The sequence below is a fragment of the Camelus dromedarius genome, chromosome 8 (genome assembly GCF_036321535.1).
Source record: "Camelus dromedarius isolate mCamDro1 chromosome 8, mCamDro1.pat, whole genome shotgun sequence".
NCBI lineage: Eukaryota > Metazoa > Chordata > Mammalia > Artiodactyla > Camelidae > Camelus > Camelus dromedarius.
In genome coordinates this window covers 82,487,896-82,915,412 of record NC_087443.1, presented here as the reverse complement: position 1 = coordinate 82,915,412, position 427,517 = coordinate 82,487,896, and the positions used below count along the sequence as shown (strand labels likewise).

At 58.0% G+C, this 427,517-nt stretch overlaps 6 protein-coding genes, 1 long non-coding RNA gene and 1 other non-coding gene across 59 annotated transcripts; 2 read left to right on the top strand and 6 right to left on the bottom strand.

The window, feature by feature from the left end:
* Positions 1-53,995: 53,995 nt before the first annotated feature.
* LOC105104598 (uncharacterized) lies at positions 53,996-56,941 on the bottom strand. The gene is made up of 3 exons (XR_010382027.1): positions 56,838-56,941; positions 55,919-56,116; positions 53,996-54,600 (listed from the first exon to the last, which is right to left on the bottom strand). It is a non-coding gene; the product is annotated as an uncharacterized LOC105104598 (long non-coding RNA).
* Positions 56,942-64,116: 7,175 nt separating this feature from the next.
* On the bottom strand, positions 64,117-89,129 carry PWWP2B (PWWP domain containing 2B). 2 transcript variants are annotated; one of them, XM_031462054.2, is made up of 3 exons: positions 88,989-89,129; positions 78,632-80,289; positions 64,117-64,766 (listed from the first exon to the last, which is right to left on the bottom strand). In XM_031462054.2, exons 1-2 carry the CDS (start codon positions 89,111-89,113, stop codon positions 78,648-78,650), a joined length of 1,767 nt encoding a protein of 588 aa, XP_031317914.2. In that variant the 5' UTR covers positions 89,114-89,129; the 3' UTR covers positions 64,117-64,766; positions 78,632-78,647. The 2 variants fall into 2 exon arrangements, with proteins under 2 accessions (XP_031317914.2, XP_064344645.1); XM_064488575.1 differs by having other exon boundaries at positions 78,935-80,289.
* Positions 89,130-101,750: 12,621 nt separating this feature from the next.
* Positions 101,751-133,167, bottom strand: LRRC27 (leucine rich repeat containing 27). The gene is made up of 11 exons (XM_064488574.1): positions 133,058-133,167; positions 132,139-132,335; positions 131,602-131,871; positions 129,100-129,230; positions 125,743-125,801; positions 119,452-119,604; positions 116,918-117,290; positions 115,772-115,918; positions 113,089-113,185; positions 108,596-108,712; positions 101,751-102,054 (listed from the first exon to the last, which is right to left on the bottom strand). Exons 3-11 carry the CDS (start codon positions 131,806-131,808, stop codon positions 101,908-101,910), a joined length of 1,431 nt encoding a protein of 476 aa, XP_064344644.1. The 5' UTR covers positions 131,809-131,871; positions 132,139-132,335; positions 133,058-133,167; the 3' UTR covers positions 101,751-101,907.
* Positions 133,168-133,277: 110 nt separating this feature from the next.
* STK32C (serine/threonine kinase 32C) lies at positions 133,278-221,447 on the top strand. Of its 6 annotated transcripts, none has more exons than XM_064488569.1 (13): positions 133,278-136,696; positions 136,991-137,021; positions 186,952-187,007; positions 209,946-210,097; positions 212,469-212,642; positions 213,593-213,630; positions 213,721-213,810; positions 214,168-214,271; positions 214,786-214,854; positions 216,035-216,160; positions 216,254-216,385; positions 219,754-219,821; positions 220,789-221,447. In XM_064488569.1, exons 1-13 carry the CDS (start codon positions 136,652-136,654, stop codon positions 220,919-220,921), a joined length of 1,218 nt encoding a protein of 405 aa, XP_064344639.1. In that variant the 5' UTR covers positions 133,278-136,651; the 3' UTR covers positions 220,922-221,447. The 6 variants fall into 6 exon arrangements, with proteins under 6 accessions (XP_064344639.1, XP_064344638.1, XP_064344637.1 ...); XM_064488568.1 differs by having other exon boundaries at positions 133,279-136,696; positions 214,738-214,854; XM_064488567.1 differs by lacking the exons at positions 133,278-136,696; positions 136,991-137,021 and adding an exon at positions 146,614-147,011 and having other exon boundaries at positions 214,738-214,854.
* Positions 221,448-222,965: 1,518 nt separating this feature from the next.
* On the bottom strand, positions 222,966-237,813 carry DPYSL4 (dihydropyrimidinase like 4). The gene is made up of 14 exons (XM_031462050.2): positions 237,670-237,813; positions 234,019-234,107; positions 233,281-233,465; positions 231,291-231,455; positions 230,331-230,392; positions 230,160-230,240; positions 228,852-228,920; positions 228,423-228,543; positions 227,878-228,034; positions 227,482-227,623; positions 226,638-226,808; positions 226,204-226,383; positions 224,475-224,640; positions 222,966-223,793 (listed from the first exon to the last, which is right to left on the bottom strand). The coding sequence occupies exons 1-14, from the start codon at positions 237,706-237,708 to the stop codon at positions 223,702-223,704; spliced, it is 1,719 nt and encodes a 572-aa protein (XP_031317910.1). The 5' UTR covers positions 237,709-237,813; the 3' UTR covers positions 222,966-223,701.
* A 2,388-nt stretch (positions 237,814-240,201) lies between these two features.
* Positions 240,202-348,206, bottom strand: JAKMIP3 (Janus kinase and microtubule interacting protein 3). 37 transcript variants are annotated; one of them, XM_031462049.2, is made up of 25 exons: positions 334,782-335,432; positions 334,212-334,356; positions 300,962-301,182; positions 292,145-292,642; positions 283,472-283,687; positions 281,903-282,022; positions 281,257-281,403; positions 280,329-280,460; positions 279,344-279,379; positions 278,503-278,562; positions 276,240-276,368; positions 275,120-275,248; positions 274,178-274,261; positions 272,711-272,773; positions 271,344-271,442; positions 270,297-270,395; positions 270,073-270,132; positions 267,011-267,076; positions 266,128-266,196; positions 265,969-266,046; positions 262,040-262,243; positions 260,745-260,810; positions 258,797-258,838; positions 257,125-258,110; positions 240,202-242,761 (listed from the first exon to the last, which is right to left on the bottom strand). In XM_031462049.2, exons 3-24 carry the CDS (start codon positions 301,094-301,096, stop codon positions 257,952-257,954), a joined length of 2,691 nt encoding a protein of 896 aa, XP_031317909.1. In that variant the 5' UTR covers positions 301,097-301,182; positions 334,212-334,356; positions 334,782-335,432; the 3' UTR covers positions 240,202-242,761; positions 257,125-257,951. The 37 variants fall into 37 exon arrangements, with proteins under 37 accessions (XP_031317909.1, XP_031317900.1, XP_031317898.1 ...); XM_031462040.2 differs by lacking the exon at positions 258,797-258,838 and having other exon boundaries at positions 262,040-262,201; positions 276,240-276,371; positions 334,782-335,434; XM_031462038.2 differs by lacking the exon at positions 258,797-258,838 and having other exon boundaries at positions 275,126-275,248; positions 276,240-276,371; positions 334,782-335,434.
* Positions 348,207-366,669: 18,463 nt separating this feature from the next.
* On the top strand, positions 366,670-377,478 carry BNIP3 (BCL2 interacting protein 3). The gene is made up of 6 exons (XM_031462028.2): positions 366,670-366,853; positions 373,328-373,478; positions 373,825-373,909; positions 374,889-374,995; positions 375,068-375,217; positions 376,478-377,478. The coding sequence occupies exons 1-6, from the start codon at positions 366,808-366,810 to the stop codon at positions 376,521-376,523; spliced, it is 585 nt and encodes a 194-aa protein (XP_031317888.1). The 5' UTR covers positions 366,670-366,807; the 3' UTR covers positions 376,524-377,478.
* A 4,887-nt stretch (positions 377,479-382,365) lies between these two features.
* On the bottom strand, positions 382,366-412,856 carry LOC105104573 (uncharacterized). Of its 10 annotated transcripts, none has more exons than XR_010382020.1 (6): positions 412,744-412,856; positions 412,099-412,254; positions 404,211-405,753; positions 393,399-393,564; positions 383,854-383,960; positions 382,366-382,981 (listed from the first exon to the last, which is right to left on the bottom strand). It is a non-coding gene; the product is annotated as an uncharacterized LOC105104573 (transcript). The 10 variants fall into 10 exon arrangements; XR_010382024.1 differs by having other exon boundaries at positions 412,099-412,191; positions 412,744-412,848; XR_010382018.1 differs by lacking the exon at positions 412,744-412,856 and adding an exon at positions 412,596-412,737.
* Positions 412,857-427,517: the final 14,661 nt, after the last annotated feature.

Genomic DNA, 427,517 nt, shown 5'->3' with positions numbered 1-427,517 from the left:
GGGCACGATGAACTTGAAACACTGCTGGTCGCTGTCCTGGGGTGTGCCAGCCACTCTCCCTGGAGATGGACTGACAGACCTAAATGCTGTCACCGCAAATAGGACTGAAGAGCTAGAATTAGCCAAGTGCAGCAGTTAAAAAGGACAACGCAAAACCGCCTTGGGGGAAAAACAGATCACCTCAGAGGAAAAAAACTAAGAAATTAGAGACACAATCAAAAATGATCAATAGCTCCAAATGCTGGGAAACACAGCAACAGATAAGGAAGTCCATGGCAATTAGGGTTTGGAAAAAGGACGAAAATAGAAATACGCACAGCGACAGCAGCAGCAGACACGCAGGTGAGACACGGAGGTCCCAATTTAATTGGGACTATATAAAAATGTATAAAGATGTAAAATGTAAAAACTGTATAAAAATATAAATTAACAAAATGGCATCAAGATGCACAAGAAAGCGCAGGCAGGCGATGACTATAGAAGGTTCTTTTACCGTGGGTGTGTGCACCTGTCAGAGTTCATCAGGTTGTACATCTGAAACACGTGTAGTTTGCTGTACAGGAGTCAGTCCACAATAAAGGTGTTTTTAAAAAAAAGATTTTTAAAAATGTTCTCCAGATTCCCTGAGTAATCATTTCAAACATTTGAAGAACAAGAAATTCCCAAGGTGTATAAACTTTTCTGACAAAAGGACTGGGTACCTCCTAATTCAGTTTATGGTGATAGCATAACCTTGATCAGGCAGTCAAAATCGATTCAAAAAATAAACTTACAGACCACCCAGGTGTGAAAATCATAAATGGAGGACAGCCAATCCAATTCAAGAAGATATGAAAAAGGAATAACCTGTGGTGTCCAAGTATGGCTTACCCCAGGAATGCGGATATAGTTCAATTTCAAGAGATGTATGAACTCTCTGACAGCCAAAGGGCAAAGGAGAAAAACCTTTTCCTCTCAACAAATGCCAAAGAGCACTTGACAAACTTCTAAAGCCATCTCCAGCATTCTTAACAAACTCTGAACACAATAGCGCAGAATCTGGGACAACAGTTATCCTGGTGAATGCAGGACCCCAGACTCCTCTCCCATCTCCAGCCCGTCGTGAGGGCCAGCACGTGACCCAGGTGTGTTACTCAAAACCTCCAGCCAGAGATGGGCAGCTGACCCCGTGACAGGCAATCAAAAGTAATAAGACTTTTTCCAGGAATTCTGGAACGTATACCCCAGGGGACACACGGTCCAGAGCAGCTGCAGCCATCTTGTGACAAAGGAGAGAGCTGAGCTGGACCATGTGCACGCACTTAGAAACTAGCCTGGGATGCTTGATCAAGCCAGACCTGAATCTTAAAGCCGGGTGGATGAATAAATGCCCTTGAAGCTAATTTGGTTGCTTCCTGCCTTTTGTAATTAAGCATCTACACTGATAAAGGCTTTAGTTGCAACAGACTATCCACTGACACCACGGTTAGCTAACATTGTTCTGAACATTCCAGCCATTTGTATTTCTACATGATGAAGCTGTCATTTTATCCTGGAAGGACCAGCAGCTCCCTGCTCAACTCCCAGACCCCGAGTCCTGCCAAGCCCCAGCTGACACACCTCGAGTATTTGCTGTGGACCACGGGCTGTGCGAGGGCTCTGGGACTGTCCCATTAACCCTACAAGGTGGCGGACACCACATCCCCCATGGCCTGAGGAGTGCCGGGGTTAGGGACACAAGCGGCTGGCCTGAGGTCACACGTGGGTGCCACTCGGCCCAGCGAGGCTCTGGGTGGTTTCTGTCCAAGGGTTTCCCGCATGAGAACACCTGGAGACACAGGACAGGGCCCACCCAGTCTCGGGGTCAAGGTGAGGGTGTGGCCCAAAGGTCAGGGCATCAGGTCACCTGAATTGCGGGTTGTTCCCTCTCCGTCCTGGGAGTGAGCTGGCTGGGCCGACGGGAGCCGGTGGGGGGGTGGGGGGCGAGGTCCTGTGTTTGCTTAGGGGACCCCAACCTCCACCTTTGGAACACTCTCCACCATTCACCACCTCGCCCAGCTGCTGAAGGGATCCCTTCAATGTGGACGTTCTGCCCCGAGCCGCCTGCAGGGCCAGCTCCTGGGGGACGGATCAGCTTCCAGGCCCTGGGTCTCTGCTCCGCAGCTGGAACCTCTCACTCCTCGCCGCACTGACATCAGAGCTGGAAGTGCTCCCTTTCCGGATGACGACAGGTCTCATCCTGGGTCCTAGGGGTCAGTCCTGGGCGGAAGCCCCATACCCACCGAACCCCAAAGTCCGACACGTCCCAGGCTGCACACCCGACCTGCAGACGTGTGGGGGCTGAGCTGACCCTCAGGCAGCGGCAGGGCTGCGGGGGGCTCCGTGGGCGGCCCTGGCCCAGCCAGTGGGCTTGTCTTCTGCACCCTGCCCACCTCTGCCTCCTTCCCTCCGCCGCCCCCCACCCTGTTCTGGAAACCTCCCGCCTCTGCCTGGCTCTTGGCATTACACGTTCCCCCTCCTCCTCCCCCACACTCTCTCCCACGGGGACCCCGCGTCTGGCAGCGGCCCCCCTGCCCGCTGCACATTCCTGGCTTCCTGCCCCTGAGGGTGAAGTACGTACGGACCAGGACTCTCTTGGCGGCTCCAGGCAGAGGGTCAGCTCCCTGGATTTGAAACGTGTTGGCTGAACCCCTGTTGGCCAAGGAGGGTCTGGAGACCTAAAGGACCCAGGGCTCAGCGAGCCTGCTGATCTCTGGGTGGCAGGGCCAGTTCCCAGGGGCTGCAGCTGGCATGTCGGACTGTCCACGCCACCGGGGCCCACGGACTTCCCCCGGTGCCCCAGGGCCGGTGGCTCTGTGGGCAGGCAGTGAGCAGCCCTGCTGAGCTGGCCTGACTGTCTAAGCGGTCAGTCAGGGCTGAGAACACGGCTCAGAGGAGGGTATGGGAGTCCCAGACCCCGGGGCCTCCCTCACCCGTTCATCCAGTGGCGAAAGCTCTTTCCCTGCCTGACCTGGCCAGACTCCGTGGCCAGTGCAGCGGGTCTGGGCTCCTCTGGGCTCTGCGTGGGTCTTGCCGGGCATCCAGCTCAGCAGAGCCCCGTGGAGAAGGCAGGAGCTGCCCCCCCGCCACCATACAGAGCAGCAACTGCTGGATTTCCTTCTCCCCAGAAGATGAACCCAGGACACCCCAGTTGACCCCGTGTTCACTCCGCAGCTCACTCCTCAGGCTCGAAGTCACAAACGTGGGGAGCGCTTGGGTTTCAGGAAGGTTTTTGTCTCCTGCCGACACCTGTGTGGAGCAGCGGCTCCGTCAGGAACACGACCACTCCCTGTGCCCTGGGAGGGCCCGTCTGTCCAGATGCTTGCTGTCCCGGAGTCAGGGGCAGCAGGGGCCTCGCTCCGCTGCATGCGGACTTGGGATGTTGCTGACTATCTTGCGTACTTTGGAGGGTTTTCTGCCTGGTTTGGGTAGTAAACTGTAAACTCAAGTCAGCCAGGACCTGGCAGGTGGAGAGCCAGCTGGCCGGGTCCTGACCTCTCGGCCTGGGGTCAGCCTCCCCTGGGACTGCCCAGGGCTGGCGGGCAGGAAACTGGGCTGGTCTCTGCGGTGTCAGCTCCTAGCAGGTGCACGAGATTGGTCCCTAGGGTGCTGGGCCCAGAGCTGGCTCCTGAAAATCTAGTCCCTAACGAGGCCTGAGCTGTGGGCCATCTGCAGCGACTGTGTGATGCCCAGAACCTGCCCTCCAGCCCTCCTGGGCAGGCTCGGCCACTGGGCCTGCGAGGCTGCCTACTGCCCGCAGGGCCTGGGTGCTCCTGGCGTGGCCGGGAACGTGTGCAGCTGTGTTGGTCTGTGGTGGTTTCAGGCGTCTCAAGGACGAGGGCCCTTTGTGGACATTCTGATGCCTGGGTGGGTCCACCCCTGAGGGCCTGGGCTGTGGCCTGGACTCAGGACTCCTAAATCTCCTCGGAGGATCCCCCTCTCTGACCAAGACCGAGGGCCGTGCTGGGGCCCCTGACAGTTTACGAGGTGCTGGGGGAGCCCCACAGGTTCCCACTCACAGTCCAGGACACTGGGGCTGCAGAGGCCAGCTGCTGCCTGGTGCTGAGACGGGTGCGCAGCTGAGTGGGCCCTCTCATCGCAGCCCCTCGGGCCTCCCTAGCCTTCCACACATCACTTCCAGTCCCAGTTTGGCCAACTCAGTTCCCCGGCATAGACGCACACTTAGCACACACAGCTCCTGGGTTCAAGCCCCGGTACCTCCTCTAAAAATACATAAACAAGTAAACCTAACCACCCTTCCCAATAAAATAAAGTAAATTTTAAAATTAGAAATTAAAAAAAAAAGAAAAGAAACGAGGTCCAGCCAGGGTGCTGCCCTGGGGCAGGTCCAGTGCCTCCGTTTCAAGGCGTCCTGGGCGCTGACCTGGAGTGAGCATGAGACTGAAGGGTCCGCCGCGGGTCCGGGTACGTCTCCAGGAGAGGCGGGGGTGCCACCCCCTGTGATGCGGGGGCCACGGGCTTCTGGGAGGTGCGTCGGGGCGGGGAAAGGAGCGTGACCCCCGGCAGGTAGGCCCAGTGGAGGTGTGGCCGGCAGGTGTGTGGGTTCAGGGGGTGGCCCTCGGTGGAGAGGGGGGCCCGAGCAGGGTCACGGCCTGCGGTGGCCGAGGGGGCCTTCAGCGGCCTCCCTGGGTGCACAGAGCAGGGCCCCTGCACCTCCCAGAGACACCTGCCCGACAGCAGGAGACTGGAGCCGGAGCTGGCCCAAACAGGTGCCCTCTTTCTGAGGATTTCCTCCGAGCCTTCGCTCCTCTGCCCTGCGTCCGAGGGCCTCCTCCGGGATGCCTTTTAATATTCTTGCCAAATTGAAATGTGAGCCACCTACTTACAACCAGGACATCCCACCCTGGGACTCACTGCCTGGGTCTGCAGAGGGACGGCTCCCTGCCCCTCACGCCCGTCCCGGCTTTAGGACAGGCTGGCGACCCTGCGGCCACAGTGAGCCCCAGGTCAGAGGGCGGGCTGAGTGCCTGCGACAGCTCCTCTTCCAGGTGTGAACTGTGGGCGGCCGGTGCAGGGCCCCTCCGTCCTGACCTGTCCCGTCCTGCTGGCCGGGAAGGCCCTGGGAGAGCCGCCCTTCAACAGAGATCCAGGGGCGGGGGGCCTAGGACAGGCGGGGGGCTTGGGAGAAGACAGGGCCAGGCCGCCTTCTTACAGAGACCCCGGAGCCCAGCTCCGGTTTGAGGGGCTCTCTCCCGGCTGTGGGCCCTTGTCTCTCCTGCTCCCTTTTCCCGGACACCAGCCCTTCCATGCATGGTCTGGTGGGGGCTCTGGGCTGGGGGCTTCCTGGGGCCAGTCCCACCAGGTATGAGCTCACTGAGGCCGGCCCCTCCTGGCCCGGGTGATGACAGCCTCAGAGGCCAGGCTCCCTGGGGAGGCAGTGACGGGGTCTCTGGGCACGTCCCAGGGCACCGCAGGACCGCACAGGCCTAGCTGCTTTCAGGAGGAAACTCTAGGGAATGCTGGGGGTGGCAGGCTGGACGTGACCCTGGGGCCGCCCGCTAGGCCCCCAGCTCCTCCCACTACGTTCGCCAGCCTGAGCACGTCGGGTCACCCTGTATTTGGGGGGCCAAACCCTGGAAAAGTTTTGTTTTTTTTTTTTTTACCACGATTCAGAGAATGTCTACCAAGAACAAGCTCCCACAGTCTCTGAAAACTGAGACGATGCCCAGAAGGGGCACAGCCCAGCGCCCTCACTGTCCACCAGCAGGGACGGAACAGCCTGGCACCCAGAGGACGCTCTGGGGACTCCTGCTCTGAGGGAGGGGAGCAGCCTGGGAAGGGGTCCTGCAGGGAGCTCTGGGCTGTGAGGGCCTGTTGGGGTCACCGAGTCCCTGTGCCTTGCACTGACTGGTCAGCGGGTACGGGCCTGTCCCTGGACTCCGGGCCGCACGCCTCTCCAGAAATGTCTGTTGAGCGGAGTGGCTGTTTCTGGGCTGGCGCTGCAGTTACAGACGGCTCAGCTCTGGCCTGTCCCTCTCCCTGGGACCTGCCCCCAGTGCCCTCTGGCCTGAGCGGTGCCCGGGGCTCGGCTCTGCCAACATGAGGGACATGCCTTCAGTCCCCAGACCTGGGCTGGGCCCTTCCCAGGGGGATGGTGTGCAGAAGCAGCCGGAGCCCACAGGGGGGCTGGGCCAGGGAAGGGATGGTCTCCGATGTCACAGCAGGGACCCCGTTGGCGGCTGGCAGGGTCCTGCAGGAGCCCACTCTGGGGAGCCCGGGGTCTTGGAGCCCCCTCCCCGGAGTCCAGCCAGGTGCTGCCCCCTCCCGGGGGGTCACAGACCAACCGGCAGGCCAGCGTATCTGGAAGTGCTGCTGTGGGAGAGGCTGTTTTCTGGAAACTTCCAGAAAAAGTGACATTCCTGGCAGAAAAATCGGAAGCCTCAGAATTATGATTGATGTCTTTTTTTTTAAGCAGTGGAGGACGAACCCCCCAGCCCACCCTGCCCCCCTGCAGGCTGCGCCAGGACGCTGAGGACAAGCTCACTCTGACTGAGTCATAAAACGCTATCTGGACAGATCCTTAATAATGGGCCTTCTCATCATTATAAGAGATAAATCTAAAAAAAGATTTCCTTCGCCTTTGACTCATCTTGGCCTAAATATGGTGGGAAATTTCCACGACTGCTTATGTCCGACACACCAAGCGTCCGCGGAGTCACACACCGACGGGGAGGGCAGGGCGGCCGCCTTCCCGGGACCAGAGTCCGTGGGTGCGTCCGTGTGTCTGTAGCTGCTCCCTCCAGGCCGAGGTCAGGCTGGAGCGACGTGGCCCTCGGTGGCCGGGGAGGCCGGTGAGGACGCGGACGTGTGCAGAGCAGCCTCCCTGCACCCATGCGCCAAGACTCGGTCCTGGAGGGGACCCTGCCCTCACCGTGCCTGCCTTTAGAAACAGCTGCTGAGAAAACGCTTTTTGTTGGGACATTATCTCTTATAAAAAAGAAAAACAGCTTTCATGAGATACAGTTCACACACCACACACCACCTTTTTAAAGCGTAAAATTCAGTGATTTTGGGTGTGTTCACAAATGAGTATAACCATCACCACAGTCAATTTTAGAACATTTCCGTTACCCACAAAAGAAAACTGTATCCCTTAGCGATCACCCCATCTCTGCGCCCCCGGCTCTGGACACTCCTTAGGACTGGAGACAGTCTCTGACTTTGTCTCTGAATGTGGCTGCTCCTCCTATACCCAGAGGACGTCCATGCAGTGGGCCTTTGTTTGAGCTCTAAGAATAAAGTCTAAATGGGAGCAGTTACAGAAGACCTCTTCCCTTTCCCGGTTCAGAGCCCTGGGGTTCCCAGGGGTTCCCAGGCCCCAGAGAGGCCGGGGCTCTGCCTGCAGCCCGGGACGCCCTCGCACCCCTGGACGCTGGCTTCTTAGTCCCACCTGCTAACTGACGCACCTCTGGGAGGGGACACCCCCTCCCTGACAATCAAGGCCACACCCAAGCTGTCTCCCCGCACGCCCGCTGAGCTCTGTCCATCCCTCCCACGGCCCCCCACCCGGGCTGTGCTCCGCTGGACAACGGGCGAGCTCAGAAGCCGCCTCCATACAACCCAAAACACCACTAGAGTCAAAATGCAACGGGAGGACACTTTAGACGCTCTGAGCTGTAAGGTCCAAAAAGACGCAGAAGATGTTTTCTGTATGGAGTCGTTCGAGTCAAGTGGGAGATATTTAAATATCTTAATGGCCAAAGAGATGCAAAGTCAGATTCAGTCCTGATAGGCCGGCATCACCAGCACTCGGACGGACGGACGGACGGATGGACGGAGGCCGGGAGGCTCCGGGAAGCTGCTGCCCTCCGGCCGAGGGCCAGCACCGCCAACTGCGGACAGAAGCCCGCTGAGAGCAGACTCGCTCTCAGCGCAGCGAACCCCGAGCAGCGACGCTTGCTGAGGGTTCTGTGCGCGTTTGCTCTTTTATCTCTTGGCAGCGCTGCGGAGAGTTTGGGAGCCCAGTTTAAACAGGGTAATTGGGCCGTCGGTTCTGACCTGCACTATCAGTACGTCACTCATAAACTGCCGTGCGGTTCTGGGTGTTTACAGAACACAAAGGCCCCCACGTGTAAGTCTGTCTAGTTTGCCAGGCAGACAAATAGGGTAAAAAGTAATGGAATTTTTTGATTTTATAATATCAGTTTTAAATGTTTAAAGAAGTTTAAGCAAGTTTATAAACAGGACCAAATAATAATAAAGGGCCCTCTGGATGTGCTGGTGGCTGCCGGGGTGAAGAACAGAACACATGGCGTGTGCCCTGAGCTCAAGTCATATGGAAAAGCTGGTTTCCCATTCTTATTTTAATAAACAGTGCATTCATGGTTTTTCCCAATGTTTTGGGGGTAAAATACAGATAACATAAAATGTACCAGCTTAACCATTGACCCAATACCATACACAGCTCAGGGGCGTTAAGCACATTCACGCTGCTGTGCAGCCATCACCACCACCCTCCCCAGGACTTTCTCGTCTTCCCAAACTGAACCTCTGTCCCCACTAAACACTGACTCCCAGCCCCCGGGCCCCACTGTCTACTTTCCGTCTCCGTGGATTTGGCTGCTCTAGGGACCTCACGCAAGGGGAGTCATACGATACTTGTCTTTTTGTGTCTGGCTTATTTCACTCAGCATAATGTCCTCCAGCTTCATCCACGTCACAGCACGTGTCAGAATTTGTCTCTCTCTCAGGGCTGAACGATGTTCCGCCGTGTGGACCGCCCACAGGTTGCTTATCCATCCCCTCTGTGGTGGACACTGGGTGGTTTCCTCATTTAAGCTGCTGTGAATCAGCTGCTACGAACACGATGTGCAGGTATCTGTTCCAGACTCTCTTTGAGCTCTTTTGGGTGTGGACTTGCTGGATATATGGTAACCCCTATTTTTTTGAGGAACCTCCTACACTGCACCTCAAAGGGCAGGTACTGACAGTGGTGCCCTTTGGAACAGGTCCGGGCAGCCCAGGAGACAGAAAACAGAAGCCTCACATTTTTTAAATGTCCAATTCGGCCGCACCCGCCAGTACCTGCACGTCCCCCCAGCTCTGGCCTCCGCCCGCTCCCACCATCACCAGAGGGATGGCCATGCGGGCGGGGCCTCGGGTCACTGTGCTGCGTGCAGCATGGGTGCTTCTCAGACGTGTGTCCCAGCAGCTCAGCAGAGGTGTGCTCAGCCCACGCTCTTAGCGCCCTGTCCGCGTGCGCCCCTCCCTGGCCCGGGCCCCTCGGCACACACCTGCTTCCCTGGACGACCCACTTTAACCAGGCGATTGCTCATAAGCCTCTGCTCCGGGCCCTGCCTCCTGGGGATCCCAGAAGGATGCGCTCTGGGATGGGGGCCTGTGCCAGTGGGAACTTCCACGCTTGAAATGGGCACACTCTGGTCAAGACCAGTGAGAAGGCTGGTCCTCATGAAAGAAACATCAGGAGGTTCGTTCCTGGGGGCTCTGGCTTAATGTGGTTCTTCTTCTGCGGTTTAGTCTCAAAGACAAAGATGACCTCAGGCTCATGGGGATGGGGTCCTGGAGTAACAGGGATGCCCCCCCTCCCCAGATGAGAGGGAGGGAAGGACACAGAGGGGCCAACCTGGAGACAAGGTGTGGTTGTTCAGGTCAGAGACCTGAAGGGAACCAATCACCCACGATAGACCCAGGTTCAGCCCAGAAGGGAGACAGACTCAGCCCAGGATGGACCCCAGATCAGGGCAGGATGGACCCAGAATCAGCCCAGGATGGACCCAGGATCAGGGCAGAATGGACCAAGGCTCAGGGCAGAATGGACCAAGGCTCAGCCCAGAAGGGAGACTGACTTAGCCCAGAATGGACCCAGGCTCAGCCAAGGATGGACCTGGGATCAAAAGCCTGACAGTTTTCAAAAGAGGAAACTGGGTCACAGTGACTGCATCCCATTGCGGACTCAGACATCAGGGTTCTTGGATGGACTAATCACAGACTGTAACATTCAGTGGTAGCGCATCCTACCTGTCTCAAAATTGCTTAAAGAGGCCTTTTCCACCTTTCCTGGAATCAATGGAAATATCCCCAGAATCAGTAAGTCTGGGCACAAATAAGAACACCCAGCCACAAGCTCCATGCACACAGCAGTGCACAGCCAAAATCCTCAGGGATGACGGGGACACACAGCGTGGCGTTAGACTAACTTCCTGTCAACAACTGCTGTGTGACCCCCGGAGCTTGGGGGTGGCCGTGCTGGACGCTGGCTTTGCCCACAGACCTCCTTCTATGTTGTGGCCCCGAGGCCACACTGAGCCCTGCCTCAGCTTCGGAGACTCTCCCCCATCAGCCTCTTTGCATGGGCCACCTGCTTCCTGCCAGGACATGACCCCCAGACTTGGATGGACCACCTGACCAGTTGCAGAGAGCCCAGCAGGGGAGGGCTGGTCTCTGAGGGAGGCGGTCATCCCACACCGGGGCCGTGGGGCAGGACCTGGGGACCTGGACGGCCCCTGCTGTGTCCAGGGGCAGGAGTGCTCTCCCCTGACAGCCTCCCATCAATCAGTGTCCCCACTGCGGGGCGCGTCCCCACTGCGGGCCCTGCCTGAGGGAGCATATCATGGTGCGACTCTAGGAGGGACTGGCTTGGGGGCCCCGCCCCTGTCCCCATCCCCGGCTGGTGGTGCTGAGCACACGGGGCTCATGGGTGCCTATGCCGGAGGCTGGGGCCTGGGGCTCCTCGGGGCCATGAGGCCTCTCAGGCGGCTGTGGCTAAATTTGGGCTTTGAGGGCTTTTCTGTTTGGTTCAAAGCAGAGGATGTCAGTTTGCTGAGACAATGCTGGCCCAGCTGAGACGTTCACTTTATGTCTAAAGCTCATCTCAGTGTGAAACCTTCTCGGAGTTTCTGTGAAGGCAGTGGAGAGCCAGTTGTCCGAGGGCCCCGGTGAGCTGTGACCCAGTTCCCATCAGAGGGAGCAGGTGCGTGGCCAGGCTCGCTCACTCCACGCCAGCCCCTCGTCCGCTCCCGGGTCTCTGAGCCTCCGTGGCCCCCCGGGCCCTCCCTGCAGGGACCTGGGAAGCTTGGTCCCAGCCCTGCTCTTGTACTGGCTTCCTGCCTGGCTGGTTTGGTTCCAGGAGAATTTCCAGGGCTTTGCTCCTTGAACAGTCACGAGGCATGAGCTCACACCCCAGGGTGTGCAGCGCATCTGAGCTCCAGAAGGTGCCCGCCTCCCCGGACACCCTCCCTGCGAGGCTCCGGGTTGCTGGTTCTCCATGGACCGCTGGACCTGGGACCCTGGCTGGAGCCGAGAGGTGGCACAGCCCTGCCTTCCCAGCCCCACTGCTCGCCTGCGCAGCACGGCATTCTGCCCACAAGGAGGCGGCCAGGGAACCGGGGGCCGGCCGGCCCAGCCCTGCCCCCGGGGGCTGGTGATCCTGGGGGCTGGAGACAGGAGCACAGGGAGGAGTCACAGCAGTGACAAATGCCTAGCCGGCGCGGGTGCTGCCCGCCCAGGAGAGGGATGTGACCTGGTTGGGGATCCGAGTGGCCTTTCTGAAGAAGTGACATTTCGAGGGTGACCTGAAGGGTGATGAGTCCACGTTGCCATGGCTGGTCCCCCGCCCGGGGTCTCTGAGACCACAAACCCCCAGGAGTGGTTCCCTTTGCTCCTCCCTTTGAGATGAAACCACCACGTTATCCACGTTGTCCTGGAGACTCATCACAAGCCTGTCACCTGCCACAGGTGTTCATCAGACACCTACGAGTTGCCAGGCGTGGGGTGAGGTGGGGGCTCAGAGTGCACCTGTGTGTGTGCATGTGACTGCGTGTCGACGTGACTGTGTGTATCTGCGTCACCATGTGTGCCTGCGCCCTGAATTAAGCAGGTCCATGTCACTTGGATGAAGTGTAAACTTTGGCCTTAGCTGAGGGGCAGGCTTAAACATCCATGTGTGATGTGTGTGTGTGTGTGTGTGTGTGTGTATCTAATGACTAGGGTCATGGAAACTTCTGGTAGACTAATCTCCAGGTGGCCCTGAACAGTCCCAGGCTTGGGGGCTGGACCAGGTGTGCTGTCTGAGAGTGACACTTCTGTCCACCCCGAGGACGGGCTCTAGACTCCCACCTGCCATGCCTTCATTTGGAGACTGCCTCCTAGGTGGACAGTGAGACACCCCTCTGTCCTGAGGGAGGTGAGACAAGGGTTTTTATACCCAGCAAAACTGACTTTCAAGTATTAAACTCCACAAGGAAACTGTTGTCAATGTACAAGAACTCAGGAACTGCTTTCCCATGAGCCCTTACTGGGCTCCGATCAGTCAGTATAACTGGAACAGCGCTGGCGCTACAGGAACAGCACTGGGAATTAAAGACACGGTCACCCAGAACTGAGATGGGGAGACAGCAGAGGGCGCAGACCACGCGCACGCGGCACCATTAGAGAACAGGGGACAATAGAGAGGGCCTGGCAAACGCTTTGAAAGCCCGTCTCAGCCACCACGTGGGTGACTGTGGGGCTCGTGTTGCTGCTGGAGTGCCGCTGCATGCACGGTTGGGAACAAAGGCGATGAGTAATCATGGAATATTTCAGTTCTGTATCATCCCCCGTGCCCTTGAGAGCATGGATTTTCAGTGCGGAGGAAAGGACTTACAGACAAAATACAGAAGTAAAACAACAAAAAGAAGCAGAAAACCCAAGCCTGTGGTCCTGAGCTGTCCGCTGAAGAGGTTTAGGAACGGTGGTCAAGCCAGCTGCAAGGAGGCCGGGATTCTACGGAGGAGGCCGACTCGGGAAGCAGGCGCGGAAACGCAAACGCCTCCCGGGAGGCCTCGCCACGTCAGGGCGAGTCCGCCGCCCGGGCGGGGAGCAGCCCTCGAGCGGACTCAGACCCTCCTGAGGGGCTCCCGCCGACCCAGGGCGGGCGATTTGACCTTCAGAAGAGGTAATAGTAGCGATCGACACGGCCCACCAAATACATGCGTTTTTAACGTCTATACAAAACCTTGTGATTGCGGGTGACGGCGACCAACTCTTACATCAGAGCCGTCAGACAAAGGGCGCGAACCAAGTGTCTACCCCGCCCTTCCTCCCAGAACTGGACCGTCGGCAGCCCGCGGTAGGTGACAGGACATGACTCAGACATGAAGGGCGATGACGGAGTCCAGACGTCACCGTGTCACGGCCGCCGAGGGTGCATGGATCTGGGCGTGGGCCCTACAGCAGCTCCCATCAGGACAAGGGTGATCGCAGACCTGGCGCACCCCTGAGGGTTGGTCATCCCCCTCCAAGCCTGCTGAAGGGACGGGATTGACAGAGCCCCTGGACACAGCTGTCACTTGTCAGGGGACACAGAGGAGCGAGCACAGCCCCGTGGGTCCCTCAGCAAATCACAGGTGAGCCCTGGGGAGACGAAGGCTGGGGGCCTGTGTTGGAAAAGCCTCAGGCAAATCTGCAGGTGGGCAGGACCCAGTTGTTCTGTATGCAACTTGGGGCAAAGCTCCGGAGAAACACATGGAAGCTGACTGTCAATGCCAGGGAGCTGGGGTTGCTGTGAGGCTGGGGCCCCAGGCTGGGGCAGGGCATGTGCAGGGGCTGGGGGTGGCTGGCTGAGCTCTGCGTTGGCTGGGGTGGTGCTCACCTGATACCAACTCACTAACTATGTGTTTTCTTGGTGTGGTTTTCTGTATCTGAGGTTTATTTGCCATAAAAATATGTACAGAGTAGATGCCGGGCAGGTGGGTGTCTGCCCCGGTACCCGGGCTTCTCCTGGTGCAGGCCTGGCCCCCAGACCAAGGCGAGCCTCCCGGGCTGGGAAAGCGCCCGTCCGCACAGAGACACCAGCACCCACTTGCTTGGAGATTGACACGCGTGTGTGGGAGGCTCGTGATGACTCTGGAGAGAGATCGAGGGCTCAGTCACGGTCAAGAACTTCAAATCTCCCAGCAGAGAAGAGTCACCAAGCCTGCTCGAGGCCAGCCCAGGCCTCGGAGTGGTTCAGCTGATGGCCCTGAACTGGCATGGAGTCACGGGCTCTGTGGGCACTGGGGGGCCATGGGTGACCGGAGGAATCAGCTGTCACACTCCAGACAGTCGCACGGTGGGCCACCTGCACTCTGGACGGACAGCCTGCACCAGCAGATCGGGGCACCCGGGGGATGAGGGGGAAGGAGCATAAAACCGGAAGAGGAGTGTGATTCTGAAGCCTGAGAAAAGCAACCATATCTGGAGATGGTCTTTTGGAGGAAGAAGAAAACCGACCTTCACAGGACGTGGGAGGCCCAGCCCCGCGCAAGGTGGGGTGGCCTCCAAGACAGACCACCTGAAGGACGGAAGAGGCGGCCAGGGGTGCCTGCAGAGAAGGGGCGAGATGGGGTCACTGCAGAGATGCGAGGGGCAGGACAGCAACGCACCACGGCATCCAGGGCACCAGACTTGCTGGCTGCAACGGGACAGGACCCGCTGCAGCCACGACGTCCCTGCCCGTTCCCTCGCGCAGCCAGCGGGCAGCGCTGCTGTGGCAAGGGTCCCGGCCGTCGGCCTCTGGGGGTGCAAATGCGGCACCGCCGCCCGTTAGCTGTGCCAAAGCAGCTAGGACAGCGCCCCCGTTTAGCATTCATGATAACACCCTTTACTATTGATCAAAGCAGTTGGATTTTGACATATCCGTGTATAAAGAATGGTGGTAATGATTGCACTCATGGACAGAAGTGTCCAAGTGTCCTTGAAGACATGCTTGCGCCACAGGAAAAAGGACTCAGTGTGAGCCTCGCGTGCTCCCAGGTGAGGGGTCTGAAGCCGCGAGGCTGGTGCAGACTCTACTGCCAGGAGCAGGCGGCCCCGGCCCCCGCCTGTCCCTGAGCTGGCAGGTGTGTCTGTGCTGCAGGTCTTCCCCGGAGTTCAGGTGCGTCTCTGCCTGCGGGGCCGCGTGGCTCAGGGCCGTCCCAGCCACGGCCGACCTTTCTCGTGGTTGCGACCCAGGGTGGCAGAAGCACCAAGCAGACACAGTCCCCCTCCTCAGAAGCACAGCATCCTGCTCTTGCCCAAGACTGTGAATGCAGCCTTCCTGCACCACGAAACCTCTTGTTGAAGCATGAATTTATTTTCACGCCTAGAGAATGAAAGGCTTCAACCATCAGGTCACCTGACACCCAGCTCCTCCTTAGCCCGTCCTCCACCAGGAGCAACCGGTGCCTTGATGCCGACCTAGCGCTAAAAGCCAGCCGAGGGGCTGATCTCGAGGCAGGAGCCCCAAGACGACCCCAGGGAAACACGCCCGGATGCGGGCACCGAGCAGGAGCTGAGGACACCGCAAAGTTGTCTCCTTCCTGGCGACTTTCTGGGACCTCCACTCCTCTGTAGCGTGCATGTGTCACCTTGACGACCAGAAAAGAACATTCTGCTCAGGGAATTCCGTGCGGTCTACGCATTGTGTCCACCTCTGGGCAATAATACACATTTGCATGGGAAGCAGCAGGGAGCTCAGGAGTGTGGGCCAGGCCGCGGGGCCACGGGACCCTGTAGTCTTCCTTCTATTTAAGGCATTTACCAACATTTTCTAAGAAGGTGGACTTACTTTTCAAGCAAATCATTTTAATTAAAATATTAAAAACAAACAGAGGCAAGTGGGAGACAGTCCCATTTAAGGAAGCAGTGGCCTGATAACCGTCGGGGAGCAGCCACAGCGCTCTCAGATGGAGACAGCCAGCCCCACGGTGGGACCAGCAGTGTGGCCGGTGGACCACAGGAGGACCCTCTGGAACAGCAGAGCAGGGACAGCCGGCCCCCTGCTGAGGCACCTGCAGCCAGGCCGGGCAGATGCCCATGGCCAGTGTGGGCGGGGACACGCCCTGGGGGCACCGGCTGGAGGAGTAGGGAAGGCCTGCGGGGCCGGGTGCAGGGACACAGCAGTGAGCAGTGGCACCCGGGTCTGCGGGGTCACTGCCCCCCACGCCGGGCTGGGGGGCTGGACATGGGCCGGGGAGCAGGCAGTCTTGCGGGGAGACCTCCCGCTGACACTTCGAAATGGACTCAGCCTAATGAGAGGGAGGGTGACTGGTAGGGGGCCCAGGCCCAGGCCAGGCGGGGGCTGACGGTCAGGGCATTGCTGTGGTGAGATGGTGGGGCGGGTGGGGAGGGTCGCGTGGCAGCATGCAGCACCTGTCACCGAGGTCCAAGGGCAGAGCAGTCTGTGTCCTCCCCAGTGAAAAAGCCCTACTGGGCGGCCACCTGCAGGACTTGAGCACTCTCTCCCCCAGGCCTTGGGCCAGTGCAACCCCACTGGGGTCTCATGACGGAGACCTGGAGCCCCCGGCTGGATGAGGAGAGCCTGGCGCCACTTCTGTGGAGGAGGGCTGGCCACACTCCTAGAATGCGGCCTGGGACACTGCCGGGGGCCCCGGGACCGCCTGGTTCCCCGCCTTTGCAGAGCTGAGCCCAAGGCTCAGGCCTCCCAGCCAGGGCTGGTGGAGCCAAACCAGGACGCCCGCTGGCCCTGGGGCAGGAGAGCCCAGCATTCCTGGGAGGCCAGGTCTGCCTCACACGCCTTGTGCTCCCGCACCCGCACAAGGCTGTGCCCACAGCAGGGGCTCCAGAGGACGATCAAGACAGAGCCCCGGGGAGCCGGGTAAGGACAAGGACCCTTTGCGCCCATCCTCTGGGGGTCCCTGCAGCACAGCGATGCCAAAGCCCCCGACTAGCACCCTGTAAGCCCCAGGGAGCCCCCGGCGTGTTGGTGGGGCACCTGGCAGGGGACCTGGTGGGGCTGAGGAGTGGAAAGGGGGAGGATCAAGGTGGGGGGGGACGGCCACACGGGGTCACTGTGGGAGAGCCGACACGGCAGCTGCAGCAAAGGTGGACGTAAGGCCTCACTTAGATGGAAGTGAGGGTGACTCAGGCGCCCCCAGCCAGGACTGGTGGCGAAGGCAGAACACGGGGCATCGCTCAGCTGACCCGGCCAGGGCCCGGCCAGGGCTGGCACGCCCCTCGTCTCCTGCCAGGGAAGTGAGGCCCCAGGAAGAAAGCTCCCGCGGGGAGCCCGGGAGCACGGCAGCCTCACCCTGGGCTCCCACGGTGCCCCCCCACCCTGTGCTGTCCTCTTGCCAGCCTTCCAGGGCAGCTCACCGCCAGGGAAGGGGGGCGAGGGGACCCGAGGTGGCTCCCCCCAGGCTGAGGAGCAGTCCTCCCTCCCCCAGCCCTTCCTCCATCCCCCCCGCCCCCTCCCCTGCCAGAACCTGGAGGTCGGGCAGAGGGCTCCCCCAACCTTCTCCCCCACCCCCCCGCTAAAGGCCGGAGGCCTGGAGGTTACAAGCTGTTCTCACAGGAGAGCTGCAGCTCCTGCCCTCCGCTCTCGGCGGTCACACCTGCTCGGTCTCACGCCTGTGCCTGGAATGGGCACCCCCAGGACCCAGCCCTGGAGCGGGGGTGGGGTGGGCTCCATGGCCTGGGGTGGGGGCCCTGGGACCCACAGGAGCTGCTCAGGGGGCCCTGGACCCTCCAGTGCGGCTGTTCAGGTCCGACTGTGCCCACCTTTGCCACAGAAGGGACAAGATGGACCAGGCAGCTGCTGTCACTGCCTGGGAGGGGGAACACCCAGCGGAGGTGGGGGGCATTGAACTGGGGAGGGGGACGCAGCTGGGGGCACACACAGGCCCAGATCTTGGGGGAAATCCAGGATGCGGCTCTTCCTACACTCAGGGCAGACATGGAGGCCTGGGAGCCCCGGGCGTGGAGGGCAGGTCTCAGAGCCTCCCACAGACAGACCGCAGCCCGTGCCACCCCAGCCCGTCCTGCTCGCCCAACCGACACAAAGGGTCTCACTGAGGCAGGGAGGCCAGACAGGTGCGGGCTCCTGCAGCTCCTGGCTCTCCAGACCCCTCCTCCAGGAAGGCCTCCTGGAGGGACGCTCACTTGTATGTGGATGGGAGGAAAAGCTCTCCACCTCCGGTGAGGGCGGCCTGGAGGGTCCTGAGGAGCCCAGAGGGCAGTGTGAGGACCGCCTGGACGCTGCTGGCCTGGCTCTGTGTGCTCCCTTTAGGAAGGCAGTTCTGACCAGGAGCACGTGTGGGTCGTGCCCTCTGGACAGGCCGGGAGTGCCCGAGGGGCCCCCAGCACCACACCCTCAGCAGTAATCTTGTTGGCCTGGGGCTCCAGGCCGCTGATGCAATTCTCTCTGCCACAGACCTGAGCTCTGTCGAGCTAAATGGCCTTCTTGATTTGATTCTGGGGTCGTCTGCAGGCCTGTCCAGGCCTGGGTGCCCCTCCCAGGCCCTGGTAATGTATTTAGCCGTTTCTTGAGCAGGGCTTCTCAGCCTTTCCAAGGCCGGCGACCGGGTTTTCACGGCACACTTCTTAAAGGGGGGAACGTGACCGAGCACCCCTCGGGTCCTGCTGGGGGGACGGGAGCACAGAGCTCGGGGTGAGGTCCCTCCGCCGCCGTCCTCTGTCCTCCTCTGTCAGGTGGAGGCTGCCGCGACGGGGTCTCCTCGGAGGAGCTGGGCCCCAGGCAGCAGGGCTTTAGTGACTGAAGTGGGTGGTTCCAGAGCTGGGGCCTGAGGAGGGAGGCGGGAGCAGGCGGATGGAGGTACCCAGGTGGTCTGGAGGAGCGACCCTTGGGGGAAAGCCGTGGGGCCCGGGACCCTAGGACACCGGGACGGGGGTGGGGGAGCCGCACTGGCACCTGACGAGGGCAGCCTGCTCTCATCAAGCCCCTCACTGAAGCTCCTTCTCCCCTGGGCACCTCCTTTCCCGGCTCCCTGGACTGTTGGCCTCACTTCACCCCGTGTCTTCCTGAGAGCTGCAGCCGGTCCCCTGTAAGCACAAGGGCCCCCACGCACCCCATCCCATCCCAGCCGGGCCGGGTCCGTGTGGGTCGAGTCCAGCACTGGGCACTGTCCTTAAAATCCAGGAGAGGGCCCTGCACCCATGGTCGCTGACACCCCAACGGTGTCCAAGCACCACCTGGATGCATGTTCGAAATGCAGTCTCAGGCCCCTCCTGGGCCCCAGCTGAGGATCGCCTTTCAGCAGACCCCAGGGGACCCCTGTGCCCTCACAGGGCCGGGCGAGGGCTCTGGAACGCGCCCCAGGAACTGGGACCCTGAACACCTGCCCCGCGGCCCCAAGCCCACCCCCAGGGCCTGTGGGCTGAGAGGCACCCCAGGCCCTCGGCTATTTGCAGGATATGTGGACACAGAGGGTGGGAGGTCCCCACAACATGTGAGAATGGTGAACAACTCAGAGGTGTGGCCCCAAAGGGATTTCCCCGGGCCCCCAAATATCATGGGTGTGCCTGCTATAGGCAGCCAGAAGGCCAGACCAGTGCCCCCCGTGACATGGGTCATCCATCCTTCCACTCACTCACTTATTCCCTTACTCACCAAGTACGGACTGGGTGTCTAGCTCGTGCGGGCGCTGCCCTGGGCTCAGGGTGCAGCAGGGAGCGGGGCCGACAGACCTGCCGCAGAACTTCCATCCCCGAGGAAGCGGTGGACACAGGAGATAGAAGGAAGTGCTGGTGCGCTGGGCAGTGATGTGGCTCTGAGGCTCCAAACAGGTGGGACAGAGACGCTGGGGAACTTCGCTGAGAAGGGCCTGGCCTGAAGAAGAGGAGGGAGGCAGCCCTGGCATCTGGGGGCAGTGCGTGCCTAGGGGACAACCTGCAGGGACAAGTCTTGTGAACCTTCAGCTGTACAGGAAATGCCAAGATGCTCCCCGAACTCACACCCCCAGCCACGCCATCGAGGCGTTCTTCCGAAACAGCATTCCGACACCCAATCGGGTCACACTTCCTGAGTGCTGCCAGCGGACAGTTTCCGTGGGACTGAGGGACAGGGACCTTCCTTTTGTGCGATCTGTGGCCACTGTGCTTCCCTCTCTGCTTCATGCCCTTTGCCCATTTTTATACTGGACTGTTTGTGTTTTTCTTATACATACGTAAGTATATATACATATGCAGGTAACATGCCTTGAAAAATACCGAATAGCCATCACTTGAAATGTATGTACGTTAAAACATCTTTATAGTTAACACCACCATGTTGTATGCTTAAACGTTGCTGAGAGTGTGGGTCTTAAAGGTCCTCGTCACAGAGGGGCAAATCCGCTGTATGTGCGTGATGGGTATCAGTGAAGTTTACTGTGGTGATAGTTCTGCAGCTGACACACAGCAAATCATTGTGTTACACACCATAAACGAGTGCCATGTTATCTGCCAATTACATCTCAGTAAAACTGGGAAGAAGCGAGCAAACATCTCCCTCTGGTGAGCGGCTGTATGTCTACGTGGTGCGTTCTGACGAACGGGAGTTGTAAATTCTAATACAGTCACTTTCTGAAATACTTTCTGCTATGGTTAACCTTTCTATGTCTTGCTTAAATCCTTCCTTACTACAAGGTCAGAAAAGTAATTATCAAATATTTTCATCCAAAATAATGTTTCTTATTATTTCACAACCTCACATTCCTGGGATAAACGCGACTTGGTTACGAGTGTCACCACTTTTTAAAAATATGGTTTCGTCCGGGTACAGTTTGCTAATAACTTGTTCAGGGTTCTATATCCTTACTTAGGAGTGAGATTGGACTAAAATGTATTTTCTGGTACTATTCTTGTCTAGTTTTTTTTATTTTAAAGATTATTTTCTCCTTTTTTCTTTTTTTAAATTACAGAATAGTCAGTTTACAGCGTGTCAGTTTCTGGTGTGCAGCATAATAATTTAGCCGTACGCACACATACATGCGTTCACATTCTTTCCCACGCAGGTTGCTACAAGATACCGAGTACAGCTCCCTGTGCTGTGCGGCAGGGCCTCGTTGTCCATCTGCTTTACCTGTAGTGGTTAGGATCTGCAGATCTGGATTTCTCGGATTAGCGCTTCCCACCCGCTTTCCCCCGTCTTGTCTAGTTTTGTTCTAAAAGTTATGCTGGCCTCAGAAAAATTTGGGAAGACGTCCCCCTGTGTCTATTCTCAGGAAGTTTGCATAAGACTGGAAAAATCTGTTCCTTGGACGTCTGGTAGAACTCATCCATGTAACCCCATCAGGGGCTTTTCTTGTAGGAAGATTTTCAACTGATGGTTAAATGTCCTAAATGTCATAGAAATACTCGGTTTTGTCTTTCCTCTTGAATCAATTTTTTAAAGTCATAACTTTCTGGGCATTTGTTCATTTTGAATAAGATTTTAAATTGAGTGGCTCATGGTACTGTCACCTTTTAGAACTTCTGTGTGTGTTAGCTGATTGCCCCTTTCGTTCCTAATCCCTAGTGTTAATTTGGCACGCTCTCTCTCTCTCTCTCTCTCTCTCTCTCTCTCTCTCTCTCTCTCGCTTTTGTCTTTCTGACACAACTTTCCTCTTCCTTCCTCCCCTCTGCGCCTTTAATTTTCTGTCTCATTAATTTCTGCTCGTATCTCTGTCTTTTTCTCCTACTTCTTTTGGTTTTAGCCTCTTGTTCTTTTTCCGATTTAAGGTGGACACGTGCCTCTTTTGTTTTTCTTCTTTGCAGGTTGCACAGCTCCCTCTGAGACCCACTTTGCGAACCGCACGCGCGAGCAGCCTCACACACTGCAAAACGTCACGTGGTGTGTTCACAATAAGCCAGGTCTTAGTGTTTCTAATTTCCATCGTGCATCAGGGTTTTTGACTCGTGCATCATTTGGAAATGCGTATTTTATTTTCCAAACGAAGGTTTTAAAAGATTACTTTTACTATCTTAAATCATTAGGATTATTTGAAAAATATTGTTTTCACTTATAACTCGTTGCATTGTGGTCAGCAAATATTGCATTGTATAATTTCATGGAAATTGGTTGGTTTTTTCCGTGCTCCATGAACACCTGAGCCAGGAAGATGGCTCCAGGCTCCATGGCTGTAACCAGCAGGAAGACGTGTCCACTCTTGTTTGTTAATACAGCCACAAAAATCGTTGTTAGAATGTTCTAGCTGGCAGGCACCGTGCAGTGCTTTGGGAAGGCACCAAACCCCATTGCTGCCTGGGGCCCTGGGGCCCGGCCTTGGCTCCGGTCTGGTCAGCACCCCGCTTCCAGCCCTGCCCAGCGCTCGGGCTCTGCCCTCCCACCGAGACCCCAAGGCGGGCGTTCCCTCGTGGGGAGTTTCTCTGTGTTCTCTACCTCAGTCACTCAGGACGGCAGCCTCACCCCTATCCGGACAATGGCCTAAGGGTGAACCCCACCCCCACCACAAGGGCTCGGCAAATGCCGTCCGCAGCCGAGACGCCTCCGGACCCTCAGGAACCACTGGCACGATTCGCCTCCACGCAGGCGCGCAGGGCAGGGAGGTCCCTCTCAGGCCGGTGCCCAGATGGGGCCTGCGCCCCTGAGTCCAGGGTGCAGAGCACAGCGGCCTATTTGTGGGGTGAGGGTCTGTGCTCAGGGCCCTGCCGCCAAGCAGCTCGTCCTGCTCCCATTTTGGCTGGAGGAGCGGCCGCGGGCTGGGGCTGAGGGCCTCCTGCGCGTCTCCCCAGCCTCCTCGGCCAGCAGGGTGGGGCCCGGCCCAGCGAGCGGGAGTGGCTGTGAGGTCAGGGCCCTGAACTCGCCCGCTGGGCGCCGCTCCTTTCTGACTCTGCTCTTTGGCACCGGCTGCAGCGGGGAGGGGCAAGGGGGGCCGGCACTGGGCTCATGCAGTGCTGGGCTCGGGCTCTGACTCAGCCAGGCCGGGACCCCACAGCCAACAAGAGGCACCGTGGGCAGGGGTCCGGGAGGCCCGCGTGGACCGTCATCCACCCCGGGGGGTGTGCGTGGGCAGGACGCTCCTGGCTTTGCTGCAAGTCGCAGGTCAGGCCATCTGCCGGCCTGTCCGGGTGCCCGTCCAGACCTCCGGAGGTGGGCCTGTCTCCGGCCCCACACCCCCACCGTGTAGACGGGGCGGCTGGAGCAGCAGCTCCCCTCCCCACGTGGGGCCCCAGGGCCTCTGGGCTCGCTGCTGGGCCCCAGGGAGGACGTTTCTCAGACATGCGACACTGCAGCGCACAGCGCTCCTTCCGGGCCTGCGAGGAGTGTCGGAAATTGCATGGGACCAAGTGGCCTTGCCGGGCTCAGAGCCACACAGCTGGCACTGCTCCACGGGGACGGGGGTGCCTGGAACTGGATCTGCTCTGAGGAGCCCTGCTCTCTCCCTCAGCCTCACTGCGGAGCCGAGCGTCTTGCTGTCCTCAGGCCCAGGGCGCAGACGGCTATGTGGAGTGGCCCCTGAGGCCGCTCCCACACAGACACAAGTTACAGTTGGGCTCAGGCTCTGGGCTCCCCCCGGTGGGCAGCTGGTGGGCTGCTGGGTGAGAAGCAGGCAGGAGTGCAGACGTCCCAGCGCCCCTGCCCTTCAGCACCCCCAGGGCGACCTGTGCACGTGGGGAAGGGCCCTGCTGCTTGTCCAGGCTCGGCCCTTCCCTGTCTGCCTCAGCACAATCCCAGGTCTGCAGCTGTGGTTCTGTCATGCCCTTGCCCACCCTGGGACCCGGGGTCCGAGGGAACCCTAAGCAGGTGCACCCCCATTGCTAAGGAAGCGTGAAGCAGTGAAGTCCCCAGCCCCTGTGGCCACACCAGTGGAAAGCATCTTCCCACCCAGGACACACTCCAGGCCTAGAAACCGCCGGGCCACCTGAAGAGCGTGCTGTGCTGGGGGGTGGGGGCAGCAATGGCTGGGTGGGCCTTCAGTCACCTTCGCCCTAGGCTGCCTCTGGGCGGCAGTCCTGTGTACTGGGGCCACTGGGCCAGCACTGAGTGAACCAGCATGTCCTAGACATGGCCCCTGGCCACCCTGGCCAGCCCCGTCATCCCTCCTGCATGTCCACGGGGACCGCACGCACTCCAGGTGGCTTCGCCAGGAGGCACTGGGGAGGCAGCTGGTTCCGACTCCTTTTGGAGCTCATGGTCCTTCTCCTGACCCCCCCGAGGACTCAGGCTCTGGAAGGAGCGGGGGTCTCCCAGGTCACCTCCGAGGGAGCAGGTCAGCCCATACCGGCAGGACGTGATAGGACACAGTACGCGCAGGGGTGGGTGGGATCAGCTGTCAGCTCACCTGCGACGTGCCAGGCCTGGAGGTGAGGCCGGAGACCCCCTGGGCCAGGAGGAGTGGGCTCCCGGTGGGGGAGGGGAAGGGGCAGGAGGCGGAGTCACAGGGCCGGTGGGGCCTGAGTAGCCAGGAGCCTGATGGGGGCGTCCTTAGGAGGGAGTTGGAGGGGTGAGACTGGGGGTGGGGTACCCGGCAGAGATCAGGGCTGAAATGGGGTGAGACCCGCCCACGCCTGGGCCACCAGAGGGGTCAGCTGCCGCCCCCAGCCCCCCTCGGCCAGTGAGGACCCCACAGCTGCTGCCGATGCTGGCCGGACTTTGGGAACACGCAGCAGGCGGGCGGGTGAGCCAGGCAGTTGACAGACGCAAAGGTTGCTGCTGATTAATGCTTCTCCGCCGAAATGCCACGGGGCCGTCAGCCGCAGGAGCGCCCCTTTCTGCGGCTGTAAATGGCTTATTGATCGCGGGGGAGCTCACACGCCCTAAAGAGCAGAGAGGCTGCTGGATACGTGCTTCCACGGAAGGCTGGACCCTCGGCCAGCAGGCAGGGGCGGGGTCCCAGCCCCAGCCCCAGCCCGGGAGCCCATCTGCCCGCACCCACCCAGCTGGAGGCAGGCCTGGGGGTGCCTCCCTCGGGCCCAGGGTCTGTAACGGACAGGGCCGGGCAGTAAGAGCGGGTCACGCCCCGGCCACGGCTCTCAGGCAGTCCCTGTGGGAGGGAGGCCAGGATCGGTTCTCAGGGGGTGGGCAGCCAGTAGTAGCCTCCACCCGAGTTGCAGGCCTGGCAGACATCAGGGGCGGCCGGGGGCTGTGCACACTGAGCACCCCAACTGTGTTGGAAAGCAAAGGGGTTTCAGGGGATCCAGAAGCTTCCATGCAGAGAGGGCTGCCTTCACCAGCTCTCAGGGCCGCCAGCCCCTCCAGGGTGACAAACAGGATGCACACTTGGGCTGTACACAAACACACAAGACACCCTCACATATGCAAACATACACAAACACCCCTGTGTGGGCACACGACATGCTCACCCACACACGCACACCTGCACGAGTGCCTTCCTGTGCACCCTCACACCTGTGTGCACACGCAGACACACGCACACACACACGCACCCCGGAAACCCGCTTGGGCCTGTAAGCTGTCCTTCGTCCTAGCAGATGGAGAACAGAGCAACCAAGGTGAGGATGAAACTTGCGTTACAAAGTGTCTTCTAACAGGGAGGTGTGTACGCGTGGAAGTGTCTGCTCTGTGCTCTCATTAAAATCAGGACTAGACGCACTGGGGAGACAGGGGACGGGTAAGAGGTCTCAGCGGGATGAGGCACGACGCCAAAAGAAGAGCCGCTGCCTCAGCGTCAGAGGGAAGCGAGAGTGGCAGGCCGAGCAAAGCTCAAACCGGCACCTCCATTAAAAAATTACCATTTATGTGTTTAAATAACCCTCCCCCCAAAAACAAAAATCAAAGAGTTGCTGGACAGAAGAAAGAGAACAAAGGTAAGATTACAGAGAAACGAGCTGGAGGGTGACGTCTGCGTTAGGGCCGCGGAGGGCGGTGCCTGCCTGCCGGCCGCGGAGGGCGGTGCTGGACGGAGGGCACAGTGGTGAGGTCGTCCTGAAATTTAAAGAAATTGTGATGAGTTTTGAAATCAATTACACATAGAATTAGTCTAAATATTGTATTTGGTTATAAAACAGAATTAAATGTCAAGAAAATTTTTTGAAGTTTAGCTGATTTACAATGCTGTGTTAGTTTCAGGTGTACAGCAAGGTGATTCAGTCATATACTCTTTTTAATACCCTTTTTCATTATAGGCCAGTACAAGGTGTTGAAGATATTTCTCTGTGCTACATAGTAGGACCTTGTTGTTTATCAAATTTATACATAATAGTATCTGCAAATCCCAGACTCCTAATTTATCCCTAACTTATGCCCAATTCCCCTTTGGTAACCATAAACTTGTTTTCTATGTCAGTGAGTCTGTCTCTGTTTTGTGAGTAAGTTCATTTGCATCGTTTTTTAAAACTCCACATGTAAGTGATACCATGTGGTGTTTGTCTCTCTCTGCCTGAGTCACTTCACTTAGTATGATCGCCTCTAGGTCCATCCATGTTGTTGCAAACGGCATTATTTCATGACTGCGTAGTATTCCATCGTATAAATACACCACAACTTCTTCATCCAGTTATCTGCCGATGGACACTCAGGTTGCTTCCATGTCCTGCCTCTTGTATACAGTGCCGCTGTGAACGTGGGGGTGCAGGTGTCTTTTCAAATTAGAGTTCCCTCTGGATATACGCCCAGGAGTGGGATTGCTGGATCATAGGGTAAGTCTATTTTCGGTTTTTTGAGGAATCTCCATACTGTTCTCCATAATGGCTGCACCAAACTTCATTCCCACCAGCAGCGTAGGAGGGTTCCTTTTCCTCCACACGGTCTCCACCATTTATTGTTTGTGAACTTTTTAATAACGGCAATACTGACTGGTGTGAGGTGACGCCTCATTGTAGTTTTGGTTTGCAGTTCTCTGATAATTAGCAATACTGAGCATCAAAAACAATTCCTACAAAATAACACAGCAGTGTAAAACTCATAAGTGACATTATACACAGCACTATTCAGATAAGGTTTTACACTTCAAAGAAGGAGGCAATTTTCTAGGAAGATGTGCTTTTCCAAAATTGTCTCACGAGGAGACTTGAACACTTTAATAGTGAATGAATAGCCGTGGAACGAACTGAAAGCCAGAGAATTATTCACATAAGTGGGGCCGGATCAATACAATGTGATGGGTGAATTACTTCAAAATTTTAAGGAACAGATACTTTCAACACCATTTAAATTCATAATTGATGGAAAATATGGACAGCTTCCCAATTAACTGCGTATATCTAATTTAACTCTGACACTAAGACTTAGCGAAGATAAGATTACAAGAAAACCTTCTGATACGATCTCAGTTATGATACAGATACAAGAACTCTGAATTCTTAGCAAATTCAATTCAGTCACTATCTTAAATTAATGATACATTCAGTGCATTAAATTTATTCCTTGAAAGCAAGGATGAGTTAAAATTATTCAATCTAAGTTGTACCAACAATTTAATCATATTAGTGGGTGAAATTAGAAATAAGATAACGTGATTACCAAAAGATACCACCAAAGGCATTCGATAATACTTAATCATCATTAATCTTAATTTTAATCAAAGTAACACGTACTTAATTTTAAAAGTCGGAACTGCCTGACAAGGTTTATAACGTAACGCTCAACTCCTCTTACTTCTCTTCCTGCTCCCAGGGGTCAGTCACTGCCTTCAGCTGTTTTTAGATTGCTCCAGCTATTTACGAATTCATTTCTAAATAACATACTAACCCTATCATTGCTTGGTTTTTCAGTTTTAAGTATTCTCTATCGGCTTCTTAGTTTGGAAGATGAAGGTTAAACGCTCTTCTGTTGCCTCCACCACTCGCAGACCCGTGAACTTCTCTTCCCGTGTGTTCGCAGGATATATCACAATTTTTACTGTATTGAAGTCAGTGACTGTGTAATTAGAGGAGGTAAATGTCGTTCCCACCTGAGCTGTAAAAGGCACTTTGATTATAGTTCCTTAGTTATACAGCTTTATATTTTCCTGGAATTCATAATGTCCTTGTGTTTCATTGGCTTGATTTTTCTGCTTGGGGTTTGCAGAGCTTCTTGAATTCATGGGCTGATGTCTTTCATCAGTTCTGGAAAATTCTAGGTCATTAGCTCTTTGTATGTTGCTCCGTCCTGTCTCCTCTCTTTCTGGAACTCCAGCTGCAGCTACGTTAGAGCGGCTGTGCGTGCTCTGTGCGTCTGTCGCACGTTCCTCTTACTTTCCGCGCTACAGTCAGGGTACTTCCTATGAACCTGCCTTCCAGTTCACCGATCCTGTGTCCTTTCTTAAAGCCACTGATTGCTTTATCAACTTCACATACTGAATACTGCAGTTACAGAATGTCCATTTGGTGTTTTTATCATTTAAACCATAATGTTTTAAAGACCTCAATTCTCTGGTGAAATTTTTCATCTCTTCATCTACTTATGCCATCTTGTCCTCAATTTTCTGTCATATATTCGTCACAGGTATTTAAAATCCTTGTCTGCTACCACTAACATCTGCCTCACCTTTGGGTCTACTTCTGTCGTCTACTTTTCCTCTTATTTGTGGGTCGTATTCTCTTGCCCCTTCCCATGTTTGGTAGTTATTTGTTACATGCTTGACACTGTGTGTGGAAGAACCAGCAAGGTACAGACGACCCTCTTTCCACCAGTCATCACCTTCTGGAGAGAGGAGGGGACGCACACCCCGCGGTCCAGTCCAGGACGGAGCCGGGCGGGACTGACTGCAGTCTGGGTGAGACCCTGTCTGCTCCCAGCACGTGTCGGCCTCCTCGGAGGGGGGTGGCAGTCTGGCGACTGCCTTGGGGGAGGGCTGGGGAGCTCCCCGCTGAGGGATGGGCTGCAGAGATTTCCCTCTGCCTTTGAGAACTTCTCCGCCGGGCTCCCTGCCTCCTCTACAGCCAGAGGGGGAGATCAGGGAATGACCTCCTGACCGGCTCTGCCAGCTTGTGCCTCTTCCCAGGGGCACAGCCCTGCAGGGGTCTCTCTGCAAACAGCCCCCCGTGGGGTCCCCTTAACACCCATGGTGCAGCTTCAGGTCCAGGGCGGTTCCAGCTCCTTGTCCCTGGGAACGCCCTGTCCTCTCGGTTTCCTTAACTCTGCCCACACCTCTGAGACGCCTCTTTACTCAGTCCGACTCAAAGTACCGGACCCCCGAGAACTCCGACTGTTACAGGGTGAATATTCAGCACATGTTGCCAGGATGATCAGTCAGTTATCTGGAGGGAAAATAATTAAGTTATATCCCAGCCAAGTGTCCACATAAACTAATTCCCATGGATTAGAGAAGCAAGTGAAAAAGAAAATCAAGCTATAAGTTGAAAAGGCATATGGCAGTACTGCCCCAATTTTAAATCTGGTAAGAACTTTCTCAGTATCAACTCAAAGCAGAGTCATGAAAGGAGACTACAGATGCATTTGAGCGCACACAGTTTTAACATCTTTGTATATACAAATATCTTCATTAAATTAAAAGCCAAGTGACAAATAGGAACAAATATTTGTAACAGAGAAAGGGTTCCAAAACGAATCAAAAAGACAAATGTCCCAATGAAAAATGGGGAAAGACCAGGATAAAACAATTTACGCAAAATAATTCAAGTGTCTGAAGTGAAAGTGCTCAGCCTCTCCAGGCGTCGGAGAAATTAAAGGAAGAGCAGGTCCGAGCCAGCCGCGGCCAAGCCGCCCGCCTCCCGCTGCCCCGCCCCGGCCCGCGTCGGGAGGGGCGCCTGGCAGCTTGAGCTCCAGAGCACCTCCGTCCTGGGGGGGCACTTAGGCTCTGTTTTGATTCCGGGTCCAGACTGAGCCCTGGGATTTTCCTTTTAGAAATGAAAGGGCCGTTAACACATTTTCCTAAACAAATAGGTAGTTTCCCCTGGAGACGTGCGTGGCAGCGCCCCAGTGCGGGAAAGGTGGCGGGAAGTTAAAGCACCGAAGCCAGGCTGGCACCCTGCAGCAGATGCCCTCACCACTCCTGACCACGTGTATCCCTGCCTTCCCTACGGCCCCCACGGTCTGCCCCAAACGCCCATCCTGGCCTCTAGGGGCTGCAGGGAGACCCTCCTCAATGCCTGCCTGACCCCGGTGGCCTCACCCACTGGCGTTCTCTGCTTCTGCCACTAACCATCTCCTGCCCCAGGGCCTTTGCACTTGCTTTGCCCTCTGCCCAGAACAAAGTCCCCACTGCTGCCACCATTGTACAGTCAGATCTTATTCAAATGCCTCCGCTGGCTGGCCCCCCGCCTGCAGCCAGCACAGCTGGACGGCCCTGCCCCCAGCAATCCTGGCCACACCCGTCTCATCCCTGTTGGCGCCTGCTCTCCCCGGTCACAGATTTACCATCGGTTTCCCTGCCAGGGCACGAGAACCATGGAAACAGAGACTCTGCCTTCAGCTAGAGCAGGCATAGAGCTGGCAAGGGGGAGTCCTGGGGACAGGCCAGAAGGACGTGGTCACCACAGTTGCTTCCGGCTCTGGGTGTACGCGTGACGCGGTGGTTTTCTTCTGTTTGCAGATGTGCTACAGCACAGAGACATCAGGTCCGTCTGCGGAGGGCAGCACACAGGGCGAACCCGCTGAGTTTCCACCTTGCCGACGCTCAGCGAAGGCAGGGGCCGGACTGCAGCCGAGGGAGCCCAGGCCGGGGGGCAGGGAGGAGGGGCTGGTGCTGGGCTCCGGCCACACAATGGGACCTGGCCACGCTCCCCTCGGCCAAGGGGCCATAAACACCTCCCGCCCCAAAAGTGTCCGGTTGCCCAGAGCAGGCGGCCAGGGCCAGCTCTGCCAGAGCTTCCCAGCTGTGACACGGCTTTGTGACAGCCCCACCTGCTACAGCCACACCCCGCCACCCCCGGCCATTGCCCAAGAGGCAGGAGGAGGCCCAGGGCAGGGGCAGCGGAGCGTCAGCCAGCCCAGAGAGCTCTGCCCAGGCCAGGACGGAGCCCCTTCCAGCAAGTGGCCAGCGAGTTCATTGTGCAGCCCCCTGGGGCCTGATCCTCCCGCCCCCTCCTCCTCCCTCTCATGTCACATGCTATGGGGTTTGATTGTGTTTCAGTGTTGGTCACAAAGAACCTCAGAGCCTTAATTTGTCTGCACGGTGTAAGGTGTGGACATACGTCCTCTGAGCCCCGTCCCAGTGGGGCTCCAGCCCCGAGGGCTGTACCCACATTTGTGTTCCCCCAGCCTCTTGGGCTCCTATCCAGGCACCTCCCAGGGGGCAGTCACCCCTCTCCCCAACCCTGGGAATCCAGTCCTCAGTCTGGCCGCCCCTTCCAGTCTGGAGCCCACCCTTGGGCAATGTCACTCTACTCAACACTACTTTATCCCTCCAGGCTCAGCCTGGAAACGGAGCGGCTGTCCTCAGGTCACCTTGTTCCCCACTCACTGTCTCAGTTAACCCACCCCAGGAAGGGGCTGTTTCCCTGCTTATGAAGCCATGAGGGGCCTACAGGCTTCCCAGGGCAGAGGGCGGCCAGGCCCGGGGGCCATGCCACCACCTTCCAGCCAGGAGATGGCCGGGATGGACCCCCACTTCCAGAGCCCATCCCGCCCCGGAGGCTGGGACGGGGCCCGGAGCCCGGCCGATCGCTCGCGTGCCCTGGGCCGCTGGGAGCCACGGTAATGAGGGTTGTGTAACCGCCGCCTGGCTCTCCAGGCAGCGCTCTGGCTTTTCCATTTAATTACGAGTGTATTTCCAGAAGCAGAATCTGGGGCACTGTGATGAGAGCGGGTCCAAGGGGAGGGCTGGGCTGCGGAGAGGGAGCCAAGGCCTGAGTCTCTTCCCCGACTGCCAGCAGGCTTCCCAACCTCGGCCCCCAGGCCCCCTGGCCCCCCAGCCAGCAAGGGGTGCCCAGCAGAGGTCAGCAGGCCGGTGCTCTTCGGGTGTGAGGGTGGTGTGGGTGCGCCCAGCCCAGCATGGCCTGGCCAGGTGCTCACACCCCTGTCACGCAAAGCCCCCTGGGGGCAGGACACCGCAGACCCCTCCCCCCGGCTGCCATTAGTCTCCCAGATTGTTCCTTCACTGGGCAAATGGCCGGGTGCTGGGGTGCCTTGGTGACTGTGGGGTCTCCATGGGCCCACAGCATGTACCTCCAGGTCTCCCGATCGAGCTGTCACCCAGGGTGTCACGTGCCATGTGCCTGGTCCTGCCTGCAGGGAGCCCCCAGCCGAGCGGTTGACACCACGTGACCTCAGCCAACAGCAGCCGGATGGGGCCAGTGTTTCCTTCCACTCATGTCCCAGCCATCAGAGCAGCCCTGTGTCCTCAGGCAGGGCTGACCCTTCCTGGCCTCAGTGTCCAGAGCTACAAGAGGGTCTGCCCGGGGCCCTGCCCCGATCTGTCCCGGCGTGCTCGGAGGACCAGGGGCCAGCCAGCAACACGGAACACACAGCAGAGCCTGCTGTCCACCTCCAGGACCACCAGCACACGTGGCCCCAACCTCCTTGACTTTCCCTGTTGTGGAGTGGGCAGGTGGCCGGGCCTGGCTGGGGGCGGGTGAGCCCAAGCTGGGCACGGGGGGACGCGAGGGCAAGTGTGCCGCAGGTTCATCCTCCTGGGGCTAGAGGGGGCTGAGCCCTGGAGCCCAGGGCCTGGAGCAGCAGGCTGCCTTCACTTCAGCTCAGCAGCAGCCTTTCTTCCCGGGTTAAGCTGGGTGGTCAGGGCTGCCCATCGGCACAGCCTTGGGCACCAGCAGGGCCACCGCCAGTGACTATTTCAGAAAGGATTTGATGTTTGTTATTTCCAAAACGCAGCCCTGTAGTCTCCAAGGGAAAGAGCATGACTCGGACGACCCCCTCCAGGGTTTCACAGCTCAGCACTGTCTCCTGCAGGGCCACGCACGGGCCCCTGACCCTGCAGCACCGGGCCCTGGAGGTCTCGGGTGGACCCTTGCGCGGACTCCAAGAGGGACCTGGAGACGGGGCCCCAGGCAGCCTGGTGAAGGTCTGGTCCAGCTCACGGAGCAGAAAGCATAGCAGCTCGTGCTGGGCAGGGGCTGGCAACCAGGGAGCCCAGCGTTCCCCGCCACCTCTGACCAGGCTGAGTGGACCCTGGGGCCGGGCCGCTGCCCACCCTGCCCTGTGATGGATCTGGAGGTGCCAGGCTGCATCACCAGCTCGCAGACAGAGGACTGAGGCGCTGAGGGCTCCTGCCGGCCAGCTGCTGCGTCTGTGGCCTGGGTCTCAGCTCCCTCCTCCCGCCTGGCCAGTGAGCAGGGCCAGCTTAGCCTGCAGGGCCTGGAAGCTTCCGGGGTGTGGCAGGCACAGCTCCGTGGACTCCAGCCAGAGAAAAGAATCAGCTGGCCTTGCCGGGAGCCAGGCCTGGCACTGCCTTTCCTGCTGTCGGGCCGGCAGTGAGACTGCTGCCATTGGCCTCCGGGAGGTCTGGGGCACTGGGGGGACTCCTCACCTGCCACAGGCCACTCCTGTTCCTCGCCAGCAGTCCCACTCTCTGGGGGAGGCAGCCCATACACCCTGGTCCCCCGACTGGCCACGTCGTGGGCTTGTCTGCAGCAGCGAGGCCTGCAGACCTGAGACTCGGAGGCCAGCCTGATCACCAGGGGAGGGCAAGGAGCCTGACCCAGGGCCTCAGTTCCCTTCATCCCAGCCCATACTAACAAGCCCCAGGGTCGGCCTTCATAAAGAGCCGCGCGTCTGCTCGCCGGGCCAGGCCTGCACGCGGGCGAGCGGGGCAGGCTGCAGGGAGGCTGTGGAATGCTGGAGAGCATTGGCTTTCCTCCGGCCAAGTGTGAGCCTCGGGCTGGCTGGGCCCCCTTCCGGAAGCCTGGGCTGGCTCCAGGCTTGGACAGAACAAGCTGGTTTTCACCGTGGCCAGAAAACATGAGGCTCTGGCCGAGCGATCCGGGCATCCCTTCCAGGGCGTGCGGGCGGGGCCAGGCAGCCTCCGTGCAGGCTCCCCGTCAGCCTGTCTGGGGCGATGTCCTTGGGGGAACACATGGGCATCCAGCGAGCACACACTGCAGCCCAGCCTTGACCCCACAGAGCCCGTGGGGCCTGTGATGGGAGCTTGGGGCAGCGGTGGCGGGGTTCAGGCAGCCTCAGGGTCCAGGCCCCAGCCTGCCTGGTCTGAATCCTGTGCTGCTGTCTAGGCCTGGGTGACCTGACTTTCCCATCTGGGGTCTGGGCCAGCGATGCAGCGAGAGTGAGCCCCTGAGAAGGTCGCAGGGCTGGGGAACACAGTCAGCGCTCAGCAGAGGGGGCCCTGCCTCCCTCCTGGGGGCAGGGCTAGTGACTCTCTGTCAGGACAGCCTCCTTTCCTGACAGCGGTGCTGGGGGCTGAGGAGGACCCCGTGCTCAAGGATCGCAGCGCCCAGCAGAGGAGACGAATCAGTGGAGTGGAGGGGTCTCTGCTGGGTCAGGGAGGGCGTCCCTGAGCCCAAGTCAGCCTGGGTCTCTCTGCCGCCCTGGGCATTGCTGGCTGTGGTGCCCAGGCCGACCCAGGCCTTGGGGTCGGCTGACAGGAGAGGAGATGGAGGCCCGGGAGGCCCAAGAGGCAAGGCCTCCTCCAAGTCTGTGACTGGCGAGCTGGGCCTGGACCCCAAGCCCCAGAGTGCAGGGGTCCCGGGCTCTGTCTCCAGCAGGCAGGTGGAGGTTCCCCAACGCCAGCACGACCAGGAGGACTGGAGCAAGCGGCTGCCACCAGCACCAACGCCTAATGAGATGGGATCAGAAACCCTGGACCCACGTCTGAGCCTTTGCAGCTGGAGCACACCCCCTCCCACTTCCTCACCTGGGGCCTCATCCTGGCCCCAACTCAGGCCTCACCACCTGCGCTGGACACCTGAGCACCTGTAGCAGCTCTGAGGTGCCCTGCCTGCCTCCCGGCTCTGCACTGGTCCCGGCTGGCCCCTCTGCCTGGACGGCCTGTCCGCCGCAGCTGTGCCTGCCCCACCCATTCCTTGCCCTTAAAGAGGGGGCTTGGAGCAGCCCCAAGCCATGAGATAGAGGCACTGTCCCCACTGGGTCTCAGCTGGGGACCAGCCTGATGCCCCCACCGCCCGCTAGCTCCCTGCCCTTTCCCAGAACCCCCTGCAGGCAGGGTCTTCTCTCCTAGACATTTCTGGAAGCTGCCAAGCTCTGTGGAGAGGGGGGTGGGGAGGGGAGGCAAGAAGCAGGAGACGAGGGGTCCCGAGGTCCCTACAGTGTGGACGCCAGTGTTCTGACTCACTCCGAGGAACCAAGGAATGACAAGCTTGCTCCGGGCAGGCCTTCACGCAGTGACGAGGGCCGCCTGCACCACTGTCCTAGGAGGCGACTTGGAGGGCCTGCAGGTACGTTCTGCTTCCTGTCGGGTTTCTTTGGGTGAACAGTTTTCCAGACAATGGTCTGGGTTTTGCCTATGAGCTCCGATGGCCACTCTGGTAACCTTTGCTGGAGGACTGCAGGCCGCTGGACAGAGAATGTTTTCAGGCCTATAGGCCGTGTCACTTGGGACCTGGGCCCAGAGGGCCGCCGCTCCCACCCGGCCCTCCTTTCCCATAGCCCTGCCTTCCTTAGCCAAGGCCCACCTGCCTCCCCAGCCAGTTCTGGCCTGCAAACCCCCCACCATTAATCCCCAGGGTGGCTGGGCCAGAGCAGAAGCTACAGGCCTCGCTGCTGGGCTGAGAGTGTGACTCCGAGGGCTCCCAGGGCCCATGCAGTCCCGCCGTGCCTCTGCCTAATTAACAACGATTAATGAGCCAGCCCCCCCACCCCACCCCGGGGAAGGGCGGCCGTCTGTCCTGGTTTCTGCGGCTGCCATCTGTGTCCTCATCCCACACAAAAAGCTGTGGTAACCTGATTTACCCACAGAGGGAGGAGGCGTCCGCAGAGGCAGGCAGTGGCCGGTGAGCGGGCAGGTCACCAGTGGGCGCCCCCAGGGCCCGCCCGTCCCCCAAGCTACCAACCCCGTCCTGGGGGACCTCGGCAATGCTGTGAGGAGGCCGGCTTACACCCCAGCTCTGGGAGGTGCAGACTCACGTCACCGCAGCTGACACTCCTGTGTGGGCCCCTAGTCTCTGCTCCCGGAACCCCCACCAGTGGGACAGGGACGTGCAGGCTCCCTTCCACAGCAAAAGAAAGCAACTCTGAGAGGTCTGAACCAAAGGTTCACCCCAGCCTGGAGGCCTGGTGCCATCGGCCCGCGGCCGGAAGCCCTACTCCCTGACCTGGTCCCCTGAAGAGCACCGTCCTCTCCGGGTCCCAGATGCCCACCTGCAAAGCCAGGGCCCAGTAGCCAGTCAGATCCTAGCCAGGCCTGCAGTGCTGGTGCCTCCCACTTACTCATTCCTTCCTTCCTCAGTCAGTCTGGAATTTCAGCCCCGGTCGGCAGTGAGGTGAGCACCAGGCTGGGGCTGGGGACTCGGCGCAGAGCGGGCCCCAGCCCTGGGAGGGGAGGGGCGGGGCCACCAGGGCAGTGGGGAGAGGGAGGCCTGGGGGGCTTGTGGGCAAAGGGTGGGAGAGGTCGGGAGGGCTCCAGGGAGGAAGTGACGCCTAGGCCAGGGAGCACCACTGGGGGTCGGGGGGCAGTGTAGGAGACATACAGGGTCTTGGAGCAGGAGAGGGAGGGGCAGGGGCTAGGCAGGTGCTGGTCAGTGAGGCCCAGAGCCCACTCCTGGGTGGACCCCAAGGTTCCAAGGACGTGGACAGGTCTTGACCTGTCCCCAGCCAGGTCCAGCCCTCTAGGACCGAACAGAGCTGTAGATACAGGCTGCAGGGTCCCATTCTGACCCTGAAGAAAGAGACTGCCCAGGCAGGCTGCCTGTGTGACAGTCGCATGATGGCCACCTGGCCTGTAGTGCCCCTAGGTCAGGGTGCTTGCTCTGTCCACCTCTGCACTTGCAGGTGTGACTGGAACAGACCCAGGACAGACCCCCTCCCCACTCAGGTCCTGCCGCAGGCCCACCCTGACTGCCATCACCTGCCACCCACTCTGAGGCCACCGGGTAGATGGGAGGGGAGGGGCCCTAGGAGGAGGAGGGGCCCTGAGAGGAGGAGGGGCTCTGGGAGGAGGAGGGGCTCTGGGAGGAGGAGGGGCTTTGGGAGGGGAGGGACCCTGGGAGGGGAGGGGCCCTAGGAGGGGAGGGGCCCTGGGAGGGGAGGGGCTCTGAGGAAGCTGAACTCCCTGGGGGGTAGGGGTGCTGAGGCCCAGGAAGGGGAGGAGGCTGAGGCAGCTGAGTGGGGTCAAGTGAGGCTGCAGCCCCAGGAATGCCCAGCTCACCCCACAAGTGGGTTTAGCCCCAAGTCTGTGCTCCTGGCACCTGGCACACCTGTGGCCCATCCTCCCACTGGGGGTGCTGATCATCCCACTAGTGGCCTGAGTGCTGCACAGGGTGTCAGCTTCGTGCCTTAGTTCCAAGCACAGGGCCTGGTACCCTGGGAAGAGACCCCACCTGGTGGGAAAGTAAGGGACCAGGGGCTGTGTGATCCATGTGTAGGAGGGAGTCAGAGTTGTAGATGGAACAAAGGTTGACAATGGCTGGTTTTAAGATGGGAAGAGAGTCCTGGACAGTCCAGGCAGCCCAACATAATCACAAGGGTCCTTCTAGGGAGGAGGGAGGCAAGGGGGTCAGAGGGTCAGAGTGGGGCAGCTGCCGGCCTGACAATGGGGGAGGGGCCCCAGCTGAGGGACTAGGTGCCTCTAGAAGCTGGAAGGGGCTAGAAATAGATTCTCCCAGGAGCCTCAGGAGGGTAACAGCCTGGACTGAGCCTGAGACCCACGTCAGACTCCAACCTTCAGGACTGTAAGATTGTAAGTTTGCATTTTTTAAGCCACTAAGATGTGGTCATTTGTTACAGTGACCACAGAAACTCATACACCCTCCTTCCTGGACCCAAGAGTCCCACCTGAGAGCAGAGTGTGTGTGTGTGTATGTGTGTGCACACACGCACATACACACAAACACATACACACATATACACACATACAGACATACACACATAAGACACACATACACACATGCACACATATACACATACACACACATACATATACACACACATATACACAGAGACAAATATACACACATATACATACACATACACACATACACACACATACACAGATACACACACACACAAGAAGACCAGGCCCAGCACCGCCGCAGTCACCACACGTTGGCCGTCAGCCTGAGGCTGGACAGTGAGTCCGTGTGGTTCCAGCTCCAGCGAGCAAAGACCGCGGGTGAGATGTCCGGCCACTGGTTCCACCAATGCAGCCCCTGCCCCCTCGGCCCAGGTGTTCCAGGCCCTGCTCCCGGCCCTCCTGGCCTTCGTGCTAGGAGCTTGGCCCTTACAGGAGGGGCCTGTCTGGGGACAGGGGTCACAGGGCCACCGTCACTGCACCCGTTCCTGTGCCTCCTGCCCTGTGGCCAAACCCTGCAGAGTCAGAGCTGGGGGCCCGGTCACTTCAGGTCAGGAGGACAAGCCCCACGCTGTCGGCAACATGGCCGCCTGGACAGACAGCTCAGGTCCCAGACTCGATGGGGGGGATGTCAAGGACGCCATGACAAGGGTGGCAGCTCGCACGGCCAGCCAGCATGCTGGGCCATCAGCCGGGCGACCCCGTGGAGGGAGAGTGCAGTGGCCTGCGCTGGGCGATGGCGGGTGGTACGACTGGGGTGAAGCGGGGAAACGGGCAGGAAAGGTGCCCTTCGCTGAGAGTGCCTGTTAAACTGCCAGGTCTTCCCCAGCAGCCCCCTCGGGTCTGGAGCAAAGTTCGGAGCTGCGAGCTGTGAGGAGGGGGGAGGTCACAGTGGGTCTCAGGGCCCAGGGTGTGTGGGGCACCTGCTCTCTTGTGGAGGGCGCCCTCTGCTGGCGGCAGTGGGCACTGCAGTGGCCGCAGGATCGGGCCCCCTCCTCACCTGGTGACCCCAGGGAGCAGGCTGGGGGCAGGTCTGGCTACCCTGCTCAGGCCCGCCTTCTTAGGCTGTCCCGGGGCCACCAACACTGCTAGAAACTCGCTCTCAGTGTCACAGGAGGGGTGGGACCACCTGGGCCTCTCCGGGAGAGGGCCTCTATGTGGGAGACCTGGTCAGCTGCTCTCTGGGGAATGTGCTGGGCGGCCCCTCCTTCCCTGCCCACCCCCACCCCAGCGCCGCCCGCATCAGGGCGCCGTTCCCAGGAAATGGGCTGGATTGGACCCTCCAGCCAGGCTGGCTCAGTGCAGTGGGTGGTGGGTGGGCCCTGGGTGAGGTTAGAGTGGCCACGCATTCCAGTGGATGGAGCTGCTCTTGGTGTGCCCCTGGGTGGGGTGGGGGAGTTTCAGCTCTTCTAATAATAGATGGGCCTGTGACCCTTGTCGGGAAGGCTCCCTCCGCTCGCAGGGCAACCTAATTGCAGGCGTCATATTTTTAGTTCACACTTGACGTCTGAATGTGACTCACCCTCCGGGACCCTGTCATCGGTGGCTCACTAGGCTCCAGTCCAGGGTGCAAATGACTACCTTCGGCCCAGCGGGCATTTCTGTCCACGTCAAGGCCTCTGCTGGACGCCTGGTGGGGAGGGAGGCTGGGGTGGGCGCTGCCGAGTTCTGCCCCCACCCCGCCTCCCCAGCTCACTGCGGGGGGGGCCCCGGGGAGGGGCTGGGAGCAGGCCTCCCTGAGGAGCTTCCTGGTGGTGCTGGGGAGGTGTCTCCCAGGGAGGGGCTGAGCGACCGGCCCCAGTCAAGCCCCGCCCCTGCTTGGAAGACCCGCCTTCAACTCAACCTCCAGCTCTCAGTCAGGCCCCACTTGCCCGCAGCCGCCTAGCCCTGCAGGCCCCAGTCCTCCCCTCACAGGAGCACAGGCCCTGATGTCCCGGCCCCATGTGGTGAGGGCGCAAGCACTCACTAGGGGAACATCTGTTTGGGGACCCCTCCCTGGCCCCTGGAGGCCGGATGTGGCCACCAGGTGAGTCAAGGGCCAAGAGACCACAGGCTGGGGGACTGGAGAGGCCACCCGCGTCCTCCCACCTCAGAGGGAAACTCACCAGTGGTTCACCTGCCTGGGAGGTCTGGGGGCCAGGCCGGCTGACTCCTCCCTGGGTCCCAGCCCGGCAGCTGTGGTCCTGTCCTCACGTGCACTCCAGCTAGTATCGGCTGGCCCACATACCCTCCTCCTTGGGGACTCAGTTTTAAGACTGCGGTCACAGTGGCTGGCCAGCCCAGGCCAATAGAGAGCTGACTCTGGTCGCCGGCGGGAGCAAGATCCCCTCCCCCACCACTCCTGGGCTTTTGCCCTGGGCTGGGATCAAGTTTGAAGGGTCAGCGCTTCGAGCAACCCAAGGCCCTGGGCGCCCAGGGCCTGGGTAGAATTTGGCGTGGCTGCACACTTTGCAATTCTTGGTTATGAAGGTGTGGCCAGCAGCTCTCCAAGACAGTTGTTTTAAGCTTCTTGGCAGTGGAAACTCTTCACCAGAATCTTGGGGATCCGAGGTCTAAGGCGACAGAGCAGGGCTGCCCTGGTTAAGGGGCGGAGGGCTGGGGAGGGGGCCCTGACCCTTGTGCTCCTGCCTGGGTTTTGGAGTCCCCCAGGCTGTGCTGTCTCCCCTGGGGGACCTCAAACATGCACGGGGTGTGTCCTAGGTGGCCGCCCTTGCCCCCATCACCCCGCCTGGGGGCCGGCTGTGGGGAGAGCGGCATTGGGGCCAGGGAAGGAGACTGATGGATGCAGGTCAGCCAGCTGCCCTGGGCCAGGAGTCAGCAACACAGCCTTATAAGATCACCTAACAGGGACCTTGCGTGTCAGCCTGGGCCCTGGACCCACGGAAGCTTCGTTTTAATGTGTGTGCAGCTGGGTGGGTGTGAGCGCAGGGCCTAGGGACACATCCGCACATCTCAAGAGCCAGATTGACCCTGGGTTCTTGGGGTCCATCCCGAGCTCCCACCGCCTTCCTCTAAAGACACAGGGGGAGACCAGGTCGGGGCCAGCATGGCCCCAGAGCCGCTGCCCAGCTTCCAGGGGGCCTGGCCTGGCTGGCACCTCTGTCACATGGGAACCAGGTTGTGCAGCCGGGGTCTCTGCCAGCAGCCGTTATAGTAGGGGCCTGGCCTGCCCAGGGTTAACTGGAATTCAGTACAGAGCCGGGCAGGAATCACACTGTATCGTCGGGTTACTGCAAAAGTGAACGTCACATTTGGTCTTTTCTGTGACGGGTCAGAAAAGTCATCAAGTCTGTAACATGAGACGTCATCCGCTCAGACACACAGGCACTGCTGACTGAATACTGAGGCTGGAGTTCCCAGTGTTCAGCCTCGCAGCGTAGACCCCCAAAACGCGCTTCAGTGGAAACCTATGCGTCGTGTAGAGGTCATCTGACCTGTCACTGTGAGCCCCCACAGGCCCCCCTCACCCAGCCACGCGGATGTCGGCCCCGCTGGGCCCCCCTCGCCCAGCCGCGCGGATGTCGGCCCCCCCGGGCCCCCCCTCGCCCAGCCACGCAGAAACCAGGTTCTCCTCCCTCGGTTCCAGGGTTAGTAACCTGTCAGTGTGTCCGCCCTCAGTTCTCTTGGAAGCTGCTCGTGACAGCTGCCGAGCTCTCCCTGGATTGATGAGTCAATGACACCGTTAACATGAGCCCGTTTTCTGTCTGAGTCACGATCGCACCTCTTCCTGAGACGTACCTTTTAACAGATGTGCTTGTTCGTCGGAATGACACACTACTTGCCGTGGTGTTTGTCAGCCACACAGTGTGGTACTTAAGGAACCAAATGTATTAAACGAACAAATGCAGTTTGAAATATTGGAAAGTACATACATTCATAAGTGGTTACAATTATTCAAAGACCCCGTGACAGTTTTTAGACTTAAAAACAGAATTAGACATGCACTATGGACCTCAGAAGGTCAGAAAGTCTAGATTTTAAGAGCAGCGGGGGCTCGGCCCCCCGCTGGCTCTCCCGCCCCCAGTCTCTGCTCCTGGGCCAGGAGTCCCTTGTCCCTGCTGGCCCACCCAGTCCTTGCCTGGGCCTCCTCCACCTGGAGGGCCTCAGCCCCAGAAAACCAGCCCCTTCCCTTGAAGCCAAACCCAGAGGTCAACCTGTGATGTGCTCCCTCCCCTGCCTTGATTTAGCAAATGTTTGCCAGGTTAGTGAACGCTGTCAGCTTTTAACCCTTCTTCTAGGGGGGAGCCCTGTGTCTGCAGGCCTGTTGTCTAAGCCCTGCCCGGCCCATTGCCCCTCCCCAACCCCGCCCGGCCCTGCGGCCACTCAGCGCGATTTAGCGCGGGATGCGGAGAAGCGTCAGCAGATGGCACCCCCACACCGCGGTGATGCTTCACGGCAGCATCAAAGGTGGGCCGCCAGGGGGCGTGCCCCCCCCCCCCCCCCCCCGCCAGCCGCCCTGCCCTGGGAAGTCCCTGCGGGGCTGGAGGCCGGGTCCCCTGTGAAAGAGCAGGGGCTCACGCGGCTTTAAGGTGGGTTGGGGGTCTGCTGTTTGCGGGCTGCACACAGCCTGGGTCTCCTGCACACTCAGGGCCCAGACGGGGAAACCAAGGCAGGGAGCAGTTGGTGGGTCCTTGGCCCAGGTTTGGCTGCCTGAAGTGGCCAGGCAAAGCCAGACAGCCCAGCCCTCCCCACCTGCCCGGAACCCCCGGGCCCGAGCCCCAGGTGGACCGTGAGCTCGGCACAGCTGCCTTGGGCGCCCAGTCCAAGGGGTGCTCAAATGCCGAGGCTCCTAGGTCGGGCCCGGCCCCAGCAAGGCTGGAGGCAACTCCACACGGATGGAGGGGTCAGGCCTCAGTCCTGGAGGCCCGGCCTGATGGGGCCTGGGGGCTGGTGCAGGTGAAGGAGGGGCCCTGGCCGCGGGCAGCGTGGACGCCTGAGGGCAGGGCACCCCGACCAGGCTGCATGCTTGCTGGTGGCTGTGTCTTCCGCAGCATGGCCAGAAAAGGCCCCAAGTCTCTCTGTGGCACTGTGGACCCCCAGAGACGGCAGGGCCAGGTTGCTGGTGCCCAGCGGGCGGCAGGGGCCCCAGAGCTAGGCTGGCCCGTCCCATGAGCCTCCCTCCGGGGCGGGAGCCCTGCCGGCACCTTCACCTGGGCTCTGATGGCGGCTCCCACCCGCCTCCCGGGGCCAGGCGGCTCTGGTGGCCACTCTGAGGACCGCCCTCTGCGTGCAGCTCGTGCCTGTGCCAGGAGGGCCTGGGCTCTGCAAGCCCTCCTGCCCACGGCCCTCACTGGGCTCAGTTTCTGCCAATGGCTGCAGCTCACCCTGCCCCTGCCACACAACAGTTCCCGGGGTCCCAGCGGCCCAGGCACACCTGGGGCGAGGCTGGCGGCCCATTCCTCCAAGGGACACCCCCTTCCTCTCCCAACATCCCCCCCGGCCAGTGAACCCCCAGCAACTTCCCCCATGGCACAGGCGCCACGCGGGGCCTGCCCTCCTCCGCCCCTCCCTCCCACACTGCCCTGAGCGCCCGCGGGCCCAGCCCTCCGCCGGGTGCCCGGCAGCTCCCCTCGGGCCGGTCTCCGGGAGGGCGTTCCTTCTGAGGCACTGTGAGCTTCTCTCCCTGCCCTGTCGGGCGGGGCTGGCGGGCCCGCCAGGCGGAGGTCGCCCACAGTGGGCGGTCACCGAGGGGGGCCTCTCCCAGGGGATGGCGTTTGGCTGGGGCCCCCACCCCTGCTGCTCCAGGACCAGTCCTGTCGGTGCCTCTTGGACCCCTGGCCCCCAGACTCCGCTCTTTGTTGAACTCGAGCGTCTCCCCTGGAAGCCAGGGCCTCCCAGGCCCCGTCTCTCCCAGGCTCCCGCAGTCTCGGCCTCCGTGGGGCGGAGCCCCGCTGCTCCTCCAGCAGGAGCCCAAACAGGGCTTTCTGGTCTTAACTCCCGCGTTCCCACACGCACGCACATGCATACTCCGTGCACACGCCCCCCGCGCACACACACACATGCACGTGCGCTCACTCACATCTGTCAACATGCCATCCTGTGGCTTCTGAGAAGTCCAGTCACAGAACTGGAGACCGTAAACGTGAAGAACAGACCTCTGTGCTGCCCCAGGACAGGGCGCTGGAATGGACCCCGTCGGAACTGGTGAGGGCAGAGGCCTGGGGGCTCTGGTGGGCAGGGGCCGCTGGGAGAGGGGAGGTGGGGCAGCGGCCTGTGTGGGGGCACCGCGGCCCTGAGACGGGGGGTTCCCAGGAAAGCTGGGGGTATCCTTGCTGTCAGCTCCCTGAAGGCACTCCCCTCATCCTCACTCACCGTGTAAAGGAGAGGAAACTGAGGCCCAGGGACGGAGGATGGCCACGCTCCCGCCCGGCCGGGGCTGGACCCTCCAGCGGCCCCTCCGTGGCTGTCTCCAAGGAGCCAGGTGCACATTCTTCCCCACAGAAAGGCTTACTCGCCTGCAGAGACAGCGCCGAGACCTCAGGTGGTGGTGGTGAGGTGACTGTCCTGGCCAGGGGCTGGTCCTCCCCCAGGTCCAGGCACAGCAGCCAATGGGCCAAAGTCAGGGCTCAGCGGGGCACATTCCTGCCCACCCAGCTCTGCCTCTTGGGACAGGAGGGCCCAGGCTGCTTCACAGCGGCTATCTGGGGAGAGGCCGAGGAGATGCAGGGAGAAGGGGGCTTGGGGAGGGGAGAGGAGCTGGCAGGGACTCCAGGTCTGGGGTGGTGTGAGGGCATGAACCCTCTCAGTGGCTCCCAGGGGACCCGTCCTGGCCCCCACTCTCCCTTCACCGAAGGCCTCCCTGGAAACCTCACATACCCACTTCGGACCCAAGGGAGGGCTGGGGGCTCCCCTCGCACCGCCCCTAACTTTCAGAACTTCCAGTGGTCCAGGGCCCATAGGGGAGGCTGAATGGGCCAGGAAAACTGGGCTGGGGTTTGGGGAGCAACTGGGTACAGGGAGAGGCCTACGGAAGTTGCTGGCTGAGCTCCCTGCCAGGCCCCAGCCAGGTCGTGAGCTGGGCGGCAGTCTCCTGCTCAAGGTCACAGCCTGCATGTGGACGCTGGGTGGACACTGGGGCTGCCATCTGGCCCACCCACTCAGGAGCTCCCCAGCAGAGGGGCCGCCTACTGCGAGGAGCCCAGCGCCGGGGTAGGACTTGCCTCCCCAACCCCCTGAGCACACCTGTGCGTGCCCCAGAATCCCGGGGCACCTGGGACATGCACTCACCTGCCTTGGGCACGTCGGCTGGGTCAGCATAGCTCCGAACGGGAACGTTTCAAAGATGGCTGATTATAGACAGCTTAAAGAGGGGGTCCACACGGCAGGATGCTGCCCCATACACGTGTCACACAGAGGCTGGGGCGGGGGACACCCACCATGCAGGCCATGCCCCCCTGGGGCTGCAGCCCAGCATCCCCACCCACGGTGCGGCCACCCCAACCCACCTGACCCCACCTGACCCCACCAGTCCTCACCTGTCCTCATGGAGGCCCAGGTGGGCCCCCCTTTCAGCCGCTGACTGGCCCTGCATGGAGACGGGCCTTCACTGTCACGAGGGTCACAGGCCTGTCGGAGCCTCCTGCAGGTTGGTCTGAGCACATGGGGGCTGGACTCTGGGGAGAGACGAGCCTCCCACGGCCTCCCCCTCCTCCCGCCCCCCCAACACGCTCCCGTCCCCATTTCTCCCCCAGATGGAGATGCCTTTTTGTGCTTTCACGCTTTCTACAACCAGCAGCTTTTACAATACTTTATTTCATTAAAAATTGTAATTTAGTTAAAACACAGAAAGCATAAGACAAGGCCCTGAGTTCCCAGGGGAGCTTTGGGCCCAGACAGCTGGGGGGGCCTCCCTGCTGGGCAGGGCTGGGGGGCTGGGGGACCTCGGAGGGAGGGGCGCCCCCGAGGAGGGCAGTTAGTGGTGCCTGTCCCAGCACAACACCGGGCTCCGGCTCCTGGGGGTGCTCTGCTGTGTGGGAAGCGGGGTGGGGTGGGGGACAGCCTTGTTACCCAGGTTGTGCCCCCGGTTTTCACTGGTTCTCCCAGCACAGAGCCATCGCTTAAGCTGCATTTTAATTAGGAATTTGACCGGTGATTTTTTTTCCTGCCTCTGCCAGAGTAGCCATTAGCCTTCTCCCAAAGACAAGGGGGCCCTTCCCGGGGACCCAGGACCCCAGACCTCCCCCGCCCTGCACTGCCCTCCCCTTCTCCAGGGTCTGAGGAGTCTCTGGGAGCCTGTCCTGCCCGGGGCCAATGGGGCTCAGCACAGAGCAGTCACTCTTAGTCCCTCGGGGCTGGAGGAGGCCTCCTCTGCCTCCTCGGGCAGCCCCGCCCAGCCCAGCCTCTCAGGCTCACGGCTCAGCCCCAGCTCCACGTTTCTGGACCCTAGGATCCACCTGATAGCACAGGCCAGCTGGGGTCAGGTGGCCCCATAGAACCGGCTTTTCCAGCCACCCTGCTAAGATGACCTCACCCAGGCCCTGGCCGCAGGGTGTGCTGGGTGTGTAGTCATGGCGGGGTGCGGGGGGGGCTGCGGGGGGGGCCCACAGGGAGGGGGCAGGGCCGCCAAGGAGAAGGAAGGTCAGGGGCGGGCTTCTCGTCTGAGGTCAGTGTTAGAACAGGAGGTGGGTCCTGGGATGGTCAGGACAGAGGAGGGGCAGGGGGGCGGGGGACACCCCAGACCTGGGCTCTGCTGGATCCCGAGCTCCCACACACTCACCATGACTCACACCCGCCTTCATGCTCACACTCACTACTTACCGCACACACCCCCACCTGTGCCAGGCCCACCTAGATCTGCCCAAGGCCTGAGGAGCCAGCCAGGTGGCCTCCACCCAGGAGCCCTGGGGGAGGCGGGTAGACCTCTGGGCCACTGGGTCACTCTGAGGGCCCGCCTGACAGCACCGCCCCTGAGAGACCGCCCAGGGCCACAGACCCTCCGGACCCTTCCCGCTGACTGCTGACCTGACTGCTGACCAGCAGGTTCAAAGCCGGAGGCAGGAAGACCTCCCAGGAAGTCCCAGCCCTGAGGGGTCCCCATCCATTTGACCCCCTCCCCCAGCAGCTCTTCTGGGCCCTCTGTCCTGACACGTGGCTGTGACCTGCAGTGACCACTGAGGGCCTAGTCAGGGTGGTCCTGGGCACCCAGCCTTGGCCCTCCCCCACCCCCCCGCCCCACCCCTCCCCCTCCCCCAGCTCCTCCAAGGCACTTCCTCTGGTCTCTCCCGCTGTGAGTCAGCAAGTCCGTCAGTCTGGGAGCCCTCCCACGGCCTCCTTGCTTCCTGAACACTCTGCACCTGAGGCTTCCTCAGCGTCTGATTAAGTGTGGGGCCCTGCCCACCCCCACCTCCGCCCCCGACCCAACCAGGCTTCTTCCTGGGGGCAGAGGGGCAGGATGGAGTGGCCCAGAGCTGGCCCTCGGGATCCCACCTTCTGCCCACCCTCGCTTTGCTGCCTGGGCTCCCGGACCGACTAGAACCTGGACCCTGTCCTCCTGACCAGAAAGTACCTTCCTGAGGCTCCACCCCCTGTGAGCCCACCAAGCTGGCAGCCGGAGGGGTCCAGAGCGGAGGGGATGGAGGCAGGAGGGGCTGGGAGCTGCTGGGCAGTGTTGGGCCTTGTGTCCATGGACCGCCAGCCTGCAGGGGGCAGCGCGGCCGGCTTGGTGCTGTGGTGTCTCGGCTGTCTGTCCCCTCAAGGCCGGCCTTGCCCAGGAGGGACCACCCATCACAGCAGCTCACCAACTAGGGACCTCAGCCTCGGGCCTCTCCAGGGAAACTGCTGGACCTCCTGCCACACAGCCCCTCACTGTGGGCTCAGCCCCGACCCCGCTCACAGCCAGCCTCTGTCAGCAGGACTGATGCACAGCAGAGAACCCCTGACACAAACTGAAAGCAGGGCACCCGCCTCCGCCTGGGGCCCCTGGAGCCAGGATTCTTTCCCTATGTCCCCCGGGCCCGCCCACTGCTTCTGGGATTCTGGGGGGCCTTGGGCACGTCTCTGTGGGAACAGACTCCAAACCTCAGCCACTTTATCACTCGGAGGAGACCCGCTACGGCCAGTTCTGAACCTTCCCTTTCATACCGAAGTCTCCTTCTCGCCTGCTGGGCCTCCCTTTAAACACTGGGCAGGGTCTTCTGTGCTGTGCCACAGATGACACTGGGGAGGGGCCACAACTGATAATGGGGAGGGGCCGCCGATGACACTGGGGAGGGCCTGGTGTTCTGGGAGAGGAAGTGGGGGATGGAGAATTCCAGGCAGTGGGGAGCCAAGCACAAAGGAGGGAGCAGTTAATTCTTCAAAAGAACGGAGGGCTGAGGCACGGAGGCGGGAGACAGAGGGGCAGGGGTGGGGGCGGCCCTGCAGCAGCAGGACAGGACGGAAGGGCCCGACGTGGCCAGCCCCTCCTGGAGCTCAGGGAGGGTAACCAGCCTTCATCATTCAGCTCAGAATCAGGAACCCCCAGACTCCGAGACACCCACACTTGCCCAGCTGAGCTTGGCAACAGCTCATAAATATTCATTTAAAAATCAAAGTCCCGTGAGAGCGCTAACTCATTGCTGATCCTTGCGAATGATTTTTGCATTAGCACAAAACAACAGCGCCACCCCCCACCAGGGCCTGAGGGAGGTCCCCTCTCCTGCCCACCCAGGGGCACAAGTGGGCCTGGGAGAGTGCTGCTGCAAAGGGGCCCTCCGGCCCCACCTGGCTCAGGCTCCCAGAGCCACCTCTGACACCCCCGCGCATTTTATTCCTTTTTTTTCTGATTTTTCCGGTGTCCTTCCATACTTTCGAAGCATTTTATTATGGACGTATCCAACCACACACAGGGCCATCACGTCCACTCCCCCACCCCATTTTCTGGTGCCAGGTCACTTGTTTTGTAAACACATCCTTCAGTGTCTCTAAAAGACCCTGAGTTCCCCACTTTTTGCTCTCTTTTCCTCTCCTCTTTTACCAGCCCCTCCTGCTGTTGGTAAGGGAGACATCTGGAAAGCAGATAAAACTCAACCTTTGGGGGCTGGTTCAGCACGTGGCTGGAACACACTCTGTAACATGTCCCAAGAGCTCGCTCTGGTTAAAAACACACGCCCACCTGTACACACGGGCGTGCACCGGCACCTCCAGACGTTTCTGAGAAGATGAGTCCAGGTTAACGGAATTGCCTCAGGGCGTGTGACAGCCTGGAAGTGGTTTAGGACGTGATGTTTGACTCAATGTTTTGTGAGTTTTCTTCAAAAGTCGTAGATTTGTTCTGTAATAATATGAAAACGAACTTAGAATATATGGACCCAGACGAGCATGCCCACTCTCACCACCTTTATTCAAAACGGTATTGGAAATTCCAGTCGGAGACATTAGGCAAGAACAAGAAGTAAAACGGATCCAGATTAGAAAAAAAAAGAAGTAAACTGTCCCTATTTGCAGATGACATGAAACTCTACAGATTCCATCAAACAGTCATCAGAACAGGCAAACTCGGTGCAGTTGCAGGAAACAAAATCAATGCACAGCAGTCTGCTGCCTTCTGCACACTAGCAACTATCAGAGAGAGAAACAAAGAGAACAGGCCTACTTACAGCGGCACCAGAAAGAATAAAATATCTAGGAATAAGTTTAACCAACGAGGTGAGAGACATTGATACTGACAACTACAAAACATTAGTGAAAGAAATTGAAGCAGACACAAATAAATAGAAAGATATTCCGTGCTCATGGATTGGAAGAATCAATATTGCTGAAATGCCCACCCGACCCAAAGCAAGCCACAGGTTCAGGGCAGTCCCCGCCAAAATTCCAATGGCATTTTTCACAGAAGTAGGACAAATAACCCTAAGACTGTATGGAACCACCAAAAACCCAAATAGCAAAAGGAACCTTGAGGAAAAAGAGAACAAAGCCGGAGGCATCATCGCATCTCCTGACTTCAGTCTGTATTAACGTAGTGCCATGATGTGGCGTGGCTACAGGAATCAAAATGGTGTGGTGCTAGCACAAAGCCAGACACACAGATCCAGGGATGAGAAGGGAGCCCAGAAATAAGCCCACACACATACGGTCTACTAATGCACGATGAAGGAGCCAAGAACGCAGTGGGGAAGGGACGGTCTCTTCAATAAACAGTGTTGGGAAAACTGGACTGCCATGTGCCAAAGACTGAGACCAGACCCTGTCTTACAGCACACACGAAAACTAACTCAAAATGGATTAAAGACCCGAATGTAAGGCCCGAAGCCATAGATCTCCTGGAAGAAAACTTAGGCAGTATAGTTCCTGCCATCGGTTTTGGTGATGATTTTTTGGATCTGAGACCAAATGCAAAGGCAACAAAAGTGAGAATAAATAAATGGGCCTACATCAAACTAAGAAGCTGCTGCACAGCAAAGGAAACCGTGAACAAAACGGACAGGCAGCTACTGAAGGAGAGAAAACTTTTGCAAATCATGTATCTGGTAAGTGGTTAATACCCAAAATGCGTGAAGAACTCAAATACAATTCAAAAGCAAAAAAAACCAGTTGATTAAAAAGTGGGCAGAAGATCTAAACAGACATTTCTCCAAAGACGACATCCAGATGGCCAACAGGCACATACGAGCCTCACTAATCATCAGGGAAATGCAAATCAAAACCACAACAACAGATCACCTCACACCTGCCAGAGTGGCTATTAGCCAAACAAACAAGAAATAACAAGTGTTGGCGAGGATGCGGAGAAAAGGGAAGCCAACCATTGGGCACTGTTGGTGGGGGTGTAAACTGGTGCAGCCACTATGGGGAGTAGTATGGAGGTTCCTCAAAAAATTGAAAATAGACTTACCATATGATCCAGCAACACCACTCCTGGGTATTTATCCAAAGCAAACAAAAACACTTCGCTCAAAAAGATACATGCACCCCCGGGTTCAGAGCAGCACTATTTACGACAGCCAAGACATGGAAGCAATCTTGGTGTCCATGGAGGGATGACTGGAGAAAGAAGCTGTGGTATATTTATACAATGGAATATTACTCAGCCATAAAAAAGAATGAAACAATGCCATTTGCAGCAACATGGATAGACCTGGAGATTGTCATTCTAAGTGAAGTGAGCCATAAAGAGAAAGACAAGTACCATATGACATCACTCATATGTGGAATCTTAAAAAAAAAAAAAAAAAGAAAGAAAGGAAAAGGAAGGAAAAAGAAGATACTAATGAACTTATCTACAAAACAGAAACAGACTCACAGACATAGAAAACAAACATATGGTTACCAGGGGGGAAAGGGGGTGGGAAGGAATAAATTGGAAATTCAATATTTGTAAATATTAACTACTATATATAAAATAGATAAACAAGTTTCTTCTGAACAGCACAGGGAACTTTATTCAATATATTGTAGTAACTTATAATGAGAAAGAATATGAAAAGGAATATATGTATGTGTACGTATGACTGAAACATGAGGCTGTGTACCAGAAATGGACACAGTGTAACTGACTGTACTTCAGAAGACGAGAACTGTACTTCCTTTTCTGACTGAGAAAATAATCACACACACGAAAAATCACAAAAGCAACACCAGTATCGATGCAGAGGAACTGTTCTGAGCCTTCCTTGTGTATTAATTCATGTTAACCTAAAATTAAATGTCCTAAAAAAAAAAAGAAAAAGAAGCTTTAAAAATACAGGATCAAGAGAACTAGAGGTTTTCGCCAGTTTCGTTTTTAACTGTTTCTGCCTCCAAGTTTTGCAATAGTTTCATGATCTTAATTGCTCACGTTTCCCAGAGTTCACGCGTGTGGTATGTGCTGTGCACATTGTTGTGCACAGCATTGTTGGACACTTACCTGCTTCACCTTTTCGCGCAGTAAGCCCCAAGAGCCGTGGGGACCACCTGACACACACTGGGCTGGCTAGAACTGAAAAGACAGGGGTAGTGGGTGCTAGCAGAGGTGCGGTCCTCGGAACCCTCCCCACGGCTGCTGGGAGTGCAAGATGGTGCCGCCACTTTGGAGCAGAGCCTGGCAGAGTCAGCCTGTGACCCTGTGAGTCCACTCCTGGGTACATGCCCGAGAGGAGGGAAACCTACGGAAACGTGTCAGTTTCTGGTGTTCCGTATCAGGCGTCAGTTGTGCACACACACGTAGATTCATCTTTGTGTTCTTTGTCTTCATAGGTTACTATAAGGTACTGAATATAGCGCCTTGTGCTATACAGAAGAATTTTGTCTTCTTATCTGCTTTATATATAGTAGTAGTTAGTATCTGCAATCTCGCACTCCCAATTTATCCCTTCCCACCGTGGTTTTTTTACTACGTCTCACACTGAAATTGAGCACAAATGATCAGGGCTGGGTTAGTCACAGGAGCCAAAGGGTGGAAAACCAGTTACAGGCCCACCAGTGGGTGAAGATAAACAAAACGCGGCCCGTCCGCACAGTGGGTCTTACTCAGCCATCAGAGGAATGGATTGCGCTACACGCTGCTGCACAGGTGAACCTTGAAAACGTTACGCCGAGTGAATGAAGCCAGATGCAGAAGTCCACAAATTACACGATTCCATTCACAGGAAAAGTCCAGAAAAAGTGAATCTATAGAGACAGAAAGCAGATTAGCAGCTGCTGGGCACTTGGGCTGGGGGAGGGAGGGGACACAGTCAGGGACACGGAGTCCCTGCTTGACGTGACGACCCTGCTCCGGCGTGGACTGCGGTGACGGTTGCAGTGGCTTTACCACCAAGCTGTACGCTTCAGATGGGTGAACTGCACGGTGTGTGACTTACAGCACAACTAAGCCCACTCGTAAGAGTTAAAAATAAGACTACGGCATCCCCAGGATTCTGAGAACAGGACGGAGGCCTTGAAGGTACATGAAGCTCACCTTGCTGTGCCCAGAGCCCCCGCTGCGGGGCGGCTTCCTGCCGCTGACCCGCATCTCCGTCCCAGCAGCCCAGTCCACACAGGTCTCCACCTCAGGGCCCTCCCCGTTCTGGCTCCGCCCTGCTCCTGGGGGCCTCACTGCTGCTGGTTTGGGGGGCTTAGTACAAAAGGTCTCGCTGACACAGTTTAGAAAATCAACTCCTGGCCTGAGCATCGCCAAGGGTCAGGCCTGAGGTGCCTGGGCCCCTGGGCCAGCTCACAGGCAGCCCACGTGGCCCCCGGGCCCTACCCTCATCCCTGCCTTGTCTCCATGCTGTCCCCACGCTGCAGTCCAGGGCCTCCCTGTTCCTCCTCAGACTTGGCCTCCACCAAGGACGAGACAGCAGCTTCCAGGAAACAAGATAATCAAGCAGGTAGAGGTGAGCCTCAGAGGAGGGTCCCCATGCACGCGGATGCGCACGGCCCCGCCCGCCAGGGGCCGTGGCCTGGCTGGTTTGGCGGAGACTGCCGGGTCCGAGGTCCCAGTCCCTCTCCCACAGGCACGTCCCCCCAAAGACCCTGGCACCCCGACTTTGCCAGTGTTGCTTCCTGGGAAGCACACACTCAGGCGCACACCGTGCAGGCGGCGCGCACCCCTCCCAGCGCGGGGAATGGGGGCCGTCAGGGTCAAGTGCTACCACCATCCCGAGCAGCGAGCAGCGTCTGGCAGAGCCCCGCCCGCAGGGCCCCTCCCCACCCAGCTGCGGCCGGACCTGCGCGCGCAGCCCACACCTGAGGAGAAGCCAAGGGTCCAGCCGCAGGCGGCCTGGTAAACAGCTCGCAAGGCCCCGCAGTGGGGTTCAGTGTCGCCCAGGGCCTGGAGGCACACGTCTCCGTGCAGATGTAGGAGCGGGTGTGAGGTGGTGGGTGGTGGGGACGGCGGGCACCCCTAGCGGCTCGGCCAGCCCAGCCCCCAAGCCTCCAGGTCGTCCGTCCTCCGCAGCAGGACGGGGGCTCAGAGGCCTGGTCCTGGCCAAAGCCTGTGGCAGCAGTGGGCACGTGCCACCCTCAGTGTTGCAAAAAGGCAAGGAAAGGCCGTGGTTTTAATCCCAACACTGCACATCCACCATTTATTTAAAATTTTGTGTCAAATTTCCCCTTAAAATATTTCCTTCCAGACCGTCTCCAAACCATCTGTTTTTTTGAAAAGGGCTGCATGGTTTTTCACGCCAAGAACCTTAAAGGTGTCCTCAGGTGTGGATCCACTAACGCCCTCAGGAGACCCTCCAGGGAGCGGGGCCTCTTCAGACAAAGGCAGACGTGCCTGTCAGGGGTGGTTCGCAGCCACAAGAGCACGGAGATGAATGGCACAGCCGAACTCAGGCGCAGGGAGTTCATTACACGAGCCCTCCACAGGCCGTTCAAACCCTGTTGTTTCTGAACAAATTTTAATGCATGAAAAATGTGAACGAAATGATGCTGTGCACAGAATTCCCTCAGCGGCTCTGGGTGGGTGTGTCTGTGGGTGTGTCTGTACCTCTGTGTGCACACGTGTGCATGTGTATCCGTGTGTGTGTGCATGTGTGTGTCTAGGAGTGCACACACATGCACATCCCTCTTAAAGAAAGACACCAAAGAGGCAGCTGTGATCATCTCTGTTGGGTGTGATTATGGGTAATTTTAATTTTGTTCTCTAACATTTTTTCCACATTTTCTTAATAATGTAGGATGAATGGCTGTAATTTTTATAGTCAGAGCAGAGCAAGGAAGGGGTGTGAAAACCCAGCCGGCGGGCCAGGTCTGAGCAGGGCTGGGCACCTGCATCTCCAGGAACGGACGCTGTTGTTTGCCTGCACTTGTGACCCACGGCCCCAGCCTCAGAAAAGAGGCAGCTGATGAGGGACGCCCCCTCCTCCGGCCCCCTGAACCTGGGAGGATGGGACGCTGATGGGGCCCCAGGCTCTGAACGCCGAGGCCACATGCCTGCTTCCAGGGTGGGCCCAAGGGGTCAGGAGGCTGATCGGGGTCATGCTCTGCCGCTCTCTGTACTCGGTGAGCCCAGGACTAGGAAACGACCGGGGTGGGTTACAGTCGGAACTGAGCGGGCCACCCAGAGGTACATGGAAAGGCGTCCCTGCCGGGTCCTGGCGGCTGGAGTCGGTGGAGTCTTCCCGGCCCGGCTGACTGTCCTTGGGTGCAGCAGCGGGCTGTGACGCGGCCGCTGGGCAGGCGGGGTCTCCCCTCGTCTGTCCTGTTGGCAGAGGCTTGGTGGTCACTGTGTGTGACTGTGTCGGTGGCTTCTAAAAGGTCCCAGCTGCACCCTCAGTCCAGCCCCCGCCTGCAGCACGGCCCCTTGTGCTGAGAAGACCCTCGGGGGGACGGGTTCTAGCCCCTCTACAGAGAGGCCTCAGTGCTGGGAGTCCCTTCCTGGGAGACGGGCCAGAGCAGGGGGCCTGGGGGCAGTGCAGTGTGGACCAGGCCAGCTGGACCCTCACGTGGCATAGGGGCTGCCCTGTGCCCACCTGAGCCTCCCACCTAGGGTGGGCGGGGCTAGCAAATTAAAAAATCAAAGTTAAAGCAAAGTAAAATTTGAATTTCTGATCAACAATGAATAATTGTAGTATAAGCCTGTTTCATTCATCGTTTATCTGAAATTCAAGTCTAACTGAGTAGCCTGTTAATTGCCCCCATGCCCCTCTGCCTGCCCTTGGTCCCCACCCAGCACTGGGGCTGGCAGTCTCTTGACCCCAAGCTGCAGCTCCTGTGAACCAGATCCAGGATGGAGGACCAGCGGGCCCAGGGAGGTGGCAGCCCCGAGGGGTGGGCTGGGGTGTCTGTGGGCTCTGCCCCTTCTCACAGCAGAATCCCCCACCTCTAGCATCACTGCTGGGCCACCTGCTGGTCAGGATTCTCCAGAGAAACAGAACCGCTGGGACGTGTGTGCGTGGAGTCGGGGGGAGTAGGGGAGAGGGAGGAAGACATTTATTTTAAGGACTTGGCTCACACTTTGTGGGGGCTCGGCAAGTCTGAAGTCTGCAGGGCAGGCCGGCGGTCGGCAGACCCAGGGAAGAGTTTATGTGTGAAGGCAGAATCCCTTCGTCCTTGGGGAATTTCAGATTTTTTCTCCTACATCCTGCAACTGATTGGATGAGGCCCACCACAGGTTGGAGGGTGTGAAATAACAGGAAAAAATGTATACCAGCCTCTACCCCCAGTCCCTGACACAGCGCTCCTCAATCCCTTGGAACTTCCTGGGTGACAGGAGTGTCTTTTGTTCTAATGAGGTGACTCCGGGTGGGCTCCTGGGTGGGGTTGGTCACCAGAAAGACCGAGTTGTGATTAGGACCTGAAACTTTCAGCCTCACCCCAGCATGCTCTGGGAAGGCGAGAGGGGCTGGAGACTGACTTAGGGGCGAGTCATGCCTACGTGATGAAGCCGCCGTAAAAGTCTCTAAAGGTCAGGCTCTAGAGAGGCTGCAGGTTGGTGAGCACATCCACGTACTGGGAAGGTGACGCACCCCAGCTCCCCAGGGACAGGAGCTCCTGCACGCGGGACCCCCGGACCTCACCCTGTGTGCCGCATCTGGCTGTTCATCTGTGTCCTTTTCCATATAACACAGGGTCGATGGAGGTGAGCGCTTCCCTGAGCTCTGGCAGCTCTTCCAGCCGATGGCTTAGGGGTCCCCCGATGTGCAGCCAAGTCAGGCAGAAGCTGCAGGTGACTGGCGTCCGGAGTAGGGGCAGTCTCGTAGGCCCGAGCCCTCACCCTGTGGGGTCGGAGTTGGTGTCAGAGTTAAATTGCACCGTAGGACACCCAGCTGCTGTCGGAGGATTGCTGGGGGAGGAGGGGGGCCGCACGTCTGCTGTCAGAAGTGCTCTGTGTGTGAGGAGAGGAGAGATGGGAAGGGTGCATTTCCGTGTGGGGGCATTCCTCTTCCTCAAAGTCTGCTGACTGCCGAAGTTACGTCTCATCTGAAACACCTTCACAGCAACATCTGGACCCACGTTTGACTGAAAAGCCCAGCTGACACGTGAAGTTCACCGTCACAGCAACTGGGCCCTTCCCTACTCCAGCGCCCCAACTGCACGCAACCGGGGCCTGCGTCTGAGCGGGCAAGGACCTGGGCCTCCTCCCAGCTTGCTCACAGAACCCACACTGGAACGCCAAGCAAGCCAGGACTGGGCCCTCCACCCCCCGCCCTGCCCCTGGGCACTGCCCAGCACCCTGACCCTGGAGGGGACCCCTCCGCTCTCCTGGCCTCTCTGGCACCGGAGTTGCGGGGCCTGAACGCCCCCAGCTTGCTGGCGCTGCTGCGCCCGGCCCGGTGTCCAAGGTGGCTGGGTTAGCTCGAACACATCCCGGTCTCCCCCATCAAAGCCAGGGTGGTGCTGTCACTTCGGAGCCCAAGAGGACTCCGTGCTAAATTAGACTCAAGAACAATTACATAACGGAACCACTTCCCTCTCCCCCAGCCGGTCGATGCTCACGTTGGACGAGGGCTGACAGTCTCCCTTCCTGCAGAAAGGCTCGCCGCGGGAGAACTGATTTCCGCTGCTGCTGCTGGGGGTTAGGTTCCTGCGCCTGGGGCTCGGGTGGGCGGGGCCGGCGGCCAGGGTGGGGGCGCCGCCGCCCTCCGGCGCTCTGGCACTGCGCCCAGGGCCCGGCCGTGCCCCCCGGATGGAGGCTCTGGGAGGGACGGAGGCCTCAGTGATCATTCATCCCTGTCGGCTGTGCACTGACATCCTGTTTGTCCTTCATCAACATTAGCTCAAGGGGGGAAGCGTGCCTGTTTAAAACGTTAACTGTAAATCCTGCATATTTAATTCTTTCATTTGCCTCTAAGGTAGACAGATTCCAATTAGCAAAGAGGAAAATCTATCTATTGGGACCAGTGTGCAGCTCCCTCAGGGATGGACCACGCCATGGGGAGCAGAGTGGTGGGGGAGAGGTGGTCGTGGGTGGGGGGAGCCCACCCAACAGAGGCAGGCAGCCTAGTGGGAAGAGGGGCTGCCTGAGCGACCTGTCACAGGGTGCCTCTTCTTTGCCAGCCCCTCCCCGTCACGCTCCACCTCGCAGCCCCCTTCTCCCCGGGAGCTGGGCACAGGGAGGTGGCCACCTCCCTGCTCTACAAAGGGCCTCCCTGGGGCCCCCGTCTCTGCGCTCACAGCACAGTGGGCCCCTCAGAGCGCCCCAGCCTGGCCTCAGGGCGCTGCTCCCTGTCCCTGGGGGTCAGGGCCCACTGGGGGCCTCTGTGGGCTGGGGCCGGGCCTGTGCACCCCCAGGCCTGGCCCCTGCTCTGTGTCCATCCACGCGCCTGCAGGACAGGCGCCTGGCCGGGCTGCTCCTCACGGAGCCCGGCCAGGGAGGGGAGAGCAGACGCCTCAGTCACAGAGTGGCCCCAAGCCCCCACGTGCTTGCGGGGCTTCAGCAACCTCTGGGGCCCAGCCCCGCCCCTCCCCCCGACACACACCCGGGCCAACTTCAGGGCAAACGTGGGGCACTGGGATCATCTGCTTTCTGGACAGCTCCACTCCTGGGCTGGGGGTGAGCCGCCCTCACCTGCCCTATTCAGCCTGTGCCCCCTTCACCTGCCAGTAGCAGCCTGACAGCCTGTCCCTACACTATTATCCCCCAAGGAGCCCCCCAAGGTTCTAAATAGCCCACAGTGCAGACCTGCCTGGGACAGTCCCCAGTCCCCTAGCCCCCAGATCCACAGTCCCCCAGCCCCCCAGTCCTCCAGGTCCCCAGCCCCCTGAGTCCCCCAGGCCCCAGATCCCCAGCCACCAGTCCTCCAGTCCCCCAGATCCCCAGGCCCCCAGTCCTCCAGTCCTCCAGTCCCCCAGCCCCCCAGTCCCCCAACCCCCAGGTCTCTAGCCCCCCAGGTTCTCAGTCCCCAGCCCCCCAAGCCTCCAATAACCCAGCCCCCAGATCCTCAGGTCCCTAGGATCCTAGTCCCCAGCCCCCTCAGCCCCCTATATCCACAGTCCCCCCAGCCCCTCAGATCCTCAGGTCCCCAGCCCCCCAGGCCCAGACTGGCACATCTCTGGGGCCTGCACCAGGCCCCGTATTTCCGAGTGCCTCTCCTCGGCTCACCTCCATGGCTCTGCTGTGTCCTCCACTAGCACCCCTGCACATACTTCCTTCTACAGGACCCCATGTCTGGGCAGGACCAAGAGGACCACGCTCTGCACCAGGCTGTGCAAACTATCCAGAAAGTCTCACTCTAGCCTCCCAAGCCAACTCCTACTCTTGCTTCAGAGTCAGCCTGGAGATGGCCTCCTCCAGGAAGCCCCTCTGATTCCCCCTGGGTGGCTGGTTCCTTCTTCGTGGCACACTTCCCCTCACAGGTCATGGGGGCAAAGCAACGCGTCTGTGGTGCAGCATCCGTCAGGCCGAGAACTGAAGCTGAGAGCGCAGGAGGCACAGATGCTTGGGGTCTACTTTGGTCCTCTGGAGCCTGGAGCCCCACAGGGGCTGGAGGAACAATGAACAAACGAAGGAGTGAATGAACACGGTGCAGGCTCTGAGGGTGCCTGGAGCATCCAGGTTTCCTGGCAAGGTGAGACTGTGCCCTGCCTTGGGCCACACAGTCCCCCAGGGAGGGACAACGGGCTCCCCACAAGGAGGTAGGCAGGCTGGGCGGGTCACTGAGCCTCTGTGGATGGTCCTGCGGCTGGAAAGGGCCACCGGGGACAGCTGTGCCCCAGCTGGCAGGCCCTGAGGATGACTGTCCTTGGTGCCACCCAGGAACCGGCCCCCACCCTGGCCCTGCCCCTCCTGGGCCCCCCACCCCAGGGCCTGCACCTAGGCAGAAACAGGGGCCACCAAAGTCCCTGGGTCTCCCAGCCAGTCCCCATCCACCCACAGACACAAAGCAGGGTGCCCCACCTCTGAAGCAGGCCTGCGGTCCCCAGGGGACAATCACAACTGTCCTTCCTCCTCTCTGGCTCCCAGGCTCCAGGACCTTCTGCACTGTGTGTGGCCCAGAAATTTACATGCAGGTGGAGGGGGTCCCCAGGAGCCTGGCATGAGCACACCCTGGTCCCCACTGTGTTCTGAGGCCCCCATGACCTGCACCCCTATGCTGCCCACAACTCAGCCTTTGACCCCCAACGGTGGCCCAGAGCACATGGAGTCTTAAGGTCTGCAGGAGCCAAGAGCCTGAGAGACGTCCAGCCACACACAACCAGGGCCCACGGGCACGTGAGTGGAGGACAAGTGGGAGGCTGGGCAGGGACAGTGAGGGGCCAGCGAGGGGCCAGCAGGAAGCTGCGGGCAGGGGGCTTTGAGGACCCTCCAGGCAACGGGAGGCACCAGCCACTTCCTGCTGAGAGCAGGCCTGGCCTCGCCTGCCCCATCAGCCGGTCACACCTCCTCTGAGCCAGGCCTGGGCTCAGCCCCAGTGACCACTGCAGGCCCCCCTGCTCTTTGTCGATGGGAGTGTCCCAAGGCCCAGCGCCTCTGGCCTCCGCCAGGCAGGCGGGAGGGGTGAGCAGCCCGGCTGGCTGACACGGCATCTTGGCACTGATGGGAGTGGCTGCCATCCTGAAACCCAGACCCCAAGGTACACACACCACATAGACACCTCCGTGACACCCAGACACAGACCCAGGACTCAGACACACGCCCCACAAAGACCCACAATCACACAGGCTCACACAGACACTCCCAAACAGATCCCCACATCAACACACACAACACACCCCCACGCTCACACACGTACAGGGACACTCCTTCCTGCTGGGTGTCCCCTGCCTGCACCGGCCGCAGCCCCACCCCCACCGCCACCCCCACCCCCACAGGCAGGCGGCCCAGCAGCTGGCTGCAGTTTCCTAGGAAACGCCGTCACCAGCAAGGCATTGCAGAGTCTCAGGGGCCTCCAGCATGTGCCAGACAAGCCCCACCCTGAGCCTGCCTAGAGCCCAAGCTACAAGTGGGCGCCGGCTGGAGGCCTACGAGGGCACAGCAGGTGCCAGTTCCCGTCAGGACTGCTTCGGTTACTGCACTGGCTGCCTGCCCTCACCCAGACCCTTTGCCCCAGCCCCCTCCACCTGTCCCCTCTCCGTGGACCTGGGGCAGAATCAGTCTGAGGGAATGTCTGGTCCGGTCATGATCCGGCCCCTGAGCTCTGTAGAGAGAGCGAGGGTGGACAGGCCAGAAGGCTTCCTGGAGGAGGGGGTCCCAGGGGTGGCAGACGGGAAGGCACATGGTTGGTCAAAGGTGGGCTGCCTGGCTCTGAGCAGCTTCACCCTGTGCTGTGACCACATAGCCCAGGACAAATCGCCCTGGAGCCCATCCCTCTGGGAGAACAATGCCCAGCGAGGCAGACACCACCCTGGAAGGTCCCACAGACACAGAGGCTCTGTAGGACCCCCCACTCCGCCCAGACTCAGATGGCCCCTCCCCTGGGAGCCTGGCTGGCTCAGGACAAGTGGCGAGTGGGAGTGTGTGTGCCAGGGCCTGCCTTTGGGGCAGGAGGAGGGCAGGGGCGTCAGGGAGGGGCAGGCAGGCGTCAGAAGGGCCGCCTGTGAGAGGCCGGGGCAGGGGCAGGGGCAGCAGCCCCCTGGCCTTCCCACTGGGGAGTCGCCAGCACACCCTGCCCCACAGGCCCAGAGTCTGACCCCACGGGGAGGGGTGGCAGCCACCCCCGAAGGGACGGGGTTGCTCGGCGGCTGAGCCCCTGGGGCGCAGGTCAACATGCAAGTCACAGCCCGACTAACCCAGCTGCTCCTTGGGCTCCGGACAGGCTGCCGGGCCTCCCCACTCCCACACCAGCACCCGCTCGGAGGAGCGGCTCGGGAAAGACTCCTGCCTTGGCCCACCAGCCAATCCTGCCTGGGCCTCCAGGGAAGGAGGGCTCGACAGGCCATGGTGGCTGGGGGACAGGGTGCCTGTCTGAGCTTAGGGACTCAGGGGAGGAAGGGGGTCAAAACAAGTCGGGGAGAAAATGGGGTGGGGGCGGGGCAGGCGAGCAAGAGGCCAGTTGGACGCTGCGCTGAGCCAGAGAGGGCTGGGGTTGGGGGCCCGGGTGGAGACCCCGAGCGCCTGCTCTGCAGGGCTCGTCCGTGCACGGCACTCAAGAGTCGGCACAGCCCGGTTCATCCCAGGCGCCCTGCACACAAGGGCGCAGGAGGAGCCGTGAGGACACGGTGGGGACGGAGGTGACGGCGGTGCCCTGGCGGTGCCCTGGCCGCGCCCTGGGAGCGGCAGGGGGGCTGCCCTGAGGCCTCTCCCAGCGCTGGGGCAGCAGCCCTCCCGTCTCTAAGGTCATTAAAATGCAGCCATGTGCCTGCTGTGAGAATGGGCGCTAATTACGCTCCCGCGTGAAGCCTGAGCAACTTCTCCTAATTAACCCATTTTCTGTCTGTGTGAGGTAACCGAGTCCGCCCTGAGCTGGCCGGGCTACTTGTGAGGACGGAGATTCCAAAAACCACGTAAATTAGGTTTTGAAAACACGTTTTCTACTCCTGTTGGCGTATGTTCTCCTGATGCACCAGCTTCGGGTGTTTCTTCCCTCGAGCAGGTCCGTGAACTCCGACGGGGAAATGACGTTTTACTCTCACTGAGTTCTAACTGAGCTGGAGCGTCTGTGGCCCTGGGATTCTGCCTCCACCAGGAAGACGGTGCGTCCACCCTCACCACAACCTCCAACCACGCGGCTGAGAAACCCACAAAATCCACAGGGCGCAGCACACCCCCAGCACAACGGTGCTGGACATGAGCCCTCGGGGAGGCTCGGTTTAGATGAGGTCATGAGGGGGAGACCCCAGGATGGGATCGGTGTCCTCCCAGAGGAGACCAGGCTCTCCCCCTCAGCCGCACAGAGAGAAAGAGCCAGGAGGGGCCTCGCCGAGCACTGGGCCAGCCGGCACCTGGCCTTGGACTTCCAGCCTCCACACAGTGAGGAAAACGTGTCCTGGTACTCTGTACTACCGCCTGAGCTGATCGAGGCTCCCCACCCCCACCCCACCCCCACCCCAGACCCCTGCACCCCACCCCCCAACCCCACCCCATCCCATCCCCACCCTGTCCCCACCCACACCCCCAGGAGGGGCCTGCCCACTGGCTTAGGCCTCAGCCTCAGTTTCCTCCTCTGAAAAATGAGGACTCTGAACCCTGACTCCTGCTTCCGGCTCCTTTAGCCCCACCCCCAGGCCTGGCCCCCCGCCCCCAGCCGCAGTGGGAAGGAAGGGAGCCCTCTTGCTCTGCCTCTCTCCAAGCCCCGCCAGTCTGTAAATCTCAGGGTCAGTGGCGCTGGCCGCCTGCCCCAGGCCTCTGATCTGGAGGTGAAAGGCAACGCTAGCGGCAGGCGGAGCTAAAAATAAATCGGCCGGCACTGCCAGGATGCCTCCGAGGGCGGGGCAGGAAGGGAGGCCGGCCCTGGTCACTGCGTGGCTGGCTGGACCCAAGGCCCCACAAGGCCGCCCCAGGGGGGCTGTGCCTCCAACCTGAGAAGCTGGGCCAGAAGCTTCCCTGGGGTTCTGAGGGTCCTGGAGAGCCACGAGACACTGAGCTCGCCCCAGCAGACCAGGGCCACTCTCAGGCCAGGGATGGGGCTCCCTCCCGGCCAGCAGGGCGCCCAGGCCCTACCTGGTTTCCCCTCCTCCCTGCCTCCTCCACGGTCATTTCTTAACTCGGCCGATGATGGCCAGGGATGATGGCCAGGAAGAAGCCAGCTCCCTTCTCTGTGGGAGCCTATGGATGTGGGACGGGGGACGGGGTGGGGGGACAGAGCCCAACAGAGGCTGCCTTCAGCCCCAGTCCCAGACCACTGACAGATCCTCCCGGAGATGCCCCAGGCCCAGGGTGGGAAGGGGGCAGGGTGGGGTCCCAGGACACGCAGCCTGGGAAGGGGAATTGGGCAGAGCTGCCCAGGCGGCCTGAGGCCAGGAAGGCAGGGCATGCACGGGCTAAGGACCGAGGAGTCCCCGGGGTCGGGGCCAGGACGTTTCTCTTTTCTTTTCAGCTTTACGTTACTAATTTTCTACCACCAACAGGGGTTGTTTTATAACCAGAGGGGAAAAAAAAACCTTCCAGAAAAAAGAAGGCCCCAACCAGCCCCTGGCGTAGCAGGGGGGCCACACTGCCCTTTAAACCCCGCAGGCCCGGCTCAGGGGCCACCAGCTGGGACGTGCCTCCCGTCGCCCCGGCTGTGAGGCTGGGCGCTGTGGTGACTTGCAGGTCCGCAGTGAGAACCCCAAAGGTTTTGTCTGAGAAAAAGTCTCTGCCGCTACAAATGTCTGAAAACCACGTCCTCCCACTGCCCACACCACCGGAGGGTCAGGCCCGGAACCACAGGCACCGCGAGGGAGGGCCCCAGCCCCTTCTGTCCTGGGGAGGCCCCACCGGCCTGGCCGGGAGCATTCCCAGCCAGGGTGGCAAAGCTCTCACAGCAGGAACATCCTAGCAAAGCCGGGACAGGCCAAGGCCCCGCTGAACGGTCTAGGATGCCCCTCGGCTCCAAATGAGCAGACCAGGGGCCTGGGGGCCCGAGGGGTCACAGGGAGAAACAAGAAGAGAACTCTCCGGGCCCCTGAGCGGCTGCCCTGCACGGCAAAGTCGTGAGGGAGGCGGGACGGGGCTGGGCCCAGTGTCCTCCCGGGAGGAGTGCCGAGAACAGCGCCGCCTCGCCGGGAAGGAGGCCGCAGCAGCCCGCTGCTCAGGGCCCCCCGCCGCCCAGGCCGTCGTCGGGCCCTCAGGGCGCCGAGCCGGGTGGGGCAGCGTCAGCGCCCGCCTCTGGGCTCACGTTTAAACACAGAAAAAGCAGGCTCCTTTTCTTTTTCTTTCTTTCTTCTTTTTGGTCTTTAAAGTGACAAAAAGGGGAGCAGACGCACTCTTACAAACAACAGGCAAGGGTTTGTCCTCTTAACGCTGAAGTCTGATTTCAAAGTGACAGCCCTCGTCACCTCCGCACAGGACAGGCAGCGCCCACGGCGTCTGGGCCCGGAGGCCGAGGCCAGCGCCGGGCGCCCGCCAGGGCCGCGCTCTGGGCGGCCGAGGAGGGGGCGGCGCAGGCGGGTCCTGGTTCTCAGGAGCACAGACCGCGCCCGCCCGGGGGCTTGGGAGGAAGGACCCTGAAGTCCGCAGGGAGGGGAGCGCTCCCAGACAGCACCCCGACCTGGCGGGCCACCCTCACTGCTGGGCCCCTGGTCCTTCACCAACCAGATAAAGCTAAAGTCTGAGTCTCAGGAATAAATACATTTGGCGGAGAGGAGCCTCTGTGCTGCGGGGTCTGTCCTCGTGGCCAGACAGCCTGCTCCTCCCCGGGAGGCCAGGAGCAGGCTGACCCCACGGCCTGCGTTCCTGCTCGCAGCCGGCCAGGAGGTGCGCAGGGTCCTTGGACAGCACGGGGGTGCGGAGGGTGCCCCCCAACTCAGAAGCTGCAGAAGAAGAGCCGTGCCCTCATCGTCGGTGACCTGGGGGAAGCAGAAAGGGGCAGAGGTTACCTCAGGGTCGAGTGCAGGGCGGCAGGCCCCTCGGGTCCCAGCATCAGGCCAGAGCCCCCACCTGCGCCCTCTCCCTCAGGTCCAGAGACCCCCAACTCTTCAAACTCCTGCCAGCTCTCGCCATCTTGGGAGTTCCACCTCCCTCGGTCTCCCCTGACCCCTGCATCTGCTACCCCGTGCCCATACCCCACCTACCCAGGGCCCTGACCTGCCCAGGGAAGGCTGGCCCTGCAGCCCCAGGGCCGGGCACATAGAAGCCGGAGGGAGGCCGGAAGTTCTGAGCCCTCCCAGCCACTAACAACAGGGCCTTGGGGAGCTAATGGCCGTGCACGGGCCCCAGGCTCAAGGCTCAGAAGAACCAAATGCGGGGCCGTCAGAGTGTGATCGACACCCGAGAGACACATGCCCCCAGCAGGGAGCCCCCACTCACCAGAGGTGCCCTCCTGGTTTAGGAGAACCTCTGAGGGTCAGGGGGACAGATCCTTCCCCAGGTTGGTGGGGAGCCGTGGCTTCAGCCCTGCTTCCTGAGATGTCCCTACTTCCCATGAGACTACCAAGTCTCCGACGGCTGTCCCTGAGCGGGGAGAGCTGGCCGCAGGGACAGTGGACGCCTCAGCCCAGCGTCTCAGGGCCAGCCCCTCCCTAAAGGAGGCAGGGGCTTCCAGGGAGGGGAGGCTACCCAAGTCCACCCAGCCAGGGGGAGCGTTCTCCACCGGAACCCCGCACCCTCCTCTCTGCTGGTCATGGAAGGCTCTTGGAGGAGGGAGCCCGGAAGGCAGAAGGGAGAGGCCAGGTGTCCAGGGGCTTAAAGTCCTGCTGGGCAGAGTGGCCCCAAGAACAGGGGGCGCCCACAGAGGGCTGCCAGCCACAGATCCTGGAAGGGGTGGCCCTCTGTGACCTGCTCCATCTCAGGAGGTGGAAGTGATGCAGGCGGGTCCTGGCCCAGACCAGGGGACAGTGGCAGCATCCACTCGGAAGCCATGAGCCACCGTGACAAAACCCCGGATGGCCTGAGACCACCATGCTGGGAGGGAGCCCAGCCAGCCCCACGGAGGGGCCCCGGGGGGTGTGTGTATGTCTGTATGTGTGTCTGTGTGAGTCTGTGCATGTGTGTGTGTCTGAGGGTGTGTGCACACGTCGGGGGGGGCTGGCCACCCAGGTGAGCCTCTCAGGACGCTCAGCCCGTGGACACTGCTGCCCAGGGGCACAGAATCACAAGAATGCCCACCCAGCGGGGTTTGTAGCCACTGTGCTTTGGGGAGCTCGTTCACAGAGTGACCGCAACTGAAACAAACCTCTAATGTGTCTGAAGGCACTGAGAGGTTCCGATTCCTCTCAGAAGCCTGGGGACAGATCGGTGATAATATAAAAACTACCCCAAATGAGGCAAATTCGAGTCTGCAGAGAACAGAGTTGAACACAGATAAAGTATATTCATAGTTATTTACATGGACAAGCTGCAATTTTAAATATCAACGCTGAATCTTGATTTAGCCAAAAATTACGCCTGGGGGCACGTGCGGCAGGGGCACAGGGGATTATGAGGTGGCAAAATCTTCATTTTCCACAGGAAAAAGTCTATAAAGAACGTTTACACTGAGAAATCATGAAACAAGAAACCGCAGGGTAAGTGCAGGAAACAGACAAACGCCTTCATACACACGTCGCCTCACGCGTGGACCTGCAAAGCCCCAGCACAGGACACGTCGCTGCAAATAAAAATCCAGTGGAAAGAAGTCGCGCTCAGGACATCTTACTGTGACGTGGGACAGGAATCAAAGCCTTCTTCCGCTTTTGTTTAAAATATAAAATCCGGGAGGTTTCTGCACTGAGAAACCCAAACATCTGCTGCTGTCCAGGCCTCTGTCACCTCCTGCCACCATCATTGCTCCCAGCTCTGCACGGCAACTTTCGCGGTCGGAGGGCAATGACCCTGCCGGCCGCGTGCCTGGCTGGGAGGTGTGAAAGGGGACCTGCAACCGTGCTCCTCCTCCAGAGTGGCCGGGGGTCCAATGAGCAGGAAAGGAGCACCGGACACTTGTCCGGCCACAGCCCGCCGTCGGGCTCCACCTGTGTCCTCTGCTGTCGCTCCAAGGCTGCGGGGAAAGCTGCCGGCCACGAACAGGAGCCTGACCCGGGGTGTGCAGGAGGGACCCCGCTCCAGCCCCCCGTGCCTCCCCACTGCCCTGGTCTTGGTCCTGGCCCCCAGGCCCGTCCAGTGAAGCCTCCTGGCATTGGATGGAGAGGGCTGGGGGCTCCGAAGCTGCCTCCAGAGGGATGCCAGGTACATGGCCAGGGCAGGACTCTCGAGCCAACATGGGAAAAACCTCCGAGTCCTGAGTGTAGTACCAAGGTCCTGCTAAGGAGACCCGTCCACCGAGGGGGCCGGCTTCCAGGCTCAGGGCACACCTGGGTGTGACGTCCACAAAGCCACACCCTGACCTGGGGCCCAGAACCTTCACCCAGGACCCAGATCCCTGACTTGGGACCCAGAACTCCAAATTGGGGCCCAGAACCCTGACTTGAGGATCAGACCCCCAACTCGGGGTCTAGCACAGACAGCTGCCAGAGTCTGTCTTGCTGGTCAGTGCCCGGGATGGGGTGGCCCACAGCCCATCTGGCCACTGCGTGGGCCGGGCACACGCTCGGCCCTGGGAGGGGCTCTGCCGTGTCTGCCAGCAGCAGATTTCCCTGGGCCCTTGGCAAAGAAAGATCAAAACCATAAACATAACCCTGGACCTTGCTCTGGAATTCCCTACTGCCTCTTCCCAAACTGATTGTTTGAGCCGCCAAATGTCACCCCCAAATGCCAGCCCTGGGGACGGGCCCTTCCAGACCCTGAGTGTCCCTCCCAGCAGATGCCTCAGAACAGGCCAGACACCAGGCCACAGCCTCGATGCCTGTGCTGGCTGCTGGACCCTCCCACCCCCAAGTCCCCCAGCCAGAGGCCACAGGAGAGGGACGGGTGGTGGAGGGCGCGGACCGTGGGAAGGCAGCAGTGACTGCAGCCGTGGGGGCCGGGGCCGAGTGCACGCACACACGTGGGGGGGGGGTGCGCATGTGTCCTCCTTTGGGTGCCCAGAGTCGGGCACAGGACCATGACTCCCCAAGACTCAGGGTCAGGGAGCTCGGAGGAGGCGGTGCAGGTGAGAGGCCGAGAGAACACAGGGTCCCACAGGGGAGGAGCATCTTCCTCGGGAAGCCCTGGGGGCTCCACCCCTGCAGCACCCACATATCCCCCCACGGAGCCCGGCGGGGTACCCGCCCGGCCCAGACTGCCAGGGGCACCCATGGGAGTCCCACACCAGAGCCATGTGGCCATGTCTCCAAATCACAAGGCTCCACCTCCTCGGTCCAGCGCCACAGACCCTGAACAGCAAGATGAGCTGCGGTCGCCAGGCTCGCAGCCTGTCCACACATCTCCCTGTTCCTTCTCCCTGAGGGGGAGGCAGCTGCGAGAACACAGACCCCAGCCAGGTGACTGACACCCAGGGGCGCCCACACCGCCACGCCGGGCAGGGGTCTCGGCCCTGCTGGGGGTCCCTCTCAAACCTCCGCAACCACCAGGAGCCCGTGCGCGGCCCGGGGAGGAGGGCCGAGGGGGTCTGCGGAGACCACCAGCAGAGCCGCCAGCGTGGGCTGGGCTCAGCCGCACCCGGAGACTCAAACACCTCCTCGAATCAATTGTCTCGGGGTCTGAAGGGGCTCGAATCACAGCCAACCATGTATTGCTGCAGGCACACAGGGTGTGCGGATGAGTGAGCTGTCCAAGACCCTCCTTTGGAGATGTGCCTCGCCCGTGGGCCTCAGTCCTCGTTAAGAAAACACCCGCACAGGCCTCTCCCGCCCACAGGGGACACGTCTGTCCGCCCTGCCTGCCCTCCGGCCAGCCTAGGCCTCCATGGGGACAGCAGGTGTTCTCACAAACCTGGAGACAAATGCAGAACTTCCCTGTACTTTCCTCTTAACGGAGCAGCTCAGGGAAAAGTCCCCGAGGATGAGATGGGACCTCTGCCCGCCTCACTTCTCTCCTCCCACCCCCGCCCCTCTTTAATTATGGGATGTTCCAGGGGACCCTCCCTCAGGCCGTGGTCCCAGTCCCTCATCACAACCACCTGGGCAGCCCCACAGAGCGCCCCAGCCCTGCTGCCCCCCCAAGCCCCAATTAGAAACGACAGAAAGGACACAAGATCACCACAGAGACGTGGCTGGCAGTCGTCTAGAGAAGAGCACGTCTTTCCCGGGGGTTCCCGGGCAGGAAGACACCCCCCTGGCCGGGGACCAACTCCACCGCCCAGCAAGGCTCCCCGCCCCTCCTCAGCCATGTCCCTCCCAGGGAGTCACCCGGTGCTGTTCAGCCCAGTCCTGGCCGGGGGCCCCACCGCCCCGTCATGTCCCCGGAGGTGGACACCAGATCCAGCCTCCACCCAACACAGGCCCCGACCTCCCTCAATTCCCCTGGTCCTCTAGAGGGGACAGACCTCTGAGAGTCCCCCGGCAGGGCCCTGCCTCCCATGCCCAGCGCCCAAGACCCCGCCAGGCCACACCACCCTCCCCCTGCAGTGCGCTGATGGCTCTCCTCCCTGTCTGCCATTCGCTGACCCAGGCTGATCTCAGGGGAGCTGCGTCCCTCTCCAGCAGTGTCCCCTGTTGGGCCCCGAGACCACCACCAGGAGCCCTGCAGTAAGGGTCAGCCAAGGTCGCCCTGCCCGGCCCAAGTCGCTGGCACCCCAGTGGCCAGGGCCACCCCCAGCCCTGACTGGAAGGGACAGGGCCATGTGGCCCCATAGCTGCTGTGGAACACAGAGGTCTGGGGACGGAGCCATGATGCTGGAGCCACAGGCCTCCTAGAACTGGAAGCAAACACACCTGCACTGAATGAGACTCCCCGCTGGCTGCGGTCCCCACTGCCCCTGCCGCAGCGTAACGGGAAGCTTCCAGGGACCACAGGAGGGGCCTCTGGCACGGGTGCCACGCTGATGCAGCTCGTCCGCAAAATCAGAGCTGGATCTCCCCACGAAGGTGCTGTGGGCTTGGGAAGCGACCCCCAGGCCATGCCTGACAGGGTCGGACTGACCAGGCACCCTGGGCTCACTTTCTCATGAGGAGGGTGGGGGCCGGTTGACGAGCAGGGGGAGGTGGGGGCTGGTCGAGGAGACGGGGCATTGGGGGGCCCCTCCCCCACAACGGGGCTGGGCCATAGGCGCCTCCGGGCAGGAAGGACGGTGGTGCCTCCAGTGCCTGGGCCCCGCGAGACAGGGAGGCCTGCTGCTCTCAGCACAAGACCAGACCCACGAGGCCTGTTTCCCCCAACCACAGCCCCCCCGAAACTGGTGACGTCAGTGCGGTTCACGAGCATAGATGAAGCGGCCACAGTTGGCAGTGAGAACCATCAAGCGTCACAAAAAAGGAAGCAGAGGAAGGTGGCCGTGGCCTGGCATCACTGATGTCACATCCTCAGGCAGAGAGCTGGCGCGAGGCCCCCAGGTAGCCAAGGAGACCCCCCTACGACCCAGCCTTCCACGGGCGTCCACCAACAGCCCCGCCATGAAAAGGCCACCCGTGGCCTGGGTGGGGACTCCATGTCCAGCCCCAGAGCCCTGCAGGCACACGGCCGTCCACGAGCCAGCACGCAGGGCCCAGCCACCTGGCTCTGCAGCTCCAGCATGGCTCTCGGGGCAAGCCAGAGCACAGCCTCGACCCAGCCAGGCGACTGCCGGGGCCCCCAAGCACCCGCCTCCCCAGTCACCTGCTTGGTCCTGTGGTGCCTTGAGCCACACCCAGACTGCACCAGGTCTGGTGAGACTCCGGCCCAGTCACAGGGGAGGGGACAAGTCCCAGGAATGCCAGCTCCTCCAGGATGGAGCCTTGGAAGGCTGTTGGTGTGGTTTCCCAGGACACGTGGAGGGTTGACACGTGCCCAACCTCCTGGTCCAGAGGCCGAGGCAGCGCCGTCTTCCAGACGGCACTACCCACTCCATCCAGATCTGCTGTGTAGACCCAGGGGTGGAAGCCTCCATCCAGCTCAGGACTCTTAACCCAGAGACACTACAGGGCAGATGCCAACTTGCCCGGGGCCTGACTGTCCTCACAGGTCCTGTCCTCCACAGCTGGGAAGCGGGTGGACAGGTGCCAGGCATCCAGCTCGGCTTCTCCAAGGCCAGGGGCTGCTGGCTGCACAGGGGACAGCCTGGCCTGGGAGGAAACCCTGCGCCACAGTCCCCTCCTGGCAACGTGGCCCGGTGTGTGGAGCACCATGAACCCAAACCAGGCAGGGTGTGTGCTCCTGCAGGGGAGGGGCGGCGCCCAGCACCCTGACCTGGCCCGGGCCCCCGTAGGCCAGGCCTCCACCTGCGTTACCGCAGGCCGGGCAGCACGTGGGTCTGAGTGCACAGGGACTTACTTCCTCAAAGAGGACCCCAAACAGAGCAACAGAGAACAAAGGAGCGGGTTGTGAAGGAGCCGGGATGGAGAACACGCGGACGCGCCCGTGCACAGGGTGCTCCGAGAGACCACCCCGAGGTGGCGCGGCTGGCGGGCACAAAGCGGGTGGGCACTGCCCCTCTGGCACACAGAGCCAAGGCCGGGCCGGGCGAGAGCTGGCCCTGAACCTGGGGGCGGGCGCTCGTGTGTCTGCCTGTGTTGCAAACACAGTGGGAAGGCAGCCTGTGCCGGGAGGTCGGCGTGGAGGAGCCGGACGCCGCACACAATCGACCTGGGACCCTCAGAAACGTGCGCAGAATCACACAACACAAATCACAATGTAAAGGAATCTCTAGATTGGAAAGGAAATGAAATCAATGACCCCAGTGGTGCGTGAGGTCGCGGCAGCGCCGAGAGAGGCGCTGGCTGTGGACCGCAAGGGCGGGCCCAGGCTGGAAAGGCTGCACGGAGAGCAGGGGTCTCCCCACCAACTGCCCACGGCGCGCCGGCGGCCTCACTACCTGAAATGATGACGCATGTGGTACATGCTGTATATAAAATGCCTGATATTTATCAGCTCTTACGTGTGAAGTTAGTAATTGTGTTAACGTCACTAAGAACCCAGATTTTCAGCATCAGAGAATAGAAACGCAAACATGAAAGTTGAGGTAAGAAAATTTGAATCAGAAAAATCAGTGTGAAGCCCTGAGCTCTTTTCTCTTAAAACGGAAATTCCAGAGTGAGAAGAGCCGACCTGCAAACAGTGAGCCCAAGAGTAGCAGGCGGCCCCCTTGTGGGGCCCAGCACGCCAGGGAAATGGCCGGCCCCGGGCCTGGGCAGAAGTGCCCACGGCAGCCGGAACCCCAGTCCTGGCGGAAAGGAAGGCGGCGGCCAGGGACTTGCGCGGCCTGAGCACTGAGGCACCGTGAGCCTGCCGGCCAAAGGAGGGGCAATCTGAGCATCACAAAGGACATTCGCACAGATGAATGGTGTCAGCTATGCTTAACGAGGCACGCCCTGGTCACTCCGGGTGTTGGGAACCCACTCGGACACCTGTCCCTCCTTCCTGTAAGGCCACATCTACAAGTGGCCAGAGTTGATGCAGGATTTCTAAGGAGCAGTGTAGGTCGCCGGGAGAGAAGGGCCCCCCAAGGGCAGCTGAGGGACCACTGTCTCTGTGGAGGGATCCCCCCCACGTCCGAGAACACAGGACTGCAGAGCTGGGGGCCCTCCCGTGCGCCCTGGGACCATGACCCTGGGCGGATGCCCTGTCCGAGGGCGCAGAAGCAGGATGGGGTCAGGGATGGGGATTCGGAGCTGGCGGGGGGCTTGGGGGGCTCTCTGTCTAAGCAGGCTCTTCCCTGACTTTAAGGCGTCTCGCCAGCAGGAGGGGCTGCACTTGGCTGCGAAGGCACGGACAGGCACGGACGCCCGCAGCCCTCCCCCAGGCCGGGAGAAGTCCTGCACCCTGGCATGGACCCCAGGAGAGCCACTGGGGACGCCCAGCCCTGTGTCCCTGTGCTGTGTCCTGCTGCCACCTCGCCGCCCACACCCACCTGGGGCAGCCGCAGGGACAGCCCCGGGAGCGAGAGGTAGGGCCTGAGCCCCCGCAGCAGGCTCGGAATTACAGGCCTTAGATTCCTCTGGAACAAAATAATTAGCACCTTCCCAGAGGACCTGAATTCCCTGAGAGCAAAGCGGGAAGCCAGCTGAAAAGCCCGTCTTTAGAAGCAGAAGCACGTTTTTATTTAGAGTTGAAAGAGACAAAGCTGGTTTGGGGCATCAGCTCAAGGATCCTGTTCTAAAGGGAAGAAACACACCAGGAAAGTCAGAGCCTGGAGCCCGGATCCGGCTGCCTCCACCTCCGTGGCCAGCAAGCCCCACGTACACAGCCGCCTGGGCGCGGGCCTGCCGCCAGGCACAGCGCCGTCCGGGCAACGCTGCTCGGTTTCCGGGCTGGTCTCCGGGTTGATGCCTTCACCCCCCAGGAGCAGTCACACCGTGAAGCTGAAAGTCGGACGTGGTCCTGGCGCCACCGGGACCCCAGCCTGTGCACGCGCCCTCCTGGGACAGGGGTCAGGCTCCAGCCCACTTCACCACCAGCGCCCCTCCCTGAGCCCACGTGGCCCTCTCTCCAGGAGGCGCTGGGGGCCTGAGGCGGGCACGGCGCCCGAATGGAGTTGCTGAGGGAACGGAGGCGGCAGGGGGCAAATGGCCCGACCTTGGGACCAGGAAGATACCTTCTGTGGGAAAGGTGTGGCAGGTGCGATTCAGTTAAGAGCTTTGGGATGTGCAGATTATGCAGGATTAAGCAGGTGGCCCACAAATGCTGTCAGAGGGAGGCAGAAGAGAGTCAACACTGGAGAGGTGGCCACGGGACAGCAGGGGCAGAGGTGGGGGAAGCAGCCCCAAGCCCAGGAACGCCAAAGCCCCCGGGAGCTGGAAGAGGGAGGAAGGACCCTCGCCTGGAGCCTCCGGGGTGCACAGCCCTGCTGGCACTCTGATCTGGGGCTTTGGTCTCAGGAGCCGTGAGAATACATTTCCGTTGCTTCCAGCTGCCTAGTGTGAGGTCATCTGTGCCAGTGGCCACGGGAGGCTCAGCCCAAGGTTGCCCCTCACTCAGTGAAGCAGAAAGCCTGGAGCTCGGAGCTGCCCACGGCGAGGGTGGCTCTGCTGTGTGAGCCCTGAAAGTCTCCTGCCTGCCAGCAGCCGGGCCACTGGGGTGGGGAGGGAAGGGGCTGGGGCCGCCTTGCTTCCACGGGAGGCTGGACCTCAGCCCTGGGCCCTTCCCGCTCACAGAGAGCCTGTGGATCCCCGGGGCTGAGAGGCTGGGACACCGGGCAGCATTCTGGCCTCTCCCTGCTGGGAGGCACCCCAGGTTCCAGAGGTGGCACAGAAGGAGCTGTCGGGGCTCCCAGGACCCCTGTCCCTGCACCTGCAGGGCGTGCTCTGGGTGAGCTCCCGATGACCATCCATCCCGTAATGGCTCTGTCACCTCCTGCCCTCTCTGGTGTGGTGCCTGCAGGCTGGGTGATCCCCCTGCCCCATTCGTGTGTGCGCACCACCTCCCCTGGGGTCCTTGGTCCGCCCGCCTCTCCACAGGACCCGCCAGCGCTGCCCACCCTCCGCCCAGCCCTCCTTCCTGGGCTCCCGCTGGGCCTCAGGCCTCTGGCCACCTCCATGTGCCTCTCCACTGCTCTGAGCCTCCCTACTCGAACAGCCATTCCAAGGGGCCCCCTCCCGCACTTCCCCCCACCCCCACACGGCATCGTCCTCCTAGACGGTCCCACAAACCCACAGCTCAGCCCACCTCTCCAGTGAGGCTGGACCCTGAGACGCCTCTCAGCTGAGACCCAGACCTCAGACGCCAGCACCTGGAGCACCCCTGCCACGGCAAGGGGATGGTGGTCCCCAAGTCCCAGAGCTCTCAGCACCCCCGCCCACCCCCACTGGCCTCTGGCCCGCTGCTCCGTCTTCACTCCTCGCCCTCGACTGACTCCTTGTCTGGGTTTAAGCTCCGTCCTCTGTGAATTCCTCCGGCCTCCAGGCCCCATCACACTGCTGTCCCGCAGCCCAGGGTCTTTCCTCCTCAGGACCATCCACCCGTCTCCAGTGCACACCTACTGTCTGGGTCAGGCCAGAGTCAGGCCTCAGCCCAGCAGGCCCACGCTGGGCTCCGCCCCTGGCCCCTCAGAAGATGCCAGCCCTCTTTCTGCCACAGGCCCTGGCCCACAGCGCTCCTTTTCCTGGATGCTCACCCCACCCGATTAGCTCATGATAGCTCACCGTTCTAATCTCGGCTACGAGTCACCTCCTCCAGGAAGCCTTTCCGGATCCCCAATCCAAATCAGCTTCCTCACCAGGCACTCAGCTAGGAGGCCTTGACCCCTCAGCACATTCCTGTGCGTGACTACGCACAGATCTGGGGGCCCTGAGTCACAGCCCTCTCCCAGCCCTCTCTCCCCAACCCCCCAGGCGAGGGCCTCAGTGATTCTGTGTACCCTTTGTCCCGCAGGCAGCAGAGCATTCAGCCCTCAGTGGGCGGACTGGGGAGAGAAGGACGTGACCTCAGGTCTGACAGGAAGAGGCCCTGAGGCTCACGTCACCCCCAGGAGGAGTCACCATCAACTGTTAGGCGGGGGGGCCGGCCCTGCACTCTTGGGGTGTCCCTGTCCCACCTGCAGGACGAGGCCAGCTCAGTCGGCTCCTGCAGGGCCCTCACCCCTGACCGGCAGGCCTCTGGAACCTGGCCCCGCCAGCCAGGGGCACGACCCCCACCCACCCACAGGGCCCACCTGTGACCCCGACAGCCGGCGCCCGTGGGGGCCTACCGACCCGCGGCGGGAGGCAGGGGAGGGGCTCCAGGAAACAGAGCCAGGACGGTGGCTGCCAACAGCCCACTCACCACCCACCCCAAGGCGGGTGCCGCTGGCACCACGAGGCAGGTGGGGAAACAGGATCAGAGACGCCAGCCCCTGGGGCCAGGGCGGGGTGGGTGCCCGTGTCTGCTCCTTCCCCATGAGGGTGCCCAGGTCCCCCATGGTGAGCCAGCCAGGCCCTACTGGCCCCTCTCAGCACCCCGAGTCTCAGAACATCCACGTGGGCACCCACCTCTCCGCTGAGCCTCCAACTGCCCTGCAAAGGGGGCGAGGGGTCTCTCGGGGACAGAGTGCTAGGCACACATCCCTGGAAGGGGCCTGGTCCCACAGCTCTGCTAGGACTCTCCCAACACAACCTGTGGGGGGCACAGACACCCCCAAATCCTGAGGTGCCCCCTGGCAGTTCCTCAGCCGTCTCAGGTGGCTGCAGGGCCAGCCGGGCCAGGCCGGGGCCGCCTGTGAGCAGGGCCTGGAGGACCACCCTCCCCAGTAGGCCTCCCAGCCCAAGCTCCAGGCCCCGTGTCTGCCCCCCAGCTCTCCCTCTGGGGGTCTGGTGGCCCCACACCTGCCTGCTCCTCCCAGGAAGTGCCCAGGGGCCCAGGACCACCACCAGGCCCCCACCAGCCACTCACACTCTGCCGAGACCCTCCTCCCACACCAGCCCCACAGCCCTCAGCTCGCCTGGGGAAGCCCACCTTCCCCAGTGAAGGCGGCTCCCAGCTTTCTCTTCAAGGAGCAGACAGGAGGGGCGGCCCCCAACAGCATGGCTGGCTTTGGGGGACCAGCGACCCCACCCAGAGTGGGCGACCCCAGCTCCCTGACGCCAGCGGATCAATGGCCTGACAGTCTCAAACCTCAGCGCAGTCTTTAATCCTCAAAAACAAAACCGAAAAGCCCACCAGGCAGAGCCACCCCGAGTCCTGGCACCGAGGAGACCCCGCCCCCGCACTCCAAGCCCCACGCGCTGCTGGGGGCGGCCTGGGCTCAGTCCCAGGAGCCAGAAGGGGCCTGTCCGAGGCCCAGGCCCTGCAGCAGGCAAACCTGTCCGGTGAGATTCCTCCTCTGCTTCCTGATAAACAGAGCCAGCCCTGACTGAGCCTCCGGGTTACCTGCCTGCCTGCCCCAGGCCCCACACAACAGGGCGAGGAGGGCCGCCCACCCCTCACGCCAGCCCCCAGGCCAGGCTAAAGGTGGGCTGGGCCCCATAAGCAGAGGGGCTGGGCAGGGAGCAGCAAAGGGCGCAGGGAGGCAGGGCCCCAAGGTGGTCCCCAGGCCAGCAGGGTGTGGCCGCAGCCAGGGCGTGTCCCTTAGCCAGGCCAAGCACAGAGATGCCTTGGGAAGGCATACAGACGTCCTCTGGTCCCCCCACCCTGCTCAGGTGAGCTGGCCACCCCCCCCCCCCCACGGAGTGCCCTTGATTGAGACCCTCGCTGGCTCAACTCTACCAGGTCGGTGGCAGCCCATGCCCCAGTACAGAGTCCACACTGACAAGGGATGTGCCTCGTCTGTGAGAGAAGTTTGTGCCCACCACCTGGGAGCAATTCAGGTGGTGACACAGGAAGGGGAGGGGACAAGGCCTCAAGAGCCCTGGTGGTGACCCCGCCAGTGACCCCCACCCAGACACTCAGCAGAGTGTGAGCTGCTGGTGGGGGCCTGGTGGTGGTCCTGGACCCCTGGACACTGCCTGGGAGGAGCAGACAGGTGGGGGCCACCACACCTCTCATCACTGCTTCCTCAATTCTGGACAGCTGCACCTGGCACAGGAGTGAGGGGGCTCCAGGCACCCCACAAACCCCCTCCCCAGCCACACGCAGGCCAGCCCTGCCCGGGCCTGACGGCTTGTCACCTGGGAAGTTGGCACCGGACAGGTGGGAGGGCAGGCGGGCCAGGCCAGACAAGGTCACCTGAAGGTCGGGAGATGAAGGCAGAGGCGCAGCTGGGGTGGACGACCGCTCTCGTCCTCGGTGCACAGCACCCCCATCTCTGCGTCTGTGGGCACGGAGCCAGGAGAGGCTGCGGGTAGCCCCCACCCACAAGGGACCCCACCCCGGCAGCTGGCGCCTCCCAGCCCACGGCCTGCACAGAACCAACCAGGGAGGGGCAGGGGGAGCTAGCCCTGGGAAAAGTCGCCGCCAGGGCCAGACACCCGCCGCACACACCCTGCTGCCCAAGGTCCAGAGCAGGGGCCGTGTCAGAGGAGAACATGCCCCGCATCTCCCTGCGTCTCGGGGCCCGGGGGGCTCACGGCAGGCGGCCTCAGCCCCTTGGCTGCTTCCTGATACCCACCAAGGTGACCAGACATGCCATGTGGTGACGCCCCAAACCCACCTGGTGACACGGCAACTGCACACGGTGATGCTTCCAACCCCACAGAGGCTCCGTCTAAGGCCTGTGCCGGGGAGCCCACAAAGGTCTCCTGGGGGAGAGACGGAGGACGAGGCACTGGCCCGGGGACAGACCCAAGGGCCCCTCCAGGAGTCCGGAGCACCTGGCACCGAGGTCCAGGAGCCACGTGTCACTGACGAGGGGAGCCCACTCTGGCACCAGGAGGTCGGGGCTGGGCTGTAGGAGCTACATCTGAGGGCAGGCAGCGCAGTGACCCTCCCCTTCCTGCAAAGTCAAACCCCTGGACGGGTGTGGGGGGAGGGCAAGCTCCTGCCTGGGAAGAGAGCACCAGAGGAAGCCCCTCCCTGTGCTCACTCCCAGCCCCCCACCAAAACGTCCATCTTTAAAATGCACCCCTTCCTCCACAAGGCTAGAGAAAGAGTAAGGAGACCTTTGACGGCCCTTTGAAAAATGGCCGCAAAACACACATGGGCTCCACTATCTGGACAAGTGACCGACGGCTGGCCTGCCTTCAGAGCGCCACACAGCCAGCAAGCAGGATGGCTTTCCAGATGACCCCCTTCAGAGCCAGACGGCCAGGGGCACTCGCCTGCCCCTAGCTCCCTGATGCCCAGGGCAGAGGGTCAGCCCAGACGCAGACACGGCGGGGGCAGCCGGACAGAGGCCACCCTCCGTGCACACACTCACCTGGGCAGGAACCGAGCTATGTTTCAAACTGGGTTAAGAGCTCCCTGATTTCCGGGGCCACGTGCTGCGCGGCGTTGGCAGCCTCTGTTATAGCTTTCCGATACATCCCCTTCTTCTTACGGTTAAATCTCAGTTTGAAAAATTCAGAGAAAGGGGAGAGTTTTGAAATAGACAAGAACGATGTAGTCGGAGAACCAAACCACGAAACCTTCGCTTCTTGCCAGGAGGGCTCCCCGTCCTCCTTCTGGCTAAGACTGATGTCCAGGACACGCGCTGGCCACCAAGGAAAGCCATGAACCTTACCCCACACGACGTCCCCTACAGCCACGGTCCTTCCATCCTCGGTCACACACTTGGAGACGCTCTGCGTGTGCAGCCTGACCGTGAGGGGCGGGACCGTCGGCCGTGCATCCTGGGACGAGGACGAGGATGGCAGGGACACACCGTCGCCGGACGAGAGGTCACACGGGTCTGGTGACGCCACTTCGGAGCCAGACGATTTGGACTCGTCCAGGCTGTCGCCGCTCCACGCGGACTCACCAGCACAGCCCGTTCGTGGGGGGCCGGCGGCCAGCAAAGCCAGGCCATGGCGCCCGTGCTTGCCCCGGGGGCACCCCTTGCAGCCGTCGTCCTCGCCGGAACTTCCAGAAGACAAGTCCACCAGCCCCTGGTGGGCAGGGCCGGTGGCCAGGGGGGCAGCGGAGCCGGCCCGGGGGCCGCGCCCGGGGCCCTTCAGCTCGTCCACCAGCTCGGCCCTGTAGACGGGCTCCTGCTCACCGGCCCCCACGCGGCGAGGCTTCAGGCGGATCCTGGGGGGCAGCGGGTCCATGCCGGGGGGCACAGGCCGAGTCAGCTTCAGCTTGGGGATGGAGGCGAGGGGCCCACTGGGTGGCCTGTCCCTTGGCACCTCAGGGTCCTGGCCGCCGCCATGCGGGGCCTGTGGGGGGCAGAAGGGCTCCAGGGAGCCATGCACACGGGAGGGGATCTCCACCACCTCGCCGGTGCCCTGGGGCGTGCTGTAGGAGATCTTGATGACGGGGCTTCGCGGGACCCGGGCCCTGGCCTCCTCCTGCCTCTCCCGCCTGCTTCTCTTCACAGCAGCCGCGGCATCACCCCCCCCGTCGGGGTCCTCGGACTTGCGGGACTCCCTGTCGGGGCCCGGGCCACCGCCCAGCCTCCGGCGCGGCCGGGGGGCGGCCGGGGGGCCGGTGCTGGCCTCTGGGGGGCTCAGGGTGCTCTTGCACTTCTCACAGAGGATTTGGCGTGGCCGCAGGCGGATGGGGCTCAGGGCCAGGTGGCCCGGGTCACGGTTGCGGGACAGGCGCCTTCGCGTCCTCTTGATGCCCCGGGGGGGCGGCTGTGGCACCCACTGGCGGTACGTGTTTCTCAGCCAGAGCGGAGGAGGGAAGGGGGCGCCTTCGAAGTAGGGCGGGAATGGGGGCAGGCTTCCGGCGGGCAGCGGTGGCACGAGGGGCGGGGGCGGCTCAGGGCAGGTGGTCTCAGGGGGCCGGTCCCCACAGGGTGGTGGAGGGGGGCCTGTCCCCAGCTGCATTGCCTCCACGTCCCTCTCCGTGGGGGCCAGGCTGTGGCAGCCGTTGACGGGGGGGTCCTGGGCCTGGGGCAGTGCAGCCGCCGGGGGCAGGCCGAAGAGGCCAGACCTGGCAGTGGGGAGACAGAAAGGCAGAGTCAGAGCAGTGGGGTCCCCGCATACAGCCCCCACCCCGAGGGCCCAGCAGGACCTGGGGTCTGTCCTGTCGTGGAGCACCTGGAGGCTTCAGAGAGAGGCAGATGCCCCAAGCATCCACCACAGGGGCACCCACACGGCGAGGTCACACAACTAGCATCAAGGCCACCTCTCCATTCCCACTGGCACTGAGCGTCCAACCCTCAGTTCCGGGCGACAAGGAGAACAGGGGCTCGAAGTTGGAGGCCCCGCGCTGGCCTGGGGGCCCAGGAAGCCTGGGGACGGGGGCTGGGGTTCTGGGATGGGCCTGACCCGGCCCACTGGGGGCCAGCTGCTCTGTAGCCAGTGGTCTCGGCTCACAGGCCTGGTCTGCTCACTACCCCCTCCCTGGGGGAAGTACTCCCAGGAGTGTGCCCCCGGGAGAACCCCCAGCCCCAGGGCCCAGGACAGCCCACAGGACCGGGGTCCCAGGCACCAGACATGTGTCTGGGGGTGGGGACCACACACGGCCAGGCCCAGAGCCACAGCCACAGCCCAGTGAGGACAGCCTCGCCCACCAAACCAAAGCCCTGGGTCCGGGAGACAACCTGCTCCCTCCTGAGTGCTAAGTTGGCCCCAACTGTTTCTACTGCCCTCAGGTAAGGGTGTCACCCAGGCCGCCCCTGCCGATCACGACCTGCGAGGACCGCCCCTCCTGCCTGGCACCCTCAGCCCCTTCCCTCAGGATCCCCAGCCCCAGGTCAGAGGGGGCCAGGTGGCACCAATAAGGCCACGTGACCCAGGGGAAGGGGCCAGAGAGGGCAGGGGGCCCGCCTCCCACGAGGCCCACAACCGAGGCTGAGCGCGGCCAGAACCCCCAGGGCTCCCCAGCCGGGACCGTCTCCCCAGGAAGTGCAGGGCCAGCGGCCTCCACTCAGATCTGGGGTTTGCGGCTGAAAGTCGGTGGGCAGTGCCTGTCCAGGGCCACCGGTGCCCCCAGAACCACATGCCGTGTCTGCTGGGAAGCCGCGTCTGGTCACGGAGCTGGTCACGGAGCTGGTCACGGAGCCGCAGGAGGCGGGGCTGTTCCAAACAACCGAAACCAAGCCAGAGTCCGCAGCTCTTCCCACGGCAACACACGTGCGACTTAATTCGTAAGACCGCTTTAGCTAAAAACTGCCAGTTTTCATTTTTAAGCATAAACCAGACTTCCAGCCACGCTGAGCGAGATGAGGTGTAGAACGCCGCGCCTCAGTCTTTCTCTCCCTTTTGTATTTAATCAGAGTGGAACCAGCAGTGGGCTTTGCTGCATCTCAGTTTCCAGAGGGCCCTGGCACGTGCTGTTCCCCGGAGGGCTCTCGGCCGCTAAGACGGGCCGACCACCCGCAACAGCCCTGTCCCCAGCAGGTGCCCCTAGGCACCCACGGCAGGAGGGCACCCACGGCGGGAGGGCTCCCCGGCCCTCCAGACCAGGCCCAGGGATGCGGCCGGGGGGAGCGGGTGCAGGTGGCGTGAGAAGCGGGGATCCAGAGCCAGGCAGGAGGCCCACATGTTGGGGGGACAGGCGAGTGGCCGCAGGGTTGTCGAGTCCCCGGCAGCCCGACGTGGGAGGGGACACCCGCCAGGGGAACACCACCCAACTTCCGTTTAACTCACTATCCCTGGTAAAAGCCCCAAGTCACATCAAACTTTAATTTCTCCTTTTTCCTGTCAAGTGTGATTCCTTTTCTTTGAGGCCCACCCCGCCCCCGAGTCGAATGTCTCGGTAGGTAGAGCTGCAGGGGGTGGAGGAGGTCATGTTCTCATCAACGCCCAGAGGCTCCAGCAAGCCAGGGCCTTGGCCACAGGGATGCCGCTCATTCAGACAGCTGACCTGCAACCTGTGACCCATGACTGAGACGGGGGGGGGGGGTACAGAAACGGAGGGCAGCAGAACCGGCCTGGGGGAAGCGCCCAGCCGCGGGCCGCAGCAGGGGACCTGGCTCCCTCTGAGGTGGGATTCTGCTCCGGGCCTGGGCCCGTCATGGTGGTTCTCCCCCCACATCCCCTCACCATCACCTGCTGGGCGTGTGACTCTTCATGGGCCCCTTCCCTGGGAGGATCAAGCCATCCCCACTGGGCTGGCACCCACTAGGGCCCCTGCAGCCACAGGCCTCCGTGTCCCAGCTGGCAAATGGCAACAGCCACAGTCACCCCTGCAAGTGGTAGCCGCACGCTGGGCCCGGGCTTGGGAAGTGGGCCCGTGTGACCTCCACACCAGGATGGGCAGAGACTTTCAGCGGAAGAGGGGTGGGAAAGGGGGCTCCAAGGTCACACCCTCAACTATCAGCTGCTGCCGCACCAGCCCTAGGCCGGGCACCAGGCAGAGACAGGAGCACAAACCCCACGCCTCACGGCCCGCCGGCCAAGGCAGCCACACTGAAGTCAGGTCCGACCAGCACCCAGCCAGGCGTGCGGGCTAAGGGCCGCCCCGCGGCACTGCTGAGCCTGGGACGGGTGCTGTGCAGCCACCAGGCCGAACATAGTCATTGTCCAGCTCTTTACAGGAAAAGTCCGCCTGAGTCCAGGTGTGGGAGGTAAGGCCCTGCCCATAGCTGCCTGCCCCAACCCAGGGTCATGACAGGCTGGTGTGTCACCAAACCTCACCTGAGTCCCAGGCCTGGACCCCATACTGAAATCAGCACCTGGTTCTTCCCTTCAGCAAGCCCCCTGTGGGCATTCAGAACAGACGGAGAATTCTGCACACTAAACTTGTACTCACACCCAGGCATGTGCGTGCGCATGCACACGCACGCACACACATATACATACACACTATCGTACATACACACACACCAGAGCGTCCCACACACCAGGCCATGAACTGTCATTCTAAGATCCTCCCTCTTCATCTGCACGCCCACTGCCCCACCTTCCCAGGCCCCTGTACTGTCATCCCCCTAGGACCCTGCCCATATCCCGTTCTCGGGCTCCCTCCCGCCCACCATGCCCTGGCCTGTGCCCTGAGATCAGCCTGCCTGTGCTTTGCAGAGCCCCTCCTGCCAGCTGGGGCTCCAGGACCTCGGGAACCCCAGGAGCAGGATCCCTGGGCAGGCCTCCGCAGCCCCCCGCAACCCCATCTTCCCTCTAGGAGCCCTCCCCGGCAGGCCTCCATGCACAGCCAGGGTGGGTGGGGTGGTGGGGTAAGTCACCAGTCCCCAAAGACCCCACAGCTCGGCTCCAGCCAGGGAGGTGTTTGCCCCCTGTTTGTTGCATACACCCATCAGGGGGTCTCTTGGCCGGAGATCCAGGCTCTGACTTAAGCCAGGGCCCTAACCTGTGGGCCCCTGGGGGGGCCGGGCCTGAGCCCACCAGACATAGGCCGGGTCTGGCAGTCGACCCCTCCCTGCCCTGGTAGGTCTAACTGGGAAGCAGCCCTGGCCGTGAGCAGTGCCCGGGGCGGGAGAGCAGTCCTGTCCCTGCCGGGGGTGCACACTCCCTCCGCCCACGGGGCCATGGCTGTGGCCTGGGCGGGGGTCCTTCCAGACGGCAGCTGTGGCCGCACGGAGGGGCACTGCTGTTGCAACATTGCAGGCAGCCTGACTTCCTTCCCAGAGTGGCTGCAGGGCCCCGGCCCCACCCATGGCTGCCGGGCAGGTAAACAATGGCTCCCAGGCTGTAGGTCACGCAGCAGGCACCCCGTCAATAGCCCCACGAGTCCCCCATCACCGCCACTGCCACTTTTCTGATGGCATAGTGAGGTGGGGGGAGACCAGGGAGCCTGGAGACCAGCCAGGCAGGTGACAGGCGGGGTCCATGACTGTGTCCCGGCGCCGCTGCCCCAGGCACAGGGACAGCAGCACAGGCCAGTCTCTCTGGGAAGGACCTCAGCAACCCAATCCAGTGGGGCAGTACGTGGACCCCTGGGCACAAGGCGTAGCACTGCTGAGGCCCTGTGGCCCGTCCAGATGAGGCCAGGCTGTGCCCACACTGGCCAGCATCCAGGGATGGAGGCCAGTCAGCCTAGCAGAGCCTTGCAGGGGACACTGCAGGGCCTCGGCAGGCAGAGGGCTGGGGTGGCCCTGCAGCCAGAGAGATGACCTGCAGGCCCAGGGCGAGGGGCCCAGGTGCCCCCGCCGTCCCGCCCTCTGCTGTGCTGAGGGTCTGGATGCACTGGGCCCACCCAGGTGGGCTCTACCTGAGGGTGGGGAAAAGGAGCAGGGCCCCGGGGACTGGGTGACTCCCAGGGGGAGCCAGCTGGCCAGCACCTCCTCACAGAAAACCCCAGGGCCCTGAGGCTGACTCTGCATTGCGTCCTTGGGGAGCTGGGGGAGGGGTAAACGGCCTGAGCTCTAAGGAGAGGCCGGGAAGGCAGGGCCTGGGATGCCAGGTTCTCACAGGGAGCTTCAGCCAGGAGGCTTGAACATGGGTCAAGCCCAAAAGCAGAGTTATTTCCCCACAGGGACAGAAGACAAAGCGTCCAGGGTCACCTACCACTCTGCTGGGGGGGCTCGGCCCCAGGGGCCCAGAGAGGAGCGGCCTGGCCTGCAGTCCGTGGGACACCGGTGGCCAAGCCTCCGCTCACCAACATCTCTGGGGTTCGATTGTGCGTCCAGCCTAGCAAATCCCCAAGCAGCCGGGCCTGAGTGGGCCCACGGCCAGCAGCAGCACAGCCCAGCCGCCAGCTCACAGCTGCCCCTTAGCCTTCCTGCTCTGCAGGCTCTGGCCAGGGCGCCTTTGGTGCCCAATGGCAGCTCTGACCCTAGCCAGGTCCACGTCTGCCCTGGACCTTCCTCACCCTCCCCGGGGGAGAGATCACGCTGGTGTCCTGTAAAGAGGCGAGATGTGGCTCCTGGAACAGAAATGTCCCAGGGGCCAGGGGCCCATGGAAGCACCCATGTGGGCAGGAGCCTGCAGCCCCAAGACAGGCCTGAGTCCCAATGGCAAGGCACACCCTGCAGCCGGGCTGTACGCCCCAGTGCTGGTTTAGAAAATACACAGCAGTTTCTCTCTCCCACAGCCCCGCAACCAGCCAGCCACAGGGCCGGAGCCCCAGGGAGGCGGGGCAGGCACGCAGGACCTCAGCAGGCCTGGAGGCCCCTGTGCTCAAGGACACAGGGAGAGCTGCAGCCCGGACACCAGAGCGGCCCCTCATCCAGGGCTGCACAGGGGCCCTGCCCCTGCCCCACAGGTATCAGCCGAGGGTCTCCGGGGAGCGCTGGCGTCGTGGCCCCCAGAGTCCTGGAACAAAGGGTTAAAACCCATCGGCATCATCCCAGGAAAACCCAGATGCCTGCGTTCCCCGCCAAGCCCTCCGAAGGCAGCCCCAGAGCACAAGGCCGGGCTCCCAGCCCACACCCCACACCCCCTGGAGCAGACCTAGAACGAAGCCACGCCGGCCAGGTCCCTCTGTGGGGCACCTGCCCACAGCCACCCGATGGTGCACCAAGCACCTTGCTCTCAGTCCCTCCAGTTCCCAGAGGGCAGGGGAGGCAGCCCAGCGGGTCCCGTCCTCATTGGCCCTGTGAATTGTCCCAGGAGCGGCTGCCAGGCACCAAGCCTCCTGGGATAAGGGTGCACCCAGGATGGTACAGGGGTGCCCTCCCGCCCAGGGCCAGGCTGTGGCTGGGAGTCTTGGCTGGCTGAGTCTCCAGAAGTCCAGGGGGTGGGGGTGGGGCCACAAAGGCCAGCAGCACCCAGCCTTCCAGCAGCAGGACCCAGGAGTCTTGCGTGGTCATGGCGCCCTGGGTGACTCACACTGGGGAAGTTTGAGAAACACCAGCTTAGAGGTCAAGGCCAGAGGCTGCAGGTTGGCCAGATCTGACAGGCAGCTGGCCCTCATGCCCACTGTCCGTGAGACCAGCCCTTCACCACTCTGAGCCTTTGCTGTCTTCAGGCCCCCGGCCCTAGCCAGGGTCATCCCACCAGAGGTCCTCAACCAGAGGCACACCCCTAAATCACCCAGAGAACCACGCCCACACCCACCCCGCCCCCTCGCCTGGAGAGCTGGAGCTCCGGGGTTAGGGCAGGCACGGGCCTTCTGCACCCTTATATGTCAGAAGGAATCACTGCCTTGCGGAGACGCCAGGAGGACCCTTCACCACAGAAGAATGCCGAGGACTTAGGCCACTTCCCCGCACACAACACACAGTAGGAGCTCAGTGAATGTATGTGAATGAGGGAGCCAGGCAGCACTCATGCAGGTTGGACACTCAGATGGGAGGAGGCCCTGGGCACCCGCCCAGCAGCTCCATGCACCTGCTGAGACCTCGAGCTGGCCTCTAGGAGCTCCTCTTCCCTCTGTGGAAGGATGGGCACTCAGCACAGAGCTTCCAGAGAGCCGGTGGGATGGGGGGTGGGGGCTGGAGGGGGCACTGCCTCTCCAGTGCAGGGTGGCTGCTGGGCCCCGCTCCAGGAGAGAAACCGGGAACCTGCATGAATGCCCCCCGGGGACCAGTCCGCTCTCCCAGGCCCCAGGTCTATGCAGGCACTCAAGGAGCGCTGATGCAGGAGTCACTGGCACACGCCCGGCTGCTGCATCGCGGGCACAGAGCGGCTGCGGCCTGCTGCCCGGAACAGACCTGGCACCAGCCCACTGCTCTGGGGCCCGTAGGCTCCCGGGGATGTGCGGGCATGTGGGACCGGAGCTCCCAGCTGCTCTGGCCTGCCTGTCACTGCCCACACCCTCCATAGACATGTAGGAGAGGGGGCGCCCTGAGGAGAAACTGGCCCCAAGGAAGGCAGTGGGCTCCGGGACCCCAAGGCTGGAGGCCGGATCCTCTCTGCCAGAAACGCCCAGGCTGGATGTAGGCTGCCTCTAAACCCTGCCCGGCCAGCCAGCTGTCAACTCGAGCACTGCAGCTCCTACTATTTACAGTAGAGAACTGGGATCACGGTGAAGCTGATGGTGACCAGCAGGGGAGAGGCGAGGAGGGGCGGGAGAGGAGGCAGCTTCAGGGCCAGCCTCGGACAACTGGAGGAGCTGGGAGGGGCCAGGCTGATCCTCAGATTCTCTGCAGGGATGGGGGTGGGGGAGCAACACAAGTCAGAGAGAGGCGCTGCTGAGCAGAGCTGTGCCCACCGTGGCCCAGCTCCTGGTTCCGTGGGCGGCTCCGGTTACAGCCGAATGTGGCCGTGGCGGGGTTGACGCCCACGCGCCCCACAGCTGCCAGTTCCCCTGCTGGGATCCCAGCAGAGCCTGCTTCCCTCCACAAGGCCAAACCAGGTTATCCACAGGCCTCAGGAGCCAGAGCCCCGGCTGGAGGCAGAGAGAAAGGGAGGGGAGTCTGCAGCCTCTGCAGACATCCCTAACCACAAGTCGGCCCCGGAGCCTCCCCTGTCCTGAGTCAGGGAGTCCAAAAAACGGAGTGGGGACCCTCTCTTGCAAGTGTCCCTCTCTAGGGAGGAAGAGCCAGGCAGGGCCAAGCAGGCAAAGCTGGAGTGCAGCCCAGCACAGAGGCAGGAGCAGGAACAGGCCCAGGGCGGCAGCCCTGCCTGAGGGAGGAAGTGGTGCCCTCAGTGACAGGGGACCTCAGCCACCCCAGGGCACAGGCTGGGTAGCTTCCAGGTGGCTATGCGGCAGCCCCCGAGGATCACTCAGTCCCACCGAGCACTCTCTGCAGTAGCCAGCACGGAGCAGGGCGACAGTCACCTGGGAGGCCATATGTTAAGTCACATGACTTGTACGTAAATGGCTCTGGCACAGTTAATGAAGAGATAATGCCAGAGGGGTGACTGTCAAAAGGTGATGGTCCTCTTCGCACGTCCGTGCCATCAGCACAGAATCTGGGCTCCACTGAGGGGAAAAGTTGGGCCTTTGCAAAGGGAGCTGTTTACTGCTCCGGGTGTGAAATAAGGCCCAGCCAGAGCCCAGAATATTAGTGCCTGATTAATGCCTCATCATTTATCTGGGCGACAGCTCACTACCATGTGACACTGTATCCAGGAGACTCTTTCCCGCTGCAGGACTCCCTGCAGCGGCGCACAGGTGCTCTCGGGGTGGATTTGCCCCAGGCCGGCCGGGGGACCCCTCCACCAGAGAAGCTGAGTTCCGGCAGGGCTCAGGGCGCTGCTCTGCAACTTGCCTCTTTTCATTCCTGCTCGGCCAGGGACTCCTCGACCCGAAAGAGTGTTTTCAAACCCAGCCGCTGGACACAACTGCTTGCCACCAACCCAAACCTCAGCCCTGACTGGCTCCTGGGAGCCTGGGGGCCCCATTACATTAGGCACGGCACCCCCATTTGTGAGTAACTGACAGGGCAAGTGCGGCCGCACATCTGAACCCACTCCCCGCCCCCCAACTCCCAACGGATGACAATTCGGAAGACAGCCGAATTCAACAGTGCGTCTGAACAAAGAAAAGTGCGTTAATTATGGCAGACGTGCGGAGTTCGGGGAGCGGGGCTGCGCGGCGGTGGGCACGGGCTCTAGGGCTCCACGCGCAGCGCCCAGGCTCCCGCTTGGCGCCCACCGCCGCTCCCCGCCCGGCCGCCCAGTCCCCCTCCCGAAAAGTCGCGACGACTTTGAGAACCACTTTCGCCCCCCGAGTGGCGGCCGCGCTCGCGCACCCCGAAACCGTGGCCGGGGAAACCGAAAGCGGGCGCTGGCGCCGAGCTGCCCCGCCCTGGAGCCGGTCCCGGCGCTGGGCCAGCTTGGGGGGGGGTCCCGAGGCGATTCCAGGGGTGTCCCGGGGCCCGCGCCCCCGCCCCCGCTCACTTTTTCGTGCAGTCCAGCAGGATCCCGGCGAAGCTGCGCTCGCCACAGTTCACGGTGACCAGCAGCGCACCGTTGACGACCTGCTCCACCCGCACGGGTAGCCGGCAGCCGGCCCGCGGCTCCATGCTCCGCGTCCCGGCCCGGCCCCCGCCCCGCGCCGGGTCAGCCCCGCGCGTGACGCCGCCCGCCGGCCGCCTGACGTCACAAAGCTCCGCTCGGGGCGGCCTCCGCGAGCGGGCCGGGGGCGCGGGGAGGGGCGCGCGGGGCACCCGCGCCCACAGACGCGCGCCGGGCCGTGCGGCCTCCACACTCGGCGTGGAGACGCACTGCGGAGCCCCGCCGAGATGGGGCAGGATGGGGCAGGATGGGGCAGGGCTGCGCTCCACCCCCGGCGACGCGGGCCGCGAGCGCCCGCGGAAAGGACTGGAGAGCCGGCGCCGGAGGGCGGCGGGAGACCTGCCCCAGCCCCTGCTCTAGGGACCCTTCGCTCCCGGTCCCGGGCCCAGCTGGGGCGCCTGCCCCTCCCGGCCCCAGGGTGTCTTCCTTGCTCCCCTCCTGGTCCTGGCCCTGGCCCGGGCCCTCCCTCACTCCCCGTACCCCCGGGTTCCCCGCCTCCGGGTCTGGCGCCCGGGTAGCCACCCGGGCTCTGCGGGGAGGAAGTCCCGGCGGCGCGAGCAGGAAGCGGGCAGGCCGGGCCGAGGAGACGCAGGGCGCCGAGGAGACACCGGCGGCCACGCTGCAGCGGCCCAGTCTCGCCCTCGCTGCGTGGGGGGCATTTGGCGACCCCCCTGTGCTGGCACCTTCCTGGGTGACGACAGGGCGCGCGCCTGGTTCTGGGCTGCCCGCAGCAAGCTTAGGGAGGGTGATCCCCTTCCTCAAGTGTCGGTCTCGTGCCCCTGGGGCGCCAGGGTAACAGCGAGTCCTGTGCGACCCCGCCGCGACCGGAGGGGCCAGGGCGCCACGCGACCAGTTCACTATGGAAAGGACTGACTTCCCCGAGAGAGAGCGGGGCTCCCTGGCGCGCGCAGCCTGGCCGCTGTTAGGAGTGGGAGGTGGAGGCGCCAAGCGGACTAGGGACCCCCGCCCACCACAAGCTCTAGACTTTCCCCGAGCGCTTGTGCGTCCCGCACGCGACTCGGGACCCCGTCCCGGGAAGCCCCCAGGGCCCAGCCTGTTTCAGTGACCTTGCCCCGGGCGCGGCCCGGCCCGGCTCGGCCCCTTTGGCCCCTTTAGCGGGGCTCGCTGTGCTTGACTGGACACCGGAGACCCGCGGGCGGCCGGTTGTCCTGACGACCCAGACGCCGCCGCTTGCGGGCCCCGCCCCTCTGAGCCCGCAAGGGCCTGCCAGGCTCGGACATGCGCCTGGGAAGCCAGCCCTGGCGCCGCCGCGGACAGTGGGGCCGCCGCGGCGCCGCTCGGCCTGGCCCTCCGGCGGCCGCGCGGCGCGGGGAGCCGGCCGAGAGCAGCCCGGGCGGAGCCAGGGGGCCCGCGGGAACCTCGCGGCGTCCCACTGCCCCCCACTGTACAGGGCTGAGGATGGAGGCCCTGAGCAAGTCCGGCCACAAGCAGCCCAAGGGGAGGCCTGAGAGCGGAGCGAGCGCCTGTCCTCTGCAAGGCCTGGGTTCCAGCAGACACCAGCCCTCCCCCGCAAAGTGGGGGATCCCCCCAGGAGGCCTCAGGCACCTGACACGACCACCTCTCCGGGGTCAGCCGGCCCCTCCCTGTGACTGCTGCACCCAGAGGGGCCTGACAGCTGCCTGCACCCCAAGGCCTTTGCAGCGTCCTCCCTCCAGAGCTGAGTGGGGCTGACTTTGGAGCAGAATGGCCAGGCAACAGGGACCCCTGCTGGCACTGGAATGGGGACTGGCCAGAGGCTGCCCACCCACTCAGCACAGGTGCCAGCGTGCTCAAAATGCCTGCTGGGCACTGGGGACACAGGGATCTGGGGGTTTGCGTTAGCTCCGAGCTGGTGGGGTACCACGGGTGGGGGCGTGTCAGTATGGGCACAGGGGACTTTGTGTGGAAGGGGGTGTCCAGAAAGAGTGCCCAGGAGGGCGATGCTTGAGCAAGCATGTGCCACAGAGGGAGAAGGGGCCCCACGAGGCCACTTGGGCTGCTCAAGTCTGTTAGCTGGCAAGGCTGGAGATGGGGAGCCTGTGAAAGTTCCCTGGGGTTGAGGTGAGGAAGGGGGGCTGCCGGGGTAGCTCCCAGGTGTGAGCGGGAGGAGCAGTTTGGGGCAGGAAGACAGACACTCCCAAGCGTGTGCTGGGCTTCGGGACGGGCTGCGGCGGGGGGTGGGGGCGGTGGGCAGTGGTGTGTGTTGCGGGGGCATAAGGGGCAAGGAGGGCTGAAGGACCACCTTGCAGCTCCCCCAGCTGGGCTGGGTGTCAGTGCAGAGAGGCACCACCCTGCTGTGCGCCTAGTACTTTTTCAAAACCCCAGCAGACTAGGATATTGGTTTGCACTTTAAGGGGTGGCTGTTTAGGACTTCAGCCAGCAAACCTGCCCCACTCCCACCTCCGTTCTTGTTTCTAGAAGGCCCTGGGATGTCCTTCAGAGGGGCTTCATCAGCCCGGGCTCCTGGGTGCTGAACCCCACATGCTCCTCCTTCCTCCTGACGCGGTGTCCCCAGCTCTGTGGCCCCTCCAGGGCCATCCCTGTGCAGGCCGGTCGGTGAGGAGTGCCGAGCCCAGAGAGAGCAGTCCCTGACAGGCAGGGCCCTGAGCGGGCAGCTCGAGGGGCTGGGCAGGGGCTTCCAAGTGGCCCCGACTGAGGGAAAGCCGGGCCAGGAGCCTTTCTCTCGATCCCGGACTTGGGCCCTGAAGCCCTCACTTCCTGGCCGCTGGCGCGACCGCCACTGGCAGGCCTGCCCAGCACCCAGCCCTTGGCCTGCTCTGCCCAGGGTGCCAGCAGACTGACAGATGGGCAGGTGGGCAGCGTGGCGGCACAGAGGGGGACAGGAGACTGTTCAGCACCTCACTAGGGCTGAGCGGGTTACCGCGAGCTGGCAGGAGGGCAGCAGAGGTGCTCTGGGAAGTGACCGACTGTGCCCACCTCTGACCGAGGTCCTCGGCTGGGGCCTGGAGGAGCCCCAGGACTCACCCCATGGCAGCCTGCTCCCCACACTCTCTGACCGCCTGCTGGCCCCCATCACGTCACCAGCCCTGCCCCTCCAGTCTTTTAGGGTAACTCCTCCAAGTCCCAGCTCAGTGTCCCTCCTGGCCGTCATCCGTAGGAGAGCCTGCTGAGCCCCTCCCAGCACCCAGCACATAATTATGCCTTTGTCATCCTCTCTGTCCCTCCCATGAGATGGGAGACTCCCTGGGGCCTCCCCAGGACCAGAAGGAGCGCGGCCACGGCTGCTGGCCTGTTCCAGGCTGCCTGGCAGTCGCCCCCACCCTGGCCCACCCCTGCTTCCCGTCCTGGCACTCACCTGAGCGGCCTGGCAGGTGGCTGTCTTGCAGCGCAGCCCCACGCTCCCAAAGCCAGGTGCGCCTGAGATGGGACCGAGGTGTCTGATTGAAGGGGGCCTCAGGCCAGAGCCATGGGGAGGGAACCGTGGTTTCTTCAGAGCCAGTGCCCAGAGCACAAAGGTGTGAGAGCTGGAATGGGCCCCGAGGCTTGGCCCAGGCCGCCTTGTGGCACCTCTCGAGCCCAGGCAGTTGCTGGGAGGGAAAAGATGAGAGCCTGGGCGAGGCCGCCTGTGTCACTGAGCACCCTCTGCCACGTGCTAGCGCCCGCCCTAGGTCCAGGGACAAGTGGGAGCGCCTGCCGACCAGGCCTCCCTGAGGTGGTCAGTCTTGTCATCATCCCCGCCCCCCAGGCCTCTGGGAGGTCTTTGCGTGGCAAACACAGAGCCCAGGGAAGCTGGATCCTCCCCTGCCGGTCACAGATCCTGTTGGAAATATTTGTTCTCTTGGGCTCCAGCCTGGAAGCCCTGGGTCTGCAAGACTGATTTTGTTCTGTCTGACCACCCTGCAGGGGAAGGTCTGGACCCTTCACCCTGCCCTGTGGACTATGAGGGTGACGGTGGGAGTGACTGGGGAATTATAACGGATGCCTACCACATCTCACAGACCTGGCTGGGAACAGAACCTGACAGGACTCCATTGGAGGTACTGCAGAGAGTTGGCTAAGAGCATGGACTTGGCCAGACTGCTGGACTCCTGCTGTGTGACCTTGGGGAGACTGCCTGAGTGCCTTGTGCCCCAGTGTCCTCATCTGAAAAGTGGGAACAATGAGAGCATCTACAACATAGGCTTGCAGGGGAGATTACATATGATGTACTTAGCACAGCACTGTCCCCAGTAATGACGCCATAAGAATTAATTACCTACTATCATCCTCCTCACCATCGCCACTGTCATCATCCATCACCATCATCACCATCATCACCATCACCACCACCACCACCACCACCACCACCATCACCAGCACCACCATCACAATCCTCCCCTATAGCTGGGCCATTTTCTGTGCAGCATCCCCCCAAAGTGGTGTTGAGCCTGGGCCCATGCAGACGCTGAAGGGCCCCGGGAGGGGGTCTGGTGCCTCCCAGAAAGCCCTCCCACAACCCCACCTGCCCTGTAACCCGTGCCCTTCTATGTCCTTGGCAGAGGAGCGAGGCAGCCCCACGAGCAGGGAGGCTCTCGGCAGTGGCCGTGAATCCCCACCAGACCCAGAACCAGGAGGCCCTGCAGTTACAGGCATCTGAGCTGCAACATTTTTAGGATGGGAATCTCTTCCCCAAAGGATTGCTTTAATTTAAAAACAGTGATGGGTGGCCCTTCTTTTTCTGACTCAGCTGGCTGTCTCTTCCTTAAGATTAAGCCTCGTCTCCTTGATGGAAACCAGAGCATCGCAAGTCAGTGCTGGGTCCCTGAGAAACCGTGAGCATTTGTGATGAGGCCCTGCGAGGCTTCTCAGGACTCTAAGGCATGGTCCCATCCCCCACTTGACCTGGTCTGCAGCTGGCCCTTGACATCCTAGTGTTGGGAAGAGGGGAAATCTACCCATGTTGATCCATCTCGTTAAGAGTCTAAGATGGGGGAATGGGCAGTGTCCTAGGAAGCCCCGTGTGAAGGGCAGCATGTGCAGTGTCCTGAGGTCCGTTCTTGTCTCAAGGTGGCGGCTCCCCATGGACACATGCCTGAGAAGCTGAGCCTTGCAGCTGTGAAGCACCTAGAAGCAGGTGTGCCCCCCCTCCGTTACCAATGCCCCCTCGCCCGCTGGCCCGTGCCGGGGTGAGGGGCTGGAGCCCAGTGCCTGGGACTCTCGAAAGCCTGCAGCCTGGGGCCTGGCTCTGCCACTGGAAGCAGCAGGCACTTGACATCTTTACATTTGTGACATGGAAGTTCTGGGGGGGACAGCTCTTCTCTGCTGGCTTTGGGCATAGGACGGCAGGGGAGGACAGCGGCAGGTGGAGTCGCACAGGGCGTCTCTGGGGCCATCCTCCCAGGTGGGGCCTCCTTTCCTAGCCCCCCGCCCCCAACCCCCCAGACAGACCCCTATCTTCTCACCAAGAGACGAGCAGGGGAAACCCGGACATGTCCAGCGCCACCTTGTGCCCAGGGGCCTGCTGGGCTCCCCTACCCCCGGCACCTCCCTGACCTCACACAGCACCCAGAGGCCTGCTGGGCTCCCCCTCCACCCAGGGGCCTGCTGGGCTCCCCACCCCCACAACGGCACCTCCCTGACCTCACACAGCTCCTGTGCAAGGTCACGTTACCCGACAACCTTGCCCAAGTTGTACTAAAGGTGGGGCTTCTGTTAGAGCATCGTGACAGCTCACAGGTAAACCGGGTCTGAGTTACCCCCACCTGCGGATACTTGAGGAAAACCTCTCCAAGCCTCAGAGGATGTTTTCTCCCCCTCTGGCCCCTGGGCCCCAAGCCCACCTCAGGGGCAGGCATGCTGGCCATGTCCAGAGGATCGGGTAGGCGTGTGGTAGCTCAGGGGACCTGAGTCCGGGGAGCAGCCCCCGGGGTTCCTTCTCATCACACCCCCTGGAGCGTGCCCCGCTGAGCACAGGCTGGGGCAGCCCTCACCCAGTGCTGGCTGAGACCCGGAGGACCCCAGGTCCCCAGAACCCTAACCCAGCACAAGACTGGGGGCCCCTGGATAGGATGGGAACTGGGATGGGGGACAAGGATGGGGCACAGGGATGGGGCAAGCAGGGCAGTCCTCCACCCCCAGCATTAAAGGCCTAAAGTTGCTTCCAACCTTTTGGCTCCCCACCCTGGGAAGGAATGGAGGCTGATGGTTTTATGCTACAGGGGGGCCACACCTCACCTCAGGATCACCTGCGGTCACCTGGGACTCCACCTCCACCCACAAGGCCCAGGGCCCATGTCCAAACCATGCCCCTGAGCTGTGTGTCCTGAGATGGGAAGGGGCCACAGCGGGGACTCCTATGGACTGGACGGTGGCCGTGTGTGGCGGTCGATGGCCCAGCCACGAGCTGGAATGTCCACAGGCAGCCTGTGGGGAGAGAAGGGTCCTTGGCCACTGGCTGGGCCTGACCTTTCTGCCCTGGTATTCATTTCGGGCCCAGGACTCAGGAACCCAAGCTAGTGGACTCTGCACCAGGGCTTCCGCTCAGGACACAGGATGCGGTGTCTGGTCGAGGTGGGAAGATGCCCGCTGCTGAGGCCCTGCTCCTGCCTGTGGCCGGGCAGCTGCTGGGCCGTGGATGTGGAGGGCCAAGGCTGGCATGTGGCCCCGCAGGGCTGTGTACCCAGTGGCGTCCTGCCCGAGGGACACCCACTGTGACGTGCGTGGTGGACATACCTCCAGACCAGACACCCCCAGCACAGTCCTGCCCCCCAGGGGCTCTGGCTTTTTGGCTCTTCTTCCCTCCCCGCTGCCCAAGGCTGCTGGGCAGGAGCACTATCTGGGCAGCCAGGTGTGGGAGGCACTCCCTCAGCAGTTAAGGACGGAGAGGGGACAGAGCTGGAGAGGGAGCAGGAGGGGGGACGGTCAGGTGACAGGGACGAAGGGTGTTCCCCCCGAACCGGGTGCCCCAATTCCATCAGGGACAGAGCACCACCCCCCAGACACTCCCAATCTACCAGGGGAGCAGGGCTGCGCTAGGACAGGCCCCCACAGCGCGCACTCTCTGAGCAAGGGTCCAGGTGGGTCCCCCGTGCAAGCCCAGAGCAAGCGTGGAAGCAGAGGATCCTGTGCTGGCAGAATCAGGCGGTTGTCCCGCAGCCTATCCTCGGGAGAAGCAATGAACTAACAGATGAGCCGCCTGAAGTCGGGTGCGTCCCGGGAAGACAGCCGCTGCGGGGCTCCCACCCTCCACACCTACCTGCCCGCCTCCCCGAGTCAGATGGGGGCACCTCCAGGGACGGTGGGCTTTGGGTTCTCTGCCCCCTAACCTCCTCAAGAGAAATTACATGGCACTTCCTTCCTCAAGGCCAACTGCACTGGGGACCCAGGACGGATCTGGGGCGGCCGGGTCGCGGCTGGGCCGGGCCAGCCCTGCCTCCCTCCCACCAAGAGGCCCAGGAGCAGCCGAGGAGGCCGCCTGAGCCCCAAGCCCGAGGCCCGGAAATGCCAGGAAGCAGGATGGGAGACAGCACTTTCTGCAGGAGCCTGGGGGTGGGAGGGTGGAGAAAAGCCTGTGTCCACAGCACTGGCCCCAGTGGCATGGGGGCTGACTCACTGTCCACCGCTGGCGGCCAGACCTGACCCCAGCTAAGGGCCAACATCCTGGGAGACCAACTGACTCAAGGAGCCCGTGCCGGGGTGGGGGTGGGGCGCGGGAGGAGACCCAAGCCCTGTGCGCACCCACCAGACTCTCAGAGCTAGAAAGTGAAGGGTCCAGAAACTAACACAGCATTGTACATTAACCATACTTCACTAAAAATTTAAAATATATGTAAAAAGCGGAGGGTCTTCCAGCAGAATTTCTGTAAATGAAATTGTGGGGAGGAGAGTCATGCTGAGATGGGAGTTAGAAATGCCGGACAAGATGTTTCTGGAAAAACTGTCTCAGAGTCGTGAGCAAGGAGAAGGAAATGAAGGGTGATGGCTTGGGAGCAGAGCCAGGAGGGCTGCAAACGAGCAGCGCAGGGTCCAGGAGACAGAGAGGGACATGAGGAGGGGGTGCTGCTCCTGGGAAGAGCAGGAAAGGCCGTTCCTGACCTGGGGGGACCATGCCCGCAGCCAGGGGGCTCCCTGACTTCCAGGCAGGGCTGGTGACAGGGCCCCCCCGTGAAGACCCCGTCAACACAAGCTTTGCCTCTGGAGAGCAGGGGCCGGAAGTCAGCGCCCTGCTGTCCATCCAGAGGCCAGAGGACCAGCCGCAGCCACTCCAGAGGCAGCCCCACGTGGCCCTCGCCTGTCCAGGGCAGAGGCCTGGTCCACAGGGCAGGCGCTCACATAAGGAGAGCACGTTCGAGGTGGGGAGGAGCCCCAGAGACAAGGGAAGTGGGACAGATGACACTCCACCTCGAGATGGGGCAACAGGATCAACCTGGACTGCTGTGTGTCCACGCAGATGGCAGCCCAGCTGGGGATGTGGCCCTGACACGCCACGTGAAGGCCCTCGCACTGGCTCCTCCTGGGGGTCTCAGCACAGCCGAGTGAGTCTGGGCTGCCCCGTGACTCGAGTCCACTCAGAGGACATGGAGGGAGGGGCTGTGTGAGTTTACGGTGGGAGCCTCCACAACGCATGTCTGGAGCCCTGGGCGGCCATGGGAGAGAGTGAGGCACCTGCCCTGGACACTGTGTGGCGGGGCCACCAGCAGCGGGAAGAGACACCCTCCAGCGAGCTGCGGGGCTCAGGGCCAGCAAGGGCGCCTCCCCAGAGCACGGCGAGACGGAACCAGCCCGCTAAGCCCCACCAACCCAGGGCCACAGGAGACCACAACATGTAAACTTGCTGCTTAAGCCCCCAAGTCTGTCACACAGCCAGACAGCCGTCGGGGTCGGGGGAGAACACGCGCGAGGCCTCCCTGGGGCAGCGAGGAAGATGTGGAGGAGGCGGGGAGGAAAATGCACATCTGATTTTCAAAAAGTAAAGAGAGCCGGTAGAGCGACTGCAGTGCCCAACAGAGTGGCGAGCACTTGGAACAACAGATTAACAGGCCAAAAAGCAGAGCAGACAGTGACCCGCACAACACGCACGCACCACGTGGGAGGGGAGTCACGTCGATCCGCCGCCACACCGCCTGCCGGTGCCAAGTCGTTTCTTTAGCTGTGTTTCATCTTTGACTTTCACCCATGGGCTGTTTCTAAGACTCATTCTTGGAGCAGAGTGATCTTTTTAAAAGGTTGAAACGAGTGGACTTTGAGTTCTGGGTGGAACCAGCAGCAGCCCCGGCTCCTACAGCAGCTGGGAGGCGCCCACCATGGAAATCACAGAGGCCGCTGCGCCGAAGGTCCCTGGAGTGGGAGCGGAGGTCCATGTGCTTCCCTCCCGGGGCGCAGCCTGAGGTGGGGGTCCCCGGGCCCAGAGGGAGGGGCTGGAGCTGCTCCAGCTGCTGTTCACGTGCTGAGCAGCCTGGGGTGAGGGGCTGCCCTGGCGGGAGTGAAATCTCCTGCCATCACCCTCCCCCTTGAGACAGAGACACCGGGAGCAGAGGGAGCCGGGCCCAGCTGAAGCTCCGAACCTGCCTGGAGGAGGAGGTGAAATCTCCACCTCGCTTGCCTAACGGGGGTGGGGCGGGGACCAAGGGACCCTCCTAGAGGAAAACAATGTTGTCTTCAGTCTCCACGGTTTCTTAAAAGGTTCATACTGTGTTTGGCACACAACAAAAAGTTATGAGGCAGCGTAACACGTGACAGAAAAGAAGAGGGAAAGAAGAGCGATATGTGTGAGATGGGAGACTGTGACCGAGACTCGGCATCTGTCCCTGAAACAGGACCACCAGGCATCCTGGAAGGGAAATGCACACCTGGAACACAAAACTGCCTGCAAGCAAAAACTCCGTTTTAAAAAATCCTGATAACACATTACAGGACCCCACGGAGGGGGGCGGCACGCGTGGGCGGCCAGGGAGCCCGGCGGAGGGCGCTCCTGCCCGCGCTCTGCCCCGCCCAAGTCCCAGCGCGCGGCTCTCCTGATGCTGCCTGACGTTTCCATGTGAAACACCCACTGGCTTTGGGGCCGAGAAAGCAGGAAGACAGGCCTCATGAACCCAAAACCACGCGGGCGGAGCATCGGCCTCAAGTCCACAAGGAGTGAAAGGTGAAAAGAACAAAGAGAAGGAAGAGGACGCAGTCATAGGGTGTAAAATGGATCAATTTGGAGTCCCTGAAAGGGAGGAGAGAGGACAGGAGAAAAACAATACTCAAAAAAGTAACGGCTGAGAACTTTCTAAACCTGGTGAAAGATTCAAGCCCACAGACAGGAGTTCCATACACGCCCAGAAGGTTAGGGTGAAAAACATTAATTGCAGCTGGGCGCAAACTGCTGCAAACCAAAGAAAGTCTTTGTGACAGGCAGAGAAAAAAAGATGTCACCTTCAAAGGAGCAAAAATAAGGATGAAAGTTGACTTTTTAACAAAACTCCTAGGAGCCAGAAGACAGTGGAATACCATCTTTTCAGTGCTGGGGGGAGGGCTGTACAAACTGCCCACTTGGGATTCCCCAAACCGAAATAAAGGCAAACGAAGTTCACTTTCAAACCAGCAAAAGCTGAGGGAATTCACTGTCAGCAGAGCCATAACCACAAAGACATGACAGCATGAAGAAACGCTAAGCAGCGCTGCACACGGAGGGCGAAGGGCGGGGGGCCTGCAGAGGGGTGGGCTGCCCTCAGCAGCGCCGGTGTCTTCTTTACACACAGGCTGGGGCAGGGAGGTGGCAGGTGGGGCGGACTGCTGTGGGGGCTGGCGGCCTGGGAGTGGTAAAGGTACCAACGGGCAGGATTAAATCCAGAGCACATATTATGATCTCTGGGGTGACACCTGAAAGAATCATACAGAAAGCTGCTACTAAAACACTAACAGAAGAGATGAAACAGAGTAATTTTAAAAATTGCTTAATCTGTCAGGGAGCAGCAAAGGAAGAATAAAGGTACAGAAACATATGAGACACACAGACAGTCAGCAGGATGGGAGACTTAAAATTAAAACCAACCCCATGCACAACCACCTTGAATGTAAGCAGACTGAACACCCTAATCAAAAGACAAGGGTCGGCTGGCTGGAGACACAAGACTCCACTGCATGACGGTTACATAAGATGTGCTTTAAGTGTAAAGACACATGGAGACTAAAAGTGAAAGGATGGAAGAGGTGTCACGTGACCCTAAGCAAAGCGGCGGTGGTACACCTGGGTTAACATCCAACAAGACAGACCTTCAGGCAAGAAGATACAAGGAGAGATAAAGAGAAATAGTTCATACTGATGAAAAGTTAATCCAACAGGAAGGCAAAAGAATCCTAAATGTGTAGGCATCAAATAACATAGTTCTAAAATACATACAGCAAAAACGACAGAAATAAAGGGAGAGATAAGCCCACAGGAACCATGGCTGGAAATGGTAACAAACCGGTAACAGCACAGGAGATGTGAGTGATGGGATCGAGCCATCTGACTCCATGTACACAAAACACTGGATCCAACAGCTGTCAGGGAGACTCCGTCCAGTGCACACAGAACGCTGCCCAGCATAAGTCGCGTGGTGTTCAGAGAGCACGTCTTCACAGATTGAAAAGGACTGGACTCACAATGTGTTCTCTGATGGACGCCCAGACCTGCCAGCCCAGATGAGTCTTCAGACAACACTGCCCCTGCAATCTCATGAGACCCTGAACAGAAATACCAGCCAAGCTGCTCCCACTCCTGACCCCTAGAAGCTGTGAGAGACAACAAATGTTCATTTATTATCATATATCAATACATTATATATGATAATATATGTTATAATTACTTATAATCATTTATTTCTTGCTCATTTTCCAGCTGCTGGAGTAACTTGTTACACAGCAACAGATAACTGACACATTCTCTAGCTTCTTGAGTTGGAAGCCCAGGTTACTGATTTCACACATTTCTTCTTTTCTGAGGCATGCATTGAAACTGGTAAAGTCCCCTCTGGGCATCAATTAAACGCAAAGAAAGTTGAAGGCAGGGAAGGCGGAGAACAGGAATCAGCAACACAGAAACACACAAAAGGAACTTGGCCAAGTGAGTTGTTTGAACAGTGGCTGTTGGAAAAGGTTAACAGAAAGCGCTGAGTCTCCAGCAAGAGGAAGGAAAACAGAGCAAAAGCTCCAACACCAGTAATGAGAAAGGAGACACTGTTACAGGTCGTAAGCGAGGAAGGGAGCATGAAGACAGCACAAGAGCTTCATGCTGATGGACCTGACACCTTGGATGGAGTGGAAACACTCACTGGAAGACACATTTACCAAAGCTGATGCAAAAAGAAACGAAGTCTGAAGCGTCCTACGTCCGTTAAAGAAACAGAATCAAAGATGTTTTCAAGACCAAGCCCACCCTTCACATCCAGCCAGCCACTCAGTGCAAGACACCAAGTCGCATGGACTCCGGGTGCCCTGGGGGAGGGCACAGGTCTGCGACAGGGGCTGCGGGGGCGGGGCGGGGTGGGGCGGCACCTGGGAAGGGTCCCTGGGCAGAGAGGGACGGAGGGGTGGAGGGACCTCCCGCTGCAGAGAGTCGAGTCGGTGGTGGAGGCCGGAGGCCGCCTGTGAGCAGGGTGGCAGGTGGGGAAGGGACACTCATTTGCAGACACCCAACACACGCTGTCACCCGGACAGGAGGGAAAAAGAGCCATGCAGCTGTTCACGGTTTTGTCCTTTTAATGTAGGTCACACCTTCCACAGCCCCAGGAGGCGACACTGTGAAGGCAGGAGCCGCTGGCCCATTTTCCAGGTGGGGAGATTTTCCATCCATACACGTGACACTCTGTCATTAGTATCTGTAAACCTTTTCAGATCCTTAATATTTCGTGTTAAAAAATATATTCTGAGGCTGGGATGCAGCCGGGCTGAGTGAAAGTCTTCCCCAGAGAGCCGGGCACCGATGGCTTCTGTTCAAGGTCGACCTCAACTTTAGTTTCATTACTTCATCCTGCAGCTTTCTGGCCTTGGGGGAAGGGAGGGGATGGGTGAGCCCAGGACTGGGACAGCCCGGAGCTGCCCTCCTGGAGGTGGGCCCCTGAGCACGCCTCCCCAACTCTGCTCACCCCATTGGCTGGGCCAGAAAACAGTAAAATGAGAATGTGGTGGGCCTCAGTGGGGAGGCGTGCCTCGGTGCAGGGACCTCCCCACCCCCAGGGAGGACCAGTCCTCCATCCTCTCCTCCCCTCCCCCTCCTCAGTTCTGTCTCGGGGGCATAACCTGGATCCCCACCTCCAGCCCAGGCACTGCCGAGGCTCCTCCCCAGCTCCTCCCCAACGGTGTGGGCCAAACTAACTCAGGGTGTGTGTCACTAGGACCAGGGGGACGTGTGCCACTCATGCTGGAAGCACCTGCTGGCCCGTTTCCTTCCTGTGGAAACCTGTGTTCTTCATGCACTGACCGCTCCTTTAAAAACACCGACTGTTCCCTGTGCCTGGGCCGTCGTGGAATGCCCCCTCCATCCAAGGATCATACCCTCAGACCCCATCTCCCCTGGAGACCCCTGGTCCTGCTGGCGCTCACGTCTGCCCCCTGGTCCCCCCGTCCTGGGAGGATGCACTCCGCCAGCTGCTCTCCGAGTCCCTGCCGTGCCCGCCCTGGTGAGGCTCCTCCGCCCTCGGTCCGGCCTCTGTGTGCGCCCCGCTCCCGCCCTGGACCCAAAGCCCACCAGGATGCTGAGCCGCTGTGTGGGCTCGGGGATGCTCCCTGACACTGCCGTGTTTCCTTGTGCATCTCCCCGGTGTCTCAGAGGCCAGGCCTCTCAGACTGTCCGTGCCACCTGTCCTGTCTGTTTTCCATCCTTCTTCTCATTTTTGTTCTACTTCCTGGGATTTTGCTCAACTTCATCCACTGATTTAAATTTTTTTTTAACTTTAAAGGAGTTTGGCTGTGTTTCCACTTGACCCTGGGAGTTCTCGGCCCACTGTCTGTGTTTGTAAAGGTTTATTTCTATCACTGCCCAGAGGACTTTCATTCTAGTTTTCATTTTGTTTCAGACAACATCTCCCCTTTTCTGGTTGGTCTGTTTGGTCTCTCCTTCACGTAGGGGCTCCCAGCAAAGCCGGGGTCTCCAGCTCCATTGCCCGGGGAAGAGGCACTGAGACAGGACTAGTTGCTGGGCCGGCCGCTCACTCAGGGTTCCGCGCTCCCGTCTCGGCCAGCTGACTTCTCCGGAGCCAGAGCCGGGCCCGGTCGGGGAACGGGAGCCGGGAAGCGGGAGCCAGAGCCCAGGGCGTGACGTGACTTCGTGCAGACTCTCCGGGCCTGTGTCTGTGGGTCCCAAGGAACGAGCCCTCCTCTCGGCCAGAGCGGGGACTGTGGGCGTGCTGCTGCCCCCCGGTGCTTCTGGAGAAACCCGACGCGGGTTTGCACCTCGGAAGAGCGCAGACGGGAGGGGAGCGCGGGCCAACGCAGCTGCTCGCGCGTCCGAGGCGGCGGCGAGGGGCTGGAGCGCAGGCCCCGGCTGCAGACCGCTCGGTGACCCTGGGCCGTCGCCGCATCACCTGCGGTCTCGGGCTTCTGACCGCGAGGTGAGGAGCCGCTGCCCTCCGCGCGGGCAGTGGTGACGGTGCGGGGCCGGCGCGGGAGCAGGCGCTGCGGACGGGCCAGCGCGCCTCCCACGGAGGTCAGTCTCCTTTGGGCCACAGGCTCCTCGTCTGGGTAACGGCGTCCCAGCTCCTTCCTTGGGAAGGGAACACAAGAGCCAGCACCCAGGTTCCATTTCAAAACCAATGTCAGGGTTAGGGTTAGCAGTACTCACACCCAGCAGAGCGGACGTCGTTACAGCTGGGAGCCCACACACAGTCGGCCTGGGGGCTCACTCCTGGTGCTGTACATTCTGTGGGTCTGGACAAATGTAGTGACACTGCCCATCAGGACAGCACCATACGCAGTGCTCTCATGGCCCCCAGACTCCTCCGTGTCCGCCGCCTCGCCCCTCCCCTCAGCCCTGGCAACCCCTGCTCATTTTACTGTCTCCGTAGGCTGACCCTCCCGAGAACGTCCCAGAGCTGGGGCCGGGCAGCAGGCAGCCTGTTCAGATGGGTTTCTTCTGCTCAGTAATAAGCATTTAAAGTTCTTCCGTGTCTTTCATGGCTTGGCAGCTCGTTTCTTTGTGTCTCTGAATAATATCCCATTGTCTGGATGGACCAAGGTTTATTCATCCGCCCACCTGCTGAAAACAGCCTGGTTGCTTCCACATTCTGTTAATTATGGATAAAGCTGCTGTAAATGTCTGTGTGCAGGTTTTTGTGTGGACGTGAGTTTTCAACTCCTTTGCGTAAATACCAAGGGATGCGATGGCTGGATGGATCACTCGCTAAGAGTATGTTTAGTTTTGTGAGAAACCATCACACTGTCTTCCATGGTGGCCGCACCGTTTCGCGTCCCCGCCCTCCCAGCGCTCGTTACTGACAGGGCCCCGGCTGCAGCCAGGTGTGGGTGGTGCCACCTCCTTGTGCTAATCCGCAGCTCCTAAGGCAGGCGTGCCTACTTAGTATCTGTGTGTCTCCTCTGGGAAGATGTCTGCTCAGATCTGTGGCCTGGTATTTAATTGGGTTGTTTTCTTTCTGTTGAGTTTTAAGAGTTCTTCGCATATTTTGGACAACAGTGCTTAACCAGATGTGTCTTCTGTAAATATTTTCTCCCCATCTGTGGCTGTCTTATTCTTGACAGTGTCTTTCACGAAGCAGAATTTGTACATTTTAATGAAGTTCAACCTGCCAATTTTTTCTTTCATGCCTTCATTTTCTGTGTAAAAAGTCATCACCCACTCAGGGTCATCTAGGTTCTCCCTCCGTCGTCTTCTAGAAGCTTCATGGTTTTGCATTTTACACGTAAGTCTGTGACCCACCTTCTCATAGCTTCACTGGGGTGTAACTGATACACAAGAAAACTATGCATACCCAGCGTATACAGTCTAAAAGGATGACGCACTTTGAGTTAATTTTTGTGACGCTGTCAGGTCGGTGTCTGGACTCACTTTGTGTGTGTGGCTGTGCAGGTGCCCCAGCGCCATGCGTTGAGAAGACTGTCTTTGCTCCATTTTGTTACCTTTGCTCCTTTGTCAAAGGTCAGCTGACTATATTTGTGTGGGTCCGTTTCTGGGCTCTCCGTTCTGTTCTATTGATCTATATTCGCCCAGACTTTCACTAACATGACTCGCGAGCTAAATGGAAAGTCTTGAAGTCGGGCGGGGCCCGCCCTCCGCCTCTGCTCCTCCCCTCCAGGGCTGCTCTGGCTGTTCCGAGTCTTCTGCATCTGTGCATAAGCTGGAACATCCGTTTGCCAATATCCACAAAGCCACGTGCTGTGAACCTACGTTGAATCTACACATCAGTCTGGGAAGAACTGACACCTTGGCACTCTTCCTACCCGTGAACATGGACTGTCTCTCCATTTATTTATTCTTCTTTGGTTTCTTTCGTTCAGTTTTGTAGTTTTCCTCATGTAGACTCTGTGCCCGTTCTGTTAGATCGACGCCTTGCACCGTTTTTTCGGTGCTGACATGCCACCTGCCCATCGCTGGCACGTGGGAGGTGATGGACCTCTCCAGGTGAACCCTGTGTCTTGCTGCCTTGCTGCAACTGCTTATCAGTTCCAGGATTTTTTTTTGGTCGATTTGTTGGGACTTTCTACACAGACAGTTGTGTCATTTAAAACAAAGCTGTATCTCCATCTTCTTGATTTGTATTTAATTTCCCTTTCTTGTTGCGTCGGCCAAGATGTCCAGCACGATGCTGAGGAGCAGCAGTGGGAGTGGACTCCTCCTCTTGCACCTGACCTTACAGGAAAGCTTCTGGCCTCTCACCACTCAGTGCGATGTTAGTGTGAGTCTCTGTGGACGCTCTTCAGGCTGAGGAGGCACCTCGCTGTCCCTGGTTTGCTGAGAGCTTTTGTCACAGGCTTTGATAACTGCTCTTTCTTCCTCTACTGATACAACCGCACGGTCGCTCTTCTTCAGCCTGTTGATGTAATGCTTTATTAAACTGGCTTTCAAGTGTGAGCCAGCCTTGCTTGCCTGGGATAAATTCCACTTGCTTATTGTACATAATTCTTTCCATACGTTGTTGGATTTGATCTGCTCGTATTTTGTTGAGGACTTTCGCATCTGTGTTCGTGAGAGAGACTGGTCTGGAGTCTTCCTCTCGTGTAACGCCCTGGGTTATGGTATCATGGTGATGCTGGCCTCATAGGATGAGCCACCAAGTGTTCCCTCTGCTTCTATTTTCGGAAGAGACTGAGGAGAGTTCATATGATTACTCCCTTAATTATCTGGTTGACTTCACCAGCGAACCTGCTGGGAGGTTATTAGTTATTGACTCAATTTCTTTAATACATATCCGTCTATTCAGATTGTGCGTTTCTCCTCGTGTGAGCTTTGGCAGGTAGCTTCTTTCAAGGAATTGGTCCATTTCATGTAGGGTATCAGGTCTGTGAGCACAGAGTTGTTCATGATGCCGGAGAAACTTCTGAGTCTACACTCTGAGCAGTGGGCTGAGACGTGGATGTCTAGAAGCCCCAGGAGATAGGGTTTTGGGTGTCTAAGAATGAGCTCACTCCCATGAACAGATCTGGAGAGAGTAAAGGTTCATCTGAAGCAGGTGAGACACTCTGGGCCGGAAGGAAAGCGTCTGAGAAGGGGGCGGAGTCTGATCAGGGTGGGGCCTCCGTGAAGTGAGCAGCCCCTGCCTGCGCTTCCCCCACCAACCCTCTGGCCCCAGGGGAGGGGACATTGTGCCGGGGCCCTTGACGAGCTGTGGGGGTGAGGCTGCCGCCTCCGGGGCTGCCTCGGTGCAGCCCAGCACAGCAGACCCAGGGCCCTGAGCCACCACCATCAGGGTGAGACAGTGAGCGGGGGGCCTGGGTGGTCGGGGAGAACAGGCAAGTCTTCCTGCAGCTGTGAGAGCCAGGGCACAGGGGCGTCGGGCTCGGCCAGAAGGGCCCATGGAGGCCTGGGCACTCTCGGGGGGGCGGGGGGGCCGACTGCGTCACTCAGGACTGGATGGTGTCTCCTCGGTCTCTGCACTGCTAGGTACCCCCGCACATTTCCCACACACAGCAGCTGCAGGCAGTGCGGTTCCCTTCAATTTTGAATAAAACCGAGCACCTTCAAGCCGAGCGGATGGGCACCTGCAGTCTCCAGGCCCTCACGGCCCCCCTCGCTCCCCCGACGGGCGCCAGCCCGCGGGACCCGCCTCTGGCCGCGAGGTGGCTGCGGGTGCCGCTGCGGCTCTTCTTCCCGGGTCTCCTCCCGGGGGGCGCTGGCAAAGCCAAGGGCGAAGGGCTAGTCGTGGGGCCTTTCCTATCCCAAGATGGGGGAGGAGCTTCCTCTCCCTCCTTTGGGCCAAACCGCAGTCCCAGGGCGTCACCAGCGGGCGGGACGCCTCTCCCCACCCCACCTGCGGACGCTGTTTTAAACGCTCCAAGCCCAGGTACCGTGTTACACGTTGAGGACGCTGTGCCGCACGAGGAGAAGGGGAGTCTTTGCATGTGAAACACACAGTTTTAATGAATCCTCAGATGGAAAGCAGGCACTGCACTGAGCAGGGCTTCGAACACACCCGCTCTGCTGGCACCAGGCCCCCGGGCTCTGGGCCCCTATTCTTTGATTTTAAATAGGAGCTCCGAGTGGCCCCGGAAGCCCTCGCTCAGAGCCGGGAGTGTGGCGGGAAGGGCGGCCAGGCCTCCAGCGTCAGGGACGTGTGGAGCCTGGTGTGTCCCCTGGCTGGGCTCCTGACCGCAGCCCCACCAGCCGCACATCTGTCTGGGTTTCTGCTCTGAGAATAAAGACTGAAAGACAGACCACAAATGTCCTCCACACAGCTCAGACCCTGGCCCTTAGGAAAGTCCAGGCCACGGTCCAGGGGTGTCCGTGGACAGACATGCTCTGCCGTGGGCTTTCTGAGGGCCCGCGAGGGCGATGTGGGCTCCCTGGGGACAGGTGAGAACATCTGAACGCCCTGGACCTCAGTTTAAATCACCCACGTGGCTGGGGCTAACCCAGCCTGCAGACCTGTGGCATTTCCCAAGTTCCGGGCCTAAGAGGGATGGCTGGCTCTGCCACCCACCTGTCACAGCACGAGGGCAGCTCCAGGCCCTCCGACCATGCTCAGGCTCAGCCCCCGGCAGGAGCAGGGGGCACTTCGCTGCGGTGGGGCAGGAAGGGAGGTGTGGGGAGGGGTGCGGGGCCCTCTCAGGCGCGGGAGCTCAGAGGTCACCCCACTGGAGTGCGGACACCGGATCAGCACGGTGGGAGTTGTCAGCACGGGGAAAGCAGGGCCTGCCAGGACCCCGAGCCGTGGGGCGGGGGGAGCTTCTCGGGACCAGGTGCGCACAGCGGGACGGGGTCACTGGACAGGGGCTGCAGTCGCAGCTCTGAGGGCAGGGAACAGGACTTTCCCACTCTTGGTCCGGCCCCCTCTCTCAGCCGCCTCCCGCTCAGACCAGCGGGGGCGGGGGCGGGGGTGGCTGGGCCCAGCAGAACTGAATCAGAACTCGTTACCGACCGCTTTCCTTGATTTGCGCGCAGTGATCTCTCTCTGCTTTGTCTCACTTTTCCAGGTGAATTCACCGGTTTTCTCATTCTCCATCAGATCCGTGGCAAAGGGAATTTTTGATGTCACCTGGAAAATGCAACAAGATGCTCAAGTATCCAAGAACACACAGCTGTTGACACCCCGTTGACCTCTGGGTGCAGCACAGGCAGACCACCGTGCCCCAGACACTGTGGTCACCAGCCCTCGGCCTGGGCTCACTGTCACCTGCTCCGGGCCCTGGGCTGGCCAGCTGATGGGGGACAAGGCCAGAGCTTGGGACACGGGGCAGAGTGGATGGTTCCTGCCGCAGCCCAGGTACCAGCACAACAGACAGAACACACCATCCAGGGCCCGAGCCTCTCACTCAGACCTGACTGTACCTCCTCACTAAGTCATGCCAACACGTCAGCGCTAACACCTGGCAGGAGAGAAGGCCTCGCAGTCAGAAAACCTGTAACAGAGACTCACGGGGCTTCGGTCAGTGACACGGCGAAGCAGCACAAATAAACTGAAAGTCTGCAACAGAGAGTTCAGCGCTGGCTTTTCAAGGCGTCTGTGATGCCAAGGGAAGACAGGTGCCTCCCGCATGTGCGTGGACACAGCCAGAGCTCAGCTGTGTCTGCTCACTAGCCCCCCAGCCCGCCTCAAAGGTGAGGGCAGGCCTCAGGGACCCCACGAGTGCCGGATGGCAGGTCCCAGACACGCCTGCCGCCCTGTGACTGCCCAGTGTCAACTACAGAACATTTTCTCCACCCTTCCCAGCAGCTGCGACAGGCATTACCGGCGGAGGAGGTGGCCGGGGAAGCTGACTGTGGACGGAGGGGGCAGCAGGAGACAGGGTGGAGGCTGACATGTTTTGGGATGCTCTCTGTAAGAATTCATAGACCACTTATTTAGAAAGTGACAAATTCCTTAAAACTTCTATAGCATTACATAAAATATGTTTAAGTTGCCCTACAAATGCTGGAAAATTCACTATTTCTGGCCTGCCCAGACTGAGCGGGTCTCACCGGATTTCTTCATCTGCTGCCTCAATGTCCGTCCTCCGTCTCCTGCAGATCCCCCCTCTCCCCAGCTCCCTTCCTACCGGGGTTGTCTCTGTAACCTTCGTCTCCCCTCCTCCCTCCTTGGGCCTGGGCTGCACCTGGATGTCCGGCAGGAGCTCCAGGCTCCCCTATGCAGACTCCCACCTCCGTGCGCTTCCCTCCAGACTGGCCCTGCTGCTGAGGGCGGAGGCCGGCCCACTGCTCTCATGCTCTGCTGGGGCGCCCTTATGAGGCCGGGGCTCAGTCCGCTCACCTGGGCTCCTCGGAACCTGTGTGGCCCCGGCCATCTGTCCCCTCCCACCCCAGGCACCTGGGACATGACTGGAAACATGGCAGGGCCCTCGAACGGCACCGCCACTGCTGCCGAGACCAGACCCTGGACCAGTCTGGGAACCAGGCTGACCCCTCCCCACCTCAGGGAGCCTGGGGCCTGTGCCTGTGTGTCTGCTCATGTGAAGGGAGGGGCGCACCCCTGGGGCATCTGAGAGCAGGATGGAGGGGGCTGGGGCAAGTGTGGGTGTGGGGAGCAGGCTGGGGGCCGGGGTACTGGACCGCCTACCAGGTCACCGCTAAGTGGATCAGCAGGGCAGGACCGTCTGTCTGCGTCATCAGCCTTGAGTCTTAGAAGGTGCTTAACACCGGGTGGCGGGGGGAGGAGGGGGAGCAGAAACCACCGGCCGACCTCTCCCCCCGCCCCAGGACACTGCCAGGCGGCAGATGCAGCAGAAGTAAAGCTGTCTGCAGACTGTCTGGGGGCAGGCCCACGTCCATTGACCAGGGTTCTCCTACTAAACAGATTCCAACAGGAGAAAGACAGACGCTAAATTCGGCAGGTGTCCTTTTAAAGCCAGACATTGAATCTTATTTTACTGTCACGAGGCGGAGGAGGGAGGAGGACAGTGCCGCCCCGAGCTCCATGTGCTGAGTGCCGAGCGCACGGTCATGCTCTTCAGGCCAGTGAGACGGACTCAGAGGTCACTGGCAAAGCTACTGGGCTCAGGGCCTCGTGAAGAAGGAAAATGCAATGCTTTGCAGAAAGCTGGTGTCGAGGGGCTCAGGACACAGCTACTGCCCCCGGCTCTGCAGGCAATGCCGAAACCCACCGAGGTGAGTCGTGAACATGCACGCGCCCGTGACCTGGCTGCTTCACTCCCACGAGACGGGCCACCGGAGGTGTGCCAAGAACACGCGTTTTCACTTTGATCGGCATTCTCCCGGAAGCGGAGGCCCCGCAGCAGAGACGGGAGCCGCCTCCCACGCCCAACTGGCCGGCCGCCTCCCCCGGGCAGGTGCCGGTGGCAACTCCTCGAAGCCTCTTTTCTGACTTGACCGCCTCGGGGGCTTCCTGTTCGGGCACTGCCCGTCCGACCCTCCACCCGTCTCTGCACTGGACTCTTTACTGTAAAAACTCTGTAGTTTTTCTTCATATTTTAGATGTTAACCTTCTGTCACAAACACACATCACAAATATTCTCCCGTATCTTTTGACTTTGATGATAGTATTTTTAGGCCACATGAAATACTTCAGTTTCATGAAGTAAAGATTTTCCATTTTTCATTTCAGAGTTTCTAAGTTTCCTATTTAACTTAGGAGGCTCTGTGCTGCGCCAAGTTATATAAATGTCCTTCAATTTCCACGCCACAAAACGTGGTAACTGGTCCCATGCAGCATTTCCACAAAACACACAGGATGGAAAGAGCTGCCTCCTGCGCACGCACCGCAGGCGTATTCTAAGCAGAACAAACCTCACGTGAAAGGAAGCAGCTCCACACGCCGCCCCAGGTGAGACCAAACACCGCGCCCCCTCCCCGTGCACGGCAGCCTGGCTCACCACGGCCAGGGGTTCGCAGACGGACGGATGCAAGCAAATGCAAACGTGGCCCATTCACACGAGGGAGTGTCACTTAGCCTTAAAAAGGAAGGAAACTGTGACACACGCTGCACTACAGACAAACCTGAGGCCACTATGCGCGGTGAAATGGGCCGGTCACAGAGGAACAAATGCTGTGTGCCCTCATTTACACGAGGTCCTAGAGGAGTCAAATCCGGGGACGGAAGGTAGAGTGGGGGCTGGGGCTGGGGAGGGGGACAAGCAGTCAGTGCTTCACGGGGACAGGGTGGGAGATGGGTGTGGCAGTGGTCACACGGGGACAGGTAAGACGGTGAGTTCCATGCTGCATGTATTTAACAGCCATCACCCAGCAGCTGCCACAATCGCCGTGACGTTCACATACGCCCCCCGAGTGGGCAGGGCCAGGAGGAGACGCCCTCTCTGGAGCCCCAGCAGCCTTGAGGCCGTGGTCTCTTGGGGTCCCCTGAACAGACCCTCTGTGCCCGGGCTGAGGGGCAGCCTCGCCGCCGTGAAGAGGCTGAGGGGACTCCCGGACTGGGCCTCGGGGGAAGGCGGAGGAGGTCTGCTCAGGTCGTGCGGCAAGGCCTGGACTGAGGCCCAGACCCAGGCCTCACACAGGCACCCTCCCCGGAGGCCCTGAGCCCACCACCCCAAGCCCCTCGCCTGTCCACCCGTGGTCAGCGCCCAGAGCAGGGGGCTGGGGAGTCGGGCACAGTGACAGCTGGCAACCGCAGGCCCCACGTGGCCAGCCCAGGGGCCTGAGGTGGGTGGGGCAGGGGTCTGGTGGGGTCAAGGGGCTGCCTGCAGAGTCCTGGCTGGCGGGCGCACGTGGCCGAGGAGCCCGTGCAGGTCGAGGTCTGGAGCTCCCACACCTGCTCTGAAGACACGGACGGGGGCGTGGCAGGCGAGGCCTCAGGCACTGTGGCAGGGAGAAGGCGGGCAGCAGGTAGGACCCGGGGCCCTAGAGGGGAGACTTCATTATGACAGCCTTGCTGGGCCAGGGCTGCAGACACAGAGGCTGCTCGTGAGAGAGCAGGGGTGCACGCCAGGATAGGCATGGTGGCGACTATCCACTGGAGAGGAGACGAGGCCTGGACGCCAGGACAGAGACGCCTTGGGGAGAGCGGGCGCAGAGAGAGGACAGACAAGGCCTCGGGAATGTCTGGGGGAGGGCGGGAGGAGCAGGCCAAGGCAGGACACGGACAGCTTCCTGGGGGAACAAGGTGGTCAGGGGGGCCCCAGGAGGGCATGGGGCAGCAACGCTCACTTCACAGTGATGCCCTGGCCTGGCCTGAACCCCCTGGGGGAGCTCCCAGGAGGCCAGGGGAGGGCACCGAGACTGCAGTGGGGTGGCCAGAGCCAGGGCGAGCTCAAGGTGCTGGGGGAGGGCCCCCTGGAGGCCTGTTTTCTGCCCGAGGTCACCTGCTGGCTACGTGACAGAGGCCGGCGGGCAGTCAGGCTTTGCGAGGCAGGGTGCCTCCTGCATCCATGAACCTGGATCCTGGCACCCCTCACCCCGGCCCTCGGGACACACGGGGCACTCAGGGCAGGGCCCCCGACGTACCAGGTTCCTCTGCAGGGGCGGGAACCTGCTGAGCTCCCTCCTCCTACTCCTCATCACCCGGGTCTGCTCCCTCCACTCCTGCAGCGCTCTCCGGTCCCTGCGGGAACACACGTGATGTTAGCATTTGGGTTAAGGGCAGCTGCACGCGAAGCTTTCAAGGATTTCTATCATTGTTTTGAGAGCTTCACACAAAAGCCCCAACTCCTGGCCCCTCGCCCCGAGGGCAGACTCGGGGATTCTGTGGGCTCTGAAGTGCACGCCCGGGCAGAGTGAGGCACACCTAAGCCCGTCCCGCGCTCCCCGAGGGAGGCCGAAGCCAAGCCAGGCCCCCCCCCAGCCCCCTGCCTGGTGAGGCACCAGGGTCCTTTCCAGGAAGGCCCGGCCAGGTCTCAGCCATGCGCTCAGCATCAAAGGCCATAGGTGGTCACTGGTCTGCACGTGGCCTGAGAAGGAGGCTGACTGTCCACTTCCTCTCAGGCGCCCGAGCTTCACCGAGAGTGTGAGCCTCGTCTCTCCTGCCCGGGCACCTGCAGCCGCACCGCTGGGCTCCGGCAGCAACCCCCGAGGGACTCACCCCCCACAAGACCAGGAAGTTTCTAGACTGAACAAAAAGCCCACGCCTGCTCTGGCTGTGCTTACGGCTCTGGGATGGGAGGGGGTCCTGGGAATCCTCATGGGGCCCAGGGCTCCACCCCCTCCCGCCTTGTGCTCTGGGTGCTGGAGGCCACCAGGCTTCCATCTGCCCATTTGAACCAACTCCTGTGTCTTCCACAAGATTCCAGCACTCAGCCGAGCCCTCTGTCACATCCCGGACCCTGGCCACCACCCCAGACAGGCCCTGGCCTCTCCAGCTGCCTGCGTCCAGGCCGCCCGTCCTCAGGGTCACAGTCGCTAATCCTCCTGGGCTCCTTCCTTCTGATGCCTCCCAGCCGAGGGCCTCCGTCCTGTGCTCGGTGCTGAGGCAGGTCCAGGCTGAGGCACGGGTTTTGGCATTTCCGGCAGAGGCCCAGGACAGCCAGGCACCCCCTCTGCACCCCGTGAGGCTGCTTCCTGAGCCCTGGGTGCTCCCGCTTGGAGCTGTGACTTCGTGACTTTGTAGGCAGTGCTCCCGGACATTGGGTCCTGCGTCTCTGCTGCCTCCCAGTGAGCAGCATGGGTGGGGTCCTTCAGGGGCACAGGATGGTCTCGGGAGCCACTGGCGCACAGGTAACTGGGGAGCATGGAGGGTCCACGGAGTTGTGTAGAGGGGAGGCCACAGGACAGGGCCCCCCACACTGCCACCAAGGAGGCCACAAACGTTACCTCAGGTCCCCATCAGAGACACCAGGAAGAGGGCCCTTGCCAGCCCTCGGTGTTTCAGAGCTGTCCTCCGCAAAGGCCTCAGACCGTGAGAGGATGCACACTGCCTGCTCTGCCTCCCGCAGCCCTGCAGCCCCCCACCCCCGCTGCATGCCCACCCCGCCGGGCACCGTCGTGCGCCTCCCTGCAAGTCACCGGGTTGGGTCTGGCCTAGGCTTGGGAAGGTGGCTATGGGGGCGAGTGAGGCTCATGCGCTCATCCGGGCAGCGGGGGATGGAGATGGGGGGGAGGCGGGCAGGCGCCACAGCAGTGTTTCAGAAAATGGCCTCAGCAAACAGGCAGAAGTGAGGAGGGAGTGGGACCTGGGGGCGCAGGGAGAGGCGGGGCTGTCGCACCTCGGGTCCGGGCCACGACCACACAGCACGTGCACCTGCCCTGCCCTGCAGACTCATCCACCAGGGCCCGCAGGGGAGTGGCAGGTCACCTCCTCGCCCTGCAGCCAGGACCTGAGTTGAGGGACACTCTGGGGAGACTGTGGGGGTTGACCTGCCGCCAATGACCAGAGTGACCTGGGGCAGCCAGGCCACACCTTCAGATCTCAGCCTCACTGTCAGCCGGCCACACCCCTGCTGCTCGTGGGGCAGGGACCCTTCCTCTAAGGGAAGGGAACCGGACTAGAAAAGCACGTCCAGTGTCAGAACAGCCCCGGTGGACGTCAGAACATGTGCTCCATGAACAGCCTGGAGCTGCAGGGTCCAGAAGGAGAACACTCAGGTGGGAAGGTTTCAGGAGGTTTATTCACAAGGGGCGAAGCCCAGAGGCCGAGCAGGACCCTGCTGGGATAGCGGGCAGTGGCCACCCCAGGCTTCTGGGACGAGGGAAGGAGTGGCTGCTGGCACCCAGGAGACAGGAGTGTCGGGACGGCCAACGGCCACCGTCAGAGACTCAGCCGGCCCCAGGGGGCACTCACAGGTGGGGCGGGGGAGTGAAGACCCGGCCCTCCCTCTCCCCCTTCTCTGACTGCCTGCAGGACCCCACGCTGGCCAAACCCCACCAGGAGATGAGGGGCCCCCAGGCGCTGTGGGCGCCGTCCAGGCCGGCTTGCCTCCTGGGGCCCAGAGCTCGGTGGAGGCACGTGGTCGGCGGAGCTGGAGGGCGGGGCACATGGTGAGGACAGCAAAGGCCCAGCAGACCCCAGGGGGCGGGGCCGGGGCGAACTCCACTGATGAGTGTTATTTTTAAGTAACTTTCGATAGAAAAGACCTGTAAGCAAGTGGCTGACGGAGAGGAGGGTGCGTCAGGAAGACCCGGGGCAGCTGCAGGCGGACGTGAGGCCACAGGAGGCGCAGAGACTGCCGTGAGCAGACCCCCGGCCCCAACTCACCTCCTGCGCTGCTCCGTCTGCACCTGCTTCTCCCACAGCTCCCGGAGGGCCGCGTCCCGGCTCTGCTCCAGCCGACAGACGTGCACCAGGGCCTGGCGCGAGGCAGCGAGGTCGGGCAGGATGCTCTTGAAGGAGGGCCTCTTCCCCCTGCAGTGACACCAGGCCTTCAGCCGGACCTCTGAACAGGCCGGTGACGGCAGGTGGCAGAGAGCAGACACCGAGTGGGGCGGGGCTTTGGGCCAGCTGCCCGGGGACCGCCCGCCAGTCAGGATGGTAGCCGCCCATGGAAATTCACAGTGCCCCCGTCCAGGGCCACCGAGCAGGGCTGGGTCAGATCTGAGGGCCTCCGTCCCACCCCCAGGCCAGGCCACAGGCAGACCTACGCCTGGGATGGGTGAAACCCGCGAGCTGGGGGGAGGCTCGCCCTGACTTGGATGAGTTACCACCTCCATTCACAACAGAGGCGGCAGGACCCTGCACCGGGACGTCACAGGCCAGGGCAGCCAGAGACCTGCTCCGTGTGCCTCCAGGACCCCCAGGGCCACGGCCAGTTAATAACACCTGAATAGCATTTTACTTTGAAAATGTTTCAAATCTAGGGAGCAGGTGAAACAATAGCGCAAAAAACACCTGAACATCTCTCGTGCAGGTCACAGCTCCTACCTCTGGCTGTCGATGCTGCCAACCCCGGCCTTCCGACGGGCCCCTCCCCACATCCCCTCCGCAGGTTCTACCGCAGACACGTGGGACGGGTGTTCATGCCATCCGCAGGGCCACAGGCCAGAGTGACCGTTAAGATTCTGCCAGACCCCAACAGCCAAGTTCTGTGCCCCTGGACATGACATCGCCCTCCACCAACGTGTGTTCTTTCTTGACATACATCCACGCACGTGTGCACCACACACACACACACACACACACACACACACACAGGATTTGAGGTTTTCTCTCGTGCAATCTCTTCCTCTGAGCCTGTTTCCTGGCCCCCGTGTTCAGCTAACGTGGACCCTACACCAGGGCCGGCACCTGCTGCGTGACAGACACTGCAGTGTGGACGCATGTCTACCTGATGCTTCACAAGATCATCACAATAACAGCATAACTTTGCCTGGATGGAGAAGACACACCTTTGTGCTCAGACTTTACCTGAACACGGGTCTCGGGGCAGGGCGTGGCTTCTCCTCGGCGCTCAGCGCGGCCTTGAGGTTTGGGGGCAGCTCCACGGGCAGCAGCTGGTTCTCCCGAACCCCCGCCTGCTCGTTCTCCACGATCTCCTGCCGCAGCTTCCAGAAGCGCTGGATTTCCTCCTTGCTCGGCCAGTCTTCCAACGAGTCGGTGGACCGTCCCAGCTCACTCAGGCCCAGCTTTTCAACAGGGGGGAGCAAGTCTGCCTCTGCTGTGCGCCCGCTTCCCACCAGTGCCCGGGAAGCGGCGGGTCCTCTGTTAGGCACACGCTCTTGGGACACACCCGCCAGGGAAGGCGACAGTTCACCTCTGGTCGTTTCTGTCACTGGGGATGCTGACAGGGAAAAAAACGCCTGCTCCATAAACTGCACTTCAACGCAGCCCCCACCGCTCCCACCTCTGCGCATGGCCTCGCCTCCCATCTCTCAGCCGTCCCTCTGCCGGCTCTCTTTCCTCCGTCCACCTCCGAGTGTCCAAGTGTCCGAGTGCCCCGGGCTCCAGCCGAGCACCCACATCGCTCTCCGGGTGACCCCTGCTGCCCCGCCTTCAGGCACGTGCACCGCTGACAGTGCCTCGTCTGTACCGCAAGCCCAGCCCTCCAGGGCCACTGGGCTCCAGGCAGGCAGGCAGCCAGCACGGGTGCACGCACAGCCAGCATCCACCACCTGGATCAGCCACCTGGTTCTGTACCGGACCTGTCCGCCTCCATTCAAGCATCCACTCAACTGCTGAGGTCAGAGCCCCGAGTCCCCCTAGGCTGTCTTCATCCCCGTGCCTACACCCTGTCTGCCGGCAAGGCTGTCGGCTCCACCTCCAAAGGGCACGCGCTCTGTCTGCCTGTCCTCTCCCTCCACCTCCTCCTTGCCAGCCCGGCTGCCGCCCCTGCCTCTGGCGATGCCTTCAAACAAGCAGCCGGCGTGACCTAAACGTGAACCGGTCCGCCCTGCCCTGCATGGCCCCCTCCCCAAGCCCCCATCCCTCCTGGGGACGCCCGAGTCCTGGCCACGGCCCAGGGCCAGGGTCCTCTGCCAACAGCAACCTGACCTCATGGCCAGGCCTCCCGGGCGGCTCTGCCCCAGGCCCACGGCCTCCTCCTCAAACATGGCAGCTCGTTCCCGGCGGACAGTCTCTCAACCTGCTGGCTCCTCTGCCAGGAATGTCCTTTCCTTTAGGACTAGACTCAAATATCCCATCCATGGATCTACCCTGAGGGAGTGACCGAAAGTGCCTCCCCTGTGCCCACCTCCTGCACCCCAGACAGGTCACATGGCGACACTTCCTTTCTGGCTTTGGGCTCAAACTGGAAAAAGAGAAACTTTGTCCCTGGACACCCTTTCTGAGTAATGACATTAAACTCTGATCTACAATTAAGAGATAAACATAAGCCTAGGAGATTTCCTTAGTAACCAAGGAAACTCATGATTCACAACAGTGCATCGAGTGCACGGAGCAGACTGCTGGCACCCGGCCCGTGCCCTTGGCCTCCGCTGTCCCCAGTGCGCGGGTGCCCGTGTCTCTGTCCCTGAGCACCTTCTCTGGCACAAGGAGGCAGGTCCGCAGGGCTGGAGAACCACGTGCTCACCACCAGGAGAAGCCCCACCAACAAAGCATTGCTGGTGCTGGAGCAGGTGTTGGTCCGAACCCTCACCCAAGTGGGGCAACCCCGGGCCTATTCCAGCACCAGCCCTTCTCAGATGTCACTGTGCACAGAATCCACGGGGACCTCATGAAACGCATGGGCTGACCCAGCAGATCTGGGCCACGCCGAGAGGCTGGATGTGACCAGGTGAGGCCCAGCGGGGCCGCGCCTGCGTCTCGGGGCCCCCGCAGGAGGAAGTGCCGGTGTCGGGGGCGAACCGGCCCAGACGCTCCCCTGTGCTGCCCCTCTCCTCCCCCATCGCTTGTGCCTCCATGGCACTTCCCCCCACATCAACCACTGGCCCTTGAGTCAGGAGCCGTTTCTCGGGGGCACAGGCTGAGACCCTTTACAACACAGTCGGCTCTTCCCATGACGCCCTCCTGAGCCACCCGCTCGGGTTCAGGACCAGCCGAAGTGAACGCATCATCGCTTCCTGATCACGCTGGCTGCTGCTGCTCGTCTTACTGAGACAGCCACTGGTCACACCCTTGCGCGGCGTCGCACACAGGACCCGCCTGGCTGGCTGGGTCGGGTGTACGCGTTGCCGCCACTGCAGGAGCACGTCTTAGGAGTGCCGGGTCCGATGTTCGAAGTCGACGTTCAGAATGCCTACCTTTCCGGTGCACGTTCAACTGCGGCTCTCCTTTACCTCTAGTTGCTGTAAGTATAGCCACAGTGCCTTTCAAGGTCAATTATGTTATGAGTATTTGAAAGTGTCTGGCTAGTTGGCCACCATGTTGAAAACCTGGAAACGCTCGGTCGTTAATGGAGAGAAGACAGGCTCCTCGGAGCCCTGGTTCTAGAAAGCTCTAACTTCAACTTTACCGCAGTTTGCTGTAACAGCTGTCCCACCAACCTCGAGGAGCCGAACCCTGAGGGGATGCGTGCTCGGCCGCGCAGATCCGCAGGAAGGTCAGAATGGCCCCCAGCCCCTTCTGCACAATCAGGGGCGGGGGGAACTCCAGAGGGCAGTGTCTCAGGTTCAGTGCTCTCAGGGTGGCCACGCTTCCTGCCAGAGAAGACATGCCAGCACTTACACGCAGCGGAAACAAGGAGCGAGGAGAGTACACATCCTTATGCTAAGAAAAAAGCCTGTTGAGAATCTGGGGTGAAATGTTAATGACAAAGGTCTGAAATTTGCTTAAAAAAAACCAACTCTGTAGATTGAATAGATTCTGTAGATGAAGACCAGGGCAGTTACAAAGTTAAATCAATAAAAGAAAAGCAATAAATAAACAGAACAAGCAACAACAGCCCTCAGGCGAAAAAACACAAAGCTACCATAATACACTTTCTAAAGGCCTCTTTCCAACAACAACAGGAATCCCTACAGGCCAGAGCGAAGGGGGTTGGACCACACTCAGGGACAAGCAGCCCAGAGGCTGAATTTAGCCAATGAAGAGCTCAAAGCAGTCGTTACAAGTATGTTCAAAGAAATTAAAAAAAACCAACCTGCTTAAACAGTTAAAGGGAAGCACAGTTACGATAACTCGACGACCACAGAATGCCAGTAGACACACAAACTAAAAGCAAGCAAACAAAACCAACCAAAAGCAGTTCTGACGTGAAACTCACAAAGACTGAGATGGACACTCACTCGTGGGACTCAGCACAGATGTGAGCTGCAGGAAGAAGCATCACCTGATCTGAAGACCAGAGAGAAGAAGAGATTAAAGCAGGCGCAGCGGCTCCGAGACCTGAGGGACAAGCGCGAGCAGGTGAAGGAACCCACAGGTAGCCAGGTGGAAGGGGCGGAAGGAGCAGACAGGACGCCTGCGGAAACCATGGCCAAAACACCCAGGTTCGATGATAAGCACTAATGTATACATTTAAGAAGCTTAAAGGGGTTCACACTTAGAAAAATCACAGTCGAATTACTGAAAGACAAAGAAAAGAAAGGATTTTGAAAACAAGTCGTCAAATAAAAGGACCGACAGCAAGATCAACAGCTGACTTTCTGTCCAAAACAATGGCGGCCGGAAGACAGTGCAACAGCGGCTCAAAGTGCTGGGAACCCTGCTCATCAAGCCTCTGGACCCAGCAAAACCGACCTTAAAGTTACAGGTGAAATGAAGACATTCCAGAGACAACTCAGAGAATGCGAACCAACCCTAACGATGAAAAATGAACTGGTGATTATCTCCCAGTCCCCCACCCCCAACACACTCACAGTCTCAAGCCCAGCTGAGGGCCACTGAACCGAGCAGGTGCGCTCAGCAGTAAGCCTGGACACAGCAGAAGACAGGAGCTGTGCGCGTAAAGGCAGGCAGCAGAGAGGAGCACAAACGGGAGCACAGCAGAGAGGATCGGGGGACAAGGGAGGATCCGAGGCGTCGGAGGCAGGATCCAAGTCTTAGCACACAGGGAGCTGCAGTCTCAGAATGTGAGGAAAAGACAGCGAGGAAGACCCAATTCACAGGAAAAAAGCCAGTCTGCAGGAGTTTCCCAAGTCTGGTGAAAGACATGAATAAACAGAGTCAAGGAGCTCAGTGAAATCCAGCGAAGTGGACACGAGGAAAACCACACCCAGGCACCTCGCAGACAAACTGCTGAAAATTAAACAAAAGGAAACATCTTAAAGCAGCTGGAGGAAGAAGACGCGTTACTGGTAAACGAGACACAGTGAGACTGCAGCTGACTTCTCAACAGACAACGGAATTCAAGAGACAATAAAGACATTTTTAAAGTAGTGAATGATGCCCCAAAATCTAGATTCCTGCACACTCAGCCAAAACGCCCTTCAAAAACGAAGGGAAGACCTGCCGTGACTCACTGCCAGCAGACTCGACAACAGCACAAAGGACAGGCCTTCAGGCCGAGCAGTCGTCCCAGATGGAAGCACGAAACTTCAAGAAGAAATGAGGAACCCGGAATGGTGAACACGCGAGGAAACAGACACTTTATAAAGCGTCTCCTGGATTCACAAACTCACGTAAAAGCAAAATCCACGAGAACAGCAGCACAGAAGGCAGGGAGGCGGCGGCGGGGCAAAGAGCCTGCACAGGTCTCTGTCTGAGAAGCGGTAAGAGCAGCCTTCAGCTCAGGCGGGTGGGAGAGAGCCAAGGGTGCACACGCCGCCCCAGAGAAGCACGGAAGCACCAGCACAGACGGTGCGCGGGGCTGCGCCCCCACAGTGCTGGGCGCTCCGGCGCGCCAGCCAGACCGGCTCCCTGCAGACAACGAGGGGCCAGAGCGAACATGAGCACCTGCGGGCAGGAGGGCTACGACAGCAGGTGGAGCCAGCGGGGCCACAGCGCCGGGCGGGGATGGCAGAGACGAGGCCGGGTCTGGGGGGCTTCCTGTGAGCGAAGGCCCCTACTGCCGCCTGCAGGGCGGCCACAACACAGAGAGAAACCTGCACAGTCGTGACGACTTGCAGAGCCCAGGACGGCCTTCAGAGCGAAAGCAGGAAGGGGTGCAGGCCAGAGGAAGAGGATGACAGGGGGAGCCCTGCCTTATGCACGCAGTTGTGCAGGGTCTGAGGTGCAGGAGCAGGGACAGACCGCCAAGCAGCGCGGCCTCAGCTGTGAGAGCCCAGCGGGACGCCACCTGCCACTCACCGCAGGGAGGCAGAGCCTGGGGTCAGTCCCCTCAGTCTAGCTACTCGTTTTTAAAAACTCCGCACTCTAGAGAGGAACAGAACAGAAGCCAGCATCTCTGCGCGCATCCATCACAACATCCAGGACACGGCCCCAAATCACTGGGCGCATGGAGAAACAGGAAAACACGACCCATGTTTGAGAGAAGAGCAAACAGCGCAGAACACCCTGCGGTAACCCAAGTCAGCAGGCCAGAGCGGCACAGCCATTACGGGCTTAATCAAACCCCCCGAAGTCCTGACACCCAGAACCTCAAGACACCTCTGTATCTGCGGTGAGCCCTTACAGACCAAGTTAGAATGAGCCTGCGGGGCGGGCCCTGATCCAGCCCAACCGGTGTCCCTCAGGGAAGAGGAAGACACACCGGGGACACATGTGCACAGAGGACAGACATGCGAGGACACAGCGAGAAGGAGCCGCCTGCAAGCCAAGGAGCGAGGCCTCCAGAGAAGCCGAACCCCCGGGCACCTCGATCCTGGGCCCGCAGCCTCCACGACCGTGAGGAAGTCGGTTCTGTTGTCTGAGCTGCCCGTCTGTGGCAGCTCTGGCCCAGGCAGCTCTTAGAGTCACGCCCAAGGAAACCTGTTTGTACCGAATGGGAAACTGAGAGCTCTCAGCAGAAACACGGGAGCTACTGTTTCCAGTGTGAAAGTCCCAGGCCTGAAAGCACTGCGCCTGAAGGCGCGTTACCCAAACGCTCGCCCGGGGCAGCTAGAGGTGACGAGGCAGACTCGTGACAGCAATGGCACGCTTCTATCTTCTCTGAAGAACGTAAAAAGGACCTTTCAAAGTGTGCAGAGCCTCAGGGACCTGCAGGACAGTAACCAAAGGTCTAGCGTGCAGGTGAAAAGGGAGAGAAGCAGCAGAGAAATACTTGAAGAAATAATGACCAACATATCTCCCAAATTTGGCAAAAGATATGAGTTCAAAAACTGAATAAACGCAACAAACTCCCAGCAAGATAGAGACAAAGAAGACGGCGCCTGGGTACCTCAGTCACACTGCTGTAAAGCAAAGACACAGGGAAGCCTTAAGACTACGCTGACCTTCAAACAACACGGGCTTGAGCCGCGTGAGTCCTCACACACGTGGATTTTTTCCAGTAAACATGCACTGTGGTACGACACGGTCGGTGGCTGGTTGAATCCATGGGTTCAGAACTGTGGACTCGGAGGGCTGACTGCAAAGCTGTGCTCAGACTTCCAACTGCACACTCGGGTGGGTCGGGGCCCCAACCCCCCACGTCGTTCAAGGGTCAACTGTCATTGCGATAATCAACACCTGTCACACAGAGAAGGACATTGGAGGCCCAGTAGCAGGAGGACGTCTTTAAAGTCCTGGACAGAAAAATTCAACTCATACTTCTACATGAGAAACATCCTTTAAAACTTAAGACAAAATGAAGACATTTTCAGAAAATTTAAACGACTTCTTTGCCAGCAGAGTGATTTAAGAAATCCCAAGGCAAGTTCTTCAGGCTGAAGGAAGATGATGCCGGACGGAACCCGGGGTCTCCAGGCAAGAACGAGGAGCACCAGGAGCGCCGAGTGCTGAGTAAAAGGAAACGGCTTCTTGCCCTCTTAGTTTTTAAAAGACATACGTGACTGCTGGAGACAAAGACAGCCGTGCTGCCCCGTGGGTTCACAAGACAGGCAGCGGCAGCGCGCAGGACGGCCGCCGCACGGGGAGGGAGGGACGTGGCCCGCTGGTCACAGGTGGGTACGCCTCCTGTGAGGCGGCGCAGCCTAACGCTACGGGTGAGCGCTGTAACCCTGAGAGCCGCCATTAAACCATTAACAGAACATAGAAGCTAAAAGCCAATAAAAAACTAAAAGAGAAATCTAAAGAACGTGCAACCAACACGAAGGTAGTTAGAAGCAGCGGAGAAACACAGAAAAGCAAGACAAAGAGCGGAACGGTGGCCCTGAACCCATCCCTACCAATAATTACAGTAAAGCTGAAGGACTACACACTTCAATTAAAAGGCAGAGACTGTCAGGAAACAGAAGCGCGAGCCCTGACCGTACCCCGCCCACTAGCAAAGCTCTGCAGGAGACAAGTCGGTCACAGAGGGCGACAGTGAGAGACTGAACCGTGCACGGCACTCAGACATGCCTGGGGCCAGCGCGCGCGGGGAGGGGCCACGCCACCGGCCGTCAGAGAACGCATGCGGAAGCTACACGCAGTACCACCGCACGCGCCAGAACAGCAAAAACAACAGGAAAACGTAAAGCCGTAACGTTTTATTCAACCAGTAACACAGTATCAAAATATATCAAGCGAAGTCGATGGATGTAAAAGGAACGGCGGACAGAGCACAACCACAGTGGAGGACTTGCGCACCCTCTCCGGGTAAACGACCAAATAAGCAGACAAAACTCAAGCGAGATCATGTGAACACCGTTTTAGCCAGCTGGCCTAGCCGAACGTGCAGACCTTTACAGCAGTTAACTTGAGAACGCACATTCTTCTCAAGTGCAGGCCCGTTTACCAGACAGAACACATCCTGGGCCAGGAGGCAAGTCCCAGCAAGTGTCAAATGCCCGGAACCACACAGCCTGCGTGGTGCCGAGTTAGAACTCAGTAGCAGAGAGACTAGAACATCGCTCGCCGTCAGTAAATTAAGCAAAACTTCTACAGAGCTCACAGGTCAGTGGACATGAGAAAACACCTGAGCTGAATGATGGAAACATCGGAACTTCGGGATGAAGCCCAGGCAGCACCGAGGGAAGCCAGAGTTGGAACTGACAGATTAGAAAAGAAAGATTGAAAACCAGCGATCTAGGGGGAGGGTCTAGCTCAGGGGTAGAGCACGTGCTTAGCACACACGAGGTTCTGGGTTCAACCCCTAGGATCCCCACTGAAAAAAAAAGAAAATTTAAAATCAATAATCTAAGTTAGAAAGAAGAACAGCAAATCAAGCCTCGAGAACACAGAGACAACAGACAGCTGAAGTCGGTGAGACAAAACTGATGCAGGACAGAGCGAATCGTCTTCCTCCTCCTCCCTGAAAGGAACAGAAGTGAAGACACCACAGGCACCCATGTCCACATGGATGAACCTCAGAAACTCGGTGCTGAGCCCCAAACGCCAGGTCACCAGGAGTAATGGAGCAACACAACTCAGACAAAGGTCAAAACAAAGGACCTTTAAACGTTTTATTTGGGGCAGTAAGTGGTAAAGCTCTCAAAGCAGAGAAGGACGAACAGAAGTCACCTGGCTGAGGCAGGGAGGCAGGGAGGCAGGGAGGGGAACCCCCGGGCCCACGGAGGTACAGGTGATGCTGACCTTCCCTGAGCACCAGGCACAGGGGCTCCGCCTGTCCTGTTCCCCGTACACACCACGCCTCGCACGCAGGATGTGCGTTGTGACAGTAACGGCCCTGGAGAGCTGCGTCATCTCAGGGCCTGGGGAGGACAGGCGTGCAGGGAGTTCAGGCGTCAGCTGGCCTCCCCCGCTGCAACACACCCGAAGACCCATTACAGGTTCGGGTAACTTCAGAAGGCCACGTTTAATACCACCTTTTATTTTATTGTTTTAACACTTACCCAGCTCCACAGGTAACATTTTGATAGGATTTCTTTCTAAAAGCAAAGTTTCCAGATGCCTTTAAAACAAAACAAAAGACAAGTAATTGAAAAAGCAGAAAATCAAACGGCCATCCCTAAAACACGCTGCCAGGCTCCTCCATCCGCCGTCTCTCTGGGGGCAGCCCCACCGTGCGCACAGCCGTCCACCCAGCCTCCGCGGCCCGCGGCAGGGCCTCGTCTCAGCTCCGGGCCGGGCTGGGCCTCGGCACTGCTGACACGCGGGACCGGCACTTCATTGCTGGGGGGGCACGCCCTGTGGGGCGTCTGGCAGCTTCCTGGCCTCACCGCACCAGAGGCTCCCTCCCCAAGTGGTGAGCACCACAGGGTCTCCAGATGCTGCTGCTCGTCCGCGGGGCGCCGTCTCCCTGTCCGGGAACAGGGACGTGAGGACGTCTGGGGGACCTGCTGCTGCGCAGAGTGTCCGCCCTGCCGAGAGGTGAGGTGTGCGCCGGGCGCCCCCCGACGTCACAGAGGAAACGCGGTCCAAGGTGTGCCTCTCCAAGTACGTGACGGAGGATCTCTTCTTTCACTTGTATCTACTATATCCACCACAAACTCCAGCAAACAGCGTGCCAGGGCTGCACCCGCGAGGTGGAAGGCACCCAGTAACAACCCTCCACTGAGGACGGAAGGTAAACCTTTCGCATGAACGCCCCTCTTGCACCTCTTACTCTGCTGCTTCCGTTTTTCCCATTTCTCGAGACGCCATCATGTTGATGATGTTTCTCTTTCTCCCTCCCTTTCAGGGATCATCAGCTAAAACCAGGTGTGAAAAGACACCTGGCTTCCTGGTGTTCAGCCTGGGGTGCGACGGCCGCTCCCACGAGGCGCCCAGGCAGAGGCAGGACCCCGGCCCCTGGCCCCTCCCCATCCCTGCTCCGCCCCAGGCTTTGCTGACAGACTGGAGAATCCTCAAACGCCGCACCCCTTAATCTCCAGGGACAGCCTCCCCACAATACCCCACACCCGCCCCGCCAGACACGGTGGCCTCCTCTCTCACCCCTGCTCTGGAGAGAGAAGCCCCCACCTGCCTTTTCCTTTCTCCTGGGCCCTCTGGGCCCCGAAACCACCGGGAACAAAAGGGGCTGGAATGTATCTCGGGCCCACACCCTCAGCTTTCCTTCCCCAAAAAGCACGGCTCAGGAAGAGCTGCACACAGCCAGCCTCCTACAAGTGCCCCCACGCGGGACGTTCTGGCTGGGGGAGAGGCCGTCCAGGCTCATTATGCCTTGGAAGGGGAAGGAATGAAAATTCAACAGCACAGCCCACCAGCATCCCCGAGATTTGAAAGGAGAAAATACAATTTCACAGACACAGGATCGAGCGCTCCAGTAAGCATTCAAACTACGCTTAATTTACGGATCGGCGGCCTGAGGAAAACCAGGTCCCCTGAGGGCAAGAATTTCCTTCCCTTTACTTTCTTGGATTCTTATTACTTGAAGTTTTCAAAAAGTAAACTTTGTGAATTAAGCTGTCCTTGATAAACACAAAGGCAAATTATTTACACAGTGTTACGTCCACTGTCCCTGGTTTAGCCCCCTTTTAACTGTGCTAACGGAGACAGCGGAGGGGTCGGCGTCTGCTCCTCTAAGGGCCTTCTCCAGGGTCTGCAGGCAGCCAAGTGCCCCCAGCCTCCCCGCACGCCTTTCTCCAAGCCAAGGACGTTCCAGCCCACCCGTCTGTCTGCTGGCGGGGGAGGGGGCATGTTGGCCAACCATTGACCTGAAAGTGTACAGGACATTTTCCCACCTTATATAGTTAATAGATTAAAATATTACTATGTACACTTGAAGTGATAAACCCATAAATGCCGGTCCCTTAAATACTATCAGTAAGCCGTCGATCATTCCATTTCACTGACTCCCCACTGAACACACACCCCTACACACTGAATTCGAGTTGACTCCCTAAGGAGGCAGAGATACTGGCGGTCTTTCCTTAATCCTCCCTCCCCGCTAGCAAGCTTGCACATCCAAGACACTGAGAAGGGGGAGCATTGTTTTCATTAGGCTTTTTGGAAAGTTGAAGGTTTTTAATAAGCCCAGAATTACTTAAAATTTCTAATGAGTACGTTTCAGCTCTTCAGCAAACAAATCTGGTTTTAATGATATAACGGCTTATAAACCACATGTGAAATTACATCTTAGACAACATTAAGCAGCTGGCTTTGATGGGCAAAATCAAAGAATTCCAAAATCTGAGACCATGTATTTATTTTAGGAGGAAGAACAGTGCCCACGAGAACATACACTACTTTATGTTTACCCCTAAGTAGCAACCACTGTCCGGGCCGGAGTGCCAGAGCTAAAACAGCACGGACCAAACGCACTGAACTGCTCCCAAGGCAGCAGACGACGACCCTGTGCAGAGCAGAGCCTCCCCAGCCACCTGCCCTGCACACGGGAGCGCTGGGCACTCGGCGGAGGCAGGCCCAGAGAGGCACAGCCACCGTCACACAGCTGCTGGCGGGTGGGGCTCAGCAGACGCGCCCCACCTGGCTGGGACCACCCCTCCCACCACAGGAGGCCTGCTCTGTGGACCCCGAGGCGCCCAGGGGCCCCAGGAAGACAGCTCCTGGCTCTGCTCCCGCCCTGCCAGGGTGCCCACTCGCCTACAGAAATCAGCCGCTTCCTTGTAGGGCCGGAAAATGCACAAATGGTTCACAGAGATTTTTCTCTTACTGTTACATACGATGAAATACTCACTTCTTAAAAAATACTTTTAAAAACAGTGAGCTTCAGTCCAGCCAAGTGAAGGGCCTTCCACAGCCCCGACTCTGCTGCTCCACGGGGGTCACCTTGGACAACCTCCTCCCTCCCAAGCCTACACCCACCCTGAACCCCACCAGCTCTCCTGCTCGGAGGCCGAGGTGGCCTCCAAACTGGCCTCCCCGCGGCCACTCTGACCCCTCCGTTCAGAGTCACCTCAAAGCCGGGTCAAATTCCACCCCCTCCGTCCAAACCCTCTGCGACTTCCTGCCTCTTTCAGGATAAAATCCAAAATGGCAGCCATGCTGACAAGAGCAGCCTGCGAGCTCTGGCGACCCCTCCCTCATCGCACCTCCAACCCCCCCACCCCCGCTCCATCCCCCGTCTCCTCCTCGCTGCCCCTGCCTCGCCAAGCACAGGCCCACCGGAGGGCCTCTCCTGTGCCCTGCCTCTGCCCAGAACACGGTGTCATTGAAGGAGGCTCTGAAATTCGTACCAGGTTTCCTAAAGGTTAAGAAACAGGCATACAAGGACGGGGCACTGAAGGGCCGCCTCCCGAGGGAGTGAGGATGGCTTCTTCCCCTAGAAAAACAAGCGCACAACTCACCGGTGACGGCCAATCCCAGGCGGAAGCGCTGTGACTCGATTGTGGCGGAGGTCTAGCCAAGTGAGGTTTGGCAGCAGCTGGAAGAAATCCCTAGGAATCGTGCTGAGGGCATTTCCTTGAAGATGCAATTGCTTCCGGGGGAAAAAAAGAGAATGTTTTTGTCAACCAACAAATTAAAAACATGATGTATCCTCAAGGCATTTCCAAAAAAACTACTAGTGACTGCAATCATACTATGAAGTTAAAAGAAAACCCACAACATTTACCCTTGAATCGTTTAAACAGGAAACAGGAGAGTCAGGGAGACGAGGCCAGGCCCCACGGTGTGGTGTCTGGAGGGACCCCAGGCTGGACACGCTGTTTCTCTCTGGCTGGCGGTTCAGACGCCCCCGCTGAGCACGTCAACCTTTTCTACTGAACATCCTTTAGCAGCAAACTTAGTCCCAGAGTCTGTTTGAATCCTGTTTCCCTTCCTGGCCCCACACTCGTGTCCGCGGCCCTGCTGCCCATCTGGGAAACGCACCACCTGTGATAAATGGCCAGGAGCCATCACTTCGGGGAGCCGACGCATCAGGCCCAGGTCCCCGTCATAAGAAGGCAGAACAGGAAGGAAGGGCAGAGGACAGGATGCTGTCTGAGGATGCACAGCTGGGATTTCACATCAGTGCGGCAGGGCTGCGGGGACACAAAACTGTCCTCTGATGCTGCTGTGGTAGTTTGCATGTATCTGCATCACCATGTATACTGTAAATGTGTACATATCTGTATGTCTGTCTTTACCCAGGCAGCAGAGCGCAGACGTGAAGAGCCCTGGCCTGGGAGCCAAGCTGCCTGGGTTCAAATCCAGTGTCTGAAAACTATGGGCTGTGTGACCTCGAGGAAGTTCCTGAACCTCTCTGTTCTCCGGCATCCTCGCTGGTAAAATGGGTCATGGGACCCACGTGGCAGGGTGTGCCAGGCAAGCAGCGCTGCTCTGGCAAAGACCACGGAGCAGGCAGAGCCCCGCCGGGCTGCCACTCTGCTGTCACAGCTTCTTGGCTCCCAGCTCTGCCGCCCACACCACCTTCCAAGTCCCTCCAAGTTTGAAGCAGAAACTTGAGGAACACTGGCTAGAAGCCACCCTCCCTAAGTCCACTGACAACACAGTCTTGAATCAGCTAGGACCAGGGCACCGTCGCTCCCTGCTCGTGGCCGGTGCAGCCACCCGGAAGTGACGTGGCAGTTCCGGATGCGGCGCAGCCTCGAGGCTGTTCTCTCTCTCTCCAGGCTCAGCAGTGAAGCCACAGGTCCCCCAAAATCCCAGAAAAGGGATCTCAGAACAGTGAGATGGCACTGGTCCTCACGGAGGAGCTGGTCTGACTGCATCTGGCAGCCCAGCCTTCCTCCTCGGCCCTGTGAGGCCACGTCAAGGTGGGGGCCTGCGCTCCGCGATTCTAAGGGAGACTGCTGCTCTGGCTGCAGATGCACCCGGAAGCCCTGGAAGTCCGCAGCTGAGTGGTCGCCTCCCTCGGTGACTTGTCGCCACGGTAACAAGATTTATGCTGACATCTCTGTTTTCTGAGAGGCATAAACAGTTATGAAGTTTCTTCATTAAGCCTGAAGAAGGCTCTGGAGCTTCCCCGTTCTTCCCTTACGGCTGAGGTACTGTGAGCCTCCCAGCCCTGCTGGGTTCCTCATTTGGAGCTGAGCATCTGCCTCATGACAAGTGGCGCGTTACAGGGTGACCGGTAACCACCTGTGCAGGGGAGCGCTCAGGAAAGGACAGCGAGACAGGGCGGGAACACAGGACCGGGCTTAGTAAACCAGGTACCCACTTAAAATCTAAGTACATGGCTTTTGCAAAACCACTCAAAGCTGTCACTCGACAGGGCAGCAGTGCAACGTGTGGGGTGTGTCCCGTGCTGTGGCCACTGCTTTATACGCATTAGTTCCTACAATAACCATGGAAATACCCTCATCCCTATCTTCCAGATGAAGACAAACGAGGTTTGAGGGAACTGCGTGACTCTCGCACAGGGAGGGAGCCCGACTGTCTCCGTCAAAGCCGCGTCCCGACGGAACTTCGTTCTAGAAATCACAGGCGAGACGGTACCCACTAGGTCTCAAGCAGGCGAGGGCCCGACCCGGCGAGGGCACACGGGAGAACTGAGCAGGTGACATATGCAAAGACGTGGTGAGAAGTGGCCTTTAACTATCTTAATGCTGCATTTTTTTTAGGGGTCTTGTGTTTTGAATAAGAGACCAAGGGTGTTTCCAGCAAGTTTCCACCGTGGGCTTTCTGGTCTTCAGAAGTTTCCGAGACAGGACACTAGAATCTGACCCCACAAGGCATTTTCTGTGCCTGAATTTCTCATTTTGTTGTGAGCAGTGCACAAAACCCCAAGATGACCCTCTGCCCCATTCTAGAATTTCTCTACCTAAAAAAAAACCCCACAAGTGAAACAAGCCTTCGCTCACGTCCACATGGCAGTGTGCACAGGCCTGGAGGAATGCCCCACTTACTTTGAGGTTGGGGACGTTAAAGATCTCTCCTAAGTGGTGAAGACCTCTTTCACTCAAGTCTAAAATCGGTGAGGAAGAAAAGATGACCCCCTGGACGCGGCTGTGACCGTCTCTGGCAGGGGACATGGGCTCACACCTGGTGTGACCAGCGCTGCTTTCCGGGTCAGCAGCCCCACAGGGAGGCTCGCAGGGGCTGCCTCCTTCCATCTGTCAGCCAGGAGGAAGCAGTCCTCAGGGGACCACTGCTCATCCTCCTGGGTCTGGAGTCACCTGCAGACAGAGGGGAGGGGAGATGCAGCGACAGCTAGGGACACTGCACAGTCACACAGGCGGCAATGATCTTGCTTGCTTACAAAACCATTGCTTTTAATAAACAGTATCACAAATTCGACTTTTGTAAAACAAACTGGACCGCAAGGAGTTTCATGTTAAGGTTCTGCTCTTCCCTTTGTTCCATGGAGCTTCATGATTTAATTTTAAATTCCTGGCAAATGCAAAATTGGAATAGCTATGTTAGGGGCGAAAGCAGATAAGAACCTTTCAAAGTCCACGAGCCAACATGTCCTCTCCACGAAGTGCAGTGGGGGCACCTACGTTTGCACTGTCTCATCTGTGCTGTGGTTCCGTGCCATTCCCGGCAGCGCTACGCTCCGGGCCCGGTCCTGCAGTTCAGTTTACAGTTTTGGCTCAGTGATCGGCTCTGGGTCCGGCTCCAATTAGGCACTGGAGAAAATCTGTCAAATTAGAACCTTGAATTTTAGTTGTTTGGCAATACTGTTGCTCAACACAAAGCTGGAGAACCGAAGCTGGTTCTCCTCGTTTGGTGAGGCACACTTCCACGTTTCATTCCAAACAATTCATCCAGCAATGACGGTTAAGGGCTCAGAGGCCTCCACCCGTCCACACAGTCCGCTCACTGACACAGCCAACAACTGGTACACAGGCTGCATGCATTTCCTTCCATTTTAGGGACGGGGACTAGGAGGTGTGGGTCAGTCAAGGAACTGCCCAGATGTCAAGCAATTAACGAGAGGGGGCGAGCCCACGGGTCCCACCCCAGGCAGCCTGCACCCCCCTGGAGGCCCCGAGCCTTTCCCAGGTGGGTCCTTTTCTGTGAATCAGGTGGGAGGGAGGCTTCAGCCTCCCGCAAACCTCTGAACAGGGAGAATGTCTTAGAACCGCGAGCCAAACGGCAGGACCTAAAGACGGGCAAGGCGAGTGGCGCAGGCTGCTCAGGCCCCGGGCGCCCGGCCTCGCTTCCCCACCGCAGGGGCCGGCCTGGGGCAAACCCGCGGCGCCCCTGCCCCCAGGTCCGGCTCCCCCCGCGTCTCAGGCTGCGTTCCGGGGACCCCCCATCCCCCCGCGACTCCCCAGCCTCACCTGCGGCGCCCCCGTCCCCCACCCCCCGGCGCCCCCAGCCTCTCCGCTCCCGACGCGCGCCCCGGCCCCGCCTCACCTGCGCGCCTGCCCACCAGCCCGGCGGCAAGCCCCGCGCGAGCCGAGAGCCGCGGCGCAACAATGGAGGCCGGCAGGCCCACGCGGTCGCCATGGAAACGCCCAGCCTACGGGGGCCCGCAGGCGCCAAGCCGCGCGGGAGGCGCGCAGCCGCGGGGCGCGCGGGGCATGTGGCGCGCCTGCGCACGCGGCCCTTGTCCACTTGTCCGGCTGCGGAGCCCCGCCCGATCCCCAGCGCTGGCCCGCTGCCCGCGACCTCCTCCGCCAGGCAGTCGGGGACACACACAGCGGTTGGAGCGTCCGGGACAAAGGGGTCATGTGTGCTGAAGCCCGGAGAGTCAGGATGCGCGAGGAGGGCGCGGCGGGGGCCGGTGGGCCCTTCGGGGGACCGCGGCTTTCACACGAGAAAGCTCGAATTTCAGGTTATCCGCCGGCGTCAAGAACTTGAAAGCTCTTCCCGTTTTTTTATCTTCCCGTATGCAGCAGCAGCCCTACTTCCTCTTGGGGTCAGGGACGGCTGTCCCAGTTGCCGTCCTCACACGGACACCCATCGCCCAGAGGGAGAAGGACGCATCCTTCCCAGAAGCACCCCCCGCCCCCGCCCCCACTCCCAATAATTGCCTCTGTCATCTGGCCAGAATTGCTTCGGTTATGTTACCTAGACCAGTCAGTGGCCCGAAGGGAAAGGAGACCACCACCAGGGCTCGAACCAATCAGTATTTCTCTCTGGGTCTGGGTCCCCTCCTCGAGTCTGTATCAGTCAGGCGCGGAGCCACTGGCGGATGACATGGTTAAGGGGTTTGGCCTGCGGTTGCGGGGCTGGTTGGGCAGTCTCTGAAGGCTGCTACCCTGTGCCTGACGCCACAGCTGGAAGTGTGCGGAGCAGGTAGTCTGGAAGGGAAGGTGCAGCAGTGAGGACAGATGAACCTGCAGCAAACTGGACACCGGGAGCCTAAGCTGGACCCCACGGGGATGCATGGAGCACGTGGCTGTCCTGCAGAAGCTGGCACTGTTGGTCACAGAACTACACACACACCTAGCCCAGGAGTTGAAGAAGCTCTGTGCTGGGCAGAGTGGGCCCCACAACATCACCAAGTTCTTGTCTCCATGCTGGGCAGGCTTCCCTGTCCTGGGTGGAGCATCTGCACTGACCCAGCCTCTCTGCTCCAGGCTCCAGCACCTGTCCCCCACCCAGTGTTGGCTGCCCAGCCGAGTCGGGGCGAAGTCCATCGGGGGGACACAGCTGACTGGTCCCTGCAGAGACTGACCCACAGCTGTGACCTTGGAGGGCAAATATCCCAGCTGCCCAGTATGGATACCCCACCCAACACTTACAAGCTGCTGCTGGACGCTCTCCCGGGCAGGTGGCCTCCCCCAGCCAGACGGCACTTTCCCAGGGCCTGAAAAGCACACGAGGTGCTGCAAGTCTTGTCTCAGCATCACAGCCCCACGACGGAGTCAGAGAGCGAGGCGATGACAGCCCGCTTGGAGCCACAGGAACCAGGACGATACAGGAAATTGACTTGGACCTTTCTTCCAAAGACTTCAGGAGAGTTTGTGTAGAACTGCCTCAGAAACAAGGGTTCTCCCCCAACCCTTTCTCCCCGCGTGGCCCTCACCCTTGACAAGCCCCCAGGGCAGATCTGAGGTTCACTTTCAATTTAAAAGTGTACCGGGTATCATGAGAGGACAGTCACTGTGGAGGGTGGCTTGGTGGCTCCTGTGTGTCAGAACTGGGGGGTGGGGGTGGAGACGCAGCCAGCCCCAGGCCTGGAGGGGAGCTCAGGCTGGTGGCAGCCACCTCCCTGCCTGCTCCAGAGTGACGTTCTCCCAAGAAAAGGTAAAAGTGTCTAATGTAAAGAGCTCTGAATCCAGTGTGCGCCCGAGGGAAAAGGTGTGGACCAATGAGTTTCAATCTGCGTCCGTTTGGGGCGGGCGACAATGGTGGGTGACAGGATGGGGCGGTGCCACGCCACCAGCCCGCAGACGTCACACGTGGACACGGCCGGCCCCTCCCGGTTCACCATACGCGGGCTCTGCGCTCTGGGAGCCGGGCGGGCATCCCGATGCGCTCGCGTGAGCCTGCACTGGAGACGTCGGCCCCGAGTCTCCCAGCCTGTAATTCGTGTCACTGTGAGGCGGGTAGGACAGGACGTGGGCGATAGCCTGCACGCAGAAGGCACCCGCTGCACTTGTGCTCCCTTCTTGTTGTTCATGGAGGCTGAATAGTTCAGGTTAAGCGTGACTCCACTAGACAAGCCTCGTTCAGGGTAAAGGAATGTCTCTAAAGAGGAGATTTTTAATAAGCAGGCCTAGGAAGTGCCCAGTAGACTGAGACCCAGCTGCCTAATAGCAAGACACTTTGGAACCTTGTTTTTCTGCCCTTTGGAGGTGCTTTCCTGGTGCACACCCTGATTGCTATGGATGAGGAAACTCAAGCTCAGAGAGGCTAAGGACTTGCTGGGGCCACATAGCGAGAGAGTGGGGCTGGGGGCCCGATCATCAGTCGCTGGAGGACTGAGGTTCCAGTGCCGGCTATTTTTCAAATGTGAAGAAAAAGAAAAGGATTCAAAACCTCACCAGTCACAGAGGATAAGAATGAAAAATTCAACTGCAAAAGAAATAAGAGTTCTACCCCAGGGCGAGCAGACTGCAGCTCCTGGCCCTGCCTTAGTCCTTGACCAGCGGCTGGGCCCTCAGACGCCCTGCTCAGCTCACAGCGGCCAGCGCGTCCTTTCAGGGGCCTGTCTTGGGCAGCGCCGTCCGCCCCAATGTGGGTGGGGCACGAGCTCTGAGAGCCGGTGGCCAGGGAGAGCCTGCAGACTGAGGCGTCATGCACACGGCTGAGTGGCCACCACCCACCTGCTCCCTGGGGGCCGGGGACCCGCAACAGGTGAGGCCTCCTCCCCAGGCCCGCTCCTCCAGGCAGCCAGCGCGCCCAGCCCATCCCACCCCAGCGCCTCGCCTTGGTCCGCAGGCCCCCAGCCCCCAGGAGCTCTGGGTCCACGTCCTCTGTGATGCAGCAGACAGACAGGAGCAGAGGCCTGAGTGCTCTTGGAGCTTTGTGTTCACGTGGGAAGCACATGAGTGGCCTGTGGTCCCAGAAGAATGAGAGCCCACGGTACCCACCACACTGAATCCACATCCCTGAGATGAGCCAACCACGGCCGCCCTGCAGACCTCGAGTCAACGGCCGATGCTGGACACTGTGGCTGCCAAGTTTGGGGTGGTCACTATGCAGAGTTCTTGTGGGAAGAGCTGGCTGTGAGGCTGCTTTGTCTCCTACAGACTCTCTGGGACAATGGCCAAGGTGACCCAAGGCCGCTCCCTCCGGGGTCCCCAGCGAGCAGGCATCTCCTCCCTCCAGCGGAGCCTCTTCACCCCGTCTTGTCTGCAGTCTCCTCTTCTGAGGTACAGCAGGTGAATGCAGAGCATGTGGATTATACGCTGAAGAGCGTGGGGCTACGACAAACTGAAACGAAAGACCACAGCCCGTTGGTAAAGTCACAAGGCAAGGCTTTTAGTGAATTGACTGAGTTGTGCAGCCATCACCGTGCTCCAGCTGTAGCACATCCCCCTCGCCCCCCAGATCCCCATGGATCTGAGTGTTGACCTTCCTCATTCTCACCTCCAGCCCCAGGTAAGCATTGATTTGCTTTCTGTCCCTGTGGCATCTTCAGGGTATTTCACATCAATGGAATCAGGCTTTTTTCATCCTATGATAATTCTGAGGTCCATCTGTGCGGTAGCAGTTATCAGTATTTCACTCTTTATTGCTGAGTAGTATTCCACGGCATGGAGGTCCTGTTGGTTTATTCATTCACCCCTGATGGACAGTTGGACTATTTACACTTGGGGGATATTAAGAAGAGCATTGTTACGACTTTTCGTGCACGAGTATTTGAGTTGCCACATCTTTTCTTTTTTTGGACAGATTCCTAGGAGTGGAATTGCTGGCTCATCTGGTAAGTTTATGCTTGAATTTTTAAAGAATTACCTGTTTTCCTAAGTGGCTGTACCATTTTACATTCCGATCAGCAAAACACAAGGATCCCAGTTCTGCCAATTCCTGGAAAACCCATGGGAGGAGCTCTCCGGCCCTCGTTTGCCGAGCAGCAGGGCATCCATTTCCTTCTTTGAAGGTGTTTCTCTCACCCCACACCAGGAAGAGTCGACCACTCTGACCATGGAGATGGTCAAGCTGAGTCGTGTAACAGACTTTACCAAACAACCGTTACCTTCCATTAGTTCTCTCCATGTATTTATCTTCCCACAATTCACCTCACTAGAAACCCACACTGTTTTTCCTTTGTCTTGTCACTTCCCCATAATTTATTTCCCTTTTTTAAAATGGTATATAAACTCTCGGATATGATCACTTTTTGAGTTTTCACTTCTTTTCTGTGACCCCCGCCACCTGCTGTGTATACAAAATAAGCATTTTCTCCTATCTTTCTGTCTTTTGTCAGTTTAATTTACATACCCCAGGAACTGAGTACAAGAGGATAGAGGAAAAGCTTTTTTTCGTTTGCTACAGTATTGTCTGTCTTTTTTATTGTGGCCTTTCAAGTAAGTATATAGTAGTAACTCACTGTGGTTTAAATTTTCATCTGCCTAATGATTCATGGTGGGAAACACAGTTTTATGTGTGTGTGTGCCATTGGTATGAAGTAGTCAGATGTCTATTCAAGGCTTTTGTCTACCTTTTAATTGGGTGGCTTGTTTTCTTATAATTGAGTTGTAAAAGTCCTTTATATATTCTGTGCACAGGCCTCCAGAAATATGATTTGCAGTATTTCCTCCCAGTCTGTGCCTTGTTTTTTTCGTTTTCTTAATGCTGTCTTTTGAAGCACAGAAGTTTTTGAGGTTAGTGGAGACCAGTTTAGGGTTTTTCCAGGCTCGTGTGTTCGGTGTCACAGCCAATAATAGCTCTTTGCCTAAAATAAAGCCGTGCAGGTAGTCCCCTCGGTTTTCTCCCAGCGCTTAGTGTCGGCTTCTACACTTAGGCCTCCGACCCATTATGAGTTAACGTTTATGTACAGTCCAGGCTTACTGTTCTCATATGGATGTCTCAGCGCCTGCTGTTTGCTTTGGGGGAATGTTCTTAATTATAAATTCCATTTTGTTTACATACATGGGCCCCTCACGTTTCCTGTTCTGTCAGTTTTGATAAATTGTATTCTTCAAAGAACTTCTCCATTTCATCTGAGTTGTGAATTTATGGCACAAAATTTTCACAATACTCCTTTTCATTACTCTTCTAGTGTCTCTAGGCTCTGTGGTGATACCCCTTTTTCATTTCTGAAATGGCAATTTTCTTGCTCCTTTTTCTTATTCTGTAATGCCAGAAGTCTGTCGATTTTATTGATTTTTTCCAAGGGAACAATAATTTGCTTTGTTGATTTTTTCCCCAGCGTTAATTGCTTTCATGGATTTCTGCTCTGATGTCTTTTCCTTCCTTCTTTCTTGAATTTAAATTACTCTCCGTTTTTTCAGCTCCTTAAGATAGAGTTTAGATCACTGATCTTAAACTTCTCTTATTTTTCTCATATAAGCATTTAAAATTAGCTGCATCCCACCAATTTTATTATGTTGGTTTTCATAATTATTCAGTTTTAAATATTTCATAATTTCCCTTAGGATTTATTACTTGGTCCGTGGATTATATAGAAGTTAGCTGCTAAATTTCCAAATGTGTGTAGACTTTTAGAGTATCTTTATTGCTGATGCCTTATTTAATTTCTCTGTGTTCAGACAACATATTCTGTATGATTTCAAACCCTTGAAATTTACTGAAACTTGGGTTTTTTTTCTCCCAGGATATAACTTATCTCTGTGAATATTCCTTGCACACTTGAAAATAATGTGTGATATGCAGTCGTTAGTTACAACGTCCTATAGATGTCAGCCCGGTCAAGTTGTGTAGTAGTGTTCCCCAGACTTCTGTGTCAGTAATCCTGCATGTGTGTGCTTGTTCTGTGGACTACTGTGAGAGAAGAATGGAAATCTCCTGCGATGGGGGATAGTCTGCTCATTCCTTGGGCTGTTGTATTAGTCAGGGTTCTCCAGAGAAACAGAATCAATAGGACATAGATGGATAGACAGATAGATAAACAGATATATAGATGTAGACATAGATGTGGATGTAGGTGTAGATACAGACGTAGATGTAGATACAGGTGTAGATGTAGACGTAGATGCAGATGCAGATGTAGATGATGTAGATACAGATGTAGACATAGATGTAGACGTAGACATAGATGTGGATGTAGATGTAAATGATGTAGATGTAGATACAGATATAGATGTAGATGTAGATGTTGATATAGATGTAGATGACATAGATGTAGATGTAAATAATGTAGATGTAGATATAGACATAGATGTAGATGCAGATCTAGATACAGATGTGGACATAGATGTAGACATAGACATAGACATGGATGTGGATGTAAATGATGTAGATGTACACATAGACGTAGATGTAGATACAGTTGCAGATGTAGACGTAGATGTGGATGTTGATGTGGGTGTAGATGTAGATACGGATGTACATGATGTAGATGTAGAGGTAGACATAAGCGTTGATATAGATGTAGATGACGTAGATGGAGATGTAGGCATAGATTCATACGTAGATGTAGACGTGGACTTAGATGTGGATGCAGTTGTAGGTGTAGATGCAGATGTAGACACAGATGTAGATACAGATGCAGGCGTAGATGTAGACGTATGAGAGGATACACGGTCCTGGCAGCTGAGAAGTCCCAGGAGCCGCTGTCTGCAAGTGGGGAGCTGGGGTGGGGGCTGGCGGTGTAACTCTCAGCCCGAGGCCTAAGGCCTGATAACCGGGGAGAGGGGTGTGTGGGTGGGGAGGGTGCTGGGGCGAGTGCAGAGTCTGAAGGACCAGGAACCAGGAGCGCTGATGTCCGTGAGCAGGGAAAGATGGACGTCCCAGCCCGAGAAGAGAGAGAGCTCTCTCTTCCTGTGCTGATTCGTTCTCTTCAGGCCCTGCGTGGGTTGGCTGGGACCCACCCCGTCGGGGAGGGCCGCCTCCTTTACTGAGTCTACTGACTCGTGCGCTAATCTCCGCCAGGAACACCTCACAGGCACACCCAGAAACCAGGCTTGACTGGCGAGCTGGGCATCCCTTGGCCCAATCAAGCGGACATGAAGTTAACCACCACAAGTCCACCTCTTGTCAGCTTGTCACCTGTATGCATCTTAATCCGCAGGTCATCTCCAAATAAGGACAAGAACAGTCTGGGCGTTTCTACCTTTCAATTGAAGTTATTAGTCCAGTGACACTGACTAACTATTGACGTGGCTGTGTTACGTCTGCCACCCTCGCCCTGCTGTTTATTTGTCCCATCTGTTTTTTATTTTTTAAAGTCTCCTGTTATTCTTTTGGATAAAATGAGTATTTCTCTTACTCTGTTTACCTTTTCCATTGGGTTTTTAGCTCATCACTTTTTAAAGTGATTGCTCTGGATTATAATATGCATCCTTGACTTAGCAGCCATCCTTGGCCTGACATGACACAATTTCCAACACAGCAGAAGGAGCTTTGTAACTTCTTGGCCTTTGTTTGTGCTATTGTCATATATTCACTTCTGTACGTGTTGTAGACTTGGTCTACGGTGTGATGACTTTTACTTTGAGCAGTCAATTATCTTTTAAAGATTTAAAATGTATGGAAAGTAAAAGCATTTTCTAGTTACCTGCTTGACATTTTTGGGTACTCTTTGTCCCTCTGTGTAGATGCAAGTTTCCAAATAGTGTGATTTTTATTTTTCTCAAAGAACTTCTTTTTCCATTTCTTATGGTGCTAGTCTGCTGGTGACAAATTCTCTCAGTATTTTTGTTTACCTAAAAATGTGCTTCTTTACCTTTATCTTTGTTTGTTTTTTGGGGGAGAGGTAATTAGGGTTACTTACTCGCTTGTTTGTTTTAATGGAGGTCCTGGGATTGAACCCAGGGCCTCGTGCGTGCCAGGCCTACTGAGCTATACGCTCCCCATGCCTTTATTTTTGAAGAATATTCTCCCTTGGTACAGAATTCTGTGTTAAAAATACTTACCTGACTCAGCAGGTCTGGGGTAGGCCCAAGATTCTGCGTCTCTAACCGTTCCAAGGGGCCGCTGCAGCGGCCTGTGTGCTGCGTGTCGAGGAGCAAAGCTGCAGTATGCCAGGGAAATTCTGGCGTTTCAATCTCTTAAGTGCCACCTACCACTGAGTCAGCCCTCCCTTACCAACCTGGGTGGTGATTAATGCCACCTCCAGGCGCTCGGACCAACCTATGAAATCCTGGTGCATGCAGCCGGGTCAGTGGATTTGGCCCTGTCAGCCTTATTTCCTCTTTCCTGGACCAACAAGCCTCAACTCCACTTCCTTGCTTGCTCTTGGGTACAGACAAGTGAGGTTTTGTAGCTCCTTTTGCATAAAGGCCGTCTCCTCCCAGAGCAGTCTCTGCACTTGTGCATCCTGGCTCTGTTGTCATCTCAACGTCTGATGGGCCTGCAGGCACCGGGGTGTTAAGGGTGGGTCTTGAAAAGAACTGGCATCAGCTCGGGAGGCACCTGCTCCAGGTACAGTCACTCAGAGGCTTCTCTGTGCACAGGAAAGCTTATTCCTCCAAGGGGAGAAGGGCTGCTTCTGCCAGCAAAGGAGGCTCAGGGAGACCCGGCATCAAGGTTTTCTACCTCATCGTGTCTGCCCAGAGGTCTCCATCTGACGCTCAAGGTGCCCCTTCTGCCCCACACATGTTTGACTCTAACACAGGGGTAATGGTTAGTTTTATGTGTCAATTTAGCCAGGAGTTATTTAATCAAATACTAATCTAGGTGTTGCTTTGCATGTGTTTTGTAGATGTGTTAATATCTGCAATCGGTTGAGTTTACATGAAGGAGATTACCCTCTGCAATCTGGGTTGGTCTCACCTAATCAATTGGAATGCCTTGAAGAGACGATTGGTAAAAAGTTGGACCATAAAGGTTATTCTGGTGAACGCTCAGAGGGAAATAAAAAGCAGGGCAGAAAAAGCTGTCGTCTTAGAGAACATACATGCCATCATGAACACAATGTTCCTAGAAATGTGAGCGTTAGAGCTGCTTCTGGTCAGATCTCAGATGAAATGAGGAAGGAGCTGTTGGACACTGGAGGAAAAGTGAATCGTGCTATGAAGTGGCAGAAAACTTGACTAAATTGTGCTCCAGTGTCGGGTGGAGTGCAAAATTTGTCAGCGATGAGCTTGGATATCTGGCTGAGGAGACTTACAAGCTAAGTGTTAAAGGTGTGGGCTGGTTTCTTCTCGCTGCTTACAGTAAAATGTCAGAGGAAAGAGATAAATTAAGAAGGATCTGTGAAGTGGAGATGAAGTAGCATTTAAAGATTTGGGAGATTCTTGGCCTACCCAGATTGCAAAGGATATTAAAATTAGGAAATTTGCTGTGGGAAGAGCACGTTCCAAGTCGCGGGTCAAGGGTGTGGCTGGACCACCTTTTGCTGAAGAGACTAGATGTGTGACTCATCAATGCTCTCAGCTGTCTGAGCAGAAGCCAGGAACGGAGCCCAGGTTACCCAAGAAAGATCTGCAGAGGCCCTCTTGTTCAGTGACCCCTGTGACATACGTGGGGACTCACAAGGCTTTTGAGAATGTTGTATCAGCAGAAACAGTGCTCGCTTGGACTGAGAGGAACAGATCCAGGTCTAAGTGAAGGAGGGCTGTTAGACGTCCACCATTCTAGAAGCAGGAAGTGAGCTGATGGAGCGACTCAGCTGGAAATCCGCGCTCCCCTTCAAGGAAGAAGGAAGCCTGACCCTGAGGGTAGAGCAGAGGCCGGAGGGACCCCTGTGGGCCCAGAAGGCAGAGCATCAAACCACAGAGAATCCTTCTCAGCCTGGAAACTGCATGGAGTTTTCCTGGCTGGATTTGAACTTACTGGGAACTGGTAACTCCTGTGTTCCTTCCAGCGGCTCCCTTTTGGAATGGAAATGACTGTGCTACGTTTGTCCCGCCATTGTGCTCTGGAGGCTGGTAACTTGTTTTCTAGTTCCACAGGTCCACAGATGGAGAGGAGTTTTGCCTCAGGGTGGGTCATACCGAGTCTCACCCATACCTGATTTAGATGAGAAGACTTGGAACATTTGAGCTGATAATATTTAGATGAGATTTTGGACTTAGAGTTGATGCTCCAATTGTGAGGCTTTTGGGGGATGCTGGGATGGGGTGAATGTATTCTGTGCATGAGCTGGGGTTAGATTTTGGGGGACCAAAGGGTGGACTGTAGTGGGCTTAGTGGTGGCCCCCCGAAAGATACGTCCACCCAGAATCTGTGAACGTGACCTCATTTGGAAAGAGGGTCTTTGCAGATGGAAGTAAGTTAAGGCTCTTAGGAAGATGTCATCCTCATTAAGGTGAGCCCTAAATCCTCTGACAAATGTCCTTACAAGGGAAGAACAGGGGGAAACCACACACAGAGAGGAAAAGGCAACGTGATGACAGAGGCAGAGCTTAGAGCCAGCAATGCCAAGGGTTCCCAGGAGCCGCCAGGGGCCGCCGGGAGATGGGGGAGAGGTCTCAGGACCTCCAGAAGGAACTGCCCCCGCTGACACCGCGACTGCAGACTTCTGGCCTCCAGAATAGGGTCTGCTGTTTTCGCCCACACGTCCTGGCTCTCGGGCACAGCAGCCCCGGGCACTGACGCACTAGGAGTCTGATGGAGCTCAGCGGGGTGTTTGGGCTTCAGCCCCGGAGCTGTCACCGCAGAGGTCAAGCAGCCATGGGCTCCCGTTCCCCACTGCGCGTTTCCCTCTGCCTGTCTGTGCTCTCTGGACTCATCAGAGGGAGCCAGGCGGCCCCATGACCTGGAGAATCAGTCCTGTCACCTGGCAACCCAGCAGTTGCTTTCCTGTGTCCTTCCTTCCACACGTACTTTGTCCCACATCCCACCAGGGCTACGTCTGATGGCACCACAGCTGGGGATGCCCTGGTTTCCCATTTCCTGCCAGGAAACGGGCTCAGGGATTCCCCATACAGGTGAGCCACCCAGGGCTGGAATCCCACTTGAGCTTGCTTCCTGGGGCCGGTTCTGCTGTTTCCCAGCAGGAAGCAGCACATTAAAATTGGAAATCTGAGTGGAGTTTCATAAAAGGACTATTTACAAAGGTGCAGGCAGCGTGGGAAGCCCACAGTGTTAATTTCAGAATGACGGTTTCACACAAAGTACACACGAGAGCTGGAGACTCTGCTGTGTGCTGTTACCTGACAATCACACCCTCTCCGGAAGCACAGCTTTGGGAACGAATTAGAGGCTGGTGCATATTTGTGCTTGGGTTTCAGGGGCTGAGCCTTGACCAGAAGTCAGACCCCGGCTGTTCTGCACAGCCCTCAGTGGGCACTTGCTGTCCCCCAGAGACACGAGCCATTTTCTGTCCTCGCACATTAGCTCATTTTGGTCGGTGACAGTGTCCTAGCAGCTCCTGGGCCCCAGGCCTTCACAAGGTCACCTGCTCGGACCCCTGCTGACCACCCCAGCTGCGGTGGTCCTGTGATCACACACTGCCACCATCCTGTGTAGGTGCTCCTGCACGCGGGGTGTTGTGGACAAGTTTATCTCCCATCACTGGAACAGGACGGAGAGGTCCCTGTCCTCACCCCGGTATGTTCCTGGTCAAGGTGGGCACCCCGGGCCCAGGGATGCTCTGTTGGCTTCATTCCCCCTCTCTGTTCACAGGCTAAGTCCCTTCCAGGCCTCTAGAACGTCACAGCGGCCCCCAGTGGGGTGTGGCAGCCTGGTCAGCCCCCGGGTGAGGGGGCTGCCGACCTGCTGACTCCTGTCCACACTCTGCGCCCCTGCTTCAGCCTGCCTGGGCCTGTGCCCCACTCAGAGCTCCCCCGCTCAGAAACATTCTTGCCCTCACTGCTGCACCAGACAGAAGTCTACAGAGCATCTTCTCTGTGCAGGCGCTGAGCTGCGTGCCGGCAATATGCTGACTGGGAAAGTGCAAGGGAGCCACGTATAGAGAGCTGCGGCAGCTCTACTGAAGGAGGCTGAGGCCAGTCTGGGAGCCTGGAGCCCAGGGAACTTGCCTCGTGGAGCTTAAGTCAAGACTGGATGCAGGTGTCAGCCAGGCAGGGAGACCTGCGCTGGATGGCCAGGTCATGCTGTGGGGAATGCGACCCCCAAATCTCAATGACTTAGCACAGTGCCTGACCTCTCCCTGGTTTTGTGTGTCCGCAGCTGATCACAGGTGGGCCCCAAGTGATCAGGACTCTTAGCCAGAGGCATGTATGGCTGGTTGGGACCCTGGCCCCTAAAGTGTGGCCCAGAAACGACACAGATCACCTCTGCTCACATTTCCTTGGTCAGGTGGGCCACACTGAGTTTCAAAGGTGGGGCCGAGGACAAGTGTAGTCCTACTATGGCAGGAGACTGAAGTGGGAGGAGCCAAGACAGAGCACCACAGCTGGGTTGGAAACTGAGTCAGTGAGGGATGGTGAGGGAAGTACAGGGCCCAGGGGTCTGAAGGATAGCGGCGGGGAGAGACCCGCAGGGTCTGAGACTCAGCCTGTAAGCCAGGTGGGTGGTACGTCCTCACTGGGGCAGCAGGAGGCCCTTCCAGGGCTTCCTAGGGCAGGAAGGAACCGCCATCTCTACGGCCTGGCTACCAAGGAGGCAAAGGCCTCCAAAGAGTCAGAGTAAAGCAACCCATAACAAAAACGACGCTTCAGTCCTAGGCGCGGGGAGTAGGTGACAGGAGAGTCGTCTGCTGGGGCGTGGGCTGTGCAGAGGGCCTTATTGGCGAGGTCTCTCCTAGCCAAGCGGACCGGGTAGGGAGGGGACGCATCGAGGTCAAACCGCGCCTCGCTCCCTCCCCTCTCCCGCAGACGCAGTACACCATCCCCGGGCGGGCTTGAGTCACGGACCTGCGCCAGGGGCTTCCGCTCGGGACCGGTGCCTGGCCGGCAGCTCTGAGAGCTGGACACGGGACCCAGCGAAGGGGACTCCGAGAGCGCAGGCACGTGTGCTCCGCGTCGCCGCGACCCCGTGCGCGCCCGTGCGCGCGCTTGCAGCCAGGGTCTGAGCCGGCCGCGCGGGAGGGGCTCTCGCACCCGGCTCGCCCCCTCCCCGCCTCCTCTCTCCCTGCCCCCGGCGCGGCAGCTGGGAGGGATTGGCGCCGGACCCTGGGCCGCGGGCTGCGCGTCCTGACGCCGACCGGCCTAGGCCCTCGCGCGGCCGTTTCCCGCCACCGCATCCCGGGTCCTGCGCGCGGCCTCGGGAAGCGCAGAGCCGCAGGATGAAGTTTAAGGTCCCCCAGGCTGGGCGGCAGGGCTCCTTGGGCCAGCTTAGTTCACAGTGGCCAAAGGACCCCGCTTCTTCGCTCATGTCTCTGCCGCCGCGTCGGTGTGCGCTGCATGGGAGGTGGCCGGCGGGTACCGGGTACCGCTGGCCGCACCCCGCTCCGTCTCCGCCTCCAGCGCTCGCTCCGCCCCGGCTCCTTCCCGCCGGCCCCGCCCCGGCCCCGCCCCCGCGCGCTCGCAGTCGGCGGAGCCGGCCGGGCGGGCAGGACCCGTGAGCGCAGAGCCAGGGGCGCAAGGCGGGCGCTGCGGGTCTCTCCCGGAGTTCCCGCTCCCCGCTCGGCGGGCAGGCCATGCCCGGGACACCAGCCGCGGCACACACCCCGACCTGGCCATGAGGAGCGGCGCCGAGCGCAGGGGCAGCAGCGCCGCGGCGCCCCCCGGCTCGCCGCCCCCCGGCCGCGCGCGCCCTGCCGGCCCCGACGCGCCCCTGGCCCCGCCGCCGCCCGCCGCCGGCCAGCCCCGGACCCGGGACTCAGGCGATGTCCGCACGCAGCCGCGCCCCCTGTTTCAGTGGAGCAAGTGGAAGAAAAGGATGGGCTCGTCCATGTCGGCGGCCACCGCGCGGAGGCCGGTGTTTGACGACAAGGAGGACGGTGAGAACGGCTGCTCGCGAGGTCAACGTGGGGACCCGCGCGCGGCCTGGGAACCCCGCGCGCTCTCGCTGCGGGGCCGCCGCCGCAGGGTTTCCGCTGGTCTGGAAACCACGGCCCCCCCGCTGGGACGGCGTCCCCGGGTGTCTCGGTTTCCCAGGAAACTCGCGGACGGTGCCTGCTGTGCCCACGCGCTCGCGGGGCGCCAGCCTGCATCCTCCGTGTCCAGTGGGGCGCTGGGGGCGGAGCAGGCCGGCTGGCCCTGAGGGGTGAGGATTTGTGGTCGGGGTGGCTCAGGCTTGTCGATGTGTTTCCAGTTTGCTTTTATGCGCGGTGTGAGGGTCGGCTGTTACTCTGACCTGTGATGTGCCTCGATTTCGGAGGGAGATGCCTGCCCCACAGGTGGCGCGGGGCAGGGCCCTTGGAGCTCTCAGTGCGCGTTGAGGGTGACGGTGCTGCACAGCTGCCTGCGTGCCCAGCCTTTGCACCCAGATGTGCGGTGGACGCTTCCCTTTGTGCAAAGACCTGCCCTTTGGGAAACTCGTTTGCCCTCAGGTCCTCCTGCAGGGAAAGCCCGTGACCTGGAGTTGGGCGCCGGTGGAAAGCAGGCGGCAGGTTGCAGGCCTGCAGGCACACCTCCCGGAGCCCTGCGGCCCCGGGACTTATGGCTTAGCACCCTCTGGGCCGGTGGCCACCCAGTGTCTGCCGCTGGGCACTGGGATACGTCCCGGGCAGACAGCTCTTCTCTACAGATGTCATGCAGAGAATTTAAATGCTACGAGATGAAACCTTTGATGTTTTTTGACATTTTCTTAAAATAGTTGAAATATCCATTTTTTTTTCATTTGTAGGCAGTCTGAAGAGGTCTGATGGTTCTTTTTATAATTTTAGAGCACAGCTCAGCAAAAGAGCCCAAGCTATTTATTTCTGATAAATAATTTAAGCATTATGGGAAATTACAATAATTTGATTTAAGGCCAGTGTCAGAGAATGTGCAGGCTGTGCAGGCAGTCATCTCAGAGAGCACTTGGAACCTGGGCTCCGTGCTGCCCAGGGAGCCTGGGCTCCGATGAGGGGGGTGGATGCCTGGACTCGGCGGAGGGGCGTTCAGGACCAGACACACCTGCACACTGTTCTGGGGCAACCTGTCATTGTGTTCTGAACTTTGGGACACAGGGCACTGCTGTGAGTGTTTCATATGTGTGTTTCTCTTTTCAATGTGGATATGCAAAGTGAAGAAAGCCCAGAGTGAATTAGGAACCTATCAGGAAGCAGGTTTGCATCCTGCCTTTGGCTGCAGGATGAGAAAACCTGAGAGACACAACTGGTTTCAGTGCTGGCCGCTGTCGGCCGAGAGCTGGCCTGTCTTTCCTGTCTTAGCATAGTGCTCGCCGAGGCAGGTAACGTAGAGACGGGGACACTGATGCAGCACATGGCTGCCTTCAGCTTTTTTAGGCAGAATTTTCCTACTTGTTCACAGTGTTATGTCTCAGAATTCAAGGACCATTAAAGAGGAACAACGAACACAGAACCTGTTTGCTGTGCCCAGTCCAGCTTGAGAACTGCCGAATACCTGCCCCTCCCTATTTGCCTGTAGCAGGACGGCAGAGGTCCCAGCTGTCCTGGGCTTGGGAGCAGTGGGGAACTGGCTTTAGCTACAGGTGCATGCTCTTTAGGGCAGGTGACCATCAGTCACTTGGTCATCCCTGGGCGTGGTGGCCACGGCTCCACACCCAGCACAGGATGGAACTTACTGGCTTTGTTTGACGAGAGTGGGAGGCGGAGCCAGGCCCTGGGCCCGATGGCCGTGAGTGCTATCAGGTGGGCGACCACTTGGTTCCACTTTGATTCCGTGTTCCCAGGTCATCGTCAGGGCACACATGGCTCAGGAATGCGTGCCTGCAGAGGGAACGGTGTGCGGCTCTCAGCCTGAAAGCCGTGGGTTTATTTAGACGGAAAGAGTGAGGTTTGGGAGGGAGGAAGGCCCATCTTTCGGGAGGGGAAGGACTGCACCTCACCTTTCTTTCAGGGTGTGAAAGAACCCGAGGCAGGGTCCCAGGACTTCCTCAGCCCCATGCCGCGTGGGCTGAAAGAGGCGAGTGCTCTGCTGAGGACTCACATTTGCTGGGACTACATGGTTGCCATGGCGATGTGAGACCTTCTGATGAATTTTTTAGATTAGAACACCCAATTTATCTATCAGATTTGGTATGCAGAGAAAAGGAAGAAGGAGAACAAGAGTGCAGTTTAACCGAGTGCCAGGTAGCTGCCAGTTACGAAGCAGAGTCGTGACATGTGGGATCTCGAAGGACCCTGTCCCTGTTAACCCTGTGGTGTCTGAGCCGCTGTCCTTATTTGGCGGGTGTTGGGGGCAAGTTTGAAAGTCCCTGTGCCCCTCCTCACACCAGAGCCATGGGCTCCTTTCCCTCTCCCCTGGACCTTACACCTCCTCCCGCCCCACCCCTCTCGGACTCTGGGAGCAGGTGGTGGGAGGACTGGCTTGCTGGGGGCCTGCTCGCCCTCCACTGCCCCGCCCCAGCCCTGCGGGGGTTGGGCAGGCCCCTACTCCTCTCCTCTCGGGGTCCCTGTGAGAAACGAGGAGGCTGAGTGGTGCTGAGCGGGGGTCCAGCTCCTTCCACAGTGCAGCTTGGTGACCGCTAACGGGAGTGGGGGCGCACCTGCCCTCCTCGGCGGACTGGTAGGTCTCAGACCTAACGTGACATTAGTTTACTAGCGGGCAGCGCCTGATTGCCGAGAAGGTTCCCCTTCTGGAAGGCAGCGCGCCCTCGCCAGCTGCGGAGCACCTGGGCTGGCCGTGTGCTGGGTAGGGTGGGCTGTAAGGTGGGGCATGAGGCTACCAGATTCTTGTAACCTTGTTCAAAATTTATAAAACCTTTGTTTTTTCTAATTATAGAAGCATTGTAGTATATAAATTTGTAATCAGTTTATACTTCCCTGAAATCGTCCTACACAGGAAAACCAAGGCCCCTCTAACTTGAGCCCCGAGAGGCCTCTTCGGTCTCCGTCTTCCCGAGCCTTGTCCTGGGAGCGCTCTCACACGTCAGCCAGATGGAGACACACACACTTTGTGTCTTTGATACGGAAATGGGATCGAGCTCTTTGTATGGTTTTGTGTTAACCTGCTTATTTACTTAGCAGTGCGTAGTGACCGTGTTATGATCTCAGGCATCGTGTGTTAGCCAAGTTTACAAGAGCGGTCCTCAGCCCTGGCTGTGAACAAGACTCTGTGGATGCCCTTAAGAACTGTAAATGCCTGGGTGCTCCCAGAAATTCAGGTTGAATTTATTGGGGTGGGGCCGGGGGGCGCTGGAGCTCAGGCACCAGGACGTCCACAGTTCAGCAGTGAACACCCTTGACGTTGGTGCCTTGGGATAAATTCCTGGGAGTGGCGTTGCCGAGTCACGAGAGGGTGTGTGTTGAGTAGCGTGCTGTGTCTGGCCGCTCCCTTGGAGATGACCGGTCCCTGCACGAGCCGGCACTGTCCTGGGTGCTTGTTACATGGCGGTGACCTAACAGGTGTGGCTGCTGCCTGCCGTGTGGGTGCCCAGGCAGAGAGGGAGGCGAGGAGACAGGCAGCAGACACGGAAACAGGAATAAATGTGAGCAGCAGGAGGGGCCGGAGGAAGAGGGAGGCCGCCGTAGCCGGCTCTCAGAGCGCACGGAAGTCTCCTTCCTCCATCCTCGCCGCCTCTGGGTGCTGGTGACGTCTGGTTTTGACGGTCTGGAAGGTGAAAAGATGGTATTAGCGCTTCGAGGTTCTTTGCTATCCCAAGAGGTTGGCGATCTCTTTCTCTCCACATCTGGGTGTTTGCGCTCTTCCTTCCTGAAGTGCCCGCTCCCACCGCTGAGTCGAGCTGAGCCTCCCGTGGGGATGTTCGCTGCCCCATTTCTTTTCACGGCTCCCGCTGTACGAAGGCACACCCCGGAGCGTCATTTATCTTTCCATTGGCTAGTGTTTTCCTGTGTGGATGTGCTTAATTTTGTGTAGTCAGATTCATCACTGTCTTCCGTTCTGGCAGTTTCTTGCCTTGGTGTCGTGTTGCACTGAGCACGGGCTGTACTCATCCAGTTTACACACCTCCGTGCGTGCTTTCTTCTAGTACTTCTGTGCTTTTACTTCTTATGTTGCAGATTTCGTTCAGTTTGGACTCACGCTGGACACAGAGTGAGACGGGCTTTCTCATGGGAGCCCTGCGCTTGCTTAGGCCAAGCATGTGCGCCGCCTGTTTTGGTCAAATTGTGAACGAGATCTCTCTGTACCCATCCAGTTCCACACTGGTTAGGGCTGGTGTGAAGGAAAATAACTTTAAAAAACATCTATCTTCTTTTTTTCTTTTTTTTCAATATCCACATATGAGTGATATCATATGGTATTTTTCTTTCTTTTTCTGGCTTACTTCACTTAGAATGATCATCTGCAGGTCCATCCATGTTGCTGCAAATGGCATTATTTTATTCTTTTTATGGCTGAGTAGTATTCCACTGTATATACATTGTATACAGCCACTTCTGTCTGTCTGTCTGTCTGTCTGTATGTATAAGCATGACTGGGACACTGTGCTGTACACATTGTAACTGACACATTGTAGCTGACTATACTTCAATAAAAAAATATAAGAAGAAGAAGAAAAAAACCCACAAACACCTGTCTGGCCACTCTGCTGAGGCTCTTGTTAGTCCTCATGGTTTGGGGTTGATTTTCCCAGACTTTCTGGATGGTCTGGTGTGTCACCTGTGGAGAATGACCTACTGGCGACTTCATGTGCTGGTGCTCGCGAGCTTGCGGGCAGAGGAGAGCGCACGGGAAGTTGGGGGGCTGACCTGTTAGTGCTGACAGGGCCGTGGTTCCAAAGAGTCGGTCTACCCCGTTGATGAGTCTTTGTCCAGCATGGACTTGACTTTTCAGGGGCCTTTCCCTTTCCTCCTGGGGAGAAGGGCCGCCAGGGCTAGGGCAGTGGCTCTCTGTGGTCCAGACCCGGGCTGATGGCCGTTTATACCCCTCCCCCACACTGCAGGGCCCTTGGTGGCCAGCAGCCTGGTGGCTGCAGACCCTGGGGTCCTTTACCGGTGGTAAATGGTGCAGAGGCCCTGGTGAGGGGTGGGCATTTGGGTCCAAGCTGAGGAGGAGGCACGTGGTCCTAGGGGCCTTGCTCCTCCGCTCCCGGGCCCCCTGGGTTCCCAGCTGCAGCTCCGGCTGTCCCACTGCGGGGCGAGGGGCGTTGGGCAGCACAGGGCTTGGTGCGAGTCTCTTCCCGTGGCTGGTGAGGCTGGTCTGGAGTGGACTTGGGACCCACTGTCGTTCTTTTTTATGTAACAAATGTCAGCTCTGCAAGTCTAGCCATCTGGTTGTGTGTTTTAAATTGCTAAAAATAAGTTGATTTTATTTTAAGAATTTAACCACCCATCTTTCCAGTTGAGAAGTCACAGGAGAATGCATTGGAGGTAACTTTTGTTCAGGGCTTCTCTGAGGATGGAGCCCCCTGAGGCCCCAAGACGGTCTGAGGGCGGCAAAGCCACAGACGAGCATTTATTCGGAACAGCGTCAGGGCAGCTCAGAGAAGCTTCCCAAACTGTCAGGGTCCCCCCCCCCCCATGCCCCCTAGGGACCTTGTGAAAATGCAGATTCTGATTCAGTGGGTCTCGGTGCAGGGGTTGGGGCGGTTGTGAGGGTCTGTAGTTACCTCTGGTCCCCGGACCTGCTGGGTGCAGGGAGGACCACTGTAGGTGGGGAGGGCTTCGTGAGGACCCAGCAGGTGGAATCGCTGAGTGAGGCAGGAGCCCACGGGGCTTGGACCCTGTGCCCGGGCCCCAGTGGATGCGGAGCAGAAGGGCCGCACCTGCCCCGTGCTCCGCTGGGCGATGGGGGTGGGCGGGAGGTTCCACACTTACCTTGTGTGTCATCAGGAGACAGGCCAGCCCCTCCTGCAGAGGCTTCTCTCTCACTGTGTTTTTCTTTCCGTGTCCTTTTTCTCGGCCGTGTGACAGGTGACACGGGCACCAGAAGTACAGGTAGCGTCTTGTGTCCTGCGTTTTCACCTGGCGCTGCAGCCTGGACTTCCTCCGCCGTGAGTCTGACTCCCTGCGTGGCGGGGGCAGGTTGCTGAGGGCTGCGCAGACGCCCCCTCCGGGTCTCTTGTGTCCTCCTGTCCCAGAGCCCCCTCCCTGAGCGTGCAGCCCCGCCCCGGGGGACAGGCCACGGGTGCTCCAGGCCTCGCCGGGCGGAACCCCGGCCAGCCCTGCGGCCTCCCCGGACCCAGGGGTTCTGTGTGCAGGGCCCAGTGTCGCTGTTCCCTCCCAGTCAGATTTTCCCTCCTCGTTAGAAAAACATGTTGAACTGTGTGCTTCTCGGCATCTACCTCCCTCTGCTGTCTCTGCATGATGGGAGACAGAAGCGAGGCTTTGGTAACCATTCTTACTGGCTGATGATTTTCCAACAAATCCTGGACTTTGCTTTTCCAGCCATTCCCGCCAGCTGTGTGCGCCTTCTCCAGCCCCGGGCCCTGTCTGCGGGGTGGTCAGCCCTCCTCCTCCCTGGGGGCCTCCTTCCCGCCCAGGGACACACTGGGCTCTTCTCTTCCCCAGACCCTGGCTGGGTCCAGCATCCTGAATGATTTTAATGATCAGAACATGAGGCAATTTGCGAGAAGCTGTACTTAATACAATAATTGTCATTAAAAAACCCGGGATGCTGGCTTCATCAAACAGTGCTCTGCTCATCGACCTGAAATCTCTTATTAAAAATCAAGGTGAGATCAGTGTGGCACCGTCCAGCCCCGAGACGGTCACTGCTGCCCGCCCTCCGTTTCCCCAGATGGGACTCGGGCCCATGGTGGTCTCCAGCACGTGGCCAGAGCCGGCCCGACCCCAGCTGGTGCCATGCAAACCCGGCTTGGAGTTATTTAAGTTCTGAAGCCAAGGAGATGGTGTGGTGGGAGTCAGTGTCGCCCCCAATTTATTAAAAATAGGAGCTGAGCACATTCAGTTTCTCACAGTGATTAAGCGTTGACTTAGAAAGGTCTCTGCTCTCACGTCCTGGGCGCTGGCAGGCTTGTTACAAAATCGGGAGATAAAGCAGCTCCATGTTTGTGATGACTGAGTTCCGCAGACCTGGTATGGACGTTTGGGCCTCTCCAAAGATGCCATTTGCTTTTCCTTGTCCACAACACTGCGCAGCAAGGCAGGATCTGCCCAAGTCTGGTGCTCACTTCTCTGTCCTGGCTGCCTATGTCCTCTGTCAGTCGCCATGTCTGCCCGGGAGCCGCATTCCCTGGGGCACCTGGGTCTGGAGGCAGGGAGCAGGGTCCTGATTCCGTGACGCTCAAACTGGGCACCGTTTGTTCGTATTTATTGCTGGAAATAGACTGCCTCAAACTTGATGTCTCCACGACAAGCATTTTTATTATTTCTCCTGATTCTATGGGCTGGGAATTTGGACAGGTCTCAGTGGGGGTGGGTCCCCTGCTCCAGGTGGAACATGTGTGATGGCTTCCTGGTTCACGGTGCCTTGTGACGGTTTGGAGGCCTGGCGGCTGGTGGAGGTTCACCGGGAGTCCTGTCCTTGGGGGTCTCCATTCCTGCTGTCGGCTGCTGTCTTAGTTCTAACACTGCTTAAGACCTCAAAACACAGCAGCTTGCAAGACACGGAAGCAGCTTAAATGTCCATCAACAGAGGACTGGATAAAGAAGTTGTGGTATATTTATACAACGGACTATTACTCAGCCACAAAAAAGAATGAAATAAAGCCATTTGCAGCAACATGGATGGACCTGGAGGTTATTATACTAAGGGAAGTAAGTCAGACAGAGAAAGGAAAATACCATATAATATCACTTATATGTGTAACCTAAAAAGATGACACAAATGAACCTATTTACAAAAACAGAAAGAGACTCACAGACATAGAAAACAAACTTATGGTTACCAGAGAGGAAAGGGGGGAGGGGATAAATAGGGAGTATGGACTTATTAGATGCTAACTAATGCATATGAAATAGGTGTACAACAAGGTCCTACTGCACAGGGAACTGTGTTCAGTACCTTGCAATAACCTATAATGAAAAAGAATATGAAAAGGATACATACACGTGTATAACTGAATCACTATGTGTACACCAGAAACTAGCACAACATTGTGAATCCAATCTACTTCAATTAAAAAACAAAAAACGCAGTGGCCTTAAGCAGTCTGATCATCTCCTGGTTTCAGGGTTGGTGACTCGGGAGGGGCTCAGCCCCAGGGCCCGAGCTGCACCCTGGAAGCTGCCTGGAGCTGTCCTGGGGTCACATTCCTTTGCATTGTCACCAATTCTTTTCTTGTTTCTTTTATTCTTCGTGTCAGGATCATCTTATGTTCCTGAAATTGTATTTTAGCTCCTGGAGCAGAAAGGATAATTGGCAGAGTTGCCTGAGACCGAGAAGGGGAAGGAGAAAGATAAGACAGAGGGAAGGAAGGAGGGAAGATTTGAAGAAAAGGGAGGGGGTGAAAACCATGCTGAAGAAAGGGGGTCGGCCCGGTGCCCTGGCGTGGCCCTCCTGTGCCTGGGCTGGCTGGCTCTGCCCGTGGAGGGCCTGCTGGGCGCTGGGACAGCAGGAGCCAGGGCGGAGAAAAGTGGGGAGGCGGCTGGGGCCCCCAGGGTGGCTCTGGTGGAGGGTGGGTCCCAAGGCCCCTTCCCCAGAGCCCACGGCACTTAGGGTGTGCAGACACGAAGGGGCTCAGCTGACCCCCCAGACCTGGGCCTGGGGCATACCCTGTGCCTTCTCCTGGGGAGAGAACCGTCAGAGGAGTAACTGGTGGGGGGAGGGGAATGCGGGGTCAACTCCAGCCTCCCTGCTGCCCTGGGGCTCCTTCCCGGGGTCACTGCTGCTCCGGGAATCAGAGCGGGCAGAGCCCGCAGCCCCTGTGTCCACGATGCTGCACCTCCTGGCGCCAGACTCCTCGCTCTCCTCTGGTGACTGGCAAGATTAAGTGTCCCCACCAGTCCTAGACGTGTCCCAGTTAGGGTGATAAATTACACGGCTGCCCGTCTAGCTCCGGACAGTGGGGCTGGATGATCTTTTTCCCTTTGTAGCTCTTTATTACAGAATGAGAAGGGACAAGGAAAATATTAATAAAATCAGTCTTACATAGAATACAAATTTGTGGTTGCCAAGGGGGCAGGGGGTGGGAAGGGACAGACTGGGAGTTCAAAATTTGTAGGTACTGAAGGCATATGCAGAATAGATAAACAAGATTATACTGTATATACAAGATCTTGTGGCAGCTCACAGCGAAAAATGTGACAATGAATATATGTATGTTCACGTACAACTGAAAAATTGTGCTCTACACTGGAATCTGACACAACATTGTAAGTTGACTATAACTCAATGAAAAATGTTTAAAAATTAAATAAATAAAAGATATTGCAAACAGAAAAAAAAAGAAAAATTATCAAAATCGAAAAAAAAAAAAAAAAAGTCTTGTGTAGCCTCAGCACTAATGTAACCGCAGTCCTCCGTATCGCCTTCCAGTCCGTGCTGGAATACAAAGTATATACTACTTGAAAAGCCTTTTTAAAAGTGAACTTTATTTGGAATATTTTAGATTTACAGAAAAGTTGCGAAGGTGGGCACGTACCCCACACCTGGTGTCCCCGAACATTGACGTCGCACGTCTGACAATGCAGTAGGTGCAGCAGCAGGTACGTTTGTCGTAACCAGTGGCCCAGTGGTGCCATGTTACTGTCCTGGGCGGGCTTCTCCAGACAAACGGACCAGTAGAATAATTGTGTGTGTTTGTGTGTGTGTGTGTATGTGTGTGTGCATGTGCTTACACACATGCTTACATTTATGTATATGAGGAGATTTATTGAGGAGTTGCATCAGGCTGTTACAAAGCCAAGAAGTCCCACAACCTGCCATGTGCAAGCTGGAGGCCCAGGGGAGCCTGTAGAGTGGTTCCCAGCCTGAAGGCAGGAGAGGTTGGGGTGAGGGTCCCGGCTCCACCGGCAGTGGGAAAGGGGCCCTCCTCCTTCCTCCAGCGGCCGTTTTGCTCAGACAGCAGGGCACCCACATCAGGGAGGGCCGTCTACTCTACTGAGTCCACTGCTTCCACGGCCGATCCCGTCTGCAAACACCCCCACAGGGAGAGGTACCTGGATCGCTGCTCAATCTGGGCGCCCGTGGCCAGGCAGCATGACACGTGAGATCAGTCGTCACGACTCTTGGTAACTGAGGTCCACAGTTTGTTCCGATCTCCTTTGTTTCTGCTCAGTGTCCTCTCCATGTTCCAGGCCCCATCCAGGGCCCCAGGGGCACTCAGTCGTCTGTCCTTAGGCTCCCGTGAACTGTGACGGTTTCTCAGTCTTTCCTTGTTCTGATGACCAGGATAACTGCTCAGGTATTTTGTAGAATATCCTTCAGCTGGGATTTGTGTGACATTTTCCTAGTGGTTAGACGGGGTCACGGGTCTTTGAGGGGAAGACCACAGGAAAGTGTCCTAATCATCACGCCATTTTGGGGGCACATCCTCTCAACATGACCCGTCACGCTGGGGCTGACCGTGGCCACATGGCTCGGCTTGTGTCAGGTGTCTCCACCGTCAAGTGACTCTTTGCCCCCATCCACACTGTGCTCTTTGGAAGGAAGTGGCTGCAGGGCCCACACTTTGTGGGGTGGGGCCCAAGGGCCGCCCCCCTTGGGGGGAGGTGTCTACATAAAATTACTTGGGATTCTTCTGCACAGAAGACTTGTGTGTTCTTCCCATTTATTTTGTTATTCAGGCGTTTGTTTAAACCTACGTGGCTCATGGATGTTTGTTTTATACTTTGCATTACAGTCCAGTCCTACTGCATGGTATTAGTTTGTTTTGTGCTCAGATGGCCCAGCTTTGGCCTTCAGGAGCTCTTCCGCGGGCCCCTGTGTCCTGTGGCGTGCTGCCCGCACTATTCTCTGTTTTTGCCTTCTTCTGGGCACTTCCTTATTTCTGGGGCTAGAGGATGCTTCAGGCTCATCGTGTGAACCACCCGCTCCCAACCTAGAGTCGGCCAATTCTCCAAGGAGCCCATTGGTCCATTGGTCTTTCAATCGGGGAAGGTGTTAGACACCAAGATCTGGGTGTGGGTGTGCTCACCGCTGCTGGGGAGGATGGCCCTTTAAAGCACAGGCTGACCGCACCACTCCTGGCTTAAGGCTCCACTGCTCCTCGTCTCTTCCCTTAGCTGCACGTACTTCCGCGCACCTGCCCTGTTCCCAGCCGGCAGGGGGAGTGTGCGCACACCACCGTGGGGAAGAGGCCCGGTGCACAGCCGAGCCCTGGGAGAGGGCGCAGCAGCCCCTGGCATCCAGGAGCTGGCCTGGCCCTCGCTTCCGGCCCTGGCAGTCTCCCGTCGCACATAAGCGATTTTACAGAGGCCGAGCCCCTCTGACCGTGATGGGTCAGGACAAACTCAAGACCCTCCATCATCCCGCCTGAGCACGGACAGACACCACCACTGTCCAGGCCCAAGTGACCAGACCCCCGTCCTGCCTGCTGGGCTTGCAGTCGCAGCTCTAGACTCTTCACCCTTCCAGCCTCCCTGGCGGTGGGGGTTGGTGGAATGTGCCCATCGTACAGTTGCCCCAGCCTCCTGACTGCGTGGGGTCCTGCGGCCTAAGCCCTTGTGATGCCAGGACAGGCGCCCAAACCCCGACTCCCTGAGACCCCCTGTTCTCCCTCGTTGTGACGAGTGTACACAGTGTGCTCAGCCTCATGCTGTTTCCGGTGGTCTTGGCTCGGGACATTGACACCTAGAGCCCAGGGTTGCATTCCTAGGTGTAGCCCCCACCAAACGTGCACTCAGAGACGCAGCTGGGAGTCCACACGGCACTGTGTGTAACTGCCAGCAGCTGGAACCAGACCAAGCGTTCACAGCGTCCCTGGGACAAGCGAATTCGCACGTCTTCCTGGAGCGCATTGCTCTGTGCGTCGGGTGAACGCCCCGTGGCTTCACCCAGCCCGGTGCGCCTCCTAGCACACGGCTGAGGGAGCGAGAGGTCCAGGTGCTGATTCTGTATGAGGAGCACAAGGTGCTGATCTGTGCCACCAGGTGTCAAGCCTGTGTCACCTGGGCTGGGGCGCGAGGCCTCGAGGGCCTTGGGAACGCTGTCTCCTGACTCTGCCGACTGCCTGGTGTGTCCACTCTGTAAAAGTTACTCAAGCCGGACACTCGTCCTGTTGCACTTTTCCTGCATGCGTGCTCTACTCTAATCAGAAGTTTACAAGCATATTAAAAAGCCCCACCAGTGCCCAGCCCCCCACCCCCACCTGGAAGTTATGCTTCAGGGGACGTGGGTGCCACAGGGCCTGTGCTCTGAAGGGAGAACCGTGCAGCACCGGATCTGGGAACCCGGGTTCCTGGGCTGCAGGCTCTTCTCTGGTGGCCCCAGACTGCACGTAACTGCACATCCGAGCCATTTCTCCTGTCTCCTGTGCCCCACTGTGTCTCCCCAGTGTGTCTGCCATGTGTCCCCCATGCCCATTTCCTCCTCAGGCCTGGAATCTTGACCTCCAGGAAGTCTCCCCAGGCCAGGCCAGGCCAGGCGCCTGCCACATGGCCCTCCCTGCCCCGTGTCCCAGCCTGCCCCAGGCCCCTCCACAGGACTAGGGCCAGGACTGTTTCCGTCCAGGCCTCAGGCCCTGCAGGAGGCCTCTGGTGGTGGTGGGGGGTGCGGGCAGGGGGCTGGGGAGGAGCTGTCCAAGGTCCCGGCTCTGGACGGGAGGACCGCAGCCTGCGGGTCCAGGCTCCTGGGCTCCAGGGCTGAGCCTGAACTGTGCACGGTACAAAATTCACATTTCGTACCTGTGGAATCGTCACATCGCGGGCTCCCGAGGGTGGACAGGAGTGGACCGTGCGTTTCTGAGTCCCCAGGTGAAGCGCGGCGCCAGGTGTTCAGGAGGCACTCGGCGTGGACCTGGGGAGAGAATAAGCAGCCTGCTCGTGCTCCCCGCGCTGAGGAAGCTTTACCTGACTCTGCGTCCCTGTTCCTTTCTCCCCGTTTTCAGCAGAACTCCTTGACAGCACCTTGTCCTCGCTGTCCCCAGTCCTGCCCTCCAGCCTCACCAGAGCTCGGCCCCAGAGGTCTTGTGCAGGTCTCTTCACGTGGCCAAGCCGAGTTCTTAGCCTGCTTGGCCCGGACCCTCGGCAGAACGTGACTCTGGACCCCTCCAGTTTCCCTCTCGCAGGGCTTCCAGGATGTGCACTTCTCGGCCCCTCTGCGGACCCTCCTGCTCTCCCCTTGCGGTGACGCTGGAGCACCGGGGGCTCCTGCCCTCTCCTATCCTTTCTGCTTCAGTCATGCAGACAGTCGTAGGGTTTCAGACGCCGTCCGCATGCCGAAGACTCCCAAGTTGATATCTCCAGCCCGGACCTGCCTCCGCCATCCCAGACTTTTCTGTACAGTCTCTGACTCCAGTGTCTCTCAGACATGTCACATTTAGGACATTCAAAATCAAGTTCCAGCCCCTCCACCTGCATCCTGCAGTTGGCTGCCTCATGCCCTCACCCTTCCAGCTGCCCTTTGACCCCTCTATGGCACGCTCTTCTACTTATTGTCCCCTCCCCTCCACATGCCCTGGCCTCTCCATGTCCCTTACCCTCCACGGCCCCTGAGCTCCCTGTGCCCCCTCCCCTCCATGGGCTCTGAGCAGCGCATCCTCAAGGGGCTTCCTCATATTCTCTGCCAGGTGGCTAGAGTGATGCTTTCTACCTAAGCGTCTGGCTGTGCCCACCTCCCAGCACCTGGGTGGCCCTCCACAAGGCATGCACAGTCTCCTCCCTCGGCCCTGAGCTACCCAGCTCCGCCACTGGCATCTGTCTGTGTGACCGTGGGCCCTGCTCGCTGCAGCGGCATCCTCTCCCAGGTTCAGGAGGGCAAGGCCTCACTCCCTCTCTGGCTCCTTCCGTCCTGGGGCAGCAGGGGCTCATCCGCGACCCACTGGCCCACGTGAAGTGTGGCCCCAGGGTGGAGCCAGACTGGAGGCCTCAGTGTTTGAGCGGCACTCTGGCCTGGAGACCCAGGAGCATCTGCCCACAGTCCCTGCCCGGGGCATCGCACGGCCCGCCCCCCAGAGGCCAGCAGGGCCACCCCCGGGCCTGGGCAGCAGGGTGGTACAGTGATGTGGCCCGAGCACCGACCACCACGTCTCCCTCAAGCCTTTGTGCTGCCTTTTCCTGGGAGGCCTGCTTTAAAACGGGGCCTGCAGGCCCGCCAGCCCCCGCCTGCTTTGCTTCTCCGGGCACTTACCCCGTGACTGCGTTCTGTGTCACTTGTGGTATCTGTCACGTCTCAGCCCCTGGCCCCAGATGGAATGTCCCACGGGGCAGGGTTTTATCTCCTAGGTCCATCTCGTGGCCCAAGTGACTCGGCCCCGCCTGGTCAGGGCAGGGGCCAGAGAACAGGGGTGAGGGGACATGCAGGGCTGTGTGCGAGGACCTTCTGAAGGGCCTGTGCAGGGAGAGCAGGAGCATGCCTCAGGGAGAGGCTCCGAGGGCCCTGACTCCCGGACAGCGAGGCTGTCCGGCAGAATCAAGGCCTCGGGGCTCACCGTTCCTTCAGCAGTGCTTTCTGTGTCGGTGGGAAGGGCCCTGGCTGGCGCTGGGAGACCACGCAGAGGGCGACCCCCCCTCCCTGGGCAGCAGAAGCCCCGGGCCCTTGGACAGTCGGGCCGAGGTTTCTCGGCCAGAAAGATGCTACTGGGACCAAATGAGGCTCAGGGAAGCACCGGCCCCCGTGGCTGTCAGCGTCCGGCCTGGGACCCCGGTCCCCCAGCTCCCCTGCTCCGGGAGCCACAGCCTGTCCTCTCTGGGCTGGTTTCACCAACTCCAGGGCCTGGCTGAGTGCTCTCAGGGCACCTGGGCTCGCCTAGGGGTCTGGGGCTGACCTGCGTGTGCAGGTGACACAGGCGTGTGTGTGTGTGTCTGGGCTGCGCCCGCCGTGGCTGGGCTTACACGTGCTGCCCCCCGAGGAGGTGCGGGGAGCCCCGGGCAGGGTGGGGCTGCCCCTCGGGCTGCTGTCCCCGCCTGTTCTCACTCCTGCAACTTGAAGCAGCAGCTGGAGCCGCTGAGGCCCCGCAGCAGTTCCGTCTCTGCAGGCCCCCGTGGGCCCCTGCAGGGGAAGCCTTGGATCTTGGGAGAGGCCCAGGATATGGCTGGGGAGGCAAGGCCAGCGGTCGACCCCGTGCGTGGGCTCTGCCTCCTGTGCCCTTCTCTGCTAGGGTGGGAGGGCCGTGGAGTCCCGAGTGCCTCCTGCTGCCGGCGTTCAGCTCACTGGGGCGGGGGGTTAGGAATGGCCGCCTTGTGCACACAGGCGGGCCTGGGGCCCGTGCCGGCTGCACCCACCAGCTGTGCAGGCCGGAGTCTCCGTGCCAAGCTGCAGGTGAGGTCAGAGCCCCGGGGTGGGTCCGGAGCTGTGCCGCAGGCTGGGGGGTAAGCTTTGTTCAGTACAGCTTGACTTGGGGCTTATTACTCCTGAGGGTGGGGACTTGCCCGACCAGCCTCTCCCAGAGGTGACACAGGTCCTCGGGCCCCATGGGTGCAGCCAAGGAGGGAGAGCATCATGGGCTGAGAAAGCAGAGGGGACAGTGGTCACCTGGAGCCAGGCGGGGTGGTCCTCGCCTTGGACCCAGTGGATGTGTCCAGTGGAATCTCCAGAAACCTTTATAGAAGGAACTCAAATTGCTTTTAATTAAAAAGAAAAAAAAAGCGACACTCCAGAGACCACAGGGTTGCTCGTGTGCTGCCTGTGTTAATTGAAAGGTGCAGACGGCTTGTTAATTACACTTCCATCAGCAGTGCCCTCTCTTCTAAGCACATCTCTTTCCATCTTGCCAACGCACCAGCGATGTGCTCCCGCAGAGGAGTAGGTCCTTCTCAGAAGAGAGTGGGGTGGGAGCAGGTCTGTGACTGGTGGTACCTCTGCCCTTGGGCCTTCTGGGTGTTGGGGGCCCTGGGGGTGGCCCTGGGTGTGCTGGTCCTGGGGGGGGCGGCCCTGGGTGGGTGGCCCAGGGTGGGTGGTCCTGGGTATGCTGGTCCTGGGTGGGTGGCTCTGGGTGAGAACCCTGGTGTGGGATCCAGGCCGATACACTGACACCTTCTCTAGGGGGTCTCCTGTGCTGAAATGTGGTCTCTCTCCAGCACCAGGAAAGCCACGAGGGCGGGGCCGTGCTGTGCTCACTCTGGACTCCACTCTGTGCTCACTCTGGGCCGTGCACGTAAGCGGCTCTCAGTAAATGCTTGTTGAGTTTGACTAAATTGGACAGGAGGGAAAATGGAGGAGTTGATGCGGACGTGCTGAGACCAGCCCCAGCTGGGGGCTTTGTGACCGACCAGTGTCACACTGGCTGGTCCCCTTTAGGGGCTGTTCTGGAGTGTGCAGGGCACAGACGTGGCCCAGCCCTGCTCTTTCTGCTGGGTTCTGGGGGTGCTCGTGGGGCCCGGGGTGTAGGCGCCTCTGGCCGCAGGGCGGCCGGCTGGTTTTCCAGAGGCTCTGCAGGCTCCGTCCAGCAGGCGTGGCCATGTCTGGTGGCTGTGGAGGACTATACCATTCTCCAAAATGTTTGCCTCCTGTGTTAGCAGACAACGGGCATCTCCGAAAGTGATGAACAAAATAAACGAAGGGGAGTCTTGGTGTCAGGGGCACCTGCGTTTCCCTGGTGATGAGGCCTTGGATGGCTTCCAGTTGCTGACTGGCCATTTGCACAGTTACTGTGTGACGTGACAGCTCACATCTCTCACCCGTTTGTGCTGTGTGTGGCATTCATACTGAGCTGCAGGAGAGCTCTAAACCCCCGGACCCCCGTCCTTGGATGGGTGTGTGCTGTGAACGCTTTCCCCCAGTCTCTGGTTTTCCCCTTCATCCCCGCAGTGACCTGTTCTGTTTAGTGATTTCTGGGTCTTGTCTAGGAAATTTTCATCTACCCTAAAGTCAAGTTGAAGTCTAGGATGAACTTCAGATTAATTTCTGTGCAGAGTGTGGGGTAGCAGCTACTTCAGCACCATTCGCTGGGAAGACCTCCCTGTCTCTGCTGGGTTACTTTGGCATCTTTGTCAGGAGTTAGTTGATCTGTATGTGTAAGTTTGTTTCGGGGAGCTCTTTTTGTCTTTCCTTATACCGATGACACCCCATCTTTATTTTTGTAGCTTTTATAGTAAATCTTGAAGTGAGGTAGTGAACATCATCCAACCTTGCTCATTTTCCAAATTTGCTTTGTCAATTCTAGGTCTTTTGTATTCCCTTACAAATTTTGAATCAGCCTGCCAATGTCTACAAAAACATAGTCTAAGATTTTGGTTGAGGTTCTATTAAATCCATAAGTCAATTTTAGGGAGGATGGACAGCTTAATGATATTGAGTATTCCAATCCATGAACATGGTATATCTCTCCACTACTTAAGTCTGCTTTAGTTTCTCTCTGCAGTGGATTGCAATTTTCAGTATGCAGGTCTTGTACATTTTTATTAAATTTACTCCCCCAGTATTTTATGTTTATTTGGTGCTATGGTAAGTGGCATTATTTTTACAGTTTTGTTCTTAGATTTTCTTACTGCTGGTACATAGAAATACAGTTAATTTTTCAAATTAGTTTTATTGAAGCATAACTTACATAAAATAAAATTAATCAATTCTAAAGATGTGTTTCAGTGAGATTTGACAAATGTATACAGTCAGATCACCACCACTGCACTCAAGTGTGGAATATCTCTGTCACCCCAGGACCTTTCCCGTACCCCTTTCTGGCCAATCTGATCACGTGCCAGAGCTGCCGCGCGGGAGGAGGGGCAGTGCCCCACGTCTCGTCATTCCTTTCAGTTCTCAATGGTGATTCTGGAAAAGGAGAAGTTTTTAATTTTGGTGACTCAGTCCTTCCTTTATGGCTTGTTCGTTTTGTGTACTTTCTAGAAAATCTGCCTAACTCTTGATCACAAAGGTTTTTTTTCTTTATTTTCTTCTAGAATTTTTATAGCTTCAGCTGTTAATTTTTGTTTATGTTCCATTTCACGTTGACTTTTGTATTGACAAATAGAAAGGGCCAAGGTTCTCTCCCCATCCCTCCTCCTCCTTCCGCAACATGATGTCTGTCTGATCCGGCACCACTTGTTGAAATGACCATCCTTCCCCCACTGAAGTCCTTTAGCATCTTTCCTGAAAGTCAGTTGAACTTATGATCATGGGTCTATTTCTGGACTCTCTTCTGTCCCGTTGGCCTGTCTGTCTGACTTTACACCAAAACCACACTGTATTGATTGTCCTGGTTTTATAGCCGGTCTTGGAAGCAAACGTGTTTGCCCTCCAACTTTGTTCTTCTTTTTCAGAATTGTTTTGACTCTTCTAGATTCTTTGCCTTCCTGTATATATTTTAAAATCAGTTTGTCAGTTCCTAGAATGAGCTGGCTGAGACACTGATTGGGGTCACACGAGACTACTGATCAATTCAAAAAGAACGGATCTCTTAACCTTCTGAGTTTTCCAGTCCAGGAGCGTGGAGTGGCATGCCGTTCTGGTCTTTAATTTCTATCAGCACGGCTTCATGATTTTCAGTGCGCAGGGGCTGCACACACTTCATTTATCCCTACGTGTTTATGGGTCTAAAAAATAAGTTGCTGTGTATTGACTGTATCCTGAAACCATGCTGATCACCCTATTCTGGTCTCTGATTGTAGACTTCCTAGGGTTTTCTACGCCACTGTTGTGTCATTTGTGGACAAAGACAGGTTTACTTCTTCCTTTTTACAACTTTATGCTTTTTTATGCTGTCTAGGACCTCCAGCCCAATGTTGAATAGAGGCCGTGGGGGCAGACAGCCTTGCCTTTTTCCTGCTCTTAGGGGGAAAGCGTTCAATATTCCACCATTAAGTGTAATGTCAGCTGAGCTTTTTCAAAGATTGCCTTATCAGATTGAGGACGTCTCCTCTTCCTCCTGTGCGGAGTTTTTTTTTTTGTTTTTGAGTCATTAATGGTTGTTGAATTTCGTCAGATGCTTTTATCCGTACCTGGGAAGATGACCGCCCTCATTTAGCCAGCGTGGTAAGTCGCCCTGACTGACTTCTGGACGGTCCACCAGTCTTGCATCCTTTGGTTCATCTTTAGATACTGCTGGACTCAGCGTGCTAATACTTCATGATTCCTGCATTGATGCTCGTTAGGGATATTGGTCTAGGTTTTCTTTTCTTATAGTGGCCTTGTCTGGTTTTGGCGTCAGGTGTAGGCCAGCCCCGTGAAACGGACTGGCAGTGTCCCCTCTCCTCCGTTTTCTGAAGAAGTTTATGTGGGTTGGTGCTGTTTCTCCACTACACAGCTGCTGGCTTTCACCAGTGACGCCGTCTAAGCCTGGAGTTTTCTCTGTGGGGAGATTTTAGTGACAAACTTGATTTTGTTGATAGATACGGGGTGTTTAGATTTTCCGTGTCTTCTCATGTTAGTGTTGGTGACCCGTCCTTGGAGGATGGAGCTTGTCCGTTTCGTCCAGGTTGCTGTGTTTGTTGGCACAAGGAGGTTACTTTTCTTTTAATGTCTGTAGTGATGCCTCGCTTCACTCCTGCCAGTGTTGTGTTTTCTCTCTCTGCTTTTTTTTTTCTGTCTGTCAGTAACAGAGAGGGATGGTGAAATCTCCAGCCCTGTTGGTTAGTCCGTTTCTTCCTTTTGTCCGGTTGGCTTTGCCTCATGTATTTGGCTGCATGTACGCTTGGTGCTGCTGTGTCCGGGACGATCTGAATCTTTTATCCTTAGGAAACGCCTGGTAATGTTCCTTGGCCTCAGGCCTGCTTTGATAGTAACGTGGCTGCTGCCCCACTTTCTTTGGTTGGTCTCCACCCTTCACCTCTCGCCGGTACCTTCCGTGGAATGTGGTTCCTTTATAAATAACACATGGCTGATGCTTGCTTTTTAAACTCCAGTCTGAAAATGACTGCTTTGTAATTGGAATGTTAATCCATTTGCTTTAGTGTAACTGTATGTTGAAGTCTACAGTCGTGCTGTTTTTCTGTTTTTCCATTTGTTATCCCACCTATTAACTGTTTATCGTCAGTGTCCCCATGTTAGAACATAAGCCCCTTGTGGGGGGAGCTGTTCACTGAGCACCCAGCCCTTAAATCTGGGGATCTACGCTGAGTTTCCCCTGGGCCTTTGGGGTGGGGGGTCCCAGAGCTGCAGCCCCTGAGTGGTTTATCTGGATGGAAAGGCCCGCATGGTCAGCGGTGTCTGCGTGGGTGGCTGCGCTGCCCGGCACCTGCACCGTCCTGTATGCCCCACCTCCAGCCACCACCTCCTGGGCTTGAGGCTGACATCTGAGCCTCCTCTTTCGGCCCGGCACCCCTGGCAGACCCTCCTGGCAACAGGTGTCGGGTCTGGGTGGTCTCGGGCCTGGTTGGTGAAGTCGCCCCTTTAACGCCATGCCCCTGGGCCCATGAGATGCTGCGCTTCGTTTGGCCAGTGGGGCTGGAGGCTGCAGATGCCCGAAAAGTCCTCAACGGCAAGTCCCAGATTTGGAGAATCTGTGACAAAGAGGAGCGTTTTCTGTAGCCAGACAGGTACTGGTCGGCGCTGTGGGCTCCCTCATCATGGCTGACGGTTGCGGGGTGCTGCACCCTCTGCTCCTTTGGGCACCTGGCCACTGGCTGTGGTGGGGGCTGGGCAGGGCCTGCTGGGCACCAGTCTGGGAGAAGTGGGCGCCATCTGGGGCCCTGGGGAGGAGAGGTGGGAGGCGACAGCTGGTTGCTTCCACACTGTCGCCACCACCGCGGAGCCAGACCGTGTGCTGTCACCGCACAAGCCCCTCGCTGTCGCGCGGGGTCATCTCCATGACAGCCTCCGTCTGCACCCTCCACTCCTCCAGCTGCCTCGGCTCTGCAGCAGACGCCACGATGCGGAAAGCCAGCCGGACCCTCCCAGCTTTTCCAGGGAGCAAACTGCTCCTCACCTGCTTCCTCTGTGCCCAGGGGGTAGGGGTGGCCCCTTCCCGAGGCCAGACCCTCCCTCAGCATGGGCCAGGAGCTCCCATCACCATGAGTGCCCTCCCTTCCGGGGGTCTCTGGCCCATTTCAGCGCCAGGGGAGGGGTGTCCAGGCTGCTGGGTGGCACAGCTGGGAAAGCCTGCCTGGGACGCTGCTCAGCCTTCGATCCTCAAAACCTCTGTGCCTCAGTGACACTTCTTATTTTCTAGTAGCCCCTTTGCGCCAGTCTGCTCTGCCCATGTCCTGCAGGCCCCTCCGAGTGCCTCCAGCCTTTGCGCGTCTCTGCGCTTATCCCTGAGCCGTGCGGCGCGGGGTGGGGAGGGCCTTCCCAGGGCTGCCTCGCAGGGTCTGCAGATGCTGACATGGGCGGGCGTCACTCTGGGTCCACGGCCTTGGCTGACTCCCGGGTGCCCAGTCCGGCCCTGCCCCCCACCGCAGGGCGCCCACCCGCTCTGCCCAGGCCTCACCATTCGCTCCCCTGGATGCCATGCCTGGTCTGCCGCCTGTGTGGGGGTCTGTGCTGGTGGTGGCCCTTTGTGGGGGAGCGAAGGGCCTGGGCTCCCTTTACCCTGCGAGCTCGGGGCAGGGCCGGCCTCCGAGGGGTGGGCTCGGGGATGGATATGGTCCCGCTGGCTTGTCTCCCTTCCCTCTGGTGACAAAACAGGAGCAGCAGAGTCACCTCCATGGCTGAGTTCCAGCGAGGAGAGGCAGTTGGTGGTCAGGACATGTAACCGATGGCCCCTCGTCTCGTCACAGGGCAGCTGCGCCATCAGAATGCCCTTTGCTGCCTCTTCCTAACAGTCATCGGCTTTACTCTTTTTCCCTCAGGTGGGGGCTTCCGTGCACATTACCACCCCCACCCCCAGCCTGAGGCCGTCAGTTAAATAAGCAGCAAAGGCTCTCGGGCACAAGGGCAGGCTGGGCACTGCCGCCCGTGGGCCCCTTGTCGCGCGGCTGTCTCGGGGTGTTGCTCCCCACGTGAGGGCGGCAGCGCCCGACACCTGGGGAAGGTGACACGGGAGCCTTTTCGGTCCCAGCTGGCGCGTTGGCTGTCCCAGGGACACGTGGCCTGGGGAGGGGGTGGCGTGAATCTGCTTTTTTTTGGGAGCAGTGGTGGGTGGTTCTGCGAGGCCCTCACGGCTGCTGCGGCCACAGGCCCCGCTGAGCTGGGCTCCACGTGTCTCTCTGAGCACAGCGTGGCTGCGGGTGCAGCCCAGCACCCCTCCCCCGCCGGCCCAGTGCGTGCGGCTGCGCGTGTGTGGCCGGGGCTCCGCCTCGGCTGGGTCGGCAGGATGCGGTCAGACGATGGCCTGGCCGCGGCTCCGGCCTCACGGGGATGTCTGGCCCCCTCCCTCCGTCCCTGCTTGGGCTGAGATAGCCGCCCAGCTTCTCCCGCTGGGGACTGAGGCTTGCGTGGTCCCTGAGCCAACCCTAAGGGCCCGAGCACCAGGAGAAGGGGCTTCCCTGGACGGTGGCCTTGAAAGCCGCCTGACCAGCTGCTGCAGGGCGAGAACCTCCCATCTGCTCATTTTGCCCCAGAAGCCCTCTTCTTGGGGTAAGATTTTAATTTCTTTAGACAGTGTTTCCAGTGCTTTCCAGGTCAGGTTCCAGGAGGATATCCTTGGGGCTGTATGAGAATATTTTGTTCTTTTATTTAAAAAAAGCCATTCTTGTAAGGGCAAGGTATAGCTCAGTGGCAGAGCGTGCTCAGCATGCTCGAGGTCCTGGGTTCAATCCGCAGTACCTCCATTAAATAAACAAATAAATAAATAAATAAACCTAATTACCACCCCCCCCCAAAAAAAAACCCCACAAACAAAAAAAAATGTAAGGAAAAAATTTTTTTTTAACTTTTTTAAAAAAAGTCACTCATACGAGCATGAGAAACACGGGTCTGCGTCCCCGAAGACGCGAGTTGGCAGGTGGATTCTTTCGCCCAGTAGGGGTGGTCTGGTGAAGTAAGGGACAGCTGGGGCTGTTTTTGTATCTCATTTAAAAGGCTTTAAAAAAAATAAAATAGAGAAGCATAAAGAAGAAAACCAAAAATAGCCCATAATCTCACACCCAGATCATCTCTACTGGGATAAAAAAGTAATTCACGTTCCAAGTTCAGATACTCAAACGCCCAGAGGACTAGGGGATGGACAGTGAAGCTGTGTCACACGCGTGTGCGTGCGTCTCTACACGCGTGTGCCGCCAGCGTGGAGGTCCTGGTTTACAGGAACAGACTGTCGTGTCCGGGGAATTCTGGGCTTTTACAAAAGCTTCATGGCGTCTTTTTGTCCCCCTGGATTTTAAGGTCTACACAGTATTCCACTTGACAACACCCATTGTCTGCAGTCTACACAGTGAACAACACGCCACGTGGCGTCTGCACAGCAGTCTGTTTACCGCTCACTGGAGGGTGTTCCCACCCCGGTCACGGGCCCCTGGGCTGTCTTGGGGCTTTCTGGTCTGCAGGTGTAAGTTGTGAATGTCACTGCATGTTGGTCTCGATGAACGTCGTGCGTCACTGACATGGAATTCACAGCAGCTGCACTGTGGCCTTAAAGAGCGAGTGCCCCCACGCTGGTCGCTGTCGCTTCGGCAGGGCCCCCGCTCGCCGCCGCAGTGGCTTGGGGTGAGCCAGCCTCCCCGCCGCCTCCAGCGCAGGCGGAGGCCGGGCGCGTCTCTGTGCTGCGTTGGTGGAGTGAGGGGGACACCGTCCTGGGTCTGACCCCCGAGTGTCACAGTGACCGGCCCGTCAGGGCCTCGGCCTTTTTCTGTTGGCTTGGCTTCCTCGCTGTGTGTGGGTTTGCTGGGATTCAAGGAGATTTGCCCTTGGTTTGGTCGTATTTATTGCAGATACCTTCTCCCAGTTTGCACTGTTCTGATTTTTTTAATTGGGCTACTTTTTCTCTACACAGAAGCTTCTGATGTTTATAGGATTAAGGTCAACCCATCTGACAAGCAGTCTCCCTTTGTGCTTCTGGGCTTTGCTTCCTCCTTAGAAGGGCACCTCTTGCTCCAGAATTACAGATACATTCGCTCACTCGTCCCTAGAGCTCCTGTGAATTCACTGTGTGTGTTTGGGGGGATGTCCTGAGGGGATGTGGGCCAGCAGGCGATTCAGGGTCTCAGCCCTCCGTCCAGTGGAGGCCAGCGGGGGTCGGGCCGGCTCTCCAGGCCCAAGGTATCCTCACGAGAAGAAGCCCGCTGGGGCCGCAGGTGAGGCAGGACGCCGACACTACTGAGGGTCTGGGTCCTAGCGAGCCCCAGCCTGCCGCCTCCCTGTGCGGGAAAGGGCGCGAGCTGCGGCCTGCTTTGTGCCCAGGCCTGCGCAAGCAGGGTGGGCCCGGTCCTCTCCGTGCAGCTCTCCGGGACCGTCTTGCAGTCCGGCCACCCCCTCTGCGCGCCATGTGGGTTTTTGTCCTGGAAACAACAAACTAGAACATCCCCGAGGATGCAGACTCCTGGCTCTGCTCGGTTCTTCGACTCTTTATTTTTGGAAGCCCCCAAGAGAACAGAAGCCTTGTGCTCTGTCTGAAAATCATATCTTTGCTTAATTCTATTCAAGTTTGGCCAGAAATAGACACACCCCTTTGCCAGGATGGTAATCCAGCCTCTTGATCCGGAAGAGGGTGGTTAGAGAGGGGGAGCGGGGCTGTGGGGGAGCCGGCTGTGTCCTCGATCCCTGGGGGTGTCTGCTGTGAGCCATCGGGCTGTGGACCAGCCTGGTCACTCGGGCAGCTGTGCCCGGGTCAGAGACGTTGTGTGCGTGTGTGTGGGGAAGGCTCCGACTGCATTTAACCGGCACCCGGGACCCCATTTAAATGCCTCGCAACCAGCTCAGGGTAGAGGCCTGGACCCCTGTCCTGTGCCAAGGCCTGGGGCAGGGCTCCGTCTGCGGGCCGTGGGCGACGCCACCTGCTGGCCTCAGACACCTCAGCTTTTCGGCGTTTCATGACTCTCTTTAAAAATCAGCTTCTTGCATCTTTCCTTGCGCGTTGTTTTCCCAGCAGTCTCTGTACTGTTTTCTAGCTATACATCCACCTTCTGATATTTTTGGGGATTGGAAAAATTAGCCATCAGAAAATGGCGTCCAGACTTGGGGTGCGGGTCTGTGTGAGACAGGACGAGGCGCGGGGGCAGCAGACGCGGGTGTTCTGGGTGTTCTCGGCTGCACACAAGCTCCTTCCCACCCACAGAGACGCCACAGCCCAGAGAGGGCCGGGGAGCCTGCGTTTCCCACACAGACGTCCCCGTAACCTCCCCTCTCCCCACCCAAGTGGGGGCACCTCTGCTTCCTCGCAGGGAAGCAGGAGGGAGGAGCAGGGAGGGACGGACGGGCCTGGGGGGACTTTGGTTGGAGCCTGATGCATCTCTTATGGGGGGGTCTCTGAGGGTCTCCTGGGGAGACTGAGCCCAGAGGAGGCACAGGAAGCCCGTCCGACTTGGAGTCCCGGGTGTGGGTGAGCAGCTTGGGGCCGTGTTGGACGCTGGCCACTCGGCAGTTTGCCGGCACTGTGAGATCACGTCGTTGGAGGAAATGAGGCGGAATAGATGGATCTGAGACTCTGATGGGCTTTTGGAGTAAACTGTCGGCCCCCCTCCCTGTGCTCGGATGCCAATAAATTGACCACTTCTCCAAAGCCAGGCCAGGCCGTGCTCTCCCGAAGGGTGGACCGCAGGCCCCTCGCGCCTGCCACACCCACCGCACCGTTACGGTTGCTCCCCGCACTCTTCCCCGTGGGCCCTGGAGGGTGGCGCGGCTGGGCAGCGCTGGGGCAGCACCCGGGACAGCGCCCTTGGCGCCTGGGCTCCCCTCGCGCCTCTAGGAAGCCGGCGTGGTTTGTGCATCAGCCGGGCCCTGTTGTGTGGAGGTGGGTCCTCGGGAACTGGGGGCCGAGGGCTGATTTCTTAGGGCCCCTGCCGTGGCTGTCACCTCAAATGGCCCTCCTCTGAGGTGCAGCTGCCCCCCGCTGGCTGGGAGGTCCTCTGGGGAGTGGGAGGGCAGCTGGTCCTGGCCAGCGACGGCACAGAGGTGGGGAGAACGCATGTGCTGACCGGCGTGCTCCTGCTCTGGCCGTGACGCTCTGCTCTGTGTTTGCCCAGGTTCATCCTGCAGGCGGGCCAGTGCCTGTGGGCTTGGGGTGGCCTCATCTGGACCAGGGCAGTGGCCAGGCTCCATGAAGTCTGCAGCCTCGGGTAAGCGTCCTCTAGGTGGTGTGGCCGCCGCAGGCTGCTAAAAGGCTTTGTCACCACCCCTCTCCTGCAAGACAAGCAACCATGTGGTTTATTAAAACTTAAATATCCACTTTCCATCAAAAACATATGCAAATTTCTTTTTAAAGAGAAGGTCTGAAATAAAACCACGCACTTACTGTGAGGTGGAATTTAAAATAGCAACTTTTCCTTAACAATCCCTGCGTTTCTTCTGTTTATCCAAACGCAGCGTGGGACCAGCGTGGGACTAAGACGCCAGCTGCCCTTGCATGAGGGCACACTGCACTGGGGCTGGCTGTCAGCTGCTCCCCAGGCAGGGAGGGCCCCCACCACGTGCGCCAGTCCCTCTGCTCTGGCCCCTCGCACCAGGGGAGGCGTCCCCTCCGCTGAGCTCCAGCCTGGTTGGCGTCGTGGTCTCAGGTGGCCACACCTGGGATGGGCAGCTCGCGGGGGCGGCCAGGCAGTTCTAGGGAAGCCGGCACTGGAACTGTGAGGTCTTAGCTCACCGGGCAGAAACCTGCCTCCCGCTTTTGCCCTCCTCTGGCCGCCCTGGCGAGGTCTGGTCCTGCCCCATCCCGTCCTGTCCTGTCCTGTACGGAGGCCCCCAGGGTGGCTGACCCAGGGCAACTCTCTCCTCGACTCCAGCCTGAACACTCCATTCGTCTTGCAGACGGTTGGGTTCCCTACGTATTTTCAAAATTCCACGGATCTTAAAAAATAAGTCGCCCAAGCACACTGTCAGGTCAGCAGGGGCCACCTGGGAGAGGAGCCCTGGGAGGGGAGCCCTGGGAGGGGGCCCTGGGAGGGGGGCCCTGGGAGGGGAGGGGCTCTGGGAGGGGGGCCCTGGGAAGGGGGCTCTGGGAGGGGAGCCCTGGGAGGGGGCCCTGGGAGGAGGGCCCTGGGAGGGGGGCCCTGGGAGGGGAGCCCTCGGAGGGGGCCCTGGGAGGGGGCTCTGGGAGGGGAGCCCTCGGAGGGGGCCCTGGGAGGGGAGGGGCTCTGGGAGGGGGCCCTGGGAGGGGAGGGGCTCTGGGAGGAGGCCCTGGAGGGGAGACCTGGGAGGGGGGCCCTGGGAGGAGGGCCCTGGGAGGGGAGCCCTGGGAGGGGGGCCCTCGGAGGGGGCCCTGGGAGGGGGCCGAGGCCAGTGAGGGGGGGGCGGCTCTGCGATTCTTCTTTCGCTCAGTCACTCGTTCGCTCAGCCATTTGCTCGTTCATTCATTCGCTTACTCACTCATTCAGTCTTCCAACAAGCCCCTGTTAGGTGCTGAGGACTGGGCTTGGTGCTGCAGGGGTACTTGTCTGAGTCCCCCGGCAGCACTGCAGTCACCCCAACCTGGATCTGCCAGGGACTCAGAGCACCTTTTGGGGCAAAGAGCTTCCTCTTTTGATTGGAGGCCACCCTCAGGGTGAGGCCATTTAGCCAACATAAGATGCTCCTTCGAAAATCCCACCTGATTGCTCGAAAGCCGTTAGAGGGCCTGACTGACTCGGTGAGGCTTAGGTAAAGGTGCGGGGCTCTGCGTGGGGGGGCCAGGGCGCTCCCAGGTGCTGGGGGCACGGCGGCCGCCTGCGGTCCCGCTGCTTTGTGAGCGGACAGGCAGGAGTGAGACTGTCCGCTCTTGTCAGCTCAGCCAGTGGCCTTTGCACCTTAGGGGGTAAACCCACCCGTCAGCCAGCCTGAGGCCCAGCAGCCGGGGCCGGAGGAGGCGGCTCCCGGCAGGGCAGGGGGCTGGTACACGGCCTCGAGGCCCCATACTCGCCTCAATACGCTTTTCCCCGCACCACCGCCCCTCCCGCAGCGCCTCCGAGGACGCCCGAGGTCCCCAGGGGAGGACGCGGCTCGGCTGCGTCTCTTTCCCACAGCTTGGAAGTTGCCCGGACCCCGGGGCAGCATGCAGGCTCCGGGCAGGATGTGTCTGTCAGACCTGGGGCTGGCGCTCAGCACAGCCACTCGAAGAGGCCTTGTGCCGGACCTCTGTGCCCCCAGCTGTGCAGGCACACCACAGACACACGCGCACACAGGTGTGGTCTGAGGTGTGTCACTGAGCTCCAGAGGAAGAGTGACTTCTGTCTTGGCCAAACGCCTCCCATTTGGGCCAGGTTACAAGGGACCCAACAGGAGCCCAGCGCCCTCACCGAGCGCTCTGCTTCTGGAGGGGCGTGGTCCCCTGGTTCACCTAGTCTGCTCTGACCAGACTGAGCCCGGGGCACGTGAGTCACTGGCCAGAGACGCCACGTTGGGGATAAGGGGACCAGGGAGGCCTGGGGCTGGGCTGGGAAGCCCCAAGTGTGCGACATTCGGTGGGCACAGCCTGTGGGATCCCGCGGGGCCCAGGCTGGTCCTGAGCTGAGCCCTGGGCTGCGTGGGGTCACCCAGGATGCTGCTGGCCGAGCGGTCTCAGAGTCAGCCTGCTCCTGTGAGGGCGGGACGGCAGCTGTGCCTGCTCCCCGGTGGCGGGGCTGGATAGGGCCTCCCGCCCAGCCGCCCGCTCCCGGGGCTCACTGGTGCCTGGCAGACAGTGGGTGCCCCCGGCCTGTGCCCACAGCCTCTCTCCCCGTGAAGCCCAGGCCCCCAGGCTGCTCACGTGCCGTGAGCTCAGGCGATGTCCTGTGCTCCTTGGAGCCCCTTCCCGTCAGCCGAGCCCACTGCAGGCACCCTTGTCCCCCAGAAGCACTTCTAGCCAGCTCCCCAGCCCCACTGTGAACTCGCCCCCCTTTGCAGCACCATCCCCCACCCTGAGACTTGGGTTCTGACCCGGACGCCCCGCTTGTTGGCCCTGTGACAAGGGCAGATCACTGAACCTCTCTGGTCCTTAGACTCCTGCTCTCAGGCGGTGAACAACTCTCTCCTGCAACAGAGCAGATTGGATGCCTCAAAGTCCCCCTCCACGAAATGCTCATAATACGTGTTCTGTGTATTTTCACTGAGCGAAAATTGTGCTAAAGTGCGTATTGCTGATGAGTTTTGACAAACGTGTCCACCCATGTAACCAAGACCCCGCCCAGAAACGGAACATCTCCACCCGCCTGGAGGCCCCCCGCTGTTCCAGGCGGCCCCTCCCCGCGCCCAGAGGTGAGCCCTGACGCTGTTCCTGTCACTAGGGAGTAGTCGTGCCTGCCCTAGGGAGTAGTCGTGCCTGCCCTGAGCGTCCGTAATCAGAGCCACACTATGTGCGCCTTTCAGTCTGGCTTCAGTGCAGTGTTTCGGGGACCCATCCGTCTTGTTACGTATCAGTAGTTTGTTCTTTCTTAGAAGAAAATCGCCGAGCCCTGTTCTGTACGGGCACAGCTCAGCCTCTTCGTCCACTCTCCCGCAGATGGACGTTTGGGTTGGTTGCAGGATGTGGCTATTAGGAACAAGGTTGCAAAGAACATTCCTGTGTAGACGTCTGGTTTCTCTGGGGTGAGTAGGGACTGACTGCCTGGTGGCACCGTCGGGGTGTGTGTGGCTTTGTAAGAGGCTGCCAACGAGTTTTCCAAAGCGACATGTTCTGTTCCCACCAGCACGTGTTGGGTGGACTGTTCCCCGTCCAGCGGGCACAGTGCTGTCCGCCCCTCACCGGCCACCAGGTGGGGGCCGTGGTGCCTCGCCTGGTGTCTGAGGACGTCGCGCGTGGTTTCCGGTGCCCCTTGGCCTTGGTGTACGTCCTCCTCTGTAAACGGTCTGTCGATGTCTCTGCCTGTTTTTAAACTGGGTGTTCTGTCATTTTATTACTTACATAATCTGGTCACAACCCAGGTTTATTTTTCACGTCCTTAATAGTGACTTTTAGAGAGCACATGTTTTACATCTTGACGAAGCAAAACGGGCCTGGAAGGCGTGACTGGGTGTGCGGGCCGCGGAGAGCTGGGGCCGCGGTGGGAGGCAGGGCTGGGGGCCAGCTTCGTGGGCCGGGCTCCTTCTGGGGGGAGGTCGGCTGTCCTGTTGGCCCCCTCCACACACCCCCCGTCTTTCCAGACAGAACCCGCTGCTCTGCTGCAGAGATGGGTCCAGGAAATGGGTCGCTGCCTCCAGTCCTTTTTTGAAACTAGGCTGAATATAAATAAAATAGAGATTTGATGGATGAGGCTGGGTTTTTGTGAATTTAGCATCGGTGAATGTCAGAGCAAAGCTGCCTTGGCTGCACACGTGAATCTTACCTCTTCCATCCAGAAGGAACAAGGTTAATGACTGTCCTGCCCTCGCCTCCACCCCGCGCGATCACCTTGAGTAGGAAACCCGCGTGTGTCCCGCACAGACCTGATTCGCTCGGGAGTCACTTGTTAAATAAAATGAATTTTTTTATTGAGGTGAGATTCACGTAAAATTCGCCACTTTAAAGTGCATTCCAGTGTGGTGTCTGGTTCCAAGGCATTGTCACTGCCCCGGAGGATCCCACACGGGCAGCAGCCACGCCCTCCCGGGCAGCCGCCCTCTCTGCTTCCTGAGCTGGACTTCCCAGCACGTGACCTGAGCACCGCGGTGTCGGTGTTCTGCCGCTCTCGCTCAGTGTGACCCCCTCCAGGTCCATCCGCCCCCCGACGAGGGTCGGCGCTGCACCCCTTTGATGGCTGAGTGATATCCCGGGTGTGGACAGACCACCTCGCGTGCCTCCATCCCGAGCTGATGGGCACTGGAGTCCTTTCCACCTCCGGGCTAGTTCACGTCACCCCCTCGGGTCCGAGTGTCACAGGAGCACTTCCAGTTACCCGAACCGGGTACCTGCTCCCTCTCCTCCCTCCCTCACCCCGCCTGCTTCCTCTGGCCCCCGCGCCCACGTCTGCAGCCACACCCGGCTCTGAGTCCAGCACCACCTCAGCCCCGTGTGCCCGTGATGTCTCCCTCTGTTAACGGTCTCATCTCGGCGTGGACTCGTGCAGCCCGAGCTGGGACTTGACCAGCGACCCCGCTGCTGTGCTCTGCTCCAGGCAGCCACCAGCCGGGTCTGGGGGTCACGATTCCCTTAAGTTTTAAAAGCCTTTCCCACAAATGTATGCCCAAACGGTGGGTGTTCCTGGGCCTCACTGTGTTCCAGCCTCAGGGTGGGGGTGTCGGTTGCACCTGCGTGGGGTTGATTTGCTGGAACAGAACTGGGCACCGGGACCCTGTACCTGCTTCCTTTTTCCCATGTCAGAGGCTCCGGGTGCTGCAGGCGTGGTGTGGACCGGCCTGCACCTCCGTGTGGATCGGACCAGCTGGGGAACCCAGGCAGGGAGCTTGTGTGCGATTCCCCTGCAGAAGCCCTGGGCCCCTCCTGTTTCTACTTCCTTTTGACGAAGCCTGGACCTGCAGGAAATGCCAGCAACCACTTTGTGCAGCCCGGCTCCAGCCTCGGATGTGGGGCCAGTGCGGGCTGCGGAGGGCAGAGAGGGGGCAGGTTACTTCCCCGGGGGTTGTCCAGGGCAAGCTAGCCGCACATCGGGGCTTTCAGAGTGACGTGGGGATGCTGGGCTGGCTGCTGGCTCCCAGGGGATGCAGTGACCGTGGCTCAGGGTATGGGCACGAGTCCCCTGAGGGGCGGAAGCCAGCCTGACCGCTGTCCCCACCCCTACAGGCAGAGGGCACAGGGGCCCAGCCTGAGCCTTCTGGTGGGGTCCAGAGGGAAGGCCCTGCAACTGGGGGTCTGGAAGGGGAAGGGGCTCAGCCTGTCCTCTAAGCACCCTGGTTCTGGGTCTTGGCCATGCAGGGGGCCCACGAGGGCTGCCGTGGCGTGCAGAGCACTTTGACAGGCCTTGTTCCTCCCATTCCCCTTCCCTCCTTCCCCACGTGTTGACAGATCCCGCATGTCCTGTCCTCGGACTAAAATGGCCCTGGATGAATGGTGCCCTGTGGCCACCCTGGCCAGGAGAGCTGTGTGCAGACTGCCCAGCTGGGTGCCCGCGTGCGGAGCAGAGCTTCCTCCTGATGGCGCCTGTCAGCCTGAGCCTCAGTGGACCTGGGCCTGGAGTGATACGGTCCCTCAGGGGAGGGCTGGGGAGCAGCACCAGCCAGCTGGGGGCCCAGCTTCCTGAGAGGGGTCCGCGCTGGCCCTCATGTTGTGCCCTGTGCTCACAGACAGCAAGTGGGACCTCTTGCTCTGGGAAGGCTCGGCCCCCGTGGGTCGTGGTGTGGGAGCCTGTGCGTGTGCTGCGGGGCTGGGGCTTGGTTCTGCGGTGCATGGGAGTGGGCCGGGCTGAGGGGCCCTGGCTGGGCCGTGAGCAGAGAGGGGGTCCATCTCGCTGACACACATCTGTCTACTGAGCCGGCTGCCTGTTCGGAAGCTGCTGTCACCCCGACCCCGGCCGGCCTTTCCAGTGGGCCTTTGCTGTGTCTCTGTCCGGCTCAGCAGGCCAGGTCCCGTCAGCTGCTGGGGGCTGGATCAGTGATGCGGAGCATGGGGACCTGCCCTCTGTGGAGACCCCTCTGGGGGCAGCTCTGACGCAGGAGCCCCAGCCTTGTGACCTTCTCTTTCCTGAGAGCCGATCTCTGCCTGTACTTTTTCTCTATTAAATTAAACTTAATGCCATTTGTGATGTGACGTGTGTGGCTCTGGGCCTCGGTGACCTGGGCTCTACCCTTGTCCAGAAACAGGAAACCATGGCAACGGCCAAGACTGCGGTGGGGCGGGGTTAATAGTTAACCAGTCGCTGCGTGAAGGCTGATGGATCCCATAAGGCCAGGGGGATCTCCCTCCCCCACTGACGCCACCTGCTCCGCAGCCCCGTCCCGGAGGTCTGCAGTGGGCGTTCTGCGGGCAAACTGCAGGGGGAGCCCTGCCGTCCTGTGTGCGTGCCCCCATGGTCAGTCACATCCCCCCCCCCCACCCCGGGAGAGGACAGGACGCATGGGGTCGTGCTCCCGCCTGGCCGGGGCGTCTGGGGAGGCTGCAGAGGAGGTGCCCACATGGGGTAAGGATGGTCTCCCAGCCCGTGGTCTGGGCCCTGCTTGGGGAAAAGGGGGTAAAAGTGGCATCTGGTCCAAGCAGAGCTGCAGGCGGCCCAGCCCCAGGCCCCACTGCTGGCTTCTCTGGGCTCTCAGGGTGTGGGGGTCTCTGGGAGCCTGGACCTCAGGTGGGTGAGGGGCCGCCAGGCCTGGGCCAGTGGTCTGTTTCCGCACACGCCCGTGCATGCGTGTGTGTGTCAACGTGCAAACACACAGGTGCGCACACACAAATGTGCACACACACCCCTTCCAGTCAGGCTGTGTGTGGCCCCCCACCCTGCCACCCGGGTCCTGCTGACACCCAGGTCCCCCAGAGCCGGCCTCAGATAAACCCAGAAAACCACATGTGCTGGTGAGGGCGCGGAGGAGCGGTGTGACGGTTCCTCAGAAACTGAACTGTCATTTGATCCCACAGACCCGCTTCTGGGTGTTTATCCAAAGGAGCTGAAAGCAGGGTCCTGAGAAAATATGGGCACACTGTGCTCACAGCAGCTGAGACATGAACACAATGCAGTGTCAGCCGTGGATGGACGGATGCGCGACCTGTGGTCTGTCTGCACCGTGGAATATTGTTCATCCTTGAGAAGGGACTCAATTTTGACATGTGCTGTGGCATAGATGGCGTGGGGGTCTGTCCTGCTGGTGGTACTGGCAGGGCTGAGCACCCCGGTGGTGGGAGGCAGCCAGCCGTGGGCCTTGGGCAGCAGGACCCTCTGGGTGGCCCCGGGGGAGGCGCCCCTGCCCCAACCCTGGCAGGTGGCAGGGGCCGCTGCCTCGGAGCAACGCCCTGCTCCCTGTTCCGTCCTGGCAACCTCCCTGCAGGCCTGGAGGAGCTGGGCCCAGCCGGCCAGAGATGCTTTATTGATCTGGCTGTTGCCTTAATCACTAATTTATGAAAGTTCCGGTGCCGTCTGGGGATGTGGATATGAAGCACTGGAACACGATTCCAGACTATTTTAGACCGGAGAGGGGCCAGGATAAACAGTGCTAGCACCGAGGGTGAGTTATGGGCGGAAGCTTTTTCTGGACGTGGCTGTGGGGAGGTCTCCCGGAGCCCCCCAGCCCCACCCTGAGTCCAGTCTGGGCGGGCCGGCGCGGCACCTGCTGGCTTCTGGTCTCTGGTCGCAGCCAGGGCTCCGGGTGTACTCTAGGCACCAGGGGCCAGATCGCTCCAAACTCAGGGACCCCAGAGGCTTCAGCTCTGTCTCTTGGCTGCTGCCACATCCTGGCAGTGTCTGTTTCTCAGAAGGACAGCTGGGAAGGGCTGCAGTGGTGGGAGGCACAGGGCTGCTCTGGGCGCCCCACGGATGGGCTGGGGGGCCCTGGTGGGTGGTGAGCTCTCAGAGGGGCCTGTGAAGGCTTCCCAGAGAAGGACACGAAGGTGTGCAGGTGGCCAGGCGGGAGTGAGTGCGGGAGTGGGTGCGGGAGTGTCTCAGGTGGAGGGAAGGGCAGGCCCCTTTGAGGGAGGGGGTGCCCAGAACCCCCTCCCCAGCTGTTTCCCGCCTGCGGACAGAACACCTGCCCTCATCACCCAGCTGTTCTGAGAACTAAAGGCGATAACGACTGCGGGGCCCTTGGCCTGTGGGGTCTCGGTCCTGCAGACGAGCAGGGGCACCCGGTCAGGGCCCCGCTGCGTCTGAGGTGACTGTCTGCTGGCCGCTCCCCGCGTGCAGGTGTCCGTGTCCACAGGCCGGTCCTGTGCTGGCCTGCGGGGCGCATGGGAGCTGCTCTGGGGCCGCCCTGCTCTGGGGGGCCTTGGTCAGACTGAACGATTTTCCTGGAGAGTTTTCTGGGTCATAGGATGTATGAGGAAATTTAAGCACCTTCTGAGTGAATTTCCACAACTTGCGACGTTTGTTAATCACAACAGCTTTGGGAACGGGGCTCTCCCGAAATGGGGACGCTGGCCGAGGCAGGCCCGGCCTGGGCTCTGGGTCCAGCCTGGCCCAGGGCTTGCTCTCTGGCCACGCGGCTTCTCTGCCCGCCGACCCCGAGACGTCAGGAGCCCAGCTGCCCCTCCAGGCCTGTGGCGCCCGCGCCTCATGGGTCATGAGACCGGTGACTCATGACTGCAGACCGTCTATTTTTACTCCCCAGGGCCCATCTTCTCGCTTGCTTTTCTCGTCGGAGCAGATTTTTGTCTGTTTTGAGAGAAGCCCTGGCCGATGAGAGGACCGCCTTCTGCCCTGAGATCCCAGCAGCACTTTCCCGGGAGCTTGCTGGGTCGGGCCCTCCTCCCGCGGGGCGCTGCCCCAGTGCTGGACTCTGGTGACGGTCGGGGTGGGGGGCGTCCCGGTCCTCGCCTCAGAAAGGAGGCTGGGCAGGCATGCGAAGGGCAGACTGTCGTTTTATTTTGGGGGAAGAGCGTTCAAATGTTACCCAGCCTCTTTGCTTGGGATCTTGGGGTCATGGCACAAGAGCCAGCGTTTGGTTTCTCTCCTGCCTTCGCCCGGATGCGTGGGCAACACCGGCCCCTTTCTCCTCCACCCCCTTTCCCCGTGAGCCTGTGGCCCGTCCCATTTTGTGCAGCCACCCGTGCAGGCCGGGTGTGCTGGTGCTGGGGCCCCTGTGTCCGGGCGGCACAGAGACAGGGACCGGGACGCCAGGGACCACTTGTTAGTTCCCCTGGAAACAAGGCCGTCAGAGTGCTGCCTGTGCCCCTGGCCTTTTCCCTGGGTGGTCGGCTTAGGGGAAGCCCTGAGTTTGGGTGAGAAACCCTCTGGGGTCATGGCTGCAGCCTCCTTGGAGGGGAGCAGAGCTTCGCCTGGGCTTTGGGCTTAGTGCTGAGATGGTCAAGGAAACTGGCCCATGGCCACCGGGCTCAGGCCACTGACCCTGAGCCGAGCCCACGTCTGCAGAGGGGACCTGGGCGGGCTCCCCTGAGGCCGTGGGTAGTGCAGGGGGTTGGTACTGGTGCCACAACCCTTGGGGAATAGAATTAAGCCTTCCTCCCGTCATGGTCCGGCGGTGGAATTAAGATGACCTGGTCTAGCTTCTGATGGTCAGCTCTGCAAAATAAAGGCATTCAGGAAGCACAGTCTTAAAGCCCTTTTTAAAAAATATTTATCCACTCCCACCAGGAGGAGTCTGTGGTCGTGCCTGTGTGGCTGTGCGGCGAGGGCCCAGTGCAGACATGTTTCCTTCGTGCAGGACTTAGGCTCCTGGCAGAGCCGTGAAGCTCGGGACTGCTCGGGCTGATTGATCTGCTCCTTCTACGCGCTTTGTAATCCTGGGGGCACAGAATGCAGGGGAAGGTGTATGCGGGTCTCTGGCACAGCCATGTGCTTCCAGCCCCAGCGGGTGGGCGGGGTAGACTGGGCCTGGGTGTCCGGGTTGGGCAGTGGTCCTGGGTTCCTCGAGGAGCCCCCAGTCGCCGGAGGGCAGAATTAGCTGGGTGGACTTGAGGCTCTCCAGGGGGTTGGGGCTGGCCAGGACTCTGAGCAGGGGCACGTGGCTGGGGCCACTGCCCTCAGGGGTGGTTCTCACCCGTGGTGGCTTCCCAGGTCTGGAGCCATGTCCACCTGCCCAGCCCTGGCCTGGCGGCTCACACCCACTGCTCTCGAGATGCTGCAGCCACACCTGGGGTCCCCATGCCCTCTGCGTCTACGCCAAGCGGTGTCCCTGACTGCCCGGTGCGCCATCTGCTGTCTGGGGTCCCATCTTGCAGCCGCCCCTGCTGGTGTCTCAGGAAGTGGGGAGGGTTGTGCTCAAAACCACAGGCCCGGCTCTGTGAGCTGCCCAGCGTGGACCGCAGGCCAGGGAGCCCACAAGGGCGGCCAGGCCCGGGCTCTCCGCATGGCTCCCTTCACCTGCTGCCCTGGCCGGAGCCCGCAGGCCTGCAGCGTCGCTCCCTTGGCCCCATCCAGTCAGCGCTCCGTGAGAAGCTCCCTCCATGGGGAGGGATGTGGGCGCCTTGTGTTTCTGACCTCTTACTTAATGCAGTGTCATTGCCATCTTTCCTCTCCCGGAAAGACTGAAGTCTGAAATTTGTGCTTTTCTCTAAAACATGGTGATTTTCTTGCTAAATGTCTTGCTAACTCATGGCCTCGGTGCCCATGCTCGGGGCTCCACATTCTGCTGGCCGCTGGAGCCGTGGGGCAGGGGCAACACAGCAAGCTGTCTCTGGGACAGGAGGCGCTAACTTCTCCCGCTGGGCCCACTGGACTGGGCGTTTGGCAGCGAGGCGCTGAGCCGGCCACGCACAGCAGGACACCCTCTGCAGGCCCATAGGGGCCACTCTTGAGGTGGGGCGAGCTCAGCCCTCGTCCTCGGCAACGTGTGGGAGTGGCCGGGGCTGCGCTGAACCCGAGTGAGGAAGGAGCCCTGGGCCTCCAGGCAGCAACAGGCCAGACCCAGGAGGAGACTGAGCAGACGGGCAGGTGTCCCCAGGCCCTGAGCCGCCCAGCAGAGCCTGTCTCTCCAGGCCACACTGCAGCCCCAGCCCTGTGTCCCCGATGCCTCACCTTTCCCCGCCGCCACCAAGGGCCTCCTCTGACCCCAAAGTCACACCAGTGCCTGTGAAGGAGGCCTGCCCCAAGCTGGCCTGCTCCCAGGGACACTGTCCCTAGAAGGACTGGGGCCACCATCCACCTTTCTGGTTGTGAAAGCTTGTGCTTGGTTACCTGGTCAGCCCACCTCTACTAGCGCAGGTAGAAAAGTACCTGGTTTAGAAGGACCCCGCAGAGTCGCCAGCACACGGCCCATCCTCCGCCCACACCGGGCAGTGTCTTCCTGCCATGCCAGTCTGGGCACCTTTGTCACCTCTGGGTGTCTCATGCTCCATCCCTGAGATAGGGTCACAGGCCTGGAGGCACACAGACCTGGGGGTACAGACCTGGGGGACATAGACCTGTAGGGCACATAGACCTGGGGGTTACATAGACCTTGGGGGCACATAGACCTGGGGGTACAGACCTGGGGGGCACATAGACCTGGGGGCACATAGACCTGGGGGTGCATAGACCTGGGGGTACAGACCTGGGGGGCATAGACCTGAGGGGCACATAGACCTTGGGGACATACACCTGGGGGGCGCATAGACTTGGGGGGCACATAGACCTGGGGGGCACAGACCTAAGGGGCACATAGACCTGGAGGCACATAAACCTATGGGGCACAAAACCTGGGGGTAGAGACCTGGGGCACATAGACCCGGGGGGCACATAGACCTGGGGGGCACATAGACCTGGGGCACATAGACCTGGGGGTCACATAGACCTGGGGGGCGCATAGACCTGGGGGTCACATAGACCTGGGGCGCATAGACCTGGGGGTCACATAGACCTGGGGGGCACATAGACCTGGGGCGCATAGACCTGGGGGTCACATAGACCTGGGGGGCACATAGACCTGGGGCGCATAGACCTGGGGGTCACATAGACCTGGGGGGCACATAGACCTGGGGCGCATAGACCTGGGGGCACATAGACCCGGGGCGCATAGACCTGGGGCGCATAGACCTGGGGGGCACATAGACCTGGGGCGCATAGACCTGGGGGTCACATAGACCTGGGGGGCACATAGACCTGGGGCGCATAGACCTGGGGGCACATAGACCCGGGGCGCATAGACCCGGGGCGCATAGTCCTGGGGGGCACATAGACCTGGGGCACATAGACCTGGGGGGCGCATAGACCTGGGGGGCACATAGACCTGGGGGGCACATAGACCCGGGGCACATAGACCTGGGGGGCACATAGACCTGGGGGGCACATAGACCCGGGGCACATAGACCTGGGGGGCACATAGATCTGGGGGGCACAGACCTGGGGGCACATAGACCTGGGGGGCTTCGGCCAGACTGGCCTGGGCCCTGGGCAGAAACGGGTTCCCCACCTGGGGTGCTGAGCCGTGTGTGGGGGAGAAGCCTACGTGGACGCAGTGAACCCCGTCTCGCGTAAGGAGAAAGCGTTGGTTTGAGAGTAGGCGGAGCCCTGGAAAGCCGTCCACACCGCTCTGCGCTCCGCAGGGGCTCCTGCTGCCGGGCTGTCAGGGGTTAGCGATTAGAAAAGCTGCCATCTTCAGCGTCTCTTTCCTCGCGGGAGCGTGGGGGGCGCTCACTGTCTGATTCTGTGGAGAAAGTTGATAGAAACAAGGCCTCGAGGGCTCCCACAGGCTGCGGACCTCCCCCATTATTAGTCCTGGGCTGTTGCAGGCTCCCCTCAAGTCGGTCCAGAGACTCCCCCAGGCACAGTCCCCAGACTCTGCAGGACGGGTGGCTGCTTCGGAGGCTCTGGGCTGCTGATCTGCGGGTCTTCCTGGGTTCTGGCCACTTTCACTGAGGGCTGCTGGGTGTCTGGGGCTGAGCTGAGCTGCTCCGGTCCCTTCTGCTTCCATCGTCCCGCCTGTGGGCTGCGCGGCCTGGCCTCACCCCGCTGTGAGCGCGGGGCCCACCTCTGCCTTGGCTCAGGCCCTTCTGGTACCCGGGCTGGAGCTCAGCCTGCAGCAGCACCACGGCCGGCCCTCCTCCGGGGTGAGGTGGGCTGCAGAGGGCTGCAGCACTGGGGGCTCTGCATAGTGTTGGGGGGCTCCTTATAGCATTGGAGGCTCCCTGCAGCGTGGGGGCTCCCTGCAGCAGTGGGGGGCCCTGCAGCGTGGGGGGCTCCCTGCAGCAGTGGGGGGCCCTGCAGCATGGGGGCTCCCTGCAGCAGTGGGGGGCCCTGCAGCGTGGGGGGCTCCCTGCAGCAGTGGGGGGCCCTGCAGCGTGGGGGGCCCCTGCAGCAGTGGGGGCTCCCTGCAGCATTGGGGGCCCCTGCAGCGTGGGGGCGCTCGGGGGCTGCTCCAGCCAGGGGGCTGTGGCAGGCACAGGGCCTTTCTACCACCTCACCTGGCATCCCTCTGTTTTCTCTGCAGTGAACTTGGACCACTTCCAGATCCTGCGTGCCATTGGGAAGGGCAGCTTCGGCAAGGTAAGGCCCCCGGCAGGACCAGACCAGCCGGACCACGGTGAGGGAAAGCCCGCCCCCCACCTCGGGTCTGTTGGTGGAGGATGTGGGTGTCCTTCCCGCTGAGCAGGCTGGGGTTACTGGGGGCATCAGGGCGGGTGTCAGCTGAGCTCACCACCGCCAGGGGCTCAGTCCAGGGCCTTGGGGGTCTCGGAGCTCAGCTGAGGGTGCAGATGGCACGGCCTCTGGGCTCTACAGGGGCTGAGACCCTGACACCCACTCACTCTCCATACAGAAGGCCCTTTTGCAGCATTTCCCTGTCTCTTTCCTTAGAGACGGGAGCCAACTCGAGACCTGAAAGTGGAGCGTCTTAGAAGCCGCTCCGTGGTGTGGCTGACACCCTGTGTCCGGAGCCACAGGGACACTCGGATGCCACAGTTGCAGCTAAAGCCCAGAGGCCAGGCTTCACCTGCGCCCGTCCCTCCAGGCCATGTGGGAGCAGGGTGGAGGGAGGGGGTGGCCACGCTACCCTTGGCCTCCAAACAGGCCTGCCCGGAGCGCACTGTGCCTTCGCTTTGGTTTCTCTCGGCCGGATCCCAGTTGCTGATCGCCCCCTTGTCCTGCCTAGAGACGGGGGGCAATTACAACCCAGAGGCTTAGGGAGCTCTGCAAGGGGTCAGATCAGCTCTCGGGACCCTGCCGCACGGGCCTGGTGTAAATGGGTCGCCCTGAATGGACAGTGTCTGTTCAGCTCAGAGGCCTTGGCGGATGAGTGAGGCCTTTGCACCCTCCCCAGCCCCACACAGCCGGCTGGACGCCGTGACTGTTAAGCTCTGTAAGCCTTTTAAAGGGATCGCTGCGCCGCCAGGGCAGGCTCCGCGGGAGTCTGAATGCTATTAATCACCTCCAGTTCGTTGTATCTCAGTGCCGGCTGCCTTAGGTTACCAAGCCTGGGGTAATTATAAGCCCCTTTTCTCACATCCATCGGAATGCCTTATGCATGAGGAAGAGAGTGTTTTTAACATCCCTCTGAGTCAGGAGCTACCCAGTGGGCCCGGGCCTTTTGTCGGCTGTGCAAAGGTGGTTGATCCAGAAGCCAAGGTCCTTAGCTGGCAAGTTCGTCAGACACGGAAGGCGGGCTGGGATGGCCTCTGCCGCCTGGCTTCTCCCAGGCGAGCCCCAGGGTGTGGAGAGGTGAGAGAGGTGGGCAGGTGGAGCTTAGGGGGACCTGCCCCCTCCTCCCCCAGTGGAAGACACCAGCCCAGACCAGGTTTGGGAGGATGGCTTGTACAGGGAGACACAGGGTCCTCCAGATAGCTGAAAACAGGAGGAGGAGGGAGCTTGGGGACCCTTGGGGCAAAGACCGTCGGGGCGGAGGAGGCTGGTGGGCATGGGGCCGTGAGGCCGTTCCCTGTCCCCACCCCCCGCCCCCCAGGCTGGGCCTCGCGCACCCTTCCTGGGGACAGCCCTCACGCCCCCTCTGCACAGCCAGGTGGTCCCCCCTCCCCCACGGTGTCTGCACAGCCCCAGGACTCTGGCTCCTCTGACCAGTCCTTGGTTTTCAACAGCCAGCCGGCCGCAGGGTCCCAGAAGTGGGGCTCTGCAGAGTGGTGACAGGAGGAGGCATGGCGTCCTGCCAGGGTTGTGTCTTAAGATGCAAGTTGTGGTGTAATTGGAGGGCTACTTCCTGCTCCCTAATTAGGCCGCCTAATTAGGCCTCCAGGGGTCTCTGGGCCACGGTTGCCCGCTGTGTGTCTGGAATGTGGGCAGGACGCAGCCCGCCACAGGCCAGGCCCCTGTCCTCCAGCCGCTCCCGGGGTCTGGGGCACTGACCCCACGAGGAGAGGAACTAGGGGTTTGGAGCCGGCCCCAGCGTGGGCGGCTGTTTGCACGTGGCCTCACTTGAGAGGGTGTGCGCGGGCGCAGCCGTGCCGGGGGCACTGGTGAAGGCTGGCTTTGTGAACTGCTGTGAAACTCCTCTGGGCCGAGCGGGTGTGAGCATTCGGCAGCCCCCCACCCCCGACGTCCCCCCACCCCCGCCGTGGACAGAGGTGCAGGAGTCAGTGTGTCTGACTTGACTGGTCTGTCCCCAGCTGCTCCTGGAAATGGACTGTGCAGACTTGCTGTGTCTGGGCCTTGGGTACAAAACTGGATAGTGTTTTGTTTTAGGTTTTATTTTTTAACCAGTTTTTTATGGTGGTGAATTACACATAACTTCGAAGTCAACATCTTAACCATTTTAGGCTCGTGGCTCCGTGGCACTGAGTTTGTTCACAGTGTCGTGGAGCCGTCACCAGCGTCATCTCCAGACCTTTTCAGCAGAGGGGGGCTGGTGGCGGAGGTCCAGCCCACCCCCCGTGATAGTGAGAGTGCAGACCCCACTGGCATAGGGCGTGGACTGGGCTTTGTTCCTGGGCATTCGGGAACGTCATGGCCTCCTGACCACAGGAGGAGGCTGGGACCGTCCTCAGGGCAGAGAAACCAGGTGGCCGTGAAGCTGGGGGGACAGTTCCCGCCCACCCCCTGCCTGTGTCCACGCAGCACTGGGAGCTGGGAGGCTTCCCACGGCCGTGCCTGTGCGGATGTGAGCCCCTGGCTGTGGGCCTCCATGCAGGGGAGGTCAGTGAGCCCCACAGGTGTAGTTGGACTGTGGGCCTCCGTGGTGCTGTGTGGCAGCCCTCCGCCAGGGGTTGTATGTCCTGGAATCTCAGATTGCAAATGACAGACGGTTAATTCAAGAGAGCTGGGAAGAGGTGACAGATACGAGCTAATGTCACCAGGGTGGGAAAGGGCAGTGTGGCTGGTCCCCAGGGTGGCTGAGCTGGGCTGGTGTCGTGCCAGCACTGGTGGTCTCTGCCCACTGGGCCCTCTCTCCCAGCTCAGCTCCGGATGACCCCGACCTCCCTGGCCAGGGAGACAGGTCCTCCTGCCCTGGGCTGAGATGGCTCAGGGCAGCCCTCCGGTTGGCTCCTGCCCTGCCCCAGTCACCGTAAATGGGGCTGCAGTGGTTGGCAGTGACCTGTCACAGCAGAAGGCGGGCAGGGGCCCTGGGGTGCGGCGCTGGTCCCCGTGTGCGGGGCAGCCCCCATGGTCCCTGCCTGCCCCGAGCGTCGCTGGAGCAGCTGCGTCTTTCCCAGCAGAGGCGGCAGCTGGAGGGGGTTCGAAGGCAGCGTTCTTTTGCGGGGGTGCGTGCGGTAGGGCCCTGGTGAGGGGGCGCTGGGCTCAGACCTCTGCCTTTGGGGCCCCTGCACAGCTGATCTGAGCATGGCTGACCTTAGCTAGCTGCCGCCTCGAACAGGGCTTTGGAAAACCACCATTGTGAAGAAGTGGTTACTGAGAATGGAAACCTATGAGCACATGGGTTTTTCATCTGCAGGTGATCGCCACCTGGCAAGAAACCAGCAGAGATGTCAGCAGGGCTGGCCTGCGTGGAGGCCCCTGGCCCTACCTCTCCTCCCCCACCTCCCTCCCCGGCTCCCCCTCCTTCCTCCTCCCCCTCCTCTGCCTCCCAGCCTGGCCTGGCCTGCTTCCCAGAAAGCCTGGAGCTCTCCCCCTGCGCCAGGCCTGAAGCTGCCCTGGGGAACCTCAGACCAGCCCCTGGGTCCGTACTGGGGACACCAGCCTTGTGGACTAGGTTGCAGGCCCCATACCACCCCCTGCCAGCTCCAGCACACAGCCTGCCCACCCCACACCCACCGGGGCTGGGGTGGAGCCCTGCCCACCTCTGCCCCAGGTTCAGGTTGGGCTCATTAAAAACCAAGCTCCCAGAGGCCTGTTCCTCTGGAACTGTAGGTGGTTCAGTCCCTGCTTGGTTCATGAGCACCAGGGCAGTTCCAGCCACGGGACTGCAGGGTCCCATGAGTGAGGGATGAGGGGCCCCCCCGTGAGCGTCCTGTGCCCCCAGAGGCAGAAACTTCCTTGAAAGGACCCTGCTCTCAGGGTGCCGCCCTGCATTGTTGCATCCACAAAGGCCGCCTTGGAGTTTCTTCCAAGTCGCCCCTCCTCCCTCCTTCCAGCCGGGGTCCCTGGGGTTGGGACCCTACCCCACCCGTCCACGGCCCCTGCTGCCTTTCAGTCCTTGGCTCTAAGCCCCCCGCCCCCTGGCCCTGAGCCCAGAGCTGGAGTGGACGCAGCTCTCAGAGAACTCAGTGGTCCCGGCAGGGCTGGAGGGGAGACCTCAGGTTTTCCGGGACACCGGGCACTGGCCACACTGGGTGCCTGTGCTGACCCCCGGGGCCACATGGGGGCCGTGGGCAGGGAATGCTGGCCCCACAGTGGCTCCTTCTGCCCTGGGAGGAGGGCAGGGCCACCTTGCCCCCTCCTTTGACTCATCCAGCTCCTGGCCTCGCCACCCGCTCTGGGGCCCAACATGTGAGCTGTGCCCACCTTGCTTTGGCCCTTACTTGGGGCCACCCTGGGGTATGTGTCCCCCTCCTGGGCACCCAACCGCCCTCCAGGCCGTCCACGTGCGTGGCCACGAGCCCCTGACACCCAGGCCTTCTGGGCCAGGCCCTACCCCCTTGCCTGGGGCTGGCGGAGGGACCTGGAAGGGCCTGGCTGGCCCTTCAGGCTGCGTCCGGGCTCCAGCCGCCCAGCACGGGGCCGGTACTCAGGGGCTCCTGGGAATCGGGGTGCTTTTCAGGTGTGGCAGGCGTGAGCTCCCCCTGCCCCCAGCTTGGGTCTCCCCAGTTGTGTCTCGCTGGACGATATGGCCACAGTTTACTCCGAGGCAGGTCGTTTAGGTGGAATAATCAGGATTTGGAGAAAGCCAGTCTGTTTCCCGTGGGCAGTGAGGAGGGCGCAGCGCTCAGATGCCCGCCCGCACCCAGGCTGGGTGTGTCTGTGCAGCGGGCCTCCCCCCAGCCGCCAACCAGGCTGTTTTGCGTCCAGGAAGCTGAATTCCAGCTCCAGGCTGCACATACTGCAGGATCATAGAAGGCGCTGTAGACGGGCATTTGCTCGGAGCCCCCAGCCCTGTGGATCAGTGGTGTCTGGGCCCCGTGTGAGGTCTCAGCTCCCAGGGCCTCTCCGAGGCAGGCCCAGTTGAGGGGCACCCGTGGCACCTTCCTGGGCCCCAGTGACACCGGGGGCGGGGCCCTGGTCGGCTGTGCAGGTGGGTGGTGTCCCTTGACCCCTTTCTGGCCGCACCCCTCCTCCTAGGAGTGGGCTTCTCTCCAGGGCTCTGGTTTCCTGGGGCAGGGGAAGGCGTGTTTTCACCGTCAGAGCTTCTGCGGCTCCTTCCCCCACACCCACCTGGTGGTGGGCGGGCCGAAGTCGGGCAGAACCTGCAGGAGCTGCTCCGGTGCAGCCCGTGCCCCAGCACTGCCCACCCCTCTTTCCGGCCAGCCTGGCCTCGCTCGGCCTCTGGTCCCCGGGCCCCGAGCGCCCTGCCTGAGCTCCCTGGAGGCCCCACGTCTGTCAGTGTCCACCTGGGACTCGTTTACAGGGAGTGTCACTACTTTTACACCAGAACAAAGAGAAGATTCTGTTTTGGGGAAGAAACTTCACTCCGTCTGGAGTTTGACATTTTTCGTTGGGCAAGCTTGGCTGTCCATCCGCCGTCTGTCTCAGGGACTCTGTTTCGCTCTGACCCGCGGGCCTTCTCAGCCGCCCGGCTTTGCTCTTCCAAAGCACCAGCTGCTCCCACGTAATTTTTTCCTCTAGTTGAACTTTCAAATAAATTTTGTCAAGATCAAAAAGAAACTCATTGAAATTTGGGTAGGAATTACATTTTAAGATGAAAGGGGGGGATGTTGGTATCTTACCACCCAGGAGCGTTCACGTTCTGTCATGTTTATTACGTATTGTTCTTGTGTTTGTTTTATGTGACGCTGTTGTGTATTATCTTGTTTTGTAACTGTGAATAGGAGATTTTATTTTCCAACTTTTTCCCCAGTTTATTGGACTTTGGTGGCTTCTGCCCCCCCACCCACCCACCGCACTCCCCTCCACTGCAGGGGCCGTGCTGCGGCTCACATAGCCGGCCTGGGCCTGGGCAGGGCTGAAGCAGGTGCAGGCAGCCGAGGCTGGGGCCTGGCTCTGCCAGCCTGTGCAGCACCCACTCTGGGGTTCACCAGAGCTGTCTGGGGTTCAGCGTGCCCCGAGCTGAGGGTAACGGGCTCCTGTGACGCTGCTGTGGGGCGGAGGCTAGGTCTCCACTCTTGACCGGGGTCTAGAGAGCCCCTCACAGTGGGCAGCCAGCCGGACCAGGGGAGCATCGGGAGGCAAGGTCGAGATACGTGCCGGCCACAGCCCTGCAGCAGGAAAGGTGTGTCTCTGGGGGCGGGGTGGAGTCCCAGAGGCCCGGGACCTGGACGCGGTGCTCTGCACAGCAGGCAGGATCCAGGCCCGTCCTGCACCCCAGCCCTCTGGCCCCTGGCCTGTCTTAACCGCTGGGTGGGTTTCTGCCCCCGCCAGCCGGGACCGCTCCACCCCGCGCCCTGCGTGCCCCCTGCCCCGCAGCACTCTTTCTTCCTTTCTCCTCGCTGGCACAAGAGCTGGGCTGGAGACGCCACTGGAGCTCACCCTGGGCCCCTGTGGTGCCTGCTGTCCATGTTCGGGTGGGTGGGCCTGGCCACCCTCCCTTAGCCTAGGCCCATCAGGACACCCATCAGGGTCCGAGTCAGGACACTTGCTATGAGGCAGGGCACGGGTGGGGTGGGGCTGTTCCCCAGCTGTGGGGCCCAGGGACCCTTTTCTGGCCCCACCCGGGGTGAGGTGCCTACGCCCAGCCTCTTGCTCCTGCAGAAGGGCCAGCTGAGCGGTTACCTGGGGAGGGAGGAAGGCCCGGGCCAGCCTCAGGGGATGAAGCATCCCAAGCCCGGGCACATGCCTGTGTTTCTCCAGTTACTGGGGGAGGAGCCCCCCAGGAACCTCCTGACCCAGATCCTCAGGTGGACCTGGATGGGGGGCAGGTGGGCAGGTGCGGTGGGAGGGGATGAGAGTGGTGGCAGTGGCAGGAGTGCAGTGCCGGGGGCTCTCGGCCTCGCCGCTTTCCCGTGGACCCTGTTTCCGAGCGACGCCTCCTTCCCGGCCTCCCCTTCCCCTCCCCCCCATCTGTGAGGAGCCTGCGCTGTGGTTGCCACGGCAACGCCTCAAAGGATGGCAAGTGATCAGCCCTCCAGAGCGTTGCTGTGCCATCTCGCTGAGTTAGCACAGGAGGAGCCGTTCTGGGGTCCGTGTATCCGTTATGGCGGAAACGCCGCAGGGAGAGTGGCTGTGGCTGAGAGCTCAGAGGTGTCGGGCTCTGGGATGTGAGTCTGGCCCCCAATAGCCTCCACTGGGGCTGCTGGAGACAGCCTTGCCTGCAGCCTGTGCTCGGCTCCGTGTGATCTTTGGTTTTCCACTGGTGGTGAGTGCTGCGTTCTGGCCCTTCCATCACCGACCAGCTCCTTGACCGGCTCACAGCCCCTTCTCCTGAGACGTCCAGGCGCCAGGTCTGGACTCTGGATCTTAGAAACCTGCACCTACGGCGTGCTGTGCCCTGGGTGCCAGGCCCAGGCTCTGCATTCCTGGCACACCCTTGATTGTGACTGTGCGGGTGGCATCGGGGAGACACGGGAAGCATCGCTGAAGGCACGCTGGCGGCGGCCATGAGACTTGACGGCGTCTGCAGAAGCCCAGCGGCCCGGGCCCAGCTGCTTGTGGTCACTGCGCGCACCAGTCTGAGTTTCCTGAGACGCCACCCTCGCAGCCACACGGCCTCTGGCTTCTGCTCTAGTCTCGTCTCCTCCCACGGCCAGCAGACTGCCTGCCGCCTGCCCGCTCTGACCCCTAGATGTTGTGGAGCTATCCCCATTTGTCAAAGACCCCCTCCCGCAGGCCCTCTCCTCCAGACCCTTGAGCAGCGGCATTTCTTGACTCCATTAGCTGGGACAGAAGTTGGCTTGACGTTAACGTTTTTAAAAAATTGTAGTAAAATAGACACAACACGAAATTTACCAGCTTTACCACTTTTAAGCCTACAGTTCAGTGGCAGTAGTTACATTCACGCTGCTGTGTACCATCACCTCCGTCCGTCTCTGGAACTTTTTCATCTTCCCAAACTGACACTCTGTCCCCGTGAAGCGCTAACTCCCCACCCCCACCCCCCAGTCCCTGGTAACCGCTGATCTACCTTCTGTCTCTACAAATTTGACTCATCTGCGTATCTCATGAAAGTGGAATCACGATATTTGCTGCTTCGGGACTGGCTTCCCTCACTCAGCACGGTGCCACCCAGGTTCGTCCGTGCAGGAGCCTGTGTCAGCATTTCCTTCCTTTAGAGGCTGAATAAATAGTTTACTGTGTGGATGGACCACAATTTGCGTCTCCACTCACCCGGCTTGGTTCTCCTTTAGGTGAGTATGAGCCACGCCGCGTGAGCCTGGTGCACAGACTTGCTCGAGTGCCCGCGCTCAGTCCTCCTGGGCGCACACCCTGCAGCGGAGTCTCTGGGTCATATGGTGCCTGGTGATATTTTAGTGGCTCAGCCTTTGGGATGTTTTAAAATAATTTAAGAATTATTTTACTTTCACGTGCTGTCGACACCTGGAGGGAGTGGCTTGCTGGGTTCTGTGACTGGTGTGTCCTTGGGCCATGCAGGAATGAACAGAAGGGACACCTGACAAGAGCCCTGGTTTTCCTTAGGGACCCTCCACTGTGTGCGGACATCACGCACATTAAGTAGGTGGCCAGATGGCCTTCTTGGTAGGTCGGGGGTCTCCGGGAGTGACTGGTGAAGATGGCCCTGGCTCCTGCCACGCCCTCTGGAGTGAGGTGGTGCCTCGGTATGCCATCCTGCTCTGGACGGCCCAGGGGCAGGTAGGGGACCACTCAGCCCTGAGTGTGAGCATCGTGGCGGCCCCTCTGTCCTGGCTGACTGGTCAGTGAGCTGCCGGACCTCAGGGAGTGGCTCTCGACCCCAGGATGGTCCAGGGCTCTGTCTGCGACCCACAGAAGCTTCGGGCTCCTGCCGTCTTCACGGGGCCAGTCTTGAAAGTCAGCCCGTAGCATTTCAGTGGGACATTGGTGGGCAGGGGCCCTTGTCCACCTGTGGGAGACAGCTGTGAAGTTCTGTGTTCTCCAGGAGGGTCTGGGTCGGGGACGGGGGTCTCCAGGGCTCCCGGCTGTGCCAGGCTCAGTGGCCTGGAGGGATGAATGCTGAGGATGAAACAGACGGAGCCCCCAAGGAGGCTGGGTGGGGAGCGGACAAGGTGCTGGTCAGAGAAGCAGAGGGGCCCTGCCTGCAGCAGAGTCACAATCAGGAGGTCAGGGCCCAGCTGGAGGGGGTGGCCGGGGAGGCAGGGGCCACAGGGTGGGTGGTACCGCCTCCTCCCTCTCGCCACCACGGGAGCTGACACCACGTCGGGGGTGGTCTGCTCCGGGCCCCCTCACTGAGGCTGAAGCTGGGACGGGACCCGCAGGTGTCCAGCACTCTCCTCTCCTGGTCATCACCACCTGCATCTGTGTTTGGCAGCCTCCCCTCGGGGCAGCATCCGAGACCACTTGTCGCCCGCTTCCAGGTGGCCCAGCGCTGGGTGCACTTCCCGGCCCCTCCAGTCACCCGAGCTTTGCTTCTGTGCCTTAAATTGGCCGTTTCCCACGTGACTGATCCCAGGAGGAGGACGTCCACGTCCACTTCCCATTCTCGTCCAGATGGCGGATGAGGGTCGGCACCTTGACCCGGCTGCCCGGGAGCCAAGGCCAGAAGGTACCTGGTCTTGAGCCGAACGGCTTGCGTAGACCGAGTGGGTGGATGGACGAGGGTGAGCCGACGGCCCCCTGGTGTGTCCCGAGTGTGGAGGAAGCTCCTTGGCCAGACCACGCCCGGGGGAGGCGGCTCCCTAGAAGGTGGGAGTGGTGGTACCATTGCTCCAGGCCGCTCACCTGGGCCTCAGCTCCATTTGTAACAGAGCCCCAATGGCCCGTCCCCACCGGGGGGTCTGGCTGCCCATTATATTCGCCCTTGGGGGAGCCTGGTGACTTTGCACGCCTCCCCAGGATCACAGGGGCCCGTGTTCCAGGCCGCGCCGTCCACAGTGCTGGGCCGTGCACCGCATCCCTTCCCTGACCACGCTGCCCCACGGGCTCTGCCGCCACGTGGAGCTGGCCCGGGGTCCGCCCTGTACCACCGACTGAGCCCCCCAAGCCCGTTCCACACCCCATCCCCAGGCTTCACATCTTTTTTTTTTAACTTTTAATTTTGATCAAACATACACACAAATGGAAGGAGAATACTGACCCACACACCATCTCCCAGAGTCACCCGTCCTGGGTCGGAGCTGCTCTGGTCACCCTCCCGCCCACGCGCCGGGCGATTTTCCCCCCTAAACGTTTCAGTGCGCACCCCCGAGAGACAAGGGCTCTTTCCTCGCACATAACCACAGTACCTTTCACACCCAAATGCTTAACAGTCCCTGATGTGACACCTCCCGATGGCCCCGTGGACGTTTTGTGATCATTTATCATCATTATTCGATTAACGGACAGTGTTGGCCGGAGCCCCTCCTAGGCCCCCCGCCTCTGTTTCCTCATAGCTGCTTTGCTGAGGGTCCAGGTCCTCTGGGTCCTGAGCTCCCCCCGCAGCTTTGACCCCCACCCGGGCTGCTGTGTGAGCTGGCCGTGATCTCGCCCGGCCAGCTCCCACCCCGTTGGGCTTGGCGGCAGGAGCTCCGTCCTGGGGGCTCCTGTGTCTGGGTCACCCTTCCGAGGCTGGCGGCCACTGGTGACTCTCGCCGCCCTCACTTCCACAGAGCTGGTGTGCCGGGGGGGTCCTCACCCCGACACTTTTTCATCCCTAATCAGCTGAAATAATTAAAAAAAAAAACTTTCTCTGCCGATTACGACAGAACCCATTGGGGGTGGAGCTCATCTAGACAGGAGGTGCCTCTTCCCCTCTTCTGTCCAGTTTTCACAGGACGGGGTTGGCTCCAGGTCCTCTGAAGACTGCAGAGCGGTTTCGCTGTGACCCCTCCGCTGGGGTCGGGTCCCCTGCAGTCACGGTGCTCTACTGGCACTCGACGGGCCCCACTGCTGGCTCCTGAGTCCCTCCCACGGGCCTGCGGTCCTGGACGGCCTCCTCGCCTGCCGGGGCAACAGTGCTCTGTCCTCCAGGAAATGAAGCCTCAGTCTCTCCGTGGCACCCTGGTCCTTCCGGTGACAGGGGGCCGACACAGAGCTAGCACAGCGGGGCTGCTCCTGGACTGGCCGCCCTGCGGGGCTCCGGTGGGCGGGGCTCCGGTGGGCGGGGCTCCAAGACGCCCGTGGAACATCCTCGGAAGGTGTCTGAAGGCACTTGAAGTAGTTCCTCTGGGCGTGGCCTCCTGCGGTCCACTGCGCGTTTTACCTTGCTCCCAAGTTTTAGAGACTGCCTTCTACGTTGAATGTAATGATCACATCAGGCCCTCACGTGGTGCCGCACTAGGGTCGGTCAGGCAAGGCACGTTCGGGAGTCCGCCCTCGACTGCTGTTCCTTCTGCCCCGTCCCCGCCGCCCTCCTGAGAGCGTCCCTGTGACAGAGGTCGGTCTATGTGTCCGTCACCTTCTTTCCGATGTGTTCATGCGACCTGCTGCTTGAGTGCGCGGCGGCCGGCCTGCCCCGCACGCTGCCTCTTGCTGTGCTGTAGACTTGATGGGTTTCTGGGGAGCACGCTCTACCCACAGAAGCCAGTCCCAGCCTCTGCCTGTGCAGCCGCGGGGCAGGCGTGACTGAGCCCCGTGGCAGCGGCAGCAGGTGTGTCAGTCGTGGAGTCAGAGGTCCTAAGATAGGTCAGCCCTGGGCCGGAGGCGCGGTGCGGCAGTGCGGGTCCTCCTGGAGCCTCGGGAGAACCCGCCTTTTCTGGCTTCCAAGGGCGCCATGTCATGGCTTCTGGCCACGCCTCCCTCCGACCTCTGCTCCTTTGTCCCCTCCTCCCTGACTCTGACCCTCCTGCCTCCTGTTTCCTCCAAAGACCCTGCGACTTCCCCGTCCCCGCTGGGCCGCTCAGAATAATCCCAGCATCCTCCACACAGCCCCAGCTGCAGGGCCCCTTTTGCCCCATGAGGTGGCACGTTCCAGGGGCTGGGACGCGGACACGTCAGGGGACCATGGTTCTGAGACCACACGCGTCCCTGGTGAGCGTGAGGCCGCTTCCCAGCTCGGCCGTCGTGGGCCGACCGCGATTGTCCTGCCTCACGCGGGGGCCAGCGTATCCTTGGGTCGGCTCCTAGGACGGGCCGCGCGGTTGGAGGACGGACACGTGTGTGATGCCGCCTGCAGGCTCGCTCGCCCCCTGGGCACCTGCCCGGACTGGGTCCCTGCCAGCCCCACAGGCGAGAAACGGCATCTCCGGTAGCCTTCCTTCGCATTTCCTTTATGGTAAGCGAGGCTGAGCATGTTTTTTACATGTTAGAAGGCTGTTTGCACGTCCTTTGCCCGTTTTTCTGTTGGGCTGATGGTCTTTTTAATTTTTAATGCCTCATTATGTATTAGTGATATTGACCTTTTATTTCTAAGTTGTAAATGTTTTTTGCTGTTTATTATTTGTGTTTTTGTTTCCCCCTGTAAAGCATTTTTGCTTTTACCCAGTCGTGTTTGTCCGTCTCTTTCCTTGTTGCTTTTAGATTTGGGGCCCCAGGAATGTCTCCCCCTCCCCGGTGCGGAGGACCCCATCCTGCTTGCTTCATCACGTTTGTGTTTCCGCGTCCGTGTTAAAACGACGATGCATTTGGAATCTATCCGGGCTTGTAGTGTCACGAATGAATCATATGTTTAATTTTTTATGTAGCTATTCAGTCATACCAACCTGCTTATTATATAAAACGTCTATTTTCCCCATAAATTTGAGGGGCTGCCTTTATCATGTACTGAGTCTCCTCACGCAGTCGGGTCTGTTTCTGGGTTTCGTCTGCAGGCCGTCGGCCCGGCATCTGTCCTGCCCTAGGACCGCGCTCTGTCGGGGGCTTATGTCACACACCCGCGTGCCCGCTGGGGCTCGCGTCCTGCCTGCTCTCCTTTTAGATTTTTTCGTGGCTATTTTTGCCTTATTGTCTTCTCCTATGACTCGTACCGCTGACTTGTCAGCTCCAGGTAAAAGCAGAACAGAACCCTGGTGGGGTTTTCGCTGGCGCCGTGTTGAGGTGGTGAGGCGACTTCGGAGGGTCCGCAGGTGACAGAGCTGAGCCCCCGCCGGCCACGCCCGGCTGCCCGGCTGCTCACGTCTGCTCCTGTCCTCCCGGAGGTTTCCCTGACGTGGCTTTTGCTGACGTGTTTTATCTGTTTTGCTTTTATGGAAGCATTCTCTCCCATTAAACCTTCAGACTGGGTTTTGTGGGCGCGTCTGGAGGCTGTCGGCGTTTCTAGGCTGATTTCACAACCTGCCGTTTGACTGACTTTTCTCTGATTATAGCAGTTTCTCCGTTGCCTGTTTTGATTCCGTCGAATCCGGAAACAAACCCAAATCATCTGCAAGCGGAGCTGGTTTTACATCTTTCTTCCCAGTTTTGGCCACGAATCTGGGGTGGAAGCTGCGGGGGGACCCACTGCACTCTGGTTCTACCCCTCATTTGCAAGGTGGGGGCAGTAGAAGGCCTGCCCCCAGGGGTGCTGTAGGGTTAGGTGAGGAAACGCGTGTTGACCCCCCCAGGCCGGTGCCTGCACGCAGGGTTCCTGGCCCAGGGGCCACCTGAGCTTCTGGAGGCAGGGGTCTGGCCAAACCATTTCCCCTGGCCTGGAGGGGAGGTTCCTCTGGATGGCACGAGGCCTTCTGCGTCCCGTATTTACTGAAATATGCGTTACCCTGTACCAGGCCTGCCCTGGGCGCTGGGGAGACATCTGGGAACAAGACAGACTCCCAGCTCTGGGGCTGATCCGTTGGAGACACGAGCAGGTCACCAAATGACTGTGACACTCGAGGTGAGGACACTGGACTTAAAACACAGCTGGTGAGGGAGGAGGCAGGCATGCGGGGGGCGGCCAGGACTGAGGGCTTGTCCTTCGCCAGGCGGGGAGCGGCCTCAGGCGAGCAGAGGTCGGCCGCCTCTGTCTTCCTGCACTAGTCTGATCCTTGGGCTGCCCGCCCGTCCCGGGGAGACTGACCCCTGCCCTCCCTGCCCCATGGGGTCTAGACGTGGGTCCCGATGGCGGTGCGGGCGGGGCTCCTTCTGCCCCCTCATGGCCTCAGAGTGGCTGCTGCACCCCTGCTGAGACTGCTATGGCCTGGGGCTGCCCTTCCAGCTCCGGGCTGTCCAGGAACTGGGCTCTCCTGAGCACCTCCCTTCTGGGCGGCAAGTCCTGGGCTGTGACAGGTGTTCAGGGTCTTTCCATCCTCTGTCCACCTGCCCCCCACCCTTCCTGGCATTCTGGCTGCACGGCCAGGCCTCGGAGCTGGGGTCTGAAACCTGGAGCGGGGGACTCACCCTGGTCCCTTAGCGGCCAGGGTGACGCGGGCCAGGACGCTCCTCTCCAGCCGGGCGGAGGGAGTGAAGGTCCCTGCCGGAGGTTTGCAGATGGTGCCCTGGGGCTGCAGTCAGGACAGCCTGAAATGGCCTATTTCAGACCAGGGTTCCTTTGCGGCTCATGTCTTCTCTGACTTATGGGAATGTTGTATTCTGTGCTGTAAACGTCTTATGTTTTTATAATATTAAAGTGATGCATCCCCACTGTGTCCCTAAATCTGAGTACAACTGACAGCCCAGGAAGATGGTGGTGATTAACACCCTCGAATGTCCTGGGGGCGCCATGTGCTCCCACGGTGTGTGCACCCCAGGCGAGGGCGCTGGGCTGTCGTGGGTGGAGGGCTGCGTGAGAACCCCTCAGGGGGGCTAAACGCAGCCTGTAGCCAACGCCGTGCCTCTCAGGTGTGTGGGCTTCCTTGTGCTGGGCCTGCGGGGTCACTGTGTGGCTGCTCCCCTGGTGTCTGCTGTGCCCTGGGGGGGCCTGCAGTGCTCAGGGGTGTCCTTTGTGTAGAAGGGAGGGCGTCTGCTGTGCTGGGAGATCAGCCGTGCCTGGAGGGCCCAGGGGCAGCCCAGGCAGGACCAGGAGGTGGTTCCACTGTGATGTCAGAGGCTTTCGGGCCTGCAGGCTGGCATTTGCTTTCTGGGAAACAAAAATTACTTGGAAAGAACGGGAGCTTGGGGTGAATCACTAAATCTGCAAAACATGCGAACAACATTCAACTAAAATGGCCCTCACCCCCATCAGTCCCCCTGCGGCCTGGGGTGTGTCGCACGGAGGCCCCGGGGCTGCAGGGGTTGTGTCTGAGATCTAATTCCATTTCCTCTTCGTTTATCTTAAGATTGTGGGAGGAAGCGGCTTGAACCGAGCCGGATTCCAACGGAGGAAATGGTTTGATGGTTTCATGGGCCCTGTGTCAGCCCGCAGCTGCCTCATGGAGGCCGGGGGCTTCCGCTTCCTGGTCCCTGCTGCCCCGAGGGAGCTGCGGCGCGAGGTCTGTCTGCACAGGGAGGCCCCAAGCCCCAGAGCTTTTCCCCCTGCTGATGGGGGCATCTCCAGCTGGGCCGCTGGGGGGCCAGCCCTTGTCGGCCGCCCCCACCAGAGAGCAGCCGCTGCGTTGTCTCTGAGGGGAGCCCCGCACCATCTCCACTCCTCACTGAGTGTGCCCACCGGCCGCACCTCCGAGGGCTGCTCTCAGGCCGGCCTGCGGCTGTGCGGCCAGCCCCCTGGCCTGGGTCTGTCGTTGCTGAAGGAGCTTTCAGAGGGCACGGGCCTGGCGGGGACACTAGGGAAGGGAGGAGGGGCAGGTGCCAGCAGGTGCCAGCAGACTTGTCACAGGCCCTGGGGGGACACAGGGTGTCTCACAGCCAGGCCAGCGCAAAGGCCTGGGGAGGGTATCCGTGTCCTGGGGCGGCCGAGACACCCCAGCACTACGCCCGGGGGACGTGGAACAGCAGAAGCGTGTCCACCCCCAGTCCAGAGGCTGCGGCCCTACCTGGAAGGCCCCCAGGGCTGGTTCTCCTGGAGGCTGGGGGGAGGCGGGACTTCACCTTTCCTCTCCCAGGGTTTCCAGACAATTAAAGCGACGAAAGACAGGTGAGCAGGAGAAAGGCCTGCACATCTGTCTGACGTGTTCCCGGGAAATGGGAGCCCTGGTGGGAGACGAAGACCCAGGGGAGGGGCCAGACCCGACGACGCGGCAGCGCGGGGGGCAGGGCTGTGTGAGGCCGAGGGCGACAGTTCCTTTAACGAGGTCGCTGTGCACAGGTCTCTCGGCCTCAGCGTCCCATCCGTGAGGATGAGAGTGCTGTTTCCTCCTGGTGGCGGGGAGACATTTTCTCTACGGGGCAACTCCTTACTTCCGGGAGAAAACGGAGTTCCGGGTGCCTGTGGCCCTGCTGTTGCGTGAGTCTCTTTAGCTGGAAGCAGTCGTGGGCCCGAGGGCAGGTTTCGGGGTGGAGCCGTCTTCTCCCCACCCTCCCGGGCACCTTCGCAGCTGCCTCCCTGTCCAGAGCAGAGCTGTGAGCTGCTTCACGTCGCTGCCAACCAAGTTCTTAGTCCTCAGAATAGGTCAGTTTAGTTCAGCAGCCGAGTCTCGTTTGGGGGGGGGGGTCTCCCCACCAGAGTGAGGGAGTCTTCTGTGTGGCCTGGGCGGTCAGTGATTAATGAGGGGTCTCTCCCTGCAGGGCCTGCGCCCTGAGAGTGGGCAGCTGGGGACACTTCCAGGCAGGGGACCTGTGCGCCCTGTGATGCTGGAAGAGGGCCGTGGCCGTTCTGACGGGCCCCAGGCCTGCGGCTGGAATGTCCGCGGCGCCCGCCAGCCCCGCAGCAGAGGCGGCCACTCCTGATGTGCTGTGGTTTCTCTGACGTTTATGCTGAGAAGTCCAGCCTCGGCTTGTAGAGCAGTTTTCATTTTCGGTGATGCCAAGTCCGAAGGGTGGGGGAGACACTGGGAGTGTTAATCACTGGCCGAGCCGTGGCAGCTCGACCCCCCACAGGGTGTGCTGTGCTTTTACTGAAACGGGACTCTCTCTGCAATCACCCCCGTTCCTACTGAAGGTAACTGACGGCTGCTTTGTTTGCAAAGTAAGTCTCGTCTTGTTAGACTTGCCCTGATCACGGACGTAAGTGCAGCGGCAGCAGGTTGGCCGCGAAGGCTCTTCTAAGTCTGCTTTGCTGGAACTCTTACCAGGAATTCCACGTTCGACTTTTAAAAGCCTTTCAAAGCTCAGAAGCCAAGCCAGCAGCTTGTCACCAGACTGTGCCTCCAGTACCCATGAATTTGGGTGAATTCCTCTCCTCTCGAGGTCCCTAAGATAATCCTGAGCTCCCTGGGCCTGCTGAGAAGTGCCCGTTACTCACCTTTAAGGTCACTAACCCCGTAAGCCAGGCACCAGGCTGAGCTTCATGGGGCCTTGCAAGCATTGCTCCCTAAAGTCCACCTTAGTTTCTGCTCAAATCTGATTTGAGCATCTGTTATTTTCACCTGTAAACATCTTTGTCCCGAACAGTTTCCCTGCACATCTAATTGGCCATAAAAGATAAACTAACTGTGTGGCAGTTCGGTTTGACAGTTGAGTTTCAAAGCCACAGAAGCCAGACTGCAAACTACACTAGACAGTGATGTCGGTGGGCGGGTCCTTTCTGAGCACAGACCCCCCTCCCACCCAACAAAACCAGAAGTTTCCCAACCTACAGCAAATGGAAAGGAGGCAGCAACGAACTCACAGCCATCTCGGCACTAATTATCGATTCTTTAGCTAAGTCAGATACAGTGTCTCACACCGTCTTTCCCAAATGTTTGGTGCAGTTTTAGAGGCTGGGGGCAACGGAAGACTCGGCTCCTCCCGCTCCCCTGAGGGAAGTGGTTCCGTGACTCCTGATGAGTGTAACTTCCTTGGAAGCGGTGAGACCTTTTTGCTGTTTGATGGTGGAGAACGTGATGCAGACAGGATTCTGGTGCTTGGCCCGGGATCCCGCTTAGACGCTTTGCAGAAGGACAGGGACCGGGCACAGGATGGAGCGTTTCGGGGACGCCCGGGCGCCTACTACCAGGCACGTACGTCCCGTACAGCGACAGGAAGCAGCAGCGTCTAGCATGTGTTTCACTTCCAGGAAAATCCAGAGAGACTCAGAGCAGATTTTTTTATATAGGAGGAATTTATGTCCGACGTTGAGTCCTTGATGGCTGACTCTGAGAGGAAGCAGCAGTGTTCTCTCTGAGATGTGCCCCAGCGCAGCTGTAACCATGAGTCTGCACACGTTTTAAACACATTCGAGTGTTTTTGTATTTTTATTTTTTACAATGAAATCCTTACAAATGTTTGTTACTGATCCTCATGTTTCAGTAAGTCCTTCTGCATGCCTCTCTTTTACTTCATCTTCACTAGTTTATCTTGCACGGCAGAATTGTCTTATGGCCGATTAGCTGTGCGATGAGGCCAGTTGAAGCGAAGATTCTCACGGTGAAAATGCCGAGAGCCACTTGATGTCGTTATTTTGAAGTGTGAGCTTCCAGTCGGGTCTTGGTAACATGACCCCTGTTATAAATCATGCCCTGTTACAAGGAGAACGTATTCTTACCGACCTTGTGTAAAACCTGTACTTATGAAAATAGAGTATTTAATAAAGGTTTCTAAGTTTTGGAGGGATCAGGTTGGGAGGAAAGATAAACGTCTTGATTCTGTTTACGAAGGTGTGATTTGCCAGGTTGCTGTAAGCCGTCAACAGCCTAAGAAAGAGACCAAAAGAGATTCTTAAGCCTGAAAAACAAAACATTAAGGAAGCAGCAGTGCTCCAAACAGAAGTCATGAAGATGGTAACCACCTTCCTGAGCTTATGTAGTCCTTCTCTTGCTCGATCTTGGGTTAGTAGTTTGATGAACCCATCCTTTGTCCCGTCAGGGCTGTAGGAGGTCTCACCGAGGCCAGCGGTCTGATTATAAAGCGTCCAGACGCCTGTGCTCTAGGGTCCTCGTCAGAGTCCTTTCTGTGAACTTTTTGAAGAGGAGGCCCTGCTGTCTATGGTGGATTGTAAAAGCGTCCAGGAAGGTGTCAGCGCAGAACAGTAACTGTCTGTAAATGACCGATGGCTGAAAACAGCCACGGTCAGAGATCTGACGAGTTCATTGCAGAAGTGACGCAGCTGACACCGAAGGTGCTGGGTTCTGTGCCGCGTAACGTTTACGATAATCACTGGAGTTGTGACATTGCACGAACAGTGAGGCGTTGAAGAATCTCTGGACATTCTGTCTAATTCTGGAAACACTGGCCTGTAAGTAGCCTGTGTCCACAGCAGTATAAGCTAGAGCAGGCTTATCACCAGCTTTTATTTGGCAATGCTTTCTGTGTAACTTAGCATGTTAGATAAGCCTCACTGGTTTAATCTCTCTATTTTTATATAAAGGCACAATTGCAAATCTTTTGAGATTCTCCAGGGGCCCTCTTGAAAATCCTAAAGTTAGTTCGGGGTCAAAAAATACTTTATTTCAAATTTGATTTTCGGACATTTGTAAAAATGTCAAAAGGTTGAAACACAGTTAAGGAAGATTGCAGTTCATCGTGAAACAGTATTTAGCCATTGAACCAAAGCGACAAAGACTTTAAAGGCAAATACAGGAAATCACATACTTTAGGGGAAAAAGCTTAGTTCTTTTAATATTGAGAAGGCACAGCTTTTCTAAGTAATCAAAGACTGATAAGACAACATGGAGCACAGGAAGTTACTTGGAGAAAACGCAGAATCTTTGTTTTCTAGGCCATCCGCCCCAAGGGCAGTGTCTACTAGAGTGGGTGGCGTTGCTCTGGCCGGCGCTGGGTCCCTGTGATCCGGGGCCGGGTCCCTGTGATTGGGTGAGGGTCCCTGTGATCGGGGGAGGGTCCCTGTGATTGGGTGAGGGTCCCTGTGATTGGGTGAGGGTCCCTGTGATCGGGGGAGGGTCCCTGTGATCCGGGGCCAGGTCCCTGTGATCGGGGTCAGGTCCCTGTGATTGGGGGAGGGTCCCTGTGATTCGAGGCCAGGTCCCTGTGATTGGGTGAGGGTCCCTGTGATCGGGGGAGGGTCCCTGTGATTGGGGAAGTGTCCCTGTGATCCGGGGGTCAGGTGCCTGTGATCGGGGTCGGGTCCCTGTGATTGGGGGAGGGTCCCTGTGATTCGAGGCCAGGTCCCTGTGATTGGGTGAGGGTCCCTGTGATCGGGGGAGGGTCCCTGTGATTGGGGGAGTGTCCCTGTGATCCGGCGGTCAGGTGCCTGTGATCGGGGTCGGGTCCCTGTGATTGGAGGAGGGTCCCTGTGATCCGGGGCCGGGTCCCTGTGATCAGGGGAGGGTCCCTGTGATTCGAGGCCAGGTCCCTGTGATTGGGTGAGGGTCCCTGTGATCCGGGGCCGGGTCCCTGTGATCGGGGGAGGGTCCCTGTGGCCGGGGGCCGGGTCCCTGTGATCGGGGTCAGGTCCCTGTGATTGGGGGAGGGTCCCTGTGATCCGGGGCCGGGTCCCTGTGATCGGGGGAGGGTCCCTGTGGCCGGGGGCCGGGTCCCTGTGATTGGGGCCGGGTCTCTGTGATCTGGGGCTGGCCATCAGTCAGAACAGGCTCTGATATTCCTCTGGGACTTCAGGTTTCTGCATCAGGGCTCTCTGGCAAGGACTTGGGGACCTTCATCTCAACAGCGGCGGAATTTTGCTTGTGTTTCTGACTGATGTCTGTCTGATAGGCCATTTGCATGCCCAGGTTGGCAGCCTGCGAAGGCAGCACCTGTCAGCCAGGCCTCCCAGCTCCGGGCCAAGGGTGGGAGGGGAGGCTGGAGTCTTGCTCTTAAAAGGGCCCCGGGGCCTTTCCATGAAGCTGGGATTGGGGTGGCTCTCGCCTGCCGCGTGACGGAATCACCAGGGAGTTTGGGTGGCCAGCTCCGGGGCAGGCCCTGGCCTTCAGAGCTCCCAGGGGACTCAGCCAGGCTGAGTGTGTGCCTCTGTGGGCAGAAATGGGTTCTTCTCCCGTGACCTTGGCCAGGAGCCCCAGTGGGTGGCCCCCTGTCCCTCTGGGGCCCTGCCAGCAGCTTCCTGGCCTTTTGGAGCTCTGGCTGGCGGGAAGGAACTCTGGTGCCCCCACCCAACCCTGACACCGGCTCCGAGACCCGAGAAGGCACGTGGAGAGCTGCATGGCAAGCAGGTGACTTGGCTTTGGCTGGCGTAACTGCGTCATCAGACGCGGTTGCTGGCCATCAACACTGAGGCCTCTGTCTTCGCCCCATCGGGCTGCTCTTCTGGGCGATGTGCTCAGGCCGGGCTGGGCGACTGGAGACTCAGGAAGGCACAGCTGAGTGAAGCCCGTGCTGTCCCGAGGGCTCCCCTCTGCACGCGCGCTGCGGCCAGCTGGTGCTCGCAGGGAAGGAGGAGGGGCCGCGACTCACAGCGTTGAGACGAGGAGGGTGTCGTTGGAGGCTTGAGCGATGCAGGTCTCAGCTCCCACCCCACCGTGTCCCTGGGGGGCTGGGGTCTTCCCAGACGGCAGCCCAGGCCGGGGCAGTTTTACACAGGGCCCCACGGGCGTCTTGGTGGCCTGTGTGGCCCCGGGTGGCATTTATTCCCCAGGTAGGTTCCAGGGGTGGGCCGGGTGGCTCAGAGGGGTACAGCTCAGGTGTGGGAGATGCCCTCCCTGTGCCTAGGGGCGTCCCCTGCGAGCTTTTCCCCTTGGGGTCTGGATGCGGCCCGTGGGCAGCACGGGGCTGAGCAGGAGTTACCTGGAAACCACAGCTGTGCTGCGAAGATCACCGTCCTGGGGGACGTGGGGTGTGCAAAAGTCCGCGGGTGGGTCTGGAGCTGGAGTGACCCTCCAGCCTCTGCTGCCAGACGCCCTCACGATGACGCTGCAGGAACAGGTGAGGGAGGGGGCTCGATGTGCCACCCCCCACCCTGGCTTAGCTGCTCTGTTTGCCGGAGGCCGAGTCTGGCTTCTGCCCCTGTTGGTTTTCATCTCCACACTGTTTGTGCTAAATAATGCAGCCTGGCCTTTCCGCCTGGCGTTTCACAAATTGCCATACGCCACTAACAGCCTTCACAGACATCGCTCCAATGTCTGTGTGATGTTTTGTTGCACCTGCTTGCCCGTGTCTGTGAGAGTTGGGTGTTAAGGTTGGCTGAAGGTTTGCTATAGTTTTTTCAACTTTGCAAAAGCCACCTTCGTCTGTAAGGTACATTACTGCACGACGGACCGGGTTTCACCAAAGGGTTGGCTCCAGCAGGTTTGGCCCAAGATTCTGGCGCCTGCTGAGATGTCTGGTCAGTTCCAGGCCACCTGCCTTTGGGTGAGGACCTGGGACAGTCTTCTGCCCACCTCCAGTTCCAGAATCTTCCACTTCTTCTGGGCCCCCAGCTCCCACTCCTTGAAAATCTGGAGACTGAAGACGGTGGGGACTCAGAGCTCAGGGTTACCTATTCTGGAGGGGTCTCCCCACTGGGATGAAGGGCACGGCCCTGGGTCTGCAGCCCAGTATTTTGTGCATTAACCCTGTTCCCTTTGGAGACCACTGTCCCGGTTTTGACAGCTGCTCCTTGGCCAGGAGGGACCCCAGCCTGAGCCTCAGCCTTGCTCTGTTTTTCTCACTGCTCTCCTCGCCCTGATCCTTCTGCCAAGCAATTAGCACTGTGTTCACAGTGTCAGCATTGCTAATCGACACTGCAGTTTGCTCTCAGAGGGTTGGGATTTGAGCTGTGCAGAGAGGCTGTCACTGGGAGCGGCCCTGTTGCAGTGGGGACGATGGCCCATGCTTGGTGACAATAGCTGCTCTCATTCATGTGCTTGCAGGGGTCCTCTCGTTCCCTCCCCAGCGACCCTCCAAGCCAGCTGCCCGGAGCCCTGGGAAGGGGGCGTCCAGGTCTGGGCTGGTGAGGGGCGTAGGAACTCCCCCACCCCGGCTCTCGGGCTGGTCCCATCTCCTTTGGAAGATGCCTGTGTGCAGGAGACTTGTCCTGCCCCAGATGTGAAACCGGCCGTTTGAGTGTTGCACCAGCCCCGTGCCATCCCATTGGCGGTGCTGACGCGCCGCTGCCCCTAGGTGTGCATCGTGCAGAAGCGGGACACGGAGAAGATGTTTGCCATGAAGTACATGAACAAGCAGCAGTGCATCGAGCGGGACGAGGTCCGCAACGTGTTCCGGGAGCTGGAGATCCTGCAGGAGATCGAGCACATCTTCCTGGTGAACCTCTGGTGCGCTGGTGCGGGGCGGCACGGAGCTGCGGGACTGGAGTAGGATAGGCTGGCCCCTCCTGCTGCAGGGCGCCCCCTGCTCCCTCCTCTCCTGCCCCTGGGCTGGTCCCCTGAGCTGGTCCCCTCGGCTCTCCAGCCGCTCACCATCCAGTGCCCTGGGGTGTGGCCTTGCCCAGGAGCCTGGGTGGAGGCAGAAGTCGCTGACCAAGGCCTCCAGGGCCCTGGGGCATGGTGGAGCCCGGGGCTGCCCAGGCCGGGAGGAAGGGGCACGGGGAAAGGGCACTCATCCTGGGGCTCCTCGCTGCCCGCCCTCTGCACACAGGGTGCACCTTGCATCCTGGGGTGTCCCCGCTGCCCTAATGGCCGTTGGGTCTCGGGCAGGCAGAGGGGCTGGGGGCGGGGCGGGACCCCGTGGTTGCACCCAGTGGCCTGGGACAATGGCTGTAAAGATAGGGGTGTCCACACGCCAAGCAGCCTTTAAACGTGGCCCTCCACCCGGCGGCCAGGGTGGGGCAGCCTCTTGACCCCGGAAGGCAGAGACTGCCCCTAGGTGGGTCAATGGGATGGAGTGACCTCGGTGCGGCAGGGCCAGCTTGCGGCCTCGGGGGAGCGGGCTGCCATCTGTGGTCGACACTCGGCCGCAGTGCTGGTGGTGGGGCATCTCACGAAGGAGGAAGACCCAGGGTTCCCCTCCGTGGGGGCCTTGGCCCTCCCGGCCTCTCCCTGGGCCGCTGTGCGGCCTAGTCATCAGGAGCACAGGCTCCTGACTGGATCTCCCTGCCCTGCTGCAGGCGGTGCCCCAGCCTCCCTCCCTCAGTCCCCTCCTCTGAAGTCCGGGTGGGCTCCGCAGAGGCTCCGACGTGGCTGCGCAGGCGGGGCGTCCCCGTGGGGCCGACTCAGGGCTGTGGGCCGCCGTCATAGTTAGTTCTCCTCCCCTCCCCTTCCCGCCACAGCCAGCATCCCCACCCCCACAGGCCGGCCCGCCGGGGTGCGTCTCCCGCCGTCCCAGGGCTGGGCAGTGGGGCCGCTGCCGTCTTGCTTCCAGGGGTGGGAGGACACCTGCTCTTGACCACTTCTCTCGAGGACTCTGGCCTGTCCTGGAGCCTGGCATCCAAGTTTCTCTGCTCTGTGGTCCTATCTTCATGCCTCTCTGCGGGCCCCAGCTTGTACCGCCCTCCCCAAGCCACTGGCCCCTGAGAATGACGACAGGGTGGCTTTTGGTGGTCAGGGAGAGGAACAGCACATGAAAAATGAGTTATTTGTAGCTTTATTCTCAGAAGAGCCTGCTGATTAACAGTAAGAGCTACCTCTGAGAGCTCACAGAATAAATGACAAAGTGGAAGGGGACCCTTAAAGCATTGCTTTGTTACTGCCACCATCTTCATCGTCATCTTCATTACTATCTTCTTCTTTATCATGTTCATCCCGTCACCGTCCTCAACATCACCACCACCACCACCACCATCACCTCATCACCACCATCATCACCACTATTATCACCATCACCACCATCACCATCACCTCATCACCACCGTCACCACCATCACCACCATCATCACCACTATTATCACCATCACCACCATCACCATCACCTCATCACCACTGTCACCACCATCACCACCATCATCACCACTATCATCACCATCACCACCATCACCATCACCTCATCACCACTGTCACCACCATCACCACCATCATCACCACTATTATCACCATCACCACCATCACCATCAACTCATCACCACCGTCACCACCATCACCACCATCATCACCACTATCATCACCATCACCACCATCACCATCACCACCATCATCACCACTATTATCACCATCATCACCACCATCACCACCACCATCATCACCACTATCACCACCATTATCACCATCACCACCATCACCACCATTATCACCATCACCACCATCAGCATCACCACAGCCGCTGGCTGTTAGAAGCTGGCCCCTTGCCCAGCACTGCCTGAGCATTTTGCCTCACTGTCTCAATTTCTTCTTTAATGACCCTTGAAGTTAGATATTTTAACCCCTTTTTTAGAGAATAGGAAACCAGAGCAGCAGGGAAATGGCCCAGAGACGGTGCTGTGTTCCACTCTCCATTGGCCCCTCACCGGTGTCTCTGCCTCAGCCGAATGCCTCCCGCCGGGACCGGCCCCTCTGTCCTTCCCGAGGGTCCTGGCTCCGGGCAGCCCCTGAGCAGAGGTGGAGTCAGCATCTTGGGCAGGACCCCGCTCTGGGGTGCTCATTGAGGGGTGGCACTGGGGCTAGGGCCCTTGAGGAGGACGCTTATCAGGCATGGCAGCAGCTGTGTGTCCGGCCCCTGCCGTGCGCGTGCCAGGCCCTCCCCCGGCGCCCACAGGTACTCCTTCCAGGACGAGGAGGACATGTTCATGGTGGTGGACCTGCTCCTGGGTGGAGACCTGCGTTACCACTTGCAGCAGAACGTCCAGTTCTCTGAGGACACCGTGAGGCTGTACATCTGTGAGATGGCGCTGGCCCTTGACTACCTGCGCAGTCAGCACATCATCCACAGGTGTGCACACACCTGATGGGGGGGCCTCCCTGCACATGCCTGACAGTGGGGGGGGGCCTCCCTGCGCACACCTGACGGGGGGGCCCTGCCTGCACACACCTGACGAGGGGCCTCCCTGCGCACGCCTGATGGGGGGCTCCCTGCACACGCCTGACTGCGGACCTGCCCCCAGGTGTGGCACCTGGGCCATCAGTGCCTGGTTCCCAGGCCAGCCCCCCAGCTGCACAGGTGACGTCCACCTGAGGTTGGGTCGTATCTGAGCAGCCCCAGCTGAGGCCGGCACGGAGACGGTTGGCCTTCATCGGGGTGGCCTTCACCTGGTCAGGTCCACTGCAGGGTCCTGGCCACCACTGGGCAGGTGCCCTTTTGCCCACTGCCACGTCCCTGGTGAATTCAAACTGATTGTAACATTACCCGAAGGCAGATGAAATTAGGAAGATAAGGCTGCCTTCACAGAACAAAAAAAAAAAAAACCCACGTGGAATATTATAAAGCGAAATAGACGTAATTTCTGCCTCTGCCTCGGGGACTCCGCTCTCTGGTCCTGATTCAGGCACCGGACTTTACGGAGCACGAGGCAGTAAGGCGCGGCTGGAGGCCGGCTGATGAAGCCTCAGACCCCAAAGCAACAGCTCTGTGCAGCCGGGGCTCTGGGAGAGGGGCCGGCCTGGGGGACCTGGGCGGGGGACTGTTGTCCTCTGGGGCCTCTGGCACCCTTCAGCGTCCAGTGCTGGGTGTTCTCCCCACTGTCTGGCCTCAGGAGGTGGGCTGGAGGCAGCTCCCCAACAGTAACAGTGGCTGGTGTTGCCCAGCTCTGCTGGGGGTGGTGGGGTGGGGCGGGGGTGTTAGGCCCCAGCCCCCTCCCCGGCCTCTGCTGGGGGGCCCTCGAGGGACCCCGCATCCCTGCAGAATGTCTGGACTCATCCCCCCGCTTCCTGCTCTTCCTACAGGGACGTGAAGCCCGACAACATTCTCCTGGACGAGCAAGGTGGGGCCACAGACCCCCGTGCCGCGAGGCCCTGCCCGCAGGACGTGTCCCCAAGCCGTGGGACAGACACACCGTCCTCCTTCCTCACAGGACACGCGCACCTGACCGACTTCAACATTGCCACCATCATAAAGGATGGCGAGAGGGCTACCGCGCTGGCCGGGACCAAGCCCTACATGGGTGAGCCCACCGCCCGCGCTGCCCTGTGGCTGGAGGGGTCGGGCTGCTTCCCTAAAGGTACCGGGTCGGGCCGTTAAGAGCAGCCGTGTTTGAGCTGTACGGAAGAGTCCAGTGGTGGCTGTGACTTGTGGGACAGCGAGAGAGCCCTCGCCCCCGGCGGGCTGTGGGACCTGGGTCTGAACCAGGCGGCTGGGGGGAGGGGCGGGCCGACTGCAGTGGGCGGCTTCCCAGTCTGGCTCTGGGGCAGCCTGGTCTCGGGCGTGGCCTGGGGGGGGAAGCCCTGGGCCCGCGGCAGCCGGGCCTGTGGTCCTGGACCTGCTGTCGGGGTGCTCAGCTGCTCCCTCCCCCTTTGGAAAGCTCCGGAGATCTTCCAGTCTTTCGTCAACGGTGGTACCGGCTACTCCTTCGAGGTGGACTGGTGGTCGGTGGGCGTGATGGCCTACGAGCTGCTGCGTGGATGGGTATGCGGCCCTTGTGCTGGGGGGATGAGGCAGCTCCCGCCCCCGGGTGCTCAGGGGTGTCTGCGCAGTCAGTGAGGATGTGCCGGAGCGGGGCCGGGCGGAGGACTGTCCAGCAGGGCTGCCCCCTCAGGCTTCCTGGGAGGTTCCTGTGCGAGCAGGTCCCTGGAGTGGCCTTGCCTGGGCTCCAGCTGCTGTCCCACCCCTTGTGGGGGCCTCTGAGGCCCTGGCCACTGCCCTGAGGAAGGCGGCCCCTCTGCCCTCTAGCCGACCCACTGGGCCCAGACCTCCGGGGTGCTGGGCTCCCTTCCCAGCTGACTGGCGGCCTCTCTGGTCATTTCTGGCCGTTTTTCTGGCTGCGGCGCAGGCTTTGCCTTCGCGGCTCTTCCCTGTGCCTGCCTGGGTGTGGGGAGCGTAGGGCTGGGGCCCTGGGGAGGCACCCAGGGCAGCACTGCCTGCCCTGCCCCAGAGGCCCTACGACATCCACTCGAGCAACGCCGTGGACTCCCTGGTGCAGCTGTTCAGCACTGTGAGTGTCCAGTATGTCCCCACCTGGTCCAAGGAGATGGTGGCCCTGCTGCGGAAGGTGAGCTCCCTCCCGCCTCCCCGCCCGGAGTGCCGTGCTGGCTGGTCACGGGGGCTGGACCGCGCATCCTGTCCTGAGGGTGGGCCGCGTGGAGACCCTGGTCTGGGGAGGGCCCCTGGTTCCTGCATTCTGTGTCTCGCATCCCTCTCCGGCCAGGCTCCCGGCCTAGCCTGGCTCTGTCCTCATGGTAGCTCGGCCTGCATGCGCGCTGGCGTGAGTGGAATCAGGTGTGTCGTGATCTAATTTAATCCTCACAGCCTGGTTCCGTTTCAAGTTGCCCAAACTCAGGTGCGGAGAGGTAACCCGGGGGCAGGTGGCCACATCGTGTGTGCTGGAGGGGGGTGTGGGGCGGGGGCTGGGCCCGCTCTGCTGTAGTGTCCTCTGCCCCTCTCCTGTCGTTGGAAGTGGGAAGCCACTGCCCGTTGCCAGCGGCCTGGCCAGCCCACCCACTGGGAGCAAGCAGAGAGGATCCCAGAACCCCCTGCACACCCCAGGTCCTGAACACGCATCTGCAGCAGCCCAGGGGACCCCAGCCTGGCAGGGACCTGGGGCTGTGGTGTCGTGGTCCGAGTGCCTCCCGCTGGTGTCCCAGGCTGGGCTGGAGGCTGCTCCTTGGCTGGCCTGCGAAGCTCTCCACTCGCAGAGCCGCACCTCGGACACACCGGTGCATTGAAGCCGGGTCAGGATGGGTGTGGGAGGGTGGGCTGGGCGCACGTGGCCGGCCCACTCCCAGCTCCCGTCTCCTGGCCGCTGGCTGCAGACCTCTGGCCCTGGAGCCGTAGCCAAGCCGGTACGGCCCCCCCACCCCTGAGATGGGCCTTAACACAGCTTTCACTCCACGCAGCTGCGCCCACAGCTGCCCTGGTGGCTCATAAGGTGGGACCTCGGCCCCCAGAGACCCAGGTGGGGCAGGGGGGCGAGCTGCATGCCTGCCAAGCCAGGAAGCCTCGGACGGCGTCCCTAGTCTGGGTGGGGAGACCCAGCTGCTGTGATGCTGGCCAGGCGTGCAGGTCCTGGGGCTGTGACGTTGGTCCTGTCCTGTCTCTGCTCTGAGCCAGTTCAGGAGAGCAGTTAGCCAGGCTGCAGCTGCCGGCTGCTGGTGGATCCGGGGGGAGCCTCTCTGGGCCGAGTGCCGGGCAGGACTGGGCCTGGGCACCGGCTGACAGGAGCTTTGTTCCAGCTGCTCACTGTGGACCCCAAGCACCGCGTGTCCAGCCTGCGGGACGTGCAGGCGGCCCCGGCGCTGGCCGGCGTGCTGTGGGCCGAGCTCAGGGAAAAGAAGGTGGAACCTGGCTTCGTGCCCAACGTAAGCCTGCAGCCGGGTGGGCGGGTGGGGCGGACGGGGCGGACAGGGCAGGCGGGCAGGCCCAGGCCGGGCTCAGCGCCCCGTCCTCCACAGAAAGGCCGCCTGCACTGCGACCCCACCTTCGAGCTGGAGGAGATGATCCTGGAGTCGAGGCCGCTGCACAAGAAGAAGAAGCGCCTGGCCAAGAACAGGTCGCGAGACAGCAGCAGAGACAGCTCCCAGTCGGTGAGTGCGGGCCGGCTGCACGCGCCTGCCGGCCCCCTGCCCCACGCTCCCTCCTTCGTGTGGGGGGACGTGGCCAGGGCAGCCTGGGGAGGGTCCTCCTGCCTCGCCCAGCTCTGGTGTGGCCGTCGGGCCAGGCTCTGCCTCCGTGGTCACGGGCCGTCTTCCTGCGTGCATGTGTGTGCGCATGCGTGCGTGTGCGTGCGTGTGTGTGCGCACGTGCGTTACGTGTCTGCCTGGTCCTCCCACAAGCACCGCAGTCACACCGGGCAGGACCGCTAGTCAGGATGATCTGCCCTTCATTGGACTGGTGGCAGCTGCAGGGACTTCAACCCCCGTTCCAGGGTGCAGGGCTAGGACCCCCTTGGGGGGTACAGTTTAACCTGTCACAACCCCCGACCTGCCCCGTGTCGCCTGCTTCTCTGGAGCGGGTCGGTGCCCACGGAGCAGGGGATCCAGCCTGAACCTGTTCCCGGGGTACGGCTGGTGCTCACAACGCTGCCGGGGATGCAGGTGTGGATGGTGGGGGTCACGCTGTGCACGCTTGGCAGTCTCCCTGCCCCTGGACCCGGCGGAGCCCTCGGGGTCGCCCTGGGCTGCAGTCTCCTACACCTGGTGGGCCCTGTGCCGCTCCAGGCACCGGTCCTAGGCAGAGACGTGCGTCAGCCCCTCCTCACTGCGCTGAGGGGCCGGGGTTGGGGTCTCCCCCTGGAAACCTCGACTTCTCAGGGAGCAGGTGTGTTGGCTCAGCCTCCCCACCTCCCGCCGGTTTGCTGCTGGCGGCCCCTGGTGTCCAGCAGCGGCATTGCAGGTGCGGAGCTGTTTCCCGCTGGTCCAGCTTTTTCCCGGGAGGGACGGCTTCCCGGTTCTTGACGTGGAAGAGCCGAAAGCACGTTCCCTGCTTGTCTTTTTCATTGTTGACTGATAGGCGCTATTCGTTTACATGTTCTGCGTGCAAATAAATGCCTTCGGCGATGTGCAGAGGTTTCCTTCTGTTCTGGTGGCCCCTTGTTCCTTCCCGGAAGGCATCACCTGCAGCAGAAGTTCTTGGCTTCAATGGAGTCCCGTGTGTCTGTCCTTCTCTCTTCATTCGTGCTTTTGGTGTCAATTCTAAGAAACCGCCGCCGAACCTAAAATCACAAAGGTGCACTCCTGTGCGTTCTAAGTGACAGTTTTTCTCCCACGTTTCGGTCTAGGACCTGCTGTGAGTTAGTTTTGTGGGTGGTGTCAGGTGGGGGTCCAACCTGATCCTTTTGCACGTGGACATGCAGTTGTCCAGGTGCTGTTTGTTGAAAGGACTCTTATTTCCTCCATTGAATTGCTCGGCGTCATTTTCAGAAATTAATTGACCATGAACGTAGGGGTTTATTTACTGTCCCACTGATCTGAACGTGAACGCCTGACCCGCTGGTCCATGCCGCCCTGGTGACTAGGGAGCGCTCGTGAGTTTCCGGGTCAGGAAGTGTGAGTCCTCCAGCCTGTAATTTTGTGATTGGTCCACTCTCCAGGCCCCGTGCATTTCCAGGGAATTTGACAGGTTTGGGAATCACTGCTCAGCAGGTTGTTTGCAACAAAGTTAGGGACTGGAGCCTGGTCTCCATGCCCAAGTCCTTTGTCACTTCCCACTTGGGGTGACATCTGCGGCCAGATGTTGTGGGCGTCAGCACTGACAGGGGCCCGGGAATGTCTGCCCTGAGGGTTATGTGCGAGGGTTTACTCAGAGGTGCACCCAGAACAGGCACTCTGCATGTGGGCTCTGTCCTCAGGGAGCGGGGACTTCCTGCCGCGGCACCCAGCGGGTGTCAGCGAGGGGCCCAGAGGGACGGCGTTTTCCCCTGGGCCACGGGGGTGTGCCGTCAGAGGGAAGCGCCCCAGGGCTGCATGGGGCGCACAGGCACAGTTTAGGGCCCCCTGCCAATAGCACACCATGGGGCTCAGAAAGAGGAGGGGCCGTGGGGCGCGTCTCGGGGTTCACATGGTCCACCCAGACCCCCTCTCGTCCTGGGAGAACCTGGTGAGAAAGGGTAGTGGGGTGAGCCGCAGCCCTGCCCTCGGCAGCCCCCCAGGGCCGTTCCCACTCTCATGCCTCCTCACCCTCGTCCTGCACCCCCTTTGGACTCCATGTCTCAGGGGCTCACCTCCTAGCATGACCTTGCCCCTTGCCCCTGAGTGGCCTGAGCCTCTGGTCGCGGGACCTTTGCAGGCTGGAGCTTGTGCACGTGTGCACCTAGCATCCACACTGAGCCAGGGAAGGTGGCGGCCACGTGACTACCTGGCGGTTTTGGTGCAGAAGCCCCGCCCCTTCTTGATGAGTCAGGTCCGTTACCCCTGCCCTGACGGGGACTCCGCGGCGGTGGGGACAAGGTGCCAGGCAGGTAGCAGAGAGGAGAGACGGCTCCGGAGGTCTGCAGAGAGGTCCCCTCAAGTCTCCACGGGGGTGCCACCTGGCACAGGCTGTGCACCCGTGCGAGGAGACGGGAGGGAACCACAGACGGGGCAGGCAGACCCATCCTCAGAGCCACCCACGGCTGGGAACAGTCATGACCCACCAGCCCGAGTGGAAGCCCTCGTGATGTCCGGGGCGCCAGGCAGTCATCAGAGGGGGAAAGAGCCTCCTCCAAGACCCACATAAGCCTGCCGCAGCCTGTGCTGCTTCTGTGGAAGGAGGTGCTGGGTCACATGGCTCCTCTTTGCATTGGCGGGGGGGGGGGGGGTCCCAGCACGACCCGTATCGCCAGACCCCTAGACAACGCTCCAGTAGAGCAGGCTCTTGGCTCCTTGTAGGATTTCTCTCCCCACCCTGGGGAGTGTCTGACCAGGGCCTCTGAGGACTTGCCACCTCCTGCTCATTGATCGAATTAACTTCCTGCTGTCAGCGTGGTGGGTGACCTGGATGTCTGGGCGAGCAAGTCTCTTTCTGACCGTGTCATGACAGAGAACAGGAGCGTGAACCCAGGGCACCACCGACCTCCTTAGCTTCCCGGAAGCAGACCCTGAGATGGGATTTGTGCACCAAGGACAAGTGACCGGGAGGACCCAGTAGGGGGTGGGGGGAAGGGATGGAGCCATGGGAGGTATGACTTCCAGACCAGCCTGGTTCTGCAGACATTGAGGCCCAGACAGCATCCACCCTGAGGCAGGGGTCGGGCTTCTGAGCCAGGGCATTCTTCTGTCGGAGGCTAAGGTCACCGGGAGCTGCAGACTCCCTTGGGCTCCAGCTGCCTGAGGGCAGAGTTCCCCAAGAGCCCAAAGGCAAGCTTCTCAGAAGGCCTCGGAGAAGCAGACCAGGGATGCCCAGGAGCCCACCTGAGGGACGCGAGGGAACCTGGTGGCATCCACTACACTCATTTCTGTGTCTTTCTGGCTAACAGGAGAATGACTACCTTCAGGACTGCCTTGATGCAATCCAGCAGGACTTTGTGATTTTTAACAGAGAAAAGTGAGTGTGTGCGTGGGGGCGGCAACGAGGGCACAGGGGATTTCGGGGGTTGGGCTGGCATTTTCTCAGCAGCCACGTGGCATTGGCGGAGCCGGGGCCCCTGACCCCTGCCCTCCCCGGGGAGTGGCGGCCATGGGAGGTCCCTGTTCAGGCTTGTGGGGAGGGGCTCCTTGGGAGCGTTCTGTTCTGAACTTGGGCACTTTCAGCCAATGGCTGGAGTCTCCTGGGTGACACTTGGTGGCCTGCCCCGCTGAGGCACTTGACCTCCTGGGCGGCCCCTGCAGTCACATCAACTCTCATCCCTCACTCAGTCATTCAGCAAACCTTTATGAGTGCCAGGGATCGTGGGGCAGAAAGCGCACAGCTGGCCGGCAGGGAGGTGACAGGCCATAGATAGCTAAGACACATGCCATGGTGGAGGGAGGAGTCCCAGTGCTGTAGGGCCCCGGGGGAGGGGAGGCAGGGGGAGGCGCAGAGGGACTCTGAGGAGGTGACTCTGAGCTCTGGCCTGGGAGGAGAGCAGGTGCTCTGTTTTGCCTTGGTGACCAAGATGTGCGGACACTGGACACCATCCTAGAGGTCAGAGGCCTGGGTCATAACAAGACTTGGCCAAGCTCTTTGGAAAGTTTTGTTCCAGAATTGCCAACCCATAGAACCTGCACTTAAACTAGGTCTCCTTGTAGCTTCTGGCTGGAAAGGGACTGAGACTCACCAGCCCCGCAGCTCCCAGCCCAAGGGCCACAGATAGCCAGACAGAGGGTGCTGGGCTGAACGGCCCATGTGCCTGCACACCCTCGGCTGGCCCCGTTCGCTCTCAGCTCCCTGCCGTGCCAGTGTGGCCGGAGGGGCTTCTGCTCAGTCAGAGATGCCCGGCATGTGGTCCTAAGGGACAGGTCCTGGGCCAGAGAGCAGTGTCTGGGGCTGCCGGTGAGGCTGCATGAAGCCCCTCCCTGTGTCCCCCCACCAGGCTGAAGAGGAGCCAGGACCCCGTGAGTGAGACCCGGCCTGCGCCCGAGCCCAGCGAGGCAGCAGGCGGCGAGGGGATGCGCCCCGCCCTGCCCGTGTGCGGCTCCATCTGCCCCTCGGCTGGGAGCGGCTAGGCAGCCCCCCAGCCCGTGGAGGTAACTCAGGTCACGTTGGAGACTCAAGGCCTCCAGAGGGACTGGACGGCGGGCGGCGGGCAGTGGGCGAGGCCCAGCGTGGACTTTCCCAGCCGAGGAGCCTGGCACGTCCAAACACAGGCCCTGGCCGAATTTTCACTGGCGCAGTCTGACCGCTGAGCCTGCCCCTGGCTCTCAGTGGCACATGGTGACAAGCGGCTGTTGGTGCGGCTGAGAGCGGTGGGCAAGGAGGGTGGGCGCCACAGGCCGCTCCAGTCACCTGTCACGGTGGAGGGGGCACGTGGCCGCCTGCGTGGACTCTCCTGGTGGCCCCTGCATGGGCCGCGTGGTGGGACAGGCGCTCTGGTCTCCGGCCACCTGTCAGCTGTCCATGGCCCGCGTCCCCGCTGTCAGCTGCCCGCCGTCGTGAGCCTGCTGCCCGGAGCCGTGGGGCGGCCCAGGGTCCACCGGCTTCTTGTACTTCGAAGTGGGGAGGGTCGTGGGTGTGAAGAATGTTTTCTAGAGACCCAGACTGTTCTGGTGATTTCTGCCGCGCTCTCTACACTTCCCGCCTCTGAGGGTCCCCACACAAGGGCCGCTTGGTGTCGGGGGCTTGCGCGCTCTGTGCCTGCGGCTTCGCAGAGGACGTCTGTGCGGGCGCCGGGGCGGCTCCTTCCAGGGCAGCGCCTTGGAGCCTGGTTGTTGGCCTTGGCGGGGTTGTCTGTCTCCTGCCCCCGGAGCCCTAAGGCCACTGAAGGGTTGAGGCGGAGCTGGGCAGGGAACCTGGGGCAGGACCTGCAGTGGCGGTGGCGGTGGTGGTGGCAGGGCCAAGGTGTTGGTAAAACGCCCGGGTTGTGTTGAGGAAGAGCTGGCGGAGCTGAACAGTCCACTGCCCCCCACCTGGGCACAGGGAGTTAAAGTCGGAAGCACGCCCAGCAAGCCCACTCGGGGGACACAGGGCCCAGGTAGCACCGGGGAAGCCAGAGCTGCACGACACCCTGTGGGTGCACGACCCCCAGAGAATGTTCTGGGTCTCTGGTGACATCAGAGGCAGGAACTGGGTGGGGGGAAGCGTGGGGCTCTGTGTAAACATGTACATCCCAGTGTGCGTTTTTGAGACCCTGGGGACAGCATGGCTGTCTCCGAGTCAGTGGCAGGGATGTGGGTGTGGCTCCCAGCCGTCCTGTCTTCCAGTGGGGTGCACGTGGGTGCAGTGGGCAGTGGCCTCAGTGGAGCCCCAGGAAGCCGGCTCTGAGGTGACACTGAACAGCACATCTGAGCCAGAGGGAGCCCCCAGGAACGCGGCAGAGCCCCAGGACAGACCTTCTCCAGGGGGCTGCCCTGGTCCAGCGTAGCACGTGAGAGGCCTGGATGCAAAGGCGGGGCTGTCTGTGCTCCCCCAGAGGACACGGCTTGGACCGCCCCCCAGTCACCACTGGGAATGGACACCTGGTGGGGGTGCTGACCTCGACCCTTCCCCATGCTCTTGGGGCAAAGACCGCACCCTGGGAGTGCCCCACACCTGGGGCACAGAACAGGCACACTTTTGAGAACGGGGCTGAGGCCAGCAGCTCCATCTTCTGGAAGGTTCTGGGGCAGCGCAGTCCAGGGGTCTGGATCAGAACTTGGGCCACTCTGCCTTAAGGGGGCAGGACCCAGGCCCCACCTCCTCCCCTGCCACCCGCTGGCTGTGGGAGCGCCCCAGGCCCTGTGCTGCCCCCGGCCTGCTGGGTCAGAATGTGGGTGGGGGGCCTCCCTGCTGGTCCGCTCCCTCTGAATGTCTGGCTGTCTCTGATCTGCAGGCCTGGGCCCCCTTCACTGAGAGGCAAGGCCCTTCCCCACAGCTCAGACCCAGCCTGGCCCCGGCCCCAGCCCGGAGGCCAAGCACAGCCCTGCCTGTGGTTGCAAGTCCAGCTTCGAAGGTGCACGAAGACAGGTCTGGGGGCTGCAGGGTGTTCCCCAGGGTCCCATGCTTGAACCCCCGGGGGATGGCGTAGGGGCAGAGAAGTCAGGGCTCTCCACACGCCAGCGGTTTCCAGCCCAGATGCCTTTAATCGACCTGATTCACGTGGGACTCAGGCACAGCGCCGGTGAGGCCGCTGGGCTGCAGGTGGCATGCGGGTTCCTGGCTCCAGGTGTCCTCACCACACAAAACTGTTGCTCTAATAAACTACTGGAATGCATACTTAATAGTGAAGAAATGCATCTTAGCCAAAGGGTCCTAAGGTTCCCTGGAGACGGGCCCTATGGAAGCAGAGGTTTGGTCCTGGGAAGTGTGCAGACGAGTCTGCGGAAGTCCCGCCGGAAGCTGCCCTACACTGTTCCTGGCGGGTCCCTGAAGTCACGGCAGCTCCAGTGGGGGCGGGGAGGGGGGCACGCCTCCCTGCGCGGGGCGGACGGCGACGGCGGGGACAGGCTGCTCCTCCGTCTGGGAGCAGGAGGAAGAGCTGGGGGCTTTGAGGAGCAGTGACCCGTGTCGGGGACGAGGGCACTGCACCCCCAGCCTTTCGGCCTGGCCCAGCCGCCCCGGAAATCCCGAAGCCCCAGCACCTGGGCTCAGGGCCACCTGAGCTGTCCCCTCGCCCTGGCAGTGAAACCCCCCAACTCAGCCTCTCCTGTGGGGGTTCCTTGTAACAGGACTGGGACCCCAGGAGGACTGTTTCTGGGGAGGGGAAGGCAAGGCCAAGCACCTTTGAAAGTAGGTTCAACGAAGGGACAGTGACGGGGGTGGGGAGGGGGCCTGGCCCCCAGGGCAGCACCCACGCGCCGGCCCGCGGCACCTAGGACAGCGAGGTGATGTTGGAACGCCCGCCAGGCGGCGCCATGATCTTCTGAGCCGTGCGTCGGGCGATGTGGTCATCGGCCTGAGATCCTGGGGAAATGGCGGGGGTGGAAGCGGCGGGTCGGGGAGGGGACGAAGACAGGCTGGCCGCATCCTGAGCCCAGGACTGCAGAGCCCCCACTCCCCACACGCTCCCTGACGGCCATGGCTGAGGCCAGAGACTGGAGGTCAAGGTGGAAACTCCAAGAAGCCTGTCCAGAGGAGCACAGGCCAGGTGCGTCCTGTCCGTCCCTCCTGGGGGTCTTGCCCTGCATGGGCCCCCTGATGGCACAGGGCTACCCTAGCCTTTAAGACAACACTGCATTTCAAAGAGGATCTGGCCCTGGCCCTACGTCCCCAGGAGGGGAGCAGGGACCGCCGTCACATCCCTGAGAGGGAGGAGACAGGACATCGGGGGTGGGTTGGCCTCCACCCAGGGGCTAGGGAGATGGAGGAGGGTCTGGCTCTGGTTTGCAGGGAGACCCTGGGGCTCAGTGCTTCCCTTAGAATATATGCCCCTCAGCATGCTGGGAGCACAGCCAAGACTCTGACCAGAGGCCCGAGCCTGGCGGCTGCACACAAAGCCCACCCACCAGAGCCCCCAAGGACCCAGACCCCTTCCTTACGCGCCTCACACGCAGTCCTGGGGCTGGGGCCGTGAGGGCTGGGAGGCTGGACTCCCGTGGGGTCCTTGAGTCCCACAGAGGCTGGGCACCCCCAGGTTCAACTCACCAGACAGGCTGAACCCCGACTGGTGCAGGTTGCGAACAGGTGGGACTGAGATCTTCCCGGGGCAGGTTGCACGGGCCTGGGCGCCGCCCCCCGGCTTGGTGGGCACCATCACCTCGTGGACCGGCCCGTCATAGAGGCCTCGGGGCACTCCGTGGATCTCTGCCAGCTGTGGGCCGAGAGGGCTGGGCGTGAGGGGGTGCTGGGTTGGCCGTCAGCGGAGGATGGGGGCTCCCAGGAAGAAGAGGGCCTGGCCTGCTTCCCTCGCAGCTGGACGCCTAGTGTGGGCGTCCCCCAAGTGCACAGACACACACCTCCCTCCGCCTCCCTCCTACACGTGTGGACACGGACCTCCCCGCTCCCTCCTACACACATGGACACACCCTCCCCCTTGGCGAGTGTGGGCACATCTTCCCGCACACGCCCCCCCCTCCCCAAGCTGGGCAGCAGAGCCCTGAGCAGGAGGAGCAGCTCAGACGGGAGGCCCAGCAGAGGAGGCCTCATTCTGGAATCAAAAACCGGCCCAACAGTTACTGCCTCCTCAGCACCCACTGCTCCGTGGTCTCCACGCGGCCCCCACGCAGGCCCGCTCTGTCCCCAGGAAGCCCCGGGTCCTGTTCTCCATGAATGGCCCCCAAAGTCAGACACCGTTTCCTGGGAGTTTGCCCCCCATGACAGATGAGCAGTCCGAGGGTTGAAGTAAAACCTTCAGAAATTCTTGTTTCCAGCTGGCACTCCCTGGGGATTCGTGGTTTACACTCACGACCTCAGGCCTGAGCCCGCCCTGGGGTCCTGACCTGATCCTGCCCTCGGCCGGGTGTCACAGCGGGGCGGGGGCACAGGCAGGAGTGAGTGTGGGGTGTGGAGTCTGAAGACCTGGGTCTGCACCCGGCCCCACCACCCCGGGTGTGTGATGAGCTGGTCCCCTCTGCCTGCTCTGTGCCGTGGCTGCGCATGGGCTGGTCGGCCACCTCACAGAGCTGCCTGTGGCCAGTGCCCACGGGGGCCCTGGACCTCTCCCCTTGGTCGGGGTGCCCAGCCCTCGGCCCTGGCCCCTGCCTCTCGCCCTGCTCAAACCCTGGAGCACTCCCAGGTCAGACCTGGGGAAGCAGCCACGAGGGCCCTGCTAGCCGGAGCAGCGGGGTCTGCTGGTTAGAACAGACTCCACTCTCCCAGGGAGAAACCCACGCATGCCTGGCCCCCAGGACCCGCTCACAGCCTGTCCCGAAAGCCACCCCTCGTCACCTCCAGTTCAGATACCCTAGAAAACTGGAAACAGGGCTGGGAAAAGCAAGCCGGTGTGCACAGTAACTGCGTATGAGCACAAGTGTGCTCGCGCCTGACTCACCACCCGTGCCACACGGGGTCCGGGCGACACCCAGGCACCTGTCAGAGGCATCGGGCAGCTGGCCAAACCCTCGTGGGAAGAAGGGCTCCCCACTTTCAAGGTCACGTGCAAAGCGCATGTCCTCAGTGCTGACTGTATCAAGGTGCGCGCCTGCTCGCGGGCTCTCCCGGGAGGCCTCCGCCAAGTTTAGTGGACGTCGGCCTGCGCAGGGGCTACTAGGGGTCTTTATGTGCCTCGCTCCCATGCTGTCTACGGCCACACGGGCTGCCTGGTAACGCGGCCGGGAGCAGTGGGGCCACTGTGCTTTCCTGCCCGAGGCTGTCGGCAGACCCAGAGGAGACCCGAGAGCTCCACGCCCGCCCGCCTGCCCAGCTCAGGCCTTACCCTGTTGCGAGCCTTTATCCTCTTGTAGACAAAGTCCGGGAAGGTCTTCCGGGGGATGAAGCGGCCAGCCCCAGGGGTGACGAATAGGGCCCCGTCCTCCATCACCACCCGGCCCTGGCTGATGACCGCCGTGGGGACTCCCCGGCACTCAACACCTTCAAAGACGTTGTACTCCACATTCTGGGGAGACAGTAGCCCTCAGCCCTCAGCTCGCCCCGGGGCTGGCCCGCGTCCTCCTGTTCTCGGACCCCGCAGGCTGGGCAGGATTCAGGAGGAAGCCGTGTTCTCGGGAGCCCCGCGGCTTCCTGTGGAGCCTTCCCTTGGCCGGGGTAGGCCCCGCCTGGCGCCCTCCCTGCCCCGCTGCCCCTGCCCAGGAGCGCTGCGGCTCCCAGCCAGACCCCAGCCTGACCCCGCACGGAACCTGCGTCTCTCACCAGGTTGTGGTTCTTGGCAGAGATGATTTTCGTGGCCCTGGGGTTCCATATAACCAGGTCAGCATCGGAGCCCACAGCCACCCGCCCCTTCCGTGGGTAGAAGTTAAAGATTTTGGCAGCATTAGTACTGGTCACGGCGACGAACTCATTCTCGTCCATCTTACCCGAGGCCTGGGAAGCAAGAAGGCCTGGGTGAGGGGAGGGAGGGCCTGGGTGACCCCATGTGGGGCTGGTCTTGGGGCTCTGGTGCGGAGGCGGTCCCTGTCCCCCAGGCCTCGGGCAGCATCAGAACCCGCTGCCTGCGAGTCGACGGGTCCATCTCAGTGACGCCTGTGGGTCTGGTCCTTCCTGGGCACGAGGCTGCTCACTAAGCAGGCAAGTCAATGCGGACATTTCCACAAAGATGTCCATGTTCCTGAGGGACATGACAGTCCCCCTGGGGTGGCCAGGAACCAGGGTCAGGGCCTTGGGAAGGACTCAGGGCCAAGGTTGGGGGTATGCAGACAGAGGCCCCCAGGTAGGGCCCTCCAAGTGAGATGGACATCTGAGGAAATGGCAGGCCTTCTGGGGAAACCATGACATCCCAGAGTGTAATTCTACTGGGGCAGGGACCCTGCTCCCCCAGGGCCATGTTAGGACCCCATCGTTGTGGGGTCTTTTCCAGGGGGACCAGAACCCAATGTCTGGGGAGCCCTGGATGGAGGGCAGGGGGCGACACCCTGGGGCCCACCCACTCCAAACTCTGCTCTACTTAGTGAATTCACTGGTCAAGTGACCTCCCTTTCTGATGAACGGGCAGAATTCCAGTGTGGAGGGGACCCCATGCCCCTACTTCTGCACCCACCACGCATTTCTCCCAGACCATGGACATGCGCTCTTCAATGCCGTTGGTGCCCTCGGGGATGAGTGTGAAGTTGTCCTTGCCGACGGCCTTCTGGGCAGTGGTGAAGGTGCAGTGGGCACTGCCCGTCACCTGCAGGTCCCCGCTGAGGAGAGCCAGGGTCAGAGGAGCCCAGGGGCCTGTCCTTCCTGACTGGCAAAGGCCCTGTTGGCTCCACTCTACCCCCAACCTGGGCCACACGGCCCATGGGGGCCAGAGGCTGTCAGAGAGGGCAGCGCTGGGGCCTGAGTGCAGGGCACTGGAGGGCAAGGACATCGGTGTGGATTCTCTGAATGGGAGAGGCCTGGAGCTGCCAGCGGCAGGGGTCAGGGCACCGGGGCCGCAGGGGCAGCTCCCTACCTGGACAGCAGGGAGGTGAGGTGTTCTGCCGTGGTGGGGTCCGGGTTGATAGGGGGCGATGTGACGAAGGCCGCGGCCTTGGCCCAGTTCTTGCTCCAGTAGTGCGAACCGTCGGCGCCCAGGCTGGCGGTGATGGGCTCCCCAAACACGACCACCCCTGCAGCGAGGCCGTGAGAGGCACCGCGGCCCATGTGCGCCCGGACCCCAGCAGGGCCAGGCCTCAGCACGGTGCTGCTCACGCCCCAACTGCCCCTCTGCTTCCCGGCCCTGGATGGCTCATCCCCTGCTTCCGGGATACCCGGCCCAGGGCTCCCACCGTGGGTCCCCTGTACCCGCGCCCTCACACCCCTGCAGGGGCCTGCAGGGAGACACCGCCAGCTGACTGCCCACCATGCCTGGACATGCCTGCATGCGCGGACTCTCTCACTGACCCACCGCCTCCTACTGGGCCGCCGGGGCAGAGGGCACACGGCCTTGGTCCAGCCAGCCGGGCGCTGGGAGGCTGAGGACTGGGCTGACCCCAGCACCCCACCTGCCATGCTCACCTCTGCGCTTGGCTCGGGCCACCACGTCGGCCGCGCTCTTGCTCATGACCTTGGTGACGTACAGGGGACAGTTGGCCTGCTTGGCGACGGTGACGGCGCGGTACACGGCCTCAGCCTCCACCTGGGGACCAGGGTGCTCAGGCTCCGCAAGGGCCCTGGGGCCCCTGACAGGGGGTGGGTGTGGCCCTGGGGCCCAGAGGGGGCACCCGGGGCGGGAGAGGCCCTCAGCCGGGGCTCGGTGCCCAGAATTCGGCTGCCCCACCAGACCCAGGGTCGACCAGCCTCGCAGAAAGGCCTCGGGGTGACAGCGGGGGTGGGGGCTCTGACTCACGCCTCCCGGGTGAGGGCAGCGGGGTGACAGCCCTGCCCGGGCCAAGGGGCCAGCTCCCAGCCCTGGCGTGGGGAGCGCCCCGAGCAGGTCACGCCTACCTCCTCGGGGTGGCTGAGCACGTGGCCCTCAGGGCCGGTGACGCCGAGCTCCAGCAGCCGCTTCTGCTCCTAAACACACACCGGGGTACCTCGTTCCAGCCGGGGAGCAGGGCCCGAGGGCCTCACCTGGGCACGAAGTCCATGGCCCAGGACCACGGCTCCCCCAGAGGGGTCCTGACCCCTGACCTCTTCCATGAGGCCTGAACTCCAAGATGAGCCCTGGGCCCTGACCTCTCAGGTGACGAGTCCTGTTCCCCAAGATGAGCCCTGACTTCCAGGCCCCCAGAGTCACCAACCACAGAGAACTCAGAATGGAGCAGAGGGGTGACCTGGAAGGGGAGTGACCCCAGCTCCCTAAATTATGGGTGAGGGGACGGGGCTTGCAGAAGGGAAGGCCTGGCCCAAGGCCGCAGGTCCCTGAGGGAGGGGACGAGACCCCCCAGCCTCGCTGCCCTGTGTTTCCCCAGTGGCTGCATGTCCGGGGAGACGCAGGGGTCTGCAGTTAGGGGTGGGGCTGCTTCCTCCGCTGGCTCCCTCATCCCAAGGGCCTGAGCCTCAGCCCCTCTAGTGGAAATGAGCTTCGGTGTGGAGAGTGTGGGAGCAGAACCACCCCAGCACTGTGGGGTGTCCCCCCCGGCACTCTGCCCACCGTCCCGTACGCTGAGCTTGACCTCGACGTTCCGCGGCCTCAGGCCCTGGAGTCACAGGCAGCGCCCGTGCCCGGAACCCCAGGCGCCCCTCCCTGGCTGTCTCCACCTTCCTGTTGATCGCGGGTTGGGGCAGAGCCTGACCTGTTCCAGGAAGCCTCTCTGTGTGTCTCGAATGTCAGGGAGGTGTGCTGTGTGTGTGTGACCCCCCAGGAACCCCGGAACCTCCCCGGGGCCCCGCCTCGCCTGCACCCGTGGGCGCTGCAGCTGACAGGAAAACAAAGAGTGAGGGCAGAGGCCGAGAGCGCCCCTCCCACAGCTCTGGGCCGCAGGGAAGGTGGGAGTTGGGCAGGCTGTGACCGAGGACAGGACCACCAACCCAGCCCATGCGCGCGTGGGCGGAAGGAACAGCTGCGGAGGGGCCTCAGCCCAGGGGGCGGAGGACATGGGAACCCTGGCCTCAGAATCCTCCACGCAGCAGCACTTTGGTTTGGGGACATTTATGATAAGAAGTGTGATAATCACGGAAAAATCTACTATGGCCAAAGCCCCCGGGCTCCCTAACGCCCTTTGACCTGGGAAGCTATCTACTGGCTCAGGTTCAAGGCTCCCTCCCTCAGGTTCTCGGGATCAGCGCTCACGCCTGAATGATCGCCCGCACCTCCTCCACGATGTCCCCATTCTCCGCATGCACTTGGGCCACAGCTCCCAGGTCCCGGATGACGCTGAAGATCTCGTACATCTGGGGAGAGAAGCGCCCGGCACGTGGGGCCACGTCTCCTGGCAGCAGCCCGAGATGCCTGCTTGTCCCCCTCCAGGCACCCAGCCTTACCTGGCCGTCTGTGCACTGGTACCTGTCCTTGTACGCCATGAAGACCAGGAAGGAGTTCACGCCTGGAGGGGAGGCAGGAGGGTCTCAGAGGGGCGGTGGGTGGTGACCCTCCCTGGGACCAGGGAGGTTCTCACCAGCCAGTAGGCAGCCCTCGGGCCTCGGCCGCACGTACTCCTGACCAGCAGGAACAGGGGATGGAATCGGCCCAGCCCCCTTGCTCCTGTGCTCTGGGGTCAAGAACCAATTGTTCCCCTGCGGGAAGTGCAGGTCAGACCCCTCACAGCCCCTCACTAACGCCCCCCCAGCCCCTGACTCCCGCACCATCATTAGCCCCTCACACCCCCAACAGACTCTCCTCAGGCCCCTCCCCGCACCCCGCGGCCAGCACGTGCCCGTCCTGGCCTCCCAGCCCATGCAGGCCCTGACCCTCCCTCCGCCTCCTGGCTGGAAGCTACGACCACATTCGAAGTTGATCACCAGGGATCAGTTATGACACCCATCTAACTTCTATCAAGTCCACTATAAAGTCTGGTGTGGTTTTAGCTTCAGGACTTTTGATTTAGAAAAAAAATTAAGCCGTGTTTATAAACAGTCCTATTTCAGCAGAGGCAGCAATGGGGTCAGCAAGGCTAAGCCATTCTCCTCTAAGGGGTCTTCGGATGCTAGGGAGACGCAGAGCACCTTTCCCTCACCCAGGGCTGAGGAACAAGTGGGCCCCGGTGGCGGCTGTGACTGCGCTGTCCTCTTGTAAGGAGAACGGCCACGGGACACACCCCAGACGCGGGACACAGGTGACCTCTCAGTCTAGACCCTTGGGGGTAGACTAGGCCCTCAAATTGCTCTTGCCCGACTGCCCCCGGTTCCCGGCCACCTGCCCTGGGTCAGATGGACAAGAGCCCACCCGAGGCCGGAGGGGCCCAGGCCCCGCAGCCGCCCCGACTCCGCCGCAGCCCCGCTCACCCTTGTCCTTGACCAGCGCCTCCAGCTCCTCCCTGATGCTCTCGTGCCAGCGCGGAAGGTCCACATGCAGGGAGTAGTCACAGCAGGCCCCGCTGTCTGCGCGCTCCCGCCACTGCTCGTAGGCGGCCAGCAGGCTCACGCCCGCGTCGGGGAACACGTGGTCCACTGTGGGGGACGGCATGGTCAGCGGAACCCCCACCCCGGCCACGGGGAACCACCTGGGCCTCCGGGGGAGAGCAGTTTCCTATTCCAGGGGACCAGGGAATGTGTTTGAGGAAAGCAGAGGAGAGGCTTCGCACCTTGAGTGGGGCTGGGGCTGCTGTGGACCTGCCTTACTTGTGGCCAAAGGGCGGAAAGAGGAGGTCCTTACTTCCTGATGGAAACACCCCAAAGAGACAGTGCCAGTTAAGGGCCTTAACCTCCAACACAGGCCTGGCTGGACGGGGAAGGGAGGCACCGCTGTCCGTGGTGCTGGACCTGTGACCCTGCCCAAACGATGCTCCGGACTGATTTCCCTCGTGCCTCACTGACTGCACACCACTTGAACAGTGCTACCCAATCCCCGGGGAAACTGGGGGTGCACGTGGCCACTGCACTGTCCTGCCACTCTGCTGGCAACCTCACATCCAATGTCCAAACACCACCTGCGGCTTCTGCCAGGTGCAGGGAAAGAATTCAGAGTGGGGCGGCCGATGGGAAGGCACACCCATCCTGAGGTTACTGGTAAATGCCATGCCTTCCTCCAGCATACCCTCACACAGGCCCCCCTGCGTCCCACAGCTTAGATGGCTAACCCAGGGCCCCGCCCTGTGGGGGGTCACAGCTCCAACCTGGGGCTGCAGCATCTCTGTCTGTCCTCACATGACACCTCCCAACTTGCTTCAGCACTGGCAGGAGTGGGTGACATAACCACAAATATGTCCTGCTCGGCCTGGGCCACCAGTGATAGGCAGGACCAAGGGCCTGAAATGACGCATCTCCTTAGTCAAACTAAAAGCTGGACCATTATTGTGCCCCCCACCCCCGCTTCATAGTTCAGTAAGCCACACTGGGCTGTGATTTTGCAATGCCTAAATGTCACTTGTGAAGTAGCACAGAGCCCCCAGAGCAGCCCTTCCCGGCGGCAGCAGTGACAGCATTCACCACGTGCTGAGCACAGCAAAGCAACTACGTGCACTGCCTCCAAGGAGGGCAGCCACTTCCGGAGAGTGTGTGGAGTTGCCTGAAGTCACGCAGCAGGGCTGTGGTGCAGCCAGGGCTCTACTGGTCCGTCAGACCAGGTGTCTGTACTTGGCACTGCTGGGCTGATGGCACTCAAGCCTGCGGGAGAAGGGGCTGCGTGCTGGTGGCTCGTTCTGGCCCGAGCTGACCACGAGCAAGTTCCTGGTGGGCAAGTGAATTCACCTTGTAGGCTGTTCCCTGGGGCTTCTCTGCTGAGTTCACAGCGTTTTTCAAGCAGAAGCAGGTTAGGGCGTGCTTGAGCCTGGCACAGAGCCGGCACCAAAAAAACCGTACCTCTGGGGTTGTTGATAGGATAACAGTATTTTTGTCATCCTTTTCCCCAAAACACAGGCTCTGTCTTTAGCTCTTCTTGACAGGGGAGGAAGTTTCTGCAAATCAGCCTCAGATGTATGAGGTTCGGGGGTAAAGGTGTCTGACATTTCAGGCAACACACCCCTGCACTTCTCCGAGGCACCTGGGTTGTCCAAACCTAGTCCTTGGCCAGCTGCTAGCTCCCCAAGAAATAATAAATTCCTGGGCACACATCCATCTTCTCCCGTGGAAATCCCAGGAGCATTCCAGAGCTGGCCAAGGCAGCATGACTCAGAATGAGGAACAGGGCTAATGAGCAGACACTCAAGGAGCCCTGGAGCGAGGCGTGGCAAAGGGAAACAGATCTGAGCGGACACCATTGGGCAAGGTTCTCCCTGCGACACCTGGGCCGGAGGACCGGGGTGTGGGAGGATGCTCGCCCACAGGAGACACTCACGTATCATGGTGGTCCCTCCTGCTAGGGCTGCCTTTGTCCCCTGGCAGAAGTCGTCGGCTGGGGTCATGCCCATGACCGGCATCTGCAACCTCGTGTGGACGTCGACTCCACCTGGCAGGACCATCAGGCCGTGGGCATCGATGGTTTTGATGCCCCCAGGGACGATGAGGTTTTCTCCAATTTGTCTGAAAGCAACAGAGAGTTCCCTGTTACGAGGAGCCCGGATCGAGCGTGAACGGCCCCCTGGCCACGCTGCGGCACTGGGCAGCTCGCACTCGGGCTCCTGTCCTTGAGGAAAAGGGATGTACGGCCAAGACGTGAGTGGCCCAGCCCCTGGAGACTGTCGGCGAGCGAGACAGCCTCTCAGTGGCTTGGGACGGTCAACACGGGGACCTGGCCCTGTGTGTCCACTTACGTGTCCACTTGCTGCTTTACTGACCAGAGGCTGCAGCTGCTCGACAGATACAAGTAGAGAAGCCAACAGGTGTGGTTCATCAGTGTGTATTAAGCACCTACTGTGGCCCCAGTCGTACTGAGGCTGTGACAACGAACGAGGAAGCCACTGTCCCGCTCTCAGCCCTCACTGCAGGCTCGGCTGGGGGGAGCTGTTTCCAGGGAATGAGGTTTTGGAAAAGAAAACAAGCACCCATGTGGATCTCACCTGGAAGTGAACTTGGGTGAGTGTGGGGTCAGTGTGCACGCATGTGACCTGTGAAGACAGCTGAGGCAGAAACTTACTTTATCAAACCGTCCTCCACATAGAGATCTGCGTGAAAGGACTGGTCATCATTGACGATCCTCCCGCCTCGGATCAGAAGGCGGTCACTCTGTCAGAAACAGAGAGATGGGTAAGTTTCCTCCACACCGAGTGACCCAACAGCACTGTTGGTACAACCTTTATTCTGGAATCAGGACTGAAACATTCGGGCACAACTGTGTGTGTGAAATCCAGCACAGGGCCTGCACAGTTTGCCACCCCTAGAGGGGCAGAGGGTGCTCTGGGGCAGTGGCTCTCGGGGGTGGCTGCCCACAGGCCCTGCACACGCCCTGCACCTAAGGGTCAGGCAGTCTGGGCTTGCCAAAGGCACAGGGATCAACGAACCAGCAAGCTTCCCGCTTCGCCAAGGCCAAGCCCACATCCGTGTGAGCAGCAGTGAAATGGATCATGTTCACATCTTCACGCGTGTCACCCAATTCACAAAGCTCAGGCCGAGGGGGAAGATGGACAGCGTCTTACACGTCCTGCTGGCCTGGAGGCTCTGCCCTCCTTGTCCGCCCACACTGAGGCAGCTCCGGCTGACAGCTAGGCTGGGTTTGTACCAGAATCTCTGTGGCCTAAAATGGTGCTGGGAGGCAGGGTCCTACCCCGGGGAGGCCACATCCCAGTGGAGGGTGACAGACTGTGAGGAGAAAGCACACACTAGCTGTCAGAGACTGTGACAAACACAAGAGCACAAATGGGGTGACCGGACAGGGTGATGGGAGATGAGGAACAAATGCCTAACAGGCAGAGAAGGGCCTGTTTGAGGGGCTAATGCTGGGCTGATGCAGCACTCCAGGCCAGGGAGCAGTTCGTGCAAAGGCCCTGAGGCAGGAAAGAGCCTGGCGGATTTAGGGCATGAGAGGAAACTGGGGACCCGAAACTTCTGAGGGGAGGCATGTGGGCTGGGACTTGCTGGGTTTGGGGAGATGATGGGCTGCCACTGGGGGGGCCTTAAGCTGGGGTTTAAGCATAGTGTGATGTTAAAGAGATCACACTGGCCTGTGTAACAAGTAGACTGTTCTAGGATGGAAACAGGGCCATCGCTAGAGTGGTTTCTGATGGAGCTCTGGTGAGATGAGGGCCCAGGGCCAGGGCCATGGGGCCAATGTGACAGACTCCAGAGAGGCTGGGCGTCAGGCAGTTCAGGCTGATGGACAGGCCATGGGGTGCAGGGCCAGGAAGACACTGGGGTGACTGCAGATTCTGGTGCTGCCTGGAGGCAGCCTGAGTGGGTGAGCAAAGCGTCAGCAAGTGAGGCCAGCTCTGCGGGGCACCTCCACACAGGGAGCTGCGGCCCCGGGCAGCTGCTGACCTGTGCTCTGCAGCCATAAACCCACTTCTAATGGTCTGGGAGGGGAGGAGTGAGGCAGAGTGGGTGGCAGTAGCAGAAACCTGCCTGGTCGTCAGGGGCGATGGTCTGTCCCCAGTGGAGAAAGATGGAGAGAAACAGGAAAGGGAGCAGAACAGCCACACGCAGAGGGACGTGGGCAAGAACCCAGCCTTGCAGACATCTCCTTCTGTGACCTTGCCTGAGCCTCACCGCTCCCTGGGACTCGACCAGACAGGAGTGACCGCTGACTTCACAGGGGGGCTGGCCCCCAGGTGCCCACCCCGAGGCCAGGCCAGGGATCTAGCCAGGGGCTCTGGCATGCCACACACTATCAGCCTGATGCCAAGAAAATCAAACTGTGCAGTGCACTTAGCAGAACTCGAAGAGGCTGACGAGATGATAAATAATTCACTGCTTATGAGTCTTATGACATCATTCTCTGTTCTTATCAACATCTAACGTTTTAGACTGAATTCTCAGATTTCTATTGATTAAAGGTAAAACCATCACCCCACAGTCTACCAAAGGGTGGCCAACTGTGCCACAGGCCAAACACAGCCCTCGACCAGTCCCTGTACAGCCTGGAGTCAAGAATAGCTTGCATATCATATTGGCTGAAAGATATCAAAAGAAGGATATTTCAAGACTCATAAAAATTATATGAAGTTCACATTTCAATGTCCATAGCTAAAATTCTACTGGAGCAGTCACACCCCTTCACTTCCGTGCCACCTAGGACTGCTCTCCCTCAGAGCTGAACAGTTGCACCAGAAACAGTACGGCCCACAAAGCTGAAAATACGCGGTGTGAGCCACTGTGCAAGTCTGCTGACTCCTGGTCTACAAGGAGGCCTGACCCAGCGGCCTGGGCCCCTCCCCGCTGGATCCCGCACAGCCTCACAGCCCCAGTCCCCTGGGGCTGGCTGGGCCCTAGGCCCAGCCCTGACTGGCACTCACAGTGATCCATCTTGCCCATCTTCTGAGCCAGACCCTGCCTGCCTCCTCCCCTCCACCCCACAGTGTCCCCACTTTGACACCCCCCACCCCACCCCCCCTCAGTGGACCAACTCATGCTCAAAGTCCAAAAAGAGGAATAAGAAGGCTTTGGGCAGGAAGAGACTGTGGTCCCCTGTTCAAGCCCCACCCCCCACCCCCAGTTTTCAGACACCTGGATTCATAATCTGGGAGCCTGGTGGAGGGGAGTGTTGGAACCAAGAAGGAAATACAGCGGAGATGGGGTGGAAGTTCCTCTAAATCAGCCGACTTGTGTCTGACCCAGCTGAGATGGATTCATTCCCCCCCAACCCCCGCACCTGGAGGGCTTCCTTTATGAGGGTGGACCCTGGGCCAGCCTTGAGGCATGACCCCCTGCAGTACGCAGAGGAGGGGGCTCCTTTCTTCCTACGTGTGTAGGGAAGTGGGCCAGAAATCCCACGGACCCCATCGCCCTCCCCCTGAGGCAAAGCACAGAGTTAGGTTTGAATCCGCGGGCTCCCAGGCACGGTCCAGCTGGCGCCAGGCTCTTGCTTCCCTCCCTCGGCCGGGCTCCGGGCTGCCTGGAGGGGCCAGCTTTGTTTCCTGGCCGCGCAGGGCGGACGGTCGACCTCCCCCAGCCGTGCGTGTGGGTGTTGGAGGGGGTCCGCCCGAGAGCAGGGCTGCCAAGGCGCCTGCTCAGCGGCTAATGAGCGCTCATCTCCCCGGGGAACTCCGAACCCCGGCTCCACGGAGGGATTCGGGCCGCCAGGAGCTCCGGGCCGAGCTGCTTTGTCTCGGACAAAGAACTCCCGGCGCGGCGGCGGCGCGGTCTGGGGGGCGGATGGCCGGCGGGCTGCGCGGGGAAAGGCATCTCTGCACCTCGAGGCCAGAGGAGGCTGGGCTGGCGGTGCCAACAAAGGGCCGCAGCGCCCGCCAATCCTTAAGAAGAGCTCCCAGAGAGGCCGGCCAGCGCGGGGAGGGAGGCACGTCTGTGCTTTAGCAAGCAGGTCTTCCCCGCACCCGCCCTCAACCCCCGGGCTCCACGCCCTCCCCTGGCGCAGAGGAGGTCTGGCCACGCCGGCAGGGCCTGGGCCTGGGCCTGTGCGCGGGATCCGTAAGGCGGTGCAGCGCGGCGCTCGCGGGCGCGCGGGAAGGAGCCGGGGGAAAGGGACAGCCCTGGGACAGGGCCAAGCATGGGGGCTGGACCTCGTGGGCAGGGGGCAGGCGCGAGGCCGGGAGGGACCTCCCCGCAGCCTGGAGGCCAGGTCTGGCCTGAGGCAGTGGGCAGGGGGTGCGGAGCGGCTGCCGGGAGCGGAGCTCACCGTGATCCGGGGGATGCTCTTCTTGCCCTGAAAAGACATCTTGCTCCTCCGGCCGGCGCCGCCGCCTCGGTCGGCCCGCACGGCCTGGCTCAGGCGGGGCGGGCCTGGGGGTCCTCGGTAGGGGGTGCAGGAGCTGGGCCGCGCAGGGGCCGCGCAGAGCCCAGGCGTGTACGTGGGGGCGCCGGGCGTCTGAGTGGGAGCGCGCTGGGACGCGCGGCTCCGTTACCGGCCCCGCCCCCGGCCCCGCCCCGCCCCCGACCCGCAGCTGCTCCTGTTTTCAAGCCCCGCCCCGTCCGGGCTCTGCAATGGTACCCTTACCCCAGCCCTACGTGTGACCTGCGGCCAAGGGCCTGGCCCCACGAGGACCGCGACGCGACCGCTTGCTGGACGGGAAGGGGGAGAGGGTTGCAAAAGGTCATGACCAGTATATGTGCGGAGTTTGCAACCAGGAAGGAGGGTGGGAGAGGTCCAGCAACGTCCTGCCAGGCCCCTCTTCGCCCCTGGCCAGCCGCGGATCCACCACCAGCCCCTTGGTGACCCGAGGCACCAAAGGCCACGGGGATTGAATCCAATCTCAAGTCCAGGCTTATGCGCTCCGGAAGCTGGACTCTGTCTGGAAAGATGTGTCAGGTCAAAGTCTAGCTCCTTCGAGGCTTCCCCAGGGCAGGGATTGGAACGCCAGGCTGGCCGGGGACCAGCAGTGGAGACACCTCATTGTGAGGCTGCTCCAGGGCCAGCTCCGGGAAACGTGAGGGACAGAGGGAGGTTGGAGAGACACAGAAGGGACAGAAAGAGACCCAGAGAGACACAGAGAAAGAGACAGCTCCTCAAAGCCTGGGACGGACCAGAGAAGCAGAACCAGGGCAAGAGAGGCAGGACCTTAGGGCGGGGCCTGAGGAAGGCGGTGCAGGATAGAGAAGTTCAGGCCCAGACTCGGCCAGTCAGGGAGAGGAAGGCCCTGCCACGGGCCCTTGCGTCCCTTGGAGGAGCTAGGTGGTTGTGCAAGAGTACGAGCCCCTGGTCCGTGCCCCCAATGGCCTCCCGTCGTGGGTATTCAGCGTCTCGAGGAGTCCAGGCCGGCATCCCCCTCTCACTGGCCCCCATGCCGGCCCCTCTGCACTGCGACCACTACCTGCGGTTGGCCGCGGGCCTGGGCCGCGCGGGACCTCTCTGGGAGACTTGCCGCAGCCTCTGGGCCGTGTCTGTCTGTCTCTCCGGGTCCCTCCGGGTCGCCGCGTGGCCAGCTGTAGGGCTCTCCTGCTCGCGGACCCCTGCGGCCGCTTCCCAGCGCGTCCAGCTGCAGTGTCTTGTTCTCAAAAGCGTCCTCCACGCAGCGGAAGACTCCGCCGAGCTTGGGCCGGGCCCGGGGGCTGCCTGCGCCCCGCGTCCGCAGGCACGCGGGCAGAACCTCCGTGGGCTGCCGTGTTGCCATGGCGGGAGCAAACGAGGCGCGGCCGGTCCTGCAGCCTCCTGTGGCGCGGTCTGCGCGGTGCGCGTGGCCGGGCGGACCTGGACCTCGCACTCCCTCCCCTACCCGGCTGCATCCCCCCCCCCACCGCCCGCACCCCCCACCCCAGGCCCGCCGGGCAACCGCGCGGAGCCGGCGCTGTCCACGCAGCGAGTGCTGAACGCGCGGGGTCTGGGCGGAGGCAGCGCTCCCCGTCCCAGCGCCGCGGCTTGCCCTCGGGGCGGATGGGGGTTCCGACCTCCTGTTCAACTTGAAGTGCTGGCAGGGAGCAAGCGTTGAAGGAACCAGTCTATCTGAACTCAAGCCACATTTCCAGGCCCGTGGGCAATTCTACATCAGGCAAGGAGGTTCTGAGTCTGAAACGTTTGAGAGTTGAAAGAGAGGGGCGCGGGGTAGGGGGTAGGCGGAATGCGCGAGCTGCTCCTGACCACCCTCAAAAACAAGTTCAAGGTTTGGCCCTCGAGACACGGTAGGATCCTCAGCCCTCCCAGAGTCACAGGGCGATGCCATCACTCTGTCCTGCCTGAAAAGATTAGATTTTAAGGAAAACCAGCCTTTGCGTTGTTAGTACAACCTGAATTTCAAAGCATAAGTGGGGACAATGGGAGTCAGTGGGGGTCCTGGCTGGGCACAAGAGCTAAGTCAGCAACCTTCTCCTCCCCTGGTCCCAGTCATACCTCCAGTTTCCACTTTCCTGAAGAGATCCATCAAACAGCCTTTACTCACCTGTGTGGGGTCACTGCGAGTGAAATCTGTTGCCAAGTGTTATTCATTCGCAGAAGTTCTCTCACTGTCCTCAGCCACCAAACTTTTCTTTCCTGATTCTCACCTGCTACACAGCTACGGGCATGGGCCTCCCTGGCGGCTGACCTCAGCCAGGTGCTGCCAGTGCCTCTGACTGCAGAGCCTGCTCCCCAGGTGACCTTCCCTGACTCACCAGCCTGATGAGGCTGTATGTGAGGCACCTGGCTCCCCCTCCCCAGCGTGCAGAAGGCCCAGGTTCCCTTGCTGGTGTGAAAAAAGAAACTGTCATTCAGCGAGTGGACACAGAACACAGAAGTGGCTAACACAGCCTGTAAGTCCAAACTTTAATATTTTGTGAGGGGGAGAATCATTTTTAATATTTTAATATTTTTAATATTCTAAGATTTAAAACAACTTTTTATTAAAAACTGTACAATAATTTACAAATGAGTAAAAATTCTCTGGTATATATCATAGGAATCACAATACAAAAATATGTGTAAAAGTTTGTAACTGGTCACCATACAAACCTGTTTCAGGCCTCTGAATACTGTTTAGCACTGAACAGAGTGTCACATGTTTAGAGTGTGGTTATTAAGAAACTGCCTCAGAGAACACAAAGACTGTCTGGCACAGTGCCGTGAGAAAACAAGTCCTTGTATGTTTTGCATAAATTTACAATAAAGCTTTTAAAAAATATACAGTAAACAAATATATAATTTGATACACCTATTTACAGCTTGATTTTCCTGAGCCTAAACATAAATCCATCACTGTGTTAAGACACACAAGCCATCTGAAGGTTTCAGTGACATAGCGATGGTCAGTGTAGATTAATGTCACAATGCCTCCACTCCCAGCGCACCCTCCCTCCGGCTGCCAACGTTGGTGTTCACGAGCCGTGTAAGGCACTCGGGTGTCCTGAAGGCTACAGGTTCCTTGAGGGCAGAGCACTTGAAGGAAGAGCCACAGTCCTTCAGCAACTGGAGCTCTAAGCCATGGAAACGAGGTACACACACATCCATGTCAGCAAGGAAGCTGCAGTTTACATGGATTTCTAGCTTAGACAAATGAAAGCATTGGTGGTGGTGTGGGTGCGGTGCACACAGTGATGATGGTGGTAACGGTAATGCTGTGCACATGTCCACGTCTGGTTCTGCCTTTCCACCTTTCAGGGTCCCTCCCCTTGCTCCATTAGGGAGTGATGCATTCACACACGCTTCCCCTGTTTGAAGAGCCAGAGTAAGAGGTGCCCAAATGCTTGCGGCAAACTCGATCCAGCCCACTGGTTTTGAATAAAAGGTACACTCGAGGATTTAGAAAATGCACGTTATTCCAAAACAGCTGAATTCTTCAGATGCTCACTGGACCAGCAGGAATCAGTGACCGATGCTCTTATTTGCCTCTGTTTCTTCTTTCTTTGTAAAAGCCGAGTCCTGAAATGCTGGATTTTATAATCAGGTGAAAACAAGGGGCCCGTGAAATGTGGGCAAGAGCAGTAACGTCTACCGGGAAGCAGTGGCGTTGCAGCCAGTGCACGCTCGGGGGAGCGCAGGGCCCAGTGCAGAGTGGTGCGTGGACTGCTGCTTAAAACACTCATGGAGCCATTTCCCCTTCCAGTGCACATCCTCTTTACATATAAACAGCAGCTTCATAAGCATTTGGTACATATTTACATGCTTCTCTTTCCCGGAGAATTTTCCTTTTTTAAAAAATTGCAAAGCTGTGGTTAAGAGTGCCTAGGGGGTGTGGGGAGGCGTATGAAGTACTCCAGACGTATGTACAACATGCACAACCATGATGACCCAAGTAAACATGAGGGATGTGAATCTGGGCTTCAAATGCACATTTTTTTTATCCAAATCGGCCAGCCTGCCCAGCTGCTGCTCCTGTGCAGGTACACACGGGGCCTGGGAGCTCCAGCAGAGGAGGGCAGGCCCCCATGAGTGCTTGGAGCTACACAGTGTTTCTGGATGCCTGCATCATTCAGTCCATCAGACTCCGACCTGGGAGTTCACCCACAGCTCTGTGGCGGCTTTTATTAATGCAAGACCGTTGTTTGCCGTTCGTTGTGAGCACAAGTGTGTCAAGAGGATGCAGTCATTAGAACAATACAAAAGTGTGCAGGAAGGAGTAAACAAGATTTCGAACTCGAGCTCCAAACCCTGACATCAAGCTCAGCTGGAGAAGTGGGGAACTGGCCCCGATCTAGTCCAAGTGAGTAGGTAGCTGTGGCTTTCATGACAGCAGAAAGCATGCGTCCTTGTTGGGCAAGTGTTGACTAACAGTGCACTGCCCAGCAGAAAACCCGTACCCACCAGAGAAAAGCGTATCTGCCTAATCCTATAAGCTTTCTCCCAACTCACCCTCGGGAGTGAAGCCTGGTCTGGCCGCCACTGTCATCTGCACCAGAGCAGAACATTTCTTCCGACATGAGTATAAAATGAACCTAACGCGTCCAGACACCACAGTCCTGCCTCCCTCCGGCCACTGGGTCATGCAGCCTGCGTTTCTTTTAGACAGTGTTGTCTGCTGCGTTCTCACCTGGTTGCACGTCTCACCACCCAGCAGGCCAAGTTCCAAGTGCCTCAAAAGAGCTAAATGCTCTGCGTCATCTTCCGATTGAGTACACACACGTGCAGGCACACACCCAGACTCACGCCTGCACGCACACACTCACACGCACACACACCCCTTGCAAATTCAGCCCGGAGAGCACAACCTTAGATCACCAAGGGTGCGAGGTCAACAGAAGAACCACCTCCACCCCTGAGCCAGGCTGTGTCCCAGCGCGGGGAGACGTTCCTGGGCTGTGGACCAGCGTTCGGCAGGGACGGAAATCACGCTCAAGACGGGCTTCATCGATGTGCTGCTTCCTCTCTGAAAAAGAGTGAAGACGGACGCTTCCTGTTAGTGTGAGCCGTCCGAGGCTTGTGAGGACTGCCAGTGGGCAGTTCTCACTGTCTGGAGAAGCACCCAGGGGCAGAGTGCTGAGCGGGTGCTGACTCTGCAGGGGGACAGCCGGGTTACAGTGGCTCAAGCCGTGCTCCCTGAGCACATCTGTCCACTTGCTGGGTCATTCACGTGGCAAATATTTATTTGAATGTGTGTCAGGGGCCAGACACTACCTGAGTGTGTATGGAGGCCCTCACTGGGGATTCCACGGTGAGCAAGCCGGACACATAATCACGCTCAGCTCATCCGGAGCCCGCAGTCTGAGAGGGGAGAGGGCGGTGAGCTGATGGAGACAAGGATGGACATCGTGTGGGAGGAGGGACGCAGGACAGGGAGGGAGCTCACGGCCGGTGGTGGTGCAGCTGGAGGGCCCCGACCCGCTCCAAGCCCAGCGGGGCGCAGTCTGGTGGATGACCGCCCTGTGATGGGGTGATGTTTTGATGGGGGTGGACACCAAGAACCACAGACTGGGCCTCACTGAGGCTGGTGAGAAAGTGTAAATGGAGGAAGAAGTTGTTAATGAAAGTCACGAAGTGGGTTCGTTCCACAGTCCCAGACGGACAGAGGAGGGATGAGAGGCCAAGAGGGCATCTGGCTGGACCACGGCCCAGCTGGCAGCAGGGGTGTTTTTAGGCTGGCGCCCAGCCCAACAGGCATGAAGACGTCAGACGCTCGTGAAACGCTGCAGAGGCAGAACTCGCCTGGGTGACGCCCGACGGTAACACATGCAAATGCGCCCGTGCATATGGATCAGGAAACGGCGTTCTGACTGGCATCAACACAGAGCCCGAGGAACAGCCCCCGCCGGCTGTGTTTGGGCTGGGAATTCCCACGGGGACCCCACTGTTGGGAAACAGAAGGCCTCCGGCAAGGGAGACTGGCTCCTTCCTGGGGTCGGAAGCTGCAAACAGTGGGCGCCATGGGGAGCCCACAGGGCCTCACAGGGTCTCCAGAAACGCACACGAGACAAGGAAAGCCGGGTCGTCACGCAGGGTGGGCTGGCCAGAGGTCCAGGTGGGCGAGAGCCCACTCCCACAGACACTGGGCCGGGGTGAGGCCTTGCAGCCCAGATCTTTGCTCTCTGCCCCCAAACACCACCCCTACGTCCTGGCCCCAGACTCTCAACATAATGCCCACAAACACACACATGATCAGCTTACAGGACAACAGAGAACGGGCTAGAACAGAACCTTTCCACATACAGGCTATTATTCTGGGACAGTGCAGCCAAACATTTTCAAACCCAACAGAAACAAATGGCAACGATACACTAGCCTGGGGCCAAGGTCATTTTTCCCCAAACCTCCAATTTGGGGGGATATATCAGGAAATAGATGGCCTTGCCCAGGCGCAGCCCAGCTTCCCCCGCCTTTCAGCTCTCCCAGGGTATTTCCATCACCCCTACAGATGGTGACAGGGCTTCCGCCAGGCCCCCGACTCTGGGCCGCCTCCTAGGCACTTCTCCTAGCCCCTCGCACAGATGCGGGGATGGCCCACTCAGTCCAGGCTGTCCACGCTTGCACGGGGGCCTGCCCAGGGCCTCCTCCTCCTGACTTTGACTCTGCGGCCGCCCGGTGAGCACGTAATAAAGGCAGCAGCCGTGTCTGTGGAGCTGGTCGCGCGTGAGGACGTTCCCTCAGAGCCCCTGAATGCTGCGATGGTTAATTTTATGGGTCAACTTGACCGGGACATGTTTGCCCAGACTTGTCCTGTGTGTGCCTGTGAGGGTACTTCCAGATAAGATTAGCATTTGAGTCGACAGGTGAGTAAAGCACATGGCCCTCCCCAGTGCAGGTGGGCCTTGTCCAATTAGTTGAAGGCCAGAACAGAACAAAAAGGCTGAGTAAGAGGGGAAACCTTCTGCTCTCAGACTTGGACAGAAACATGGGCTCTGCTGGGTCTGGGTCTCCAGCCTGCAGACCACAGATTGTGATATTGCTGTTTCCACAAACGTGTAAGCCAATTTGTTATCATCACTCCCTATCTTTACATGGACAGACATGGAAAGACAGAGGGACAGACAGACAGACACACACCAGCCCGTTGGTTCTGTTTCTCTGCAGAACCCTGCCACAAATGTATTACCTGATTAACCTCTCCCACATGAAGGAGGCAACCCCCTGTAGAGGAGAGGGCCGAGGTGGGCATATGTCAATTCACCTGTTGGTGCCACACGGCTAAGAGAAGGCAGAGGGAGGACCAACCTAGACTTGTCTGACTGCACAGCTGTCTTTTCCACCTTGTGGCTGACAAGTCCCCTGAGCTACCTCTAACACAAGTAACCAACCTGACAGAGGCTGTGGACACTGCTGGGAGGGGGCTTGGAGGGCCTGAAAATCCCAGAGTGGATCAGGGGTCACTTTAAGAAAATTCAGACATTGGATAAAGAAGATGTGGCATATGTATACAATGGAATACTACTCAGCCATGAAAAAGAATAAAATAATGCCACAAAAAAAGAATAAAAAAATAATAATGCCACAAAGAAGAAAACAGAGAGAGCACAAATTAGCAAAATAAGAAAGGAAAATGGAGAAATTACAACAAATAAAATAGAAATACAGAATATCATACAAGAATATTATGAAAAACTATATGGAACCAAACTGGATAACCTAGAGGAGATGGACAAGTTTCTGGAAACATACTGTCCACCAAGACTGAATCAAGAAGAAACTGACCACTTGAACAAACCGATCACTAGAAATGAAATCGAAATAGCAATAAAAAAAACCTCCCTACAAATAAAAGTCCAGGACTGGACGGCTTCACCAGGGAATTCTGCCAAACATACAAAGAAGAACTCATATCAGTCCTTCTCAAACTCTTCCAGAAGATTGAAAAGGAGGGAACACTCCCAAACTCATTCTATGAAGCCACCATCACCCTGATACCAAAATCAGGCAAAGACACTACAAAAAAAGAGAATTATAGGCCAATATCACTGATGAACATAGACACCAAAATCCTCACCAAAATATTAGCAAATAGAATCCAACAGTGCATAAAAAAGATTATACATCATGACCAAGCGGGGTTCATCCCAGGGACACAAGGGTGGTTCAACATATGCAAATCAATCAATGTAATACATCACATCAACAAGAGAAAGGACAAAAACCACATGATCATCTCAATAGATGCAGAAAAAGCATTTGATAAAATTCAACACCCATTTATGATAAAAACTCTCACCAAAGTGGGTATAGAGGGAACACATCTCAACATAATAAAAGCTATGTATGACAAACCTACAGCCAGCATAGTACTCAACGGTGAAAAACTCAAAAGCTTCCCACTAAAATCTGGGACAAGACAAGGCTGCCCACTATCACCACTCCTATTCAACATAGTCCTGGAAGTCCTGGCCACAGCAATCAGACAAGAGAGAGAAATAAAAGGGATCCAAATTGGAAAAGAAGAGGTAAAAGTGTCACTATATGCAGATGACATGGTATTATATATAGAAAACCCTAAAAGGTCCACACAAAAGCTACTAGAGCTGATTGAAGAATTCAGCAAGGTAGCAGGTTACAAAATTAACGTTCAAAAATCAGTTGCATTTCTTTACACTAATGATAAATCAACAGAAAAAGAAAGTAAAGAAACAATCCCCTTTAAAATAGCACCCAAAGTAATAAAATATCTGGGAATAAATCTAACCAAGGAGGTGAAAGAATTATACACAGAAAACTATAAACCATTGATAAAGGAAATTAAAGGAGACTTTAAAAAATGGAAAGATATCCTATGCTCTTGGATTGGAAGAATCAATATTGTTAAAATGGTCACACTGCCCAAGGCAATCTACAGATTTAATGCAATCCCTATCAAATTACCCAGGACATATTTCACAGAACTAGAACAAGTCATAATAAAATTCATATGGAACCATCAAAGACCTAGAATTGCCAAAGCATTACTGAAGAGAAAGAAAGAGGCTGGAGGAATAACTTTCCCAGACTTCAGACAATACTATAGAGCTACAGTCATCAAGACAGTATGGTATTGGTACAAAAACAAGACATATAGACCAATGGAACAGAATAGAGAGCCCAGAAATGAACCCACAAACTTTTGGTCAACTAATCTTCGACAAAGGAGGCAAGAATATACAATGGAATAAAGACAGTCTCTTCAGCAAATGGTGTTGGGAAAACTGGACAGCAGCATGTAAAACAGTGAAGCTAGAACACTCCCTTACACCATACACAAAAATCAACTCAAAATGGATCAAAGACTTAAACATAAGACAGGATACAATAAACCTCCTACAGGAAAACATAGGCAAAACATTATCTGACATACATCTCAAAAAGTTTCTCCTGGAAGAAATAAAAGCAAGAATAAACAAATGGGACCCAATTAAACTTACAAGCTTCTGCACAGCAAAGGAAACCATAAGTAAAACAAACGTACGGAATGGGAAAAAAATTTTGCAAATGAAACTGACAAAGGCTTGATCTCCAGAATATATAAGCAGCTCATACAACTCAATAAGAAAAAAATAAACAACCCAATCCAAAAATGGGCAGAAGACCTAAACAAGCAATTCTCCAAGGAAGACATACAAATGATCAAAAGGCATATGAAAAAATGCTCAGTATCACTAATTATCAGAGAAATGCAAATCAAAACTACAATGAGGTATCACCTCACACCAGTCAGAATGGCCATCATTCAAAAATCCACAAATGACAAATGCTGGAGAGGCTGTGGAGAAAGGGGAATCCTCCTACACTGTTGGTGGGAATGCAGTTTGGTGCAGCCACTGTGGAAAACAGTATGGAGATTCCTAAAAAGACTAGGAATAGACTTACCATATGACCCAGGAATCCCGCTCCTGGGCATATATCCAGAAGGAACCCTACTTCAGGATGACACCTGCACCACAATGTTCATAGCTGCACTATTTACAATAGCCAAGACATGGAAACAGCCTAAATGTCCATCAATAGATGACTGGATAAAGAAGAGGTGGTATATTTATACAATGGAATACTACTCAGCCATAAAAACTGACAACATAACGCCATTTGCAGCAACATGTATGCTCCTGGAGAATGTCATTCTAAGTGAAGTAAGCCAGAAAGAGAAAGAAAAAAATACCATATGAGATCACTCATATGTGGAATCTAAAAAAAAAAAAAAAAGAATATGAATACAAAACAGAAACAGACTCATAGACATAGAATACAAACGTGTGGTTGCTAAGGGGGCAGGGGGTGGGAAGGGACAGACTGGGCATTTGAAACTTGTAGATACTGACCGGCATATGCAGAATAGATAAACAAGATTATACTGTATAGCACAGGGAAATATATACAAGATCTTGTGGTAGCTGACAGAGAAAAAAATGTAACAATGAGTATATATATGTTCATGTATAATTGAAAAATTGTGCTCTACACTGGAACTTGACACAACATTGTAAAATGATTATAAATCAATAAAAAGTGTTAGAAAAAAAGAAAATTCAGACATTGGATAAAGAAGATGTGGTATATGTATACAATGGAATACTACTCAGCCATGAAAAAGAATAAAATAATGCCATTTGTAACAACATGGATGGACCTGGAGATCATCACACAAAATGAAGTAAGTCAGCCAGAGAATGATATCATATGGTATCACTCATGTGAAGTAAAAAAAAAGTGATACAAATGAACTTATTTACAAAACAGAAGCAGACTCACAGACATAGAAAACAAACTATGGTTACCAAAGGGTAAGTTAGGGGAGGGATAAATTAGGAGTCTGGGATTAGCAGATACAAACTACTATATATAAAATACATAAACAACAAGGACCTACTGTACAGCACAGGGAACTATATTCAATATCTTGTAATAACCTATAATAAAAAAGAATCTGAAAAAGTATAGACATATATAAACTGACACATACATGAAACACATGTACAGCTGAAGCACTACGCTGTACCCCTGAAACTAACATAGCAGGCACAGACAGGGCACGTGGCCAGGGCCACCAAAGGCCGAGCCCTCGCTGACCCGGCCACGGGCTCGCCTCCGGGCTCTCGGCAGGACACGAGGGGACTGGCGCCCCTGAGGCTCCGAAGGGCGCAGGGCGCCAGCACAGGGTGATGAAGACGCCGCTGCTGGGGTGGGGCCGTGTCTTCACCCCCACGGCCCCCACGCGTTTCTGCCCTGGGTACCAGGAGGACCAGGCCAGGGAGGGGCCATGCCTGGAGGTCAGGGCCCAGGGCGGGGGCAATTCCAGAGGAGGGGGCAGGGTGGGAAACTTCTGTCCTGTGTTACCAGTGTGAGGACCGGCTGCGGCTGGCACGGAGTGGGCTTCCTGCCTCCAGCTGTCTGAGCATACAGGGCCTCACCACATCCTCCTCATCCCAGAAGTCAGCACAGTCAGGGCCATGCCATCAGAGTCACGGCCAGAAGGGCATGGAGAAGCCAGCTAAGCCCTGTCCCTCCCAGAAAGGAGGGCGGCTTGTCCTCGTCCGTGTGCTCTAAGTCCCCTGGCTGGTGTGGGCGCAGAGCCCACTGCCCGGGCTCCCAGGACTTCCCCTGGTCACAAGTGCCCAACCACACGGCCTAGACCCGCACACACGCACCCAGATGCACAGCCACACACACACGGCCCAGACCCGCACACACGCACCCAGATGCACAGCCACACACACACGGCCCAGACCCGCACACACGGCCCAGACCCGCACGCACGCACCCAGATGCACACTCACACACGCACCCAGATGCACAGCCACACACACATGGCCCAGACCCGCACACACGCACCCAGATGCACAGCCACACACACACGGCCCAGACCCGCACACACGCACCCAGATGCACAGCCACACACACACAGCCCAGACCCGCACACCCATGGCCCAGCGCACGGACGTGCGCACGGGCGCACACCTGGGCTCACACTTCCTGCCTGCCTTCCATTGGTTGCTTGTTTCCTCACTTGGCTGCCAGGAGCTGCTCACACAGCCCTGGAAGCGGGTGTCCAGCATGTCTGCTGACACTGACTTCTCCAACAGTGGCATTGGTGTCAGTGGCCTCGTGACCATGCCAGTAAAAGGACCCTTTATTGCTTTCATCAAGATGGTGACATTATAGGCAATAGACAGCTGGCCGCAGCTCAGGAGCTACTGGCTGGACAGGACAGACTAGACAGCGGGGCCTGGGACGGTGAGCCCACTTCTGTCTGAGGTTGTGTGCAAGCCTCCTAGAGTCATATTAGACAAAAAGTTTTGCCATAAGGTAAAGACAGAATCCTAAACATAGAGCAAAAATCGTCCCAAAGCTGCCGAGAACTGGAAGAGCTGACCCCATCGCCGGAGGCTGAGCGTCGGCCCTCAGCCGACTCCATGCGGAAACCCGGGAGAAACCCCCGCCCCGGCGCACTGACGGACGTCACGAGAACGTTCGCGAAGCGCCGGTCACAAAAGCAAACGCCCCACGTCCACCAGAGGCGCGGAGCAGCAGGCATGGGCACGGAGGCGCAGACGCGCAGGTCGCAGGACGGCGCTCGGCTCGGCGCCGCCACGTGCGGGGGGTGCGTGCAGAAGGCGCATGGCGCGTCGCCTCTTATGGGGACTTAAAAGCAGGGACAATTAGCCCTTTTAGACACATGAGTCCGCCACACAGCTCTGCACGGCCGCCACCCGGGCCAGAGGCAGCGGGCTCCTGGGGGAGGGGTGGCGGTGGGACGGGCTGAGCAGCTAGCAGCCAGCGTGTCCAGAGACATTGCAAAAAGCAGATTAACCAAGTGGGCGGCTCCCAGCCCAGTGGCAAGAGGGTGGCCTGAGCCAGTGTCAAGATGAACGCAATTCTGTGCCCCCAGGGAACAAAGATGAAGAATGAGGAGCCGTGAGGGGGCAACAGGGGCCGCGGGGCTCCACGCCCGTGTGGCCATCCTGGCTCCCTGGCTTGGGCTTGTCACCTGCCATCAGCCAAGCACCCATCTGACCCCATCATGAGCCCCTCCTCCTCCCACTTGGGGCTGGAGCCCAGGCTGACGCCGCCGCCCTGACAGGGCCCCTTGGTGCCCCGCGTCGGGGGGAGGGGGATGCCACCACCTGTCCCCGCTCCCAGGATGGACAGGAGAGCTGTCCCCGAGCCGGGAAGAAGGGCCTCAAGCAGCTGGTTTTCACGCTCGGGTGAACCTTCTACAAGGAACATAATAACGGCTCACCTTTTGTTCTCTTTCTTAAACATAAAACATACAGAAATTATAAAGCAAATCTCCTTGGGTTATGATGGAGAAGGTGACAACCATTTTTACAGGAAGGTCCCTCCTCCACATATGCACGATGCCCCTTAACTCAGACGAATGCTGGGCGGGAGCAGCGCATGCCTGACGACCGACCGCACCGCCGTCACTTCTGGCCGCCGGGTCTCGGCGCGGCGGAAGCCATCGCAGCCCAGGCTCCTGAGGACTGGGGGTGCTCATCCGCACTCAGCGCCTGCTCCACCAGGAGCTGTAAATCTGGATCTGCTGACAGTTAATCTTCCACCTCTTCAGCTTCCAGACCCCGAGCGGGGCGGGCGGGGTCCCTGGAGACCAGCCCCAGCCCCGGGATCCAGTGGGGACCAGGCAGCCGGGAGCCAGCTCAGAGGACACCAGCGAACAGCAGCATCTCCGCCGCCTCCCAGGGTGAGGTGACTCGGAGACAGTGAGGGCACCCTAGCCAGGGTGGGCCTGGCTGAGGAGGGGGCACTTGGTCCAGCCAAACAGAAGGCATTTAAATAAAAAAGACAGAGTTCTTTACCGTGGGGGGGCGGGGAGGGGCAACTACATGTCAAAAAAAAAATGTGCTTTGACCAAAATGTGAAACGTGCAGCGATTGCAAAATGAACTCCTGATGGGTCGTGGAGAAGGACGTGAGACGGGAAGTCACACAACCCTAGGAGACGTGGGGAAAATGTTTCTGACTTTCGGTCAGGCAGTTTTCTCAAGTCTCTAACGAACTAGACTTTATCAAAACTTAAGAAATTCTCTTCAAAGGATACTCTTAAGAGAACAGAAAGACAGAGGGGAGGCTACAGCTCAGGGGTAGAGCACGTGCTTAGCATGCATGAGGTCCTGGGTTCATTCCTCAGTACCTTCTCTAGAAACAAACAAATAAACCTAATTACCTACCCCCACAACAAAAGCAGCCTTTAAACAAAAAAGATCTTACTGAAAAATAAAAAGAGAGAGAGAGACAGAGAAGGAATAAAATGACAAAATAAAGAAAGACTTAGAGACAATACTTTGGTATCATATATCTGACCAAGGCACGTACCTGGAATGCGTGAAGAAGTCTTAATACTCAATAACAAGAAAGCAAAAATCTAATTTAAAATCAGGCAAACAATTTGAACAGACACTTCACCAAGGAAGATATGTGGGCTGAAAATCAGCACATTAAAAGACGCCCAACGTCATGAGGCATGAGAGGAATACAGATTAAAACCAAAACACTATGCCTCTGCGCCCCTATTAGACTGGACGCCCTCCCCAAGCAGAAAAGACCGGTGATGTCGAGTGTGGGTGAAGACGCCGAGCAACAAGAACGCTCATACTTTGCTGGTGGGCATGCAGAACACACAGCCACCGAGGACAACAGTTTTGTAGAAAACACGCTAACCAATCCTAGGTATTCATCTGAAAAATGGAAACCTGTATTGACACAAACACCTGTGCATGAATGTTTACAGCAGTTTGACTCACAGTGGCCCCAAGTGAGAAGGCAGCAGACACACGTGGATAGCGTGGTACATCCACACAACGGAAACAACTGGGCACAAAGGGACGAACTACAAGACCCCGGGGGCCCTCCACGCGTTTTGCTACAACGTGAACAAAGCCAGACCTCAAAGCTACATACTGAACGCACGTACCGTATTTTCCACTTACAAGACTTGGAAATGGCAAAACTTAAAGGAGGGAACAAACCAGTGTTGGGGAGGGTGGGGCTGGGGACAGGGGACTGTGGAGCAAGGCAGAGGGGGTTGGGGGTGATGGCACTGCCCTGGACCACGACTGTGGTGGACACGTGTGTCAAAACCCACAGACTGCACACCACAAACAGGAACTTTACTGTGAAAAATTTAAAAAATTCACTCTGTAGGGGAGGCCCGAATGGAACCCCAGCTGTAATGAACAAACCTGAGTGACCGCAGGTGGACAACGTGACCTAGGTCATCCCCGAGAACTACACTCGGAGACCATCAGGCTGAGGACAAAGGACTGCGCTCCATGGTCCCCTAGCTGGGCAGCTGGCTCCTCAGGGTGTACGGGTTAGCTCTTCTGAAACTCCTGTGTGTGGACACCAGGACTGCGCAAATAATAACACCATTTACATGGCGAGAGCCACGTCCCCGTGAACGGAGTCACAGACGAGGAAATGGAATGAGTCTCGAATTGTTAGCCTGAAACTGGACGCATCTTTATGAACTCATGCTTTCATAATAGACACACAGATAACAGACAGATGGATAGATGGATGGATGGGTGGATAGACGATGGATGACAGATGACGGATAAGAACAAAGGTAGACGACAGATGGGTGATATGTAGACAGGTGACAGACAGACAGGTGAGAGGTGGCAGAGGACACGGTTAGACACAGAAACACACCAGGAAGAGTGGTGTGAGTGCATTAGCGCCCAGGGGAACACTTCCAGGCTCTGCCCCTGGGGCTGGAAACCTTCCACCCCGCAGCAGTGAGCACACCCCGCGCCCAGAGACGCTGGTTCCTGGACACCACTCTCCAGCAGAGGGAACCAGAGAGCCCTGGAGAAGCGGCTGCTCTCAGGCTCGGGGCAGGGAAAGCAGGACACCTGAGCACCCCGCAGGAACGGACGGCAAGGAAGGGCCAGAGGAACAGAAGGGGCTCAGAGAACGCGGTGCCGACCCCACGGAAAGCTCGATGACTTAAGCTGGAAAAATCCGGGCAGGAAAATACAGATGGTGTTGGATTATAACCCACAGATTAAATTAAATATCCATGAGTCCACGCTGATACAAATAGCTGGAGAGAGAAAAAAAGAAACGAGAGAAGGGGGGCAGGCCTTCTCCAGAGAAAGCCCCTAACAGCACAGGAGGGACGTGAGGCGGGAAGTCACTGCGAGAGCGGGCAGTGACCACCGTCGCAGGGAAGACCCACCGACGCCCGGTGACGTCGTCGGGCAAAAGCTTAAGGAGGTTCAGGGGTCTGCGTGGTCTCCAAGTGTCCCTTCCCAGTCCACTGCTTGGCGACAAGCAGCACCTTTCCCGTGGAGAACCCGGCAGAACCCTGATCGAGGTCCACATCAGAGGCAGAAAGCCAGCGCACGCCTGGCCGCGCCCATCGGACACACTCAGACGGCGCGCCGCCCCGTGCGCCTCCCGAGACCCCGCGACCTCAGCACCACCGCGCCAGCGCAACGGCCAAACCACACTGAAGGGCGCCCCACAAAACAGCCGGCCAGCACCTGCCAGGGTGCCAAGTGCCAGGGTGGCGAGGAAAGCTGAGAACACGTGGCCGACGGGGAGGGACCAGGAGAAGGACTCAACGTCGTGTGGGGCCCCGGAGCAGAAACGCCCGCCTGAGTGGAGCGGGTGACGAGCGGAGCTATGAAAGTGCGCTGTGACCGTGCGAGACACGGCGTCGGGCGAAGCCGGGCGCAAGGTGCGCAGGAGCTTCACGCTGTCTCTGCGATTTTCTTTAAGTCTGAAACCATTTTAGAACAAAAACTCTTTAAAAGCTCATGGGGAGAGGGGAGGTGCTTGCTTAGGAAGCTGGTGACTTCCTGTGCCACCAGACGTGGAGGGGACCAGCCGCTCCCACCCTCATCTCCGGGGAGGAGAAAGCCCCAGCCCCGGTGCGGCTGCCCAGGCTGCGGGGGCCCCTGTGCTCCACGGGGATGCGGCCGGTGCTCCTGGGCTGGGAGGAGGGAGGGTACACAAAAGACCCCAGACGGCAGCTCTTTCCTGACAGCCTCACACCCACCCTGGAGACTGACAAACCAGGGCGCAGTGGACACGCCCCTGAAAGGGGCAAAAGCGGCCCGTCTCCTATGAGCTGCCCTCTGGCCGCAGCCCGACAGCCCCCAGCACCGCGTCCCCACAAAGCGGCCGCAGCGGCTTTCCGCCTCTCCTCACCTGACTGAGCAAACGAGCGCAAAGCATCCTGTGGCCCAGTGAGGCCGCAGCTCCCCAGCGGGGAGCGGGGGCCGCAGGGCCGCCCTCCCTGACCGTCGGGGCTGTTACTTCTGCCTGGGGTGAGGGCGGCCGGGCACCAACTGCCTCACTCAATGCTGTCCCACTTTGGGCAGTGTTTGAGAGCTCTCTCCCCGATGCCTGGAGGTCGCGCTCGGTGGAGGGAAAATGTGCTTCTCCGTGGGGCTCTGTGAGAGTGTCTGACTCGGCACCCAGGCTGTGGTGCTTGGTCTGGGAGCCAGCCGCCACCCCCGTCAGCCCTGAGCTGGGCCGGGCAGCACAGGTCTGTCCCCGCCGCATGGTGATGCCCACTAGCCCCAGCCCGGCCTCCCCAGCGTGAGCACCCCGGGAGCAGAAGCTGGTCCGAGTCATCTCTGGGGCTCCAGACCCACAAAATGGCTCTGTTCAAGGGGGCGTCCATCAGCATCCAGGCCCTGCAGGTGGCCCAGGTGGTGTGGGGGGGGGCGTGCCTCCCGCCCCGCTCTCCTGCTCCCAGCCCCTTACCTGGCCCTGGCTGCCCTCCACAGGTGTGACTTGCCTGCGGCTCTGGGGCACGGAGCGGCCTGCCAAGCCCGGGCAGGCCGCTGCTCCCTGCACACGCCAGGCAGAACACGGAGCCACGAGCTGGCTCATCGGGGGAAGGCTGCGGGGACAGTGCCAACTCCTGGGGGCCCTTCAGGGACTCTGGGCAGTGCATTTTGATACCAGCATTGCCACGGTGACATACAGCATTCACTGTCCCTCACCGGCCGCAGGTGCCCTTTGAGGCCAGGCCATGCCTGTGGACCGTCCTTGCCCATCAGAGAGGCAGCGGGGTGTCTTCTGCACTTTCCTCAACACAACACAGTGCAGCCCAAGGACCTCCATGCAGGTTCCAGGAGGCGCCCCTGAGTCCAGGCACCAGGCCTCGAAGAGTGTGTTGGGGTTGGAGGGCCCACATATGGACCAGGGCGGGGACTGGCTCCCTCCAGGTCCAGCCTGTAGAGATCTTTCTCGCCCAAGGCCGTGCTCACGCACCCCCGCACACACAGGAGCAGACTCTGCCGCGTCTGAGCCCCGCGCTGGGTTAACCACATGCCATTCCTCAAGAAGAGCCCCTTCAAGGAACAGGCGCCCAGACCCGCCACGTGGAAGGGGAAAGTGCGCGAGGCCCCTGTGAACAGTGGTGTGGTCCCCCTCCCAGGCTCTGGCCTCCGCTCCGCTCCCTTCTCTCCATGGCAGCGCATCTCCCGGGGAGCCCCCTGCAGCCCCCACGAGACAGTCCTTGTGGACGTGGCCAACTTCACACCCTACAGATTCGGAAAACACCACCGCTCACCCCTCAGAGCCCGACCGCGTCCCACGTGAGCGCCCTCACCGAGCAAATTCTGCTTAGAAAGAGCAGTTCGCGACGGAGCGCCCGATCCCCGGCCTCCGTCCTGGCCGTAGGACCTGCCCTGCCCGGCCGCCCCAGGGAGGCCTCCGGGCCCTGGGGTCAGGGAGAAGAGGTGATGCACCTGGGGGGGCAGGGAGGCCCGCGGAGCTGGGAGTCAGGGTCCGAGAGACACAGTGGGACGCGTTATTTTGGAGTTTCTGGGAGCAGCAAGACGGGGGACAGGGGGGCAGGCCAGCAGACCTGGGGATGTGGGGGCTGGGGCCCAAGGTGGCAGAAACGGCCAGACGCCTTCGACAAGTTCTTCCCTGCCCAGCTGCCCTTGTAGTTCAGGGGCGCACCCTGTGACCCTTTCATGGGTGCCTCTGGAGGCCTCGGCAGGCCTTGGCGGGGTGTCCTGGGTCTGGGTGGAGAAGACCCACCGCGGGGTCAGCCCGAGGGATGGTGAGGAACCCAGCACGGACCTCCCCCAGGGAGCAGACCTGGGTCCAGAGGTGGTGGTGGGAGGTGAGCTGCCCCACCCACTCCCACCCACCTGGATAGACACTCCGGGCTCCCGCTGCGGGACCAGTGTCCCAGCAAATTAAATCCACGTCTCAAACGGGGCCGACCTGGACCACAGAGTCAGAGGAGGTGGGATCCCACGGACCAGAGGGAGGTGTGTCAGTGCCCGCGGGGCCCCGGACAGCGCGGGACGGAAGCTGCCCTGTCCCGGGAACAGTGGCCGTGCCTCACCTGCTCGCCGCCTGGGCTTCAGGCCCCTTCTCACACGCGCAGAACCACGAAGCACAGACGTCTCGCCGGGCACTGCCCCCTGAGAACAAAGGCTGGAGCTCTGGACCTGGCAGCTTCGGTCACGCTGGGCTCACCCGCAGCCCCAGGGCCTCCGTGGTGCCTGGGGCTGCCCTGCCGGCGGTGGCCTCTGGCCTCTGCGATCTCCAACAAGGTCAGGTCCCTTTCCACTGGGTCTGTCCCTCTCTTGTCCCACCTCCCCCTACCAGGCTTGGTCAGTCCCTCTGCTCCTCAGCCGGCTCAGGGCAGGTCTCTGGCCTTCATGTCTTGGGCGGCAAGGGAGGCCGAGGGTGATGGCACTGTGGCAGCCATGGTTCTGTTCCCACAAGTGGCGGCAGCATAGACGAGGGAGGCCTGCAGGGGTTCGGTCAGTGAGGGCCCAGGGCCCCAGTGAGCCAGTCGAAACCTCTCCATAGCCCACCTGAAGCAACACATGGAAACCGTGCTTCCCTGAACAGAGGTCACCACGGTAGTGGCAGATTCATCCTGTCATCTTGTAAGGTGCCTGCGCTGTTTCTGAGAAACTTCCTCTGAGACATGCGTTTCGGTTGTTAAGGGAACCGAGGGAGGCGGCAGAGCCGGGCTCCTGCTGGGCTCGCTGCACGTGCTCAGCCGGGGACGCGTGTGTCCCTGCAGCTGGGGGTGGAGGCTGTGTCCCGAGGAAGGACCCCAGGGTCCGGCAGCCAGACCAGGCCTCTCCACAGGAGCCCCAGTCAGAGAACGAGCTCTAATCCTGGCTCATTAAAGTGGACAGTCCCCCTCAGAGGGGCTCAAAGACACCCCTTCTCCCGCTTCCTCGACGGGAGGGGGTCCGCAGAGACCAGATCCTCTTGGGTCTTCAGGGATGAGACACAGTGTCTCGTTCTGCCTCCCAGGCGCCCGCTGCTCTCCGGTCCAGCTGGAGGAAAGGGGTCCGGCTCCTCTGGGGGCTGGAAGCGCAGAGACATGGGACACTCATCAGAGAGGCCACTGGGCCAGAGGGACAGGCTGGAGGGACAAGGCCGCAGGGAAAGGACGGCTCTGCTCCCGAGGGGAGGCCCCTGGAGATGGCAGGATGAGGTCACACCCCACCTGTCCTCTCATCTTGTCTGGGAAGGGCGCAGTGCTCAAGCTTACCCCTGTGGCCTCGCTCTGAGAGCCACGGGGATGAGGCCACAGCTTAACCAAACTGTGACATCATGAACGAGCCCAGCTCATTGGGAAAGCGGGCATCTCTGCTGAACCTCAGGGCGACCCGAGCTTGCACGTGCTACCACGGAAAGGACAGAGAGACGCGAAACCGGCAGCTCTGCCTCCTGCGAGGTGCCCAGGGCAGAGAAACGAGCTGGCTTTGTGCAAGCACATCTCTCCCCGGGTAGGTCCCGTGGGAGGGGGTCCTGTGCCCTCCTCCCTTCTCCTGGAAGGCCAGCGCCCCTTCCCCTCTGACGATGGCAGACCCCTCTGGGCCCTGACCCCAGGGCAGGCACTGCAGTGGCTTTGTGAGGACCTTTGGCAGCCCTGGCTGTTGCTATCCGGACGTGCCTCCTGCTTACGGAACCGCAGGCGGCAGCTCCCCGGGCTGTGCGGGGCCCATGCGGGGCCGTGCTGGTCCCCAGGACACAGAGAAGATACTCACCACGTCAGGGCACCCAGGCGAGCTATGACCAGAGAATGAAAGCTAAGGAGAAAAATAAGAACAAAAATAGAAACTGAAAAGGAAAAGGGAGGGCAGAAACATAGAAGGAAAGAAAGAGAAAAAAGAGTTTGTAGCGCTTCTGGCAAGAAGTAACGTGTGATCGCAGACAGGGCGACGCGGGGTGCCCGCCGGGGTGGGGAGCAAAGCCTGTGTGCTGGTGTCCAGCGGCTTAAGGGTCGTGCTGCCCGCGGGCGCCGTGAGGACGCCTGGGTCTAGAGTGACGGTGCTGCCACCTCCCAGGGGACCTCGCTCGGGGGACCTCACACCCACCCAGAGCCCAGCAGTCGGGAGGGAGCCTCTGCTGGTCATCTCGCCTTTCAGGGGCTCAGTTTCCTCCTCTGGGTGGGGTGGTGGGTGGGAGGGGGACCGGCATCTGGACCCGTGGCCAGAGCAGCTGGTGAGGGTGCTAACTGGCTATAATGAGGGTGAGAGTCTCACAGAAAGACGTGCCAAGTGCCAGGCAAACACCAGGACTCCCTGACAACGCCTTGGTCTCATTCCCCTTATAAATGATCAAGGACAACCAACACGCTGAACAGACTGCACACCTGGAGCCCCATCTGGGGGTCGGGAGGGGCCCGGCCGATTTAGACACAAGAGAAAATCTGGCTGTGCCACAACTGCCTGGAAAAACAGAGCTCCTCCAGCGAGACGGAGAGTAAACACCCAATTAAAACAACCCCAGCATTTAATACAAACAAATGCTCCTGCTTCAAGATGCGAAAGGAAACAGACATTCATTCAGGGGGAGACGGCACCGTGGCGGGGCTGGAGCCCCCGGCCTTCCCAGCTCCTGCCCACAGCCTGGCGTCCACCGGGCAGCCACGGCCTTGTTCACGGGCACCTCCCTGCTTTGCACGGTTAGGGGCCTGTCACCGGCACCAGCACTGGATTTGCAAGTCACTGCCAAGACTGCTCAGCACATGGTGGTGAGGTTCCCAGGGAAGGGGCCAGTGTTGTCACCAGGAGTGGGCTGGGCAGGGCAGGGGAGGACCGGCTGGAGGAGCTGCGGTGGGGACGGCCCCTCTGTCCTGCAAGCACAGAGCCCCTGTGGCTGTGGCCCTCTGCTGGCTCCTCCCAGGCAGGGCCGAGGATGTGCAGCCCATGGGGGTCCTGTGCAGACCCCAGCCTCCTGCCATCTCCGAGAGGGGTAGGCCAGGGAGGCTCGGCGAGGAGCCGGCCTTTGTGAGATCTGCCCCACAGGCAAGGGGGATCCCACTACGAGAACAAGCAGTCTGACTGCTAGACATCACCGAAACACCCTAAACCACAGGGGGAAAAACCGCTCCACAGCTAAGCACAGCCGCAGAAAGAGCCAGGCTTCCCACCGCGCGTGTTCTGCGCACCTCGATTTGGGAGTCACAGAGCCAGAGGTCGGGGGAAGAGCCGGACAGTCCTCCCTGGTCCCGAGCTGCATGGCCCCAAACCAGCTGCACCCCAGCACCCCAGCTTCCTGACCCTGGGAGCCGCTGCGTTACGGACTAGGAAGTGAGAGACTCACACGGGGTGACACCCGTTCTCAAGAGGAGGATACAGCCTCTCAGCAGCTTGATTCTTAGACAATGTTCCGGGGAGCAAGGAGGAATCGTGCGCATCAGCACAGCCAGCGTCCCACCGAAGGGGCCGGGGCTGTGGGTCCTCACATGGCACGACAGCTGGGCAAACGGGCTGGGAGACGCACGGCCCCCAGGGCCACACGGCTGGGTCATCAGGAGGGGCTGTTCCCAGACCCCCGGCTCCCACTCCTGGTCCCGAGTAGACACCACCCTGAAACCTCCTTCTGTCCAGCAACAGCCCAACCTCAGACCTAGCGCTGTGACACCGAGAGCTGCCTGTTCTGTCTCTGTAAGCTCCCTAAACAAAGCCCAGAAATCTGCAAGCGTTTTACCTTTTCCTCCAGTTCCTTTATCTGTCTCTTCTGAGCTTCTATTCTTTCTTCTAATTCTTTAATTCTCTGCAATGTTCAAAGAAGGAAAATCTTCAATCATCAGAATATTTGGGAAACCAAGCGGTAAAAGGGCTTTCACGATTTTCACTCGTGCACTCGGTGGACAGTCACAGGGCAGCTGCCACGCTGGGCACCACGAGGGGGCTGGGGCCTTGGGCTGCCCTCCCCCGGGGGCGTCCGGGAACCTGGGCCCCAGAAGAGAGGCCGGTGAGCTTGCCTCCGCCCCCTGTGGACATAGGCTTCCCCGGGTCACAGCTTTTCTCCAACAAAAGAGCACGGGACACACTTCCCGCAGCAGGAACGATACCCTCCCCTCTCCTGCCTCTTCAGATCATAAACCACGATGCTGGGAGCCCCGGGAAACACTAAGGACTCGAGCCACCACCCTTCCCAGGTGCACTGCTGCAGCGCGACAAGAGGCGGGTCACGGGAGGACCTTCCCGGCAAGGCTCACATTGTGCTGGGAAACCCTAGTCCGACTTCGGTCTACAAGCCAGTCAGACGCACACTGGCGTGTCCACGCTGGACTTGGATGCCTGTGCCTGGACCGTGGGAGTGGCTGAGCTCTGATCACAGCCTGTCTGATGGGAAATGAGGGGGCCGCAGGTGGCCGTCCTCGCACCAATCACGCTGGATCCAGCAGCGAGGGTCCTAGTCGCTGACCAGTCCTCTGGTCAGACACAAGCCCTCTGACGTTCACAGTAAACCTGGGTTTACTGGTTTATCTGGACACGGGACACAGCCATAAGGGCTCCTTCCAGGCCATGCCAGCACACGCAGTGGAGCAGAGGCATGTCTTACACGCCGAGGCTGTCCAGTCTGCCGGGACCCTCAAGTTAGAAATGGATGGCCCAGACTGGCCCGAGGTCCCCAAGAGCCCATAGGCCAAGAGAAGGGCAGGGGCTGTGCCCTGGCCCATGAGCTGCTGCTCCCCAGGTGACACTTTCACTGCCATCTTACCATTGAGGGAGGGGTCATGGAAGAGACCGGCAGTCAGGGGTCCCAAGAGAGGGGATGTGCCACCCAGAGACCTGGGCAGTATGGAGGGACAGGCAGTCTGGCAGGGGGCCCACCGTGGGCATGGTCACTGGAAGGCACAGCCACTGGAGGGCGTGACCGTGACTGTATGGTAATTAGGGGCGTGGCCTCAGGTGTGGTCATCATGGGCGTGGCCGTCAGAGGGCGTGGCCGCGGGACGCCTCTAGGCCCCGCCCCTGCGCTCCCTGGCCCCGCACCTGCTGCGCCAGCTGCAGCAGCTCCATGCGCTCCCGCAGGATCTGGGCATCGCGCTCACGCAGCTCACTCATGACCTGGCGCTTCCACTGCTCCACGGCCACCCTGAGCTTCTCGCGCTCCTCCTCCGACAGCAGCTCGGCCACCTTGGCCCCGGCCTCCTGCTGCAGGGCGTCGTACAGCATGGCTTCCAGCTCCAGGATGTGCTGGAGCAGGAGGGGACACGTTAGCCCTCACCTTCTCCCCAAGGACTGCCTGGGGGGCTGGGGCACCCTGCCCCGGGGTCCCAACATCTCCAAGCAGCCCACAGAGGGGACTGTTTCCTCCTGTACAGCCTAAATGATGTTCTGAAGAGTGAAACGGTCCAGGGTAATTATTTCAACAGCGCTCCCTCCCCCGCGATGTTTAATGGGCAGTGACACCGCAGTGACAGAACTCTCGCTTCACGTTAGCATTGGGGATGTCGCGCTCAGCAGAATTTGAGACCAGAGGCGGACGATGGCCAGATGGGTGGCGGGCTAGGTGGGTGTCCTTTGAGGAAAGAACAAAGGCGGCTTCCTTTGCTCACAACCTTCATCAAACCCTGGGCTTATGAGTCGCAAAGGAGGAAGCGTGGTGCCCACAGGGCATGTCTGCAGTAACCACAGAGGGGCCAGGCTGCCAGCTCTGTGGTCCCCAGTGCCGCCTGTGCGGGGGTGACTTGTGTCCCCAGAGGTGCATTCAAGTCCTAAGCCCTGAAGCCTGTGAATGTGGATTATTTGGGAACAGGGTCTCTGCAGATGTCATCCGGTGCAGATGGGGTCAGACTGGATTAGAGGGCCCTGATCCACTGACTCTCCTCTTTAGAAGAAGACGGGGGAGACCACATGACAACAGAGGCAGAGGTGGGGGGATGTGGCCATAGGCCCAGGGACACCTGGGCCCTGAGGAGCTGGACGAGGCAGGAGGACCCTCCCCGAGAGCCTCACAGGGAGCGGACCCTGCCAGCATCTTGATGCCAGACTTCCGGCCTCCAGACTGAGACACACACCTGCCCTGCTTCTCCCTCCTCATCTCTCTCCCTCTGTCTGTCTGTCTGTCTCTCTCCCTGATGCCTGCATATAAGGCCTCACCTGCCCTTCGAGGCCCCATGTGCCCGGCCTCTGCCCTCCTCCCAGCTTCTTCACCTCACCCTCCCAGGTGATAACCCTAAGGATGCCCACGCCCGGGGCGCCCGGTGGGTGCCCGTGCCAGTAAGGGCTTCACCGCCATGAAGCCCTCCAGTCCCCACCCCTTCCACGAGGCCAGAGCTCTTGTCAGCTGGTCCGCGGGTGAGCCAACTGAGGGTCTCTGAGGAGGCAGCTGGGCCGAACAATGCGCACAGGGCCCTGCAGGGTGGGGGAGCGGGGCTCCGACACCGCGGGGGCTCCGGCCCGTAGTCCTCACACTGCACTGCGTGGGCTCCAGCGTGCCAAGCCCCTGCACCGCGGGCCCCAGCCACACAAGCAACGCGGCCCCCGTGCTGTGACCCAGCAGCCGCGGCACAGACCTCATTTTCCACCCCTGAGAACCGAGCCGTTTGACCTGGAGTATGTCTAAAGCTGTTCCTCAGGAAATTTCATAGACACCATCTGAAAAATTCAAATTCTTCACATCTTCCCATCAAAAATGTAACCTCTTCAGAAACTAATGCTTCCTCCTCTTCAGGCAAAATGACTATGGAGACTCCCTCCGGCTGAGCAGATCTTTTAGGGAAAGGCGGAGGAGGGCTGCGGACCTCACTTGTGTTTTATTGTTCTTGACAACCACAGAATGAACTGTCCCCAGCTGTCAGAGCCAGCCACATCAGCTGCTGCTTCTTAGAGCAAAGATAAGCTTCAGCTTTAAAATAAAGGCAGCGAAGCGCGGGGCTTAGAGCTAACACCACAGTGGCTTCACCCCAAGCCTGGTAGCAGGACATGGAGGTGACAGGACCTCCCCTACGCATGAGCGTGAGCGTCAGGCCACCTGGAGGACATCTCTGTGCGCACGGCCTCCCCCCAGCCTTCATCCTCGTCCCTGTGCTCACAGCTGCCCTGGACAGCCCCTCAGCCACACAGGGACCCCCCCCCCTTCAAAACCCAGCTGTCCTTCTTGTGCTCACAGACAGGGACTGTGTGAAGCCCAGCAGGTTCCCACAGGCCTGCCCCCCACTCCCAGGGCATCCCAAGGCCGGTAGATGCCCTGCTCCTGCACCAGGTTTTGTGAATGGCAGAAAAAATGGCTAATTGTCCAGCAGGAAGTGCAGGTTTAAATATGGAGTTAAGAAAACCACGGTGGGACAGCAAACATGCAGCTTTCCTGTCGGAATTGGGGGAAGGGGGCCCCCGACGGCATCTCTCACGGAGGGGGGCAGTCATCACCATCATTGCACAGGGAGGGGACCCAGCACCACCCGGGGGCCCCCGACAGCATCCCAGGGCACTGTGCGCAGGAGCCCCGCTGCCTCGCAGGGCAATGTGTCCTGTGGTGCAGGTGCGTGTGTGTGCTCGTGTGTCCGTGTGTGTCATAAAGCCATCTCTCTGAGCTCATCTGCAGGGACCCATCTTTTCTGCATGGGTGTCCTACCGTAAATGTCTGTTCCTGAGGCGGTCAGCCGAGCAATGCCTGGGTCCTGCGGTGATGCTGTCCCCGCCCTGCTCCAGGCGAGGATGCAGGAGCAGAGCACAGAGGACATAGGCATGGGGGGCTCGGAGCCGCGCAGCTGCCCCTGCGCACTGCGAGCAGACACCCCACCCGGCACCTGAGAGGACTGGAAACATAGATCTGGGCACAGATTTCTGGGAAGGCCCATCAGAGCTGACTCAGCTCTCTCTCCGAGGCCACCTCCTGTGTGGTTGTTCCTGCAGGTGTCAGGCAGCCAGCACTGCCACCTGGCAGAGGGAGCACCCCAGCCCCAGGAAGCCCACCATAAACTCCAGCAGAGCCCCCTACTGGCCTTGCGGGGCCCTGATGGGACAGCAAACATCAAGCTGCCACCTCCCTGCTGGGCAGTCCCAGCTGCCACGGCACAAGCCCGCAGTGCACACAGGCTTATCCTCCCCACATCTCTGGGGGGTGGGGATTAACTCTATTTACCGGGTGGCCCAGTCACTGACCTCAGGCTGCCCGCCTGGGCCACAGGACAGCTTCCCCTGACCCAGCGCCACGTCGCGCTCCACAGTCGGGGGCAGAGACACACATAGCCAGGAAGGGCTGTCCAGCTGGGTGACACGGGTTCCCAGATGTGACCCACTGCTGGGAGGGAAGTGTGGGCTGTGCCCCTGCAGGAACCCCTCCAGCCGGGAGCCTCTCCCGTGCTCACCTGGGGGGCAGGGGGCTTAAAGGCATCCTGGATCTGGCGTCACTGCCTTGAAACAGGAAGGCTGCTTGAGGCTTAAATGAACTTCAGTGAGGACTGACTTCCAGGGATGGAGATTAGGTACTCTCAGCTCTCAGGGTTCACCCCAAGCCCGACATCCCTCCAGGCTGGAGGTGGGGAAGCAGTTTCCCACGGGGCAAGCAGATGTACAAAGGACTCGTGCAACTTGCTGGGCTCGGTGTAGACGGGCAGAACCAGGAGTCCCTGGCGGGACAGCGTTCTGACCGACACAGCTGTGTTTGTTTCATTTGTAAATGCAACGTTTCAATGAATCCTGTTTTCTCAGCTCATTTCAAACACCCATTTGAGTTCTGCGCACGTGCCTGCATTCCTGGGCCGAGGGTTGCTGACGGGGCAGCAAGGTGTCCTCGGAACTCACCAAGCGAGGGGTCCCCAAAGGGAGAAATGCAGAGAGTGACCCCCGCTGGTCGCACTGGGCACAGGCTCTTCCCAGGCGAGGTCTGAGACACAACCCTGGATGTGTGAACAGCTTTTCCCTTTTCTACCCCAAATCCCCCACCGCGGGGGTTCTGGCAGCCCTATTTCTCTTACCTTGTGAGCATGGTCCAAGGACTGTTTCCTGTAGTCCAGCTCCTCATCCAGGTAGCCCTTCTGTTTACTGAACAGCTCCTGAAACACAAGAGGACCTGCGTCTGGGCCTCACATAGCCGACCTGGTGACGCAGGGCCGCGTGGCCAGATGCGCACCAACCTTCTCGCTCTCCAGGTCAACCATCTTCCGCTGCAGGGCCGACTCCGTCTCTTCGATCTGCTGGAGCCACTAGGCACAAACAGAAAATACCGGTGACAGTGAGCCCTCAGGTCGCCATGCAGGCACCAAAGCCACCTCACCTCTCCCAGCTCTGGGGACAGCCTGAGGGAGGTCTGGCCCTCCTGGTCCTTCCCATCCTTCCTCCGGGAGGGGAGGGCGCAGCCCTCGCGGGGAGTGGGTCATGGGCCCGTGGGCCAGCATGCAGGCCAGGTCCAGGCCCCACCCCACACCCCCGCCTGGTGTCCAAGGAGTCTGTCCCCGCCCTTCCCCAGGGAGAGGAGGGATGCTAGGTGCGGTGCAGCGGGAGCAGATGCACTGAGACCTCTGCCCCACGCAGGGAGGGCGGCCTGTTCTCCCGAAGTCCCGACCCCTGAACTCCGCTGGAACACCCCCTCCACGTCCTGTGGAGGCCCATGGGAGGAGGCGCTGACAGCTGGCCTACCAAGCAGGCTCTGGCTACCAAGGAGGGACCAGGAGCAGACGGGCGGCACTGGGAGCAGAGGAGGGTGGGAGCCCAGGTGGGCCTGGCGGCCCCCAGAGGAGGGTCCTGGCAGGTCAAAGAGAATGCTGAAGTTTCACAGACCTACCACAGCTCCCAGCCTCCGGGGGGAACCGAGGCAGAGCTGGCCTTGGGGAGAGGTCTGGCTGAATCTGACACCTGCAAACATGTATGGTGGGCGGGGCGCTGTCTGCCCTGTGCGTGTGCCAGACCTCCCAAGGCGGGCAGGATCGGGGGACACCCTGCCCCGGCGGCCCCTCCCACAAAGGGACACCTGCAGGGAGCCCAGCCCTCCCTTCCCTGAGAGCATCCAGTCCCTGTTACCTTTCCGGCCAAGGTCAGGACCGTCCTGGCTTGTATGACGACCACTTGCTCCTCATTGGTCAGATTCTGCACCCAAAAGCAGAGTGCACGCACGGTCAGGGGAAGCGCCTTCGGGGGCGGCGGGGCCGCACGATGGGTGAAAAGTGGGGCTGGCGGGACAGGTGCAGGAGGGCAGCGTCACAGCTAAGTGCGGCTTTCACTAAAGGCCCTCCCAGGAGTCCTTGATCCTCTGTGCTCTCGCCCTGCTGGCTGGGGCGGGGTGGGGGGAGGTGTGAACTCTCCACCTGCCCCCTCCTGTCCCCTCGCTGCTGGTGGCCAGGGTCCAAGTCTGCTGACGCAGAGCAGGGCCGTGGGGTGGCAGAAGGAGCAGGCAGGCTTCCCCTCTCCGTCTCTGTCAGGATCTTTATTTAAAACCAGCTCTGCATGCAGCCTGAACTACTGAAACACAGCTTATGAATGTGGAGCGAAGATCAAATGCTCACAGTATGAAATGACTGCCTTCCCTGCTGTTCCGCCTTTTTCTGCATGTTTTATTCATGCCTCCTGCCAGAGAGCCCACCTGGGCAGTCCTTCTAGGCAGAATGACCCTGGCTTTGGGGCCAGGGGGCAGCCTCAGAGGACGTGCCACCTGCGTCAGCACCAGGGTGGGGGCTGGGCTGTCCCCACTGTTGGGTCCCAACTTGTGGGACAGCCAGGAGGGGGGTGGGGGCAGCAGAGATTGGGGCAGTGAGGAGCCCGCTGGGAATTCTGGGCTGAGAGCGGCCCCCACACCCCAGAACTTCTCCGATTCAAGGTCACCTGCTCAGAAAGCCCTGCCTGCCTCTCTCCCTCTGATGTCTGAGCTCCCCAAGGGCAGGGGTCTCTCATCGTCCCCTACTCCGGCAGTAGTCAGCACAGGGTGGGGGCTGGCGGCCCTGCTGCAGGCACAGAGGCCAGCTCTGCCCTCAGGCACGCTGCACCCCGCCTTGGTCCGGTGATGGGGCGGCTGCCCCTCACACCTCTTCCTCCTGGGGGAACTAGCCAGGCCATCGGCTCCCTCCTCCCAGGGCAGGGCTGGGTCTGATGGGTCGGGTGGGGAGTGGGGGAGGCTGAGCAAGGGGCTCCAGGCGGCGAAGTGAAGACCTGGACGTGGTTGGACCGGGCAGAAGGGCCTGCGCGGCCCCGCCTGGTGAGCAGCCGGCTGGGCCCTCGCTACTCCCTCCCAGAGGGGACGGTGGCCTTGGCCACGTGCTGCCTACTCCACCCTCGCAGTCCCTGCTGCCTCCTCCTTCCCTGGGTGACCCTCTGCAGGCCAGGATAGCAGTGGTGAGCACGCTGCTCACCAGAAAGGACGGGGGTCCATCCTGCCCCCCACCAGCCTCTGTACTCCACTCCAAGGGCCCTGACCCCTGAGGAAGCTGAGGTCTGGGGTTCAGGTGCCCCATGGCCAGCTGGGCAGCTGCAGCCTTCTCTAGAGCCTTCTCTGGAGAGAGTGGCCACAGCATCGGTGTGTCCTGGCTGAGAAGGTGATGCGGCCAGATTGTCCCTGCCACCTGCTAGACGTGTGTCTGTGTGTTCAGCAGTGATCATGTGATCACACCTGAAGGGTCACCCCAACAACCCTCCAGGAGCCGCCAAGGGTCTCCACAGGGCACCTGTGCATAAAACTGGCAGTGTGCCCTCCGGTCCCCACCCGCCTCTGTCCCGGGGCTCTGAGGCCACGTGATGGCTCCGGGGCGGGCCCTCCCGCCGGCGCTCTGGGGTGGGCAGTGATGGGGCTGGGGAGGAGCCCTGAACAGGATGAGGCAGACCTGGGCTCCTCCTAGCCAGCCACGATGGCAGCTCTGGGGCCCTGGGCGGGTGCCCTCCGGAGCCTCAGTCTTTCCAGCTGTGAACTGAAAGTTAACTAATGTGGTGCCCAAGAGCTCATGAAGGAAGCCAATACTCAGGAGACCTCAGGGTGTCGTGACGACAGCCTCCTCTGCTGTGGACCAGCGCAGCTGCTAAGGGCCACTGAACTGGAGCAAGGGGTCTGACCGCGGGGATCTAGCCAGGAGAGCCTCCCTGCAGGGCGCTCTCCCCTCCTGCTCCCTCCTCACTGCTTCCCAAGGAAAGGGCGGGCGAGGAGAGAAGGGATTCCTGTCACCTCGAGGCTGCTGGGAGAACAGCTGGCCCCAAGGACGTGCACGAGCACCTGGGTGGTGAGTGAGTGAGTGTGTGAGTGTCTGCATGCATTATATTCTCCACCAACTGCATAAAGCGCACTGATCTGACTTAGTGCCTTGATCTCTCTTGACAGCAGTGACCAGGAGGGGGAGCTCATCCCGCAGACCATGTACTTGGTAGTATAACTGGAGGGGAAAAGTTCTGGGGTGTGGACTGGGGCCACCTTCCAGCATAGTTGATCCCCCCTCAACGGGCGGGGGCTCAACAAACACAGGATGATGGATGGAGGGTGAACGGAGCATGGACAGAGGCGGACAGAGAGAGAATGGGGCATGGGGGATGCAGATAGAGGACGGGTGGGTGAATGGATGGATGGATAGACAGATGGAAAGATAGACAAGACAGAAGGAGGGTGGCATGAAGGGGTGCAGCCACTCAGTAACTACTATTCTTTTGAAGAGTTTGCAGTAGAAATTGGAACACTGCCATAAATGAGATTTGGGGATTATTTATAGTCTGTCCTTCCTCCAAAACTAAGTGGGAACCGCTGAGTCTGGGGTGTCTAAGACCCTCTAAGGACCACAGCCCCACCCCTCCCAAAGGTATGGAAGAGCTTAAAGACTGGCAGGGATTCCAGAAACTGAGAACACAGGGCCAGAAGCATCTCTGCTGAAGAATCGGGTGTGGGAACAGAAGCTCCAAACTCCTGTGCCTCCAGGACGGCACAGGAGCAATGTGAGAAAGAGCAGAACTCCTCCCAAACGCCAGGGGGCCCACCCCTAGCAGCTCTGGCAGCGGGAGGGTGCAGGTAGGGCAGGGTGGCTGGTGGCCAGACCACAGTGGGACTCACAGGGGCCCCTGGACCGCGGAGGGTGGTCGGCATGAGGAGGCATGCACAAGTCAGGAGAGCAACCTACACTTACGGCGTTATCCCCCAGAATGTCCAGCTTCTTCATCAGCTCCGTGACCAGGATGTCCTAGAGGCAAGGAGACAGGGCGTGCTGGGAGGGTGCGCCAGCCGGGCGGAGCCGCGGGCGGAGGGGCGGGACCATGCGTGGAGGAGGCGGGCCCGGGAGTGGAGGGGGCGGGTCCTCGGTTGGAGGGGCGGGGCCCCGGACGGAGGGGCGGGGCAGGGGCTTACTGTCACGCCTTCGGCCTCGCAGTACGCTTGGAGGGGGCTCTTCCCCTCCACGAAGGGGGTGTGGTGGAAGTTGATGGCAGGCGACTTCCTCTCCCTCTCCTAGGACAGAGAGAGGAAGGCTGGGCACGCGGGCGCCCCCTCCCCCCTGGGAGGGCCGTGCTGGGGCCGTCCGGGGAGCGCGGTGAACACACAGAGGACACGGAACATGGTCAACATGGTGTTTGTGAAAACGGAGCCCCGGCTGCCCCAGCAGCGACTGAACCCTCCTTGGACCTGCCCAGTGGATGGTCCTATGCTGATGCTGACGTGAGCAGTGAGCTTCCAGCCCAGATGGGCCCTGGGGACCCCGCTCCGTGCCCCGTGCCTGCCAAGAGGCTGAGTAGCCCCCACCCCAGTGCCGAGGTGCTCCTCCATCATGGGTCCCAGGAGGCTGGAGGCTCAGGAAACAGTGTCCCCCATGTGTCTGACCTCAGTGAGCCCTGAGGACAGAGGACAGTGGCTGCGGCTGCACCGTCCTCATCCAGGACCATATGCAGGAGCCCAGGGGGTGGCCATTCCGTGTATGTGGAGTGGCCATGCAGCTTTCCTGCCACCCCAGGGAGGTGGACAGGAGGGCCCCCAGGGGCAGCTCCATCTGGACTCAACCTGCTTCCTCCATGGGCAAGTGGGGGCCCCAGTTCACACACTTTAGGTATGCGAGGACGCCAGGAAACCAGACAGGTGGCAATGCTGGTGCCAGAACACACCAAGCCAAGCTGGGTCGCAGTGTCATAGGAGAGGGTGTTCATTCTTGCCATCGAGGGTCATGACCACCTCGTGACCAGGTGCCCTGAGGGACCAGGACGGAGAGGGAGGCCCGGGAGCTGTTTGCAGACACTCCTGTTTCGTTCATTTCGTTTCGGTTTTGCATTTGTTTTCTTCCATGCCGGCAAGTGACAGGGCTGGACTCACAGCCCAGGACGGCACCAGCTCTGGGGCAACAGCACTCTGCCCCCTCCACTCACACCCGCACCAGCGCCCATGCCTGTGTCCACGCCCGCAGCCCACCTCCAGCTCCAAGATCCGGAACTCCAGCAGCTCGTTTTGGTCTTTCGCATCCTGGACCTCGTGTTTTAACCGAGCCTCTTCTGTCTCCACTTGTTTAATCTGTAAAAGACGGGCAAGACGCTGGAGCTCACACGAGGTGAATTCCCCAGCTTCCGCCCCCCATCCATGCGGACCACTCCCTGGCCCAGGTCCTCAGCTCAGAGTCCTCACTCCAGTCTGAGCTGCATGGGGCCGTCCTAGTGAGACTGGGTTGGGTGGGGGATGCAGGCGCTATGGGAAGGGAGCCCTGAAGCTGAGGAAGCAGCCCTGAGCCCGCCCAGCTGTCTGAGCAAAGATGGGGAAGCCAAGGGGCCCACGGTGGGCAGAGGCAGTACCATGTCACCGTGCTGCCCTGACCTTGCAGCGGCCAGGACAGTGCTCCTTAGAACCCAGGCTGGTCCAGGGCCTGAGAACACTGTGTCTGATGCAGCTGGGGGCTGGGTCTGCCTGTGGCGCTGTGTGTCACTCTGCATAGCTGGGCCCCTAGGAAGCACCCACAGGCCATGAATGTGACCCTGTGGCCACCGTGCCAGAGAAATGCACAGGCTTTAAGTGTGCACTTGAGTGTTTAAGTGTGCGAACAAGGGCTTATGTGCACACACGAGCATTTTAGCGTGCCCATAAGTTTATGTGTGCCTGTGTTATGTGTACAGATGAGCATTTAAGTGGCACGTGAGTGTGTAAGTGTTCGTGTGTGCTTGGGAAGGTTTAAGTGTGCATGTGTTCAAGGGCATATGCAAGAGTTTGCATGTGTGCATGAGGATTTAAGTCTGCACATGTGTTTATGTGCACATGTGAGTGTTTAATCGTGCATGTGAACGTTTATATGTGCACCCAAGTATTGGCATGTGTGCGTGTGCATTTAAGTGTGGGAGGGAGTGTTTTGTGTGCACATGAGCATTTGTGTGCAAGGGTGTTTGTGTGCACCACGCAGACAGCTGTGCTGATTTAAGATTTGTGTGGGGGCCCAAGGGAAGCGTGCAGGTGTTGCTCACCACTGAAGTGAACAGCACCCAAGCATGGCCCTGTATGGGCCTGACGGCTCCAGGTGGGGCAGGTCCGGCCCTTGGCCCCCGGGCCTGGAGTGGAGCCGCTGGTCTGTGCAGGCGCGGGAGCTGCAGCCAGCCTGGCCCCTCTTTGGAAAGGCTGTGCCCCTGAGCCATCCCCCAGGAATGAGAAGCACAGACGGCCCAGCTGGGGGCAGTGGGGGGCCTCTGCCCAAGCCCCAACACCCCGCGTCGAGGGGCCCCGCACATCCCTCAGTGCAGAGGAACCCCTGCTTTTCTCAGGAAGCAGCCGGACTCCGGGACGGCCTAGGGTGGGCGCACCTTCTCGATGAGCTCTTGGTTTCTCCGGTACAACGCCTGCTTCTCTTCAATCCACTTCATATCCTTGAAAAGGGGACAGAATTGGAGACATAAATGCACTGCGGGGTAAAATGCGACGCCAACATTCAAATCACCATTCGGCGCAACAGAGGACTTGATGGAAGAACTCCACACCCCGCTTCCAGAGGGACCACTGAGTCGCGGCTTCCGTCTCGCAGCAGTGAAAACCTAGGATTTCACTCGTTTTCTCGGAGGGTCCCAGATAGAGGTGGACGGCCCCCCAGGCTCGTGCCAGCCCAGGCCAGGTGCCTGTGTGGACGTCACAGGTCCAGGGACCCCAACACGCAGCCAGGGGTCTCAGGCGGGTGGGGAGGGGGCAGGTGACCACTTCCCACTCAGGATGCGTGGATGGCGGCAGGCTTCGAGCTCTGGTGGGAAGTGTGTGGGTGCCCCGCTGAGCCTGCCTCCGGGTCAGGCCTTGGTGGAAGTCCAGTGTCCCCAGGCACCCCCTTCCAGATCGAAGCCCTGGTTCTCCCTCCACCACTGGCATTCTGTCACAAAGTAAGGTGTCTCAGACACTGAAACTGGTCCCAAGTGTCTTCTCAGGCAAGTCATCTGGGAAGTTCTTTCCCAGTTTGAAAGACTGGTTTTTGCAATGAAAGGAACCAGCTCCCTCTTCCTCGTCCTGCTTCCCCGCCGCCTGGGCTGCTCTTCTTCCTCGGGACGAACAGCGCAGTGGCGACATCAGACGGGCCCGGAATTTCCCCTCCGAGTCCGGGTCTGCGGAGGCCGTGTGCACACCGCGCCAGACCCTGCGGTTTGGCGGCGGGGGCAGGGTGCAGGCCAGTCCTGTGTGTTCCAGGTGAACGGGCTGCAGGTGCCTCAGCACTGAATCCAGGGCTTCTCCTGTCTGTCTGTCCAGCCGTCCACCTAGCAGTCTGCACACCAGGACCTCTGTGGCTCTGCTCTGCACTTTCCGACCCGGCCCTCTCAACCCCCCGGATGTCCTCCAGCTGCGTCCTGGGCTCACCTGGAGCTGTGCTGTCCAGCAGGTTGGGGGGGTACTCAGGCCCCATGGATGGACGCCCTCCCCCAGGATTTGAGGAACCCAGAGGTGGAGGGGGATGTGAGGAGAGTGACCGACAAACTCCTGAGACCTGAAATCTTGTCCTTGCGCTAGGAGGACTGACAGGACCTTGGATCAAGCCCAGAGAGGCCGGGAACAGGAACAGTCAGGTGCGTTCCTGCCCCGTTGGAGGCTTGCTGAGGAATTCCTTTAAATACACATTCCTTCAGGTTTTAATTCTTTTGCTGAGGTGTGCTGTTTGTACAGTGAAGGGAGCCAGGATGTAGGCTTCAGTGTGCAGAGAACAGTTTGACCTGCATTCACTCCCACCTGGGGCACTGGGCCACCCCGGGGCCAGGCCCCAACTCCAGCTTCCCGGGGGCACGGCCCCGCATGCTCACCTGCCCCTGCTCTGCCAGCGTCTTCTCCAGGTCCTCTATCCGCGTCTGCGCCCTCTGCACGTCTGCCTGTAGCTGCTCACGGGTCTGTAGGATGGGAGGAGACATACATCAAATTTTCTCTAAAAGCCGGGACACACCGCTCTGATGGCGGCTTTCAGAGGGCTGTCTGCCTTTTGGTTCAGCCCGCGGAGAAGTGGCTGCTCTGCAGGGAGTCCTCTGTGATAAAGCCAAAATGCTGAAACATGTGACCTCCTTAGACTACAGGGACAACCTATAGGTTCATTTGGAGAGATTATTAGGGACAACCGTTGTCCACAGGATGAACGAGGATGACTGAGCTGCTGGGTGCTGGCCAGAGGGGCTTGCTTTGGTCTCCCGACAGTGACCGCAGCTCGCAGCCAGGCCCCTAAGCGGCCTGGCCGCACAGCCTGCGGGCACCTTCCCTCCCTGCACGGCGTCTCTGCATCTCCTTTCCCGCTTTTGCGTTCACCGTGTCCCCAGAGCCTGTCCCTTGTTTAGAAGACCAGCCTTGGCACCCTGCTGCATGGAAGCCCCCCACCCAGCACCACCTGGCTTCTAGGGGGTACCAGCCACCCTCCCGGAGTTGATTTGCTCTCACGGGGTCCAAGCCGCAGGTCCTCCTGCTCCCCCAGTAACAGCTCCCAGGGCAAACGGAAGAGAGTGTTTGGGCCAGCAGGGCTCAGGGTGTGGGGGTGCCCCAATTCGGGGAGGGCAGGGCTCCCGCCACTGGCCCTCGGCCCACCTGCAGCCCCTTCCCAAACAGTGCCCGTCCGCCACCCCGGTGAGCATCCCCGGCCGGCTGAGGGCAGGAGAGTAGGGCTGGGCCGAGGGCGCATGGCTCGCGTGTCCCTGCCAAGGCCGGGGTCAAGCGGGGGGAGCCCAGCGGGAGCCGGAACGTCGTGGCGTGGAAGTCAGTTAGACCTTAACTTCTCGCTCTGCGTCCAGCGTCCCTCCGACCTGCTCCTGCAGCAAGGCGTAGGCCCGCTGCAGGGCCTGGTACTCCATGGTCAGCTGCCGGAACCTCAGCTCCGTCTCCTCCTTGGCCATGCCCTGGAAGGTGCGCCGAGACACAGCGTGAGCCAGGCCCCGGCCTGGGGAGCCGCGGAGGTGAGCCCTGAGCCCGGGGTCAAAGGCCGAGCTGGCTGCGTCTCACAAGCCAGTGGCCAAAGCCAGCGTCTCTGTTGGGGCCCACCTGCCAGCCAGGCTGCCCTGACCTGGGGACCCTCCATCCCTGACCAGGCTCTCTGGAGGCTGCACTCTGCTCACGTGGGTCGGGAAGGTGAGCTGGTCCCTGTGAAAGGCTTAAAGCTGGGGGTGGACACACTTCCTCCCCACCCCACCTCACTTGTCAGGCCCCCTTCCCCCACAGGGACCCCCAAGGCCTCCCCCTGGCTGTGACGACACCAGCTGCCCAGGGAGAAGGCGGGGGGCTGCTGGCTGTCAGAGCAGCTGAGGGGGCTGCTGCTCAGAGGAGAGCAAGCCATGTCCAGGAGTGACCAAGGAGTAGCCCTGCCCTGGCCCCAGCTCCCCGGCCCTGTCCTTCCTGGCAGCAGGGGTGCTATCACATCTTGGGTCACCAGACAGGCCCTGCCAGAGCCTCTGCGTGCCCCTGGGCCTGGTCAGGGCCATGGACCATCGGCCCCTCCTTATCCTCCACCCACAGAGGCTGGGCGAGTGTCCTTCTGGAAGCAGGGACTAGGGGTGGGACACCCACCTCTCCAACCAGACGCACCACTTGGCTGCACCCTTGGCATTGGTGCCGGCCCCCCTACTGGGTGGTTCGGACTCCCCTTTGATGGGGCAAGAGCTCTCTGTCCTGCTCTACAGAGGGGACAGGGCACACAGCGGGGGTGAAGTAGACGGGGTGAGTGAGGAGGAAGGGGGCACCAACAGACAGGCAGCCAGCAGGGGGCGCGTTTCTCAGAGTGCAGAACTGTGGATGACTCGGGGTCACAGCCGGCGAGGTGCCCCCCCAGGGAGCAGACCTCTGAGCATGACCCCGCCGCCCACATGCCGGCCCGGAGGCCGCTGGGGCAGTCACCTCCTCCAGGTCGTCGTCGGGGGTGCACGGGGTCTGGTCCGTCCTGTCCGTTTGGTAAGAGATGGACGAGCCGTCAGACTCCAGGGAGGCCTCTTCATCGTAGCCAAAGGCGGTCTCCACGAGCACCGGCTTCTGGGCAGGAGGGGCTGAGTCAGTCCGGGCCCCACCCAGCCCTGCAGCCGGGCCTGCGGGCTCCCTAGGGGCCTCCCTGCTCCCTGCAGTCCCGGCCCTGGACCCTCGCCGCCCCCGGGCGCTGCGCTGGCCGGGAGGTCTGCGGAGGGAGGGCGAGGCGGAGCGGGGGAGGGCACTTCCTGCGTTCCCTGGGGCAGGCCCCAAGGGTCCGTCCAGCACGGGATGGGAAGGCTCGGGGTGGACGCGCAGCACAGGCCCGGCCTGCAGCGCTTCACTCTTTTCTAGTAATTCATTTTGTTGTGTTTAGGAAAGGGTCAGTCCTTGACAGATTGGAATAAAAATAAAAACAAGCAAAAGCAAGTCCTTCACCAGCTAGTCTGAGAGGCCCTGCCTGGGGGCACGGCCAGCCCGGGGGGCACCTCCAAGGCTCCCCTCTTTCTCCGGCGACCCCAGGCCCCTCCTCAGCTCCTCCCCTGGCCCCCCTCCGCCGCTCTCCCCGTCTCCCCTCACTCCGCTGCCTTCCAAAGCCTTAGGTTTCCTCACCTAGTTTTAGCGATAGCACAGGACGCAGGCCGCCACCTCCTCTCAGTCATGCTCAGGGCCCCTCCCTTCCCCTGGCAACTCCGTGAGTCTGCCTCCAGGTCTCCCTGCTGGTTCCTGAGCCAGAACCTTCCAGCGAAACTCCTCCCTGGGCTTCCCAGGAACCCCTGCTGCCCCACAGACCGCAGCTGGTGTTCCCCATCCCAGTGCCCGGCTGCACAGCAGAGGGGACCCAGGGTTGTCTGACCCCTCCCCAGACATCCCACACCCCCAGCCTCCCCTGCTCCCCGTGACAGCCTGCCGGAGCGCAGAGGGCACTTGTGCCGACCGCCTGCCGAGCAGAGCCCTGGCCTCTCCCCACCGTGCTGCCCTGAACCTCCAACCCCTCTCCAGCCTTCTCCACTGAAACGTCCACAAAATGGGCAAACTTAACAAGTGCAGACCCAGCCCTCCTGTCACCTCTGGTCAGGGACTGCCCAGCCGCGGCCACACCAGCCAGCCAGCCTCCCCCGTCACCCGTGCCTGACCACTGCTCTCTCCACATCCCCCCCGTCTGTCTCCCCGACTCCCCCCCGAGCTTCAGGCCCAGAGGTCAGGCTGCCTCCTGGCCCTCCTCCTGCCGCAGCCCTGTCGGGCCCCTTGGCGTTCCAGCTTGTCCACGCTCACCGGCCACCGCGGCCGGCCGAAGTGCACCGTGGCCAAGGCTCCAGGCCTTCTGGGCCAACATCCGGTCCTGGGACCCCGAGCCCGTCCTGCTCACTGGTGGCTCCTGCCTCTTGTCCCCACTCTCCTGGCTTCTGCCTCCCCCCATCTCAGGGAAGCGCCCGGACATCGGGGCTCCTCCAGCCGCTGGCCCATTCTTAGAACGGGGCTGTCGGGCCTCAGACAATCTCTAATACCCTCAGTAATCCTGAAGAACAAGGCCCGACAGCCTCACTCCTCCCACGGCCGCCTCAGGGACCAGAAAAGCCCGTATCTGTGCTTAAGGAATACTGACCAGCCTGTGTGAAGACCACCAAAACCAGACAGAAACCCCACACGCTTCCCACAAAGCAGGACACGAGCTAGGTCCCCGGTCTCCTTGAACAGAAACACCGCTTTACCAAAAAGGGCTGTGTCGCAAAGAGACCACCCCAGGACTTCACATTCCCGGGGGGCGCCAGGGAGGCGCTGCCCCACAGGAGCAGCCAGGACGCTGGGGAGGCCAGGGGTCTGCAGCTAACGCCTCATATTTTTTAATTTAATTCTTTTTGGTCTATTTATTTATTTATTATTAGCTTTTTTTTTTGAGTGGAGGTCCTGGGGGTTGAACCCAGGATCTCGCGCGCGCCAAGCGTGAGCTGTGCCTCCCCCACGCCCCACTCCTGTCATGAATCCCTAACTGCCCTTAGAAATCGAAAGGAAACAAAGGCGGGTTTTTAGATTAAACGACACAAAGAATACTAACTTTGGGTCCTGTTTTGGTTATTTTCCAATAACAATTTTTAGAAAGAATGAAATCATTTTCTCTTCCTTCTGAAGGAAGAGGTTCGTTGCTGTTGACGGGCTTTAAAAACACACGTTTCCCGCACATCAGTGCTTTCTCACGTACCTTGGGGAGTTTCGCCATTTTCTTTCTTTGTTTCCGGAATCTTAAAAGCTTGTCACGCTCCTGCAAGAACCAGTTGAAGAGATTTTCTGAGTAGTTGAACAGCTCCGTCAGCTTCACACACACAGGTTACTGCTCCCGCGCCGTTATCTGAATGCCTGAGGGTGACCGTGGGACTGGCCTGTCGCCTGTCGCTTTGCTCTGGGGGTCTGGGCGGCGCCTCCTTCCTGTTTGGGCTGGAAGCAGCACTGGCACATCTGGGTGGCCCTGAGCTCACCACGCCCAGGGGTCCTGCAGTCTGGGGTCGGGGTCCCGCGGGGGCAGGGGTCGAGTGGCACACACAAATGGAAATTCGAGAAGGTCGGAGCAGACGTCTGCAGAATGGCGTCCACACGATAAAGATGGACCCGCGAGTGTGTGAGGAGACCGCTGACCCGGTTCTCTCCAGGGAGCTGGGCTGCACGGTGGGACCATGAGGGGACCAGCCAGGCCCCGCCGGGGTCCACGCTGGGGTCGGAGAAACCCCCGGGGTGAGTGCCCCAGGGCGGGGGTGGGGCCAGCTCGGTACAACCAGCAGAGTGGGCTCGGGCTCCTGCAGGCACCACCGAAGGCCAGCTGGCACGTTCACCGCTCCCCTTGCATCTGCGTGACCCTAACTAACCGGTGAGCATTCTCGGGTACCACAGCGAAGCCTCTGGGCAGCAGCACTGTGATCCCAAAATCCACCCGGAGTGCAGCTGGCCGCTTCTGTCTGGACTGGAAGGAACCCGGGGCACAGGAGGGCCAGCAGGAGGGCCCCGGAAAGTGGGTGCGGATGTGGGGCAGGGTGCTGAGTGGTACTTACTAACACGCTCTTCACGTAGCCGGCCGTCTCCAGGGTCTGGGAACAGAGAAGGCAGGTTGGCGAGTAGACAGCACAGGCCTCGTCCAGGGAGCCCCAGAGCCCGCCTGCGGCCTCCCCGCTTCCCAAAGCAGAACCTCCTCGCTTCCCTGCCCCCTGCCCTGAGAGGGAGGGTCTTACTTGGCCCTGGCGGTCCTTCCTCCCTCCCTCCGCTGATCCCCCCCCCCAGGGCCCCGCGAACCTGCAGGAGCCTGGGGTGAGTGTGGGGTGTTTCCTTTCCCTAGTGCCTCATGCATTCCACGTGCCACACAGGTGACAAGAGTGCCCCTGCTGTCCTGCCTGCTGCCCCCACCCCCAGGGGCACAGGATGGCCAAGGCAGCTCGTTCTGAACTGATCTGACGGTGGAATCAGTCGGGGTCCCCAAAAGAAGCAGAAAGCGCCCTTATGAGGTAATTGGAGGAGGGCCTGAGGAAGGACCATTGGGAAAGCTGTGCTGGGGGTGGTGTGGGGGCCATGGGGAGGAGAGGGCGATGTAGACCCCTATCCCGACGCCCAGAACCTGGCACTGTGTCCTGATTGGAAATAGGACCTTTGCAGGTGCTGGACCAGGTGGGCGAGCGTCCAGGGAAGGGGGGGCCCCTGCAAGGACAGGGGGAGATCCGAGGGCGGCCGCGTGACCACTGGAAGCTTCCCTGGGGCAAAGTGCAGCCCAGGAGCGCCTTGACTTTGGATCCCGCCTCCAGGGCTGGGAGTGGCCAGCTGCTCGGTTCCGGGCTGACTCGGGGGCCCTGGGCCAGAGCAGTGAAGAAGCGGGTTTCCCAGAGGGCCACCTGGAGCCCGACCACAGGGGAGGGCCCAGGGGGACAGCTGCCGGCCCTCCACCTCCCTCGGACCCCAGGTGGGTGCCAGAGCTGAGGGTGGACCCCTGGGCAGCAGGCGGGGAGCGGGGAAGCGCGGCCGGCGGGCGAGAGTCGCCGCCTGGGTCACCTTAGAGAGTTCATCTATGAGGTTCTGCTGCTCCACGATCTGGAGTTTCAAGAAGTCAACTTCTCTTTCGTCCTGACTTTGATCCAGATCGTTTAAGGAACTGGGTCTCCTTATGATTCCAGCTCTTTGTCTCTGAAAAACCAACCAGACCACAGGACAAGAGGAGTGAAGTGGTCCGACCTGCAGGGGGCCGCTGGGGGTCTTCGTGCCGGTCACCCCTGGGCTGTGGGCCAGGGGCCTCTCTGCACAGGCTGGGCACCGGCAAAACCAAGGCCTGTGCCCTGACCGGCCCTTCGGGGCACGGCTGTGCAGCCCGGCCTGGGCGCACACAGAGCAAAGCCTGCAGCCCCTCGACGAGCCTGTGTGAGCTGCCCCGTCCAGACGCCGAGCAGGACAGGAAGAGGATTTCTGCAGGGAAGGGCTTCCCGCCTCCCCACACGCTGCTGAATGATTTTGGCTAAACTCTCAGGGCCAGAAGGAACGCACGAGGAACCAGCTAATCACCCGCTCCCACCTTGTGGCTGCGGCTGGAGCGGAACCTCCCAGCCCGGGTGGGGTCTGGCCCGCGCCCATGCCCACCTGCTCACTCCTTCCCCTTCACGGCAGAAGGTTTTCAGAGTTGGAAGGCCGCGCATCCAAGCCCTGGGTGTTGGACAGGCAACCAGTCCAGGGCTGACTTGCTCTGGGACCTCCTGGCGGGTTCTGCACCCACAGGGTCACTCCCAGGGCAGGTGCCGGCGACCCCCTTCCCTCCAGCGCCAGACCCTCACCCCAGGCCTTCCCTCCCAGCGAGCTCCAGCCGACAATGCCTGCCTGCCCGTGAGACCAAAGGCTGGAGCAAGGCCCTGCCCAGAGGCCGGATCTGGTTAGCAAACCTCGGGGAGAAGCTGGTTACAGGAGCGCGTGAGCACCTGCCGGTGGCCCCTACCATCTCCATGTTCTCCTGCGTGACAAACTTTAACTTGTTTTCCATTCGACGTAGCGTGTGGGACAGATCTTCATTTTTGCGACTGAGGCGTTTGTTTTTATCCAGCAATGGCTTGTACTGACTTTCAGCTTCTCTTACACGCTTTAACTGAAAGACAAAGTTAAGGACACAGGGTGATTGGGTTAAAGTGTGACAGATCCAGCAGTCTCCCAAGGGAGGCAGAGCCTCAGGGGCCGCGAGGGGCAGCGGCCTGGGGCGGGCACTCTTAGCCCGGCCGGCAACCCTTGGGGGCACCTAGGGAAGCTCACACCCGGGGCAGCACAGGGTCGCCGGGGAACCTCCGTGGCCGTAATGACTAATGGTGATGGCGCCACTGAGAAGCAAGGTCTTCACACGTCCCAGATGACATGCAGAACTGAGGACATTTTGCCCCAGTAACACAAAGCAGGGATCAGCCAACCAGCGCCCGAGGCCCACAGCTGGCCCCCAAGCTGATTTTGTTCATAAAGTTTTATTGGAAGCAGCCAAGAGGCACACCTTTGACACCATCACTCCTCCTCTCCACGGGGCATGTTGGAAGGGGACGCCCAGCTCCCCCTGCACTGCAGCCGTGGCCCCCAGGCCCCAGAAGCCCCTCCGCCCTCACCAGCTCATTTCTCTCCTCTGACAGCAAGGCATTGCGGTCCTCCAGCTTCCGAATGATGGCGCTAAGCTCTGCGATCTTAAGCTGGAAGCGCCGAGCATCCTTTTCATCCAACTGCTGTTCCTAAAACAAAAATCAACTGCAAATAACTGTGCGGAGACACAGACATAAGACTTTTGCCAATCCCCACACACCACAGAAACCAAAGCACTTGTGCGTCACGATCACCAGTGGTTCCGAGTGGCTGAGGGTGGGTGTGGACCCTCCTGGGGACAAGCGACTCCTGCCGTGAGGACTGGGGACACTGCAAACTGCGTGACGGGGACAGAACAGAGGAGCAGAAATGTCCAGAAGCGTACAGATGTGAAGGGAGAGGACGTGCAGATGTGGAGGGCGGAGACACGCAGCGGCAGGTGCCCCAGGTGCAAGTGATGCCGAGAAAACACTGGAAACCAGCACGCGGCTGCCAGCGGGCCACTGCCGGCTGCAGCTCCCAGGAAGGGGCCTGCCCTGCACTGCAGGTGTGGGCGTGGCTTTCCCAGCATTACAATCTGAGCACAGGAAAAGATGTCCAACTTAAGATTTTCGAAACTTGGTTTCCCAAGAAGAGTGGTCCCTTAAATTGAGTTTCTAAGAGGTCACTTTGGGAGCCACTGAAACTCCATTCAAAAAGAAACCAGTGAAAACATTTTGATCCTGTTTCAGAATCTCTCTGGAGTTAATGGAATCTATCAAGCACCACCAGAGCAGGGGCTGGTTTTAATTCAGTTAAGCCATTTATAAGAAGATTATCAAATGTCGTGTTTTATTGAAATGTCACTGTCCTAGGGCTGGCTCAGCTCAAACATGGCTCTGTCCTCAAAGCAAACAGAGGTGTGTCCGGGAGGGACTGAGGAGCGGTTCCTCATTCAGCAGGTGCAGGAGAGGCGAGGGAGCAGCCCCGGCAGGACCGCATGGAGGGTCCCTGGAATTTAGATCCCCTCCCGGATTCCCAGAACCCCGCAGAGGGCTCTGAATGAGGAGCAGCCAAGAGGAAACGGGCAGTGTCACGCCCCCCCGCTGTCACGGCAGCTGGAGGCGCTGCAGGAAATGGCATGGTCACACGAAAAGCCCGTGGGCGGGCCACTGGTGGGGTGAGCGGCAGAAATCACTGCGGGAGGGCCAGAGCCGGAGAGGGGCGCGCAGGGGGCCTCCTTGGTCTGGAGGCAATGCCCACGCGTGTGCGGGTGGCGATGGGCAGCACAGGTTCATCTCCCACCGGCACGTACGGGGCCCTCAGCCACCTGCGGGCGGCAGCGGCAGGTGTCACAGCAGGAAGCCTGAAGCCGCGGGGGCCCGAGGAAGGCGGCAGACTGAAGGCCAGTGCTGCGCTAGCTTAGCAAGGCAGGAAGGAGACAGGAGTCTCTGGGCCTCCTCAGCCGAGCCAGGGAAGCCGAGGGTCTGTCCGTCTGGCGGGCTGCAGACGTGGCCAGCACCCCCAGGGCAGGGGGCCCGGGCTCTGGACCCCCCGGGGAGCCGCCCGCAGGGCCGCGAGCCGCGGGCGGCTGGCTGGGAGAAGGCGGGGGTGCTTACAGGGCTTCCCGAGTGGTCGGAGGCGTCTCCTGCACCGCTGGCCTGAGGAAGCTCCCGTCTGGGGCTGCCCGGGTGCCGACCCGTCTCTCTGCCCTGGGACAGCTGCTCATCTAGAGCCTCTTTTTGGAGCTGCAGTCTCTGAGCATGCCCGGCTTGGAGCCCTAACTCTCTCTCCAGCACGAAGACTGCTCTGTCTTTAAATTTTATCTCCTCCATCTACAAGGAGAACAGAACACAGTCACACAGGCAGGCAGGGCACAGATCTGCGGTTACCATAGAAACAGGCACAGCGACACTCGTGCACCAGCCTCCGGGGGCACCCAAGGGCGGCGGCCCTGCCACGACTCGGGCTCTGAGACTGGAAGCAAAGCAAGTCCCCCGGACAGAGGGCTGCGAGCCCATCGCCCTGAGACTGTCCGGTCGCGGCCGGCCTCTGGCTCAGGAGGCTCAGATCAAGCCGGCCAGCTGAGGACTCCCTCCGGGACACTGCACCCCACCCCAGCCTCCCCGGACGCCCGGCCGGACCACCCTCCCCTGCGCTGGCCTGCGGGGGCTCCCCAGGACTGGCGGTGTCCGGCGGGGTCCAGAGAGGCCACCTCCACCCCTCGCCTTGTGCTGCACATTAGGCAGAGCAGGGACTCCCCAGGCTTCCTGTGCCCCGTCAATGGGAGGGTATGATGAGCGAGGTTCGTGTTAGAACAGGCAGGTGTCAGCGTGTGAGGTAGCCCTGGGGCCGAAAGCCCTTTCCATCCGCTCGGCGGGTGCCGGGCCTGGGAAGGCTGGACAGCTCGTGGGGCCAACACCCTCACCCCGCACGCACCTCTTCTGGCTCCGAGGTGTGCACAAAAAGCAGGGCTGCTGCCCAGCTGTTTGCAGCCAAAGCCACAGTTCTCATTACTCCCCCTTTGAGCTAAGACTTGGGTTGGGTGGGGGGGGGGAGGGTCCCTGGACAAGCGGGCTCCAGACGGGAGGACAGGAGTGCCCAGTGCATCTGACCCGCCCGGGCTGGTGGCCCTGAGGGGTCCGCAGCCCGCCCCACTCTCCCTAAAGTGCTCACCCCTCTGACCACTGCCCCTGCCCCTGGGCCCCGCATCCAGCTGCCCCAGGTGCGTCCTTGGCCAAGATTCAGGCCACCCGCTGCCCTTGGCGGAGAGGGAGGCGGAACGGACCCCACGCTGCCACTCATCCTTCAGACAGACAGACGGACTCAGGAGCTGTGGGCATCATTACAGATGGCGCTAGATTTACAAGAAGACTTGGTTTAAAACCTATTTTCAAACAGCAGAGCAGGCTAGGACATCTTGCTGCTTCACTTGCTGTGGAAGGTTCAAAGAAGTTAACAAATCAGCCATCTGCTGAAGTCGGTGTGGAACAGAGTCTAATGTCTAATTAGCCCAGATCACAGAATTCCCAGGCTGGCAATGAACTGAACAGAATAAAACCCTTCACTGCTACATCCCCGTTGCCCGGGGCAGAAAGAGGCAACCCAGTCAGTCAGCGGAAACCAAGGCCGGTGAAAATGCAGCCATGTTAGCGAGCAGCTGCGTTCTCCGGTCTAACGTTTACACACAGACACTCTAGAAACATCCTTTTTCTTTCATCAGGAAATGTGAAAACAAGAGCTTCCACACAGTCCCGCTTAACCCTGCTGCTTAGGCAGATGGTCTGGGCCAGAGAGCAGACTCCCCGAGAAGCCACCGTGCGCGTCACGTCTCGTGGCCAAGCCAGCCGAGGCACCCAGATGCGGGGCTCCGCGACCCGCCCGCAGAGGAAATCCGCGGACGGCCGCTCCCACGGGGGGCAGGCTCTGACTTCTGAAGACAGGAAACCCCCTCTAAGATCAGCGCGGTGCCCCGGGGGGGCCTCCTGAAGCCCCAGGTCCCGCGCACAGCGTCTCCCTTTCCCCAAGATGTCGCAAGTTCTCAGCCAAGGGCACATCCCTGAGCCTCCCAGTCCCTTGCTTTCGGCTCAGAAGGCCCGTTTGTGAAGGAAGTGCGTGTGCAGGACAGGGACCCCCGAATGAGATGGAAATATGCTCTGCGCGTGAGCCCCCACCTCACAGGGGGCACATACTTAAACACGGGTAACAGGATGGCCAGCGAAACCCTGGAGGGCAGCGTGGAATTGGGGGCTGCACCCTGCACCCGTGGCTCCCTCCCTGCAAGGTGGGTTAACACAAGGCTGTGAAGAGCTGCGCTCCTGCCCCTGGGTCCTGGCTCCCCATCCCCTCCGCGGGCTTGGGGTCCTGGAGGGCAGCGCGGCAGACAGCAGGGGTGCACTCCGTCCCCGCCTTACGTCACCACCCGTGCCCACACCCACACGACCCCGACACCCACACCCAGGTGACACCCCCTACCCCCCGGAGCCCAGGACAGGGGTTTTCAAAGCTGTCACAGAGTAAATTGGGACGAGCTGGTCACTGCTGGTCACCTTCCCTCACCGGGACCGCTGCAGTGGCTTCCACTGGCCTCCTGTGTCCACCTGTGCCTGCTACAACCTGTCCCTCGCAGCCACAGAATCACCTTAGAGAGCAAGAATCAGGGCTCATCCCTCCCACGGCTTCCCTGAGTACCAGGAGCATGAGTCAGAATCCTCACCCGAGTCTGCCTGCTTCCACGGGAGCGGCCCCGCCCTCACCCCACCCTCCACCCTCCACCCTCCGACACACTCCCCCACCCCCACCCCCGCTGTGCAGCAGAATCACGGGGCCCCAACAACGGGCCTGGCCTCACCAGGGAGGCCCCCGGCCCACAGTCAGGCCGGCACAGGGCGGTCCCATGTGACCAGAGCACTTTGCTTCCCCAGGCCCCTCCCCTCGGAGCCAGGCCCCTTCTCAGACCTGCCCCCAGGCCGCTGAGTGGGGCTGCCTCGACCTTCTCCTCCACCCTTCACTTCCCTCTTGCCACCCCCGCCTAATCCAAAGATGCCTCAGAGCTCCCACCTTGGGCCAAGGCTGCCCTCTCCCGGGTCAGCCACAGCAGCGTTCACGTCAGACCTGCCCGCACAACTGGGCCGGGTGTCGTCCCTGAATCCACAGTCGGGCTTGGGGCCAGAGCCCTGCATCATGAGAAGATTTAGGAGGCTCTGGGCTAAGCAAGGGCACCCCACGGGGGCGGCGCCCCGCGGAGAAAGGCCCGGGCTGCTGGGCCTGTGGGCGGGCGGCGGGAGCTGGCTCTCACTGCCCAGCGCTCCCAGGGCACCCACTGCGTGCGGCCATCGGGCTGAGGCTTCTGGTGTGTTTTTCACTACTCGCTTTAAATGGCGCAAAAGCGGAACATGGATATATGCTGACGCATGTGGAAGCTGTTACGAGAGTAGATCCTAAGACTTCTTACCGCAAGGAAAATTTTTATTCTTTTTTAGGGTTTTCTTTCTGCTGTATCTACATGAGGTGGCAGAAGCTAGTGATGCTCAGGGAGGCAATGATTCCACACGTGTGGAAGTCAAACCGCAGCGCTGTGCACTTCAGACTTACACAGTGATGAGTGTCAATCACATCTCAGTAAAACTTTATAGATTCTGAATTACGGCTGGGCTCTGGCAACAGTGGACGGAGGGCGGAGCGGCGGCCCCCTGCGGGCCCGCCTCCACAGCGACACCTGGTGGAAGGGGCGGGAGGTGCGGGAGTGGAATGGGACCCCAGAGCCCATTCCCGCCCCCTGGGCCGGGGAGCAGTGGGGCTCTTGGAGGAGGGCGGTCTTGAAAGGCAAGTAAACTGGTCTTCTTGTTCTCAGGTGTGTGTATCTTCAGTGATACGCACATACATACACGTGAAGTATATGCGTATATGTACACACATATACATGGAATGGTAACTAAAGGAGATTTCCCCAAATGATCATGGATTCTAAAGGGAAAAACTGTGGAAGGCTCCGAAATAAGCAAAAAAAGGAGTCTGGCCCCTCTCCTAGTTCCTGAGGGCTGTCTGGCTGCCCAGAGCTGTGTGCCTCCATCCTCGACCAGACTGTCCTGCGCCTCTGATGTTTACCTGGGAAAACTGCCAGCCGTGCAGACACTTCCCGTCCACAGACGTACAAACAATTCTGCTCCCGGCCTTGCAAATGCCCTCTGCCAGACAGGGCACATGAATCTATTCAGATCCAATTCTGGTTTGAATTAGTGTCACATTTCACTTGTTTCTCATGCGCTAATGATTTAAATAAAAATGTGGACACATATTCAGTGTATGAGAACCGTGATTATATCCTCTGTTAAAACCTATCCTTTAACAGTTTAGTTATGATCCCAACAAAAATCCCAACTGTTTTTTTATTTAGGAAAAATGATTCTGAGGTTTCTGTGGAAGCCTCAAGGGCTGAGAAGAGTCAAGTTAGCCTTGAAGAAGAACGGAGTGGGAGGACTCACTACGCCAGGAATCCAGGCTTAAAATAAAGCTGGAGGAATTCATACAGAATGGGCTTGAAGAGGGGCAGATGGCAGAACAAATTAGAAGGCTCTCATAAAAGAATACTTAATGGAAGTCAGAGGAGGCAGCGTCGACTGGGGTTGGGGGAGATGGTCTTTTTAGTAAGAGCTGCTTGAACAACTGTGTATCCATATGGAAAAAATACAACTGGGAACTATATTGAGTATCTTGTAATTACCTTTAATGAAAAAGAATATGAAAAAGGACGTATGTGTATATATGCATGAGTGGGACGTAGTGCTGCACACCAGAAACTGACACGTTGCAACTGACTATGCTTCAATTAAAACATACACGTGTATATATAATTGGGCCTCTACCGTACGTCACACACACACACACATGAGGCAGTGGAGCAGAGACCTGTGCGTGAAAGACAAAATGACAAAGTTTCATGCTTCAGAATAAAAGGACTTCTTAAACAAGACACAACAAGCACCGTCCCTAAAGGAAGAGACGGACAAGTTGGACTCCTCGAGAACTGAAAGCTTTAGGCTAAAAAATGGTATCGCTGAGAATACAGAAAGGTACCACAGGGCAGGGGAAGATGTGGCATTTTTATGTGAGTTTTAGAATCAGCCTGTCCAGGCCTGCAGAGGAGCTGCTGGGGTTTTGACCGGGGCTGTGTCTGCTCTTCGGGGTGCCCTGGGGAGAACGGACATCCCGACCATGCTGAGTTCTCATCCGCGAACACGGACCAGCCCTCCACCGAGCTCACCTGCAGTCTCCCTCAGCCATGTTTGCTGGTTTTCAGTGTGCATGTCTTGCATGTCTTTTGTTAAATTCACTCCTAAGGTTTCTATTTTTTCATGCCACTATGGGTGGAATTTTAAAAATTTCCTGTTGGATTGTTTGCTGCTAGTATATAAAAATACAGCTGAGTTTTGCATAGTGATCCTATATCCTGAAAGCCTGCTGAACTCATCCCATAGCTCATTTTGGGGACCTCCTTAGGGCTTTCTACATACAAAGTCATGTCACCTGCGAAAAGACAGTGCTAATTCTTCCTTTCCAAATTGATGTCTTTAATGTCTTTCTTTAGCCTCAGCACCCTGGTTTGAATTCCGCAGTGGGCAAAGACCAAAAAAATGGTGAGAGGAAAAACGTCCACCCAAAAATGGCAGAGTTTCTTCCAGTTCACCTTAAAGCCCCCACTCCAAACACACAGACCCAGGGCGTCGGGTCGGTGTCCCTGCCGGGACACGGTTGGGCGGGGGGAATCCCTGTCGCTCAAGGAAATCCTCCAACATGAGAGACAGGAACCAGAATGAAAAAAAAATGCAAAAAAGGACTCTGAAGTAACATGGACAATGAAAGAAACAGAAGGAAAAACACTAATTATGATTATTATCCTCAGAGAAATGAGATGGTACTACATCTATGAGCAAGAAGGAAAAGACAAAAAAATTTATTTCAGGGAACAAACACTTGGAGAATTAAATGTACAAAGGAGGAAATAAAAAAATTAAACGGAAAAGTTAGCAGAGAAAGTTGAGGCCTTTTCCTAAAAAGAAGAATGAAAAACCAGGGTCGGAGAGAAAAATAAGAAAATCAGAGTGTCAGTTCCACAGCCCAGCATCTGACTAACAGGTTCTAGAAGGAAAGGGGGAGAGAATGCCTGGAGCAGTGGGATGAGGCGTCCCAGAGCTGGGAGACACGAGTTTCCGGTCAGAAAGGGCTCCTGACCGTAGGTGCGCTGGCTGAGCAAACACTCAGATGACAGGCACATCACCCTGAAACGTCAGGGGTGCTCTGCGCTCAAGGAGGATATCTCACAACTTCCGGGGAGGACGGGGAAGGGAGACAGCGCCACATGAAGGACCAGGAGCTGGAATGTTACCCAGCTTCGTAAGAGCAGCGCTGTGAGTCGGAAGAGAACTCAGAAATACCCTCAAATTCTTGACAAAAAATGTCTCCAGCCTCTAATTCCATACCCAGTTAAACTTCCATTGCGAGGTCAGAATACAGATTTCATCCACACAAGGTCTCGCAAAATGTACTGCCCAATCTCTGCGTTTCCAGGAAGCTGTTAGAGAATGAGTTTCACCAACATGGGAAACATTCCTAAAAAAAAGAGGAAGCTGAGGGAGGAAGGGCTTTGACACAGGAGCGAGCAGAGGTGTTTCCCAGATGAGGATGGAGGACAAATCAGGGTGACGCAGCTTTTGGGAGAAAACGGTCCAGGTGCAGACAGGAGGAGAGAGTGCTCCGGAAGGATGTCTCAGAAAACCTCAACGGACTGAATTCCTAACGTTCTGACTGTGTCCAGAAGAGATTCCTTCCCTTGGAAATTCAGGGGTGAGTCAGTGATAGGCACTTAGAACATTGAGCAAATGAAAAATTACTTCTAAGGAAAATAAAAGTGTGTACGAGAAAGATAATGTAACGGTGGGTCACCGTGAACGTTTACATAGCGATTGTAACGCAAAGAGTAACTGTGGTTTAACCCAGAAGGAGTCACGGGGATCTCCTGAGATGCTCCCCGCTCTGTGCCCAGGAGGCCGGTCCTCGTGCTCCCACCTCCCGGCCCTGGAGCAGGACAGCCAGAGCTGGGGGGCGGGGGAGGTCTGGGTGTCCGCTCCCTCCGCTCCTTGGCTGGGCTGAGCTGCCCCCACGGCCACCCTCCTGGCCCGAGGCCCTTGCCCACAGGGCAGCACTTGCTCCGTCCCCGACCTTTGGGCCACAGCTAGGCCCCCGCTTTGGTCTCCACTCCCTAGAGGTCTCCACAGAGCCGCTCACACCTTTGTGAATTGCTCCTTCGCTGAAGCCTCCTCAGCTCCCCGTGTGGGGTGTGCTGTGTGTTCCTGCAGAAACCTGGCCAAGGTGATCTAGGGGGGCAGGGGGCGGAGGGGGGAGCAGAGGAGGCGCTACAACAGAAACCAAGCAGGAGAAGATTGAGCCTGTGTTTGAGAATTTGGAATAAAACCCAGAAGAATCAGCTAGAAGAGCTGCAAGCTGGGGCCTCTGGGGAGTCCACGGCAGGGCTGAAGGGGAACCGCAGGGGACGGCTGGTTCTGTTGTAAGTCTCTGGTTAAGGCACTCAGGCCACTGCCCCCATGACGAACACTGAGTCCAGTCGGGACCACTGAAGTGCTGTGTGCATCTGGGCAGCGGGTACTGACCTGAACCAGCACGTGGCTGAGGGATGGATGGCCAGTCGAATGGGGGAGAATGGAACAAGGGGCACCCTGGAAAGGGAGAGGGGACCATTCAGGGTGGGGATGTTTGGGGGTCCCCATGTGCACACCGTGGCAAAGCTGAATCTGTTCACAAATTTGTTCCTAGTTCCCCTCTGGGCCAGGTGTCCAGAAGGGCGGCGACCCTTCTAGGAAGTCAACACAGTGGTCTCTGGAAACCAGAGGCCTAAGACGCAGGGAGAGGGGGCCAGGTGCGTGGCCGTGCTGGTTGGAAAGCTGGCTGCTCCCCACTGAGGGGCACCCCGGGGCCCAGGTGTGGCCAGCAGCAAAGTCAGCTGGGTCCTGACAAAGCACCTGACGGGGGCGTGGGGCTCCATTTCCGCAAATGGCGGAGGAGGTCTAGGCTGCAGGGAACAAGGAGAATCGGGTGTGTCCCTCACAGCCCCTGAGTACTCCCTCCACCCTCTCGGCGATGGGGCTCTGAGAGCATCGGGTCTGCCCGCGCCGCCACTGGGCACCCGGCCTCTGGAGCCGTGTCGATGCACCCGGTGAACTTCCTGACCTGCAAGAGCGATGCTTTCCCAGACAGTGCACAGCACGGGCCGTCAGGGCGGCCTGACCCTGCGACCGTCGCCCCTGGGCCTCCGGTCTCCCCTCTCTGGGTCCAGGACCTGCTAGTGAGGCCCCTCCCACCATCAGACACTGGCCCCTGCTTGGCTTGGGCTTGACCTGGGGCTGGAAGAAGGTGGCCCTTTTAGGGCAGCAGGCTCCCTTGTAGGTATCTGGATCTGGGCAAGCTGGAAATGGGAAGGACCTGGGAAGCGTGGTGGGCGGACGGGGGGGCGCTGCGGCCTGGCTGGCCCTGGGGGCGCTGACTGCGGGGAGTTCTGAACCACATCCCGCTGTTTTTAGCAGCCTGGCCTCTCTGGAGTCCTCAAAGCAACAGTAGGGGTGTGAGGCGCGCTCTGCAGACGAACTTGAGGAGGAGCAAAGCCGAAGGGACGCCCCGCCCCCGCCGCCAGCGCTCCCAACCCCCCCCACCGCGCCTCCGCCCTCCCCCCAGCCCCGCCCCGCGCCCCGCCCCCCGCGCCCCGCGCCCCGCGCACGTACCAGCCGGCGGATCTCGCGCTCGCACTCCTTCTTGATGCGGGAGAGCTCCTCCCGGTGCAGGTGGTACACGCTCCGGATCTCCGCCGCCTTGATCTTGTCCGCCTGGATGACCATGGTCAGCGCCTCCTCCACCTGCCTCTTGGCCCCCTTCAGCTCGGAGATCTCCTGCTGCATCTTCACCTTCTCCACCTCGAAGCCCTTCTTGGCCTCCTCCTTGGCCTCGGTCAGCAGCACCGTGCGCAGCCGTTCGGGGGCGCCGTCGCGCAGCGCGTGCAGCAGCGCCTGCAGCCGCTGGTTCTCGTGGTCCTTCATCTTGATGACGCGCAGCAGCTCGGCCTCGTGCTGCCGCAGCAGCGTCTCCCGCACGGCCTGCAGCTCCTTCATCTTCTCCTCGTGCAGCTTGCTCTTGAGCTCCGTGAGCAGGACGGCGTTCTTGTGCTGCTCGTGCTCCCGCACCTGCCGCAGCTCCTGGTTCTTCTCCCGCTCCACGCGGCTGACCTGCGGGCGAGCGACAGCTGTTGTCTGTGAGCCGCCCTCTGCCGTTGCTGAAACCCGCCTACAAGTTCTGGAAAGGTTTCTGGGTTTTGTGTTTTTCGCCTGGAAGCACAGCTGGCCGGGGAAGTAAGACCGCAGACACACTGTCCCCGGGTATCTGCAGCGCGTGGGAGGGGGAGACCCTCCCTCCCAAGTGCACCCTCCACGGAGAGGGGGCGGCCCCGTGGGGAGCAGGGAGTGGGGGGCTCTGCCCTGCAGCCGGCTTGGGCCCCACCCCCTTGAGCCGGGTGACGGGCTTACCTTCGGTGACACGCTCGGCAAATGGAGAAACCAGTCTACTAGGCAGCTGGGCTGTCTGACTACATGTCTGGTATCTAGATCTCAGGGGAAACTCAGGGTTTTTTTTACTGCATGGTTTATTTTCATCCAAAAGCTTTGACCTCAGCAGGATGACCACGCACCCCTCCATGTGGCAGGAAATCCTGCTCAAAATCTATTTCTGGAATGAAAGAATGGCTGGGATCCAGGTTGGCCCTGGGTCTACATGGAGGGTGGGGGCAGACAATCAGGAGGCGCCCCACGGCAAGCACACCCAAGCTCGCCGCCCCACCTGCAGAGTGCACCCCGAGTCTGTCCACCTCCCCGGCCCCCCAGGCCTGCTCCGCCTCCTGCCTTCCCTCCCCACCACCCACTCTCCACCCAGAGGGCTCCGGAAGCACAGAGCTCATCTCCCCGGTCCCTGTGTGACCCGCTTCTCCGGCTCCTGGTGCATTTAGAGTAAAAGCATCACCGTCTCCCGGGCCCTGGAAGAGGGCACCATCTCCATGACCTCAAGCCACCCCCAGGGCACACCCTCATGGGAGCACGAGGCACAGGTCCCAGCCCCACTCCGTGGGGCCCCACGCCCTGCGGGTGTGCGTCCTTTCCCCACAGAGCCGTGTGAGCCCTGACCCCACGGCCCCTGGACCTGCAGCTGCCTCCTCCCTTGCTCACTCTGCCCAGCCAGGCCCAGCTTCTGCCAGGTGTGCCCTCCCATGGTCCTGGCCAGCAGCCCTCCTGTGCCCACTGCACCAACGCCATTACTTTATGTCCCTTTCTTCTCAGCAATTCTCACTCCCCAGAGTGCCTCATGTCTCCCTCTCTCTCTGTGACTGTGCTGTCTCCCCCCACCCCGCCTGAGCAAGCTTCCCCGGGAGCAGGGGGCCGTGGCAGCCTTATCCTCTTTTGTTTCCCCACTAGGACAGATGGTGCTTGCCGACCAGCAGTCCTATTGTCCTGTAGGATTCAGTGCTGAGACTTCCCTTGGCTCGGCTCAGACCCTGCAATTTTTATTTTATTACTTTTTTGTTTGTTTTGCTTTTGGGGAGAGTAATTAGGTTGGTTGGTTGGTTGATTGATGATGGAGGCCCTGGGGATTGAACCCAGAATTCGTGCATGCTAAGCACACACTCCACCACTGAGCTATACCCTCCCCTGTCTTGGACCTGGCAATGACTGGAGAAATTTTAATAGCCGGGGCCCCTGACAATCCCCACTGCCCAGGTGGCAGAGTGAGCACCAGTCCAGCTGTTTGGAGAACTGGACTTTTGTTGAGATCCCGGGGCAGACAGATATTTATTCATCTTCCATTTAAGTGAATCTCCCTAATTACCTCCTACCCCCCCCCCCAAAAGAATATGTGGATTTAAACCCAGTTGGTGGATTCCTGTTCGTTGCCAATCATATCCTTATTGAAGCCGAGAGGGTCCCGTCTGTGGCAGGTGGGAGCCTCTTGGAGGTGGCCCCTGAATCCTTCAGCACGACTCGACCCGAGGAGCCTCTCTCGTCTGTCAGGCTCTTCCAGCCTCATTTGCTCACTTCCTGCCCCAAACGGTTCTCCGGTGGCCCTGACCTCTGTTAAAGGGAAACAGAACTTCAAGGTCACAGGGCCCCAGGACTCATGCACTGGGCTGGTCAGGGTTGTAAGGCAGAGCTAGATATACTGGTAAGTCTTATATATAGAACAAAACCTGTATCTGATAAAGTCACTTTGAGTTCCTACTGACATTTACAATGTCCAGTTCGAAGCCAGTCTCACTTCTCCTGTATGCCCTCCGCCGTCTCTCCATCCATTCACACTGAGAAGCCTCGTTCCCAGGAGACAGGAGACGCCCGAATTAGACCAGCCCGTAATCACTCAGTTATCCACACTGGACTTCGATGAGGCCCATTCTGTCCACACTGGACAGACAGTGGCTTTGCTGACAGCAGGGCGACATTAACACCGTCACCATCATCGTGATGTGGAGAAGGTTGGCGTTTTGCGTCTGGGTTGTCCCGGCTGCACTGTCTGCAGCGTGGGCCCACGTGATCGTTGCACGTTACATTCCTTCCCTATGTACTCTCATTTAATTTTCTCCTAAGGAGCTCCAAAGTATTTCTTAATTCCCCGCCTGGACTTGCTCAGAAGGTGCCTGCAAGGCCACCTCTGAGCACAGACTGTAGGTGGCCCTGGGCCGCACCATCACTCAGGTTTCATTCAGAGTAACTGCAGGCTCAGGGCTCACGGCCACCCTCACGCTGGTGACCAACGGCCGTCCGGCTATCTGAAGCCCACCCTCAGGAGACCCTTAGGAAGTGCTCCTGTGACCTGCATTCCTGCAGGTCAGCCCCAGTCTGTCCACACCCCTTACGCTCAAAGTTCGTTTTTACTGGATATAAAACCCTCCCTTACGTTTTTCCCTTGAGCGTCTTCACATTGGCCACTTCCTCTGGCATCAAGCCACTGCTGTCAGCTACCTGACGGCGACCTGACCTTCCTCCCCCGAGAGGCCATGTGCTCCTTTTGCCCTGATGACTGAATTTCCTGTGTCTTTGATGTGACCCAAATACGGTTTGCTGCGAGCTGTCCTAGGTCCTGATGTCAGGCACGTGCTGAGCTCCTTCCATACGCTGTTTCTTTCCTTTTTTAAACAACAAAAAAAATGTTTTAGTATAGTTTTCTTGAATTACCATTTTTGGTGTTTGTTCTGTTTCCTTGTGTGGTTTTCCTCCTCGGGGACTTCTATCATCCATATATTGGGTAATCCTTGCCTGTTTTCAGTATTTCTCATTTTCTCCCAGGCCCTTTTCTCTTCCTTTTTTGTGTTCAGTTATTTCCTCATTTTCACTTTCCATTTTCTCAATGTGCTACTTGTGGTCTATACACTCTTATGTTTCTCTAGTTCAGCTTTTGTTCCTAAGATATCTTCATTTCCATCGTCCACGTGTCCTGGCAGTCCTTGTCTGTGTTGTCCTAATTCTGATTTAGGCTTTCTTATTGTCTCGTGTCGTTTCACGAATGTCTTTGGTTCCCTCTGAACCAGCCCCGTGTATTTCCGTCATTAGGGCAGGTCTGTCATTGTCTGTAAGGACCTTTTCTGCTTCTGGCTCTTGTCTTGTAGTAACTTGGTGACATCTGACCGTGATGTCTCCCTGTCATTCATTCTGGTACCTTAGTTTTCCACGAACCTGTCCCGAAGGGTCCTAATTAGGTCCTGGACCATGAAGCCCCTGGCTGATCCCATACCTGGTTCTGGTGTTTGTTCCTGTACACCTCCCAGTCTCTGCAGGTGGGCAGGCAGCCGTTTCCTCAGCATCCTTTAGCGTGGGGGGCAAAAGGGCCCGGTCGGAAGAGCCCACATGACCCAGCACAAGGCCCGAGTTTACACTTGCCACTTTTTTGCAGCTTCGGATTCATCTCTGCCTGGAGAACCCTCCCCACCCTGCGCGGCCCCTCCCGCTCCAGGCCTGTCCACCTGGGCACGATCACCCAGCCCTGCCCTGGGCAGGGCTCCTCCACGTGGCCCTCAGCCGGCCGGGGAGAGAGGCGCAGGCAGGACCCCGTCCCGGCTCCCTCTGTGCCTGGGCCGGGCTCGCTCCAGGCCTGAACCCACGATGCATGGCAGCAGGCACCCCAGAGGGCCCCCCTCCTCCTGCCCCGTGGGTCTGCAGACCCGGAGCCTCTTCTCCGAGCCTGCCTGTGGCTGGCTGGCGGGGCCCACACCTGGGAACGGGCTGTGTGCTGGGGAGGCCACGCGCTGTCCACCGCGGAGCCTTGTACTCGCTTCCGTTCAACACCGCGGGAACTGACTCCGGACATCCATCAAGGCCAAGTGGATGGGTCTCCAGGCCTTTGGAGCCCCATCCGAGCCCCTGCATTTCAATTCATTACTGAAGTGAAAGGTCTGTCCTTGACGGGGGGCAGGGTATACTTATCACCTTCAAATCCCTCAAGCCCGTGTGCTCGTCACACGTGAGCTTCCATGAACTGAGACACTTAGAAACAGGCGGTTCTCCTTCAGGGCCCAGCACAGCAGGTCTGCAGGAGGGCCGTCTGTGCCTGGAGGTGGGCACGGACCACTCTGGATTCGGGGTGTGGCCAGGATGCCCTCTGGGCAGGTGGGTGTCTTGGACGTGAGTCCCCGGGGACTGAGAGTGCCCCATTTCCAGCCCTACAGGAACAGCAGTGGCCTCATGTCCCGTTCCTACAAGACCCTGGACAGCCTGGACGTTGGAGGCTGGTGTCTGTGACCTGGCTTCCTGAGATCACGTCTGAAGGAGGAGGGAGCAGCTCGAAGGTCCCAGGAGCCGGAGCACGGAGGTCTGACCTCCTTTGGGACCCAGCCGGGCCCTGCCAGGTGCCCCGCATGCTCCGAGCCGCCCCGGGGCTGAAGGAGGTCGTCCGCTGACCCTTTGTCTTGTCCGCGAGCTGCAGGAGCTGAGCAGCTCTCCCTGGGCCAGATGGTTTTGGGCTTGAAAGCTGGAGGGGAGGAAGAAAAGCAGCGGGTTCCCCGCCCTGGAGACCCCGCCCAGGAGCCAGGAAGACGCACCACCACGTCCACAGGCCCCGGGGGCCGTCCGCACCACCCGGTGGTGGCCTCTGAAGGCGGCCCAGCCCCAGCACCCACTTCCCAGCCAGCCAGCAGCAGGCCCGGCTTCCCCAGAACTCGGACCCTCAGTCCAGTGCTGCCTTGGACCTTGGGCCCACTGTGCCCTCCTCAGAGGCTGGAAGTGAGAAGAAACACAGGAACCTGCTCTTCAGACGGTAAACCCCTGCAAACCACCACCAGTCTTCACCCTTATCTCTCAGCACCCCCCGCCCTCACCCTGAGCGCAGACCGACGCGTCTGTTTCCCTTTCAGGTGAGGTGGGGACTGAGGCCGATTCACTTTGGAAAGTGGCGAGGGTGGGGGAGGGGGAGAGTGGGGGAGGGGAGGAGGGAGGGAGGAGGGACTTGTCACTCAGCACACCCTCCCCGTGGAACCCTGTCTGCTCACAATCCTGCATGTGTATCAACAGCCTCTCCTCCAAACCCCGAGGCTCTCACCAAACACTGCTTACGGCAACTGACCCACAATCTCTGATGAAGGGAGTGACTTTTCTGGGCAAAGACCCTTCGGGCCAGTGGTTCTCACCCTGGCTGCACGTCGGCACCCGGGGAAGCTTTGAGAAACACGGGTGCCCGCGTCCCACACACCTCAACATGCTGACGCGTTGCCACGGGCGGGGGGGGGGGGCAGCCTGGGCCTTGGGACTCTTTCTAAACCTCTTGCTTTCCGGGTGAGTCTGAGGTGAGGCCAAGGAGGAGAGCGCCGTGGCCTCACCCCTGGTGTCTGACATGAGGTTCTGGAGAGCTGGGAGGCACTGCAGGGGCCCCAGGAATGCGGGGCCAGGCCCGTTAGTCCTGTGATCACCCAGACACCCCCACGCCCCCCACCCCCCACACACACACACACGTGCACCTGTCCTCACACGCGTGCCTTGCGCATTCACACGCACACGGTGGGCTGTGGAGCCCGGCTGCTGTGTGCCCCCACAGGGCTCTGACACACGTGAGTGGGACAGTTACGGCCAGGTTGTTTCCGGAACATCCAGTAAAGCTCTAAGAAGGTCGAGGGTGCCCTGCGCCACTCACATGTGCCCAGAACTGGGTCGCGTCCCGTGGGGCCCAGCGTGCCTCTCTGCCAGGTCAAAACAGACGCCAGCCTGACCCTGGGGCATCACCGAACGTTCCGGTGTGTTTCTGATGGACACTCCTGCCTGCCCCCCACAGAGCCGCTGGGTCAGTTGGAGTTGCGGCAGACCATGCGTTTGGGGTGAAGTGTCCACCTCTGGGCTGAGCGGGCAGAGCCCCGGACATCTCCTGAGTCCTGCATGTAGCCTGCTCGCGGCCTCGGCCAGGAGACACCGTCTCAGGAAGACACCTAGGTTAATGCGGGCACCTCTTATTTACTGAACTGACTGTAGGGGAAAAAAGGAAAACGCAGGAAGAATAGAAAAAAGAAACATGGCGGGGCCGTTTCCACACCATGTACACCCTGCACCACGAAGGAAACCAGAGGGCTGCTCCCAGCTCCCCGCGCGCCCCGGGGGATGTGGTGATGGGGACCGAGGAACCTGGCGGCTCAGCCGGGGAGGAGGGGGCTCTGAGCAGCAATGCCCCAAGCAGCCACCTTCCGGGCAGCTGTGCAGCAGCTAAAACACCCCCAGCCCAGCCCGCACTCTCAGCAGGCCCCGGTGTGATCGCCAACACCCCGCAGTCACACGCGCTTGCACGTGAGGTCCAGGACACGCAGACAGGCATGTTCTCCGCGGGGCTGCCGTGTGAGGGGACGAAGGCGTCCACAGGAGCTCGGTCCCCACGGCGCTCGGTGAAGGTGACAAGGAAAGGGGACTGGCAGAACCACATGTGTCACTGATGCTTTAAGAAGAGACTTGCACAGGTGCGTTCACGGAACTGTGACTCGAACCCCTCTGGGAGGCGCCTGGGGCGTGGACTCGGAGAAAGGAGGTCAGCGCCAGGCCTTTCCTTCTCTTCCTTCGGAATTCTGTATCAAGAGGTTACATCATCTTTTCTAAAAATAGTGGGTACACCTTGCATAAATACCAGGGCCGCAGAGCCAGCCCCAGGGCTCCTGCTTGGCACCAGGAGGGCCAGGAGCTGCGACCTGGCCAGGCGTGGCCGGCTGAGCAGCGAGGGGCCGGCACACGCCCCTGGGCGGCCGCAGACTGGAAGGGCTGGGACGAGGCTGCACGCGAATCTGCGGTCAGTGGGCAGATTCTGGAGATTCAGGCAAAGCACTATTGCTTAGTGGTTTCCACCTCATGGTATTTCTCTGTGTTGAAAAATAAATTGCTGCTATATTTTTGCCCAATAAAACAAAACGCTTCGTTATCATTGAGTTCTTAACAAGCCAGGTCTTCTCTTCCATCCGCGAACGGGGGAGAGGGAGGGCTGGGTGATGTCGGAGGCCTGGCCATGAAGCATCTACAGTCCGGTCCGCACAAGACGCTCGGAGTGCCGGATGCCACCCTGCGTGTGCCAGACGGACGATCTCGTCTGGGGACAGATCTCCATCCCAGGCCACTGAAGGCTGTGCCTTCACCCTGTGCTCCAGCCACACAGCGCGTCCGGGCCCCTTGGGCTTCTTTGCTGACTCTGACCACCTGGCACAGAGCAGGCGCTGGCATCGACTCCCCGGGTCCTCCCCGTGGGCCCCCAGCAGGCCCACGGAGGCGGCCCGGCCACGGGAGCAGCCACGTGGTCACTATGATGGCCGCTTTCTAGTATCCATGCTGGAGGCCCTGCTTCTGTCCCTTTTACAGAACAGGGGACCTAAGGCGGGAGGGAAGTGACCAGGACGGGCCCGCCCGCTTTTTCTGTGAAGGGCCAGGTGGTCAGTATTCTGTGCTGCGAGAGCCGCAGACAACGTGCAAATGGACGGACGGGGCTGGGTCCCAACAACGTCTTCACCGACACTGAAACCTGAGTTCCACGTAAGCATAGTGCGTCACAAAACATCACTTTTCCTGTGATTCAGCCAGGAGGAGGCGGAACTCTGAGGAAGAAGCTGGCCCCATGTGCCCTGCTTCCCTCCCCCGCCAGGCCTCCCAGGAGCGCAAGGCTGGGGGTGGGTCACAGTCGCAGTCCACGGCCCAGGACCTCTCGGACCCTCTGGGGGAGACGCCTGCCCTGCACTTTCACGTCTCCCTCTGCCACCCTCTCCCCAGATCCTCTCTTCCTTGCATCCTCTTCCCAAGAGCCCATGCACCTCCTAGTGGCTGTGCGGGGGTTGGGGGGACTGGAGGGGGAGGAGAGGACATAGTGGCAGGGGTGGGAGAGGGAGAGGGAGTGTAGGGCCCCCCCACCGCAGGAGAGCAGGGGAGGGGTGGGGGAGGGGGAGGGGGCTGGGGAGGGGAGGGTGGGGGAAGGGCGGGGAGATGCATAGGGAAGGCAGGGGCAGGGGACCTGGGGGCAGGGTGGGGGAGGGGGAGGGGGCAGGGTCGGGGAGAGGCGCCCACCTTGCTCTTTTCCTGCTGCAGCTCGATCTGGATGTCGGTGAGCTTGGCCCGCAGCTCTTCGTTCGCAGCCTGCAGCGCGGCCAGGACCTCCGCCTTGTCCCCCTTGCTTCGGCCGCCCGCGCCCTTCTTGGACATGGTGAGGGGCGCCCGGGGGACCGCTCGTCTGGGCTGGGCTGTGCACGCTGAGCTGGGGCGGTGCCACCTCACATTTCCTCACTCACCTGGAGGGAAACACACCTGGTGAGCAGGCAACGCCCGGCTGGCCTCAGCCTGAGCTCGGGCCGCATGTGGGGCGGGCAGGGGCGTGAGGGTGCCGGCCCCACTGCCCACTGGCCCCACTGCCCGGCAGCTCACAGCTCCGGACCGCAGGGCCGTCCGCCCTCCACACAGCACCCCGATGGGGACCCCCGCACAAGACCATGTCCCCACCTCCAGGTGACCAGCACTCAGTGTCTGTTCTTTGCCCCTTTGGACTAAAACACGGGGACCCCACTCTGAGGCTTGAATCCCACGCAGCCTGACTGCAGCGGTGGGCATGAAACTCAAGCTTCCTGGACACAGGAGACGCTGAGGCGGGGCCCTGGACGCCTCCACGGGGCCCAGGAGCTTCACCCTCGGCCCGCGTGCCTGAGCTGGCTCAGCGGTGAGCACACCCTCTAGACCACCCCACGGGCCGGCCCCCGGCCCCCTGGCCAAGCTCATCTACCACCCAGCGCCGTGATGCCTGAATCCCGTGCCTCCAGGCCTGGGGCTGCCCTGTGTTCCTCACAGGCCCCAGTGCCCGGCACCAAGTGTGGGAAGTGGGCATGTCCACTGACTTCGCCTGGATGACAAGGCGGAGGCTGGGCTGAGTCCCGCTCCCCACTGACTACCTAGGAAGCCCCGTGCCTCCATTTCCTCACCTGCACAAAGAGATTCAAGACTGTCCCATCCATCAAGGCCTCCCTGCTGGCTTTAGACATCCTGTGCCCGAGTTGGATGGCGGGTCCTGTCCACCTAGTGAGGCTCTTCATGGCCTGGTCTGAGAGGCCCTGCAGGACCACTGGGACCCCCTGGCCAGGAGCTCTGGGTCAGGGGCTTGGCCATGCCAGCCCTTGGCCTCTGTGAGCAGGGACCTGGCCCCACCCCTGCCCCGCAGTATCCCCAGGCTCGGTCTCACGGCGTCTCCCCTGGACCACGTGGGGCCCCAGCCTCCTGACGGTCCTCCCTACATCCCCTTGTGATCCTCTCCAGTCTGTTCTCCAGAGCTGCCTCCCAAGCCACCATTTCCAAGATGCCACCTGGCCCCACCCTCCTGCTCAAGGGTCCCGCTATGGATGGCAGTGAACTCCTGAGCACCTGCACGACTCGCCAGCTGTGCTTCACCAGAACTATTATTTACTCGATGTTTCCTTGTTACTTTTTGCTTATTTTAAAATGAAACTCTGCAGGCCTTTCCTGGATAGACAGGTGGCATCACCAGCCGTCTAAGAGGTGACTGAGGGCAGGGTCAGGTAGAGGGAGGCACCGGGGGGTGTCCCACACTGCACGGCAGCAGAGTGGGCCTTCCCCGCACCCACCACGCCCCCAGCCTGGCCTCTGCACCGCCCACCGGCTTCTGCCTCGGTCCAAACACAGTCCACACTGACTCCCTCCCACAGGCTGAACAAGGATGGCGCCAGCTCTGGCTGGTTCTGAACCCTGCCTGCCACCACTGACCCCGGGGGCTGAGCCGCCTCCACCCTGGCACTGGCCTCCCTGCTCTGAGAGCTTCCGAGGCAGCAACAGTCTTCAGACTAGCCCGGCGTCTCCCTGAAGGCAGAGTGAATTGTTTTCTCCAACATCAGTTTGGGGACAAACATGGTAAGTGTGTTATTCATGGAAATGAGTGTGAACAGAGTAACTCTCCCCAGAGCCCAGTGAGAGCCCAGGGTGGGTCCCGCGCGCCCAGACCCTGGGCAGGGGGTCCAGGGGCCCCTCCTCCTGCCCAGGCCGTGCTCGTCCTCCAGGGGTGCTGGACGGGTTGCCACATGGGGAGAGGCACAGGGGACCCCCACTTCTCACCCCACCCCAACTGGAGTAAACACAGCAGCTTGGAGCCTTTGGACGATGCGCTTCAGTAGGTGGAGCCACCACACTGCCCCCGACGCCACTGCCAACGTTAGAGGGAGTCAGGCATCAAGTAAGTGACCGTCAGGGATGCTCCGGGGTCTCCCGGTCTGCTTTATGTGCTTCTCTGCACCCCGGGCTTTGCCGCACACACCCCCACATCTGGTAAAGCGCCAGCTGCAGGGATCACGTCCAGTCTCTCACACGCCCCCCCCCATCCTTCCTGTCACCCTGGAGACAGAAGAGGCCAGCCCCAGGAGAGACAGAGGCATTGGGAGTGGCGAGGTCTCATCCAGGGCCGCAGAGCACCCACCTCGGCAGTGCCAGGGGCTTCAACTGGCTTGTGCCCAGGACTCCGGACCCCGAGCGGCAAACCTGGATCACGTCCTGGGCTGCGGCGCCCTCGCTGGAGGAGAGCTGCACTGAGCCGGGGGCGGGGGGCAGGCCTGACGGGGCTGAGGTGGGGCCGAGGAGAAGGACGTGTCTTCTAGAAGCCAGCGGCAGAGATGAAGAGTCTGAGGGGTGCACACTGGGCTGCCGTGTGGAAGCTTTGTGGGGACCGGGGACAGGAGCAGCCTCAGGGCAGCCACGCTGGCCAAGGAGCGCCGTGCCTGCAGGATGGGACCCCGGCAGCTGAGCAACGTCACGGGCACCCTCGGTTCCGCGCCCCGAGCGCCCAGGCGCTGTCTCTCGTCCTGATGTCAGAACAGGAGGCAGAGCCCCAGCTCGGAGCAGACGCAGCAGCAGCCCCTCCTCCCCCACCCAGAGCCACTGCCCCTGAGAAAACCCCTGAGCGGCCTCTGCTGTCCCCGCTCGGACCCCACGGGGGCACAGCAGCTCGGGTCAGCAAAAGGCCCAGAGAGGCGGCCACACACAGCGCCCCCTCCAAAGTGAGGCTCTTCGGCAAGCCTTCAACTCAGGCAGCCTTGTTCCAGATTCCTTGGGCCGACGCATCGTCTGGACCCACAGGGAAGAAGAGAAACGGCCAGAGCCCCTGCAGTGGGCCTGGGCCCGGGGGCCGGGCTGAGGGCCAGGCCGGGGGCTCCTCCCCGACCTTGAAGTCACGGCCTGGGCCCAGTGTTGCGCTAAGATACGTGCCCCCTATTCCTGTCTCCCAGTTGGACGGCACCCGACTTCAGGAACATCTCGGTTTTGAAACGCTGCCTTTTGGCAAATTCACAGAAAGGAGCACCTCACTGGCTTCAGAAGCACTCCCTGCTGGGAGCGGCGGGCGCGCTCCGACACTGTCTAGAAACCACTGGAGACGGGCTACCGTGGCCAAGGGCAATACAGAAGTCCCGATGGGGACACTGTCATTCTCACAGCGACACCCGCGGTCCTCAGAAAGTGACGGGGGTGCACAGAGCTCGGGGTGGAGTGCGTGCTTAGCAGGCACAAGGTCCTGGGTTCAACACCCAGTACCTCCATTAAATAACCAACCCAATAAAAATAAAAATAAAATAAACCTAATTACCCCCCCAAAGTATTTTTTAAAAATTTAAAAAGTGATGCGGTGTCGTCCGCAAGAACTCGGCCTCGATGCCAACACACACGTGCTTTTTATCTCTAAACGACACGGTGCGTTATCACTGCAAGTCTGCCCAACCGAAACCAACGCGTTTCTCCTTTCGTTGAGAGGCGTGTGACTCCAGCTGCAGTCCCGACTCACCCGCGAATGAGTTAAAACGCTCAGCTTTCCAGGAGGTGCCATGACTTACTTTTAAATAAACTTTTTAGTCTGAGATCACTGTAGCTTCACGTGCAACCGGATGAAATAATAATAATAAGAGATCCCAGCTTCCTCCAATGCAGTTTCCCACCCTGGAAGCATCTTGAGAAGCTCCAGTGTGGAATCCCAACCAGGACGCTGACTTGGGAACTGTTGGGGGACAGAACAGCCCCCTCTCCAGGAGGGTTCCCCGCTGCCTTTTAACCACCCCCCTCATCACCTTTATACCCTCCTCAACTCCTGGCAACCACAAATCTGCTCTGTTTGTATAATTTTGTCACTTCAAGACTGTTAGACAAATGAGATCGTATAGGATGTGCCCTTTTGGAATCAGCTTTTCACTCAGTGTAATTCTGGAGATCCATCCGAGGGGCGCGTGACCAGCTCACATTCGATCCCGTTCACCGCTGCGGAATGCTCCCCAGCACCGGCGCATCACAGCTGTTTACCCGCCCGACCACGGAAGGACACCTGGGTTGTTTCCAGGTTTGGGTTATTACAAATAATGCTGCTACAAACACCCACATACAGGTTTTTGTGTGAACGTAAATCTTCATTTCTCTGATACAAATGCCTAGAAGTGCAGTTTCTGGGTCACACACAGTCAAATGTTTAGTTAATTAAGAAACTTCAAACTGCTCTCCAGAGGGGCCGCCCCGTTTTCCATTCCTGCCACCGACGTAAGAGGGCGCTGGTGTCTTTGCATCCTTGCCAGCACTTGGTGTGGCTGCTGCTTTTTATTTTGGCCTCTCTGATGGGCGGTACCTCACTGGGGTTTAATCTGCATTTCCCAAACGCTAACGGTAACGTCTTCTCACGTGCTCGTGTGCCGTGGGTGCATCCTCTTCAGCAAAACGCGCACCGCTGGGCTGTTCTCAGCCGTCCTGCCCTTTGGCCAGAGAGAACAGCTTTCTCGGGGCTGTTTCTGTCTGTGTCCGTTGGTGTTCCTGACTTGCTGGCTTCTTCAGCTCTGACTCCGGGATGCACGAGGCCAGAAGAAAACTCAAAGAACTCACTGCTGTGTCTTCTTGGGTCTGAGGCCCCCGGGGCTGCCTTCTTCACCTCACCTTCCAGTCATCTTCTGTTTGCTTTAGACCCAATGTCCAGAGTTTTTACTGCACTCCTGGCAAGAGGGGGCACAAGTCCATCTACTCTGTCTTCCTGGAGGCAGAAGTCCTGCCCCACCTTTTTGATCAAAGGAAAGAAAAACCTTAGACTGGTCTTCACTATTATTTCAGTTATAATTTAAATCACAAGCAGGATTTAACATCTGCCAGCTCACGTCTCGGGATAAAAGACAGAGATTCTATTAAATGAGTGTAAAAACCGCCCACCTGCTTGAAGAAAGGGTCCCCACCTCCTGTCCTTGAGTGAATGACTCTCTCAGGGAAAACATGTTCTGCAGAAGCCACTTTCCGTGCGGCTCTGAGTTTGTCTGATTCAGTCCAGGGAGGGGGCTTAACGCCGCACGAACACCTGGACATGTCTTCTGAGCCACGGGAAGGGGCAGCGGCAATGACTTCATCACGTGAACCACTGAGTGCTGAAGATGTTTTCCAGGCGGCAGTGCAAGTTTTGAAAATAACAGGACTGGGTTTAGACACAGGTCTGCTTCTACCAAACCAGGCACCCAGCCAACCGCCACTTACAAACAGAGACGTGTCACCACCAGATTTCCAGCGCAGGAGACTCAGCACCGCCAGCCAAACCTGGGTTCTTCCGATGAGGAGACTGGGGTCCAGCGGGAGCATGTCCCCCAAGGACACAATGCTGCCTCCTAAGAGCATGTGCTCCAGGCCTGCTCCCCCCACCGCAGACAGGACGACGTGGCTGTGATCCGAGGCAGCCGGGAGAGACCCCAGAGGGCGCCCCCGCCACCCAGGAGTGAGCCTAATGAGCCTGGACCAAAGCTGCCCTGTTTCTGACTCGGAAAGCTGAAAAGAAAGCCTCGTAAGGATCAAACTCTTCCCAAAAGACTCAACTGTGCCCAGAACGACACTCAAAAATACCTAAAGGGCTACAGAACACCCAGCTCCAATGATGTAAAGTCATTGTGTCTGGCGTCCAATCAAAAATCACTAGGCACTAGGCACATAGAGAAGTGGGGGAACAGGACTCCTGACGAGAGGGAGAAACAGCAGAAAGACATGCAGATGTGAAGCAGATGCGAGAATTCGTAGACCAGGACGTTAAGACAGCCAGGACTGAGAAAACCCACGTGATCAAAAAGGTACAGGAGTACGGAGATTCCTCAGAAAACTAAAAATAGACTTACCCTATGATCCAGCAATCCCACTCCTGGGCATGTATCCAGAGGAAACTCTAATTCAAAAAGATACATGCACCCCAATGTTCACAACAGCACTATTTACAACAGCAAAGACACGGAAGCAACCTAAGTGTCCGTCAACAGATGACTGGATAAAGACGACGTGGTATATTTATACAACGGAATACTACTCAGCCATAAAAAAGAATGAAATCATGCTATTTGCAGTAACATGAATGGACCTGGAGATCATCATTCTAAGTGAAGTAATCCAGAAAGAGAAAGAAAAATATCATATGATAGCGCTTATATATGGAATCTTAAAAAAAGACACATATGAACTTATTTACAAAACACAAAGAAACTCACAGATATAGAAAACAAACTTTTGGTTACCCAGGGGGAAAGGGGGTGGGAAGGGATAAATTGGGAGTTTAAGATTTGCAGATACTGAGTACTGTATATAAAATAGATAAAGTTTCTACTGTCCAGCACAGTAGTAACCTAGCATGAAAAAGAACATGAAAAGGAACACATGCATGTGTATGAATGGCTGGAACATGACACTGTGCACCAGAAACTGACACAACATTGTCAACTACACTTATTTTAAAAGATGGGGAAAAAAAGAATGAAAAAGAAGGTAAAGGAAACAGCAGCAGGTTAAGAAGAGATGTGGAGTAAATTTAAAGTCCAAATCAGTAACACGGAGCTGAAAACACAGCGTCTGAGGTAAGAAATGCAGCGGGCGGTGTGGACAGCAGGGTGGTGCACTGCAAAAGGAAAGGTCAGTGAACCTGCAACACGGCAACAAAGATGACCTAAAATAGAACAGCGACTTTAAAACATGTCCACAGCCTCTTCTTTAGTAGAATCTTTACATTTTGGTAGCTTTTCAAAAAGAAGAGAAAAATGTAGATATATGGCCCCTAATGGAATACTTTGTGTTTTTTTTTTTTTGCTCGAAGGCCTTTAACTGATCACTGTGTCACATCCTCACAGCACAAGAGAACGTACACAAACGGAAATTTAAACTTTTTTACTGCGACCTTCAGCGCTGAGGTTATGAACATGTCTTCCAGGCTGAGTCATCACTGCAATTATTATGGCTCCATAACCGGCTCCAAAAGCCAAACACATTACACGTTCGGACAAATGATTAAACGTATTAGGAACACAGCTCTGAACGAGCTGGCGGGGCTGGGGGTCAGAGTGCGGGGGTTAAAGCCTTCCCTGCTCCCTGTGTTTGGAGCCCCAGAACTGCCCACCTGGGGCGGGCGGGGGCGGGGAGGCCTGCGGTTACCGACGGCCCGACACCAGCTGTGTCGTCCCACGCGTGACTGCGATGCAGCCCCCGCGTGTCCGCCCGCCGTGTGCGGGGCCCCCGCCTGTCAGCTGACGCGCCATGAAGGAGGGTCTCGCCACCACCGCCGCAGCTCCCCAGGACTCTGAGCCCCAACAGAAGGCCTTGCTGATCTCAACAGCTGGTCCTAAGCTCGTGGCAGGGCCGGGCCAAGGACAACTGAGGCGGCTGGAGATGGAGACGGAGCTGGAGGCTCCCTCTGAGGGTTCAAATAAAGATGCAGGGGCAGGGGCCATGGACTGAGACGTGGACAGACCGTAGTCAAAGGAACAGGCTAGACAGATCGACACAGGTGTCACCACCTGTCTGTGACGGAGAGACACGCGAGGGCAGGGGAAGGGGCTGGCTGGTGCTGGCCTCGCTGCGTGTTCACAGGTCCAGGGTCCGCCTGGGCGCCTACCTCCCACCACAGACCAATAGCCGCTTTCCAGCGGGCTGCAGATACAGACATGACAGGTGAAATGATAACCCTATAGAGGAAAACCTCGTAGGTCTTCCTGGCCCTGAAGATGCAAAGATTTCTTAACAGGACACAAAAAACACTTCCCATAAAGGAAACCGATGGATGGGGCTTTAGTAAGAACGTGCACGAATCAGACAAAGGGGGTGGAAGGCAAACCCTGGTCAGAAGAGACGTCTAAACACACCTCCAGAGCATGGGGTCCAGAGCACGGCGAGGAGTCTGGCAAGCCAGCGCGGAGAAGGCCGACAGCGCGACGGGAAACGGGGAGGGGGTGGAGAGCACCCCCACCAGAGGCCGCCCAGGGGCCGTGGGCAGGGCGACGGGCTTGGCGTTGGTCCCAGTGAGATGGAGACGCGGAGCAGTCTCTCCACCCTCCGCCTGTGGACCAGGGCTGCTGAGCCACCCCGATCCATCCGGGCGACGTCATCCTGCAGCCGGGCCAGGCCTGCCAGCCTCCCTGCGGAAGCACAGCCTCGCTCTCAGCCAGGCCCCGGCGCATCCTCACCCAGCCTCCGGCGCCCCCTGCGTGGCCCTCAACCCGGCCCTGCCCGATCCCGGGCTCCGGCCTGCAGCCCCGCGGCTGTAGTGGAAAAGCAACCAGCCAGAGGCCAGGGAGCCAGCCGGGCGCCCTCTGTGTCTTGCCGTCTCCAGGCCCCCAAGTTCTGCTCCAGCCGGCGGTTAGTGCCTGAAGACAGCTACTGCCCTCTCTCTCTCTCTCCTGTCAGTTTAGAGGTTTTTTTATGGTAGGAGAGCAAGCTCAGTGCCAGTTACTCCATCACAGCCGAAGAGGAATTCAGAAGACCCTCTGTTCATGGAACACGTCTCAGAACCAGCGTTTGGCAACATACCTTAGGGGAGATGCTATAGTGGCTGGTGATGAGTGTCCTCTGTCAGAGGCAGCAAGAGAAAAATGTACATGTGTGTCCATTTACGCGTGGGGGTGTGTCTGACTGAAGTTTAGAAATGAAAAAGCTAAAAGACGTTGAGCAATGGGACAAAGCGGTCCTGACAGCAGCCCAGAGGGCACTGGCCCTGCCAGTGCCGGCAGAGACGGGACCACTCTGCCCTGACTCAGATGCAACTTACTCCTAAGAGGTCCCTTTAGGGGAAAAGGACACTTGCTCAGGGTAGCGTCTAACAACAGCCAGTTCACGGTGTTCCCTCCCGCAGCAGGAGTTTTGAAAATATGAAGTTCAGGTGCAAAAGCTGTGATGCTCCGTGCGCAGCGGGCGGGCTGCCGGGGCCCTAGCGTTCCGACACCGACGGGCGTTCAGGGCACGGCCCAGGGGACCGGTGGCTTCAGTTGCGTGCGTGGCCAGTGCTCAGGAGCTGCTGCTGGTCCGCACGCGCCGGCTGCTGTCACATGACCTGCAGTTTGCCTGGAAGGTCCTGGAGCCTCTTGCCGTTGCTACGGGCTCACCTGCTCAGAACCTGCTCCATAAACTTCAGGTTGCTTCTGTCTGTCTCGGTTTACCAGTGTGTACTGTGCATCTACCAATTAAAAAAATACCTACAGTGGTGAAGTGCTGTCATGAGTGAGATTTTTGTAGAAAACGGACACTGTTCCTGTAAACTTGAAAGTTCCACCTTCCTTTTTATCCACGAAGACTATTTATTTTTTAAATGTGAGATTTCCTAGAAACATGACTATTCCATCCCCGCAGCACAAACAGTATCAACCTGGGGCAGAGGGTCCAAGGCTAAGCTGCGGACACACCGTGTGGGAGGCGGCAGGGGTCCACACGTGGGTCACATCCCGGAACCAGTGAACACATCACCTCACATGACAACAGGGGTTTTGCAAATGTGATTAAGGCTAAAGACTCTCAGAGGAGATTATCCCGGATTGTCCCCGGGGCTCAGTCTAATCCCGTGAGTCCTAAAGGCAGACACCCTTTCCCAGCTGAGATCGAGAGACATGACCTGAGGAAGACCGGACCCCAGTGCTGGCCCTGAGGATGGAGAAGGCCGCCCTAAGCCAAGGACCGACACGGCCTCTCAGAGCTCAGATGGCCTCAGGTCACAGCACAAGAAGACAGGGACCCGGGTCCTCTGACCACGAGGGGCTGAGCTCCACCATCAACCCAGGTGGGCAAGGAAACGGGGCCCCAGGTCCCCAGAGGACCGCACCTGCCCACACTCTGACTTCACCAACAGCTGTAAGGTAAGTCTGTGCTGCTGCCAGCTGCTAGATTTGTGGCCTCTGTTTGGTGGCAATTAACACAGACCCTAGTCCCCGAAGGCTGAAGGCCTGGGGTGTCCGTTTCACGCGCGGTGCACAACCACCTGTACACCAGGCCTGAGTCCACTCTTCCTCGGCCACCTGGTCACAGGGACGTGCCCCCGAGGCCGCCGTGTGAGTGGGGAGGAGAAGGCGGTGTCGCTGGGTGAGACCCTCGGCATTCGGGCCACTCCCTCCCGTGACTTCCCTGTGCCGAGGTTGCGTGGGCTCCCCGTCCTCCTGATGACCGAACGCCACCTCGCACGCCCGACCCGATGGCCTGGACGGTCCGACAACGCGCACGTCAAGACAGGCAGCTCAGGTCACACGGTGGCGTGGTGGCTCCGGTTAAACGTCACGTCCCGCTCAGGCCCAGCAGCGAGAGGCGAGCCCGTCGATCCCACCCGGCACTTCCGAGCAGGCGTCCGGAGAGCTGCGGGAAACGTGCCTGGGAGAGACATAGCAGGTGGCTTTCTAACAGCAAAGTCATCTCTTTGGTCTAAATCGTGTAATTTTACTAAGCAGAAAAAAAATCTCATGGACGGCCACACGACTAGATTACACGACTCAAAAATAGGCCCTGATACACGTGAGAATCTAACACACGGTCTTCGACAGCAAGGGGCGCGTGATCCCTAAGTCCTGGGGTGATCAGTTGGCTGATTGTGAAAGAAAAATGAATCTACAGGATACTGCCTTACAGAATCCTAAATGGATTAGAGAGAATTAAGGGTGAAAACCGAAGCATTAAAACCCTTGGGGAGAAGCAGAAACAAGCACGGCTCAAATCTCTGGAGAGAGACGACTTTCTGGGCTTGAAGAAGATGAGAGGAGCTCGCACGAGGAAGGACCGGGGGGCCGCATGGCGCGGCAGCTTCGCACCCCCTCACTACCAGCGCGATGCGATCAAGAAGCTAAAAACAAGCTGAAACAACATCTGCAGTAAATACAACAAAAACGTTAGCATCTTTACTGTATTAGGAGGTTGTGAAACTCAATAACAACACCAAGATCTCCAAGATAAATAGGTAACTATCAAAAGAGATCATTTACAAAAAAGGAAAAAAAAAATGATTTAAAAAATACACAAGAAAACAGTCTCCGCTTGAGATGGAGAAAAACCACCCCGCAGGTGAGAAAGGGCCACATAATCACCCGAATCACGTCTTTCCTTGGGCCCATTAAAGGGTCAGGTCCCAAGGGAACCGAGCGGTGACAAGCCCCTCCAGAGGGACACGGGCACCTGGGCTGGCTCACCTCTGGCAGAGCCCAGGAGCAAGTGGGGAGAAGAAATCAGCTCCAGTTTCCACGTGTGTCTAAGGGCTGCCTGTGGGCTCGCACAGCCATGTGGACTCCTGGAGCCCAGACATGAGAAAGCCGAGGACTGGACAGGAGCTGAGGGGCTCCACACCCCCGTGGCGCAGGAGGCAGGAGGCAGCCGGCTGCCACTGGGGCGGGCGGGCACGAGGCACACCCCACTTCCCGGGCCCCTCTTTCACACAAAGCAGAAGCCTTCGGCCACTGGGAGAAGAGCAGCAGGCCCTCTGGCCCCAGGGCCACGGGGAGAGGAGTGAAAGTAAAATCTCTCCTTCCCTCCTGCCCAGGAGCTAGGAAGAGACCCCAGCCTCCAGGGTAAGTGTGGAGGCCAAAAACACCTGCCCCGGGGAGCAAGAGGAGGCCCCTCGGGCTCAAGACCCTGCACCGACACAAAGCAGGGCTTGGCTGCGGGCGAGGCTCGGGGATGCTCAGAAGACCCTCCTCAAGTTCAGGCACCTAAGCCTTGACAGCCCTTAGGCTGGATCAGAAGAATGGAGATCGCCCTTTCCCCAAAGGGGAAAGATCGCCCTGCACTGGGTAACAAGCGACAGCTGTCTAGTGCTGGACAACCCTTCTGTGGTGCAGGTGTGCAGAGTGTCAAAAGCTAAGGCTGGAGCAGGAACACAGAATAACCCCCGCAGCCCCCTGGGCACCACTCTGCACACAGCATAAGGCCACCCCCAGTGGAGGGTAAAGGCGGAAGCAGCAGGCCTGGCCCACGTCAACCACTGCCTGGCGGGCCCAAACCCACCCACTAACACAGGGAGAGGTGTGCCCTTCTCTGGGCGTGATGTTTTTCCCCCAGTCTCCACTGTTCTTCCACAGACAATGTCTGACATTCAGTTAAAACTCATGAGACTCAGAAAAAAGCAAGGAGAACAACCCACTGTCAACAAATAAAGCAGCTGACAGCACTAGGTCACAGATGCTAAGTTGTTGCAACTACCAGACAGGAAGTTCAAGTAACTGACTAACATATCTAAGCATTTAATGGAAAAGGTGGATGACATGGATGAAAAGATGGAAAATTAGAGCAGAGAAACGGAAACGATAGAAAAGGCTCAGTGGAAACATTAGGAATAATAAACACGGTATCAGAGGTGAAGCATTTTTGACCAGCTGATCAGGGGAACTGACAACGCTGAGGACAGACTCAGGGAACCTGAAGACAGGCCAATGGAAAGTACCAAATACGAAATATAAAAAGAAAAAACAAAACCAAACAGAGACTCTAAAACTGCCAGGCAACATCAAGCAGCCCAACACACGAGCAGCTGGGGCCACAGAGCACACAGGGAGGAGAGATACGCAACGAAACAAAATGACAGAGGATTGCTCAAAACTAATAAAACAGAAGAAAACCAGAGACTCAGGGAGCTCACAGATCCTCGACCAAGAAAAATAAAATCCAGACAAATCCCAGTCAAACTAATGAAACAACCTTGAAAGAAATGAAAGCTGAGGAGGGGACGCATAACACTCAGAGGAACAAAGATAGGAATTATGGAAGCCTCGTCAGAAACCAGGCAAGCTAGCAGACGAGGGAAAGGTACCTTTAAAGTGCTGGAAAACAAGACAATACAAGCACAAAACACCTGTCAAGCCAGGATTCTACACTCAGCAAAAATATTTTTCAAAAATGAAGGAGTTGACCCCCTCACACCCATTAGGATGGCTACTGTCCAAACAAAAGCAAACAAAGCAGGACAGGAAATAGCAGTGCTGGTGAGGATGCGGATAAATCTGAGCCCTTGTTGCTGCTGGTGGGGATGGCAAATAGAGCAGCTGCTTCGGGAACCAGTCTGGCAGCTGCTCACACAGTTTTAGACAGAGTTACTACATGATCCAGCAACTCTGCTCCTAGAGATCCACCCAAGAGAAATGAAAAGAAAACGTCCACACAAAGTTCACAGCAGCGTTATGCACAACAGCCAAAAAGCTACTGATAAATGTCCATCAATGACAAACAGATAAACCAAATGTGGTGCAGCCCGCCCATGGAATATCACCCTGCAATAAAAAGGAATGAAGTGCTGATAGACGTTACCATGTGGTTGAGCCTTGAAAACGTAATGCTAAGTCAAAGAGCTCAGACACCAAAGGTCACATATGTATGATTCCATTTATATGAAATGTCCAGAAGAGGCAAACATACAGAGAAAGGAAGGAGGTTAGTGATTGCCAGGGGCTGGGGACAAGGGGGTGGGAAGTGCCTGCTAAAGATACAGTTTCTTTTGGGGTGCTGGGAAGGTTCTAAATTTGTGGTTAGTTGCCGAACTCTGTGAATAGTGTTATATATTACTAAAGTTATTACCATTGGTACATACATATTTTTCAGACAAACAAAAGTTGGAAGTATTTGTTGCCAGCAGACCTGCACCATAAAACACGTTAAAAGGATGTTCAGACAGAAGAAAGTCATCAGTCGGAAAACTGAATCCACACAAAGGAGTGAAGGATGTTCAAAATGGTAAGAAGGACGTACACATAAAAGGCTCTTTTCCTAGTTTTAATCCTTTTAAGAGACAACAGATTATTCGAAGCAAAACGAGTAACAATGTGTCATAGGGTTTGTAATATACACAGAAGTAAAATATCTGAAAACAATAGCAAAAAATGGGAGGGAGAAAATCAGAGTCATTAAATATATGTGAGTTGGCAAAACATCAAGGACTGTGATAAGCTAAAGATGATGCTGAAAACCCCACAGAAAGTGCCAAAAATTAAGAGAGAAGCATAACAAAGAAGCCAATAGCAGAGGTAACAGAGGATCATAAAAAATACTCAATCCCAAAGAAGGCAAGAAGAGAGGAGCAAAGAGGAGACAACGCAAGTGGGAAACAAAGAGCAGAAAGTTACAGCTGCGTCCGACCATCTCCCTAAATACTAACTGTGGACGGTCCAAACAACACAGTTGAAAGGCAGACATTCCCAGACGAGATTTGTTTAAAAGGCAAGCACCAACTCTATGCAATCTACAGGAAACTCACTTAAATATAAAGTGACAGATCAGCCAAAAGTAAAAGGATGGAAAAGCTCTATGATACAAATTCTAATGTAAAGAAAGCTGACGTGATTGTATTAATGTTCAATCACATAAATTTCAGAGCAAGGAACGTTGTAAGGGATGATGAGGGACACCGTATGACGATAAAGGAGTCTGTAAACCAAGCAGACGTAGCAATCCTCAATGTTCGTGCATCAAACAACAGGGCTTCAAACACGCATCAAACAGAAACTGTCAGAAATGAAAGTAGAAACAGGAATATTCACACGTGGAGCCTTCAGCACTCACCTCTCAGAGATGAAATAAGTGCACAAAACACTAGGTAAAGATAGGGAAGCCCTCGGCCAGTTAGGCCGCCCTGCCGTCCGCAGGCCACCCCCCAACAGCCGCAGAACGCACGGACTTTCACGCACACATAAAACATCCACCCAGGGAGACTCTGTACTGGGCGGCAAAACAAATCTCAGCAGAGTCAGAATGACTGAAACGATGCAAAGAATGTCCTCCAGCCAGAAAGAAAGTGAACTAGAAATACATAATAAAAAGAGAAAAAGAAAAAATTTAAATATTTGGAAATGTAAAAAACACACTTTCAAATAACCCATTCACTCCAGAAGAAATTATAGGGAAATCAGAAAAATATTTTGAACTGTATGTACATAAAGGCACAATACATCAAAATTTGTTGAACACAGCTGAAGTGGAATGGGAGGGGGCATGATGACAACGAACGCTTGTGTTAGAAAATACGAAACAGCTCCAATCGCAGTCTAATCCTAGTCTAACTCTCCATTTTTAACACATAGAAAAATAAAAATAAATGCAAAGTAAGCAGAACAGGAGCAATAAGGATGTGAGTAGAAAGAAGGCAACGCACTGAAGACAGACGAACAAGAGCAGAAGTCGATGGGAGAGTTTGTGAAAACAGTAGTACTGACAAACCTCTGGAAAGACTGATGAAGGAGCGAGAGACAGAGGGAGAGGGAAGCCGCAAGCCACCACGATGAAGAGTGGGGGGGGGCGTAGCTCAGGGGTGGGGCACGTGCTTAGCATGCACGAGGCCCTGGGCTCGATCCCCAGCATCTCTGCTAATGAACAAACGAACAAATAAACCTAATTACCCCCCGCCACAAAAAACAAAAACAACGAAAAGCATGAAAGAGGGGACGTCACTATGCAGCCCACAGACACGGAAAGAACAGCGGCAACGGAGCAGCTGACTCCTCGAAAGACACAAACTAACGAAAGTCGCTCAGAACTTGAGTAGCCTTTTGTCCATTAAAAAATTGAAATTGTGGTAAAAAAAAAAAAGAAAAACCTCCGAAAAGGAAAACCCAAGGCACAGGGCCTGTGCTGGTGAACTCTAAAAACATTTAGGGAAGAGAGAGAACGGTTCTGTGTTAACTATTCCAGAAGCATAGACGTGAACACTTCCCATCTCATTTCCGAGGCCAGCGTTCCTCTGACACGGGAACCAGACAAAGGTGGTACACGAAAGGAACACCCCTCCTTAAGACGGACGCAAAAATCCTTAACAAAACCAGCCTCTCAGATCCAGCCCACACAGGGAGGGTGACACAGTGTGGGCAGCTGGGACATGCACAGGGAGTGCGAAATTGCTTTAATATTTTTAAAAAATGAGTCCCCTTAATTCACCATTTTAATACATTGAAGTGAAAAAACACATCATCATCTCAAGAGGTGCGAAGTGTCTTTTGACAAAATTCAAAATCCATTCACTATAAAACCTTTGAGATGATTCATCAAACTGTACCTCTGAGATATGTGTAGTTACTGTACAGGAATCATACCGCAATAAAGCTGTTAAAAAATAAAAACTTTCAACCAACTGTGAACCAAGCAAGGGCTGCTTACTCAACCTGATCAAAGAAGTCCACAAAAAAATCTACAGCTAACGACAGAGAAAGACTGACTTCTTTTCCCCTAAAATAGGAAACAATGCTGAACATCTCACCACTTCTGTTCAACACCGAACAAGAAAGAGAACCAAAAGCCATGCCAAATGCAAACTAAAAATACATCGTTATTCACATATGATGTAGAAAATCCCAAAGAATCTACTGAGAACTCGTGAGTTTATCAAGTTACTCAAAAGAGAAAAATCAATTACATCCATCGATTACATTCCTATAAACTAGCAACAAACGATCTCACTTCAGAACAGCACCATTCTACCACAGCACCGAAGTAATACAAAATACTCAGGAATACAGCCTACAAAATACTTACAATATTTATACACTTAAAGCCACAAGACATTCATGAGAGAAAATTAAAGATCTAAATCAATGGAGAGACGTAACGTGTTCACAGATCACAAAACTCAATACTGTCATGAGGCTAATTTTCCCCAAACGGAAACATAGATTAAACGCAGCCTCAAAGTCCCAGTAGATTTTGTTTTGTAGCAACTGAGAAGCTGTTTCTAAATTGAATATGGAAAAAGCAAATGACCTATATTTGCAGTTTCGGAAGATCTAATAGGAAATTTTGGAAAATGACAGATTTGGAATGGGAAATCACTACCCAGACTCAGCTTCCAACAAAGCTACACTCATCAAGACAATGTGGCATTGATACAAATACATACAGATCAATGGAGCAAAACAGAAAAAGAGACCCTCATGTCATCTGGCCAATTAACTTTTGGCAAAGGGCCCAAGAAAATTCAATGGAGGAAAGATAGTCTTGAACAAATCGTTCTAGAATAATTACACGTCTCTATGAGAAAACAAACAAACAAAAGAGAGGAAAAAAAAACAACCCACAGCTCAACCCGCATTTAGAAACCTAGGAGAAATGAATCAGGGAGCTAATGTGAAACATAAAACTGCAGAGCTTCCAGATCCAAACACAGACACACACCTTCATGACCTTGGATTAGAAAAAAGTGATCGGAGAGGAGGGAAAAGGCACAGGCCCCGTATAAAAATCACTGACAAATTGGACTCCAGAAAACTGTTACATCTGTCTTTGAAAGACACAGTTACGAAAATGAAAAGACAAGCCACAGACCGGGAGGAAACACTCGGAGACACACGTCTGACAAAGGACTTGTATCCAGAATACACGTGTTCTTCAGAGGTCTCAAAATTCAGTAAGAAGAAGATAAACAACCCGATTTAAAGACGAGCAAAGACTTGAAAGGGCTGTCACCAAAGCGGGTGCACAGACAGCAAACAGGCACACGAAGGGCCGTCAGCATCACCGTCTTCAGGGAGACGCGATAAAGCCACCGGGCTGCCTCCACACCCCGGACAGCCGCCCAAAGGCGGGCCTGGCCGCACCCAGCGCCGCGAGGGGCAGGGAGGACAGGGCCTCCCTCGCGGGGCTGCTGGGGACACGGCCTGGCTCAGCCGCTTTGGAAAACACCTTGTTGGTTCACACACCCACCCTGTGACCCCGCCCAGGCATCCGCCCGAGGGAAGTGAGAGTACGAGTCTGGGCAGAGGGCTGCAGAGCAATGTTCACAGCATCTTCCTCTGTCCCGGGAAAAGCTGGAAGCAGCCCCAAGTCCACGGGCCAACCTGGGGTACGTCCACGCAACGGAACACTGCTCAGCAAGAATAATCTCAATCATTCACGACTGATGCAGGCGACAATAAGCCTTAAAACAAGTACGCTGGGTGGAAGCAAGACCTAAACAAAATACAAAAAGCACCACAGGGTTCCATTTACACGCAGTCCTGGAAGGCTGCCGGGGACGCGGTGGGCTGTCAGGCAGGAGCAGGAGGGGAGGACCGCAGAGAGGAGAGGCGTCTGCACTGTCCTGAGCGCAGAGACGGCTCGGCGGGAGTGCGCATGTGTCACCGCTTCCTGCACTGAATCATCAAAAAAGGAGGTTTCAAAGCCATAAGCAGCATGCTAAAGGGACTGTCTGGGGACCACCGATGAGGCAGGATGGCTGGCGTGGCTCTTCTGAAAGCAGCGTGATAATATGAATTTTCAAGTCTTCAAAGTGCCACTAACTTTTACCCTAGGAATTTCAAATCTCAGATTCTACCCCAAAGAAGTCATTGTAAATACAGAGAAAACCTGATGCTCAGAAATGTTCGATACAATGTTATCTATAATAGTGCAACCCTGGGAACAACCTGCTCATGAATTAAGTGAGTTTCTGCACAATGAAATGTGCTTAAGAAGAATTTATTCTAAAAAGGAGAATGAGTGTCTCACACCAGGGGAGGAGAGAGAAGCAACACTTACTGGACAGAGTGATCCTAACAGAGCAAAAAAACTGAAAAAAAAGAAAAGGAAGATATTCCAAAATTTTAGTGTTTTATCTTGTGGGCAGTAATTTATCTTGGAAGAATGTGATTATTTTCATCTCTTCTTCTTTTCTAGATACTTTTCAAGTTTCCATAATGAGAATGTATTTGTTTTATGTAATTAAAAAAAACTACCATAAGGAGAGCACATCTGAAGACCATCCCTGTCCCACAGTGCCCAGGAAGGGTCCCTGAGCGGCTGTGGGGCTGGATCTGGGGTGGCTGTGGGGGACCTGGGGACGCCGGACCAGGAGGAAGCCCCGCCCGTGCCTCCGAGCTGTGCCTGTCCCTCCGTCTTCTCTGAGTTTTCTCCCGCATTGCTGCTGTGGCCCCGGGCGGGTGTCTGCATGGGGCCCTGGGGCTCCTTCTAAAGCCCTGGAGACTAAGCTCTTCTTAAACTAAACGGACATCCCTGACAATGTGGAGAGGCGAGCACTAAGGCAGGCTTCAGAGCTGGACTCCCTCTCCTCTGGGTGAACGGAAAACAAGAATGGATGAGTGAATGGATGAGTGACAACGAAAGGCCCAGAGGAGCACCCAGCTCGCAGAGCAGAGCTGACGCCTGGTGATTAGCAATTTCGAAGAACAGAAAAGCAGCCGAGGAGGGAAGAAGCACTCTCAGAGGGCCGGCGGTCCTGGGGGACACGCGCGCGGGGCGTGGAGTGAGCCTTGCCAGTGCGCCCACCGCTGCTGCCGGCCCCCAGGGCCCTCTCCGGCACGAGGCGGGCAGCAGACTTGGGTGGTCAGAGCCCCTGGGGCTGGGACCTCTGTGCACCCCGTGGGGCCTGACCCCGGGACGCCTGCACATGCGGCTCAGTGAACACCTGCCCTGTGGGTAAGCGGTAGCGACGAGCTTGGTGGAGCCCCCAGAGCTCCCCGCTGCCACCCCACCATCACCACCCCTCCCTGCCAAGAGGTCCTTCTGGCCTTGGGTTTTGTCTTCCTCAATCAGGCTACAAGCCAAGTTCCCTTTCTAATAAAACGCTGACATGCAGGCGCCAGTGGTCACTCCAGGGGGCCTGCACCCAGATGAACCTTGGACTCAACGTGCAAAACCGTGGCAAGTGCCCCTGGAGCTTCAGGGAGAGCCCAGCTCTTCCTGATGAGCGTCCGCTTCTGAAAGACGAGCTCCTGGAAGACTCGTCTGGGGGCCTAAGTTAGACGTGACGGGTGCGACCGTCTCCTGTTCTGAGCGCCCTCGTCGTGGAGGACGCTCGATCTCAGCTTGACCGTGGACTTGGGGGAGAGTGTTCCTGGGGCTTGACAACAACACGTGCCCCCAAGACCGTCGGCCCCCACCCCGCTGCTCCGCCCGCCCCCACCAGCGGGCGCCCACCCAGAGACCCTGCAGGCCCAGAGTAACACTGGGTCAAGCAGCCAGCAGGCAGGCGGAGCCCGAGAAAGGCAGCGGCTCAGAGACAATGCCAGTCACAGTGCAGGGAGGACGCCACATGGCCTGGGGCCACTGCCACCCACGAGCGGACCTTTGACGGGTGCAGTCAAACACCCCAGCCTCAAAGCACACAGGCTAACGGCTGTGCGAGGTCTCTTGGTCTGGGACACGGGGCTGTGCCCTGGAGTCCAAGCCTCCGTCCGGGCGGGACAGACCCCCGGCACAAGGCCTTCCCTGCACCAGGCGGGGAGCCACCTCGCTTTGAGCCCAGTCCCCCGGGCCTCAGAGGTGCTTTCCTGTGGCCCCCCCGTCAGCTGAGCCGCTTGGGAAGTGACAGCCACGGACATGTTCTGAGGTGACTTCCCGAGGTGTCACAGGGCACAGCAGGCGCTAATCCAGCACTGGGGGGCCTTCGGGAAGGACGCGCCGTCCTGCGAAGGGAGGGGGCGGGCAGCGCAAAGCATCTGGGGCCGCGGCTCTGGAGCACCTTGGGGTGCGGGACCCACAGCCAGCGCCTCTGAGCCGGGAAGTGCGCGCCCGGGGCCCGGGGAGGGAGACTGGGGGTGACGTTCTCAAAAAGGCACACTTGCTGTGGCGCGTGTCCTGGACTCCTTCAATCCCTGTACTAAAGAGGGCTGTTTCCGGGTCCGAATGGAAAATTAACATCACCACCCACTTCGCCTCTGGCTTGACTGTCTGGAAACGGAAGAACAAGGAAAACCAAAGATGTGGCGTCTGTCCTGAGCGCAATTCCCAGTTCACAGAAGCCCCCAGGCGAGAGCGGCCCTCCAAGAAGGTCTGCAGGACGCCCGCACTTATCTCAAGATCCCGGGGCTGACGGGGGCCCTTCCTCCTCCCCGCAGCTCCCGGGCTGGACTGCCGCCCAGCTGTCCCCAAGGTGTCAGTCAGGGTCTCAGAGTGATGGTCTTCCCGGGGGGTCTGCAGGGTGACAGGAACCAATCCGGTGCGTCGCTTGGATTTATCAGGTATGCGCCCAGATCAGCACAGGATCGGGAAAGCAAGCTTAGACACAGACACACGTGGCCACGCTCCCTTCAGCCTCAAGAATGAAAGTGCCACCCTCTGCGCGATGGTGGTTACCCACCTGGACCCCCAGAGCAGCCTGGACGCAGCTGAGCTTCCGCTGGCAATGCCGGGGAGAAAGACCGAGGCCGTGCCGCGGCCTCGTCTGCTTTTCTGCTGCGCTGCTCCCTCAGGAGCCAGGTAGCGTTTACTACTGGTCTGTTCAAAGGCTTGGATCCACGGGGAACGCCCTCAAAGCTACAACGCGGATCCTGGTGTTGAATGAACAGCCCTCCTCTGCGCTGTGCTCTGTGCTCTCTCTCCCACACTTAATGCACAGAGTCAAAGGCCACAGCTTTAGATCTGCAGCCACTTACATCTCAATTTACATCTTAATATGTGTCGGAATAATTTACACCTTGCCAAATTACCTGTGATGTTGCCTCCACCAAACCCTGCCAGCCCCAGTCAACCTCCAACTTCCTCTGAACTGGAGACAGTGAGGCATGATGTCTCAGCACCCATTTCTTTCAAGGAAAAATGTTGGAAATCAGCTCAAAAGCTGTGTGACCCCCAAACACTTGAGTTCCTTGCATGAGAAGTGATGTCAAGGAGCACACGGGGATTCTTGATGAAGTTTTAAAGAGAAGACACCATCCCAGCAAAGGGCAGGAAGCCATAAACACTCCTGTCATTAGAAAAACGCAGGGCCCCACCCTGCCCCATCCCACTTCAGCCAGAAAGAGGGATCTGGGGGCCTCTGGGCCATGTGCAGGGGGGTCGCCACACCCCGCCCTGAGGGCGGTCACAGCCGGGCTCCCCCCACCCCTCGGCTGCCTTGAGAGCAGGCTTGGCTCTGAATACGAATCAGATAAACACCGGGTGTCAGCGGAGGAGCCCTGAGCCAAGCAGGCCCCACCCGCCTGCAAACGCACACAGGAGCATGGACGCAAAAGGGGCAGATGGAGCTCCTTCCTGTGCGAGATCCTTTGCACACTGGAGAGGACATGTTTCCCCCACCGTGAGCCTTCCAGCTCCATACGTGTGCACACGAAACACAGACGCCAGTTCACACGGGATAAACCTGTGCGGGGAGCCCTCCGCCCAGCCCGAGGGCGGCCAAGCCTCTGCCGCAGTCAGAACAGACGCATCTAGGCCCACAGGGTCGCCCAGCCCTGCTCCTCTCACCCGCGTTCCTCTGGCCCGGCCAAGCTGTCTCCGCTCACCCAAGACCCGGCCTGGCTTGTGCAGTCGGCTCCCAGAGCTCTGTGACTCAGCAAAGCGCTCAGTTCTCTTTCAGATGGAATTTACCACGCGGTGACTGCATCCAGGGGGAGGGACCATCTCCCCGGCCGTTTCTAAGCAGATGCCGGTGGCCTGATCGCTAAGCTCTTGGAGCCAGCGTGTAAGGGCTACACCCAGATCGGCAGGCGTTCTCTGGAGCACCGGGCGCCGTGCTCAGCCCGGAGGCTGCACGGATGGATGACTGCGGGGGGAAGGATGCAGGTGCTCTGCCTGCTGGCGGAGGCACAGCCGTGCAGCTGGGTCGGGAAAGCCGCTCTCCTCTGTCACAGGAGGAGGGATCCTGGACTTGGGTTGGTCTGGCCACATCCTCCCGTGAAGAGGCAAGTGGAGGACAGCGATGTTGGAGGACTCCGGCCACAAGGCTCTCCCCGGTGTCCCATGCCGCAGGACAGCATCCCGGTCCTCTTTCCCTCAGAGGATCCGCTCTGGACTCCGTGCAGCTGTGAGGCCACGATGTGAATGGGCTTCCACTCCAAGGGCATCTTTATTTCAGTGGAGAGGGGACAGCAGTGATTAGCATCCACTAAACTCTGAGGAGTGGAAGCAGAAACGAGCCAAGTGAGGCAGCGCCGCCCGTGCAGCCGGCCGGCACAGGAGAGCCCTCCGCACATCCAGCCGGTCCGGAGCGGACCTCCGGGGAGCTCAGGGCTGGCTCCTTGGCAAAGGCAGGCCAGTGGTGTCCACGCTGGAGGCACTCAGAGCCCAGCCTCTGACTGCAGCAAGGAAACCAGCCCGGGGTACAGATGGCCCGGCCCTCGGGGCCCCGCCTGCCCAGGACGTACCGCGGCTGCACGGCGTCCAGGCGAGGAAACTGTGGGGCAGGAGGCCGGGGAGTCTGCCCACGGTCACCCAGCTGGCAGGGCGGCGCCCAGACCCACCCCGGGGTCGGGGAAGGAGGTGTGGCTCTGGAGACCGAGATCCAAACCGCCCCACCATGCGGAGGGGCGCGACTCGGGGCTCCCACTCTGTGGGGCCTGTTCCAGCTGCAGGCCTGGCACCATGTCAGGGTGGCTCCTGTCCAGGTGAGAGGCAGACGGCAGGGGGTGACCTTCTGAACCCAGAAATGTGAATGCCAAGCCTGCGTCCTGGGGAAACAACACGTCGTGGTGTTTGTACAGATGTTCTATAACAGATACGTTTACACCGCGTTCCCTGTGCCCAGCACAGCTCTCAGGACTTTAACTCATTCAAGGACGATCAGGTCACTGTCGCCCAGAACACACCAGTGAATGTGGGAAGCATCCTAAATGTCCAACCACAAATGATCTGCATAAAGGAGGGGTGCACACACACCAGAGCACCACCGCGCCACAGCACGCGGCGAGCCTTCCCTCACTGACACGGAGACGTGCAAACTACGTGCTGTGAAGTGTCTTAAAAGCCAGCTGCAAAATGTGGGCATAGTAGGATCACACTTCTATTTTTAAAAATAAAAAGTGCATTAAAGACAGACACATAGACCAATGGAATAGAACAGAGAGCCCAGAAATAAACCCTCACATACATGTGACATCACTTTTGACAAGGGCGCCAAGACCATTCAATAGAGAAAGGATAGTCCTTTCGATAAACAGCGCTGGGAAAACCGGACATCCACATGCCAAAGAATGAAGCTGGACCCTGGCCGAACACCACATACAAAAATTCACCCGAAACGGATCAAGGACCTAAATGTAAGACTTAAAACAATAGAAACTTTTAGAAGAAAACTCAGGACAAAAGCTTCACGACATTTGACTTGAAATGGTTTCTTGGATTTGACACCAAAGGCACAGGTAACAAAAGAAAAAATAGGCAAACTGGACTTCAGGAAAATTTTTAAAATTTTGTGCATCAAAGACACTATTCACAGAGTAAAAAGGCACCTCACAGAATGGGAGAACATATTTGCAAATCATACATCTGATTATTATCTATAATATGTAGAGAGCTCCTAAAACTCAACAAGAAAAACCAAATTTTAAAATGGGCAAAGGAGTTGCATAGACATTTCTCCAAAGAGGACAAACAGCCAATAAGAACATGAAAAGATGCTCAACATCACTAATTACCTAGGAGATGCAAATCAAAACCAATAAGATACAGCCCACATCCATTAGGATAACTACTATAAAAAAAAGCAAATCAGAAAACAAGTGTTGGCAAGGATGTGGAGAAACTGGACCCTTCTCCACTCTCGGCAGGATGTAAAACGGTCCAGCCACTGGAAAACAGCATGGCAGCTCCTCAAAAAACTAAAACTAGAATTACCATGTGATCCAGCAGTTCAACTTCTGGGTATACAACCAACAGAATTGAAAGCAGGGTCTCAAAGAGATATTCGTGTATCTGTGTTCACAGCAGCGTGATTCACAACAACTAAAGGATGGAAGCAACCCAAGTGCCCACAGATGGACAGGAGGATAAGAAATGTGATCTATACCCACCGTCAAATACTAGTCCACCTTAAATACTAGTCCACCTTAAAGAGGAAGGAAGTTCTGCATCACACCCTAGCCTGGGTGAGCCCGGTGGACACTGTTCTCAGTGAGATAATCCAAACACAAAAAGACAGTCATCACACAATTCCACCCACACGAGGACCCTCAAGCAGGCAAAATCACAGAGACAGAAACGAAGTGCGATGGGTTTCCAAGGGCTGGGAGGAGGGGCGTGGGGAGTTACTGTTTAAAGGTGTGGAGTTTTAGTTCTGGGGGATGAAAAGAGCTGTGCAGATGGCGGTGGCAACGGGTCTACAACAGCGTGAATGTACTTAATACCACTGAACCGTCCACTTTAAAGTGGGTAAGATGGTAAGTTTAATGTCATGTGTATTTTAACACAATACAAATGTGAAAAAAATAAGTGTGCACATATACGTGTGTGTTGCATCCACAGGAGAAGAAGAGGCTGGAAGTGTACGCACCAAAGTGTAAGTGGCTGTCTCTCTCGGGGGTGCACTCTCGGGTGACCCGACTTCCCACTTTCTAGCTTTCGGAATTGTGCGTATTTTTTAACGATGAGTAAGTATTTTTAGAATCAGAAAAAAATCTACTTTCACTTGCAAACTATGCACAAACCTATGTATGCTTTTTGTCTCTGCAACAAATATATCCCTTGCACGCTGTCCTCACCCGGAACTCAGACGGGGCCCGTGTCCCCTCCAATGACCCCACAGTGACTGAAGATGGCAGACGGCATTACTGAGAACCAGTCAATTCACAAAACTTCAAGAGAAGCTGGTTTATCTAAACAGCACCTATTACTCACCATGTGATCCAGCAAATCCCACTCCTGGGCTTGTATCCAGAGGGAACTCAAATTCAAAAAGACACCTGCACCCCAGTGTTCACAGCAGCACTATATACAACAGCCAAGACATGGAAACAGCCCAAATGTCCACCGACAGATGACTGGATAAACAAGACGTGGTATATTTATACAATGGAATACTACTCAGCCATAAAAACCAACAACATAACGCCATTTGCAGCAACATGGATGGACCTGGAGATCGTCATTCTAAGTGAAGTGAGCCAGAAGGAGAAAGAAAAATACCACATGATGTCACTCATATGTGGAATCTAAAAAAAGGAAACAGACGACACTAATGAACTCATCTACAAAACAGAAACAGACTCAAAGACACAGTAAACAACCTTATGGTTACCAGGGGAAAGGCGGTGGGAAGCGATAAATTTGGGGGTTCAAGATTTGCAAATATCAACTACTATATATAAAAATAAATTTTAAGAATTTCTTATGTAGAGCACAGGGGACTATATTCAGTATCTTGCAGTAACCTTTGGTGAAAAGGAACATATGTATGTGTGCTTCAGGATTTGCGTCGGCCGGCTGAGGCGCCTTGGGTGAGTGACGGGGCTTGTGCACTGCGGCACAGGGCACCCCCCTGCTGCACCGCTTCCAGGGGCGCTGGCTGGAGTTCTCCCTTCCTAGCCTTGGCCATTCGTTCAGCTCCAGCTCTGATGGGGCATCGGGTCGGGTTCTGGCCTTGTGCACCGACAGGGCCTTGGCCGGAAGTCCTCCCTTTGGGGCTAGAGAACTGTGACCCTGAGAGACCGTTTTGAATTGTTGTTTGCTTGCTATTTGATGACACTGGTTGGACGATCAGAGCTCTGTTCTATCTCATAATTCCCAGAGGGTATATTTTGCAGAACTGGGAGAACTTCAGCTGTGTTCCCACAAATGAAAGAAAATGATATTTATTGTAACAGTGTGTGGGCTCATTGCTCCCTGGGATCCGGAGAACAGTGGCCCCTGGCGGCTCTACTGCTACATCACAGAGGGCCTCCTGCAGGCGCTCTGGCTTTTACCTTGGCTGTGTGTGTGAGCGTGTCTGTGTGTGAAGGTGTCTGTGTGAGAGTGTGTGAAAGAGAATGTGTGTCTAAGCGTGTGAGAGTGTGAGAGTGTATGTGTGTGAGTGTGTGTGTGTGTCTCAGTATCTGAGTCCAAATCCTGCTTTGTCTCCCTGGTTCTGCTGCAAGTGAGGCATGCGATGTAAGCGAATGATACATATATTATTGCCCATTACTGTTTTTTTTTATTCAAATACACTCAGTTTATAACGCTGTTTCTGCTGTACGCCATAGTGGTTCAGTTACACACATACATTCCTTTCCATGTTCTTTTTCATTATAAGCTATTACAAGGTATTGAATATAGTTCCCTGTGCTGTCCAGTAGAACCATTACTGTTATTTCTTTAAACTGAAATGGATATTTGGGAACTGGAAAAAAAAATCCCTGCCAATAGCCAAGAAAGTTGGGTTCATAAACGCAGTTAGAGGAGAAATTGGCCTTTGAGATACAGATGATCTGCCCGAGCTCTCAAGGGGAAAAAGGAGGCTTTTTAAACTCAAGTGGAAAAACTGAGATCTCTGGTTTTGTCTGTCTTTATGTAAAAAATTGACGTGTAAATGAGCTCTATTTAACTGACCTAAAAGGAAGTGATTACAAATTAAATACTTCCTAGTATAAAAGAAGTTAGAACAAACTTCAGGTTCACGTGAACTGGGAAGCATTCAATATTGAAATAATACCTGATAGTAAAGCCAGCTGAAGCTTGTTGGCGCAATCAAAACAGACGTGTCTTTTATTGCACACTGGTTTACTGGTCGGTAAGTTCATGCTGTTTCTGTTGCGGTTTGTCAGCAGAAAGGAGGAAGTCAGCTTGGTGTGATGAGATTCCTGTGAGTGCATCAAATGCAGGCAGGACGGGAGCTTCTGGGTGACTGCTCTAGAGAGGCCCGTGTTTCAGGGATGTCTACTTGGAAATGGTCTTTCCAGATGTTTGGTGACTTGAATTTTTACAGTTGCACTAAATTAAGTTAAATGACGGAAGTCTACTGAATAGCTGAATAGCCGGGGCGTTCCCAAACTAAATAAGATGCTGAACCATTCACTAGGAATTAAGGTTTTTAAGAATTGAGGACTCTGGTGGGGAGGGTGTAGCTCAAGCAGTGGAGCACATGCTTAGCATGCCTGAGGTCCTGGGTTCAATCCCCAGCACCTCCTCTAAAAATAAATAAACCTAATTGCCTCCCATCTCCCACCAAAATAAAATAATACAGTAATTAATGAAACATTTTTTAAAAAGAATTGAGGATTCTTATTTAAATATGTAATTACAAAAAGAAAAAATATGTAATTGAAGCCATTAAAAATAATGGGGGAACGTTTCAGTATACAGTAGGAAAGTAGGAGACGTGTTTTGAGTTAAAAAAAAAAAAGTATGAGGAACGGAATTGCACTTTGTGAAGAGAAAAGTGATTTGGGTCCTAGAGCTGGCTGTTTCTAGACGGGAAAAAATAAGGGACAAAGTAATGTGGAAACAGAACGTTTGTAGAAGGGGAGCCCTGAAAAGGGGTTCTGTGCGTGGCAGGGCTGAGGTCGGGGAAGTGGGTCTGTTATTAAAAGTAGGCGGGTGCAGGACTAGGTCTGGCTCCTCTCTGAGGAGGCTTCTGGTAACAGACTGTGTGACTTCTGATATTTTTGACAAACTTCGTATCAAATTCTAATTAGAGTTCTTTTGACGTCAGCTACCTTTGGGATGCTGCAGAGGGCCCCCGAGACATCTCAGGGGAGATACTGAACTAGGGCCGGTAGGTGTGTTGCACTGGGGGGAAGCGTGGGCAGACGAGGGACGCCTCCCGGCTTGCGCAGCGTGGGTAACTGTTGGTATGGACACCCTGGAAATGACACGGAGCTTCTGAGGTTTAGGTATCTCCTGGCATCATGCGATCAGTTGTAGCCCTGGTTGTCATCTGAGAACGCTGAGTGCACAGCACCTTGGTTAAGCTTCTTTGTCAGAAACACTGTCACAGGGCCTCTGTCCTGCCCGCTTGGGTCTCTGTCAGCCGCGGGCAGCTGGGCTCGCGTGTGGCCCAGATGCTTCGTCTTCGGGGAGATTCGTAATTTGTTTCTTTTAAATCATCCTGTTTAGCTGGGTAAGGGAGTCAAGAAGTCCAGTGAAAACTCCGCCTTCGTGAACCTGTGGGTGAGGGGGACTGACTGACGGAACTGAGTGACCTGACGGATGCGGCTATCATTTTTCAGTTCTCTGCAGCAGGACTGGCTTTTAATCGGTTTTCTAACTGAACTGTTGACCAAGTGTTCGTCTCCCCATCAACACTGCCCCCGACGCGCAGCACAGGAAGAGAGCTCCCCGGTGGGGCTGCCACAGGATGGCCGCCACGGTGTGCGGCGGCCTTGCTCCAAGCCTGCTGCTGAATGCGCCCGAGCGAGGCCCGTGTGACACCCGGGTGCAAGGGATGGACCGCGCCGCCTGCGGGGCGCCCCCGCTGACACACAGCCTGCTCACGACGTCGGATTAGCTCCCCCCGGGCGGATGATGAGGCAAACACCACGGAGGCCTGGCCCCGAGGGACGGGCCCCAACCCCGGGACACAGCCGCCGCCGCCGCAGCACTGAGGGGCGGGTATTTTGAGCATCAGTGCTTCCTATTGAATGTTTTTATAATCAGAAGGGGAAATGATGGGGAAATCTGGGCATACTGAGGCGTGGGGAAGCCCTTCTGGCTTACGCATAGTTTGACTTGAACTCTACTGACCAAAGCGGCCTGTTCTGCGGCCTTTGGGACGCGCACTGTGCATGTGCTCTGGCCGTGAGGAGGGGTGCCCGTGAAAGTGGAAGTGGGGTGGCTGCGGTTCGACACCCACGGGAAACCAGGCGGCCACGGTGGGCGTGGTTTCACACGCGTTCCTGTGCTATCGAGAGCGCGCATTTTCTGAGCTGTGTCATACGCAGGACGCCACCAGCCCTTCTCAAAGCAGCGTCTGCCGGCAGGTGGCAGCTGCAACCCTATGACCTCAAGGTCTCCTCTTGTAACTACTGAATTTTCAGACAATACAATCGCTTTAGGTCAGACGTTAGCAGAAAAAAGGAGACGTGAAGTGGCCAATAGCTCCTGTTATGTGTATGTTAACCCATCAAAAGTTAAAACCTCCTCAGGTAAAACCAGACAACTGGCCGCCTGGCTACAGGTACCCCCAAGTGCCAGGTCTAGGCTGGTTTTCCGGCTTATTCTCCTGAACTCCTCAGGGGACGAGATCGTAATCCTACAAGACTTGGATCCAGAACTTGGAACTTGGGAGCACTTCCAACTCCGTGTCCAGCCCCCAAACCAAGGCAGGACTGTGCCTTATTTCAGCAGGAAGTAGCCAGAGTGGTTGTCACCCCAACCCTTGAAAGATTTGGGAAAGGATGAAACGGGATTGGGGAGTGAAGGCGAGCTCCTCTGCCAAGATGATGATGACCCTCTCTGTCCAAAATACTATCCCCTCCTTGTCCATCACCTGCTCTCCGCCAGACTGAGCAGTATCAGAGGAAAGGGGGGGGATTGTAACTGAGCAGGACCCTATGGGTCCTTCCCGGGACAGACCCTCCCCAGATCCTCTGCGGTAGCCCCTCTCTGAAAGACCCCGATAACAGTGTTTCACACATGTTTCCTGAGTTTCTCAGATGCTAAAAACCACCACCAAGTGGAAGAAATTAGCTACTTGGTGGCCATGAGCACGCGGCCCCCAGATCTTCTGGCACCTAGGACTGAGCACCATCAGCCAGAGAATTGTGCACAGCTGACCGCAGACCCTGGGCTCTGCTGAAGCCTTCTGGGAAGCTCAGGTTTTTGGGGGCACGAGCCACCCGTTCCCCTTGCTCTGCTCCAAACTCCGACGTTTTGATATTTTTTGGCCTCACTGTGCGCCGGGCACATGACTCATGTTCGCTAACACTTGGTTGCTTTGAAGGAGCCCATTGTGTGTTCTGGGTATTAATCCTTTGCTGGTGATGTCCTGGCTGGTCTTTCCCAGTTCCAGGCTGTCTTCCGTCCTGCAGAAACTTTAGATGCAATCATCCTAGCCATCTTTTCCTCTGCTCTATGGAATCTTAAATGTTTCCCTAGTGCACTAAGACACCATCCTACACGTTGTAACTGGCTGCGCTCCGATTAAAAAAAAAATTTACAAAGACTAAGTTAAAAAAAAAAAAAGACATCACCCCAAGTTTCGTTCTAAAGATTTCACAGATTGTCTTTTCAACAGGGGCGGGGCTTCCCGTGGGGACCCTGAGCACGCACGCCCCCTCCCGCTGCTCTGACAGTGCCAGCCTGGCCGCACCACCTCCCGTTTCCACGGGGCTCCAGGCCGTCTGCTCCTCATGCTGGTCTCTTGTCAATCTTGGTCCCACAGGCCATCTCCTCCACCTTGTTATTCTTCAGATTTGGCTTCTTTTCTTTTTTTTTTAACTGAGTCTTCGTAAATTTCATACATTCTAATAGTTCATCTCTACCCTCTCTGGAGAAGGGCGGTTTTGCCCTTTCCTTCCCAGTCTGCATTTGCACGTGACTTCTCCCACGTTCCTGTGCAGAGCAGGACTTTCACACACTTTTTTTTTCCTTACAAATTTTTTTTGTGTTGAAGTATAGTCGGTTTACAGCGTTGTGTTAATTTCTGGTGCGCCCACATGCTGCTGAGGAGAAGCAATGATATTAGCATCTCTCTCTTGTTTTCTTTCTCAGAGAGAAACCCTTCTAATGGTCCAGCATTACACTGACTGGTACATTCCCTCTATTGGGGTAAAGCATCGATCTGTGGTCCCAACTTGCTAAGTGCACTTTAAAAAAAAATGTGAGTGGGTGTTGCCACTTATCAAACGCTTTTACTGTATCTGTTAGAACAATCGCCCCGTTTTCTCCCTGTCCTTCCGAGCGGGCAGTGTCTGCTTCTGCCCCACCCCCACCCCAGGGTCACGGACTGGGACCCGTCTTTCCACCCCTCCGGGTGGGGAGTTTGCCTCAAACTTGGGAGAGGCACAGACTTGGCTCTTAAGAATCTCCCTAAAATGCTCTCCCCACCCAGAGGGAGCAGAGACACACCAAGTCCCCGGTCACCTCTCAGGGCTAGTGGGGCCACTCGGGATGGGGCTGAGCGCTGCGCCGGGGCGGAGGCACAGTTCCCGCAGCAGAGGTGTGCCTCCTCCTCCGTCCCAGCGCGGGCGTGAAGATGCAGGGCTCTGCCGGGGACAGCAGCCCCACCCAGCAGCAGCAGCCCCAGTGCATAGCTCCGGGGGCAGCTTTCTCCCCTAATTCCCAGATCAATTTCTCCTTCCTTTCTCTCTCTCTCGCCCACCCTCCCCTGTAAAATGAGGGAGGCAGAATTCCGGTGCCTTCCATCCAGCGTTCCAGGGAGAGGGTGGAGGACAGTGTGGCTATCTTCCTTGGCCATCTTGCCAGCAATTCCATTTCCTTTTTAGCAGCTGCTCTATTTCAGTCCCCTCTGACTCTCCTCAGTGTAAAGTCAGCTTTGTCCCAGAAATCTGAGCCCGTGGGTCTGCACGGCAGTGAGAGCGGATGGGCCGCGGTGAAGCCTGGGAACCTGGCCGCGGCCCGATCCCACTGTCCACCTGCCTCCGTCCTGCAAACTTGTGGCTGCCATGTCCATCCTAAGGCCACTCTTCCAGCTTAATGAAGACCAGGCAGCTTTGGTGCAATCCTGCAGGTCAGACACCCTGAGGGGCTGCCCTCCTGGCCCGGGGTGGGGCCAGACACAGAGGGCCGCAGCCCCCGGCCCTCCTTCCCAGGACAGCTTGCCTGTCGCCTGTGGCTGTGGTTGTCACGTATGGCACTGTCTCTACTTACGTTCACGTGGACATTGGTGTTTTCAGGGTCCCTCCTGACTTGGACAAGCTGATCATTCACAGCATCACCCTCACTAAAACGGCCTCACTCCAGGAAGGAATAAGACTCATGGCCAGTCTTGGCTCACATCAAAGACTGGGGACACGCACTCCCGCGGCTGGGGGTTGATGCTCCTGGTAGGCCCTGGGCCAGCCGGCAAAGGACCCACACACACTTGCTCCCGGCGGGGAAGCTGACCTCTACCCCGCGGGCTCTGGCAGCACCAGACGCTTCGAGAGGAAAGCTCGCTAGGGAAGATGGGCTCTCCTCCCGCCTGCTGGGGAGTTCAGCAAAACCTAAGAATGTTCTGGCACCAGCAGTGCAGCTGAAAGGCACCTGAGACAGAAGCCAGGTCCCTCCTGTCGGCAGTGTGGACAGCTGTTTGGGCTTGGATGGAGACACTCATCATCCAGAAGCGTGGACAGCAAGCAGCCCCCACGTAGCGCGAGCCGGTCCAGTGACATCCCTGTTCGGCTGGTACACAAAGAGCCTGGGGACGGGGGACGAGCACGGGGAGGACCAGGACGCCGCCCTGTGAGCCAGAGCAGCGAGGCCCCACGGCGCCTCTGGGGCTGGCTTGGGGGCTCACCTGCGGAATCCGGAGCCGAAGCTCCGTTTCCCAGCGTGCCTTGCATCAGGACCAGGGTGCCTTTCCCACAGCCTGTGCATCACCGCCCTGGGGCTTTAGGTGGCTGATTTCATGAATCTTTCCACACGTGCGTCTGCGTAAAAGCCTGTGTGGCAGAAGGAACACAGGCGGAGAATGTAGTGGGGACCTCGGCAGCTCCACCCGGTGAGTCTGTGGCTCCGAGCGTCACCCTGAGCTGTGCGAGGAGCTCCCCTGGAAGGCACAGCCCCCCGCTCTCCCGAGACTGCTCTCAGGGCACGCCAGTCCCTGCTCTGCAGGTAACACGACCGCACACGTTAACTGGTTCCAGAGCCCCGTCCACCGCAACATCAGAAATGAACTCCCTGGCCCCCAGTCTGCACGTCCACCCCTAAGTGCTAAACAAATCCTTCATCAGGTGGAAACAGCCCTGCACCTGAACACCTTCCCAGCCCACAGCACCAGCGCAGGCTCAGGTCTGACCTCAGCCCACGCCCACCTGCCTGTTGCTGGTACAAATCGCATCCTCACGGGAGGACGAAGCACACTCACCATGGAGCAGCCCCGAGGCACCCTGGGACAGTCACTGTGAGAAGAGCATGGGGCGGCGTGTAACTACACAAGGGGCTCGGAACGGGAGAACTGGCAGAGCCGACCCAGCCCGGAGCGCCCGAGTGTGGTCCTCCCTCCTGCCGGGAGGCCACACCCCCCTCCCTGCACTGCGGCCCTGGACACAGTGCAAACACGGCACCACTGTGCTCCACGCTAACCGGCGTGCTTCACCCCAAGCCTCCACGAACAAAAGGCACATTCAGGCCGGCTGAATGAGGCGGACACTTGTCCTAGGCTGGAACTGGAGCGAACGCCCCTCTCACGGGGCTGAAAACACAGGACACAGCTGCCCTTGTCCCCGCCACAAGGGCCCAGCCCCGGGCCCCACACGCCTGCCGTGCGGGGAAGAGGAAGAGATGGCCGTGTGTGAGGCCACAAGAGGCGAGAAGGACACACAGGCGATGGCTGGGAGGAGTGACCGCCAGCTCGCTGTGTCCACGCAGTCTGTCCGCTCAGCCCCAGCACGGCCCAGCGAGGTGCGTCCCGGAGGCGCAGGAGGGCGGGAACCCTGCAGGGCCTGCAGAGGGCTGCTCCCCTGCAGGGCCTGAGTCCCGCTGGCACTAACGGCTCCATCTCCTCGTGCTACGGTGTTATGTCCCCAACTTGGCAGAGCGCGCCACAGAAGGGGGGCACCCAGGGACATTTACCTGATATCAAGGGACCCTGAAACACCATCAACAGGCCAAAACTTAGCGCGAGAACACACAGGACAGAGTAACACGTGCGAGACCTCGCCCTAGATGCCCAGGGCTCGCTGCGGGAAGCTGTCCTGACCGCTCAACACCAGGACTCGTGCTCTCGCCGCAGAGGGGCTGGGGTCCTCGGCATGGAAGGGCCACCATCCCACCCACCAGGGAACACGGCAGCCACCTGAAGCCTCATCTGCCTAAGACGTTGTCTTAGGAGGTGGAGTCCTCAGCCCAGTGCTCTCATGCAAAATTAGGTGGAAAACTGGAGGAAGTGTCCCCAAAGGGGACAGCAGCCCCCAGCAGCCCCCGCCCACCGCACCCTTCCAGGCTCAACCAGAGCCTCTCCTTCCACGACAGGAGCCTCCGAGAGCCTCGAGCCTGCATCCACCTGCTCCATGATGCCCTTGTGCCCTGGGGTGTCCCCTCATCCGGCCCCCAACTGCACCCTGGCTGGGGACCCCCACAAGGCCACAGGCCCTGAGACCCAGGTCAGACACACGCTGCCCCCCAATTCAGAGCTTAGCTACGAGCACTGTCGTGAGGCGCTGCCCAGCCCTGAGAGCTGGCTGCTTCTAGGACAGCCACGTGGAACACCCGCTCTCAGGTGGCCAAGTGGTGGTGGCCAGCCTGGGGCATGAACACGGGTGCTGGCCTCAGCCGTGTATCGACCACAAGGTCAGTCCTCTGAAAGCCACACACGGCAAAGGAAGCAGGGCACGTCCAGAACAGCTAACGGGGAAGGGCAGTCAGCAGAATCTCAGTTTTGGCTCTCGCTGCTGCTCTTAAAAGAAGAGTCCTGTTCCCTCAAGGTCTTTTAGACGATCTCCTCTCCCTTGCTACAGGGAGCGTGCCCGCATGGCACGGTGCGGCCGATCTCCGCACGTGCCTTGGGCTCAGCCTGGCGATGTGCTAGGAGTCCCCTGAACCCAGACAGTGGCACCAGCATCAGGGAGACCCCACCCTACCCCTCACCCTCTCCCCAGGAACCACCGACACCAGAGATGGGCCCCTTTCCAGATTGTGAGGTCTCTTCTTGGGGGGCGTTCAAATTTCAGAGGGTTTCTCTGGTTGCAGAACAGGGCAGGAGGACCATCCACAGTTGTGATTTAATGAATTTGATGTGAACACCAGTGAGCAAGGAGCAGGGACGCTGGGGATGAGTACAGATCTGCTCCTACAGACCAGGCCCCGCCAGGCATGTCACCCCTCCCGCTGCGAGCCCTGCTTCTAGCACCCTGCTCTTCAGAGCACAAACCTGGGCTCGGGGCCGCCCACCAGGAACGAGGCCACACTGGGCACAGACTCTTGAGCCAGGCTTTTGAAAAGACAGGTACTGACTGACTGCAAACCAGCAGGTGATGCTGGCCGAGGACCGACAGGCCAGGGTACCACCCGTCCCAGTGCAGCTGACGGCGCCCAGCGAAAATTCAGGTGGGGCTATGTGCACGTGCTGTGGAGAGTTCAGGGACTGAGGCAGGTGCAATGCCACCAGAGGGTGTTCAAACAAGACTTGAGGAGGGAGGCGCCTGAGGACCGGGAACCGCAAGGGGGGAAGGCCAGGTGCTGAGTCCCTCAACGCCCTGGTGTTGGATGGCACCAATGGACCACGGTGGGCTCAGACCCTGGTGGGAGAGAAGAAAGGAGTGGCTCCTTAGTCTTCTGCTGACCAGGGTCCCAAGTTCAGATGGAATTAGAGGGAAAAAAACACAGTGAGGCAAGAAAAGGCGTTAATTAAAGCAGAGGCAGGCAGCTCGTGCGGCTCAGACCCGCCGGCGGTGCACCAGCCAGCTGACGCAGGCGCCCTACCCTCGGCTTTCCCTCAGCCTTCCTTCCAGACCTGACCTCGTCGTAGCCTGCAGTGCTGTCCATGGTGCTGCCCCTTCTCAACTCTCTTTTGACCACACCCAGCGCTGAGGTGACACCGCCTTGAATCAGGCCCTGCCTCTACCTGACTCTCGCCCAGCTTCGGGTGTCAGCCCCGCAGGGCGGCTCTGTCTGGACTCTTCCAGGCCCACCCACCCCCGTCAGCCCCACAGCTCACCGTCCGCTCTGTCCCCCAGCTCCCTAACTTCTGAATGGCCTCCTGTGTCGGTCTGCGCCCTGTCATGGGAGGTACGAGAAACGTTAACCCAGAAGTTACTCCCTGAGCTTGTCCACAGCAGAAGCCACTTGGTGTCTTTCACACACACACGCATTTCTAAACGTCTCGGTGGGCAGTCATCAGGAGAGGGAGCATGGCATCCAGGCCTGTCCCTGACGTGAACTGAACCCCACTTGGTCTGCCAGCTTCTCCAAGCCGTGCCTGACGCCGGCGCTAGCCCTGGATTGGACACTGTCTTAGGAGGCGGATACCTCAGTACACATCATCTTCCAAGTTCACAGAGAAAAAGCCCCTGGTCCACCTGTGGTCACAACACAACAGACTTGGAGCCACAGCAGTGTGGCCTCGAGCTCGCAGTCCTACTTGAAATAGCCAGTTTCTGCTCTCACTGCTCCACGCAGGACAGAAACCAGCATCTCAAACCCTTGTCGGTGCTCCACGGAAGCAGGGAGGACTTCAGAGCTCTTTCTCAGGTAATGGTGGGCTGGTCAGATCAGAACTAACTCTCTGCCCACCGAAAAGCAACAGAGATCCTGAGAGGCCAGATTGGGGGCCACCTGGGTGGAGAGACAGCGCATCGTGGAAAGACCAAGGCAGCTTTCCCCTGAGGCAGCACCTCACACGGAGGAGGCGGAGGAAGTGCACTTGCTGGAGTGGGGAGTTCCACGGGCCACCTCCCCTCCCCAGGCTAAGCTCGGGGGCTACTCAGAACTGTGCTCGCACACCCACACCCCCGCCCCGCTCCCCAGACGGCAGGGAAGGCAGCGTGGGGGCAGCAGCAGCAGGGAAGCCCAGCCCCGAGGAGCGGGGACAACAGACGGTCCCTGCACGCAGGTGACCGGCCTAGCCCCAGGGCCTCCAGGCTGTGGGGGGGGGTGCTTGGAGTGCTCCCCCCGGGCGCCCCGCTGCCAGGCAGGAGCCCTCGCGACCCCCCCGAGACGGGTACGTTCACCCAAGGCCTTAGGCCCACGAACAAACATTCAAGGACAGTGACTAACGTACAGCTAATGACACCCGGGGAACCAGGAAACCAGGCAAGCGAGCAAGTTCAAAAACAGGAAAGCAACCTTCAGACACAGAATCAGCAAACACCAGCCACAGGGCAGCCCTCCCTGTTTCTTAAACAGACTCTCCTCTTTGGAGCAGTTTCAGGTTCACAGCACAGCTGAGCAGAGCGCGCAGAGTCCCCTCCCCCTCTGCCCCCCACGCACGATCTCGTTCTATTTTTTTTTTAAAGAAGTAAGTCACAAGCTTGAAAATGGTATCACAGGGTAGAAGATACTGGGACGTGAGATCGCAAACCTGAATCAGACAGCGCTTCAGAGAAACAGACCCAGTAACCGGGGTCAGCGCTCAGGGGGCGCCTGGCGGCGGGCTGGGCAGCGCGTGCTTCAGCAGACGTGGCCCAGAGGGGCACAGCAACGGCAGAACGCGACACAGAGGCCGGGCGAGGCGTCCCCGCGGAGGGAAAACGAAAACCTCTGACGCGAGATTTGCAGGCGTGCCTGCGAACTCTCCGGCACGGACGACAGCCATCAATCCAAAGAGTCGAAGTCAGTGAAAAGCCAGACACGTCACAATGAAACGAGAGGAAAAAAGAAATGGAGACAAACAATAATAAAATCTGCCAGAGGAAAAAAGCTTGTGGTCAAAGGAAGGGCAGTTAGACCCATGACCAACTTCTCATCAGAACAACGGAAGCCATAAAATGATGGAATAAAGTGTTCAATGTGCTTCAAAATACCTGCCACGCCGGAATTCCATCCCCAGTAAAAATACATTTCTCCTACATTCTTTTAAAAATATTTTATTTATTTATTGTATAATTTAATTTGTATTTCAGCAAGGAAGGGCAGGGGGAGAAAATGAGGTTTTTTTTTTTACAGGAGGCACTGGGGATTGAACCCAGGACCTCCAGCACGCTAAGCACCTGCTCTATCACTGAGCTACACCCTCCCCCCACCTCATTCTTGAAAGAATTTTTCAGACAAAAGAAAGCAAGCAAGCAAGCAAACAGGGACAAGAGAGTGGATGCCAGCAGCGAACAGAGGAAACCGGAGGACTTGCCTCGGGCAGGAGGAAAGTGGTTCCAAACGGAGGTCTGAGAGGCCAGAGGACGGAAACTGCTAAATATATGAGGAAATAAAAAAGACGGTAAGAAACTAACAACAGTTTCTAGCGGTGTTACAAATGCCAGACGGTAACAGTGAGGAGAGGGCCGAGCTGAGGTGACCAGTCCCAAGTCTCTGCGTCACCTGGGAGGGGCAAGCGTGCACTGCGGCCGGCGATAAGTTAATTCTGCTGCTGTTTTTTCACACCGATCATGCAAATAATAGAAAACAGAATATACAACGTTGAAATAGAAGAGAGTGGGAAAAACACCTCAGTCAACGCAGGAAAGAAGAAAAACAGGTGGAACAAACAGAAAGCACAAAATAAAAGAGATTTCAACCCAAATACATCAGTGGAGATGTGAAGCGGAAATTAAGGAAGGCACTTCTGAGCTGCAGGCAAGTCGGCCGTGACGCTGTCATAATTCGTGAACCTCCCCAAACTTCCTCTCAGCACAAACGGAGCGAGCAGAGAAGCAAAAACAAGCAAACAAGCCCAACGGAAACGTCTTCCACCGAAAGACGGTGAAGCGCTGCCTCTCTCCCATCGCCTCTGCTGCATCAGCAAACCGCCCCGGCACTTGCTGGCTTAGAACCACCACTTACTTGGCTCCGGGCTGTGCGGTCAGGAGCCTGCACGAGGCTCAGCGGGGAGGCTCCTTCCCGCCCGAGGTGGTGTCCGGAGGGGCTGCGGCCGGGCTCCTGCACCGAGCCTGGCTCTGGTTCAGCAGGGGGCTGGGAGCTCAGGTGTCGCTCACGCAGCGTGCTCCCACGGGGTGGCGGCGTCATCAGGGTGCACATCCTGAGGGCAAGGCTTCCGAGAGGTCCCTGCAGAGGCTGCCAGGCTTCCAGACACCCAGCATCGCCACCGCACCCCGCGAAGCAGGGTGGAGAGCACAGGCTTTGCGCCATCCGCAGTCTACGGGTGCCATCCCCAAACCACGCCCAGGAGCCCTGAAGAGACTGTGTGGGCCGGTGAGGGTGGGAGAAGGGGCTTGGGAGGGCGCTGAGAACTAGGGCACTCAGAAGCCACCAGCAAGTGGGTGCCGCGGAGTGCAGCGGCGCCCCCGCCGGGTGGGGCGGGGCGGGACAAGCCAACCTTGGTCAAAGGATGAACGAACACGTGATTTTGCCCGGGAAACAAGGAAAGGAGACCTCACCATAAGCGAACAGACAACAAAATGGGGAAATGTGCACAACTTGCACCCTCGGTCACGGGCCAACATATAAGAAACTTCTGAAAATTAAGGAAAAGGTAGCCAAACAACCTCAGAGAAAAATGGGAAAAGCTGGGAAGAGATACAAACAAACTGTTCACATGAAGTGAAACGAAAGCAGCCCTTAAAGGCAAGGAAAGACGCTCAGCTTCACTCACGGTGAGAGAAATGCATATAAAACCAGACTGAAATTTCCAGCCCTCAGCCCTCCCTGGCAAAGCCCCAGGAGTTTGACAGCATCGCCTGAGGGGAGGCTGGAGAGCCAGGCTCTCCACGTCGCTGGTGGGGCGCACACAAGAGTGCAGCTCCTGGGGAGGGGATTTTGGCAACACGGAGCAGAACGACACAGTCATTCTCCTTTTGGCCTAGAAATCCCACTTCTAAGAATCTAGCCAAAGATACGCTTGGAAGTCTATGAAAACCGTGAACGCACAAGGGTTGTCACAGTGGAACTATTTCTAGGAGCAAAAGGCTGGAAACAACCCAAATGTTCGTAGACAGAGAGCTAGCTGACTCAGCGAAGACGCCGCCCTGCAGGGAGCAGTGTGCAGCGTGGAAAGGACGGTGGGCACCCTCCGCGCGGGGATGTGGAGGCATGCTGAGGCCTGGTACCCAGCGGACGCGGCCAGGGGAACAGCAGCGTCACCGCGGGCCACCCCTTCCCTGAGACGGGAGGGGACACGTGGGAATACACACGTGCTTGCTTGTATTACTGTCAAGTGGAAACATGAACCAAAAACTACTGTAAGAAATATTACCGGGGGGCGGGGGCAGCTCAGTGGTAGAGCGCAGGCTTCAAAAAGAAAGAAGAAAGAAAGAAAGAAGTCTTACCACAGAGGAGAGAGGAAAGTGTGAGAAAGGCAAGGGTGAAGCTGTCTGCCGCGAAGGCTCCTTGGTTTATGGACCTCCGTGTTTGAGCACAGGGCCAAAGCAAAATTAAATGAACATGAAAGCAAAGCAAACCCTGAAGAGTGAGAGCGAGCGATGCAAGCGCACCTAGTGAGTGACCGACGGAAAGAAGCGCAAAGCCATCGTGAGCTCCCCCTCGGGCCGCGCTGGCTCACGCGTGGAGATGGTTATTTTGAAACTAGCATGCACGCGATAGAATAAAGCAAAGAAGTAATCCTGCATGGCATTAGGAGCCGAGAATCTCAGCCTAAGAGAAAGGAGGCGGAAAAACAAAGCTAAAAAATAACTATCTATGGTCTCAAATTCGAATTAAAAAGTTCAAGATAAAGTCATGAAACATCTTCTCTCAACACTGTTGCTAGTTTTGCCCCCGACCGTCCAGGAGGCCACAACCTACCCCGTAGCCAAGGGCTCCCCTCGGACTCAGCTGCGCGGGGCTTTAGACCACGTTCCGCGCCGGGAGGCCTGGAGCGCCCGGGGAAGGGCAGGCTGCAGCCTGCGCAGCACGCGCATGAGGGGGCCTCTCATACCAGTACACGGGGAGATGTCCCCCGCCGCCGGTGACCGAAGAAGGTCAAACGCCGAATGGCAAGCACGTGGAGCAGCTGGAATTTCGCTCCAGATGGAGCGGCCGTTTGGGGAGAGGTGTCGGCAGGTTCTTATAAAACACACACCTGCCCTGTGACCCAGGAGTCCCACCCCTAGGGACTTCCCTGCAGAAATGAGGCGCACACCCACAGAAAGACTGGACAAGAACGCTCCTCATGGAAGATAATGTAGGCTGTTTTATAAGAATCGAGTCCCCCCACAAATCTCCTTAAATAATACAAAAGAATTTCACAACATCAGACATTCTTCACCAGACTACACCCCTGGCGCTACTTGAAGGCGTGGCAACCAAAACCTCGAGGTGACCGTGAGTAAGAGGAGAAAAATCAGCTATGCCCAGCACCACTGTCCCTCCTGCCCCCCAAGCCCCGGCCCAGCACGGGGAGGACGGGAGGACGGGCGGCGGGGCCAGTGGGCCGCCACGGACGGAAGGCCGCTCTCAGTGCACGAGCACAGGAAGGGCCATCGCACCGACCGCGGGCAGGGGGCTCACGGAACTAGAGGCCCAGACCCCGCCACGGGCAAGGCGCTGCTACGAGTGTGGGTCTAAGTGTCCCAACCACGGACACTTAGATACGGGGGACACGTGATGGGATGGCGGTAGCAGCTAACCCTACGGTGGGAGTCATTTTCAGCTTACAAATGCGTCAAATCAGCACATCGCACACGTTATGCGTACGCGATTTTAGGTGTCGATTACATCTCAGCAGAGCTGGGGGCCGCGGCGGTGGGGGAGTGGCGGGCGTGTGACGTGAAGACGGATGAAGGGCTGGGTGAACCAAGAGGCCAGAGGGTGTGAACAGACAGCATGATTTGGAAGTTCAGTCTCCCAGACAGAGCTTCTGGGGAGAAAAAAGGCAAAAAAGAGAGGGAACCTCTCACTGGCAACCAGAGAAAGAAGAGAAAAGAAGGCGACACGCTGGGTCTTCGAGACCAGGACACCGTCATCGGAGCACATGCTCACCTCGCTAACACGTCTGGACGCCCCAGGCCGACAGGAAAGGGGCTGTTAAACTGGAAGTCTCGTGAAAGACCCCAATCTCATCGATACGAACAGGAAAAAAGCCCACAGGAGACAACTGGAGAAAATCTGGAAACAAAACTTCACACAAAAGAAACAACAATGTCCCGCCAAGTCCTCCCCGTGCTGGGTGGTGGCAGGGTGGGGGCAAAGCACCTGTGAAACAGAGGAAAACTAAACCCGCACGGGATTAAGCGCCCTCAGACCGTCAGCTGAGGGTGTGGAAGACCACCCTGAACTGGAAATTCAAGCACTACAATGGACCAAAAATGGGGAGAAGAGAAAAGGCAAACTCTTTTGCTCCAACTCCAAAAAAAAAAAAAAGAAAGAAAAGAAAACCAAAATTATCCCCAAAATGAGAAAACAGAGTATAAGGTGCTCGGGAAAGAACAAAGTCAAATGCGTATCTACCATGGGGCATCGCAGGCTGAGGGCCAGGAGAAGGGAGTGGCACAGACAGGAAAGGGCTCAGAGGGAGAGAGGACGAGACAGCATTCCTCTCCCCAGATCCCTGCAGGAGAGCAGGGCAGCGGCACGGAGCTGACACCTGCAGCGCTGATGCACGGAGCTCCCCATCTACAGGAAAGGACCCGAATCTACCCATTTCCACAGGTGCACCCAGGCAGACCAACCCAGAGCCAACAACTAGGAAACATTCCGAGCAGAACCGTAAGATGCCAGAGCGAAACAAAACAGCCTCAAGGCCCCCAGGCAAAAAGGTAAGTCACCTTCCAGTCAAAAGAATCAGACGTTTAAAACCAACACAGAAGCAAGCAAACAGTGAAGACCATTAAAAACACAAAACAAAACAGAACAAAACCCCTCAATGACAGAAACCGTGAACCAATGATAGTGGAACCAGGCAAGTCTGGAACATCTTGCCGTTCCAGAAAGTAAAAAAAAAAAAAAAAAAAAAAAAAAGAAAAACAATTTTAACTTTAAAAAAAAAAGAACGAAAAAAGATAAGATGGGCTTATTGAAAAAGCCCAGGAGCCAGCCTGAGGCTGATCCTGCAGCCAGCACTGGGAACTGTCTGCTGGACAAAACACCGTTGACACTGGCCTTCAACCTAGAATGGGGCCGTATCCATGTGTCCCTGCGGATATGAACAAGTCATCAAGTAGATGGCTGGGGCGGGGACACAGCTTTCCTTCCCAACCCACAACCAGAAAGGAAAGAAGGAAACGGGGGTCCCGACAGCAAACACCACGGTCATAACCGGAGACGCCAGACGTGCCGGACACCCTGTGGCGGCGAGGGCTTGGGGAACAGGCTTTGCCTGGGCTCAGAGTGTCTCCCCGAGGTGCCTGCTGACCGCGAATGGAAAGACAGCCACTTCACCGTGGAGAAACCCAGCGACACGGCCCAACATCGCTGTCAAAGGGACGTGTGGACGCAGCCACCTCCTGATGTGGCCCGTGAAGACAGGACTGCCGAGGCCAGGCAAAAAACGAATAACCCCATTCCCACTGGGAGAAAAGAGCAGGTAAACACAAACTGGGGGGCATTTTGCAAAATAACTGATCAGTACGTAGTTTCAAGAAATATCAATGTTTTAAAAGACAAAGAAGACCAAAGAAGGGTCCCAGGTTGGAGGAGACCAAAGAGGCCCCGCGGCGTGGGTCCCGGGTGGGGCCCTGGAGCAGGACAGGCCTGTCGGGGGAACCTGTGGGTGTGAGGAAGGTCCGTCGTCGTGTGAACAGCGCTGCAGCAGCGCTAAGTAAGGTCCTGGTTCTGACTGTGACCACTACGTGAAGGTATCACGGAAGATGTTGGTATCAGGGGAGCCTACAGAACTTGGTACTACTTTTGCAACTTTTCTGTAAGTCTAAAATTAGTTAAATATAAATCTTAAAAAAAAATCCCTAACAGCTTTGTTTATAAGAGCCTAAGTTAGGAAAGCCCAGGTGTGCTTCAGTAGAAGAAGGCTCAACAAATGGGCTCGCGTCCGCCAGGAAGGCTCCGCAGAGAAGAGGGAAGTGTTCACGTGGACGCATCTCAGAACCCGCTGCCTGGCAGGAGGAGACACAGGCAGAGTAAGCGGGCTGGTGTCTCTCCAAAGGGCACTAACCCCAGCTGGGGGCCCCACCCCACGACCTCATCTAACCCCAGTGACTTCCCAAAGACCTCGCCTCCAAATACCTACACACTGGGGGCCAAGGCTTCAACATACGAACTTGGGGGACAGAAGCCAGTCCCCAGCAGCACCTGTCCATGCACAGGAGTCACCTGTGCCGGTATTCATTCGGGTAGTACTGACTGTCTTGATATCACTTTTCCATAATTTTAGAATTTATTTTATAATCAGGGAGGGGAGGAGCAAAAGTCAGACGCAAAGGAGCCCGAGGGCTCAGTGTACTGGGGAGACTTGCACAGAGGCCCCCCCAAGATCCTGCTGGAGTTGGCCAGTGCTCGGGTGAGTCATGGGCCAGAGGCCGAGGCTCAGAGGAGGGCAGCAAGGAAGGACCCTCGCCTGCAGGATCTCTGCTGGGTATCGCTCTAGGGGACCCGCAGCCTGGCAGCCCAGAGCCAGGGAGGGAGTGGGGGTCTCGAGCTCGCTTGCCCAGAGTGCACAGATGTGACTGACTTAAGCAGCCTCTTCCACGGGCAAATCAGCAGGGAGGCATGACCCTTCCCCGGAGGTCAGCCACAGGCCAGTCACCTTCAGCAGGAAATCCTGCTGGGTGCGAGGACACAGCCTCCCAACTCCGCACTGGACTGTGACACAGCACAGCCACTGGGGACCAGTTCACGGCAGACCAGCCCCGGTGAGGAAGGGCCCAGGCACTTGGCCTCGCCCAGGAGCAGGCAGACTCCAGGGTGGGGCCAGCAGAGCTGGAGACGCAGCCTGGTGCGGGGCGCAGGCCCCAGTGAGGTCCCCTCAGTCCCTAGACTATGCCTAAGAGACACGGGGTAGCGCTCCTCCGTGACTTGAGTCAAGGGCGGTCCCCTCCCCTGGGCTCAGGCTTCTCACTGCTGGTGACTGGCTGTGAGGCTGCACTTCCAGCCAGCACGCCGAGGGCATGTTCCAAGCCAGGTTCCCGAGGTACCCCCTCTATCCTCAGGCCTCTTCTGGGCCTCCTGCAGCCTGTGCCTGCTCTCAGGGTGACAGCTACACACCTCAACACAGGCAGGGCAACAGGACGGTGCCGGCACAGAGCAGGCGCTGTGTCATGGCTGACATTTTTATCAGCACTTTCCTTTCTCCTCCTCTTCATAGCAGGTTTTCAGTGTTATGCCATCGCTCACAACCTAAATCTTGCAGGTATTGTGAATGCAAACTTGTGGCACTGAAAACCCCAGACCCTGAGACTTGGTGACAGTGATGCCACCCCCTGCCTCCTGAAAGCCAGTCAACGTTCTGTTAATGGGTCCTGGAAACACTTTAACAGAAAAATGTTGCTCCTTAATGCTGAAGCCTACAAGGAGGTAAGCAGGGCCCTGTCTGCCATTAATGTGGGGGAAATCATTGCGGGTAGTTGCCAAAGTGAGTCTTAATTCACCGGCCCAATCAAAAAATCTCAAAACAGCATGAAGGGGCTAGGAGGGTCCTGGCCCCGCTTTTACTCCTGGGCCCTCCAGACACACTGCCGGAATCTTTTCCCTCCACCCAACTCAAGGCAGGGCAGCCCCCCACCCCAGGCCCGCAGCGGGTCCTCCCTGCACCTAACAGCTCCCTGCTCCCTCGGTGGCAGCCAAGGCACCTACGATTTCGCGATGTTTTCCTGCAAGTCAGAGCCTCCACCTGCCGTATCTGTTCCTTACATGTGCAGACAGCAGGCCACAGGGAAGCTTTTACTGTAGGAAGGATAAGGAATCCAAACCCAAGATGCGGAGCGGGAAGAACTGCTGAGAATCCCAACCGCTCCTCCGCTTTTCCGGAGATACGAGGTCAAAGGGATTTTCTAGGAAAACTGGAGGCCGGTGCCTCCTCTTGGCACCCAATGAAACCCTTCATTCTGTAGCTCCCCCTATTCTGAGCATCTGACAGCTACGCCACCACCCCCGGAAACAGGAACACGGGAGATTAAAAAAAACTGGACACCAAAAAAAAAAACAAAAAACCGCAAGGGCCGCGCCTTTCTGAGGGCAGCTCGGTCGGCGACGCGGAAACGCCAAGTCGCGGTCCCCGGGCGCGAGCACCTGCGCGCCCACCCAGCGCCGGCGTCCCCGCGCGCGCCCAGGCCTGTGCGCCTGCCGCCAAGCCCACCGCTTCCCGGGAAACCAGCGCCGTCCGGAGGGGTGGCCGATGAACCACCGGGGACGCCTGGGGAGGCAGAGAGGACCCCCGCCGCCGGCAGGGGAGACGCGGCTGACAGACCCCGGCCTGAGGGACGTAACCCCGCCGCCCCGCCACCTCCGGGCCACCCGCGGGGCCACCTCAAGGCAACCTAACGGGCCACCCCCGGGCCGCGGGTGGGAACGAACGGCCCCTGCCACCCCGCCACCACCCGGCCACCCCGCGGCCCCGCAGCGCAGGGCGCCCGGGCCCTGGACGCACGGTGCCAGGCGCGGGCGCAGCGCAGAGGCCCGGCCGCGCTGCGGCGGCGCGCGGGGACCGGGGCGGCCGGGGCTGCTCACCGAGGCTCCCCGCGGGCGGGCGGCTCCGGGGCTCCGGGCGGCGGCGTCCGACGGCCCGGCTCAGCCATTGCAGTGGCGCTGCGGCTGGCGGGGGGCGCGCGTCACGGCGCGCGGGTGCCCCAAACCCGGGCCCTCCCCCGGCACTCCCCGCCCCGCCGCGCGGCTCCGCGACACCCCCTCCCCGCCTCGTCTTTTCCTTCTCCGCCCCGCCTATGCTTTTAAGGAGCAGGTTTGCGGTCTATTAAAACCAGGAAACCGCGCTGCCGAAAATAACCCGGCTGCGGCGGGGAGGGTGCGGGGGAGGGGGGAGGGGAGAGGGGCCGCCTCGGGGCCGCCCGCGCTGCTCGGCGCGCGGGCGCGGGTTCACCAGGGACGTTCCTGGGGAGAACGACTCACCGCACTTCGGCCGTGAAGACGCACGCAGGTGCTGCACGTGTGTGTTTTAACCATTAACTCCTGGCTTCCCATCTCCAAATGCTGCCTTTCTCCGCCCTGCGGAGAGAGAAGTGCTTTTTGGAGCCTTGCGTGGAGCAAATCATGTCCTTGCTCCGGATTCAGACCCACAAATCCGCGGTTAAGCCGCGCCTCCGGGGCCTGCGGGGCGCCAGGATCCCAGCCCAGCGCCGCTGCCGGCTCCAGGTCTCAGTGCTAATCCGCAAAGTGGGACGAATACCCACACCCACCCCTTAGAGTCGCTGGAGGAGGTCCGGCTCATGAATGCGGCGCAGGAGGAGCAAATACTGCTCCATGGAAACCCGTGTGCAGGGCACAACGTTCCCCCGTGGGCTTTTTGCCTTCCCGGGGTACCTGGACTTGCAAACCAGCAGACCTCAGGGTCCTGAGCCCAGAGAGCTAATGTGGACCCTTCAGTGTGACAGTGAGAGGGGACTTTCGCAGCTTGTCCTGGGCCCATGCTTTCTGGCCTCAGGAAAGCCAGCTGGCTAAGGAGGTACCTAAGAGCACAGGTTTGCTCTCCCAGTGGTACCCTGGGCACCTTGTGAGGCGGTTTTACCTCTCCGCCCATCTCTGCCCTGACGGGCGCGAGAAGGACTCGGAGGCCCCACGGATGTCAGGCCCGGCCGCCCTGCCTTGGTTTCTGGGTCAGAGGCGATGGTGGATGGGTTAGTGTCAAAGTGAAGAGGGCCCTCAGTAAGTCTCTGGGTGGTCTTTTCCACCTGACTGTCAGGCGAGTCCCACGGAGCGGGAGCGTTTGGTGAGATGCATGTGGAATGCAAACATTTGCACATCTGGCCCCATTCCAAAAGGCCTCTTCATCCCTGCACATCTTCCCCAGACCTCCTTAACCCGAATCCTGCAAACCCATGCCTTCTACGTCCCTGATTATCTGTATAGACAAATATCTCAGCCGACTCTCCTTCCCAGTAAAGCAGATAACCAAGCCCATTGCTTGAAAATGGCACACTGGGTACACGTCCCTTCCCCACCGTCCACCGGGGCCAGTCGAGTAGGGCTGTGGTGCCGTCAGTCTTTTTCCAGCCAGTGCCAGCTTAGCATGGTTACAGCATGCTCTACGTTTTATTTGTCCATCAGCTTGTTTTAGGGACCCCTCCCCCTCCCGTAAGACCAAAGGTGCGAGCTGGGGCCCGGGAGCGGGTGCTCCCGGGGAAGCCACCTGTTCCTGCAGCTTTGGAGGTTTAGCGTGTGCAGGAGAGCAACTTCGGATTGGTCTGCGGCGGCCACCGTAACAAAAAAATCCCAAAGGTGGGGGCGGGGCTGTTTAACAACTGAAACTGAGTTTCTCCCGGTTCTGGCGGCTGGAGGTCCGAGGTCAGACGCTGGCAGGGCTGGTTTCCGTGTCCTCGCTCCTGAGGACTAGTGTCGGCTCAGCGGCAGCGTTAGTGATGCCCTGAGGTCGAACATATTCCTCTCCCCGGGGCTCTGTATGGGGAGTGTGGCTGCAGGCCCTTTTCAGAACGGCTAGGAAGAAAGTTAAAAAAAAAAAAAAAAAAAACTTGTGGAGGAGGGAGGAGGGTACAGCTCAGTGGCAGAGCCGGTGCTTAGCATGCACCAGGTCCTGGGTTCAATCCCCACTACCTCCTCCAAAAGTAAATAACCGAATAAACCTGATTACCTCCCCCATCCAAAAAAATTTTTTTAAATCTTAGAAAAAATAAAAAGTTCTGCTCATCAAAAGACACTGGTTAGAAAATAAATAGGTAAGATAGAGCAATTAGAAAATGTTTGCAGTGCACATGTTTAACAGGGAGCTGGCGTGTAGATAAGACAAAGGATTGTGCAACCCAGTAATAACAGCGCAGGGGAGGGGATAGCTCAAACGGCAGCGCCCACGCTTAGCGATCATGAGGTCCTGGGTTCAGTTCTCAGTACCTCCTCTAAAAGTAAAGGAAGAAGTAAATCTAATGAGCCCCCCCAAAGAAACAAAAAACACAAAACAATAACAACAATACTAATAAAAGAGCAAACAAGTTAATAAAAATATCATCAGACAGCAGCATATCCCACAGCACTGACGATGGCTTGGAGAGGACTGCGGGGATGCCGGACTTGCCACAATTGTTGGCAAGAGTGGAAAGGTTTCCACCAGTTTCTTAAAAAGTTAAATGTGTATCTACCTCATGACCCAATTTTTAAGTATTTACTCAAGAGCATTTAAAATGTCTGTTCTCCAAAGCATGTTCATGTCAGCTTTAGTCACAACAGTGAACGGCGACGCTCAGCCCTGGTCCGCGCACAGGACAGAAGCCCAGCTCGCTGTGCTCCCGCGGTGGGGCCCGCCTCTGCAGTGTAAGGTAGGAGCTCGCACATGGGCAGATACCGTCCGCTGGGCAAGGAGGAGACTCCGGAGACGGAGAGTGCTGGGCTTAGCCGCACGGAGCCCAGAGCATCCCCGCACTGCGATGGGGACCAGGCCCGGCACCTAAGAAAGGCCAAGGGGGAATCCCCAAGATGATGGAGGCATCCTGTAACTCGTTGGGACCGTGGGTTACACGCGAGACGGCCTTTGTCAAAGCTGACCCACTGCACACGGATGCACGCATTCCCTGCTTGTGAAATGTACTGCAGCAAAAATTTTAAAATCAAGACTCAAATCAATACATATCATGTTACTTCACTCATGTGATACCTTACGTAGACTCTGGTTTCTCCACAGATCATATAAATCCTTCCCCTTTTATAATACATCACACAAAATTCAAAACTAAGCCAAAGTAAGCGTTGTCCAGGTACCTAGGGGAATGACAGTGTAGAGGAGAGCAGGGAAGTGCGCACTTTCAGAATCAGGACAGTGGTTGCCTTTGGGGGGGTCGTGGGGAGCGGGGGGGAGCCTGTAGAGGGCTTCTGGGTCCCCCGCGTTCTCTTCGGACTTGGGTGGTGGCCACGTGGGTATTTAACCGATAATTATTTAAGCCGTACTTAGATGATCTATAGTCTTTTCCACATTACATTAAATAGGCCAGTTATTTGGAATGCCAGTGGAAAACCAGAACCTTCCACATTAGCAGAGAATTGCCAGAATGGAGGGAAGTTTAGAAGTAGCCCCATCACCTCATTTCCCAGATGTGGAGCCCTGACTGACCTCCAGCATGGAGTACATCATGGCGCTCCTGAGTCCCAGGCCAGGGCTTAAATGTAGGAAGGACTGATTTCTTGTCGTGAAGAATTAACTTGCTGAAATCTGTTAGCCTAAATGCCAGTGTCTTTAATTTTTTATTTTATTTATTTTTTAATTGAAGTACAGTCAATTACAATGTGTCAATTTCTGGTGTGCAGCGCAATGTCCCAGTCATGCATATACACACATATATTCATTTTCATATTCCTTTTTATTAAAGGTCATTACGAGATATTGAATATAGGTCCCTGTGTTATACAGAAGAAATTTTTAATCTATTTCTCTATATAGTGCTTAACATTTGCAAATCTTAAACTCCCAGATTTATCCCTTCCCACCTGCTTTCCCCTGGTAACTATAGGATTGTTTACTAGTCTGAGAGTCTGTTTCTCTTTTGTAGATGAGTTCATTAGTGTCTCCTTTTGTTCTTTTTTTAGATTCCACATATGAGTAACATCATATGGCATTTTTCTTTCTCTGTCTGGCTCAGTTCACTTAGAATGACGATCCCCAGGTCCATCCATGTTGCTGCAGATGGCATCGGTTTGTTCCTCTTTGTGGCTGAGTAGTGTTCCGTTGTATAAATATATAGCACAGCCTTTTTAAAATGAGAACAATGCCATCTGGGAGAAGCGTCTGGGACAAGGAGAACCTGCGACAGAGCTGACCAGGATGTGGAGGCGGTGCTGTGCTTTCATGATGTGAGGTCACCGGTCTCACCATTTCCCACGGGCCCTGGACTCCTGGACCTGGGGACACAAACAGCTGGAAAAAGCAGCCGTGTGGTTGGATGCTTTCAGTCGTGTTCTGATTAAAAAGCAAACAGGCTGGCAGCAGGCTAATGAGCAGGATGGACTGTGGCCAAATCCAAGCTCTCAGGACGCTGTCCCTCTCCCACCCCCTCAGCTCTGCTGTCCCCCCGGCTCCTGTCCAAGTGGGGTCTCCCAGGGGCAGGAACGACAACTCTGGATGCCCACCGCTCAAGGACGCAGCACGAAGCCCACCCCTCTCCCCACTGGTCCTGGACACCTGAACGCAGCTGAACCACTTGGGTCCAGAGCAGGGAGCGTTTCCAGGAGAAATCCGGGAGGGGCCTCCAAGAGGAGGGGCCAGGACCAAAGGCGTCCACCAGGGCCAGTGTGGAAAGCCGTGCGCAAGTTCTGCGTCTGTCCCAGAACCAGGTTTCAGTGGCTCTGGAGGGTCTGCTTTTCAGTGTAATTTGCCGTAATCAACATGGTTGAGTAAAAATTGAATCAGCCGCTTTGGAGGTCCTGGTGGCCCCACGCACGAGGCCCCCTTTCTAAGCGAAAACACTTGGGTGTCTGGTCTTTCAGACCTCTGGCAAGTGCTTGTCCGACAGGGAGAGACAGACAGGGAGACCAGCTGAAGATGTCAGCTGGGCAGGCACGCTGGAGAAGAACTGCTGCAGGGCGGAGCCAGTCAGGAAACCCCTGGGGTTCACATCAGGGAGCGGGGCTTTCTCTTTCTTACAGGGGGGTCAGCTGACCCGATATGGTCACATCTGAGAGAGCAGGAAGGAAGAGGGAGCCGCACAGGTGTCTGGGAGCAGAGCATGCCCACCCCGGGCACAGCGCAGAGAGCTGAGTGCGAGCTGCTGTGGCAGCCAGCGCCACCCAGGAAGGCCAGCGCGTGCGAGCACAGCCGAGGCCCAGGGCGGAATGGCGCAGAGGTCGGGGCCCAGGACTGCACGTCCCGGGACCACCCGCAGGCCTGGAGAAGGTGTGTGACAGCCATTACAGGTGTGAGCTGCAGGCACCCCTGGATCTGGGCCCCAGCTCTCGGGCAGCGGCAGCTTGCTGTGGGGCCCTGGAGCAGTTCCGGGCGTCTGCGTCCTGCTGCAGGAGGACGGGGCACTTTGGGCTCCTCCCCTTCCCCGCCTGGGTCCAAGCTGCCTGTGCCCACGGTCTGAGCCCCTCAGTACCCGGTGCGCTGTGCACGGCCGCTTCCCTCCCGGCCACCTGCCCGCCCAGCGTCCCTCAGTCTTTACCTCTGTCACCACCGGGTCTCCTCAGCCTTTGCCACCTCACCAGTCCCTCCACCCAGGCCCGAACGCCCGGGGCCTGCGCCACGTGAACCCCCAGCTCCGGCCCTGGCTGACTCCCTGCCTCCCCGGCCTGGCTCTCCGGCAGTCTTACTGAATTCTGACTGTCTGTCGTGCAGACCACAAGCTTGCCATCCCGCTGAATTCCTTTCCCTTCTCACCTGCTGTGTCTAATCCATCAGCGAATGCTGGTGGCTTCATCTTAAAACGACTGTACCTTCAGATCTGGCAGTCTGTGTCTTTTCTACCTCCTCCTCCCCCCCGCGACAAGGCCACCACCTCAGATTCTCGCCGTTCCCTAAGGAGCGCCCCACTCCCACTGTCAGCCCTAAAGTGTGAGCTGGTCACCCCATGCCTCTGCCCAGGCCCCACCGGCTGGCATCCCTCTGGCCTCCAGAGCACCCCCCACCCTGGTCGGACCTCCTGCCCCTGCTCTGCCTGTCTCCTCGCCTCTTCCCTCTTCCAGACACATTGGGTCCTGCCAGCCACCTGTCACACCCAGCTGGCTCCCTCGGGGCCTCTGCATTGGCTGTTCCCTTTTGGAGGACACTTCTCCCCAAGGCAGCTGCCTGGCTCCCCCTTCAAATCTTGTGAATGTGCCACCCCCACAGACGGCCTTCCCCCCGCAGCCAGGTGAGATAGCCCAGGTGAGACCCTGCCCATCCCCACCTGTCCTCACAGTGCTGTGTCCTCTCCATTGCACAGTCTCACCCCTGAGATGTGTCCATCTGAGCCTTTTTCCACGTGTCTCTCCACCGGGTTGTAAAATTCACGCGGGCACAGGTAGTTTGTTCCTGCGCGTGCTGTCTCCCCAGGGCCCAGAACAGTGCCTGTCACGGAGCAGGACAAACGCCCGCAAGGACCACAACAAACACCTGCCCCCCTGTTCCTCCACTTCCACTCTGGACTGTTGGTCATTTCGCACTCCAGGCCTCTTCTAAAGATGCACACGGATCACACCCATCCCCTGGGGAGCCTTTAGCCGCTGGGCTGCTCCTGTGCGACCCAAACCCCTCTCAGGGGGCAGAATGCGATCGCCTCCCCAGAGCACCCAGGGCCCCTTCCCGGCCGGCACTGCCCACACTCCCAGAGGCCACCGCCCTTCGGGCACGGTTCACCGTGGATCAGCTCAGCCCGGAACTTCGCACAAATGAGATCGTTCAGCGTGAGGCTCCCAAACGACTGCGCACATCAGCATTTGGTCCCTGTGCTGCTGGACAGCCTCCGGGGACGTGAACCGACTGCGGGTAGCTTCTGCAGCCTCCTGCTGAGGACCACCCCGGCTCTCTCCACCGTGGGTCTCGTGGATAAAACGCCGTCCACACTCTTGCGCCTGATGCCTACCTTGGGCAGGTGCAGGTTTCTGCATCTTGGACAGCAGGGGGCATCTTTGAGCTGAGGGATGCAGACCAGCTTCTCAGAAGGAGGAACCGTTCCTCACTCCCACCTCAAGGGCGATGTCAGGGAGGAAGTTACTATACTGCACATCAATGAATTTGTCAGAAAGACAAACTTTAGTTACCCTTGCAGTGGCTATCACCAGTGCGCCAAGCGAGGCGGGTTCCTCACTGTCCGGGGAGGAGAGAGGGTCGGAGGCCCCTCGCCCCTCGCTCACCTGTGGGCATCTTCCCCCAGGAGCTGGAGTGGGCATGCCCTCCTGTGTCATCTGAGGCCCTAGGACGTGCATCCTTCCTGGCTCACTCTGGGTTGGAAGCCCTCAGAGTCACTGTTTGGGCCACCAGTGCGACCACGTGGTGTTCCTGTGACCTCCGCACTTCACGCACAGCGTGTCCTGGGTGTGCCTCTGTCCCCCACCCCATCACCCCCGAGATGCGTCACATGCTGGAAGCCCCTGGAGGCAGATGCAGCCGGGAGAGCAGGGTGAGGCTTGAAGGAGCGTGACACAGGAAGGCTGATTTTGACCGAAAGTCAGTGCGTCTTTCAGAATCACCAGGAATCTCATCTCAGAGGCTGTTTCCTTATGCTGTCCCAGGACTCAGTGGGCCTGGGCTGGACCAGGAACGGAACCCTTGGACGGCTCACAGGCAATGTGGTTGGGCTGCCGGGTTTGGAGACCGCTGGTCTGGGGAGCTGGCGGGAGCGGGCTGGGGGACAGTGTCGGGTCCTGAGCAACGCTTCGACCTTATAAGGTCCTTATGATCTCCAAGGGCACGAGAGTGAGCAAGGAGTGCCCACCCCTGGGCACTGGGATCCCCGTTTCCATGGTGACCAAGCAGGAAAGGCCCTGGCCAGGGCTTGGCCAATCACACAGGTCTGACCTGAGAAGACGTCCAGAAGCTATCCCAGCAGTGGGGACACTGGCTGTCCTCCCCCCAGCTCCTTCCCCTCACACCCCTCCTCCCCCTGGGCAGCAGGAAGGTGGTGCTCAGTGAGGGGGTGGTGGTTGCTCCTCGGCACTGCCCTGCGGGCTCCCCTGCAGTCCTCACCCCGGTCCTCATGCAAAGGCAGCCACGGTGGCCACCACGGGACAACAGTGCGACAGCCTCCTGGGCATCCAACTGAATGGGCAGCACGAGGGTGGGGGGGACACCAAATTTCATGAGCAGGAGCAGCATCCAAAAGTGCCAACTAAGCACACAGTGCTGGGCAGACTCGAGCGTCAAGATCATCTAACTTTCACGGTGGGGGGTCACCATGGCACCCCTGCAACTTACCTAGCGCTGTGCGTCAACTCCACGCAGTGTAAATACATAAACACAAGTGTTTTTTAAAGGATCGTCAGAAAGCATCCATTGTGGGAGAGGCGAGGGAAAGATTAGGAGTTTGGGATTAACAGACGCACACTGCTATGTGCAGAACAGATAAACAGCAAGGTCCTACTGTGCAGCACAGGGAACTATATTCAATGGCTTGTAGTAAATGGCGATGAAAAAGAATCCGAAAAAGAATATATATGGGGCGGGGAGCATGTAGCTCAAGTGGTAGAACACATGCTTAGCATGTACGAGGTCCTGGGTTCAGTCCCCAGCACTGCCTCTAAAAATTAATTAAGTAAATAAAAACCTAATTAACCCCCTCAAAATTAAGTCTTTGTATTCTTGAATGAGAAGAACTAAAAATAAAAATGGGATCAGATAATAAACATGTCTAAAAATGAATATATGTGTGTATAACTGAATCCCTATGCTGTACACCAGAAACTAGCGCATAGTAAGTCGACCACACTTCAGTTTAAAAAAGGGGGCATGGGTCTAGCTCAGGGGTAGGGCGCGTGAGGTCCTGGTCCCAATCCCCAGTACCTCCTTTAAAAAAGGAATCAGTCGTGTTTTATTAGCCAGCCTTACAGGGAAGAAAGGAATCTGTCCCTTGTAGACCACAGTCCACCTGAGAGCACATGCGGGCTCCCACCTGAAATGCAGGTGAGGACAGGAGCCAAATGAGCGCCAAGGCTGAGTGCTGTAAGGCCGGATAGCCCAGGGACAGTGCCTGGAGACAGAGCCGGGGGACACGGCGGGAGATGGCAGAGCCCGGGCAGCAGAGAGCCGGGCAGGAGGAGAGGGTTGAGTGAGAAGAGACGGTGAGGCCTGATCACACCTGTGGGCAAGACCCCACCTCTGGGGCAGGACCTCCTGCTGGAAACCTGGCTTTATCTGCATTTAGTGTCTCTATGTTTTTTTTTTTAATTCTTATTTTTTTAATTGAAGTGTAGTCAATTTACAATGTTAGTTTCAGATGTACAGCAAAGCGGTTCAGTTACATATATACAAACACACATATATATTTCGATTTCTTTTCCATAACAACTCATTACGAGAAATTGAATATAGTTCCTTGTTCTATATGGTAGGTCCTTGTTGTATATCTATTTTATATATAATAATGTTTATCTGTTAATCCCAAACTCCTAATCTATCCCTCCCCCACCCCTTTACCTCAGGTAACCAGTTTGTTTTCTATGTCTGTGAGTCTATTTCTTGTTTGTAAATAAAATGTGTCTTTTTTTAAGATTCCACATATAAGTGACATCATATGATATTTGTCTTTCTCCATCTGACATACTTCACTTAATATAATCATCTCTGGGTCCATCCCTGTTGCTGCCAATGGTATTATTTTATTCTTTTTAATGGCTGAGTAGTATTCCATTGCATAAATATACCACAACTTCCTTATTCAGTCATCTATTGATGGACACTTACGTTGCTTCCATGTCTTGGCTGTTGTAAATAGTGCTGCTGTGAACACTGGGGTGCAGGTGTCTTTTCAAATCAGAGTCCCCTCTGGATACATGCCCAGGAGTGGGACCCCCACCAGCAGTGTAGGAGGGCTCCTTTCTCTCCACCCGTGTCTCTTTAGGTAGTTCCTCCACATTCATTGCAACTGCGAGCGTCTGGGATCTCAGGCGTCCCCGTAAACAGAACGCCTTGTCCCTGCCAGGGTATTGGACAGAAAAAGACAACAAAGGCAGAGGGACCCTAAAATGTTGCACTTGTTACTGGCGATGGCTAAGCTGAGAGGCAGGTGGGTAGGACTGACCACCCTGCCGGGGCGGGGCCGCGCTGACTGGGGCTCCCACACCCGCACCGCTGTTGGGGCCCAGAGCCTGTGTCTTGGGGATGCGGGCGGAGCAGGGCTGCCGTGCAGGGTGTGTCTGCTTCCACAAGCCCCTGCACCTGCCAACAACCCAATCCCCGCCCCCAGAAAAGGGCGTGAGGCAGGACGCTACAGGAGGAACTCCTCCAGGGGAGAAATGTCAGAAGGGGGAAAGGTTTTCCTCCACCTTCAGTTTCCGAGCCGCCTCCCTCCCTGCAGCCCAGGTGGAACTTTACAGGTGCCGTGCGTGGGAAAGGGCAGCTTCTCCTGAAAGTCTCGGTGACTGGTGATCCGAGAGAGCAAGGTGCTTCCTGGGCCGCCAGGTGGGGACGGGTTTGCCGGCAGGGGAGGGCCTGGGAGTCCCCACGTGCTGCTGGGGTGAAGGCTGCGGCCTGGGAAGGGGGCTGTCCTCTTGGAACACGCAGTGTGTGAGGCACTCGGACACCGGGACCAGTGAAGCCTGCCCTAGCGCAGTGACACAGAGAAGCACCTGGGAGCTGTGACGACAACGTCCCCAGCGCCAGGCTTCCCCCAAGGTCTGTGAGCTTATAGATCTGAAACACAGAGGAAGCTGCGTACTTAACTCCTTACCAGACACCTGCTCAGATATGTGACCAGATACCTTACTGGACACCTAAGGCCGGCAGCCACAGTGGGGGGTAAGCCTGCGCCGGGCGGAGTGTCCAGCAGGGGCGGGGGCCTGTCCAGCTCGTACGTGTCTTTCTAAAACCATCAGCGTCCAGACCCTCTGAGTCAGATCTAATAGCCCAGGGTGGGCTGGTCGCAGGCGGTCCTCAGTCCCCCTCGTGTTGCCATCACCACCTGGTACAGTGTCCCCAGCAAGGACCTGTGTCACTGTCTCTGATCCTCACCAGGGCTCTGTGAAGCCAGCATTCTTACAATTGTCTTCATATTACAGGTGAGAATGGGGTCGGGGGCTAAAGACTCCACTCTCTCTCTGCATTTCCCCTTCCTTTGTCCCGTGCAGGCAGGTTTGAAATTCCCAAAACCCTCTGAGCTGTGCCCACAGGAAGAGTGTATCTTGAGGGAAGGGCAACCAAACCAGCCCACGATCTCCCCAAAGACCTGAGGCTCTGGGCAAGGCAGCAAGTGGCTTAAAGCCGAGTGAGTCCTTGGGGCAAAGCTGGTGGCTGGTCCCAGAGGCCAGCAGGGAGGGGCCAGGCCCCCAGAGCAAAGGCTTCTGGAGCCCTGGGCAGGTGGGTGGAGCAGCCTCCAGGGTTGACTCCATTCCCTGTGGGCAAACGGCACTCGGGGTGAGATGGGAAAGCCCGAGGGCCGATGGCGGGCGGCAGTGCTGCGGTGGTTGGGTGGGTGGTCCAAGCCCGGTGCTGGTTTGTGGCTGGGGGTGAGAGTGCCCTCAGTGCCCTACCTCAAGCTGAGTTCTGGCCAGCGGTGGGGGCGGCTGGGGGGGATCCAGCCCCCCCCTCCGCCCGCGCGTGCCTGGGCACAGCACCCTTCCCTGTCCCGTCTCTGGTCCCCCACGTGTTTTGGGCAAACCTACACCAGTAGCATCGTGCCGCTGTCTTCCTGTCCAGCCAAGTCTCCGTCCAGCCTGCGCTTGGATGTGTGCTTCAGCCATCGCGTCGCCCACAGCCCCAAGGGAAGCCTCCCGCCCAGGCCCTCCCAGCTCAGTGGGCTCCGTCTCTGTGTTCCATACCCGGCAAGTAGCACCCCCCACCCCAGCCCCTGCCCCCGTCACCCGAGCCAACCCTTGCACTGCCACCTGGGCTCCACATCCTCCACTGAGCAATGTCATCACAGCCTTCTCTGCACAGCCCCACCTGGCCACCCCCTGCCAGCACTGGCATGTCCCAGAAAGAGCCCCACAGTTCCCCGGGAGGTAGGGCCTGGGTGTGGCTCAGCAGGGCAAGGCCCTGGGGCACTCAGTGCTTTGGGTGAGAGCTCTGCCGCCCTGGGTGCAGCCAGGGGCTCCCACTGCCTGGTGGCCGGACCCACCCGCTGCTCTGAGGCCCATCCTGCTCTGGCCCTTTGGCCCCTGATGCAGCCTCAACTTCCCCAGCAAGCGGTTCCCTGGCTTTTCAGACCCATCATCGCCCCCACTGACCTCCACTGTCTTTGTAGGTTAACAAGATGTGGTGACACCAGGCCTTGGAGCCAGGAAGGTCTGTTTTCAAATCCCAGCTCATCACTGCACCTCCCAGAGCCTCAGGCTCCTCCTTGTAAAATGAGGACCCTCAAGCCAAGGGCCCTTTCCCCCCACCGCTGCCTAAGGACAGAGCACCGCCCAAAGTCCTCTCCTTGATGGTGGGGCTCAGCTAGTGATGCGCACAGAGGCCCCGCCCTGTGGCTGCTCACAGCCCAGCTGCTCAGGGCATTTGGAGCCAGCAGCTCAGCTCCCACAGGGCAGCCCAGCCCCGGCAGCCTCTTTCCCAGGGTCCCAGACGTGCTGTGGGCCCAGGGTCGGGGCCTGGGGCTGAGCTCCTGGACCCGAGCTTGCTGTCTGGGCCGCCAGCCGGCCTCCCTGCCGGCAGCAGGGTGGGACCACGTGGCCCCGTGTGCTCTGCCCGTGGGTCCCTTGCCACCTTGCCTTTGATTGCACACAGCAAGCTGGGGAGCAGCTGAGAGATTGCTTCACGGAAAAAGGGCAAATAAACAGCCCTGCCCAGCCTCCTGGCACCACCGCCCAGACTCTGGCAGGAACGTGCCTCCACTCTTGGAGCCCCTTCCAGTTCTGAACAGTTCAGGCGAGTGCAGGCGAGGCTCGTATCAAAGTGCACCCTTTCCTTGGAAAGGGTCCCGCTCCTCCACCACCGGGGATGTGAGCTGGAACTGGCCGGACACACTCTGTTTACGGCTCCGAGGATTACGTCATGCCGGCTCCGAAAAGCAGCCTGGCGCGCAGACATCGCCCGGATCGCGGAAAAGCTGGTGTTTTCCTGGAAGAGGACAGCAAACAGACAGTGTTCCAGGTGGCATTTCCACGAGGTCGCCCAAGTCCTACAAGTCTAGAGTCCCAGAAGGTGAAGGGTGATCCTCCCCGAAGGTACTGGCCCCGGCAGTCAGTGTTGGGCGTTCATCTGACCGTCTCCCCACAGGGGGCACCCAGGGCACAAGGGGAACGACCCCTGGCCCCCCCACCCCCAGACACCCGCCCCCTGCCCTGCCCCCGGCGAAACCACACCTGAGACTTCTGATCACTTGAGAACTCATAGGATGTCCTCCCCTGGCCTTCAGGTCATTACTGTGCCCTGGTCTGTGTAACTGATGTATTGTGATTAATTAAAGTCTGTGTTTTACTCCTGTTGTCAACTGAAGCAAAAAGCTCAGCCTAAAAGTTGAGAGTTGTGTTTTACTGGGGGACATTCTAAGGACTCGAGCCGGCGAGGCGGCCTCTCAGATTGCTCCAAGAGACTGTTCTGGAAGGGTCGGGGAGGAGCCAGGATATACATGAGTTTCGGCAACAAAGACCAGGTAGTTGGAACATGAAAAGATGATTGTTAATTAAAAATAAAAACATATCTCAAGTTAAGGAATCTAGTGCAAAGGTCTGGGCTCACTGAAATTATTCTTTGAGATGCCCCTGAGCTGTCCAGGGCCAGTGTCCTGTGCTTTCCTGTCCTGAGTCCCCTTGGGGGCACCGCTGGGGTGGCTGCAGAGGCTGGGCTACCTGCCTGTCTCCGTCCTGAGTCCCCTCCGCTCTCTGTCCAGGGTCGGGCTTGCGGCTGATGACCTGAGGGCCGCAGCATCCTTTGTCTACTCATACGGCTGCAATATCTTTCACCCACAATGTCTTCTTCGTTTTCACCTGGAGTCCCCTTTCTGTCCCAGGAGGTGGCCCAGACACACATTCCGCTCCGCCTCTGGGCTCCCTTGGCCCCCAGCTGTAGCGGTTTCTCAGTCCTGCTGTGACTCTGGTGACTTGATGAGGGGAGGGTGTGGGACGGTGTCCGGTGGCAGGCCCCCCTGCTGGGCCTTGGCCGGTGTCTCTCGTGGTGGGACTGGGTTGTGTGTCTTTAGCAGGAGGACCGCGGAGGAAGGGCCCTTCAGGTCACTCCCACAGGGTGCGAGCTCTCAGTGCAACTTGTCGCTGCTGGTGTGGACTTGAGCCCCTGGCCGAGGGGGCGTCGCCCAGGGGTCTCCACTGCCAATGCCTCTCCCCCGTTCACACTGGGCTCTCGGGGGGAGCCGCCCGCACGGCCCGCACTTCGGGGGCTGCGCTCCCGCCTGCTGAGGGCACAGCACCCCCATGGTGTCCCTGGAATTTTTCTGTGTGGGAGATTTGTCTCTTCTCCCTTGGTGAATTACTCACTCAGTCATGTATTTATGTTAACATGGACCCGTGGGAATCTGATTCTTGAAGAGAACCCCTACCGTGTCCTGGCAGCTCCCAGGGCTGCAGCTTGGCAGGGGGCGGGGGCGTCCCCAGTTGGCTCTGTGTCCTCTCAATGTCCCCTCATCCCTATGGCTTTGGTGGATGTTTTGAAATAAAAATAATTCAGGTGACAAAATGAGACGTGGAGCTCTCCTGAAAGGCAGCCATTTTTAACCTTGAAAAAAGTTTTTTGGGGGGGAGGTGATTAGGTTTATTTATTTATTTGCTTTTTTAATGGAGGCAGTGGGGATTGAACACAGGACCTCGTGCATGCCAAGCACGCGCTCTACCCCTGAGCTAGACTCCCCACACCATGGGAAATATCTATTTCTGGTTCTATACATTCCAGACAGCGCCTCGCGTGTCTGCTCTCCTAGCTGAGGAAGCAGCCTCAGCAGTCCTGCGCTCTCCTCTCCCGGCTCCCTCGTCTTCCACCCTCATCAGGGTGCCCGAGGGGGATGCCTGCCCTGCCCGCCTCCTCCCTGCTCCCCCGGTGCCAGGGCGAGGAGGACTTCTGTTAACAACCTCAGCACAGTGGTCCCCAGCTGGGGTGCAGCCGGGGACACAGGAAGACTTCTCCAGGAGGGGAGAGGCAGGGTTGTCGGAAGGAAGTTGATTTCTCCCTAAGACTGACTTGCCAGGGGTGGTTTCTCTCACGCCCCTCCCACCACCTCCTCCCCCCACCCTTCCCCACAGGATGCCGCGGGGCTTTGCTCTGGGCTCTGCAGACCTCCGGAAGCTTGCCCAAGGCACCATTTGGAATGTGGTGGGTTTTGCTGAGAATGAGAATGTTTTGGGAACTGATAAATCCTTCCTTAAGTCAGAGAAATTCTAACTCTTCAAGTTTAACTTGAAGAGACACCTAGTCAACTGTCAGCTGGTTTGGCGTTCTAAAGTTTTGGTGAAAGATCCCCATGTAATTTTTGGCTTGTAACTCCCAGCTTCAGAGAACTGAGCGGCAAGGGCTCCTAACAGCCACACAGGCCCACGGGGCTTTCTGTTCTCGCCTGTTTACTTCTGTGACCAAGGCTCCCCAGGATCTGCAGCTGCAGGAAGGAAAGCTATAAACTGAATGAGGTTGTGCCTTGTCTCACTCTCAGTGACTAATTACCAACACTTGAGATTTGTAATTTTGCTGAGTTGGGAAATGCTGATCATCAGAACGGCAAGCCCATCAGAAAAAAATGTTGCAAGAGCCTTGGGTCTGAGGAAATGCTGTCATTACATTTAAACGTGCATCCACATCCTCTGCCAGAGAAAAGTGATAGGATGGTCAATAACAGACTTACAAAACCAAAAAGATGTGACGTTATGGTGTATTTATAAGGAGAAAGTGAGATTGAAATACAGGTTCAAGAAGAAAAATGAAGATACAAAATTTCCTGTTAAAGAAGGGTAACTATTAACGCGCATTTTAACTGGACGATGAGTGTATCAGATCGCTTTGGTGCTTAGTCGCGCTGTGTGCATTTCAAAGTGTTACGATGTTTGGCTGAAAAGATAATACAGTTTGCCAGAAATAACATCCTTTACAACTGTTTGCATTGGTGATGCAAAACTTAGATGTCTGCTTGACATGTGGAAGGAAGAGTTTTTCAAAATGTGTTCAGGGAACAGGAACGAAAAAGTTTCATGATTATTGCTTTAAAACCTGGACTGCTTTTTCAGGGCGTGGAAGCTGAAAGTGGGGCAGGGCAGTGGAGCAGACCGGCAAGTCGCCCAGGTTTCTTTCCCATTTCCCACTTCTGTTTTCCTTGGACCCCCAACCCTGACTTGGGACTCCTTGGACTTCCCCTGGGCAGACTGCACCCCCACCCCCGGAACCTTCACAAAGGCAAGTTCCTTTATAGTGATGCTGTCAAAAGGTTAGGCCTCAGGTCTCCCCCTTGAATGGGGTCTTCTGAGTAATGGAACCTGGTGGGAGTCGTAGGGGTTCCACGTGGGAAGGGAAAACAGGTGCAGTCAAGAACATTTCTACAGCAGCAACGTGGATGGCCCTGGAGGTTGTCATTCTAAGTGCAGTGCAGTGAGCCAGAAAGAGAAAGAAAATACCATATGATGTCACTCATATGTACAATCTAAAAAAAGACAAATGAACTTATTTACAAGACATAAACAGACTCACAGACATAGAAAACAAACGTATGGTTACCAGGGGGGAAAAGGGGTGGGAAGGAATAAATTGGGAGTTCAAGATTTGCAGATATTAAGTAATGTATATAAAATAGATAAACAAGAAGTTTACACTGCATGGCACAGGGAACTATAGTCAATATCTAGCAGCAACGTGTGGTTAAAAAGAATATGAAAATGATTATGTATATGTTCATGTATGATAAGCACTGTGCCGTGCACCAAAAACTGACACAGCACTGTAAACTGACTAAACTTCAATAAAAATATATTTATAAAAGGAAAGAAAAGCTTAGCTATGCAGACTTTCATTTCAGTTTTTTATTCTGTGAAATATGTTCTGCTTTATGTTTGGACCTAGACTTTTCTTTGTGAATTACTTGAAATAAAAGGTGTTTCTAATACATCCAAAAAAAAAAAAAAAAGAAAGAAAGAAACATTTCCATGTGAACAATTTCAGGTTATTGCCTACAGAGACTTCCCGGGACTTATAACATTTATTCGTTTTGGTGAGCTTAGCAAGTTGCAGGATGGTCAATACACAAAACCCCATTATATTTCCACACATTACTAATAAGCAATCAAGTGATATTTAATGATAGTAATTGTAATGATATTAAAATACAATTATTTAGGGATATATCTGACAAAAGATGTACAAGCCCTGCACCCTGACAACTACAAGACACTGCTGAGAAAGATCAAAGAACACCAAGATGATGGATAGACACGTGGCGTTCATGGACCGAAGACTCCACACCGACAGCTTCTTCAGGGAAGGCAGCTGTCCCAGTAAGGGGGCCTGGGAGGTGTGGGGTGAGAATATTCCCTGGGGGGCTTTGCAATTTGTGTCTCCCAACTAGAACACTGCTGGGACAGGGGTGGTGTTGGATGAATGCCTGTTGAATAAGTAAGAATGAGGACTGACGGTCAAACGGAAAGAAAGGCCAGCACTTCTGCATCCAGAGAGAAAGCTAAGATGAATGCCCTCCTTGGGAGCATCCTTATCCGGAAAGGAAGCAAGGACCCCAAATGAGAACAGCAGTGGCTCTTAGGGCGTGCTGAAGTGGGAGCCCCACCGTCACTGCCGTTTGGTGGAGACCCAAAGTCAGGCAGAAGAGTGGGGGACTTCTCAGTGGAAGGGGGCTCAGGTGTGCCCCGTGGAGGCCGGGCCAGGAGGATGGAGGCGGAAACTGGAAGGGCAGCGTCCTTGTGACGGGCTGCTCAGGGGACCGGTCAGGGGATGCAGACATTGGTTATGTTTGGCTTTCTCTGGGTGGTCCTGAGTTGGAGGCAGGGACAGAAATCGGGGCAGCTGTCTGTTATTGATCAGGTCTTGGCCATTTGGGGCCAAATGTTACAAGGCTGTTGAGAGACTTTCTGGACACTGGTCTGACTCCCGCAAGCCTGCCTTCCAGCAGGCGGGTCCTGCAGGGGAGGGGTGGCCCGGCTGGTGGCCGCAGGATGCTGGTCACGTCCCCGGCGGCCTGGCCCTGGCCTGACTGCCCGCAGCCTCACTGTGTTCAAGGCAGAGCAGTCAGTCCCCAGGTAGAATCACAGTGACAAAGAGTCACCCGCCAGGCCCGCCTTCCGCCCGCGCACTTTCTGGGCAATGCCCGCACGTCGCGAGCTCACCTGCACGTTTCCTCCGCCCCTCCCCAGGCTCTCGCCCCGCCCCCGCCCTGGCCCCGCCTGCGGACGCACCCCCCCCCCCATGTCCCTCCCTGCGCACGCGCGCTCCGCTTGGCAGGCATCGCCTCCACCAGTCCCCTGCCCCGCGCACGCGTCGCACGCGTCGCACGCGCCCCGCGCCCTCGCAGGCCCCGCCCCGCGGCCAATGGGCGGCGCCGCCGCTTATCCGCCGCTTATCCGCCGTGCGTCGGCCGCCGGCGTCAGTCAGTGCGGGCCGCGGGCTGACGGCTGGAGCTGCTGGCCCGGCGCTCGCGCTCCTTGTCTCCTGCGGCTCCGGGTCCCGATCGCTTCGGAGCCCCCGCCGACCCCGACCGCCGCCCCGGCCCCACCTCGACACCATGTCCCGCAGCGAGACCCCCGGGCTGCAGGAGGAGAGCCTGCACGGTGAGCGGGGGAGGGGGCGGTGCGCGGAACCCCGGAGGCCGCGGAGCGGGGCGAGGGCTTGGCGGCTGCAGCCACCTCGCGGGGTGGTCGGCGGGTCGGCTGCGGGACCCCGACCCGAGCCCGTGCGGGGTCTGGTCTGAGCAGTGCAGCCCGGTGCGGGTGCCGGCGGGCAGACGCTGGAGCGCGGGCCGGGTTCGCGGGCTGGGTGCTAAGGCGCCCGCGCCGTGTTCGGGTGACTGTCGGGAGGACAGGGGCTCTGGGGGGTTACTCCGTGTCTGTGCCGGGTAACGTCTTTGAACGTTCACGGTCTCTCGTCCGGGAGCCTCGTCCCAGAGCCGCGCTCCGGGTTGATGTGCGGGCTGGAATCCAGGACCCCGCGGCCGCCGCCGTCCGTGTGCGGACCCCCGGCCCCTCGCGGAAGCCGGGGCTCGGCGGGCGGCCTGGAGCCCCGCCGCGGGGCCGCCTCCCGGGACCTCTCCTCCGGCCCGGCGGCGCCGACCTTTGTCTTCCCCGAAGCGAGAGCTCAGCGGGCAACAGGAGCTCGTAAGTAAGTTTTGGAGAGGACCCGTGAAGCCTGCGGGAGTGAATTTTTAAGTTTCATAAATATAAAAAAAAACCCCTAATATCTGAATTTGAGCTGCTAATTTTTCTTATTTCTTAAAACAAGATTTTCCTAGGCAAAAAATTTTTAAAAATCCTGTAATTCTCTTTAGGTCTCGACATTGACGACTCTTTGAAATAAAAGGATTGAGTGTCCGTCTTTTCTAACAGGGGCTGCTTTGTGAACGGCCTGACGGTCACTCCTGTTACCCGACTGCTTAGTGTTTTATCTGGTGGCTCAGGTCTGCGTCTGGGCGAGCGCTGAGTGACCTGCGCCTCCGTTCCTTGATTGACAAGCCAGACTGCTGAGTCACTGGCAATGCGGAATGCCAGCTCATGAGTTAAAAGATTTGTTTTTCTGTTTTGTTTACTCTATAAAAAGACAGTTACACGCTGAGTTGTCAAGGCTTGGGGCCCTTCTCTCCAGGGTACGTGCTGCGGGGCACCAATCGGGCCCCGGCCCAGGTGGGCGGAGTCGCCCGAGTCACGTGGGCCTCGGTCTGCCCCAGAAACGTGAGTCCGGCCGATTGGTGGCTGAGGTGGCCCTTGTGCTCCCCTCTGTTTTGATTTGATTACCCCTTGTTTACCTCCGGGGAACCGGGGACCGGAACCCTGGGAGCTGAGCTCCGCTGCGCGGTCCTCGGAGCAAGAGTTTTCTCGCGTTCACGGCTGTTGTTTGCTCCGCCCCACCTCCCTCGTCCCTTCTAGTTAAAGCTGTTGACTTCCTTCCCGCAGATAAACAGCCCGGGCGAGTGTGCGGGGGGAGATGGTTCTGTGCCACTGTGTCAGCATCATGGGGCGGGTGGGAGGCTGCCTTCCAGGAGAAGCCCTCCCCGCTCTTCTGGGGAGGGACAGGGCAGTGCGCCGCCGCCCGTGACCCTGAGGCAGCCCCGCCTGCGCTTACGCCGCGTGCAGCGGTCAGATGGCGGTTGTCACAGACAGCCCACCGTGGCCCAAGGTGCCCGAGGAGGAAGATAGCTGGCAGGTCTTGTATCCTGCAGCTTGAGAAGGGGTTTCGGACAACTAGATCCCAGCGAGCCCCAAAGCGTCACAGCTGGTCAGTGAGGCTCAGGGGTGAGGGGAAAATGAGGCAGGCAGGCAGCAGCAGTTAAGGAGAAATTGGGGCTTCTGGTGAGAGCTGGGGGGCTCCTTGGAGCCTGAGTGACGGGTGCATCAGACAGGTGGCAGAGGGTTACCAAGCTCCTGCCAGGCTCCAGGAACCTGAATGCTACCGGATTGACTTTCTGTTCAAAATCCCTTGTCAGTCACACCTCCTGTCCCACCTGACTTGAGGAGCTTTTAAAAACAGTTGTCTTCAGCCCCCCTCTCCCAGGGAGGAAGCCCTCTGGCTTGGGTGGGAGTTCCTCCAGGCTTTCCGGAGATGTCCTGTGACTAATAGGTCGTTGGTTGGGAAGCCTGTCCCTCCCCTAGCAGGGTCCAACCCTAGCTGCCAGCAGCACCTTAGAGCTTTTCCGAATGAACGCCCCAGGGTCCCACCGCAGCATTCCCAGTCTGGATTTTCAGACCCGTGAGTGAGACTGGTGGAGACCAGGGGCAGGCACCACAGGTGACATGGCCAGGGCTGAGGCCTGCTACCCCAGACAGGGTGGGGCTCTGTCAGCTGAGGCTGGAGAGAGCAGTATTTGCCCTGGGACAGAGCGGGCCTTGGGGCTGGGGCTGGGGCTGGTCCCTGGAGTCTCACAGTGGAGGTGGGGACTTAGAAAAGCTGGCGAGCACAGGAGATTTTTTTTTAGAACAAAATAAATGGAGAGTAAGAAATGGGTTAACTCAAGTTTAAAGCTTGTCAGTTTTCCTGTAAAACAACAACATTGGTGGGGCCCAGGCTTTCCACCCGTCTGTCTGCCTTGCTCCCGGGCCCTGTGTCTTGTTAGCGTAAATTACCAGGCGGTGTGGGCAGGGACCTGCATCAGGGTGAGGCTGGCCTGGGTCGGCAACTCACCACCTGGTTTTTGTTTTCTGAGGCCTAATTATACCAGTTATTTGGGTTATTTGCGATCCTGGGGAGGTGCTGTAAGGGTGTGAGGCGTCCTGACCCCCGTCCTTCCTGCTCAGAAGGTGAGGGTCTTCAGTGCAGGGGGAAGCAGATCAACAGCCTCCCTGGGCTTCATTTTCCAGGAAGCTGCCTCCCTGACCAGCTGCTGTAGGTTAATAATAAAACCTGTCCTTTAGTAAATCATTCTTGGAATACAGCTTTTGGACTCAGCTTCTGCCGTGACAACCAGAATGGGGTTTCCCTCAAGGATGCTTGGGACTTTCTGTGAGCTCGTGTGTTTGTCTCCCTAGACTCCTCACTTGGCCCTTGTGGTATACTAAACGTACACGCTGGAACGTAATGTTACATGTCCGCTATGTCCAAATAAACACAACATATTGATTTAACCTTTGTCCCTGGCTCCTGACCCAGAGCTCAGCTCTAAAACCCTTGGAATGTCCTGAGTGAAGGGGGCAGCTTGTTACTCATTAAGAGCCCCTTTTGTAAGAAGCCCCCTTGGAAAACACTCGAGTCTGTGCTAAGGAGGTGGCTCGGGCTGGGGGGCCTGGTTAGCCGCGGGCTGGGAGCGGGAAAGACAGAGGAGACAGTTACGAGGGTGGGCAGTCTGCACCCACTCCCCTCACCCACCCCCTGGAGGGGGAGGAGGCTGGAGATGGGTTTGAACGCGGTTGCTGAACCCACCGAAGCCCTGGGGGGGGGCATGGTGCCCGTCCCCCCGGCGTGCCTGTGAGCTCTTGTAGCGGGCTGTTGCTGAGTTGAGTTCTTTCTGAGAGTGGGTGCGCGTAAGCAGAGTATCTCCTGTGAGTTGTTCCAGTGAATTACTGATGCGAGCCGGGGCTGCTGGGGCCTCTGATTTCCTAAGCTGCGGGCAGAGGCGAGAGTAGCCTGGGCGTGGTGTTTGAGTTCGTCTGATCAGGGCCAGTCTCCTGGGATCTGACACTAGCCCCATGTAGTGTCAAAACTGAACAGCTGGACAGCCAGTTGGTGTTGGAAAATTGGTTACTGGTGTCGCCCCACCTCCCCTGGCCCCCATTTCATGTCAGAAGTGGTGTCAGGAAAGATACTGGCCTTCAGACACCACGTGTGTCAGACCCGTAGGTGAAAGTGACCTGGGCAGCCGGGCCAGAGCCTAGAAGGAGGGAGCCGGGCCCAGAGCAGGGCCTGCGGTTCTGTCCATGCCGCGGGGCCGGAGCTGGCTGGCTGAGTGTCACCTGGCCCCACCTGGGAAGGAAGGCGGGCTAGTGAAGGACTTGCACACTTGAGCCTCTTTTGTGGCGGCGCTCCAGGGCTCGCCTGGCCCGCGTCCCCGCTGGAGCAGCCCCAGCCTTGGTGCAGCTGGGGAAGATGAGCGTCTCAGGAACGGAGTCTGCTGACAGGCAGAGGCTGAGCAGCCTGGGCTTTGTCCACTGAGTCCTGGGCTCCAAGACAGACCCTGCCTTCCTCGTGTGGGCCCGGCCAACATGAACTTGAGGCTGAAAAGTGCATTCATTTGAAAACGTGTGATCATTCTGTGAGCAGCAGCTGAGTGCAGCCTGGCAACGGGTAAACCCCAGCTCACGTCTCACTCCCGGACCTTTGCTTTGCTGCTCTCCCTGCCACTCGGGCTGGTTCTGCTGCAGGCAGCTGCCGCGTGCCAGCGGGCACAGCTCCTCCAGCCGACACGGCCCGGAGCTGCGGGGAGCTGCGGTGGGGCCCTTGCTGCCCTGCGGCCAACCTGAGCGCGGCAGCAGGAGGGGGCCACCCGTCTCGGGCACGCGTTTCTAGTCGGCTGCGTGTGGTCTGCCTCTGGGCCCCTCGTCTGCGGTTCCACCACCGTGATCTTTTACCAGACAGGTGCGCTGGAGAGGCGTGGACCTCTGACACAAAGTAGCAAAACTGTCCTAGGCCCAGAGAGAGACTTGTGCTCTTGGCCAGCTCGATGTCCGCCAGGATAGGGCAGAGTGGGGAGCAGAGGCAGCCTTGCCAAAGAGCGATGCCTAGCAGGGGGTGACCTGCCCTTGCCCTGGTTCAGATCACACGTGCAGATTAAATAAATTCAGTTCACTAAACCTGTGTCTGAATGAGTGAAACAGTACAGCAGGGTGTCCTCATGGCGTCTGATAAGGAAGAGCTGGAGAATTTGAATTAAAATCAAGACCTTCTGGGTTCCCAGAAAACACCGAGTGGAAAGGCAGTCCCCAGTGAAGTTACCTGCAACATACTCCGATGAAGAAAGGCTTGTGTCTTGAATGTTGGGCTCCATGGAGAAGATGGACTGCTCAGCAGAAAAGGAGCAGATTCAGAAAGGATGCTCTCCAGATGGCCAGGAAGCGTGTGGAAAAACGTTCAGCCTCATCAGAAATGAGAAACGCAGAGTAAACCGTGTAAGCTGCCACCACACCCCACAGGCTGGCTAAATTTAAAGGCTGAAACCAAGCGGGAGGCAACAGAAACTCCCTGGTCCTGCTGCGTCGGAAAGCAGTGATGTTTTAATGACACTGAAAGTACACCTGGGACTTCTTCGCCCGGGAGTCCCACTCCTAGGGGCGTGCTCAGAAATGAGAGCCCACGGACACCATGAGATGCTGAAGGTGTTTATACAAACACAGCAGCCTGGTCTGGACGCCATCACACACCTGAGTGGTAGAACCCGGCAGAGCCACCCAGTGGAGTCTGTACAGCGGCAACAGGATGCACTGTTTGGCCACAAGGATGGTGGCCCCTCCAGTCCAACCCCCCAGGAGTTGCTCCTGGCCGCCCCCCTGGCCTCCACTGCTCCCACGCCTGTGGGTGCTCCGCCCCAGCCTCCCAGAACCTTCTATCTTCAGCACTTCAGGACCTCTGTTAGGGTTCACATCTGTCCCTCTGTCCCTCCAGTGCATCTGTCTGGTAAAAGATCACAGTGGAGGAACCTGCCAACATCCTTCTCATCTTCCAGCTCTTTTGAGGGGACCTATCAGCCCCCAAAACAGACAAAAGGCAAAAGCAGCAGCGCCCCCTCCCCTGCTGGCAGGTGCCCAGCGCTGCCCCAGCTCTGGCCCTACACTGCCGCGCACTCTGCCGGGCACCCGCCCTCAGGCGTCCCCTGGATGGGGGGCCCCGCCGTCACTCCTGCTCCCAGAGCCCCGGGCGGAGAGCCCGCCCGGGCAGCTGTTGTTGACTTGGTGAGTTTGTCGGGTCCAAGTGGTGGGGCTGGCAAGAGACAAAGCTCGGCCTAAAATGCTGGCTTGTAGGGTTCTGGGCGCTGGCTGCGTTTGGGGAAGCGGATGCCCGTGGAGCTGAGACCATTGTCGGGAGTTACGATGTCTGCGCGGAGTCTGTCTGTCTCGGAGATGAAACTGCCAGTTTTCAGCTCGAGGAGGAGAGCTGAGGTCTGGGGCTACTTGCGGTGAAGCCTCGGTCAGGGGAACACCTGAGGGATGGTTTGCTCTGGTTAATCGCACTTAGTCAGAAGTCACCTTTGTTGTGTTCTGAGTACATTCATCTGGCTCCTGATGTAAATACGTACAGAGAGGGAGTCTTAATTGAATTCTGTGGGGCCTCAGGGTCAAGATGTGATGCTGGAATGTGGAAACAGGTTAAGAGAGTTGAAACCTTTCTTTCATTTTTAAATTCCTTTGCCGAGGCCCCTTTTCTTGTCAAAGTTGAGTGCAGGGCACCCTGGCCACTTGGCCTCCTGACCGAGCATCTTGCCGGAACCTAGGAGCCGCAGGCTCCCGCAGGCTTGCCCTGGTCCGCGTCCGGGCGAGGCTCCCGGGCAGCAGGCGCCACGGGTGGGCCTGAAGGCTGCTAGGGCATGATCCCCGGAGATGGCTCTTGTGAGGACCAGACTCCAGCGAGGGTAGGAAGCTGCAGCTCTGTGCTGTTTTTGTCACCATCAGGCTCCTGGGTGGAATTACACTTCGGTGGGAACGGGAATGGGAGCAGCGTTCCAGACTCTGTTTCTATTTATAACGGCGACATGGAAAAAATACTGCTGGACGCGCAGCATGAGTCTGGACGGAGCAGCTCCAAGAGCTCTCACTGTGACAGGTGGGTGTGGACTACACGGGCTGATGGCCACACACGGCGGGGCGGTCAGCCCCTGCTGGAAATGCCTGCCTGCCAACCTCAGGTCGGGCCACGGTCCCGAGTGGGTTACCAGCCCCCCTTACGCAGCGGGCCCTTTGCCCTCCAGTGGGAGGAAGGGCCCTGGCCCCCCCGCTTCTGCCTCGTCTCAGCTGAGAGACGGGGCTGCTGGGGCGGCAGTGCGGCCCGGCCCTGGCAGAAGGGGAGAGTGTGTCTCACCGCAAAGATGCTCCCTGCCGGGGTGGTGGGTGGCTTCTCATGATGGAGAGAAGGTTAACATGTTCTTTTTCTGTTCTTATTCGTTCCCAAGCCCACCTCGCTCACAGACTCCACAAGATATTAACAGAGCTTCTGAAACAGACACGCACAGTCTTGGAGAAAAAAACAGCTCTCAGGTAAGATGTGTAGGTGTCATGTTTGTGATCTGTTTGTACGAAGTTTTCAGTGTAATCGAGTCCAAGTGTGGAGATTGCTACCTTTTTGTAGAGTATGGGGTGGGGCACCCCCAGCACTGAGGGGACTCCGACGTGGCACCGGCTCGGGTTGGTTTAGGATGTGTAGCCGGGCCTCCTGCCTCCCGCCCCCCAGGGACACAGGGAGGGCAGGCTGGAGCAGGGGTGGGGGGGAGCTGGGAGCGGGGCAGCGGGCCTGTCAGTGGGCAGTGCACGGGAGAGCCTGACGTGACCTGGAGGCTTGGTGCTCAGGCTTTCCCAGGGAGCGCTTCCAGAACCCCAGGGGCCCCCGACGGGAAGGCCCCGGAGTGGCTGGCCTGCACCCAGATGTCCAGGGTCCACGTCCAGCTTTGGTGCACCCAGCGTTTGGCTGGTTTTGGTCCATGGTCTAGAGTATTTGCAACATTTCAAACAGGTTTTCCCCCGATTTTAGAGAAGAGTTAGATGACCAGGTACAGAACCTTTAGAAGGCAGAGTGGGAGACCACCACCCGTGATCCAGTGTTCAAGTTCTCCAGTTCCTGTAGTGAGTGTGTAACAGGTTTAATCACAGGCTGACATAAGGTTTTGGTTCTTTTCCCCTTCAAACTGCTGGCGATGCAGTCTTCTGTTTACTTAGCCACATCCCTTTTTGGGCCATTTTAAATGGTCCTGCCTGGCACTGTGGCCGGCATCTCTGGACATCTGTGTTGTAATTACTCGGCGTTGCTTCCTGGGGGCAGTGACCACAGCTCCTGGGACTCCCAGAGTCCGAGTGGGGACTCTTTCCCCGGGGGTGTGTGTGGAGTCGAGGCAGGAAGCTGGGGAGCTGAGCCCCCTCCCCACCTGGCCAGCTCCGAGCTTAGCTTGCTGCCCGGGCGGGAAGGCACTTTCTGGTGTGGATGCCACAGGGTAACCTGCTCTCACCATTCACTGTGCCACAGTCCGAGGAGGATTACATGGAGAGGAGGAGAGAAGTCGAAAGCATCCTGAAGAAGAACTCAGACTGGATTTGGGACTGGTCAAGTCGGCCAGAAAACATCCCCCCCAAGTGAGTCTGTTCCTCTGGGGCGGGGCCCCCGGGGCGCGGACCCTCCGCTGACGAGCGTCTCTCCGCCCGCAGGGAGTTCCTCTTCAAGCACCCGAAGCGCTCGGCCACGCTCAGCATGAGGAACACGAGCGTCATGAAGAAAGGGGGCATCTTCTCCGCAGAGTTTCTTAAAGTCTTTCTTCCGTCTCTCCTGCTGTCCCACCTGCTGGCCATCGGGTTGGGGTGAGTGACCCCCGGCCGGCCGGCGCATCTGGGGCCCAGCTGGGTCTCGGAGACACACCCCGGGGCCTGGACGCCGTCTGCCGGCGGAGACTGGTTTTCCGTCTCTTGACCCGGGGGCCTGTCTGGCTGCTGCGCCTGGACGCTTGTGTGCAGGTGCGGGTGGGAATGCCTTTCGGCTGCAGGAGGCTGGTCCCAGGCACTCGCCGCAGCTCCTTGGCTGAGCTCACTCAGCAGCAGGAGAAACCGTGCGGAACACACAGGTGCAGCTGGGGGCCGGCGCCCGGGGGGAGGCTGCGCCCCTGGTCCCGCTCTGGGTGGGCTTCTGTGGTGCAGCCCATCCACTGGGCGGGCGGTGAGATCGTCAGGACGGGCTTCCGACTTAGGCTGGTGCCGCCGGCTGGGGCTGGCGTCCCCGCACGGTCACCCCCCAGGCCCCGTGAGCGTGGCACAGGGACGTCTGCTCAGTCTAGGGGCAGAAGGAGGCATGTGGGTCTCAGGTGACGCCCCGTCCTGAAGCCCGGCCCCTCGCCTGCTGGGTCCCGTCTCCCTCTTGGCGCACGGCCCGCCGAGTCAGTTCTGCTCAGCCCTTGCAGAGTCAGACTCTGCTGGCCTCACCCCGGGAGGTGGAGGTGCTGACTTCTGGAGCTTTCTGCAGAGCTGGCAGTCGGGTGCTGTGGGCCTGCCTGGTTTATAGGCCTTCATTTCAGCGTGGATTTCTGCAGCCAGCTCCCACCCAGTCTCTGCCCTTCTTGCCTCACCCCCGTCAGGATAAAGTCCACTGTCCTGCGTTCCTCTGAGGAACCCCCCCCGCCGCCCTCTCCCGCTCGCCCACCCTGAGGGACGCCCCAGCCCCACGTGGGCTCCTGGGGGGCAGCAGGGCAGGGGCTTCACCATTCAGCTGTGGTCTTTGTGAGGCTGGTGCTGATAAACCCGCCCCGGGGTGACTTTCTCGGGCAGCGTGATCAGTTGAGGGAGCAGCACAGGGAGCAGAGGCTTCGCAGCTTGGTTAGCAGCTCCTCGGTGCTGGCGTCCCGGCACTCCTTGCACCCCAGTTAGCGCACAGCTGGGATTTCCTAAATTACGTTACTAAATACACACTGATGAGGGCCTGCAGATGGATTCATCACAAAAGTTTTGACAGGTACGAATCAGTCCCCTTCCTGCCATCAACAAGCAAGACCCAGGCTGCTGCCCCGTCCCGGCTGTGCACACCCGCCCGAGCCGCCAGACCGCAGTAACGCCCTGCCCTTTTCTGTTAAGGATCTACATCGGAAGGCGCCTGACAACGTCCACCAGCACCTTCTGAGGAAGAGCTGGGCGCGGGATCCAGCTGCTTCGTGTGGTGGGGGTCAGACGCTGGAGTTCGCAGCATAGCTTCCAGAAGCCGCTGTCTTTGTCGCTGGGTGGCTGCACCACTGTGTCATTTCTTCTGTAAATGCTGCGTTGCTCGTTCAGTAAATAAAGACACTAAGTCCCTGCTCGCCCATAATCACACTTATGGGATCAAGTACTAAGCATGTCAGTGATTACCGTCTACTGTCACCGTCTGGTGGGAACCTTTCTTGGGGTATTACAAGTATCTACGTGTAGGTAATTTAACATACCCGGTCACAATGTATGTAGTATTTTAACAAATTATCTGCAACCTTAATCAAGTCAAACACTATTTGGAAGGAACACCGCTGCCAGGAAGGTTCATCCCGAGTAACGCTGCGGCCTCACTCGCTCCCGCAGACAACCCTCACGTGGACGCGCTGTCGGCCACAGATGCCCCTCAGCTCTGGCTGTGCTGGTGGCTCTTTGCCAGAGACGCGCGGAGCGCAGGCTGCACACACGCCTGCCCGGGCAGCGCCCTGGCGGCTGGGCCCTGCAGCACGGGGCCCTCAGCTGAGACTGTTACCTAACCGCCCGGACGGCCAGCGCCCCTTCCCCTCGTCTCTGGATTGCTGAGTTCAGTCTTCCTGTTTGTGGTCAGTTTTTGTGTGCTCATGGAATCGGCTTCATTCTAAGCTGCTCTGTGTCTACTTTGAAAGGCTGGAAATGGAAAAAAATAAATCTTTGCCAAATATTTGGTTACTGTACTTACATATGTTTTAAAACCAAACATCATATAAGCTTTTTGGTTACACCAGGCACATCCCCATTGCATGGTTTGTAAAGGCTGCCCTTTGATATGCTGTATAAATGCTACTGTGTGTGTGTCTCACTTTTCCACACTAAATTTGGTTGTTAAAATAAACGTAACGTTCTAATTTTTAAAATCTTGGTTTCTATTTAAACAATTCCTTTAGAAGTATAGGCACTTGTGTTTGGAGGCAGCTGACTAAAGGCGTCCAGATCCTTGACGTTACTTACCCACGAGAAGGAAGCCGGAGCCCCCGACGCAGGCCTCCAGGGTCCGTCTGCGTCACAGCAGGTGTGCGTGCCGCCCGCTGTCACGGGCCCCGCTGCACCTGGCACCTCCCAGCAAGGTCAGGTGTTCTCAGTGAGATCCCCTCGGAGAGCCAGCGAGTCCCCCACTGCTCGGCGACTGCGGCCAAGACAGAGGCCATGGCCTGAGTCTCTGGCCTTCATTAGAACGTGTCTTGGAGGCCATTCTGCACTGAGGTGACAGTGTTCTGTCAGGGTCACGGACAGTGACGTACAGGTCCTTACGTTTGGGAAATTCTCAGCTGTTTCTTCTGTCAATCTGCCCCGTTCTCCCCTGGAAAACCAATTATTCTGAATTCTGAGTATTTATCCAAAGAATGAAAACACAAATTTGAAAACGTACACGCACCCCAGTGTTCACAGCAGCACTGTTTACAGTAGCCAGGATACGGAAGCAGCCTAAGGTCCACGGGTGAGCGAGCGGATCAAGACGTGTGTGCAGCATGGCATTACTCAGCCGTGAAGAACACCGGTCTTGCCGTTTTAGATAAGGTGGGGGGGCCTTGCAGGTGTTACGCTGTGAAGTCAGTCAAAGACAAACACAATCTGATGTCACTTATACGTGGGATCTGAAAACACAGACCCAACCAAGCTCACAGAGAACAGACCGGTGGTCGTCTGGGGCAGGTGAGGGGGTAAAAAGGCACAGACTTCTGGTCGTGGAACGCGTGAGTCCTGGGATGGAACGTATGGCGTGGTGGTGAGAGGTGGTGATACTGTGCTGCGTGTTCCAAAGCTGCTAAGAGAGATCTTAAAAGTTCTCATCACAAGAGAAAACAACTCGTCGTGTGTGGTGGTGGATGCTAACTAGACTTGCTGTGATCGCCTCGGGACAGACGCCGAGTCACGCTGTCCACCCTACACTCACAGTGACGTCGGCCATACTGCACATTTCAGAACTTTCTACTAAGAGCTGCAGAGCTACACTGCATTCAGATACTTAGACGTGGGAAAACAGGTTTTCCCCTGAGAGCTACTTCTTGGAAAAATTAATGTTTCCCATCCTTTATGGAACATACATCTTTAAAAGATACCCCTCTAGCCTCTATGGAGGACAGTATGTAGGTTCCTCTGATCCAGCAGTCCCACTCCTGGGCGTGCATCTGGAGGAAGGCTCACAGCAGCACTATGTACAGCGGCCGAGGCATGGAAGCAGCCCAAAGGGCCATCAACAGAGGACTGGATAAAGAGGATGTGGTGTGTTTATACAATGGAGTACTACTCAGTCATAAAGAGAATGAAAATATCGCCATTTGCAGCAAGATAGATGGACCTGGAGATTGTCATATTGAGTGAAGTCAGAGAGACAAATACATGGTATCATTTATATGCAGAATCTAAAAAAAAATGACACAAAGTATTTACAAACCAAAAAAGACTCGGACATGGAAAACAAACTACAACTACGGTTACCAAAGTGGAAAGGGTGGGGACGGATAAGTCAGGGGTTGGGTATTAACAGACACACAAAGTTAGACACACTAAGTTACTGTATACAAAATAGATAAACAGGGACCTACTATGGAACTATGTTCAATTTCTTGTAATAACATAATGGAAAAGAATCTGAAAAAAAATAAGCCCACGTGTATGTGTAACTGAGTCACTTTGCCGTACACCTGCCTGAAGCTAACATTGTAGATTAACTACACTTAAGTAAAAATCTAAAGATACCCCAAGATTTACAATGATAATTTACTACTGAAAATCAGCTTTGGGGCAAACAAGGGAACTGTCTCAGGACACAGAATACACCCCAAAGAAACACGGTGCAGTCTGATGAGGGCCTGCCGTCCCAAGGCCCGCACTCAGCTCTGGGTGTGCAGGCCAGGTGGGGCCTGGGACCCTGCAGACGCAGTCCCCACCCCAGGGTCTGGTCGGGGAGCAGAGCCTGTGAGAAGGTCAAAGACGTCTGGAGGGTGTTCAGGATTCAACCTCAGATGGTGAGATCTAAAAACTGAAAATCATAACCTATCAGACCTTCCCTCCAACTGCCCAGTGGAAGATGAGAGCTGAACAAGTCACCTCGACTCGCTCACTCACCAGACAGACAGACTCGGAGGAATCAGTTTCCCTAGTCCAGTGTCTTCAGACAGCGGGGCTGGGGGTGAAGACCGCTCTTAGGACAGAGGGGCCTGGGGGCATGGGGAGGGCAGGGTGGAACCCCAGGCCAGGGCTGCAGAGGCGGAGTCGGGCTGGGCCTAACCCTTGGAAATGCCCACACTCACAGGCCGCCCTCCGCCCACGTGACTCTGGCCCTGCCCCGGGCTCAGGAAGGCCGCGTGCCCGGACCCCAGGTCACAGTGTGAAGGGAGGAACAACTGAACCCCACCAGGTCTCCAGCCCTTCCTTTCCTGCAACACCCACTGTGCCATGGTTTCTGAGGTCAAGGTTGAGCTCCAAGCAGCCTCCACGTCCTGTGTGTCACTGGGTCGCCACCAAGGGGTGAGGGGCGGGTGAGCGGCGGGGCGCCTCCCTGTGAGCATCCCGGCTGGTCGGGGGGACCCCTGGCCAGTGCCTGTCCGGCAAACGCCCCGCAGGGGAGGGCTGTCACTGGCTGTCATCCACACCAGTCTGACCCCGTCGGTCCCTGTGAGAGCCCTTGGTGGGTGGGTGGGCAGGCGGGGGTAGGTGACCCCAAACTGGTCTCCCCTCCCCCTGCACGGACAAGCCCTTGGGGCGAGGTGCTCAGCCCCCTCCAGCAGCTGGAGCCAGTCCCCAGCAGGAGGGACCCTGGGAAGTACGGTCCAGGGGGCCAGGCCTTTGCAGGGAGGGAGGGCAGGCGGCCCCATCCTCCGGGCTGCATCCTTATCAGTCCTGCCTCTCACACCCGCTCTTGTGAAAGCTCCCGCCGCCTCCTGGGCCCTCCAGCCTGTGACGGGAGCAGCCGTCCCTGCTCAGCTCAGCAACCCCGTCCGACCCAGGGCAGAGCCCCACCTCACACCCAGCAGGCCCTGCTGTCCCTCCCTGCGATGCCCAGGCTGCCGGCCTGGGGGCCAGGGGTTGGTTCAGAGAAGTCCAAGTGCTGACTCTGACGTCCTCCTCATCCTGCAAGCAGAACTTGCAGACAGTTCCTCCTAAGACAGCCCCGTAGCAGCACAGAGCCAGCCCTCTGCTCCGCCTGGCTGGGACTTGGAACACACCAGGCTGACGCGGGGACAGCCCTGGGGACGGCTCCTGGCTCCTTAGCTCTCCTGAGAAGGCAGGCAGGACCCTGCTGTTAAATGCCCGGGACCTGTGGCCAGTTTAAAATCAGACTTTGAGCTCTGTCTTGTAATGGCTTATGAAACTTCCATTTTTCTTTTAAAAAGTGCACATCCAAATCCACACACGAATGAAGCTTATTCACGTGACCCAGGTCATCGGCCCAGAGAGCACAGCAGCTTCCAGTCAAACAGGAGCACAGGATTCTGAGCAACAAAAATTCACAGAATGATCCTTCAGGAACAGATGACATTCCTCTAACTTTAAAATGGGAGAAAAAGGGTAAAGTTTTAAAAGGACAAGAAAAATGAGTTTTTTCATGAAGAAGATAAACATTAAGTCTGAGGACCACAGGACTTGCACCTCGTCAGGGGAGGAAAAGGCTTGAACGGAGTCCTTAGTGCCTCCTGGGAAAGGACAGGGCAGGTCCCGGGATGCTTGTCAAAGCACTGATTCTCCAAAGCAGCTCTGAGGAGGTCAGCCCAGCACTGCGGGGGGGGGGGGGGCCCACCGGGAGACCCCGGCCCTCCGGGAGGCTGCTATTCTGCTCGGTGGGAAGCACGCCCTAAAGCAACGGTGAAGAAAGCTGTCCAGACACACAGCACACGTCCAGCAAAACATCTGAAATTACTAAACTTTTTGGTCAAAATGGCTGAACCAGTATATGCAGACCCATTTCACTAGGACCCGGGCTGACGCTGAAGCAACTGCTCTGCAGCTCAGGTGTCACTCGTGTCGCAGACGCCACAGTAGAAGAATTACATTGAAATTAAAATAAATTACTTCTTGATTCTCAATTTCCAACTCAGCGTGAACTGAAGCGGCATCCTGCCGATGTCAGTCAGGGCAGAGGACGAGACGTGCTGTCGCATGTGTGTGTCACCAGTGACCAAAGCGTGGCTTCACGTCAAGAGCAGCCCGCGAGCCCGCGAGGCCCGTCCCTGGAGGGGCCCACGACGGCAAGCTCCGGTCAGCTACCTAGTGTCGCCACCTCTGTCTTCTCCTGTCCTGGCAACTCCTGACTTCCGATATCAAAGATCGCACTTTCAAAATACGCCACCAAGGTACTGGTGGCGTCACATAAGAACTTAACTTGGCTTGAGATGCAGCATGAAACGCAGTATGCATGTAACTTAAGTAGTTTTAAAAAAGTGTGTTATCCTCCCACCCCAAGGACTTTTAAAAAAGGTTTAAAAAGAAAGCACATGTTTTCAATCGCAGTGAATTTGAGGCAAACCGTAAACCACATCATTTCCCAGCAGCGATTCTGGTCCTAACCCCTGCAGTTTCCTTTCTCAGAGGTGGTGCAGTTAAGGCTTGTCCGAGACCTGACCTAGTGTGTCAGAGGGACCATCTCTATGGAAACGGAACAGAGGGGCAGACGTTTGGGGACGCGGACGTTCAGAGCTTGAAGCACCGCATGTCCCACCACTCGTCAGAGAAGGACGGGAGATCTCCGAAGTATGACTGCATGATTTCATTATATGCAATTAAATCAAATAAAAAGACGATACTTATTTTGGAATTTTAAAACTTTTTATAGTGTGTTGTTGTATGAAGTGGCTGCAGCAGACAGTGCGACGGCAGACACAGCGTGTGGGGTGGGCCCGCCTGGCGCACGAGTCAGAGGGGAGAGAGCTGAAGAGATACCGCAGTTGACAACCTTTCCCTCGGATGTTAACTTCTGGTCTATAAACTGGAAGGAAAGCTCAGACTTAAATACATAAGTAACATCAGTTTTGAGGAACAGCCCTTCCGGAGTCCTGTCCACCAGCCCGCGGAGCTCCTGGCTGGAGCAGAGACACCTGGGCTGGCCCCGCCGAGGCAGAGCGCACAGCCCGCGGCCTTTCCGCCCTCAGCTGGCCTTGTCCTGGAATACGTACAGGTTACTGGTGGCGGCCACAGCGACATTCTCCGCCGGTTGCCAGGCCGTGTACAGGACCTTCCTCATGAAGTCCAGGCTGTACACGCTGACCTTGTCCTTCTTCCGCTTTCCACGGGGACACACTGCGAGGTTTCAAGCTGGCCCAAGGCTTGCTGTTCTCTCTGGAAGCTTCCAGCGGAACACCCCTCTGCATGTTCCTCTTGAACATCCTGAAGAAGCTGTTGTAGGAGCCGGTCACGATGGCGCTGCGCGGGACAAGCAGACACGCCTCAGCCGCCAGGCCCGCGGCCTGCCCACCCCAGCTCCGCACACCACACCGCACATTGGTTTAGAAATAAATGAAAAACCACAACGGTCAGGAGAGACAGGCAGTGAGAATTTCCTAGTGAATTTCGTATATAATCATGTCCATAAAAATAACCACCACAGGATAAAAAAGCAGAAAAGTAATGGATCTATACTTTTCATTACCATTAGTGTGTTTTCAAAGAAGGTAAAAGCCTGGACGCGGTCACCTGTCTGGTCGCGGCCAGTGGTCTGTTTACCTCCTGCCCTCCGTCCGGGACCCCAAGTCGGGCGCCACGCACTGTGTTCAACAGACGCCAGTGAGACCTGCCGCCACCTTCACTCTGAGTTGACCACAGCTTTTAAAACTTATTTTAACTTATAAAAGTTTCTTCACGTGAAGTAGCAGGTGTATAAAAAGTTAGAGAAGGCCTGAAACCCTGAGGTGAGCATGAGAAACGGGGCCCGTTCCACGGCGGAGTCTGGCCGCGGCCCCACGCGACGCCCCGGGACAGGACGCCAAGCACGGCCACCCGACGGCAGGCGCTGTTGGGTCTGAGCCGTGGCTTCGCAGCCGGCCTGGTTTTCTCTTGGCGGCCGCCAGGTGGGGAAGTTGGCGCCCCTCCTGCACGGCCGCCCGCCCCAGCCCAGGGGCACCCGGTCGTCGGGCCTCGTCCAAGCTGACCTTTGGGCAGCCACCCCGAGAGGCCTGGGGCTCCGTGCACGGTGCAGGGCTGATCCCGGCTGTGTGCAGATCCTTCAGGGTCTGACCAATCTCATCTAAAACTTCACGCCAGGAAAAAAGATAACTCAGAAAAGAAAAATGACTCACGGTGCTCCGGGCGTCACGGTCTCAATGGGAACTGCGCGGGGGACCCCGCGAGGCCCGCTGCCGGGTTTGGACGGCTGCCTGCCACCAGCGCGCGTCCCAGCCAGCTTCTGCGTGGAACACAAGGCCCATCAAAGGACAAGGAAGAAACGTGCTGACCCGCAGCTCACCTCTGTGCTTTCAAAACTCAACCGCAACAGTTATTCAGAACAGAGACTGGTAAGAGGTCTTTTTTCCAGGATGGAGTATTTTATTATCAACATTGACCACAAGGGCTATACACAACAGAAATGAAAGCGACCAACTTTACAAGTTCAGAGTTCCTGACGGACAACACGTGCCAGGGAGGGGGTGTCCCCACTGGCCGCTCCTCCACACAGTGTGAGAAGCTTCCTGAGCACCTGGCCAGGTGTCCCCTGCTCCCCAGGTGGGAACACTGCCAAACACAGGGGAAGTGGACTTGCAGGGAAGTGGCCGTGTCCACGTCTGCTCATACAACCCAGAGCAGGACAAAGTGGAACTGCTCGGCAGTGCCGTCCCGGGCAGGGGGGCAGGGGATGTCGGCAAGAGTGAATCAACAAGTGAACATCACCAGAAAGCTTCTGGCTGTACCCAGGCCACATCGTGTCTCAGGGCTGTGGCTGCGGCTGGCCCAGCCTGCATGGCCCTGGCACCAACCCCCTCGAGTGGCCCCTGCCTGGCCCTCGTGCCCACCCCATGGGGTGTCTGTGGCGCACGTGCTGCTGTGCTGTGCTGCGAGGAGTGCAGTCCTCTGTCTACAACAGGGGCTCCGTGTCCTCAGCCAGCATCCAGGAGACACTTGGGTGGCACGCCGGCTTGAGAACGGGAGAGGCCTGGACCTGAAAGGGTTCCTCCTGTGCGTGCCCAGAGCTGCCTGCCTGGCGCACCTGCCCTAAGTCAGACTTCCAGGCGAGGGAGGCAAGCTCTGGTGTCTTATCCCAGACGACTTATCCACCCAACCCAAGTCTCAGAAGACAAGCTTCCCTTGGGCTCCGTGTGGATGTTGGACGGATGCCTTTCCCACAGCCCCGAGGGCCCCTCCTGGCTCCTGTGGCCCCCACTCGGGCCTCACGCGCCCGTGAGCTCTGCTGTGCGCGTGAAGAGGTGCACGCGCCACATCCGATGTTCCTGGTGTCTGTGCCAGGACGTCCATTCCCCCACCCCGCGGCCAGGGGCCAGGCCTCTGTGGCCCACACGACAGGCAGGCTCGACGCTGTGCGGACCCAACTGACGATGCGAGAGCCCCCCTCCCCCGACGGGGGACGAGCTCTCCGTGGGACACTGAAGACAGAGCCCTCAGCACCATGGTCTCAGTGGCACCTCTGAGGAACGTGCACGGGGAATACCCGGTGTCAGGGCCATGCTCCCGCCGGCCGCCTCCGCTTCCGTCCAAGCGCGACAGCCAGCTGAGGGCGTCTCCCTCCACTGCTCCCCGACAGCAAAGGCAAACGGGAACGTGGCCATTCCACACGTCACAGTCCGTGTTGCTTCCCCGCTCCCTCCCTCGTCACTCATTTTGGAAATAATGAAAAATTAAACCGTATCATCCACTAAGCATTTTAAACGTGGCCCCTGCGAACCACGCACCGCGCCTGCCGTTTACACAGGGTGGTCACTAGCGGGCTGAGAAACCTGCCCAGACGTCCCCCTGTCCCCTCAAAGCCGTCACGGCAGACGGACGCTGGATGTGCCCACCGTCAGCCCGCAGCCCCCCGCAGCCCCGGCGGCCTCCCCTGTCGCAGCCGCTCCGGCAGCCCCCGAACGTGTCGAAGACGCAGTGGTTCTTGTGCAGGCAGCACGGCCGGCCGCTGCGCAGGAGGTGCCGGTGCACCCTGGTGGGGAGCACAGGAGGGTCGGGGCGGTCGTGGGCGCAGCGCGGGCCAGCCCCGTCGTGGCCTCCCCTGGTGGGTCTCCACGGGCCGGCTCTCCATGCTGAGGTCCCACACCTTCACCGACAGGTAGTCCTGGGTCATCACGTACCGACCACTGTGGCTGAACTTCACGTCGGAGACGGAGGAGATAATTTCCGAGAAGGACCTACTGCTGGGGTCTTCCGGCTCTTCAAAAACTGGAAGACACAGTGTTTTCAGCTTCTGTTTAAAACCTGAGAACAAATCATTTTCAAGTCCAGGTAGGACTCAGGCCCCCCAACCCGAGACACCAGAGGGCTTGGCCCTGACACTGCTCCCGATCCCACTCTTTCTGAAGCTCAGGCCCCCATCTCGGAACCAGCATCTCCACGGACGAGGCCCTGGACAGAACCAGACCGCTCCCTGCGACTGTCGGACCGCTTTCTGGCGAGGCCCCGGCACTGACCTGATGCTGTCGCTGCCAAACCCGCGCCAGGTCCCGCCCCAGAAAGACGTGAAGGGCATCGTGTGAGGATGCAGCTGCGCTCGGGGCCGACGAGGCCGGGAGCTGCTCAGGGACCCGCAGCTGGGAACGCCGCGGTCCAGGTTTGAACCACCAGGACAGCTCGTCTGTCACAGCCGCCAGGGAAGGGGTTTTCTTCGCTGTTCAGCAGTCACGACGGATGCTAACAAAATCGAGTTACCACTTCCGGGAAGATTCCAAATGCTCCCTTGGCATACCTTGGACAAGCAGCAGTAACTCGACAGCCCGCCGCCTGCGCCGAGGCCCCCACCGCGCACCGACACCAGCGCCCCAGCTCTGCCGCGCTCTTGGCTCGGTCAGTTCTGGGCCAGGAGGTCTGGACCTCCTTTCATTTTCGGCTGCTTTTGATTTTTTTTTTAATGTTGGAACCTATGTTTGCTGGCTCTGCATCTGAAGTTAATTCTAACCGAGCTGGTGGCAATACCGAGCATTTACTCAAATAAATGTGCTGACAAAACAACCGCTGCAATCTAAACCTGGTTACGCCAGAGTGCTGCCTGGAAAACACAGGCCAAACATTGTAAAAGACTCACTTTTCTTTGCAGGAATTCTACTAGAAGTACAGACTTCTTTAAAACGCACTTCAGCCTCAAAGAGAGAGAATAAGGCAGAGAGGTCACTGAGAGCCAGCCGTCAAGCACGCCTCCGCGGCGGCAGTGCTGGGGCCGCCCGCGCTGAGCCGGGAGGCACCGGACAGGCCTCCTGTGGGGACACGAAGTCCGGCGCTCTCACCAGGACGGCGCCACCTCTCAGTGTTGGGACGCGGGGGCCAAGCTGCTAGCACACACGGCACATGCGTGTCCATGACACATGGACCACCGGTTTTCCACAAAGTGGGGCCTGCTCGCTGTGGCTGAAAGCAAGAACCAAACCAGTCCGTTCCTCGCCTGGGCGGGACTTTGCGGCCCAGCAGATTAAAGTGCTGGCCTTTCACCTGAGGGAAGGGGCTTCCATCCCGCAAGCTCTCTGTGCGCGGAGCCCACTCCACCACTGAGACGTCATGGCGAAGGGTGTCCCGCGGCCCCAGCAGAGGCCCCGGTGCAGCGTGGCAGGGTGCAAAGGTGCAGTCACGGCAGCTCGGCCTCGCGCCCCGCTCTGTTCAGCACTGGGCAGAGCCTCGCTGGGCCTCAGGAGCCGGGGCCGGGCCTGCGCTGGCGGGCCCAGGCAGAGCACATGAAACCGCTGTCTAGCGTTGGAGGCCACATGGCCTAAAGGAGGCGTTTAAGCCTGCTGGGCACTTACACTCGGAACAGCGGTTGCACAGCCTGCCAGTCCCCCTCTGCTGCTGTAGCCCAGCATGCCGCAGCGGCGTGGGTGGAACACGGCCACCGTGACCACCTCCGCCAGCTCCTCCATGTCAGCCGGCGTGATGTCCACGACGTCTAGGGTGCTGGGCTAAGGCTCAGGCTTGCAGACGGGGCAGCGCGCACGGTGGGTTTACCAGATCAGGTGGGAAGGAGGCGCAGCCACGAAGAGGGTCTACGTCAGTGTGGTGACCAGACTCAGTGACATGCCTGGCCTGCCTGGCGGGGCTGCGTCCACATACACGAGTGCCGATCCTGCTGCTGCTGGCGTTTAATGAAGACTTTAATGAAAAGACTGGTGTTTAATGAAAAACGCAAGGTAACACGTTTTAAAAGATGTAAGTAAGAAAAACAGGCAGGTGCCCAGCCGCACAGCAGCCCCACACCAACATACACAGAGACATGCACGAGGACCGCCAGATTCCAAGATTCTGCTCTTGTAAGCATCGGACACAAGAGCTCGTTCTGAGGAGTCAGAACACCCCAGACACACGGGGTGGCTGTCAGGGCGCAGGTGGTGGGACCCCCACCTCGCCCAGGGGAGTGGGTCCAAGACACCTCAAAGAGTGCCAACAGACGCAAGAGAGCACGCGACGGCTTCTGGGCTTTATCGTCCCCACCGCGAGGAAGGACATCTGCAGCGCGGCGGCGGGGCAGAACTCTCAGGAGAACAGGGAAGGCGTGACCGCACGAACAGACCTCACAGACCTTGAGAGAAACGTGAGCTTCCGACAGGAACAAATGACAACAGATGGTAAAAGATTTCACAAAAATGAACACCAAATTAATAAGAGATACCCTAATTCAGCAAGAAGCAAAGAAATTAAGAACTGTCCTGGTTTCATAGAACTGGAAAGCTGTTTTTTAAAAGAGCCGATGTCCTGCTGAAAACAAGTTCTTAGCGACTGTGGGGAGCCCCCGCCCAGCCGCGCCCAGCTAACCAAGCGCATGAAGATGCGAGAACACAGTCACGGCTGCAGCACCCTGTCCACGTCCTGGGCTGGAAGTGACCTCAGCTCCAAGGGTGGAAAGAAAACGAAGCCTGCAAGTGATGATGAATCTGCATTCCTGCTGACAGAAAGACGCACAGAATGTTTTAAGAAAGAACGAGGCTGGTGGCGGGGGCTCAGGCCACGCTCCAGGTAGCCGCCAAGACCTCCGCAGCCTCGGCTTTCACGGTAACCCAGGAGGCACGTTTTAGTGCCGCAACTTCACAGAGGAAGAGAAAGGCTGGGAGACGCCCAGCGACCCGATGGTACGGCCGCCGAGCTGAACCTGGGCCTCCTGACCCTCCTACCGCGGGGATACTGCGTCCCCCGTAGAGGACAATCCTAGTGGCTGCAAAAACATACACTGTCTGTAAAGACAGAGACAGCCTGGAGGAAGATGCATCCAACCACTCATCGTCTGTCCCCGGAAGGTGGGACTATGGAGAGAACCTTCCTCTGTGTTATTTGATTTTTGTTTAAAATTGTCATATATTAGCAGAAGAATTATTAAAAATATAAGGGTTTAAGGAAAATAAAGAGAAAGCAGGGGCTGTGGTTTCTGCAAAGTTGAAGAGAGAAGGGGTACGGGGTGGGGAGCATAGCGACCTCCAGCATCTGGCCCCGGGTGGGACAACCCCGGCCGCTTCCGGGTGCCCGTGGGACAGGACCTCCGCACCTCTCCGTACAGCGAGTGACCAAGTCAGGTAAGTCACCGAACCAGTGGAAGGACAACCAGTAACACAGGCTACGTGTGAAACGCTAGCACCGGAACCCCCGAGAGTCACGTGAGTAAAGCCCCGCGTCAGCCTCAGCGCAGGCCTGGAGGGCGCCGCCCGGGAGGCAGGCTGTCGTGGGGCTCCCTCGTTTCCTGGAGGGACCAGTGACTCCCAAATGCCCAGTGAGCCAGCGCTAGTCACATCTCCATCTTCCGAATAGCAGCACCATCCGGCCAACTAAGAGACTAAACAGCCTGTCTTCTGAAACTGAGTTCTTACACAGTCAGTCACTTCTTGGGTTGGGTTTAAAAATGCCTGTGACTCAACTGGGGAGGCAGGAGTTGAGGCTGTTCCCACTACCAGAGAACTACTCCCAAAGGTACAAGTTTCTGTTTTTAGGGAAAAACACTGTGAATCACAAAGAATGGACGCGTTAGGCCACCACGCGGCGAGCCACACCCAGAGGGGAGACTCTGGGCTATGGGGAGAGCGAGGTGGGGGCGCCTCCCCAAGACTGGCCCCAGGGAGGGCCTGCGACACACGCGGCCGAAGGGTACTGAAGCTTCTGTCTGTGCTTCTAAGTGCCACAGATTAATTCTCAGGTCATCTGCAGAAAGATGTTTCATGATCACTACTGAAATGGAATTTGTATAATACATGTGAGCATTTGCAAAAATTTGGCATGGACTGCTTCTGCCATATGGTCCATGGGCTTCAATATTGGGACCTAAAAACGGAAGGAAATAGGAATTCAAAACAAAGACCCCAGTAGAACAAAATAAGAACATTTAGAGAAGATAACAAAAAGGAGCAAGTCTACATTCACAGCTGAGGAAGAGTATGTGCAGGCGACACCCAAGCATGCGCTCAGCAGGGCTGTGGAGGCAGACCAGAGGGGGCGGGGGGGGGGGGCAGGCCGCCCTGAGCCGCTGCTCGGACCAAGGGGGCTGCACTGGTGCTGAAGAAAAGCTCAAGTGGCCATTGGACCCTGATGCCTAGTGACGTGGCCATGGCCAGCCTTCCTGGGGGACAGACTCAGGCCCTCCCTCTCTCCCTGCAGCCTCGGAGTGAGAGTTGGGTGCAGGAACTCCTCAACCCCTCGGCGAGGCCTGCACCTCAGTGCACACCCCAGCACCCCGGGTGTGCAGGGCAGGGTGGGGGTGGGGGTGGGGGTGCGGGGACTGCAGGAGAGCTCGGGGCCAGGGTGGGGCAGGGAGCCACGAGGAGCCCTCGCTGATTGGGCACTGTTCAGCCTGTGAACAGGGTGGAGTTTTTCACTTACACGGCAGAGGTGGGGTGTTTTGGTTTGTATATTACACTGCAATAAAAGGTTTTTTAAAAAAGGCCCCCAAACCCTATCTGTGGTGAGCGCTGTGGTCAGGAATGGGACATCCGCACAGAAGTGTACGGGCTGGAGAGGAGCCCAGCCCGGCGAAGGGCGAGAGGAGGGGGCTGGCCCCGCACACATGGGGCCAAAGCTGGGGACACCGTCGTGGGTGGCAGTGTCACATGTGAGAAAGGAGGGACAGAGGCCCACCTCACTGACATCTGGCAGCAAGGAAGGCAGAAGATTCACACTTGTAACAAAACACTAGTGACAGTGTTATTTTTTTAAATTAAAAGCCAAAAGAAAGAGCATCTAGAAAGGGCGGGAGGAAATCTCTTCAGTCTTCTCGGGCCGAAATTCTGTAAAAATGAACTTGGGGAAATATGTATGACACACTCCCCTCATTTCGAAGCAGTTAACTGCATCGTCTGGAGTGGGGAGTGCTGGTTCCGCCAGGACTAGATCAGCCTGCCACACCCTCTATCGAGTCTCTAATTAAAACACGTTCTGTCTGTAACGTCGACAACAGAGAGCCCTTCTTACAATTAAATCCCTTTTCTAGCCTTTTCTGGCACTAAAAGAATTTAAGAGGAAAGCAAAGTTTCTGTTCCCCTTCAAAAACTGTCTTCCTCTTAAAGTTCAAAGTAGTCCGTGAACTCACAAAGCAGAGTCCACGCAGAGAGGCCGGCCCGTGGCCGTGCCCATGGCCCTGTGGCGACGGTGACACCCCGCCTCTCACGGGCTTTGCTCCAGCCATCCTCTAGGCCAGCTCTGTTGAGGCTGCAGGCAGGAAAGGGGCCTTGCATAGAAGACCTAGAGGCCTCCCGGCCTGGGCCCGTGTGCACCCGGCGTGGGGAGCAGGCCTGGCTGGGAGCTCGGGGCTCCTGCGGAGGGTGAGCCGGGCTGGGAGGCAGAGGACTCAGACCAGCCCACCGGGCCCCGGCACCATGGCTCTATCACACCTGCAGTTCAATGGAGCAGTTTACATGCTGTAACTGTAAAGCTAGTGTCACTGTCACCTGCAGTGGTTTATCTGCAAACTACCACTACTTCATGGATGCGGAAGCATTAGCGTGGCGTACGGACACCACCACCCTCTGACCAGAACATCAGGGTCCAAGTTAGGGTTCAGGTGTGAACAAATTACACAGCTCTCTCAGCCTCAACTTCCCAGGAATATGGGGACACGACTGGCCCACGAGGTCTGATGGCGACTCTGCCCCAGCCCATCCCACTGTTAGGAATTCCTAACTGTGGGCAGCACTGCCTTCACTGCTGGGCTGCGACCCGTCCTGGGCACCCACCACCACAGCCCCTGTGTGCCCCCAGCACGGGAGAGCTCGAGGGCCACCGCAGCGGGGTGAGGGATGGGGGAGCTTTCTGCAGTGGTGCCCCCTCTGCAATACCGCAGCTACCAACCCACAATGTGTTCACCAACTCGGCCTTCACTTGAGAAGCAATACTTTAACAAAGTCTTTAAACCGCACTGACAAACCAACCAACCAGCCAACCATTTTCAAGTGAACCAGGTGGCTGGTTCAGGGAGCACCTCTGAAGTGACGCTGGTGCAGGTCACCTGCGGCTGGCCTGCCTGGGCGGGGCAGCTCTCCTGGTGTCCCTGCGGCGCATCCGGCAGGGCGCAAGCTTGTTCAACCTCCTTCACGTATTTCATTTTACTAAAGACACCACAGCAACACTAGGCCAATTACAAGACACTAGATTTTAAGTTTTACTGGGTTTCACTGGTGTTAAAATGTGAAAAAAAATCTAGGTATTAGAACGGATAAAACCTGCTCACCCCATCTATTCGTCGGGGCACCGAGAAGGGAGTGAGGAATTTAACAATTCAAAAAGGCAGTGACGATGCTCTTGGCCTGACAGGCAAGGAACCCCGAAACATCCAAACTTGCCTTTTTTTCAACCAACATATGCTACTTCCTCCAGAGAAGTGATCTGAGTCCCGTCTGGACTTCAACCCTGCCAACGTGCTACTCTGAACCTTTAGAATAAAGGCAGTTGGTACATTTAGAAAGACCTGTTGTGGAATTAAGTCTGAGTCTTTTTAGTATCATCATGTCTTCTGACAGCAACATGACTGACGTTCTCTTTTGTGAGAATCCGGGGACTCAGGCTTCATTAACAAGCACACATCAAATGTAAATAACCTCCCAGATCAGAAGGCAGGTTTCACAGTATTTGAACTTAACAGATTCTACAAACAGCTGACGTGAGCGTGATTACTAATGAATTTATGAAAAGCACCGACAATGCAAAGAAAACGTGGCGCGTACTCGGAGTGCTGTAATTCTAAATGGGTCTCGAAGTCGTCCATCTTCATCCTTCAAGCTGTAACCTTCTGCTCTTTTATCCCATTCACTTATTTTCCATAATTTAATAGTTTTATCTGAAAACAGAAACCTCCTTCTCCATAGTAAAAGAAAAACCACATCATGCTCCACTATCAGCTGAGTGTTCTGCTAAGAACTCTGAGGTTCCACGTCCGTTCACAGGCCAGGAGTATCTGCACGTTAGTGTTTCCAGTTACAAATACTGTTTTCTGCAGTCAGTAAAGACGAAGAAACACAGAAACGTAGTGCTGCGAGGATGTGCGTGTGCATGCGCTGAGCTTTCAACCCACCTCCTGCTACCCAGCTAGTCATTCACCCTCCCCAACCCCGAAGCTCAAAGCAGAAGTAACTTCCAGGAAGGGTTAAAGTAAGAAGGGATCTACATACAGAAAGTTAAAAATAAAATGCTAAACCAAACAGCCACTGGGGAAAAAAAAAAAACCTCTTACCATTTGCAGAGAGCAGAAAGTGAGCAGCATTCTGTTGCGGTAACCATCCAATTTTATTAATTTTTCCCTCAATTTCTAGACTTTTCAAACAGTAAAACTCTGGTCTATGACTTTGACAGGTACTGTAGACTTTGTATTCTCCCATAGAGTGAGGGCGGCTTTTATTCTGCAAGGAAACATGAAACTGCTTTAATAAACAAAGCACAGTGCAGAGAAACATTTGGTACCAATTTGAGCATCAAATGACCACACACAATTTTAAAAGTTAGCAAAAATCCTCAGTCCAAAAACTACCAAGCAGAGGACACTCAGAATTACTTTACTGGGAAGAAACAAAGAAGGAAGCCGACTCCCAGCCCCGCCCCCCCACTGCTGGGCGCCCGCTCTCTGGGACAGGCGGGGCTCCTCCGCGGGGGCGCACTGGCCCTGGCCGCCTCTGCGCCACCTGGGCGTGGTGGGGCGGCTCTGAGGGAGGCTGCAGGGCCCACAGAGGTGGGCACGGCTGCAAGCCGGCCCTGTGGAGAGTGTGCTGGCCGGCCAGCGTTCTCCAGGAGCGAGCCATGGGGACGCACACGTCACCAGCAGCTGTGCCAGCCAGCCGACACACGCTCGCACCACCAGCAAGGGGGGCTGACCGGCAGTCCCGAACGAGCACCACACAGCAGTGACGATGAACTGAACAGCGGGGGCAACTCTGCAGCACGTGCAGGAGCAGCAAGATCCCCACCCACAGCAAGCGCCCTCTCAAGGGAACACACACACACACCCACACACACTCACCCCCCCCCCCCCCTTACACTGTAGTGAAAACAGAAACCACCTAATGACCAACTCTGGGAAGGTAGAGGGATAATGAATTAAGACTTGGGAGTGACATGGAAAGATAAAACGGGGGAAGAGCACACAGGGGGCTTCATCAGTGTGCCCAGGGTTGTTGTTTTTAAATTTTTTATTGAAGTGTAATTGACTCACAAGGTTAGTTTCAGGTGCACAGCAGAGCTATTCAGCCACATACGTAGTCTCTCCAGATGCTTTTCCATTATGTTACTACAAGAACTATATTCAGATATAGTTCCCGGTGCTCTGCAGCAGGTCCTGGTTTACCTATTTTACACATAGTAACGTGTGTCTGTTAATCCTCATCCCCTAATTTATCCCTCCCCGCCCCTTCCCCTTTGGTAACTATAGCTTGTTTTCTATGTCCATGAGTCTGTTTTGGGTTTACAAATAGAATTTGTATCATTCTTTTTTTCAGATTCCATATAAAAGTGATATCATATATCTGTCTTTCTCCATCTTACTTCATTTAGTATGATAATCTCTTAAGTCCATCCATGTTGCTGCAAATGGCATTATTTTATTTACTGCTGAGCAGCACTCCGTTGTATAAATACACCACATCTTCTTTATCCAGTCATCTGCTGAGGCTGCTTCCATGCCTTGGCTGTTGTAAACAGTGCTGCTGTGAACACTGGGGTGCATGTGTCTTTCCTTTTCAATTTTCTTTGGGGCGTAATTAGGCTTATTTACTTATTTTTAACAGGGATACTGGGGACTGAACCCAGGACCCCGTGCATGTTAAGCACGCACTCCAGCAGGGAGCTATACCCTCCTGCACGTGTCTTTTCAAATCAGAGTTCCCTCCAGATACACACCCAGGAGTGTTATTGCTGGTCACATGGTGAGTCTGCTTTAGTTTTTTAAGGAACCGCTATACTGTTCACTACAGTGGCTGCGTCCATTTTCATCACCACCAGAGTGTAGGAGGGCCCCCTTTTCTCCACACCCTCTCCAGCATGTGTTTGAAGACTTTTTAATGACAGCCATTCTGACTGGTGTGAGATGATAACTTCACTGTAGTTTTGATTTGCAGTCTCTAAAAATTAGCGATACTGAGCATCTTCTCATGTGCCTGTTGGCCATCTGACTGTCTTCTTTGGAGAAATGCCTGTTTGGGTCTTCTGTCCTTTTTTTGATTGGGTTGTTTGTTTTCTTGATATTAAGCTGCATAAGCTGTTGTGTATTTTGGAAAACAGTCCCTTGTCGGTTATGTGATTTGCAAATATTTTCTCCCATTCTGTATGTTGTCTTTTCGTTTTGTTTATGGTTTCCTTTGCTGTGCAAAAGCTTTTAAGTTCAATCAGGTCCCATTTGTTTACTTTTGCTTTTATTTCCATTACTCTAGGAGCTGGCTCAAAAAAAAATTGCTGAAATGTATGTTGAAGAGTGTTCTGCCTGTTTTCCTGTAGGATTTTTGTAGTATCGGATCTTCCATTTAGGTCTTTAATCCATCCTGAGTTTATGTTTGTACGTGGTGTTAGAGAACGTTTTCATGTCCTTCTTTTACTAGTTGGCTGCCCAGGCTTCCCAGCACGACTTGTTGAAGAGCCTGTCTTTTCTCCACTGTGTGTTCTTGCCTCCTTTGTTGTTAATTAATTAACTGACCATAAGTGCGTGCGTTTGTTTCTGGACTATTCATTGGGCTCCACTGACCTGTGTATCTGCTTCTGTGCCAGCACCACACTGTGTGGACGACTGTAGCTTTGTAGTATAGTCTGAAGTCAGGGAGCATGATTCCTCCAGCTCTGTTCTTCTTTCTCAAGACTGTTTTGGCCATTTGGGGTCTTTTGTGTTTCCATACAAATTAAAAATGGTTTTGTTCCAGCTCTATGAAAAATGTCACTGACAGTTTGGGATTTATCTGCACATTGCCTTGGGTAATATGGCCATTTTAACAATATCAATTCTTTCAATCCAAGAGCACAGTATACCTTTCCATGTTTATGTCATCTTCAATTAGGGTTTTCTTTTATAAAGGAATAAAAAGCTGGGTGGTGGGTTCATAAGTGTATCTATATTAATCTCTGAAATCTTCTCTATGTCCAAAATGACATTTTCTATGAAATATTCCATAATTAAAAATCAAGACCAGGATTTTAACTCTTGCTCTATAACCAGAATCTAAAATTGTACATTTTTAACACATTACAGAGTGTGTTGAAGAAATTGAGCTAGACAAATCACATTTATTCCTAGATACATAACCTCTTTATGCGTCTGAATCAAGACCACCTATTATGAGAAAAGTCCCCCAAACCACCCACACGTCTCTGCTGCACTTCGCTGCCCAGGGTCACGTGCCCCCCCGTGCGCATGCTCTGTCGGTGGTTAACGCTCAGACCACTCTCCCCTGCACCACCCTCACCCTCTGTGAGAAAGCACGATATACCGACAGATGCTTCTAGCCCACAGATGAACAAAACAAGACTGAAATGCTGCAAAGGGACACTCTGTGGCGTCAATCAGGCCCAGGACACGAACGTACGGGGGAAGTGCGTTGTAGCCTCAGCCCTGCAGCCTCCCTGGGAACCCCCTCCACCCCAGACCCAACCCAAAGCAACTGCTCCCCCACCCTTGTCCACGACCTCAGTCGGCTCCCAAGGACTTGTGGGCGGTGGGGTTCTTCATGCTGCCCAGGGAGTGGTAGGAACAGAAAAGGTGAGAGGAGGAAGGCCCACTGGGACACAGCAGAGCGAAGCTGCGGAGGCCGCCCACCCGAGCTGAGCGCCCAGAGGAAGGGGCAGGGCAGCCCAGCTGTGTTCAGGTGTGCTGGCCTCTGTGACACTCTGATGTGACTGGACACACCATTCAGAGAGAAGGCATTCTGCAGAGGGGCGGGAGCTGCAGACCCTGGGGGTCCCGATGCATAGGCCCTGCAAAACTGAGCTCTGAGGGAGGGGCACAGAGCCACATCTGTGACTCTGCTTGCCCCAGACTGACTCACACTGGGGTCCCTGGACAGAGGGCCCTGCCACTAACATGGAAAAAAGCCCCAAAACCACACTGCTAACTCTGCCCCCACGCTACCCCCAGCCTGGCCAGAAGCTTCCAATGGCTCCCTCTCCACCTCATGCCCTGCACTTCCCCAGCCAAGCAGGGCACTGCTCCACCTGTCAGCAACCCTCCCCACTTCCTCGAGCCCCAAACACGAATCTCCACACCCCTGAGACCTCTGCGTCACTGCGGACAGACCGCTGTGGCCCAGGCCCACCCTGGCGCTGCTGCGCCACCAGCAGCTGTCTCTCAATTACGAATGAAAAGATAGTACGTTTATACACTTGTCCACACTGGAAACTTCAAGTCCATAAGGAGGATTACACAGCAACCACTAACATACTTTAAAGGCAGATGCAATACAAAAGCTCTTTTTATATTAACCAAAATATGAAGGAAAAGATGAAGGAAAAAGCTGCCCAGGGTTTATTAAGTTGCAGTTGGTTAGGTTTATCAAATCTAAACAACTTTAGGGACCTGCTATTGTACACGTCTGTCACAATCTTGACTTAATACACCTTCACAGAACACTTAATGACAGCTTCTCAAAACTACAGCACTCAACCATCTCATGGCAGAATGCTTGGGCTTGAAAATAATCTAGTTCATATTTGAGGCTAGCAATTTTTTTTTAGCTTTAAACAATGACCCACAAAAACAAGACAAATTTCACTTTCTTTTTTTTTTAAATGGAGGCACTGGGGACTGAACCTGGCAAGCATGCGCTCCACCTCTGAGCTATACTCATCCCCCTAAAAATTTCATTTTCTGTAAGGGCATCATTAAAATAGCAAACTTTAAGGAGCTAAAAATGATCTCTCAATTAAGCCAGCTTTGGCTCAGATACCTGTTAAGTAATCCTTCTGCTGAAAGTCACACTCAAACACCACCACCCACGCTCCCTTCTGACGGAAAGGGCGAAGTGTATGAAGCAGCTCCGTGTAAAAGTACACCTCCAAGATGAGACCGCAGAATTATAAACAAGTCAGAGTGTGGAGCTTTGGAAGGATTAATGACAATACACGTAACATTCACAGAAGAATTCTTACCACCCCAAATCAGAAAAAACAGGATTGAAGAAAAAGGTTAATTTACACGGACACAATCGCAATGAGCTGCAGCAGGCCTACTGTAACACTGAGGTGCTGGGGCCCTGAGCGCCCCCTGGCGGCAGGGCCGGCATCTGCTGCCCCGTCCCCGCAGGAGGAACAGGGCCCACGAGCCCTACGCCAGCCTCACCACAGCAGTGCAGACTTGGACTGGGAGGTGAAAAAGCAGCTGCCCACTGGTCTGCCAGGGAGCAGCCCGGAAGGCAAGGGACCCTGCCTATGAGTCCGTCGGGGAGACGGCAAGACACACACTTCAGAGAAGCGCCAGGCCTGGCACCTGCACTCCTGCCCTGGGCCTGCCCCCCAGCCGTTGAAACACACGGAGGCTCACCAGCAAGGCCGGCCCTGTCCCCACCCTCCTCCCACGCATAACTGAGAAACAAGGGTTTATCCCCTCCCCCTGTCCCAGGCAGGACCCGAACACCAGCATGTGTGAGGGAGTGTCCTCGACGGTGCGGGCTCCCTCCAGGGCTGGGGGGTGGGTGGCGCTCACCCCTGACTATGGAGCAAGGGCGGGAGGCTTTCTGGCCCCACACACATCCCGACTCCCCTGCGCCCCGCTGCGCAAGGCAGCCCTGGGCCGCGGGGCAGGCCGGCACCTCTGCAGGCTGCTCAGGGCCTTCCACACAGCCGCTTTCACTCCCTACAGGGTGAAAGCACGTAAACTCAGAACCCACCAGGCCGCACCCTTCACCTGCTCCTTACCACCACCTGTGCCTGCCTGTGGGTGGGGCCAGGACTCTCCTCCCACCCCACAGAGGAGGCCTGGGGGACCTGAGCAGGCTTGCTGTTGGGATGTCCGTGAGCTGAAACACAGGTCTTCCCGCTCACCCGAGATAACTCCCAGAAGGTTCCACATGGTTGATGTATATAACAGACTCCAAACCTAACCAGAGACTGAGAGAGAACTGGGCTCCTTCCTCCTAAGTGACAGACCAGCTGAATGGCCCCGCCTGGCTGTGGGCTGCACATCACCGACCTCCGGTTCCCACTGGAAGATAACAACTCTGCCGCCCTTGTCTCCTGTTGCAAGAAGACCTCCAGGGTAATTAAATTCAACAGCTGAGATGACATCAGCTGTCAAAACACAGAAGCAATTTACCAGGTTATGATTTTTGAGAGGATTTACAATAAACATAAAAAAATCGATAGAGAGGATCAAAAGAAAGATAAACACATATAAAATTTTCTCCCTGGATGGAGCAAAATTTTCATGGAAAACTTGTAATTATGAAGCAGCCGCCTGCTGGTTCTGGAGCCGAGAGCCCACGTGGGTTTATGGGTCACTAAGCTAAAGCCCAGCTGCCGGAACTCGGAGTCCCCTAGACTGGGGTGTCCTGGGATAAGGAAACGGGGCTGCAACTCAGAAATTAATTTTGGAAAAAAAACAAAAGAACTTGGCTCAAGAAGACTGCTGCCTCATTTTATAATGCACGCCTGATAAGACCTTTAAAAACAAACCTGATTCTTACATAAAATCAGCAGAAACGTTTTATTCAGTGTGGTACCTGGTTGGCTTCTGTACAAAATAACATCACAGACAGTACAAGTTCTACCTCGCTGTCCGGATAACGTCACCGCCACTGACAATGACACTGCTACCTAGTGGGACACTGCCGGTCAGACACTCGAGATCCCTGACACCAGCAACACCAGCAGCACAAAGATCCGGACGTCAGCTCGCTGGGGGCAGAGGCCACAGGGCTCAAAGAACAAAGCCAAGCCTGGAAACGTCCTCAGTCGCCCTAAGGCTAACACTTCAGTTAGGGGAACCGGAGCTGGATTTACGACAGAGACAAATACCCCGTGACAGACTTCAGAGGAAACCTGCTTTCTCAATAGCTCAGCTTCGTTGAGCACTGATCGAACAAAGGCACGGCTCTGGTCTCCAAAAGGACTGGTGCAGCCGGTTTTCTGACCACAACCGGACTCTCATCCTTAGTCAGCTGCCGCAGAAAATCTCTCTCGCTGCTCCAAGGAAGGGACGGATCATTACAAACCCATCCTCACTGGGCCCCGGCTCAAAGGGCAGGTCCTACTGGCAAACGAGTGACCTCTCTGTGGTGCGCAGGCCACAGTGGCATTGAGGTCGGAAGTGTTAAGACAAATACTGCTAAATGGCTACTATAAACAACTTACCTACTAATAAGAAATGGATCCAAAAGTTGTAACCACCTGAAGGACTCCCCAGAAAAGTGGCCATAATATAACGCAATTCGCAAAGGTCTGCACAAACATTTATTGGTTAATATATGATATCCCTCCTGCAAATGAAGTTCTTATTGCACTGGTACTGTTTATTGACATTTAAAAGGGCTGAATTCTACAGCCTGGGATTTCTTTTTCTCTTAGTCTTCTGTTAGCCTTGGGAAAATGATTAGGCTTCTTGCTACAAGTGTCACTTTTTAAATTAAATTACCTGAAATAACCTATTTGCTTAAATGAAACTATTCTGTATTGGACTAAAAGGGACTAAAAATCTATGTCATTTATACCCAAGGGGTGCACAATATTATATAATTAATGGAATTCTAGCTGTCAGTGATTTTCACACTTAATTAAAATGGAGTGAATCTTTTAAAAGAGAAACTCTATGAGTGCCAGTGGTGAGAAATTATTTTCATTAGCTATGTAAGTATGTATGAAACTAAAATTAGAAAGCCCTCTGTAGAATTTAGAAGAGCTTTGAAATCAAAATATACAAGTTAAATACCAACAAAACTACAAGACGAAGAGCATTAAAACGACCAGCATGAATTTCATCTGGCAGTACTGTGGATGCCGGAGCATAAACGTGGTGATGACAGAGGACACTGAGCTGGGTTTCACAAGCACCAAGGACAGAGAGTGACCCAGTTCTGCCCTCCGTCCTGCCCAAGCGCCTGGTGCCCTACGCACAGCACAGACCACCCCTCCAGCCGTGCTGCTGGCACCGGGTGCCCGTGTCACCGGAGCGAGACGCCTTCTCCTGGTGCGAACCGCCCGCCATGAAGCACTCTGCTGCAAGCTGGTCCCTGGCTGATGCAGAGCCCACCACCGCCCACTCAGATCCTCCTCGAAAGCCCGTGAGGAATGCTTAGCAGCTCCCGGGAACGTCCCAGCCTCTCAGCCATGCGTGGGACGGCGCCCAGGGCCCACTCCTTCCCTTCCCCTCCTGCTCGCTAAGGGGTCAGGAGACTGAAAGGGCATCTGTCCACAAGGCCGCAAGTGTGAGCAGGCTTCAGTGGACGCTGTGGATGACGGCAAGGGGCTGGAGGGTGGGGACTGACCGGGGACAGTCTGGGTGTGCACGGGGCCAACATCTCAACGCACCGACGGCCTTGGGCAAGCTCCGTGCCAGCTGTGGGGCCTGGGGATGGCGGGAACTCTGTTCCCAGAACTGCTGGGCCCCCAAGCCAGGTGCCGTCCTGTCAGGCCGGGGCACACGCTGCCCCTCCACTATGGCTTCCTGAACGCTGGCTGCTAGGAGTGGATGTTTCCACAAGCGGTCCTCTCCAAAATGCCCAGAGCCAGGAGAAAAGGCCTCAGGAGTCAAACACTTGAGGTCCAAGGAAAGGACCCACCACAGGAAAGCCCTCCACTGAAAGACCCCTGCCCACAGAACTGCCTCACTGCTCCAACGTGGCTCCAACTTCAACAAGAACCAACAGCTCAGGATCTAAAGGCCCAGGAGAGAAGACCCGGCACTGAGCAGGAACCTGGAGGGAAGGGGGCAGCGCACCAGCAAAGTCACAGACAGGACGCCTGCTGTTTGCAGGGAGCTGACCCCTAGTGAGTGACGGTGCCACCAGTGTCGGCCGAGGCCTGCGCAGCTGCCAGCTGCTGTCCCGAGCAAGCACGCCGCGGTGGTGACCAGTGAGCCCCACCGCAGCCCACGGAGCGGGCGCTGGGCGTGGCGCACACTCAGCTCGGCCACGGGGGCAGGAAGCTATGGCGCCCAGCGGCACCCTTAGGGGACAGCAGCAGGGCGCGAGCGAGCACAAACAAGGAGTGCTCTTCGAAATTCACAGGGTAACAGTGGTAATTTAAAACCTCAAGACCTCTCCCAAAGGGTAGAAGAAGACAACAAAGAGGCGGGCAACAGGAGGGCCAGGATCATCAGAGGGCAGGCCCAGGCCGCCCATCCCCCGGTAACAGGTTCCAGCAAGACGACAGACGAAAGGAAGGGAAAAGCCATCACAGGGTAGGACACGTCTCCCAGAACGGACACGAGCGCGTCCAGGCTGTCTGGGCACAAGGGCCATACGAATTACTGTTACCCAGTCCCCTAAGGAAGAGGCCCCGCCCCAGCGCAGCGCTCTGACCCACGGGGCTGAGGGCAGAAGGGAGAGAACAAACAGGTCACACACACGCAGAAGGACTCAGACGGCATCATGTAAGACGCAGGAAAAGTAATTTTCAACCTGAAATTCTGTACCCAGCCAAATCTTCAGTCAAGCTTGAGGGTGGAGTAAAGACGTTTTCATACGTTTAAAGAGCAAGAATGACCACAAAAAACCCTTTTGCAAGAAACCACTGGCAGATACAACTTGGCAAGATGAGAACAAACCAAGAGAAAGGACGGCGGGGGAATCTGACATCCCGGCAACGGTGAGGGAAGTCCCAAGACCAGAGTCCAGCGGCCCTGCGGAGAGCAGCCTGGGCAGGGGCCCCGCGGCCAGGAGACCTGCCTGCACCACCAGCTCCGCGTCCTTGGACAAGGGACTCCCTCTCCCTGAGACTCAAGCTCTCCTTTGTAAACAAAAGTAACAGTGGCACTTGTACCCCCAAGGGCCCGAGACGAGGGGCAGCTGGGCTCAAGCAGCCGCCCAGCTCAGCGGAAGGCTGGGCCACCGCACGCCTCCAATCCCGCACGGTGATGCGGGTGAGCGAGCTGCAAAGCAGTGTTCAGTGTGCTCACGCTGTGCAAGGAACTTAGAAACCGCTGCTTATACACAAGCTAAATTTTAAAGCAAAAACACACAGATAAATGAATAGGAAACGGTCTAGAAAACACACATAGGCCGCTAGGAGCAGCTGCCTGGGGAGGGCTCCGCCAGGGCCGTGGGGCGCGAGGGCTCCCCTGCCACTCTCTTCACGTCTCACCGTTCGACTTACTTTAAATAATAAACGCCCTCCTTTTGCTTTTTGAGACAAAAACAATGAAATCCAGTAAAGATGAGAAGGGACAGTTCATCTTGAGATCTGCCCTGCTCTGCATTCTTGCTGCTAACAGCGCGCCTTAAAGCAGCTCTCTGACTGTGGTCTGTAGACCCCTGGGGGCTCTCGAGAACCACTCAGAGGTCCACGAGGTCAACGCTACTTCACCTGCCAATATCTCACCTGCCATTGTCACTGCGCTGCCACCTGCGTGGATGAGCAAAGGGAATGGGGGCTGAAACTGCTGGTGTCTCAGCACAAAGCCCGTAGCTCAAACCGCGCCTGCAGCCCTGCTGCTCATACCACGTGTGTGCAGGGAGACAAGACGGAAAAAACGCCAGTTCTGCTTAGGAATAGCCTCAATGAACAGCCACACGAATTACTGTTACCCAGTCCCAAGCCTTCCGTGTGCACCCAACGTGCTCGCGGCGAGGCTGGCGCAGCACACCCCCGCCCCCCGCAGGGACCCCGCCATCTCAAGGACGGGCTCGCGCAGCCACCTGCGCTGCAGCCCAGCACACCCTCCCTCACGAATGCCACTTTTATTTGAAAGAACAACTGACCAACTACGGCCGTTTAGATGTTGACATTTGCAAAAATTTTCTTAAAAATGAACACACGGAGCCCTTACTACACAGAAAACCAGTTGACTGAGCGCATTTGCTGCCAACGATAAGTTCAAGCTTTCAAGAGAGACCAGGACTCGGGGAGCCTTTCCTACCGCTATTACCTCGGCAGCTTTCCACCAGGGCTTCTCTGATGAGATCAGCGCTGGTCTTCCCTGACCTCGTGTGAAGAAATGAATCGGCGTTCAGAAGATCTGAGTGAGTCCGTGTGCCAACACGTACGTCCCAGTGCCCAAGGCGTGATGCCGCCAAGTCACCTGCATACGCAAGAGACACACTCAGAGCGCAAGACAGAACTACGGATTTTAATGTCAACAGGGGTAGAAAATTCAGCAATATGGTTTCAGACTCCAAAGTGCAACGAAACTTGAAGAAACCACCATGTGCCCAATTCTGCTGTAGGAAGAACATCCATAATTGCATGAGAAGGCTATTAAATCGCCCCTCCCTTCTCTAACTACATGTAAGTACGAGGTGAAATTTTCTTTGTGTATTTTGATAAAACAGTCGTAACAGACTGAAGGCAGAAGCAGGTCTGAGAATCCAACTGTCTCCTTCAAGCCCTACACTTAGGTCTGCAAAGTGCAAAACAATGCCACTTAGTCTTTTTGTTGGAGAAAGGTGTTTTTCGTTAAAAACGTTATGTTAACATATAGTAGATTTATTATTAAAGTGAAATAACAAACATTTTTAGTTGTTCTGTTTTAATTTCCAATCACAGTGAGTACTGATAGAGCCCTCACGAACAAAAACTCCCTGGGCCTTAAAAATTATGGAGAGTACAAAACCAAAAGGCTTTGAGACCCTGGCTTAGCATGGGGCAGGCAAACTACCACCTGGCCCAGCGCCTCGCCCTTATGCTCCTGGGGTCTGCGGCTGCCTTCCTGATACAAGGCAGAGTCAACACTTCAGAAGATGCGGCACAGAAAAGTCTGCAGGATTACTACTCGGCCCTTTACAAAGAGTTCGGAAACCTGTGATGTGCAGCAAGCTCGCATCCCCAGCCTTTACTGCTGCAGTGGCTTCGGAGCGGGCGCTTCTGCCTCCACTCTCACCCCATCCCCCCCACTCTCCAAAGGCCAGAGGGACCTTCCTAAAAACTGCGGCGCCGATGTCACTCCTCTCCTTAGACTCCTAAAACGTGTGAGCACTTACTTCGAACCACAATTCAAGGCGTTGGTTCCTCCCTCTGGCCTGCCAGTCTGCCCTCACCACGGCACTCCCTTCTTTGCCAGACAAGCACACCAGGACTGGTTTCCCGGATGCACCAGGCTCTCTCCAATCTCCACTCCAAGCCCCTCAATCTGGAACACTCTCCCCCCCGCCCCTACTTCCTTCCCTTCTCCCCTCGCCGTCCACATCCTGGGTGCTCCTCCATGTCCACGTGCGCCACTCTCAAGCTGCTGCCATGGCCCACATGCTTGCTGGTCTCTGTGTAACTGAGGGTCTCGAGAGGCAGTGCTGGGTTTCTCTGTTCCAACATCCGGTGCCAGCAGCCCTTCAGGACACTGTTGTCAACACTCAGACGAACTAAGCTGAGAGCCAGCCCCTGTAACACTCTTCCCTTTCCTTAGCTGGCTCCCTGGAGCAATGTGTGGGTTCTGGCCGGCAGAAGTCCCACTGAGACGGAATGAATTACTCGAGACTCTGTGGAAAAAGTCAAGAAAGCGAGAGGGAGTCAACTCCACAAGCCTCTCAAATGCCCCCACGTTTATTGTGTACAATCAAAGGAAAAAAATCATTAACAGTTGTGCGATGGTACGCAGGAATTTAGGGAAAGATGGGGTGGGATCGAGATTGTAGAAGCCACAATGAGTACATGTTTATCTTTAGGGAAGTCGTGGGGAGAGGGGAGCAAGATACATCCTTACAGATATGTTAGCGCAGACCACCAGCCCAGCCAGCTCCTTGTCTGGGGGATAACAGACTGCCTAACAGCAGGCATGCCCAGCGTTTATGGCTGAGGGCCAGGGTCGCCACGAGCAGAGTGCTGTATAAAACCTCAACTATGCAAGCAAGGCATTGTCTCTGCTTTTTGCCGCAAGGAGACAGGAGTGCGGATGCACTGGCGCCAGCTTGCAGGGCAGTTACTGAGCACAATTGTTCTTAAAGGAGACAAGTGGCTGGGCTCTGTTACAGTTTGTTAACCAAGTCATGGGCCCACACGGTGAAGAAGAGTAAGTGATTCCCATGTGCAAGAGGGTCTCTTAAGACATCAGCATTTTGCCATCGTCAAAAAGACCACAAATAACAAATGCTGGTGAGGATGTGAAGAAAAGGAAACGCTCACACACGGCTGGTGGGGATGTGAACTGAAGCGGCCACTGCGGAGGACAGGATGCAGGGTTCTCAAACACTGAAAACAGAGCTACATATGACACAGCAATTCCACCACTGGGTCTACATCCAAAGAAACCCCCAAACTCTAATTTGAGAAGATACATGTACCTCAGTGTTCACAGCAGCATTATTTACAATAACCAAGACATGGAAACAACCTAAGTGTCTATGAACAGATGAATGGATAAAGAAGACATGGTGTATATACACAACACAGTACTACTCAGCCATAAAAAAGAACGAAAAGTTTGCCATTTGCAGCAACGTGGGTGGACTTCAAGGGCATTATGCTAAATGAAGCAAACCATAGAAAGACAAATACTGTACGATATCACTTACATGTGGAATCTAAAGAACACAACAAATTAGTGAACATAACGAAAAAGCAGACTCACAGATACAGAGAACAAACCAGTGGTTACCATCAGGGGGAGGGGAACACAGGGGTGGAGGAATGGGAGGTACAACTCTGAGTGTAAGACAGGCTCAAGGATGTACGTACAACACGGAGAACCCAGACACTATTTTGTAATAACTGGAAATGGAAAGTAACCTTTAAAAATTATGTAAACATTTCTTTAATTAAAAAAAAAAAGACACCAACACTTTAACAGTTTTCAGTTACTGTGAGCATTCTGGCCAAGCTTCCAGGCGTTATCTGGAGTCTTCCTAACAACCCTGTAATGGTCACAGGGAACAGCACCCTGTTTTACAGCCGAGGAACAGAAGGTAAGCAACCTGTCACGTCAACACACAGCTAGTAAGAGGGCTGAAATGGAATCTGCACTAAACCTTACTATGTCTTGATTCTCAACAAGTTGAAGCAACAACCTAAGCCACATGCTGAGGCTGGAGAGCAAGCGGGTGCGGGCAGCGTCCGGCCCCACGGTGTGCTTGTGGGGGGGGAAGGTCAAGCCCTAAGCCGGGCTGGACGTTGGGCAGCTGGGCAGCGGTTCAGAAAGGAAGCGGAATTTGGGGTCTGAGATGCATTTAGACAATGAGTAGGTGTGGAGGTGGGCAGGAAACTAAAACACAGGAATTCTCCACTTTCTGAAAGTTTGCTTTGCGCCACTTCATTTTTACAAAAGACCTATACCAGTAACCTGCTTTTGCTAACCGGAAGAAATCCAAAGATTTCACTTTTGCAAAAACCAAAAACCAAAACCAAAACCAAAACAAGCAAACAGACGAAATGTGAAAAAAGCCTTCAGTGTGTTTTGCAGGAATCCGTTACACAGGCAGTGCGCAGCCGTCTCAGCATCCAGGCACCAGAGCTCTCAGCCGCGCCTGTGAGCACCTGTGCTTCGTCTCAGCTGTGCGTCTGTTAGCATGACGTGTCCTAAGGTAACTGCTTCTTCCCTTTCCACCCTTTCAGCTCACAAAAGAAAGGTTCTGTAGGAATGCTCTGCTTCCAGATAGCAGGGGAAACCTGCGTTCTAAGTTGGGAAAGAAGTGTGAGCAAAGATCAGGGGATGGGAAAGATCGCTGAATAGTCATGGAAAAACCAACAGGTCAGGCCCTACGCAAGGGATCTGGGGTGAGCAGAGAGACGGGGGGGAGGTCAGGAAAAAACAAGCAACTGCCGTTTTCGTATTTAAATATAGCTACAACCAAGCCCAAACACTGTAAAACACATGAGAATTCGTGAACACTTCACCACCACCTTACAGGTTCGAAAGCACCGACCGCACTGCTTTATCTCAATGAAAATCTCATGACGTAACTGCTAGATAAGCAAGCTGAGGTTCAGAAAGGGCTTTCAAATGGTAAAGAGCAGACACGAACTGAACCCCAAGTTCCCCACTGAAACAACAGATTTTTTAAAATCAAGGAATAAAAAAATCATCTGAGTATAAAGTAACATCAGTCCAGCTTCTCCAGTGGACAGTCTGACTTCAGAGACACCACAGTGCATCTGGGCTCAGCAGGCACACTGAACACATTAATCTTCAGAAAACCACACATACCTGATTTCCTCAAGGCAGAATCTCCCCCATGAAGCTCTCCTCTAAATTAACCTGCAAGGATGTCTCCAGATCGTTTTCGTGTTTGACAGCCCTCCCCAGAAGATGCCTTCCTGAAGGCTCTCTCCAGCAGCACGGAGATAAACAGGAAGTAAGCGGGAATGCTACACTAGCGGGGAAGCATCAGACCGGAAATAATCCAAACGCCCAACACAGAGCCCCACCGCGCCTTACTGAAAAGGTCAGCGATGAACACAGGGTGCCCATTCTCTACACACAGAAAAATCTATCACAGCACTCTAAAAATAATGACTACGACTGGAAAGCTTTGCATTCACAAATTTGGTATTTCAATGATTCCAAAGAGCACATTTTCCCTCATTTTAACAGCTCTGAAATCACGTGTCTCATTTTCAATGAAACACAACTGCTGTTGCTGCCCAAGTGCTCCGAATTTCTCTTATCGTCCCGATTTAAACGTTTCGTTCTTTCATGGTATCTACGTAAACTCTTCTAAAAAGGCTGGCCATACCATTACCCAGATACCATATTATTTATACAACTCCCCAGACTCAAGCTTGAGTTAAGCAGATCAACCTTCAGCTTTGTTAAACATTCTTTTGTTAGAAAAAGATTAATGTCTAATTCAAAGCAAAAGATTAGATCCTGGACTAAAAAACTGATGAAAACAAAATCATCAAAGGAAAAGCCTAGACACTTGAAGCTACATATCCTGAGCTAAAAGGACCAGCTCTGATCAACCCGTACAAAGGAGCATGCAAAACCAGGTAACCGTCCATGACAACCCCCCTCTCGGCCGGCCCCTCCCCATCGTGCCTCCAGGAAACCAGGGAAGGCAACGAGTGAACAGCAGCAGCGGACCCAAAGCCTCCCTGCAGGAGGGCAGCCTCTTCCCGTCAGAGTAACTCGGCAGGCGGCTATCACATCGCTTGTCTGCACGTGTGGCTGTTCCAGGTGCTTACCATCTCTGTGTCATCTACTCTTCAGATACGTTGAGAATGGCAATTCTTAAATCTTGTTACTAATTTAAAAAATTTTTTTAATTAAAAAAAAATTTTGGAGGAGGTAATTAGATTTACTTGTTTATTTTTAGAGGGGGTCCTGGGGATTGAACCCAGGACCTCGTGCGTGCTAAGCACATGCTCTACCCCTGAGCTACACCCTCCTCCCTTGTTACTAATCTTACACGGTTTTGACGGGCACTTACTTTAAAGACATCTCAGTTTCACTTGCTTTCAGAGGTAATGTCCGACAATTCCTGGTGGTGAGCCCTCTCCCGAGCTCTGCAAGGACAGAGCAGGCCCAAGGCTGGTCAGCCACGTGCCATGGTGGGGCTTCTTCAGCCTGGCCACAAAGGGTCCCTGATGCACTCCCGCCCCGCTTCTAACCCTGGCTCTGCCGCAGAGTGGCTGCCAGCCAAGTTACCTGCCTTGTGTACCTTGGCTTCTGCATCTAAAACTGGGAAGAACAAGAGCTCCTCCCTCCGAGGGTTATCTGAAGACTGAATTAATGGGCACAACTTGAAGCAATCTCCGGAACACCGGAACACTCAACAACTGTCGGCATCTTTACCTCCAGGCTGGGTCTTCTACAAGGTGGTGGGGCTGGGGGCGGGACACCGAGCTTTCGAGCTTAAAACAGAGATCACACTCCACCGAAGACAGACAAGCAAAGGACTGTCATGTAAGAGGTTCAAATGGTGAAAGCTGTCCACGGAAAGAGAGCAGGGGCTGAGTGATGGTGGCTAAACATCACACATGAAAAATCTGCACAATGGTTAACAACTTCCAAAGAGTAGTCGCCGCTAGAGCGTTCAGTGTCTGGAGGTACACGCTAACAGCTCCTTTCTCACTTCCTTCTGGAAGCCTCCGCCTGGCTTGGCTACTTTGACTTCTGCTCATCTAGGCATAAAAGCTCACCTAGTCCACCTTCAGGGGTGATGACAGCAAGCACAACAGCTTGCTGCAGGGGCGGAGAAAGGGGCAAGTCACCAGTGACTGTCACGTACACATCTTGTCACCAGAGGACAATGAGTCATCTCCTGAGCCCACCTCTCTGCCCACCTGCAGGGAGATGGGACTCCCCGGCAGCTCTATGGCTGGCCTGACCCACAAGCAAAACCCTGCTGTTTAAAAAAAAAGAATCATCAAATTTTACACACTACTATACTTTCTTCAGGAGTTTCCCAAAACTATTAGTTTTAAAAACAAAAAGGAAATCAAAAGCCACTTTCCACCGTACTCACGCCTCACCCTTCAAAGCCGGGGAGCCCACGCGCACCCCCGCACCCTCACGCTCACCACGTGCTGTCCTTCCTCGGGGGCGGAGAGGCCCACGTGATCCCAGTCCCCTTCTGATCAATCGCGGCGGGAACCAGAGAGGTGGCCCAAAGCTCAGGGTCACCAGGGCGCTTTCCAAGGCAGAGCTTGGGCCACCACAAACCTTCGAGAACAAAACACCTCCCCAGCCACAAACCTAAACAAACACTCGGACCACGACCTCAGTTCTACATCCGAGTATCCGGGTACAGGAACCAGCCTCAAGCTACCCACCCCCTAGCTCCCTCTCATCCACGTTTCTTCATCAAGGTGGAGTCGGGGCACAACCAGCTTCATGACCAGTTTCTTTCTAATCCTTGCTTAACAATCACTAGCTGTGAACAACTACTTCCTCCTCCTTTATGGCAGGCGTCCATGGTAATGACACATCTCAAACAAATACTATCCACAACTACGTGACGGCATAACAAATGTCGTAAGGTGGATTACTAAAGCCAGAGCATTACGTGCGGTAAGACAGCAAGCCTGGAATACACACAATCCAAAAGTATGCGGGTAACTACCACAAAGCCATCTTACAAAAAAGCTTAAAATACCAACTCTCAGATATATTCAAATTTTTAATTAAAGTAGGGGTTTAAAATTGCAAAAAGTTCCAGTTTAGAGAATAGACTATTTCTGCCAAGATTTTTTTTAAAAAAAGAACACCATTTTCAAAACGTAACATCACACTTAAAATACATTTCAGTAGGACTTAAATTTTAAGTCATTCAGCTTGTCAACAAAACGTCTCTTCTAAAAAGAGAGAAACCAGAAATTAAGACAGGCATTAAGCTCTCACAGCTCCCTTCCTCTAAATAAACAGGTTTTGCTTTAGTCCTGACATTAATTTTGAATGGTCACCGACTTGGCACTGCGAAGTTTAAAAAAAAAAAAAAGGATCTTGAATATAAAAGAAACAGAATTCAACCTCAAATCATGAACATCTTTACAAACTTCTTAAAGCACAGTTTTACTTGCTTAACCACCTGGGCGCTGTCCGACTCTCAGGGCCAAGGATCTCCAGGTGTCACACTGCCAGGGAGAGGTGCAGGGTGAAGGAGGGGGCAGGTGGAGGAAAGGTGTAACACACCTGACCAAAGGCTGTTAGTTATTGGGGGCAAGAAAGGTGTATTTCACGTACAGACAATTTCAAGAGAAGGGGAAAGGTTCACAATGTTCAGTAAGAGGCAGAACAGTAACAAAAACCACATGTGATTCTAATTAAACTTCCGAGTCCACCTTCGTGTGTGTAAGGGAAAGCCTCCAAGTGATCCGACTTTGAGATGACAGCGGCGCCGTGGGAAGCTGGGGCAGGAGACGCCCTTGAAGCCTGCGCCGTGGCTCACCTGAGACTGTGACTAAGGGAAGCATCCACCTACTTCAAGCAACGCCGTGAAGTTCAAGAGTAAAATCTGGAGCAGGAACTTTGAAAAACATCACTGGAGAAGGAAGGAAGAACTGACGTGAAGCTGAAGAACTTCAGAGGATCGAGTGATCCGGCCCTGCTTTCAAAGAAGAAACAGGCACAGCAGGCTGCCCTCATCGCCAGGTGACCAGAGCCTCCCGACGCGCGCCTGTGCGAGCCCCCTCCACTCCCGCCAGTCCGCAGCAGCCCAGCTGTGTGCCTCCCGAGTCCCCAGTTCCTGCGGCCGTCTCCGTAGTCCCACTGAACGCAGGAGGCAGCCGCCTGCGGAGGAGGGAGCCCAGACTCCACTCGGAAGCCCCGAGAGCCGCAGGCTGCGCGACCGGGGCTCCTTCCACAGCCCCGGGGCCACCTCCCTGCGCGGACCGGGCTCCTTCCATAGTCCCCGGGCCCGCCCCGCGCCCCGCTGCTTGGCTTCACCTTCGGCCACGTCCTCGTCGACGGCCGCCTTGACCTGCGAGAAGCACCACTGCAAGTCGCTGGGCCCGCGGGGCAGCCGCCGCCTCTGGCTCCCGCGGACACCCCGGGCGCGTCAGGCCCGCGCCCCCGCCCGACCTCTGCTCCTCACCTGCCATGGCCGGCCGGCGGGCAGGCGGGCGCGGGCGGGCGCCGAGGCGGCGGCTGAGCAAGAACGCAGCCGCCGCACTGCCGCCGCCACCACCAGACTCTTCTTCCCTTTTCAAAATGGCGCCGAAAGCCCGTCGCCCCGCTTGATGACGTCATCTCTCTCCGCCTCCGCGGGCCGCGGGCGGGGGCGGGGCCGCTGGGAGGCTCCTCTGCGCTGGGCGGGGCCGGGCGCACGGCCGAGGGTTGGGGCCGCCGGGGCGCGCCTACTGCGCCTGCGCGAGCCAAGCCGCGCCCCGCCCCCTGGAAAAGATGGTCCCGGTGGGGGACGTGCGGACGGAGGGCGGCTGTGGGCCTGGAGCCTAGTGCTCCCCTGAGGATCAGCAGCGCGGCTGCTGCGGGCCATCCGCCCGCCCTTCTGGGGAGTTTTGGCGGGCGGGAGACGGCCTTCGCCCCATTCCCGAGCCGGGCCCGCCTTCAGCGTCTTCGGCCAATGGGAGCGCGGTCCTTCGGGGGAGCAGCCAATGGAGACCGCGCTGGGCGGCCGGAGGGCGGAGCTTCCCGGCCGCGGCCGCAGCTGGAGCGCGCCGCACCTGAGAGCTTCCGTCCCGCCCACCGGCAGTGGCCGCACTGGAAATCACTCTCCTCCCACACCGCTCCAGGCCCCGAGCTCAGGCATCCCTGCACAGAACTCCCGTTGTCGACCAGATTGCTAGTTCAGGGGTTCCTTGAGTCCCAGTATACAATCTTAGGGAAATAGTGTTGAAATACATGTGGCCCAGCACCCTTTCATACTAGGGTGTGGTTTCTGTGGTCAACGAGGGGATTATTCCTTTGTGGGATTTATGTGTCCGAAATCATAACTTCTTTCAGTGATATTGCGAAGTTGATGGTGACCGTATCACACCACTGGGAGACGATCGGTTCAAACCAGGAACATTTGTCCACTCCACGAGTGCTATTTTTTCGTCAGCTCCTGCTATGTGTCACATGCTGTTCACGGCCCAGCAGGTGCGGGGTAAACAGAGCAAATGCCTGCCCTCACAGAGCTTACATCTCAGTAAAAATCAGGCATAAAGCGGAGTATGTCGTAAGTCAGATGGAGTTGGGTAGAGAAGGAAAGCAGGGAAGGAGGGAAAGGCAGTGTGTATTGGGACGGTTGCAGTTTGAACACGGCGACTGAAAAAGACCTCAAGAAGATGAGGGCGCAAGCTGTGGGGCGTCTGGAGGAAGCTGTGCCAGGAAGTGGGATGGTCTCCCGGCGCGATAGGAAGCAGTGGGGTCATAAGCAGAGAAGGGTCGCAGCTGACTTGGCCCTTAACGGGGCCACTGTGGCTGCTCTGCTGAGAATAGACCGCAAGGAGCTGAGGTCATCCAGACAAAGGGATGAGGACTGAGTGGTCATGGATGTGGCGGTCCTGGGAAGCGAGCTTGAGAACCGGTCGGGTTTCAGAGATGCGCATCTGGAAGGCTGAGCGCCCTGGGACTGACGGTTGGAGATGCCCTGGGAAAAGAAGGGACTCAGGGACTCCTGCGCTCTGGTGGTCTGAGCGCCTGGCACCGGGGAGTTTCTGCGCCCTAGGTGGGGCCCGCCGCGGGCGGAACGGCTGGGCGGGGTTGGCGTGCGCGCTGATTGATTGGTTAGTTGTGACAGCGTGGAGCAGTTGCTAAGGCAGGTGCACATACACGTCTGGAGCACATGGGCAAGTCGGGCCTCGGGGTGTAGATTCAGAGGCGCCAGCATCTGGAGGCATTTCAAGCCAGAAGAGACTGGATGAGCTCACCACCGGAGGCGGGACGGATGGGGAAGAGCGCCTGGACACAGCCCGGAAGGAGTCATAGGAGGGGCAACGTGGGAGGTGGGCTGGAGAACCAGGAGCACAGGGAGTCCAGAGACCCGCCCCGGAAGACAGGCGGGAGGGGTCTGCTCTCAAACTCTGCACAAGGAGTGTTGAGGATGGACCGCTTGGTTGTAGCAGTTGGGATACCGTTACTGACCTGGACAGAAACAGTCACCGTGGAGTGGCCAGTGCCAAACTGCTTTGAGAGAGTTTAAGAGAAGGTAGGAGGGGCGGGGAGGGTATAGCTCAGTGGTAGAGCACGTGCTTAGCATGCACAAGGTCCTGGGATCAATCCTCTCAGTACTGCCATTAAAAGAATAGAATTAAAAATAGATAAAAATAAAATTTACATTAAAAAAAGAGTAAGAGGAGATGAATGGAGGTAGTAACAACAATCCCTTGTTTTGAAGAGGAGCGGAGTAGTCGGGCTATAATTTCCCTTTTTTACTGATAGATTTGGCTAGTCTTTCCCCGAGCAATTGAAACCCTGAGTTGGCCTCAGACTTTCCTGTGCAATTGCTTTAATTTATGTTAAAGAGAAGTCTTTTGAAGTGACAGCAAAATAATTAGTTTTAGTTTAGACTGTGTTCTTTGGTTAATTAGCTACCATTAAGTTAAAACTTTAAAACAGCACTAAAGTAACATATTCCTAAAAATAGTGAGCTGTTTTCCTTGTGTCCCACTGGGCATCAACTGGTATCCAGAGATTTTTTAACTATTCCATTTTGGGATGCTAGGGAACTTGAAATATCTCAGTGAGTTACTCTGGATTTGAACTGATGTTTACAAGTCTCTGGGTATTGCAAGGCAATTTTCTTGTTTTATTATTTTCAGATCTAATGGAAAAACTGTGAAATGCCTGATGTGTACTGGGGTCTAGTCTCCTGTCCTTATACGAGAGACTGCTACTTGCTGATACAAACAACTTGAGTGACTGTGTGATTCCAAGTGCATGAAGATTGTGTCTTTGTCAACTTGACTAGGGTGCAGTACAGTTATTAAAGCTCAGATGAATCTAGGTGTTGCTGTGAAGGTATTTTGCAGTTTCAGTTGACATCTGTGATCAGTTGACCTTAAGGGAAGGAGATGACCCCTGACCATGTGCGTGGACCTCACCCCATCAGGTGAAAGCTTTGTGAGCAAGTAGTGAAGTTGCTCGGAGAAGGAATTCTGCCTCAACCTGTAACTCCAGCTGTTGCCCGAATTCCTGGCCTGCCATGTGGATTTCAGACTTGCCAGCTCCCACAATCACATGATCCAATTTCTTAAAATAAGTCTCTTAACATATACACATACATTCAATTGGCTCTGTTTCTCTGGAGAACCCTGAAGTTCTAAAACAGGCTAAAGGACCCTGTAGTGATGGTGGTGGGGGGTGGTTGTGGGGCGGGGCGGGGACTGACTGGGAGAGAGCAAGAGAGAACATTCTGGGATGACGGACTGTTCTGTACCTTGTCGGAGAAGTGATTACACAAGTGCATACTGCTGTCAAAACTCATCCAACACCGAACCACTGAACGCTGAAATTCCATTTTATTGTCCATGAGTTATAGCTCAATAAAACTGATACTTTAAAAGCCTGACTTAACCATATATCTAATTTTTCACCAAGCCCAAAGAGGACTTTATGTCTTGGAAGTTTGGAAGAAATCACAGAGGAACAGGCCCTGTTAGTTGTTCTTCCCTGCAGACCTGTAGTTTTTAGAAACAATTTCTTGGATTTATTTAGAACTCAGTGACTGAATACCATTTAAATGTGGATTGTTTTCACGTTCAGCTGCAGCAGCTGGCTCAGAATTGTCATCGGTGTACCCTGCTGGTCAGAGTGCAATACACTAGATTTAGAAACTTGTTCCGGTGAGGGCTCCTGGCCTCTCCTCTGAGCGGGTTCACATCTGTGCCCTCGGCCTCACCCCGCAGCATCCTGCTCACAGCCGGAATTAATGGCTCTCTTCTCTTCCTCAGGTTCCTTAGCTCTTCCAGGTCCCCTGAAGCAAGGGTTCACAGGAGAAAACTCTTCCCTTAGCTCGACCTACCTGGGGCGCCCCCAAGCCCCGGCAGTGCCCCGGCAGGAGCTCGAACTGCTCTCTCCCTTTCATCCCTGGGGCAGAGGGAGGAGGCAGACGTGGCACCTGCTCCCTAGAGATCAGCCCGTCCATCCAGCCCACATGCGGGGGGCCCCCCGGGCTCGGAGACGGCAGGGGACTCCCCCACCCACCCCCGTGGTCCTGCACGGAAATGCTCGGGGGCTTCTCTGTCATTTGAATTTGTGGAGCAACAGGGCGAGGTGGGGGGCATCCAGACACATCCATGAGCAGTAGGATCTGGAAGAAATCTTCACACACCCCTGGGGAAAGTCTTTTTCCCTGAATTTGATACTCGCCGGCACCTGATGTTCGTTGGTGGTTCCCTGCGTTCTGGAACACCAGCGATGTGATGTTTCTTATTTTCGAACCGGATATTTAAAAGTGAGAAAGACACTTGCTCATTTTAAGTGTTTTTTTTTTTTTTAAGAAATAATTCACAGATGGGGATAACTTCCTTTCAAAAATCAAAACATAAGCGCCACGATGTCCCACGACGCGGTTTTGTTCTCTGGATTATACATACGAAGGCGGATCTGAAGCGGTTTAGAGCCTCACGTCAGCAAAAGGATTGAAGGCACGCAGTTCAGAATATCCTGTAATTTTCCTTTCCTGGGAGGTGGTTTGAATTTTGAATTACGTGCAATGAATGTCAAATATCCCCCCATTTATCCCAGTGACTTAGAAGTTCAGCGCACTGAGTGAGAGAGAGATCTTTGTTCTTTAAAGTCTCCTTGACAATGTGAGCCTTCTCTCCTGTGGGAGAAGGTGTCAGCCTGATTGATCCGGTGACGCTGGGAAGCTGCGGGAGCCCCTCCAGGAAGAAAGGGACCCCTCACCCCAACCGTGCCCCAGAACCGGCACCTCCTCTTGTCTCTGTCCTCAGCTCAGATCTCCCTTCCATGCGGGACACGGTTCTGATGAGCCTTTATCATGGATGCATGTGCCCTCACCACCTACAAAACACCCATCACACGGAGCGGCTCATTCTCAGGGGCACGCTGCCAGGTCCCACGCCTACACGTGCAGACAAATAGGTTCCAGAATCACCTGAAGACACAAAGCACAAGGCATGTCCTTCCCCACCTGCCACAAGCCCGGGTGGTGCTCGTTCACAGGAGATCAGTCTGAGCTCTAAAAACCGTCCCTGCGTCTGGTCATGAACTTGGGGGTGCAGACCCCGTTAGGGCAATTCTGGGGAAATACTTTAAAACTGGAGGCACGGTTGGGGTGAATGTGTGCCCCAGGCAGCCCCTGTTTGGGGAGCGTGGTGACCGGGGAGCGTGGTGACCAGTGTGCTTGGTCCAGAGCCGGTGCTGGTGACCGCATGTCCCTCCTGGGCACGTGGGGACGGGGCGCTGGGACTGTGGGTCACAGGGCTCCACACCTCGCTCTGCTCCTCCAGTGCAGGCCCTCGGAGGGGCCCCCGCCTGTCTAGGGTGGTCTCCCATCCTTAGCGGAGAGGGGTTATGAGGTCACAAGGAAAGACACATGGCTCTGAAAACTGTCACCTGTGTCTAAATGTGAGCAATTTTTATCACTGAGCTTTTGAGAGGTGGGGGATGGTGTTTGGGCCCCCAGCCCTTACTGTCTGAGTGGAAGAGACGATGGAGGCCCTGCCGAAGGGCCCTGGCGGCCCTGCCCGCCTTTCCTCGTCAGCTGCTGCCCTCTGCTGGCCGCGCAGGGGACACAGGAGGGTGCCGCAGGGACAGAAGGGATGCTCCAGGGGGCCGGTCACTGTGCCCACAAAAGCATCTTGCAAGTGGGAGGCCCATCCGAGTGGCCCGTGCAGACGTGTGTGTCACGGGCCTCTCGGGACCCCGGGGCGGGGCCACGCGGGAGGCTCAGCGAGTTGGGTGGGGGGGGGCCCGCGGCCCGGCGGCAGCAAGTTCAGAGCCCTTTGTGTCGGCGCCTGATGAGGCATTACAACGCCCAGCACTCTGAGTAATTTTTAAAATCTACTTTAGAAAGGAAATGTTTTCTTTTCCTTTTAAAAAAAGATGGTTTGATTAAATCCACCTGTGCTTCTCCAGGGGCCTGACAGCTTTTCCAGACTGAAGAAAGTGCTCAAGTGGCAGGCGGTGCTGGAGAGGGGCCCTGAGAGCAAAGGCGCCAGCGGTGGAGGGCGGGCTGTGGGGAATGGGAGGGGGCTCGTGGGAGGGGGCTGGGGTTGGACTGGAGTGAGGACAGGTCCCCAGGCAGAGGTCTAAGGGAAGGGGCATCTGCAGAGGTAAGGGAACGTGGGGAGACGTGCTTCCTAAAACTTGCCTCCACCAGGAATTCTGGAAAATAACTTTAAAAATCAATTTAAAGGATGGGAACTTCTTTTTAAAAATTTATTATTATTTTTTTTTAAATGGAGGTATTGGGGCTTGAATCCAGGACCTCATGCATGCTAAGCACATGCTCTACCACTGAGCTACACCCTCCCCCCTAAAAGTGGGAACTTCTAATCATAACTTAGTGTATATTCAATACAGTGGAACTTCCCCAACTTGATAAAGGCCATCTACAAAGACCTTACAGCCAATGTCACATTCAATAGTGAGAAACAAGAAAATATCCCCCTGAGATTAGGAACAAGCAAGAATGCTCCGCTCATCACTCCTTTCAACATTGTTGTGAAAGTCCTAGCTAGCGCAGAAAGCCAAGAAAAGGACATAAAGGGATACAGATTGGGAAGGAAGAAACAAAACTCTCCTTGTTCACAGACGGCACGATTGTCTATGTAGAGAACTTGAAAGGATCCACCAAAAAACTCCTGGTAGTATTAAGCAAATAAAGTATTAAGCAATTACAGCCAGGTTGCAGGATACAAAGTTAACATACAGAAGTCAGTTGCCTTCTTGTAAACCATTAATGACAAGTGGGATTTGAGATGACAAGCAAACACTGCTTACATTAGCACCGGAGGGGGGTGGGGAACTACTTAGGTATAAATCTAAAAAATATATCCAAGAGCTACATGAGGAAAATGACAAAACTCTGATGACTGGAGCCCCAGAAGCCCTAAATAAATGGAGCGATAGTCCATGTTCATGGATAGGGAGAGTCAGTATTGTCAAGATGTCAGTTCTTCCCAACTTAATCTATAGATTCAACGTAAGCTCATTCAAAGTCCCATTGAGTTGTTGTGTGGACATCGACAAACTGATTCTAAAGTTTATATGTAGAGGAAAAGGACCCAGAGCAGCCAGAACGACACTGAAGGAGAACAAAGTTGGAGGACTGATTCTACTTGACTTCAAGACTGAATATAATATATGGAGTAGTCGGGACCACGCAGCACTGGTGAGAGAAAAGACAAATGTGTCCATGGAAACGACCCGAGAGCCCAGAACTAGACTCGCAGCCGTAGCTGACTGATCTTTGACGGAGGAGCAAAAGCAGTCAAACCATGGAGCAGAGACGGTCTTCACCTGATGTTGCTCAGACACCTGCACATCCACATGCGAAAGGATGAGTCTCAACACAGACCTGACACTCTCACAAAATGAACTTGATGTGGATCACAGATCTTAATGCAAAACACGAAACTGCAAAACTCCCAGAAAATAACGTAGAAGAGGAGGCAGGAGACCTTGGTTTGCTGACAAGTCTCTAGATTCTGCACCAGAGACACAATCCATGAAAGCAAAGTGTGTAAGTCAGGCTTCATTGGAATAAAGAAAAATTCTACTCTGTGAAAAAACGCTGTTAGGAGAACAGACAAGGCGAGTTGCAGACTGGGAGAACATGTCTGCAAGGACTTGTATCCAAAATACACGAAGGAGCCCAGAGACATTAGGCAGGTTGGTGTGTGAGTGTCCTGTGGCCCCAGAACAGACCACCACAAGCCTGGGGGCTTACAGCGGGAGGGGTCTGTTCTGCCATGGCTCTGGAGGCCAGAAGTCCAAAATCAGTGCCACTGGGACAAAATCACGTGCCGCTAGGGCCCTGCTCCCTCTGAAGGCTGGAGGGGAAAATCTGCTCTTTTCCCAGCTCCAGGGGCTGCCCACCTCCATCTCTGCCTCTGTCCCCCACAGCCACCCCTGTGCGTCTGTCTCCCTCGGCCTCTCCCCAACATGACACTTGAGATGGCATTTAAGACCCACCCAGATAACCCAGGATGGACTCATCTCAAGGGCCTTAGCTTAAACACACCTGCAAAATCCCTTTTTTACAAATAAGCTCACGTCACAGGTTCCAGGGATTAGGACCTGGTCCTGTATCTCTGGGACCTGGTGTGAACTGACCAGAGTCAGCTATGGGAAGGATCAACACCCAGAGAAACGGACGGATCTGGATGCAGAGGAGGAAGCTGGTGGACCGTAGCTACCCCGGCGGAGTGTGCGAGTCTGGGTGAAGCTTGGAAAGAGGCGCCCTGGGCAGGGGGGAGGCAGACAGAGAGGATTCCTGTGCAGCATGGGCCTCCATGATGCTTTCTGAGCATCTGCAGTGAAGATTTTAAGTTAAAAAAAAATTCCTTTTGTATGTCAGCCCCTTTTCTTTGCTGCATTTCTGTTACATGCAGTGTGGAACTTGGACACCTTGAAGATGAGGATGTATTTGAAAAACCATTTGAAAAGTCACAAAAACTAAGGAGGGTGCAGGTGAGCTCCTATCACGAGACCGGGCTGCAGGGAGGGTCGGGACACGGGTGACCTGACCAGGACCTTCGGGGGCCAACACCCCCTGGGCCAGCTGGGGCCAGAGAAGGAGGAGCTGATGGCCTCATGTGGCCAAAGCTCACAAGGCAGGGACGGTTGGGTCCAGAGTGCTGACCGGGCTCCTGGGTGGATGGGGTGGCACCCCTGTGTGGTGTCCTTCCAGCCTCAGAGGGTGGGCTGGGGTGACAGTGGGAGTGTGTGTGTGTGTACGTGTGTGTGTGTATATATGTGTGTGTGTGTGTGTGTGTGTCTGTGGTGGGGTGTCACCTCCCTCGGAGGCAGCAGATTGCTGAGGACCATGGGCTTCCTGGCTGGTCTGCTCTCCCTGCAAAGTGCCAGCCTCGCCTGGGGCTGCGCACACCCCACCCCGCCTCTCCCAGGCCCTTCTTGCAGAGCCACTCAGCCTCTGTGCCAGCTCTGCTCTTCCCCCCAGCCCAGACTCCTCCTCTCCCCCGAGCAGCCCACCGTGCAGGACAGAGGCGGGTCCCTCCCTGGGTGACTCTGTGGCGGTGGCGGGAATTTTCAAACATCAGCTCAGCCCTGCCATGACCTGAGCCCGAGCTCTGCACTGGAGCCCACGGGTGGGGAGGGGTCTCCACCCTCAAGGAGCTGGGCCTGATCTGGCGGGGAATGGACACACGCATCCACTCCAGGGACATACGGAGAGGCACGCTGTCATAAAGAAACTGACAGAGGGTCTCGGCAGAAATGGAGCGCAGTGCCTGAGGCCTGTGACGCCAGCCCGGTGGCTTGGGGTCCTGACCCAGGCTCCCAACCACCCCTGCCCCTGGCGTGGGTTGAGGATGAACTCATATATGGTCAGGCTGTGTACCAAGGAGGCAAACACACATACAAGTTCAGCCGTCAAACCTGCTGTGAGCAACAAGCGCCACGTGTGATGTCAAAGCACATTCAATAGAAAGTTAATTTGAGCACAGTCTAGACCATTCTAGAGTCAGACAAACACCAGGGGCCACAAATGTGTCTGATTTCCTTTCAAAGTTTTCTTAATTTGGGCTCCTCTGACCCCTTTTGTAGGTGAGGAAACTGAGGCACAGCTAGAGGGGAAGTACTTGCCCCGGGGTCTCAGGGCCGAGGGACCTTGAGTCGGAGCAGGTGAAGGTGCTCCTTCGTCTCCCCTCCCAGCTGAACCCCCTCCAGGTGGGGGGAGGTGTCTGCAGTGCCCTCCCTCTCCCAGCCACAGGGCAAGGTGGGGGGTCCCTGGGGGGAGCAGCGAGTGCCATCTCCTCTGACCACAGGAAGGGGATCCAATTCAACCCCTTCGGGTGCCACCCTCGGGCCTGGGGTCCAGCACCCCTGCTCCAGGGGGCCAGGAGGGGAACGTGCTCCCCCAGCCAGCCCCTCCCTGCAGGCTTTGCCGCCTCATTTCCTGGGTCCTCAAGGCCACCCTGGGAGAGGGTCCCCTTCACTGACCCTGGGCCTGGGCAGGAAGGGGACAATGTCCTTAATTAAGGTCCCAGGTGGAGCCTCTGCTGAAGGCTCCCTGCTGATGCCCACCACTACCGGGGGGAAGGTGACTTGGGGTTCAGAGGACAGGGGTCATGCCAACAGCAGGGACAGGGGATAAAGCCTGGCATCTGTCCCTGGGCCTGTCCTGTCCCCCAAAGAAACAAAACATCCTTTTTGGGTGGGGCATGTGACCAGCTCTAAGTCACTTGGATTCGTGACACTCTGCCTGACTGAGGGTCTTGGCACCTGCCTCCGCAGGAGAAGAGAGCCCCTCCCACCGCCGAGCCCCTTTCCCTGTCTGGCCTCCAGGATCTGCGCTGGGAGTGCTGCGCACAACATTGGGGAGGAGACCCGCAGACACCCTCTGACGACAGCCCGCGGCCAGGGCGGGGCAGGTCCAGGCCCCGGAGCAGCAGGAAGGGCAGGGGCGGCTGGGAGGCTGTCCGCTGGCCACCTGGCTCCCCCAGGCCCTTCCGGCAGGACGTGGGGGTGTGCGTGCTGGGTGGGGTGTGTGGACGTCCCGGGCTCCCAAATAAATAGTTATTTTACATTGTTTTTTAACTGCGGGAGAGTCGGTTTACAATGATGTGTTACTGTCTGGTGCACAGCGCGACGCTTCAGCTTTACGTGTGTACACGTTCCTTTTCATACTGTTTTCATTACAGGCCATCTCGAGGGACTGAATGTAGTTCCCTGCGCTGCGCAGTAGGACTTGGTTGTTTATCTGTTTTACACACAGCGTGCTTATCTTAAAATCCTGAATTCCCAGTTTATCCCTTGCCACCCTGTTTCCCCCCTGGTAACCGTAAGTCTGTTCTCTATGTTGGTGTGTCTGTTTCTGTTTTGTAAATAAGTTCATTTGTCTTATTTTTTTAGATCCTACATATAAGTGATACCATGTGGCATTTTTCTTCCTCTTCCCGGCTTCCTTCGCTTAGCACCACAAGCTCCATCGAACGCATGCAGTTAGAGGGAAGAGGCAGAAAGCATCACGTCGAGCCCGCCCTGAGAAGTGACCGCGGACCCCTGGGGAGAGGACTGCCACAGGGTGGCGCCCTTGCACCTCATTTAAAGGCTGGGGAGCCCGCCTCGTCTGGTTTGTTGGGCTTTTGCTAATTTGTGGAAAACAGGAGGACATGCAAAACAAGACAGCGTGTTGTTGGCGTTGCCAGGACTTCCTGGTTGTATTTTCCAGGATCCTCCCCTTGTCCGTCTTCATCATCGCATAACCGTCCCTGTCTCAGGGACGAGGCACTGAGGCCCTTGCCTGTCCTCTGGCCCTGGGCCGCACCGCCGGCTGGGACTCCCTCTCTACCATGTTCTAGGCTCCCTTTTCGTTCAGATCGCTCGCACCCGAGGGGACTGAAGCTGTTTCCTAGGACAGGGAGGGAGCCTGGGAGGAACCGGGGAGGAGCAGCCGGGGGAGGCGTGTCCTATGGGGGGGGCGCCCTGGGTGGGGGTCCAAGGTCCTGAGCCAGCCCCTCACTCTCACCTGGCGAGGGGGTCGGAGCCTCCACGTGTCCTGGGCCTGGGCCCCACCTCGCCCTGCTCAGGATGGAGCTCCCAGCAGCCACTGGAACGTCCTGTGTGGAGTCGACCACTGCCACCTGCCGGAGCTGGGAGGCCTCGGACGAGCACCCCCCTTCCAGCGGGCGAGATGAGGCACCACCCTTTCTGGGCCAGGTCATGCCCACGAGATGCCCTCCTGATCACACTAATGGGGGGTCAGGGGATCCCCGAGGCTGACCAAGCCCCCTGCCCTGGACCTGGGTGCAGGGCCACCACCATGTGCAGGCAGGGCTGTGGCAGCTCAGGGCTCAGGTCACGAGGCTCAGCCTGCCGCCTTCTCTGTGTTTGGGAGGCCCCCACTTAGATCCCCAGGCGGGAAGGCCCCAGCCAGCAGAGGAAGAGGCTGGCCCAGGCAGTGTGATGACACGTCGTGCCGTGGGAAAGTGGCTGATGGTCAGAGGGGACTGGGAACCCTAGGGCCTGGGCTACCTGGCATCCAGGGGCCCCAGAGGGCTCCCGGCCACAGTGGACCGTGAGGCCTTGTTGCCACAGTGACACCTGGTGGCAGCATGGGGCAGCAGCAGGTGGATTTTTTTAAACTTTTTTTTATTGAGTAATAGTCATTCTACGATTTTGTGTCAAATTTCAGTGTAGAGCACAAAAAGAAAGAGAAAGAAAAATACCATATGAGATCACTCGTATGTGGGATCTAAAAAAACCCATAAATACAAAACAGAAACAGACTCAGGCATAGAATACAAACTTGTGGTTGCCAAGGGGGCGGAGGGTGGGAAGGGACAGACTGGGATTTCAAAATGCAGAATAGATAAACAAGATTATACTGTATAGCACAGGGAAATAGATACAAGACCTTGTGGTAGCTCACAGCGAAAAAAATGTGACAATGAATATATGCATGTTCATGTATAGCAGGTGGATTTAGAAACCCTGCCTTCTGGGTTCTCTCTCCCAGGTTGGATTTGAGGGCAGGGCACCAGGATCACCAGGCGGAGTTGCTGGGGTTCCAAGAAGACGTTATTTGGACAACCAGAGGTGAGGCGGTGGCCATTATACCCTGAGCCCAAGCACAGAGTCTGGTGGTTTCCTCCAGGCCGTGAGCATCTACAGGGCCAGGTGGGCCTTTGCGTCTCCAATTCTGCCTGGTGGGGACAGAGGACCCCTAAGTAAGGCCCTGCCTGTGGGCCTGGAGCCTCGAAGTCTCCCCAGGACTTGGCGCGTGGGAGGTGGTCATGTAACACTGGGGACGGGAGCAGGCCCTGAGTGGACCTGGCCCAGGGGCTGAGTGGGGAACTGCCCCCACCAGCCTACCTGCTCTCCCCTGCGTTAGACTTGGTCTGGGAGGGGCTTTAACACCTGCAGCGGAACCAGCGAGGGATGTCCCACCTTGTGAACACGTGACACCTGCCAGCGCTCTGCAGTCTCACCCGAGCTCCTATGATGAAGATGATTTTAAGAAACACCAGTGGTAGCTCATTACATGTTACTACCGTTCCTTAACTTCTCTCAGTTATCTGATATTCTAAACACTCAGTTTTCAAATAGGCTCCAGCAACTTCTGCTGCTGGACCCGAGGACTCACGTCTCTGTCCTCGGGATCTCAGTTTGAGTCCCCATTTCAGCGCTTGTCATTTTAGATCAATATGTCAGGGTTGAGGAAAAAACACTTGATTTGGAAAAACGAGGCTTCATAAATAATATGAATAACAATATGCGAGGAGTTTGGGTTCATTTGCAAGGTATTGAGGGCTGGACGCCGGCTGGGAGTGGTGCCCATCACTGCCATTGGCTGGACACTGCATCAGGAGTGTCGGCGGAGGTGGTGGCTGAGTCCCGGGCTGTCCCGCCAGCAGCGCATGTGACAGCAGTGGAGTTTGCCCGTGAGCAGTGGGCCGTGCGGGTGAGGACAGACGCTCTGATGTGGGAGTTGCCCCCGCCTCATCCTTAATAGGGCAAGTGTTCGGGGAAGAAAAGCTGTCCTTGGCTCGTTCTCCACCGCGTGGCAGAGTTTCAGTCTCAGCTTCTCAGGCTGGGCGGCTCCCTCCATCGCCGTGTCCCAGAGCACGCAGCACACTGGGTGAAAACCACGTGTCTTCCTGGAGCGCCATCTTACTCCATGGCACCTCACTTAGCGGTGCTTCTTTGTCGAGATGAATGAGTGTATCACAGATAGGGTGAAATACTGAAGTTAAAAAATAGTGGATAAAACTTGTACAATATTTTCTGCTTGTGGCAGGCAGGTCACACCCCAGAACCATGGTGTGCTGTTCACTTGCCTCTGAATTTAGAGAAAGTTCAAGGAACCTGAGAGGTGTCGCCCTACCTGGAGTGGGCATCAGGTCCTGCCACTTCCCTGGGCGACCTTAGGGGAGTGGTTCAGTGTCTGAGAGCCTGGCCTCCTGCAAGTGGTGGATGTGGGCCCCGAGCTGGGCAGGCCTGCTCATGCCGGTCCCCGTCCCTCCAGCCTGGAGGAAGTCCCCTGTTTCATCCAGTCTAAACCAACTGGCAGTGTTATTTTGAGATGTGACAATCTGAGAGCATTGAAAGTTTTGTCTGGGAACTGACCTGGACTTCGGCCTTAAGGCTCATGTTTACCTCTTACAGACCATCTCCACATCCTATCTGGGGAAGGGAGAAGCAGTACTGCTGAGAATGAGCAGGACCATGGACAGCACCCGGCAAGCTGCCCCCCCACCCCCACCCCGGTGCCCCTGCGGAGCTGACCCACACAGACCTCTCAGGGACGTTGCTGATAAAGGGCAGGAGGGCAGCTCTTTAAAAATGTCGCTCAGATGAGCTCCTGTGCTCGTAAATAAGAAAGAAAAAATAGACACCTGAGATGCACACTCCTGAAGCCTGGTCCTGTCAGGTGCACTCCTGTTGCCTTTCCCATCCTGCGACCCCCTCTTCCCCTGGGCCTAGCCCAGGGCCCAGCCCACCCTCCCCACCTCCCCACCCCAACACAGGGCTTTTCGGGTAATGCCCCACTTGTTTATCGCCATAGATCAAATATGCTTATTTTGGACAGCAATCAAATGCTCATCTGCTCAGACTTTTAAAATATTTATTAAATTAGCAGTAATTCAGGTTTTTCCCTTGAATGGACTAAGAACCAGTGTTGATTTATTTAGTTGGTTCAACTTAATTGCAAGGTAAGGTCTTCAATATAGCTTATTAGCATTTTTAATAGGATGCAAAAAAAGACAA

Excerpts from the sequence above, each read along its gene's own strand:
- BNIP3 (XM_031462028.2), top strand. The coding sequence starts at position 366,808 with ATGTCCCGCAGCGAGACCCCCGGGCTGCAGGAGGAGAGCCTGCACG. Across the intron at positions 366,854-373,327 it reads GCAGGAGGAGAGCCTGCACG|GCTCCTGGGTGGAATTACAC; the intron begins GTGAGCGGGGGA and ends TGTCACCATCAG. Across the intron at positions 373,479-373,824 it reads AAGAGCTCTCACTGTGACAG|CCCACCTCGCTCACAGACTC; the intron begins GTGGGTGTGGAC and ends TTCGTTCCCAAG.
- PWWP2B (XM_031462054.2), bottom strand. The coding sequence starts at position 89,113 with ATGGAGCCGCGGGCCGGCTGCCGGCTACCCGTGCGGGTGGAGCAGGTC. Across the intron at positions 80,290-88,988 it reads CTGCTGGACTGCACGAAAAA|GTCTGGCCTCTTCGGCCTGC; the intron begins GTGAGCGGGGGC and ends CCCCACTGCCAG.
- DPYSL4 (XM_031462050.2), bottom strand. The coding sequence starts at position 237,708 with ATGTCTTTTCAGGGCAAGAAGAGCATCCCCCGGATCACG. Across the intron at positions 230,241-230,330 it reads ACCAGTGCACAGACGGCCAG|ATGTACGAGATCTTCAGCGT; the intron begins GTAAGGCTGGGT and ends TTCTCTCCCCAG. Across the intron at positions 227,624-227,877 it reads CTCACCTCCCTGCTGTCCAG|CGGGGACCTGCAGGTGACGG; the intron begins GTAGGGAGCTGC and ends GGCTCTCCTCAG.
- LRRC27 (XM_064488574.1), bottom strand. The coding sequence starts at position 131,808 with ATGGAAGGAGGCAGCCCCTGCGAGCCTCCCTGTGGGGCTGCTGACCCG. Across the intron at positions 117,291-119,451 it reads TCAGGGTTCGGCTCCTCGAG|CATCCCCAGTGACAGAAACG; the intron begins GTTGGTGGGACA and ends TTTCCCTGTCAG. Across the intron at positions 113,186-115,771 it reads CAGACGGAGCAGCGCAGGAG|GGACCGGAGAGCGCTGCAGG; the intron begins GTGAGTTGGGGC and ends GTGTTCCCGCAG.
- JAKMIP3 (XM_031462049.2), bottom strand. The coding sequence starts at position 301,096 with ATGTCCAAGAAGGGCGCGGGCGGCCGAAGCAAGGGGGACAAGGCGGAG. Across the intron at positions 292,643-300,961 it reads TGCAGCAGGAAAAGAGCAAG|GTCAGCCGCGTGGAGCGGGA; the intron begins GTGGGCGCCTCT and ends GCTCGCCCGCAG. Across the intron at positions 274,262-275,119 it reads ACGCAGAGCGAGAAGTTAAG|ACCCGTGAGCAGCTACAGGC; the intron begins GTCTAACTGACT and ends CCCATCCTACAG.
- STK32C (XM_064488567.1), top strand. The coding sequence starts at position 146,750 with ATGAGGAGCGGCGCCGAGCGCAGGGGCAGCAGCGCCGCGGCGCCCCCC. Across the intron at positions 214,855-216,034 it reads TGGTGGCCCTGCTGCGGAAG|CTGCTCACTGTGGACCCCAA; the intron begins GTGAGCTCCCTC and ends GCTTTGTTCCAG. Across the intron at positions 216,161-216,253 it reads AACCTGGCTTCGTGCCCAAC|AAAGGCCGCCTGCACTGCGA; the intron begins GTAAGCCTGCAG and ends CGTCCTCCACAG.